The sequence below is a fragment of the Schistocerca gregaria genome, chromosome X (assembly GCF_023897955.1).
Source record: "Schistocerca gregaria isolate iqSchGreg1 chromosome X, iqSchGreg1.2, whole genome shotgun sequence".
NCBI lineage: Eukaryota > Metazoa > Arthropoda > Insecta > Orthoptera > Acrididae > Schistocerca > Schistocerca gregaria.
In genome coordinates this window covers 691,937,513-692,514,228 of record NC_064931.1, presented here as the reverse complement: position 1 = coordinate 692,514,228, position 576,716 = coordinate 691,937,513, and the positions used below count along the sequence as shown (strand labels likewise).

General features: G+C 42.0%; 1 protein-coding gene and 1 pseudogene across 1 annotated transcript; both read left to right on the top strand.

The window, feature by feature from the left end:
* The first annotated feature begins 67,577 nt into the window (after positions 1 to 67,577).
* LOC126299709 (5S ribosomal RNA) lies at positions 67,578 to 67,695 on the top strand (annotated as a pseudogene).
* A 43,765-nt stretch (positions 67,696 to 111,460) lies between these two features.
* LOC126298204 (homeobox protein GBX-2-like) lies at positions 111,461 to 488,579 on the top strand. The gene is made up of 3 exons (XM_049989509.1): positions 111,461 to 111,794; positions 390,605 to 390,780; positions 485,378 to 488,579. Exons 1-3 carry the CDS (start codon positions 111,482 to 111,484, stop codon positions 485,621 to 485,623), a joined length of 735 nt encoding a protein of 244 aa, XP_049845466.1. The 5' UTR covers positions 111,461 to 111,481; the 3' UTR covers positions 485,624 to 488,579.
* Positions 488,580 to 576,716: the final 88,137 nt, after the last annotated feature.

The window sequence follows — 576,716 nt, the reverse complement described above, 5'->3', positions numbered from 1 at the left end:
AGCTGCCAGTATCCATATTAAGTAACTTTGGATCACAGCCCTTCACCTAATAGATGAAGCTATCAGTATCCATATTAAGTAACTTTGGATCTATGAAGTGAGTTTTCCCAAATTCGTAATAGAACTGGTACATATGGAGTTTGGATAGGTCCAATATACATATACCGACATAAACAGGTTTCATGAACTCTACTGAAACCATAGCAATCTCAAGAGCAACGAAACCTTTGTTGAAGATCGTAGCCCATTTCAAATTTAGCCTGGCTCTATAATCTGCTCTGCCAACAGGTAACTAAGCGAATTTCGCTATGTTCTCTAATATTTTACATAGTTTTGTTAAAAACTGCATTGCTCATAAGGTTTTAAAATTCTTTCTGAAATGTACACATCTCGAGAGCCCTCTTTTTGGTATGTAAATCAATGTATTCCTTCAATCAGGGACACTGCTTGGAGGAAATAGAGCGAATTACCCTACGCAGTTGCAACTCCAACTTGAGACATTGGTCGAGATTACGATAATATCTTATGTACCTTGTTTCACCTCCAGTATTGTAATCTTGGGAACTGTTTTCCAGAATTTGATGATCTGGAAACAGCAATAAATCTCTATTGTAGTCATGAAAGCTTATAGGGTATTTTAAATCTACCTCTAAAGTGTACCCTGTTTCAGAATCTTCTCTTATATGTTCGATTCTTTTACCCCATCTGGTGCATTCCTTATTGGAAACCATCGAAACCCTTCAACAGGAAGAGGTTGCTGCATAGCTTGCCTGTTTGTTTACATCGAAGTACATGATGTAGCTTAAATCACCAGATACTTTGAACTGTTCATGCATTCATGGCTTGTTTACCTTGGTGTGCCTATGGACGCATTGAAAAGGCTGCCGTGAATCCCTAGTTCAACAAACAACAGCATGTCTACATTGGTGCAGAGTTCAGTTTTGACCTGTGTCCTTGTCAACGTAGCGCTCCACGAAAGCCCTGCTGAGATGTAGTTGTAAACAGGATCCAGTTCACATGTATGCAGGCATACACTCTGGAGTCGTTTGAACATACCTGTAAGTAAGCGCATTTCCATGCCCACATAAAGTATCACATACTCCTTTAAATTAGGGATATCAATTCTTGCCATACACACACGGCATTCCCATACTCCACATCTGACATGGCTGAAGGGTGCATTTTAGGTGGAAACGTAAGATTAGGTCAACCTAATTGAAGGACTGGAGCCCCCTTAGTTGCTCCAACGTTTACTCCCCTTTAAATATAGTTTCCTTTACTGAATTATTGAAAGACTCGAGTAGATACCTCAATTTTAAATGTAATAAAGAGTAATTAAGCAGACACCACACATGACGCTTCACAGTACATGAGTTTAATTAGAAAAATATTCTAAGAGCTGCAAAAATTTTAGATTACCAATAAACAGTTATTATGCAAATAGCCCCAAATGTCTTCTTATGTCGGTATACCCCAGTTTAAGATAAATATTCTAACAGCTGCCACATTTTTTTTAAAAAATGGCAGAACAGTTTTTAAACAGGCAGCTCATATGACATCTTAGTATTTATCAGTTTACGAAAGATATTCTGACAAATGTCACAGTTTAAAAAAAAATCAAACTAATCATTAAGTAGATAGCTCATATAACTTTTTAGTATTCAACAGTTTAAGTAAAATATTCTAACAGCTGTCACTTTTTTTAGAATAGTAACACAGTTATTAAGCAGACATATCATATGACTTCTTGTTATTCACCAGCCTATGAAAAACATTCTAACAGCCATTGCAATTTTTTAAAATAGCAAACAGGTACCTAATCAGGCATCTGAAACACTAAGTTGCTATGTACGAGCTCAAGCCACAATTGTGTTTCAAGAACATGCCCATGCTTTAGTACCAACAGTTTAAACCCAAAGAAAAGAAAAGTCAGAAACCAAGAAACATGTGTGGAATTACTTAACTTAAGAGGGGCAAATCAGTTCCAAATCACACTTGCAATCAGAACTTAGGCGAATGTACCATGCCCCTAGTAACAGACATTGGTCTCCAGAACAGCAAGTTGTAGTCGATGCAAACCAGGCTCATGACTCTTCCCAGAAGCAGTTGATTGTATCCACTAGACGTCAGTATCCCAACACACTGTCGAGAGACAGATCAAACTTCAGCATGTTGACTCACACTGAATCACACTCCATTCCATTTCCCTTCCCTCTTTCTGTGAGCGAGCACTGATGGCACCACCAGAAGTACTCTACACTATCAAGGTAACGATGCTGAACCAGAGCAGAAATCAATAAAAGACATAGGCAACCCTGGTAAACGTTCCCCAGTCAAACCCAAAGATGCCCTGCTGGGGAACTCGTATCTTGGATACGAGGTTAAGATGAGACTAACTATCCTCCCTAACCTGACTAACATATACTCTCGAGATTTTCGCATTCGAATCATTATGGACCAGGATATTAACTGGACTCAGAAACCTTAAAATTTTACAGGGGCCTATAAAACGGTGAATCAGTGTACTAGAAGTCGTTGCTCCTTCTTTAGTCCCAACATTAAACCAGTGCATGAACATGTGGTCTCTAACCTTCTCCTTGAACCCATGGCTCCCACAACTGTACCTACATGCCTGACATCTACACCAGTGTCCAAAATTAAACCAACAAATCGATATTTCCTTGCTCTGTGTCTAATTCACAATATAATCTTACAGATTGTCAACAGATGTCGGTACCATCGCAGCCAATGAACAACCACGCCAAGAATGACTTCAGGGCACCTATGAAACAGGGTAGTGGTTGCCAGGTATCTCACAATCATAATCGCTCTGTACATTTTCATAGACAGTACAATGTGGCACAGAAAAGACGGCTACCAGACTGCTTGGGGTGGAGGGCCATGGGAAGAATGGAAGTAGGAGAGTCGTAAACTGATGTGGCCCAATGGCTTCATGTGAATCATTGTGTTGTTTCTCAGATGTGGTGACAGCTTAGAGAGACCGAAACTGTATATCGAAGATCAGAGCAGGGCCGACCAAGTGGGTCATCAGAAAGAGAGGACGTTTATTTGGCTGTAAGGCCACGACGGTAGCGTCGTAGTACTGCACAGCAACTGGCATCTGACCCCACAGCATCCACTGAACGTGTTGTATCGATGAAAATAGTGTACAGAAGTCGTCAGCAACGTGCCCTTTACTACTACTTTACAGAATGGAGTCGTCAAGATGCCACCTGGACGGTCGAACCGTGGGCCAATATTCTTTTCACACACCAGTCCCAATTCTGTCTTTTAGAGTGATTCTCAATGGATTCGCGTCTGGAGGCACCGTGGAACGATTGCAGGACCCAAACATTGTAGAATGGGGCCGATATCGAGGAGGATCCCTAATGGTATGGGGAAGGAGTATTTTGACCTTTTGAATTACTTTTCATGAAACTGTACAGATTAATCGGCAAGGTTTAACTACTGTCAGGTATCGTGACGAGATCTTGAGAGCTCATGTATGGTTATTGCGAGGTGCTGTGGTCCCAGACTTCGTACTGACGAACGATAATGCTCGACTTAACTGTGCACAGGTGGTTGATGTTTCCTCGGAAATCTTCCGATTTGAATCTCATACAGCATGTCTGAGTTGCTCTAGGGAGATGGGGTGCATCATTTCAGCATCCACCAATCACTGCCCAAGACTTGCGAGCAGCTTTGCAGAGAGAGTGGGCATTATTGTCTAAACATTATATTGATGACATCATTCACAGCATGTCCCGTCGTTGTCAGGCATTTATTGCTGCCAGAGGTGATCACACCCCAAAATGAGCACATTAACGAGTTGTTGGAATTTGTGTGCAAATCAGTTAAGTTGGGGAAAAAAACGAAGAACATTTTTGCCTACCATTACGTACGTTCCAGCTGTTAATTTTCTGTATTTTTTTACACTGTTTTTACTTCACTATCACCTATTATACTGTTTTGTGGCAAAATAAACTCAACCTCGCAAAATTTCCGTTTATTGCTCTAATTTTGGACACCTCTGTATGTGCAACCTCTGTGTTGTCTCGTTCTTTCCCAATTATCTCTGATGGTCTGAGGAGTGATTTGCACAGCAAGCAATTTTTGTCAGTGGTCCAATGGTTAGCAAATAAAGAGTTCATTGGATAGAAGAGGATTAGAGAGGCTGCAGTGGCCTTGATAGCCTGATGCAGAGCAGTATTAAATGCAAATTCTCCCAATAAACCGAAGTTGATCACTCGCCTTCCCTGCCACAGTTCTCATGAGCTTGCTGCATTTCATATCGACTTGCAACGCTACCACCAGATATTTAAACGATTTGACTGTCTCAAACAGGATACTAGTAACATTTTAACCAAACATTACAGGTTTGTTCCCCCTACTCATGTGCATTAACTTACTTTTTTCCACATTTAGACCTAGCTGCCATTCATCACACCAACTAGAAATTATGTCTAAGACGTCTTACATCCTCCTACAATCACTTAACTTCGACTCCTTACCGTACACCACAGAATCGTCACCAAACAACCACAGATCGCTGTACAAGGCGTCCACCAACACATTTATGTATATAGAGGACAACAACTGTCCTATCACACTTCCCTGGGGCACTCCTGACGATACGCTTGTCTCTGATGAAGACTCCTCGTCGAGGACAGCATACTGGGTTCTATCACTTAAGAAGTCTTCGTGCCACTCACATATCTGTGAACTTATTCCATATGCTCGTACCTTCGTTAACAGGCTTTAATGGGGCACCATGTAAAATGCTTTCCTGTAATCTTGAGATATGGACTCTGCCTATTAGCCTTCATCCATAGTTCGCAATATATCATGTGAGAAAAGGGCAAGCTGACTTTCCCACGAGCGAGGCTGTCCAAAACCATGATAATTCGAGTCCATAACCTTCTCAGTCTCAAGAAAGTATAATATATTCGAACTGAGAATATGTTCAAGTATTATGCAGCAGCCGAAGTTATGGATATTGGTCTGTAATTTTACGGGTCCATTCTTTTACCCTTCTTATGCACTGGAGTTACCTGCGCTTTTTTCATGTCGCTTAGTACTTTGTGCTGGACGAGAGATTCGCGATTAATGCAAAGTAGGTAAGGGGCCAATGCTGTAGAGTACTCATTGTAAAATCGAATTGTGATTCCATCCGGACCTGGTGGTTTATTTGCTTTCGAATCTATCAGTTGTTTCTCTAGGCCAGGGATGCTTATTACGATGTCGTGCATATGAGAGGCTGTCCAGTGGTCAAATGACGGTGTGTTTATACGGTTCTCCTGTGTGAACGATTTATTGAACGTGAAATATAAAAACTTCGGCTTTCGTTTTGCTATATTCAGCTGCCACAGCGGACAGGTCAAGGAAGGACTGAATGGAAGCCTTAGACCTGCTTAGTGATTTTACTTATGACCAGAATTTTTCGCGTTCCCTGCCTGATCTCTTGCTAAGCTGTGACCCTGTTAGTTGTTGTATGCTTCGCGCACAGATGACGATCATGTTCACATGTGCTACTCATCTGTAGCAAAGAACATGAAATGAAATTCTTTTAGTCGTGGACAGTTCGACGTCAAACAATAAGCAACACTCGTAGATGATGTCCTCTCCGAGTTCCCCTTTTCAATATTACACTACTGGCCATTAAAATTGCTACACCACTAAGATGACGTGCTACAGACGCGAAATATAACCGACAGGAAGAAGATGCTGTGGTATGCAAATGATTAGATTTTCAGAGATTTCACACAACGTTGGCGCCAGTGGCGACACCTACAACGTCCTGACATGAGGAAAGGTTCCAACCGATTTCTCATACACAAACAGCAGTTGATCGGCATTGCCTGGTGAAACGTTGCTGTGATGCCTCGTGTAAGGAGGAGAAATGCGTAACATCACGTTTCCGACTTTGATAGAGGTCGGATTGTAGCCTATCGCGATTTCGGTTTATCGTATCGCGACATTGCTGTTCGCGTTGGTCGAGATCCAATGACTGTTAGCAGAATATGGAATCAGTGCGTTCAGGGGGGTAATACGGAACGCCGTGCTGGATCCCAACGGCCTTGTATCACTAACAGTCGAGATGACAGGCACCTTATCCGCATGGCTGTAACGTATCGTGCAGCCACGTCACGATCCCTGAGTCAACAGATGGGGACGTTTGCAAGACAACAACCATTTGCACGAACAGTTCCACGACGTTTGAAACAGCATGGACTATCAGCTCGGAGACCATGGCTGCGGTTACCCTTGACACTGCATCACAGACAGGAGTGCCTGCGATGATGTACTCAATGACGAACCTGGGAGCACGAATGGTAAAATATCATTGTTTTGGATGAATCCAGGTTCTGTTTACAGCATCATGATGCTCGCATCCGTGTTTGGCGGCATCGAGGTGAATGAATGCACATTGGAAGCATGTATTCGCCATCGCCAGACTAGCGTATCACCCGGCGTGATGATATGGGGTGCCATTGGTTACACGTCTCAGTCACCTCTTGTTCGGATTGACGGCAATTTGAATAGTGGACGTTACATTTCAGATGTGTTACAACCTGTGGCTCTTCCCTTCATTCGATCCACGCGAAACCTTACATTTCAGCAGGATAATGCACGACCGCATGTTGCAGGTCATGTACAGGCCTTTCTGGATACAAGAAATGTTCGACTGCTGCCCTGGCCAGCACATTCTCCAGATCTCTCACCAATTGGAAACGTCTGGTCAATGGTGGCCGAGCAACTGGCTCATCACAATACGCCAGTCACTAATCGTGATGAACTGTGGTATCGTGTTGAAGCTGCATGGGCAGCTTAACCTGTACACGCCATCCGGGCTCTGTTTGACTCAATGCCCAGGCATATCAAGGCCGTTTTTACGGCCAGAGGTGGTTGTTCTGGGCACTGATTTCTCAGGATCTATGCAGCCAAATTTCGTGAAAACGTCATCACATGTCAGTTCTAGTATAATATATTTTGTAAGTAGGCTGTTTAGGTTTTTTATATTGGTAACGCCAGGTAGCGCTCTGTATGAAAATCACTGGCTGTGCCGTGTGCAGTCTGTGGCTTGTTGGCATTGTTGTAATACTCGCCATTGTAGTGTTGGGCAGCGGCAGCTGGATGCTAACAGCGTGTAGCGTTGCACAGTTGGAGGTGAGCCGCCAGCAGTGGTGGATGTGGGGAGATATATGGCGGAGTTTTGAAATTTGTAAGACGGGATGCCATGAACTGCTATATACATTATGACTTTTGAACACTATTGAGGTAAATACATTGTTTGTTCTCTATCAAAATCTTTCATTTGCTAACTATGCCTATCAGTAGTTAGTGCCTTCAGTAGTTTGAATCTTTTATTTAGCTGGCAGTAGTGGCGCTCGCTGTATAGCAGTAATTCGAGTAACGAAGATTTTTGTGAGGTAAGTGATTTGTGAAAGGTATAGGGCCATTCTTTTGTAGGGATTATTGAAAGTCAGATTGCGTTGCGCTAAAAAATATTGTGTGTCAGCTTAAGTACAGTCTTGCACAATTTTTCTAAGGGGACGTTTCATATGTCGACCCTTAGCCGAGGATACCTCACTGGAATCTTCTGATTTTTTTCTTGTAGTTTGTGTAATTAGTGTAGATTTTGTTAACTGCTAGTGGGTAATTGCAGAGAGAATCTCCTTTGTAGTTGTAGTCTTTTATTGTTGTACAGTAAAACAGTTGTGACACGCATGTAAATTTGCACCAAGTATTTCGCAGCTGCGCTTGCAATTAACTAGATATTATTTTCAGTGCTATGTTAATGTGTTCTCTTAATTTTGCTCTTCAAATTGAGTTTTTCTGTATTGTCGTGTGAAAAATTGTGACAATAATGGCGTGTGAAAAACGTAATACTAGGCTCCAAAGTAAATTGAGAAATGACAGTGAAGACGAAAGCAGTGTGTTAGCGCCACCATGTAATGAATCAACTAATGTTAAAAGTAGTAATTTGGTAACTGTGCATAGGGAAATGGAGCGGGTGCAAATAATGGCGTAGGCAGTGAAACAATTAGTGAACAGGGAAGCATTATCGATCGATCCGTCGGCAACAGATCGCCTCAGGATTCCGAAATGACAGGACACAATCTTGCAAATACTGTAGATTCAGGTTTTGCATCCTCACCGTTTTTCTCAAATAAATCAAGACACATTTTCTGCTTTTCAAAATGCGAATATTTCCGGTTCAAATGCACTGCCGAATAGCACTGAGGAACATGTTTCAGACACCAGTGCACTGTTATTACAGTTAATGCAACAAATGGAAGAAAGGCTAAAAAAGGTAGACACAACACTTGAACAAAATCAGAAACAAATGGAACAAAATCAAAGACAAACACAGCAAAATCTTCAAAAGTTAAACGCAATGAAACAAAATCAGACAAACACAGCAAACGCTTCAAAAGTTAGACAAAATGGAACAAAATCAGAGACAAACACAGCAAAAGCTTCAAACGTTAGACACAATGGAACAAAATCTTCGGAAGTTAGACACGACGCTTGAACAAACACGTGAATATTTAACTACTGAGTTACATAACATTGAATTGAAATGTCAAAAGGTCTGTAATGACGTAAAAACACAAATTTGTGAGAATTTCCAAACTATTTTTTTCGGCATAAAAATGCATTACAGAATCACGAATTAGCCATAAAGGAGCTGCAAACTATTGTTCATGAGACCTTGCAAGCTAAAATGGACTCAGTTGCATCTACCGATTCGGTTACGCAACTTGCAAAAACTCAAGAAAACTTAAAGGACACAGTAGATTCGATTTCAACACAAATGGACACTCTGAAACTTGGTTCAGAAAAACACACTGAGGAAATGTGTTCACTATCAGAGAAAGTAGCCGAACTTTCAGAATCAGTTCACTAACTTATCTACAAAGGTAGATGATGATCTGAATGACCCAAGACCTGAAGCCTTCACTGACATTGAAGAGGAGGAACACATTAGAAAATTCAAACAAAATCAAAATCAAATCAATACACAGTGCAAAAGAGGAATCCGGGAAGTACAAGATCAGTTGGCACAAGTAATACAAGAATTACATACTTCAGAGGACACTCGCGCTCCAGTACGGGAAGAGGGACATAGAAATAAGGAACAACCACAAAATAATAACACAGGGCACTTCGGAAATTATGAAAGAAATTGGCAAGGCGCACTGGAGTTTGAGATGGAACCGCCGAAACGAAGTAACAATGGGCGATGTGCGACTCGCCGACATGATGATTTTGACTATAAGCTGTTCATTACTACACGTAAATTCAAAACATTTAAGAATTCTGACAACGACATTCATCCACAAGCATGGCTTCATCAATTCTCTCATTATTTTCCTCCCAACTGGTCATTGGACCACAGGTTAGAATTTATGTGTGGCTATTTAGAGAATGAACCAACTATAAGAATGCGATCGGTCATTCACGACTGTCACAGTGAAGGAGAATTTTATCATGCCTTCCTCTCAGCATGTTGGTCTCAAGCTACACAAAACCGAGTAAAACATAGCATCATAATGATGAAACATTTCGAAGAATGTGAATTTTCCAGTCTTGTGAAACATTTTGAAGACATGTTGCACAAGAATCAGTACCTGTCAAACCCATACAGCCCCTCAGAACTCATCCGCATTTGCTTAATCAAATTGCCTGAACATTTACGACATATTATTTTGGCAGGACGTTGCAAAGACGACATTGAAGCTTTTCAGGGGCTGTTACAAGAACTGGAAATTGACACTGACAATCGCGGAACGCGAAAACAGGAACACAACAATTACAGGTCACAGCTGTCACAATTCCGCGATGACAGAAATAATACACGACAAGGCTATTCGTACAACGTAAATCGTGACCAAAACAGACACCACCCGTATGACAACCGTTGACAGAGTAGTAATAATTACAGGGAAAGATCACCTCTCCACGGTAATGACTATCACAGAGACAATCAGAGAAACAGACAATTTGGGAACCAAAATAATTATTATCAAGGGAGACAGAATAACTTTAGATGCAACGGTCCAGCGCGCAGTTACGATTCAGGGAGAAATTCACCACCACGTGACCGACAAGAAAGAAACTATGGAATCTACCGACATGACGACAGACGATATGATCGTAACGACAGACCTGAATTGCAGCAGAACTGGCGGGATTTAAACAGAGCACGGCCCTCTCGACAAGGTGAATTTGTAGTAGTTAGGTCTCCAAATCCCAAAAACGACGCGCGCCAACAAAGACACAATAGGTAATGACTCATACCGCTGACAGACACAAAACGTACTTATGAAGCTGACGACGCAGCTGCCGTAGCTAGTAATTACGTAAAACGGAAGACATTAGGGACATCTTGCTCCAGGAACACGACGTAAAACATAACAACATTGCATATCCTGTGATTCACATTACAGTAAATGACGTAAAATTTACGACAGTACTTGACTCTGGCATTCCCATTTCAGTAATTAGTGAAACAGCTTTTAGCAAATACAACAAATCGAACGATTGCCCCACACTTCCGTTACGTAAGATTAAATTACAAGGTGCAGTCATTGGAAAAAGTGTAGATGTACGCCAACAAACCAACTTAGAATTCTTTTGTCAAAGCCACAGCTTCTCTATGAACTTTCTTATTGTTCCATTATTGTCGACGGAAATTATACTGGGAGTAGACTTTTTGAATGAATACAAAGCAATCTTAAACTTTCACGATGCTGAAATAGATTTAGAGAAAGAAGGTAAGTCAATAGCTTTGAAATTTGAAGATTGGCTCTCAAACCATGACGAGGAAATTAATCGGCTTTACCTTCTGTTATACAACAGTTCGAAATTTTCTACAGAACTAGACACTAACAATCACTCTGCAAGTACTGACAGGGATGACAGCGACGGCATATTTGAAACTAATGAGTTAATTCAGAATAAAATTCAAACAATTGAGAATTGTAATGACACTGATAGGCTGGACCTTTCTGAGATTTTACAAGCACATTCCACAGTTTTTACTCACAAAACAGGAACAATCAAGGGATTTCAATACCAATTTCGTGTTCGTGAGCATACTAAATTTTGTGTTAGACCATACGTAATTCCAGCACATTACAGGGACCGTGTTAGAACAGAAATACAATCTGTGCTTGACGAGGGCATTATTGAGCCTGCAGTAAGCTCATACAACAATCCATTACATGTTGTTGAGAAGAAAAATAGATCGATCAGGCTTGACTTAGATTCGAGACAAATCAATACTGTCATTATTCCTGAAACAGACAGGCCGCAAACGTTGGAAGAACTTCTTCAAAATTTTAATGGTGTAAAAGTGTTGTCTTCCATTGATCTCAGATCCAGCTTTTATCAGATCGAACTTCATCCAGAATGTAGAAAATACACAGCTTTCCTTTGTTTCGGTGTTTGTTATCAGTTTTGGAAACTTCCTTTTGGTTTGAAGATTTCTTTGGCAGCATTCATTCGCGGGCTAAATTCCATATTACCTGAGTTCTTAAAACGTCACATCATCTTATATGTGGAATATATTCTGACAGCAGATGCCTCATGGGGACAACATAATCGCAGCCTCAACAGCGTGTTACATATTATTGCAGAATCTGGAATTACAGTTAACTTGGAAAAGTCTGAATTCGGTAGGACAAAGGTGAAGTTTTTGGGACATATTATTTCTTCTGAAGGCATTCAGCTGGATCCTGAAAAGTTAGAAGCAATCAGAGCCATTCCAGTTCCATCCACAAAACAATAAATCCGCAGTTTTCTAGGTCTCGTGAATTTTTACCGTCGGTTTCTGAATATGCAAATTCTGGTTACACCAAAACTTTGTTCTCTCACTGGAAAAAAATACTATTTGGAACTGGGACGAACAAGCACAGCTGGAATTCAATTCTTTGAAAGAAGCGTTACTTAATGTGCCAATACTAGCTCATCCAGATCTGTCACAAGATTTCTGCCTTAGGACGGATTCTTCTAAAGTCGGTCTTGGTGCCCATTTATTTCAAGAAGCCACTGAAAATGACACTACCATTCAAAAACACATTGCTTTTGCTAGCCGAGTGCTAACAAAATCTGAAAAAAATTATTCCGTTACTGAATTAGAAGCTTTAGCTATCGTTTGGGCATTTAACAAATTCCGTTTCTTTCTTTCTGGTAAGCACGTAAAAGTATACAGCGATCAACGTGCATTACAATTTCTTATGTCTTCAAAATTTAATCATGACAGGTTAAAACGTTGGGCATTGTTTCTGCAAGAATTCCACTTCACAATATTCTACATTCCCGGCAAGGAGAACATTGTTGCGGACGCACTGTCACGCGCACCGGCTGGGATTGAGAAAAGCAACACAGAAGGCAACTTCGAAAAAAATTTCAGTTTTTTTTACATTCAGAAAGTCGCCTCTGAAAACTTTATCACCACATCTTTAAAGGACATTGCTCATGAACAAGATAAAGATCCGATTAGTAAAGACATCAAAAGTAAATGGCATGAAAAGTCACACACACAGATTCAGCATTATTATCTGGTTAGAAACAACATACTGTTCAAACGCTGCACTGTTGATGACAAGCTACGGGTACTTTGCAGTCCAGACGATTTTGTTAATAAGCTTATTTGGTACATTCATTTCAGCTATGCACATTTTGGTCCACGAAAATGTTATCATATTCTTCGAACGACATGTTAATTTAACAATATGGAAAAGAGAATTCGAAGAGTCTTGTCTATTTGTAAACTTTCTCAAAAGGCGAAACCATCTACTGTCTCGCATCGTGCTCCATTGTTTCCTATTATTCCTTCTAAATTAAAGGAATTTGCTGCTGTTGATCTCTTGGGACCGCTTGTCAGAACATCTAATGGATTTTCGTACATTCTAGCCACTGTTGAACTTACTTCAAAATTTGTTTCTTTCACTCCATTACGTAAAGCCACTGGACGGTCTGTATCCAACGCCTTTGTTAAAAATTTCTTACGTGAAGTTGGACACGTTAGTAAAGTCATTTCAGATAACGGACCGCAATTCAGATCAGCTATTTGGTCACGCATTCTTAGGAACCATAAAATCAAACCTGTTTTTATTTAATTGTACTCACCACATTGTAACCCATCTGAGCGGATTATGAAAGAAATCAATAAGCTTTGCAGACTTTATTGTCACAGAAAGCATCGGCATTGGGACAGATATTTACACTTATTTCAAAACGTGCTGAATGAAATTCCTCATGACTCCACTGCTTTACCACATATTCTTGTACTGAAGAATAAAGAACCACCGAACAGAATCAGAGAGCTTGTACCTTTTCCGAATACACGTAAACTTCGACACAAAGACATAATTGATTTGGCTATTAAAAATATAAATTCTGCTGTAGATAAAAGGAGAAAATTACACGGTAAAGCTAATGCAAAGGAATTATATATTGTTCAGAAAGGTCTAATTAAATCTCATTCATTGTCACATAAGAAGAAACACTTGAGTTACAAATTCTTTCTAGTTTACAATGGACCTTACAGAATCCAACGTATACCTCATGATAATTGCGTTGAAGTTGAAACTCTGAGGACTAAGAAGAGTAAAGGTTTGCACCACATTTCACATGTAAATCCGTTTATTGAAAGATAATCTGCTTTTTAACTTTGCCTTTGCCATATAACTTTTCACTTTACATTACTAGTATGCTTTGTCAGACCTAGAATCTTTTAATATGCAACAATGTTTGAAGTTAAATATCCAGTCAAGAACCAAGAGACTTTATTTAAATAGAAATTACGAATGCATTGTTATTGTGAACAGACGACACAGTGTTAAAGTGTGTGCGCATTCTTGCTTGTTAGTTGCACGATTACGTAACGACTATAAGGCTCACATACTTAGAACATTTACCAGCACTGCTAATCAGATTTTAATGAAACATTTTGGTTTACTTGAAAATACATTCTGGATTTAAAGTAATTTCTGTGAGATACCAGATGGCGCAGTTGTTAGTTTATGTGACAGCTACACGATTTCATCACGACGCTACTAATGAGTGACAATTTACAATGTTACTTTTGCGGTTTATCTGTTTTATATCTGCACAGTTTTTCTGAATTCTTCTGGAAAGTAAAATATGTTTTAGTAGCAACTTTTGTGGTATAGCTACAAGGAGACAGCCTTTTCCGTAGCACAACAATACACTACAGCACAGTACTTTCTTCATCATGGCAATAAGCGTAATAACTAAGATATCTATACACAAAGCATTTCAGTTTTGTTTATCATGAGGTAAGTACATTGACTTCTGCAGAACTTAGCTTTTGGAGGACGATAACTACGACACTTCCACAGAGATTATCTTACAACAAGACGCACTGTTTACCGATACAGTACACGTATTTGAGTGATTAATTTTGTACTTAAAACATTTATTTTTAAAGATATTTGAAGTACAACGATACAAAGGTTTTCTGTGATACATTTCATTCCATTGCTGTAATCTGTAACTCCTGAGGGTATAATTACATTAATCCTCAGGGGGGTACACGCTTACTTTGTGTACCATGTGTCTGGCAAGTACAAGGAGCCCTAGCTAATATGGTATTTGCTTATACAACTTTACACATCGATACCATATTCCTCTAACACAGAATTACACAGCTATCTGATTATTTAACAGAGAAAGAAACTTTTTTTTACTATGTCAGTGACAGATGTTTATGTAATTACATAGTTGGATAACTTCACACTTACGAAATTGTATTGGTCTGCACTTTGTGAACTGTTCATATTTTTTTCGGATCCATTGTGATACTATGAGAACTTTGAATGTCGTATTTGGTATTGGATCATGATTTTTAAAGTACGTTTGCGGTAGATGACACTTGAAATGAGCAGAGAACTTTTTTTAGGTTTTGAAATTATTGAAGGGAGCTACGATGATTTTGGGATTCGGCTGAGGTTTTATGATGTTATGTTGATGATGTGCATTACGCTGCTCCGGTATGTTTATGATCAATAGGCTGATGCTATATGAGGAATTTGATTATGCTACGTATTTATTATGATGAAATATTGAAGAAGTGTCTACGAATATGAATATGTGTAATAAAGTAAGGAATAATGAGTAGTGGTTAGGGGCTCTGGTTTGTAAAAAAGGTTGTTGGAAACCAAGAATCGTACTTTAAGAGTTATGAAATGTATATAAATGTGTGAATGTATTACAATGCCTACGAAAATTTTTTGGACACTGTTATATCAATGGGATTTTGTTTCTACAGATTTGTAACGCAAATTCTTTACCTGTGAAATTTTTTATATGAGACTGCCACTGTAGTGGAAACTGGTGTCGTAAATATTTCGGTAAGAAAGTTAAGTGACCACCTGCACATAATGCATCGTGGGCACCTAGCTGCGCGACAGCCACCTGGAAACAAGCCATTAGTGTGTTCCTTTCAGAGGCACAGGAAAAAAAGAGGCCATTATCCTCGCTATTGACATTCCTTTGTAGAAAGCATCGCAAATAGGACACACTCAAACTTGAGAATATATGATTATACTGTGGAGCTCTTAATTTATGATATTTACTAAAATGCCTAATGAAATGATGAGAAACATTTTACATCTATTGTCTTTCTAGTTGAGAGTATTTTTTGCCTTTGGAGACGCCATTTGCCTAGTGAATGACGTCAACTATTTTCTGTCTACAGACCCAGTAAAGATTAATTTTATGATGTACTTTCCTAAAAATGGACGAACACAAACAGACATTTCCCCTCACATGGATTGTATAATTAATTTTTTTAACCACTTGGTAATTTTCTTGCAGAGTACGTTTTTGTGATGCATCACTCTAGTGTTAAGATGTTATATAGGTATTAAACATGGCCATTTTTACTGTAATATATTTTCTGCTTGAGCTTTGTCATGTTTAGATATAAGTTATTGAATTTGCTGCTGCTTGCTTTGACAATTTCCATTTTTGTCATTGCTGTTTGTGTTAATTGTTTTGTGCTGCTCCATTGCTTAGTCCGTTAGGTTAGCATCTGATCTCAGTAGATTTAAGTTAGCTTAAGAGGGGGTAGACTATATGAGAGAACGAGTTGTGATGAATTGGAAGAAATGCATTGAGAAGTTATACGAAAAATGTACAAAAAGCAGGTATAGGTAGGATTTTATTGGAAATAAATGACGAGGTAAGATACTGGAAAATAAATAATGAGGTAAGAAATATGTGAACATATAAATGCAGAAAGCATGCTTGGATAGGATTTTTTTGGTGGAAACAAATGTTGAAATAAGACGAAAGATCTATGGAACGAAGTTTTGGGTTGGACTGCAGTACGAAATGTTACACTGAAAACAAACCCTGGTCTTTCCTCTTGTGTTATCCCACTATGTGTTTGTGGGCCCTTGGGTATTTCTGTTCTTGCTGTCTTTATGTGTTTATCTGATGAGAATTACGTTGTAGAATTTTTCTAATAATATGTTATTTACTTTGTAAAGATGTTTAGATATTACTCATCTGTTCTGTTTTGTTGCTCATATGTGAAGTTGATCTTTCAAAAGTTATTCTGATCTTTATGTATGTACTTATGTCATAATTTTTGTAACACTGATGTGCACGTTTATTTCTATTCTTTTGTTAAGCCTGTTTTACTACAAATGTTATCTGTATTATTATGTTTTAATGATGTATTTTGTACCTTTGTTATTGTATTCTCATGTTATAAAATTGTAATTGACACCATTTCATCAAATCAAGTAACTTGTAAGTTACATTTCACTGCACACGTTTCTGTTGGTCATAGTATATGGACAATATGTGAGAAGTAGGGACTGTTAGTGTTTGCACGTTTGTTGATAATTCAGTAAGGGACTGGTTAACAGCATTGCTGGTTCTAAGGACAATTCCAAAAACTTTGTGCGTGCACAAGTGGTGGTTCATGGACTTGCTATATTCTCCGCAAAACTCTTCGATGGTGATTGTGCACCTGCACAGTCGCAACAGATGGCTGCTGGTCGTCTCTACAAGGACTGCAGTTGGTCTTCACCTTCGATGGCCCACCAATACCATTATTTATACAAGGACTGCAGTGGGTGTGCACCTCTGGTGGCCCACCAATACCATAATCTCTACCAGGACTACAGTGGGTCTGCTCTGTGACGACCTACCTACCAATAGTCTTCAACTTCGACTGACTCTGCTGTGGGTTTGCTCTGTTGTGGCCCATTACCTGTCTGCATGTCAAGAGTCAGCAATGTCTTTCCGTTGGAAGGACAACACTACTTCTTCAAGACTGCTTAGAAATCCACTACTTCCGAGTGCATTTTCTTTTATTGCTCAGTCTTTGAGAAAAACACTGCTATTTTACTGTGATGAGCGATCAGAACTGTCTTTATGGACTGTGAGAAAATTTTAGCTTTTGACCAACATTGTATCAATGAGTGTGTGCATTTGATTTCTTTGTTATAGTAATCATAATTATGAAAAAAAATTTTCAAATCTGTATTGGCCAGTGCCCAAAACAATTTTTAAAATTTTTTGTGGGGAGCATGGGGGCTATGTAAGTAGGCTGTTTAGGTTTTTTATATTGGTAACGCCACATAGCACTCTGTATGAAAATCACTGGCTGTGCTGTGTGCAGTCTGTGGCTGGTTGGCATTGTTGTAATATTCGCCATTGTAGTGTTGGGCAACTGGATGTTAACAGCGCATAGCATTGCGCAGTTGGAGGTGAGCCGCCAGCAGTGGTGGATGTGGGGAGAGAGACGGCGGAATTTTGAAATTTGTAAGATGGGATGCCATGAACTGCTATATAAATTATGACTTTTGTACACTATTAAGGTAAATACATTGTTTGTTCTCTATCAAAATCTTTCATTTGCTAACTATGCCTATCAGTAGTTAGTGCCTTCAGTAGTTTGAATCTTTTATTTAGCTGGCAGTAGTGGCGCTCGCTGTATAGCAGTAATTCGAGTAACGAAGATTTTTGTGAGGTAAGTGATTTGTGAAAGGTATCGGGCCATTCTTTTGTAGGGATTATTGAAAGTCAGATTGCGTTCCGCTAAAAAATATTGTGTGCCAGCTTGAACACAGTCTTGCACAATTTTACTAAGGGGACGTTTCAATTTATCCAATGAATACCCGTTTATCGTCTGCATTTCTTCTTGGTGTAGCAATTTTAATGGGCAGTAGTGTATTTTATTGAAAACAGAAGGGTATGCATTTTCAATAAAATATTATTATAAAGTGACTGGTTGCAGATGTTATATATATATATATATATATATATATATATATATATATATATATATATATATATATATATATATATATAATTTTTGGCGATTCGTTGAAATTTTAAAATTTTCCCCTCAGTATTTCGCAAGTACCTACTTTTTGAAGAAGATACCTTTTAATGAGGAGCTTCAAATGTATAACAACTATTAACATCACAGTGCATACTCCATAAGCACGTCAAAATATCATACTATTTACAGTTGGTAGTCGATTCCTAAAAATGTTGTTGTTGTTCTCCACAAATAAAAAAAAATTTCAGGAAGACGCACCATGGCCTACGTTTAACTTGAAGTGAACTGACCCTCCAGCTCTTATAGCGTGTGACGTAGCTATCAGCTCCCATAACACTGTGTGATTATATTGGACTTTAAAAAAATAATGGCTGGAACGCTTCTACAGTGAAAGGTATATGTTCTCCTCGATAAGCCCACACTAGACTTGCAGACTCTACACAATGATTCCTACCACACAGAGGGAGACACGGTCTGAGTATGAGGGTGCAGTCCCAGCCAAGGGCTGCCCCTGTATCAAATAACTCCCCCAACTCTCGACGTGGTGTACTGGCAGAGCTCAATGTGTAACAAATCAGAACATGTCGCCGCTGCCACAGGAAGGAACGTGGACACGAACGTTCAACTAAACAAAACAAAGTATTTCGGTTTTTTTAAAGTACTGTGGAGTAATACTCTACAGGAATTCACGGTAACTTTTCGACATTGCTTAACATGTTTCGCCTTTCAAATACACAGAATAGGAGACAAAATAATTTGATTACAGCTGCGTTTTGCATCACATTGATCGGTGGGAAAAGCACTGTGTTTTATTCCCACAACATTTCGAAGATACAGCAAAACTGTACCAAAAAACAACAAAAAGACTGTCATATATTGGAAACTAGTTCATCAATAATATGCACATAAATAAAGATTCGTGGCTAATTTTATCGATTTTTTAAGGAGACGAATATATCATTGCTGTTTTCATTAATGTAACGATGAGATATGCACCTGTCTCTTCTTAGAGTCATCAAACGTATTTGTTTCTCATCTACAGTTAAAAACATTCGTGATTTGTGCACCAGAAGAATATTTGTCAGTAGGTCATAATTTTTGTGGTGCAGAGTAGTTCCATGATTTTATTCACTGTCTTTTAACTATGAGTCAACAACGTAAATTTAGTCTCCATTTTATGCGATACCTTCACAGTGCAACTTAATAAGGCCTGGGCCACCAACCACCTTTAATACACCAGGGTTGATCATAGAGTAGAATGGGATATATACAGAAGCATACAAACAATCATTTTTGCTCGATCTTTACGCATGTGAGAGGGAAAGGAACGAAAAAAATCAATAATGCTGTTAGGACATAGTCCATACCATGCAGGGCTACACACATGAAAATCTTCGTAAATACAATTATTTAAAAATTAAAACAAAATTCATTTAATTTATTTGAATTAAAATAAAATGAATTTAATTAACTTGTCAGAAAATGGTGTGGTATAAAAACACGCTAACTGCACTGAGTGTACTCACTTGCTACTACTATATAAAAATCCACATCAAATTTGAGTGCACTAGAATTGATTTATCAAAAATAAAATTATACAAAAGTACTTTACTTTACGCTCAACTACAATTCAGTTTTATGAATTTTTATCGTCTCTAATTCCAGCTACTAAATGGGTCCATTTGGTGCATGTGGGTACAAGTTCGTTAACATTTTTCCCAAATCTTCACAAAGTAAAAAATATCAACTTTTAAGAAAAATGGTAAATGGAGTAAATAATTACAGTTGATATTGTTCATATTTATCTAATTTTTTTATTTAAGATCATTTTAAAGAGCTTAAAACGACCCCCACATTGGCCTCCATATAAGTTGTGTGTGTTTCGAATTTTTCTGATGCTATGAACATGTCACTACACAGAGCCTAACTTCTGAATTAACTAACTCCATTTAGTCACGCCACTATTATGTGCATATATTGGTTGTTTTAGCCAAATGATAGCACTTTCTACACTTCACATTACAGTGACTTTCATTAATGCACACTGCCTTTGGTCACCATATGTTGTAGAGTATGGTTGAAGTAAAGAGTCTTGAATGTTGTGTGTTATAGTTGGTACCAGAGTGACAAACTTGATCAAGATTAAGTCATTTCCAACAGTTTATTCTGGATCCAAATAAATTATTTTCTTCACATTATTGTATTTTATTTGAAGAGGCTAAATGTAAACAACATGTAATGTTAATTACAGTACTCAAATTAACGTTAAAAAAAGGATAATTTTTGTTTAATCTGAGGTATGTTCCCCTATTAATTTACAGATTTTCACACCCCATGGCTGAGACTTTCAGAGGCGCCATGTTTAAAGTGAATGAAATTTGTTTTGTTATAACTTTTTAATTTTTATAGATAAATGAAATCTGATTACATTTTTTGATAGGACCCTTGGTCCTCAAAAACCGCTAGCCACTATACATGGAAGTAATCAGGTTGTCATAACTGGCAGGTATAAACAGCAAATTCTTTTTTGTAAATTTCTCAGCCAAATATTAACTGATTTTCAAAATTAAAAAAATATAATGTACATGAAAATGGCGATACAGAAAAAATACAATGAATCAAATCAGATATCATTTAATAATGGAATATTTTCAGTAAATATTCTGTGTCAAGGATCGGATGTCAAATTTTTCTCACAGTACATGACTATATACAGAACTGTGTCTTTCCATACCTCATCATTAAATATACCCAGAAATTTCATCATTGTCTTTTGACTTGTAACATATGATTTCTACATAGCACGTTAATCATATACACAGGATAATTTGTTATGAAATTGTAATGATTTATGTCAACATCTCCTTTCAGTTGAGTAACTCGTTTAAAATCGAAAGAAGTGTCATAAGATTTCAAATAATTATTTGGTGGTTTTAAGTTTCATTCTTCTTGAGGAAATATTTCATTCCTTCCATTTTTTAAAATAGATGTTCTATAATTTAACATGATCATACAGTTATGACTGAAACAGCTGATTATTCTTATGATTAGTTCTTTACACAACAAAACAAAATAAGGCATATCAAACTCTACTGAATTTCAGTAATTTGTGATATCTAATTCGAAATTCTTCATCCCTCTTAATCCCACTGCCTCGACTGTTTGAAATTCATAACCAGATGTTGAAACCTTAAGAGTATTATTACAGTTTTTCGTTGTTCAATTGTATAAATCGGTCATATTTCGTAATATGCATACGAATTTTCATAGATTCTGGTATATTTACTGTAATCAGCCCATCTAAGAATATAATTTCCTGCACTTGAATGCCAAGTAAACATTACAGTAAGCTCTCCCTCCAACATAATTACCATAAAATCATTGTAAAATCCACCAAGCATTTCGCGCAGACAAAGCACTTCATCTTTCTTACTCTTTGTTTTTTCATTATTAAGTATATGTTCTTATATAATTATTTTATCAGCAAGAGCTAAAATTAAATGTAACAAAACTGATAATGAAATAAAAGGATCTTCAATTCCACATAGAATATTATTTGCATCTTTATGGTTATAAAATCATATAGCTTTTCCATGCAATCAACAATTAATTTTCTCTTGGATTTTCCATCATATGTCAGGTAATGTGGTCCATCAACTTTAACAATCACAAAGCTCATGTACAACTGAGCATGGTTAAGTTGTACCCATTCATCACCAACATTTATATTAATCTCAGTACCAATGTTATGGGTATTTAAATTGTTTTTACTTTTCTCATTGACAGGGGATGAGTAGAACTGATAGCTCTCTATTTTGTTCATTTATTATTAAAGAAAACTTTTTTAAGACGTTTCTAAAACAACTGTCACACACGTTCCATTTCAGTGAATTAAGCTATCATTTTCATCTGTTACAATTATTTGTAATTCCCATATAATATCAAAAATTGTAATAAGTACTGGATTATGTGTTCATGAATTATTGGTCCACTAAACTCAACATCAGGCCCAAATGAAGCAATGTATTTGTTTCCTGATGAAAGTGATCAGTATTATTCACAAACATTCCATCAACTAAATTAAAATTAATGTTAGTTAACTTAAATAGAATACTTTTAGGAACATTATTAGCTTCATTAGTTCGAAAACTAAATGTTAATACACTTTCAATACAACCTTTTATATCCACCTATAATTTAATGAATCTGAATAATAAAACTAAAAAAATTTTATCTGCTATAATAAGTGTATTAGGTTTCTTTGAATAAACAAATTTTTCTAAACTTAGGCCTTCAGCGTTTTCTATCATTTCTCCATCAAAATATAAATTATAATTGTTTTGTGTAATATCTGGAGTTCAAATGTATGAAAACCAAACAGTGTAACTTAATTCAAACTTCCTCATACAGGTAGGGTCAATCTTTTTTAAGAACAAATGACTTGCCAGTCAGTTGAGATAGGCAACTCATCTCATATTAATAATAATTTATTTAATTAAATGAAAATTCATTGGGAATAAAAAATAAGAATTCCAGAGAAGGAACCAATAAATAAACACTGTAAGGTTTTACCAAATCCTATTCAGTGAGCAATAATAGGACAAGTGGTTGTAGCCACATTAATGATTGATAATTATACAGATTCCACCAGAAAAATGTAAACACTCTTAGTCAGGCACTATCGAGATATTGATCTTGTTGTTCGATTTGAGTTACAAGTGTGTTTTACTATGGTTTTTGCCTTAACAGATGTTAGTACTTTCATGTCGGTATAGATAAAACAAGATGACTTGAGCACACTTCACATTCGAACAACGAAAATGTATTGTGAAGTGGTTTTTCAAGTCTGAATATGCCATTGGAGTGCAACGTCAGTGGAGGCGGGAATCTGAAAGAGAACTGCCAAGCTGCCTAATATTCAATGCATCATTGACAGGTTTCGATTGCTTGGAACGATTTGTGACATTCACAAAGGAAGATCAGGAGGTCAATGTAAAGCTACAAGTCCTACTTCGTCGTCTCTCGTGTTGAAAACGTTGGTTAATTCCCCACAATGTCTGCTTCGCAATGTGCATGTAAAGTGGGGGTTAGCAGTATAAGTGTACAAAGAATACTGAAAGCTTTAAAGAGGAAAGTTTACATTCCATGATTACTGCACATGATTAATGATAATGATCCTGATCGCCAAATGCAATTTTGTGAATGGTATCAGCAAATATGAGCTTTACTGGATGACAATTTTCTGGGGCAGTGGATGGGAAGAAGAGGGCCTATTGAGTTCCCTCCATAGTCGCCAGATCTAACATCTATGGAGTTTTACTTGTGGGGGAACTGTGAAATATAACGTATATCGTCGTAAGCCATGCATGCTGGAGGAAATTTGGCAGGAGATTATAGCGACATATGGGGCGATTTCCATTGTAACATTGACTGACGTAGTCGCAGCGACTGCTCGTCGTTCTGTTACGTGTATAGACGCCAACGATTACATTTTGGGCATCTGAAGTAACCGTGTGCTAAATTGAAGGTTGTAAAACATGTGTGATTAATTTTTAAAAGTAAAATAAACACGTAAGTAATACTTTCGTTCCTTAAGGTGGGTATATATTTTTCTGGAGGAGTCTGGATTCTGGCTCAAGGGTGGTTAAATTGGAATAAGATAAACCACCTGTATGTTTATTCAAAAAGTTTAAAAAACTGAATATAAAAAATATAAGAAAATGGTCAACATTGTAATAATTGTTCATGGGCTAGTAAAGAAGCTAAATGTGGGCCAGATACGTGTGGATGCCATTTTTTAAAGTGTAAAATCAAAATGCATTATTTTATTCATTTTTATAAATCTGTATTTCTTAACAACATAAATGTTAAACATTAAAATAAAATTTCGTTAATGTATTTTATCCTTAGTAAACGCTTTCATAATATGACCTAGCTAAAAACCGAAACAAAAAAAAATTAAGGAATTAAAAGAAGTATTTTAATAAATGGATGAAGGAACCAAGAAGTGAATATTGAAAATATAAAAAAGAACATAAACCTGTTATAAATGCGATCGATAATGTTAATGAAGGATTTGAAGGATAAGATGACAATGTGCTGAAAGCTACTGAAAAAGTTAAAGAAGCTGAAAAACAAATTGTACCTTACACTCATCATCATCAAGAAGAATTTGGAGCTTCGCCACAAATTATACAATATGTGACTGTACTTTCAGTGAGTCAGAAATACAGAATGTGTTCAGTAAATATGGAGAGGTTAAAGAGTGAAAAATGATGGCTTATGCTCAGGGTGTTGTTAAAAATAAAGGAGAGTGATGTTAGGAAAATAAGTATAAGTTGAAGAATGTTTAAGCATAACAGCCATAGTGACGAGACAGTTTTAAGATGAAAACCTGTCAGTACCTTTAAATATATTGGCAATAAACCAATAAAAGTTCATAGAGATAAGTTAATGCTCAATAGAGGGAATATGAAGGTACAGATGCACTAATGAATCAGTTTACTAAAACGCACATTACAATAGATGATGTGGTGTACAATTTGATAGAGTTGATTGACATATTATGCATATATATTATTTCATTGTCTTCTGAAAAGAACCCAAATAAAATAAAAACTAGTAGAGGTATGAAACACAATAGTTTGATGAAAAATTTCTGATGACCACTTCCTAAAATTAAGATGATCGCAATCAAATACAGATTCTTCAGAAGTAGATGAGAAACTAGGTGAAGGTTTAATAAAGAAATATACAGAAGAAGCAATTCAGTGTGTATAATAGAATGATGTTTGAGATTTAATCGATATATTAGCAGTAATTCCCAGTGAAGAATTAGCTAGAAATAGAAGCTATCATAATTAAATAGTTGGAATAACATACACGTTAACGAGTAAATTTAGTGATTTCATTACCAATAATCCAAAAATAATTTCATATTTGATTAGGTTTCTCAATAAGCTTCCTCAGACATTTCGGAAAAGTGAAAAACATGAGAAAGGATTTGAAAATGGGGCTTCAAATTATTTACCAATGCCAAAGACGCATCTATCAGGTTACACATACTGCGGACCTTTTAGCAAACTAGGTGAAAGTTTATCACACACCGATAAAGGCATAAAGCCATTAGAAAAACCTTGTAAACTACATGATATAGCCTACTGGCATCATAAAGACGGACACATCAAGCCAATAATGAACTTCCTTGCAGTTAACTGCAAAAGAGAGAATATCTGCTAATGATGTATCACTTGGCAACACATTAGCAGCAACAATTGTTAGAGGAAAGAGCATGGAAAACTAAAATTAGGGATGGATATTGATATCGATGATAATCGATGTGCTTTCGAAAAATATTAATCGTTATAAATTTTTTTCGATATAAATGAACAATTTTACTATTGATCATACTTTAAAAGGAAAATCAATTAAAATGAATCTCAGTAATGATAAATTAAACAGTATTGATAATTTTTTAAACTCATGCACAAAAAAGAAAGAGAGATTTCAAAAAACTGGTGACATACTCATAACACTGGTATTCCTGGTGTAAGAAAAAACTGAACAACTAACAAAAAAGGAAGAAGGGTCAGGACTAACAAAACATTATTGTGGTTTTCTTGCATAAGTTTTGGTAGCAAACCATATCTAAGAGATATTGTTTCACTAGTTGGTGGAGCAGCTGGTATTGCAAAAGCAGCAATGTACAAGAAAAAAGGCAATGCCGAATTAGAGGAACGAAAAAGACATAATTTAGCAATGGAAAAGAAGGAACTAGAATAAAAAAGTTGCCAAAAAATAGGTATGTACCTTAAAGCATTAAGAAATTTTCATATAGAAAAACTTACTAAAACATAATATTAAACACTTTCATAATGTTTTTGTGATTCATGAATTGCCCAAAAATCCTAGAGAATATGAATATGGAATAGTATACTTAGGTACATTTAATCATGCTATCACACATTGGATAACTTATTATAAGAAAAAGTTAAAAAAATATTTCATTCATTTGGAGAAAATACTCCTGAAGGGTTGGTCAAATATCTTGGTTCAATTTATGGCCATTAGTGTTTGTTTCTTTCTAAAATTAATGTCAGATAATGATAAGATACACTAAAGACAGTGTCAGCTGACACAAATTTAATAATATTTAGAATTTAATAAATGAAAATTTTTGGAACTAAGACATGGCCTTACAGCAACTGCAAGATCAATGAGCAAATAAACCTAGAAAATAAAAAAACTGGAATAACAAACTGATAATTTTCAATCTGATATTAAAAAAGAAATAAATTATAAAAAACTTATTTAACACTTCAGCACTAATCTCAGTGTTTTCTTATAATACATATGCAGAATTACAATAAAACATTCAAATATTTCAATCGTTAGTAGATGCAAAAATAGAGAATGTTATTAAGCAATTTAAAAAGGAATTAAGTAAAATTTTTAGAGCATTTAAAACTTATATTGATTTTCATGGTGGAAGACTGCTGGATATAAAAGATCCTGTACATGGTTATGATGCATGAACCAAACAATATTTAGAAAACGAATTTGAGTTAGTTACAGCAGGCTTTAGTCTGCAATTAAACAGTTGTATTAGAAAACCTTATTTTGCACATATTCTAACATAGCTCAGTAACCATGTCAAGAAGAAGAAAGAAAAAAATCTTGTTACAAAGGATGGATGCAAAAATATTTTAACAAAGTTCAATAAAAGACAAAAAATTTATGATAGTGGTATAGAAGATTATCATGTACCGATAAATAGCATTAGTATAAATATTAATTACATATTAGTTAAGTTCAATACACTGAAAAGTGAAGTTTTGCCAAAAAAATAACTGAATTGACTTTTATGACTGTTGATGAACAAAAACACAATTTTGAGTCCTCATTTATTCTTAAAAAGTTATTGTAACTGATAAAAGTATAGAAAAAATTTTGATTTTAATATTTCATCAAGTACTATTAATAATCTATATAAATAAAAACGAATAAATGAATAAAAATATTATATAAATCACATTTTCTAAGTGTAAAATTAAAAGGTATAATTAAAACTTTTGCAATCGATGCAAAACAAAGTTTATTTGGTCAAATTTGACTTTATATATGTGTCCACAGCTCGTGATCTTGTGGTAGTGTTCTCGCTTCCCATGCACGCAGTCCCGAATTCGATTCCCAGCGGGGTTAGGGATTTTCTCTGCCTCGAGATGACTGGGTGTTGTGTGTCTTTCATCATCATTTTATCCTGATTTACTCGCAAGTCGCCATGGTGGCGTTAAAGAACTTGTGGAGCGGCAGCCGAACTGCCCTGCGAGGGGTCTCCCAGCCACCAATGCCATACACTCATCATTATTATTACCTTATGTATGTGAATAATTTTAATTGCCTTTCAGACAGTCATATTTGGTGCTAAAATAAAAAAATTGCTGACAAACATAATACAAATCGAATAACCAAAACTGTAAGACAAAGAATTGATAAGATTTGTATAATATGTATTGCAAAAAAAGTCAATTTGTTAAATATATTTTATAGGTGGTAATACAAATAGAATAACCAAAACTGTAAGACAAAGAATTGATAAGATCTGTATAATATGTAATGCAAAAAAAGTAAATTTGTTAAATATATTTTGTAGGTGGTGGTTAACTATTCTTGAAGAAATTATTAATCAATTCAATAAACCACCAAGAAAAAATTTAAAAGAAGAAATATAGTTTCATTTGGTATAGATGATTATGGTGACCAAATTTAGTAGAAATGGAATCAGGAAACTTGTAAGGAATTTTAAAAACTAAAAAAGTTTATAAATATTTAATAACTGTAATCAGTTTATCAAACTTTGCTTGGGCTATTCAAGTTAATGATAAAACTACTAAAAGTATTTCAGAGAATTGTGAACAAAATTTAAAGCAAAGATGTCCAAGACATTTACAAACAGATGGTTATACAGAATTTTATAATAAATATTTTCAAGAACTAATGAAAAATGTAGTATTAAGCCTTAATCAACTTTTACTAAATTAAAAGCTTCTGTTGCTGAAAGATTTAATAAAATTTTTAAAGAAAAGATGTGGAAAAAATTTCACTTCAAGGTGATTGTAAACAGATTGAACTAGTGGAAAAATTGTTTGATGAATGCAATAATACAAAGCATTCAACAATAAAAACAAAAGCCATAGATGTTAATGGCAAAGATTAAAGCCTTCTCTCATTGCATGTAATGATTAAGCAAGTAACAGAATAAAGCCTCTTTTGTCTAATGCGATTTTGAAATAGGAGATAAAGTTTCAACCAACACTCTTGAAGGAATATTTGAAAAAAGGTTATACAGCTAACTGGTCAACATAAACTTTTGTAATTCAAGAAGTTATTCATTTTAATACAGTTACATATAAACTGGAAGCCATCAAAGGAAAGTTTTATTGAAATGACTTACAGAAAACAAAATACCTAAATCTATATCTTGTTGACAAAGTTTTGAGATAGAAAGCCAGTAAAGTAAATGTTAAATGGTGGGATTTGATAATTCACATAATAGGTGCAGTGCTAGCTGAAGCAGCCTTGGGACTGCACCTAGTCTTCAGACTGCATCTTGTAAAAGTTGTTGTTCAGTATAAATGTTAGTTAATGAAAAATAATTTCATGATCAATAATTAAAAACCTTAATCATTAATAAATACTGCTTTATTCTTTATATTTGATTGTGGAGAACGATGCATTCCTGCAGATATTTTCATATGTTTTTCTGTAGCATTGTCTCGAATTGATTTTCTTGATTTTCATGTTTGAGTGTTCCCACAACATCATTATCTTTAAACTATGTATTACAGTTTTCATCAATAATCCTGTTTTTCCTGAAATACATTCAGCATTAGATGTGCTTGGAAGTGGTGCCATTTATTAGACATTTTATTTTTATTAAAAAACATTTTGTATATATAAATATATCATACAATACGATCTAGAAAATTAACAGTCTCATAGTTTTTATTATTTGTTATTGTCATGATGATGTATCACCATCCATAGCCCAATTAACCTATGAGAATCAAATTTTTTTATACAATCTAAATAGTGAAGAAATATGTATTGTTTATATATGCTATAAAATTTGTATTTCATTCTATTCCCAAGTATTCGATAGTAAAATTAAACATTTATTTAGTTTTGTCTATTTATTTCAGTAGAAGATTAAATGGATAAAAGATAAAATATCATTCATGATCACATGTTTCTTTCAAATAAAGGGAACCAAATAGCTTTAAGTCAAATACCTAAATTTACCTAACAGTTGTTATTACAATTTAATTCAAATATATTCATTACAGATGCTTCAGTATTAGATGTACTGGGAATTGGCTCCATTCAAAGAAAATAATGTTCATTTGGAACAAATTTTTCTATCATATTCTAAAGCTAATGGATTATTATAGTTGTAGAGTATATTGTAGACTGAAGTTTTTAAGGATTTAATTTGGCAGTGGCTGGTTTCACAGCCTCTGAAATTCGAAACTCAATGAAAAATAAAATATTATTAATCAACACTTTCTTTTTTTCCTGAAATAGCAAATAGACAGTTTTTTCTTATGGAAACAATCTTATAAATGGAAAGTATAAAAGTAAGCAAATTGAAAGCTAGAGCAAAACAAGTAGGAATAAAAGGTTATTCTAAACCGAGAGACTAACAGCTTGTTGATCTTATTAAGAATAACAATAATAATGAAATCACTCATAATGAACAACTTATTCACAGGATTCACCTCATTTGTAAAAATTCAATTTCAGACGGTTATGTGAATTGTATTTAACATAAGAAACACATGGAGATAGAGTTGTAGATTATATAAAAAAGAAAAATCCATTTACCGAATTTGATTGGACATATATATCAAAGAAATCTAAAGATTTTGTGAAATAATTTAAAGATAAATAAGTTTGGAATAATATATGAAGGTGTCGAATATTATCTGAGAAATTTTGTGAGAGAATTTCAGGATTATATCAGAGATTATCTGAACAATTTATGAGAGAATTTAGAATTTCAAGTCAAAGTAAGTTGGGAATATACATTCATTAAAAAGAATTTTGCATCAGCCAGTTCCGAGAGTTCTAGAATCTTTACAGAAAATAGTAATAGAAATCAACATAAAAATCATTTTTGTCCTTTTTGTTGCTCATGAAAAGCACACATTGCATTTTGTACCACTATACACTGAAACTTTCAGAGGTGATTGTCGGGATTGCTCTACACACTGGTACCTCTAAAATCCAGTAGCACATCCTGTTGCATTGATGCATGCCTGTATTCGTCATGGCATACTATCTACTAGTTCATCAAGGCACTGTTGGTCCCGATTGTCCCACTCCTCAACGACGATTCGGTGTAGATCTCTCAGAGTGGTTGGTGGGTCATGTCGTGCATAAACAGCCCTTTTCAACCTATCTCGGGCATGTTCGATAGGGTTCATGTCTGGAGAACATGATGGCCACTCTAGTCGAGCAATGTCGTTATCCTGAAGGAAGTAATTCACAAGACGTGCATGATGGGGGCGCGAATTGTCGTCCATGAAGACGAATGCCTCGTCAATATGCTGCAGATATGGTTGCACTATCAGTTGGAGGATGAAATTCACGTATCGTACAGCCGTTATGGTGCCTTCCATGACCACCAGTGGCGTACATCGGCCCCACATAATGGCACCTTAAAACAACAGAGAACCTGCACCTTGCTGCACTCGCTGGACTGTGTGTCTAAGGCGTTCAGCCTGACTGGGTTACCTCCAAACACGTCTCTGACGCCTGGTTGAAGGTATATGCAACACTCATGGGAGAAGAGAACGTGATGCCAATACTGTGTGGTCGATTCAGCATGTTGTTGGGCCAATCTGTACCACGCTGCATGGTGTGGTAGTTGCAAAGATGGACCTCGCTATATACATCGAGAGAGAAGTTGCACATCATGCGGGATACTGCGCACAATTTGAGTCGTAACATGACGTCCTGTGGTTGTACGAAAAGCATTATTTAACATGGTGGCGTTGCTGTCAGGGTTCCTCCGAGACATAATCCGTAGGAAGCGGTCATCCAGTGCAGTAGTAGCCCTTGGGTGGCTGGAGCAAGGCATGTTTCAGTCTCTCTGTATATCCTCCATGACCAAACAACATCACTTTGGTTCACTCTGAGACACCTCAACACTCCCTTTGCTGACACAATCGAATGGCAGTACTATTTGTCTAGGCTTGGTTGAATTACAGACAACACGATCCATGTTCCTCCTTCCTGGTGGAATGACTGGAACTGATCAGCTGTCAGACACCCTCAGTCTAATAGGCGCTGCTATGCATTGTTGTTTACATCTTTGGGTGGGGGTAGTGACATCTCTGAAGGGACTGTGTCTATGATACAATACCCACAGTCAACATCTATCTTCAGGAGTTGTGATAACTAGGGTAATGCAAAACGCTTTTTGATGTGTGTATATCAAATGAACAAAAATTATCAGAAGATTATATGATAGAATTTCTAGAGAAAATAAGTTGTATCGATTTTCAGGAACGCAAACACTGTCTCAAAATGTTATAGGAGGATTTCAAACAGAATAAACGGTGGAGAACACAACACTGATTCAGAATTTATGTGAAGATTTTATGAGACAGTTTCAAGATAACATAAGTTGGGATAGTATATCAAGTGATCAGATATTGTCCAAAGATTTTATAGTAATATTTAAAGATAAAGGTAATTAGGTAAACATATCTGGCTGCCAAAATTTATCAGTATCTTTAATGACTAAATAATAAAATACGAAAAGTGAAAATTATCTACAAGAGATGAAGATTGTTCTAAATACTTAACTGATCAAATCACCAATTTGTAAAAGAAAAAGAATGTCTTGATAAATGGTTAGATGATCATTTTTCTTGTCCATTGTGTAGAAGTGTTGTTCAAAAACTTTGCGATGAGAAATTATTATACTTGGTGCAGTGAGAACTAAGACAGTATAAGACTGTGCCAAAGACTGAATATATAATTAATCAGTCCTGCTTGTGTGTATGTATCCAAAACATTGAAATAATTGGCGCAACAACCAGTTCTTAAAGGTTCTTTCATCCTTTGATATCAATTTACTGGAATAGATCTACAATTAAGAGTTAATATTTCTTGACAATTTGTATTCTATCTTCGATTCTGTATAGCTACTTTTGTAAAAAATTTTCACTGTGTTCTAATAAAATAATAATTAAATTCACACTCATTGTCAAATAATTTTAAAAGAACGAATATTGATCTTAAATTATGGTCTTCAGTTTGTTGTACAACATGTGACAAAATTCTCTCTATTTATCTTTTTTTTTTCTTTTTTTTATTCCCACAGTGTTGTCATCCGTTACATGTAAGTTTCGTATGTGATCTTTTAGAATTTTATTTAAATTTTCCAAGTGAGTTATTTGAACTTGATACATCTCTTTCAAGTCTTTCATTATTTTCTTTTTAATCTTACATTCTCGATGTTCTCTAATAGATTGTAAAACTTCTACATAAATCCAATCTTGAAAATTTTCTGCAAAAGGTATCTTGGATCTTACTAACTCAAGAATGTAGATCAGGCTCATTGATAAATTTTCTTGACTTTTGTACATATTTGTGTAGTGTTATTTTACTATTACTGAAATTTTCGTATGTTTTAAAATACTTTTGATAACATGGAGTTTTATAGCACCTAGAGAAAGAGCGTATCCTGCAACATCAGCAAGCTGATTTTCATAAAATCATGTTTCTTCTTTTCATCAATAATCCAAACACATGTTTATTATTGCATGTAAGCTTATTGTCGATGAGATCTATGACTGATTCCATTTAGTAGAATAAAGTTTTATTGAAAACAATTTTTTAGATTCATTAATAAATATAATTGACATTTCAGTTCCTTTCAATACCCACAATCTCGATCTTAATCTTTTTATATATTTCTTTAAAAACATCGTAAATATTAAAATCTTTTGCATCTGGATTAAATCTAACAAATTCACATGATAACTGATTCTTAATGGAACTTTCTCCTTCTTCCCTCTATATCTATGATTATATCCATTACATTCTATAGTTTGTTTATATCCAAGAAAATATAATCTGTCCTATATTTGACAATATTAAACACTGCCAATACGGTTTGATCCTCAAACTAATTCTTCATAATGTTAATGTAGTCTCGATATTTACTCCCAGTGAATAGGTTTAGATTAAGATCAAAATCTTTGAATTAGCTATCTAAATATCACATCTTGTTATCGGTTTATGTTTTTTATATAAGAGAAGATAATTCTTTTCTGTTGATAAATACTGTATGTGTTAGTACATTTAAGGATCTTGATATTGTATTTATATCAAAATAACTTTACCTTTTCTTATAATTACTATCAATATGTTTGATAGCTTCATAGTTTTCTTGTATCCTGGACTGTCAGCAACATGGTTAGCCTGAAACCAAGGATTATTGTTTTCATCATTTACCACAAATACTTGCTTACAACTGTGTGTAAGCTTGTTGTTGCTGATGTCTAGAAATGATTCAGTTTAATAGAAAACTTTTTTATTGCTAATTATATTTGGTACTGATAACAGTACACCATCGAAATTAATTCTAGAGGTAGTAACTTTTTTAAAAACACATTGTAAGAACTACAAAATAGTACTTTTTTTATAAAGAAAATCTTTTCTATATAAATAAAAGCCATCAAAGTTAAAATGTGTAAATACTGTGAGCTGCAAAATTATTTTCCTTCATGGAAATACTCAAAAGATGGCTATAGACCAATGTGCAGACAAAAAATGAATATCCTGTAAGAGTATACAATAGTAAACGAATTTCTTGTGTGTGTGTGTGTGTGTGTGTGTGTGTGTGTGTGTGTGTGTGGAAGAAAAACGTTTCTATATGTTACTATAAAAATCATTTAAAACGAATGCCAAGCCAAGAAGATTCGAAAACATTGTTGTCAGTGAAAAGTGATGAACAACAGACTGAGACTGACACTCACAAGAAAAATATGTTGATGGTCAAGAAATTAAAGATTTAGATTATTTTCACTCAAATACATGGTGTAATGACAAACATGTAAGTACATGTAACAAATATACTCGAGAAAATGCTAAAAATAAGAAAGCTGTTTTAAAATTCCTTTGTAATTATTTTTATTGATTACAAGCTAAAATGGGGAAATTCATAGTTGCTCAACGTCATGATGATTGCAGAAGACATAACATAACTAATTACAAGATGAAAAAGCTAGTCAGGGTATTATGCAACCAATTGGGCAAATATAAAGAAGAATGATTTAGTTTAGACGATATTAAAAATGTTTAGTCTTGCTGCAGGAGTAACATGGATTCTTGTAAGATCACCGAAGTTAAGTGCTGTCGGACTTGACTAACACTTGAATGGGTGGCTGTCCAGTCCAAGAGCTGTTGGCAAGTGAGGTGCACTCAGTCATTGTGAGGTCGGTTGAGGAACTAACAAACTGACAACTGTCAGGAGAGTGGTGTACTGACCTCACACCACTCCATATCTGCTTCCTGAGATACCCATAGGCTGAGGATGACATGGTACTCGGTCAGCACTGAGGGCTCTTCCAAGAATTGTTCAGGCAGAGCGAGCAATAATTAGAACAGAGGAAACAAAGATTAATTAATTAATTCAATTATATCATGTAATTTCCTTATCCAACACATGCTCTCAATAATATGGGGGTAGTTGAACTCATTGCTAGAGTTAAAAAGGTTGGTATAACAAGGCTACAATAAATTAAAGAAATCAAAATTAATTGTTTCATTTATTTTACAAGACTTTCCATATCCTCAAGAATTACTTCAAATAACTAAAAACCTAACATAAATTTTTTTACAGATTTGATGATGATGTTAGTGACATAACTTGACCACTGAGACAAGAAAAAATATTGAGACTAATCAAATAAATACTTTCAGCAGTAAACTATTTGAGCAAGAAAAAGAGGACAAACTGCCTGAAATGGAAATGTTTGAGAAAAAAGAAATAAGATCTAAATTTGATGAAAAATTTAAAGCTTTGACTATGAAATTGTCTTTAACAATGCTGATATTAGTAAAGTCGATTTCATGACTGAGAAAACAGATTATATAACGAATTAATCCTATTGTACAAAATAGAACTGACTTCAGAAAAGGCTAAAAACTCCAAAATTGTCTTATCCAATTCCTACTGATTATAAAGCATACAATACTAATACTGAACAGTATGTTCAAGTTTTGTGCAATGAAGTCAGACTTATATTAACATCTAATGAGTCTATTAATACAGCAAATATTACATTTAATATTCAAATGTTAGCAATTCCAAGAGGCAGTGAAGGTAATAATAACATAAATTTAGCTGGTAGTAGAAAGACTGAAAGATACGTTACTAGAGTAATAATAGTTCTAAACTGTGTTATCCTAGAGCAACAATAGTTGCATTAACACATCATACAGATTTTGTCTTTGGCAGAGAAATAAATACACATGAAATTAAGAAAACTAGAGAAGGAAGTAAATACAGATTATAAAAAAAGTTAGTCAGGCTATTATGTAACCAATTAGGCAAATATAAAGAAGAATGATTTAGTTTAGATGATATTAAAAATGTTTAGCAGCTATTGGATATTCAAATAAATGTTGTATGCACTTAAAACTTCAGTTCAGTTATCTATCATGGTCCTGAGAAAGCAAAAATATTCTTGTATAAAAGTCACAACCATTTTCATGTAAATAACAGAATGTCAACATTCTTGGGGTTATCGTATTTCTGAGGTAAATGTAACAAAACACATAACAAGAAGAATGAACATATATGCAAAATGGAAAGAAAAATGTGTATGTTATGCAGTGGTATGGGACAAAGCACTGTGGAAAATAAGATGTATTGTAAAAACTGTAATAGAGATAATCATAATGAAGAATGCTTAAACCATCACCAAATAGTTTTTGATATAGGTTATAAATGTGAAGGATGTAAAGGGATTTGAATGAGATCCAAACAACATCAATGTGGCTTCGAAACATGTAGAAACTGTGAAACTTCCTGGCAGATTAAAACTGATTTGACTTTCAATTCATAATTTTTGCTATAAGAAAATATAAGTTAATAATTATTTCCCTAAAAGGCAAACATATTAAACTTGAAACCTGCACTATTTTATGCATTAGAGACATAAAATATCGTCTATGTATGCGAAATCTGTGCTCCATATGCTCCATACAATGATGTAACATCTCTGTATTTCTTACATCATGTACTATACTTCTTAAAAACCTCTCTCAAATAAAGCATTTTTATCTCTCTTTTTTATGTATTAAAAATACAGGGCACTCCTGTGATCTCTCTCATACAAAGTAATCAATCTCTCTCACCAATCTCTCTCTCTCTCTCTCTCTCTCTCTCTCTCTCTCTCTCTCTCAGTTTCTCAATAAAAATTATGAACCTCCATTTCTTCACACCATTTAAGTACTTTGCTCTGATTGGTTACAAAAATAGGAGGGGAAGCACATAACTGGCCTGTTTACATCATGTCTTGCAATTTTTAATACTGTACTATGGTTTGCTGGCGATAAGGAGGTGGAGAGGCCATGACTTGAGATGTACATCAGAAATAATTTAGTTTACACCATTTTAATACTACTCTCTGATTGGTTGGAGGGTAGGGGGCATGGGGTATAGAACACACAACTGGTCTTTTTTCATCATTTTGTTGTACTATGGTTGGACAGAGATAAATGGGGGAGAGGTGACAGAGATAGGTCTTTTTTAATTTTCCAGGCTACTTTCTAATCCTATAGTCTGAATAGCAGATGGAGGGGGATGCGTGTAAAGCACACATGTGGTCCCTGTTTCCCTATAAGGAGAAGGTTTTAAAATGTCTGTTAACACAACTGTGCTAGTTCCAGCAGCCTGGGATTTTAATGCTGTACCATGATTGGCTGGATGTGAGTAGTACTACACTGTGAATGAGTGGTGATGGGGGAGGAGGACATGGTTTTTAAATTTCCACTATTGCAGTTTGATTACTTCTGCCATCTCGGATTTTGTAACACTGTATTGTGATTGACTGGAGATAAGGAGGGGAGGGAAGGGGGCAGGGGTGTGTGGCTTCAATTGGAAAAGCATGGTGACGTCACTCATAACAGTCATGATGTAACTGATGACTGCACTGCTAAGTAAGATGATTTCACTAGGTTAACAACCTAGGCCACATGATGTCCCAAATGTTAACAAAGTGGGCCAGATAGTACATATGTATACGACTCACACGTCATCCTGTTCTGACAAAACACACATAGAAGGACATTTCTCCAACATAAATAGAGAAGTACATCGCAGTCTATATCTCCGAAGTTTGTACCATTTATCCTAGCGCTCTCTTAAGAAATTAGCCCCTCCCTTATGAAGGTTATACTCTTGGATAAAACAAATTTTACAACACACTCCACAGGACAATGACACAGTGGAACGTTGGGACACAACATTTAGGAAATCCTGATCCGCTCTGTGCTTAGTGGTGAGAGCCAGAAGCCTAGAGCTGAAGAGAATGAGCACAGTGGCCCATCTGAATAGGTTAAACACTAAAGTATGGATCACAATGTTACAGCAGTGGGTTCAGACATGGAAACCAAACATGCTGCAAACGAACACTGCAGCTGAGCTCAAAATCAGTAAAAGGAAAGTAACAAGGGCTAGCAAAAACTGCACATCAGCTAATTTGTCACTTCACAAAATTCAAAATAACAGCTGTAACCTTGGGAATATTCTGGCTGTCGGAGTATTTCACTTATTGACCTTCGACATTTGTTGCGAAGGTGCACCACAAATGATTTTTCACAGAGCTTTGTCAACAACGTAAAGCAAACAATCTTTGTTGACATATTTTGGCGAAAGTTTGTAATATTGCACAGCTTACATGTCTAAAACGTGACATCAGATTCGCACTCTTACCTTGTGTGCAGACGTCTGATTCGAAAGGAAACAAGTGGAATTATGCTCGACTGTGCACTGCAGCTAACACCAGTGTTCATCGCAAATAATTTAGGAATCTCAAGGAACCAACTGATGCCTATGTTTGTCGTTATATATACTGAGATGTGAGACATTCGCAGTCTGGTATAACATGCTGTGTTTTGTCTTCCGGCAGGGTTTGATACTTCTGAAAGAATTTTGTCCATCAAATGTGATGTACTTCGCAACCTTGACCATCTCCACTGCCGTTTCCGAATGAGTGAACTGCGCCAGCATCTATCTTTGGTTGCGAACTTGCCACACATTTCACCCAACTTTGCTCTTAGGAATATTGTATAACGGAAATCACGCACAGCAAACCTCCATCTCAATGCATTCCCTGTATTAAGCAGAAAAACAGCGAGACATTCCGACCCATAGTATAGCATTTCGTAGTACACTTGTTGTCTGTGCTGCTCTGGCTGGGATGTAATTTTCTCAGAACGAGAGTTACAGCATTGGAACGAGAATAAAGTGCGCCCAAACCATGCTCATCTTCCTTACGACCTCGATGAGCTCAATGTAAAAGGTCCACCAATAAGTTATTGTTCTGATTCTCAGTCAATAACATTAGGTTGTAAGGTTCTGCCTGACCTGTGCATTGTGCATACGTTTATTTGACAGTTGTGTGTGTGTGTTACTGTATGTGAGAGGAAGAGAGATAAAGATATCAGGGTGTGTGTGTGTGTGTGTGTGTGTGTGTGTGTGTGTGTGTGTGTGTGTGTGTGTGTGGAGTGAAAGACAGAGAGAGAAATTTTGTTCCTATCCTGCTACACGCATCGCACATGCCGCACGGTCTTGGGTACCTTGCCACGGTTCACACGGCTCCCCTCGTCGGGGTTTCGAGTCCTCCCTCGGGCATGGGTGTGTATGTCGCCCTTAGCGTAAGTTAAGTTAAATTAAGTAGTGTGTAAACCTCGGGACCAATGACCTCAGCAATTTGGTCCCATAGGAACATAACACCACCACCACCACCACCATCTACTGCACACATGACGAAACAGCTTCATGGAAGACTTAGATTAGCTGTGAGGGGTGGTTTCTCTTAATGTGACATGTTCTGTAAAGAATTTCAATCTCCGACTTTATCCTCCGAATGTGAAAATATTTTGTTGACGTCTACCTACATAGAGAGAAATGACCATCATAAGAAAATCAGAGCTCTCACGGAGAGAGTTAATTGTTCATTTCTTTCCTGCTCGGTGTTCGAGTCTGTAATGGCCGTGAAGTAGTGTGTAAATTATTCGATGAACACTGTGCATCTCATTTAAATGTGAACTGCAGAGTAGTCATGTAGCTATACATGAATAGTTATTAGCAAATTAACGGTGGCTGTAGAATTCAGTGACTTTGGTGTTATATTCTCTGTTTACAACATTAAATTCAATTTAGTAGATAGAATATTCGTTTAAAAAAGTGTAAAACTACATCTGGAGAATGAGTTTTTACTTTTTTAGATACAAACTTTCCTCATTTAAGTTCTCAGAGCATATCTGTTACTCTTTCATATGGATGTATATGATACTGTGTGAAGAGTCACTTAAAATGCAGTGCTAGCTTGGATATTGGTTTGGGGCCATAAGAAAAGGTAGGTTACATGTACAAAATACTACGAATGACCAAGTAATACCATGGCTTTCCGATCTATAGTATGATGCTTTCTAGCAGAAATGTTCTCTAATGGCGCTGTCTGCTCCTTAAAATCAAATCTCTCCCAGAGGTTTGACAGACATTATTAATTCAGCCACATTCTTGCATTTGCCTTGGATCTTATGGTGACGTCTGATGCTACGTGTGCACAAGCATGTCGATTGTAGGGGGATCTGTAGCGGAAGAAAGGCTATATGTGTGAGCGTAAATGCTCTGGCCAATTTGCTATGTCACAGTACAGTTCTGGCCATTCATGAATCATAATTCCCTCTATATGAGACCGTCGTCTCCCATTAGATGCTTTGAGGTGACTAATGAGTACATACTGTCTCTCATAAATGGTGTTGTCTGGTAGGAGTTCCGCTACCGACACAGAGATAATGTAACTACAGACTAGAGAAGAATGTGGGGGCCATAGGGGGTGGGGGGGGGGGGTGGTGGTGTTATTTATTCTCAAGCTCCAACCACTAATTTAGCGGAAACAATAGAACACTTCCACACTGCAGTATTCTGAGGGAAACCCAGGTCTACAGGCTCAGACACGTTTGGGATTAGGGTGTCTGCAGACAGGTATTTTGCTTTTGTTCACAGTAGAAGAGAATACTTCAGCCTTTTCAGACATTTCACAAAAACACATCTTCAGGGCCATACAAAGAGCTTCTCGCTCTTGGAAATACAATTTACTGTTGCTGTCCGTGAAACATCCCGATGTTTCCCCTGTTATGGAAGAAGTCGCATTTAAGCTCCCAGATGTTCGCCAGTTTTTCCAAGAAGAATAGGAAGGTTTTTGGAAGACTGGGCATACTGAGGAATGTCTCTCAATCACCCACTAAGCACCCACTTGTATGTGAAGACAGGAAGCACTGCCACTCCAAGGCCAGCGACAGATAGAATGTTTCGATCTGGGAAATCCGCTTAACGATTTGAAGGCGGTCTTTGTGTGAAGACAGCAAGTGTGGGATCAAAAGTACCCATCCAAACCTGTTATCTGACCCTGCCAGTGCCCCAAGAGCATTGCACAAGTTCCACTGGGCACTGGAGTGCAAGACATCCCTTCCTGAGCTCCATTGTGGATCACTGTACAACACTGATGCATTCTGTTTTTAATTAATTGCCCAGAACCCATAGAAATATTTTAAGACATTGTTGAACATAGCGACATATTTAGAACTTACAAGTGCGTGCAAGCAGAGAACCACACATACTATGGACCCCAGTATTTCTTACTCTTGTGAGATGCAGAAAGAAACCAACTGATTAACATGAGACCTGAATAACATAATTTCTATACCCATAGATATCTATGGCTGTGGCTGCTCGGGATACTGCCCACATTGAGGCTGACCCCTCACCTGTGGTAGAGTGGGAGGTCGTCTCGAGGTGTGGCAGGGGGCGAAAGACATTCTGGAGGGCTGAACGAAAGGCCTCTCCAGTTTGTCTGACGAACCAGTTTCAGGCTCTGTCTCCGGCTGATACTGATCTTCGGCCGGACATGGCTGCTTGTCCTTTTCCAGAGGTTACCCCTCAGTTTGCAAGATCCAGGCGGTCGCAGAGGGTGGGCTTACTGGTAGTTGTGGGCCCTTAGCGATATGGCAGCAAGAGAGGGGAAGAAAACCAATGTGCACTGCGTGTGCATACCAGGGGGAGTCATTCCAGATGTGGAAAGGGTCCTTCTGGATGCCATGAAGGGTGCATGGTGCACTCATCTGCAGGTAGTCGCTCATGTCGGCACCAATGATGTGTGTCGCTTTGGATCGGAGGAAATCCTCTCTGGCTTCCGGCGGCTATCTGATTTGGTGAAGACTGCCAGTCTCGCTACTGGGATGAAAGCAGAGCTCACCATCTGCAGCATCGTCGACAGGACTGACTGCGGACCTTTGGTCCAGAGCCGAGTGGAGGGTCTGAATCAGAGGCTGAGACGGTTCTGCGACCGTGTGGGTTGCAGATTACTCGACTTGCGCCATAGGGCGGTGGGGTTTCAGGTTCCCGCAGGATAGGTCAGGAGTCCACTACACGCAGCAGGCGGCTACACTGGCAGCAGGAGTTGTGTGGCGTGGACTGGACGGTTTTTTAGGTTAGATGGCCTCGGGCAAGTACAGAAAGGGCAACAGCCTCAAAGGGTGCGGGGCAAAGTCAGGACATGCGGGGACCAAGCAGCAAAAGCTATTGTAATTGTAAACTGTCGAAGCTGCATTGGTAAAGTACCGGAACTTCAAGCACTGATAGAAAGCACCGAAGCTGAAATCGTTGTAGGTACGGAAAGCTTGCTGAAGCCAGAGATAAATTCTGCCGAAATTTTTACAAAGGCACAGACGGTGTTTAGAAAAGATATAGTGCATGCAACAGGTGGTGGTGAGTTTGTCGCTGTTTGTAGTAGTTTATCCTGTAGCGAAGTAGAAGTGGATAGTTCCTGTGAATTATTATGGGTGGAGGCTACACTCAGCAACCGAGCTAGGTTAATAATTGGCTCCTTTTACCGACCTCTCGACTCAGCAACATTAGTGGCAGAACAACTGAGAGAAAATCTGGAATATATTTCACATAAATTTTCTCAGCATGTTATAGTCTTAGGTGGAGATTTCAATTTACCAGATATAGACTGAGACACTCAGATGTTTAGGACAGGTAGTAGGGACAGAGCATCGAGTGACATTATACTGAGTGCACTATCCGAAAATTACCTCGAGCAATTAAACAGAGAACCGACTCGTGGAGATAACACCATGGACCTACTGATAACAAACAGACCTGAACTTTTCGACTCTGTAAGCGCAGAACAGGGAATCAGTGATCATAAGGCCGTTGCAGCATCCCTGAATATGGAAGTAAATAGGAATATAAAAAAAGGGAGGAAGGTTTACCTGTTTAGCAAGAGTAATAGAAGGCAGATTTCAGACTACCTAACAGATCAAAACGAAAATTTCTGTTCCAACACAAACAATGTTGAGTGTTTATGGAAAAAGTTCAAGGCAATCGTAAAATGCGTTTTAGACAGGTACGTGCCGAGTAAAACTGTCAGGTACGGGAAAAACCCACCGTGGTTCAACAACAAAGTTAGGAAACTACTGCGAAAGCAAAGAGAGCTTCACTGCAAATTTAAACGCAGACAAAAATTCTCAGACAAACAGAAGTGAAACGATGTCAAAGTTAGCGTAAGGAGGGCTATGCGTGAAGCGTTCAGTGAGTTCGAAAGTAAAATTCTATGTAGCGGCTTGACAGAAAATCCTAGGAAGTTCTGGTCTTACGTTAAATCAGTAGGTGGCTCGAAACAGCATATCCAGACACTCCGGGATGATGATGGCATTGAAACAGAGGATGACACGCGTAAAGCTGAAATACTAAACACCTTTTTCCAAAGTTGTTTCACAGAGGAAGACCGCACTGTAGTTCCTTCTCTAAATCCTCGCACAAACGAAAAAATGGCTGACATCGAAATAAGTGTCCAAGGAATAGAAAAGCAACTGGAATCACTCAACAGAGGAAAGTCCACTAGACCTGACGAGATACCAATTCAATTCTACACAGAGTACGCGAAAGAACTTGCCCCCCTTCTAACAGCCGTGTCCCGCAAGTCTCTAGAGGAACGGAAGGTTCCAAATGATTGGAAAAGAGCACAGGTTGTCCCAGTCTTCAAGAAGGGTCGTCGAGCAGATGCGCAAAACTATAGACCTAAATCTCTGACGTCGATCTGTTCTAGAATTTTAGAACATGTTTTTGCTCACGTATCAGATCATTTCTGGAAACCCAGAATCTAATCTGTAGCAATCAACATGGATTCCAGAAACAGCGATCGTGTGAGACCCAACTCGCTTTATTTGTTCATGAGACCCAGAAAATATCAGATACAGACTCCAAGGTAGATACTATTTTCCTTGACTTCCGAAAGGCGTTCGATACAGTTCCACACTGTCGCCTGATAAACAAAGCCAGAGCCTACGGAATATCAGATCAGCTGTGTGGCTGGATTGAACAGTTTTTAGCAAACAGAACACAGCATGTTGTTCTCAATGGAGAGACGTCTACAGACGTTAAAGTAACCTCTGGCGTGCCACAGGGAAGTGTTATGGAATCATTGATTTTCACAATATATATAAATGACCTAGTAGATAGTGTCGGAAGTTCCATGCGGCTTTTCGCGGATGATGCTGTAGTGTACAGAGAAGTAGCAGCATTAGAAAATTGCAGCGAAATGCAGGAAGATCTGCAGCGGATAGGCACTTGGTGCAGGGAGTGGCAACTGACCCTTAACATAGACAAATGTAATGTATTGCGAATACATAGAAAGAAGGATCCTTTATTGTATGATTATACACTCCTGGAAATGGAAAAAAGAACACATTGACACCGGTGTGTCAGACCCACCATACTTGCTCCGGACACTGCGAGAGGGCTGTACAAGCAATGATCACACGCACGGCACAGCGGACACACCAGGAACCGCGGTGTTGGCCGTCGAATGGCGCTAGCTGCGCAGCATTTGTGCACCGCCGCCGTCAGTGTCAGCCAGTTTGCCGTGGCATACGGAGCTCCATCGCAGTCTTTAACACTGGTAGCATGCCGCGACAGCGTGGACGTGAACCGTATGTGCAGTTGACGAACTTTGAGCGAGGGCATATAGTGGGCATGCGGGAGGCCGGGTGGACGTACCGCCGAATTGCTCAACACGTGGGGCGTGAGGTCTCCACAGTACATCGATGTTGTCGCCAGTGGTCGGCGGAAGGTGCACGTGCCCGTCGACATGGGACCGGACCGCAGCGACGCACGGATGCACGCCAAGACCGTAGGATCCTACGCAGTGCCATAGGGGACCGCACCGCCACTTCCCAGCAAATTAGGGACACTGTTGCTCCTGGGGTATCGGCGAGGACCATTCGCAACCGTCTCCATGAAGCTGGGCTACGATCCCGCACACCGTTAGGCCGTCTTCCGCTCACGCCCCAACATCGTGCAGCCCGCCTCCAGTGATGTCGCGACAGGCGTGAATGGAGGGACGAATGGAGACGTGTCGTCTTCAGCGATGAGAGTCGCTTCTGCCTTGGTGCCAATGATGGTCGTATGCGTGTTTGGCGCCGTGCAGGTGAGCGCCACAATCAGGACTGCATACGACCGAGGCACACAGGGCCAACACCCCGCATCATGGTGTGGGGAGCGATCTCCTACACTGGCCGTACACCTCTGGTGATCGTCGAGGGGACACTGAATAGTGCACGGTACATCCAAACCGTCATCGAACCCATCGTTCTACCATTCCTAGACCGGCAAGGGAACTTGCTGTTCCAACAGGACAATGCACGTCCGCATGTATCCCGTGCCACCCAACGTGCTCTAGAAGGTGTAAGTCAACTACCCTGGCCAGCAAGATATCCGATTCTGTCCCCCATTGAGCATGTTAGGGACTGGATGAAGCGTCGTCTCACACGGTGTGCACGTCCAGCACGAACGCTGGTCCAACTGAGGCGCCAGGTGGAAATGGCATGGCAAGCCGTTCCACAGGACTACATCCAGCATCTCTACGATCGTCTCCATGGGAGAATAGCAGCCTGCATTGCTGCGAAAGGTGGATATACACTGTACTAGTGCCAACATTGTGCATGCTCTGTTGCCTGTGTCTATGTGCCTGTGGTTCTGTCAGTGTGATCATGTGATGTATCTGACCCCAGGAATGTGTCAATAAAGTTTCCCCTTCCTGGGACAATGAATTCACGGTGTTCTTATTTCAATTTCCAGGAGTGTATGATAGCGGAAAAAAAACACTGGTAGCAGTTACTTCTGTAAAATATCTGGGAGTATGCGTACAGAACGATTTGAAGTGGAATGATCATATAAAATTAATTGTTGGTAAGGCGAGTACCAGGTTGAGATTCATTGGGAGAGTCCTTAGGAAATGTAGTCCATCAACAAAGGAGGTGGCTTACAAAACACTCGTTCGACCTATACTTGAGTATTGTTCATCAGTGTGGGATCCGTACCAGGTCGGGTTGACGGAGGAGATAGAGAAGATCCAAAGAAGAGCGGCACTTTTCATCACAGGATTATTTGGTAAGCGTGATAGCGTTGCGGAGATGTTTAGCAAACTCCAGTGGCAGACTCTTCAAGAAAGGCGCTCTGCATCGCGATGTAGCTTGCTGTCCAGGTTTCTAGAGGGTGCGTTTCTGGATGAGGTATCGCATATATTGCTTCCCCCTTCTTACACCTCCGGAGGAGATCACGAATTTAAAATTAGAGAGATTCGAGCGCGGACGGAGGTTTTCCGGCAGTCATTCTTCCCGCGAACCATACGCGACTGGAACTGGAAAGGGAGGTAATGACAGTGGCAAGTAAAGTGCCCTCCGCCAGACACCGTTGGGTGGCTTGCGGAGTATAAATGTAGATGTAGATGTAGAACATGATATGCAAATTAACCCTAGTGTGTGCCATAACTAGTATATGAGTTTCTAAGTTGTGCAAGTAAAGGACTTACTGCTTACTGTTAGATAGTGCTACCACCTACTTCTAAAACAACCAATATTAACTAACATGCACAAAAAATCGACATGCAAGTAACTAAATTAAACATTCTTTTCTAATTATCCTAGTGCAACTAATCAGTAAGTAATGTAACTTGAATTATGTATGTAGTTTTTTGTTTCTTTTTCTTTATATATTTTTCTATTTTTTGAGTAGATTATGAGTAATTCCCTCTCTCCATTTTTCATTTTGTTTTGTATGTGTCAGGCCTCAATCTCATTCTGCTTTATTCTTCAGTTCCCTTCCGTGAGGACAGCATCTGTGAACATGGCTGCAACATATCACCCAAACACACCACGGTAGGAAAAAAAAAAAGAACGGGCATCGGCTGCCACTTTCAGCGATATGGCCGAAATTATAAATGAGTTTGATGTACGTACGCAGAAAACAAATGAAGAGGGCGACTGATACTATATACTTCTTAATCCATGTTATTGGGTAGCTTGATGTCTCTATTGTGCTGCTGCGACAGTGAGGAACTCACTTTTGAGCTGAGATGCCTCAGATTGGGTTTCTGTGAGTTGTGGATTTCTCTATGGTCTGCATGCTGCTGATGAGGATGATCTGATTGTTCTGAAACTCCTAATATATTGTTAGTCATGAAGACCTGCTAGATGCTGCTACAGATCCAGTGCACACGAAATTTACGAAACCTGCAAGTTGGTAAAGGAGATGTGTTGACTGAGTCACAGTTCTTGTATCAGTGTACACAACGAACACATCACTGTCGATCACGACAAATTGTGCACGCGCTCAACGTCACTGTGACATCGTGAAAATCGCAAAACGATGGGATGACCCTTTGCAGCCATGGCGTGGGTTGGTTCTATGTTCCATTTAACACCTTAAGCATAACACTATGAAACTTGGAGCTTCCAAAACTGGCAAAGCCTCACACTCCTGTCTGAGACAAGTCTCGATGACCTAGCTCACTTATCGCCAGGGCGAACACTCTGGTCACCTTGGCATCCTAACCACATAGCAAATATTCTGGGAATGAACTTGAGCACTAATGTGTTGAAGCATTCTTCCTGAACTACACTCCTGGAAATGGAAAAAAGAACACATTGACACCGGTGTGTCAGACCCACCATACTTGCTCCGGACACTGCGAGAGGGCTGTACAAGCAATGATCACACGCACGGCACAGCGGACACATCAGGAACCGCGGTGTTGGCCGTCGAATGGCGCTAGCTGCGCAGCATTTGTGCACCGCCGCCGTCAGTGTCAGCCAGTTTGCCGTGGCATACGGAGCTCCATCGCAGTCTTTAACACTGGTAGCATGCCGCGACAGCGTGGACGTGAACCGTATGTGCAGTTGACGAACTTTGAGCGAGGGCATATAGTGGGCATGCGGGAGGCCGGGTGGACGTACCGCCGAATTGCTCAACACGTGGGGCGTGAGGTCTCCACAGTACATCGATGTTGTCGCCAGTGGCCGGCGGAAGGTGCACGTGCCCGTCGACATGGGACCGGAACGCAGCGACGCACGGATGCACGCCAAGACCGTAGGATCCTACGCAGTGCCATAGGGGACCGCACCGCCACTTCCCAGCAAATTAGGGACACTGTTGCTCCTGGGGTATCGGCGAGGACCATTCGCAACCGTCTCCATGAAGCTGGGCTACGATCCCGCACACCGTTAGGCCGTCTTCCGCTCACGCCCCAACATCGTGCAGCCCGCCTCCAGTGATGTCGCGACAGGCGTGAATGGAGGGACGAATGGAGACGTGTCGTCTTCAGCGATGAGAGTCGCTTCTGCCTTGGTGCCAATGATGGTCGTATGCGTGTTTGGCGCCGTGCAGGTGAGCGCCACAATCAGGACTGCATACGACCGAGGCACACAGGGCCAACACCCGGTATCATGGTGTGGGGAGCGATCTCCTACACTGGCCGTACACCTCTGGTGATCGTCGAGGGAACACTGAATAGTGCACGGTACATCCAAACCGTCATCGAACCCATCGTTCTACCATTCCTAGACCGGAAAGGGAACTTGTTGTTCCAACAGGACAATGCACGTCCGCATGTATCCCATGCCACCCAACGTGCTCTAGAATGTGTAAGTCAACTACCCTGGCCAGCAAGATCTCCGGATCTGTCCCCCATTGAGCATGTTTGGGACTGGATGAAGCGTCGTCTCACGCGGTCTGCATGTCCAGCACGAACGCTGGTCCAACTGAGGCGCCAGGTGGAAATGGCATGGCAAGCCGTTCCACAGGACTTCATCCAGCATCTCTACGATCGTCTCCATGGGAGAATAGCAGCCTGCATTGCTGCGAAAGGTGGATAGACACTATACTAGTGCCGACATTGTGCATGCTCTGTTGCCTGTGTCTATGTGCCTGTGGTTCTGTCAGTGTGATCATGTGATGTATCTGACCCCAGAAATGTGTCAATAAAGTTTCCCCTTCCTGGGACAATGAATTCACGTTGTTCTTATTTCAATTTCCAGGAGTGTAAATACTAGAAGAGCGTCACGTTACCTGTGCGTGCGCCAATCTCTCTTACATTTACGTTCTCATGTAGATCATACTCAAGTACTGAGCCAAAGCACCTGACCAAACTAAAGATAATTCTAACACAAACAGGACAGCCCACGGAAAAATGGAACAGTGTCGATACCTACAGAGAATATAGATAATGAAAGCAGTAGAGCAAAGTTTGTTCAGGGACGTCTTATTAGCGCGGGTTGCCTACATTCAGGGGCAGTATACATTCATGGGCAAACCTATTGTTCTCTGTAGATCGGCAGGTCCTTAACCTATTGCTCTGCTATGTTGGTTATAACCCCCTGGGAATAATCTGTCCTTCTGAGACCCCTCCCCACACCCCTCCCCTCCCCCTTCTCCTCTCAACCCCTCAGGAAACCTCCAACCCTTCCCCTCCCCCTTGCTGATACAATTACACTTTCAGGCCTGAGTTATTCAAATAGTATCCTCTCACACTTCCATGTTGATTGACTACTTAATTAAACTGATCAATTAGATATCCCCTCCCTCTCTGATAAAATATCAACTATCCCCTCCCCTCCCCCTCTCATATCTGGAAATTGGCGGCTTTATTCTGGAGAGGAAGGATCTCATGACAGGAAATTCAGTTACATACCAGAGGGTATATTGTATATTTATAAGAAAACCAGTTTGCTGGGCTTGGATCTCTCTTGCTCAGCATTCTCTGCTGTTTGGGAAGACGCAAGTCTTAAAAATACATCGAAGAGAAGTAATTAAATCGATAGCGTTTTTTTATTCCGACCATGCAAGGAATACCATTTTGAAACACCCATCACACATAATTAAACTGTTAAAAACCTTTCAGTCGCGAATCACGCACCATGTACCATCCTGCACCCAGTGCTGACTCACACATCCACACATGTTACACACAGTCGGGGTGTACTGGGGCCCCCGCAAAGCGATATGTCCATCAGTGTCTGCGCCATGCATCACTGTCCTAGAGGTGTCCACTTGGGCCCCACAACTGGCAGACCAGATGTCACACTACTCCCAGAAAGAAAACATCGTGTGGTGGCAGTCCTTTGTTACTTGGTACCTGAGAAATCCCTGTCGAAACAGTGCTCTCTCTGTCGTTCTTCTTCTGTCACGTCCCATTGTCGGCCTCCACGTGCCATCGGTCGTGGTCGAACCGAACCACAAACAAAGCAGCGTGCTCCTGGTAAACCCCTGCAGAATACTGATACATGTGAGATCTCCTTCCAATGTAAGTGCTTGACTGAGAATGGTTTCCGCCCTGGGCTCTAAGCTGCCGTCTGTGCTAGAGGGGAAGTATCTCATGACAGGAAATTCAATTATATAGTTTAGGATATATTGTTTATTTATAAAATTCAATTTGCAGGGGCCGGATCTCACTTTTATTTGATGCAAAAAGCTCACATCCATCAACTACATGTCCTAATTACGTAATTACAGTGCTGTAGATTCTAGGCGTCATCTTATTGGAAAATTTTCATATATCCAGTCATCTTGACATGCAGGAATCGACTGAGCTAGTACACAGTGTCACCACGACAGGACGTCCAACCCCACTATCCCTCACCCACTTCCTCCTCATTCATTCCGGAAAAAAAATTGGTAGGAAAAAGACTCACTCTGTGCAGGAGAGGAAGGATTTCACGACATGAAGTGTATCTGAATCAATAATACACTCCTGGAAATTGAAATAAGAACAACGTGAATTCATTGTCCCAGGAAGGGGAAACTTTATTGACACATTCCTGGGGTCAGATACATCACATGATCACACTGACAGAACCACAGGCACATAGACACAGGCAACAGAGCATGCACAATGTCGGCACTAGTACAGTGTATATCCACCTTTCGCAGCAATGCAGGCTGCTATTCTCCCATGGAGACGATCGTAGAGATGCTGGATGTAGTCCTGTGGAACGGCTTGCCATGCCATTTCCACCTGGCGCCTCAGTTGGACCAGCGTTCGTGCTGGACATGCAGACCGCGTGAGACGACGCTTCATCCAGTCCCTAACATGCTCAATGGGGGACAGAATCGGATATCTTGCTGGCCAGGGTAGTTGACTTACACCTTCTAGAGCACGTTGGGTGGCACGGGATACATGCGGACGTGCATTGTCCTGTTGGAACAGCAAGTTCCCTTGCCGGTCTAGGAATGGTAGAACGATGGGTTCGATGACGGTTTGGATGTACCGTGCACTATTCAGTGTCCCCTCGACGATCACCAGAGGTGTACGGCCAGTGTAGGAGATCGCTCCCCACACCATGATGCGGGGTGTTGGCCCTGTGTGCCTCGGTCGTATGCAGTCCTGATTGTGGCGCTCACCTGCACGGCGCCAAACACGCATACGACCATCATTGGCACCAAGGCAGAAGCGACTCTCATCGCTGAAGACGACACGTCTCCATTCGTCCCTCCATTCACGCCTGTCGCGACACCACTGGAGGCGGGCTGCACGATGTTGGGGCGTGAGCGGAAGACGGCCTAACGGTGTGCGGGACCGTAGCCCAGCTTCATGGAGACGGTTGCGAATGGTCCTCGCCGATACCCCAGGAGCAACAGTGTCCCTAATTTGCTGGGAAGTGGCGGTGCGGACCCCTACGGCACTGCGTAGGATCCTATGGTCTTGGCGTGCATCCGTGCGTCGCTGCGGTCCGGTCCCACGTCGACAGGCACGTGTACCTTCCGCCGACCACTGGCGACAACATCGATGTACTGTGGAGACCTCACGCCCCACGTGTTGAGCAATTCGGCGGTACGTCCACCCGGCCTCCCCCATGCCCACTATACGCCCTCGCTCAAAGTCCGTCAACTGCACATACGGTTCACGTCCACGCTGTCGCGGCATGCTACCAGTGTTAAAGACTGCGATGGAGCTCCGTATGCCACGGCAAACTGGCTGACACTGACGGCGGCGGTGCACAAATGCTGCGCAGCTAGCGCCATTCGACGGCCAACACCGCGGTTCCTGATGTGTCCGCTGTGCCGTGCGTGTGATCATTGCTTGTACAGCCCTCTCGCAGTGTCCGGAGCAAGTATGGTGGGTCTGACACACCGGTGTCAATGTGTTCTTTTTTCCATTTCCAGGAGTGTATATTGATACATATTTTTTGTTTAATCAGTTTGTTGGAGACAGGGTTCCATCACTTCTGTAGACATTATGACTGCACTCACCACCCTTGCTCCCCATGACATAATGACTGTAGTCACTGGGAATGGAAGGAAGTGAGGTATAGTAGCCATTGTTTGGGGTCTAATGCATATGTGTCTTCCGTAAGGGCATCGCCATGATGGTCAAACACCCCAATGTCCGCATTATACAGGGTGAGTCACTAACTATTGCCACTAAGAATAACTCCGAAAGTATGATAGGAGGTGAAACGTTTGTGGGACAAAAGTTGCATGGGAAAATTGGAGCCATAATATGACATAGGATTTTTGTTGCTAGGTGGTGTCGCTTTAGAGATATGAAGCTCAACTATGTTTCTTTAAATAGTATACTACAGTTTGGTACTAATGTTCTGATAGTGGCTGTCGGAACGAATCCAATGATGTCCAACAGTGAAGTCTCTGAAAGTCAGCGAAGGTCACAAAGATGGCATGAACGTCCATTTACAGAAGGTGTTCGAAGTCGTGAACATTGGTATCAATGCAATGCTGCGATCTTCTTATCATGGATTCAGTATTATTCCTTATCACATAGGCACTTACCGGAGCACATGCTTTGACAATTCTCTCTCATATATCTTTAGGTGTAGTTGGAACGTCTTTATAAACAATGTCTTATGCGAATTCCCGCAAGAAAAAATCCAGAGGCGTCAAGTCTGGCGAACGAGCTGGCCACGACACGTCTCCTCCGTGTCCAATCCAACGATCTGGGAACTGTCTCTGCATCTCACTTCTAGCTATCAGCGTAAAACGTGCCGGACACCCAGTGTGTTGATACCACATTCTGTTCTTTGTTCCTAAAGGTATTTCTTCCAATAACAGACCTAATGTTTCTTTCTGGAGTGTGGTGTACTTCCTACCATTAATATTTCCTTCGATGAAATAGGGGCCTATAATTCTGTCCTCAAGAATCCCACACTATACATTCACCGACCACAGTTTTTGGTGTGCAGCTTCCCACAGCCAACATGGATTTTAGTTGCCCAATAATACATACGCAAATTAACATTTCCATGGTTTGTGAACGTAGTCTCATCAGTAAATAAAATAAGATTAATAAATGTGTCATCCCTCTGAATCTGAAGTTGAGCCCATCGGCAGAATTCAATGCGACGCATTCAATCCGTACCAGTTAACTCTTGGTGGAGACTCATATTGTAGGGATGATATTTATGGCGATGTAGAACTCGAACAACACTACTCTGGCTAGTGCCAGATTCCCTTGCGATTTGACACGAACTAACACAAGGAACTCGAACCAAAGTGGCAAGAGTGCCAATTTCAGTTTCCCCGTCAATAACTTTCCTTTGCCGGATATGTTTCCGATGCATTAAAGATACAGTTGTTCTCAATTTATCATACACATATTTAAATGTATGACGTGTAGGGTGGGTGCGTTGAGAATATCTTTCAGCATAACAGTCTCTAGCTCTCACTGAATTTCTTAGCATTCTCCGTAAACGAGAAGCATATCGACTTGTTCTTTGAAGGCATACATCATTCAATGCGCTTGATTCGACGATACTAGTCTTACCGCTCCTATTAGTGTTGTATGGCGAAACTGTCGAATGGTGTTTACATGTCAATGGCACGTTAAATGGATACGCCGTATTCGGCGAATATTTACTACACTCCTGGAAATGGAAAAAAGAACACATTGACACCGGTGTGTCAGACCCACCATACTTGCTCCGGACACTGCGAGAGGGCTGTACAAGCAATGATCACACGCATGGCACAGCGGACACACCAGGAACCGCGGTGTTGGCCGTCGAATGGCGCTAGCTGCGCAGCATTTGTGCACCGCCGCCGTCAGTGTCAGCCAGTTTGCCGTGGCATACGGAGCTCCATCGCAGTCTTTAACACTGGTAGCATGCCGCGACAGCGTGGACGTGAACCGTATGTGCAGTTGACGGACTTTGAGCGAGGGCGTATAGTGGGCATGCGGGAGGCCGGGTAGACGTACCGCCGAATTGCTCAACACGTGGGGCGTGAGGTCTCCACAGTACATCGATGTTGTCGCCAGTGGTCGGCGGAAGGTGCACGTGCTCGTCGACCTGGGACCGGACCGCAGCGACGCACGGATGCGCGCCAAGACCGTAGGATCCTACGCAGTGCCGTAGGGGACCGCACCGCCACTGCCCAGCAAATTAGGGACACTGTTGCTCCTGGGGTATCGGCGAGGACCATTCTCAACCGTCTCCATGAAGCTGGGCTACGGTCCCGCACACCATTAGGCCGTCTTCCGCTCACGCCCCAACATCGTGCAGCCCGCCTCCAGTGGTGTCGCGACAGGCGTGAATGGAGGGACGAATGGAGACGTGTCGTCTTCAGCGATGAGAGTCGCTTCTGCCTTGGTACCAATGATGGTCGTATGCGTGTTTGGCGCCGTGCAGGTGAGCGCCACAATCAGCACTGCATACGACCGAGGCACACAGGGCCAACATCCGGCATCATGGTGTGGGGAGCGATCTCCTACACTGGCCGTACACCTCTGGTGATCGTCGAGGGGACACTGAATAGTGCACGGTACATCCAAACCGTCATCGAACCCATCGTTCTACCATTCCTAGACCGGCAAGGGAACTTGCTGTTCCAACAGGACAATGCACGTCCACATATATCCCGTGCCACCCAACGTGTTCTAGAAGGTGTAAGTCAACTACCCTGGCCAGCAAGATCTCCGCATCTGTCCCCCATTGAGCATGTTAGGGACTGGATGAAGCGTCGTCTCACGCGGTCTGCACGTCCAGCACGAACGCTGGTCCAACTGAGGCGCCAGGTGGAAATGGCATGGCAAGCCGTTCCACAGGACTACATCCAGCATCTCTACGATCGTCTCCATGGGAGAATAGCAGCCTGCATTGCTGCGAAAGGTGGATATACACTGTAGTAGTGCCGACATTGTGCATGCTCTGTTGCCTGTGTCTATGTGCCTGTGGTTCTGTCAGTGTGATCATGTGACGTATCTGACCCCAGGAATGTGTCAATAAAGTTTCCCCTTCCTGGGACAATAAATTCACGGTGTTCTTATTTCAATTTCCAGGAGTGTATTTGAACGATATACGAGAGAGAACTGCCAGAGCAAGTGCTTCGATAAGTGCCGAAGTGATAAGGAATACCACTCAATCCATGATAAGAAGATTGCAGCACTGCATGATTCCAATGATCGTCACTTCGAACACTTTCTGTAAATGGACGTTAATGTTAGCTTTTTGACCTTCTTTGACGGTCAAGAACCTTACTGTTGCACATCATTGGATTCATCTCGATAGCCGCTATCAGAAAACAGAAAATAAGTGCCAAACTATAGCACCCCATTAAACAAAAAAAATTGACCTTCATATCTCTGACGCGACCCCACTTAGCAACAAAAAACCAACATCATATTATGGCCCCGTTGTCCCATGCAACTTTTGTCCCACAAACTTTTCAGCTCCTATCACACTTTCGGAGTTATTCTAGGTGGCAACAGTTAGTGACTCGCGTTGCTAAATAACACCCATTGCAGACTGGATATCGGCCTCCTTTGATCTTGCCTCCCCCAAACAAAGCGTGAAGTGGCGCTATTATGTTGATCGGCAAATTCCAGAGTCACTTCCCGTCTCTGTCTCTCTCAAGAGGCCGCTCCCTGGTCCTCTTTGTGTACGAACGTCTCCAGACACTAAGATGGGGTTTTTCATCTCTCCTTAGAATACTGTATTCCTATTGACTAATGCTGGGACAAAGAGAAAGCTGACGCTATTTCGATATCGAAAATAGAGTGAAGTAATTCATTTGCACTACCATGCCAAATTAATTGTTTAACAATTTACAGGAGTCAAACAGATCGCTTGAAACACTCACTTCCAACTTACGATGATTCTTCTTCTTAATGTACCATATTTTCACAGTTTGAGTATCACACGCAAATATTATGCAAATCAAGTAATGAAATTTTCGTCAGGAATAGCTCGTAGCACAAAATATATCTGAGGTCTTCTCCACTTCAATCGGTCCACTAGACATATGTTGAAAAAAAATCCTGAGGATCACACAAACTCGTGATCACGAAGCGCGCCGTCCGCCGGCTGCAGGATAGCTCTGTCCGCTCGCGCCGTCCATGCCCTCCTATATCGAACGCATGCGTGCAGCGAATACGACTATCGGAAACAAGAAATTGAGCAATCGGGAACCTTGCGTCGCGATTGGATTTTTAAAAGTACTACAAACTTGCTAAATTTGTTCTCTCCGCTACATTCGGAAGAAGAAGGAGGAGGAGGTAGGTTCTACTGCGTGATAAGATAGAGACAACAGCAAATACTACTGCGAGACAGAGTCTAGTGTGGTGTATTGAGAAGTACTAAACACGACACCCTCAAACCACAATCCAATCTGTATTAGTAGTAGTTGTGTGTCTAGATGTTGTAAATCGCTATCAGTCGGGACTAGGTTTTTAAAGCACTATTGAATTCCTAAACTGCTCCTCTCCACTACATTCGGAAGAAGGAAAACTCTACTGTGTGGTAGGGTAGAGACAACAGCAGATAGCACTGCAAGACAAAGTCCACTACAGTGTATTGGGAAGCGCTAAACGCAACACGCTTAAACCATGACCCAGTACATAAGAGTAGCTGCTGTGGGTAGATGTCGCAGATCGCTGTAACACTCGCACATCCTGCGCACTCACCTACACGTCCACACATAAGCGTCCGTCCACTAGCACACCGTCAGCGCCGACGTTCAGGACTGGAGGAAACTACAGCGGAGACAGCAGCCGCAGACATGGATGTGCGTGTATGCCAGAGTGCATCACCCTCGGCCGTGGAGGGCATCCGGGAATGATTTCAGTGGTAGGAATTCGGATATTATCAATATGTCCAGCATAAACATCCATCATTTTGAATCTTCTCTCACGCAACACACACGTCCCCCTCTGTTTCGAGTCTTCGTGACTGTGGCTGCAGCCAGCCGCGGTGCATTGTGAAACAAGCAGCTGCAGCTTGTTCATATTCAGCAGTTCTAAACAATTTCACCCCGACATATGCTCACCACTTTAAAAAAATTACGTTACCCAATCCGAGGCAACGATGTTGTTGACCATACACCTCGACTTTCTCACATGAAAGGTAGATTTCTCCCTTTTATACGAGTTATTTTCGAAGATAGAAGAAATTGGTCCATGCACATGTTTTCACATCGCTAAAGTGCCGATACTTGTGAAAATCCTGTGCAGGACTATGACATAGACTATATTCCCTCTAAGTATTCTCTCATCAGGTAAAAAAATTTCGTTTTTTATCTGTCGTGTTGCATCACTGGACTAGAATATTAAAACAATTTTTGGATCATGATGTAGTGCTAAGATCTACCACTTTCACAGGATGCCTCGTCACTTTCAGACTCTCTCTTAAGGTAACAGCACAGAGAAGTTGTAAATATAATGTTTCTACTATGTATCACTTTATAAATTTAGTAATACATCTGATTTTACTATGATGGTAATCTCCCCCTGTTTAGGCGAGAGATTCAAATACCGTTAAAGGATAAAAGTCACTTCGCATTGCGAGTAATTTTTCTTTTTCAGCGCGGTCTGAGGCACCTTGTCAGGGTCCGTGCGGCTCCGCCGTCATAGATTCGACTCCTCCCTCGGGCATGGGAGTGTGTGTTGTCCATAGCGTTAAGGTAGTTTAAGTTAGATTACGTAGTGTGTAAGCTTAAGGACCGATGACCTCAGCAGTTTGGTCCCATAAGACCTTATAACAAATTTTCAAATTTTCTTTTTCAGCAGTCGGGTTACACTCGCCAGGTAGTTGAAACTGGAATACCTGGAGGGAAGACGATGCTCTTTCGGAGGAACAGTATTAAGAACCGACATTTAAAACTGACCACAGAAGGATTCTACCGCTGGCAACTTACATCTCGCGTAAGGACCGCCCTATTAAAACACGATCACAACGACTATGTGACCGTCACCCTACATAAACAGCGGTCTCGGCTCTACAGGCACACACAAGAGTCGCTGATAGTGTAAGGCTTTCTGGTAGAAATGCTGTCTCAGATTTGGAATCAAGTCTTTACATTCAACAACGTACCTGCGTCGAATCCTATGGTGATGTCTTTATGATTACACCCACTAGTAAATCATATTCGTGCCACGCTCATATCTCGAAACGAGTCACCTCTTTTGAACCTAGCTGCTAACGTGGTTTTTTAGGCAGCCCCTATGCATCTTGCAAGTGTTCCTCAATCTCTGCGGCGCCCTCCCAGCAGCTTTGTGCATGTGAACGTTCCAGTCTAAGTCAGAGAGAGCTATATCTACCACCTACTGCACCCCGTGTAGGAAAAGGTTGATCTGAGTTGATGCAACTTGACGGAAATGGGAAATTGTTGTCACAGCTCCACTAACAGTGTACGATGTGTAAGGCTAACGCCAAACGAAGTTTTCTTCTGCAACATACGAGGTGCGACAATAAAGTAATGAGACTGATGTGAGAAAAATGTTGCTTATCGTTTTAGTCAAGTTTCGTGTTGTCTCCTTCAAAGTAGTTCCCTTCTGATTGCACACACTTTTCCCGCCGGCTGGAGTGGCTGTGCGATTCTAGGCGCTACAGTCTGGAGCTGAGCGACAGCTACGGTCGCAGGTTCGAATCCTGCCTCGGGCATAGATGTGTGTGATGTCCTTAGGTTAGTTAGGTTTAATTAGTTCTAAGTTCAAGGTGACTGATGACCTCAGAAGTTAAGTCGCATAGTGCTAGGAGCCATTTGCACCATTTGAACACTTTTTCCAGCGCTTCTGCTATTGATGGTAATATTTCTGGAACTCATATTCTGTAATATCCTCCAGACCCTCGTCACAGATTTTTGGACATCTTGTGTTGTTTGAAAATGGTGTCCCTTGACGGCCGTTTTGACTCTTGGAAATAGAAAAAAGTCTGGTGAATAAGGTGACTGTGGTAGAACTGAAATTTGTTTTGAGGCTAAAACTTGCTCTACTGACAGAGCAGTATGCGATAGAGCATTATCGTGATGCAGAATCCAATTATCAGCAATGTTGACACAGACACGGAGAAAAGGAAAGGCATACCGTTGCTCAATATTATGTGGTTCCATTTCGGTGACGAGAGACACAAACATGTGTTAACTTATTACAGCACAACTCACGACTGACCAGATGCATCGATGTGCCGCTTGGACTAGAAGCAGCTTATAGACCAAGGTCAAAGATATTGTGCCTATGCAAGCCTGCAGGGTTACCACATCTTGCAAAGAAAGTCAGTAGTAGTAGAAAAGGACACTATGAGAACTGGAAGAAGGACAAGGATTGTGGTACCGCTTTGTGGTAATCTCCAAACTACATGTGGGTACTGCAGTCTGAAGGAGAGCTGCATCCCTCAGGGTGCATTCACGTCTGTCACCCAAACATTATCTCTGTCATCGTTATTTTGTGTCATAGAAAGAGAATAAAAAACAATGTCTGCTAATGTCATGCTGTAGAGCACTCGATAAGATTTTACCGTGTCCCTGTCTTCTGATATACATATCGAAAACAAATACCGCCTGCATGCTGGCATCGAGTATATGCACTGACCCCATTAAATAGACAGCTATTGATCCACTCAATGATCGAATTCGCCTGCACAGACCAGTGTAAAGTGACATCGCCTGTACTGTAGGAGGACCATGTCCCATAGATTATCACTCACAAGAGAGGGTCCCTGGTTTGTTGTTTGATATAACATATGGAAACTGGAAGAGTTGTGTGCCATTTTGGAGCGTTTCCAGACAGCTATCCGAAGGTGAATGACAGCCTCTGCATTTAAACTCAGCTTCACAAACAGCCATCTGTGACAGATGCACAGAGACAGACATGGAGAAAGTAGAGCAATCGCACTGCAACTGTAGAATATGTGGTTGGAGGTGACTGGATGAATTCGGGTGCAGTGCTACACTGTATCGCCCAAGCAGAAAAATATTGCATTTGTGCTAGGTGTTGACAACTGTACTACATGTACAAGAAATTTTAGAATATGGAACGAGAAATGATCGCATGGGTAAAAGTGAAATAAAGTCGGTAAAATTTCGAAAAATGACAGAAAATCCGAATAAATTGAGGGAAAATACTCCTAAATGCGGGGATACTGGAGGAGAACTTACACGTCTTCTGCTTGGCGCAGAACAAATCGTGTACAGGGGAACGAGTATGCGACAGCAAGAGAAATATGAGTAAACGTTGACATGGAAGCACTGGGAATCACAGTAACAGTCATTCTTCTCGACAGTGATAATACGGTTGGAATAGAATGCTTAACGTAGATGAACGCCAGCTGTAGAGTAATAAATTTATATATGTTGGATGACAAGCCCAGGTGTGACCCCACAGTTACCGACAATCACCTTATAGATTTTTTATAAAGTGTCCTTAGCTACAGAGCGTTGTTTTACCGGGTGGGCTGACTGTAGCATACAGCTATAGAATGGATCGCGTCTTTAACCCTGTGCAGAACTGTTTAGGCGTTTTAAGACCTCACAAACAGTATGTGCAATTTGCTTCTGTGTAGCTTCCGCCGTTCACAACCTTGCGGCGTTACCTAACAAACAGTTGCAGTGTGGCAACATTCTACCATCTGTCATTTGAGGTAATAGTGATACATGCTTTTCGATTTTTGTCTTCGATGCTTTCCTCGAAAAGAGAGCCACCTTCCGTTAAGCTAACATGGATCTGCATTGAAGGGGGATAGGAAGTAGATGGGGCGATCGGTTGAGAGACAGAGAGAGGGAGACGTTACTGCAGGTCATTTATCATACATTTAACCATTTTTTTCCGTTGTTCTCTCATGGTGCATCAGTTGTGTGGTATAACCTGAGATCGACTAGTATACAATTGCGTTTTCTGTGTGCGACTTAGAGCACTATCTACCAGTGATCGTTAACAGCAAACCTTGGAGACGTTAACCACAGTTATCAGAGGACTTCCAACACATGTGTGATGAAACATATCCATCCTGTTTCGGTACCCTCCTCTAGACGAACGAAGATGTATATGAAGTAGCCCATTTCTCTGCCACATCTAGGACATAAATCGATCTTCAGTTTCATATTGGTACCAAACGACTGACACTGTACTTTTCATGCGCGAGCACGTGGATCATCGGGGAGACGGCAAGTCATGCACCTCTGGAAACCTATGTATCGTTTCTGTTACAAAGAATTGATGTTTTCACTGGTATGCTAGTAGTTTTATCACTTTACAGTTTGTCACTATATTTTATCGTAGAGAAACTTGCATGGAGAATCTATGTCATTCACTGGGGATGTATTTCTTCCATTGGAGTATTAGCAAAAATGGTTCAAATGGCTCTGAGCTCTATGGGACTTAACAGCTGTAGTCATCGGTCCCCTAGAACTTAGAACTACTTAAACCTAACTAACCTAAGGACATCACACACATCCATGCCCGAGGCAGGATTCGAGCCTGCGACCGTAGCAGTCGCACGGTTCCGGACTGCGCGCCTGGAACCGCGGAACCACCGCGGCCGGCGAGTATTAGTAGCGTTGCGTTTCACGTGATTAATAGGTCGGAAGCTGCATCGCTCTAGCGTTATAGCGTGTTTTAAGTGGCGAACCGTTTAGCCTTAGGAATGTATGTGTTTATGTTCTCTCTTACCAATATGTTCTTGGTACTGACCTCAGAAACTAAAACAGCACTTCTGTATTGATAGCGCAGTACATCTACATAAAATGCTTCAAACTACGTCTGTCTGGAGCTCCATGACCTCACGTTTCTTCTTCTTAACCATTTTTTATATATATTATAACTATACACCGATAAGGCAGACTAACGTCCTCCACATGCGCTCATCTGAAGAGACCATGTGCACTTGGATGGGTGCCATGGGTAAGACTGGTGTGGAACAGCAGTTACGGACTCAGCTCGCTCTGCTCCTTCGCGAAACTTGGAATGTAGCAGTCTGCTTCTGTTCAGCTGCAAATTAAATTGGCGATTATTCCAAGAACGCGAGTATGCACGTGGTTCCCATCAAAACAGGGAAAGATGGGCAATCGTAATCGTAAAATACGCACTATGATCGAAGTACTAGAAAATATGTAGATCGTTGTCTGGTATACATATGTACATTCGCAATCTATTATATGATACTCACAAGGTAATGGGGGGGGGGGGGGGGGGGGAGAGGGAGGGCATTTTAGCGATGATACAGAAATTGGTTCAAACGGCTCTGAGCACTATGGGACTTAACTGCTGAGGTCATCAGTCCCCTAGAGCGTAGAACTGCTGAAACCTAACTAACCTAAGGACATCGCACACATCCATGCCCGAGGCAGGATTCGAATCTGCGACCGTAGCGGTCGCGCGGTTCCAGACTGTAGAGCCTAGAACCGCTCTGCCAACAGTAATTGGGAAGCATGCTGCCACGTCATTAGTCGGTGTTAAAATTATGGAAAACTGGTAAACTTGCTTAAATTGGTTGCACTATCAGCTATGATGGTTATTACAGTACATCGACTGTGTCTTTTATATCCCATCCGTCCACTGGTACTCTGTTGATTACCATATAATAATTGACTGACATCGCTTGTTTGAAATGGAGAAAGAGTCTTGGCGGAGGGTCAACACATTCTGGGGATGACTAGCACCGTAACAGTAAACGGGTACATGTCTGCAATATGTTGAATGAAACGAAACAAAACACAGAGACGACTGGTATCCTGTCATTGTGAAATATGAGTTTAAGTGTAGAGGCTGTCAATCAATTTCGGACAGCTGTTTGGAAACGCTCCACAATGCCATTAAGCTCTTCCAGTTTCCATATGTTGTGGCTGTGTTTTACTTCAAATCATCCTGTGTGGATGTTGTGGGAGCAGCAGCGTAACGTACACTGTGCGATGTCCAGCTTTCAGTCAGAACCAATGGATCAAAACATGTTAATGGCAGTTTAGAAACTGACACAGACCACGAATTCATGGTGGAGAGATGGTGGTGTACCAAGCTGTGTCATACGCTGCTTTTACAGCAGAAAAAAAAACAATTTATCAAACTTGAAAACAGAGACCCTGTTTTGCAACTGACACACTGTGGGATATGGTCCTCCTATAAAACAGGCAATAACAGGTGGCGAAGAGTTCTCGGGCTTCCAGCCGGGTGTCGGTGTCTTCAAATTGCGACGTTTCGACGAGTGACATACTCGTCATCTTCTGGTGAAGTCGAAACGTCAGTTTGAAGACACCGCCACCCGGCTGGAAGCCCGAGAACTCTTCGCCAGCTGTATACGCCGTGAAAGCATACATTCACAATCAGGCAATAACACTTTACTCTGGTCTGTGCAGCCGACTTCGATCGCTGAGTGGATCAATATCAGTACTTTTAATGGGAGTCAGCGCATATGGGCAATGCCAGAATGCAGATGAGAAGACAGGGACACGGTAAAATTTTATGGAGTTCTCTGCCAGTGATTTTATAGCTCATAGTTTTTTGCTCTCTTATCGATTGCACAAAATAACGATGATAGAGAGAATGTTTGGGTGACAGACGTTAATGCACCCTGAGGGATGCAGATCTCCAGACTGCAGTACCTGTATGTAGTTTGGAGATGCACCACAAAGTGGTAGCAAAACCGGCGTCCATCTTCAACTTCCCGTACTGTCTTTTTACTACCTCGTGATGCAGGAGAAAGTTTCGTTTGGCGTTGGCCTCAAACATCGTACACTGTTGGCACAGCTACTACAACATGTTCCCATTACCGCAGAATGGTCAAAACGCAGTCCTATCGCATTAACTCAGCTCAACCTGAAACTTACTGGCAGATTAAAACTGTGTGCCGGACCGAGACTCGAACTCGGGACCTTTACCTTTAGCGGGCAAGTGCTCTACCAGGTTCGCAGAAGAGCTTTTGTGAAGTTTGGAAGGTAGGAGACGAGGTACTGGCAGAATTGAAACTGTGAGGCCGGGTCGTGAGTCGTGCTTAAAAGAACACATTGACACCGGTGTGTCAGACCCACCATACTTGCTCCGGACACTGCGAGAGGGCTGTACAAGCAATGATCACACGCACGGCACAGCGGACACACCAGGAACCGCGGTGTTGGCCGTCAAATGGCGCTAGCTGCGCAGCATTTGTGCACCGCCGCCGTCAGTGTCAGCCAGTTTGCCGTGGCATACGGAGCTCCATCGCAGTCTTTAACACTGGTAGCATGCCGCGACAGCGTGGACGTGAACCGTATGTGCAGTTGACGGACTTTGAGCGAGGGCGTATAGTGGACATGCGGGAGGCCGGGTGGACGTACCGCCGAATTGCTCAACACGTGGGGCGTGAGGTCTCCACAGTACATCGATGTTGTCGCCAGTGGTCGGCGAAAGGTACACGTGCCCGTCGACATGGGACCAGACCGCGGCGACGCACGGATGCACGCCAAGACCATAGGATCCTACGCAGTGCCGTAGGGGACCGCACCGCCACTTCCCAGCGAATTAGGGACACTGTTGCTCCTGGGGTATCGGCGAGGACCATTCGCAACCGTCTCCATGAAGCTGGGCTACGGTCCCGCACACCGTTAGGCCGTCTTCCGCTCACGCCCCAACATCGTGCAGCCCGCCTCCAGTGATGTCGCGACAGGCGTGAATGGAGGGACGAATGGAGACGTGTCGTCTTCAGCGATGAGAGTCGCTTCTGCCTTGGTGCCAATGATGGTCGTATGCGTGTTTGGCGCCGTGCAGGTGAGCGCCACAATCAGGACTGCATACGACTGAGGCACACAGGGCCAACACCCGGCATCGTGGTGTGGGGAGCGATCTTCTACACTGGCCGTACACCTCTGGTGATCGTCGAGGGGACACTGAATAGTGCACAGTACATCCAAACCGTCATCGAACCCATCGTTCTACCATTCCTAGACCGGCAAGGGAACTTGCTGTTCCAACAGGACAATGCACGTCCGCATGTATCCCGTGCCACCCAACGTGCTCTAGAAGGTTTAAGTCAACTACCCTGGCCAGCAAGATATCCGGTTCTGTCCCCCATTGAGCATGTTTGGGACTGGATGAAGCGTCGTCTCACGCGGTCTGTACGTCCAGCACGAACGCTGGTCCAACTGAGGCGCCAGGTGGAAATGGCATGGCAAGCCGTTCCACAGGACTACATCCAGCATCTCTACGATCGTCTCCATGGGAGAATAGCAGCCTGCATTGCTGCGAAAGGTGGATATACACTGTACTAGTGCCGACATTGTGCATGCTCTGTTGCCTGTGTCTATATGCCTGTGGTTCTGTCAGTGTGATCATGTGATGTATCTGACCCCAGGAATGTGTCAATAAAGTTTCCCCTTCCTGGGGCAATGAATTCACGGTGTTCTTATTTCAATTTCCAGGAGTGTATATAAACTGAGTGAAAGGATCAACAACGCACTTGAACAGATGTCCTGTGACGTCCACAACGATAAAAAAAGATGGTAGAGCACGTGCCCAAGTTTCATATCGGCACACACTCCGCTGCAGAGTGAAAATCCCATTCAGCTCAACCTGTTTCTACACAGGACGCAGAAGGTGGCAGATGTAGCACTTTACAGCTTTTGCTCACTTCTGTCTTAAATTGGAACGATTACATGCGCAGAGCTGCAGGGAGAGTGGGCAGAGATTGAGGGACAGTTACAAGATCCATAGGGACTGCCTGAAAAACAACACTGGAGTTTTATTGCAGCAGATAGGTTCGAAAAAGATGACTTGCTTCGAGATATGAGGGCGCCACGAAGATGATTCACTATTGGCTGTAATCATTAAAAGACATCTCCATAGGATCCAACGCAGGTATGTGGTTGAATGGAGAGACCTGATTCCAAATTGCAGACAGCATTTTATCAGAAATCGTAACGCTATCAGAAACTCTTGTGTGTGACTGTAGAAACAAGGTCTTTTATACAGGGTGGCTGTAACATAGTCTTCTTGATCGTGTTTTTAATAGGGTGGTCCTTACGCGAAATGTATGTTGCCAGCGGTAGAATCCTTCTGTGGTCAGTTTCAAATGTTGGTTCTCAATAGCGTTCCTCGAAAGGAACATCGTCTTCCCTCCAGGGATTCCCGTTTCAGCTACCTGTTGAGTATAATCCGTCTACTGAAAATGAAAAATTTCTAGCCATGTGAAGTGACTTTCATGATCAATTTAATTAGCTTATCAATTTGATATGAGTGACATGCCCCCTGGTGGGTGGAGGAAATTTCTAGGGCACCACAGTTTCGTTGGGATGATATCAATCTCTCGCCTACAAAGGAAGAGACGACCATCGTAATTAAATCAGGTGCATTACTAAATTTAAAAAGTGATACCTAGTATAAACCTTATAAATATAAGGTGCTGTTACCTTAACAGAGTGTCTGAAAGCTACGAGGCGTCCTGTGACAGTGGTAGATCTTAGCACCGCATCATGCGCCAAAAATTTGTTTAATGTCCTAGTCCTGTGATGCAGGACATGCCAGATAAGGAAAGATATTTTTCTACCTGATGAGAGAATACATTGAGGGAATATAGCCTATGCCATTGTCCTGTACAGGATTTTCCCAAAAAGTATGGATACGTTACCGATGTGAAAACGCGAGTATGTACCGATTTCTTCTATCTTAAAAAAAACCTAGTATAAAGGGGAGGAATCTACATTCCACGTGAGAAATTCGAAGTGTATGGTCAACAACATCGTTACCTCGGATTGGCTAAAGTAGATTTTTTAAAGTGGTGGGTCGATGTCGTGGTGGAATTGTTTAGAACTACTGTATACATCAAAGCTGCAGCTGCTTGTTTCACAGTGCACCGTGGCTGTCTGCAGCGTCGGTATCGACGAGTCGGGAACCGGAAGTAACGGAGTAGCTCAGCCTGGGATCCGACCTGTCTAATCTTGAACACTGCAGTAAGGGATGGCGAAGTAACCGGTGTGCTGGTGAGCGCGACAGAAGGGGAAGTGTGTGTGCTGCGTGACGGAAGATTCAAAATGATGAATGTTTGTAGTGGACGAATTGATACCACCCGAATTCCTACCACTGCAATCATCCTCAGATGCACTCTGTGGCCGGGGGTGGTGCATTCAGGCATACACGCATAGCCACCACGTCTGCGGCTGCTGTCGCCACTGTAGTTTTCTCCAGTCGCTAAACGTTGGCGTCGGAGGTGTACGAGTGGACGGGCGCTTGTTTGTGGATGTCTGGGACGTGAATGTTCGGGGTGTTTCAGCAATCTGCGGCATCTACCCACGGCAGCTATTGCTAGGGACTGGGTTATGGTTTCAGTTTGTCAGGTTTAGCGCTTCTCAGTACATCGCAGTGGACTCTTCCTTGTAATGGTATTGGTTGTTATCTCTATCTTATCACGCAACGGCCTTGCTGCAGTGGATACACCGGTTCCCGTCAGATCACCGAAGTTAAGCGCTGTAGGGCGTGGCCGGCACTTGGATGGGTGACCATCCGGGCCGCCATGAGCTGTTGCCATACACTTCGAATTTTCCGGGGTGCATTCAGCCTCGTGATGCCAACTGAGGAGCTACTCGACCGAATAGTAGCGGCTCCGGTCAAAGAAAACCGTCATAACAACCGGAAGAGCGCTGTGCTGACCACATGCCCCTCCTCTCTGCATCCTCATCTAAGGATGACACGGCGGTCGGGTGGTTCCGATGGGCCACTTGTGGCCTGCAGACGGAGTGCTATCTTATCACGTAGTCTAACCTGCCTCCTCCTCGTTCTTCTGAAAGTAGCTGAGAGAACCAATTGAGGAAATCTATAGTGCTCCTAAAACCCAGATTCCCAATTGATGGCTATCTCTGACATCTGGCGATGACAGCTTACTGGTACGGACTACATCGTGGTTTAGGTGTGTCGTGTTTACTGCTTCTCAATACATTGCAGTGGACTCTGCCTTGCAGTAGTACTCGTTGTTGTCTCTATTCTATCACTCCTCCTTCCGCATCTAACAGAGAGAACCAATCCAGGAAGTCTACAGTACTTTTAAAAATCCAACCGCGATCCTTTTATTGTTTCCGATAGTTATATTGCGTGTACACATGCGTTCAGTAGGGGTGGGCATGGCCGGCCCAGGTGCGGGTCTCTCTCTCCCAGCCGGACACTAACTGAGCAACTTTCCCTTCAGGTAGAGGAGCGCAGACCTGGGGCTTCCCACCTAAAAGATGCGACCGTCAGCGCCTCCCTAGACCCAGTACACTTGTTCCTGCTGCTTTGTTCGTGTCCGCCCGTGAAGAGCAAGTAGTGGTGAGTTCAGCATAAAGTTTTGTTAAACGCGTAGGAGAGTTATACTGAATATGGAGGATAGTGTGAAGCCAGTGTTTAGTGAGAGGAGTCAGATTTTCCTTGTTTACAAAAATTTCACCTTTAGACGCCACAGGGAAGTGAAATCGACTGGCGAGCAGGGCTGGAGGTGCTCTAAGAATAACTGCAATGCAAAAATTTTTACGTTAGGGAATGATCATGTTTTGTCGAGGTGCGACAGAAACAATAGTCACGATCCATATTTAGTGCACGACTTAGGAAGAAAATCAGTGTCTAATTCAATTAAATCGAAAGCTACATGTGATATTGACGAGCGACCGGAAAAAATCATTAATAAGGTGGTGGAGCAGCAGAGCCATTTGGTCAATATCTTGACTCATCGAGATGTAACATGCATACGAAAATATTGTCAGTACAAGGTTTAAGCGCCATCTGAAATTTCCAAATTAAGAGAGGAGGTACACTTGGCGCTCAATTCTATTAACACGAAGACAATAAAAGATGAGGAATTTGTATTGAAAAATGGTCCTGACTCAGGTTTGATAATTTTTTCAACGGAGTCAAATTTTCGTTATTTAAGTGAAAAGGACATAGTTCTAATGGCTGGCACATTTGATTATGCTCCAAAATTTTTCTTGCAATTATTTACGATTCTTCGGTACAGCTGTGGGATGAATATTCCACTGATTTTCTGTCTTTTGAAAGACAGTGTTCTGGATTGTGTTAAACAGGAATGTTTAAACAAAGGAATGTGCTTCGAACAAAAAATTTTGGTGATTGATTTTGATGCAGCAATCCACGGAGCTGTTAATTCAGTCTTTCCCCCTGAGTGAAATAGTTGGCTGCCGGTTTCATCTGCCGCAAGCTTGGTAAGTTTTCTTTCTTTTTTCCATCTTTTTTTATCTTATACCAAAACAGTATAGTTTCGCTTGGGACTCTATGCAGTGTTGACTGTTTTTCTTCCTGAAAAGACCACAGATTCTTTTCAGACGTCAAGGTCTACACATAGTTGTCTAAGTGTGTTATCGAATGATTATTTAAGGCTATTTACCAAATCGCAGAAAACTGGATGATTGAGTTTATTTCTTTGTTAACTGTCCACCACCGAATTGTAGTAACAAATCTGAAAAGCGCGCCCATTCATCTTATTAAAAAAATACTGAATAATATTGGGTTTACATTCGACTTTAGTTACATGACACTAATAAAAGACATTAGTTCTGTAGCTGTTTTCAAATACTGATTGCCTGCGTCAGTAAATGTTATAATGCACTGATTAGAAAATATTACGAGAGGTTTGTTAGTATTTATGGATGGCATTAAGTACTTAACTTTCATCAGTTTTCAAACGAATATCGTCTAGTGATAAATTGTAACAGCCTGTATTTCCCATAAAACTTCTTTGCTCACGAAATTATGTGAATGAGTAAAAGTTGTACACTGGAATAGGGATTCATTGCTGCTAATTACTAGCGAACCAGTTGTTCGAATTTTTTTCCACTTAGTTGTACTGAAAATTGTATGTATTGAAATCTCTTTTTCTTCTTTCTGTAACAGGTGGCGTAAAATTCAGACACTTGGACTTGGCACAGTTTACAAGCATAAAGAGTGTGAAAAAGGGAAATGGCTTCGCTATTGTTTCTCTTTAACGTATGTAAAACATAAAGAGGTAGGAAATGCGTTTTGTGACCTTATGAGTACCATGCCAGAAGATTCATTACTGACTCAGTTCTCCGACTAACTATTGGAAAATTATACTGACGAGGAAACTGCAGCTTTCTCGCCTTCTATTTGGGCAGACGAATCCTCTTCACTTTGGAGAACGACGAACCCATGCGAGAGCTTTCATTCTCGTTTTACTTCATTTTTTGAATCAACTCATCCTAACATTTATATTTTTGTGAACACTTTGAGAAGAGTGCAAACAGACACATTCGACTGAATAGTGTTGGCTGTAGTTTCTTACCAAAAAACGGACAAGAGAACCAGAGAGAGACAAATATTCATCGATACAAAAACTGTGCAATTGAGAAATGGCGAAATTGACTGTTTGCGCTTTTTAAAGTGTGGTTCCTAAAAAATTTAATTGTTTTTCTATAAGTTCATTAAATTCCCTGAATAAAAGTTTTTGCAGCATGTGTCTTTGTTTCCATAAGTTCAATAAATTCCCTGAATAAAAGTATTTGCAACATGTGTATTTGTTTCCTTAAGTTCAATAAATTCCGTGAATAAAAGAATTTGCAAAGCAACCTGCAGGTGCGCAGTTGAAAGATGCTCAGTTCGTGTGTTTATCAGTTCATGTATTGGTGGTCAGGACCGTTTGGGGCAAGCTGCTCAGTTCGTGTGTTGAGTAGGTAAAAGTTGCTCAGTTCCTGTGAGCCGGCGTGGACAGGGCTACCCTGTAGTCGGCGGACGGCCGCTTCATGATCGCGAGTCTGTGAGATCCTCAGGATTCTTTTTTTTCCACCAAATATGTTTATTGGAATTCTTTATAGACGAATGGAAAAACTGGTAGAAGCCGACCTCGGGGAAGATCAGTTTGGATTCCGTAGCAATGTTGGAACACGTGAGGCAATACTGACCTTACGACTTATCTTGGAAGAAAGATTAAGGAAAGGCAAACCTACGTTTCTGGCATTTGTAGATTTACAGAAAGCTTTTGACAATGTTGATTGGAATACTCTGTTTCAAATTATAAAGATGGCAGTGGTAAAATACAGGGAGCGAAAGGTTATTTAAAATGTGTACAGAAACCAGTTGGCAGTTATAAGAGTCGAGGGGCATGAAAGGGAAGCAGTGGTTGGGAAGGGAGTAAGACAGGGTTGTAGCCTCTCGCCGATGTTATTCAATCTGTATATTGAGGAAGCAGTAAAGCAAACAAAATAAAAATTCGGAGTAGGTATTAAAATCCATGGAGAAGAAATAAAAATGTTGAGATTCGCCGATGACATTGTAATTCTGTCAGAGACAGCAAAGAACTTGGAAGAGCAGTTGAACGGAATGGGCGGTGTCTTGAAAGGAGGGTATAAGATGACCATCATCAAAAGCAAAACGAGGATAATGGAATGTAGTCGAATTAAGTCGGGTGGTACTGAGGGAATTAGATTAGGAAATGAGACACTTAAAGCACTAAAGGAGTTTTGCTATTTGTGGAATAAAATAACTGATAATGGTCAAGGTAGAGAGGATATAAAATGTAGACTGGCAATGGCAAGGAAAGCGTTTGTGAAGTTAACATCGAGTATAGATTTAAGTGTCAGGAAGTCGTTTCTGAAAGTATTTGTATGGAGTGTGGCCATGTATGGAGATGAAACGTGGATGACAAATAGGTTGGACAAGAAGAGAATAGAAGCTTTGAAATGTGGTGTTACAGAAGAATGCTGAAGATTAGATGGGTAGATCACATAACTAATGAGGAGGTATTGAATAGAATTGGGGAGGAGAGGAGTTTGTGGCACAACTTGACAAGAAAAAGGGACCGGTTGGTAGGACATGTTCTGAGGCATCAAGGGATCACAAATTTAGCATTGGTGGGCAGCGTGGAGGGTAAAAATTGTAGAGGGAGACCAAGAGATGAATACACTAAGCAGATTCAGAAGGATGTAGGTTGCAGTAAGTACTGGGAGATGAAGAAGCTTGCACAGGATAGAGTAGCATGGAGAGCTGCATCAGTGCAGTTTCAGGACTGAAGACCACAACAACAACAACAACATGTTTATTGGAAACGTTATGGTGAAGGAGGGTGTTTATGTTGTCAAACATCGGTGCGTACAAGACCTCAGTTATATTTAGCACTACGATCTATTTCTGGCGGAAATTTCATTAATTGATTTGGATAATGTATGTGTGTGATACTCAAACGTTGAAAATATGTTTTATTATGAAGAAGGATAATCGTGTGCTGGAAGTGGATGTTTAAGCGTTTTATTGGAGGCCTGTAAATTGTTACGCAATTAATTTGACAGGGTAGTGAAAATGAATTATTTCACTCTATCTTCGATATCGAAATTGTGTCAGCTTTCCATTTGTCTCCAGCATTAGCCAATAGGAATACAATATTCTAAGAAGAGATGAAAACCTCCATCTTCGTGTCTGGAGACGTTGGTACACAATGAGGAGCAGGGAGCGGCCTCTTGAGAGAGACAGAGACAGGAAGTGCGTCTGGAATTTCCTGATCAATAGAATGTCGCCACTTGATGCTTTGTTTGGCTGCTGCGAGATCAAAGGAGGCCGATATCCGGTCAGTGGTCGATGGTATACAACAACGTGATCTGTAGTTAGGACATTGGGCTATTTTGACCTTCGTGGCAGCGCCTTGAATGTCTACCCAAGTGGTAGAACCCTGTCTCCGGCAAAGTGATTAAACAAAGAATATGTATCAATAAATTATTAACTCTGATTTGCATCTCGTGTTGTGAGATCTTTCCTCTCCAGCACAGATGGCAGCTTAGAGCCCACGGCGAAATCCATTCTCAGACAGGCGTTTGCCTTGGAAGGAGTTCTTGCCTGCATTGGCATTCCAGAGGCGTTTACCAGGTAAACGTGGCTTTATTTGCTGTTCAGTCCTACCACGACCGACAGCGAGTGCAGGTTTGGAAATGGGACGTTACAGGAGGAGAAAGAGAGAGAGAGAGAGAGAGAGAGAGAGAGAACACTTGTTTGGACAGGAATTTCTCAGGTACCAAGTATCAAAGGGTCGTCGCCACCTGATGCTTTTGTTCGGGGTTTAGCGTGACATCTGGTCTGTCAGTCGCGGGGCCCGAGCGGACTCCTGTTGGACACTGGCGCATGGCACCAGTACTGATAGACATGTCGCTTCGTGGGGCCCCCAGTGCACCCCGACTTTGGGCAGCCTGCATGGCTGTGTGAGTCAGCACTGGGTGGGGGACGGTGAATGGTGCGTGCTTCGCGACTGAAAGATTTTTAACAGTGTAATTAGGTGTGATGGGAGTTTCATAATGGTATTCCTTGCGTGATCAGAATAAAAAAATGCGATTGATGTAATTACTCCTTTACGATGTATTTTACAACACCTGCATCTTCCCAAACAGTAGAGAATGCTGAGCAAGGGATATCCAACCCCTGCAAACTGTATTTCTTATAAATGAACAATATACCTTCTGGTACGTAACTGAATTTCCTGTTGTGAGGTCCTTCCTCTCCAGTATAGAGTCACCAGTTTTCAGGTAGGGGAGGGGGGAGGAGGGGGGTTGGGTTGGGGTTTTACCAGAAAGGGAGAGGCTAATTAATTGATCAGTTTATTTAAGTAGTTAATGAAATTGATAGAGTGAGCAGGATCTATTCGAATAACTCAGGTCTGAAAGCTTACCTGTATCAGCGCAGGGGGGGGGGGTGTTGGAGCTTTCCTGAGGGGTTGGGAGTGGGAGGGGAGGAGAGTGGATGTGGGGGGAGGTTTCTCAGAAGGACAGATTATCTCCAGGGGGTTATTATCCATTTCTGTGAACAATAGGTTAAGGACCTGTTAATCAAAACAGAACAATAGGTTTTCACCAGAATGTATGCTACCCTTGAATATAGGTAACCTGCACTAAGAAAAGGCCCCAGAACGAACTGTGCCCTACTAAGAATGAACACATTGAGTTACTTGCCTACAACAAAAGACAATGGTTTTGATAACTTACCTTGACATGTGCTTGAATACTTTCAGGGTTGGTGTCTGATGTACAACTGTCATTCACAGAGAACAAACAAATTGAGACCTAAAAAAAAAAAAAGAGAAAAAAGTAGAGATAATCTGGGGCAGGAGTGCTCAACGTTTTTAGGCTTGAGATCTACTACATGCAATTTAGTCAATTTGGAGATCTAATGACTTACAAATTCAGATGCGAGACCCAAGAACCAGTTAAAATCATACAATCGTGAGTAATCTTCCCTTCTTTCAGAAACAACAGATTTTTATCGCTGGCATAAGTTCTCTAGATCTCTTTAGAACCATACCTCTACTCAGTCATTGAGGTTTGGTGTGCAATAGCAGGTCTCCATACTGACCATTCAGTTCTTATAATTCGACTCTAAACTTTCTTGTCTCTTGTGATTGTGAGCGACTCAAATCACAATTTTTGTGTCAGTGCTTATAACATGTGCCATTTTCAAAATATGGTGACGTAGCACTTGCTAATGGCCCTACATAATGATACCTAATGAAACGCGAGAAATATTCGTCTGTCAAACACAAGGTAACGAATCCTCTTTGTTTGCGTACTATATTAGGTGTCCCATTACTAGTAATAGATGCGAGTTTCTGAATGGAAAACCATATTAAGAAATGAAGTATTTGAATTCACTGTCAAAATCTTCTCCTCGTGTAGTGTCTTTCAAGGTCAAAATTGTAAGCATGTCTTCTTTTAGGCTGAAATCCGATATATCATTCTTACAAAAATCATAGCGTTAGGTGAACCGACTCCATCTACTGACTCGTCTAACTGCAGAGAGAAACACAAGCAGAATTCCAAATCCATGATCAGTTGAGCTTTTATATTTTCCGCCACTATTTTCAATTTTCTTGTAGTAGTTGGTCTTGACAGAGGCATGTCTCTGATGGCTGATATTATCTCTGACTTGTTTTTAAATGTGGAGAGCAAGAACTCAATAGCTGCCAGAAAACACTCCTTAACCGCTGTGCCGTAGTCAGATGGTTTTACGTGTTTCACTAGTACTTGTGACACACAAAATGACGCTATGAGTGCTGTGATTGTAATTTACTTTAAGTTTCTTCCTCCTCAACTCACTATAAACAACTGCTTTCAATTCGGAGTCTTTGTGAACTGTTCTAAAATGGAGGTCAGTGTTTAGGTATGGCTAAAGAGGCATTATATACCTGACATAGACACCTAAGTTATGTATAAAGTAATAAATTGTTCTTCCCACTCACCATGGAAGTGGCATATTCTCCGGTGTTTAGCTGCACTCATTTTTCACAAACGTTGTACTAAACGAGAACTGCTGGGTTATTATAATGGAAGTTGGGCAAGCCATAACGTTAGTGGATAGTAAGACTATCAACAAGAGAGACGCCGTGCGGGATTAGCCGAGCGGTCTTGGACGCTGCAGTCATCGACTGTGCGGCTAGTCCCGGCGGAGGTTCGAGTCCTCCCTCGGGCATGGGTGTGTGTGTTTGTCCTTAGGGTAATTTAGGTTAAGTAGTGTGTAAGCTTAGGGACTGATGACCTTAGCAGTTATGGTCCATAAGATTCCACACACATTTTAAACAAGAGAGACCATGCACAGCTAGTGATGGTGCTTTATGTAAGCGACAATTACAGTGCTCCATTGGGAAAGCATCGCTGATTGAGAGATATGAGGAGAGGTCCCGTGTCATTAAATAGTTTAAATAATATGATAATGAAATATGAAATCTCAGGTGAGCTTGGTGTGGCATCTGGAAGAGGACGGCGTTACTGATGAGGTTGCTGTTGGATAAAAAAAAAAAAAAGAGAGAGAGAGAGAGAGAGTGTAGCCAAGTTACTAGAATCTATGAATATACAGAGTTAATTAAAATAATAGTAGCTTTTGAATGTTAATTGCAGCAAGAAAGAGGTTTTCTTGAAGTGAAATGTTCAGTATAAAAAGTGTGTGCTTTAGTACCTAAGTATTTTAGTATCTAAGAGCGTAGTATTATTATTACTGCGTTTCTGTTTAACCGCTGGGTAAAATCTCAGGAAAAGCACAGAACAGTCTGATTTACGTATCCATTAGACACAACGCACGGTCAAATCCTGTAAAAAGGGTAACTCTATTGATTAGCTTTTCTTATTAAGAGGATTATCCTACCATAGAGTATTTTACTTGGAAACTAAACTAAATTTTAGAAAGAGGGTTATAGGTGGCTTTTTCCGTAACAGGGCTGTTTGTATGTTGGGGTATAGTATACGTGATAATCTAGAGAATGGTTTTTCTGTTATTTTGGTAAAAGCGTACTAAATTACAATAGTAGTGGCAGGGTATAACAGCAGGAACAGCTGACACACATAACACAGAAAGAGTACTACAGAAGGGTCAAGGTATCCCCCCTCCCGCAGGCGTGTCTTCCCCACGAGTGTCTCTATTTTTCCACTTCCACGAAAAGATTTGACGTTCAGGGACTCCAGCCAATCAGAACAGAGAACAGATTATAGGCATTCCGTCCTTGGGTTGTCTTACATACGTGGATCAGATTCCAGATTTCACAATGAGTGCTGCATCATCATACAGTGATGTGATAGATAAAGGCTATTGGTATATTCCCATCAACACTCTGTCCTTGCGGCATCACTCAACGATTCAATGGATGACCCCGAGTCCAGTACCTACCTCCATCACGCTGTTTGAAAACCTCAGTGCGCTACCGTTACTCAGAGCCACCACAACAGAGAAAGGAATGGAATGGAATGATTTTCATATACTCAAACGAACATAACTACCCTCATTCATCCACATTGCGGAGAGGATGGACAAAATCAACCGTCCTTAGCCGAAACACTTGATATATTCCGTGAGATTTTATTACGATTAACCATCTGTCCCTGTGTGTATGGGAGTCACAAAGTATTCTCGCATTCGTAGGATCAAGCTAGAGTCCGAAATACCTCACCAACACCTTTGATGATTATCACTCCAGCAAACGAGTCATATCCATAGCAGCACTCTCTTCTCTATTTCGAATCGAGCTGCCCCTTCATTGAACCTAACTGCTAAGGATCCTGAGCAAAACTCTAGATGGTCTTTCTCTATGCATCTCGTAACTCTTCCTCTGCCTTTAACCAGCCCTCCCTGGAACATTGTCTCCGATTTAATTTGGAACTGAGTAGAAGTAGGAGGGTACTATATGCGCTTCATTGAACATCTCGTGAAGGTACAGAACGAGCTTAGTTCCATGTAAGCAATACACGTCGATATTCTGCTTTCGGAAAGAGTATAACATGTGTTCCAAACTTGTACAACTGATATAGACTGGTATTCTCATTCCAATATTGTAACTGCTGTTCTACGAAGACTGTTCTGTACCAACGTCACTCACGTTGCACATCCAATTACGCATTATCTCTCCAGATATATGCATGCTGAGGGGGTTAGCACTTCTTATTGGTGTGTAATAGATACCAGCCTGATACAACTGAGGGCGTTGTGGTGGTATAACAGACGATGAATGAGAAGAGGAAAGTGTGATTTATGCATAATGACGATTCAGATGGAAGGATTTTGAAACGCTTTATGTCAACCACTCGTACTATCAATTCTGTAGTACTGTTGTAGTGTTTGGACTACACGCCAAGAAGGTGCTGGAAAGAGAGAAATGATTGTAGAACATAAACACGCAGGCCTAAGGTTACAAGATTGTGCACTTAAGCATACTTTAATGCTAAAGCATTGTGGTTTCCCATATATTAGTCACGTGGAATGCAACACTGTTAATATCTCAATTCAGGGAATATATTTCCAGCACCTGACACACATTCACCTTGCAAGTTTTATACCCCACTCACTATGGAGAGAGACTTGAAGATGATAAAATGGCTACCTTATACACCAAAGGGAAAAAAAAACATAGATTCTTTGTGATACATGCACTATCTAGCTTTCCAATGTTGTATCTACTATGGTTTGGAAATTACACTACGCTCGCATCATTCCTATAAAATGAACGTCAGCAACGGAAAATACATGAAATAACGACATCTTACGAGGAAATAAACAAATGCGAGAATAGGGCAAAGAGAGCACTGCCCCACTCTGCATTTTTACCAAATTTATTCAAATTGGCAGATCCAAGATGACGTATCCAAGATTGCGGCCACATATGTGGCAATGTCCAAATGACGTCATGGCTGGAAATTCAAATTTTAGTGGGAAAGTAGGTCAACTGGTCTACCTTCACCAACCTAACTTCACCTACCCCTCCACATGCTGGACTCGCATTCGGGAGGGCGACGGTTCAATCGGTCGTCTGGCCATCCTAATTTAGGTTTTCTGTGATTTCCCTAAATCGCTTTAGGCAAATGCCGGGATGGTTCCTTTCACAGGACACGGCAGACATCCTTTCCTAATCCGACGAGACCGATAACTTCGCTGTTCGGTCTCTTCCCCCAAATCAATCCAAAAATCCCCTCCACCTGCCTCTCCCCTCATGACACCAATCCGGATATTGGCAGGAAAAGGACTCTGTCTGTGCTGGGCTGCCAGATAGGACTGATGTTAAGTCTTTATTTTGTATTCAGTACAGTATATTGTTTATTTAGACAATTTAAGTTACCTTTGATCAAGCACTAGACAGTAGCTCCATTAAGTGTGTTCACCTTCAGGTACAGAGACCAATTCACCTAGTTCACAACACCACAACCAGATGGCGCTGTTGGCCCTCCCGCACCCCCACCCATACCACTTTCCCTATCCCATCTGGAAATTGGCGGGAAATTCGCCTTGTCTGTGTCAAGGAGGAGGACTCACAATGATAGGTTACTATAGCGTGCACCAGGTTTTATTCAAACAATTTATTTAAGAATATTGTTTATTTATTTCTGGCATCGCAATACATCTCGAAATTAACGGTGGTGTTTAAGCAATTTAGACAACGTTGAACAATTGCGATACTTTTTTTTTATTCCAATGCCGAAAGGGACCACGTAATTACACAATCACGGATCACGCTAAACATATATGAAAAAGCGTTTCGCACATGTTCTATGCACCTGAGTTGCGCCCCTTGGAAGAAGCCATGCACTGCGCTGCTCCACAGTGGCCAAAAGCAATCACTAAGCACTTCCTGTCGAGATGGAAATATCTCGGCCTTCTATGTGGCTCACAGGAACCCCTTATCGTTGAACACAAACTGCTTCAGGAGTTATAAACCTGCTGTTTAACCAATGTGCGGAATATTGTCACATACACTTGTTGAAGATGTCACAGGAACTAATTGTACCACTGCAAAAAGAGAGAGAGAGAAATTTTGCAGAAAATGCAAGAATGCTTGAACAATTCATGATGTAACTAAACGTTTTATTTCAAGGAATGCCGTCACACTAGAACGCAGACTCTGAAAAGATGGTTCAAAAGGTTCAAATGGCTCTGAGCAGTATGTGACTTAACATCTGTGGTCATCAGTCCCCTAGAACTTAGAACTACTTGAACCTAACTAACCTAAGGACGTCACACACATCCATGCCCGATGCAGGATTCGAACCTGTGACCGTAGCGGTCACGCGGTTCCAGACTGAAGCGCCTAGAACCGCACGGCCACACCGGCCGGCTGAAAAGATGGTGGCGGGCTCTGGCACACTTGTGAAACCTCTCAGTCTTCATCCAGCCTTCCTCCCAGACACTTCGGGCACTTTCGTGGGATATAGATCCCGAAACCGGTATCAGCTGCAATATCCGATTTTACACACCAAAACGAGGGTATTTGGAATTCGAAATAAATATGGCTGTAACTCTAAACAGGACACTCCATACTTTTCGAGTTTTAGCTGTTTGCTTGAAGTTGCTGCCAGAGAGAGAAAAATTTCGGAGTTATACAGCTTCTGTGGTGTTCACCACCTTTCTGAAACGCTAAATGGGCTCAGTTTATATTTGCTGCTGGAGTCAGGGATGTTAAGGCTCTTATTTTTTATTTTCTTCGCTTTTCGAAGCACACTAGAGTCTGAGCACAGAAGAGAAAAATCAGAACAATTACATATCTGAAAGTTTATGACATACACTCCTGGAAATGCAAAAAGAACACATTGACACCGGTGTGTCAGACCCACCATACTTACTCCGGACACTGCGAGAGGGCTGTACAAGCAATGATCACAAGCACGGCACAGCGGACACACCAGGAACCGCGGTGTTGGCCGTTGAATGGCGCTAGCTGCGCAGCATTTGTGCACCGCCGCCGTCAGTGTCAGCCAGTTTGCCGTGGCATATGGAGCTCCATCGCAGTCTTCAACACTGGTAGCATGCCGCGACAGCGTGGACTTGAACCGTATGTGCAGCTGACGGACTTTGAGCGAGGGCGTATAGTGGGCATGCGGGAGGCCGGGTGGACGTACCGCCGAATTGCTCAACACGTGGGGCGTGAGGTCTCCACAGTACATCGATGTTGTCGCCAGTGGTCGGCGGAAGGTGCACGTGCCCGTCGACCTGGGACCGGACCGCAGCGACGCACGGATGCACGCCAAGACCGTAGGATCGTACGCAGTGCCGTAGGAGACCACACCGACACTTCCCAGCAAATTAGGGACACTGTTGCTCCTGGGGTATCGGCGAGGACCATTCGCAACCGTCTCCATGAAGCTGGGCTACGGTCCCGCACACCATTAGGCCGTCTTCCGCTCACGCCCCAACATCGTGCAGCCCGCCTCCAGTGGTGTCGCGACAGGCGTGAATGGAGGGACGAATGGAGACGTGTCGTCTTCAGCGATGAGAGTCGTTTCTGCCTTACTGGCCGTACACCTCTGGTGATCGTCGAGGGGACACTGAATAGTGCACGGTACATCCAAACCGTCATCGAATCCATCGTTCTACCATTCCTAGACCGGCAAGGGAACTTGCTGTTCTAACAGGACAATGCACGTCCGCATGTATCCCGTGCCACCCAACGTGCTCTAGAAGGTGTAAGTCAACTACCCTGGCCAACAACATCTTCGGATCTGTCCCCCATTGAGCATGTTTGGGACTGGATGAAGCGTCGTCTCACGCGGTCTGCACGTCCAGCACGAACGCTAGTCCAACTGAGGCGCCAGGTGGAAATGGCATGGCAAGCCGTTCCACAGGACTACATCCAGCATCTCTACGATCGTCTCCATGGGAGAACAGCAGCCTGCATTGCTGCGAAAGGTGGATATACACTGTACTAGTGCCGACATTGTGCATGCCCTGTTGCCTGTGTCTATGTGCCTGTGGTTCTGTCTGTGTGATCATGTGATGTATCTGACCCCAGGAATGTGTCAACAAAGTTTCCCCTTCCTGGGACAATGAATTCACGGTGTTCTTATTTCAATTTCCAGGAGTGTATTTAGAATCCCACAACTAATCGAGAAAAAAATGCCAACAGAATTCAAAGCACTATCCTACAGACGAGAAAAATGACTGGAATTTTCGATGACATTTCGATGTCCTACAACTGCTGGTTTGGAGATACTCTAAAGCCACAACGGTGGGTGGGGCAGTATCCCAGATCAGTCCGTAAGGACTCCTATGCCTCTCCCAAAGGATATCTTGTGGCTCTGTCATGGAACTTGTGTCAATGGGGTATTCTGATTGGTTCTCACTGAATTTACCCGAAAAATTGCTGCTGCTGGTATGGAACAACTGTCTGCCTCTTTCTGAACACTGACAAATTACTAGGATTTCAGCGACAAACTTTTTTGTACAGTTCGAAAAACATACATCAGTCATTTTGCACTGACAGTTAAACACTGCAAAAACGATCTACAATAATGAAATACGAAAACTACAGCCAAAGACACTTCCTCAATTAGACTGCTCTGCCACTGTCAAGGAAAGTTTGAATTTTTTGGTGTGAAACCGATCTCCAACCAGGTTATGTCATCACCATACCATATCGATGTAGTAAACACGCTTCGCATTCTGCACCGCACAAAATCAGCACTTCTGCATCCTGCATATAGCTACTGACCACCAGACACTCATACATATCCTGTGGAGACAGGCAGACCCCAAAGAAACATAAGCACATGCAACGTATCTAGTCGCAGCACTAGATATTTCCCGCGAGGTCGGTCGGACATAACACCGCAACCGACAGTGACGAGCCAACTGCCCCGCACACGCTGGCTTCAAAAATGGTTCAAATGGCTCTGACCACTACCGGACTTAACATCTGAGGTCATCAGTCCCCTAGAACTTATAACTACACTTCTGGCCATTAAAATTGCTACACCACGAAGATGACGTGCTACAGACGCGAAATTTAACCGACAGGAAGAAGATGCTGTGATATGCAAATGATAAGCTTTTCATAGCATTCACACAATGTTAGCGCCGGTGGCGACACCTACAATCTGCTGACATGAGGAAAGTTTCCAGCCGATTTATCATACACAAACAGCAGTTGACCGGCGTTGCCTGGTGAAACGTTGTTGTGATGCCTCGTGTGAGGAGGAGAAATGCGTACCATCACGTTTCCGACTTTGATAAAGGTCGGATTGTAGCCTATCCCGATTGCGGTTTATTGTATCGCGACATTGCTGCTCGCGTTGGTCGAGATCCAATGACTGTTAGCAGAATATGGAATCGGTGGGTTCAGGAGGGTAATACGGGACGCCGTGGTGGATCCCAACGGCCTCGTATCACTAGCAGTCGAGATGACAGGCATCTTATCCACATGGCTGTAACGGATCATGCAGCCACGTCTTGATCCCTTGTAAGTAGGCTGTTTAGGATTTTTTATTGGTAACGCCGCCGCCACGTAGCGCTCTGTATGAAAATCACTGGCTGTGCTGTGCGCAGTCTGTGTTTAGTTTGCATTGTTGTCTGCCATTGTAGTGTTGAGCTGCGGCAGCTGGATACTAACAGCGCGTAGCGTTGCGCAGTTGGAGGTGAGCCGCCAGCAGTGGTAGACGTGGGGAGAGAGATGGCGGAGTTTTGTAATTTGTAAGACTGGATGTCATGAACTACCCTGTATATTTTGACTATTAAGGTAAATACACTGTTTGTTCTCTATTAAAATCTTTCATTTGCTAACTATACCTATCAGTAATTAGTAACTTCCGTAGTTTGAATTTTTTAGTTAGCTGGCAGTAGTGGCGCTCGCTGTATTGCAGTAGTTCGAGTAACGAAGATTTTTGTGAGGTAAGCGATTTGTTAAACATATAGGTTAATGTTAGTCAGGGCCATTCTCTTTTAGGGATTATTGAAAGTCAGATTGCGTTGCGCTAAAAACTATTGTGTGACAGTTTAAGCACAGTCGTGTATAAATTGTTCTAAGGGGACGTTTCACCCTGAGTCAACAGATGGGGACGTTTGCAAGACAAAAACCATCTGCACGAACAGTTCAACGACGTTTGCAGCAGCATGGACTATCAGCTCGGAGACTATGGCTGCGGTTAGACAGGAGCTCCTGCGATGGTGTACTCAACGACGAACCTCGGTGCAAAAATGGCAAAACGTCATTTTTTCGAATGAATCCAGGTTCTGTTTAAAGCATCATGATGGTCGCATCCGTGTTTGGTGACATCGCGGTGAATGCACATTGGAAGCGTGTATTGGTCATCGCCATAATGGCGTATAACCTGGCGTGATGGTATGGGGTGCCATTGGTTACACGTCTCGGTCACCTCTTGTTCGCATTGACGGCACTTTGAACAGTGGACGTTACATTTCAGATGTGTTACGACTCGTGGCTCTACCCTTCATTCGATCCCTGCGAAACCATACATTTCAGCAGGGTAATGCACGACCGCATGTTGCAGGTCCTGTAAGAGTCTTTCTGGATACAGAAAATGTTGGACTGCTGCCCTGGCCAGCACATTCTCCAGATCTCTCACAAAAGCCGTTATTACGGCCAGAGGTGGTTGTTCTGGGTACTGATTTCTCAGGATCTATGCACCCAAATTGCGTGAAAATGTAATCACATGTCAGTTCTAGTATAATATATTTGTCCACTGAATACCCGTTTATCATTTGCATTTCTTCTTGGTATAGCAGTTTTAATGGCCAGTAGTGTACTTAAACCTAACTAACCTAAGGACGTCAAACACATCCATGTCCGAGGCACGCTTCGAAACTACGACCGTAGTGGTCGCGAGGATCCGGACTGTAGCGCCTAGAACCGCTCGGCCACACCGGCAGGCGCACATGCTCGCCTGATGCGTGAAAGAGCGACTTCCACGCACAGCGGTTACTCTCTGAAATGGTGTAAAAAGTCTGGGCTGGTACACTCGGCATAAAGGCGTCCGATGATGGTACTGCTTCCGATTTGGGCTACTTGCTGCAGTGGTTTCTGCAACGAGTTGCGGTCATCTCCAGACTCTGGAATTACAGGAACATACACTATGTGATCAAAAGTATCCGAAAATCCCCAAAAATATACGTTCTCATATTATGTGCATTTTGCTGCCACATACTGCCAGGTACTCCATATCAGCGACCGCAGTAGTCATTAGGCGTCGTGAGAGAGCAGAACAGGGCGACCCGTGGAATTTACGGACTTTGAATGTGGTCAGGTGATTGGATGTCACTTGTGTCATACGTCTGTAAGCGTGATTTCCACACTCCTAAATATCCTTATGAACATTTTTTCCGGTGTGATAATGATGTGGAAACGTGAAGGGACGTGCAGCACAAAAGCATACAGGCCTATGTCTTCTGTTGACTGACAAAGACCGCCGACAGTTGAAGATGGTCGTAATGTATAATAGGCAGACATCTATCCAGACCATCACACAGAAATTCCAAATTGCACCAGGATCCACTGCAAGTACTATGACAGTTAGGCGGGAGATGATAAAACTTGGATTTCATGGTCAAGCGGCTGCTCATAAGTTACACATCACGCCGGCAAATGCCAAACGACGCCTCGCTTGGTCGCTTGGTGCAAGGAGCGCAAACACTGGACGATTGAACAGTGGAAAAACGTTGTGTGGAGTGACGAATCACGGTACACAATGTGGCAATCCGATTGGAGGGTGTGGGTATGGCGAATTCCTGGTGAACGTCATCTGCCAGTGTGTGTAGTACCAACAGTAAAATTCTGAGGCGGTGGTGTTATGGTGTGGTCGTGTTTTTCATGGAGTAGGATTGCACAGCACAGGCCTACACTGATGTTTTAAGCACCTTCTTGCTTCCCACTGTTGAAGAGCAATTCGGGGATGGCGATTCGATCTTTCAACACGATCGAGCTGTTCGTAATGCACAGCCTGTGTCTGAGTGGTCACGCGACAATAACTTCCCTGTAATGGACTGTCCTGCACAGAGTCCTCACCTGAATCCTATAGAACACCTGACTGAACATATGCCTGCGGGAGTGGAAGCTGTCATCGAGGCTAAGGATGGGCCAGCACCATACTGAATTCCAGAATTACCGAGGGAGGGCGCCAAGAAATTGTAGGTAATTTTCAACCAGGAGTCCGGATACTTTTGATCACATAGTGTATGTATTTTCATACGGTTTGCCAGAATATCATACCATTTACGAGATGGTTCTCGTTATCAAACTCATAACAGTATGCTACCTATCGCCTGCATGGTATAAATCCGAAGATAAAGTGTGGAAATTCAATGTCTACAGGCCCAAAACTTTAGCGAAGTCACTATGTGGGACCACTGAGTAACTAGTAACTTATCTCGTCTGCAAAGATCTTTACATGAAAACTGGAAAATAGAGGAAACTGGTAGTTCTACTCGTATTTTTCAACGAATACCAATGTCAGTGATATAACAGATTTAAGATCATTCTTGTACTTTAAACAGTCAACTAAGGTGTAACACATATAATCGTGTGTGGTTTTCATGTGTAGAGAACAAACAAATATCTTTTCCAGCAGTTTTTCACCATCTAGATGTACACATTACAATCGCTGTTCTCTCAAACAAATAAAGACAGGAAACGTGTAGAATGGCAGTACAAGCAGTCAACCGGTCGATTTACATGGGAGGGAACAACTGTCCAGTGCAAACATTCACCCATATTGAATCTTCTCAAATTTCCAAGGAGAATACTCACAACACACACGCTGTCACAAAGACTACCCAACAAGTACTGAGTAATAGTACGCTGTTCACCCACCTAGAGAGCGATACGGTTAGGTCAACTGCATTCTTGTACTGCGAACTGTCCAGTATGTATGTCCCAGCGTCGGCTCCCACGGTAAGACAGAAACGTCATTTCGTTCCAGCCACTGCCTACCATTGTCACACAACTGCATACCAGACAGAATCGTCCTATGGAACAAGCCACATATTTATCTGAGTATTTACAATTCAATATTACGGCAGTAGCGTCAATATGGCGATATTCGACAATGAACGAGTATCAGAAATACCACCATCTGACGACTATGGCTCTCCAAACATCAATATCTATATCATCTTTATGACTGGGCATAATTTTCCACGTAAAATCTTTCATCCCCTTCTGCTATCGATGCGCTGAAATCGCAGTTCTCCGTGTGAAATCCGTGCTTCCCTTATGACCCGGCAAAGCCATTTTCTTTGCAGATATTGAAACAATGACCAAAGTAACTAGACACACCAACACATACTTTATAAGCCTGCTGATCACAGCTAATCTATCACACATCCCCTACTAAGTACAATACTTCACCAATAACTGAATGCCGGTGGGAACGAAACAATATTGAGCAAAAGTCCGCGATGGATGGGCACTTGTAATTTGTTTTTCTTGTGAGTGGTAGCAGTGTGTCTTCGAAAGAGAGACGTAAACATTGTATAATCGACCAGCTATTAAAAACACGATCGCAACGACTGTTACTGTCACCCTGCACGAGAAGGTGACTTGGTTCTACAGACGCACACGAGTAGCGCTAATGACATCTATGTTAAAGGCGATACAAGCTTTATAAATTGAGGAATCGTATTGCTTCTGAATGAAGTGGTTATCCATACAAATACCGCGACACTGAATATAAACGTTGATTGCTGGGGTGTGTTTATACACTCCTGGAAATGGAAAAAAGAACACATTGACACCGGTGTGTCAGACCCACCGTACTTGCTCCGGACACTGCAATGATCACACGCACGGCACAGCGGACACACCAGGAACCTCGGTGTTGGCCGTCGAATGGCGCTAGCTGCGCAGCATTTGTGCACCGCCGCCGTCAGTGTCAGCCAGTTTGCCGTGGCATACGGAGCTCCATCGCAGTCTTTAACACTGGCGGCATGCCGCGACAGCGTGGACGTGAACCGTATGTGCAGTTGACGGACTTTGAGCCAGGGCGTATAGTGGGCATGCGGGAGGCCGGGTGGATGTACCGCCGAATTGCTCAACACGTGGGGCGTGAGGTCTCCACAGTACATCGATGTTGTCGTCAGTGGTCAGCGGAAGGTGCACGTGCCCGTCGACCTGGGACCGGACCGCAGCGACATACGGATGCACGCCAAGACCGTAGGATCCTACACAGTGCCGTAGGGGACCGCACCGCCACTTCCCAGCAAATTAGGGACACTGTTGCTCCTGGGGTATCGGCGAGGACCATTCGCAACCGTCTCCATGAAGCTGGACTACGGTCCCGCACACCGTTAGGCCGTCTTCCGCTCACGCCCCAACATCGTGCAGCCCGCCTCCAGTGGTGTCGCGACAGGCGTGAATGGAGGGACGAATGGAGACATGTCGTCTTCAGCGATGAGCGTCGCTTCTGCCTTGGTGCCAATGATGGTCGTATACGTGTTTGGCGCCGTGCAGGTGAGCGCCACAATCAGGACTGCATACGACTGAGGCACACAGGGCCAACACCCGGCATCATGGTGTGGGGAGCGATCTCCTACAATGGCCGTACACCTATGGTGATCGTCTAGGGGACACTGAATAGTGCACGGTACATCCAAACCGTCATCGAACCCATCGTTCTACCATTCCTAGACCGGCAAGGGAACTTGCTGTTCCAACAGGACAATGCACGTCCGCATGTATCCCGTGCCACCCAACGTGCTCTAGAAGGTGTAAGTCAACTATCCTGGCCAGCAAGATCTCCGGATCTGTCCCCCATTGAGCATGTTTGGGACTGGATGAAGCGTCGTCTCACGCGGTCTGCACGTCCAGCACGAACGCTAGTCCAACTGAGGCGCCAGGTGGAAATGGCATGGCAAGCCGTTCCACAGGACTACATCCAGCATCTCTACGATCGTCTCCATGGGAGAATAGCAGCCTGCATTGCTGCGAAAGGTGGATATACACTGTACTAGTGCCGACATTGTGCATGCTCTGTTGCCTGTGTGTATGTGCCTGTGGTTCTGTCTGTGTGATCATGTGATGTATCTGACCCCAGGAATGTGTCAATAAAGTTTCCCCTTCCTGGGACAATGAATTCACGGTGTTCTTATTTCAATTTCCAGGAGTGTAGAACGAAAGCGCAGGTGCTCGCCGCCAGTGGTGCAAGCGTGTAATAAAATCACCCTTCTCACTTAATTTAGAAAGTGATTCGACTAAGGAACGGGGTATTAAGCCGATATTTAAAACTCAATAACTCCGCCACTAGATATTTCTCACGCTAACAAACAATATTTATAACACATTCTGTCTCAATTCCACATCAGAATTTTGTGATTTATCCACTGGGTTATAGGTGAGGAAGGATGATGGTTGATTGAGAATGATGGTGTACAGTAGATGGTGTGCTATGTGAGAAATCATTTCAAAAAATGCAGCGCTACGACGAAGTCATAAGAAATGTAAAAAATCCTATGAGCCATACACTGGCTTATTTTGTACCATTCAACAGAGAAAAACTACAAAGTACAAAAAACTGCACTAACATGATCTGATAGAGAACTCAGTAAGATTTTACCATACACCTCTCTTGTGATATACCAGGAAACAAATACTGTCTGTGTGTCAACACTGACCATATGTGATGATCCCACTAAATATACATGTATTGGCCCACTGGATCAGGCGATCAGTGACTGAAGTCACTTGCACAGACCAGTGTAAAGTTTCATCGCCTGTACTGTAGTGTAAAGTTTCAGCGCCTGTACTGTAGGAGGACCATATTGCACAGACTGTCAGTCACAAGAGAGGGTTCTTGCATTGTTGTTTGATACACTGTGTTTTGAACTGTAGCACATCAAAGTAGTGTATGACTACAGCTTTGCACCCCACCATAAATTTTGTTTTTCCACCATGACTTTGAGGTATGAGACAGGTGCTAAACTGACATTAACATGTTTTTATTCATTGCCTCTCGAAGAAAAGTGGACATTGTACAGTATAAATTATGCTGCTGCTCCCACAACTCACAGGATGATTGAAATTGTAGACTGAGGTGGTGCTACTTATTGATAAAAATGCGAAGACATCACAACACGTGGAAAGTGGAATAGTTTTGTGGCATTGTGGAGCATTTCCAAACAGCTGTTCGAATGACCTCTATATTTAATCCAATCTTTGACAGTGGCAGGGTAGCGGACATCTCGGTGTTCCATTTCTAGTGATTAATCATACTGCTGTAACGTACACGACCACTGTCTCAGCACTTGCCATCCCCGGAAGGTGTTGCTCCCACCAAGACTTTCTGTCCATGGCAATCGTAATGTGGTGGTCAACAGAATACCAGTGGACAGATGGGATGGAAAAGACACCACTGATACGGGACAATGTACTCTAATAGATAACAGTGGAGTACACCCATTCATTCTTAATTCTCGAACATATACACCAAAGTGTACCAGACAGTGTCCTATAGCGAAGCAGTTAGGTTATCTACATATTTCTAACACTTCAATCATAGTGCATACTTTACGATTACAACTGCCCATCTTTCCCTGTGTGGATGGAAGTCACGAACCATTCTCACATTCTTAGGATAAAGTCAGAAATTGAAATATGTCCCCACAATGTCACTGACTGTCACCAACTTAATTTGCAGCTGACCAGACATAGGAGGCTACTATACGTGCTACATTCCACGCCTCGTGAAGGGACAGGACAAGCCGAGTCCATAACTAACATTCAGTGAAGACTGTTCCCCAGCAGTCTTATTCGCAGTACCCATCCAAGTACACAAGATATCTCCAGATGGGCGCGTGTCGAGGAGGTTAGCACTCCTGATTGATGTATAGTAGGTATGAGATTGTTGTGATGATATAACAGACAGTTAAGAAGAAAGGTGTAGTTCATGTGTCATGGAGCTCTAGACTGATGGAGTTTGAAGCGTTTTACGTAAATCAACTGCACTATCAATTCTAAAGTATTGTTTTAGTGTCTGGGGTCAGTACCAAGAAGGTGTTGGCTAGGTAGACCATAGAACATAAACATGTGCACTCCTAAGGCTACATGGTTCTGCACTTAAATAGAGTATAATGTTAAAGCCAGATCATTTCCAAAATATTTGTCATACGGAGTGAAATATACTTAATAATCTAATTTATATATGTCCAACATCTGTCATACATCAACCCAGCAAGTTTCTTTCTCACTCACTAAGGTGACAAACTTTAAGATAGTAAAACTACTTACTTCTACACTTCTACACTTCTTCGCTTGCACAGTACAGCTCTCTGTAGGTGCATAATTCCCACTGTTCACACCTGATCAGGGTTCAGAAATTATACTACGCTCACATCAGTCCTATGACACGTGAAATTACAGGCCATGCTGCCACTAACTATGTAAACAGGACATCTGGAAAGCAGATGTATGCGCAGGGATTGGAGTACGTCACAAATACCTGCCACTAACTTAGAAGCACCGTAGTTATGAAACCGAAGACTCTATGTCCAAGATATGGTAGGGAACGGAGTACATTGCATAAATCTTCGTTCATCTAGAGGAATGGGCTGAACAGGTTTTCCACCAATGGACATGTTTCACCACACATGAGTTGGAAGTCCTCTGATGACTGTGGTATGGAGAAGTTTGATCGCAGGTAGATAGAGCTCTAAGGGATAATCAGAACACGCAGTTGTATATGAGTCGAACGCAGATCATACCACACAACTGATGCACCCCAAGAGGACAACGGAAAAATGGTTAAATGCACGATAAATGACCCGCAGCAACATCTTCCTCTCTCTAAAATACATCAGTCTATCATTAAATTGTACCTCGTTACAACCTCTTCTAAATCGATAACTGCATCCACTTTCTGTCATCCTTTAACGCATATGCAAGTAAATTTAGGGGCAGATGGTTCTCTTTTCCAGGAAAGCATCAAAGACTACAGTCAACTTGCATGCATAACTATTACTTCAACAGACACACAGTAAAATGTTTTTAAAAAATCATACAGCAACTGTTCTGTAAGGTATCTGTTAGCTGATACCTCATGGTTGAGACTGGTGCAGAGGACAGAGAAGCACATCATGAATACTGTTTTTAAGGGTTTAAAACACCTAAACAGTCCTGCACAGGATCAAACATGCAATCCATTCTGTAGTTGTATATTACAGTCTCACAGCTGGTAATACAGTGCTGTTTAGCTAAGGACACACTATAAAAATTTATGAGGTGATTGCTGATGATTTTGCAGTCAACCTGGACTTGTGATGCGGCATATATGAATTTATTACTCTATATCTGGTGGTCAGTCACGTTAAACATTCTATTCCAGCCGACGAAAAATGACAGTTTTCCTGATTCCTGGTGATTCCATGTCAACTTTTCCTCGTATTCCTCTTGCTACTACATACAAGAATTGTCCCACACAAAGTAGAAGACATTCAAGTACTCCCTCAATTTCCCTGCATTTCGGCGTGTTATCCCTCAATTTATGCGTATTTTCCGTCAATTTACGTAATTTTAGACAGTAGAGCAACACTTTAGAGTTTATAGCGCAGTTGATATAGGCTATGTAAAATGCTTCAAACTCCACCCATCTTCAATTCCATCATGCATAAACCACACGTTTCTTCTTAACCGTCTGTTATATCATCACAACACTCTCATATCTACTATACACCGATAAGGGGTGCCAATCTCCTCATCATTCATGCATCTGCAGAGACCTTGTGCACTTGGATGGGTGTTGTGAGTAAGACTGTTCCAGAACAGTCTTCACCGAACAGCAGTTATAGACTCGGCTCGTTTGTTCCTTCAAGAGATGTCGAATGTAGCGCATCCTACTTCTGGTCAGCTGCAAATTTAATCGGTGACAGTGTTGCAGGGAGGGTTGCTCAAAGATAATACAGGAAGACCTTTCAATCTCTAACTTTATCCTAAGAGTGCGAGAATGCTCTGTGGCTCCCACCTGCAGAGGGAAAAATGGCCAATTATAACCATAAATTACGTATGCACTATGATAGAAGTACTAGAAATGTGTAGTTAACCTAACTGCACATATATAGGACACTATCCGACACACTTTGGTATAGATATATGTTTGAGAATTAACAATGAATAGACGTACGGCACTGTCACCCATCTAGATTCGCAACCTAATATATGGTATTTGCAAAATACTGGACGAGTGCTTTAGCAATGGCACAGACATTGGTAAGCATGCTGCTGCTTCATTGGTCAGACGTCCGCTAAACCCGCTGGACAGAACAGGTGATTAGGATTGTGGAAAGGGCCAAATAAGGTTGGGGTCAGTTTCACTTCAGAATTGTAATTTATTGTAATTTAATAACACTTTTAAACCAAAACGGCACACAGCCGAACCTTTACAACTACGAGTTTCAAAAAAGCAATTATTTGCGGCTGAAGGCCTCCAAACAAGAAATCTTAAAAGCAACAAGATAAATCTCAAGTGGTAAAAACAAGCAGTTAAAATTGCAAATAAAATAATTAAAATATATATATATATATATATATATATATATATATATATATATATATATATATATATATGACAGCTAGGCGGAAAGCCTCAAGGCAAAAGCGGATAGACAAACATAAACAAGATGCAATAGAAATGGCTGAAGGCCCACAGTAAAATTTTCAAGATTTTAAAATAAATTACCATAACCTTTCAAAGGCAGAAGGCCGCAATGTTTAAGCTTGAAAGGTAATTCTAAGAATAATGTTCCAAGGCTGAAGGCTCACAATTAATTTCCCAAAATTAAAAAAAAAATAACCATAAGCCTTAAGTTTTAAGTAGCTGAAACCGGACTGAAAGCAAAGACAACACAACGGCAATAACTTAAATATTCACCTGCCGGAATTAAAACTTACATAAAACACAGTAAAACCAAGAATTTTTCTTTCATCGTTGGCTATGATAGATTATAAATAGACAATTAAACACCAGTGAGAAAGACAGTAAAGACAACAGCACTCAGAAGCCTCCAGGGGGTCGGTCTGCCTTCGTTCACTTGGGTGAGACAGGTGGTGAGCTCAACTATACTTCATCCACCGGAACCGAACCCAGGGACAGCCACGGACTGCCGGCCGCGGTAGTCTCGCGGTTCTAGGCGCGCAGTTCGGAACCGTGCGACTGCTACGGTCGCAGGTTCGAATCCTGCCTCGGGCATGGATGTGTGTGATGTCCTTAGGTTAGTTAGGTTTAAGTAGTTCTAAGTTCTAGGGGACTAATGACCACAGCAGTTGAGTCCCATAGTGCTCAGAGCCATTTGAGCCATTTTTGAACAGCCACGGACTGACTGACAAATGGCTTGCTTGCCACCAGTTGGTACATGAGAATTCAAACACAAAATGTTACGGACGTCATTATCTACAATCAAATATGTATATTTAATAAGCTGTCAAAACTACACACCGTGTTGGACAGCGACAACAGGTGAGGAAAGAACACTACCTGAAATTATGTTAGTGGCCAGGGCAGGTAACCGGAACACTAACAGCCACAAGGCAGAAAATTCCTCTAGTGCACTTGAATTGTAGTCAACCAATATAGTTCATTCCACCGCATGGCGGCTAAACTTCAGCAATACAAACACTCAGTGTTGCTCACCGGAAAACCTCACCAACAGCGAACCACCAGAACGAACCACACAACGTGAATGGATGTGGCTTGGGTACTTGTAACCACTACTCAACTCTGGCGTCCTGGGTCAGTGAACCACGAAGCTCGTAACGATCGGACAGCTCCACACATGTTTTGACACTGCGCTCAACTGGTAGGCATTGAAATTACGGAAAAACCGGTAAAATGCTAAATTGTTCGCTCTATCAACTACGATACTCAATACATTACATTGTCCCATATCGACAGTGTATTTTCCATCCCATACATCTACTGGTACACTGTTGATTACTATATAATGATTGACTGACATCACTTGTTTAATGTGGAGTGAGAGTGAGAGTCTTGGTGGGAACAACACCTTCTGGAGATGACCAGCACGGAAAGGGTGATCAGGTACATGACTGCAGTATGAGTAATGAATGAAAACGGAACACTGAGACATCTGCTACCGCATCACTGTCAAAGATGAGGTTAAATATAGTGGTCATCACAGTCGGACAACTATTTGGAAATGCTCCACACTACCGAAAAAGTCTTCCAGTTTCCATATGTTGTGATGTCTTCCTCACCTTTGTCAATAAGAAGCACTGCCTGAGTCTTTTATTTCAGCCATCCTGTGTGATGTGGAAGCAGGATCATAATTTACACCATACGATGTCCAGTTTTGTGTGAAAGCTAATGGGTAGAAACGCATTAATATCAGTTTAGCACCTGACACAGACCTCGAAATCATGGAAGAAAAACAAAATGTACGGTGGTGTACAAAGCTGCAGTCACACACTGATTCGATGTGTTACAGAAAAAAAAACCACAATGTATCAAACAACAACACAAGAACCCTCTCCCGTGACTGACAGTCTGTGCAACATGGTCCTTCTACAGTACAGGCGATGAAACTTTATGCTGGTCACCTGCTCTAGTGGACCAATACATGTATATTTAATAGGCTCAGCTCATGTGGTCAGTGTTGACACACAGACGATAGCTGTCTTCCGATATATTGGAAGAGAGAGATACGGTAAAATCTTATCGAGTTCTCAATCTGATCACATTAATGGAGTTTTTTACAGTTTGTAATTTTTTTTTGTTGGATGGTTCAAAATAACGATTATATAAAGAATGTTTGGGTGACAGACATGAATGCACCCTAAAGGATGCAAATCTCCTTCGCACTGTAGTATGTTTATGTAGTTTAGAGATTCACCACAATGCAATAACAAAACACCATCCCTCTTCCACTTACTGTAACTGAGCGTACTGTCTCTTCTACCACCTCATGTTGCCGGGGGGGGGGGGGGGGGGGGGTGCAGGTCTTGCACACAGTACATGGTTGGCGGAGCTGTGGCAACATGTTGCTATTTTTGTCAAGTGGTCAAAACACCGTTCTGTCACATTAACTCATCTCACCCTGTTTCTGCAATGGTTGCAGAAGGTGGTAGATACAGCGCTCTCCGAGTTCTGCTCAGTTCCGACTTAAATTGGGACAAAGCTGCTGGGAGGGTGGGGCAGAGACTAAGGAACAGTTACAAGATGCATAGGGACTGTCTAAAAAACCGTGTTGGAGTTTTGCTGAATGGGGTCCTTAGCAGATAGGTTCGATAAAGGTGACTCACTTCAAGATCTGACAGTGGTACGGATATGATCCAATAGTGGCTGTAATCATTAAAAGACGTCTCAGTAGGATCCAACGCAAGTATGTGGTGGAACGGAGAGACTTGACTACAAACCACAGACTGAACATCTACCAAAAAGCGTAACACTACACATCTGTAAAGCCAATGTATTGGTCATAGGATTTAGTACATTTTTTATGACTTCAATCTAGCGCTGCATTTTTTAAAGTGATTCCTCACGTAGCACACCATAAACTGTATGTGATCAGTGTCAATCAACCATCATCCTTCCATAGCTATAACCCAGTGGATATATTGCATCGAGATAGAATGAGTTACAAATACTGTTTGTCAGTATGAGAAATATTTAGTGGCGTCATAATGGACTTATAAATATCTGCTTGATATCATGTTTTCTAAATGCGGCGAGAAAGGTATTTTTATTACACGTTTACACGGCCGGGGGCGAGCACCTTCGCTTTCGGTCTGTTAGTACATACCTCAGCGATCACTGTCTGTATTCAATGTCGCGGTATTTGTGTGGAAGACCACTTCATTCGGAAGCAATACCGTACCTCGATTTATAAAGCTTGTATAGTTTTTAACATGGACACCATTAGTGATACTCGCGTAGAACCAAGACACCTTTTCATTATGTTCAGTCGTAAGAATGATATAGATAATGATATTTTCAGAGCCATATTCGTCAGAAGGAGGTATCTGCGATACTTCGGTCTTTGTCAAATGTCGCCATATTGGCGCTACCAACGTAACATTTAATTGTAATTACGCAGATAAGTATGTGGCTGCTTTCGACCTATTCTGCCTAGCGTGCTGGTGTGTGACAGAGGCAACCGGTGGCCGGAAGTAACTGACATTTCCGGCTTACGGCGGGAGCCATTGCTGGGACGCCCGAACTGGTTGTTGCCCTCTAAATGGGTGAACAGCGAACTAATACTTAGTATGTATTGTGCAGCTTTCGTGATCGCGTGTGTTTTAGGAGTATTCTGCGTGGGAAATTGAGAAGATTAAATACGGCTGAGTGTTTGCGCTGGACAATTGTTTCCTTCAAGTAAATTTACCAGTTGACTCCTTGTACTCCCATTCTACATGTTTCTCAACTTTATTTGTTTGAGAGAACATCGGTTGTAACGTGTGTTGTTTTGCAAGATGGTGAAATTTCAGTGGAAGAGACCTGTATTGGTTCTCCAGACATGAGAAATATATCTAATTATGAGTATTAAAACCTTAGTTGAGTTTGTAAAGTACAAGAATGATGTGAAATCTGTTATATCATTGACACTGGTATTCGTTAAAAAATCGAGTGGAACTACCAGTTTCCTCTAATTTCGAATTTTCACGTAAATATCTTCGCAGATGAGATAAGTTCCTGTGTATTCATAGTTACTTAATGGTTTGAGGCATGTCGCTCGTAATGACCTCGCTTAAGTTTTGGCTCTCTAGAGATATAGTTTCCACTCTTCGAAATTATTCTGCGCAAGCAATCTGTAGCATATTGCTGTGTGGTTTATATAGAAAACAGTCGTGCAAATGGTGTGATATTCGGGAAACCATGTGAAAATACATGAAATTCTGGAAATTTTTATATGCTACTCCACGATTTCAGCATAAAAAGGTCACAAATACGGTCGTTTTGGCGTGTATAATCAGATATTGTAGCTGATATCGCTTTCGAGATCGGTAAATTAACTCGCGCTTCTCACTCATTGAGCTCAGAAAGTAAATATTCTTGTGATACCAAAGTCTGGAGATGATCGCATAAACCACAGCAGCAAGCAGGCCAGGCTGGAAACAGTACTGTTAGCTGCCACGTTTGTGCCGAGGGAACCAGCCCAGCACTTCTAGACCAGTTCAGAGGGGACTGCAGTAGTGGAGCTAGAAGAGTTCCAGTGCATTTCGTTATTAGTGCAGGTTGCCTACATCAGGGGAAGGTATGCACTCAGGGGCAAACCTATTGTTCTCCTTTGATTGACTGGTACTTAACCTATTGCTACATCTACATCTACATGATTACTCTGCAATTCACATTTAAGTGCTTGGCAGAGGGTTCATCGAACCACAATCATACTATCTCTCTACCATTCCACTCCCGAACAGCGCACGGGAAAAACGAACACCCAAACCTTTCTGTTCGAGCTCTGATTTCTCTTATTTTATTTTGATGATCATTCCTACCTATGTAGGTTGGGCTCAACAAAATATTTTCTCATTCGGAAGTGAAAGTTGGTGACTGAAATTTGGTAAATAGATCTCGCCGCGACGGAAAACGTCTTTGCTTTAATGACTTCCATCCCAACTCGTGTATCATATCTACCACACTCTCTCCTCTATTACATGATAATACAAAATGAGCTGCCCTTTTTTGCACACTTTCGACGTCCTCCGTCAATCCCACGTGGTAAGGATCCCACACCGCGCAGCAATATTCTAACAGAGGACGAACGAGTAAAGTGTAAGCTGTCTCTTTAGTGGACTTGTTGCATCTTATAAGTGTCCTGCCAAAGAAACGCAACCTTTGCCTCGCCTTCCCCACAAAATTATCTATATGGTCTTTCCAACTGAAGTTGTTCGTGATTTTAACACCCAGGTACTTCGTTGAATTGACAGCCTTGAGAATTGTACTACATATCGAGTAATCGAATTCCAACGGATTTCTTTTGGAACTCATGAGGATCATCTCACACTTTTCGTTATTTAGCGTCAACTGCCACCTGACACACCATACAGCAATCTTTTCTAAATCGCTTTATAACTGATACTGCTCTTCGGATGACCTTACTAGACGGTAAATTACAGCATCATCTGCGAACAACCTAAGAGAACTGCTCAGATTGTCACCCAGGTCATTTATATAGATCAGGAACAGCAGAGGTCCGAGGACGCTTCCCTGGGAACACGTGATGTCACTTCAGTTTTGCTCGATGATTTGCCGTCTATTACTATGAACTGCGACCTTCCTGACAGGAAGTCACGAATCCAGTCGCACAACTGAGACGATACCCCATAGGCCCGCAGCTTGATTAGAAATCGCTTGTGAGGAACGGTGTCAAAAGCTTTCCGGAAATCTAGAAATACGGAATCAACTTGAGATCCCCTGTCGATAGCAAGCATTACATCGTGCGAATAAAGAGCTAGCTGCGTTGCACGAGAACGATGTTTTCTGAAACCATGCTGATTACGTATCAATAGATCGTTCCCTTCGAGGTGATTGCTCTCCTTTGATTGACAGGTCCTTAACCTATTGTTCTGTTAAGTGGTTTTCGATGTCACCCCCATTTCCTTCTGATTGACAGGCTCTTATCCTATTGTCCGCCCCCCCCCCCCCCAACCCTTAGGTTAGTTAGGTTTAAGTAGTTCTAAGTTCTAGGTGACTGATGACCTCAGATGTTAAGTCCCATAGTGCTCAGAGCCAGTTTAACCATTTTTTTAAAAATTTATCAGCTAAAACAAAATTTACTAATACAGATAATAAGAGCGAATTAATGTCTGCATTGAAATAAACAATAAGTTATTTTAGTCTGAATTAGTCTTATTATTCAGAATTAAACTAAAACTACAGACCTGGAGTCCTTAAATATGTCATTACAGAAGAAAGAAAAGAAATCAGGCGAAGTGCAAGAAGGACTCTTAGTCAGCCTGCCTTGTTTTTTACATAATAAAGTCTAACCTACCCCATCGACTTCAACACATTGAGTCCAATGACACACATACTATTTCATTACATTGTTTAAAGAATGGATATAATTTAATGTGTTACATAGTTTATTTGTTATTCACACAGTGTTTCTTACGATGCTACCTTCTTATGTATACAATAATATTCTATTTTTATTGTATTTATCCACCCACCCACACACACACACCCACACACACAAACACACACACACACACACACACACACACACACACACACACATGCACGCGCACACACACACACACACACACGCACGCACACACACACACACACACACACACACACACACACACACACATGAGGTGCTGAAAATTTCAAGTTACACTGTGTGAACAAAAGTATCCGGACACCAGCTGAAAATGACTTACAAGTTCGTGGCGCCCTCCATCGGTAATGGAATTCAATATGGTGTTGGCCCACCCTTAGCCTTGATTACAGCATCCACTCTCGCAGGCATACGTTCAATCACGTGCTGGAAGGGCTCTTGAGGAATGGCAGCCCATTCATCACTGAGTGCAGCACTGAGAAGAGGTATCGATGTCGCTCAGTGAGGCCTGGCACGAAGTCGGCGTCCCAAAACATCCTAAAGGTGTTCTACAGGATTCAGGACATGACTCTGTGCAGGCCAGTCCATTACAGGGATGTTATTGTCGTGTAACCACTCCGCCACAGGCTGTGCATTATGAACAGGGGCTCGACTTTGTTGAAAGATCGAATTGCCGTCCCCGAATTGCTCTTCAACAGTGGGAAGCAAGAAGGTGCTTGAAACATCAGTGTTCGCCTGTCTTATCATAGTGCCACGCAAAACAACAAGGGGTGCAAGCTCCCTCTATGAAAAATACGACCACACCATAACACCATCGCCTCCGAATTTTACTGTTGGAATATCACACACTGCCAGATGACCTTCACCGGAAATTCGCCATACCCACACCCTGCCATCGGATCGCCACATTGTGTACCGTGATTCATCAATCCAAACAAGGTTTTTCCACTGTTCATAGTCCAATGTTTATGCTCCTTACAACAAGCGAGACGCCGTTTGGCATTTACCGGCGTGATGTGTGGCTTACGGGCAGCTGCTCGATCATGAAATCCAAGTTTTCGCACCTGCCACCTAACTATCATAGTACGTGCCGTGGATCCTGATGCAGTTTAGAATTCCTGTGTGGTGGTTTGGATAGATGTCAGCCTATAACACATTACAACCCTCTTCAACTGTCGGCTGTCTCTATCAGTCAACAGACCTGGTCAGCCAGTGCACTCTTGTGCTGTACGTGTCCTTTCACGTTTTGACTTCACTATCACATCGGAAACATTGGACCTAGGGATGTTGAGGAGTGTGGAAATCTCGGGTACAGACGTATGACAAAAGTGACACCCAATCACGTGACCACGTTTGAAGTCCATGAGTTCTGCAGGGCGCCCAATTCTGCTTTCTCACGATGTCTAATGACTACTCAGGTCGCTGATACAGAGTACCTGGCAGTAGGTGGCAGCACAATGCACCTACTATGAAAAATGTATGTTTTTGTGGGTGTCCGGATACTTTTGATCACATAGTGTCCATCAGTTAACAACATATCAGCAATGGATTGTCTCATGCTTACATTAACCTTATGTATGTATATACATATATCAGGTAGGTTATTGGCTGGATATTAGTATTCCTCAGTGAACAGCAGACTGTATAATAATGCCATGGGCCTAGGGCCTCCCATCAGGTAGACCGGTCGCCTGGTGCAAATACTGTAAGTTGATGCCACTTCGGGCGGTGACTTGCGTGTCGATGGGGACGAGGTGATGATGATGAGGACAACATAACATTCAGTCCCTGAGCAGAGAAACTCTCTCACCCATCTGGGAATCGAACCTGTGCCCCTTTGCATGGCATTCCGTCGCCGTGGTCACTCAGCTATCAGGGCAGACACAGCAGTCTGTAAGGTGAAAATATGTGTACATATCTAAAAGGTTTAGGCAAACATCTATCTCAACATCTAGCTATAAACGAGATGAAATCGATGCAGGTTGGCTATGATATGTCTGAGTTTCCAGTCACGGGAATAACTGTCAGGGTATTTACATACCCTAGACCGGCTGCAGTGCATTATCAGAGCCCACAGTTGACAACTGTACTACTGTGAGTCACGCAGCAACTAGCACTTCGGGCAGTGGGGTGGAGGGTGCAACGTTTACTGTGATGTCATGTGACAGCTGATGCAGTGAAGCGATGTCAGTGTGAACCATTTAGTCAAGTCTTAACTGGTTCAGGGGAGAGTTGGCTGGCTGATGGTCCTAAACATCAGCCTGTTCCCTGACCCAAGGTGCTGTGGTGCAAGCTGCCTGGCTCCAGAGTTGTGCAGAAACTTATGGTCCCACCAGCACAGTACACACAGACATGGGTGGAGGCAGTGTGGGGGTGGTGGCACAGGGGCAAGGGGAAGCATGGACCTTTTCCCTCGCCGAGTGTGATTTTAAATAAAGACACACTTGTTCCTACTATGCAGTACACTGTTCAGATTTCGTCTTACAATGTCATATATTCAAAATGCTCTGACCAAATATAAATAAGTATTTAAACAAGGGCAGTTGCTTGATTTAGGACCAGCAGGATGCAATTAAACAGTGACCTAGCAGCTATAAATAGCCCTTCATGTCTGTACAGGCAAGCTGCCTCCCTTTGTCCTGTCATCTCAGATTCTGACATCATAGAAGAACTAACGTCATACTAAGGCTATGCCAGTATCCCAGATCTATCATCTTGCTTTCTGATGTTATAGAGCTGCGCCAGTATGCCCTGGTCACCGTGTAGGACCACCATCTTGTATTCCAGGTCAGCCATTTTGGATTCTGATGTTATATTAAGGCTGTGCCAGTATCCCAGGTCTCAGATTCTAATGTAATAGAGCCAGCATGCCCAGGTCGTCATATTCGATCGCCATATTGGATTTTTGAATTTCTCACCAATTCATATTTAGGATAACAGTCCTGCTTACACAGTAGTAGGGGAAAACTGAACCAGAATTTGAATTTTCCACCGAACTTTGAATTTCCCACAATTTTATGCGTGGAGCAATTTGCCTTAGTCAGTGGGGGGAGGGGTGGGTAAATCCTACGACTCATGGATGACGTCATGACACGTCATTGGTGACACACTTTTCACCAGAACCCTCTTTGCCTACCTACTGACACATGCCACTGATTCAGCTGTTGGTGACACCGACCTCGAGTGTCTTAACTGTTGCGTTGGCGTCCTCTGATGTTTAATACCAAAGCAGCTCGTTATTGTCTCGTAATTTTGCAACACGTGGCGGTGGATGACCTCTTGACTTCTACATCTTTCTTCTTCTTGCTTCACTTCAGCTGTACACTAAAAAGGACTGCTCTGCCTGTTCACTGAACCTGACCTACTTTGAAAGCTCAAACTGATTCATCATAAGACGGAGTTTGCTAGTTCTCCTAAGAGAAAATCCCATCTTCCATACTCTAAGGCACCTTACTCCTTAGTAAATGTATTCAGCCAGGTATCGAAACCTGGAACCCCCATCTGGCATCACTTTTAGACGTAATAAGCCTATGTGGATCGCAACATACTTACTCGGAAAGTCTTGTTAGTATCAGAGGTGACCCAAGATTTGAGATAATCCATTTCTCGGTACACGAGCGGCTGCATACAGGTGTGAAGCGGTGACAGGGTCAAGCTGACATTTATCGGGTCTCTGTGGCTGGAGTCAGTACAGAATGACTCGGATGTTATGCTAAGGAGATAGGTATGGTGATGAGAAGTTAATGAGACCCTGGGGTGGCCTACTGGTCTGATTTTTATTGGTTCTTCAGATGTTCGCAATGAAGGTGCTGAAGAGCATAGTTACTCGTTTATAAAAACGCAGACGAGGCTTTCTAAATTCTCCAGTCAATGACCTGAACAGTAATGTAGAGTAGTACAGACCACAAACCATGGAAGTGGCAGATTCTATTGCTCTAACTGACCCTTACGTTCAAGTAATCGTCATATACAGACATAGCTACATGTGATAAATGTATAATGAATACCAAAAACCCTAATCCAGAGGTACAATTAGGCAAGCTTTGCGTCTACTTCTAAGTGTACAAGTCTAAACATTCATGGTGGTGTCTGTTTGTTCTATATCGTGTCTCCCTACCACTTTCGAGCAACGACGCTTTGAGCGTGTTTTTTTAGGGAATTGACTAGTTTGAACCTGGGACCTGTTGCTGGTAAGGAGACGCCAGACCACACATGACATGTAGAATTCAGAAGAGTTCAGTGAGACTAGCGATGATATAACCAAATACTTAATGATTTCAGCGTCAGCTCCACTGCAGTCCCTGTAAAAGAATCTTAATACTAACTAAATTTAGTGGAAGGGGTTCAAGGCTTTTCTATTTTTAGTTAGCTGGTAAAATAACGTCGAAAAAGCAGTTAAGTTTACCACTGGAAATTTTATTCTACTCACAAAACATCGTTTATAAATTTCACTATTGATAAAAAGAAATGTTTTAATACAGGATGGTAAAAACCAACTGCGAGCAACAAAAATGTGAACGAATATTCCCTGAATGGGTTTCCAAGTTCTACAATGGATCGAAGGATGACCTATGCCATATCAAATCTATAATCTAGGTTTAAATTAAGTTTCACAAGAGAGAAAACTATCAAAATGGTCTACCGTGACCCTCAATTATCTTTAATTACTTATCTAACTTGTCGTAAATTACAGTGGCTTCTCAATAATTATGTTGTTGTTGTTGTCTTCAGTCCTGAGACTGGTTTGATGCAGCTCTCCATGCTACTCTATCCTGTGCAAGCTGCTTCATCTCCCAGTACCTACTGCAACCTACATCCTTCTGAATCTGCTTAGTGTACTCATCTCTCGGTCTCCCTCTACGATTTTTATCCTCCACGCTGCCCTCCAATGCTAAATTTGTGATCCCTTGATGCCTCAAAACATGTCCTACCAACCGATCCCTTCTTCTAGTCAAGTTGTGCCACAAACTTCTCTTCTCCCCAATCCTATTCAATACCTCCTCATTAGTTACGTGATCTATCCACCTTATCTTCAGTATTCTTCTGTAGCACCACATTTCGAAAGCTTCTATTCTCTTCTTGTCCAAACTAGTTATCGTCCATGTTTCACTTCCATACATGGCTACACTCCAAACAAATACTTTCAGAAACGACTTCCTGATACATAAATCTATATTCGATGTTAACAAATTTCTCTTCTTCAGAAACGCTTTCCTTGCCATTGCCAGTCTACATTTTATATCCTCTCTACTTCGACCATCATCAGTTATTTTACTTCCTAAATAGCAAAACTCCTTTACTACTTTAAGTGTCTCATTTCCTAATCTAATTCCCTCAGCATCACCCGATTTAATTTGACTACATTCCATTATCCTCGTTTTGCTTTTGTTAATGTTCATCTTATATCCTCCTTTCAAGACACTGTCCATTCCGTTCAACTGCTCTTCCAAGTCCTTTGCCGTCTCTGACAGAATTACAATGTCATCGGCGAACCTCAAAGTTTTTACTTCGTCTCCATGAATTTTAATACCTACTCCAAATTTTTCTTTTGTTTCCTTTACTGCTTGCTCAATATACAGATTGAATAACATCGGGGAGAGGCTACAACCCTGTCTCACTCCTTTCCCAACCACTGCTTCCCTTTCATGCCCCTCGACTCTTATTACTGCCATCTGGTTTCTGTACAAATTATAAATAGCCTTTCGCTCCCTGTATTTTACCCCTGCCACCTTTAGAATTTGAAAAAGAGTATTCCAGTCAACATTGTCAAAAGCTTTCTCTAAGTCTACAAATGCTAGAAACGTAGGTTTGCCTTTTCTTAATCTTTCTTCTAAGATAAGTCGTAAGGTCAGTATTGCCTCACGTGTTCCAACATTTCGACGGAATCCAAACTGATCCTCCCCGAGGTCCGCATCTACCAGTTTTTCCATTCGTCTGTACAGAATTCGCGTTAGTATTTTGCAGCCGTGGCTTATTAAACTGATAGTTCGGTAATTTTCACATCTGTCAGCACCTGCTTTCTTTGGGATTGGAATTATTATATTCTTCTTGAAGTCTGAGGGTATTTCGCCTGTCTCATACATCTTGCTCACCAGCTGGTAGAGTTTTGTCATGACTGGCTCTCCCAAGGCCGTCAGTAGTTCTAATGGAATGTTGTCTACTCCGGGGGCCTTGTTTCGACTCAGGTCTTTCAGTGCTCTGTCAAACTCTTCACGCAGTATCGTATCTCCCATTTCGTCATCATCTACATCCTCTTCTATTTCCATAATATTGTCCTCAAGTACATCGCCCTTGTATAAACCTTCTATATACTCCTTCCACCTTTCTGCCTTCCCTTCTTTGCTTAGAACTGGGCTGCCATCTGAGCTCTTGATATTCATGGAAGTGGTTCTCTTTTCTCCAAAGGTCTCTTTAATTTTCCTGTAGGCAGTATCAATGTTACCCCTAGTGAGATAAGCTTCTACATCCTTACATTTGTCCTCTAGCAATCCCTGTTTAGCCATTTTGCACTTCCTGTCGATCTCATTTTTGAGACATTTGTATTCCTTTTTGCCTGCTTCATTTACTGCATTTTTATATTTTCTCCTTTCATCAATTAAATTCAATATTTCTTCTGTTACCCAAGGATTTCTTGCAGCCCTCGTCTTTGTACCTACTTTATCCTCTGCTGCCTTCACTACTACATCCCTCAGAGCTACCCATTCTTCTTCTACTGTATTTCTTTCCCCTATTCCTGTCAATTGTTCCCTTATGCTCTCTCTGAAACTCTGTACAACCTCTGGTTCTTTCAGTTTATCCAGGTCCCATCTCCTTAATTTCCCACATTTTTGCAGTTTCTTCAGTTTTAATCTACAGGTCATAACCAATAGATTGTAGTCAGAGTCCACATCTGCCCCTGGAAATGTCTTACAACTTAAAACCTGGTTCCTAAATCTCTGTTTTACCATTATATAATCTATCTGATACCTTTTAGTATCTCCAGGTTTCTTCCACGTATACAACCTTCTTTCATGATTCTTAAACCAAGTGTTAGCTATGATTAAGTTGTGCTCTGTGCAGAATTCTACTAGGCGGCTTCCTCTTTCATTTCTTAGCCCCAATCCATATTCACCTACTATGTTTCCTTCTCTCCCTTTTCCTACACTCGAATTCCAGTCACCCATTACTATTAAATTTTCGTCTCCCTTCACTATCTGAATAATTTCTTTTATTTCATCGTACATTTCTTCAATTTCTTCATCATCTGCAGAGCTAGTTGGCATATAAACTTGTACTACTGTAGTAGATGTGGGCTTTGTATCTATCTTGGCCACAATAATGCGTTCACTATGCTGTTTGTAGTAGCTTACCCGCATTCCTATTTTCCTATTCATTATTAAACCTACTCCTGCATTACCCCTATTTGATTTTGTGTTTATAACCCTGTAGTCACCTGACCAGAAGTCTTGTTCCTCCTGCCACCGAACTTCACTAATTCCCACTATATCTAACTTTAACCTATCCATTTCCCTTTTTAAATTTTCTAACCTACCTGCCCGATTAAGGGATCTGACATTCCACGCTCCGATCCGAAGAACGCCAGTTTTCTTCCTCCTGATAACGACATCCTCCTGAGTAGTCCCCGCCCGGAGATCCGAATGGGGGACTATTTTACCTCCGGAATATTTTACCCAAGAGGATGCCATCATCATTTAATCGTACAGTAAAGCTGCATGTCCTCGGGAAAAATTACGGCTGTAGTTTCCCCTTGCTTTCAGCCGTTCGCAGTACCAGCACAGCAAGGCCGTTTTGGTTAATGTTGCAAGGCCAGATCAGTCAATCATCCAGACTGTTGCCCCTGCAACTACTGAAAAGGCTGCTGCCCCTCTTCAGGAACCACACGTTTGTCTGGCCTCTCAACAGATACCCCTCCGTTGTGGTTGCACCTACGGTACGGCCATCTGTATCGCTGAATCACGCAAGCCTCCCCACCAACGGCAAGATCCATGGTTCATGGGGGGGTCAATAATTATATAACAGAGAAATCATCGCGTTTCAGATTTTTACTTCAAGTGGCAAATGTGAACACCATGAGCTTTAATTTACGATCGACACTAGTATTACGCAAAAAGGGGGTGTAACAGATGAGACTTCTGCAGTTCTGAGTGAAGCTTTATGCGCTGTTATGCGGCATCGCGTGCGTTCATTACCTTGTCGGCGTTCGTCAGGGGGGCGGCGGCCGGCGAAGCTCCGTCCAGCTCGCCCTCTCGGAAGCAACTCTCCTCTAACTTCTCCTTACTACAATTTACCGAAGTTGGTTTAATAAAACTATCTGATGTGTTTTCATCTGACCAATCAGGGTCTCAATGTTTACCTTAAGCTCCGCCTACAAAAATTCTGTCTATCCAATGAGAAACGTTATACTTTTTGTGGTGGGGCAATGTTTTTAAACTTTGCAACGTAACAGAGACGCGAAAAAGTCCCACGCTAAAACTTGCGGGTGGTCGTGGCCCTTTTTGTGTTATCGTAAGATCTATACTGTTTTTCTGGAGGGCTCTAGCTTATAACATGGGCTGGGGGGTGGTCCTTGACGTAACAGAGACGCGAAAAAATCTCACGCTAAAACTTGTGGGTTGTGTAGCCCTAGTGGTTAGCTGGCGACGTGGGTGTCCAGTCCGTCCCTTATCGTAGGGCCTTCTAGCTTAACATGGTTCTGCTCTCGGCTTCTGTCCTCGTTTCTCCCCTCGGAACTGCGCCGGTCTCACGGTGGGAAGGTACGACATGCATTTAGGCAGTCTTGTGTTAGTCTGTGGTATTCCATTTGCTCACTCGTTACTCGTATTACTTTGGTTAGTTTAATGTCACGATTTATTCGGAGCTATGTGACATACTACTGGATTTGCTTATCATGTCAGGGTTTTCATGGAAGGTGTTGGATTTGCCTGACACCTTACACAAGCTTATCAGAAGATTATGCTCACTCACGTAACATACCGATCATTCAATGCTGGTAGAACTCTTCTGGTCGCTGCCGCTTTACTGCTCGCTGAACTCTGCCTTACTCTACGTTTGAGAGACTTTGTATACAGCATTTGGGGCTGTTTGTTTACAAATGGGATTTTATTTCCAATTCACAATCAGTGACCGTGAAATGATCTGTTTCTACATCTACATCTACGTGATTATTCTGCTATTCACAATAAAGTGCCTGGAAGAGGGTTCAAATAACCACCTTCAGCCGCGCGGGATAGGCCGAGCGGTTTGGGCGCTGAAGTCATAGACTGTGCGGCTGGTACCGGCGGAGGATCGAGTCCTCCCTCGGGCATGGGTGTGTGTGTTTGTCCTTAGGATATTTTAGGTTAAGTAGTGTGTAAGCTTAGGGACTGATGACCTTAGTAGTTAAGTCCCATAAGATTTCACGCACATTTGAATATTTTTTTTGAACCACCTTCATGCTGTCTCTCTACCGTTCCACTCTCGAACGGCACGTGGGAAAAACGAGCACTTAAATTTCTCTGTGCGAGCCCTGATTTCTCTTATTTTATCGTGATGATCATTTCTTCCTATGTAGGTGGGTGCCAACAGAATATTTTCGCAATCGGAGGAGAAAACTGGTGATTGAAATTTCAAGAGAAGATCCCGTCGCAACGAGAAACGCCTTTGTTTTAATGATTGCCACTCCATTTCACGTATGATGTCTGTGACACTGTCTGCCCTATTTAGCGATAATACAAAACGAGCTGCCTTCTTTGTACTTTTTCGATATCATCCATCAGTCCGACCTGATGCAGATCCCACACCGCACAGCAATACTCCAGAATAGGGAGGACAAGCGTAGTGTAAGCAGTAGACTTGTTGCACCTTCTAAATGTTCTGCCAGTGAATCGCAGTCTTTGGTTTGCTCTACCCACAATATTATCTATGTGATCGTTCCAATTTAGGTTGTTTGGTGTTGTAATCCCTAAGTATTTAGTTGAATTTACAGCATTTTGCATGTCGTTTTTATCATCTGATGACTTTACAAGACGGTAAATGACAGCAGCATCTGCAAACAATCTAAGACGGCTACTCAGATTGTCTCCTATGTCGTTAATATAGATCAGGAACCATAGAGGGCCTATAACACTTCCTTGGGGAACGCCGGATATTACTTCTGTTTTACTCGATGACTTTCCGTCTATTACTACGAACTGTGACCTTTCTGACAGGAAATAACGAATCCAGTCGCACAACTGAGGCGATACTCCGTAGGCACACAGTTTGGTTAGAAGACGCTTGTGAGGAACGGCGTCGAATGCCTTCTGGAAATTTAAAAATATAGAATCAATTTGACATCCCCTGTCGATAGCACTCATTACTTTATGACTATAAAGAGCTAGTTGTGTTTCACAAGAACGATATTTTCTGAATCCGTTCTGACTATGTGTCAGTAAATCGTTTTCTTCGAGGCACTTCATAATGTTCGAATGCAGTACATGTTCTAAAACCCTACTGCAAATCGACGTTAGTGATATAGGCCTATAATTCAGCTGATTACTCCTACTTCCAGTTTTGGGTATTGGTGTGACCTGAGCAATTTTCCAGTCTTTAGGTACGGATCTTTCTTTGAGCGAGTGGTTGTACATAATTGTTAAATATGGAGCTATTTTATTAGCATACTCTGAGAGGAACCTGACTGGTATACAATCTGGACCGGAGGCATTGCCTTTATTAAGTGATTTAAGCTGCTTTGTTACACCGAGGATATCTACTTCTATGTTTCTCATCTTGGCAGTTGTTCTTGACTGGAATTCAGGAATATTTACTTCATCTTCTTTGGTGAAAGCGTTTCGGACAACCGCCTTTAAAAACTCTGCTTTAGTGACACTGTCACCAGTGACTTCACCGTTGTTATCGCGCAGTGAAGTTATTGATTGCGTCTTGCACTGGTGTGTTTCATGTATGACCAGAATCTCTTTGGGTTTTCTACCAGATTTCGAGACAGAATTTCGTTGTGGAAATTATTAAAAGCATCTCGCATTGAAGTACGCGCTATATTTCGAACTTCTGTAAAACTTTGCCAATCTTGGGGATTTTGCGTTCTTTTAAATTTTGGCATGCTTTTTCTGTTGCTTCTCAATGTGTATGACCTCTTACTGGACTGACGAAAGCGTCCTGCACTGTACGAATCTACCTAAGTTACAAGGCTTATAGCTTACGTCCTTGCTTAGATGATTCTTCTTTTTTTCTGGCAATCCCTCATGAGTCGTCATTATAAATAGAATACTCGACCAAAAGTTTAAGAAGAGGCCCACATTTGTGTAACAATTCCCTTCAGATCTATATAGCGACTAACTGTCAAAACATTGCAACGTCACAATATGCGCGTAATGAAGATGTAAGTGTGCAGCCGGTCGTTGTGGCCGAGCTGTTCTAGGCGCTTCAGTCCGGAACCGCGCTGCTGCTACGGTCACAGGTTCGAATCCTGCCTCGGGCATTGATGTGTGCGATATCCTTAGGTTAGTTAATTTAAGTAGTTCTAGGTCTAGGGGACTGATGACCTCAGGTGTTAAGTCCCATAGTGCTTGGAGCTATTTGAACCACTGTTTTGGAAGTGTGCACTCACGAACTCCATCCCGTTGCAACCGTGCCGGCGTGCTATCACTGATAGCATAACTTCAGCAGAAATAATTCAGAGACACTGATACACAAACGCGCAGGAACATTAATACTACAAATAATACTGAGTTCGAAAGGATGACCGGGGAATAAAGTAGGAGAGGCGATGCACAGAGAATACATTATCACGTGCAGTGCATTTGCTGGGACGGATGTATTTAGCCGAGACACGGCATAAATCTGGTAGCCGCGCCCGTTAAACTCAAGCCACGCGACGCATCGATTCATTAGGCCGGCCGCTTCGTTACGGCCGAGCGACTTCCTAATGAGGTGGAAACTGCTGAGGGGTGGCGGCGCTGGGCGTGGCCTCCCGCACGCGGCAACCCGGGATTGGAGCCCGGACGGCCAATGGCAACCGAGAGGGGCGGTGCCATGGTCGCGTACGCGGTACGCCCCGCGGAGGCTGCGGAGCCAGTGCGGAAGCCGCGGGCGATGTGAGCGCATGGAGGCGGCGCGCAGCGCGTTCTCCATCGATGCCCTGATGGCGCGCGCCGACGCCGCGCCGCCCCCGCAGCCACAGCCGCCCCCGCAGGCGTCGGCGCCGCTGCCGCTGCAGCTCGGTCTGGGGTTGCCACTGGGGCTGCCTCTGCCACTGCAGCTGCCGCTGCTCTACGGCGCCTGGCTACCCGTGTCGGCGCCGCCACCTCCCCCGCAGCAGCCGCCCCCGCCGCCTCCCCCCTCGCACAGCCCACCGGCGCCGGCTCCCGCCCCTGCGTCTGTGCCAGCGTCTGCCGTTGACGGTACCTCCGTCGCAGGTCAGTCCCTAGGCTCGACAAAGAACGCCAAGCTTGTCCATTTTGGATACTGACTGTGTATTAATTGAATATAAATGGAGACAACCGCGACCAGTCAGTTATCAAATTGTTGTTTATTCCTGTACACTAGTTTTCGAGCCTTTCCCGATAGTAGGGAAGATGAATGGTCGACATCAGCTTATTGGGAAAATTCTAGCAAAGTGTCGCTCGTCTATAAACGAGATATCGTGTAGAACATTTACGTGGCTCATCTCGATTACTGTTTCGGATCCGTACTATGTCGGATTAAAGAAACACATCGAAATTTTTCAGAAGCGTTGTGCTGGATTTGTTACCGGTAGGTCCTTCCACACTGGAGTGCTACGAAAATGCTCCATGATCTCAAATGGATATCGCTGGAACTTAGACGACGTTCTTTTCGAGGAATACTGTTGGTTTAAAGTGCCGGCGTTTACGACTGACTGCAGAAATATTCTACAGCAGCCAACGTAGGCCGACATCTCGACCAAAGACAGAGACCGCAAAACAAGAAAATTATGGCTCATATGGAAGCATACAGACAGTCGTTTTTCCCTCGCTCCCTTTGCGAGTGAAACTGTATAGGAAATGACTAGCAGTGATACAAGTTACCCTCTAGGATGCGCCGTTTGGTGGCTTGCGGAGTAGACATGTAGGTATAGATTTCAGATGGATCGTGCAGGAGTTACGTATTTGTTACTGTAGCGAGTTGCTGGTCACTGGCTCTGTGACGAGAAAATGGGAAAGATTTTAATGTAGCGCCACGGGTGACAGTTACATGACTTGTTATATGCAAAAACGAATTTCCTTATTCACTGCGTCAGTATGGGCGGTATTGTTGTCTGGTGCAGGGACTGGCAGTTGACCCTCATGCCAGGCTGTGGTTCGCTGGATGAGTGTAGTTCATCCACAAAACACCTGTGCGAACGATTATCGACTACTGTTCGGCAGTCTGGGACCCATATCAGGGAGAATTAAAAGAAGAGATTTCAACAAAGAGCGACAAGTTTCGTCACGGGCTTGTTTAGTAAGTGCGAGAGCGTTACGGAAATGCCAAACAAACTGCTGTGGCCCCAGGTTAGGCGTTGCGTATCGCAGACACTTTTAATATCAAATTTCGTGAGTACGGTTCTGGGAAGGGTCGGGAAACATATTAATTCCTTCCACATGCGTCACGCGAAATTTGTGACAGTGACGAGAGAATCAGAAAATGAGCTAATACCGAGGTTTGTCCACAATCATTCTTCCCAGGCGGCATTCGTGAAAAGAACGGGGAAGAGCGGAACAAATAGTTATTGCCTACCACCAGTACCGATATAGGATACGATTGGCCGATTTTGTTCACGAGCCAATTGATGACGAGCAAGCACAGATGCACATATGACCACCCGCAGATTTTTGTGATTTTCGGTTTACGCACACGGTGCGGTACCCATACACCCGATTTTCGAGCCTTCCCCATTGCGTGAAAATGTCGCATGGTGGTGGAATAATCAGGAAGCATCACATTTTCCAGTTCTCGAGTACACTGACGCGGATCATTGCGCACTATTGCGTTTAAACGATTTTCTCCAAACTCCGTAGATATCACTGAACGTGGAGAGTCACTAATGTCAAAAGATCTTCCTTAAAACGAGAAAACCATTTTCTTGCCATGCTCTGTCGGATGGCACTATCCCCTCACTCGGCGCAAATGTTTCTGGGTGCCTCTGCTGTTCTCATCCCTGTATTAAACTCAGACAGAAGAAAATGTCGGAAACGTTCCGATTTCTCCGCTTGGCATTCTATTTTCTAGCGTCCACATCTCCACTCACGATCTCCAAATGACAAAATGATAATGTGTAAACTCAAACAGCAACAGTGAAGTACAAATCAAAAATGACAATCGATAAATAAACGCATTTTGCTTTTTCTTATTTATGGTACAACTGCACAGCTACTGCAATGAAATGAAGAATTACCACTAGGAAAAATAGAAAGAAAGAAAATGTCGTTATCTGAGGAATATTTCTCAAAAATAAGTTATACATTTATTAATAATGACCTTACAATTAGCTTTTGAGCTGAAAGAAGAATTAGGGGAATGAACATAATACACAGAATGGACGAAAAGCGAAAAATATGATCGACAGAAATTTGTAAAATGAAACCTACGGACGAAAAGATTCAGACAGTATATAAACAAAAGCAAAAACACTCTCCACATTTACACGTCTTAAACGGGAACGACACTATACCGTACACATAATCAGTAATCTTTCGAGTCAGTACCGCAATTAGACTGTTGTTTATTTACAGTGTTACATTTACACTTACACAATCATGATTTCGGCTTTTGATATTGTGTATTTTAATACGACAGTGAGACATCTTAGTCAATTTTTAACACTGAAAACACTTGGTAATGGCACTTTAAAAGCCGAAATCATGATTGTGTAAGTGTAAATGAAATACTGTAAATGTAAATGTAACACTGTAAATAAACAACTGTCTAATGGCGATACTGACTTTAAAGAAATATATTGTAACTGTGGCCCCACATTATGAAAAAATTAGTAATTTTTCAATTCTTCATAGAACAGAAAAGAGGAGTTACACGAAATTTATTGATTAGATGGAGATTAAGATACGTTCCAGTATCATTTTAAACAAATGAACCGCGTTTAGAAATAAAAAAATAAATATAATGCGAACTTAGACACGATTATTCTCGGTGCACAGATAAATTAGGAGAAAATACAGCCCGAAATTTTCTGATCAGTGAAGAAACTACTTTCATCTAATATAATAAAATGTTATCAGACAGTGTATGTCTGAGATAAAAATACATTGTACAGTTACATTACAGGTATGTCAAAACTAAATAATGTCGTAATCCACGATTACTGTTAAAAACGCCGTAAATGTGTGTAAATAGTGTTCGTACTGCCAAAATACAGGCTGTAACGCACATAAGTGCAGATATTTCTATCGCTGACTGAGGGCGGTGTTCTGAACAATCTTACATCAGTATTTAAGTCAGTTGCAAACTAAAAATTATAGCTATTACAAGTTGTGCGTTTTTAGGTTCGCTACTACCTCCAAGTATACGTGGCAAGAGCAAGTTCCCCTGGGCAGTCAGCCATATATTGAAGAGTGGATCCGCCAGGAGAACAGCCTTCAACTAGGGTTTCAAAATCAACTGACAACTTTCAGCTGTTGCGAAAGCCTGTACACGAGTGGATCGAGGGGAAGTCACGGTTTATTACTGTATTTAAGTTGCCTCACCCCCACTCTTAACGAACTACGGATACAGAAAACTTCAATAATAGTAAGATATATATATATATATAAATTGTGTCAATATGTTAATAATAGTAAAATGGAAATCCTGTGTGGCTAGGGCCTCCCGTCAGGTAGACCGTTCGCCTGGCGCAAGTCTTTCGAGTTGACGCCACTTCGGCGACTTGCGTGTCGATGGGGATGAAATGATGATGATAAGGACAACACAACACCCAGCCCCTGAGCGGAGAAAACCTCTGACCCAGCCGGGAATCGAACCCGGGCCGTCAGGTATGATTTTCCGTCGCGCTGACCACTCAGCTACCAGAGGCAGACATAATAATAATAATAATAGTAATTTTCTTACATACATTTTAGTACTTTTTTCATAGCTTTCAAAAAATTACAATTCGGAGACATATATAATTAGAAAAGCTATTATCCAAAAATTTGTGAAGTACTTGTGTCACTGCAATAATTTAAGAACTATAATAGCTACCAAAAGTCACAACTTCAACAATGTCCCAATTTAAACGGTATAAAAATGGAAGTGTGCATATGCGTACATCCTAATCAGTATTTCACGTAAAGCTACTATCGTAGGTACTAGTCTGATGATTGTGTGTATGTGAGCATGTAAATGTTTGGGAATGCTGTTGGATCTATGACTCATTTCCGCCTACATTCGGGAAACTAGTCTTTCTGTAATTTATTTTTGTTCTTAGTGGATCATCTTTTCCTTTGTGTCTCCCCTTACTCAATTTCCGGTGGATTGTCTGTCCTTCGTGTGGACTCACGAAACCTGCGCCATACGTGTTGTTAGTACCAGCTTCGATCAGCCTCGGCATTTTCGAGACTTAGTATTCGTGCTACTTGTTCTCCGAAAACTATCTGAAAATTTTGGGAATTAAAATGTTAGATTGCAGCACACATTTGAATAGTACATAAGGACGAGCTCGCAACATGAATATCGTTTTCTATACGGATGGATGATGTCGTCGCTTTGAAACTAGTTTGTGCCAGAAATCCTAAAATTCAAAGATTTACTGCAATGCGAGTGTGAGATTATTTGATTGTACGGAGTGTTCAAAAAGTCTCTGCGCAATGCCGTATGATTGTTTGCCACGCGTGCCGTATGCCGCAGTGAATATACCGAAATGAAACTCAGTGAAATACAAGTTATTAATTTATTGAATATTCAATTTTACTTACAAATTTTCACATTAAATGTTGAAAGTGTCTCCCCTGTTGTTGAATACACAATTCAATTCGTCTAATCATGTTTCCAAATGCAAGCTGTAACATTTCTTCTGTAACTGAAGCAGTGAAAGTGGATATTGCAGTTATCAATTCATCGATGGATTTTGCACGGTTTTTATAGACAGTTGCTTTCGCTGCACCCTAGAAGAAAAATTCAGCTGGTGTTAGGTCAGGCGATAGTGGAAGCCAAAGTCCCTGTGAAATTATGCGATCACCAAAAACATCAGCAAGCAGTGACATTGAAACGCGAGCTGTATGCGCGGTTGCACCATCTTGTTGAAAATAACCGTTCAGTATTTCACTTAGCACAAGTTGTCCTATGAATGGGTACAGAATATCACTGCAATATTGTTGTGCGTTTATTGTTTCGTTGAAAAATATGGGACCCACAATCCGACGTCTAGAAATTGCAATCCAAACTCCTATTGTCACAGAATGAAGTGATTCCTCACGAAAACACAATGGTTTTGCATACGAAAATTTTGCGAGTTCATGTACCCAGATGAATGAAACCACGCCTCATCAATGAAAAAAGGTTCATTAAGAGTATCTCTTCCATTTTGTTGACGAAATTTTTGAACCATTGACAATAATGCAGTCTCTTGCAATGATCAGTATTTTTCAGTTCTTGGGAAATGGGCCGTTCCGACACTAACATCGATTTCCTGGACGAATTTTCTTACTGACTTGTTCGGACTCATGGACATTTTGTCGCAAATATCGAGTAGTTTATCCTCAGACAAAACGCTAGGACTACCACTTCTCGGTGCATCTGTCACTGAACCCGTACTTCGAAATTTGTTAATCTAATCTCGCACAGTATCGCGATGTGGGAGTGTTGTCTCAGGGAAAACTGCATTAAATGTTTGATGAACTGAAGCTGTGTATTTACCGCCAGCTTTGAACACTTGTTCGACTAAAAACACACGTTCTTCATTGGTTAGCATTTTAACAGTGACAAAAATAAAACAAACCAACAAAGGAACTAAACTTAAACGTTCACGTCAACACGTAACGACACACACAAACGGCACTACTGACGCTGGCTGAGATATACGAAACGGTGGAATGTTGGGAAGTCCACGTGAAGGGGAGTAATCCAGGCAGGCGAAAAATCATACGGAAGGTGCGGCTAATAATCATACGGCACTGCGGAGAGACGTTTTGAACACCACGTAGGAACCCTTGCTGTTTGAAGCATCGTCGCGCCTCAGGCTAACGTCGCAGGGCGCCACGTTGTTGACCATTAGAGAGGAAGGCGTAGGCACCTTTGAGCCAAATTTAAAAATTATGCATTGCAGTGGAGATCAACTGTGGGGTTTTAAAAAGTGGTCCTTTTTGCGAAGCAGTGTTTAACGAAGTACTACCAGAAGAAAGCTGCCCAAATATTCTGTCAGATCTTGATAAGATTTCAAAACGGTGCGTACGTTGCCAGCTTGCTTTAAAATGTACGAAACTAAAATTTTTCGCTTCTCAAAACGAAAAAACGTCGTGTCTTATGACTGCAACATCAACGAGTCACAAATGGAATAATCCAACCAATACAGATGGCTCGATGTAACAATTTCTAGCGACGTGAAATGGAACGATCCCATAGGCTCAATCGTAGGTAAAGCAGATGACAGACTTCGGTTCATTGGTAGCGTACTAGGAAAATGCAACGAGTCTACAAAGGAGAGTGCTACAAGAAACGTGCTTTAACCCATCTTATAATATTGATCAAGTGTGTGGGATCCTTACCAAATAGTAACAACAGAGGAACGAAATTTGCACAAAGAAGGGCAGCACACATGTTTTTTGAGCCATGGGAGAGGGTCACGGAAACGCTAAAAAAAAAAAAAAAAAAAAAAAAAAACCTGAAGGACGGGTAGGTGAAGATACACGTAAACCATCTCGTGAAAGCCTAGTCTCAAGAACCATTTTAAGTGAGGAATCTAGGAATATACTGAAACCCTTTACGTACTGCTTCCCTAGCGACCGTGTAAGCAATATTATAGTAATTACAGCGCGCGAAGACACATTAAGTAATCATTCTTCCCGTGCTCCATACTCGAATGGAACGGGAAGAAGGACAAATAAGAGGTGCAAATGTAAAGTACTCTCCGAAATACACCGAGTATAAATGCCAAACATTGAGTATCTTTGTATTTGACACACGTTTGGACGAATACAAGAACTGGCATATTTTACAGTGGCAGTACTAATTCGCGATGTGGGTGCGCTTTCGAATGCTTTATGTACTTCAGTGTTTCAGTTATGTTGCATTACCACAAGCACGCCTGCAGACGAAATTTCATAATTTCGAAATTGATCGTGTAAATAAAATACCATTAACAAAACATCAAATGGCTCTGAGCACTATGGGACTTAAATGTGAGGTCATCAGTCCCCTAGAACTTAGAACTACTTAAAACTTACCAACCTAAGGGCATCACACACATCCATGCCCGAGGCAGGATTCGAACCTAAGACCGTAGCGGTCGTGCGGTTCCCGACTGAAGCGCCTAGAACCGCTCTGCCACACCGGCCGGCAACAAAACATCCGAGAAGATTACTCGAGAACAGCATATTAGGTACGACTGCTGTTTGTGAATGCACATAGTCACCCCAAAATATGATACTATAGGAGACAGTAAACAGAACATAGGAAGAACAACAAACTATTGAGTTTCAAAGTCAGTGGCAGTGGAGATTATTCTTACAGAGGAGATAGCAGCATTCCGGATTTTGGGGACCGAATCTTGTTGGAATTTACCGTTGTCGATAAATTACTGGGAATAGTGAAAGCCGCAAATTATCTAGGAGAACCAGCACAACAAGGACTGTATACATCTAGATGCAGGAAAGACAGATTCTAGCCTGGGGTTAACTAGGCGACTCCTAAGAGGATGTGCTCGTAAATCAACTACGAAAGAGATAACTTAGGAAAAAAGAACATCGTTCTATCGAATCTTGAGCACTGAGACAGTCGGCGAATATTATCTGAGAGGAGTTGGAGAAGATCGTCGGTCCGAGCCCAAGGGGTAGGGGTTGGAATCATCTCGCCAACCCTCCCTCCCATACCCCAAAGAGAATTTTACTAATAAAGTTGATATTTTTAGGTACGTCAGTTTCCAAATTTCTCAGATAACTTTCGGAGACTAATGTAGCGTGAAATCTGATACTCTCGAAACGTCACAGGTTCTAGAGAATTACAAGCTATATTTAACACAGGACTTACCTGGAGACTATCGCACGTGGATGAGCCTGCGGCCTGAGCGGCAACATTCCAGTCAGTGAAAGGTGTCTCCATCCATAGGTTGCCAACAACAAATGTGAGGGGATTCATGAGTCCACAGGCGGAATCAGCAAATCGTAGGATGTTGAGTAGGCAAGGCTGAAAGGGAAATAAAGGTCCTCCAATAATAATAAAAAACACTGATTTTCTCTAATATAGGCCGAAAATAAGTGTATAAGGGGTACTCGAATGAAAACGAGCCACATGGAAAAAAGTAAGTAAACTGTTTATTATTTCAAAATAGTCATCATAACTGTTAATAAATTTATCCCACTGTGAGGCAAGATGGTCAATGCCTTCACGGAGAAAATGTTAGCAGTTGTCCACGAACCACGATTTCATCCAGGTGTGCACATCTTTGCTCGGAGGAAATGTACAACCACGAATGTCTTTATTCAGGGCTCCAAACATATAGGAACTGCACTGGGAGAGATCGGATTTTATGGAGGATACGTTAGGGCTTCCTAGCGAAGCTTCTGCAGCTTAGTCGAAACAACAGGAATCTCAGGTACAGGAAAGTCACGATGACCTTTTTCTTTGACTGCAGGGGCCCGCTGCTTATTGAATTTCTGGAACACGGGGCCAATGCTAGCGGTATGTGGATACTTTGCAAAAATTGAGACGCGCCATCAAGTCCAAACGCCCAGGCATTTTGACAGACGATATCATTCAGTGGCAGGATGATGAGAGGTCACGTGTTACCAAGGGTTCGTCGACTACGTTGCAGATGTTTCGTTGGGAATCCCTTACACATCACACACACAGTCACGATCTCTCCACATGCTATTTCCACATTTTTGATGCCCTGAAGAAAGACATTCGTGGTTTTCGATTTGCTTCGGACGAAGGGATGCACGCCTGCCCGGCCGCGGTGGTCTCGCAGTTCTAGGCGCGCAGTCCGGAACCGTGCGGCTGCTACGGTCGCAGGTTCGAATCCTGCCTCGGGCATGGATGTGTGTGATGTCCTTAGGTTAGTTAGGTTTAAGTAGTTCTAAGTTCTAGGGGACTGATGACCACAACAGTTGAGTCCAATAGTGCTCAGAGCCATTTGAACCATTTTTTATACACGCCTGGGTGCAATCACGGTTCCGTAGGCAACCGCAAATATTCTTTCATAAAAGCAATGACGGTCTTGTCTCCCACTGGCAACAGTGTATTTACAGTTAGGGGCCGGCCGCGGTGGTCTCGCGGTTCTAGGCGCGCAGTCCGGAACCGTGCGACTGCTACGGTCGCAGGTTCGAATCCTGCCTCGGGCATGGATGTGTGTGATGTCCTTAGGTTAGTTAGGTTTAAGTAGTTCTAAGTTCTAGGGGACTGATAACCACAGCAGTTGAGTCCCATAGTGCTCAGAGCCATTTGAACCATTTTTTTTACAGTTAGGGCGATTACTTTTGAAGAAATGGAAAAGTTACTAGTTTCTTCCATCTGCGTCGTTTTGATATGACGGTCCCTTATACTACAATAAACAGCAGTCCCTACCATTTATACGTCTCGTAGCCATAGTTTGCTGATGTATAGCTATTCACAATGATAGTGAAATACTAAAAATGATGAATGCACACAGCGGCTGTACAGCGTGTTTAAGACAAGATGTTTCTTTCTATAATTTACTAGATAATAAGTGAACGAAATGTTTATTTAGATAGGTGAAGTAAAAAAAAATTACTCTTTGTGCCGTGAAAATCATCTGTTTAGTTATTTTCCTGAGAGTTACAGAACCGAGTTATAATTTTTTAAATGTAACATTATTTTCCGGGTACCGTACCTCAATCGGCAAAAACGGCAGTGGCGTATTACATGGCTTAACCTTAAACTTCAGTAAAATAAATCTAACGTACTGTCAGTTAAAGCACTAATGTGATTGGGTGCACTGGGATGTTGTGTTATCGGTCTGTATGTCTGTCTCTCTGTCAGTTCGACTATTAATACGCCTTTTACTTAGCAACGGGTAGACGTATCAATTGAAATTTGTGTCGCTTATTAGGAGATATGGTCCCTTGGCGGTGTGTAAAAGATACGGCCATTTATGTCACAAATTTTAATACCCGCAAATTCACTCAACAAAGCTTGTAGGGTACTCCCCGTTGCCCTAGAATCATGAAATTTCACAAGAAGGAAGATTTCACAGAAAAAATAAAGAAAAAATTTGAATATTTGTAATAATGTCGCAATTATTTTTTTGGCCTTTGTTGTCCTTTAGCCCATTTTTCCGTCTGTTAAGATCCCTTTTTCTCAGGAACGGATAGAGGTATCAAGATGAAATTAACGTTAAATACCAAGTATAATGTCCCTTCTTAAGCTTCTAAGCCAATGCATTCAAAAGATACGGTCGTCTGTAGATATCCAATTTTTCTCAGGAGCGAGTAGAGGTATCAAGTTGAAATTTATATCAAATACTAAGATTTACGGTTCCTTGGCTGTGTACATAATTTGACCTTCTAAGTCAATGCAGTCAAAAGTTATGGCCATATATATCACATATTTTGAGACTCGCAAACTCACTCAGAAAAACCTATAGATAACTATTTATCTACATGTCGGGCCCTGTGCTCTAGTGAAACCGGCGCGGTAGATTAGCGTGTTCAGTCACAGGGCTGGCTACCCTCTACAATAAACAGAGCTATTCGACAATGAATTTGATGGGTTGCCATATGACATCAGCCTAGACCAAACGCCTAGAATATATATATATATATATATATATATATATATATATATATATATATATATATATATATATATATGGTGGACCACGTGCCAGAAAACCGAGAGTTCGCAGGATAGAATCTCGGTCAGATAACGGATTTCTCAAATCTTCGTTTTAAACTAGCTTTTACCTGTCAAAGATGCGAGGAGTTCTCAGAAATAAGACGTGATTCGGGTTCCACGTTAAGCTGTAGGTCCCCTTTATCTGGCTGGATAACTAGGGTAGGTCAGGGACACACAAGTCGTCGAAGTGGCGTCCAAAAGAAAGACCTGCACCGGACCACTGAACCACACGAAATGGTGACGATTATTATTGTTATTATTATTATTATTATCAGCTTGTACGGAATCCTCAGAGCGCGATTCCTAATCGTACTTTTCCGATTTCTTTTTTATCATGTAGTTGATATACTTAAAGTAAATAAAATTTCTATAAATATTACTTAGGGATTCTGGAGTAAATGCAACAAGTTGTACATAATTGTCTGTCTTCAGATGAATGTTCTGCTGGCGGAAGGTTCATTTAAGTGTACTGTTCAAACGACTGCTCACTTTCCTCAATGAGCAACTCACTGCACCTTCTAAACGATCTGCGGACAACGTGTGACAGCAAATAAGCTGACGTTAGTGACTGAAAAACGAGCGGGGATATAATCGTAATTGTAAGAATAAATCAGTATTTGCTTCCAGGTTCGCTATAAGGGCGTAGACCAGCATAGAAATTTTGTAGCCTAATTTTTTATCTGGCTTAACACGTTCCTTAGAGAGTCTCTTTTTAAGATTCATTCACATGAAGTGTGACAAAAATGTTGAAATGTGTTGAAATCGCGTTTTACTGCATGGGGTTCTGGCGCGTCCGACCGCTCGAGTGCAACAGATGTAATTCTACAGTAGTTACTGACGGAATAGAGGTCCCGTTAGTGTCGGATAGTGTCACAGAGGTCATTAGTATCAACTAAAATACTATTCTCAATAAGATTACCCTTCATAGCATGAATCGTTTATGGTAAACAGTCTGAAAGCACGTGCTTGTCTCGGGTCTGTTTAACTTGTAATTTCGCTTGCTTTTCATATTAATTTAAACGTGAGTGCTTGATAATGGCAGGAAGACTTATTTATACGGACAGAAAAAGTTTGAAAAATAATTCCAGTCCTGCAAAAAAGTTTCGATTGGTAAGCGGAAGCCAGTTAATGGTTATAATTTCGTCAAAATGAGAGTGCTTCGACATTGGCGTAAAAAAGGCCAAGTGTACGGTGTTGGCATTGCCGAGTAAAGCTCTGTTCAATTTCAATATTAAAAACACAACTTAAAAATTTAAACTCTTGTTTTTTCAAAAAAAAATTAAATTTATTATAAAGAACGTAGCAACTAACCGCGGAAACATAATTTATCTTGTTGCAAATCGATTTCGACTGATCTCAGTCATCATTGGCGCTAAAACAAATACAAGAGACAAAAGTCGAAATCGATTTGTAACAAGATAAATAATTTATGTTTCCCCGAGTGGTTGCTACATTCTTTATAATTTTATATTCGACGGTCGCTGCACAGGAAGGGAACTTTATGGAGCCCAACATTCAAATTATTTTTCAATTTGGCGGGAGCAATAAGTCATGAAATATAAATGCAGTTACATTATACCTTTTCGTAACTTATGAATCGGCGTTTTTTCTACTGTAGTACGTAGCATATTGGCGATATATTTTAATTTCGATTTTTGGTGCACGTTTCTCATAACGACGTTTTTGTCGAAAAAATTGACTTTTGTTTCAGAGTGCCGTCATTTTGTTCGAAAAACATTGTTTAAACATCCCTACGTACTACTATAGCCATTATCAGTAGTTTCAAAACAGTTCTGGAAATTTTGTTCTAGGCTGAGAATTGTGGCGTTCAGTCCTCCCACCAATCGCTCTCGCACTCCGGAAAAGCCATTCGTCGATGTCGTGTGGTGTTCTCTGGGTTAAGTTTTTGTACTTAAAAAATACGTAACACAAATTTTAGGGTCTGCAGTAAAGGTCTAAAGTCAGGTTTGTAGTTTGTTTGTTATTTTATTCAAACAATCGTGAATATTGTTTCCAAAATCGAGCGTCACCCTGGTCTATCCCGTGTAGGTCGCACGGGATCCGTAGCACTAGTGAACTATTTACCAATATGTAAGTCTACTTACACTTTATAATGCATTATTTTACTTACATATAACGAGCGAAGGTAACGTCTAATAATATTATATTTTACTTATTTCAACAAAACAGTTACTACATAGTTTTAAGCACAATCGTTACAGTTTCAGTTCCGGCTTATACGAACAGGAAGAAAGCGGAAGAACAAGTTTACATTATAACACTACTACCATCTGTAGATTCAATCATTAGTCAACCTTTCTAAAATAAAACACGCAGTAAGGGAATATTATAAATAAAAATTATCACCTTGTAATGGAATTGTATGATGTACTGAATGTTCTCGATAATGATGTGGATTACCACAATTTTCGCTCACGTTACTCGTAGCAAGTCCAAAAAAGTGTATTCGGCTTGCCTTTAATGATAAACCTCCATCACAGAGGTAAAATAAATTTTAAATTCGCGACAAATACTTAGGCCGTTTAGGAACAGAAACCAGCCACGTGACCAGTGTGTTCTTCCCCTTTTTCTTTCTTTTTTTTATGGAAGGACTGAACTAATCTCTGGCTAAGATTTTTACCATCGTCAGAATTATCAGTTTGCAGTACTGACAGTTGCGCGCCGGTGTAGGCGCTGACTCTAGCGACTCTCCCGGTATTAATTATAAATTAGTACAGAGCACCTTACAAACTGAAATGCATAGTATTATAAGCTTCGACCTCTGGACATAATAAAATTTCGCAACACTCTCCAGACGACAATGTGTCACAGCCCAACGTTGCGAAGTCTGGTATACGTTGTGCTTAGCGGCGGAAATTATCTTGCTCATGCTGAGCACCACATTTGACGATAATGTTGATGATTGGTGAAAACCACCACAGCTGCATTATTTTAATTTATTGTGTTATGACCTGTTTCGTTCGTTCAACATCATCAACTTGCCAAGTTATGCTTTTAAGTCACTACACGAATGGTCTGATTGTTGTATGTGTTGTTAAAGAACAAATCTGCTTACAGCTTGGCGGAAGAATGGCAATCAGACACGGCATGCGGCATACAGTAAACGTGTAACTGTACGCAGCATGTTTGCTAGCCATACTTCAGCCAGACGGTAGACAGAATGTTTTGGATTTTGTCTTCAACTTTACATACGACAGCCATACCGTTTGTGTAATGACTCAAGCACAGCTCAGCAGGCTGATGGTGTTCGACGAATGAAACCGCTCGTAACACAATAAATTTGTAATAATACATTGTAGGTGGTTTTCCTTTGTCTTAACCTTAGCAGAGGAAGCTGGAAACCGATACTGGGATATTCATCGGAAGACAATGAGAATTATCTCGTGTATGAATGGCTTGAACTCAAGCGTGCATAAAAACCTTATAGAAATACGAGGGTTATTCGTTAAGTAAGGAACGATCGGTCACGAAATGGAAACCACAGGGAAAATCCGATGAAGTTCAGCACAGGTGTGTTGGTCAGTGTCTCTAGTATACCCGTCGACGGCGTTACGTCGTTCTTTTTAGTTGTGAGAACACAGAGAGCTCATAAAGACACCTAGAACAATAGTGTCTCCCGCCAGGTACGAGGGCCTGGTGAGAAATTTCGCCTGAAGCTATGCAGCCAACATTACATAACTGTCGTGCTGGCTCTGAGTACTATGGGACTTAACTTCTGAGGTCATCAGTCCCCTAGAACTTAGAACTACTTAAACCTTACTAACCTAGCCGTCGTGCGGTTCCAGACTGTAGCGCCTAGATCCGCTCGGCCACACTGGCCGGTTAACTGTAGTACTGTTTCTTCTTCAAGACAATTCTCAGCCGCATTCTGCAGGGACAATGAAGATGCTCCTGCATCGTTTTCAATTGGAAATGTTTAATTACCCTCAATACAGACCGTAATTGTCTCCCTCTGAGTTTCATCTGTGCTCACACGTACCGTTGGCTATGAAGATAACATTTTGGCAGGGACAACGAGCTGCACGCCAGCGTAGAGAATTGGCGGAAAGCAATGGCGGCTGCCTTCTACAACGAGGGTACTGAAAAAAAAGACCAGTTTTGTTTTTCACTGTGGTTACCATTTCGCGACCTATCGTTCCTTACTTTCCGAATAACCCTCGTACACCCAGACATGATACACACATATGGCAAAAGCTGAATATAAAACTAATGAAAGACACGTAAAACAGGAATGCAAAAATAGCACTGAGTAAGTAACCTTAACTTACACCAATAACTGTCAGACTTTTAATTATGCTGTTTCGTTTAGAACGTACGTCGTTCGGTACGAGGTTATTTCAACAATTTAAAGCAAACAAATAGCCAATATTGTGATACAAGTTCGTAAAAGTGAACAACATACTATAGTAGAACACAACATGTAAACAACAATATCGTGTCAATTTGTCATACGTGACATTAATGAAGTAGCATAGCGACGAATGTATTCTTCGAACGTTCAAAAACACACATAATGTTATGCGAACTATCTATTATCTCTGTTACTTTAAAGATAGTGCCTAATCATATAAACAGACTCCCAAACTGTAGTCTTGTTTTCAGTAAAAGCTGTTAGCTATTACTTTCTCGCCAAAAACGGGGCCGCTGGCATGTGGTATATGGATAAACCGCTTACGTTTCATTCACTGTTTGGCGAAGAGATATGCTCCAGCTTTCTCTTAAATATTAAATTTATGACTCATCTGATTGTTAAGCTCTTCTGCCAAAACAGTGTCCAAGAAAGAGTTTGAGAACGTTTTATTTTATCGATGGATAGACACGGAATACTACATAAGTGAGATATTTGAGATGTGATTATACTGAAAGGATATGTACGTGAGCTGTGAAACAAGGTACTTAGGAGCATCCTCACTGAGAACCTGCCGAAAAAGTCATAGCATAAGCTTACGGTAGTCGTGCAGTTTGTCTTACTGCAACCTTACAAAATGCGTGCGTGTGCCACTGAAATGGTCAAACAGGTAGATCTGGTAGCTTAACGCACAGAACCATTTATAGTTGGCTCTAATCGCCTAGACTTTTCACTCGTCGAAGTGTCCTGGTTTACATCGAAATTGTGGAAACTCGGCTGAAGGAGTGACTGCACAAGTTTCGGTTTCACTTATGCTCCGAAAGGTTTGTAGCGCATAGATCTAATCGGAAGTCTTCGTGTTGTGGTGACAATGTTCTCAGCTCAGCTGAGGTGCTTATCATTGGCAAGCACTTCATATTCGACAAACTGTCTCTAATGAAATCGTCGTCGATAGCCGTCGAAGCGTAGCATTTAGGTCCTTTGGAGTGAGCGCATTTTAACAACAGCTACAGGGAGCGATGGGACTCGTTGCATTATCGCTCACTGTTTCTTTTTAGGGAGAAATGTAAAAGAATGTTGCGTTCACCGCGCAGAGTGACATCAGAGAGGACGTTGTTACGCAGAATTTCACTTTTTTCGAATAAAACTCTCCACAAGCTAAAATTTTTCGGAAGATTCAGACAGTCACTGCTACATCAGTATAACGAGTGTAAACAAAATACTTGAAAACTGTCTTCAAGAGCGGTTCGACGCTATATAAATGGCATCAAGGGGGGCTCTGCATTGTTGCTGAAATGGTGTGTTACCCGAGAAAACTGATTCATGATTGCGAAGTAAGCACAGTGAAAGAGATACGAAATATATTATCGTAGAATAAAAATTTGGATTCCTGGTCAGAGTGGTAGGTAGCAAGATCACGTTTACTTTTCAGATCAACAGCTTCTGTTGAATTCTCCGCTCATTTCGTAAATAAGAGATCGATTGTGAGTGCTCGATCAATACGTAATAGATTTGTGGACCTTTGTTTATCATAGCCTAATTCTTCATATAATAAAAATTTGAGCTGATGTAAAATGACAGACTTTCGGCTGTTACATAAAGTTGCTTGAAATTAACAGTCACTTTTCATATCAGTCTTTTTACTTGCATTTACCTTATCAGCTTTCTCAAGTTTCTGTATTTAGTCTCTCTATTAGAAATTATCCCCAGCATTACTAACATTTATTGAAAGTTAGAAACGCATCTTATTAGCAGTGACATAATAGGTTCCGTGCGGGATAGCTGCCATAACCTACTCCTGCAAAGTTTCGTAGCAGAGTATTGCTCAATTTGTTTTTCAACACTTCCTTTGAAAAGTCTTCTGAAAGAATTGAAGTACCACTGTCGGAATAAAGGTCCAACTACACTCCTGGAAATGGAAAAAAGAACACATTGACACCGGTGTGTCAGACCCACCATACTTGCTCCGGACACTGCGAGAGGGCTGCACAAGTAATGATCACACGCACGGCACAGCGGACACACCAGGAACCGCGGTGTTGGCCGTCGAATGGCGCTAGCTGCGCAGCATTTGTGCACCGCCGCCGTCAGTGTCAGTCAGTTTGCCGTGGCATACGGAACTCCATCGCAGTCTTTAACACTGGTAGCATGCCGCGACAGCGTGGACGTGAACCGTATGTGCAGTTGACGGACTTTGAGCGAGGGCGTATAGTGGGCATGCGGGAGGCCGGGTGGACGTACCACCGAATTGCTCAACACGTGGGGCGTGAGGTCTCCACAGTACATCGATGTTGTCGCCAGTGGTCGGCGGAAGGTGCACGTGCCCGTCGACCTGGGACCGGACCGCAGCGACGCACGGATGCACGCCAAGACCGTAGGATCCTACGCAGTGCCGTATGGGACCGCACCGCCACTTCCCAGCAAATTAGGGACACTGTTGCTCCTGGGGTATCGGCGAGGACCATTCGCAACCGTCTCCATGAAGCTGGGCTACGGTCCCGCACACCGTTAGACCGTCTTCCGCTCACGCCCCAACATCGTGCAGCCCGCCTCCAGTGGTGTCGCGACAGGCGTGAATGGAGGGACGAATGCAGATGTGTCGTCTTCAGCGATGAGAGTCGCTTCTGCCTTGGTGCCAATGATGGTCGCATGCATGTTTGGCGCCGTGCAGGTGAGCGCCACAATCAGGACTGCATACGACCGAGGCACACAGGGCCAACACCCGGCATCATGGTGTGGGAGCGATCTCCTACACTGGCCGTCCACCTCTGGTGATCGTCGAGGGGACACTCAATAGTGCACGGTACATCCAAACCGTCATCGAACCCATCGTTCTACCATTCCTAGACCGGCAAGGGAACTTGCTGTTCCAACAGGACAATGCACGTCCGCATGTACCCCGTGCCACCCAACGTGCTCTAGAAGGTGTAAGTCAACTACCCTGGCCAGCAAGATCTCCGGATCTGTCCCCCATTGAGCATGTTTTGACTGGATGAAGCGTCGTCTCACGCGGTCTGCACGTCCAGCACGAACGCTGGTCCAACTGAGGCGCCAGGTGGAAATGGCATGGCAAGCCGTTCCACAGGACTACATCCAGCTTCTCTACGATCGTCTCCATGGGAGAACAGCAGCCTGCATTGCTGTGAAAGGTGGATATACACTGTACTATTGCCGACATTGTGCATGCTCTGTTGCCTGTGTCTATGTGCCTGTGGTTCTGTCAGTGTGATCATGTGATGTATCTGACCCCAGGAATGTGTCAATAAAGTTTCCCGTTCCTGGGACAGTGAATTCACGGTGTTCTTATTTCAATTTCCAGGAGTGTAGTTCGATGCAGGTAACTTGTTTCATCCAAAAGACGACGTTTTAATTCATTAGAACAACGGTAACGTACGCTTTGAACTGGAAAAATCCAAGTCCGGGCTTGTCATCTACGATCAAAATGCTACCTCTTTGTTTTTATGTGTGAAAGGACATTCTCTAGTATTTTGATGTCACATTTGGAGTGATTTCTGTTTTTGGATGGTTTTAACCCTTGTACACCACATCAACCCAGTTAAACCAAGAAATAGTAAACGCGATAAACATTTACATACAAACAGAACCGGCGCCTGTGAGGTCCCCACTTTCTATTTTGACCGACTGAATCTCACAGAAAATTGGCCTTCCGTGTCATTGCAAATTGTAGAAATGAGCGTTTGATTTATTAAACACTTAGTAGTGGTTATTGACGCCATAAGAAAGACATCACAAGCCACAGTAATAAATAAAGCCATCTCAGCTGAAGGTGGTAGTTGTGGAGAGTTGTCTGTGTGCAAGGCCGAGTGACGGCAGCAGCAGTTTCAGATGACCAGATTCTAATAAATAGTATGGCACCATCAGTGATGATGGCCAATTGAAGTGGAGCACTCTGTTGTTTTGTGCTGAATGCTAATAAACAGCCATTATGCCAAGTTCTCTTTTATTTTTCAGCCATAAATCACCTCAGACGTTCGAAGCCCTGGACGTAACAAATCAAAATAAGTATAAATATATCCATGAGAGCTGTGGATTGAGATTCTACTGATGAGAGCTTACTTTTTATGCCAATACAACTCCGTCAGTCCTATCTCGCAAGACTTACATACCGCACAGTAATACTGTAGCAAAGGAAAGTCACGTGCAGTGTAGGCAGTCTGTTTAATGGATTTGTTGCATCTGTTATGTATTCTGCCAATAAAACGCAGTCTTTGGTTCGTCTTACCCACAATATTTTCTAAGTGATCGTTCCAGTTCAAGTTGTGCGTAACTGCAGTATCTAGGTATTTAGTCGAATTGACAGCCTTTACATTCGTGCGATTTATCGTGTAACCGAAATTTAACGGATTGCACTCAGTACTCATGAGGAAAACCTCATATTTTTTATTATTTAGGGTGAACTGACGCTTTTTAGCACAGTACCTATGCCTTGTTAAATCATTTTGTAATTAGTTTTGATCTTTTTATGATTTTACTGGACGGTAAATGACAGCATCATCTACAAACGGTTTAAGAGGTGTGTTCAGATAGGCTCATAAATCGTTTATACAGATTAGGAACTGCAGAGGGCCTATAACACATCCTTGGGGAACGCCAGGTATCACTTCTGTTTTACTCGGTGACTTTTCGTCAGTTACTACTAACTATGACCTTTCTGACAGGAAATCACGAATCCAGTTGCACAGCTGAGACGATACTCCACAGGCACGCAATTTCATAAGAAGCCACTGGTGGAGGACAGTATCAAAAACCTTTTGGAATCTAAAAATGTGGTAGCCATTTAAGATCCCCTTTCGATTGCGCTCCTTACTTCGTGCTAGTTGTGTTGCACAAGAGCGAAATTTTACGAGTACGTGCTTATTGTGTGTCAATAGATCGTTTTGTTCGAGGTAATTTATATTTTCGGAGACAGTGTATGTTTCAGAATCCTTCTGCAAATTTAGGTCAGTGATATGAGCCGGTAATTCAGAGGGTAACTACAGGACGATACGTTCCTGTTGACAACATTATCGTCAGCGATCAATTTCAGTGTTGATGATCGTATCCGATAAATCTTTTACATATTATATTGAGAACATTACAGTTCCCATTACGCTTCCACACCCGGTGTTATTTTCAGTTCTCTTGAACTTTCGCCATCCTTTATAAGATACTTGGTCCTAGTAATAATATCTTATAAGGAATCAGATATTTTTAAAGAGCGTATTCTGATTATCAGTTAAGACTTTGGTAGAGTATCAAACACCTGTCGGAACGCTAGAAAGACGAAATATTCCTACTCACCTTCATCTATTATTTACAATTTAGCGCGTATAAAAAAAATAAGTGTGCTTCCCAGGAGTGGTTTTCCTTGATTCGTTGAGAGAAACACCTTTCCCTCCAGGAGAGTGCTCGAGCTTAGAATTAGAATACATTCGAGAATCCTCCAGCAGATGTCAGTTATATTGGTCAGAAATTCGCTAAGTCTTGCTTGTGTTCGTATTGCAAATTCTCGTGGGTCCTTTCCACAAAATTAGTCTAAGATACTCACTGATTCCACAGCGTTATCAATGTGAAATGGAATAAATGTGGTACAGGCCAGGACCTGGCGCTTTCTGCTATTTGAGTACCCTAAACTGCTTTCCAGTACTGGGAGTATCTATTTCACTCTTTCATTCGTGGTTATTCAGGACGATGAAACATTGGTACGGTAGCATCTTCATTCATGAATATATTTTTAAATGCAAAATGTAACCTTTCTCTTATATATCCCTCTGTTGTCCTCAGTTTCAACGACATATTGATTCGCTGGAAACTAGACGGAACGTTTCAATACATTCATTAACTTTTCATAGAAAGAGAATGTTCTATTATTTTAAGGTAGAGCTATCTTCAAGACGTGACTGGGGAAATTATTGCAGGTTTCACGCATACTTGCTTAGCCCTTCTTCCAGATACACGCATTGTCATTATTTTTTCTCTATCAGTTTCGATACATTCTGTTTTATGGCAAGAGTGTAGCTACCTTTGATTTCGTAACATTTGACAAATGGTAGGACCAGACCTTCGTGGGCTTTGACGTTTTTAGTACTTGGTACAAGTTTGTCTCGACCACGATTGAAGATGTATTTAAGCTAAAACCATAGCTCTTCTGCGAATGTCGCATTTGTTCAAAAGACATTAAGTTGTCTAATTAACATTTTAGTAACTATCTGTCTATTCTACCAAACACAAATACTCTCCATAGCCATTACAAGTGGTGCGTTGTTAGACGTTATTGTAGTACAGGAAAACTGAAATGGCTGTCAAATTGCTACATGAAAATTAGATAGCACTACATGTGCGGTTAATTTCTGTGAGGATATTGCGATAACCATCTGCTTTAATCGTGGAGTGCTCTCCTGCAACAGGGCTGCAAATGATAATGATGTTTCTTCGCTTGGCTACGTGCCAGGTGATGGTACAGTATTTTGTGTTTTATCGTCCGTAAAACCTACTTATGCAAACAACAAAAGATGCTCGGAGGTTCGAAAGAAGCAAGATAACAAACAATGGAACGAGGCAACTATTGAAGAGAAGGAGAGAGCTTCAGTTACTTTTTTGGAAAGTAACTGAACATGTTGATTTAAATAAAAGTATTTACTCAAGATACAATGAAAATTTGAGAAGAGAAACTGCTGGCAATAGTAATAGTATGAAGAAAACAAAATACATGCAGATTTTGGATAGACATAAAATTTTATCATTTCAGATGACAGGTGTCACTGTGATGAACAACAAAATGCTGCAAGTATTTAAAGATTTCTTTAAGTTTATAAACAGTTCAAGAGATGAATCAGAAACAAAGAAAGCTAATAATTAAAATAACGGCATTTTTTAAAATAATTCCAGATTAAGTGCATAAAGATTTTGCTCCGTCAGAACTGAGAAGCCGGCTAGAGGTGATGTAATTTCCATAGAAAGTTTTTAAACTGGAAGGAAACAAATGCAAAAGCAACAAATAAAATGATGTACTGAATGTCATAGTAGCAAACGAATTCTTCGAATCTAACGTAATGCTGTAATTAATTTACTTCACAAGAAAGAAGAAAGATGAGAAATAAAAATATCTATTGGCCTTTTAGTCTCTTCCCCGTGATGTAGAAGATTTTCACCAAAGTTATCAAGAAATACATTGATGAGACATTCAATTTGAAAGAAGCAAAGGAAAAAGAACCGTTTAGAAGTTGATATACCATAATGAACCACTTACAGGTCGTGAAGGGAATTATAGAATGTAGCACTGAGTATGAATTATCGCTATGACTTCGATTCATAAGTTTTCATGAAGCTTGCTACTCGGTTTCAACAAAATGTTTACTAACAGGCATGAGAAACAGCGCATTGATTTTGCCAATGTTAGTATGTATACATTAATACCACATCTTCTGTTAGATTGCATTAGATTAGTGGGAACTTCAAAGGTGGAAAAGATTCATGCAGAGGGATTCTGAATTACTAAAACTATGGTCAGTAGTCATCGAGAATAATTTCACGTCCTCAGAGTGGGAAAAAGAAGAAGGAACGCGTCTTAATAGAGCCTGATGACATTTTACTATTTGCTCTAGTGCACTTAAATGTCAACAGCGAGTGGGAAATGTTAATGAGACAAATTATGAAGCTATGATAGGACTTGAGTTTTTTGCAATAAGCACATCGAAAAGAAAAAAAAATTACGAAGTAACTCTGAATTCATAGAATTAGTTGAATAGTGTTAGTATTTAGAGTGGCGGAGAGCAAATATTGGATGGGCAGCAAAAGAATAAAACGGCTGAGTAAAACGCCGCGATGTGTTTTCGATATGTTTTGTCTGCCACCAGGTCACTGCTTCGTTGACTTGTGATGGAGGATAACAGGCGTAACACAGCTCTCCATTCCAGTCTTTATCAGCATTCCTAAGACGAGGGCACCAGTATTTTCTTCCAGTGACCCTGCTTTTCAACTCAGTTTGTATCTTGCCACTGTTGCGTGCCAACAAATACTGTGACTCACAAACTCGAGCGTCCGCCGACACCCCAGTGGCAACGTTCCTGATACGTTGCTATCATTGTACCATCTAATGTTGGTATCCTTTGAACCTGACAGCGAGCAGACGGTCGGGATCGCGCGACACAGAATTCTCCAGCGATCTGCAGGGGGTTATAATTAAACTTTCGCTACTTGAGCCGTGTAGACGGGAAACTATTTACCATGTGGGTATCCTAACTTTACAGGAATTATGTTCACTTTGTGCACTGCAGGATTTACGTGTCAGTGTCACGAATTGCCGTTAGGTGACGTCACTGATACGGCGACGTAGGACTGAAGCACGAGCATCAGTCTGCGTTACAGTTGCAGACAGTTGACAAGGGTCTGGACAAGGTGAGCAGATTTTAACTCGTAAAGAAGTTTTATCGAAACAGCAGCAATAGTGCTGCTGCTGCTCTTTGCTCGTAGCGATGCATTAAAGGAATAAGGAGAGGCCGTCTTTCCGCACCGGGGCTGAACACGATTCGGAAGTTCGAATTAACTGGCGATTTTGAAGTTTCAAACTACGTGGCCACCAAGATCACGAGATTTAAATCGGTGTGATTTCTGACTGTATGGCTACGCGAAGGCCCGGGTTTGCCAACGGGCGCTAACAAAAAATGGTTCAAATGGCTCTTAGCACTATGGGACTCAACTTCTGAGGTTATTAGACCCCTAGAACTTAGAACTAGTTAAACCTAACTAACCTAAGGACATCCATGCCTGAGGCAGGATTCGAACCTGCGACCGTAACGGTCCCGCGGTACCAGACTGCAGCGCCTAGAACCGCACGGCCAATTCGGCCGGCGGACGCTATCATAGTTTGGAGATTGAATATGAGCATAGCGAGGGAAATAGCCAGCATTCCACCTGAGATGTTTCAGGCAGCAGTAGACCAGTCTCTAGTGCAGTTCCCGGCTGTCACGGATGCAGGTGGTCGTCACACTGAGCAACGTTTGTAACATGGAACGTAAACATGGTTCGCAGTTGACAAATATTACTCTCTAATTGGGAAACTAAAATGTGTTTATTTCAATGGTTTATTAGCTACTTCTCTTCCGCATGTCCTCTTATAACATTATTGAAACTTCGTAAGTGAACTTGCACGGAATACACAGCTTCTGTCTTGAAGCGTCTGTCTGTTCAGTGTTGTTAGGTTTTGCGCAACACTGTCCCTTACCTGCGGTTGAGGCCATTTTATCATTCCATTTCATACTGCTACAGATTGTTACCGGTCACAGATCGAATCCGCCCGACGGGAAAGCCTCTCACTTCCACAGACGTACTCTCTCCATTCCACGGTGAGGGCGGCTTTTGTTACGGCTGTACCGCTCGCCAAATACTGGTGCCCGTGCTGAGAGACGGCGTTCCGACCAATATCAAACATTTATAATCCGATGTTTTGAACTGATATCTTCTCTCGAAAAAGCACTAAATTTCTTTTCATTATATGCAATAGCTACTACTGAGGCGTCGCAGCTAGGGCGCCATCGCCAAATTCGTCTATTAAAGCTTTCTTGTATGAATGTATGTCGGCTCCAGTGTAAACAGTCAGAATCTTATACGATCTGCCACGCGCGAGCTGTGTCCTGCAGACGTGCGCCATGACCATATGGCGTGACTGCAGTGTGTGAAAGTAGCGGAGTGGCGCTTACAGAGTAGTTACATTCTCTGGAACTATAAAAATTAATAACTGACCTAGATATAGCCTGAGGAACTTCATATTAGGTACGTAACCTTCTGTTGTGTAAAGGATCAATTTGTCAAAATCTGAAGTCAATAACTGTCATTATTTGGAAGTTACAAAAAATAGAGAAATCAGTAAAAAACGTAATTATCCGACACTTAAACTATATATATATATATATATATATATATATATATATATATATATATATATATATATGTTAATAGTTCACCAACTGTGACTATTTGAAAGGATCTTCAGTGTTTAGATTTAAATTTGGAAAGTTCTCATTTTAGAAAACCTTTTGTAATTTTGCTGTAGTAATAACTTTAAGAATTTCAAGTAGATATTTATGTTTTGTGTTAGGGTGAGTGTGAAAGAGAGTACTTGTGTGAGTGTATGGGGGATATTCACCAATATTAAATTTTCAGTTTGTAATTCTCTGAAGGAACTTGCAGGTGTTTCAGCTTTGTATCATGGGAACGAATCCACCAGTGCTTCCCCTACTAGTGGATGACGGATGTCCAAACATGTTCAATATGTAAGAGAGAGCCAGAACGTTCGCGTCTGTATACTTAAATTTCAGACGTAAAGTACAGCTTAAATTTTATTTAATTTTATTTGTTTAACAAGAGAGTTTTGAGTTGCTTATTTTAATGACGTCAATGAGCTGAGAGCAGTGGTTGCTTCTTGCTAGATTTTGGCGCGAGCCGCGCCCTGAAAGTCAGTTCTGATTGGCCTCAATTCTTCTGTACAGCCAATAAGAAGTGAGACGGTTTGCCACATAACGCATGAGATAGAGGTGCTTGTAGTGGCAGAGAGAAGAAGGAAGTGGTGGACTAGCTTTTGAAGGAGCCGGTCATGCTGAAAGTGTCCGAACGCATTATGTGTAAAATGAAGTGATATTGTGACTTACGCGTTTCGGTACAGTGATGAAGGTAGCTCGTGTTTACCATTAACTATCTGTGAAATTTTAAGAGTCGAGAGATATTTTGTTCTGGAGAAAATCGCCCGTGGAAACTTAGAACTAAAAGCGTTGCGGTACTAAGTAAATTTTTTTTACTAAGTATTTATGGCGAGCAAGAACTTTATTTAAAGACAACCACTGAATGCCGAGTGCAAAAGTAAATAGCAGATTATTAACTGTGTTACTCTCGTAAACGATTTCGGAATTGGATAGGAAAAGTTCTGGCTGTTCGAGTGTGACGAGGACTGTGAACAGGAACTTTAATGATTTGAACACATGTGGGCTGATGATCTTGCTTAATAGCAATAAAAATAATCCTAAAGCAACTTTAAAAAGACCTTTGAACTTAGAAATTTGAACAGCAACCCATCTCCGATTTATTATTTTGAGTTCACAAGACTATTTTCAGCGTTTTGTACTTATAGCGGCCTCCGACGTGTAGTTATGAAATATCAGTTTCTTCAACGCTGCTTTTCTGAGATCTCTTAAGTAGCTGCAGTCAGGAGTTACGTATGCAGATCTGCAGCACTATCGAGGTAGGTGGGCAATTTTGCAGAACCGCCGTCGATGTGAGAAAGAGCGCGTTACGTCGCACTACGGAAAACATTGTGCGGAATTTTAAAGATTTTACAGAGGTAAAAACGCACTGCGTAAACTCTGCGTATTGCTGATTTTAGCTCATACATTACAGTGAGTAGAAGGTACATAAGAAAAAAAATGGCTCTGAGCACTATGGGACTTAACATCTATGGTCATCAGTTCCCTAGAACTTAGAATTACTTAAACCTAACTAACCTAAGGACAACACACAACACCCAGCCATCACGAAGCAGAGAAAATCTCTGACCCCGCCGGGAAGGTAGATAAGATATCAAAATCTCATTTAAAACTGAGAGTAGAAACATATTTCATTATCGAGTTATTAGGTTTTATATCCGATGGACGGTGACGCGCGCCGCTCCCATTGACGTCATTACGCATCTCAAAGCTCGTGGTCACAACAATCGTCATATCTAATAAACGACGTTTTTCATATGATAGCACACAATGAGGCGATGCTAAATACTCGAAACTATTTTAATCATCGAGATATGGAAAGCCAGCCTCTGTGGCCGAAAGGTTCTAGGCGCTTCAGTCCGGAAACGCGCTCCTGCTGTGGTCGCAGGTTCGAATCCTGCCTCGGGCATGGATGTGTGTGATGTCCTTCGGTTAGTTAGGTTTAAGTAGTTCTAAGTCTAGGGGACTGATGACCTCAGATGTTAAGTCCCATAATGCTTGGAGCTTGGAGATATGTAAGTAACTCTTCTACAGTAGGGAGAGGTTGGCAGCCCAGGATACAAACAGACGTCCATAGCACTGTAGGCGAAGCCGAGCGACGCATTTGAACACATCCCCAGCAACTGCCGAACAGCGTAGCAGGAAGTCCACAGCAGCGAAAGCTTTAACGACAAGGGTCGGTGTGCCGACCAGCCTGGATGTGGTTTTCAGGCGGTTTCCCACACCAGGTGAACACCTGGCTGGTACCATAGTCCTCCCTCAGTTACACGATTGGAACATATTTAGAAACATTCTGCTAATTTTCATACGAATAATACTATATGCTGACAGTTGGGCTATACATTTCTGTCCTGGGGGCTGGGTTCCAGGGTTGCAACAGGAAGGGCACTTGGCCACCGCTTACATCAATCGTGCCAAATATTTTAGTAAACGTGTCGATCCTATATCGATGCGGCACAAAGGCAAACGAAAACGGAGAAGATTCGATCATATTATTACAGCGAGTTAATTACATCATTTGACTGATTCCAAGTGCGACTTACTAATAATGTTGTCATAGGATACCACTGTTGTGCGTTTTGTGAAGTGCACTCTTTTACGTTTCTGGATATGAAAACAATACGCCACAGTTAGCACCATTTTGAAATCCTATTAAGAGCTGACTGAATACTTGTGTAGCTTCTTCCGGGTAGAACTTAATTATATTTAAGTGCATCATCTGCAAAAATTCTGACGTTACTGCAAATTTTGTTTTCCAGTTGGTATACACATGGGTCCCAACACACTTCCCTGAGGCACACTTGAAGTTACTTCTATTCCTGCCCCTGACTCTCCATTCGAGATAACATACCGCGTCCTCCCTACCAAGCAATCATCCCTGCGCTCACAAATTGTGTTTGAGGCCCCATATAGTCGTAGTTGTAATGATAAACTTCGGTATCATGCAGACGAGGAGAATATGGCAAGTACCATACCCCCTATTTCTCAGAAAAGTCGCTCAGTGGAAGAGGCGTCAAAATAAGCGAACCCGTAATGAGATTTTCACTCTGCAGCGGAGTGTGCGCTGATATGAAACTTCCTGGCAGATTAAAACTGTGTGCCCGAGTTCGAGTCTCGGTCGGGCACACAGTTTTAATCTGCCAGGAAGTTTCATATCAGCGCACACTCCGCTGCAGAGTGAAAATCTCATTCTGGAAACATCCCCCAGGCTGTGGCTAAGCCATGTCTCCGCAGTATCCTTTCTTTCAGGAGTGCTAGTTCTGCAAGGTTCGCAGAAGAGCTTCTGTAAAGTTTGGAAGGTAGGAGACGGATACTGGCAGAAGTAAAGCTGTGAGTACCGGACGTGAGTCGTGCTTCGGTAGCTCAGTTGGTAGAGCACTTGCCCGCGAAAGGCAAAGGTCCCGAGTTCGAGTCTCGGTCGGGCACACAGTTTTAATCTGCCAGGAAGTTTCATATCAGCGCACACTCCGCTGCAGAGTGAAAATCTCATTCTGGAAACATCCCCCAGGCTGTGGCTAAGCCATGTCTCCGCAGTATCCTTTCTTTCAGGAGTGCTAGTTTTGCAAGGTTCGCAGAAGAGCTTCTGTAAAGTTTGGAAGGTAGGAGACGGATACTGGCAGAAGTAAAGCTGTGAGTACCGGACGTGAGTCGTGCTTCGGTAGCTCAGTTGGTAGAGCACTTGCCCGCGAAAGGCAAAGGTCCCGAGTTCGAGTCTCGGTCGGGCACACAGTTTTAATCTGCCAGGAAGTTTCAAGCGAACCCGTGTCTCGACTTATCCGTAGATACTCGAGTGTTTCTGAGAAAACTGTGGCCAAAGTTTTCGAGGTATTTATGTGCCTTTTCGCGAGTAAACATTTCAGCCGAAGCGCTGGCACGAAGGCTTGTGTCCTAGCATCGCACATTTGCCCTTCGTGTTCCAAACCAGATTATTATTTTCATTTTTGTTTTCCATTTATTTGCTCGTGCCCGTACTACACGAACGATTTCAAATTTGTATTGAAATATCGTTGTCCTTATTCGTCTACTAATTGTACGTCTTGTGCACGAATTAAAATGACACAATAAATAAATGAGAAAAATATTACAAGTTGTTTTCGGTGAAATTCAAGTAGTGTATCTCGATGCATAATCGACTGCAAGCGCCAGTTTTCGGTAAAGTGATGCGTTATGAGTGGTATGCCGTGAAATTATTGCCAAAACACGAGATCTTCAGCAATGTTAAATACGTTTCTTTTCCGAGTGAGATTCGTGAGAGGAAATGTTACTGTAGTGAATGTAAGTTTCGAATGTTTCTACGTTCGGTGGCGTCCAAGGGACTGCACCAAATCTTCCTCATGAATAAAGATAAGAATTAATAGAAGAAAATGGAAATGAGGGATCGGCTTGTGGGCCGGGAGTCCCCCATTCGGGGAAGTTCGGCCGCCGAGGGCAAGTACTTATTGCATTCGACGCCACATTGGGCGAGTTGCACGTCGGAGAGGAGGATGAAATGATGATGATGGCAACACAACACCCAGTCCCTGAGCGGAGAAAATTTCCCGCCCCGTCCGGGAATCAAACCCGGGCCCTCGGCATGGCATTCCGCCTCGCTGACCACTCAGCTAACGGGGGCGGACATTAATAGAAGAATTGATATAAGAATGAAATATAAAAATATGATAATACAAAAATAGTACATACAAATATATAAGAAGTCAGTGACATTTATTGTGAAGAGCAGTTGACATTTCACTATTGACACAACTCCCTGGCATCCCCTAACTTGATAAGAAACGTTCGTGTAAGAACCTTCTATGAACATGAATAGATAAATGAAAAAAGATAAATAATGAATAAAAAGGATATACGGATTTCGAACACGAGGCACAAAACTGAGAGATCAATCTCGTTGAGGTTATCGCGCGCTAAAGAGCATGTAAATTACGTCGAAAACTTTGACCGTCGTTTTCTCAGGAAAAGGACGAATATCTATGTTCGCTTATTTTAACTCTTGCCGGCCGATGTGGCCGTGCGGTTCTAGGCGCTACAGTCTGGAATCACGCGACCGCTACGGTCGCAGGTTCGAATCCTGCGTCGGGCATGGATGTGTGTGATGCCCTTAGGTTGGTAAGTTTTAAGTAGTTCTAAGTTCTAGGGGACTGATGACCTCAGAAGTTAAGTCCCATAGTGCTCAGAGCCATTTGAAGCATTTTGAACTACACCTGTTATACTAGGCGCACCGTCGTCGTATGTCCTACATCCCGCGCGCCATAGGTGGCGCTCCGCACATTGAGCTACAATGCGCCGTTTATCAGTAAACTAGTCGTTATCTACAATAAAATATTAATCACAAGCCTACAAGTGCAACTGAAGGACCATGTAGTTTTTAATACGACCGTACAACAGTTAAAATGCTGTTGCATACGATCATTGAAGTGGTCAAACATTAACAAATTAATATAACGAAGTTTGCATCACTATTTGAAGCATCATTCAAAAACGGGGCTATTACATGCAAATAAAAGTCCAGCTTACATCATACGCTCCAACAGCTTACAGGGCTAATTCTACCAGCCGACCTTAATCGTTGTACATGAATGACGATAGCTATACGAATAGCAGTCTAGTGCGTAAGTGCGGTAGCACGGCCCAAGACAATGAAAGGCACTGTCTCAACACCAACTATTGTTAATATAATAACAGCTCATGCCTCTTTACGACAATTTCCTACTGGAGCATTGTCCTAAAACAGTAGTTTATCTCAAATAATCCTACAACGCTTTGGCACAATCGAGTCACCACTAGTGCCTATCTGCTATGCCAAATACGCGCTGAAAACCTTCAAGGAAGCTGGAACTTTTTAAATAACATTCAGTAAATTCCTATTGTCACACATTTTGTGCTTATACATCTGCACCTCCTCCAGTAAATCTAATTTCATACGCTTGGCTTCTTTACACAATAGCTCGGTGTCGTTAACAGGTTGGGGCGTATGTCCATCTTCAATGACGTGTTCGGCAAACGTGACCCATTCTTATTCGTACCCATTCTCGACGGTATATGTTCTTTATATCTTATGGCTATAGATCTACCCGTCTGCCCTATGTAATACGCTGGGCAATCACTACATTTCAATTTATAAACTCCCGATTGCAATAGCTTATTATAGCTGTTATTGTCAAAACATACAAAATCCTGTTTTAAGCTATTGTTGGTGGAAAATGCTGGTCGTAGGCTGTGTTCCAGAAATGAAATACATAGAGACAGAAGTGATGACACTTTCTGCAGAACGTGACCATCATTTTGCAGGACAATGTTGAAGCACGTACAGTGCAGGCTGTTACTGATTTGTTTGTCTGATGGGGCTGCCAACTGCTATACCACCTACTGCACTCCCCTGACTTAAGTCCTCGTAAGTTCAAATCGATTTCTAAACTGAAGAAAACATTTCACGGCATTCACTTCAGAACTGCTACAAATTCGTCGGGCAATAGACCGCGCCGCTCGGACTGCCAACACAACTGGCACTGCTAAGAGTGTCCTATGACTTCCACGTCGCTGGCAACGGGTTATATACAATGCTGGTGCCTACTCTGAAGGTCGGTAGAGCTTTGAAACACGTATCTATTTTGAACGAGCTGTAAATAAATAGTTGCCACTATTGAACTTCCAATCCTCGTATATGCCCAAATCTACATTTGTACTCCTGAGTATTCTTTATTGTAAACACCTATTTTGCAGTATTTATTTTCTCTAACACTTATTATTTTGTAACATTTATTGATCTCTCAAAATTCATTTTCTGTAGGAGAACGTACGTTACTGTTTACTGTAATATGAAATAATTTTGTTTTGTTTTTATGTGCTACCATAGATTTCTGACACGTTCCATATCTTGTGATATTGACACAACATGGATCACCGTAACAAGAAATAAATAAATAAAATGTGCTTGCGTGTGAGTCTTAGTGTTGTATTGTATGTGTTAACCGGGGGCCTACAAACGACGGAGAGGATCCGTCCCCGCCGCAGCCGCAGTGGTCCACAACCCCACGACGACTACCGCAGTCCACTTCAGCCCTTCGCCGCCCCACACCGAACCCAGGGTTATTGTGCTGTTCGGCCCACGGCGGACCCCCCCACGGAACGTCTCACACCAGACGAGTGTAACCCCTATGTTGGCGTGGTAGAGTAATTGTGGTGTATTCATACGTGGAGAACTTGTTTACGCAGCAATCGCCGACATACTGTAACTGAGGCGGAACTAGGGGAACCAGCCCGCATTCGCCAAGGCAGATGGAAAACCACCCACAGACTGGCCGGTTCACAAACCTCGACACAAATCCGCCGGGCGGATTCGTGCCGGGGACCAAGCGCTCCTTCGCGCCCGGAAAGCCGTGCGTTAGACCGCACGATTAACCGGGCGGGCTGAGTCTTAGTGTTAGTGTCGTACTACTGAACTACAGTATGAAGATGGTGTGTGACAGTGTCGTTGAATATTCAGTTGCTCAGATCAGTCTTTGAACAATGGTCTAGTCCTGAAACCAGTGAATGTTGCCCAACAGAACTAGTAGAATGTTCAGTGGCTCAACTAGGCATCGACTATAAACATAGTCCTGATGTAGTCTTAGGGTATGTTGATACTCTGGATACTGTTGATATTGTGCGTTGATATTGTCAAACTAACCTGTTGATACGCTCTGACTAGAGCTGTAAATCCGCTTAAACCGCTTTTTGGAAGTAGACGTTCCTTGGGAACTATTTGCGTGACGTAAGGAGGAAGCATATAGTCTGTGTCATGTGCGCCCTGTGTATCGTCTGATCTTAGGTTGCGCCTCTCTGGAGGCTGGCTGGCCTTGCCGTGTGGCGCCTTCCCTGTGAATGGTTGTGCACCACATATCCTGGCGGAATCAGCCAGCCATTAACTTATTGCGCCCGCCCGTTGAACCATTCAATGTGGTCGCTAATAAGTTTCTAAATTCGTAGTTTTACGTCCTTATAAATGTTAGTATGTTTGTTGAAAAGAGAGAGATCTCTTATAAGCATGGTCCCGATGATAGTTATCATAATTTGATGTACAGGACGCGTAACCATTGCCTGCCAGTGGGACACTGAGTTCCTACAACTAATACAACTGGAATCTGCTAAGTCTTGAGGGTGTGGAACAGAGTAGCACCTCGTAATATTAAGAAATGAGAATATTTTCCTCCCTCTTCATGCCTTTACGTAACTCTCCAACCAGTAACGTTAGAGTGTGGCCAGTGTAAGCCCCCATTTGGATGCCACAACTATCAATCCTACAAGGCAGCCACCTCTGACTAAGCTGCCTATCTGCGTTATTCTGGAGAAGGGAAAGCCAACTATGTTTGTTGAAGAAACTGCAGCTGACGCTACACAGAAGCGACGTGCCGTAAGATTCCAGCGGAGGGTGCCACCCACGCCGCGCCGGAACCGGTGCGTCACCAGCGTCTGTGGTCGTACATGAGAATCGTGACGTCTGTTTGGCAGCCAGCTCGTGTTCATCTCGATAAGCCGGCCTGTCACCTCCGCTCATTGCTAGCCCTCACGGCGGCGGCTTGCACTTCTCCCAATCGCTCGAGAGTTGGAAGACCCACTTCTGCTAGAAGCGGAGTTTTCCAGACTGGAAGTGATTGAGCAATTCGTGATAAACTATTAATAACATGGCGTTTTCTCGACATTTTGATGATACGCACTTTTTTAAAACGTTGTTATGATTTAAAACTGATGTAACCCCTGAATAAAGCAAGATATCCTCTCATTTTTAAAGATTTTATCAACCTTAAAAATAAACAAGGAGTTCTATCAGAGTATCAGGATTCTCAAAGTGTTACTCAGAGGAGAAGTTTGGGAACCTCTGTGCTAGACCATATCTTCAAGAGGTCTCGTTCTTTGGGGGACCGACATTTGGTAGCATTAGGTACTGACAATGTGAATCTTACTATATGAACGCTTGTGCGTTTTCAGTTAATTTGTATTTGCGAGCTAACGGGCTCCACTGCTGCTGTCAGTAACGTACCAAAGGGAGCCTGACAGTGTGTTGCAACTTTCGCCGTGTGAAGTATCTTGCCTCTCAGTTCTGAAGTAGGAAACTTTTTCGGGAGCGAAATTTTCACCTGTTTGAAGAAAAAACCCAACTTCGTCCCTACCTCAAATTAAGAACCGATTTTGGACGTTATTAGATACTAACGAATTGTATCCTATATGTAAATTTCAAAATTTGTACGTGATTAAATGTCGTACCCGTCACGAGGTAAATATTGGTAAAATTGAAAAAAAAAACAAAAGATTTTGGAATCCTATACATAATAAACACAGTGCGATACAGAATTTGTAAATATTCGTTGCCAAGAGGGACTTTTGGTAATGAATGGAAAACAAATATTTCCGCAAGTTTGATAGTTTTTGAGATATGATAAATTTCAAGCCAATTCCAGAACGGGAAAACTTCACCTTCTTAAAATAAACTAACTTAACTGGGCCCCAATTACTTTAAGAACATAGTTTTGAATATTTTGGAGACGCTTATGGAGAGCGATACCATTCCAGATTTTTATATGACTTAAGGAAACTGAGACTATAAAGCGATATTTTGTTGCCGGGGAAAGCTGTGGTGGCTGCCTTGTGGCAGCAACGTTCCAGCTTTGGGCCTTAATCGCGAGGCGGTCACTAATTCAAATGAGACTAGAGCAGTCAGCGTGAGGGAGGGAGTCAGCGACTCGCGTCACCATTGTTGGTAGGTTGCAATCTGAGGGAGAGAGTTGTGTGGAATATTAGTGAATATTAAAGGTGAAATAAATGTCTGCAATGGGTAAGAAGTGGAAATACAATTTGAGGAAAAATTCTAATTAGAGAATTCAGATGGCAATAAGAAGTTGTTAAGCAAGTTGTGTTTAGATTTAAAGTGACTCAAGTGTTTCTGTTAACAACCCCGTGTACGTGATAAGAAACAGGAATTGTCATAAAGATGTTTCATTTATACTGCAATGATTTTCATTGCTGCCAATCACGAATAATCTCAGTTTCAGTACGCAGAATTCCACGGCCAATGTTAATCTACATTAAATTCTTTTGAATATTAGGTCGAGTCAACTCAAAAGCAGCTACACAAGAAAACCGTCGTTTCGTCCATCCTTGTAGCCGTCCTCTCCAGGTAGGCGAAACTGCTGGCTTCTGCTGATGAACTTTCTCATCTACATCTACATACATATACCACAAGTCGCTATACAGTGCATGACGGAGATTACCTTTTACCACTCCTAATCATTTCCTTTCCTGTTATACTCCCAAATTGAGCATGGGAAAAACGGCTGTACGATCCCTAATTCCTTTTATGTTATCGTCGTGGCCCTTACGCGAGACATACCTTGGTGGCAAGAGAATCTTTCTGCAGTCAGTCGCAAATGTCGGTTCTCTAAACTTTCTAAGCATTAATCATCTTTTGGACGTTGATGCTCGTTTTTCTTTCCGTGGTTGCTCTACTCCAACGTTTCTGAATAATATTTACTGAATAGAACGTCTTCTTCCCTCCAGGGATTCCCATCTGAGTTCACAGAGTGTTTCCATAATACTTGCGTGTCGATCGAAACCAATGGCAACAAATTTAGCAGCATGCTTCCGAATTCCTTCGATGTCTTCCTTTAATCCGACATAGTGGGCATACGAAACACTCGAGCAGGACGCAAGAATGGGTCACTCAGTTTGTGCTTATAGATGAGCTACACTTCCCTCTTATTCCCCTAATAAACCCAAGTCGACCACTTTTCTTCCTTCTTTCCACTTCATGTCACTTTTCAACGTTAGGCCAAAGTATTTAACCGATGTGACTGTGTCATTCACCACATTACCAATACCGTATTCGATTATTACAGCATTTTTTTCCCTCATACCTGTATTATACAACATTTTCCAACATTTGGAACAAGCACCAAAGAAAAATTCTTTCTAAGTCATTCTGTATCCTCCTATAGTCACTCACCGACGACACTTTTCCCTTCACTATAGCGCCATCAGTAAACTGTAACAGATTGCTGCCCACCCTATCCGTCAGAGAACAAGAACGCTCAAATTACACTTGAGCAACGGGTATAACATGCCATCTTGCAACGAATATGTTGACATAGATTTTTCCTAAATCTTGTTAAGAGAGAAAGATGTTAAGAACAGAGGATATAATTACAAGCCACAAAGAGAAACACTACAATACGAAGGGAAACATAAGTTTAGAGAATGTAACACCGGAATAAGTACTAAAAATAATTAATTCTAGTACATTGGAATAAATTCATTCGACTACTTTGCAGATGAAACTCTGTAAAGCCACAAAAACACATAAAGCAAGGCAACCTGTACACTATCATCTTTACAATTAAAGTGATTAGAGGTCAGCGATCAAAACAAAATATAAAATACACAAGTTTCAGTTTTTGGGCCTACATCAGAAAACCATCCATAGATCTTGTCTAATAAAACGAAACGCACTGAAGATGTTACGCAATTTTCGAATCATGTATTGGTAGAAAAAGGAAAACACAGGGGTTTGCAGAAGGAAAAAATGTCAGTAGAAACTTCCAATCCCAGCAAGATGATTAAACTAAATACAGAAGTTTTCCGCACAAGCAAAACATAAATCATATAGCTGTGTCTGTTTATTTTTTCCTATGTTTCCTTTTCTGACGGGCACAAGTGAACAACTTAAGTGATGATTAGCATATATGAGCTTCTACATAAAATGGCACTCAGATTTTCAAAGACAAAACTCATTTCGCCTTTTCTGTTATCTGCACGACACGAAATTTCTCCAAAAAAGTATTTCGCGGGATGCACTCCAGCAGAGTTTCCAAAAAGGGCACTGGAGTCAGATAGTAAAATATTCCTTTGTGGCATCCCTCACCTTTTCTCCCGCAATAGGCAGTGCTTGCAGATGAATGTCTATTTTTCCCATTGCTGTCTTAACTCGATGGAGCCTCTGGACAGTACGAAATATTGAGCTCAGCTGTAGTTATACTTTACTTATTAAACACAAAGATTTACGACATTTATAACAAAGGAGGTGACACAGTGGTTGGAAGACTGAATGCACATTTTGGACTCTGGTTGATATCCCTGTCTAGCCATCCAGTTACATCTTTTCCGTCCTTTGGTTCTAATGACTCTGAGCACTATAGGACTTAACTTCTTAGGTCATCAGTAACCTAGAACTTAGAACTATTTAAACCTAACTAACCTAAGGACATCACACACATCCATGCCCGAGGCAGGATTCGAACCTGCGACCGTAGCGGTTCCAGACTAGCGCCGAGAACCGCTCGGCCACCACGGCCGGCTTTCCGTCCTTTCCCAAAATAGTTTACGCAAAATATCGTGACAGTACCTATTAAAGGTACAAGGCAATTTTCCTTCCCTTCATTATTACAACCCTAATCTATTCATCTCGAATGACATATCCGACGACGGTACTTTATACTTTAATCTTCACTTTTTCTGTTAAGGTGGGGAAGCGACGACGATGAGGTTATTAGTGGCGGTGCAAACGCTCAGATTGATGAAGTATGGAAAAAGCGATAATCTCCTTTTCAAAGCAGCTATCGCGGCGTTTGCCTTAAGATATTTCGGAAAACCGCATAAAACCTAAATCTTGATAGCAGAAAAAGGCTATGAAGAACTTCCTCCCGCATGCGAGTCCATAGTCCTATTGCTGCCACAGCTCCGTTAAACAAAAACATTCGCAAACTCCTTTTCTGTTACTGCTGTCCGCATCAGGAGCAAGCTACCCTACACTTGGAACACAATTCAGTGCTCTGTTGCTTTCAAGAAAAGCTGAAACACTTCCTTCTGTCAATGTTATAACGTTTCCTCAAAAATTAAGGTATATGGCCACTTCAGGCCGTGTGAAACAGTGAAGCTATGGCTCCCCTTCTTCCACAATCTATATTACTTGCTTTTCGTCATTCTGTCTCTCTCTTCCACCTGCTCTTTCATTTCCATTTCTACTATCGCTCACAGTTTGATCAACCTGCTTATAATAACTCTTTATTGATGTACTTGTCACGAACAAAATAATATAAACTCTGTTTAAATGTAGGATACAGATGAAAGTATACAATACTAGAAGGAAAAAGCTCTAGAGTACATGGGCTCTAAAATGCATACCTTCTGAGCTATGAGCACTTCTTCATCTTGTGAAACTAAATATCTTCTACTGAAAGCTCTTCCATATTATGGGAGGAGGTAGTACGGATCAAAACAAAATAAAAAAGTGTAGTAAACGCGGGCTCTAAAATGCATACGTTAAGAGGTATGACCGATAGTTCATTTGGATAGTTGTATTTCACAGTAGCGAAGATGAACAAGTGCTCATAGTTCTTAACGTATGTATTTTAGAGCCGATATTTTCTGGACTTTTTTTCTTGTCCTGGTCAGTACTACTACCTCGCAGAACATGGAAAGCAAAGAGCTTGCAGTAGAAGATATATGTTTCAAAGTATTGAAAACGAAGAAGTGTTCATAGCTCTTAAGATATGCAGTTTAGAGCCCATGTTACTAGACTATTTTGCTTCTAGTATTATGTACATTCAGTTGTATCCGCTTACGTCATTAATTATGATAAACCCTTCATATGTTGACTGGGATGTTAGGGCTCCTGCCGCAGAACGCATTTCAGCCTTCATAATAACCTATTTTGTATCTCTACATGTTTCTGTGCCTTTAATCCGCGGTCTTCCTCGGCGTCCTCTGTTTGTCTGTCTACAAATATTTTCGAATATATTATATTCTTTCTTGACCCATTCTCTTTATGTGTTCTATTTCTATTCTATCGCTTGTGCCTTGTCCCGCAGTTACGCAGGATCGGCCATGATTAATCGGATTTGGGATGTTAATGGTAAGGGGTGGACCGTTGCCCTTCCTGCCGCCACCCTGTACCCCCCCCCCCCCCCCCCCAAGGATGGAATTAGTGTACCCCAACTGTCTGTGTCTAGTGGAATCCATGAAATAGTGTGAATGTGTTCAGATGTCTGTGAGCTGTGTAACTGAGGCGGAACGTGGGGACCAGCCTGGTATTCACCTAGCGGGATGTGGAAAACCGCCTAAAAACCACATCCAGGCTGGCCGGCACACCGGCTCTCGTCGCCAATCCGCCAGGCGGATTCGATCCGGGGCCGTCGGGCCTACCACAGTCCAGGAAGCACTGCGTTAGCGCTCTCGGCTACCCTGGCGGGTCATTCTCTTTATGTGTCTAAACTAAAAAAGTTGTTTGCGTTCTGTTTTATCCATTTCCGTCTCTTTCTTCTGTATTAGTACCCGTACATCCTCATTTGTCCTATGTTCCAAACGGGACCTACTCGATTCTCGCCATAAAAATTCCATTTCCATGGCTTCGATCTCCTTGCGATTCTGTATTGTATGTAACTTATTGTAATGAATTTAATGTCGAAACTGTAGAATGCCTCTTTATACATAACAGAGGGCCGTACGGTCCTAATATTTCCAGGTTATATAAATAAATAAATAGCTACACGGGTACCTCAGCAGGCAAGTTTACATGACTGACATAATACAGCGGCTCCTGCTAATGCTAGAGGCGCGTTGACAAGCGTGACCGCCACGCCCGCTAGATCGGTCAGAGCCCTGTGATGGCAGTAAATGAGCGGGAACATTTTTTAGCTCGTGGCGAAAATAGATGAAAGTGTGACGCACGGATTATAAATAAGAGCGGCTGGTGCGTCGCAACGTACGGTAGCGCAGTTAACATTCACAAGCTGCGTACGTCGTCACCACACATTTTCTGCAAGTTTCATTATTCTATTGTTTTCAAAGAATGTGCTATAGGCTAAAGCGCAGACGTTTTGACCACAACTTGGAGTGTAAGAAAGTACAAATAAAACGTATGTCAGGTTGGACTTTTAATACCTCAGAACGAAATTTATGTTGCAGTGTTCATAGTAAGATGGTATACACTGCTACAAAAACAAAAACGAATTAGCTTTGAACATCCCACAATTCTGTTGTACCACTTGGATATCGCAAATTTTATTTATCTCTAAAAGACTTCATTTCCGATTAAAAGTTGATCATACAATTTTGATTCTGTGTCTCCATACATACTCCGCAAACCGGTGGAGGTTACTCTATCCATTACTAGTCTTTTCCTTTCCTGTTCTACTTGAAAATAGAGCGAGGGGAAAACGATTGTCTACCGGTTGATAAAAAAGTCAGTATAAATTTGAAAACTGAATAAATCACGGAATAATGTAGATAGAGAGGTGCAAATTGCACATGCTTGGAATGACATGGGGTTTTATTAGAACCAAAAAAATAAAAACGTTCAAAAAATTTACGACAGATGGCGCTTCATCTGGTGAGAATAGCAATAATTAGCATCACAAAGTAAGACAAAGCAAAGATGATGTTCTTTACAGGAAATGCTCAATATGCCCACCGTCATTCCTCAACAATAGCTGTAGTCGAGGAATAATGTTGTGAACAGCAATGTAAAGCATGTCCGGAATTATGGTGAGGCACTGGCATCGGATGTTGTCTTTCAGCATCCCTAGAGATGTCGGTCGATCACGATACACTGGCGACTTCAGGTAACCCCAAAGCCAATAATCGCACGTACTGGGGTCTGGGGACCTGGGAGGTCAAGCATGACGAAAGTGGCGGCTGAGCACACGATCATCACCAAACGACGCGCGCAAGAGGTCTTTCACACGTCTAGCAATATGGGGTGTTTCTTTTGTTCTAATAAAACCCCATGTCAATCCAGGCATGTGTGACAATTTTTACCTTTCTATCTACATTATTCCGTGGTTTATAGAGTTTTCAAATTCGTACTGACTTTTTGGTCACCCGGTGCATATCCCCATATGGTTCCTCATGTCTGATATCTTATCTTTGCAGTTCTTACGCGAAATGTAGGTTGCGGCAGTAGGATTGTGTGGCAGTCAGCTTCAAATACCGGTTCCCTAAATTCCCTCAATAGTGTTCCTTGAAAAAACATCGTTTTCCCTCCAGTGATTTCCATTTGAGTCCCCGAAGCATCTCTATAACACTCGCGAGCTGTTAGTGCCTACCAGTAACAAATCTAGCTGCCCGCCTCTGATTTGCCTCGATGTCTTCTTTTAATCCGACCTGGTACGTATCTCAAACATTCGAACGGTACTCAAGAATAGGTCGCACTATCGTCCTATATGCGGTCTCCTTTACAGATCAATCAAGTTTTCTCCAAAATCTCCCAATGAAAAGAAGCAGAGGATTCGCCTTACCTACCATAATCCTCACATCCCTGTTCCATTTCATATCGCTCTGCAACGTTACGACCAAATATTTTATGAAACGTCCCCTTTGAAAAATTATACAAGACTGTGCTTACACTGACACACAATATTTTTAGCGCAACGCAATCTGACTTTCAATAATCCCTACAAAAGAATGGCCCTGACTAACATTAACCTATACCTTTCACAAATCACTTACCTCACAAAAATCTTCGTTACTCAAGCTACTGCAATACAGCGAGCGCCACTACTGCCAGCTAACTAAAAGATTCAAACTACGGAAGGCACTAACTACTGATAGGCATAGTTAGCAAACGAAAGATTTTCATAGAGAACAAACAATGTATTTACCTCAATAGTGTTCAAAAGTCATAATGTATATAGCAGTTCATGACATCCAGTCTTACAAATTTCAAAACTCCGCCATCTCTCTCCCCACATCCATCACCGTTGGCGGCTCACCTCCAACTGTGCAACGCTACGCGCTGTTAGCATCCAGCTGCCGCTGCCCAACACTACAATGACAGACAACAATGCAAACCAGCCACAGACTGCACACGGCACAGCCAGTGATTTTCATACAGAGCGCTACGTGGCGGCGGCGTTACCAATAAAAAAACCTAAACAGTCTACTAACATAGCCCCCATGCTCCCCACAAAAAAATTTGAAAATTGTTTTGGGCAGTGGCCAATACAGACTTGAAAAAATTTTTCATAATTACAATAACAAAGAAATGAAATGCACACACTTATCGATACAATGTTGGTCAAAAGCTAAAATTTTCTCACAGTTCATAAAGACAGTCCTGATCGTTCATCACAGTAAAATAGCAGTGTTTTTCTTCTCAAAGTCTAAGTAGTAAAAGAGAATGCACACGGAAGTAGTGGATTTCCATGCAGTCTTGAAGAAGTTGTGTTGTCCTTACAACAGAAAGACAGTGCTGACTCTTGACATGCAGACAGGTAATGGGCCACAACAGAGCAAACCCACAGCAGAGTCAGTCGAAGTTTTGAAGAATATTGGTAGGTAGGTCGCCACAGAGTAGACCCACTGTAGTCCTGGTAGAGAGTATGGTAGTGGTGGGTCATCACAGGTGCAGACCCACTGCAGCCCTTGTAGAAATAATGGTATTGGTTGGTCATCAAAGGTGCAGACCCACTGCAGAAATAATGGTATTGGTGGGTCATCAAAGGTGCTGACCCACTGTAATCCTTGTAGAGACGGCCAGCAGCCACCTGTTGCGACTGTGCAGTTGCACAATCACCATCGAAGAGTCTTGCAGAGAATATAGCAAGTCCATAAACCACCACTTGTCCACTCACAAAAAATTTGTTTTAAATGTCGTTAGAACCGCCAAAAGCTGTTATACAGTCCCTTGCTGAATTGTCAACACACGTGCAAACACTAACAGTCCCTACTTCTCACATATTGTCCATATACTATGACCAAAAGAAACATGTGCATTGAAATGTAACTTACAAGTTACTTAATTTGATGACCTGGTATCAATTACAATTTTATAACATAAGAATACAAAAACAAAGGTACAAAATACATTATTAAAACATAATAATACAGATAACATTTGTAGTAAAACAGGCTTTACAAAAGAATAGAAATAAACATGCACATCAGTGTTGCAAAACTTATGACGTAAGTACACACATAAAGATCAGAATAACTTTTGAAACATAAACTTCACACATGAGCACTAAAACAGAACAGAATTAATAATGTTTAACATCTTTACAAAGTAAATAACATATTATTAATGCAAATTATATTTGAGGATAACAGTAATCCTCATCATAGTGAATGTAGCTTAGTATTAGAAGAGAAAAAATTCTATGAAACCGTACACAGAGACAGGAAAAAAACAAATACACAAGGGTACACAAACACATAGTGGGATAACACAAAAGGACAGGACAGGGTTTGTTTTCAGTGTAACATTTGGTTCTGCAGTCCAACCCAAAACTTCATTCCATAGATCTTTCGTCTTATTTCAACATTTGTTTCCACCAAAAAAATCCTATCAAAGCATGCTTCTTGTATTTATATGTTCACATATTTCTTACCTCATTATTTATTTTCCAGTATCTTACCTCATCATTTATTTCCAAGAAAATCCTACCTATACCTGCTTTCTGTACATTTTTTGTATAACCTCTCAGTGCATTTCTTCCAATTCATCGCAAATCATTCTTTTATATAGGCTACCCCCTCTTAAGCGAACGTAAATCTACTGAGCTTAGATGCTAAACTAAGGGACGACGCAGTGCAGCAGCACAAAACAATTAACACAAACAACAATAAACAAAAAAATGGAAATTGGCAAAGCAGTTGCAATATTATAACTAATATAAAGCACTGTGCAACAAACAAGAAAAACAAGTCCGTAGTAAAACTGGCTTAACAGAGTAATACAAAGTGAAATTCAGTAGCACTGTGCCTGGCACACAGCAACAGCAGCAAATGCAATAGCTTATAACTAAACATGACAAAGCTCAAGCAGAAGAAATATTACAGTAAAGACAACAATGCAGAAAAGCGAAATGTCTATTCACATATTAATATCTATGTCATTAAAGTGGTGCACCATAAGAAGTTATTCTACCATAAAAATTACCAAGTACTTGAAAAGAAAATTATGTATGCAGTTCCTGTGAAGAGAAGTCTTTTTGTGCTCCTTCGTTTTTTTAAGTACATCATAAAGTTATTATTTACTGGATCTGTAGGCATAAAATATCTGTATTAGTACATCCATTAAATTTTATTGTAACCAATGCTGCTGTGCAGCTAGAAATTAGATATTAAACAAAATAGGCAAAGCAAGGCGTGAAACGTCATTCGCTAGCCATATGGCGTTTCATAGTGCAGTAAACAATCTTTCAACTAGCAAGACAATAGACATGAAACGTTTCTCATCATTTCATTTCAGTAAATATCATAAATTAAGAACTCTACAGTGTAATCATGTTTTCAAGTTTGAGGGTGTCGTATTTACGATGCTTTCTACAAAGGAATGTCAATAGCGAGGATAATGGCCTCCTTTTTTTTTCTCCACCTGTACCTCTGAAAGGCACACACTAATGGATTTTTTCCAGGCGTCTGTCGCGCAGCTGGGTGCCCACGACGCATTACGTGCAGATGATCACTTAACTTTCTTACCGAAATATTTACGACACCAGTTTCCGCTACAGTGGCAGTCTCATATAAAAATATTTCACAGGTCAAGAATTTGCGTTACAAATATGTAGAAACAAATCCTTTAAATATAATAGTGTCCAAAAAATTTTCGTCGGCATTGTAATACATTCACACATTTACATACATTTCATAGCTCTTAAAGTGCGATTCTTGGTTTCCAATAACCTTTCTCGCAAACCAGAGTCCCTAACCACTACTCATTATTCCTTACCTTATTCGTCGACACTTCTTCAATATTTCATCATAACAGATACGTAGCATAACCAAATAACTCATATAGCATCAATTTATTGATCATAAACATACCGCAACAGTGTAATACACATCGTCATCATAACGTCATAAAACATCAGCCTAATCTCAAAATCGTCGTAGCTTCCTCCAATAATTTCAAAACTTAGAAAAAATTCTCTGCTCATGTCAAAAGTGTCATCTACCTCAAACGTACTTTAAAAATCATGATCCCATACCAAATACATCATTCAAAGCTCTTATAGTATCACAATGGTTCCGAAAAAAATATGAACATTTCACAAAGTACAGACAAAATACAATTTCATAAGTGTGAAGTTATCCACCTGCGTAATTGCGTAAACATGTGTCACTGACGTAGTAAAAAGATGTTTGCTTCTCTGTCAAATAATCAGATAGCTGTGTAATTCTGTGTTAGAGAAATATGGTACCAATGTGTAAAGTTGCATAAGTAAATACCATATTAGCTAGGGCTCCTTGTGCTTGCTATACACATGGTACACAAAGCAAGCGTGTACCCCCCTGAGGATTAATGTAATTATATCCTCAGGAGTTACAGATTACAGCAATGGAATGAAATGTATCACGGAAACCCTTGTACCATTGTACTTCAAATATCTTTAAAAATAAATGTTTTAAGTACAAAATTAATCACTCAAATACGTGTACTGTAGCGCTAAACTGTGCGTCTTGTTGTAAGATAATCTCTGTGGAAGTGTCGTAGTTATTGTCCTCCGAAAGCTAAGTTCTGCAGAAGTCAATGTACTTACCTCATGATAAACAAAAGTGAAATGCTTTGCGTATAGATATCGTAGTTACTACGCTTATTGCCGTGATGATGTAAATACTGTACTATAACGTATTGTTGTGCTATAGAAAAGGCTGTCTCATTGTAGCTATACCACAAAGTTACTACTAAAACATGTTTTCCTTTCCAGAAGAATTCAGAAAAACTGTGCAGATATAAAACAGATACACCGCAAAAGCACAATGTAAATTGTGTCACACATTAGTAGCGTCGTGATATAATCGTGTAGCTATCAAAGAAACCAAATGCTAAGTCATCTTTAATCTCACAGAAAGTACTTCAAATAAAGAATGTCTTTTCAACTAAACCAAAATGTTGCATTAAAATCTCATTAACAGTACATGCTCTAAGTATGTAAGCCTTATAGTCGTTACGTAATCGTGCAACTAACAAGCAAGAAAGTACAAATAACAACACAGTGTCATCTGTTTACTATAACAATGTATTCGTAATTTCGGTTTAAATAAGTTCTCTTGGTTCTTGATTGGATATTTAACTTCAAACATTGTTGCATGTTAACAGTTTCTAAGTCTGACAAAGCATACTAGTAATGTAAAGTGAAAAGTTATATTGCAAAGACAAAGTTAAAAAGCAGATTATCTTTCAATAAACGATTTTACATGTGAAATGTGGTGTAAACCTTTACTCTTCCTAGTGCACAGAGTTTAAACTTCAAAGCAATTATCATGTTGTATACATCGGTAAGGAATGCTGGAATTTTTCTCTAGGTTAGCGTCTCTGTTATTTTTCTCTGAGCCAGCCGGCGCACGTGGCTGCCTGCGGTGCGAGTCGTGGTCTGCTTCTTTGTTGGCGCGCGTCGTTATTGCGATTAGGAGACCTAACTTCTACAAATTACCCTTGCCGAGAGTTCACTGCTCTGTTTGAATGCCGCCAGTTCTGATAAAATTCAGGTCTGTCGCTATGATTATATCGTCTGTCGTCATGTCGGTAGATTCCATAATTTCTTTCTTGTCGGTCACGTGGTGGTGAATTTCTCCCTGAATCGTAACTGCGCGCTGGACCGTTGCGTCTGAAGTTATTCTGTCTCCCTTGATAATAATTATTTTGGTTTCCATATTGTCTGTTTCTCTGATTGTCTCTGTGATAGTCATTACCGCGGAGAGGTGACCTTTCCCTGTAATTATTACAACTCTGCCAACGGTTATCATACGGTTGGTGTCTGTTTTGGTCACGATTTACGTTGTACGAATAGCCTTGTCGTGTATTATTTCTGTCATCGCGGAATTGTGACAGGTGTGACCTGTAATTGTTGTGCTCCTGTTTTCGCGTTCCGCAATTGTCAGTGTAAATTTCCAGTTCTTGTAACAGTCCCTGAAAAGCTTCAATGTCGTCTTTGCATCGTCCTGCTAAAATAATGTGTCGTAAATGTTTAGGTAATTTAATTAAGCAAATGCGGATGAGTTCTGAGGGGCTGTATGGGTTTGAAAGATACTGATCCTTATGTAACATGTCTTCAAAATATTTGACAAGACTGGAAAATTCATATTGTCCGAAATGTTTCATCATTATGATGCTATGTTTTACTCGGTCTTGTGTAGCTTGAGACCAATATGCTGAGAGGAAGGCATGATAAAATTCTCCTTCACTGTGACAATCGTGAATGACCGATCGCATTCTTACAGCTGGTTCATTCTCCAAGTAGCCACACATAAATTCTAATCTGTGCTCTAATGACCAGTTGGGAGGAAAACAATGAGAGAATTGATGGAGCCACGCTTGTGGATGAATGTCGTTGCCAGAATTCTTAAATGTTTTGAATTTACGTGCAGTAATGAACAGCTTATAGTCAAAATCATCGTGTCGGCGAGTAGCATATCGGTCATTGTTACGTCGTGTCGGCGGTTCCATCTCAAAATTCGGTCCACCTTGCCAATTTCTTTCATGATTTCCGAAATGCCCTGTGTTATTATTTTGTGGCTTTTCCGTATTTCTAAGTCCCTCTTCCCGTGTTGGAGTGTCAGCTGATCTTGCACTTCCCGGATTTCTCTTTGGTGTTGTGTATTAATTTGATTCTGATTTTTCTTGAATTTCCTAATTTGTTCGCACTCTTCTGTATCATTCAGATCATCATCTACCTTTGTAGATAAGTTAGTGAACTGATCTGAAAGTTCGGCTACTTTCTCCGATAGTGAACACATTTCCTCAGTGTGTTTTTCTGAACCAAGTTTCAGAGTGCCCATTTGTGTTGAAATCAAATCTACTGTGTCCTTTAAGTTTTCCTGAGTTCTTGCAAGTTGCGTAACCGAATCGGTGGATGCAACTGAGTCCATTTTAGCTTGCAAGGTGTCGTGATTTTCACGAACAATAGTTTGCAGTTCTTTTATGGCTGCTTCATGATTCTGTAATGCATTTTCATGCCGGGAAAAAATAGGTTGAAAATGCTCACAAATTTGTGTTTTTACCTCATTACAGATTTTTTGGCATTTCGATTCAATGTTATGTACCTCAGTAGTTAAATCATCACGTGTTTGTTCAAGTGTGATGTCTAACTTTTGAAGCTTTTGCTGTGTTTGTCTCTGATTTTGTTCCATTGTGTCTAACTGTTGCTGTGTTTGTCTCTGGTGTTGTTCTATTGTGTCCAACGTTTGAAGATTTTGTTCCATTATGTCTAACTTTTGAAGATTTTGTTCCATTGTGTCTAACTGTTGCTGTGTTTGTCTCTGGTTTTGTTTCATTTGTTGCATTAATTGCAATAATAATGTATTAGTGTCTGGAATCTGTTCCTCTATGCTTTTCGGCATTGCATTTGCACCGGCAACATTCACATTTTGACAAGCAGAAAATGTGTCTTGACTTATTTGAGAAAACGGTGAGGACGCAAAACCTGAATGTAAAGTACACTCCTGGAAATGGAAAAAAGAACACATTGACACCGGTGTGTCAGACCCACCATACTTGCTCCGGACACTGCGAGAGGGCTGTACAAGCAATGATCACACGCTCGGCACAGCGGACACACCAGGAACCGCGGTGTTCGCCGTCGAATGGCGCTAGCTGCGCAGCATTTGTGCACCGCCGCCGTCAGTGTCAGCCAGTTTGCCGTGGCATACGGAGCTCCATCGCAGTCTTTAACACTGGTAGCATGCCGCGACAGCGTGGACGTGAACCGTATGTGCAGTTGACGGACTTTGAGCGAGGGCGTATAGTGGGCATACGGGAGGCCGGGTGGACGTACCGCCGAATTGCTCAACACGTGGGGCGTGAGGTCTCCACAGTACATCGATGTTGTCGCCAGTGGTCGGCGGAAGGTGCACGTGCCCGTCGACCTGGGACCGGACCACAGCGACGCACGGATGCACGCCAAGACCGTAGGATCCTACGCAGTGCCGTAGGGGACCGCACCGCCACTTCCCAGCAAATTAGGGACACTGTTGCTCCTGGGGTATCGGCGAGGACCATTCGCAACCGCCTCCATGAAGCTGGGCTACGGTCCCGTACACCGTTAGGCCGTCTTCCGCTCACGCCCCAACATCGTGCAGCCCGCCTCCAGTGGTGTCGCGACAGGCGTGAATAGAGGGACGAATGGAGACGTGTCGTCTTCAGCGATGAGAATCGCTTCTGCCTTGGTGCCAATGATGGTCGTATGCGTGTTTGGCGCCGTGCAGGTGAGCGCCACAATCAGGACTGCATATGACCGAGGCACACAGGACCAACACCCGGCATCATGGTGTGGGGAGCGATCTCCTACACTGGCCGTACACCTCTGGTGATCGTCGAGGGGACACTGAATAGTGCACAGTACATCCAAACCGTCATCGAACCCATCGTTCTACCATTCCTAGACCGGCAAGGGAACTTGCTGTTCCAACAGGACAATGCACGTCCGCATGTATCCCGTGCCACCCAACGTGCTCTAGAAGGTGTAAGTCAACTACCCTGGCCAACAAGATCTCCGGATCTGTCCCCCATTGAGCATGTTTGGGACTGGATGAAGCGTCGTCTCACGCGGTCTGTACGTCCAGCACGAACGCTGGTCCAACTGAGGCGCCAGGTGGAAATGGCATGGCAAGCCGTTCCACAGGACTACATCCAGCATCTCTACGATCGTCTCCATGGGAGAATAGCAGCCTGCATTGCTGCGAAAGGTGGATATACACTGTACTAGTGCCGACATCGTGCATGCTCTGTTGCCTGTGTCTATGTGCCTGTGGTTCTGTCAGTGTGATCATGTGATGTATCTGACCCCAGGAATGTGTCAATAAAGTTTCCCCTTCCTGGGACAATGAATTCACGATGTTCTTATTTCAATTTCCAGGAGTGTATTTGCAAGATTGTGTCCTGTCATATCGGATTCCTGACGCGAGCTGTTGCCGACCGATCGATCGATAATGCTTCCCTGTTCACTAACTGTTTCACTGCCTACACCATTATTTGCAGCCCGCTCCATTTCCCTATGCACTATTACCAAATTACTACTTTGAACATTAGTGAATTCATTACATGGTGGCGCTAACACACTGCTTTCGTCTTCACTGTCATTTCTCAGTTTACTTTGTAGCCTAGTATTACGTTTTTCACACGCCATTATTGTCACAATATTTCACACGATAACACAGAAAAGCACAATTTGAAGAGCAAAAATAAGAGAACACATTAACACAGCACTGAAAATAATATCTAGTTAATTGCAAGCGCAGCTGCGAAATACTTGGTGCAAACCTACATGAATGCCACAACTGTTTTACTGTACAACAATGAAAACTACAACTACAAAGGAAATTCTCTCTATAATTACGCGCTAGCAATAAACAAAAGCTACTCTAATTACAGAAACTACAAGAAAAAAATCAGAAGATTTCAGTGAGGTATCCTCGGCTAAGGGTCGACATATGAAACGTCCCCTTTGAAAAATTTATACACGACTGTCCTTAAACTGAAACACAATATTTTTTAGCGCAACGCAATCTGACTTTCAATAATCCCTACAAGAGAATGGCCCTGTCTAACATTAACCTATACCTTTCACAAATCACTTACCTCACAAAAATCTGCGTTACTCAAGCTACTGCAATACAGCGAGCGCCACTACTGCCAGCTAACTAAAAGATTCAAACTACGGAAGGCACTAACTACTGGTAGGCATAGTTAGCAAACGAAAGATTTTCATAGAGAACAAACAATGTATTTACCTCAATAGTGTTCTAAAGTCATAATGTATATAGCAGTTCATGACATCCAGTCTTACAAATTTCAAAACTCCGCCATCTCTCTCCCCACATCCACCACCGTTGGCGGCTCACCTCCAACTGTGCAACGCTACGCGCTGTTAGCATCCAGCTGCCGCTGCCCAACACTACAATGACAGACAACAATGCAAACCAGCCACAGACTGCACACGGCACAGCCAGTGATTTTCATACAGAGCGCTACGTGGCGGCGGCGTTACCAATAAAAAAACCTAAACAGCCTACTAACAATTTAAACGACATGGCTGTGCCAAGCAGCACACTACTAATGCTGCATATGAACATTACAGGTTTGTTTTTCCCATTCATCCCCAATGACTTGCATTTTATATATTTAGAGATAGCTGCCATGCATCACACCAACTAGAAATTTTGTGTAGGTCTTCTTGTATCCTCCTACAGTCACTCAGCTTCGACAGTTTCCCCTACATCACAGCACCATTAGCAAACAACCTCAGGTTGCCTCTCTATCCTCTCCGTCAGATCATTTATGTATATAGAGAACAACGGCGCTACTATCACACTTCCCTGGGGCCCTCCTGACGATACCCTTGTCTCTGGTGGACACTCGCCGTCGAGGACAACGTTCTGCGTTCTATTACTTAAGAAGTCTTCTAGACACTCGCTTATCTGGGAACCTATATCTTGTTCATAAAACTTTCTCGGACTTCTTGCCGCGTCAATTCAGGGGAAAACCACGAGCTTGCGATGATTTCCACCATCGTCTGCGCCGGGAGCAACCTATTCCATATGCTCGTAACTTCGTTAATAGTCTGCAGTGGGGCACCGTGTCAAATGCTTTCCGCAAATCTAGGAATATGTAATCTGCCTGTTGCCCTTCATCAATAGTTCGTTACAAAAGGGCAAGTTGAGTTTCGCACGGGCGACGCTTTTTTAAACCGCGCTGATTCGTGGAAATATGCTTCTTGTTCTAAAGTTAATTTATTATATTCTAACTGCGAATGTTTCAAGAATTGTGCAGCGAACCGACGTTAAGGATATTAACCGGGGACCTAGAAACGACGGAGGGGCTCCGTCCCCGCCGCAGCCGCAGTGGTCCACAAACCCCCTTCACCCCTCCGCCGCCCCACACCGAACCAAAGGTTATTGTGCGGTTCAGCCCCCGGTGGACTCCCCAGGGAAAGTCTCACACCAGACGAGTGTAGCCCCTACGTTTGCGTGGTAGAGTAATGGTGGTGTACGCGTGCGTGGAAAACTTGTTTGCGCAGCAACCTCCGACATGGTCTAGCTGAGACGGAATAAGGGGAACCAGCCCGCATTCGCCGAGGCAGATGGAAAACCGCCTAAAAATCATCCACAGACTGGCCGGCTCACCGGACCTCGACACAAATCCGCCGTGCGGATTCGTGCCGGGGACCAGCGCTCCTTCCCGCCCGGAAAGCCGTGCGTTAGACCGCACGGCCAGAATATTAGTCTGTAATTGAGCAGGCTCGTTCTTTTACCCTTCTTGTATACAGGACTCACCTGCCTTCTTTTCCAATCACTTGGGACTTTTGCACTTGGCGAAAGATTCGCGATAAATGAAAGCTAAGTACGGGACAAGTGCCCTAGCGTACTATTTGTAGAACCGATTTGGGATTCCATCTGAACCTGACGAGATACCTGTTTTCAACTATTTCAGCTGTTTATCTACGCCAGGGATGCTTGTTATTATGGCGTCCATAAGGGAGTCTGTTCTGTGGTCAAATGACGGTATGTTTACACGACCATCCTGCATGAACGATTTCTTAAATGCGAAATTGTAATTCTTCCTTTTTTTTTTTAACTATCTTCATCTGCCACACCACACTGGTCAACCTGTGACTGGATGGAAGCATTAGACCCACTTAGTCTTATTACATAGGCTCTCAGTCAGAGTTTTTGCTAAGATCTGACAGTGGTCGTTGATGTTTGCTTCGCTCATAGATCTTTTCACAGACGCACTAATCTCTACTAACTTTTGCCTGTCGCCATTTGCAAAATCTCTATTGAACCGAGATTGCAGTAGCCTTTTCTCCTCAGCATTATCAGAATTTCGTTGTTCAACCATGATGGGTCTTTTCCGTACTCAATCCACTTACTGGGCACATCGTTCTCCAGAACACGATTTACCATTTTCTCTTTAAGCTTTGACCATAATCCCCCTACGTCCATCTTGCTGCAACTATGTGTTGTCAGTTCATTGTCTAAGTGAAACGATAACAGCTGCTTATTTGTTCTTTCTAATAGAAACACTCTCCTAGTCTACATGATTGTTTTATTAACTTTCGCAACCGTAGTTGCTATAATGACATCATGACCACTAATCTCCGTCTCTGTACTGAGCTGTCACAAGGTTCGATCTGTTTCTTGCTACAAGATCTAAGATATTTCCATTGCGTGTGAGCTGCAGAACTAGCTGCACGAGACAGTTTTCGCAAAACGTATTCAAAAATACTTTACAAGACTGTCTGCAATGAACCTACAGGTTTCCCAGTCTACACTGGGTCGTTAAAGTCTCCTCCATCTAGCACTGCATGATATGGGTACTTATGAGCTACTGACCGCAGACTTTCTTTGAATGGCTGTGGAACTGTCACAGTGGATTCGGATGGCCGACGAAAACATTCCACAACTACCTTGGTTCAAACTAGACCTGTTACACGCGACCAGATAACTTCACTGTTATACTCAACTTCGACTTCAATGGAGACAATATTTTTCAATTGCAATCAACACTCTCCTGCCTATGGCGTCTAATATGTCATTCAAATATACGTTCTATGATTCGCTAAATATCTCAGATGTTTCTACTTCAGGTTTCAGTCAGTTCTCGGCCCCAAGAACAATTTGAGCGTGAGAACTTTCCTGGACGCAGTAAATTCTGGAACTTTGTTGTGAATACATCAACAGTTTACTAATAATTCTGGAACTTTGTTACGAATACATCAACAGTTTACTAATAATTTGACAGTCGGAGTGTCTTTACTCTGAATGCGGTCTGACTTCCCTTTCTGCGTATCGACCGACGAGTGTTCATCAGAGTACGTCAAACTACCGCTTAGCCACGTGTGCACTCCACGTACTCTTTACTCGCGAATCTGCTTCCTTTGTGTAGTGCATCCCTGATATACTAGGTGTCTCTGCTAAAGATCGCCAAGCGCATTTTCTCTGGCGTTTCGGCAGATATTTCAAATTTCCTTTTTGCAATGCGTAGCTGGTGTCAGCCCCACAAATAATGTTCATCACGTGCGACGCCCAGCGCCGACGGAATGTGTCGGTTGGTTCCCCTTTCCAAACAAAATGATTTTTAAGTGGAAATATTACCTGCTCATTCGATAGAGAGCTATCAGATTAATCTAATGCGATATTCGTTTTATCGATATTTCTTAACAGTAAAAATAAAACACAGGGGTAATCGGTAGTCCAGCAGCGAATGAGCAGCGCGCTTCTACATTTCGGCAGCAGTCAGCGGGCACAGGGAGGTGCTGTCGTCTCTGGAGTGCTCGTTATTCCTCTGTTTTAATACCCCTCTTAATACATACTGGTAAAACGAGTATCGCACTAGACTAATCTGGGATCACTCGGGCGAATGGACACACAATATTCCACTTTAAAAATAACTTTGTTTGTAACGGTGAACAAACTGACCGTTACCATCTCCCGCGCCCGGGTTCGATTCCCGGCGGGGTCAGGGATTCTCTCTGCCTCGTGATCACTGGGTGTTGTGTGATGTCCTTAGGTTAGTTAGGTTTAAGTAGTTCTAAGTTCTAGGGGACCGATGACCATAGATGTTAAGTCCCATAGTGCTCAGAGCCATTTGAACCATTTTTGAACCGTTACCATCGACGCTGGATGGACGTTACATAAAAGACATGATGAGCAACATTTGTTTGGGCTGACTCGAGCTACACGTTGCAAAAACAAAATAGCAAATTGTAATTTTTGAGAACATGTCTCTTGGAGAACAGCGGTTTTTTTATTACTTAAGAATGGACATGAACAGTCACAACCGCAAGGAACGTTTTATTTTTTTATTTTTACCGTAGTTACCGGTTTCGGTCTGTTTAAGACCATCTTCAGACCTACCACCATGATGACACATGGTGGCGGTGAAAGGAGCAGGCGTTATGCCTCCAGGAACGCTAGCGTTAACCACGTATAGTATATTGTAACTTTAATACTCTGAGAATAATAAATAAATAAAATGAATTAAATAAATCAAAAATACGTTCGATACTTATCTCTGTGTTTTATAAAGAGAATTTAGGGTTTTTCAGAATTAAAAATTGTGTTTAATTCCTTAGAAAATTCGTTCAGTAAACAGCTCACTACCTAAAGTGAACAGAGTGTATATCTCGTTGAGGTAACTACAAGTTAACTTAGAACCCAGATATTGCAGTATTCACGCAGAAACTGATGTCAGACTTGTTATCCTGTTTAATCAACAAATGTTACCAACCTCAGATCAGTACAATAATATAACATAACTAAAAATTAACAAACTCATTAATCCATGCATATAGTCATTATAGTGAGTAACAGCTCTAGTTCCACAGTAATTTATACATTGGTTAGACGGTTCTTGTGAATATGCACACAAACAATTTAACAAATAATGCCAGAACTAATGTTGCACTACTCAGTCACACTCCATCACTAGTAAATGCACGCACAACGCACACGTCATTTCAACTTACATCAACACCATGACAACATAGCTGCCTTTCAGTTATACAGCATTCTTTGTTTTCCCATTTGTCCGTCTGAAAAACCGAGTCGACAACCGTCCATAATAAAGATACTGAGTTCGGGAATATGACAGAAGGTTAATAACATACATTACAGACGTGCATACAACTGGCTCGTATCATGAGATACAACATAGAAGTTGTTTGCAGAATTATGGTGCTATTTTATTAGTCACATATTTTACACGTTTTCTTATATAGCTGTAAATCTCAGTTTTTTAAAAATATAATAGACTTATTTATTCATTTTATTCTTTCACTCAATGTATTAAGCATTTCGATTTCCAGGTAGATTCTCGTAACAATTATGTGAGTTTTTTGGTTAACTCTTGTTGGTAAATGTGCGTTAAGCTTATTTCCTACGATTATGAAGACAACTGTCACTGTAACAACTAGTAACACTTTTGTCAACGAGAATAAATTATGGTAGTTGTACTCAGACAGCACAATTAGAATCCGCAACCCTTGAAAGAGGTTTTTAAACTAAGGCCTATTATTTTTTAAGTCATTATTCTGATTGCTCTTTTTTGTAATCTGAAAACCGTGTCCGTATTGTATGCATCTGATCCCCAGAACTGGATTGTAGAGCTAAGGCCACATTGTACATACGCTGAAACCTATGCAGCAAATAATGTTAATAATTATGCTGTATGTGACTGTAGTTATCCATGTAACCCTTTAAAGACATATGTTTAAAAATATGTGTAAACAAACAGTACATTTACGTATTATTCTGGACTGAGGAGCTCAAGACGTCACTTGCCTGCTTACTGTCAAAATGCCATAATAGTTCATGTAACCGCTCTTACTGAATAATCTAACGCTTTCGTCTTTTTCTTCAACGTTTGCCTCACAGTTCCGATCAAGATGGGGAATCGCCCGCCATCGATTTTGGTTTGAGTCTGCCGCAGCACCGAGCGAGGTGGCGCAGTGGTTAGCACACTGGACTCGCATTCGGGAGGACGACGGTTCAATCCCGCGTCCGGCCATCCTGATTTAGGTTTTCCGTGATTTCCCTAAATCGCTCCAGGCAAATGCCGGGATGATTCCTTTGAAAGGGCACGGCCGACTTCCTTCCGTGTCCTTTCCTCGACCGATAATCTCGCTGTTTGGTATCTTCCCCCACACAATCCAACCCAACCCGCTGCCGCAGCGCTCACTGGAAGGCACCTTGTGCACGATCGGTGTAAACTTCGCTACGGTTGTATTCGTGTTTTGACTGTTTATGTGTTTTGTTTGAGAACCAGCACGACATTTTCCTGAACGAGATTGGAAAACCCCTCAATAATTATAAAACCGGTCAACAATCACCATCAGGCTGGCTTATTATTACTGATTAAGTTTTTTATTTGGCTCGGATTTATTGAACCACACCGCGGATTGACCACCATTTCTGACAGTAGTTATCTCTGTAAACTTTGAAACCTATTGTCACTGATAAGGCGTAACACACGTCTCCGATCCTTGTCGGTTAGGATCTTTGTACGATTACTGTTAGTACAGCATGATACGTGGCCTCGAATGGCGCTCCATTCCTTGTAGACAAGTTGGACCTTTCGCGTTGAGACACTAACAAATCGGGGAACTTCACTCACGGTGTGGTTAGGGACACGTTCTAACATGACAGCTCCTTCCTGTTTTGTGACGTCTACCCACCTCGTTGCTCTGATTCCACACAAAAGTCTGGTACGTACACAGTACTTCATTTCCGTGACTAAACGTCAGCGGTGGAGGGTCATATGAGCGCCTGTAACCAGTTTCACACCATCTGCACAGCTCCAAATTCAGTGTTGTGCAGTGTCCAGAGAGGCAGCGATATCCCACTTTGTTGTGGTTCCACGGTACGGTTTTGCGTTTACGAACTGTTTAAAGCCAATAGGTTTATTGTGAGACGCTTGAAGCACCAGTCTTCGGTTTGCTGTTACAGCTGTGTATCGAATACATTACGTGGAGGCACTTTTCTCTATTTTACCCGCCTCCGTAACGGTGGTTGCTAAACTGACGACTGCGCGGTGGCACTCGATTCCGAGGTGACCGGCTCGAATTCTGGTGGAGGCAGAAATTTTTACCGCCAGAAGATGGTTGCCAACGGGAGTTTTTGGTCATCGAGGAGAAGCAGGGACGCCGAAAGAGGAAGGAATTTCTGTCAAAAAGTGAAGAGTAGGTACCACAGAAGAAAAGAGCATGCGACACAGATCGAAGTACAGCATTGGGCACCTACGGAAAAGAGCCGGCCGCGGTGGGTGTGCGGTTCTAGGCGCTCCAGTCCGGAGCCGCGCTGCTGCTACGGTCGTAGGTTCGAATCCTGCCTCGGGCATGGGTGTATGTGATGTCCAATGGTTAGTTAGGTTTAAGTAGTTCTAAGTTCTAGGGTACTGATGACCACAGCAGTTGAGTCCCACAGTGCTCAGAGCCATTTGAACCCACGGAAAAGCAGGAAAGAAATTTTTGGTCAAAATTCAGAACTGTGAAGGAATTTGATTTTCAGTCTCTCCCTGAGGCCACTTCCAAGCATCCTTCATACTTCCATTTGAGTGTCTTTTTTAACAAATAAAGGGTTCTCCTTTTCTTAATTTCCAAGTCAAATGGACATATTCCTAGAATAAATAACATTGTAACATAAGGGGTAGTGCAGTAGGCGCCCGTTAATCTTAGCGAATCTCCTCGTTGAACTCTTCTCACTAATCAGGCAGCCTTCACAAGCTGCAATGTTCTACGACTGATGCCAATTTAATGTTTCAAATGGCTCTGAGCACTATGGGACTTAACATCTGAGGTCATCAGTCGCCTAGAACTTAGAACTACTTAAACTTATCTAACCTAAGGACATCACACACATCCATGCCTGAGGCAGGATTCGAACCTGCGACCGCAGCGGTCGCACGGTTCCACACTGAAGCGCCTAGAACGGCTCGGCCACACCGGCCGGCGAGGCTAATTTAGATTTGTGGTATACTTTGATCGTCTGATTCTTTTCACGGGAAGCCGAAATTGCCTGTTTGCGATGGCTATAATATTGCTCATCACTTTTATACCTTTACTGCATGGTTCCTTTATACGATGTGCAAAGATACGACGTTCGTTCAGGAATACTCCTAGATATCTTGTTACTGCGTTTCTTCCAGTCGAGACATCATTTAATTTTATTTTAGAGTTACTTGCTAGGTCCTCTTTCAGCAAAAGGTGAGTAGTTTTGTGAGGTGCTAGTGACGACACTATCCTTCATGTAGAGCTGCATTAAATTTGTCTTTTATGATTCTTCTGGAGTCAACACTTGCAATGGACAGCATGTCATCTGCAAATGCGCCAGTCATATAATGTTATCGCTGTCACGTAACTTCTGTAGTGTGGGCTCCAATGCTACGTCCCCAAACTCTTGACAGTCTTTTGTTAGTCTTCCTTATTTCCTTTCCTGGACATATAAAAGAAGCATGTCCCCCGCACCACCTAGTCCCTCAGGCAGTTAGTTATACTTCGCCTCTGAACACTTCAACTTCCTAAGGCGACTAAGGAAAGACGGCCTCCATAGGTCATCGAATGTGCCAGCAATACGGATCATAATGGCTAGAGCGTACGTTGAATAAGTGTCTGTCGCTAGCGAGATCACCGTATTAATTGCCACTTCAGTTGAACTGCTTCTTCTAATCCTGCAGTGGTGAGGGCTCGTCCTGTGTAGCAGTCTGCGATCTTGTGATCTCTTGCATTATAATTTTTCAAATATTTTGCCGAGAACGTCGAAAAGATAAATTGGTCTGTATGATGTGGATGTAATCGGATCCTTGCCTTGCCCTTTACTAATTATCACCACTTCAGTATTCTTCCACGGCTCACGGCCCTTCCTTGCAAGAGACAATAGTTGTACAGTTTCCGCAAGTAATATCTAATTGGTCTCATAAGGCTTATATTACTTCGGCTGGAATCCCATGAGATCGTGGAGATCTTTTCTTTCCAGTATTAAAAGTTTTTACCTTATTTCTTCTCGTTCGAAGGAGTACACAAGTTTATTGTTTATATAGTCTTCCCACAACATTTTTCCTGACCTACGCTAATCTTCTGCTTCGCCTTCTTCTCTGTCATCAGAAAGCAGTGTTTCTAGTTTCTGTTACCGGCCGATCATTCCTTCTGAGAGCGGATAAGACTGTTGGTGATCGTATTTTCTCCCAGACTATTTTGTATAGTATTCCCCAGTGATCGGTTTCTATGTTAATCTACACGAATTGCTTCCTTCGTTCCATTTTTGTTTTCCATAACTCTGCCCCAGAACGTTGTTTAACATATCTGTATCTATGCAGTCTTCGTATTCTTTCTCCTTGGGTCATGCTGCTCTGGTATAGCTTCCTGACTCCTTTTGTTTTACATCTTAATTTCTCCAACGCTTTGTTCCAGATTGTAGGTACTCTTGGAGCAGGGTCTACCCTAACAGGTATTGACGCTTCCATTGCAGTAGGAATGGCCAACGTCAGTTCTTCAGCTTTCAAGTCTACATCATCACCGAGCGATGGACTTCCTGAACAATGAAGCACTCTTTTGAGTTCTTCTCATTTAACCTCCTTGATGCTGTATTCGGACCTTAAACTATCATTTCCTGTAGTACCTTGGATTTTCCTTCCAGTGATGGTATAGTGTACTGTGATCACTTGATGTCATACCACTCTCAGCCCCCCAGCCTTTCACACGGTGCGCCACTATGGTATTTGCTAGAGTGACGCCTATGTTTGACCTTTCTCTTACCTCCCTTCGTAGGTTGGCAGATTGCATGTTGTATTCAGTACTTGTAGCATAAGTTCTATATATTCTTCTAGTTGCTTCCCACGGCCATCAGTCAGGCGGATATGTCACAATACTGACTTCGCATCTGCATCAGTGGAACACACAAGAGGCTTAATTCGTCTTTCGTGACTAATATCCTTTAGCCTTAGCATATACGAGGGGCGTTTGAAAAGTCTGTGCAAAAATAAAAACTACACATGTGTTTGGGGTAAACCTTTATTACTTTTCGACATAGTTTCCTTTTAGACTTATACATTTCGTCCAACGCGATTCGAATTTGTTGATCCTTACCAAATAATAGGAATTGTCCAAGTCTGCAAAATAACTATTTGTTGCTGCAATCACCTCCTCGTTTGAATAAATTCTTTGTCCAGCCAGCCATTTCTTCAAATTGGGGAACAAATAGTAGTCCGAGGGAGCCAAGTCTGGAGAATAGGGGGGATGTGAAACGACTTGGAATCCTATTTCCGAGATCACAACCGCTGAGGTGTGTGCTGGTGCACTGTCGTGATGGAAAAGGACTCTTTACGGTCCAATCGCCGGCGTTTTTCTTCTAGCTCGGTTTTCAAACGTTCCAATAACGATGAATAATATGCATTTGTAAAATAGTTTTACCCTTTTCCAGATAGTCGATGAGGATTATCCCTTGCTAATCCCAAAAGATCGTCGCCATAACCTTTCCAGCCGTAGGTATGGTCTTCGCCTTTTTTGGTGCAGATTGTCCCTTGGTAAGCCATTGTTTTGATTGTTCTTTGGTCTCAGAAGTTTAATAATGCATCCATATTTCATCTACATTGACGAAATGACGCTTAAAGTCCTGCGGATTCTTCCGGAACAGCTGCAAACCATCCTTGCAACAGTTCACACGATTCCGTTTTTGGTCAAGCGTGAGCAATCGCGGAACCCATCTTGCGGATAGTTTTGTCATGTCCAAATGTTTATGCAAAATATTATGTACCCGTTCATTCGAGATGCCCACATTACTAGCAATCTCACGCACCTTAACTCTTCTGTCATCCATCGCCATATCATGGATTTTATCAATGATTTCTGGAGTCGTAACCTCCACAGAGCGTCCAGAACGTTCAGCATCACTTGTGCTCATATGGTCACCCCGCAAATTTTGAAACCAGTTATAAACTGTTCTAATCGAAGGCGCAGAGTCACCGTAATGTTTATCAAGCTTCTCTTTAGTCTCCCGAGGCGTTTTGCTTTTCATAAAGTAATGTTTAATCACCACACGAAATTCTTTTTCGTCCATTTTTTGACAATCACTCGACTTCCTTGATTCACACGAATCCCAAACACAAAGAAATAGACCAATATGGCCGAAACTTGGTGTGCGTCTTTCCAAAGACGCTACTAACTAAACATGACCTCGATACGCGCTAGTGGTGCTATCTCTGGGACTTTGCACGGACTTTCCAAATGCCCCCCGTTCTCGTCGATCTCATCACTACATTGAAAAAACTTGTAAACCAGGATGCAATTCTCCTTTCAGGTTAATATTTCCACACACATTGCGTGTTTTGAAGAATAATGCGATATTTCTCTCAATGCTTTGGCGTTGTTAAATACCATTATTCCTGCCATGTCCGCCTGCTTAGCTGAGTGGTAACGCGTTTGCCTACCGTAGAGCGGGCGCAGGTTCGATTCCCGGCCGGGTTGGAGGTTTTTTCCGCTCGTGGAGTGGGTGTTGTGTTGTCCTCTTCATCATTTCATCACCACCGACACGCAAGTCGCCCAATGTCGAGTCGCCTGAAATAAGACTTGCAACCCGGCGGCTGTATTTCTCCGGGTGGGATCTCGGAGCTATCAGTGCCAAACGATCATTTCACTTTTCCTCGCTGCCATAGGTTGTTGCACTTACGTGACTATCTGGGCAGTTATTGGCATACTAGTGGCATTTCCTGCCTCAGTACACGGTTCTTGGTGACACAATACATTTAACTTCAACTTTCTGCCACTCCTCTATTCCGTGTGTTGACGCAGGATAGGAGGAAGACAGGTCAGTCTGCGTTTCCGAGCGGTTACCAGCAAATAAAGGAAGACAGTCTGCCAGTGAAGGCAGGTTGATTGTTTGCAGTAGCGCCAAGCAGTGTCACAAGGCACTACGAGAGGAGCGGATTTTAAGACACAGTAGCATGCAGCAAGAGTCTCGAGGATTCTCGGACGTCTGATTAACAATGATTATTTGCAGTCAAACTAACTACTACACTGAAGGCTAATTCTAAACATTAGAATCAGCAAATGGTGCAACTAGTTGCACAACAGAAGTCAGTGTCTGAGCCCGTTGAGTGAGTGCTGACAGATGCAGCGAACACTAGCAGCATTTTAATTACAAACTTTGAGAGCAGCACTCCGGGTGAGAGAAACAGACTAGTCGGAGGTTATCGAGCCTGGCAAAGAGCGATACGGAGTTGGCGTCCTAATGATCTGACTGAGAGCTCTGTCTGAATAAAAAACAAGGGGTTTTAAAGGATTGTGGCTGTGCACTATTTCTCCCTTCCTATAGTCGACCCACCAATACACCGGCACTTTACAGGTTTCCGCCAATCCGACGAGTGGCTCTGGCCAATTACATTCAGATTCCTGCCCTTCTCCTACTCGTTAAGTATGGATGTATCTGAGATTTACACTAACAAACTCCAAGTTTGGTAGCTACAGCGTTCAGCTGAACGGTAAACGTCACTGCCCTTCCGCTTATGGACAGCGACAACAGTGTCTTGTGCCGCTTGGTCCAGCCCAGAGACCGTTCATGGGTGGGACCGCCTTTGTAACACTCTAAGCACCGTAAACCCACTGACGTTCTCAGGAGCAAGTATCGAGCTTGCTGCTATTCCTAAGACGTACCTTTTTGTGATCACCTTCTAATGTGATGTCTTAGATCAGCGTCCAGGTGGGCGGATGGAGTTAGCAGTTAATTCTTTGAAGTGGACTTCTCTCGTGGAACAACTGCCAAGAGTGTCTGCAATCTGTAGGACTCTTGCTTTACTACTGACCTCCGGTAACCCGAACGCCACCACTTTTGCCTGTTCTCTGCATTGTGTCTCTGATTTCCCATCTTGGAGTGCCCTTGCTGGCTTCCAACAGCCTTAAGCTTAACAATGTCATTACATCGTAAATACATGACATCCAGGCCAACCGGTGTGGCCGAGCGGTTCTAGGCGCTTCAGTCTGGAACCGCGCTACCGCTACTGTCGCAGGTTCGAATCCTGCCTCGGGCATGGATGTGTGTGATGTTCTTAGGTTAGTTAGGTTTAAATAGTTCTAAGTTCTAGGGGACTGATGACCTCAGATGTTAAGTCCCATAGTGCTCAGAGCCATTTGAACCATGACATACAGCCTCATGCAGTACGCTGGCACTTATCGTGACATTAAGTTGTTATATTTTGTCTCCGTTAGCGATGATGAGCATATATTAGCAAATTTAATATTTTCGTCTGTAATCCCATGCTGTACGACAAAGCGTCATCATAGAGTGCTTGTATAACGTGTCTGGGGAAAATAATTCATTTCTTCTGGCAGAAGCCTGTTTCAATAACTTCTCCAGTTTTTCTACTTCTGTTGGCAGATTGTTCATTTTGGCATGGATTCTGTCTTCGAAAGTAGGTAGAGGACAAGTAACATACTCTTTTGGATGTTTATTCCTTATGAGATGTTTTAATGTTGTAGTAAGCGTCATCGACTCTTCCAGCCTAGTGAGTTGCGTCTCTTTCTCTATGCTTTCATAAGTGTGTTAGGGATCTGTTCCGGCTGTGGTCTGTTGCCTGCTTCTCTGTACTAGGTCTTTGTTTCCTGTAATACATTACCACACCACACCATGCCCAAGGCAGGATTCGAATCTGCGACCGTAGCAATAGCACGCTTCCGGACTGAAGCGCCTAGAACCGCTCGGCCACAGAGCCGCAGTATCCAGAAGGCCGAGGAAGACTTCACCAGACATTCAACCCCACGCCAGCAAGCTGCCATCCCGACTAGACAATGTGCTCTGCATGTGGAGAGAAGACAACTGAGATCGGCGACCACTGAGCAGGAAGCTTTCTCATGAATTTACATTTCTTTGGTGCAAATGGTCACCGTCGTGTGTAATCTGAAACGTAACAATGAGTCATTGAATTGGTTGTTATGGCGGAAACGCTGCTGAATGCTGCCCCATTCCCAAGGAATCCAGCAGACATTGGATTTTGACTGAAATAGTGTGAGGGTGGATCCAGTAGCGGACAGCGCCACCGCTACGGTCGCAGGTTCGAATCCTGCCTCGGACATGGATGTGTGTGATGTCCTTAGGTTAGTTAGGTTTAAGTAGTTCTAAGTTCTAGGGGACTGATGACCTCAGAAGTTAAGTCCCATACCGTTCAGAGCCATTTGAACCATTTGAACCAGTAGCGGAGAGAACAATCAACAGTTGAAATGCAGTAAAATAAATGAACAAAAACAGATCATATTCTGTAGTGCTAACAGTAGTATTAATTTTCAGGTTATTGGTTCAGGGTTTTATTGTAGTTTTGTAGTAGTAGAAGCAGCTGCAGTATTTGTAGTATTAGCTCTTTTATTAAACACCACAAATAAATAATTAATATAAAAAGTATTATTATCAAAGCATATGTGATCTGTATTGCATGTTTGAGTTTCTCAGATAATAGATTGTAATTCTAAAGAATAAATAAAAAGATCACCATACTTTGAATCGATGTCCTGCATTAAAAATCAAACCTCTCCGCAGTGTTTCATATTGTGGGACATGTGCTAACAGTAGTATTAGTTGTCAGGTAATTGGTTCAGGGATTCATTGTAGTTTTGTAGTAGTAGAAGTAGTTGCAGTTTTTGTAGTATTAGCTTTTATTATTAAACACCACAAATAAATAATTAATACAAAATGTATTACTATCGAAGCATATATGATCTGCATGGCCTATTTGTATTTCTCAGATAATAGATTGTAGTTCTGAAGAATAAAATAAAGAAATCACCAGACTCTCAATCCACGTCCTGCTTTAAAAATCAAACCTCTCCGCAGTATTTCATATTGTGAGGACATGTGCTAACAGTAGTATTAGTTGTCAGGTAATTGGTTCAGGGATTCATTGTAGTTTTGTAGTAGTAGAAGTAGTTGCAGTATTTGTAGTATTAGCTTTTTTATTAAATACCACAAATAAATAATTAATACAAAATGTATTACTATCGAAGCATATATGATCTGCATGGCCTATTTGAATTTCTCTAATAATAGATTGTAGTTCTGAAGAATAAATAAAAAATCACCAGACTCTCAATCCACGTCCTGCTTTAAAAATCAACCTCTCCGCAGTGTTTCATATTGTGAGGATATGTGAGACTGTTGTTGTCCCTCCCTCTGTCGGATGCGGACGTTAATCTCGGCAGAGAGGACTAGGTTTCGTGCGGCATTGGGTGTCATACTCTCCCTCTCTCATCATCATACAACACAAACATGAGACGACACTATACACGTAGCCATCAGTCACATCTGTCACATACCCTGAGGAAAAAGACAATTGTGCACAGATGGACAAACACTAACCGCTAAGGTGCCTGACTCTTCCAGTCAATAATGTCACACAAATCTTTCTTTTCCTTCTCCGATGTTTACTTAAGCTTTTATTAAAGAGGATTAAAAGCGTTTCCTTCCTTTCTTATGTTTTTTGCTACGTGTATACTGTTCGAAACTCTAAGTTCAGTGCAAATCAGTGTTGAAGACGTTAAATGGTTTTACCTTGTAGCCAGTATGAATAAAGAAATTCACATTGCCTGTATTTGAAATGTAATCTTCACTTTCATATGAATTATGTGTTTCTCTGAACTATTTTCTTTTCTCCTTGTGGCAATGTATGTTAAGTCACTAAAATATAGCATAGTTTCATAAATTTTCTCTTAGACTTTTCAGTGGTGAACAGTTTCGTATGAAGTAATGGTAGTTAATGTGGTCAAGTATCATTTCACCTTACTGTTGTAAGGCAGCTTTCAGCTGGATGAAAGGTAAAAGAAGACAGAAAACGCAATAATGCGATACAGACAACGCAGAACTCGAAAGCAAAAGACAAGAATTAATATCACATGCAGTCATTGTCAAGTGCCATCATATATCCATGCTTCCTTTGAAAAAATTTCGTACATCTTAAGTTTTGAATAATTAAATCGTATTGAAACAATATTAATGATTGTTCTCTGATTTTTTTACAGCTCCCACTCCATTTTTGCATAAAATTGTATCTAAAATCTATTCCATACCTGTTTCACTGGGGCGAACACGCCCCACATAGCATAATGAAAAACTGGAGACAGAACAGAAAAAAAACCAAAAATATTTCCGTACTCGGTTTGTAGTCATGGGGAAGTCTAACAATTATGACAGCAATACCGAATAAAGTATTTAATTCTGTCGTGAAAGAGTTAACACAGTGTTCAGACTAAATCGTAACACTTGTCTAACTTCCTTTGCTTTGGTGGGAAAAGTAAGCAACAGCATTCGCTTAAAGTAAACATGCAGGCTGGGTGGCAGTAGGTGTACAATTTATTTCTTAATTTATTAAGTAATTTCCTGGCCTTCTAATTATAAATTCATGCTCGATGTATCAGATTATCATTTCCTTCTGCATAGCCTCAATGATGGCGCTGAAATGAAGTTTGATAGACATACTGAGCTTGCATATTATTGTTCTGATACTTCTGAATTCTGTGCATTGTTCCGTAGGACATAATACAGGAAATATAAACATAAAGCCACAATTAATTATCTGGTGTAGGTAGTACTTCTTAAGATAAGCAAAGAAACGCGTTTTGCACATAACTGGCGATGCAGCGATACAAAACTGGGTTCGTCATTGGTAGGAGCCAGGCTGAAGCCCATGTTCAGACGTAGTCAGTAGCGTAGTCTGGGAGAAGATAATACTTTTATCAAATTAACTATAGAAATTCATGCAAAGGTCCTCTCACAGTACTATTCGTATAGGTTAACCGCTACAATTATTGCAATTGCTTCCCTCTTACCAAAAAGATTATCATCTTTTTGGTATGGCTATGGGGCATAGTACTGCACCTCCAGCAGCAATTTAAGCAGCAGTCAGCACCACACTGATACAGGGAACAGTTGCAAATCGGTTACTTCAAGGACAGTGCCGAGCGAGATGCCCCGTAGCGTGCATTCCACTGATCCCAATCCACAGCCATTTGCAACTTCAGTGGTGTCAAACAAGAGCTCATTGGAAGATAGGGTGGTGGTCTGTCGTGTTTTCTGATGAAAGCTGGTTCTGGCTCGGTGCCCGTGATGGATGTGTGTTGGTTAGGAGGATGCCAGGTGAGGCCAGCAACCAACCTGGCTGTGTGCTACACTCACCAGACCTACACCTCACCTTACCATCTGGGTTGTGATTTCGTATGACTGCAGGAGCCACTGTCGTGGTTATCTCACGCATCCTGACTGAAAATTTGTACGCCAGTCTCATGATTCGACCTCTTGTACTGTCATTTATGAACAGCATTGCAGGGGGTGTTTTCCAACAGGATGATGCTCGCCCACATACCGCTGTCGTAACCCAACATGCTCTGCAGAGTGTTGACATCTTTCTTTGGCCTGCTCAATCACCAGATATGTCTCCAGTTAAGCAAATATGGTAGAACATTGGACGAAAACTCCAGCGTCATCCAAAAACAGCAATAGCCGTCCCTGCATTGACCGACCATGTGCAACAGGTATGAAACTCCATCCGAAAAACCGACATCTGACACCTGTACTACACATTGCATACACGTTTGCAGACTTGCATTCAACATTCTGGTGGTTGGACCGACTATTAATGTACTCTCATTTCACGTTTTCAATGGCTTATCACACGCTTACATTAACATGTGATCTTGAAATGATAATCACTTAAATAAGTTACCTAGAAAAATGTACTCCCGAAACTTCATTATTCTACATTAATTAGTTTTTATGTTGCGATTTCATGTCCGTCGGTGTAGTCTCCAGGAAAACTGCTAAGTGATGCAGATTGCAAGATTGTTTACACGCTATAGATGTCCGGAGTTATACCCCTATTAGAATTATGTATTAATACATTCAGCTGCTGACGGGCGTTGATATATTTCAACGGGAACAGGTCAAATGCGTGGGCCGACCGGGACTCGAACCCAGGATCTCCTGCTTACATGACAGACGCCCTATCCATCTGAGCCACGGAGGGCACAGAGGATAGTGCGACTGCAGGGACTATCTCGCGCACGCCTCTCGCGAGACTCACATTCTCACCTTAGATGTCCACACACTACATTCTTAGTGTCCCTACCCAACACACTGATTACTCGTGGAAGACATTCTTACCAAGAGTTTGGGTAATAAGTGTGCATCCGCACAGAAGAGGAAGGTCATGGCCTGTATTGCCAGATCTATATACTTTTATGGTTGTCAGAACTGACCAAGTAGACAGTGGCGAGAAGGATCTGTTCATGGTGGAGAGCACCAAGGATACTTTTGTAAACCCTCGTCACCAGTTTTGTGAAGGCCTCGTCGATACTGCTGTGGAGGCTGAGCTGCCACTGTTGTTACCGTAGGCCGAGCTTGTGAATTCGAGAAAAGGCTTCTGGAGCAGTACACCGCTTAGACAATTTCTCCCTGACACTACTACACAGCTATGCCCCAGGATCAGGTAACACAATAGGAGAACGACAGTTCTACAACACTCCAACAAATTAGCAACAGAGTCACACAAATGAGTTAAAAGGGTTTATTTATCTTTGTGACTAGTTGAAGTATGAGGTCTGCAACACTGCATGTAATTTAACACAGAAAAGGCTCTCAATGGCTAATTGTACATAATCGTAGGTAAACTTCACAGTACATAGCAAATGCAATTTGCAACAACTGTCTGTTCACTTCTAAGAGTTCACTAAACGACGTTTCATCTCTGAGTCAGGTACGGTTCTCGCTGAACTGTGGTGCACTGCTGGTTCTGCGGGCTGATCTCCGAAGCGCTCTCGCTAAGGATGTGTACCTTGGAGACTCGCTCTCCAGCCCAGCCCGAAGTATTCGTTGTGGAGTAGAATGTGAGCCACGGGCTCTAGTCAGGAGGCACAGGCAGGCAGCAAGTGTGTCGGGTGCCGGAACAGGGAGAGGAGCAGTGGCTGCCCTCCACGATAGTGGACAGCAGCAGCTTCCTGGCTCTGCTGCTCAAGCCTCCAGTAGCCAGCACACTAGTAGCGGTCTCTGCACCATATCAATGATGACAATGAAGTTGGCGGTGCTCAGTAGAGTGAGACTTGCGACTCCATAGATAATTGTAGACGATTAGGCCCGCACAGAATCGACTGATATAGCCTCCCCTGTACCACGGGGCTGCTGCAACTGAGAGTGAGATTAAGAAAGACGTAGTACTTGTACTGGCGCTTTCTGTGCACTCTTTTGCTGTGGTGGTAGCAATGACATGTCTACTAGTTCTTCCGTGCAGTCAGCTTTCCTAGTGACTTTAGGCTTTCGTGGCTTCTTCTTTCAGACGTCCTATTCCGCTGAATCAATGGCTGAATATTTACTGTAGAGTTATTAACTAGGTAGTGTTGTGTCACTCTGCTCTGCCACCAGTATGAAGATCTCTGTCTGTTGCCATGATGTCACTGTGCTTCACTTGCGGGTTGGGGCGCTCGGCTGTCCCCCATGTCGCAATCGCTTTCGATTTCGGCTTGGTCTGCTCAGCACTTCCTCCTCGCTTGCAATTTGCCGGTCATTGATTCAGGTAGCTTAACTTCTGGGATCACCAGTGAAGAATTTTAACAGATTTTTTGTGTTACCTTGCTATACCACTCTGGGATCCAACAAAGCAATGGAGAATTAAAACTTCAGATTACACTCTCATGATCAGTTGAAAATCCTAGCTGACTGAGAGAATTACATGAACAACGAATTTGATATGTCAACGGGTTGTGCGCGGGCATCCCACATGAAATGGTGTGTCGGAGATATCTGTTCGTGTACGACAGTGCGGATTACCAATATATTGCAGAAAGAAACCCGCATAAGGGATTTTCCAGGAGGTCATATCTAGGGGACTATCGATGGCAGAGTGTTCTGGGTAGTTCTTGTCCCAGAGACCATTTGTACACCTGTCAGAAGAACGGACATACTGTAGTTGTCCAACACGAAAGGGTCAAAATTTAAACATTACACACTTCCTCCAGCCCAGGCAAATTGAGCAAATCGGTTGATTCTCTTGCATTAGTTGGGATCTAGGGTGGACCTTAAACCTCATATAAAAGCGCCATTTATCCGTGGTCGATTACCGATAAAACAGCGAAAAACCACAATTTTTGGGTCGAAAAGTATCTACTGAGGGGATACTCCACTTCTGTAAGCAATGAAGACAAAGGCCAAAGGTGGAAAGATAACATGAAGTGTCTGTACAAGAGAAATGTACTAGAAGGCAGTATTATACAAATGGAAGAGGGCGTGGATGAGAATGAGTTGGGAGGTATGATACTGAGAGAAGAATCTTACAGAGCACTGAAAGACCTAAGTCGAGACAAGGCCCTGGGCTTAGACGACATTCCGTTAGAACTGCTGACAGCCTTGGGAGAGCCAGCCATTTCAAGACTCTTCCATCTGCTGAGCTTGATGTATGAAACAGGCGAAATACCCTCAGACTTAAAAAAGAATATAGTAATACCAATTCCAAAGAAATCAGGTGCTGATGGGTGTGAATATTAACGAACTATTAGTTTACTGAGTCACGGTTACAAAATATTAACACGAATTCTTTCCAGAAAGATGGAAAAACTGGTAGAAGCCAACCTTGGGGAAGATCAGTTTGGATTCCAGAGAAATGTAGCGTCACGCGACGCAATATTGACCATTCGACTTATTTTAGAAGATAGGTTAAGGACAGTCAAACCGATGTTTATAGCATTTGTGGACTTAGAGAAAGCTTTTGACAATGTTGACTGGAATACTCTCTTTCAAATTCTGAAGGTGGCAGGGGTAAAATACAGGGAGCGAAAGGCTATTTACAATTTGTACAGACACCAGAAGGCAGTTATAAGAGTCGAGGGACAAGAAAGGGAAGTTGTGGTTGGGAAGGGAGTGAGACAGGGTTGTAGCCTATCCCCGATGTTATTCAATCCGTACATTAAGCAAGCAGTAAAGGAAACAAAAGAAAAATTCGGAGTAGGTATTAAAATCCATGGAGAAGAAATAAAAACTTTGAGGTTCGCCGATGACTTTGTAATTCTGTCAGAGACAGCAAAGGACATGGAAGAGCAGTTGAACGGAATGAACAGTGTCTTGAAAGGAGGATGTAAGATGAACATCAACAAAAGCAAAACGAGGATAATGGAATGTAGTCGAATTAAGTCGGGCGATGCTGAGGGAATTAGATTAGGAAATGAGACACTTAAAGTAGTAAAGGAGTTTTGCTATTTTGGGAGTAAAATAACTAATGATGGTCGAAGCCGAGAGGATATAAAATGTAGACGGGCAATGGCAAGGAAAGCGTTTCTGAAGAAGAGAAATTTGTTAACATCGAACATAGACTTAAATGTCAGGAAGTCTTTTCTGAAAGTAATTGTTTGGAGCGTAGCCATGTATGGTAGTGAAATATGGACGATAAAGAGTTCAGTCAAGAAAAGAATAGAAGCTTTTGAATTTTGGCGCTACAGAAGAATGCTGAAGATTAGATGGATAGGTCACGTGACTAATGAGAAAGTACCGAATAGAATTGGGGAGCAAAGAGGTTGGGGCACAACCTGACTAGAAGAAGCGATTAGTTGATAGGACGTATTCTGAGGCATCAAAGGATCTCCCATTTAGTACTGGAGGGAAGTGTGGGGGTAAAGATCTTAGTGGGAGACCAAGAGCTGAGTACAGTAAGCAGGTTCAGAACGATGTAGGTTGCAGTAGCTACTCAGAGGTGAAGAGGCTTGCACGGGCTAGAATAGCGTGTAGCGCTGCATCAAACCATTCTCCGGACCGAATATCTCAAAAGCAACACCACAAACAACAACAATAGCAGATCGTCGAAATTTTTACCATATGTTCTTAATACGATAGGCTCGGGGAAATCCGAAACTTTTTTATATATAATTATGCGTTACGGAAATTCAGAGATTCAAAGTAATAGTACTTATACAGAAAGCCGGCCTGAGCGCGGTTCTAGGCGCTACAGTCTGGAACCGCGCGACCGCTACGTTCGCAGTTTCGAATCCTGCCTCAGGCATGGATGTGTGTGCTGTCCTTAGGTTAGTTAGGTTTAAGTGATTCTAAGTTCTAGGGGACTGATGACCTCAGAAGTTCACTCCCATAGTGCTCAGAGCCATTTGAACCATGTGAACTTATATCGAAAACAGTAAAAACACGTTTGTAGCCGTTTTGCACAGTGAGCTGCAGTTATTTAAATAACTAACCATAAGTAATGGCTCAAATTATTGCTGCATATTCTTTATATATTCATCTAGAAACACCATTTTTCCATTTTCTAAAATTTGTATCCGTTATCAAGACATCGAAAAACCACTATTTTTAGGTACCAAAGGTACCAAAGGTTCTGGGGATGACCACTTCTGTAATTTCTGTTTATAACAAATCGTCGATTTTTTTACCATTTGTTCTTAAGATGGCGTCTTCGGGCAACGTAGAAACTTTTTTGATATCATTGACTGTTCCAGAGGTTCAAAGTCACCGTACGTATACACATAAATTTTGCATAGACTATCCGGTTGAGGCGGAAATGAAGTTTTAACTGATATAGTGTACACATGGCAAGGGCTTTAATGTCATCTGGGGTCACCAAACTATGTGTATAGTCAGTATTTTTTAACAAGTAAAGTTCTATGACAAATATGCCCAAAGTGGTACTGCAGTAACAAAAAACGGTTTGAAAAGGGTCTGAACATGCTTGTAAAGAACTTAAAATTACTGGTAAAAACTATTTAAAATTGGGAAGACTGTAATTCAGTAAAATATTTCTAATAACACTTTTACCCTTTTAAGACACAAATGTTAGCCGGGCGTTTTCGATGAATTGCGGGCGAGGGGCAAAGTATCCAGAAAAAAAGCAAACGATTTTGTATTAGCCTTATGTTATACGTACTTATTTGTTGATTGTGTGTCAAAGTACATGACTGTGTCGAAATGAACAAATAAACTGTCAAAACTTTGCTCGCCCATAGAATCCGTATAATATAAGCAGCACACCCTGCTGTGTCAGCGAAATAAAGAGAACCAGCGGGAGAACGCTGCTGTTGGAGTACAAACACGGCGAATACATTCCTCGTTAAATACTCTGACGGAGAAGTGGGGGACTAGTTGCCTCAGCCCGCACCAAAATATTTGGTATGTCAACATATTCGAGCTTTGTTGTACTGGAAGAGAGTAGCAGAGAGGCAATGATGGTGGAAGAGAGGGGAAACAGTGCCAGTGGGAGGGAAAGACAAACAGAAAGAGAGATGGTCGGAGGTAGAAGTACTGGGAGCAAAAGAAAGAGAGGAACAGTGCAATAAAAAATACAGGTGTGTGGAGAACTATGTGGGCTTGGGGGTCTGAACCCTTCGAGACCGGCCAACTTTAACTTGTAGATATAAAGAAGAGCGCATTTTGGAACGAAATTTTAAACACGTGAGTATAGGAGAAAAATAAGCTGATTTCATCTCCCCCCCCCCCCAAAAAAAAAAAGTTGCCTAGGTATAGTGGTGGCAGCGGTAGTTTGAAAGCAAGATGGAAAGAGACAGTGTAAGTGAGACAGAATACAGTGGCAGTGGGACATATTGTAAATCAATAGGAGAAAGAGGAGAGAATGGGAGAGAGACGTAATAGACTGTTCTGTATTGAAAGAGCCCGAACTTGTTCATATCCCAAACTTTTAGTGAGCAAGGCGGAATGCAGATGGAGGCACTTAGTTTCCCACTTTTCTGCCAGAGTCTATTAAAGAGGAACATCTTCGCCTTCTTTGTGCACCGACAGCAGCACTTTCCCGCTGGTAATATCTTGGACGAGCCATCCCACTTGAAATGTCCTACCTTCAGAGATTAAAAAATGTTTGAGCAGTTATTTACAGATATGAGGTACTTTTTTAGCTATACTGATGGCTAATTTAGTTCATTTTGATGAAACAGAAAGTATGGACATTCACTACTAAAAATTGATGAATATACTCGTATGCTCCTTGCAAAAATTGTGGTGTCCCCGCACTCCAACCGCCTGCCGCCTGCTGATATTGTCGACGCCGTAGAGCTGCTACTGCCACAGCTCTCGCAGTGGAGTTGAGACACGATGCGCGATGACATAGGTCCCCGTTGGTGAACGGGGGCCGGAATTCGAACTCGTACGATGGATGCTTCTTCTGATTTAAGATTGAATGATTCACTGCTCGGATATGCAGTAGTTGTTAAATCTTATCTCATCCGCATTGTACACACCACCAATTGCAAGGAAACATTGTAATTATCAGCCTTCTCGTACGTTGTTGGCTCGTTGCTATGGAGTTGCTGAACCTGTATGAAGCGAGATCCACAGATACTCTTTGATCACGTCTGAGTGAACCTACGCCGTAATGTTAAAAAAAAAATGTTCAAAAGTTCTCTTTTCAATTAGTGAAGCAGGTATTTTGATATTCAGATTAAATTGTCCCTGCTGAACAGTCGTTGGTTAACTATCATTGATTAAATCACTTAATATTTCACTTGGGACGAACAGTTTATTGTTCCTTGGCCACTAAATACTTTATAACTTTTGCACCACACGCACACGCAGTTAGTTGGTAAAGTCAGTTCTATTAAAATTAAATTTCTTGAAAATTACGACAACTTAACTCTTCAGCGTAATTGTATTATCTTCGTGAAGTCGTGTAATTACGCCCTACTCGAGACTAATTGAGTGTAGTCCATTGATATACTATCCACTCTTCTTTTAGTTCCAACTATTTGAAAGTCAAGTCCAATATTCACTAGTTTCGTCAATAAAGTTCAATTAACCCGTTATGCACGGTTAAACGCGTCTATCAGTTCCTGTCTCTGCTTAGAAAATCAGTTTCCGAAGTGCGTGAATCACGTCACGCAAGAAACACTTCTGAACGTAAAACAATCTCGTCGCGCTCCGTACTCTCAATAACTAAGACAAGAATTGTTCTCGCACGTCTTTACAGGACGAGAGCCAGCAAGCGACTTCCTCTGTGAAAGAGTATTTGTAGGCGCATTGAATTTCTTCGTTGCGCTTACAACTCTCATCCACATAAAAGTTATCTCTTACTAACATCACCCTGGACTTAGCTTTCAAGATATTAATTGCAATTATCACTTGGATATTTGTCCATTAGTTAAATCTGAGGTTTCTTCCTCCTCTTTTCACAACAAAAACTCTCAGTGATGTATAATGTTGTTGTTATCAAAACTTCTTGGTGTTAGCTTATCGGCAAAGATGTCGTATTTGCCAAGATAACTCTTCCCTACTTCATATTATGATATTCTGTCTTAATTGACTTTAAAGGGTTGGGGTGTTATAAAATCCAATGCCTGTCATTTTGCTAGGAGATGATATGGTCCACAGTTTTTACTCTGCAGTGAAAACAATATTTCTTCTCATGTTATTTCACATTTTCATGAAGTCACAAAAATAAAGCACTTCATATATGTTTTTACAGACACGAGAACGATTTGCGTAACACTTTTCGGTAGCAAAAGATGTTCCTTGTGCGCAGTACGAGTTAGTACATATCACAGCTAGACTGACAACTGATAGCCGCCTGATGGCAGTCTAAACGCAGACTAACTGATCTGGCGCACATTCTGTTGTATGTAGCAAATCATGTTTTCCCAGAATGTTCCAGAAGTTGTTTGGTCAAACTGAGGAATACCATAACATCTGGTTTTACAGACAGTAAGAATCTAAATATACTTGTGTCTTTTCTATACGTACGAAAATCTGGGAATAAAAGGGTTAATGTAATTTGTTCGATAATGCAACTTCGCAAGGTTCATTTACCTCGAGATTTTATCTCATAATAAACGGTTTTTTGCAGATATTGAATGTGTCTTTGAAATATACTGATGGTTGTGATTTCCCTGTCACTAATCAGTGAGAAATTAGATGAAGAAACCACCAAGTTATGTCGTCATGTGTTGACTTCGACGTATTTCCTTTTTAATGATGTATATTTTGAGCAAACTGACGGAGTGGCTATGGGGAGTCCCCTCTCCCCCATAGTCGCTAACCTTTTTATGGAAGACTTTGAGGACATGGCACTCAAAACTTCGTTTCTTAAACCTAAGTGTTTTTTCAGATATGTTGATGACATTTTTATGGTTTGGCCGCATGGAATTGATGCCTTGAATCGTTTTTTGGATCACTTTAATTGTCTACATCCGAGCATTCAGTTTACCATGGAAATTGAAAGTGATGGCAAACTTCCATTTCTTGATGTTTTGGTTGAAAGAAAGGACGATGGGACTTTCGGACACAGTGTGTATCGGAAACCTACTCATACTGACCGTTATCTTCATGCGACCAGCTGTCATCCACCACACCAACGTAGTGGAGTTTTGCGGACTTTGGTAAAAAGAGCTTATGCCATTTCTGACGAGGAACATTTGAAAGAAGAACTTGACCATTTGAAAACTGTTTTCAAACAGAATGGATATACGGAACAACAAATATGCCGTGCTCTTCAGTTTGGTCCGTCACGCGAGCCTATAGAGGATACTTTTGTAGCTGTTGCTTATTTACCCTTTGCGGGAAGTATATCATCTAAAATTTCAAGAATTCTAAGGAGATATGATATTAAAAGTGTTTTTACGCCGGTGGCCAAGACTAGAGCCCTTCTCGGCTCAGTTAAGGATAATTTGGGTTTAAGGAAACACGGTGTATATGAAATCCCGTGTCACTGTGGAAAGAAGTACATTGGTCAGACTATTCGAACGATTAAGGACCGGTGTGTGGAACATCATCGGCACACTCGGTTGCTCCAGCCCGAGAAATCTGCAGTGGCGGAACATTGCCTTAACGAGGGACACAGAATGATGTACGACAGGACACAATTGATCTCTCCTGCTTCTCGCTATTGGGAATGTATTCTTAAAGAATCTATTGAAATCAGATTAGCAAGCAATATTATTAACAGGGATAGAGGTTTTCCTCTAAGCAAAATATGGAATCCGATGTTGTCGGACATTAAACAAAAACGTTCTTCTTCTCGATCTCTGGATCCTTCCTGATGCGATTTATCGTTTCCGCCGTCTTTCTCCACCGGCGCGCTGCGTGTCTTCTTACCGCCAGGAGGCGCTATCTTCTCGCGCAGGCGCGGTGAACGGTTTGTGGTGTATAAAGGTTTCCGTCGTTGTGGCTGGAACTCAGTTCCGGCGAGGCAGTGCACCAGCATTAACTCACCTGAGGATGGCGGCCAGCTGGTCCGCCGAAATATTGTGTCTGGAGGACGAAATGATCCGGCTGCAAACCCGTGAAGAATATCAGCTATACTGATGGTTCTTAGTTTAGTGGGTAAAGTTCGTAATTACATAAATTAAATTTGGAAAATAATGAATTGCACGTTGCATTAGTTGTATAATATAGAACGATACACAGCAAATAAAAAGAAACTACATTTTTCATAGATACAAAAGCTCTTTGTGAGATGAAATCTGTAGGCTGACAAAATTTCGTATTGGTTTTCATACACATAACAGTTCGCAAAAATGTAACATTATAAACAGATTTGGAAAAAAGTATAATTTCATAAATAGTTACACAAATACCATGAATATCGTATTTCACCACCGAACTCAGAAATTTCGTGCCCACCGCGGGCGTCATCACATCAGCTCACAGTATACTAACTCAAAAATTCGAAGCATCCAAGAAATTCTATTAACCCTATAATCTCCTCCCCCAAACGCACCACTGATTGTTTAAAGAAAGCTTCAAATGTCTGATTACTTTGCAAATGAGTTACTGTGTTAAATATTTGATACTAAGCGAGTAAAACTTCTAAGACTGACAACGCAAAACTAAAATTTTACCACATGAACAACGAAAATTTAGTAAGCACTAATTTGTCTATCATTAGCAGAATGAGATTTTCACTCTGCAGCGGAGTGTGCGCTGATATGAAACTTCCTGACAGATTAAAACTGTGTGCCGGACCGAGACTCTAACTCGGGACCTTTACCTTTCGTGCACAAGTGCTCTGTCATTACTTTGTGTGGCTGTAAGTGAGAATAAGTTAAGAAAAGGTTTAAAATTGGGTTTAAAATTTGTTGAAAGTCGCAATGTGCTTTCATTATCAAACACTGGATGAGTATAGTCAGGGCAACTTGTGCTTCGTTTTAAGAAAATCTTATTTTTCCGCATCTCAATTTTTATGACGAATTATGCGCTGAACTTTGCGTCGCACAGTGATATAATATGGCAGAAATATTCAGTCACTGATGTGGATACAGTTTGAAAAAATATGTTGGAAATATAGTTATTAGTAAACAAGTACTAAATTAAAACGTCATGCCTGATACTGAAATTTTACTGCATGAGCACCAAGAATGTGGCAACGGATAATGTGTTTTCTTTTCTTTATTTTGTTGGGGTGTCACCAAGAAAAATTTCTAAAAGCTATGAAATTATATGTAAAGTTTGACTGAAGTTGTTAAGTGCTGTCATTCTCAAATAATGAATGAATATAGTTTGGGAAATTTACGTGCATGAAGCTAAGCTGCCCCAGGATTTTCCCAAAGTTTATAACTTAAATACTCGGATAGCTGTCTTAAACCTTTAACGTCAGATTATACTTCTTAATGAGTAGATTTATATATTTTTAAACTCGGCTGATAATTATATGAAATTCTGAACATCGGGTCTTAAGCTGCTCATGGAAGGCGTTAGATAGCCAACCTGCAACTGGAATCGGGTACTGGGTGATCGTTGTAGTAATTTAGTAATATTCATGTGTGACTAAGCGAGAAGTGGAGGCGTTAGTGTCCATCAGGTGTATGTAGGTAACTGGACTCAACACCTACTCGTGGAGGAAATCAACCTCACAAAGCTACAAATACCACATAATAACTCTTACAAAACTCAGAAGACAAATAGATCAAGGAATTATTACATCCGTAGCTGCAGTTCGTCTGAAGTCCCCGGTACCCCTCCAGAGTGGAGTGCAGCCCTTACTGCTGGTCCGTCTACTTGGCCAGTTGCCGTGGCCTACCTACAACTCTGTCTGGTAAGAACATCACGAGTTTCCTTTGAAAGAACTGATCCGCCAGTCTATCCAGCACAGAAAACAACTCCACTCAAACTGGAACATTGTAAACACTCTTGCTTCTCAGGATGCCTTATTTATCTTTAGCTGCCTTGGTATGCATAATTAGTGTTCTGTGTGGACACGAGCTTCTCAGAACGAGGCAGCAGTCAGTGCTGTGAACGGCGTCAATTAGCGCCTGTCGGGAGCTATTTTGTAGAGATCATTATGTTGCAGTTTCCTTCTCATTATTTGATACGCTGTTTCAATTTAGTAAGAAGTTTATATTCAAAAAGTAAGAATTCAGAGCGCTTTCCTCTGACTACATGCCATACATCAAGAAGGAGTAAAGTAACCACCCCCGCGAAAACCAATGTTGAATTTTAAATCGTCGATCGTGATAAACGCAACTCCCAAGTGCAATAGGTAGAGGTAGTCAAGAGGTGTGAATTCAAAACTTCGCGGCAGCCAAAAAGGAGCACGTTATACTCAATCGAAATTCGTGTACCAGAACAGAGAGTAAAACTGCGTCTGCCCCAAGAAAGTGCAAAAGGTGCATTACTATTAGTTATTATTATTATTATTATTATCATTATTATTATTACATATTTTACAAAGCATAATGATACCGTGAGACATCGATGTGTAACCTGCACTATTGCTGCTGATTGAGACTGTATATTTGTGAATAATAAAATTTTTGCAAATTTTGCCTTTACTATGCTATCTATTTTACGTTCTGTATTCATGGAGATCATTTGCTCTTCTGTCTTCGGCAGAAGCCTCCCGGAACCAGAAAAGCGATCGAGGTGGCCCAGTGATTAGCACACTGCACTCGTATTCGGGGTACGACGGTTCAAACCCTCACCCGGCCACAGTGATTTATGTTTTTGGTGATTTCCTTAAATCGCTTCAGAAAAATGCCGGGATTGTTCCTTTGAAAGGGCTCCCTTCACATCGTGCAATGTTTAAAAATACTGAGTTCTATCTTCATTCGGAATCGACGTTAAATTATGGATTCCCCTATATCTGGCTGGGAAAGTCTTTTGGAAGGCCGAAGGAAGAAAATGGGATACCACCTCCAATAGGACCATGCCTAGTAAACCAGTGCATTGTTCATACAAACCTTTAAGTTGCGAATAGCTATATTTTAAGAGATTTAAAAAAATAAAGACATTCATATTTAAAGATTATTGTCTACTGAAAACGACGTATCGCCATTAGCGCTCGCAGGACCTGTGAAAGAGAATTTCTCAATGACGACTTATGAATACCGTGACAGTACCATAGAAATTAACTACTCTGATATCGCAAAAGAAATGTAGAGAGGAGAGGCGGAAAGTACGTCGTGATTGTGACATCTACTTGCATGAACATCTGCTGAATTATCGTGTAACTATGTTTCACTTACAATACCGAAGCGTACCTGCTCTCTCCATCCGTCCCGCCCCCATCTCTCTCTAACTTGCTATGTCTCTCTCGTTCCTAAATGAAAAAACAGCGGTGTCGGTACTCAGACGGAGAGCACAATTTGCCCTGTCACATAATGAAGTCTAAGTACGATACTGGGAATTTGTAGAACTGTCCCTGGCACAAATTCCTGGAGCTAATCGTCATATGTGTTTTTATCTAATAACTTTTCAGTTTCAATACATGCCAGAAGTACTGTCTTGATGGAATTTCTGGCGTCAGAGTGCTGATGTGAAATTATTAGATTTTCAGAAATCTGAAATTCGCACTAAAAATGCCAAATTATAACCCTGGAGAAAATGACTCTTATATTATGACATTATGTTGAAATTTTTTGAAACATGCCAGTTTTACGAAAACTAATATGTATTGCTTCATGCACCTCATTCCTGCCCGTGCATAATGGTATCTGCACTAAAGTTAAAGCAGTTACTGATAATAAACTGTCTTTAATCGCTATGCGTCTATTTTTATTAAAATGTATATCGCGTGTCAAGAACACAAACTGATTTTTTCTCTATCATTAAAGAGTGTGACCTTACAAATATTGGAAAAAGTGTGTAGTTATCTTTGGAATATCGAATGCTCATAGAAATGTTATTTAAAATAACTGTAGACATCATTTCGTGGCAGTTACTTCCCGTTATCCATTCCAAATACTTCTCTGCACCAGAAAAAAACACCGGCTTTTGATTTTATTTTTGTGTCTAGATCTGATCTGGATGCTCATGTTAATTATCAGTAAACTATCTTATAAGGATCACTTAAATCAAGATATGTGTGTGGCTCACCTAAAATTGAGTAACAATAGTATCCCATTAATTTTTGATATCATGTCACACTTTATAAATATCTATGTGCATAACATCAGCATCCAGATCAGATCTAGATACAAAAATAAAATCAAACACCTCATGGAAAACCAATACCCCATTGCCAAAACTGAAAACGTAATATCTCCTTTCACTCTTCATAAAAAAACCATCAACTGACTGAAATTACTTTCAATGACCAAGAGCAAAGATTTCTGGATAAAAGATTAAAATATACTCTCGATCCTAGATTCCACAATACTCCACAAAGACAACTAATAGCATCTGCAAAAGTAGCGCTACGCTTAGCAAACATACCTATCAAACAAGAGAATGAAATTACTATCAAAAAAGCAAAAGCAACGGAAAGAGAGCTCAAAATCAGGAAAAGCTACAGCATCTATTCAGATAACAAAACACTACGCCAAATTAAATAAAAATTAACGAATAACAATGCCCTAGCAATTAAATCAGATAAAGGCAAAAATCTAGTTATCATAAACAAAAATGACTACATACAAAAGTTAACGATTTTTTGATAGCAATGGTATCACACAAATAAATAGGAACCCTACGGACAAATTTGAGCACAAACCAAGAAAACCATAAAAGTATGTCATACAAAGCTTACAGAATATGAAAAAGGACATGTATACCCATTACCCTTAGAACACCAAAGCTCCGTGAACATACTAAGATACACAAAGTGTTCCTACATGCCATGTAGTAGACAATGTTAATAGCCCACATACTACATACGCAAGAAATTAAACAACCTTCTTAACCAATTTTACGCATGCAACAAAACATATACAATAAGGAATGCTAGATAATTATCTAAAAACATCAAAGACATAAAAATACCTCCAAATGCAAGAACTGTAATTTTCGACGTTACTAACCTATACACGAATATCCCAATCCAGGAAACAATAGACATCATAGAACAAAACCTACTAAAATACAGAAAAATCTCAATACAAGGCGCTACAGAAATTTCACAACTATTAAAATCTGTCTTTCAACAAAATTAGTTCCAGGTTGACAAAAAAAAATACATACATAAAAAAGATCAAGTCGTGATGGGATGTTGTATTGTTGGAACAATAGCTGACATATTCCTTCACAGTTTGGAACAAAATTCTTCGCAACAAACAACGCAACTAATCAAAAATTCATATACTATTACAGATGTGTAGACGACACTTTAATGCTTATAGAGCATGCCGTTAACGACATTGACGGAATACATACAGCACTGAATCAATTACACCTCAAAATGAAATTCACTATAGAACACAAAACTAACAGAACAATTAACTTTCTCGACCTAACTATTAAGAACATTAACAGCAAACATTGCTTCGAAATTTGCAGAATGCCTACCACTACAGACTGTATTATTAATGCACACTAATGTCATCGAAAAACCTACAAACTATCGTTCTTCCACACAACAACGTCACAGATTAATAAATTTCCCACTAGAAGATGAAGCAATTCAGAAGGAAATAAAGCTCATAGAATATATAGCCCAGCAAAACGATTTGCTGCTAAAATAATAACATAATTGTACTACAATAAAAACAATTAGGCACAATTTGCATGAAGAAATGGTGGCGGTGGGATCACTCATGGAAAAATTCCTGTAGTAGATGGAGTTAGAGCTGCACATTTTTTAGATTGAAGTCAGCTGATAGGTATACCTGTTTAAAGGAAGTCTCTCTAAGGAATCACCTTCAGAGGACGTCATGTTTCCAAATAGAGAAGAAATTAGCATATTTCATCAAAATATAAGAGGTATTAAAGTTAGTTAACTGCTTACAGATCTTGATTGTGAAATTATTGGTATATCGAAGCACCACTTAAATAATTTGACAGTTCAGAGACTTCATTTACCGGGATACAGATTAGCTGGCTGTATTTCCAGGACTTCCTTCGGGAGTGGGGGAGTGGTCATGTACGTAAAAAGCAGTATTCCATTGAGTATTGAGTCCATAGACGTATCACGGCACTGCACTGAACAGATATTCGAATGTTGTGCAGAGGCAGTTGAATTTGGTGAAGCTAAACATGTAACTTTTTTTTGTTTATAGGTCTTATAACTCTGACTTCAGAGCATTTCTGCTCAAGCTAGAGAGGGCCCTCGATTCACTTTATAGGAGGTACCAGAAATTAGTTGTATGTGGAGACATCAGTATTAATTTTGTATATAATTGTGCAAGAAAAAGGATGTTGGTAGATCTCCTAAACTCATATGGTCTGATGCAGACTGTGTTTTTTCCAACTAGGGTGCAGGGGAGCAGTAGCACAGCCATAGACAATATTTTTATTGATTGTTCATTAATAGAGGGGAATTCAGTGAGTAAAAGGGTGAATGGTCTTTCAGACTATGATGCACAAATATTAAAACTAAAAGGCTTTGGTACTCCAACAAATGTTACATATAAATACAAACTATGTAGGAAAGTTAATTCAATGGCAATAGAGAGTTTCTAAATTCTGTCATGCAGCAAGAGTGGCAGGATGTTTATGGTGCCGATAACATAGATGACAAATATAACGCTTTCCTTAACACATTTCTCATACTCTTTGGGTACTGCTTTCCATTAGAACGTTCTAAAAGGCGTACTAGCACTAAAAGGCAGCCTGGGTGGCTGACTAGTGGGATAACGATATCATCTAGAACAAAGTGGGAATTACACAAAAATGTTAGAATTAGTCACAGTAAAGCTACAGTATCCAATTAGAAACAGTACTGTAAGGTGCATAAAAATATTATTAGTAAGGCAAAGACTATGTGGTACGCAAATGGAATAGTTAGTTCACAGGATAAAATTAAAAACATATGGGCAGTTGTGAAGGAAGTGTCTGGTCAGCAGCACAAGATCGACGATATAATGTCAGTTCATAGTAAAATATTTATGTTACTGATAAATCAGATATATCTACAGTATTTAACAATCATTATTTAGTTTCCACAGGGAATCATATAAATCTCTTGGCAAATGCCTTTCGTAGATTGATGTCTGAAATACTCCTCTGTGGTACAGACAAGGGGGAGACTGAGTCAATAATTAAATCACTGAGGACTAAGAAGTCTCATGGATATGATGGAGTGCCTAGCAGAATGTTAAAGCACTGTGCTGCACATGTTAGCCCTGTATTTAGATATATTTGTAATTTTTCCTTTAGGAATAGTCAGTGTCCTGAACGATTAAAGGACTCAGTAGTAAAGCCGCTTTATAACAAAGGTAGAAAGGGATAATGTAGACAACTTTAGATCTGTTTCTATGCCACCAGTGTTTGGTAAAGTTATTGAAAAGCCTGTTTGTGTAAGGATAATTGATCATTTTGTATCACACGATTTGTTATCAAATGTACAGTTTGGCTTTAGAAGTCGTTTAAGAACTGAAAATGCTATATTCTCTTTTCTCTGTGAGGTACTGGATTGGTTAAATGAAATGTTTCGAAAGCTAGACATATTTTTTGATTTAACTATGGCGTTTGATTGTGTTGATCACAAAATATTGAACCAGAAGTTGGACCATTACATAATACGTGGAGTAGCTCACAACTTATTCACCTTTTACTTTAGCAACAGACTGCAAAAGGTCATTATTCACAGTGTTGAGAATGGCTGTGATGTGGGGCCTGAGTGCGGTACGGTCAAATGGGGGGTGTCCCACGGGTCAGTGTTGGGACCACTCCTGTATCTTATTTATATAAATGATATGCCCTCAAGTTTTATAGGTAACTCTAAAATATTTCTATATGCTTTGTAGTAAAAGATGTTGTGGCCAACATTAACTCTGTTTCAAATAGTGCAGTTCATGACATAAACTCATGGCTTGAAGAAAATAAACTAACGCTAAATCACAGTAAGACTCAGTTTTTACAGTTTCTAACACACAATTCAAGGAAACTCGACGTTTTAATTTCACAGAATGGGCATATGATTACTGACAGCGGACAGATCAAATTTCTAGGTGACCAGGTAGATAGTGAACTGTCGTGGAAAGCCCATATTCAAGAACTTGTTCAAAGACTTAATGGTACCATTTTTACTATTCGAACGGTATCTGAAGTAAGTGATCGTTCGACACGAATATTAGTCTACTTTGCTTATCTTCATTCACTTATGTCGTATGGAATTATATTCTGGGGTAACTCTTCCCATTCTAAAAGGATACTTTTGGCTCAGAAACCGGCGGTTCTGGCAATAAGTCGTGTAAGATTGCGAACCTTTTGTCGATTCTTGTTCACTAGTCTGGGTATTTTGACACTGGCCTCTCAATATACATATTCTTTACTGTCATTTCTACTACGATATCAGCTTATTCCTAAGAATAAGCACCTTTTACTCAGTTAATACTTGGCAGAAATCAAACCTGCGTTAAGCAGCTTTCACTCAGTTAATACTCGGCAGAAATCAAACCTGCATTCGGATCGGACTTCCTTAGCTCTTGTGCAGAAAGGTGTGGAGTGTTTTGCTGCATCCATTTTCAATAAGCTACCACAAGAATTCAAAAATCTTAGCAGTAATCCAAGCGCTTTCAAATCGAAACTGAAGGGGCTCTTCGTGGGTCACTCTTTCTGTTCTGTCGAGGAGTTCCTTGAAAAATTCTGCTGATTGTTATGTCGAATTGTTTGTTGCGTTTCCTTAAACTTATGGCTTGATTTCATGGCTTGATTGGGTTCATGAACATTACACTTTACTTTGTAATTTCATGTATTGACACGTCCCATAACCTTGGAGATTTGCTCCTCAATTTGGTCCCACGAAACTTGACGTGTAAATAAAAATAAAAAAATAGATAACACTAAACATATACACAACGAAAAAGAAGAAAACAACGTATGTCACAACGACTCATCTAGGAAACATTTCAAACAAAATTAACAAATTATTGAAATAAACGGACATCGCTTTTGCGTATCAGAACACACACAGCCTCAAACACAAAATCCACAAGGGCGACTCGAAAATTCCCATACACAACAACCCCGGGCGTTAAAAAATTTCATGTAACACATTCCACAAATTCTACATAGGACCAAGTTGTAGAAACTTCAAAATCAAATACAAACAGCACACCAGAGAAACCGAAAAGAACCCTTTCACATTTTTTCAACATCTACAAACAGAAAAACTCGACATAAAACCTATAAACGAAGCACTAGGAATCCTCCATATTACGCAGAAGGGAGTATTCACGAACGTCCTTGAGGAAACAGAGATACAGTCACACACATACAGCAACCCTACAAATTTACTGAACGAAAAAAGCGCCATAAAGCTCAAAAAGTACGTAGAAAACTTTGTTCCCCTTATAAATCAAGAAAATGAGTAGAATAATAAATCAGAGACGTGAAATAACACAAAGGAGTATAAATTAAAGACATAACATCAGCATAGATCGTAGACAATAACAAAATTATCACGAAAAAAGGTCTTAAATAAGACCAAACCAAATTCCAGAAAAAACATAATTAGAACCAAACCTATAAAAACACATGACATATTTATAATGGTAACTATGTAAACATGTAAAATCACTAATCCATTGTCACCCAAGCCGTGAAGAAAACGAGCATACAGGGAAACCAACTAAAATCAGGTACACAACTCTAGTGTACATCTAAGAAGAAAGTAATAATTCTAAAAAAGACAGGAAACGGCACTAACGATTCACATTAAGGTAAAAACACCTAACGATGTGTTATAACTTTCCTGATCACAGTTACAGACCATTATATTAAGACCCTCTCTTGCTTATGTGTTTACAGAGCACCTGATGGTTGCAGTATGCCGAAATGGGCTTATCGTCAGTGATTTATAAAATAAAAACCATTTAAAGAGCAATATAGCTAGCTGATAAAATAAAAACCATTTAAAGAGCAATATAGCTGGCTGATATTCGTAATAGTCACGTCATTGGCGGACATTTTTGCACTGCGGGCAGCAAAGAAGAAAAATTATGAGTCATTTTACCTATACCGTCAATTTGATAAAATCTCGTTTTAAGAAAATATTATGAATCACACAGTCATTACCTGATTGCGACCGGTGCTGGTCTAGTAGTATTTAACGCTTATAAAATGTGGTGAGTGACTGTTGCTCTAGACACTGTTGCCAAGTGCGTTTTTCGCCTTGCCCGCAGCAGTTCAGCCGCACACATTCCCGCGTCTTGCCATCACTTCTTTCTGCTGGTGGCATGCGCCGGCTGTTTTCGTGTCCTAGCCTCAGCTTCGCGTTTCTTTTTTGTCAGGCTTACAGAACAACGTCGTTACGCATCAACCAGAAACAAGGTCCGTTGAGCGGCGCGCTGGCGGTCATGAAAGCTTAACACTGCGTCTCGTCTCACTTATTTCGCCAGGGCAAAAAAAGAAAAAAAAAAGGATGCCACCTGATCTGTCAGCTTCAGATGTTCCCGGCACCGTTTAAGCTATCGTAATTCAGTTTTCACACAGATGAAATGTAACGCGGCTTATAACTTCCTACCATAGCTATGTTACTTATTGAGATACCTGTTAAAACTTTTACTTTTTCATTTTAAACTGTAATCGTTGCTAGCATCGTGTTTCTGAAAGATATATTCGACCGCATTTCACTCTCCAAAACCCGATAAGTAGACTCGGAGAAATTTCGGTGTTTAGAACTTGAGACTTCTCCACTTTGAACAAAAGAGTGATTGGTATCTTTTGCAGAAGTTCGTGATTCCGTATCCAAATAAGGAGAAATGTTCCATCGTCTAAGGAAGAAGCGAAACGTTGAAACTCTGCAGCATTTATTCCCTGTTGCGTTTATAGAGGTTAAACAGAATCTATAAAACTACAGGCTACTACTAAATTAAAAATACATCAATAATGTCACTCCTGTGATAGGAATTAGATTTTACCGTGACTTTGTAATAATGGTTAAGGTATCGGTCTACTTTTCGTTTCTCAGATTTCTTTTGAAAGGAAGCAGCAGCAAAACAAACGGAAATCAAATCGAGGTTCAATTAATAATAAAGTAAACTTTAGTCACGTAAAAGAAAACGGTACCCAGCGTAATTAGGCAAAGTTGTACTAAGTACTAGCATTGTTCATAAAGAAAGTTAACTATTGAAATTTGATATTGAAATCCTGTTTTTACTTGTAGGGCACGAGACAGTAGCATACTGTCACAACCTACATACCAATTGTTTGACATGAACAACACAGAAATAGTATTAAATGTTTTGGCAACAACTGGCTCTCAGTTACACTTACACTGTGTACGTTATAGCAGGGAAGATAATGACAATTATAGGGAATTGATGACAGACGGAGGAGCATTACTAACATGGACACGAGTATCTTTTATCAGTTTAATTATTGAAATTACCGACATCGAAAGAGTTTTTAGGTAGTCATATTATCTGTTCTGATTCATCTACATCTACATCTGCATCTATATGACTACTCTGCAATTCACACTGGAATGCCTGACAGAGGGTTTTTCGAACCACTTTCAGACTGCTTCAATACCGTTCTACTCTCTCTAATAGCGCTTGGCAAAAATGACACTTAAATCTTTCTGTGTAACCTCTGATTTCTCTTATTTTATTATGGTAATCATTTCGCCCTATACAGGTTGCTGGCAATAAATTATTTTCCCATTCAGAGGAGAAATTAAGTGATTGAAATTTCCTGAAAAGATTTCGCCGCAACGAAAAACGCCTTTATTTTACTGATTGCCATCCCAACCCACTTATCATATCTGTGACATTCTCTAGCCTATTTCGTGACAATACAAGTTGTTTTCTTACAGAACTTTCACTTCTTTGTACCACATAAGGCACAAATAAACATAGTCCCTGAATCAGTAGTACTTAGAGTAGTAGCAGCCAATTACTTATTCTGGCACACAAATGTTTCAAAATTAATAGCTACATTTCATTTATACTGTTATTGTAATATGGAAAGCAAACATAGCTTGACCCAGAAACTATTCTGTCATTAACTAAGATCAAGGTAGACTAGTTTTGTTACAACACAGTGTGAAAAACACTGTGAATTACAAACACTTGAAATAAATAGATTATTAAAAACCTGTACATTAATTATTCCGTGCTCTAGTCCTTCAAGTTCACTAGCCAGTATCTATTCTGACTAATCACAGCATTCTACAGGAAGCTTCAGTACTGAACTGAAATTCAATAAGAAAGATAACTAAGCCAAACACTTAACATTATTTATTTGGAATTGTATTTTGGTGAAACTTTAATTGTCGTTCTATGACAAAAGCAGTGGAGTACTTCAGAAACAAGACTAACTGAATGGTAAAGTAACCTGATACTACAGGAAAGTTATTAAATGTTGTTATAGAATTCAATTACTTTTCAGTTCAACAAAATGGGATACTCCAAAACATCGCAGCACTTGGAATACTACCCTGTCTAAGTAAATGGCTAGGAAAAAAATACGGGTGCTCAACAATAAGTTTAAAGATCTCAAACTAATTTTTGAATAAGAAACCACATGCAATTATACGGTACTCAGCTGATTATTTGAAATGAAGGTGGTGGCTGTGACGATTTCCTATTGCTACCCAAAATGATAATAAAAATAGCCATGGCTCTTGCTCTGAAAATTCTCTTCTTAGTGTCGGATTTTCGTAGTATAGAGCTAATCAATGTATGTCATGAATGACGAGCCGAAATTCTTCCAGATCTGCAGTTGTACTAAATAATCTTGCTGCTGTTCTTCACTCATTCAGCACACAAGATGATAACACTTTGGATGATACCCGCCAATACACTCTTACCACAAAGAAACCTAGCTGTTCGACCACTAAATCCATTTTCCGTATTATCGCCAAGTACGTTTCGTTGCAGAAGGACTTTCCTTCATGTTTCAAATTAATATAAACCTCCTAATAACTTCCGGGTATGCAGCCGGATCCCGTCGACATTCTGCCACGATATTTCGGCCCAGAGACGTCCGGCCATCATCAGGTGAGTACACAACTACTGAAGAGACCAGGTGCAGTCGTGGTAATGCCGAATCTCGCGCATGCGAAATGTACTGGCATCCTACAGCGCATGCGTCACGTGTTGACATGCGCGGCAAAACCTTCACTGTGTGATCAAAGGTATCCAGTCAACACCAGAAACATACGTTTTTCATATTAGGTGCATTGTGCTGCCATCTACTGCCAGATACTCCATATCAGCGACCTCAGTAGTCATTGGACGTCTTGAGAGAACAGAATGGGACGCTCCATGGAACTCACGGACTTCGAACGTGGTCAAGTGATCGGGTGTCACTTGTGTCATACGTCTGTACACGAAATTTCCACACTCTGAAACATCCCTAGGTCCACTGCTTCCGATGTGATAGTGAAGTGGAAACGTGAAGGGACACGTACAGCACAAAAGCGTACAGGCCGACCTCGTCTGTTGACTGACAGAGACCGCCGACAGTTGATGAGGTTGGTAATCTGTAATTGGCAGACATCTATCCAGACCATCACACAGGAGATCCAAACTGCAGCAGGATTCACTGCAAGTACTATGACAGTTAGGCGGGAGGTGAGAAAAATTGAATTTCATGGTCGAACGGTTGCTCATACGCTACACATAAGGCTGGTAAATGCCAAACGACGCCTCGCTTGGAGTAAGGAGCGCAAACATTGGACGACTGAACAGTGGAAAAACGTTGTGTGGGGTGACGAATCACGATACACAATATGGCGATCCGATGGCAGGGTGTAGGTATGGCGAATGCCCGGTGAACGTCATATACCAGTGTGTGTAGTGCACAACAGTAAAATTCGGAGGAGTTGGTGTTATGGTGTGGTCGTGTTTTTCATGGAGGGGGCTGGTACCCCTTGTTGTTTTGCGTGCCACTATCACAGCACAGGCCTACATTAATGTTTTAAGCACGTTATTGCTTCCCACTGTTGAAGAGCAATTCGGGAATGGCGATTGCATTTTCCAACACGATCGAGCACCTATTCATAATGCACGGCCTGTGGCGGAATGATTACACGACAATAACATCCCTGTAATGGACTGGCCTGTACAGATCTGAATCCTATAGAACACCCTCGTAATGTTTTGGAACGACGACTTCGTGCCAGGCCTCACCGACCGACGTCGATACCTCTCCTCAGTGCAGCACTCCGTGAAGAATGGGCTGCCATTCCCCAAGAAACCTTCCAGCACCTGATTGAACGTATGCCTGCTCAGTGGAAGCCGTCATCAAGGCTAAAGGTGGGCCAACACCATATTGAACTCCAGCAGTACAGATGGAGGGCCTCAAGAACTTGTAAGTCATTTTCAGCCAGGTGTCCGGATACTTTTGACCACATAGTGTACGTTCCCTATGCGTGAATCTGTATTACAAGTACAATTTTAACATTTCCATTTCTTACAGAACGTTACTTTTAAAATTACGTTAATAGATTAATTACACAGAGCTGACAGAAGTCATGGCATAGCGATATACACATATACAGATGGCGGTAATATCGCGTACAAAATGTATAACAGTACAGTGCTATGTGCAGATCTGTCATTTTTACTCAGGTAATTAATGTGAAAAGGTTTCCGCCGTGTTTGTGGCCTCACGACGGGAATTAACAGACTTTGTACTCGAAATGGTAGTTGGAGCTAGAGGCATTACACATGCAATTTTGGAAATCGTTAGGGAATTCATTATGCCGTGATTCACAGTGTAAAGGGCGTGCCAAGAGCACAAAATTTCACGCGTTACCTCTTACCACGGAGAACACAGTGGCCGACGGCCTTCACTTAACGACCGAGAGCACCAGAGTGTGCATAGAGTTGTCTGTGCTAACAGTCAAGAAATACTGCGTGCAATAACCGCAGAAATCAAAGTGGGACGTCAACAAACATATTCGGTAGGACAGAGTGGCGAAATCTGGCGTTAATTGGCTATGGCGGCAGACGACCGGAAAATACGTATAAAAGTTGAATAATAACTTTATTTTACAATTATTCAGGTATTACAATATGGTCTCCTTCAAAGTACTCGCTCTGAGACGCGATACACTTCTGCCAACGCCGTTCCCACTGTTGATAACATTGCTGAAAGTCTTCAGTTGTGATGTTGTTCAGTTGCCGTGTCGTTTCTTCCTTGATGGCTTCCACATCTCCCAAGTGCCGCCCCCGAAGCACCATTTTGCAATTCGGGAACATGAAGAAGTCACACGAGGCTAAATCGGGTGAATAAGGCAGGTGGTCTGTCACGGTGATTGAGCTTCGGGCCAAAATTCGCGCACAACGAGCGACGTGTGAGCGGGCGCATTGTCGTGATGAAGGATCCACCTGCCCCCTTTTGCCAACTCCGGTCGAACTCGGGCCACACGAGTTCTGAGACGTGTCAGAACTTCAACGTAAAAATTTCCGTTCACTCTCTGGCCGGGAGGGACAAATTCCTTGTGAACAATGCCCTTAGAATAAAAAAAAAATCGACATTGTCTACACATTGGACATTGATTTTCGCGACTTCTTTCTTCTTGGTTCTCCTGCTAGTTTCCATTCCTTGCTTTGAGATTTGAGCTCCACATCGAATTCGTAAAACCAGGACTCGTCTCCAGTGATGACTTGGTTGATAAAGTCCCCTCGTTCCTCTGCTTCCAACCAATCCTCACAGCACTCAACCCTCTTTGCTTTCTCTTCTGGCGTCAAGAGCTTCGGTACGATTTTCGCACACAATTTATTAATTTCAAGTTTTTGTGTCAGGATTTCCTGACGATTGTTTTGGGGATTGACAGCTCGTCAGCAATCATTCTGACTCTCAATCTACGGTCTTTAAGAACACAAGCCCGAATTCGTTCAACATTTGCATCGGAACTCGATGTCGACGGGCGTCCTGGGCGAGGGTCACCGTTCACTTCTTCTCGGCCATCCCGGAACCTTTTTAACCACTTGTTCGGTTGGTAACTTCAGAGAATTGTCTTCGTAAACCTGTTTCAAACACTCAAAAATCTCACGGCCATTCTTGCATAGCTTTGCAAGAAACCTGATGTTGACGCGCTGTTCCTCAATCAGAGAGAGCTCCATGCCGACGGCAGGTGAAAAAGGGTAACTGTCAACAAGCTGCCGCACACTCTCACCTTCACGCAGAGTGCTCTGACTCTAAATGAGCGTTGATTGGATTGATTACAGCAGTAGTCCCACCTGGCGGTGACAGCAACTTGTAACATAAAGACATTATTCAACTTTTATACGTATTTTCCGGACAAACCTCGTAGATAAGTATAGATAAATTCGATACTGGTGTTACACATGACCCAGATTCAGTGATGTTGCCTGTTAGGGACACATCCGTGAAATATCTGTAGCACTTCAAACAGTATTGGGTGAAAAAAAATGCATCAAAACAGCTCACATATGAGAATGCATGTTTTTCGGCGAATCTTGATGATAAAATCTTCCCAGGTTGACAGCCGAGTCAATGAGTTGTTCTCCGGCCACGTTTCAGCAATTTTCTTACGTGCCATCTTCAGAAGAAGTGTCGGGTTCACTGCACTGCACTGCACAAATGAGCGGACTGGCATAGAGTTCGGTGATGATGGAGTGTAAGCAGCATGGCTGCTGTTCCTCCTTTGACCTCTTATGTTGTTCGGTGGCCTCTCATGCGAAACTTCACGTCTCGTCTGGATCTTTACAGTCGCTGGACCACGGGCTTCTCTGCATCCTCGGCGCCGGTCGGCCCAATCAGGTGTAAGTGGAATCGGCGAGGCGGGCGCGGGGGAGGGGGGGGGGGGGGGGATCCGCGAGCGCCGGGTCCTGGTATCTCGTCTCGGTGCGGCCTGTTTATTCCATCCGCCGCCACCGACCTGCTTTCATTGATACGCTCTCGCCTTGTTCTTGATAATGTTGTGTTCCACGCGGTGCTGAGTTGGCAGCCACTATCCCGGTTGACCAGGCTATCACTGACCCGTATCTCCACTGTCTCTTTTTAATAATGGATCCCCAGAAATCTTTCGCTGTATACAATCTCTTGGTTTCTTAAAACTGAAACGTGTGTTTTTCACTGAGGCTGTGCTCCGCTACCGCGGATTTTTCCTTTTGTCCGAGGCGAACGCTTCTCACATGATCAGAGATGCGTTGTGTGATGCAACGCTGTATCTGTCCAATTTATTGTTTTCCACATTCACAGGAAATGCTGTAGACACCCGGTGTGTTTGTCCCAAGTTGTCCTTCATTGAGTCCAGCATGCTCCTCATTTTTGTTGGAGGAGGGAAGATGGTTTTTATCTTGTTCTTCTCCAGTATCCTGGCAATTTTGGCCTTGGGAAGCCCTGCGTACGGGAGGAACGCCAGACCTTTGTTGTTATCTTCTTCCTGAAGGTCTTTCTTCTTCTTATTTCTCATCTTGAGAGCGCGTCTAATCTGCGTTACGGTGTAGCTATTCTTCTGGAAGGCTTTCTTCAGGTGCTGAATCTCAGTAGACTGACTGTCCTTGTCGTATATGTCGTATATGGTGAGCACGGATTTCCGTTCTGCTGGGTGATGGCAGCTGTTGGCGTTCGAAGTACAGGTCTGTGTGTGAATGCGAGACTGTATATATCGCAAGGTTTCAAATGGCTCTGAGCACTATGCGACTTAACTTCTGAGGTCATCAGTCGCCTACAAGTTAGAACTAATTAAATCTAACTAACCTAATGACATCACATACATCCATGCCCGAAGCAGGATTCGAACCTGCGACCGTAGCTGTCACGCTGTTCCAGACTGAAGCGCCTAGAACCTCACGGCCACACCTACCGGCTCGAAAGGATTCTAGGAGTCTATTATTAAAGAGGCAGTGGAGATAAGGGTCAGTGATAGCCTGGTCAACCGGGATAGTGGCTTCCACTCAACCGCGTGGGACACAATACTATGTTTTGTATCCCTCCTAGAAGGCGGCGCGTGCGTTGGATCAGGAAAAGGTAAAACACGTCGGTACTGCTGTATGAATTTATATCCTCTTTACTCAAGCAGTAAGAATACATAACTTGGAATGAGGTGCGAAGCTGAAGCGAAGTGTCCTGGCTGGCTGCACCTGATGAAATGGGGAAAACCTGTAGCGGAGCTGCACAGCACCAGCTAGAGGGCGCTGCCGTCTGCGTCTCGTAGTAGTGCCATCCTTTGGAACTATGTGGCATTGTTACTATCGATACCACATTATCAAGAATAAGACGAGAGCGCATCGATGGAGGCAGGTCGGTGGCCGCGGATGGAATAAACAGGCCTCACCGAGACGAGGCGCCAGGATCCACGGCTCACCCCCACCACGAGCCGCGCTGATTGGCCCGACCGGCGCCGAGGATGCAGAGAAGTCCGTGGCCCAGCGGCTATAAAGATCCGGACGCGACGTCAACCCAACACTTCGCCTGAAGGTGGAAAGTAAGAAACTTGCTGAAACGTTGTAGGAGAATAACGCATTGACTCCACCCTCAACATGAAAAGATTTTATCATCAAAACAGCACACACTTTATATAAACTACAATGTAAAGAACATCATTTCATCAGATTTCCAGAAGAACAACATTAGTTACATTTTGCATAACATACATCATCTTAAAAAACTACGTCAGCTGCGTCAATGGGTAACAATGGGTACGCCCACATGAGAGTGACACATATACAAAAGAACACACAGATGGCCGAATCAACCGAAAACCAGTTCGAATTAAAAACAAAATATTCAAATGGCTCTAAGCACTATGGGACTTAACATCGGAGGTCATCAGTCCCCTAGAACTTAGAACTACTTAAACCTAACTAATCTAAGGACATCACACACATCCATGCCCGAGGCAGGATTCGGACCTGCGACCATGGCAGCAGCGCGGTTCTGGACTGAAGCGCCTAGAACCGCTCGGTCACACAGCCGGCAGAAATAAACAAAATTCAGCAAAACAAAAACAGTGTACTTGATACTAAAAGAAAAGTGAACATACAGTATATAAATACAAGTGAGAAAATATGCTACAAACTTTTATATGAATATTTTTTACAATTTATTCAGTATACACTTTTCTTTAATAGAACATTAAGTACTTCTTTCACTTTGCTTTAAAGGAAACATTAAACTTTTCAACTTTTTATGATTTTCAACACATTAGTCACGATTTGTCTTCCACGTTGTATGCAGAAAAAAAGGAAAAGCTACTACCTTCACCAGATAGGCGATTTTTGCTGTGTGAACTTTTTATACAGTTCAACAAAATAACAAAACACTATTAACAATAAGCATAACCATTTTCAGTGCTCCATCATTACTTTAGGCAGTTAACACAAACACTTTTATTTACAGATCTTTTTTTTATTAAAGAGACACTTGGCTGGCCACAAATATTTTTAACAGTTTATTTGAAACACTTCTTCTACTCTGTTATCGTAGCTGGAAATTATACTGCCATTTCACACGTTGGCAGTCCAGTTTATTAAGATGCAGCTCATTCTGCAATGCAGTTTTTTAGCGTGTCATTTCATTTATCGGGACTGTCCATTTCATTCTATACACCACTACATCATCATGAATCTGAAACTTAAAGACATATAGTAGCAAAATTACAACAGTAGGTTTTCACAACGGTATAATAATTGGTTTAAAAAACGTATTTTGTAAGAATAAACATTTTGTATAGTTTTATTTGCCATATTTCAGATAATGTTAGTTTTTTTCTGTTCTGCGAACAAAAGGTTTCAGGTCACTCTAATACGGACACCTAATGGTTTCTCTTATTTTGGTTCTAGGCGCTGCAGTCCGGAACCGCGGGACTGCTACGCTCGCAGGTTCGAATCCTGCTTCGGGCTTGGATGTGTTTGATGTCCTTAGGCTATTCAGGTTTAAGTAGTTCTAAGTTCTAGGGGACTGATGACCTTAGATGTTAAGTCTCATAGTGCTCAGAGCCATTTGAACCATTTTTTTCTCTGATTTTAGGTACACCAGATAGTGCGCGTCAGTGTGAGGAGCTCCTTGCACTTCAAATCAGGCATTATAAATATCTTTAAATTTAGATATAAATCTGCTCCACACCTGCTGATTATGTTAACAGTATGTGCTACTGCACACAGTATAATTTCATTTTCCTGATCTTTCCATAAAATTCTAACTCCATCTTAAGGGATGTTGCGTACATGTACTTGGTTTATATCAGGGGTCCTTTTTGGTTTTGGCATTTGTTGAGAGTATATAATATCATATAGTGGTTCTGTGTTCACTTCAGGGTTCTTCTGATGTTATTTTATCTTGTAATGCACAAGAATATTTCATGATGCATTCATTTATTTCAGATGCTTCAACATACTCTTCCTCTGAACTATCTTCAGAATCTGACTATTGTAGGTCACTGCTCGTTTCTAACTGAAAGACTTTTCTTAGAAAGCCAATGATTTCCTTATCTGATCTTTTGTCATAACTTAAATGTTCATGATCACTTGTTATTCCGAACGCTAGTTATTCTGTCACAACCTGCCCTTCATCTGAGGTGTCATCTTCTTCAACTCTAATTACATGTACCTTTACTACGTATTTTGTGTAGTCATCCTCAACTTCAGTAATTCTTATGCATTCATTCAAGTCTTCTTGTTCTTGCCTACTGACAAGAGTTGCTTCCACTGTCGTTTCGTTAGTCAGGAATGCCTCGTTAGCAACGCTGAGATTTTCATCTTCCTCCCGTCTTCTCCTTACTGCGGCCATCTATCTTTCCCTACTATTAATTTCAGTGTTCTTGGCAGCTCGAGTACTGGCACCTTTTTCCTCACTATCTACCACATCTTTAATAACTCCTGCTTGCGAACTTTTAATGTCTCTAAATATTTCCATTTTGTACTTATTATCGGGACATCTCCTATTCTCGATGTCCCTTTTTCCCTTCATTACTACTTAACCTTCTGGCTGCTTAATTCATTTTGAAATCTTCCTACTCACATTGCTTCAGCCATTGGTACACATCACCGATCTGCTCGCACCAATTTACAATCCCTGACAACTCATTTTCGTAAATTCTATCGTTATTTAATTAGTTGTCTGCGCTTTCTTCCTCGCCCACGAATCCGAGGGACGTTCATTGAATTCTATTATACCGTCTTCATTCTGTTCTGCTGCCGTAACTACAACTTCCGTCCGGGCAGCTGATTGATCTGATGCATTCGTTGCTGGCTGGCACTCTGCCCGCGGACTGCTATTCGCTTCATTGCCTGCCTGCCGTGACTAATTCCTGAACACACTTGTCGCTCCACTTATGGCTGCTTGCGGTGCTTCCAGTCGCTCTCTCGTGCACTAAATTCATTACGTCGACGCCGGTGTTATTTCTCACAATTGGGCCAGGAAAATATGTCCACTTTAGTTTGACCCACAATATACGCGGTCCTCAGTTTTCCGCGATGTTGCTGTCGTGATAATCTCGTGCTGCAAATCCTGTGATTCGATCTGCTGGAGTACCTCGACCTCCGCCCCTTCCTCTTTGAATCATATTTACCCGATATCTACCATCTTCATTTTTTCGTTGTCATTGTGACTACCTCTGTTGTTGTTATTCCGACAAAAATCGCTAGTTCCACGCCAGTGATCTTCCTTCACCTTCAACTCTTTCTTGAAATGCAGAAAAACTTTTATGATTGCTTCCTACGTATCTCTCCAAATCCTCTGTCAGCCTTTACCGCCGGCCGCGGGGGTCGAGCGTTTCTTGATGCTTCAGGACGGAACTGCGCGACTGCTACGGTTGCAGGTTCGAATCCTGCCTCGGGCATGGGTGTGTGTGATGCCCGTAGGTTACTTAGGTTTAAGTAGTTTTAAGTTCTAGGGGACTGATGACCTCAGATGTAAAGTCCTATAGTGCTCACAGCCATTTGAACCATTTGAACTAGCTTTTTCCACAGCTCCCAAGTAATGTTGGATTTGGATCGTCTACTTCTTAAGAGTGTCAAATTTCGGTACCGGAATTCCCAGAAATCTTTCAGGGAATTTTGCCCCTATTGGCATAATATGTGACCATTACGAATTCTTGCCACAAACAATCTTGTTTTTGCTCTGACCGGCATTCTTCGGTAAACTTTTGTTTGAAATCATTAAATGCCACGTAATTTGTATTCAGATTTAATCCCCATCATTTAGCATCACCTGCTAATGCATTGATAACTACGTCAATCTTTTCTGATCTCTTACATATTCAGGAGGAATCCTTTCGCAATTTTTCAGGAAAACCAATGGGCGCCAGTTAGTATGTCTTTTGGCAGGATCAAAGCGTTCTTCACCATCTAATAGTTTACTATAAGGCCTTCAGTCACACAACTAGGCTCTTCTCTAATTTCCTGTTCAAGGTCACAAATTTTCCCTTGAGTCTTGCTATGTGTTTGGGTCACTTCTGTGCGAAACTTGTACTTCTTTACCAAGTGTCTTTTCACAATCAGATCCTGTATTTCTCAAATATGAGATTTCATTTCCACATTCGTGAACGTTTAGTTTTCAGACTGAAAAATTTTTGTCCACTTTCGTTACTACTAAAAGTTCTACCGTTTCTTGGATCATTATGAGTTCTGAATCCAACCTTTCATTGATATCATTAATACACCCCTGCATGGTGGGTACATTGGTATTATGGAATTTCTTTCATCTCCTTGATTACAGTATTCAAAACCCCTAATTTTTTTGTCTACTTTTACAATACGTTTGCTGATTTTAACGCCCTGTGTTTTCACATTATTTTGGCTTTATAGCTGATAATTAAGGCTGCTAATGTGTTTTTAGTTGATTATCAAGAGCACTAACTTTCTCCTTATTTTGACTATTAATGCTACTATATGATGCCTTACTGTGTGCTTTCATTTTTGTAGTCAAAATATCTAACAGGTCTTTCATGCTCACTGTCTCGTTCTATCGTATCTTCATGATCCGATTCTATCTCATGTGTTTTTGTTAGTTCTGCCTTTTAATTGAGGTGGATTCAACAGTTGCACAGTTCATTCGCGTCACGCTATCTTCTTTGTAAGTTTCCTTTTTTTTTTCATCTATTGATCCAATTTTTTTTGTGAAGAGCTCTTCATCTCAAGTTGATCATTTATATACGCGTGTAATGACACACAAACCTGTGGCGCTGGCTGTGTATTCATTTCGCTAAATGCCGTTGGGCTCCATGTTGTTTCTCGGTACGCCTTGTACTCTCTCGTTCTGCTCGCCACTGTTCCTGTATCCATTTTAATACTGAATATGGTTCATAGTTTACTTTATAAATCCCTGTACTATCACCTATTATTTTTTCTATACACTTTTATGCAAGATCGTGTAGATGGACTTTCAGTGCCTGTAATACGTTTCTTCCGCGTTTATCACTTATGCTGAGATATGCATTTTGTTATATGACAAGCCAGCGAAATGTCCTGTCACGGTCGTCAAGTGTAACACAGCCGGCTACTATTAAATTAGCAGTACACCGATAATATTACACAGCGAAAGTAATTAGATTTGACAGTGGCTGTGTATTAATGGTTAAGATAACGGGCTATTTCTCGTTTCTCTGAAGATTTTTATTAAAAGGAAACTGTGCAAAACGAACGCGAAACGAACCGAGATTCTGTTAGTGATAATGTAAACTGTATTTGAATGCGTGGTGTTTGTTCTTTAGGAAAGATCGTGGAGCCCAATAGCAGTTAGCGAAATGAACAGACACCACGCGGAATCCGCAGATGTGGTACATAATATGTAAACTGAAGGAGAAGTTGGGAGAAAGGAAAGGAAACGGATGGAGGTAATTGTCGGACTTTGTGAACCATCAGCGGCGCCGAACGAAAATGTGTGCCGGACTGGGATTCGAACCAAGGATTTCCTGCTTATTAGGCAGTTGCGTTAACCACAGCGCTTCCCCCGCCCCTCCCTCCATCCCCACGCCCAGCAGACTATCTCGGCTCGACTTTCGGCCGACCCACATTTCTCCTTAGCGCCACCAGTCCGGAATCCCTGTACGCGTCCTCCGTGCTCGGTATTTTTAGATACCCACAGAACGTCCGAGCTCCTGTGGGAGTCTCAGCCAGAACGTGGGCCATCGGCAGAAATTGCTGAAGCCGTCCTATACGACCTGTAACAAAGTAATTTAATAGAAGTAACTTTCAATATACTTTTGTCAGCAAATATAGGATTATCGAAAAATATTTATCTTCTCACAAAATGTATGAAATGATGAAGGGTTGAAACAAATGCCATCTTCTTCTTGCACAAAAACGTGCACCGAGAATTGACTTTTTAGGATAACGCAAAACGGCTACTATGCTGACAGAGGATTCAATCCGAATCGTATCTACCGTTCTAAAGTTACGTTTCCCGCCAATTTGAAAAATATGGTTTCGAGAAAAACGCCTTTTTAAGTTTTGGGTTACATTTTTTGTTGTCAAGTTACACACACTTCTAGTCACAGACCCCTGGACGATACTTCAGCCCTTCCACATAGAAAAGGAGGGCCTCCTCCATATTCGTGGTCGTGGTGGCCCTGCGGCCTTTTTTTTTTTTTGCAGCTTCTCTCATTCGCTGTTCTGCTGGGTTCACAGGCATTTTGTCTGTTTTCGTGCAGACGTTGTAACAGGCTGGTCCGACCTCAAGTTCAAGCACGTTCGTAATATCCATAATTCCTGTGAAGCCGTCGCTGAAATTACATGACGACTGCTTTTTCCCTGCTCCGAATGGTTTTCAGGGACATTTTTTCACAAATCGCCTTGTAACTCGACAACGCAGTTTATGCCAAAATTGGAATGAGCACTACAATAAAGTAGACATCTCAGAGAACATTTTAAAGAAAAAAAATCGAATTTTTGAAATTATCTGTGAGGACTTACCTATTAATGACTTTCATCCTATTTTCGCTCTCACAAGCGCGCAAAAAACACATCGTTCATGGCACTCTAACGAACCCATTTCTGGAGTGATTTTTTATCACTGGATGGGAGATAGCGTGTTCCTGTTTCGTCGTCCTTGGCGAAAATTTCGCTTCAAAAATGGCTCTGAGCACTATAGGACTTAACATATGAGCTCATCAGTCCCCTAGAACTGAGAACTACTTAAACCCAACTAACCTAGGGACGTCACACACATCCATGCCCGAGGCAGGATTGGAACCTGCCGACGCAGCAGTCGCGCGGTTCCAGACTGAAGCGCCTAGAACCGCTCGGCCACACAAGCCGGCATTTCACTCCAAACCATGAAAATCGTTAAATTACCGAACACCTCTTTCCAAGCGGTTTCTAATCGAAGGTACATCAGTATATCAGTACATAAAAAGTTGCAAATGTTACTTAAACAACAAATTACTTGCCGCTTTGTGAAATTTACGTCGAAGAACAAAACGTTATGACCACTGCCCACAGCGAAATTGAATGCCAGTGGTGGTGTTGTGGGCACGTGACACAACTAGGAATGTATAAAAACAGAGATGAGATGAATGCGACGAAGCACCTCCCTCTTCCACCGAAATGAGAAAATACACTGGCGTACGTGATTTTGCCAAAGGGAAAATTCGTATGTGCCGGTGCCTGGGAACGAACATCGAGCAAATGGCGAAGCTGGTCGGCTGTTTGGGAGGTCTGAGGCTAACCCACACAGTAAAGCAGGTTAGTCGACGATCTGTCAGATCAGATGGTTCAAATGGCTCTGAGCACTATGGGACTTAACATCTGAGGTCATCAGTCCCCTAGAACTTAGAACTACTTAAACCTAACTAACCTAAGAACATCACACACTCCATGCCCGAGGCAGGATTCGAACCTGCGACCGTAGCAGTCGCGCGGTTCCAGACTGTAGCGCCTAGAACCGCTCTGCCACCCCGGCCAGCGATCTGTCAGAACTCTGACGGCAGAGTACAGTACTGGTGCAAGCGAAAATGTTTCGGAGAACACCGTTCAGCGAACATTGTTGAACATAGGGACCAGCAGCAGACGAACGCTTTGTGTTCCAGTGTTGTTACAGTGACACCATCAATTGCGATTACATCATCTGGTTGGATGAATCGTATTTCTTGTTACACCAGGTCGATGTCCATGTTCCTATATACCGTCATTGGGACGAATTAAACTAATCTAAACTCCGTCCGAACAGGCCTTGAAAGGCCCAAAGGTACCGACCCACCGCCGTGTTATCCTCAGCCCACAGGCGTCACCGGATGCGGATATGGAGGGGCATGTGGTCAGCACTCCGCTCTCCCGGCCGTACGTCAGTTTACGAGACCGGAGCCGCTACTGCTCAGACAAGTAGCTCCTGAGTTTGCCTCTCAAGGGCTGAGTGCACTCCGCTTGCCAACAGTGCTCGGCGGACTGGATGGTCACCCATCCAAGTGATCGGACGAATGGCTGCTCGAAACACACACTGCAGTATAGAGGTCCAGTTCCAGATTTCTACAGTCATCAGGAGGGAGCCTGGTGGGATGCGGTGGTGAGGTCCTAATTACGCTCTAGAGCACATCGACAATAATGTATATATTAGCCAGAAATACAGTATTGTCTTCCAATGCACCGTACTTCAGTCAGACCAGCAGAGTAGCACGTCGTCAGTATCTGAATGCCGGCGTGCAATCCACTCGCAGTTTCGCCAGTGTACCAAAGAGGCAGGTAGCAGCTGCGACATCACAGCAGTCGTCGACCTGTGGAATCCGGTGGCCTCCAGCCCTACATATCGATCACCAAAGTGCTCTCGTGGATGTCAAAGATTTACATCCAGGAGTCACGACCCTGATCCAACTGAAATATACACTGGCTCATGGGGGACGGCTCTCCCTCCCCCATCTCCCCCTCATCCTGTTTGGGAAACTGGAGCCAGCAGCATCGGTGTCTTCAAAAGGACTGGAATAAGCAGTAGCGGTGCTCCCTCTCTCGAAGACGAATGACAGGCAGCATCCAAGTGACGCCTCTGGCCGACCTGCAAGGTGATGGTTGCCTCTGCACCGCATCAATGTCGCCTCGGAGGTTGGTAGTGCATTATTGCAACAATGTCCTTCCAACCAGACTCGCTGATTGATAGACGTTTGGAGTAGCTACATGTGCCGATGGTTGACGTACATAGCCCCCCCTCTAGATTAGATTAGATTAGATTAGTTTTTCGTTCCTTAGATCCGTGTTGAGGAGATCCTCGTGGATGTGGAGCATGTCACTTTTTTTTAAGCTGAAATAACAATACTAATTGCATGAATATATACAGTACATCATTTGTTTCTATTAAAAAATTTGTCAATGGAGTAGAAGGAGTTGGCCACTAGTAAGTCTTTCAGGCTCCTTTTAAAGTGTTCTTTATTTGTAACTAAATTTTTTATGTTTGCTGGCAAATTATTGAAGATGAGTGTTCCTGAGTAGTGGACCCCTTTTTGAACTTAAGTAAGTGCTTTTAAGTCCTTGTGCAGATCATTTTCGTTCCTGGTATTGTATGTATGAACTGAGCTGTTTGTTGGAAAAAGAGATATATTATTTAGGAAAAATTTCATTAAGGAGTAAATATACTGAGAGGCAGTAGTTAGTATACCCAGTTCTTTGAAGAGGTTTCTACAAGACGTCCGTGAGTTTACTCCACAAATAATACGTATTACACGCTTTTGGACTCTGAAAACTTTTGTTTCACTTGAAGAGTTACCCCAAAATGTTACACCATATGACATTATGGAATGAAAGTAGGCAAAGTGTGCAATCTTTTTCACTTTTATGTCGCCTATGTCTGCTAACACTCGAATTGCAAATACAGAGTTGCACAGTTGGAACTGACACCGCGGCTGATGGCTGACACTATGCACCGGGCAGTTGGCAGTCAGTACTCGTCAGACAGCAATCAGGAATGAGACATTTATTAAGAAGGGTGGGGGATTCATGTTGGCGCTTCCCGTGCGCTCTACAGAGGTCGGGATAACTATGTCATCATGTGTCTTTGTTATCTCTCGCTGTCGGCTCTCCTAGTGACTTCAGACTTCTACAACTTCATCTTTCAGAGGTTTTTTTTCCCTGCTGGATTGAAACCGGAATATTTAAAGCTATGTTTTACTTAGCCTTTCTTGCGAAACTCTACTTTGTATCTAGTATGACAGTATCTCTCGGCTTCCATGCTGCTTCGCTCGCAGACTTGGGTACTCGATCGTTCCCTAGTTTTGATTTAGGTTCCGTGTTTGCCGCAATTCGCTCAGCATTTCCCCCCTATCTGATAGTCTTCTGGTCATTAACACAGGCAGTCTGCCTTCCAGGAGCTGTCGACGTAGAACGTGGACGAATTTTTAGTGTCTGCTAAGTATACTGTCCTTAGGATTAACAACACTATTGCGAGATATTCATCTGAGCTTCCACGGGATCCGTGGTAGTGGTTGAAAACACTATGACGGCTGTGGACAAAGTGAACATTATTATAAAGCACCTGCAGCCTTTCATGCTTCTTGTCTTTCCCGACGGTGATGGCTTCTCACAGAGGGCTAACTGTCCATGTCATAAGACGAGAATAGTGCCACAGTGGTTTGAGGAACAGGGTAGTTATCTCAAGTTGGTGCCTTGCCACCAAGGTTGCAGAATGCAGTTCACTGAGCTGCCACCTATGGCAGCAGCAACGGCTCTAACCGGACTGCGTATCGATTCGAACTGACAATGAGCTCGGATGACAGATACGAGTACACTGGTTGCGATATATGTACTATGTCCAGTGACATTTATTTTTCCATCACGTTGTATATTACTATAAGCTAATTTCGTGTTCTCCTGATTGATGTGGAAGTTTATGAGGTCACGTCCTGTCCTCTAAAATATATTTCGTCTACTACACTAGGAAACTACAGACCTGGTGTTTTCATTACCAACTGTATTGTACGACTTTGCTCGTAATAATGTAACATGGATAGTATGGTATTTTTATAAAGTCTCCTTCCTCACTACATTTTAATATTCAAAGGATGAATCGTATGTCTAAAAAATACGCTGATTATGTCCAGTGACAATTGTTTTACGTATCGTTGCATATAACTGTGAGCTGGTGTATCTGCTGCCCATTAGTACGCGGATTGTGTGGACGCTGTTTGTCCGTTTAATCAATATTTGTTCCGTTTTACTGGTGATCTACAGACCTGTTATTTAATGATTAGAATGCGGTGTACAATCGTATTGGATATTTTTTGTAATATAGTTTTACGTTTTTAATGAAGCATCTCTTGTTACAATTTGTTTAAGTGTAGTTTATGAGTACACTCCTGGAAATGGAAAAAAGAACACATTGACACCGGTGTGTCAGACCCACCATACTTGCTCCGGACACTGCGAGAGGGCTGTACAAGCAATGATCACACGCACGGCACAGCGGACACACCAGGAACCGCGGTGTTGGCCATCGAATGGCGCTAGCTGCGCAGCATTTGTGCACCGCCGCCGTCAGTGTCAGCCAGTTTGCCGTGGCATACGGAGCTCCATCGCAGTCTTTAACACTGGTAGCATGCCGCGACAGCGTGGACGTGAACCGTATGTGCAGCTGACGGACTTTGAGCGAGGGCGTATAGTGGGCATGCGGGAGGCCGGGTGGACGTACCGCCGAATTGCTCAACACGTGGGGCGTGAGGTCTCCACAGTACATCGATGTTGTCGCCAGTGGTCGGCGGAAGGTGCACGTGCCCGTCGACCTGGGACCGGATGGCCGCGACGTACGGATGCACGCCAAGACCGTAGGATCCTACGCAGTGCCGTAGGGGACCGCACCGCCACTTCCCAGCAAATTAGGGACACTGTTGCTCCTGGGGTATCGGCGAGGACCACTCGCAACCGTCTCCAACATCGTGCAGCCCGCCTCCAGTGGTGTCGTGACAGGCGTGAATGGAGGGACGAATGGAGACGTGTCGTCTTCAGCGATGAGAGTCGCTTCTGCCTTGGTGCCAATGATGGTCGTATGCGTGTTTGGCGCCGTGCAGGTGAGCGCCACAATCAGGACTGCATACGACCGAGGCACACAGGGCCAACACCCGGCATCATGGTGTGGGGAGCGATCTCCTACACTGGCCGTACACCTCTGGTGATCGCCGAGGGGACACTGAATAGTGCACGGTACATCCAAACCGTCATCGAACCCATCGTTCTACCATTCATAGACCGGCAAGGGAACTTGCTGTTCCAACAGGACAATGCACGTCCGCATGTATCCCGTGCCACCCAACGTGCTCTAGAAGGTGCAAGTCAACTACCCTGGCCAGCAAGATCTCCGGATCTGTCCCCCATTGAGCATGTTTGGGACTGGATGAAGCGTCGTCTCACGCGGTCTGCACGTCCAGCACGAAAGCTGGTCCAACTGAGGCGCCAGGTGGAAATGGCATGGCAAGCCGTTCCACAGGACTACATCCAGCATCTCTACGATCGTCTCCATGGGAGAATAGCAGCCTGCATTGCTGCGAAAGGTGGATATACACTGTACTAGTGCCGACATTGTGCATGCTCTGTTGCCTGTGTCTATGTGCCTGTGGTTCTGTCAGTGTGACCATGTGATGTATCTGACCCCAGGAATGTGTCAATAAAGTTTCCCCTTCCTGGGACAATGAATTCACGGTGTTCTTATTTCAATTTCCAGGAGTGTATATACTGTGCGACAATAGCGCTGATTATGTCTAACGACATTATGTTCATTCTTTTCATGTGCTTGAGAGGCGGTTTGTCGGATCAAGTTTGGTGGATGTGTTACGTGGGTGCGATGCGTGCACTTGGAGGAAGGGTTTTTTGGTCTCTTTCATTCGCGAGCTGCAGTTACTTAGATAGTTTCACTTTCCATTGATTATTTTCCACGATAAATCGCGATGATGTGGAAAGAGTCTTTTTTTTCTTTTTTTAATGATCGAGAGCATTGTATACTGATGCTATGTAATTTTGTAACAAATTTAGCATTATTTTCGATACAGCCTCTTTCATCATTACGTTTTATTACACAAGCAGAGTCATCTGCGTTTTAAGAAATATTTATGCTAAACTTCGTGTGAAGATTTAGTATAATTAATAAAAAAGTAATGTTTCTTCGAAGTTAAGTGAAATGACGTGCAGCAGCGACATTTAGCGTGCCTGAGTTCAGGCACGTCACTCGTCGCTGCATGGCACTATACTTCGTGTCCTTAGAGTGTCAACATGTAGGGCGCCATGGTGGCCATGAAACAGAAAAATTTATGATTTTGTGACAATGCTTGTATGAATAATTAATGTGACTGTGACGTATACGTAGGTTGGAACTTAAATAGTGGCGACTATTCATTCAAAACCGATACAAAAGAGTTACATGTTTGCACCTGTTACTGCCCTTCAAAGTAGTGACCAGCGTTGTGTAGAACCCGTTGCCAGCGATGTGGAAGGCGTAGTATACCGTTAGCAGAGCCTGTTGTGTTGATGGTGCTAATGCCTGTCGAATCTCTGGAACAGTTCTGAAGCGAATGCCACGAAGTGGTTCCTTCATCTTCGGAATCAAATCAAAGTCAAAAGGACTTAAGTCCGGGAAGTATGGTGGATGGTACAGTACTTCCCAGTCCCATCGACCGAAGAGAGTAGCCACAGCCTGCGCTGTATGCGGCCGTGCATTGTCGTACAAAATGATGGGTGGGTTGCGCAGAAAGTGTCGCCGCTTTTTTCGCAAAGCTGGTCGTCTTTGGAGCATCACCTTCTTAATAGGTAGCATCACGAAGACTTCGATGACAGAACACATCCACTGGCCTTAGCTCGTCAGAAATATAACGTTGTCAGATTTATTTAAATGGACACACTGTGGATATTTTTGTAACGAGGATGCAATTACCGCTGAAATAATTTATGGTGTAAAAGAATAGATAGCGCTTGGAAAGTTCTGATATCAGTTCCGATAAATCCTCAGAGAGCAGCAGCGTAGAGAGGCGAAAAATTTGCGATGTGTTGTATGTTACATATAACCTGTGTCCCCTTCAAAAACAAATATGGGTAAACAGAAACCAATATCTGAAATCCTACGTCAGTAACTAAAAAAGCAGGAAGAGAGAAATTTCTTTTTTGCTTTTGTGCTTCGAGATTTGAACTACTTTGAAACAAAATTGGTTCAAAAGGATTTAAAATACCATATATTACAATAAATTGATTTATGGGTGACATGAATAGCTTGCCGTCCTAAAGATAATTCGCTCCAGCATACTTCTTATTCATAATTTTAATATTTGCTTGGAGAACACCAAGAAAGTTTTGCTGAAAGCCTCTCCTGATTTGGAGTTACAGAGTCTAAGATGACGTGCAACGACTTTTAAGGCGACCCATAGATTTCCTCTGATGTTATTTCGTGAATTGTAAATCTTTTCAACTGCTCTATGTTTCAACTATGTTCGCTCTCCACCCCATTCAAAACATCTGTTCTTATCTGCTTATTATCGCAAAGCTTAAAATAACGTAGCGCTGAACACATTTTCGTGATATGACTCTCTAAAAACATTCGTTTCCTACAGAGTGATTGCAAGAAACACACATCAGGTTCAAATATAACCACATGTGTTAGTACTTGCGTCACAGTTAATTGGTGCATTCCGCTGGGAGGCATCTTATCCATGTGTGCGTCGTGTCACACACTCTCTTTAGGGCTCGTTGTCGCGACGACGTCGGGGTGCTTACAGACGGAACGCAAGCTCGTATTCATTTCAAAGCAACCACTCCGGCATTCGTCTCAGGCCATATAGGTAACCCACGCAAAACCTAAATTTCGATGGCCGAATGGAGATTTAACCCCTCTCCACACGAAAGCGAGCAGTCGCAGATTCAGGCTTTGGTGGTGGCGCGTAATATAGACCCTTCTAGCTTAGTAAATCGCGTTAGCTCAACTTGCAAAAATTGGTAGTCCAGAAAAATGCATAATTTTAAAAGAATTTATTCAAATATTTGAGACGTTCGTGTGTCATGTAATTGATTTAAGAAGTTTAATAGCAACAGATTGTCACAGCTTTCTCAACGTCTTAATTTCATCGATATACTCGTAAAATCAAAGTGTGTACTCACCATTATAAATGTTTCGCTTAACACTACGATTGCGAACACAGGCCTGGAGACTATGGTCAGGCTTTTTGTTTCAGTCGTTTCCGCCTATGTTCATGACGTCAGTCCTCCCGTTTTTTATTTATTCTTTTTCATTCTTTTATCTTTCTGTCTTGCTTTGCTGCCAATTCTATCTCTGGACTCACCAACCGCTTCGATTTTGTTGACAACAGTCAGCTACCGTCAGCCGGTCTCGCCGCAAGCGTTTATATGTGGGCTCTCCTTCAACCCCTCAGCCAAGCAAGTGCTGTGTTAAACATACCTTGTCATTTCCTAAAATTACTTCTTATTCTCGAGGCACAAGGCTTTAGTGACACTTTTATTTTCCGAATGTTAGATGAGAATCTTGGGAATTGATGTAGATAAAAATATAAACGCCTTTAGCAAAATATTCTTCGAGAATGGGAGTCATGACCCCATGACATCTTGGTCGTGTCCCCCCCCCCCCCCCCCCCCCCGCGATTCTCCCAGCCTTCTCCTGAAGACGACTCAAGTAGCCACAATTTGCTGCTCGGTTTTAGGCTTTGACTTGTTTTCGTCGGGGTACAGCCGAAATATTGGTATATGTACCACTCCTCATAAAAGGCCTCGTTATCTTGAGTCCCTGTAGTAGTCTTAGGCCTTCAAGTCATCCGTAAGGGAACTCTGAAGCTGTTCAGGCAGCGAGTACGTATACCACACAGCTATTGGCACCTGAAGAAGACAACTGAGGAAGTCGTCGAAACATCGCGCAGTAAAATGGAAACACTAACTCGGCTAAACACGCCATTTATCAGTTACAGCGAGAAAACATGAGAGACATCATTTCTGCTGCCTGAATTCTTGGTTTCTGGTTTACCGCCAGTGCCCGAAACGCTGCTTCATAAAAGGCTGCAGTGGAAAATAACCGATCTCATTCAACTTCATTATCATCACAGACATATTCCATCCCGTGAGGACGAAGTCTTTCGAGACGACAATGTTATATAAAACATTCTTGGACTTCTCGCCGCGTTAATTCAGGGTACAGACTCGAGCTTTCGAATATAACCTGCATCGTCTTCGTCAGGAGCAACTGACTGTCATTCCTGACGAAAACGACTGGGGTAATCGTCGAAATTTTGAAGTTTTATCATGAATTGACACAGGAAGAAGTCCATTCCTGGCTGTCAATGATCCATTTGTATGTTTTCCTGTCTATCCTGATCATTTAAAACTAGCGTCTCTCCATTATTCACAGAGTAATACTCTGTTTTCGCTTTTAAAAGCCATTTATTACTGACGCAAGCAATAAGTGGTTATACTGATCGCTCAAAATGCGAGTTTCAGACACACTAGAAGGATAGTTTTTGAAAATCCTATTTAGTTTCCAAAAGCACTCCAGCCCATTTCTACTCTTCAGTTTACTTCTTTCCGTGCCTTAACAGTCCTAAATATAAAATCTCATCAACTATGTTTTCATTGCTAGTGTGCACTTTTTTCTTCTGTTCTCATATTTTCTGTTTATCTTATCGAAGAGTAAGCACTTTTAAGAAGCCCTAGATTCCTATATTTGACACACGAAAGGTAACAGATGGGAAACCAAATATATCTTGTATTTCTGGATGACATCTAAACTAATTATTTTTGGTACTTTTTGTCACTCCAATAGCGGCTCTAGGGCGTAGAACGCATTTTTTTGTAACATATGGTCCCTTGTGTCGTAATACTGGCTCGCTTCCAGCTGGATATCACAACGGCCATTATCGTTTCTCGAGAATACAACCATTACATTCACACCATTAAGTTTGGAAAAATTCCGAATGTCTTGTTCCTGACACGATGCTATCTGTTCCATAAATGCTTTGTTGAATTTCACTGTTATTAATACGTCCCCTATCACATATAAGCCTATGAAAAATATAGATAAAGTGTGCAGATATGGAAACATTATTACTGAGTGATGAAATGGACGGATCTTTGATCCCAGGTGTTCTCACTTAAAAACACGAATATTTTCACAGCTTGCATAAGGCAGACGTTAGTAATACAAAAAGAATAGGTTGCGCGTAAAGCATTTTATAGCTGTAATAGAATTTCTTCTGTCTCTTGCTACTTCTTTCAGCGCTTCCAGAGCTGTGCAAGCGTGACAAAAAACGTCGTAAATTACAGGGTTCTGCATGAAACAGGACAGAAACTAAATAGTTTACTTTTGCGCCAGTCGTCAGGTGGCAGTTCATATAGTTACCGGAAGAGTTCTCCCTTGCGCAGCTAGCATAGTTACAGGTATCGCGTACTTGGATGTGTTGGAGGAATAGCTTCTTCCACAATTGCGAGAACACGCAAAGAATTTCAATTTACAGCAGGATGTAGCACCACATTGGCACCTGCATCTAACAGCATTCCTTAACCATAAGCTGCCTCAACCACAGATCAGCCATAAGGTGAGTACGAACCTCGTATTAAGCCGTTTGCCCCTAAACGTCACCTAATTTCACAGTACGTGATTTTTATTTTGTGGTGAACTGCGACGTTGCATAGCAATAGCGTTGAATGCAGTTAACTCCGGATGTGTATGTGGCGAGCTAGAATGTCGTCTGGGTTATTTTGAAGAGGAGTTAATTTACAACTTGTAAATATTTCTGAAAAATCACATTGCTGGATGTCACAGCCAGTTTCGATGAGACAGCATACCACCCTCAAATATAAAACGACATTCATTAACGATGTGTGTCAAATCGTGACTATGTATATCTAGATCAACGATATACCACTTTACTCTCACCACGTGCTTCTCCCCATTAACTTATTTATTACCTTATGTCTGAGTGGGATGTTTTTCTGCAATCCATCAATGTGACGTTGTTGGTCTATATTGTTGTTCTAACTACAGATTGTCGTGATTTGACACATAGCCTGTAGTTGGTATCGTTTAATACCTGAAATGGGCTGTTGACCAACCGAAGCTGGTACTTTTAAATAAAATGACATAAAGTTGGTTGAAAATCATAACTTTTCAGAAATGTAATCTCAATGTTTGCCTTACATCTAGTTCAAAAAAGGTTCAAATGGCTCTGAGCACTGTGGGACCTACATGTGAGGTCATCAGTCCCCTAGAACTTAGAACTACTTAAACATAACTAACCTAAGGACATCACACACATCCATGTCCGAGGCAGGATTCGAACCTGCGCCCGTAGCAGTCGCGCGGTTCCGGGCTGAATGCCTGGAACCGCTCGTCCACCGAGGCCGCCGCCGTACATCTAGTGTAGAGCACAATTAACACTTGTGAAAGGTAAAGGGAAATTTAGCTCCTAAACATAATTTAAAAAATCACCCATTGGTTGTACATGTCTGCATGTGAAATATAGATCCTTCTGAAATCGGATGGATCTTTTGAAAACAAAAGCTTTGGAGATACGTGGGCTAGTTAAAATTCACCCCAAGCTTTTATCGTCATCCGTGTAGGCGATAAAGCATTGTGAAACTGGGTGACTCTCTTTGAAGGACCTTCTATTTCCTCTAGTGTGTGAGTGGAAAGAGGCCTCTGGAAATATTGTTGCCAGGCGACCCAGAGTGGAATCGATCTTGTTCATTTATCGTGTGGAAGCTGGCTGAAGTACTCGGTTCCGGCAACCTCTTTAGAGAAAGCTGTTCATTCGGGTACGAGATATCGCACTTTGCACTACGCAGTACTCAAGAAATACTTACGATTACGTTTGTGACCATTCTTTTCGTAAGTGTTGCCGCTGTTGACACCTTTTGAATGTTCACTCCGATTTTATTAATTGGTTATTTACTCATCTTTGCTTCTTAATCAAAGTCAAAGTGAACAGTTACCTCGTCAACTTTATTAGACTGAATTTTACATCGCATTACAGACAGTATCCCTACTCTGCCTTCTCATGAACGAAACTACAGAAACAGACAATCATTTACTTTTATGAAGCAGTCTCAAGTGAATAGAATCATTTTGAATTTGTAACAAATTGAGGAAAATACGGAATTTTAGATAATTGTAGTCGTTTTTTAAAACTCGTGCCTAAGGTACAAGGGTAGTTCGATAAACAATGCTCCACAATTTTTTTTCTGAGAACATATTTATTGTTAAAGCTCTTACCCTGTAGGCGTAGCCATGTTTTCACTGCGTTACTGACACTCTGGTCATCTTCAAAGTGTGTTCCCCTTAGGGAATCTTCAAACGGCCAATTGTCTAATTGTGATGCGCCGATCGCCACGAATAATGGCACCTGCACGATTCACCATTTCTGAAGCAATGGCTGTGACAGGATGTCGCTAGCTCTGTTTCTGCATTTCCTAAGGCTGTAACTTTCCTTACCCATCGCCCAACTGTACTCCTATCAACTGCAGCATCGGCATACACTGCACACAAACGTTTATGGATGTTCACCACAGTTTCTTTTTTTGCACACAAGAAGTCAATAACAGCACGCTGCTTGTACCATGAGTCGTATGTAGACGCCGTTTTGATGCTATACTATGGCTCTACCATCTGCCAGAACGGTTCGAAACTTCACCAACGCACAGAACAAACGTTAAATGTGAAGCACCAACAAGGACGTTTATCTACGTATATTAGTGGCTTAAAAAAAAAAAAGAGGTATTACTTACTGAAAGACCCTCGTATTATTATTTTGCATTCCTTTTTTTTAGTTGTGGGTTCATACTTTGTGAAATAAATTTGCATTAAGAAATTATATATACGTTTATAAATAAATTATGACAAATCAGATAAGTTTCAGCGATTCAGCTTTCTATACATGCGATCACTGTTTCTTCGTTCGATTTATTTTGTAGTTTGAGATGACAATCGGATGTGTCCCATACGATTGGAAACAATACCCTACATCTGGCACAACTACTTCTGAACACGATTAACTGCTTCATAAAGTTCCAACATCGGCCGACGTTCTACAAGATGTATCTCAGTCACATGAAACTCTTACAGTAGATTAGATCAATGCTTGTTCGGTAGATCATGAATACGGCACGTCGTAATGACGTGGAACGTGTCAGCTTAACAAAAGGTTTCTTTACATAACATAACACAAAGTTTTCCTTTTTTATTGATTGTAAAATTACTAATTTATACCCAGAAATCCATTTATTGAGTAAAAGGGGCTGTCATTCGGAAATTCTTTTAATTTGTTTTAAAATGATGGTTGCTGTCTGTCCACTTTTGATGCTATTTGGTAAGTGACGAAAGACTTGTGGAAGCATAATTCGCCCCTTTCTGTGGGAAAGTTACATTTGCGAGCTAAGATCCCAAAGATGTTCGGGCTCACATGCGGTTCCTATTCGTCGAAATGTCTTGGCTCAAGCTCTTCTAGGGGTTGAACCGCAAATGTCGCATTACACGCCATTAATTAGACACTTGTGACCCTTTGGTTAAATTGTCTGGCTGATGACAGGTTTGCGAGATTGTATGGACCATACAACGTTAATACAACGTATAACAGCAGTACTAATGACATCGGGAGTTAAATTAACGACCCATAAACGATGTAGGACACACAGTTGCGGTTTGGTTAGGATAATGTTTATTCAGAAAGCAAACTAATAGCGAAAGTGGTTGTATTTAGAATTACTGTTACACTCGAGTCCATATCCATTTGACACAGTTCGATCATGCACAATCTCATCGCGAGCACTCCACCTCGTTAGCTACACGAACAGTTGAGAGTTCACACCAGGTGCGTGGCTGCTCACCGCTCAGAAACTAAGTCCCGCGATACCACACAACCTCAAATTTTCTAAGTCGTTTCACTTCGTAGCTGCCTAAAGACCGACCGTCCGCTTTCGCGCCTCCACCGGCACTGTCCCTCTGCCCATCCCCGAACGCGTTTTCCACGCGCCGAATATCTTCGCTCAACTGGCTAGTGCAGTTCCCTTTCGTGAAGCTGTCCATCTGATTGGCTACAGCTTATTCTACATTATTTTACATTTTAACACATTTAAATAATCAAAACTTGACCACTTTCACGTTCTAAATAAAGTAACAATTATATCCATAACGTAATAAACGTTAAATTCTTTTACATAAAACCAATACGATTTCCTTCTTAACTTTCACTGCCACGGCCAGTAGCCTTGCATCAATGACCTTTTTGATAAGTAAATAAAGAACAAAAGTAACTATTATGCACTAAACTTTACAACAAATATTCTATTACCTAATGATTCAACGAGGTGTCATGCTGTCATCGTTCAATGTGTTTTGTATGGAGGAAATGATGATCTGGTGCTTAACTAAAACTACTGATAATTTAAATTTACCATATCTTTTAAACAAATAAAGTCACAGAGTTGATTTGCAAACATTTGTCATTTTAATGGTGCGCTTCTACATGAAATTTCGATCGTTAGATCGACCAAAGCGTTCAGATTTTAGCATTCAAGTCTTTGTTACGAAACTTGTTAATTTCTCTTTAACAGTAAATCATAACCTATTATAGATATGATCAGTATTCAAGTTTTATTGGAATCACCATGAAAATTTATGGATGGCACTTTTCACAAATGTTTCCCTTTATGGCTGATCTCAGATCCGCCATATTTAACACTGCTACGTCTCCCTGCCAAAAGAAAAAGGCTTCTATGACATTTCTCTTTGACGTAGGTTCTCGTCTCTCTCACTCGCACATTACAGCGCTTAGCCCTCATTCAGCATAATAGATGTCTATGAATTTCCCCATCTCGTTGCGAATCTGCGCTCTTTGTGGCACACGGTCCTGGATGACAGGGTTCATTTCACAATTCCTGAAGGCTGACTGTTTCGGTCATATGTTTAAATGAGAGCGAAATGCTCGGTTACTCACACATTTAACCCAAAATATCCAAGATCACCTATCTTTTTTGTATTGTAGCTATGCACATTGCTATTGCATTTGGGCTGGGATGGATAACTATTAATGTAAAGAAATATCCCTAAAGTGAATGAGAAATGTTGAACATGTTGATGACGTACCTCATTACATGTGCAGTGATTCAGTTTGTTGATCGTACCCTCGACGGTAGGAGGTAGTGCTGCACGTCGCTTCGGTAGGATATTCCTTTCCCAATCACCTTCTGTGAACGTGACGTCTTGGAAACATAGACATTACAAACTTATTTTCCTTGGTGTCCCTTCTGTTTTTGTTTACTGGTTTTATGTAGTAAAGGAAACGTTGGTCATTTAATGGTTGCGACGCAATTCTAAAGCTTACACTCATTAACTAGTGATGCGATACGCTAGGTTTTTGTTGTAGCTGCTTTAGAATAAACCATTGGAGGCCGCGAGACCGGTAAATAAAATAGTAAATCTTACCTCAGTGTAAACACATAATTGTCTACTATCTACTTCACGCAGTCTCGAACACTGAGCCCCGTGTCCTGAAGTCGCGCACGTTGGACCACAACCACCCCGACGTGAGCACTTGGACTGGGATTATCAGGTGCGACAGACAGTTAGGCTCACGCGCTGCAAGTGCGACGGTATACCTCATCTGGTGAATCACATGTTCAACTTCTGTCATCTATTTTTGTGGCGGTTCCCGACCTTTGAAGCCCCATGTGCCTTATATTAAATTACTTTTCTCGGTGTAATCTACATCGCTTCGGGGATTTTTCATTGTCAATAAGAATCACCCTGCATATTGTGAAGCTGTTGTGAATATCTATAGTTCTTGAAATAACTGTCTGAAAGATAATCTTGGGTGGGTCCCAGATGTTATTCTGATTATACACGTTTGTGGAATGGTTACTTTTTTCCTTAATGCTCAAGTATCCCAAAATTTGATGCCACACGAAAGCAGCGAATGAAAATGGCTATAGTAGGCTAATTTACTGATGTGTTTATCGACAAATTTGCAGTAATCCTAAAAACATAAGTAACTGAACTCAAAACGTTTCAGCAGATCACCAGTGAGTTTCTTTCAGTTCAATCTTTCATCAATAAACACAACAAAGAATTTTGAATATTGTGCCTCGGCTATGGGCTCTATTCAAAGTCTATATTTAATAATGGTGTAATGCTATTTACTGCACTGAACTATATCTACTGTGTTTTATCAAAATTTAATGAGAGTCCGTTTGCAGGAAACTACTTAATAATTTTCTGAAAGACATTGTTAACGGTTTCCTCAGCTAATTCTTGATACTTCCGCAGTTTGAGGAATCTGCTGATTTTGCGCATTGTAGGAACTGTTTATCTCAGCCTTCTACACTCTTCCTGTTAAAAATGAGTTAACCTATTTGTGCAGTGCTCTACTTATATCACAATGCTTAACGCTAGCAATATTAACGCATTTTCCATAATGTGTACTACCATGGGGGGAGGGTACTTTGTGCCACTCACAAAAAAATTCGTTTGTTTCTGTTAACTTTTATCAACAGCATCCATTTTAAATGGGTGCTAATGTATAAGTAGGGTCCAGAACCTGAAAATATCTTTTAGCACAATCTTAGCAATACCAACACATTTCCCATAATGTGTACGTAAAGACGAGACATACTCTATGCCCACCACAAAAAAATGTTATAAGTACAGATTTCGTTAATTGTCGTTGAGTTTTATTCACAACATACTTTTCAAAAATATATACAAGGTATGAAGGGTTCTGAACTTCAAAATATGTATATGTCATATGTTGAGAATAGTCACAATCGCTACTAAAAATTAAGGTTCTTGGTTATACTGAACTGTAAAATTCAAAACAATTACAGAATATGTTATATGAAATCATAAGAAACAATCAATACTATTTTTAAAAATTTGAAATATTAAGTAAATTATTAAATTGAAACATTTCAAAAGGTAGACTCCCTCAGGCCCTCCTGGTATTCCAAGGGGTAAATTTATCTAGAAGAATGCCGTGATTTACTCAGTCAAAGGCCTTTGAGAGATCACAAAAAATTCCAATTGGCGATTTTCAGTTATTCAGAGCATATGATATTCTGTCAGTGAACACTTGTATGGCATTTTCTGTGGTAAACCCATTCTGTAAACCAGATTACCTTTTGTTAGTACTTTATTCTTGCAAAATATAATTAATTTTTCAAGAAATTAAGATAAAGGGGTCAGAAATGAGACAAATTAATTGTTGTTGACATCATACGTAGCTCTCTTTTTATGCAGTGGTTTAAAAATAGCATATTTCAGTCTATGAGGAAAAATGCCATGTTTCAGTGTGTTATGCATATGTGGCTGGGAATTCAGCTTATATGTTGGGAACAAGCTTTTGGTATTCTTTTGGAAATGCCATCAATTACATGTGATCTTTTACTTTTGAGTGAGTTCATTATTTTCTTAATTTCAGAAAGAGAGTTGGATAGAATCGTAATTGCATCATATTGCATAGACATTGCCTCTTCCATACGTAGTCTTGTCATTTTTGATGAGCATCTGGATCCTATTTCTCCACATTTGAAAAATGATTATTAAAATATTTTCAACTTCTGACTTCTTGTTAATAACTATTTATTCAGTTTGATGGTATTCTGGGTTTCCTGTGCTCCTGGTTTCCCTGTTTTCCTTTCAGCAATATTTCAGATTGTTTTAATTTTAGTATCAAAGGTGCTAATCTCACATATGATACACATACTGGACTTTTTAATAACTTTCCTTAATATAGCAGAGCCGTTTTTATAATATTTGACTGTTTCTGGGTCATGACTCTTCCTTTGTATTAGATACATTTTCATTTTGTGTTTACAAGAGATTTTTAGTAAAACACTTTTTTTACGTAGCTCCTTACATTTACTTTTTACAGTTATATTTGGGGAAACTGTTTTCAAATACACTCACAAACGTATCATGAAATATATTATATTTTAAATTCAGGTGAAGTTTCTGGTACACCTCATCCCAGTCTAACTGCTGCAAGCTTTGCCTAAAATTGTCAGCTGTTAGATCGTTAATTAAACACACCATTTTTGAGAAATGTTTTTCATTACTGTATGATGCTCTGTCATATACTGTTCCTAGCCGTTAACAGGATAAATGTCTATTTCATTAAATTTACATAAGTGTAAGAAAATACTATCAGTGCGCTGTTCTTATGTGCTGTCTGAGTAGGAAAATAAATAACTTACTGATGTCAAATTAAAAAACCTGAGTAATACTTCAAGGCCATTCGTCCTAACAGACTGCGTCAGAAAATCTACAATGAAATCCCCACAAATAATAATTTGCCTTTCATTGTCTGACAGCCAGCACGACAAAGAATCAAGGTTTTTCAAAATATCTGAAAATTTCCCAATGTGTACCTTATAACACTACTATAACGTTTGCTATATCGTTATGCAGTTTACCTACTGACGATAAGATTTTAGTCACAAGGAAGCCAAATATAACACTTACTGCCCAACAGATAGTACTGTAGCGGGAAAAACCAAATACAACACTATACTGTGCCGCTTGTTACACTGGCACAACGTGTATTACCAAATACGGTATTACGTAGCGTAAATCTTACCCTCTGGGAGGATATAAGTAAATTGACCGTGAGTTACCTAATGGATTTGGATGATCGAACCTGAATTTAATATACCAGAAGAAACCAGAAAGCTAAAGATTGAAATTTGGAAAATTGCTGAAGTAACAAAGTTTACTTAAATGAAATAAAATACGGTCGCCAGCCTAATTAGGCATAGTAATATGAAACATTACTTTTAAGAATTTGTGTTAAATTTTGGTAAAGGAAAGCTACCATTACCTCTTTCTCAGAGAAGTGTAATGAACTCTACCGTAACCAGACAAGTGGTACAGTGACGCTAGCAGCTATAAATAGTATGTGCAAGTTCTCACAGAAACCGTTGACGGCTTATTTCTTCTCAATAGTAATTACTTCGTCATTTATGAATTATGTGATCACCGAAAGCTATAAAAGTCAGTTCTAAACCATAAGGTGGACATGGACTTAGTCCTATTTCAACAGTTACTTTCCAAATAGTACAAATATAACTAAAAGTCACTTGCAATAGGATTTTTACACTCATTAAGAAGTAGTATTGTTTCTATTTTTATGGATAAGGGAAATTACAGTAACTTTATCTTTCATAGGCAAAGACTTAGGTGGGGGCCCTCAAACTGTCTTTCCAAATTATACTATACAAAGCACACAAAACTATAGAATTTCTTCAAAATGCAATTAGTAAACTCATTGTTCAAGATTGTTTTGTCATATTAAGCAACACAAAAATGAGGAACCGTAAACTGTCCATTACCATAAAGCAAATTAAACACAGTTTTCTGAGACAAATTGTGAGATGCAAATTTTAGTATTACTCTTTCACTAATTTTACTCACCTTGCAGGACTTTTAAAATAGTTAATGTCAGTGATCTTTTATACAGGTCCGTAAGTATGACTTTAAATGCTGTTTACTTTAACTAACCTCAAAATAACGTGCTTCCTTTCGTTATTAGCACAATCAGTAATTTTCACTGACAGAATTAAATGCAGTTAATCTTTGAAGCACAAATACTTTGAATTAAAACAAATCAAACATTATGGAAGTTTTCTTAAATGCAACAGTAGCTACCTCCCTTGATTTCAATTAAACCCACAGTATTTCTATATATCTCGTTGCATTCAAAATAAAGCAACCCCAACAATCACTTATTTTCAATAGTTTTTCACAAACAGTATACTCGGATGTTAGTATGTGGAATGGATTCTCAGAGGCATGATGAGAGGAACCAATTCAAGGGTCAGACACACAGTTTAACATAATTTACCTTATTATTGCAAATTAAACAACACTTAAATGTACTGGTCCGTACTTTGACATAAATCTGACCTCTTAGATTTGCTGAAGTGATGGTGCAATATTGGTGGCGAGTACATAGTGGCTACCTGCTCTTTCCACTGGTTGTAGTTTGCCCTATTATTTTCTTCTTAGCGACGAAATTACCAATTTTAGAGTCTTTTCCAATAATAGAGCACCATTTTAGGCTCGTACACACATCCGAGACCTTTCCATATTAATCCAGGTACTGCATGCCTCACTCGGTACTTGCGCTGTTCACTGACTTACTGCTCAGACCAGACTTTCCAGTAGCTAGCTGCCGACTGACTGTGCTCTCTCACTTGGCACCCAGACTCAGCACCACATCCACCTTTTAGTCCGCGCCAACCGCATTTTGGCGCGCGCTCTCACTTCCGTTACATATGGGAAGTACTGTCGCTTTTCATCTTATACACTGCAAGTCCCTTGGTGTGAACCAGCTTCTACATAGTTGTAAACATACATCTTTTAAAATATCTTAATATTTAAATACATTAACATGTCAACACAAAAGCCACATATTTATATAACATTTTCCACCAATTAATACAATTTAAATGGTAAAGAGAAAACATTTTACACAACTTTCCACTTCATTACAATAGGTCAAAGACATCACATAGTAAAAAAAAAATACATACTTGACATTAAAGAGAATTAATCAGTACAAAACATTTATAGAATTGTTGTTGGTAATTCTTCCGGGTTATATGGCTTTGGTCCATTGAATACTTCTGTTCCTAATGTTTCGTCCAATACTACGTTGGACATCCTCATAGATATGGCTGGTCCTGTTGAGTCCTGCCTACTGACGAGTCGAGCGTCGGAGAGCGGCATAAAAACTGAGGAAAGTAGGCGTGGTCTAGCTTGCACATAGTAGCAGAGAGAAAACTAGTCAAAGATCAAATGTAACTATCGATAATAGTCCGTCATACATAAAAATCACTTATCGATTCTGTAACCCCACTGTCAATATCTCACTTCATTTCAAGGCCTCTTCTTTTCTATTAAATTTATCTTCATGTTTATAAATTTCAATAGCCTCCCTATACAGTCGTGGATAATAGTTCGTGGTAGCACTTAAAACTGTAGTTTCAGAAAACTTAACTACATGGTCACCGGACTGAAAGCATGTTCCACAACGGCCGATTTATCTATATTACCCAGTTAATAAGGTTACAGATCGAATCGGCAAAATTTTGCTGAAACATAAAGTGAAACCGGTATTCAAACCTACCAGAAAAATAGGACAAGTACTTCGTTCTGTTAAAGATAGAAGGCCACCATTATCATATAGCGGTGTGTATAAAACTCCGTGTGCCTGTGGCAAGGTCTATATTGGTACTACGAAAAGAAGTGTGAATACGAGGGTAAAGGAGCATAAAAGTCTTTGCCGACTGGGTAGAATAGATAAATCGGCCGTTGCGGAACATTCCCTTCAGTCCGGTGACCATATAGTTAAGTTTTCTGAAACTACAGTTTTAAGTGCTACCACGAATTATTACCCACGACTGTATAGGGAGGCTATTGAAATTTATAAACATGAAGATAATTTTAATAGAAAAGAAGAGGCCTTGAAATTAAACGAGATATGGACAGTGGCGTTACAGGATCGATAAGTGATTTTTATGTATGACGGACTATTATCGATAGTTACATTTTATCTTTGACTAGTTTTCTCTCTGCTACTATGTGCAAGCTAGACCACGCCCACTTTCCTCGGTATTTAGGCAGCTCTCCGACGCCCGACTCGTCAGTCGGCAGGACTCAACAGGACCAGCCATATCTCTGAGGATGTCCAACGTAGTATTGGACGAAACGTTAGGAACAGAAGTATTCCATGGACCAAAGCCATATAACCCGGAAGAATTACCAACAACGGTACCATCCGGTCGTGAAAGCCTTCATTGTATGATTTACAGAATTTATTATGGTGTTGCAACCTTTTGTTTTTTTGGTCATCAGTCTACTGATTGGTTTGATGTGGCACGCCACGAATTCCTTTCCTGTGCTAACCTCTTCATCTCAGAGTAGCACTTACAACCTACGTCCTCAATTATTTGCTTGACGTATTCCAATCTCTGTCTTCCTCTAAAGTTTTTGCCCTCTACAGCGCCCTCTAGTACCATGGAAGTCATTCCCTCATGTCTTAGCAGATGTCCTATCATCCTGTCCCTTCTCCTTATCAGTGTTTTCCACATATTCCTTTCCTCTCCGATTCTGCGTAGAACCTCCTCATTCCTTACCTTATCAGTCCACTTAATTTTCAACATTCGTCTATAGCACCACATCTGAAATGCTTCAATTCTCTTCTGTTCCGGTTTTCCCACAGTCCATGTTTCACTACCATACAATACTGTACTCCAGACGTACTTCCTCAGAAATTTCTTCCTCATTTAATTCTTCTTCACTTTCACTCAGGATAGCAATGTCATCAGCGAATCGTATCAGTGATATCCTTTCACCTTGTATTTTAATTCCACTCCTGAACCTTTCTTTTATTTCCATCATTACTTCCTCGATGTACAGATTGAAGAGTAGGGGCGAAAGGCTACAGCCTTGTCTTACACCCTTCTTAATACGAGCTCTTCGTTCTTGATCGTCCACTCTTATTATTCCCTCTTGGTTGTTGTACATATTGTATATGACCCGTCTCTCCCTATAGCTTACCCCTACTTTTTTCAGAATCTCGAACAGCTTGCACCATTTTATATTGTCGAACGCTTTTTCCAGGTCCACAAATCCTATAAACGTGTCTTGATTTTTCTTTAGCCTTGCTTCCATTATTAGCCGTAACGTCAGAATTGCCTCTCTCGTGCCTTTACCTTTCCTAAAGCCAAACTGATCGTCACCTAGCGCATTATCAATTTTCTTTTCCATTCTTCTGTATATTATTCTTGTAAGCAGCTTCGATGCATGAGCTGTTAAGCTGATTGTGTGATAATTGTCGCACTTGTCAGCTCTTGCCGTCTTCGGAATTGTGTGGATGATGCTTTTCCGAAAGTCAGATGATATGTCGCCAGACTCATATATTCTACACACCAACGTGAATAGTCGTTTTGTTGCCACTTCCCCTAATGATTTTAGAAATTCTGATGGAATGTTATCTATCCCTTCTGCCTTATTTAACCGTAAGTTCTCCAAAGCTCTTTTAAATTCCGATTCTAATACTGGATCCCCTATCTCTTCTAAATCGACTCCTGTTTCTTCTTCTATCACATCAGACAAATCTTCACCCTCATAGAGGCTTTCAATGTATTCTTTCCACCTATCTGCTCTCTCCTCTGCATTTAACAGTGGAATTCCCGTTGCACTCTTAATGTTTCCACCGTTGCTTTTAATGTCACCAAAGGCTGTTTTGACTTTCCTCTATGCTGAGTCTGTCCTTCCGACAATCATATCTTTATCGATGTCTTCACATTTTTCCTGCAGCCATTTCGTCTTAGCTTCCCTGCACTTCCTATTTATTTCATTCCTCAGCGACTTGTATTTCTGTATTCCTGATTTTCCCGGAACATGTTTGTACTTCCTCCTTTCATCAATCAACTGAAGTATTTCTTCTGTTACCCATGGTTTCTTCGCAGCTACCTTCTTTGTACCTATGTTTTCCTTCGCAACTTCTGTGATGGCCCTTTTTAGAGATGTCCATTCCTCTTCAACTGTGCTGCCTACTGCTCTATTCCTTATTGCTGAACCTATAGCGTTAGAGAATTTCAAACGTATCTCGTCATTCCTTAGAACTTCCGTATCCCACTTCTTTACGTATTGATTCTTCCTGACTAATGTCTTGAACTTCAGCCTACTCTTCATCACTACTATATTGTGATCTGAGTCTACATCTGCTCCTAGGTACGCCTTACAATCCAGTATCTGATTTCGGAATCTCTGTCTGACCATGATGTAATCTAATTGAAATCTTCCCGTATCTCCCGGCCTTTTCCAAGTATACCTCCTCCTCCTGTGATTCTTGAACAGGGTATTCGCTATTACTAGCTGAAACTTGTTACAGAACTCAATTAGTCTTTCTCCTCTTTCATTCCTTGTCCCAAGTCCATATTCTCCTGTAACGTTTTCTTCTACTCCTTCCCCTACAACTGCATTCCAGTCGCCCATGACTATTAGATTTTCGTCCCCCTTTACATACTGCATTACCCTTTCAATATCCTCATACACTTTCTCTATCTGTTCATCTTCAGCTTGCGACGTCGGCATGTATACCTGAACTATCGTTGTCGGTGTTGGTCTGCTGTCGATTCTGATTACAACAACCCGGTCACCGAACTGTTCACAGTAACACACCCTGTGCCCTACCTTCCTATTCATAACGAATCCTACACCTGTTATACGATTTTCTGCTGCTGTTGATATTACCCGATGCTCATCTGACCAGAAATCCTTGTCTTCCTTCCACTTCACTTCACTGACCCCTACTATATCTAGATTGAGCATTTGCATTTCCCTTTTCAGATTTTCTAGTTTCCCTACCACGTTCAAGCTTCTGACATTCCACGCTCCGACTCGTAGAACATTATCCTTTCGTTGATTATTCAATCTTTTTCTCATGGTAACCTCCCCCTTGGCAGTCCCCTCCCGGAGATCCGAATGGGCGACTATTCCGGAATCTTTTGCCAATGGAGAGATCATCATGACACTTCTTCAACTACAGGCCACATGTCCTGTGGATACACGTTACGTGTCTTTAATGCAGTGGTTTCCATTGCCTTCTGCATCCTCATGTCGTTGATCATTGCTGATTGTTCCGCCTTTAGGGGCAACCTATACACAGTTACAATCATAAAAGTATCATTATATAGTTTAAGCTCACAGGCACATGTGTCTGTATATTGCTCTACACCAAATTCCTTAGTTTCACAATTTTTCGCACTGTGATATCTTTTACTTATATGGCAATAGTACGATACTAGTACCAATACGAGGGCAGATAACAATAAGGTGACAAACAGACCGCTTTTTTCCTATTGTAGAAAGAATACTGGCATGAAATCAGCAAAAAAAAAACTGTCATCACACGTAATTCCAGTGCTCACATTCTTCCGCAAGGTAACACTTGTGCTCAAGCTGTGGCGTACGACTGGATGTGGCCAGTTGTTGGCCACAGTTGGTACTGTTGTAGTACCATCACAGGCAGTGCTGCAATGCACGTGCTGATACTGTGGTTGGCCATGCGACAAAACCATTGGCGAGGTCACTACGCCGGAGCCGTGCGCTAGGCTTGTGCCACCGGCCAGGAGCACGGTCATCGCAGCAGCCTCCAAACGGCACTGATCCCCCGAACACTACCATCAGGTGCTAGTGTTCCTTTGACACCAGACACACTTCCTACCTCTCCTGTCTGTCTTTCTGTGCGTCTCTACCCTCCCCCCCCCCCCCCTACGCACCCCCTGCTGCTCCACTCTCAGTCTCTCTCTTCCTGTATCTGTTTCAAGTGGTTGCTTCCTGTTTTATTATGATTCAACACATGCAGACATACACAGATCAAGATTGTCCCTCCCTCATCCCCTCTTCCTCGAATCCCCTTCCCTGATCCACACGTCCCTCATGCAGACCTTGGGCTGGTAGTTGGTATCCCTTTGTTCTCATGCTTCCGGTGCTTTGGAAACCTGTAGCGGATGGAAAAAGGCATTCTAGAAGAACTAGGTAGCATGTGTCATGTGCCACCAGAAACCACACTAACCCTGCCTTTGTCCTGGACAAAGTAGCGGATACCTGCGAAACCCTCACCTCTTCCAAAATGATGATCTGTGGAACTCTCGGAAAAAGGTCCCCCACTGTATTAAAATAATTAACTAATTTATTAAATCGATACCCTCTGAGTGGGACAGTTTTACCTTCTAATCTATTGGTGGATCCTAGGACTGGTACATTTAGAGGGAAATTCCGAGATTGGATCCCGGAACTGCCTGATTTCCAAACCCTACTCTTTCCCCTTCCAGATTTTTTCCCTAAAGTCTATTGGCGGATACTGTCACAGTAGGTCGTTGGTCAGGAAGTCCATTCCGTTGGATGCTGGATTTCATCTTAGTTGCGCAATGTCCTTAAACAATTTAATTGAGAGATTGGACAGATGCGTGCTCACAATACCACTACCGGAAATAATAAACTGATCAATTGGGAATTTGACACCGCGACTGGAAGTGGTGCTGTATAAAATGATAGTCGGAATTTCAAATTTTGCAATGAATTTATGCCGTCACGGTTGTGTAATTTCCGATCGCTATAGGTCTGCTCAGTGATTTTTTTACAGCACTGTAGAATTCCTAAGTTGGCTGTCTCTGGAGAAGAAGGAGGAGGAGGAGGAGGGGTCTACTGCATGACAGGGTGGTAACAACAACAAATACCACTGCAAGACAGGTCACCAGCGTGTATTGAGAAGCACTAAACACATACACTTAAACTACGATGCATTCTGCAGCGCCTGTCACAGTTAGATGTAGGAGATTGCGGAAACTTCCGTAGCCCAATGCTGCGCGTTGGCCACACCGTTAGTTGCTCATCTCCCAGCATCCACACATCGGTTGTTCCGGATTTTCAGAGGTCGGAGAGAGTGATACCGTGACCGTCCAGCTGTCAATAGATCAATTTACATGAGTGAGATAATCGTCCAACGCAAACACTCCCCATACTGAAAGTTCTCAAAGTTCCACATTAAAATCGGAGTATGTTCGCAACACACGCGATCGCGAAGCCTGCCCAACGCATACTGAGTATCAGTTCGCTATTCACCCACCCAGAAGACGCCGCGAATGCTGATCCAAGTTACATTTTGTGTGGCAGCACGCCCGCCAAGCCAAGAACTAGGAAATTATTTAACATCGAGGTCCTCCAGCCAATCGAATTCGAGAAAAGACTGCAGGCATTTTCAGTCATTGCTTCCAGAAGGTGCTGCATCCTGCCAAGACTCTCTGAAACAAGTGTTGTAAAGCACAGGCATCCAGAACTATGTGATAATCAACAGTGCTCCCACGGACGAAAAGGTTGGAAAGACATCACAGACATAGGTTGGTGAACAGTCATAAAACATTGCAGTAGACAATGCGACAAAGAACATGTGAGCATCTGCTTAGAGGAGCCGCTGAGAGGACATTCTACGTATCCATGACGATACTGCCGTATTGCCTGCCCTGTTTGTACACTATAGCCGATCTAGTGGGAAACCTTGCATTGGTGTTCATGAAGTGGATCTCTCACCACTTACGGTGGGAATACTCGACGGTATATGCAAATCACAATTCCACACATCAAATCTATCCTCCCCTTACGGCTAGACATACATAATTTTTTACAGGAACAGTAGTCTGATATCTTCCCACACAAAAGGGTTCAAATGGCTCTGAGCACTATGGGACTTAACTGCTGAGGCCATCAGTCCCCTAGAACTTAGAACTACTTAAACCTAACTAACCTAAGGACATCACACACATCCATGCCCGAGGCAGGATTCGAACCTGCGACCGTAGCGGTCGCGTGGTTCCAGACTGTAGCGCCTAGAACCGCTCGGCCACTCCGGCCGACATTCCCACACACATCTGCTGATATGTCGGAAGACTAGCCACAGTAACTTTGCGTTCCAACAACATAACATTCCCTAGAAGTGGTGTGATTATCTTTGATAGGTGTATAGCGCCCGAAAATTTATGGTATGTTCGCACTCAAGGCAGCTGGGTGTCGTTTCGCACAGCCTACCATTGCTTCCCAGTAGCAAAACCCTCCTGCCACATCGTCGGTGTCACATATTTATCGTGGAATGAAGTGCGTAATTAGAATTAAAAAGTCGTCCCGTCTTTTATTTATACGCTGAAGCGCCAAAGAAACTGGTATAGGTATGCATATTGAAATACAGAGATATGTAAACAGGCGCCGCGGTCGGCAACGCCTATATAATACAACAAGTGTCTGGTGCAGTTGTCTGATCGGTTACAGCTGCAATGACAGTTTATAAAGATTTAAGTGAGTTTGAACGTGGTGTTATAGTCGGCGCACGAGCGATGGGACACAGCATCTCCGAAGTAGCGATGATGTGGAGATTTTCCCGTACGGCCATCTTACGAGGACCGTGAATACCAGGAATCGGGTAAAACATCAAATCTCCAACATCGCTGTGGCCAGGAAAAAGATCTTGCAAGAATGGGACCAACGACAGCTGAAGAGAATCGTACAACGTGACAGAAGTGCAACCCTTCCGTAAATTGCTGCAGATTTCAGTGCTGGGCCATCAACAAGTGTCAGCGTGCGAACCATTCAACGAGACATAATCGATATGGGCTTTCGGAGCCGAAGGCCCACTCGTGTACCCTTGATGACTGCACGACACAAAGCTTTACGCCTCGCCCGGGCCCGTCAAAACCGACATTAGGCTGTTGATGACTGGAAACATCGTGCCTGGTCGGACGAGTCTCGTTTCAAATTGTGTCGAGCAGACGGACTTGTACGGGTATGGAGACAACCTCATGAATCCATGGACCGTAAATGACACCAGGGGTCTGTTCAAGCTGGTGGAGGCTCTGTAATGGTGTGGGGCGTGTGCAGTTGTAGTGATATGCGACCCCTGATATGTCTAGATACGACTCTGACAAATGACACGTATGAAAGCATCCTGTCTGATCACCTGCATCTACCCATGTCCAGTGTGCATTCTGGCAGGCTTAGGCAGTTCCAGCAGGAGAATGCGCGCCTCATACTTCCAGAATCGCTACAGAGTGGCTCTAGAAACACTCTTCTGAGTTTAAACACTTCCGATGGCCACCAAACTCTCCAGACAATAACATTATTGAGCATATCAAATGTTCAAATGTGTGTGAAATCTTAAGGGACTTAACTGCTAAGGTCATCAATCCCTAAGCTTATACACCACTTAACCTAAATTATCCTAGGGACAAACACTCACACCCATTCCCGAGGGAGGACTCGAACCTCCGCCGGGACCAGCCACACAGTCCATGATTGCAGCGTCTTAGACCGCTTGGCTTATCCCGCGCGGCTATTGAGCATATCTGGGATGTCTTGCAACGTGATGTTCTGAAGAGATGTAAGCGCCTCGTACTCTAAGGGTTTATGGACAGACCTGCAGGATTCATGGAGTCAATTCCCTCCAACACTACTTAAGACATTAGTTGAATCCATGCCATGTCGTGTTCCGCCACTTCTGCTAGCTCGCGGGGGTTCTACATGATATCAGGCAGGTGTACCAGTTTCTTTGGTTCTTTAGTGTATTACGTACTTTTTTACGCTGTAATCGGCGTTTACTTGAGCAGGAAGAACTGATACCCCCAGGAAAGTCACAGACCCCTGCTACTTCTCTAAAAATCCCTTCACATTCTGACAGCAATTATCTATAGTTAGAAGTCTGTCTAGTCATTCACCCGTTACTGCCTGGGTAAACAGGTATCACAACGAGAAAAACAGCGCACTAATTTAAAGGATGAAACTCACAACCATTCATAGCATACGGGAGCTGTACTCAGAAATTCGGTTAGCGTAACACTAATTCATCAATATCGAATAACAGTCCATAAATAGTATCTGTACATGCCCTAATTTCCTTTACCGTATTCCTGTGTTTACTAAGCGAGAAGTACGACACTGTAACGCTGTCAGAGTCTTCGTTGACAGCATAGTCTCTCTCTCTCTCTCTCTCTCTCTCTCTCTCTCTCTCTCTCTCTCTGTTTCTCACTCTCCTCGCCAATTTTGTAACATGCGACGGATTAAAATTACGAACTATAAAAACTTCGCTAATGTAGCCTGGTAGAGAACTCAATAAGATTTTGCCGCATCTCTCTTGTCTAATTCATCGGGAACCAATACCGTCTGCGTGTTGACATCCACTCTGCGGGTTGACATTGACCATATGCACGAGGCGATCCCATTAAATGTATGTGGGCTGGTCCACCGGAGCAGGCGACCAGTGATCTAAGTTGTTTCCACAGAGCTATGTAAAGTTTCTGAAAGTCCATGTTTTTAGAGGTGGTTGCGAAACTCGGCTGTTCGATACAGGATGTCAAATTAAACGCCTTTCAATCGTTTAGCTTCCAACCTTATTTCATTTGGCAACCAGTTTCAGCCCACTGACCGACGTGTAGGAAGATTCCACCTCGGATGTGATCAAAACAGGGCTCAGCAATACTGGTATTAGTAGATTTTTGCTACAGCGGTCACTTCAACCATCATCTCCCAAAGCGATCGCTGCAGCAAATATCTACTAATGTCAGTATTATTGGCCCCTGTTTTGATCACATCCGAGGAAGAATCTTCCTACGTCGGTCAGGGGCCTGAAGATGGCGTAGTAAAACGCTGAAACTGGTTGCCAAATATAATAAGGTTGGAAAATAGACGGCTGAAAGGTGTTTAATTAGACATCCTGTGCAAAGTTTTGTCGCCTGTACTGGAGGAAGACCATATCCCACAGACTACCAAACACAATAGAGGGTTCTTGTGGCGTTGTTTCATAACCAGTCTGATACATTGTCCTCTGCTGTAGCACATCGAAGCGGTGTATCACTACAGCTGTGTGCACAGCCATACATTTTGTTTTTCTACCATGACTTCAAGGATTGTGTCAGGTGCTAAACCGACATTAACACATTTAGATCCATTGACTCTCACAGAAAGCTGGACACCACGTTGTGTAAATTACACTTCTCCCACAACACACAAGATGGGTGAAATAAAAGACAGAGCCAGTGTTTCTTATTGACAAAATGTGTAAGACATCGCAACCTACATGTAGAAACTGGAAGAATTTGCTGCATTGTACAGCGTTTCCAAACTGCTGTCTGAAGGTGACGCTCTCTACATTTAATCTCATCTTCGACAGTGATGGGGTAACAGATGTCATGGTGTTCCATTTTCGAGGAGACCAAGAGCACTGATTCCTCCTAATGGTAGCGCATGTTTCACACAGGTGTATGGTCGCTGTTTCGGTGTCATAGGCGGTAGTCATCCTGACTTCCAAATCCTTGGACACTGCTTCTTTCATTTTTGTGACTTACAATGCATAGCTGCGAGGATATTCTGCAGGATTTCAACCCATACAGCACGTATAGTATGCACCATTAATTGTCAATCCCACCAATGGAGCAATGGAATGGTTTTCATGCATCCAAGCGAGCATGTAAGTACCCTTATCCTTCCATATTTTTGTTTTATTGTCATCAGGTTTACGTTTTCTCCGTGAATTTCGTAATTCTACCAGGTTCTTCCACAACTCCAACGTATTTTACGCAATTACTCGAGGTCCAAATCACCACTCTCGATGAGTTGTCACGTCATCAAAACGTCTCATCATGCATGTCAACCTTCTAATGCTATCAACCAATGACATTTCAGCATGGTTCTCAATTTCTGTATCATTGCCAAACTACCCTCTCCATTACTTTGCGAGGGCCATATACTTGTGAACTTATTGCGAACCCTGTTACATCACATGACACAAATACCGTTTCTTAGTGTAGGAAATAGCCATCAGCAGAGAGGAGGTGCAAAAACTGCGTTCCATAGCCAAAACACTTTACAAATTCGCTAAGATTTTAATATGATTTGTCATCTACCCCTATGTGGATGGAATCACGAAGTATTCTTGCATTCGTAGGATAAAGTTGGAACTGAAAGATCTCACCAACACCTTCGATGATTACCACCAAAAACAAACGAATCATATCCATAGTATCACTCCAACCTCTATTTCGGAACAAGTTGCCCCTTTGGTCTCTAGATTTCACCATTAGTACTGCATCATACACGATTTCTCTGGATGCATAGATGAATGCTCAGGAGGTTACCACTCCTTATTGACATTTAGTAGATACGAGCCTGATATATTTGAGAGTGTTGTGGTGACATAACAGACAACTAATAAGAAGAAGAAACATATGGTTTATGCATAATAGAGCTCCAGTAAGAAGAAGTTTGAAACATTTTACGTAAACCACTTCTGCTATCAATTCTGGAGTATTATTGTAGTGTTTGGATTCAATACCAATAAGGTACTGAGAAGAGAGAAATGATGGCAGAACATATACACACACTCCTAAGCCATGGCTCTGCACTTAAGCATGTAATATTAAAGCAGTGTGATTTCCGATATATTAGTTACGTGGAATGAAATGCTGTTAATACTCCAGTGCAAGAAATATATTTCCAACCCCTGACATACATTCACCCTAGAAGTTTTCTATCCCATTCACTACGATGGCAAATTTTAAGGTGATAAAACAACTACTTTCTACACCAAAGGAAGAAAAAATAAATAAATTCTTTGTTATAGATGCACTATATAGCTATCCAGAAGTGTATAGCTCCCATTATTCGCATATGATTACAGCTCAGAAATTCTTGCACACACAATGTCTGTTGAGAAAATGTGTGCACAGGGATTGCAGTACGTTACAAAACCCTGTCACTAAGAATCACTGCAGTAATGAAACAGAAGACTGGTTTTATGTCCAAGATGTGGCAGGAAAATCGCGTACTTCTCAAGACCTTCGGACAGCTGGTTTGAAACACTTCACAATGCAGCAAACTCTTCCATATTGCGATGTCTCACACATTTTTGTCAATAAGAAACACCGACTCTGTCTTTTATTTCAACAATTCGGTGTGTTGTGGGAGCAGCATAGTTTATGCCATTCGATGTCCAGCTTTCTGTGAGAGTCAATGGATCTGAATGTGTTAATGTCAGTTTAGCGTCTGACACAGACCTCGAAGTCATTGTAGAAAAACAAAATGATTTGCTGTGTACACTGCTGCAGTCATACACTGCTTCGATATGTTACAGCAGAAGGCACTATCAAACTGCTGATGAAACAACAACACAAGAACTCTCTATTCTGACTTGGTAGTATGTGGATATGGCCTTCTTCCAGTATAGCCGACAAAACTTCACACAGGTCCGTGGAAGCGACTTGGACCAGAACATTTACTCGTATATTTATTGGGATCTCTATGTATGGTCGATGTCAACACACTGATGGTATTTGTTCCCAAAGTATCGGATGAGAGAGATGCGGTTCAATCTTATTGAGTTCTTTGCCAGCGACGCAGTCTTAATCCATTGCATGTTACAAAATTAGTGAGGAGAGAAAGAGAGAGAGAGAGAGAGAGAGAGAGAGAGAGAGAGAGAGAGAGAGAGAGAGTCTATGCTCTCAATGAAGACTCTGACAGCATTACACTGTCGTATTTCTAGCGTTCCAATCATAGGAATACGATAAAGGAGACTAGGACATGTACAGGGGGATGTTTATGGACTGTCAATCGATATTGATGAATTGTAGATATTATAATTCTTAATTTCTTTGTGCCGACAGCATATGCTCTGTGTAGTTGTGAGATTCCTCCTGTAAGCTTGTGTGCTACTTTTCTTGTTGTGATAGCTTTCTGCGTAGTCAGTGACAGGTGTATGAGTAGAAAGCCCTCTAACTATGGAACAGTGCTATCAGAACATGAAAGGATTTCTAGAGAATTAGCCAGAGTCTGTGATTTCTCTGGGTTTTTCCTGCTCTGGCATACGCCAACTATCATGCAAGAATGTACTAATATAAATACAACACTCGACGGCTTTTTAATTGTAATTACACCCTACATTTATCCACAAATATGTGATAACGATGTGGCAGGAGGGTTTTGCTACTGGGAAGCCATAAGCAGTGGTTGGCTGTGCGAAATGAAACCCAGCTGGTGTGAGTGTGGAGATAACGTAAATTTTCGGACGCTATACACCAATAATTGATAACCGCGATACTTCTAGAGAATGTTATGATGTTGGAAAGCAACGTTACTGTGTTCAGTGTTCCGAAAGAAAAATGACATGAGTGGGGCTACGCCTGGTCGTAAGGGAGGTATAGAATTGTCGGGGAAAATCGCTATTTCGACGCATTGATAGCCATGTAAGTAGTGGGAGAGATGTTACAGGGAAAATTATGTGCACTCACAAGGAGGTTCTAAGGTTATGATGGGATTTGATGTTTGCACAGCGACAGTAGTAATGAGGAGGTATTTCCGGCACTTTGTTCGTTGTCAGACTACCTTAAATGTAATATTTTGTTGTAAGTAAAAAAAAATGGCTCTGAGCACTATGGGACTTAACATCTGAGGTCATTAGTCCCCTACAACTTAGAACTACTTAAACCTAACTAACCTAAGGACATCAAACACATCCATGCCCGTGGCAGGATTCGAACCTGCGACCATAGCAGTCGCGCAGTTCCGGACTGAAGCGCGTAGAACCGCTCGGGCACCACGGCCGGCTGTTGTAAGTAGACTGATAAATATGTGACTGGTTTGCTAGGACGACTCCTCTTGGCATCTGGGCGAGTGGCAGAGCTATCCGGTAATTGATGCTTTGTTCAGGGATTAGCGATGCTTCTAGTCTGCGGACGATTCCGCCTTGTGGCTGTAGGGCGACTTGGCGGGCGTGAAGCCACAAAAAATATGTATCTTGCATACGCGCTTGTGGTGCTCTCTGGGAAGGTGAATATCAAACTAATACTCCGTCAGAGTTGGGCAGTCTTGGCGATCGCGTTTGTTTCAAGTATTCTCAGATATTTACGTGGAAATTTGAGAAAATTAAGTATGGCGAGTGTTTGATCTTGACCAATAGCTCCCCCATGCAAATTGATCGATTGACGGCTGAGCACTCACGGTAGCACTCTCTGCGATCTCTGAGCCTTCATATCAGCTGGTGTGCCGGGAGATGAGGGTGCAGCTACTGGCATGGCCAACGCGCAGCAGTGGACTGCGGAAATTTCCTCGATCTCCGACACCTAACTGTGACAACTACTATGGAATGGATCGTGGTTGAAGTGTATGTGTTTATTGCATCTCAATACAGTCCGATGGACTCTGTCTCTAGGTCGTATTTGTTCTTGTTACTTTCCTTTTACGCAGTGGACCCTTCCTTCTCCTTCTTCTCCAGAGAGAACCAACCTCGGGATTCTATAGTGCTTAAAAAAATCACAGAGCAAACCAGTAGTGGTCGGAAACTGCACAACTGTGACGACATAAATTTGCAGCGAAATTTGAAATTCCAACCATCGTTTTTTATAGCACCATTTCCAGCCGAGATGTCAAATTCCCAATTGGTCAAATGTTCAAAGGTGTGTGAAATCTTATGGGACTTAACTGCTAAGATCGTCAGTCCCTAAGCTTACACACTACGTAACCCAAATTATCCTAAGGACACACACACACACACACACACACACACACACACACACACACACACACACACACACACACACACACACACATGCCCGAGGGAGGACTCGAACCACCGCCGAGACCAGCCGCACAGTCCACGACTGCAGCGCCTAAGACCGCTTGGCTAATCTCGCGCGGCCCCAATTTATCTGTTTATTATTTCCGATACTGGTATTGTGAGCACGCATCTGTCCAACCTCTCACGCAAATTGTGTAAGGACATTGCGCAGCTGAGATGAAATTTTAAAGTCTCAGTTGCATCCAACGTCATGGACTTCCTGGCCAACGACCGAACTGTGTCAGTATCCACCAATAGGCTTTAGGGGAAAAGTCTGGAAGGGGGAAGAGTAGGGTTTGGAAACAAGGCATTTCCAGGATCCAGTCTCACGATTTCCCTATACATGTACTAGTCCTAGTATCCAAGAACAGAATACAAGGTAAAACTGTCCCACACAGAGGGTATCAGTCAATCTTTTTAATAGAATAGGGGACCTATTTCGAAGAGTTCCACAGCTCATCATTTTGGAAGAGGTGAGGGTTTCCCAGATATCCACTACTTTGTTCAGGTCAAAGGCAGGGTTAGTGTGGTTTCTGGTGACACATGACACATGCTACCTAGTTCTTCTTGAATGCCTTTTTCCATCCACTACAGGTTTCCAAAGCACCGGGAGGATGAGAACAAAGGGATTTACCAACTACCAGCGGCAGGTCTTCATGAGGGATGAGTGGAGCAGTGAAGGGGATTCAAGGAAGGAGGGATGAGGGAGGACAATCTTTATCTGTCTATGTCTGCATGTGTTGGATCATATAACCACTTTCGACAGATATCGGAAGAGAAAGAGAGAGAGAGAGAGGGAGAGAGAGAGAGAGAGAGAGGGACGGGGTGAGGGAGAGAGACAGGCAGACTGACAGACAGGAGAGGTAGGAAGTGTGTCTGGTATCAAAGGGAAGCCGCGACCTAATGGTTCTGTTTGGGGGATTAGTGTGGAGTGGCGGTTGTTGCAGAGATCGGAAACCTGTTCAGTGGTGTGAGCCCAGCGCCTGGTTCCAGTAGAGAGGCCCCGACAGCAGTTTGATGGGCGGTGCGCCCCGCAACTGCGTTTTTGTGTGCGCAGTGCAGGATGGCCCTGAGGCTGTGTGGCCGCTACACAGGAAGCAGAGCGCTTCTGGTCTTACGCCGCAGCTGCAACGGAAGTGTTTTTTCCTGGAAGAAAGTTTCTACTGTAATAACCTGCAATGAGTGTTTTTAGCAAATTTCATGATGGTATTCCTTGTGTGATCGGAAAAAAACAATCTGTTTGCTTATTTAATTACCTTTTCATGTATTTTACAAGACCCACATCTTCCGTATATAAATAACCAGTCGAGAATGATGAGCTTTTCCCGCCAAAGAAAAGAGTGATCCAACAGGTGCGAATTGATATGCAAGGTGAATCTTATAAATACATAATATATTTTTAGTATTATTATGTTCTCGTCAACGTTACTGAATTTCCTGTAATGGGACACTTCCAATCCAGCAGTTCAGCGACTTTACCTGCCAATTATTGGGATGTCCTCTGTTGGTGGCATTTTGCGTTAGCTCAGTTGGTCCCTGCATGTCGCTGTGAGCATACACAGAACTATTTCCAAAGGATTTCGAGAAAATTTTTCAACAGTATAACACCCATAGTTTCCAAAAATAAAGAATACGTCCTTCCACAGCAACAACAGCAACAACTCAGCACAGCCTGAGCGATTTTCCCGACAGTTTTTTTGTTTTTGAGAGGGGAGGGGAGGCAGGAAAGTTGGTAGATTTCTCAGAAGGGGTGGGGTTAATTCATTGACCGATTGTCCGCCCCGTTAGTTCAATGGTCAGCGCGACGGACTGCTGTCCTCAGATGCCCGGGTTCGATTCCCGGCTGGTTCGGGGATTTTCTCCTCTCAGGGATTGGTCTTTAATCCCCATTCGGCGCGCAGGTCGCCCAATGTGGCGTCGGATGTAATAAGACCTGCACCAAGACGGCCGGACCTGCCCCGTAAGGGGCCTCCCGGCCAATGACGCCAAACGCTCATTGGATTACCCTTCAATGTATGAAACCTGCACAAAAAAGAACCATACATTTTGCCTTCCTGCTTTCCACCTTCGTGTAGTAGCTTACTTGGTTTTGAAACAACACATTATCCATGACGATTAACGAAATGATAAGATACGAAATGCACGAGAATAAAATTTTTTACCGAGTACTTTCTTTAAGTCGTTAGAGGAAGATTATAGACCGACCGGCCAGCGCGTTTGCCGTCTAGGCAGTGAAGCGAGCTCCTGGCTGCCGTGCCGCTCCCTTGCCCCGCCATGCCTGGACTCCGGACAGCTCTGCGGCAGCTGCCCAGGGCACGGCTTCGCTCTACTCTGGTGCGGCGCTCCACAATAATCCGAGACATAAGGGCTCTAACCTTTCCTTGGTCGGTTGTTTTTCTGTCCCTTGAACATATTTCGCAGGACCGTCGAAGAGTCTCATTTACTTCCCAAATTTCATTTCACTACACTCCACCAATGAAGCCATCTGTCACAACAGCTGAATATAAGCCCGGAACTAACTTTCCTATGGCTACTCAAACACTTCGCATTCATGGTCGTTTACAAATTTATTCACGAAATTTAGCTAAATAATAACGATAATATTGTATTAACTGCAGAGCACAGGAGACACTAAAGTTATGTATGACGCCAATAAATGTATGTACTGTTGATATAGTAATGTAATGCACTTAAAATTATATTAAAAGCTAAACTTGGACGTCCGGAAAATAAGGTCTAAAATCGTGTAAGTGTTATTTGGTTATTTTCATTCCACCCCCCCTACACCCCCCATATATATATATATATATATATATATATATATATATATATATATATATATGTGTGTGTGTGTGTGTGTGTGTGTGTGTGTACGTGAGTGGGTGTGTGTGTATGTGTGTGTGTGTGTGTGTGTGTGTGTGGAATGAAAATAACCAAATAATAGAGCCTTATCTACTTGTGTAATTAACGGCTTAAAGTTCTATCTTTTGTTTATGTTAAAAAGGCATAAAGTCTGTGTCGCACACACACACTGTGTGTGTGAGTGTGTGTGTGTGTGGAATGAAAATAACCAAATAACCTAAATTCGGCACTTACGTATGCAACGTCTTAAGTTTGTGTAAACGTACGCTGGCCGGAGTGACCGTGAGGTTCTAGGCGCTACAGTCCGGAACCGCGAGACCGCTGCGGTCGCAGGTTCGAATCATGCCTCGGGCATGGATGTGTGTGGTGTCCTTAGGTTAGTTGGGTTTAAGTAGTTTTAAGTTCTAGGGGACTGATGACCTCAGAAGTTAAGTCCCATAGTGCTCATAGCCATTTCAACCATTTGTAAACGTAAGTCTAAGATAAGGAAAAGTTCAATAAATATAAGAATAAGAGCTAATTAACTGGTTTATGGTGTAAAATTAATTTATTTAACAGTTACTACAAAATTAACCACTTATTTTTACGAGTTCATTATTCCAGTGTGTGGCTGCCAGGTTCCCATTAACAATAACATTACATCTTTTCAGCTGACAACTTGAAAATAGAAATTCGACACATTTATTTATAAGGGAGGAACAGTTTTCCAGGCCCAATTTCCTAAACAAACTCCAGTGCCACACATATAATATTTCCTGGCTTGAAGCTGCTAGCTACATGTTCTCATGTGAACTACAAGTAGTAGTTCTGTCTATAGAAACAGTTTTAGATAAATAGCTTAAATCGATAGTTTAAATTGATTTAATTTATTAATTTAATTGTTAAAATAGTTCGTATAAATTATACGAACTATATTTGAAAGCTTCAGTTCTGTACCCCAGTGCACTCAGCCCTTGTGAGGTAAACTGAGGAGCTACTTGATTGAGAAGTAGCGGCTCCGGTCTCGGAAACTGACATACAACCGGGAGAACGGTGTGCTGACCACATGCCCCTCCGTATCCGCATCCAGTGACGCCTATGATCTGAGGATGACACGGCGGCCGATCGGTACCGTTGATCCTTCCAAGACCTGTTCGGATCGAGTTTCGTTTAGTTTAATTCTTTACTCAAAAGCCAGTGAAAAAACCACGCAGATGGCACACAGAAGATTAGTACCTTAGTGAGTCTATGTGTAGGGAAATGTCCAATCTTCTGACGGCTACTATGCTTTTACCAGAAGCCGCACTGATTGTACAAGGGGCAGTCAAATGAAATAGAGACAATGCGTAAAAAAGTAAATATACTGTTTATTATTTCAGAAGTAATCGCGATAACTGTTAATACATTGATCCCAATGGGAGACAAGACGATCATTGCCCTCATGGAAAAATGTTTTTGGTTGCATAAGGAACCATGATTGTACTCACGTGTGTACCTCTGCGTCCGAAGCAAACTGACGGCCACTAACGTATTTCTTCACGACTGCAAACAGATAGAAACTGAATGGAGAGAGATCGAGATGCCGGCCGCTGTGACCGAGTCGTTCTAGGCGCTCCCGTCCGGAACCGCGCTGCTGCTACGGTCGCAGGTACAAATCCTGTCTCGGGCATGGAAGTGAGTGATGTCCTTAGGTTAGTTTGGTTTAAATAGTTCTAAGTCTAGGGGACTGATGACCTCAGATGTTAAGTCTCATAGTGCTTAGAGCCATTTGAACCATTTAGAGATCGAGATGGTACGGAGGATGTGTAAAGGCTTCCCAGCGAAACTTCTGCAGCGTAGTCGAAATAACAGGCACGCCAGCTCCGGAAAAGTCCCGACATCCTTTCTCTTTGATTGACTTTCTGGAACACGGCGCCACAAGTAACGTAACAGCGGTACGGGGACCCTTGGCAAAAATCGGATCACGCCATCAAGCCCAGACACCCAGGGATGTTAGCGGACGACTTCATTCAGCTGCTGGATGATGCCCACCGACATGTTGCCAAGGTTGTTTCGACTAAGCTGCGGAGGTGTCGAAGGGAAGCCCTTACACATCCTCCATATAGTCCCTATCGTTCCCCATTAGAATTTGAACATTTCTCGTGAAGTAGTGTGCATGTTCGACGAACAGCAAGAATAATGAAAGATTAGTCTTGTATTGCGATATTCTCCGTGATCTAGAAATAAAAAGAATTCCCCAGATAAAATAATTTTAGTTTCAGATTAGGGGTTTTCGTGCTGTGTTATTCATCATCGACGTTAGTAGCCTCTAAGTTTTGAATGTCTTTTTCGTGTTTTTGAGTAGTGTTTGTGGATCTAATAACACTGTGCTGTAGCTGGAAATCCAGAAAGTATCTTTATCCTCTTACATTTAGAAGCGCTGAAGGTAAAAAAATCAGAAAATAATTTCCATTTCCCAATTTTCAACACTGTAACACCAGTAGTAACTCAATACAGTTAAATGCTTATACGCTTTATACAGTAGTAAAATACCCCATGTGAGATGTATTTCTAGCCCTTCAATTTCCGTAGCTGATTATTCATCAGGGAATGTAAGTGAACAGTGTAAAAAAATCAAGTACAGTTTTCACATAAAAATTGTATTGTGTGTAAGATGAGTGTAACAGGAAACATACAACAACAGAACAATAGAGGAGCCATACCTGTATAAACTGCTTCTGTTAACAGGCATAAATCAAATAGTTTCGAGTTGCCTTTGTGCTGTAGCAAATGTTGTGCAAACCTTGCAAGTCATACAACTTGTTGTCACGCAGCCCTCTATTTATCTTGAAACGTCAGTTGTCACAAGTAAGTTACAAAGCAAAACGTACCAGAAATCAAAATTCGGTCTTCAAAAATTACTGTGAAAATCTAATCCTAAAATTATCGCCATATATCCTACTTACAGCATGATGATTCATCAGTGTTAAATTACGTAAAGTCAACCGACAAGTCGGCCGGAGTGGCCGAGCGGTTCTAGGCTCTACAGTCTGGAATCGCGCGACTGCTACGGTCGCAGGTTCGAATCCTGTCTCGGGCATGGATGTGAGTGATGTCCTTAGGTTAGTTAGGTTTAAATAGTTCTCAGTTCTAGGGGACTGATGACCTCATAAGTTAAGTCCCAGAGTGATTAGAGACATTTGAACCTTTTTTTTCAACCGACAAGTGGCATGTGAAAGTGCACCGAGACTTACTATCTATAAATAATTACACTGTGGAATTGATGCTGAGAGCACTAAAAGCAGTCTGCAATAATACCATTCCAAAAAATATACAAGAGAAGTATAAACATGACATCTTGCCATTATAAAAAGCCTTTAAGGGTCGACAATTCCTGTCGGACGATGATGGGGAGCAGGCACTTACGGACTTAACACAGCAGGACACGGTGGTCTACTGAGCGACTATCTTCAACTGTTGCTTGGGTGGTGTGGTTGCCTCAGTGCTCACGGCGATTTTGCCTGATTGGCATAACGATTCTAGGTTGTACGGACTTCAAGCGGAAACTGATTGATCGCCCCTTATAAGAATGTATGTATTTATATACAGGGTTTTCCGAAACTATCCTTTCAGATTAATCCAGAAGGAAGAAAACATCGAAACAAATATATTTTGACAAGGAATATATGGTCTCTAAAGTCATCTTGTTACCTTAGGGAACATTTTGTTAGTTGTGCTGACATAAACTGTTGTGTCGGTGTCGCTGACTGAGAATGTGTACTGACATTTTAAATTGCTCTGTCTACAGATGGTTGGCTCTGAGCGTATGATTGGAAACTCACTAATTCGTTCGTAAGCATCACTGCCTTGTGACAACGACGGTGACTTCTTAGTAAACACACCGATTCAGTGGCCAACATTACCGTCTTGTGACAGCAACAATGATCTTAGAACGTTTTACGTGTTCTGAAATGGCTGACACGCATCTGGTATACTGGTCTGTGAATGGAAATGGACGAGCTGCATTGAGGCGCTTTCCCAACCGACGAGTTCCACAACAGCGAACGTTCGGCCATCTGCATTGCCTACAACGTGAAAGGGGCAAGTGTTGGAAACGAGCAGTGTGAAAGCCCGAAATGTAACACTAAATTAGGCGACATCTTGGAGACACCCCGTCTACAAGTAAAAGACGTATTCCTCACATCCCTGGCGTCAGACATAGCCTTGTGTAGAATGTATTACATGACCAGCAGCTTCATCCTTCTCACCTCCACCGAGCGAGGTGGAGCAGTGGTTAGCACACTGGATTCGCATTCAGGAGGACGACGGTCCTTTCCTCGTCCACCCATCCTGATTTAGGTTTTCCGTTATGTCTCTAAATCGCTCCAGGAAAAGGCTGGGATGGTTCCTCCCCTTATCCGATGAGACCGATGACCTCGCTGTTTGGTCTTCTCCCCCAAACAACCCAACCCAACCCTTTCCATCTTCAGCGCGTGGCAGCACTAGCACCTGGATACTTTTCCCAATGCGTGCAGTTCGCTCAGTGGTTTTTACAACAGACTGCCCTGCACACGGCTGAGGTTCTGTACGCCGACAATGCTTTGTTTACACGTGAAGACTGTTTACATATCCAAAATTCGGATGACGGTGTACGTGTGAATCCACGAGGTACTCGACCTCGTGCTCATTAACAGCGATTCGGTGTTAATGTGGGGGGCAGCATTCTCCGTGATTGGGCGATTGGACCATACATTATTCCTCTCTGCCTCATCGCTGGGACATATCGCGTCTTTGTGGAATATGCGTTTCCGGAACTGCTGAAGGCTGTACCTCTGAATGTTAGATAAAAGATATAATCCGGCACGATAGGGCGCCCCAGTTCATATCAGCATTTCTGTGAGGGATCGTCTGAGAGGCACCTTTGGGAATTGATGAATCGGTCGACGTGGCCCTGTGACCTGTTCAACCAGGTCACCCGAATTCACGTGTTTGGATTCTTTCTTTGGGAGCATAGCAGCTAGCGTATGAGACTGTTACGGAAACAGAAGAAGAGCTTGCCGCTAGAATGCCGTTGTGGGTATGCCGGGAATCTTCGAACGGACACAACAGTCAGTGGTCCGACTAATCCGACTATGTAATGTGAGAATATAGGACAATCGTCACGCAGTCGAGCAGTTCCTGTGAATGCCACTGCTGTAATTGGATTTCTAAAATACCGTCTGTGTGAATCGTCCTTACCATTAGAAACTGCCGTCAGACACCGTGTGTACCATGTTGTTGTTGTTGTGGTCTTCAGTCCTGAGACTGGTTTGATGCAGCTCTCCATGCTACTCTATCCTGCGCAAGCTTCCTCATCTCCCAGTACCTACTGCAACCTACATCCTTCTGAATCTGCTTAGTGTATTCATCTCTTGGTCTCCCTCTACGATTTTTACCCTCCACGCTGCCCTCCAATGCTAAATTTGAGATCCCTTGATGCCTCAAAACATGTCCTACCAACCGGTCCCTTCTTTTTGTCAAGTTGTGCCAGAAACTCCACTTCTCCCCAATACTATTCAATACCTCCTCGTTAGTTATGTGATCTACCCATCTAATCTTCAGCATTCTTCTGTAGCACCACATTTTGAAAGCTTCTATTCTCTTCTTGTCCAAACTATTTATCGTCCATGTTTCACTTCCATACATAGCTACACTCCATACAAATACTTTGAGAAACGACTTCCTAACACTTAAATCTATACTCGATGTTAACAAATTTCTCTTCTTCAGAAACGCTTTCCTTGCCATTGCCAGTCTACATTTTATATCCTCTCTACTTCGACCATCATTAGTTATTTTACTCCCAAAATAGCAAAACTCCTTTACTACTTTAAGTACCATTTCCTAATCTAATTCCCTCAGCATCACCCGATTTAATTTGACTTCATTCCATTATCCTCGTTTTGCTTTTGTTGATGTTCATCTTATACCCAACTTTCAAGACACTACCCATTCCGTTCAACTGCTCTTCCAAGTCCTTTGGTGTCTCTGACAGAATTACAATGTCTTCGGCGAACCTCAAAGTTTTTATTTCTTCTCCATGAATTTTAATACCTACTCCGAATTTTTCTTTTGTTTCCTTTACTGCTTGCTCAATATACAGATTGAATAACATCGGGGAGAGGCTACAACCCTGTCTCACTCCCTTCCCAACCACTGCTTCCCTGTCATGCCCCTCGACTCTTATAACTGCCATCTGGTTTCTCTACAAACTGTGAATAGCCTTTCGCTCCCTGTATTTTACCCCTGCCACCTTGAGAATTTGAAAGAGAGTATTCCAGTCAACATTTTCAGAAGCTTTCTCTAAGTCTACAAATGCTAGAAACGTAGGTTTGCCTTTTCTTAATCTTTCTTCTAAGATAAGTCGTAAGGTTAGTATTGCCTCACGTGTTCCAACATTTCTACGGAATCCAAACTGATCTTCCCCGGGGTTGGCTTCTAACAGTTTTTCCATTCGTCTGTAAAGAATTCGTGTTAGTAATTTGCAGCTGTGACTTATTAAACTGATAGTCCGGTAATTTTCACAACTGTCAACACCAGCTTTCTTTGGGATTGGAATTATTATATTCTTCTTGAAGTCTGAGGGTATTTCGCCTGTCTCATACATCTTGCTCACCAGATGGTAGAGTTTTGTCAGGACTGGCTCTCCCAAGGCCGTCAGTAGTTCTAATGGAACGTTGTCTACTCCTGGGGCCTCGTTTCGACTCAGGTCTTTCAGTGCTCTGTCAAACTCTTCACGCAGTATCTTATCTCCCATTTCGTCTTCATCTACATCCTCTTCCATTTCCATAATATTGTCCTCAAGTACATCGCCCTTGTATAAACCCTCTGTATACTCCGTCCACCTTTCTGCCTTCCCTTCTTTGCTTATAACTGGGTTTCCATCTGAGCTCTTGATATTCATACAAGTAGTTCTCTTCTCTCCAAAGGTCTCTTTAATTTTCCTGTAGGCAGTATCTATCTTACCCCTAGTGAGATAAGCCTCTACATCCTTACATTTGTCCTCTAGCCATCCCTGCTTAGCCATTTTGCACTTCCCGTCGATCTCATTTTTGAGACGTTTGTATTCCTTTTTGCCTGCTTCATTTACTGCATTTTTATATTTTCTCCTTTCATCAATTAAATTCAATATTTCTTCTGTTACCCAAGGATTTCTATTAGCCCTCGTCTTTTTACCTACTTGATCGTCTGCTGCCTTCACTACTTCATTCCTCAGAGCTACCCATTCCTCTTCTATCGTATTTCTTTCCCCCATTCCTGTGAATTGTTCCCTTATGCTCTCCCTGAAACTCTGTACAACCTCTGGTTTAGTCAGTGTATCCAGGTCCCATCTCCTTAAATTAGCACTTTTTGTACCATAACAAAATATATTTGTTTTGATGTTCTCTATCTAACGTAGTAATTTGCACGAAAAGTTTCTAAACATCCTATATGGAAGTTCGACATCTCCTCCTAAGCCAGTGGATTGATTTCAACCTACTTGATAAAACATCACTTAGAGTCTGGAAAGAATCGCTGTGGGGTAAGAACCACTTACCTATGAAAATGGTGGGGTAAAAAACAATTGTAGTCCACGATGCATGAATACCCAGACTTCATTCATTCAGTGCTGCAGAATGAGAGCACTTAGTGACATGTGACAAACTTTACACCTAATTAAAAACCTTTACGAAACGTTTTATGGCTGACAACCCTCACAAAATGATGAAAGGAAAAAAGTTCATCGTTTATTAAGTTTCGTTGTTCGTACAGTAAAACAGCCATATCAGGCATGACATTTTAATTTACTACTTCTTTACTACTAAGTGTATTCGCGACAAATTTTTCAAACAGTATTCACATATACCTGCAAAAGTATAGCATTTTACGACACATAGTTCACGAGGTATGATGTCATTAATATTGAGCTACGTGAAAACGAAACTGGTGTGCGAAATTCGCTAGAGATACAGGCGAAAGAAGTAAAAATATATCAAATTTATGTGTAATATATGTGGCATATGCATATGTGGGCAAAGTCGAGGGTAAAATACTGCTAAGCCCCTGGATCAAATGGTTCAAATGGCTCTGAGCGCTATGGGACATAACATCTGAGGTCATCAGTTCCCTAGACTTAGAACTACTTAAACCTAACTAACCTAAGGACATCACACACATCCATGCCCGAGGCAGGATTCGAACCTGCGACCGTAGCAGCAGTGCGGTTCCAGACTGAAGCGCCTAGAACTGCTCGGCCACAATGGCCGGCCAAACCCCTGAATCAGCCAAACTTGGTACACACATCACACATTACTTAATATCTGGAAAGAAATAATGTGGGGACAAGAACCTGCTACATCCTATTGAGGTTCAGTTGATAACGAGGAGAGAGAAGGGGAGGACGAGATGGACAGACAGAGAGGGGAAAGGTGGACATGGACGCAGATATGGGGGAAGGTGGGGGAGGAGATAACAGAGAGAGGGGGAGGGTGAAATGGGCAGACAGATGGAAGGGAAGGAGATAGGGAAAGAAAGGACGGAGACGGAAATGGACCAAGAGTGGGGGTGGAGGCGGTGGACAGAGAGACAGGTAGAGGGGGAGGTAAAAGGAGATGGATAGCGAGGGGGTGGAGAAGATGGACACGAAGATGAGGTAGAGGAAACGGACATGAGTGTGCTTACATCATTTCGGAACATCAGAGATGTGTCTGCAGCTCTGAAGTTATATGCATCTTTGAGGCTCTTTACATATAAAATGGTTCACTTTTTAGCACCTCCCACCATCCCGAAGCACTATAAACTTTTTGGCACTCTACGCATGCTAGTAAGTCTAATGTTAGCACTTCTCTTTTACATTCTTCATGGTACGTTCTGCAGCCTCGATGTATCAATTAAATGAAATTCTTTCCTACTTCACACTGTGTGTTACTTCATTCGAACTAGTGATCCAGTTTAACTGTTAGATCATTTTCAAGTACATATTTTTAAAAAATTTAATTGACTTCTAGGTCGTGACGTGGTTTTCAAGGCTTTGCACGGATGTGGAGGCGTCACGTATAATGCAATAATAATAATAATAATAATAATAATAATAATAATAATAATAATAATTATTATTATTATTATTATTATTCCTGCTCTGAGGGTTTTGTTTAGGATGAGGCAAGCAGTCACTTTCGAAAGAGGTATACAACATAGAAAATCACATGGGAATAAGTACGTGTTATGTATAAAAGCAATGAATATATTAGTTTCTAATGCTCCCTCTAACGTTATCACTCGTTGACGTAGCAATCCACTTGCACCATTTGACACATTCAACTTCACTTACACAGTCGTTATTCTTCTACACAAGCTGTAACAGATATATTCTTTGCATTCTTGAATTAAGTGCCAGAATTTTCCCTGACAGAATAATTCACGTATTCTTCAACGCAATAGAAACTATCAGTTATTAACACCATTTTCAATTCTTTTTCGAATAAACATAATTATTGAGGTTCTTTATTTCGACAGGCAGTTCTTTGAAGATTGTTTTAGTTGGTATATGTGTTTTCTGTCAGAAACGATCGTCTGGCCAACACTCAGGAAACTGTAAGTAATATGTTTGTTTAATATTTCAGAATCCTAACTGTAGCATTAAATTGCTTCTGGCGTTTGTGCTTAAAACTTTAAAGTTCGATTGTACTGTTTTCCTCTCGTCTATCACGTCATGAATATCATAAACGTCTCCTTCGTAAACGTATGCTTTAAAATAATCTAACAGATTAAACTAGCCAACAGTACGAATAAAATAGCATTTAGCCTGTGACGGGAATTTCAAGTTAGCAGCTCTGTTCCAGACACGTCGACACCTACTGCAGCGAACAGAGTTTTCATGTATAAGTCACAACATGAATTTCTATCTGTGGAGAAAACCACCAATTTCCTAGCGTGAAGCACAGTTTGGTATTCTACATTTTACATCTACAGCTACATCTACCTACTCATCTGTACATACGTGCACACTCAGTAAGCCACTTTACAGCGTTCGGCGGAGCCAATTTTTATCGGTATTAGCGAATTCCTGTGTTACCCCATTTGTGTATAAAGCGAAGGAAAGATAATGATCCACCTGTCTATGCTACTTACCTTAATCTTCTACTGAATCATACGATAGTGGTAGAAGAATTGTGGCACAGTCATCCGCCTATATCTATTCAAAACATTCGTCTAACCAGCTGTCGCAATAAAACTACCGCTATTCTTCCAAATATTCGAGTTCATGTTGCCCGAGCATCTCTATCACGCTTTTGTTTGGGGTGCGATCCTAGCACTGGATTTCTGAATTCTTACAATGTGCACTGCCTCGCCTGCTCCAAACACTGCAGCAGAACTCGGAAGTAGTCGCACTAGCTTCTGGTGTGCGATCTCCTTTATAGATGCACTAAAATCCTATCAACATACCTAAGTTATCCATTCGCCTCTGATAGTAAGTATACATATTCGTCCTATTTCACGCCGTTTCTTCTTGTTATTTATAAATATTTAAAAGATACGGCCTGCTTCAAATTTTTTCCACTAATCTTGTAGAGAGATACAATCTATCTGTTTTACAAATTCAAGCATACTTTCTTATTCCAATCTGATATTTATTTACGTTACAGATGCAAATGCTTTTCATCTATTATACCGAAGGCATCTTAAGTCGATTTAATATCGAATAATCCACATTTGAGGTAATTCTCATTTATTAATCCGTCCCAGTTGGACCTCCTTAATTAGACTACATGTTTCGACCACTCTGGATCATCTTCAGATGTATGTAGTTGCGTCAGCAACCCGTCTTCTCTACTCAGAACCACATATCAGAGTACAAAACTTGTCTACTCAGAACAACATACCAGGACACAGTACACTAATTGTGGTTCAGAGTAGACAAGAATTGTTTTGACGCAACTACTTGGATCTGAAGATGGTCCAGAGTGATCGTAATATGTAATATAATTAAAAAAATATTGCAACTGAGAAGGAACAATAAATGACAATTGTCTTAACCGTCGAGCGGCCGTGCCGATTTTTATAACAGAGCGGGCGTTTGGTGTACTTGGTACGCATGTACGCCTTTATATTATCAAAGTAAACATGTATGAGCAAACTCACAGTCTGATCTCAGTTTAATTAAACAAGAAAAAATAAACTTACGCCACAAGAGCTAAAGAACTGTATCATCCAACAATAATAAAATAAATATTCATTGTATCACTCTGTTGGCACGTACGGATATTACCACACAGTAATGATCCACTCGAAGCATTAAACAGTGCAGTTGCATCAGATCCCAGCCAACCAGGAGACGAGATACTGGCAGAAGTAAAGCTGTAAGGACCGGCCGTGAGTCGTGCTTCGGTAGCTCAGATGGTAGAGCACTTGCCCGCGAAAGGCAAAGGTCCCGAGTTCGAGTCACGGTCCGGCACACAGTTTTAATCTGCCAGGAAGTGTCACTTATTTCATTGCTAATTACCTTGTAGGACTGTGCTGCTAGTTCGGAATCTGAGTTATTTTCTTGCACTAATGTAACTTTTTTCTCACCTAGCTCACCGTTTATTTTATATTACTACTGCTCACTTGGACATATGATATGGATTCGAAACCAGAAGAGATGTTAGCAAGAGTGACATAAAAATAGATATTTTAGGTGTTGCGAAACAACTCAAATCACTTAAGAAAGGCAAGTCTTTGGGTCCAGATGGTATACCAGTATCTCAGAGTATGCAGACACAATAGCGCCTTTCTTAGCAATCATATACAACCGTTCACTAGATAAAAGGTCTCTTCCTAAAGACTGGAAAGTAGAACAGGTCACACCAATATTCAAGAAAGGAAATAGGAGTAACCCATTGAACTACAGACCCATATGACTGACCTCAATTTGCAGTAGGATTTTGGAGCATATACTATACTCTAACATTACGAATAACCTTGAAGAAAATGACTTATTGATACATAACCAACACGGATTCAGAAAATATCGTTCTTGTGCAACATCCCATGAAGTAATGAGTACTATCGACAAGGGATCTCAGATCTATTCCATATTTCTAGATTTCCAGAAGGCTTTTGATACCGTTCCTCAAAAGCGACTATTAATCAAATTGCGTGCATATGGAGTATCTTCCCAGTTGTGTGACTGGATTCGTATTTCCTCTCAGAAAGGTCACAGTTCGTAGTGATCATTGAATAGAACAGAAGTGATATCTAGCGTTCCGCAAGGTAGTGTCATGGGCCCTCTGCTGTTCCTGATTTACATAAATGATCTAGGTGATAATCTGAGCAGCCCTTTAGATTGTTTGCAGATGACTCTGTAATTTACCGTCTAGTAAAATCATCGGACGATCAATTCCAATTACAAAATGATCTAGAGAGAATTTCTGTATGGTGCGAAAAGGGGCAATTAGCACTAAACAGCCGGCCGGAGTGACCGAGCGGTTATAGGCGCTACACTCTGGAACCGCGTGACCGTTACGGTCGCAGGTTCGAATCCTGCCTCGGGCATGGATGTGTGTGATGTCCTTACGTTAGTTACGTTTAACTAGTTCTAAGTTCTAGGGGACTGATGACCTCAGTGCGCAGAGCCATTTGAACCATTTGAAGCACTAAACAAATAAAAGTGCGAGGTCATCCACATGGGTACTAAAAGAAATCCGATAAATTTTGGGTATACGATAAATCGCACAAATCTAAGGGCTGCCAATTCGACCAAATACCTAGGAATTACAATTACGAGCAACTTAAATTGGAAAGACCACATAGATAATATTGTGGGGAAGGCGAAACAAAGACTGCGCTTTGTTGGCAGAACACTTAGAAGATGCGACAAACCCACTAAAGAGAGCCTACATCACCCTTCTCAGTCCTCTGCTGGGATACTGCTGCGCTGTATGGGATCCTTACCAGGTAGGATTGACGAAGGACATTGAAAAAGTGCAGAGAATGGCAGGTCGTTTCGTGTTATCGCGCAATAGGGGTGGGAGTGTCGCTGATATGATACGCGAGTTGGGGTGATAGACACTGAAACAAAGGCGGTTTTCTTTACGGCGAGATCTATTTACGAAATTTCAATCACCAACTTTCTCTTCCAAATGCGAAAATATTTTGTTGACACCCACGTACGTAGGGAGAAATGATTATCATAATAAAATAAGATAAATCAGAACTCGAACGGAAAGATTTAAGTGTTTCTTTTTCCTACGCTCCATTCAGGGGTGGAATAGTTGAGAAGTAGTATGAAAATGGTTCGATGAACCCTCTGCCAGGCACTTAAGTGTGAATTGCAGAGTAGATTTAGATAATACAGCTATCACGATTTTAACTGAAGCAGTGATAAAGGGCTATGTACCGGCTTGCAATTGTGAAACAATATTGGAACAGTGTAAGACAATGTTATTTGTGGTTGGCGCACTCTATAAATAGGCGCCCGCTAGAGGGTTAAATATCTATACAATTGCAGAATCTCTCAAGCCGATTATGAAAACTGTAGTCGAAAACCCTTTCACATGAACAAAATTTTGCTAAAAGTTACTTATTTGTCCTGTGAAAGTCTGTTTTCTCTCATCTGACCATAGATTATAGGACGCACGCTTCATTTATGAAAAGTCCACAACATGTACGTGGAGAGCTTTTGATTTTCTACTTTTCATACTTCGCTTTTCTTTCTCTGATTCCTGTGAAACAGTTGACTACTAATCTGGGAAGAACTGAATGTTTGTGTGTGTCCATGCAAACGCGCGGCTTATAAATGTATAGAATGAAGTTTGGCGTGATGGCATTGATACTACACCATGGGCAGTAATACTACGTTAAGGCGTTACGAGGATGAGGTTGTGGTTATTTCTGGAGAATGTTGAACCTGGCTGTCAGAGAGTGGGTGCAACAATGACCATGTCCAATATTAACTTCTTCCTCCTCTTACTTTCAAATTATGACTATTCTATAATGACTTTGTCGCCGAAGGGACGTACAATCCTAATCTTTCAATCTATAATAGGCAATCGAATATGAAGATGACTGCAATTTTAGTGTCTACACGTTATTTCACAGTTGAGATGTGGAAACGTGGAAACGCCGTTCATAATTGGTATTCCCGGGGGCCGAGGGCTGAGAGATCAATACTGCTGCTCGCTATGACGGCTGCGCGGCCAGCCGCAGGGACCGGCAGCCAGCTAAACTTCACTTCCTCAGATATCATACTCAATATTTCTAGCTATATACCTACGCTTTTATTTAGTGATCCAGGGTGGGGGGGGGGGGGGGTGGCACATTCAGAAAATGTGACAACGTTTGGAACAGTAATAACCCCTATTTTACTCAATGAACAGGTTTTAGCTCGAACACTGACAGTGGGTGAACATGATATTGTAATTTTCTTATAAATTTCAAAATGGAGACGTCGATTATGCAAAAACCGCGTTGGGCTTCCCTTTCACAACGTTTGGAACAGTAATAACCCCTATTTTACTTAATGAATAGGTTTTAGATCGAACACTGATAGAGCGTGTATCTTCCTTATAAATTTCAAAATGGAGACGTCGATTATGCAAAGCCCGTGTTGGGCTTCCCTTTCGTGACATACTGAAAGTTATCCATCAAGGCAATCAAGTGGAAGCATCATTTCTTTTCCGAAAAACATTGTACTCGGTGCCATACAATCGCTTATGAACAAAAGTACGGCTATATGGGCCACAAACCAAATTTGCGACGGGAGTGAGAATTTGTTTATTGAGGGGACACTGCATGTTATCTCGGATGGCGTGTCGTCGACACTGGTAGAAGTGATTTCAGAAGTGCACCAGGAATGTGTATTGGGACCGTTGTTATGGATTTTGTGTATTAATGATCAGGCAGAGAATATTATTAGTACCTCAGATTTTTTGAAGAACTTACCAGTAATGAAATACTATCTGAAAAAGTTCGCCGGCCACTATGACCGAGCGGTTCTAGGCGCTTCAGTCTGGAACCGCGATGCTGCTACGGTCGCAGGTTAGATCCTGCCTCGGGCATGGATGTGTGTGATGTCCTTAGGTTAGTTAGGTTTAAGTAGTTCTAAGTCTAGGGGACTGATGACCTCAGATGTTAAGTCCCATAGTGCCTAGAGCCATTTGAACCACTTTTTTTAAAAAAAAAAGTTCATATATACCAAGTCAGACTTTGAAAGGTGTCAGAGTGGCACAAAGATTGGCAACTTGTATTAAATGTTCAGAAATGTAAAACTGTGCTCATCTCAAAATGAAAAACGTATTACCATTTGACTACAACAGCGACGAGTCATAAATGGAATTGATCATCTCATCTAAATACCTGCGTGTAACAAATAGCTGGATGTGAAATAGGATGATCGCATAGGCTTAGTCTTAGGTAAGGAACGTGGCAGGTTTTGGGTTATTGGCATGGTAGTACGCAGTCTACAAAGGAGGTAAGCACTTCTAAGGAACCGAGTGACTTGTCCGTCCCTTCTCAGAAGTGTGTGTGACACATATCAAATGGGTCAGTAGAAGATACTGAATATATACAAAGGAGAACGGTACGAATGGTGATATGTTTGTCTGACAAGAGAGTGTCACGGAAATGTTAAAAAAAACTTTAATTCGCAAAACCATGAAGACAGGGGCCAATTATTGGCTGAAGCCTACTTACAAAATTTCAGGTAGCAGTATTAAGCGAAGAATCAAGAGACATTCTGTAGCCTGATTCCCTGTTTTCTGCTACTGTTTTGGCATGCTCTGTCAGTTTAGAGGTTTGCGCGTTAATTTGTATAATTCTACCTCAAAATGCTTCTACTGACTGACTGCGCTTTTGCGACAGCCCATTAAGCTGTTCTGTAACAAACCTTGCAATTTTCTGTTTACGGCGACGTTTGTGAAGTCCATTAGGTATCTGTTCAACTGTTTGCGCTTTATTTAATTCTATTCTGTACATGACATACGTTTTCACGTCACCAGCCAAGCGTGACTGGGCCATATACAACAAATTTTGTGGCAGCCTTTAAACGATTAATAAATAAAGACACATATTCAGTTATTTTTCCTGAAAGAGGAGTTACGAGATTAGCTGCTACAGCATCTATAGATGGTATAAATACATGCAACGAAGTTCTTACATCTACTGACCCCAAATGTATTTGTCTACTTCTGGATTGTTAGGTATCCATCTGTTTCTGTAACGCGTCATAACTTTCTAACAATGTGGGTACTTGTCCTCTCAAAGCTTCCGGCTTCTTGTATTGTGATGGAAAATGTTTCCGGCATTTGTATAGCCTCCGTCTGACAATTACACTAATTGTGAGAGAGTTCTTCTACAAGTTTACAGCCTTTGACACTAGAAACTAATCTTTACGTTATATCATGCTCGACGAAATTCAGTACACTGCTGTGTATCAGGGCCAGCTCTTCTGCAGGTATCACCCGTAACTGTCACCGTCTTTGTACGTGGTAACTCGCGTCCAGGTAAATTACAAGACTGGCAGCTGTCAGGCTCCAAATACCATTCACCAGAACTGCCCTTGAACTGTGACATGTCAGCAGACTCTTGGAATTTTACAAAAACATATAAAATAAAGGGCCAAGTACAAATGCACTCACCAACCCGCAGCGCTGGACTGCTAGGTGAGGCTGCAGTTGCGATACTGGACTACCTGGCTCTAGGGACCACATTTCTAATGTCGGATGCCGTCTCACAGCAACACTTATGATGCCAGAGTAAATGGGACTCCAACTGAAGTAGTATTTACCAAGGACGAGCTCATTGTGCTCTGCTATGGCCTGGCAGAAATGACGTCTTCTTTCTGGTTTTCTCGTTTCATGAGCTCTCTTGGTCGTTTCAGAATTCCACCTAAAGGCGTTAGTGAAGCATTATTACAAGATCAAACATTTATTGACCACGAAATACAACAGTAGATGCTATGAAGTTCAAGCAGCCAGCGTGAGTAGGGCTGGGGGTAGCGTATCACCATGGAAAACCCTACTTAGCACTTGGCATGAGGACAGCGGCGTGTCACCTCGCCTGCAATAGCACTCAGTTTGGTCCATGCCAAATGCAGCTACACACAGCTTCAGGAGACCATAGTTAGGTCACCCACGGCCCTGGCATAGACTGCACACTGGGAAGGCGTCTACTAGCTCTGCTTGGGGTACGTGATGTAGTGCAGAGGAGTACCATGGCTTCCCAGCGAAAGGGGGAGGATGGCACCGTCGAAGTGTGTCACAGGAACAGGGGCATGGGGCAGCAGTGGCTCACCCACTTGATGACGGATGATGATCTGCTCCCAGGCTCTGCTGATTAGGGGTACAGAAGGCTTGCTGGATAGTGATAGCCACAACCCTCTGTCAGTCTTCACTTGGTAATTGGTGCTGCAGCTCACAGCGACCAAGTCCCTTCAGACAGGACTTACTACTCCATACAAGACTGGAGGTGACGAGACAAGCAGAGGGATGACTGGCATAGGCCTTTGCTTTTGACAGGATTGCTGCAAACTGAACAGAAATCCACCAGAACAGAAGTAGTAGGATGAGCACGTTTGCTCTGTTATGGTGAAGTGAAAATGACATCTCTGTTCCAGTTTTCCCGTTTGGTAAACTCTCTTGGTCACTTCAGAATTTCACAGCTTTGCCTTTCAGAGACTCGTCTTTGCCATATGAGTAAACTGAATAGATACTCTTGCATTCGATTAAGCTTTCTTGTGGCACTTTGTGCAGTCACCTTTATAATGATATTCCTTCATTGCCACGATGACATTTTACTACATAGCTTACCTGGATGCTTGGCCCATTCTGGATGTTGCTTCCATGTTCACTACTATAGTGTCGGTGATTCTTCCTTGCTACAATTATAGTTCGCTATTGACCCAGTTTGGCCTTCCTCTGGCACTGACAGAGAGGAACTTTGAAATTTTTCTGCCTACTCGAAGTATACTATTCTGCTACACAACAGTACACTGCCTGAAAAAAAAAAAACCTGAAACACTAAAAAGGGAAGGAGGAAACGAAATGAAACTTCACAGGTCGAGAGGATATGTAATGTTATTTTAATGATTACAAAACAGAGTCAAATTTACGAAGAACTTTGCAGTATGAGCCCGCTTATCAATTTACCTGTTCTATATAGGAGGTATTTGGGGATCTTGCTGGCATGGATGTATCTCAAAATCACACAAACAGTTCATACTGATACGTGCCAAGTACAACATGTGGAGGAGCATTGTGATGTTGAAAAATGGCACACCAGTACTGTCACATGTGAGGTAACAGATGAGGACACACGATGTCACTGTACTGTAGGAGTTTCTCCTTTAATTAACAACCATGACCAGAATTCATGGCTACCAAGTTTGCCACTATGCTCGTCAAAGATGGTTGTCCAGTGTACTGCAGAACTGTGATTCATCACTGAGCACAGTATGACACAATACATCAATAGTGCACGCTTCGTAGTAACTGCACCATTCCAAATGTAACCGTTATATTGTGTTGTTAACGGCAGCCTGCACATGGGACAGCTGCAGCTAATCTCTGACCAATGTTCAGGATGACACAAAATGTACAGGGAAGCCATTACTTGTTTTCGGATGGCAGGCAGGCACACTTGTGAGGGGATTACAATGTGCTCGGTGAACAATGCAGCGGTCCTCCCTTTTGGTGGTGAACTGTGGTCGAATGGAATCTTGATGACGAGTATGCCTGCCCTCACGTTCTCATGCAGTCTAGCCTCGAGCCACTGACACATACAGATCCTCGACAAATCTGGATATTGCGTGATTCGACCAACGGGCCAAGTGGAGATCCACAATGAAGTCACTTTTAAAATCAGTCAGGTGCTGATAACACTGTGCCACACAGACCTGTGATATTTCGAAGTTCTTGGCAGTGATTATTCATTATCTGACGCTGTTAATGCCCTTTACATCTCGTATTAGGCCTTGTAACAACACTTAAGACTAACAACACTAATGCATTCTGGTGGCCGTTCTACCTGTCACAGAACTGAAACTGTAGTTATTTACATACCAGGTAAGGGTGTCTACGTGTGCGATCATACATTCTGGATGCCTCGCTTTTTTGGTCGGACAGTGCATAAATTATCGAGGATATAACGTAGTAGCTTCCTGAGGCTTTTCGCAAACGATACTGTACATATAGAAAGGCAGTCAGGCAAAAGTCACACAATGGAAAATCCAGGATAGAATGTAACAATATTATAGCGGAGATGCTGATTCGCAGATAGGTAGAACAAAAAGAATGAAAAGAAAAGTTACTACTCACCATGTAGCGGAGATGCTGAGTCGCAGACAGGTACAACAAAAAGACTGCCACAAATAAAGCTTTCAGCCAGTAAGGCCTTCGGCAACAATAGACAGACACAGTCACACATCCACACATACACGTACACACACACACACACACACACACACACACACACACACATACGCAAACTCGTGTGTGTGAGTTGCGTTTGTGTAAGTGTGTGTGTGTGTGTGTGTGTGTGTGTGTGTATTGTTGACGAAGGTCTTACTGGCCGAAAGCTTTATTTGTGACAGCCTTGTTGTGTCTCTCTGCGACTCAGCATCTCCACTATATGGTGAGTAGCAACTGTCCTTTTCATTATATTGGTACACACAGAAAGGTTGCAACACCAGAAAGCTGTATCGATATGCAACAATTCCTGCAGAGTGTCGATGACTGGTGCAGGGAATGGCAGTGTAACCGCCCAGAGCGACCTGAAGTGGGATGACCACATTACACTAGGATTTGGGAATATAGATGCTAAGCTGAGATTGATTAGAAGAATTACAGCAAAATGTTAGTCATCCATGAAAGAAAAGGCTTATAAAACAGTCCTATGAACTATTTTTTAGCGCTGCTTGTCCGCCTGGGACCTTTAACAGGTTAGGTTTGATATGTAAAGTAGAAAAGATAAAAAAAGAGTGTGTTTCAGCACGGGTTCGTTTAGTAAGCGCGAGAGAGTTATGGGAGTTATGGAGATGCTCACAAAACTCCAGTGGCAGGTGATAGAAGAGAGGTGTTGTGCATTACGGACAATTTTCCTACAAAAATTTCGAAACTGAACGTTTAGAGAAGAGACAAGCAACTTATTACTTACTCTCGCAACATCTAGCAAGAAGTTAGCATACTGGACTTGCATTCAGCAGGACGACGTTTCAAATCTGCGGCTGGTCATCCACATTTAGATTTATCGTGAGTAGTATGGCAATATAGCATTTCGATCACGTTGCGCTTAAGTGCGGTAACGAAATATGTGATATCACTGACGTCACACTCCAGGATAGCGTCCACTTGATCTTGAAAACTGCAAGTGTTACTGCAGGTTGCCTATATGCAGAAGCAGGGTCATTAATCTTTGATCTTGACAGATGCACATATGATGTCGTCGATGACCTTGAATGCATGACAGCATCAAGGTGATGGATTGCAGGAAATTTGAAAACTGTTGGGAAGCTGAAAGTAAAATTTAGATGGCTCAAACACACACACACACACACACACAGTGTCAGAAGTTACTGTTCTCCTAACAAGATATGCGACTCTGGTGGAATAGCCTCATATATACCATTCAGTACCGTCTCCAAGGCACGCCAGCTGAGCCCATACTGTGATAGTGATGATTTTTCAATTAAAAATTTTGCTGAACTTCCGTCCAACTCATAATGGGATGTTGTTGACTGCAGAACACAAGCAACACTGCTGTTTCGAGAACCACCTAGAAACAGAATATCAATTGCCTTCGGAACAAATCGATAGCCTGTGGTGCAGAATCTTTCACAATAAAAGAGGACGTTGTAGGGGAAGGCGGGGCAAGATGGGGAAGCTAAGGTTAAACCCTTACAAAAGGGACAAAAATAAACAAATTCAAGTAGGTTTGATTATCATTTGTTTACCTAACAATTGAATTACAATAGCATGCAAAGAAACCTGCAAACTTGTAACATTTAGTTAGAAATACCTAGATTTGAAACATAAACTACCAATTACCCGTCTTGCCCCATATGCGGGGTAAGATGGGGAACTAGCATGAATTTATCTCTAAAGCTTAAACAAGGACTGGAATAACGAAATCATGTGACGATAAGGTTTCGAAACATGGTTCTGCGAATTGTAGAATCAGGTATTACTTTTTATTTAGGCTTCTTACATCGACGTAGTACACAAGTGTGGACAGCCTCGTCATCATCACTTTCTGTCCCTGCACAAGTGTCGTGGGCACCCCGACGCTGAAACACAGATTTCTGTGGCACGTTGAACTGTCGAGCAGCCATGTAAGAACCCATATGACCTTCTATAACAGCATTTACAGCGCCTTCCATTGACTCCAATGACGAATCTTGCCTAGACGTTTGTCGCCGATACTTGCGAACCATCTTAAATAAAACACGTGGAACGTACTATTGAGTCAGATCATTTCTCGCAATCTATATTATATAGTAAATACCATATTTCCAATAGTCAGTCGTTAAAGCATAACAAGAATACTGACTTTGCACGTTTTATGTGTTTTTATTCACCATATAGCCTAAGGCATACTTTGTAGTTGGAATAACGAATACCATTCTATTTACAATTGTATTCAACGTATAACGTACGTGTTCAAAACCCGCAGCGAGACGATAAGAACGTTATGGTTGGACAAACAGTAGGGGCAAGACGGGGAAGCTCCCCATCTTGCCCCACCCCGCCTTGCCCCCTACTATGCTGTCAGGTTATATTACGCCTACATGAAAACTATGAAGTGAACTTTGACTACTGACACAGCAGTTTACTGTTTATAATACGTATTATTCAGTGCTATATATACAGTCTGGACAAATATTCACGAAACACATGTTTTAGGACCTCGAAAGGTGTAAAAGATTGCAAATTAATATAACAATTGTACGTACCTTGCAAAGCTCACAGAAACCGCCGCGAAACTAAGGTTCAGCAATGCCAACACACTGGGACCTGTGTGCTGATGATGTTGACGTAGCTATCCACAGATGGCAATACTCTAACTGTAGCTTATAGCCCTTCCCCCTCTTACCCCACCTCCCCGTCTTGCCCTGCCTTCCCCTACATGATTCTGGAAAAAAATATGGTAATGACCTGTCTCAGGCTGCAGAAAAACGACGATATTCTTGAATTATAACAAATAAAAGATAAGCAAAAACTGGAATTTTATTAGTAGTTGGGTTGGGTTGTTTGGGGGGAAGAGACCAAACAGCGAGGTCATCGGTCTCATTGGATTAGGGAAGGAAGACGGCCGTGCCCTTTCAAAGGAACCATCCCGGCATTTGCCTGGAGCAATTTAGGGAAATCACGAAAAACCTTAATCAGGATGGCGGGACGCGGGATCGAACCGTCGTCTTCCCGAATGCGAGTCCAGTGTGTAACCACTGCGCCACCTCGCTCGGTTTTTATTGGTAGTAATATGTATTAGATTTACATTTTTTCTAATTCGGTGACACACACACACACACACACAGCAGACAGGAGCAGCAGCACCAATGACACACATCTACAAGTAGTTGTCTAGTAGTTATTCATAATTTCCTGCTAAAGCATCAATTGCTGACAAATTCTGACAAACAAAGGTACCTAGTGAGTCAGTACTTTCGCAATATTTCGTACATCATCGACTCGATAAAAATGCATGTGGCTTTTCTCAAACATGATGAGGCTTGAAAAAAAAATGCGTAGTCTGTGAGTTCAGGTTCGTGTATGCATAAATTTCGTATTTCACTGACTCAAGACGTTCCAGAAAAGTTCGAGTTTGCCGATGTGTTGTCAGCAAGTTAAGACTTGCTGCTGCCTAATCGACATGTATGTCGTATTACACGGACGGTCACTAGGTGGCATTAAAAGAAGACCCGAAGCAATTCAGAGACGTGCTACTACATTTTTAGCCAGAAGAATCGAACAACATGCAGGTATTATGGAGATGCTTCAGGAACTTGCGGAATGTGTATGTAAATGTAGACCTGTGAGAAATGACTGTATATATTAATTAGGTTATTTTTATTGTTCTTAGACTGTAATACCATGATAATATGTCCAATATCCTTGTAAAGTGGTCCTCGGATGAATAAAACTAGTGCTGCTACTAGTCGTCAAACACTTCTGAGACCAGCATCACCCCCCCACTATGATCTTTGATACCGCTCACTTCCGCCGCGCGGTCTTGGGGGCGCCTTGCCACGGCTCGCGGCTCTCCCCATCGGAGGTTCTAGTCTTCCCTGGGGCATGGGTGTGCGTTTTGTTCTTAGCATAACTTAGTTTAAGTTAGATTAAGTAGTGTGTAAGCGTAGGGGTCAGTGACCTCAGCAGTTTAGTCCCATAGGAACTTACCACAAATTTCCAAATTTTTCTTCACTTTCATGTCATAGTGATCAATCTGTATTGTCCCTCTTCCCTTCATCCTTCCTTCCTGCTTTCAAAGCAGTTACTGCGATTCGGCATACAAGGACTTGCCGGAAGCAGCACCTTCATATACACCATACCACCAGCCACATCAACACCAGGTGTGTTTATTTATGAAAATCCTAACAAAACTTAGAAAGGTCGCAGTTCTTAGTAACTGAGAGGGAGTTCTGATTTTCTTAATATATATCAGCTATTAAAGGACACAATCTGAGCAGACCTCTTAGATTGTCTGCAGATGATGTCGTCTGTTACTGTACAGCGAAGCCATCAGAATATCGAAACGAATTCCAAAATTTCATTTGCATAACAAATCACACAAATGTAAAGGTTGCCTACCATATTCAGATAAATATCTAGGTATTAGGATTACAAACAACTTGAACCGAAACCGTCACATAAAAAACGTTGTCTGGAAGGTGCAGCCAAAATTGCATTCTATTGGCAGAACACTTAGAAGATGAAAGAAATCAACTTTAGAGACTGCCTACAGTACGTTTCCTCGTCCTCTTCTGGCCTGTTGCTGTACGGTATGGCATTCTTGCCATATGGTATTGCCCGAGGAGATCGAAGAAATAACCGAGCGGGGTAGCGCAGTGATTAGCACTCTGACTCACATTCGGGAGGACGACGCTCCAAACGAGCGACGGTCCATCCTGAATTAGGTTTACCGTGACTCCCCTAATTTGCATAAGCTAAGTGCCAGGACAGGTTCTTCGAAAAAGGGCACTGCCGCTTTCCTTCTCCATCTTTCCCTCATCTGAGTTTGTGCTCCGTCTCTAATGACCTCGTTGTCGACGGGACGTTAAGCATTAGTCTCCTCCCTCTTACACTTCTCAAAGATCTTCAAAGAAGAGCAGATTGTTTGTTATTGCCACGAAATAGAGAAGAGACTGTCGCTGACTGATAATCCAGTTGGGGTGGCAACCGCTGAAGTGAAGGCGCTTTTCTCGAAATTCTAGTAAACTACTTTCATCTCAGAATGGCAAAATATTTGGTTGACTCTGATCCACATAGGATAGGGAGAAATGACCGCTATCATAAAATAAGTGAAATGAGAACTGTCACGGAAAGATTTAGATGTTCATTTTTACCACCTACTACACCTGGTACAATTGTGAGTAAATTGTAATCATGTAGACGTAACTGTATAAATCATGCTTCGTTGAACAGGGTGTTTCAAAAAGATGCATCTGGTTTCATCCTGAATGACGATAGAAACTTGGGCTAAATTTAATTTTATGCCTCGAAACTACAAGTCTGTCTACACCAGGTGTTCAAATGGTTAAAATGGCTCTGAGCACTATGGGACTTAACAGCTATGATCATCAGTCCCCTAGAACTTAGAACTACTTAGACCTAACTAACCTAAGGACATCACACAACAGCCAGTCATCACGACGTCAGGTGTAAGTAGCCAGTCCGTTGTAGTCGATGGTAGCGGTTTCCTTGGTGCAGCCAGCTCCCGTGTTCCTTTATTGTCCAGTGTGTGTCGTGTAGAGATGGCGGTAACACAGCAACAGAAGACGTTTTGCATTCTCCGTTTCAATAGGTGGTCTGTAGTTACGACTGTGTGGCGCGATTTTGCCCGAAAGTATAGCATTGCACATTCTACAGCGTAAGGTGTTCACTGTTACTATATTGCGTCATTAGTCTCCAAGGTTGCGTGGTCTCATGACATTTTGTGGATTTATAAAGCATTCGTATCCTCATCGAACATCTTTGGGCGAAATGCGATACAGCATAGCAACAGCGGGGAATGCAGTAACTCAGTATACGCTCGTAAAAGTACTGAAGGGAGTTTGGCTGTAGTCCGGATGTGTGACGAGAGTCCAGTGAAAGGTAAATGAGAACTTTCATCCTAAAGGTAACAGTAAAATTGAATCCTATGGTGTATGTGCACGCATGCAAAATACACAGGATGTTTCACAGTTTCTGTTACAGACTTCTAGGGATTGTAGAGAAGACTCAGTAGATAAACATTTTATAAGGAAGCCCTGCCCACAAATGTACCGTTTAGTTGTAAAATAAGATTGGATCACTCTCAAATATCGAGCTTTACGGTAGGCGTACAGTGGAAATAATGTGCTCTGACCTGCGTGTGCTCTACAAGAGCCGGTGGCATAAGACATGTTTCGAATAGCTGTCGTCGGGTTTTCTTCTACGTGACAAAGGACGACCTATTCAATATCAAGATTGCGGTGCGTCCTTGGAATACCACAGCCAACCCTTCTAGTTGCGAAAATACCAGCGCACCTGTTGTTGTAGTCGTACGAAAACGGTGTGATATGTCATAATTACAAAAGGAATTGACGATGGCGCCCTCTTTTCAATTTGTATGCGTACAGTGAGGCGGGAGATTTGAAAGTACTAAAGTTCTGCTGCTGCTGCTGCTGCTGCTGCTGCTGCTGGGGGAGGCTCAAATGGTTCAAATGGCTCTGAGCACTATGGGACTCAACTGCTGTGGTTATCAGTCCCCTAGAACTTAGAACTACTTAAACCTAACTAACCTAAGGACATCACACACATCCATGCCCGAGGCAGGATTCGAACCTGCGACCGTAGCAGTCGCACGGTTCCGGACTGCGCGCCTAGAACCGCGAGACCACCGCGGCCGGCTGCTGGGGGAGGGGGAGGGGTTGATGCCTTGTTGGACAAGATGTAGTGTCACGTGATTGTGTTATGTGCAGGCACGGTAGAAGTCGTCGGCCAGTGGTGAGAGTGAAGCTTCAACAGCGAGACTTTTATTCGACTCCTATCATTTTTAAACAAATTTTAATTCTGGATTTTGTTGTTATTTCTTCTCAACATACCAGCTAAGAATCTAGCAATTTTACACGTGTCTGCTATTCTTAATTATATAAGTCGTAGTTTCAACAGAAACGTGTTATTTCGTGTAGTTTTAGACAGTATAGTGTCTCCCCTATCTACCAAACAGGTAATGGTTGCCGGGCCAAGCTCTGATCGTTAATAATCCGACAGGCGTCTTCTTCAACACTGGGATGAGTTGACGAAATGTTTTCAGGGAAAGATGCCGGGAGTTTTCCCATGGATAAGACGCCGGGTTGTTTTCTTTGCTATTTCAAGTTATTCCTAGGTACTGTTTCGATCATTTCTCTCTGAAATTTTCAAACGCTGACAAAGAAAATCTGATCGGAGCTCTTGGGCCGAAAGTGATCTTTAAAATGCCTTTACAACTGTCCCTCAAGATGAAATGACTCTGTATATAAAGCTTGTCAAACATTCAAAATTCCGGAAAAACTCTAAAAAGAAGGATCCTTGTAATTGATGACGAATAACGTGGGCTCGGACCTAAAGGTGTTTAAGGTGTATAAATCGAACAGAAGCTTGCTATGTACATTTAAAAACTGCAGGCTGCAACATTTTGCTCAACATAAGAATACTTGCATACAGACTAGTTAAAGCACATTCTTAACAGCGACAAAAAGATACCCGGGTATGATTCATTACACAAATTTCTAGAGAGAAACGCCGATATATCTGTAAGAAGAGCTGAAGGCCTTTCTCTCTCACGAGCTTAGGGTCTAAGAGAGGATGCAGATCCTATTTCAGTACTTTGAAATTCTTATTGAGAATAATTTAATAGACAAGCCAGCTAATATTTTAACGTGGATGAAACGCATTTGCATCTTAATCATAAGCTTCGCTAAGTTATTGCTGTTAAGGGAAGCAGAGATGTCCATGAACTTACGTCTGGAGAAAAAGGAGGAAGTATCTCAGTTATTGTTTTTTGTACAGCTGAAGAGAATTTTCGCCACCTGTCTGTAGCGTCATGGTGATTAAACGAATGACTGGAAAGATGAGATGCTCCTGGATGTAGAAAAAGTCATCATATGTAACTGCAGACAACTTTTCTGACTGCCTTGAAAATCATTTTATTCTGATGCCGAATGGACATACAAGCCATGCAAGTTCTTGATATGGCAGCAAAAATGATAACGTCTTACTGTGCTCCCTGCCGCCGTTGGATAAGCAGCAGCCAGCAGCAAGTCGTATACTCTTAGCTCACTTATTTGTTACATAGTTTAATTCTTAATTTCTTTGCGTGTTTTTGGGTACTTGCATTGTTTAATTCATAAATTTCGGGCGTATTATAGTATTTGAGAGTTGTAGCTTCGCACTTCAGTACCTGAATAGTATAAATTCGCGTAGTCTCCTTCCGCCGCAGAGCAGTGTGTCAGCAATGCGCAAGTAGCAGCATTACTGCATTTACTAGGCAATCTTGTATTTTAATACAATTTTGTGACGAATTGTTTGTGCTCTCTGTAGATTAGTTCAGACGTTCTTTGCACAACAGCTTTTAGCATGGATAGGGACTGCAACTGCTGTGTTCGGATGCGGGCTGAGTTGGCATCCCTTTGCTCCCAGCTTCAGGCAGTGTTGGCTTCGGTCACACAGCTTGAGGCTGTTGCTAATGGGCATCACTGTGGGGGTCCGGATGGGGGTTTGTCCGGGACGGCCAGCTCGTCCCACGCATCCCCCGATCGGACTACGGCTGTGGCTGCCTGGGATACTGCCCACATTGAGGCTGAACACTCATCCATGGTTGAGTGGGAGGTCGTCTCGAGGTGTGGCAGGGGGCGAAAGACATTCCGGAGGGCTGAACGAAAAGCCTCTCCAGTTTGTCTGATGAACCAGTTTCAGGCTCTGTCTCCGGCTGATACTGATCTTCGACCGGACACGGCTGCTTGTCCTGTTCCAGAGGTTGCCCCTCAGTCTGCAAGACCCGGGTGGTCGCAGAGGGTGGGCTTACTGGTAGTTGGGAGCTGCAACGTAAGGCGCTTAATGGGGCCCCTTACGGATATGACAGCAAGAGAGGGGAAGAAAACCAATGTGCACTCCGTATGCATACCGGGGGGAGTCTGGGGGGGGTCATTCCAGATGTGGAAAGGGTCCTTCCGAATGCCATGAAGGGTACAGGGTGCACCCATCTGCAGGTGGTCGCTCATGACAGCACCAACGATGTGTGTCGCTATGGCTCGGAGGAAATCCTCTCTGGCTTCTGGCGGCTATCTGATTTGGTGAAGACTGCCAGTCTCGATAGCGGGATGAAAGCAGAGCTCACCATCTGCAGTATCGTCGACAGGACTGACTGTGGACCTTTGGTACAGAACCGAGTGGAGGGTCTGAATCAGAGGCTGAGACAGTTCTGTGACCGTGTGAGCTGCAGATTCCTGGACTTGCGCCATAGGGTGGTGGGGTTTCGGGTTCCACTGGATAGGTCAGCAGTCCACTACATGCAGCAGGCAGCTACATGGGTAGCAGGGGTTGTGTGGCGTGGACTGGGCGGTTTTTTAGGTTAGATGGCCTCGGGCAAGTACAGAAAGGGCAACAGCCTCAAAAGGTGTGGGGCAAAGTCAGGACATGCGGGAACCAAGCAGCAATCGGTATTGTAATTGTAAACTGTCGCGTCGTGATGACTGGGTGTTGTGTGATGTTCTTAGGTTAGTTAGGTTTAAGTAGTTCTAAGTTCTAGGTTACTGATGACCATAGATGTTAAGTCCCATAGTGCTCACAGCCATTTGTAAACTGTCGAAGCTGCATTAGTAAAGTACCGGAACTTCAAGCGCTGATAGAAAGCACCGAAGCTGAAATCGTTATAGGTACGGAAAGCTGGCTGAAGCCAGAGATAAAATGCGCCGAAATTTTTACAAAGACACAGACGGTGTTTAGAAAGGATAGAATGTATGCAACCGGTGGTGGCCTGTTTGTCGCTGTTAGTAGTAGTCTATCCTGTAGTGAAGTAGAAGTGGATAGTTCCTGTGAATTATTATGGGTGGAGGATATAATAAACAATCGAGCTAGGGTAATAATTGGCTCCTTTTACCGACCTCCCGACTCAGCAGCATTAGTGGCAGAACAACTGAGAGAAAATCTGGAATATATTTCACATAAATTTTCTCAGCATGTTATAGTCTTAGGTGGAGATTTAAATTTACCAGATATAGACTGGGACACTCAGATGTTTAGGACAGGTGGTAGGGACAGAGCATCGAGTGACATTATACAGAGAGCACTATCCGAAAATTACCTTGAGCAATTAAACAGAGAATCGACTCGTGGAGATAACATCTTGGGCCTATTAATAACAAACAGTCCCGAACTTTTCGACTCTGTAAGTGCAGGACAGGGAATCAGTGATCATAAGGCCGTTGCAGCATCCCTGAATATGGAAGTTAATAGAAACATAAAAAAGGGGAGGACGGTTTATCTGTTTAGCAAGAGTAATAGAAGGCAGATTTCAGACTACCTAACAGATCAAAACGGAACTTTCTGTTCCGACACTGACAATGTTGAGTGTTTATGGAAAAAGTTTAAGGCAATCGTAAAATGCGTTTTAGACAGGTACGCGCCGAGTAAAAATGTGAGGGACGGGAAAAACCCACTGTGGTTCAACAACAAAGTTAGGAAACTACTACGATAGCAAAGAGAGCTTCACTGCAAGTTTAAACGCAGCCAAAACCTCCCAGACAAACAGAAACTAAACGATGTCAAAGTTAGCGTAATGAGGGCTACGTTAAATCAGTAGGTGGCTCGAAACAGCATATCCAGACACTCCGGGATGATGATGGCATTGAAACAGAGGATGACACGCGTAAAGCTTAAATACTAAACACCTTTTTCCAAAGCTGTTTCACAGAGGAAGACCGCACTGCAGTTCCTTCTCTAAATCCTCGCACAAACGAAAAAATGGCTGACATCGAAATAAGTGTCCAAGGAATAGAAAAGCAACTGTAATCACTCAATAGAGGAAAGTCCACTGGACCTGACGGGATACCAATTCACTTCTACACAGAGTACGCGAAAGAACTGCCCCCCTTCTAACAGCCGTGTACCGAAAGTCTCTAGAGGAACGGAAGGTTCCAAATGATTGGAAAAGAGCACGGGTAATCCCAGTCTTCGAGAAGGGTCGTTAAGCAGATGAGCAAATGCGCAAAACTATAGAGCTATATCTCTGACATCGATCTGTTGTAGAATTTTAGAACATGTTTTTTGCTCGCGTATCATGTCATTTCTGGAAACCCAGAATCTACTCTGTGGGAATCAACATGGATTCCGGAAACAGCAATCGTGTGAGACCCAACTCGCTTTGTTTGTTCATGAGACCCAGAAAATATTAGATACAGGCTCACAGGTAGATGCCCTTTTCCTTGATTTCCGGAAGGCGTTCGATACAGTTCCGCACTGTCGCCTGATAAACAAAGCCAGAGCCTACGGAATATCAGACCAGCTGTGTGGCTGGATTGGAGAGTTTTTAGCAAACAGAACACAGCATGTTGTTCTCAATGGGGAGACGTCTACAGACGTTAAAGTAACCTCTGGCGTGCCACAGGAGAGTGTTACGGGACCATTGCTTTTCACAATATATATTAATGACCTAGTAGATAGTGTCGGAAGTTCCATGCGGCTTTTCGCGGATGATGCTGTAGTATACAGAGAAGTTGCGGCATTAGAAAATTGCAGCGAAATGCAGGAAGATCTGCAGCGGATTGGCACTTGGTGCAGGGAGTGGCAACTGACCCTTAAAATAGACAAATGTAATGTATTGCGAATACATAGAAAGAAGGATCCCTTATTGTATGATTATATGATAGCGGAACAAACGCTGGTAGCAGTTACTTCTGTAAAATATCTGGGAGTATGCGTGCCGAACAGTTTGAAGTGTAACGATCATATAAAATTAATTTTTGGTAAGGCGGGTGCCAGGTTGAGATTCAGTGGGAGAGCCCTTAGAAAATGTAGTCCATCAACAAAGGAGGTGCCTTACAAAACACTCGTAAGACCTATACTTGAGTATTGCTCATTAGTGTGGGATCCGCACCAGATCGGGTTGACGGAGGAGATAGAGAAGATCCAAAGAAGAGCGGCGCGTTTCGTCACAGGGGTATTTGGTAACCATGATAGCGTTACGGAGATGTTTAGCAAACTCAAGGGGCAGACTCTGCAAGAGAGGCGCTCTGCATCATCGCGGTGTAGATAGCTCGCCAGGTTTCGAGAGGGTGCGTTTCTGGATGAGGTATCGAATATATTGCTTCCCCCTACTTATACCTCCCGAGGACATCACGAATGTAAAATTAGAGAGATTCGAGCGCGCAAGGAGACTTTCCGGCAGTTGTTCTTCCCGCGAGCCATACGCGACTGGAACAGAAAAGGGAGGTAATGACAGTGGCACGTAAAGTGCCCTCCGCCACACACCGTTGGGTGGCTTGCGGAGTATAAATGTAGATGTAGATGTTTGCCAAGTCATTACACTGACTGTCTTCAACCGTTAGATCGGTTTTCTTTCAAATCACTGAAGTATTTTAGTACCAAACATGCCGACGGTGGAGGAACACTCACTCTTTCCCAGGCAACCACAGAAAATTGGGACGAGCCCAATTACTAGAATCTCTCATTTCAGCATGGAAAGAGAGTGTTATTGCACGAAATGGAATTATGTCCTTGAAGAAGAGGGCATATTCCCTTCTAATCTCAAGGTTTGGAACAAGTCGACCTTTTGTTGGGTCAAATGAACATCACGAATCACAGTCAGACTCTTTTGAACAGAACGCCTGTCCTATAAACCCAGCTCTCAACTTGACACCGAGAGAAGAAGGAGATCTGGAGTTACCTACAGAAGAAACTGCTCACCCCACTCTAACAAAAATTCTTCAGCAATATTCACCTATTCCAATTTATGACAAAATAAAGCCTAGTAAGGAAAGGCAAAAAGCTTAAGTCCTTACATCGCTAGAGGTTGTGAAAGAAAAGAAGATAAAGCAAGAAAACAAGGAAGCTCATGAAATATGCAGAAACAGTTTTAGAAAGAAGCTTAAGAAAGAGAAACGTAATAGGCCTATTAAACACAGAGCAGCATAGCAGAGAGACAATAGCAGCCGTTTTTCCGAACTGACAGCTGTTTAAGACACTTCTGAACATGGTTTGCTTAAACATAAGAAGTTAGAGGCCAGAAAGAGAGACGAGGATATATATGTAGACAATAGTCCATTCCAAGAGTAAGACATTGAAAGTCTCTTGGAAGTGAAATGAGAATGAGTGTTCAGAGTGTTTGGAACTATATAAGCTTGTTCAAAGTTCATCAACAAATGTGGAGCTAGTGGTAGAGCTGAGAAACCACCGGAAACAAAAAAGGGAAACAAAGCATGAAAAACGTTAAAACTGATTAGACTGTTACTTGAGCAAGTGCTTTGTAAAACTAGTAGTTACGCTGGCAACTATGTGTTTTGAAATAAATGTAGTGTGTTTCACAGTAAAGTGTATATTACGTTGAGACCCCATAAGGGAACTTAGTCCTAAGTGGAAAACCATCTTGCCCCAAGATTGGGGTAAAATGTTGAAAATCAAGCAGTACGGAATCTTTTTCATATTTTTGAAATTTATTCTTACAGTTTATCAAATTTTTATTTTCTGTACAAAAGTACGAATTTTAACAAGATATCAATGAGTTAAAGATTACACAAACAGTCAATTTTTGAAAGCGATTAAACAAAAACTACGGCATCTTCACCCAGATTACCCTACAATCTTAAAACTTATTTTTTATCCAAACGTTACATTTCCGGACCAAACATTATCAACGACGTCCCCTCTACAGTCCTACAAGGCTGTAATAGGAATTATTAAACACCCTGTAACCCCGTGTGAAATCGGGTGGTACTTTTCTAAATAAAAATTTTATAGTTCTATGCATAAGTTAAAAGATGCCTCAAGTTTCTATCTTCATTCATGTAAAAGATGCAGTCTTGTGGAATCAGATGAATCTCTCTGAACCGTACTGTATTTTAATGTTATTATTTAATTACTTTTCATCGTAAATGCAAAGTGTGTATTATTGGCATTTTTATCAGTAAAAAATTAGTAACACTAATGTCATCTCGCTCTCCACGAGGGGGAGGGAGGATGAAATGACCTATAAAGAAGGAAATAAAATTGCTGTCCATAGTAGTTAGCCACTTGCGGACGTCAAAAGACTATTATTGAAGATTCCAGAAGAGGAATCGAAAGGTCGAGGTGTCGGAAAAGCAGAAGAAGAAAATGGCGCTGTCTAATCAAAACCACCAGACTTATATTAATTGGATTCCTTAAACAGTACGAAACCGATCGCTGGTAGTCTTGTGCACTGGGACTATTTCTTTGTCTAAACTGCAACGATACCCAAACCTGGTAAGCCATATGACGGATTGGGATTGCGCAGACGGCATCAATAAATTTCGTGCCGCTGAAAGCTTCGTGCAAAGGCTTACGTACAAGTTTCGATATCTTTTTACGCAAACCACTTCTGATTTACCCCGAGGCTGAGGAACTCCCACTGCCATAGAAGAGACAGAAAAAAGTAAAGAAGTGCCATGGACGTGAAGCCTAGCCAGATGCTGGCGAAAGGTTTATCGGAGACTTGTAGGAAGTTCTGGTCATACAAAAAAATCCATGAACGGATCGAATCTTTCGTTCAGTCTCTCGTGAATATGTCTGTTCCTGCAACAGGAAATAGCAAACAGAAAACAGAAAGTTTAAATTTCGCCTTCATAATCAATCTAACCATACAAGATGATGCTGCCGTACCAATGTTTGACCGCCGCACAGACTTAAACCATAAGTGAACGATATCGAAATTAGCGCCTTTGATACTGCTAACTATTGAGAGTACTTAAAGCGAAGAAGGCATCAGTCCCTGAACTGGATTTCAGTTAGATTCTACATTGAATACACCACTCATTTAGCTGTCATCCTGGCTCACATTTATAGACAATCACTTTCACAGAGAATAGCCCCGAAAACAGCTTAGCTAACTCCTGTTTGCGAAAATGATGATAAATCGGATGCATAGAATTAGAGTCCAACTAGCTGAGTACCTGGCGTTGCTTGGGTATATATTTATTCCAGGTATGTTAGTCCTTCTCCTCCTTCCCACACTCCCTGACCATCTAAGCTGCCTTCCTGTCTGTGCATCTCCTTTGCCCCCCCCCCCCTCTCTGTCCACGTTCTTCACCATCGTGCCTCTCTCTCTGTTCGTCTGCTTCTCTGTCCCTCTCTCTGACAATCTGCTCCTCCCCACTCTCTCTTCTCTCTCCTTCTGTTCATCTGCTCCTTCTCCCTCTGTCCATCTCCTCTTCCCCCCCTCTGTCCACCTCCTTCACCCTCCACTCTGTTTCTCCTCATCCCCCCACCCACCCCGTCTGTCTATCTGATACTCTGTCGCTCTCTCTGACAATCTGCTCTTCCCCACTCTCTCTTCTCTCCCCTTCTGTTCATCTGCTCCTTCTCCCTCTGTCCATCTCCTCTTCCCCCCCCCCCTCTGTCCACCTCCTTCACCCTCCACTCTGTTTCTCCTCATCCCCCCCCACCCCGTCTGTCCATCTGATACTCTGTCCCTCTCTCTGTCAATCTGCTCCTCCCCACTCTCTCTTCTCTCCCCTTCTGACAATCTGCTCCTTCTCCATCTGCCCATCTGCTCCTTCTCCCCCCCCCCCCTCTCTGTCCAACTCCGTCCTCATATCTGTGACCATATCCTACTTCAGCCTCTCGTTATACTCATCTCTTCCTTCACCCTTATGTCTCCATGTTTTAACCCCCCACCCGTAGGCGATTGCTGGTACTTGCCCTCACACTCTTTCTTCCCAGATTCTAATATGTGTACCAAGTTTGGCTAAAATCGATCCAGGGATATAGGAGTTTTTTAAACACAGATTTGCTGCATATGCATATGTCACATATATTTTACAATTACTGAACATATTTCACACGTATTTGTACATATATTTCACTCCTCCCCAGCGAATTTCGCCTGGGATTTTTCGTTTTCACACAGTTCAATGTTTATGACGTCATAGCTCCTGGACTACATGTCATCCAATGACATAATATTGCAGATACTTGAAGTGCTACATGTGGACACTGAATGCGAAATGTGGTACGAATGGAGTTAGCAGTAAAGAAAATAAATGAAAAAATCATGCACAATGCGGCTGTTTGTCATGCATCTCAGTGTTTACAACTTCGTACTCTATCTCCTTAATTATCTGTCTCAAATTGATGTAATTTTGCAAGTATATTCAGTTGTATATGCGAATACTGTCTGCAAGATGTGTAGTAAATACAGTTAGTAGTGAAGAAGCAATAAATTAAAACGTCATGCCTGATGTGATACTTACTGCAGGAACAGGGAAAAAATAGTTTTTTACAGGCAGTAAGTGATATGTGTACCTGATTGAAATTGGTTCAGTGGTTTAGGTGTAGTTGTAGAACGTACATACATACATTTTTACAACTTGTGGATATCATTCATCGCGGACACATAGGACAGCGCAATTCGCAGTGAGCGTAGCGCGCGTCATTATACTTTTACTGATGTATCAGTAGTGTGTTTGACCTACATTTATTTTGCAGCTAACAGATCGTTTCCAACAAGTCCTAACACAACGTCGCTGGGAGAACGCTCTCAGTGGATATTAAAATGGAAACTAATAAAGAAATCTCTGCCGACACTGACCAGAGGTTATCTGTATCACTGCATTCTTGCCACACCATCGAGCCACCCTTCATGCAATATCCTTTAACAGTGATAACTACAGATTAGCATCAGTTGGGTACCACCTAAATGTACTTTCAAGATCACTGTCCTCAGAATTATCAGCTGGAGATGGAACATCACATACAATAGTCCCTTCGCAGTTTCTAACAACAACACCCAGCAACAAAAGTCGAGACAACGATCATCTTCATCTCATCAGGCACCAGCTCCTGACGCAAATGCACCAAAGAAGCCGAGGCCAAGCGAAATGCCTAGTAGTAATGTCGTGGTGGGTGCAGACATGGTAGATACCGCAAATATAATCTACAGTGTAGAAGTCCCAAAAGCGTGGTAGTCGTAAGGGCTTGGACGCTTCAGTGACCACAGGAAAAACTCCTGCAGGAAGTAGCACGTTTCCTAGCAACAGGAAACGTGCTATCAAACGTAACACATATCAGTTAACATACGTTGTCTTTGTAGATGGAGAAAATGGTGAACTGGGAAAGTTACATTCGATGGTCCTCGGAAGAATATTGTTTACAGAAAGAAACAACGTACATCGTATACTATTAATATTTCAGCTATTGGCAAAACACATATAAAATTGAAACCAAAACTGGACAGTCTGCAAACTGATCAAAACTACTTGAGGTCTTTCGGCAGAAAACTTTTGAGCCTTACGTGCGTAATATTGTAAAAAAGAGGCATCTTAGTTATTCGCGGTGTTCATACCACATTATATAACAAAGACATCGTTTTAGAAATAAGGTCTGAATGTTAAATAACCGCCATTCGAGTGTTCAAAAAAAATAAAATAAAAGAAACTGAAAGTGAAAGTCCATACAACAACTGAATGTGAAGTAACACTTTAATCTCAGAAACGTCAGCAATAACTATATTTATGCAGTATGCACTGCCTGGTTGCTCTGTTCATTCCTTCATTTCTGCAGTGCCGTAAATGTTAGTCTTTGATGTATCCATTGAAGTATATAATGTCGTAATGGTGCTAGTTGCGCCAAATGCGCAGGAGCACATGAGACTTCTCAGTGTCCGTATAGTGGAGAGCTCATTGCAACGGAAACTAACACCGGTCGCAGTTGTCCAATTTATCAGCAGGACTTGCTTGCCAACAGCAACGAAGCATGCAACAATTCTTATGCGTTTCAGGCCTCAGCACTATGTCACAGCGACTATCACTGGCTGGCCGCGGTGGCCGTGCGGTTCTAGGCACTGCAGTCCGGAACCGCTGGACTGCTACGGTCACAGGTTCGAATCCTGCCTCGGACATGGATTTGTGTTATGTCCTTAGGTTAGTTAGGTTTAAGTAGTTCTAAGTTCTAGGGGACTGATGACCTAAGATGTTAAGTCCCATAGTGCTCAGAGCCATTTTTGACTATCACTGCCGATGTTCCTACGTCACGAGTGCTCTGTAACAGTGACTGGCATAAAGTATGCGAGAAACCAGAGGGTTTGAACACGAAAAAAAAGAGGCTAAGCAGAGGCCTAAGCATGAAGTTATATCGATTTCAGCACCCAAGTGTTATAAAAATATATCATTCATTCGTAGTCCGAACAAGTACAGTTATTCTCATAAATTATTCGAATTTCAGAATCCACAGAGTTCTATACAAAGCAATCTAATCGTCCACCTCCTCTGGCCACATCTCACCTGGATCGAAAACTGCTATTCACAGATTCTGTGCTTTAATAATGAAGATCTTTCTTTCCCTGAAGAATTTATAAGATGTGGAAAGACACGGACTCTTATACAGAACGCTGCTGAAGACTTTTGCAAATCTGATAGTGGCCTTTAAAGACCTCCAGTAGAATGCAGAATCAGCTATCTCGAATAAAGAACGTCCTTATAGGAAACTTAGCGACAACCACATATCAATAAGTTATATTTGTGAAACTTTTTAAGCCGTCTAACGAACTACATTTCAAAGGGTATGCAATAGTAGATATGACAGAAACAATGGAAAAGGATAAGTTGGCCATTTCAATTAGGGATACCATTCAGCGTAAGAAATATGACCTCAGTCTTAGGACGGTAGGCGGTTACACAGTGGTTGCTGTAATTTACTCTCCTAAAGGCGCATTTACCATTGTCACGATTTACAAATCTTCTGAGGATAAAGTACGAAACCTTGCACTGGATAAGATTATTGCCCAACTTGAACCCCAATTTCTCATGTGTGGAGACTTCAATACGCACCACTCAGTCTGGGGCTGGGAAATGGATAACGAGCATGGCAAAGATTTGAGTGCATTTATAGAGGATCTCAATTTAATATTTATAAACGATGGCTCTAGTATCATGATACATAACCCATACGTAAGACCATCAGCAGTGTATTTGACACTGAGCTCTGCCGACACCCACCATGTTGCGGAATGGATTGTCAAATGCGACCTTCTTAGCTCAGATAATCTCCCTCTAGAAGTTATAATACACTCATGCTCATAAATTAAGGATAATTGCAGAATGTGGTGCCACACAACGTGGCACTACACAAAACTGGCGCTAATAGTATAGGCACATAGGGAACACACACGATACAGAACTGTAAGTCCACGGTATTGGTGATAAGTTGAGAAAACCGTCCCGAAACAAATGTGCAACAAAACGCAACTGTTTCCCGCACATGTACCACTACATCAGTATGGGATATGATCACCATGCACGCGTACAAAGGCCGCACAACGGGTTCGCATACTCTGGATCAGGTGTTCGAGGAGGTGCTGGGGTATAGCCTCCCATTCTTGCACCAGTGCCTATCGGAGCTCCTGAAGTGTGGTAGGCGTTTGAAGACGTGCAGCGATACATCGACGGAGAGCATCTCAGACGTGCTCTATGGGGTTTAGGTCTGAAGAACAGGCAGGCCACAAAATTTGCCTGATATCTTGTGTTTCAAGGTACTCCTCCACGATGGCAACTCGGTGGAGCCGTTCGTTATCATCCATCAGGAGGAAGGTGGGGCCCACAACACCCCTGGAAAGGCGGACATACTGATGCAAAATGACGTCCTGATACACCTGACCTGTTAGAGTTCCTCTGTCAAAGACATGCAGGGGTGTACGTGCACCAATCATAATATCACTCCACACCATAAAACGACCTCAGTACAGGTCCCTTTCAAGGACATTAAGCGATTGGTATTTTGTTCCTGGTTCACACCAGATAAAAACCCGGTGAGAATCACTGTTCTGATTAGACCTGGACTCATCCGTGAACATAACCTGGGACCACTATTCTAATGAACATGTACTGTGTTCTTGACACCAGGCTTTACGGGCTCTCCTGTGACCAGGGGTCAGTGGAATGCACATTGCAGGTCTCCAGGTGAGTTAACCATGTCTGTTCAGTCGTCTGCAGACTGTATATCTGGAGACAACTGTTCCAGTGGCTGCGGTTAGGTCCCGAGCAAGGCTACCTGCAGTACTCTGTGGCCGTCTGCGGGCACTTGATGGTGAGATATCAGTCTCCTTGTGGTGTAGTACACTGTGGATGTCCCGTACTGCAGCGCCTGGACAAGTTTCATGTCTGCTGGAATCGTTGCCATAATCGTGAGATCACACTTTGTGGGACACGGAGGGCCCGTGCTACGACCTGCTGTGTTTGACCAGCCTCTAGTCGCCCTGGTGTTCTAACTCTTATAACGTCATCAATATGTGCTCTTTGAGCCATTTTCAACACACAGTCACCATTAGCATGTCTGAAAACGTCATCACACTAACTCGCTGCACCGTACTGTGACATGCACCAACACACCTGTGCGTATGTGGATTGCTTCCAGAGGCCCCGTGGGACGAGCGCAGGTCAAATGCACCCCATGGTCACACCCCCAGGGTGATTTAAACCCGCAAACCGCCCAACAGAGCGTTGTTTCACCATGTATCAGCATTATCCTTAATTTATGAGCATGAGTGAAGATTCTCCTACAGACATAGTTAATATTACAATTTATTGTTATTTACCAGTCAGTATTACATTACGAGTTAATATTGTGTACCTAAACAGCACCTGGAAAATCATGGAAGCTGTCACTGTGCAGAGGGCCGGGGTTCGCTTCTCTCCGTATTGTTATCACATTCACACAGTTCAGTCCAGCTACCTCGATAAGCTTCTTGTCTGCTCATGGTCCCTTCCCTCTGTTTTACCAGGACTTTCCACGTAGTGCAAGACAGCGTTAAGGAAATCACCATCTAATACCTACCGAGTAGAGAGTAGTTGAAAATCATTTCGTGAATGTTCATGATAAATGTCGGGCGTTCGGGTTGTGCCTTCTTGCAGCAAGATGTTTAAAGTTCTATTAGCATTTACGTCTGCACTAATACAGTCTCTGCAAGATTACAGTTATAAACAGCGAAAGCAGCCAGAATTATGCAAGTTCGACCCGAAAATTATTCACGATCTAAGCAGTCACTGACCCACAACTTTACGCGAGTGAAACATTCGGCCGATTCAGTGATCTTCTTTTACAGAAGCGCTCGCCATGCTATTCCGTCACAAATGCCAAACACGCCACCCGGATTTTCTAAGTGCGACCAGAGTTATTTTTCACACTGAAGCACATAAAATTACCAAACGTCCACTAAAATGCTTCCCACTCAAGTCGTTTTCTGTTAGCGATAAGCGAACGGAATTTACGTCTCTAATTCTTCATTTCACATACTATTTGCAAAGAGCGATCTAACGTGCTGTGTTCGGTTCAATGCTTCGGAAGTAACTCTCCTAGGCAGTGTTCTCGTATGGATAGCACTCCCCTCTCCACACGGGAAGCTCTGAATTGTGATTGGCTGTTGATCTGAATGATCAATGATAATATTCTTTCTAGATAATTCTCGCGGCAAAATCCTCTTTTATCCAATGAAAATTAGAAACTAATTTTACGTAAGCAAAACTTCAGTTTATTACATTAGATTTAGTTATAAACGAAGTATGAAATAATTCCAAAATTAGCAAACTTGTTCCTAACTTTCTTCTGGCTGCCTTTTACAAAAGGACGCTCACTCAGACATATGTTCTGCCCAAGAATTACGCCCGCGATTTGGATTTCACACAGATCTTCACAAAACAAAACATTTCGAATTTTCATCTGTCCCTCATTCACTCACTCCCACGCACTCACATAACAGATTATAACTGACTATTAATTTTAAACGGTTCCAGTATTACGTCAAATTAAAATTGCAAATGTTGCAGAATGAAAGACCCTAGTTAATTGATTTTTAGGACGTGAACTTTTCGTAGTAGCTCCATACAAGGCTGAGTGTTAATCTACTGCCGTTGCTAGATCAGTTTTGAAACACCACGGTGGTTTTTCGTGAATTTTAGGTAAAATTTTCTGTCTTCGAAACTATGACAAATAACAAAATGTAATTTGGACAGTATGTGTAAAGTTTCGACAAAATCGGATAGTAACTAATGTGTTTATTAGTGTAACTAAGTGTAGTTTATGTAGGTGTATAGGGAATATAAATATTCGTAGCGTTCTACTGGTAGGCTGAGTTGTTGCCACATGACGCAATGATACATGTGTGTCAGCTGCATTCCAACTTAACAAAAGAGAGAGAGAGAGAGAGAGAGAGAGAGAGAGAGAACAAACGAATCACCTGCAGCTACTGGGCCAGAGCCAGCAGAAAGTCGCACTCTCAGCTCCGTTATTTGTTTTATAGTTTAATTCTTAATTTCTTTGCGTGTTTGTAGGTACTTGTTTTAGTACCCGTAGAGTGTGTATTCGCGTAGTCGTCAGTCATCTGTTTGTTTCGAACGGCTTGTGAGGTAAAAGAGAGGAAAAAATTGTTAGGGATGGATAGGGACTGCGCCTGTTGTGTACGGATTCAGGGGAATTGGTCAGTGTCCGTGAACAGCTGGAAGCTGTGGTCGACTGTCTCCAGGCTGTTGCCCTGGGCCGCGGTGACATTGGGACACCCGAGGCGATCGCTTTGGCGCGTCTGGAACCTGTAGCATCGCCTGGGATCTCTGATGCCACTGCGCCCTCGGATTCGAACGTTCCTGCCGGTCGATACTTGCCTGCCGGTGATTGGATAACCGTGGCGGGGTCGCGACTCCCTGGGCGGAAGGCGAAAGTTGCTGCTGACAGCAAGGCTGTACCTTAACGCCTCCGTAACAGGTTTGAGGTACAGCCCACTGCTGAAAGTACTTCTGAGCCAGCAAGGACAGAGTCGCCTGTTGCGGCAGTGGCCGGTCTTCCTGAGGCCCGGACAAGCGCAGAGGGTGGGATTGCTTGTCATGGGGAGCTCCAATGTTAGGCGGGTGATGGAGCCCCTTAGGGATATGGCAGCTAAGGACGGGAAGAAAGCCAATGTGCACTCCGTGTGCATATCGAAGGGAGTCATCGAAGATGTAGAAAGGGTCCTTGCGGGAGTCATGAAGGGACAGGGTGCAGTCAACTGCAGGTGGTGGCTCATGTCGGCATTAATGAAGTGTGTCGCTATGGATCGGAAGAGATTCTCTCTGGTTTACGGCGGTTATCCGAGTTCGTGAAGACTGCCACTCTTGCTAGCGAGATGAAGGCAGCATCGTCGACAGGACCGATTGCGGACCTCGGTACAGAGCCGAGTGGAGGGTCTGAAAAAGAGTCAGACGGTTCTGCGACCGTGTAGGCAGCAGATTCCTCGACTTGCGGCATAGGGTGGTGGGGTTTCGGATTCCGCTAAATAGGTCAGGTGTTCACTACACGCAGGAACCGGCTACACGGGGAGGGGCTGTGTGGCGTGGAGTGGGCCGTTTTTTTTTTTAGGTTAGACAGTCTCGGGAAAGATCTAAAAGGGCTCTAGTTTGAATTGGGTACAGGGCAAAGGAACGACGCGAATCGACCAAGCAACAGTCGTTATTGTAGTTGTAGTTTGTCGCAGCTGTGTTGGAAAAGTACCAGAGCTTCAAGCGCTGATAGAAAGCACTGAAGCTGAAATCGTTATAAGAACAGAAAGCTAGCTAAAGCCGGAGATAAATTCTGCCGAAATTTTTACAGAGGCGCAAACCGTGTTCAGAAAGGATAGAATGTATGCAACCGGTGGTGGCCTGTTTGTCGCTGTTAGTAGTAGTCTATCCTGTAGTGAAGTAGAAGTGGAAAGTTCCTGTGAATTATTATGGGTGGTGGATATAATAAACAACCGAGCTAGGGTAATAATTGGCTCCTTTTACCGACCTCCCGACTCAGCAGCATTAGTGGCAGAACAACTGAGAGAAAATCTGGAATATATTTCACATAAATTTTCTCAGCATGTTATAGTCTTAGGTGGAGATTTCAATTTACCAGATATAGACTGGGACACTCAGATGTTTAGGACAGGTGGTAGGGACAGAGCATCGAGTGACATTATACAAAGAGCACTATCCGAAAATTACCTTGAGCAATTAAACAGAGAATCGACTCTTGGAGATAACATCTTGGGCCTACTAATAACAAACAGACCCGAACTTTTCGACTCTGTAAGTGCAGAACAGGGAATCAGTGATCATAAGGCCGTTGCAGCATCCCTGAATATGGAAGTTAATAGAAATATAAAAAAGGGGAGGAAGGTTTATCTGTTTAGCAAGAGTAATTGAAGGCAGATTTCAGACTACCTAGCAGATCAAAACGAAAATTTCTGTTCCGACACTGACAATGTTGAGTGTTTATGGAAAAAGTTTAAGGCCATCGTAAAATGGGTTTTAGACAGGTACGTGCCGAGTAAAAATGTGAGGGACGGGAAAAACCCACCGTGGTTCAACAACAAAGTTAGGAAACTACTGCGAAAGTAGGTGGTGGTATGTTTGTGTTTGTTGGTAATAGTTTATCCTGTAGTGAAGTTGAAATAGATAGTTCCTGCCAAATACTATGGGCAGAGGTTATAGTCAACAGCCGTACCAAAATAATAATTGGCTCCTTCTACCGACCCCCCGACTCAGATGATACAATAGCTGAACGCTTCAAAGAAAACTTGAATCTCATTACATATAAGTACCCCACTCATACAGTTATAATTGGTGGAGACTTAAATCTACCCTCGATTTGTTGGCGGAAATACACGTTCGAAGCCGGTGGTATACAGAAAAAATCTTTCGAAATTGTACCAAATGCTTTCTCTGAGAATTAATTTGAACAATTATTTCATGAGCTCACACGAATTGTAAATGGTTGCGAAAACACACTTGACCTCTTAGGCACAAATAATCCTGATGTAATAGAGAGCGTCATGACGGATACAGGGATTAGTGAAAACAAGGTCAGTGTAGCGAGGCTCAAAACCATGTCAACCATAACCACTAAAAATAAAGGCAAAGTATGTCTGTTTAAAACAGCAGATAAAAATTCGTTCGATGCCTTCCTAAGAGAGAGCCTCCATTCCTTCCAAGCTAATTATGTAAGTGTAGACCAGATATGGGCCGGCCAGAGTGGCCGTGCGGTTCTAGGCGCTGTTGACAAGGGATCTCAAATCGATTCCATATTCCTAGATTTCCAGAAGGATTTGATACCGTTCCTCACAAGCGAATATTGCTCAAATTCCTGCATATGGAGTGTCGTCTCAGTTGTGTGACTGTATTCATGATTTCCTCTCAGAGGGGTCACAGTTCGTAGTGATAGACGGTAAATCATCGAGTGGAACAGAAGTGATATCTGGCGTTCCGCAAGGTAGTGTCCCAGGCCCTCTGCTGTCCCTGATTTATATAAATGATCTAGGTGATAATCTGAGCAGCCCCCTTAGATTGTTTGTAGATAACGCTGTAATTTACCGACTAGTAATATCGCCAGACGATCAATTCCAATTAAAAAATGATCTAGAGAGAATTTCTGTATGGTGCGAAAAGTGGCAATTGGCACTAAACAAAGAAAAGTGCGAAGTCATCCACATGGGTAAAGAAATCCGATAAATTTTGTGGATACGATAAATCGCACAAATCTAAGGGCTGTCAATTCGACTAAATACCCAGGAATTACAAGTACGAGCTACGTAAGTTGGAAAGACCACATAGATAATATTGTGGGGAGGGCGAAACAAAGACTGAGTTTTGTTGGCAGAACACTTAGAAGATGCGACAAACCCACTAAAGAGACGGCCTACATTGCACTTGTCCGTCCTCTGCTGGAATATTGCTGCACGGTGTGGAATCCTTACCGGGTAGGATTGACGGAGGACATCGTAAAAGTGCAAAAAGGGCAGCCCGTTTCATGTTATCGCTCAATAGGGGTGAGAGTGTCTCTGATATGATACGCGAGTTGGGGTGGCAGTCACTGAAACACAGGCGGTTTTCTTTGCTGCGACTGCTACGGTCGCAGGTTCGAATCCTGCCTCGGGCATGGATGTGTGTGATGTTCTTAGGTTAGTTAGGTTTAAGTAGTCCTAAGTTCTACGGGAATGATGACCTCAGATGTTGAGTCCCATAGTGCTCAGAGCCATTTGAACCATTTGAACTTTGCGGCGAGATCTATTTACGAAATTTCAATCACCAACTTTGTCTTCCGAATGCGAAAATATTTTGTTGACACCCACCTACGTAGGGAGAAATGATCATCATCATAAAATGAGGGAAATCAGAGCTCGAACGGTAAGATTTAGGTGTTCATTTTTCTCACGCGCCATTCCACCGGTGGAACAAACGGGCGGCTCCTGTGGTCGATAACGACGCAGTGCAAGTCGTGAACGGTTAGCCAAAGGTAAGGCAAAAGTCATTGTCAGCGTGCACAAAAAACCCAGGAAGAAAACCGCACAGAAAAATTTTAAACACAGGTAAGTTCAATCACACGACTCTCAATGGCGTGTAACAAAGGATCCAGTGGATAGCCACAAGTGCGGGGCCTGCGATATTTACGGACACTCGCATCTGTGGATGGGCCCACATCACATGACGCGTCAGAAGTCATGCCCTTCGCGGGAGCATACTGCGGCGGTGGTCAGAAATTGAGTCTCTCTGACCTTTCCTCCTCGGACTGGCGGAGGATATCGAATCACCATCGGATACTAAAAGAACTGCGTCGTCTCTCTTCCAACAACTCCCACTTACATGTACGTCCCCTGAGTATTTCTCTTAACACTTTCGTGTGGGATTCACCGATCTGTTACGATCTTAGCAGTGCGTTTCTGAATTCTTTCTATCTTTCCTATCATGTCTATTCCATAAGAGCTCCAAGCACAGGACCGTATTGCAGGACGCTTCGCACTAGAGCCTTCACAGATACACCACACATTCCCAGAACCGTTCCAACAAATCTGAATCTGCCATCCACCTTCCCAAGTTCCCAGAATTTATTTTACATCATCGTCCCATTTCAAAGTATTACCTCTAGGTGTACAATGTGACGTGCTTTCATATATCCACCAGCAAACTTGAAATGAGTCGGTTTCTCTTTACTATAGGCGTTACCTTGTATATATGTTGTTGTTGTTGTGGTCTTCAGTCCTGAGACTGGTTTGACACACTCGAAAAGAGTTTCCAGTCATTGCTGGAAGTGCAAATTTTGTCCAAGTGTTTCTACTGTTCTGGACAATCATACTGTGGCGTCACCGCCAGACACCACACTTGCTAGGTGGTAGCCTTTAAATCGGCCGCGGTCCGGTAGTATACGCCGGACCCGCGTGTCGCCACTATCAGTGATTGCAGACCGAGCGCCGCCACACGGCACGTCTAGAGATACTTCCTAGCACTCGCCCCAGTTGTACAGCCGACTTTACTAGCGATGGTTTACTGAGTAAATACGCTCTCATTTGCCGAGACGATATTTAGCATAGCCTTCAGCTACGTTATTTGCTACGACCTAGCAAGGCGCCATTGTCAGTTACTATTGATATTGTGAATCATGTAATGTCAACAGCGACGTTCGTCACTAATGGATTAAAGTTAAGTATTCCACCAGCTACGTCCGTTGTTTCTAAATTCTAATTTCCTTGTCCTGTTCCAGATCTCACGCCAGCCTGCGTGAGCTAAATCGCGTGCCTTTCGGCCTCCTCTAGTAACACGGTGTTGGCTCTCCTGCCAACCACAACACATACAGCGACGATAATTTCCTGTACACTACTGCGTCATCAGTGAAAAACCTGATAGTGCTCCTGATCCTACCTCATAAATCGTTCATATACATTGAAAACATTAGGGAATCTATTAGACTTCCTTTGGGCACACCCGAAGTTTTTCCGTTTCTGTGGAGTATTCGTTCTCCAGTATAACATGTATAGCACATTAAACAATCACATTTGTACCCAACCTGGTAAAGAAAGTAATCGGTTTCCCGTTCCAAATAAAAGTGATAGGTTTTTTGCTTTTTGTTTGAACACACTATCATTGGAACAAACGCAGCTTAATATCAATGCGTAAATCAAACTATCCACTTTAATCAATGCCTGATAGAAACACGTAAAACATAACAAGCGAAGGGTTCACGCGTATCCAATTAATTATAAGGCTGACAATGTAGTATTCTTTACCAACAATTGCAGTTTTTGCCATAAGCACAGTCTGGAATCAGGTTAACCAGGCTGAGCGTTGAAAATGGGCCCGTAGGCTGTTGATAGTAGCGATCGAAAGCTTAGCGGTAACTATTCTAAAGCAACGCAACAACGAAAAAATTAATGCTAGTATGGAGGCTAAATTCTGTACTCTTGCTGTATTTTCCTCCTGATTTCTTCATCAGTTAAGCGCTGTACACTGATAATGACTGTTGGTAATTCACGTACAAACGTCGTCAGTGAACTATCAGCTCTAGCACGTTTGTGCCGACATTTTTTTGCGTTAAAGATAATTTTGTTTTCTCACCCACACTACAATATCATATACAGCTGTAACAAAAATTTTCTCTTAATTCTTAATGTTTGTTATTTCGTCTTTTTTTTCATTTAAGTTTGTTCTCATGTTGTTTGTATCAACGTTCGACAGGGTCAGTGTCGTCTTACCTCCAAGAACCAAAACATGTCAACCATTTTTAACAACAGATTTGTACGGATTGCAGCTTCCTAGTGTCCTACCAATGAACCTATGTGATCATCAGTTGGAGGGCTGGGCTGGTCCAACTTCAATTGGAACATAGTTCTCATTGAGTAAACAAATGGCCACTCGCCCTAGCTCCCATTACGTTAACAAACTGCTCACTTGGGCTCTTTTTTGTTTTTTTAGGACATAATTAATAGGCAATAAGTGTAATTAAAATTGAAATTAATGGTCCATAGCTGTCGTTAGGCTTATCATAATTTATAGGTAATGCAGCGGCCAAGTAGTGCACTTGTATTCATGTTCGCCCAGCTGTTTGTTAACGGTCAAGTGCTTTTAGTATCAAGAGTGAATGTCATCATACAGATGGTAGTTTAGGATCTACTCCTTTTGGTATTTTCTGATTTTTTAAATGTATGCAACTGTAAACATGCACAAAAAGAATATGCTCCAGCTACTCTAGTATTAGAGTGAATAGCGTCCCAGCACACAAATATGGGAGCTAGCAACTAATGCTACAGTGCACGACCCACAATCACGTCTAAAAATGTTTAACTAACGTGACATTGGACCAAAAAACAGTCTGTTGCTACTCTAATATTATATTAAATATATGCTTACCCATTACAGATATTTTAGAACCATGACTGTTAATTGATTGTAAATAAGTTGTATAAAACTGCAACCAGTCACTTTTTTGAATAATTATGTTTTATTCCATGAACCAGTTTTCGAACCTTTTCAGGTTCTTCTTCAGATGGTTTCTGCAAGTTACATCATTACTTCTAGCACAATGCTGGGTGCTGGCTTGCGACAATATGGGCGGCTTTTTTCGTTAGTGTCCATCTGTCTGCCTCCATTTTGATGTCCAGTTGTTATATCACTACACACACTTTTACACAAACTATATTAATTTACACTCTGACAGCCAGACTTTGCCAACATCCAGCATGCGCTTTACGACTGTTGCTTGTAACAAACATCTTGACAAAGAGATATGGCATAGGCCTCCTTGGCACAGACATGTAATTTGTTATTTTTTACATGTATTAAAGTCGATATAAGAGTAAATATTTTAATCAGACTGGAGATAACACGAGAGCATAAAATAAAATAAATGAATTAATTGCTACAAGAATAAACTTCAGGTGATCTGATGTCTTATTTCTATTTGTATATTAATGTATAGTACAGGCAGCTTATAGCAAATATTTTAATCATGATTGGCATTAACATGAATGCCCAGGAATCAATAATACATAGTTATTGTATTTGCAATGAGATTCGTCTGTTTGTATGACTAGGATCTTTCTATTTAAATTTAAATTATTAAATTAATAACAAACATTCAAATGAATTGTTGACTTATTTCTGTTGTTATGTTAACATGGTCTGGGCACAATGCACCAAAAAAAAATCCCTCCTAGTTTGGCAGTATAATATAATAATAAGTAGCACTGGGATAGGTTAGCCATTCACTTAGTTATTTATCTTCCACACACTTGCACTGCGTCCGGCCAGGGGAGCATGGCTGGCAGGGGTACAGTTCCACACTGAGTGGCTGAAAAGGAGTGCGCTCATCTACAGGAACAGACATTTAAAAAGCTAACATGTGTCAGTTATGCAATTCAGGATGCTTTAGACAGGCGGCCAAATTTAAAACCATACGTCTACAGTTTCTACGGGAAAATGAGGACCAACTTGATGGAGTTGGCGCACCAAACTCCTAATACACTCGAAGAAATCATTGCTGAAATGTATGACACATGCTGTGGCTCGATATGTGGGAATATGTATGAACCGATCATGTCTGATGCGGGGACAAAACTATGAACGTATTTAAACATTTATATGTATCATCGAATGTGTAAGAGTTTATAAACGAATAAAAGTTAAAAGTAATATGTGTTTTCGTCCTATATAAAACACTCCATGATAATATATATTTTCACCATGGCTGAGTGGGCGAAACATCGTTCTCGACTCGACTTCGCAGTAACTGACTGGTCCTTCAAAGATGCTGATACTGAGAAGAAGAAGAAAAATAAAGTAGTCACTCCTTCCCAATAACATGAGTGTTTTAATTATTGGGTCTTCTGACTGTGGGAAGACTAAATTGATTCTAAGGCTGCTAACACATCCTGAGGGGGTCCGCTTCGAGCAAGTATATATATTTTCGAAACTGTTATTTCAGTGCAAGTATCATTTATTGTTGGAGATACAGCATGGAATGGAGGTAGGAATGTACCAATCGTCCAGCGAGAGAAACAATGTTCCACCAGCTGAAAAAGTAAAACCAAACAGCGCAATAATATTTGATATTGCAGTGGAAAATTAGGATTAAATCCAGAAATATTTCTGCTTTGGCCGTCATACTAAAGTAACTGTCTTTTACTTGAGCCAGAAATGTCCAAGTATCCCAAAGAAATTTGTTCAGGATGGTGTAAAACTTATTATCGCTATCAAATAGGAAAGTATTTTAAATTTGAAGCATGTTTCCCAAGCTTCTGTTGGAACCGACATGTCATTCAACGAATTCATCAGCATATCCAAGGATTGCTGGAATATTTCACAGTATGGCTTTCTGGTTACTGATAAAACTAGGAAATCGAGTTATGGCCAATACAGACGAAATTTTCAGGAGTTTCTATTAAACGATAGTGTACCAATGTTTATCTGCGTCATTATATTGTTGCTATGGAAAGGTTTGCGAGGATGCTATGTACTCATTATATATATGCTGCACAGGCCAAACATCTATCTCCATATCCACACAAAAACTGAAACTCTAAAAGGTCTATTGAAAATATCACAGAAATTCTTAAACATCATAATGCGTAAACTATTGAAGAGAGAAGTAAGTGGGAAATAAGGAACTAGAACCATTTTGAGGCTAATCTTTGTAGTAAATGCAAATGTCCATAAAACTGACGTATGCAAAGAAAACCTCATGCATCAACACACACACACACACACACACACACACACACACACACCGAGCTAGGTGGCGCAGTAGTTTGCACACTGGACTCGCATTCAGAAAGATGACGGTTCAAACCAGCATCTGGCCATCCTGATTTAAGTTTTCTATGATTACCCTAAATCACGCCAGGCAAATGCCAAGATGGTTACTTTGAAAGGGCACGGCCGATTTTCTTTCCATTCCTCCATTCCTTCCTTAACCCGACGGGACTGATGACCTCGCTGTTTCCTCCTCCCCCAAACCAACCAACCATCCAACCAATCAACACACACACACACACACACACACACACACACACACGCACACATACGGGATATTCAAAAAAAGTGTCGAATACTTTCCGAGATGGTAGTAGTCATCATCGGGGTCTGGAAATACATACTTTGTGAGAGAAATCCAATAAACATGCTTTCTGCAATGTATACTTTCTGCGATAAACACATGTTTACAGGAGGTGTTCAACATGGCGTCCATTCATGACAATGCATCCCTCTGTCCTCCAGTGTAAGGAATGCCACATCCTTTGAAGTACACCCGGTTGTTGTGGTACCTGCTGGCACACTGAAGACATGACCTGGTAGTGTCCGCATATCGTTGATTGGGGTGGCATAAACCAAATCCTCCAAGTGTCCCCATAACTAAAAGTCTAGGGGATTGAGGTCTGGGGATCGAGCGGGCGAAGATGTGGGGCCCCTCCAATCCAGCAGTCCTGCAATGTGTGCATCAGATGTTCGCCCACATCGTGATGGAATCATGCTCATGCGCCATCATGTATGAACCACATTTCTATTCGTTGTTACAATGGCACAGCCTCCAGCACGGCAGGCAATACGTTAATAAGAAAGTCCAGATAATGCATCCAAGTGGAATCACGTATGGCCCTATCAATCTGTCGCCAAATATGCCTTCTCATACATTGATTGTGAATGTGCGTTGATGACCTCTTTCCTGAATTGCTTGGAGATTTACATCTGCCCATACATGCTGGTTATGGAAATTCATAATACCACCTCTTGTGAACCCTGCCTCATCGGTAAATAAAGCCTTCGATGTGAACAGTGGATCTGTGTCACACTTCTGCAGCAGCTATTGACCCAACCACCGGTCTGCCATGATGATCCTGTGGCCTTAGGGCCTGAACGAGGTGTTGATGTTACAGGCACAGCAATTGTGCATGAACTACCTCCCAGATAAAAGAGTGAGACACGCCTTCTGCTGATGCTAATCGTCACACACTGGTCCCAAGGATTTCTTCCACCAAAGGTAGCACACGCTCCTCCATGTCAGGCCTGTGGACTGTGCAGAGCCTTCCAGTGTCAGTATTCTGAGCTGCAAGGGTACCTGTGTCCCACAAACGCTGGAGAAGTCTGCTGAACAGCTTATCAGAGGGCAATCTTCGCTATGGATATTTCTCAGCATAGAGGGTACAAGCTCAAAGACTATGTCCATTTGCTAAACCTTAGAAGAATATCGTATCTACTGTTTCTCTTGTCGAGTAGTAGGCTTCCATTGCTAATAAGCGGTGGAAAAGAGAAAATGTAAATGTACTACACCATTTGTATGTACAAACAGCGCAATAACAGTAAAAAAGAGTGATTCCGCGTTTGAAAGAGGGTAAAACACCAGGATGTGTACCCAAGTTTGACAGAAAGGCGCACACACAGCGAACACTAACGTAGCGTACAACACGACTCGAGCCACACAACTGATTGCACATCACCTAATGGTAGGTAACGTTCTGTGAGTAAGACATCGTAATATCAGACAGACAAATTTGACGAACCACCAATGCAACGACTGTGCTAATATCCGCAACCAAGCATTCTGCAGGAGTTCCTACAGACACGTGTTCACCTCGGAAAGTATGTGTTTCCGGACCCATGTTTACTGGACATATTTTCCCTGTTTCGATGAGTACTACCACCTCGAAAAGTATACGCCACTTTGTTTTGAACACTCTCGAAAACTATATACCAGACCCAAAAAAATTATAATTCCGATTTGTTTCTTTTGGAGGCGGCGTCCAACTATACAACTCTTTACCTGCCATCCCACACCATGCGTGGGTGACGGGGGTCAACTTTGACATCTTCAATGGGAACCCCCGTTTTTTTATTGCAGGTTACGATTCTACAGCAAAATCTCTGTACGTTTTGTCTGGAGAATTTTCTTCACTTCGTAACAGACGTCGTTGTAATCGGAGGAATAGGAATGGGTACACAATCGTAATTTACGACATGCTGTTCGATAACCCTTGAATATCTAATGACACATGGGACCCCACCTCCTTGCGGCGAGGGTAGGACAGGTCGGTATATTATAACTTCTAATGGAAACCACATTCGCATTGTTGTATTCCTCCTACATGTCGAACAGGGGACTACTTGATGTGCCATTGTGACCATGTAGAAAACTAGGATGTTTCATAACAGTACATTGCGACCGGAGCTGATGTATCATGCAGATGTAGAACAGCTACCGGCTCTAAACATTATAATACTTGTGCAGTGCATATTTCCTGCACACCTACTCACCATTTGGAGAACAGACGCGCAAGCGGGAGTTCGATTTTGCAACCACAGAAGAAAAAACTGAAATGATCCTGATATGCGGAGAGTGTAGGACAATTGTTGAGGCTGCTGTTGCCTTGTATGCCGAGCGTTTTCCAGAAAAATCTCGCTCTCTTTCATTCTTTTACATGGTTATGAACACCTGTATGTCTGATAGTAGCGTACAGACCGGCAAAACGAAACGAAGCAAACGTGTTACAGAAGAAGCTGTACTAGCGGTAGTGCACCACAACCCACGAATTAGCGCGTGGGAATTACACCACTACTCCTGTATTTCCGTTGGTAGTATTGTCACAATAGTACATCGTCGTAACTATCATCTGTACTGCATCAAAAACATTATTGTGTCGATTTCCATAACTGGGTAGTATTTTGTGAATGGACGCATCAGCAAATGCAAACGACCCCAACGTTCTTTGCTGAGGTACTATTTTTCCACGAGTCTGCATTCACAAACCATGGTATCTTTAACCGGCATAATATGCATTACTGTAGTGTAGACAATCTCCAATGATTACAGCAAGCTGACCACCAATGTTCTTGGCAGTGTCTGGTGTGGCATCACGGGGAACAAACTCATTGGTCTGTATTTTATCGACGGCACGTTGAGTGGACGCAAATACTGAAAAGGAACTACCGGTACTACTGCAGGATGTTGCCCTGGACGTTCGACAACATATGTGGTTTGAGTAAGACGGTTGTCAAGTGCATTGCGGAATTGAATCACAGGTGTAATTCAGCTCTGTTTAAGCTGATCGGTGAATCGGCGGAGGTGGCCATATAAATTGGCCTGCTAGGTCGCTGGATTTGAAGTCGCCGGTTCTTTCTGTGGGGATATTTAGAAGATTAGGTATACCAGCAAGTGCCAACAGGCTGTGAAGTCATGGTCGACCACATCAGAAACCTCTGTGCTGACATTCTCACAGATATGCTTCTGTCCTGAATACGGTCGTTTGAAAAGCGGATTACTAAGTGTATTGAAGTTGGCGGTACTACTATTGAACACTTTGTCTAATTGCAAAAGTAGAGTAGTGTTCACCTCAAGACGCAGCCACAGTGGCGATTTCAGAAGTCCCCTATTCGATATGTTGGAGGTATGCTATGCTGCAAATGAGGTTTCCAAATAGTAGTTATGAAATGCTGATATGTCCTACCGTCGCAGCTTGAAGGTAGGGTTCCACGTGCCATTGGATATTCAAGGAACATTGAGTAGCATGTCGTAAATTACGATTATGTACCCATTTCTGTTCCTCCAATCGGAGGGCCATCTGTGGAGAAACGAACAAAATGCTTCTGACCAAACGTACGTATATTTTGCCGTAGAATAGTAATCTTCAATAAAACAACGGGGTTTCCCACTGAAGATTTCAAAGGTGCCCTCCACAAGCCACTTATGGGTTGGAGTGGTGGGTCGAATATAGTATCGATGGATGTTCATCTCCAAGACAAACAAATTGAACAAATTGGAATTATAACTTTTTTGATCCAATGTGTAACTGTCGAGATGAGGTATTTCAATGACTTCAGTTAAATGAATTATACTCCTGGAAATTGAGATAAGAACACCGTCAATTCATTGTCCCAGGAAGGGAAAACTTTATTGACACATTCCTGGGGTCAGATACATCACATGATCACACTGACAGAACCACAGGCACATAGACACAGACAACAGAGCATGCACAATGTCGGCACTAGTACAGTGTATATCCACCTTTCGCAGCAATGCAGGTTGCTATTCTCCCATGGAGACGATCGTAGAGATGCTGGATGTAGTCCTGTGGAACGGCTTGTCATGCCCTTTCCACCTGGCGCCTCAGTTGGACCAGCGTTCGTGCTGGACGTGCAGACCGCGTGAGACGACGCTTCATCCAGTCCCAAACATGCTCAATGGGGGACACATCCGGAGATCTTGCTGACCAGGGTAGTTGACTTACACCTTCTAGAGCACGTTGGGTGGCACGGGATACATGCGGACGTGCATTGTCCTGTTGGAACAGCAAGTTCCCTTGCCGGTCTAGGAATGGTAGAACGATGGGTTCGATGACGGTTTGGATGTACCGTGCACTATTCAGTGTCCCCTCGACGATCACCAGAGGTGTACGGCCAGTGTAGGAGATCGCTCCCCACACCATGATGCCGGGTGTTGGCCCTGTGTGCCTCAGTCGTATGCAGTCCTGATTGTGGCGCTCACCTGCACGGCGGCAAACACGCATACGACCATCATTGGCACCAAGGCAAAAGCGACTCTCATCGCTGAAGACGACACGTCTCCATTCGTCCCTCCATTCACTCCTGTCGCGACACCACTGGAGGCGGGCTGCACGATGTTGGGGCGTGAGCGGAAGACGGCCTAACGGTGTGCGGGACCGTAGCCCAGCTTCATGGAGACGGTTGCGAATGGTCCTCGCCGATACCCCAGGAGCAACAGTGTCCCTAATTTGCTGGGAAGTGGCGGTGCGGTCCCCTACGGCACTGCGTAGGATCCTACGGTCTTGGCGTGCATCCGTGCGTCGCTGCGGTCCGGCCCCAGGTCGACGGGCACGTGCACCTTCCGCCGACCACTGGCGACAACATCGATTTACTGTGGAGACCTCACGCCCCACGTGTTGAGCAATTCGGCGGTACGTCCACCTGGCCTCTCGCATGCCCACTATACGCCCTCGCTCAAAGTCCGTCAACTGCACATACCGTTCACGTCCACGCTGTCGCGGCATGCTACCAGTGTTAAAGACTGCGATGGAGCTCCGTATGCCACGGCAAACTGGCTGACACTGACGGCGGCGGTGCACAAATGCTGCGCAGCTAGCGCCATTCGACGGCCAACACCGCGGTTCCTGGTGTGTCCGCTGTGCCGTGCGTGTGATCATTGCTTGTGCAGCCCTCTCGCAGTGTCCGGAGCAAGTATGGTGGGTCTGACACACCGGTGTCAATGTGTTCTTTTTTCCATTTCCAGGAGTATATATATATATATATATATATATATATATATATATATATATATATATATATATATATATATGTACGTTTAGGCCAGTAACTAAAATTCTTAAATGAATATCACATGTGAGAGTGAGAAGTTTGAAGGATAATAACTTTTATATTCAGGGTGAATCTAACACTGAGGAGAATAAAATAATGATGGAGAAGGTCATCTGGTAGATGCAGTACGTTTCAGTGCTGGACGAAAAGTGCTTACGATACCTGAAAGTACTGGTTTCCTCAGCTCTGCTGCCATTATCTTTCTGTTCATGGGAATTGTATGAATACCTACCTTTTCCAACCATCTCATGACGATTTTGATCAGTGAAGATAGGTGTTTGGGTGAAAATAGCTCGGTTCGTTACATTGGTGCTACAGACCAAGAGGAAAGGGAACCTGAAGAAAGGTTTGAGTATATTCGACAGTTGTAAATTAACAAATGCTAAGACGCTGCAGTCATGGACTGTGCGGCTGATCCCGGCGGAAGTTCGAGTCCTCCCTCGGGCATGGGTGTTTGTGTTTGTCCTTAGGATAATTTAGGTTAAGTTGTGTGTAAGCTTAGGGACTGATGACCTTAGCAGTTAAGTCTCATAAGATTTAACACACATTAACATTTTGAACAAATGCTAAGATGTTTTTAAATGGGGAAGTCTACCCATATAATACCCTATAGCTTAACTGGAGTAATACAGTGTACAGTCTATTACACAATATGTATTCAAAGTTTTGGCCCTCGCATTAAGAGTCGGTCGATGTATCTGGATACATATTGAACCCACAGAGGTCTATGAATTGGCATCTATCTTCATTATAGACACCTCAAAGAAGAATAAAGGAGAATGAGTTCATTAAGGGTGGTCCTGTTAAGTTCAGTGGCAGAAGATGAGGTCAGTGGACGCATCTGGAGCGGTAGCAGCAGAAGCCGTTGTCTGATACAAAATAATTTAGTTTAGTTTGTGTTTTTTCCATGTTCTTCTGCTTACAAGAGGACTGTAAGTGTGTATTTTACTGTGTAGACTAGTATTTAGCAAATTACTCTAAGTTTTCGTTTTTCCGTAAATATTAGTGCATATTCTTCTGTGAGTTGAACACCTCCTCTAATTTTCTGCTATATGATGCAGCTCGTTATGTCTCTAAATTTAAATCTCATGTTCGCACATAGCATATGGTTTATATCAGTGCAATGGAGTTTACATATTTATTTCCTCCAGTAGCATTTGGGTGAGCTGAGATTCTAATAAAAAGTAACTGTTGATACATTCATTTTCTCGTAAAGAAAGTTTTATCTGTTTTAAGAGCATTGGGATCTTGCGGTCTCAGCTCAGGATCTTGCTGGTTCCGGCGGAGGTTCGAATCCTCCCTCGGGTATGGGTGTGTGTGTTTGTCCTTAGGATACTTTAGGTTAAGTAGTGTGTAAGCTTAGGGACTGATGACATTAGCAGTTAAGTCCCATAAGATTTCACACACATTTGAACATTTTCTGGATCTTGCGGGCTCAGGCTATAGTGAGAATACTGCAGATCGCATTTTAGTGTTTGTTTATTCTCCTCGTTATACTTTCGTCCATTCCAACCTCAGTAGCGCCACAGTCAGATAAACTTCTATCTTGTGGTTTCTGCTAGGACATTTTATGTTAATCTTGACTGCTTTTTTCGTACTTTTTGAAATCTTACATCAAATTTTTACCCAGTATGATATGGATGGGCACTGTGCTTGTTATGATATAACACAGGGAGAACTGGAAGCTATCTATACACAGTTGGATGCTGCGTTGGCTTCAGTCGATAGGCTTCTGACTAACGGCCAATGTTGCGGCGACTTCGGGGTCCAGTGGTGAGAACTGCGACACCTTAGGTGCCATTGGAATCCCCTGGTGACCTGGTTGTCGCTATATCTTCAAATATGCAACATCTGACTGGTCCGTCCTCACTTGAGAGTGAGAGGGGGGCAGCAGTCGGTTCATGTGTCACTGGGAGAAGGGTGATATAGGGAACAGGCTGCACAGCTGATTCCTTATGCCTTAGCAACAGATACATGGTCCTATCAAGTGTTGATAATACTTCTGAGCCAGCATGGGACGCCTCTCCTGTTGGACCAGCGTCCAATTCTCCTGCCCTGTCCACAGAAATGCAGAGGGTGGGCATTCTAGTCATTGGCAGCTCCAATGTTGGACATGTGATGGAGGCTCTCAGGCAAATAGCATGCAGGGCTGGAAAGAATGCCGGTGCGCACTTAGTATGTTTGCTGGGAGAGGGTCACGTCTGTGATGTGTGAGGAGGCCCTGATGGCGGCTGAAAATACAAGTAGTGGCATAGGCTGGTATGAATGTCGTCTGCTGCTTGGGTTATGTGGTCATCTTCGGCTCCTTTTAGCAGATGGCTGATTTGATGAAGGCAACTAGCATAGTGCATGGGATGCAGGCTAAGCTCTCTATTTGTAGCACCATAGACAGGGTTGATCGCAGTCCTTTGATTTAGAGCGGGGTGCATGGTCTAAACCCGAGGCTCAGACACCTCCATGATGGTATCAAGAGTGAATTTCTCGACCTCCGCTATCGGGTTAAGAACAATAGGGTTCCACTTAATAGGTCAGGTACGCAATACACACGGGAAGCGACTACTGGGATGACGGAGTAAGTATGGCGTGCACAGGGGGATATCTAGATTAGAGAAACCCCCCTTGCGATCAGAGACGAATCACCTTCCAAAATCGAAGTTAGATTAGACACAGTGTTCTCAGAGAATGCTCGTCCTCAAACACAGAAAAGGTTAATATGATATTAGTAAACTGCAAGAGCATCCAAAGTAAAGTCCTGGAATTAGTTTCGCTTATTGAAGGCTATAATGCTCAGATAGTATTAGGAACAGAAAATTGGTTGAAATCGGAACTGAAGAAGAACGAAGTCCAGATTGGAATATTTATCGTAAGGACAGGCTAGTGGACAATGGTGGCGGTGCATTTTAAACTAGCCAGCCTGCCAGCTGAGGACGGTTCCCAAATGTTAATTAATATGGGTGAAGTTAAGTACCAAAGGTCGGTGAAAGTGTTAATGGAATAATTTTATAGATTGCCTGGATCAGGGGTTGTAGTGGCCCAGTGTTTCATGGGGAACTTACAGAATATCGTTAATAATTTTCCTGATCATGCTGTTGTAATGAAGGGTGACTTCAACTTACCAGGTATAGACTGGGAGAGTCATGCTATCAAACTGGTGCCAGAGATAGGGATTCGTGTGAAATTATTCTGAATGTCTTTTCCAAAAATTATTTTGAGCATATAGTTGCAGAACCAACTCGTGAAAGTAACGTCTTAGATCTCCTAGAAAACAAACAGACCTGCGAGGTGTCGGTGACCAAATCCTTTAATAGCAACTACGATTACGGGTCTTACAAGGAATATTAAGAAATGTAGGAATGCGTTTTTTTCTTAGAAAGAGTGAGAGGATACAAACTGTAGAGTATCTGAGTATTCAGCATCAAATATTCAGTGATGAGGACGAATATGAGGAGCACAAATGGAATTTTTTTTAAAAATATCCTTCAATTTACCTTAGACAACTATGTTCGAAGCAGATCTTGAGGGATGAGAAAGACCCACCTTACTTTAACAGTCATGTTAGAAAACTGCTCCGTAAACAAAGAGAGCTTTGTCTCAGATTTAAGCGAAGTCGAAATGCAACTGACAAATCAAAATTGATCAAAGCAAAAATTAGGTTAAGCAGAGCAACGAGAGAACCGTTCAGTGACCCTGCAAGTAAACTTTTGTCATATGAACTGAGTAGAAATCCTAAGAGGTTTTAGTCTTATGTACAATCAGTAAGTGGTTCGAAATCATCTAGTCATTCACTCAGAGACCACAGAAGCATCGAAACAGAAGATACCAGAGAGACGGCCTAAATACTAAACTGGGTTTTCAGAAATTGTTTCACTGCAGAGCATCGTAACACAGTATATTCTTTCAGTCGTCCTACGAACGTCGAAATAGGAGATACTGTGCTAACCTATCGCGGAACAGAAAACGAACAGCAATCGATTAATAGTGGAAAGACATCGGGACCAGATGAAACAGCGATAATATTCCACAAAGATTATGTGAAAGAATTTGCTCAGTTTTTAGCAGCAGTTTACGGTAGACCGCTGGAGCAAGGAACGGTAAGTAGCGACTTAAAAAAAAAAAAAAAAAAGAAAGAGCACCTGCAGGTTGTTCCCTTTTTCAAGAAGATTACAGAACTGATGCTCACAGTGATGGATCTATATCGTTGACGTCAGTCTGTTGTACAATTATGAAACATGTTTTATGCTGAAGAATTATGAGGATTTTGAAGAACGAAAGTATCATCATTTTCTTTGGGCCTTTGTCCCACTTTAGCGCAGGGTCGGCCTTGTTACTATGGATTTGATAATGTTAGTGACAGAGGGTCCTGTCGCCACCCCAGACCGACCCTGACGGAATTAGTGTACCCCAACTGTCTGCGTCTAGTGTAAGCCGTGAAATAATGCGAACGTTTTCAAATGTCTGCGAGTCGCGTAACTGAGGAGGAACGTGGGGACCAGCCCGATATTCACCTAGTTGGATGTGGAAAACCGCCTAAAAACCACATCGAGACTGGCCAGCACACCGGCTCTCGTCGTTAATCCGCCAGGAGGGTTCGATCCATAGCCAGCGCGCTTACCCGAGTCCTGGAAGCAGCTCATTAGCGCCCTCAGCTAACCTGGCAGGTAAAGAACGAAAATGTCCTGCATGAAAATCAACGTGCAGTCCGTAAGTAGAGATATTGCGAAACTCAGCTCGCTCTGTTGTTCCATGAGATCCACAGCGCATTAGACAACTTCACTCAGGTTGGTGCCGTGTTCTTTGACTTGAGGAAGGCATTTGACACCGTTCCGCGATGCGGCTTAGTGAAAAATGTACCAACTTAGCGAGTATCGGACCAGATTTGCAACTACATTCAAGCCTTCCTTGCAGATAGAACACGACACATCGATCTAAACGTAACAAAATCGACTCATGTGTAGGTTATTTCTGGAGTGCCCCAAGGAAGTGTGACAGTGCCATTATTGTTTACAATGTATGTTCTTTAAGACAGTTCACAGATGACGCGATTGTGTATAAGAAAGTAAGAAAGTAGCAACGCCAGAAGACAGTATCTATTTGCAGAATGACATGCAGAGTTTTGATGAATGATGAAGGGATAGGGAAGGTACAACGAAGAGTAGCACCTTTCTCCACGGAATCGCTTAGTCGTAGCGAGAGCGTTATTAATATGCTCAAAAACCTTCATTGGCAGACGTTATAAGAGACGCGTTGCGCATCACAGAGAGGTTTACTACTGAAATTTCTAGAGAGCACTTTCCAGGATGATTCGGGCAACATATGACTTCCTCCCGCGTAATGGCCACGATGAAAACTTTCGTGAAATTAGAACCAATATACAGGTTTACCGACAATCATTTTTCCCACTGCATTCATGAGTGGAACAGGGTAGAGTGGATCAGTTAATGGTACCAGAAATACACCCCTCGACACACAATGAGATGGCTCGCAGAGTATGCTGTAGATGTAGATATAGATGCAGATGTTTATACAGAATTTGAATCATCAGACAAATTCTCTATAGAAACCTCTGCATGTGCATTGTTGACTGGGATAGTGAAACAAGTAGTTTAAATTAATGAGCAATGCACCACATCTGCAGCATTTCACAACGGGGCCTGAGAGCGCGACCATTATCGCTCATAAACAAGGTATAATAGATGACTTCGAACAGTTCATGTTTAAAGATATGGTATTCATCGCTTTTACTAATGCTGAATGCTTAAAAGTGACAAACTCCGTGTGTTCTGAGGCTCCTAAACCATTCAAACCCATTAAATGTGCTAAAACTCGGATTACAATATTATGGCTGACGCGAAATCACCATCCAAAGACGGTGATGAATGTGGCTTGTCTCTGGAACATGTGCCGACGACGTTTAGGAATTTCGATTACATCAGTAGTGTTGTTTACATCAAAGGCAGTGAGAAGAAATACTGCATGAGCAGAATATTCAGGTGCGCTTCAGTACGTGATGTCGAGTCATGTAACTGCCCAGCGATCCACCACCTCAAGAAGATGTATGGAGAAGAAGAAGAAGAAGAAGAAGAAGAAGAAGAAGAAGGAGAAGAGGAAGAAAAAACCATTCCTTTCATTTCTACCCCAAATAAAGTGAAATTACTGTTAAGCTGTGCGCCCAATAGATTATTTTATAAACTAAATTGTGCGTTTGACTTATTCTCTTAGCCCTTGAACACCAATAGATTTCCGATGGTGAGTATGCAAATTCAGCCACATACGTTCCCTGTGGTTATGTTCAGTCACTACGCCTGGCTGGCTTGTGCTCTCCGTTGTTTACACGGGCGGTTCGGCCCCGCGCCAGAGCGGTGGGTCGTGTGTGCTTAGCATGGTGGGGAGTTTACCACAGACGTTGGGACCTTTGAGGTGTTTGAGGCGTACTGATCACTACTCTCTGTATGGTGCTATGTGTCTGCATTTCGTTAAAGTGAGAGACACAGTCATACTGAATAGCAACAGCACTTACTTTACCAGCTCCGGCAGAGCTGAGTATAACTAGTGCATTCGTAAAGGTCAGATGCACAGTGAAGAGTTAAGGAAGGCCTTGCCCTGAGATGAACTTACTGTCAATACGCACACTTGTATGAGTAGAAAGGAAGGGAAGGTAAAAGCAGGTCCATGCACACAGGTGGCAATTTGTGTATCTGGTAAACGTTACGGTATCACCACACAGTACTAGCTCTATTCCTGCTTCACTCTGCAGCGGCACCAGCATCCACCTGTCACGACTGGTCGAGGAATATGACGTGAGCATTCTATGTTCTGATTAGTTGAAAAAATGTGATGCCAGCGTTCTCTGCTCTGTTTCGTTGGAAATATGGTTGTGGCGGTCAGACCTGAAGCTAGGTGCCCCCCCCCCCCCCCCCAGTGGACTGTTAATAGGCCCCGCTCATGAAGAGACAGGAAAGCGTGCTCGCATTGGTGGTAGTATTTATCACCAACTTTGTGCGTGTCATTGTACTCGTTCGTTGCTGTATAGCCGAAATTTAATGATAACGATTCTGTGTTGGTGTACTGCTGGCAATGATGGGAAGCAACATTCTTAACTACTTGTTCGCTACTTGTCCTGACAGGGGACCGAGCTGTTTGACACCTGTGGCTCCAGAACCAATAATGGGAGATTTTTGTGATGGTGAGTGCACATTATTATAAATCTATATATGTGTGGATACTAATACGATAGTCTGACACATTTTTTCTTCTTCTTTGTAGGCAGCCGCTGGCTCAACAACAGGGTTAGTATTGAAGTGATCTGCTTCTATGTGTTTGAGGTTTTTCCTTATGCATGACACTTATACAATAATATAGAAATACTCTAGGTAGATTATATTGAACAACTCATGACGACATTTTAGGCTCTGAGTTCCCAGGGCTTCACTCAACTTGTCAACGAGTGGATATTTATGTAGTCACACATATCTCTTCTACTATTACTATTACAATGCATTCAACGCTTATGAATCTTTTTTCTTTTTCTAGATGCTATTGATACTCAGAATCTTAAATCACAGGCCATGATGCCATTATTATTCATTGCCTCACAGGGACAGACACCAGTAATAGATAAATGCACCCATTTGTAATAGTAATTCGTTCTTATTCTACAATAATAATAATAATAATAATAATCCACTCTTGCATTCATTGCTTATTGGATGTTCTTCTTGTTTCTAGGTGCTGCTGATAACAATGAAGACGTGGGGAATGGGCCAAGTACAGCAGTGGTGATCGAGTTGTCTCAGATGATAACCCGATTCTCCCCCATTAGCTCACAGGGATGGATGCACCCAATGGTAAATGAGCAGATACGTGAGTAATGCTTCTTTTGTTTCTGCAATAACTTCTTTTCATAATTACATGCAATGTTTATGAAATGTTTCTTTGTTTCTAGGTGTGCTTACTAATGAAAATTATGATGACAATCTGGTGATGCTGCTTAGAAGTGGTCTGCAAGTGGACGATAGTGATATGAGGGTTATATCTGACGCTGATGAAGGAATGCATGAGTAAGTACTATAAATCATTATTGTTGATATACTATTTATTTTCCTGAAGTTGGTACACGTACAAGATACTTATCATTGCCATCTTTTCTCGCAGAAAACTTGAGGGAGCCATCTCGAGGTGGACTTGAGCCAGCAGCAACAACACCCCCTAACATATTGGTGATACATCCAGAGCCGCCACTACAACATCCAGGCTTCTCATAGATGCTTCACACCCCATGTGTGAGGCTATCTACAGCAATGTCACCACTTCCAGACCACTCATGGATGCAATTCCCATATGTGGGACTGTCTACAGAGTCATCACCACGTCCACTCTCCTCATGGATAAACCTCCCACTTGTGGGTGAATCATGGCTACAGTCCCCAAGTATGTGGCCTTCGTGGACATGTGGGAGGCCATCACTTTGCCTGGGACTGTCAGGACTGTGATTCCCATCTGCAGGGCAGTCTATGAGGTCATCATGACACCATTCCCTGTCTCCTAACTGGGGGCTATCTAGTTATACTTACGAGTTGGCTAACAGGAGGTCCTATACCCACCCTACAGAACTGGATGTTCAGGCTAGCTTTATGCTATTGGTTGTAGATGCATTTACGTACTGGATCTCGTATACTCTAGTATACAATTCTACTGCAGATTACATAGACCACAGAATTTTTTTAACGCATGTATAACCATTCTGGATAGTGAGCTCCATTAAATTTTAAGAGATCTGCAGTATCCCACATTTAAACACGGTGCAGAGCTACGCTGCAAGCTAATATATGAGACTGCAGCCACAATGCAGTATGCCAGACTGTATATAAAATATAATCCAAGAAACATTTTTAGGAAAACCATAGAGAATTTAAGAAACCACTGTGAAAACTATGTAGTTTACCTCTGGGATGGACGTTGTGGCGCAAAAGATTATATCGACAGTCCAAATTTTAAATATCCTACGCTCTTCAGTCAAGGAGTAGTCGCTCTGGAGGTGCCTAAGGTCTTGATAGAGATCATGAAACCTGTTTATGTTGGTAATCGTATACTGGACCTTTCCAAACTGCTCATGTGCCGCTTTCACTATGATTCTGTAAAGACGAAATTCACTGACCGAAATATACCTTAGATGTATACAGACAGTTTTATCTACTGGGTTCAATGCTGTGATCCATATAAATTAACTATGTACAGTCTCCTGAAATTCGACGTGTCTGGATAGATGGCCGATAATCCTTATATTACATCTCAGAACATGAAGGTTATCGGCCTAATGAAAGACGAAGTGAATGGGTCTAAAATCGTGGAGATTGCTGGCCTCAGATCTAAAATGTACGTGTAACTCACAGATACAGGAACCACCCAAAGGCAGGCTAAGAGTGTGCATCATACAGCTTCAATGGCTCTCACAATGGATCATTACTGCGAGTGCCTGTTACCTGTTGAGGATTCTTCTTCTGCCCCACATATGGAGCTCCAAGCGAGTATCCCATTACAGGGCCATGGAGTGTATACTATTTCGCAACTTAAAATCAGTTTGTCACGTCATGATGACAAACAGTTCGTCTTTGCCGACAAGATCGAGACTCTCCTACACTCACACTACTCACTTGAATGATTGAGTGTGTGACTGGGTATTTATTTGCAAAAAAAGTATATGTGCGTGTGCGTGCGTGCGTGCGTGTGTGTGTGTGTGTGTGTGTGTGTGTGTGTGTGTGTGTGTGTGTGTGTGTGTGTGTGTGTGTGTGTACTGCATATAGTTTAAATTTAGGATTTTCAAACACTATTAGGGTATTGAGCCTGCGAACAGAGCACATGCACTCAACTATATGTTTCCTACCACACATATTTAGACTGTACATAACTGTGAATAGAAACCCTTCAACACTGCATCGACAACTACACAGACTCTCCGCAGGCCAACATATGGTGCCACTACTTGTTATTTCCTTTTCTGTTCCACTTCCAAATAGAGTGAGGGAAAACGACTGTCTATATGCCTCCGTATGAGCCCTAATTTCTTGTATCTTATCTTCGTGGTCTTTACGCACAATGTATGTTGGCGAAGGTAGAATCGTTAGGCAGTCAGCTTCAAATGCCTGTTCTCTAAACTGTGTTCCTCGAAAAGTACATTGCCTTCTCTCCACGGATTCCCATTTGAGCTCCCGAATCATCTCCATAACACTTACGTGACGTTCGACCCTACCGGTAACAAATCTAGCAGCCTGCTTCTCAATTGCTTTGATGACTTCCTGCAATCCGACCCGATACAGATCCCAAACACTCAAGCAGTACTCAAGAACAGGTCGCAGCAGCTTCCTATATGCGGTTTCCTTTACAAGTTAACAACTAGTTCCTAAAATTCTCCCAATAAAGTGAAGTCGACCATTCGCCTTCCTTAAAATTTTTCTCACATGCTCGTCGCATGTCATTTCGCTTTGCAATGTTACACCCAGATATTTAAACGACTTGACTATGTCAAGCAGGACAGTAGTAATTGTAGTGTCTTGTATTGCGATGAAGCAAAGGAGAGGATGTTGTTATGGGTGGCCAGAATCCTCTTTTTACAACAAAAATGCACACTTGGATTAATATGGTTCTTTATCTACGTGAACATTTACTTAACTGGAGTAGGATCCATGTTCCGTGATACAAGCACATCAGTAATAGTCCTCTTTCAGACAATCTCGGTAGCCTTGCCATTACAAACTTTAGTCCTCTCTGCTAGTCCCGTGGTGGTCACTGATCTGGGCGCTATGTACTGTCATAACATGCGGTATGAACTGAGCCCGCTCTGCGAAGATACTGACAGACGTGAAACTGGAGTGAGTCTATGAGTCGACGCCGAGCGATTGAGTGAGGCTCTTCGGTCAGTGGCGGTGGCCTAAGTATATGCTGTCGAGAGGGCGTTGTCAGCGTGTTGCTTGTGGTGTGTCTCTGGCCTCTCTCGTGATTCGCGTACTTGATCCAGCTCCTACTATGGATCTTTGCGCTTCATCTTTGCCGACTGTTGTGCTGGCGACAGCTTACTCCAGCACAGTAATATTGTATCCGAACATTACAGGTTTGATCTTCCTACTCATTCGCATTAACTTACATTTTTCCACATTTAGAACTAGCTGCCATTCACCAAAACAATTGGAAATTTTAAGTAAGTCGTTTTGTATCTCCCTACAGTCACTCAACTTCGACACCTTACCGTACATCACGGCATCATCAGAAAACAGCTTCAGATTGCTGCTCACCCTGTTTGCCAAATGGTTTATGTATACAGAGAACAACAGGGGTACTAGGCTCTATCACACTTCCCTGGAGCACTCCTGACGATACCCTTGTCTCTGATGAACACTCGCTGTCAAGGATAACATACTGGGATCTATTACTTAAGAAGTAATATCTGTGAAATTATTCCATATGCTCATACCTTCGTTAACAGCCTGCAATGGGCACCATGCCAAATGTCGATCCTAAGAATAACATGAGTGCGAGAACTTTCCTGTAGGGCAGTAAATTCGGGAATTTTATTACGAATAGTTCGACAGTTTACTGATAAAATTATGACAGTCGGAGCGTCTTTATTCTGAAGGCCGCTTCATTTCCCCTGCTCGATATCGACTGGTGAGTGTTCATCAGAGCACCTCAAACTAGTGCCTGCCCCCCCCCCCCCCCCCAAAAAAAAAAAAAAAAAAAAAAAACATGTGCACTCCACAAGCACTCTGCTACCCGATTAGCTGCTTCCTTTGTGGTAGTGCGCTGTGGCCTATCAAGCAGAGTCCTAAAAATCCTCACAGGACGACGCAGTTCTAGAAATCTGCAGCCAAGACCATCACAGAGTCGACGAAGCCTTTGGCTGAGAACCTCCACTTGGCTCCAAACCAAAGCAGCCCGATCAATTCTGGGAGGAATGGTGCAATCTGTGAGCTCTGCTAGTAGCCTTCACCATCTCCGTCAGTTGCCAGTACGAACTGAGGATCGCTTCAGAACCTATGCGATAGGCGTCGTTGGTGCCGACGTCAGCCACAACATGGAGACGACTGCACCCTTCATTCTCGATAGCCGCAGGCAAGACTGCCTTCACATCTCGGACGAGGCCCCCCGGCAGATGTACCGAGTGCACATTTTCTTTCCTTCCATCCCTGAACGCTATCTGCCTAAGGGACTCCACAACGCACCTAACATTGGAGCTTCCAATAACAGGTAAAGCCTGCCCTCGTGTGCCTGCTCGGACCCAGCCGATGGAGCGGCCACTTGTCCACTCACAGGGTGAATGTGCGGGGCCAGGCGGTCTGTCTCCACATTGGCCTTCCGCCTCGATCTACGCGAACGCGTTACCACCCGGTACTCACCCTGTTGTGAGGGGGCACTAGGAGGTGCCTCGGAAGGAGAGTCTGTGAGCGAAACAAGCCACGCCTGAGGTGTCCCATGCGGCACCCCAGTTTCTCCGCCACTACTACGCCCCGAGGCAGTAGCCTGAATGTGAGTGACTGTAGCCAAAAGGGCATTCAGCTGTCCGCGAACTGCGACCAGCTCCTTCTGCCTCTGTATATAGCATGCACATGTCCTACCCATCTTAGCAAGGCTAACTGAAAGAGTAAACTATAAAAGCAAACAGAATCCTAGGTACGCAATTTACTACAATCCTGATGTGTCACCAATAGACGCAGATGCGTTAATGAGCCATATAGATGCCTGTTCAGTGAGCAACTACTGCGCTACCGACTGAATAAATTTGCACTTACAAAAACATCAGATTAAACCTCTTAAACAGAAAAAAAACCGCACGAAATTTAATATATATATTACGACGAAAAGCGAAAGAAAACGAGAAACACTTAACTTGCCGCTCTGTAGTCGTATAGCAGCTGAGAGCTGGAGCCACCGTAACACCACAGACGGCGGTGCAGAGGTAGGAGATAGTAACAACTCACTGTCATAGAAGAATAGTAGTTTTATGTGGCCCTACGACATGTCGCCGGTGGATCATTCCATCTGTCCTGCTTCTACTGCTGCGCTGGAGGTTCAAAGTTGGGTTGAAACACGTGGTAGAAACCTGAAGTCTGGTAAGTGTGGTGGAAAATTGAACGGTTTCCGTAAATCAGGCTGGTCAATTTCATTATCATCAGGAAGCAGTGTAGGAGAAAGAAAATATTACTAAATGAAAAATAATAATAGTAATATTAATAATAATAAATAGAGAAAAATTCGAATGAAACACTTGATGCTGTTGCTCGAAAAAGGTACAGACTAAGACTGCTAACATCTACACCTGCATTTAGAACAATTTCGGGTAATATTTTATGCGTTGCTCCGGATTTAAACACGTATTTTCGCCAACATATCGAGGGTAAATTAAAGTCACCACCCAAAACCGATGATTTCTGAATTCATGCTCGTTGGCGTGGAGAAGGTGATTCTGTTCCAAATAATTCATTACGTTAGACTTCAAATTGTGTTCAAAGCTTATAGAAGTGCTGGACGTCACAGATAATGGTGGCAAATTTTGTGGATCACTTCTGCTACTCTTCATGTTGACGGCTATGCTCCATTGTGCAAAGTTAACAGCATCTGAATGTGGTACCTGTACTACGGATTATGCGAAGGAAATTGCTCGCTGACAGGAGGTAGTTCGTCGTAGATTCGTTAAGCACGTAATTGGAACGTCTTTGTAAACAATGTCTTTTACGAATCCCCACAAGAAAAAATCCAGAGGCGTCACGTCTGGCGAACGAGCCGGCCACGACACGTCTCCTCTGCGTCCAGTTTAATGATTTGGGAGTTGTCTCTACAACTCATTTCTAGCCATCAGCGAAAAATGTGCCAGACACCCGTCGTGTTGATACCACATTCTGTTTCTTGTTCCTAAAGGTATTTCTTACAGTAACAGACCAAATGTTTCTTGCAGGAATGTGATGAACTTCCTACCATTAAGATGAAAAAGGGGCCTATAATTCTGTCTTCCAGGACCCCACACCATACATTCACCGACCACGGTTTTTGGTGAGCAACTTGGCGCAGCCAACATGGATTTTCAGTAGCCCAATAATGCATGTTATGCAAATTAACATTTCCATGATTCGTAAATGTAGCCCCGCCAGTAAATAAAATCAAATTAATAAGTGTCAACCCCCTGAATCTGAAATTGAGCCCATCGGCAGAACTCAATGCGACGCATACAATTCGTACCAGTTAATTCTTGGTGGAGACTGATATGGTAAGGACGATATTTATGGCGATGCAGAACACGAACAACACTACTCTGGCTCATGCCAGATTCCCTTGCGATTTGACGCGAACTAACACAAGGATGCCGAACTACAGGGACAAGAGTACCAATTTCGTTTCCTCGTTAGTAATTTTCCTTTGTCGGATATTGTTCCGATGCGTTAAAGATCCAGTTCTTCTCAATTTATCATACACATATTTAAATGTACGACGTATAGGGTGAGTACATTGAGGATATTATTCAGCTCTCACTGAATTTCGTTGGCATTCTCCGTAAATGTGAAGCATATTCGCAGTGTGCTCCTTGCCGCCGTTGGATAAGCAGCTGCCAACAGAAAGTCGTATACTCCTAACTCACTCATTTGTTACAAAGTTTAATTCTTAATTTATTTGCGTGTTTTTGGTGCTTGCATTGTTTAATTCATAAATTTCGGACGTATCATAGTATTTGAGAGTTGTAGCATCGCGTTTTAGTACCTGAATACTGTAAAATCACGTAGTCTCCTTCCGCCGCCGAGCAGCGTGTCAGCATTGCGCAAGTAGCAGCATTATTGCATTTACTAGGCAATCTTGTATTTTAATAACCGTTTAAATTTTGTGTCGATTTGTTTGCGCTCTCTGTAGATTAGTTCAGACGTTCTTTGCACAACAGTTTTTAGCATGGATAGGGACTGCAACTGCTGTGTTCGGATGCAGGCTGAGTTAGCATCCCTTCGTTCCTAGCTTCAGGCAGTGTTGGCTTCGGTCACACAGCTTGAGGTTGTTGCCAATGGGCATCACTGTGGGGTCAGGATTGGAGTTTGTTGGGGGCGGTCAGCTCGTCCCACGCATCCCCCGATCGGACTACGACTGTGGTTGCCCGGGATACTGCCCACATTGAGGCTGATCCCTCACCTGTGGTAGAGTGGGAGGTCGTCTCGAGGTGTGGCAGAGGACGAAAGACATTCCGGAAGGCTGAATGGAAGGCCTCTCCAGTTTGTCTGACGAACCGGTTTCAGGCTCTGTCTCAGGCTGATACTGATCTTCTGCCGGACATGGCTGCTTGTCCTGTTCCAGAGGTTGCCCCTCAGTCTGCAAGATCCGGGCGGTCACAGAGGGCGGGGTTACTGGTAGTTGGGAACTCAAACGTCAGGCGCGTAATGGGGCCCCTTAGGGATATGGCAGCAAGAGAGGGGAAGAAAACCAATGTGCACTCCGTGAGCATACCAGGCGGAGTCATTCCAGACCCAGACGTGGAAAGGGTCCTTCTGGATGCCATGAAGGGCACAGTGTGCACCCATCTGCAGGTGGTCAATTGTTGGCACCAATGATGTGTGTCGCTATGGATTGGAGGAAATCCTCTCTGGCTTCCGGCGGCTATCTGATTTTGTGAAGACTGCCAGTCTCACTAGCGGGATGAAAGCAGAGCTCATCATCAGCAGCATCGTCGACAGGACTGATTGCGGACCTTTGGTACAGAGCCGAGTGGAGGGTCTGAATGAGAGGCTGAGACAGTTCTGCGACCGTGTGAGCTGCAGATTCCTCGACTTGCGCCATAGGGTGGTGGGGTTTCGGGTTCCGCTGGATAGGTCAGGAGTCCACGACACGCAGCAAGCGGCTACACGGGTAGCAGGGGTTGTGTGGCGTGGACTGGGCGGTTTTTTTTAGGTTAGATGGCCTCGGGCAAGTACAGAAAGGGCAACAGCCTCAAAGGGTGTGGGGCAAAGTGAGGACATGTGGGGACCAATCAGCAAACGGTATTGTAATTGTAAACTGTCGAAGCTGCATTGGTAAAGTACCGGAACTTCAAGCGCTGATAGAAAGCACCGAAGCTGAAATCGTTATAGGTACAGAACGCTGGCTGAAACCAGAGATAAATTCCGCCGAAATTTTTACAAAGGCACAGACGGTGTTTAGAAAGGATAGATTGCATGCAACCGGTGGTGGCGTGTTTGTCGCTGTTAGTAGTAGTTTATCCTGTAGTGAAGTAGTAGTGGATAGTTCCTGTGAATTATTATGGGTGGAGGTTGCACTCCACAACCGAGCTAGGTTAACAATTGGCTCCTTTTACCGACCTCCCGACTCAGCAGCATTAGTGGCAGAACAACTGAAAGAAAATTTGGAATACATTTAACATAAATTTTCTCAGCATGTTATAGTCTTAGGTGGAGATTTCAATTTACCAGATATAGACTGGGACACTCAGATGTTTAGGATGGGTGGTAGGGACAGAGCATCGAGTGACATTATACTGAGTGCACTATCCGAAAATTACCTCGAGCAATTAAACAGAGAACAACTCGTGGAGATAACATCTTGGACCTACTGATATCAAACAGAAGAGCCAAAGAAGAGCGGCACGTTTCGTCACAGGGTTATTTGGTAACCATGATAGCGTTACGGAGATGTTTAGCAAACTCAAGTAGCAGACTCTGCAAGAGAGGCGCTCTGCATCATCGCGGTGTAGATAGCTCGCCAGGTTTCGAGAGGGTGCGTTTGTGGATGAGGTATCGAATATATTGCTTCCCCCTACTTATACCTCCCGAGGAGATCACGAATGTAAAATTAGAGAGATTCGAGCGCGCACGGAAGCTTTCAGACAGTCGTTACACCCGCGAACCATACGCGACTGGAAAAGAAAATGGAGGTAATGACAGTGGCACGTAAAGTGCCCTCCGCCACACACTGTTACGTGGCTTGCGGAGTATAAATGTAGATGTAGATGACTCAGTTATATAAAAATTAACTATATACACTCCTGGAAATGGAAAAAAGAGCACATTGACACCGGTGTGTCAGACCCACCATACTTGCTCCGGACACTGCGAGAGGGCTGTACAAGCAATGATCACACGCACGGCACAGCGGACACACCAGGTACTGCGGTGTTGGCCGTCGAATGGCGCTAGCTGCGCAGCATTTGTGCACCGCCGCCGTCAGTGTCAGCCAGTTTGCCGTGGCATACGGAGCTCCATCGCAGTCTTTAACACTGGTAGCATGCCGCGACAGCGTGGACGTGAACCGTATGTGCAGTTGACGGACTTTGAGCGAGGGCGTATAGTGGGCATGCTGGAGGCCGGGTGGACGTACCGCCGAATTGCTCAACACGTGGGGCGTGAGTCTCCACAGTACATCGATGTTGTCGCCAGTGGTCGGCGGAAGGTGCACGTGCCCGTCGACCTGGGACCGGACCGCAGCGACGCACGGATGCACGCCAAGACCGTAGGATCCTACGCATTGCCGTAGGGGACCGCACCGCCACTTCCCAGCAAATTAAGGACACTGTTGCTGCTGGGGTATCGGCGAGGACCATTCGCAACCGTCTCCATGAAGCTGGGCTACGGTCCCGCACACCGTTAGGCCGTCTTCCGCTCACGCCCCAACATCGTGCAGCCCGCCTCCAGTGGTGTAGCGACAGGCGTGAATGGAGGGACGAATGGAGACGTGTCGTCTTCAGCGATGAGAGTCGCTTCTGCCTTGGTGCCAATGATGGTCGTATGCGTGTTTGGCGCCGTGCAGGTGAGCGCCACAATCAGGACTGCATACGACCGAGGCACACAGGGCCAACACCCGGCATCATGGTGTGGGGAGCGATCTCCTACACTGGCCATACACCTTTGGTGATCGTCGAGGGGACACTGAATAGTGCACGGTACGTCCAAACCGTCATCGAATCCATCGTTCTACCATTCCTAGACCGGCAAGGGAACTTGCTGTTCCAACAGGACAATGCACGTCTGCATGTATCCCGTGCCACCCAACGTGCTCTAGAAGGTTTAAGTCAACTACTCTGGCCAGCAAGATCTCCGGATCTGTCTCCCATTGAGCATGTTTGGGACTGGATGAAGCGTCGTCTCACGCGATCTGCACGTCCAGCATGAACGCTGGTCCAACTGAGGCGCCAGGTGGAAACGGCATGGCAAGCCGTTCCACAGGACTACATCCAGCATCTCTACGATCGTCTCCATGGGAGAATAGCAGCCTGCATTGCTGCGAAAGGTGGATATACACTGTACTAGTGCTGACATTGTGCATGCTCTGTTGCCTGTGTCTATGTGCCTGTGGTTCTGTCAGTGTGATCATGTGATGTATCTGACCCCAGGAATGTGTCAATAAAGTTTCCCCTTCCTGGGACAATGAATTCACGGTGTTCTTATTTCAATTTCCAGGAGTGTATATTAGAATTTTACCCCTTCTTGGAATAATTGCTGCGGACGCCCATGGTTTCTTTCACTAATTTTGCGTTCAGACACCATGTATCATTAGCGTAATTTTGTCTACCGTGTTTTAAAGTATGCATGTAATTTTTTCATACATGTTACATGTTTACCTAGTCGGATAAGCTGATGTTATCTTTGTCTCTCGCTGATGTCGCAGTGTTAGCTTTCATCTACATCTAAATCTACGTGACTACTCTGCTATTCGCAATAAAGTGTCTGGGAGAGGCTTCAATGAACCATCTTCATACTGTCTCTCTACCGTTCCACTCTCGAACGGCTTGCAGGAAAAACGAGCACTTAAATTTTGCCTTGAGAGCCCTGATTTATCTTATTTTATCGTGATTATCAATTCTCTCTATGTAGGTGGGTGCCAACAGAATGTTTTCGCAATCGGAGGAAAAAACTGGTGATTGAAATTTCATGAGAAGATCCCGTCGCAACGAAAAACGCCTTTGTTTTAATGATAGCCACTCCAATTCACGTATCATGTCTGTGGCACTATCTCCCTTATTTCGCGATAATACAAAACGAGCTGCCCTTCTTTGTACTTTTTCGATGTCATCCGTCAGTCTCACCTGATGCGGATCCCACACCGCACAGCAGTACTCCAGAATAGGGCGGACAAGCTTAGTGTAAGCAGTCTCTTTAGTAGACCTGTTGCACCTTGTAAGTGTTCTGCCAATGAATTGCAGTCTTTGGTTTGCTCTACCCGCAATATTATCTATGTGATCGTTCCAATTTAGGTTATTTGTTATTGTAATTCCTAAGTATTTAGCTTAATTTACAGCCCTCAGATTAGTGTGACTTATCGCGGAATCGAAATTTAGCTGATTTCTGTTAGTACTCATGTGAATAACTTCGCACTTTTCTTTATTCAGAGTCAATTGCCACTTTTCGCACCATACAGATGTCTTATCTAAATCATTTTTCAAGTCGGTTTGATCATCTGATGACTTTACAAGACGGTAAATGACATAATCATCTGCAAACAATCTAAGACGGATACTCAGATTGTCTCCTAAGTCTTTAAGATAGACATATTCCAGCTTCCAGCTTCTACATCGTAGATCAGCCCATCACGCACACCTATGTTGCGACATTTTACTATGTAGTTAGGAAATATTGAAAGCGTCGTGAAATTTCGTACTATTCAAGTGTCTAAAATTTGGAAGTTTATAATGCGCAGCATTAACTATCTAACGTGTCCTCTAATTCTAGGGCTGCTCCTATATGAACCTAAGGTTGGCTGTTAAAATAGAAAAAAATAGATAAAACATTTTTGTATAGAATATGTACATACCGGTACATGTTGACACCACTTTTTCACGTTGTCACCAAATTCAAACATTAGTCGTGACGCCAACTTTTTCATCCCTTCATCAAATAATGGTGCTTCCTAGTGCTTCAGTCAGTTGTTGATACTATCCTTCAGCTGATCACTAGTCGTGAAATGCTGAGTAGCCAGGTCTTCATCTCGGGGAAGAATTAAATTTAGTGTGCATTTACTGTCTGGACTGTTCCTTAGTTTGAGAGTTCATGTTCCGCTCTCATGTCTCGTCACTAGTCAAGATTCTGTACAGAAATTTCTCCCCCTCTTCATGGCAGCACTAAAACAATGTGAAGGCCCAAACCATTCATTCAGTTGTGTAAACATTATGCAGACATTTTGATATCCACCGCACACGAAACTTATAGCAAGCTAATTTCTCTATGCATAATTAAAGAGAGTTAGCCTTCAAATCTGAAGCACATATTAAAAAAGTTTATAAATTATGAACAGACGTCTTGAACTCACAATTTCGTCGTTGCACAAGTTCATCAGCCACATCTCAATTCTTTTCTTAACAGCCGAGCGGTTCTAGGCGCTTCAGTCTGGAACCGCGTGACTGCTACGGTCGCAGGTTCGAATCCTGCCTCGGGCATGGATGTGTGTGATGTCCTTAGGTTAGTTAGGTTTAAGTAGTTCTAAGTTCTAGGGAACTGATGACCTCAGATGTTAAGTTCCATAGTGTTCAGATCCACTTGAACCACTCTTTTCTCAACAGCTACCGTCATACACATCTGTGCGACTAACAGTTTTGTGCACTAATCCCTGATATCAGGATCAATCATAACCTCGTATCATTACCACTGCGTAATCGGCGACAAATCTCGAAGGCACTGACTCCTGATCGCAGGGAGTAAATGACAGAACGTACTTTGAAGTTGGCGGCAGACGCGATAACACGGTCTATTTCAATCGTTTGCTGCTTACACACTGACGAAAGAAACGGAGAGCTGATACACGCAATGGTACTTTCAAAGTCTCCTTTTCTAACCACGCAAGTTTCATGTATCTAAAAGCATTTGTTTATTTGTAATAGCCAAGCGGAAGTTAATTTATGAGTGGATCTTCGTAAAATTATGAAGAGTATTAAAAAAAAAAAAAAAAAGAAAAGAGCCGGCGGCCCGTACACAGCAACTGTACGTTTACTTCAAAACTGTTTCCCTCCAATAGCAATGTTGAGTGCTTATCCTACTATTACATGAGGCAGTTAATGTTCATGTAAAATTTCTGGGTTTGCGTTATGAACCAGCTCCGAAGGCACTGCTTGGCGTCCTCGTCCGAGGTTAATCGTTTGGCTCCTAGAGTCTTCTTTATCCCGAAAGACAGTATAATCCCAGGGAGATAGGTCCAAACTGTGTGGAGGGTGACTGAGGACCTGAAATTTGAATGTCTGGAAGAGCTTCTTCACTGCGATTACTATATGGGGCCTTGAATTGTCGTTGAGCAGCTTGAGCCCGCGGGTGAGATGTTCTGGTTGTTTCGATTTGATGGCTTTGCGAATTGTGGTAGAGGTTTGTGTATATGGCTGTTCCTTCACAGTTGCCCCGTCCTAAAGGAAGTCCGTAAAAAGGGGGCCCCTATTGATCAAAGCAGATGGCGAGGAAAACCTTTCTTTCACTCGTATGGACAGCCACGGATATTTTGGATAATGGCGACCCTGCATGTTTCCATTGAAGCCTTTGATGTTTCTATTAGGATTCCAGGTTGTGATACCGTGTCTCGTCTCCATCGAGCACTCGTGACAGGAACTCATTCCTTTCCCCGGCATAGCGCAGCACTTTTTCAAGAGAGGGTCCCATTCGATATGCTTCCTGTGCTGGTTGAGGACCCTGAGGCGTCCAATGGGCGCATACTTTGCGATATATATGAGGCTGTTCTTAATGGTGATATGAACACTTCCGACGCTCAATCCGACTTACGGGGCAAGGACTGCTACGTAACTCGCCGCTCCTGCATAACGATGGCGTCCACCTACTGGAGTATGCATCGGCAACGAACGACATCTGTCTTTCCTTGTATCGATTGTTCAAAAATGCTTCAAATGGCTCTGAGAACAATGGGACTTAATATCTGAGGTCATCAGTCCCCTAGAACTTAGAATTACTTAAACCTAACTAACCTAAGGACATCACACACATCCATGCCTGAGGCAGGATTCGACCCTGCGACCGTAGCGATCGCGCGGTTCTGGACTATAACATCTAGAACCGGTATCGCTTGTGGCACGACCTGACCCTTGCAGCGGACATGCAGTGCTTTCCGAACGCCTGTGCCATTCTTCGATGGATTTCTGTTCTTTACACTTGTTCAGCTGTCAGAAAATGCACTACACCCCTTTATATTCCTTCGATACCTTCACTTCACTGTTTCGTGCGCGACTCAGCACAGTGGTCGGTTGACGCGTGTGCCTACTCTCTCTGTCGTCATCCGCGTGTTCGCCCCCGTCTCTCTATCGGTGAGTTTGGTACATCAGCGTTCCTATAGGGATCGCGCTTGTTTCAGGCATTACGATCCTCATATCGGTTTTCATTTTACAGCCTCTGGCTCGTGTTTCTTTGAATGAATCTTCTATAATAAACTTCGAAACAGTGTGTAAACGGAAGTAAAATATCAGTTCTGCTTGCCGGTAGTTTTAGCGAAGGTAAAAATATGTAAAAGAAATAACTTTACTACTCCTAATTAGGGAAAATAAGAGTAAGAGAACTCTAATCACCTAGTTACACGGCGCATCACAGTTGCACTGTAACTTTTTCGAAACCATGTCATTGTCTCTCATTACGATCCACAAGTTTGGAATTTTGTTCAAAGATCCCTACAAGTGTCCTGGGTATAGTGCAAAAGCGTGGCGCCGTGCCACGTCACCATCGGCCTCAACGGCGCTTCAGAAAGAAAATAAACGCCAGAGCTCAGAAGATCATGCAAGACTGTTTAATGATCGCACATTTCAATCTAAAGTCTCCACAATTCTCTTTCAGACTCAAAGCACAAAAATTGTATCATTGTTGGTTTAGACTTTTAGCAAGTCATCCTAAGATAATGCCAGAATCAAAAGTAGTATAGGAAAATGTTTGGAAATTAAATTACAAATAAAATTAATTTATATACACAACTATACTTTCGTTACATGCTATGAGTGGACTGTAAAAGTAAGTTAAACGTTATTATGGCAATCCAAGTAACTTTTATCGAATGCTGCACTACACTTTAAAGTGGAACATATACATGACATTGATTTTATCACAGTCTCCAAGCTTCTGCAAGCAACAGCCGAAACAATTTACCACTCGTTCAATTCCTGGACGACACAGATCTGCTCTTTGGTCACGAGACTATTCGAGAAGTAACATGTGAACGTCTTTTTGTTAGAAAATTTCTTTTCCCCAGATGTTCTTTGAGCTTTCCGAAAGTATGGAAATCGCATCCCAATCAGCATCACCAGTATGTGTGTAGAGTTAGTAAAATTCTTGGTACCATTTCACTAAGGCCGGACGCAACACTGTATTTTGTCCATACATCGCTAGATTTTCTCCGTGAATCTGTGCGACTTAGACGTTTTCCCCACAAGAACACTACTGCCCGGCGTACTTACATTGTAGTACGTTTCCAGTCGCCACGCCGTTTGGCTCCCACACTGCGACTTGTCTATTACATGTACCGTAGCAGGAAACCCACAACATGTATTCTCTTCTGATAATGCGTCACTCCTGCTGCACAATGGTGTGAGCGTGTGGCGACAAGTGTAGCTTATTTTCTGAAGTCACCGAGCAACGTGGCGCAATGGTCAGGCACTAGACTAGTATTGGGGAGGACGGTGGCATAACCCCGTCCGGCCATCCTGATAAAGGTTTTCTGTGATTTCCCTAAAACCGCTTACGGCAAATGCCGAGATGTTTCCTTGGAAAGGGCACGGCCATTTGCCTTCCATCGTTCAATAATTCCCAGCTTGTGCTCCATCTCTAATGGCCTCGATGTCGACGGGACATTAAACCTCAATGTTTCTTCCTTACACTATCTGAAGTCCCTACAAAACTCGTCAACAATTACTTCTAACCTACAGCCATTTGAACCTGCTTACTGTATTTATCTTTTGGTAGCCCTTCAGTACCAAACCGACAATTCCTTGAAGCGTCGCAATATGTTCTTTCAATCGATCCCTTTTTTTAGGCAAGTTATCCCCTAAATTTCTTTTCTCCCCTCTTCATTAGTTAGTCGACCTAGCCATGTAATATTCAGCCTAATTCTGTAGCAACATATATCGAAAGATTCTATTTTCATGTTGTCTGAACTGCTTATCGTACACGTTGCACTTCTGTACACCACTACAATCCACACAAATACCAAAAGAAAGCACTTCTTAACAGTTAAATTTACACTCGACGTTAACAAATTCCATACCAGTCTGCGTTTTATATCGCCTCTACTTCGGCTATCAACGGTTATTTTGCTGCCTGTATAACTAATCTTCTATGTTTAGTGCCTCATTTGCTAATCTAATGTTATTAGCATTGCCTACTTTATTCCGACTGTAATCCATTATCTTTATTTTACTTTTGGTGATGGTCATCCTATAAACTCTTTTGAAGACATTATCCACGCTGTTCAATTGCTCGTCCAAGTCCTTGTTGTCACAGACAGAATTACAGTGTCATCAGTCTGGTATCAGGCGCCACAGAGGTGGTATGTCCACAGAAGGAAATTTTCCTCGATGGCCGACAGAGTGCACCACGGCCGCATGTGCTCACACGATGAGCGCGCCACTGCCTCGTCACGTGAGTGCGCCGGCCAATACCGTCCACGTGGCCAGTATTTAGGCAGCTGCAAAGCGCACAGCCACATCACCACCAACTGACTGGAATTTTCTGCCTGTAGTTTTCCTCATTTGTAGCTACTCTTGTTATGCATAGCCACTACCCTGCGCTTTGCATCCGTGTCTGTTCGTCTACATAGGTTGCTTGTGTCGTCAAGAGTGTGTTCTGTGTGTGTATGTCATCTCCTTTTAGGTCATCGTTTTCTTGTAGCCGTAGCCATCACGTTCACCTTTCTTTCTATCGTACAGCTGTCACGCTCCTCGTCGCCATTATTGTCCCCATCGGCGCCACCGTCATAGCCGCAGTCTACTCGCCGTCGCTGCCTCCGTTTTGAGCGCCGTCACTATCCTCATCTGCTGTCATCACATCATACAGGATGTCGGTGCGGTCATCCCCCACCAACCCGGTGATGCTCCACCACTCGTGATTATCATCAGCCTCATGTCCCCTCTTTCCTTTGACCCACAATGGACACTCCAGCCACCTGTGACATTATTTACATCATACCCTCCTCTGCGCTAACTACATGGAGCACTTCCTCTAGTCCACCAAGCCATATCCTCCCTCCCCATCCAACAGTATCATCTCCATATGCTGTCACATGCTTTGCCTGCCCTTCCCTTCACACAACCTCTTCAATGTCTTCTAACCCATCCTTTGCCTATCCCACATTCCAGCTTCTCCCATATGAGCCACCTTCTCTTCAACTCCACCAAACTAAAATCTGTCGAGCTACTGTTGCAATGCCTGAAACTGTACTACAGTCAAAATGTACCTACTCGAGCCTCCTACAAGGACCTGCACCATTCCACATCATGCCTCCGCCAATTCCCCAACCCCCACCCTATCCCACAATCACCAAAACACTACAGGAGCGCCCTAATACAGACCCCACTACTAGCACCATAACCAAAAACCCAGAAACAACTCCTGACCCTACCAAATCCCAATCCAAGATTCCTAAATGCCAAATCTCTCACTCTAGAAATACAAAAATAAATCACTCAATTTATACCCTGCAAGATACTGTCCTCATCAAATCCATGAATCCCACCTTCATCTTGACCTCCTCCTCACAATCCCACACATTAGCTTTGGCCCTCATTCCTCCTTCACTTCCTTCAGCACCACCTCCACATCGAAATAACCCCAGCCACCTTGCCATCTCCATCACTTATCTCCTGATTTACAACTGCTGGCTTAAAACTGAATCCTGCAAACCACCTCAGTCCTATTGTTGTCAAAAATACCTTGTTTATAATGGCCATCTCATTCTGGATTCTGCAAATTCCCCCACATTTCCTCACTGTAAACACTCTCACTTCCTCAAACAGTGTCTGAACCTTGCCTCCCCTCCACCTGCAACAACTGCAATAATGACCTTCTATCTACTTGGTGAAGTGCAAGGCTAAACCCTCACTCATCAAACTATAATTAACAGTTCCTGCCCATCCTACTGATCATCCTGTCCATCCCAATAACTCACTCCTTCCAACTCCCACTGCTGAATGCATCATCAGATACTTCACCATTGTCATCCAAAATATTCACCCTTTCCAATGACCACATATGCTACAACAGATTTCTCTTGCTGCCATGATTTTTTTCACCACAATATCCAGGCCAGCTATTCCTTAAACTGAGTCCACTTTGTTTTCACACATCTCAACACCCTTGTTTAAACCTCTCCATCATTTCACCCATCACAACACACTCCCTAAGCTCCCATCAAAGTGCAAAAGCAACACTGCATTCTATACTATAGCATCGCCTTCCTACCCATACCAACAGACAGGCCCTTTTTCATGCATACTCTGTCCCAACACAACATCCATGCTTTCATCCTTAATGAAACATTCCTCCAACCATATCACACCATGCGAATTTCTCCTTGTATCATCCACCATACAGATAATCCTGTTGCCCTGGGCAGGGGTGGCGTTGCAATCGACCACCACAGACACATCCCTACTCGGCCACAACCCTTACTCAATAATCCCACTAGACACCCTATTCTTTGCCTCTGCCTCAAACCCTAACAGTTACCTGTGTTATTATCTACATCTTACCTAATAATCCTATACCCTGTGATTTGCTGACCAACATGGCTGTAACTTTTCTGACTATATTATTGCTGCTGATCTCAATGTCCATAGTAGATCCATTGTAGAACTCTGGTGTTGCCGTCACTTTGCAGACCCTCCAAGGACACAATATCCCCATTCCACAGCACACTCACAGCACAGCACACATTCACACCACCCAAGATGTTGTCCTCACATCGCCCAACCTCCTTGGCTGCCTCACTGCAGAAGTCTTCGATCTAATTGGAAGTAACCACCTACATGCTCCCCTCAGCTTCTTCTACACACAGCCTCATCTCCGTGCACCCCATATCCCTCTCCATCTAAAAGTTATCCACAACAATTCCTGTACCAACTGGAATGCCTACCTGCCATCCATAGAAACAGAGGCTGGAAGCCACCCTCAACCTCCCAGCAACCCAATGATATCTTACATGCCATGGCATTCCTCCAGCAGACATTATCAGACACAATATCTGCCTATGTCCCTACCAAGGCCATATATCTGCATCGTCCCACTCTCCCAGACAAGCCAACCTCTTTCTCCAAGGATCCCATCGCCAGTACCACGCCTTCCTAAGGACCCATATCTGGGATATTTTCATTCACTATTAGCAAGTACATGACTGGGTGTTGTGTGATGTCCTTAGGTTAGTTAGGTTTAAGTAGTTCTAAGTTCTAGGAGACTGATGACCATAGGTGTTAAGTCCGATAGTGCTCAGAACCATTTATTAGCAAGTACAAAGACATATCAGGAACTTAATAAATGCTAAAAATGAGGGGAATGTCGTCATACATGCACCAGATTAAATGTCATACTACACATTAACTCTTTCAAGTACTGGGAAGCAGTCCATCGACTGACTGGCAATAACTTCATTTCTCACTACCTGCTCCTCCACAACACCCACCCCTTATCTGAGTACCAGAACAAAGCTGACCACTTTGCATCCTCTCTGTCGACATCTTCTCCAACCTTGAGGATCCTCATCTTGATTACTCCCTCTTCCTTACCATCTGCAAATGTACTAAAACTGCTGCCCCACCTCTGGCTCTCAGTTTCCAGTACTTGGACAACATACCACAAATAGAATTAAATACACCAGTCACAGCACGACATAAAACATGTTCTTCACAGCAATTGCACCACATCCCTAGTCACAACCACATCACTTATCAACACCTATAGAATGCTCTCCTGCCTTTCTCATCACCCTTGCAACCCATCAGATGACTATCCTCTCCACAGGTTACTAAGCATTCCAGTCTCCTTTCCAAACTCCAAACTTATGCACTTACATTTAATTATGTCTGTCCTATTGCATTCTTCATCTTTAATCACTCTTCTTCTGCCACCATTAACAAATCAACTCCCATATCATCTATCCCACTGTAGGTGTCCACAAGGCTCTGTTCTCTCTCCTCTCCTCTACCTCCCCTAAATGGCCAATATGCCGAAAACACCTCCACCATTTCACCTCTTTCAGTATGCTGATGACACCACAATCCTCACTTTCTCTTCTACGCTCCAGAATTCCCAACAAACTCTCCAAATCTATCTCAGCCATTTTACTTCATGGTGTAACCAATAGCCCGTCTCCAAAATCCAGACAATAATTACAGAATGCACCACCCACACCTTCTGTCTCCATGACTTCTGCCTCACCATTTATGACCATTATGTCCACGTAACCGATGCACTAAAGCTCTTGGACAAACAACTGAATGGTAACTAATGTGGAAACCACCTTACAGAGAACCCATAGTAAACTAAAACTATTAACTGTCTAAATTTGAGGATTGCACCTATCTACTGTCCTCCATATCTGTAAATTATCAATCCCTTCTATCCTTTGTTATGCAAATGTAGCATGGCTCTCCACCCCACCCAAGTTCTATTGCTCCAGATCCTGGAGCGCCATGCGTTCTGCCTCACTTTCCGCATCTGTTTACCTTCCCCCATAAGAATCCTTTACCAGCTCGTCAAGTTCATGCCTCATTGAACACCTCCAAACGGTCTACACTATCTGCAGGCTTGACTCCAATAATAGTATTGTTTCTGTTTACCTTCCAATCGTCATCTGCTGCCACGCCTTTACCAATACATGCCACCTACACATCCTCCACATACTCTCCCAAAGGTGCCTCAACCATCTCCCCCTCTCAGATCACGAACTCAACCCTGACATTGGTCTTTCCAACCAGCTAGTGATCAACCCCATCCAATCCACAATATCAGGGCTTCCTCTCCCTCCCCTTCCCACGTTTCCTTATCCCCTTTTCTTCCATTTGCCTTTCTTTCTCCACCCCGGTTTTGGAATAACTATTAGTGCCACCAGTTCCTCTCTCTACTGCACGCCATCTTCTATCCCACCAGCTACTCCTACCCCACCACTGCTATGCACAAGTCCTCCATCCTTTCACCATCACATTCGTATCCTCCTCAGTAACCAACCTTTCCCCTTCGACCACTGACCCCCTACCCCATGACAGGTCCTTGCAGATTCTAGTGACAGAAAGCTGTTTCTTTCAAATATCAGCATTTTAGCAACATGTTTTAAATGTCCACTTATTGTGTTTAATTTTATCTCTTATAATTACTGTTTTTATCGACCAGTGAAAGGAGTCATCTGTCATACATCTATGAACTTCCATTATATTTTTCACCTTTAAACAGTTTCAAATTCAATGTAAATATTTGCGCTATCTGTTTTTTGCTTTTTCGTTAAACTTAATCTTTTATTACCAATTGGCTGAAGAGAAGGTTGCCCGTACCGCTGACAGACCATCCCTCGCTCATATGGGGCGCGAGGCGATGAAATAACAATTAAGAAAGGAGACAAAAGCACAGCCAGTCACTTCAGTGCTTGTACTTGATACCTGTGGACCGGTTTTCGCTGTACTAGAACTGTTGGATAACTACCTTGCGTTCTCCATACAGTTGGTTTGGGTAATTCTTCCATAGATTGCTCTCCCAGCTGGCGGCGCCCTCCATTTCTGCGCTCACCGACGTGTGCACTGATATGAGGCCTGCTGCAGATATAACATTGGCGATGAGGAAAAAGAAAGATATTTAGTAGTATGGACGCTCAGCTGGCTCGCTTACTGGAGCAACAGTAGCAGTTAGTGCAGCAGCAGCAACACCAGTTAGACTTGTTACAAAAATCGCTTCAGCTTTAGGTGGACAAACTCAGAGCAAATGAGGCCCCTTTGTACCAGGCCTCAGCGCGTCCCCCTACTGACACCTCAATATGTCCTCCGTCGTTCCCCTGTCGTTAAAGACTCTAAGAAGGACTGGAAAGCATACTTGCAACATCTGAAAGAGCATTTCATGGCGTTTCAAGTCATTGATGATTCGTTACGTCGATAGTTGTTTTTGTCTTGGGCTTCGCCAACAACGTTCTTTCTACTCCGAAAGTTGAGCCGTCTGCCAACCACTGCTGCGTTCTTCTTTCAAGAAATCTGCGTTGTGTTGACTGATTACTGTTCCCAGCGATACCATGTGGTTGCCTCCAGGCTTGAGTACCATCGATACCATAACGATGGTAGGCAATGAAAACCTCGCAACTGCATTGTGTTAAATTTTACAGGAAAAGCAAAAAGACTTCTTAAAAAACAATATAAAGCGATACAGGTAAAGTTGCTACATTTGAAACTCTATAGTAGGAGCCTAGTTACTGACATATGAGAGAAATCCTTGCACTTTCAAATTTCTCTTTGATAATGTAGTTACTGGTTACTACAAGGTCTCAGGCGCGATTTCAGTTGAACTTAGGGCAATCAAGGCTGCAAAGCCTCGTATGCAGATTGCTCGATTCGTGATGTGATGGTTCAGTTTGCACCAGACCTGGAGGTCTGCAGCGCGGCGTTGAGACTAGGTAACACTTCGTTGGACATTTTGCGCCTCGCACGCCCGTTGAAAATCACACAGGCAGCTAATGAACGACTAATGGAGAGGCCACAAGTTACGGCGGACAACGCACCACCACATGCTCCACCCTAGCGCCACAGACACAGATCACCCACACCCCGCCCCCTCCACGGCAGCACCGTCGTGATTCGTCCATGTCTGACTTCTCCATAGCATCTCAGTCTTTGGTCAGACCCCGTCACAGATCATGAGAGCCGCTTCCTTCGTCTCCACAGTATTTTTCCACTTTCTCCCTGGCAGATTGTTCAGATCGCTGGGGGCTCTGCATGCTTTGTGTCGGAGAAAGGCATCTTTCATCGGTGTGTCACAGCTGAACGACCCGCTCCCATCCTGCTCCATTAGAGCATCAGGATCCTGTACATACCCTGCACTCTGTAGTTGCTCTGGACGACCCTTTCATGTAGAAGTTGTTTCTCACACTGTCCATTTATGATGAGGAAGTCCGTTTTCAGGCGGACACTGAGGACACCGTTTCTCTGATCAATCCGGCAATGTACGGACGAATAGGCTCACGTAAGTTGTCTCCTCCCTGAAGGCATTTGGCGGCGTATGAGAATAGTTCTATCTCCTTTTGTGGGCAGTTTTTGGTCACAGTAGTCTACAAACAAGTTACATGGCTCATTACGCTATTCGTTGTCAACCACCCATTAGCTACTAACATTGTTTGGCTCGACATCCTCATACTGTTTTGGTTCTCTGTCTCCAACGAAGTCAAGGTTGTTTCCACTACAATCGCTTTCCAGGAACTGGACGATCTTTGCTTGACTTCTAAGACAGACTGGTGGTGCACCTTGGGTTTTCAGGCACACAACACCCTTTCGCTGTACGCCATGCCTCGTTTTCACTGTGCCTGGTACCATGCAATGGCCTTACGTGCAGCAGGAATGGATCGTCTTGAGGCTGTTGAAGCTAGCTGACTTGTAAAACGTAGCAAATAGGCCACCCCCTCGTCATACTCAAGATGCCCAATGATTTTCTTCGATTATGTGGGAACTTCAAGGCTACTGTCAATGCTCAGTCGCTGACTGAAACTAGCCTATACCCCAGACAGAAGACTTCCTTAGCAAACTTGCTGGTGGGGACTAATACTCAGAGAGCAATATTGATGATGCTTACCTTCAGTTGCATTTAAATGCAGAATCTCAGAACACTGTTGTCATCAACACTTGCCTTGGCCCCAGCAATTATCTCAAGGTATCTGGAACAAATGATGCACCGTATTCCCCCACAACCTATCTACCATGCTGCAGAATGCAGGTCAATGTTGTCGTTTGGAGAAATGTCGATTTTTTCAACCAGAAGTAGAGTATTTGGGGCACTGGACCGCCAAAGGCATAATCAGTCCGTCTGATCGCAATGTCATCGTCATCAGTTCTCTTCCTCACCCAAAGAACCTAAGCGAACTGCCAGTGTTTTTGGCAAAGTCAAATATTACTCCAAGTTCCTCCCCCAGGCAGCCCATATTTCACAACCCCTCAATTATTTGCATAAAAAAGGAGTTCCCTGCACCTGGACTCCAGTAGTGGGGCAACAGGGGTGCAGCCACACTCTGCATTGTTGCCAAATTTATTCAAAGTGGTGGCCACAAATGCGACAGTGTCACAGTGATGTCATAGTGAGTAGTTCAAATTTGGTGGGAAAATAGGTCAGTTGAACTACCTCCACGAACCTATCCCCCCTCCCCTCCCCCTTCCCCTCTCACCCCCCTTCACCACCTGGAAATTGGTGAGTAAAGGACTCAGTCTATGCTGGGCTGCCAGATAGGACAGGCATAAGTCTTTATTTTCTGGCCGACAGTGCCTCTCAAAATATCAAATTCTGTACCATTCTGATGACTGGACATAATTTTCCATGTAAAACATATCTTTCACCCTCTTATAGCTATCACAATTTTCTGCATCAAATCCATACCTTCCCTTACGACAGGACATAGTCATTTTCTTTGGATGTGTTGGAACACTGACCTCTGTACACGTATTTTATAAATCTATCACACATCCACTACTGAGTGTAATACATCGCTAATAACTGAATGCTGGTGACACGAAACAATACTAAGAGAAAATCCCCGATGTAAGAGCCTGCCTCATGCGTTTTTCTTGTAAGGGGAAGCACTGAGTCTTAGGAATAGATACATAATCGTCTTACAAACCACCAGATGTTAAAAACACGATCGCAATGGCCATGTTACTGCCACAAGAGATCTTGGTTCTACTGGTGCATATTTCTAGCACTTCAAGAACAGTGCATAATTTACGATTATGATTGCCCGTTTTCCCTATACCGATGGGAGCCACGGAGCATTCTTGCATTCTTAGGATAAAGTTAGAAATTTGAAGGTCTCCAGACATTCCATCCCTGTGACAATGTCACCAATTTAATCGGCAGCTGACCAGAGTAGACCGCTTCTTTCCACATCTCGTGAAGGAACAGAGTGAGCCCAGTCCGTAACTGCGTTTCTGTATCAATCTTACTGACGGCACCCATCGAAGTGCACAAAATCTCTCCAGATGAGCGCATGTTGAGGAGGTTATCACCCCTTTTCGGTGTATAGTAGATATGAAACTGTTGTGATAATGTAACATATGGTTAATAAGAAACATGAAATTCTTCACGCTTTCCCAGCGATCTAATGACATCTTGAGTTGTCGGACTGTAACACTTATATCAATTAAAAGTAGGTTTATATTGTGTAATTGTGTATCTGGTATTATGAAGTGCGTATTCTGTGTTATTTAAACTACTTGATCTGTGGCAAAGAAAAGAGTTTTTAATGTATGTATAAAAAAGCAAAAGGATATGTTAAAATGATAAATTATTATAATATGAGCATGTTCATAAAAATAAAATGTTTATTGAAAGCTGGTTCATGTTTAGGGCACTTGTATTTGTAACATGTAAAAGCTGTAGGGAAGTCCAAAAAATGGTTCAAATGGCTCTGAGCACTATGCGATTTAACTTCTGAGGTCATCAGTCGCCTAGAACTTAGAACTAATTAAACCTAACTAACCTAAGGACATCACACACATCCATGCCCGAAGCAGGATTCAAACCTGCGACCATAGCGGTCGCTCGGCTCCAAACTGTAGCGCCCAGAACCGCACGGCCACTCTGGCCGGCTGTAAGGAAGTCCCTCCGCAACGGAAGTGGTATGGCGCGATGTAAAAGGTCGTTTTGGCGGTCGAACTGAGCGGTTCCTTTGTGTGAACGGCACGTAGTATGTGACTAGCCAGCACGGTACACTTCGAGGGTGTTAAGAGAGGCAATTGGAAGCTGCTTTACAAACGATTTGCCTCGGATGTGGATCTTGGTGTTATTTGGTATTCTCGGCATAAAGGAATGGCTCTAATATGTACAAAATCTGATGTCAGGAAGAGATTTTATAGAGCGTTGGAACATCAAGAGGCGTGAGTACAGTTAGCCGCCATGTCGCTTGCTACCAATATATGAGGCGCTGCGTGACAGGACGTTTGTCTGTTTTACTCACTAACATACAGATTGTAATATAAATATTAGGCGTAAAACAATTGTAAGACGAGCATTGAATCTCCATCTGTGCGAACTTGCCATAGATCGGGCAAAACAATTAACAGAAAAATTTACTAGTCTTTAAAATATAAAGTGTTAACAAAGTTAAAATGGATACAAAGACGACAGTAGTTCAGAACAATCGAAACAAAAAAGTACCTAGCATACTATGTGGCAGTATTTCACTAGACGAGAGCACAGATGACGCCGTGGAATGGCAACAAGCCTGCGTTGAGTGGCATACTCACGTCAACGATCGAGTTCAGATGATGAGCTCGTCGCAAATAAAACAAGGTATGAAAGACAACACAAATGAAGACTGTAGTTATGTTAACGACTCGATGAACATGTTCAATTCATCGAAAGTCGAAAGGGAACCGAGTGATACACGAGAGACAGAATCTAAGTATGAGGACACTTTAGAAAAAAATAACGAAAAGCCACTGAGCATCAAAGATTTATTAAAAATGTTGTCTGCACAAATTGTAGCACAAGGTAGTAACATTAACAACCAGATTAAAACACAATGTGTTAAAATCAGTAAACAGATCAAAAAAGTAGACTCAAAAGTACATGTTGTGAGTAATGCAATTAAGGACTTACAAACTGAGATAGATACGATCAATAACAATGTCGCCACTATGCAGGGACAGGTTAACGACATCGACGATGGGTTCAATACCGAAATAATGAAAACTTTTGGTTGTAACAAAAGTTGATGAAAACGTTTTCGGCCTTAAAGCCAGATTAGTAAAGAAATGTCAAACCGACATTTCTCACCTGAGAAAAACGGTGAATGATTCTTAAAAGGAACTGAGTAAACAAATGGCAACATGCGAAAAAAGTGTGATCAGAACACTTCCAAAATTCAAGGTAAAGTGAGCGACCTTGAACGGAAAATAAGAGAAAAACCGAATTATGTAGCTGACAGAATAATGTGTTGCAAATTGCTAGAGGGCGAAGAACGATTCGATCTGACAAAAAGGCATAATGGATGGTGCCCGTTAGATTTTTTTGAAAAACTGTGAAAGGAATTTTACTGATTACGTAACAGACCAGGAAAAGATCAATGTGGTTATTAGTACATTAGCTGGCGATGCGAAAAGATGGGGACTAAATTTGAATACGGAACAAATGTCATTTGGCGAATTTAAACAGAAATTTGTAGAGGAATACTGGTCGGAGCAAAAAAAGGACTGCCTGTGGAGGGAATTTATCATGGCCAGGTTATATGACAAAGAGGCAGAAGCTCAATGAAAGAGTTTTGTGAAATGTGGTATTGGAAACTGACACACTTGAGAAACAGACGAACGGAATCCGAAAAAGTGTTGGAACTATGGGTAAAGCTCCCGGAGGATTCAAAACGTTACGTGGCAAGTGATCACAAAGGATTCTTGTCATTTTTGGAAAGGGTTGAAGACGAGGACCACTGGCGAGGAAACCGGGATTATCAACAAAATAATAACAACCGGAATAAGGATAATCACGAGAATAATGATAGAGGCAGAGGTCGCGGTAACTTGTCATTTCGTGGTAGAGGACTTGCATCGCGAAACTATCACACCTGAAATGATACTTAAAACTAAGGCCTGCATGTTTTACGAGCCAGATCCGCGCGGACAAATATTACCGGCCCATACTAAAGAAATCATACCGGCTAAGACATAGTGAATTTAAGATACAAGGAGGTGCACGCAGAACAACAGGAGCGGGCATGAGTGAGTCACTAGCGACAGGCTATGCTACAGGGACTCGCATCGGAACTAAGCAACTGCGTGCATTGAACTTGGCCGAGTGATCAGCTGTCTGTAGCGCGGCTGCAGTAACGGCAGTAGGAGGAGATGACGTCACAAGGGAATTCAGTGGACCTGTTTCGATTGGAAATATCACTGAAATGAATAAGGAATGGGACATGTTATTAAGTAAAAGCGAAAGCATAGACAAGCAAGCAAAGAAAGACAATTTGTGCAAAAAGGAGTATTCAGGTATTGTGGAGTGGGATGATGATGTTTTACGGTTTAAAGCAGTATGACTGGGAAAACTTTAAAAGGGTTATAGAGCCTGAGAATTAATAAAAGGGAGAAACGAAATTGGAAACGTCGAAAAGAGGGCGTTGTCCGAAAATGAAAAGGAGATGAAAGTAATTAGCGCCGCGCAAGCTGCGCGAACAGTGATTTCAGATGAAGTGGTTGGTAAGTGAGAGGAAGGTGCTGCACAAAACATGTTAAAGAAATTGGTGCTAGAAACATATAAACGGGCGGTACAAGTAGGAATCTGGAGGAGGATGAAATCCTCGATATTGCGGATCAGGTGATCCTGGCTGACGAAAGACACGTACTGTTAGATGTGGTTGATGGTCATGAGAACATAGATTCAGATGAGTATATGTGAACCACTAAAATCCAAGACGATTATACTAAATATAAAGTTAAAGTCGACGTCTTCAAAAGTGATTTTGAAGAAACGCCTGTGACTGAAAATGAAATAGAAATATTAGGAAATAATCGAAATGTCGAAAATAAGAAAACTGACGAAAGGCCAAAAGAAGGGCTTGCTCGTTGTCTAAGAGTAGCGTTCATGCTAGAATCAGACAGTGAATATGAAATAAATGTTACTTCAGATGAAGAAAATGTGGAAATAGAGGAAAGGGTACCAAGTATAATGGAAGATGTCTATAAAAAGCAAAATGAAGTTTTATCCAAACAATTTCCCGCAGTAAATACCGAACCAAAAAAGAAAGAGCCACCACCATAAGATGCGATATCGAAGCAAGATATGATTAGAGCCGTAAAAGACGTAGAAATCAGAAAACCGAAGAAGCCGCCAGACATAGGTGATTGGCCAGTAAATAACATATCTTGGAGCGCTATATGCGTGAACTTGGTAGATTGTGTCGAACTTACTGGCACCACAATCATAAGGCATGCGGCAGCTTTATTTCAGACTTTGAATTTGTAGTGAATACCCTACACCATGAAACTACAGGATATACACCCGAGGAAATTCTACTTAATCATTAGAGTAAAAGTGTAGTTGAAGATACCTTACAATTTCCACCCTATATAGAACTATATCTGAGGGAGAAAAAAGACTTGTAAGATAAAGAATGAAAGAAAAAGCGGAAGCCAGATCTAAAAGGCACGATAAGGGCCTTAAAGTGACCAGATTAAAAATTGGGAATTTTGTTCCCATAAAACTCACGAAATATCTAGCAAAATAAACCAAGAAATTTTTAAATTCAAACATATTTATAATGTTTCCTTTGGAGTGCAAGGAACTCCGTACGCTAATGCCTATTATGTTGTTTATCCCAAGTCCAAGAAGCCATTAGGTGTTTGTAACACTGTAGATTTAAAACCTTACATCCACAGAAATTCGTAATAAGGGGCAACATGAAAAAGTGTATAGTGAATTAATCAATTAATATTTGACTCCGTATGTTCTTGTTCAAGTTGTTTTTGTTATGTTGGAAAAAAACTTTTTTGTTATGAAACTACTGATAAATGTCTATAATTTCAGATTTGGTATAACATAATTGGATATACAAATTACATGTTAACTCCAGGCTATGACATACATAAGGACTGCATTAATTGAATATTGCAGCATGACCAGGAGGACTGCCACATGTGTCACTAAGCAGACAAGTGTTGATATTGAAAGTAGTGGAGGACTGCCAAATATGTCTATAGGCAGACAAAGGATGAAAAGCTTATGTAGTGTACCGAGTATTACGTTTTTCATGATGAACTGCATGAATATTTAAAGCAGACAAAACATATTTCCTTAATGATCATACAGTAACAAATAGGTGTGGACTAAGCACGTCTAATGTAAGCTGTTTATGTAAGCAATATTTAAAATCCTATATATATCTTTCACAACATGGACACATGTATAGAATAGTATATCTATTCTGAATGCAACAAAAATTCAAGTTTTTTTTAAGTATTTCATGAAACAGTGTTTATGTCAACAGTTGGGTGAAGTGTTTGATGCGTAATATACTGGAAAAGAAAAAAAATTATCACCCAACATTGTTTTGAAGTGTTATTGATGTTTCATTGATGTATCCCTGTCGGGAAACCTCAATGAAACATGGGGCATATGGATAACGTATATCAATTAAAAGTAGGTTTATATTATGTAATTGTGTATCTGCAATTATGAAGTGCATATTCTGTTATTTAAACTACTTGATTTGTGGCAAGAAAATTAGATTTTTTTAAATGTATGTTTAAAAAAGCAAAAGGATATATTAAAATGATATTATTATAATATGAGCATGTTCATAAAAAGAAAATGTTTATTGAATGCTGGTTCATGCGTAGGGCACTTTTATTTGTAACATGTAAAAACTGTAGGGAAGTCCCTCCGCAACGGAAGTGGCATGGCGCGATGTAAAAGGTCGTTTTGGCGATCGAACTGAGCGGCTCCATTGTGTGAACGGCACGTAGTATGTGACTAGCCGTAGCACGGTATATTTCGACAGTGCTAAGAGAGGCAATTGGGAGCTGCTTTTTAAACGATTTGCCTCGGATGTGAATCTGGCTATTATTTGGTATTCTCGCCATAAAGGAATGTCTCTAATATGTTGAAAATCCGACGCCAGAAAGAGATTTTATAGAGCATTCGAACATCAAGAGGCGTGAGTACAGTTAGCCGCCATGTCGCTTGCCACCAATCTTCGCCACTGCTTCAGAATCTTCATACATTCAGTAATGTATATGAGCATGGACCAGTTAATCTGTATGTTTTTTCAATAAAAATCAGAAAGAACTAAATTCATGTCCGGAACCATTTTTTTCTAACCTGATCACGAACCTATGCAGGGTCCTCACCTAAGCTCTACTAGAAGAGAGTATCCTGACTTAAATGAACAATTCTTGCATTCAAGTATTTAAAAGTGATTTTTTGTCTAGTGTAAGAGAAGTAAAAGCTAAAGCTAAAACCACAAAAGTGAAGTTTGATGGACTTTTGCTAAAGTATACTTAGTTTATTACAAAATATATTTTTGTTGGATTACAGCGCAAGATTGTGTAAATAGTACTGTCTAGAATACCTGATTCACGGATGATAAAAAGGCAGATAAGTTATACTAATTTTCAAAAATAGTGTGGTACTGATTTCTATCATGAATGGTTCCTGTTTTGAAGTTAATTAAGCCCATTGTTGTATTTTATTGCCTTGCAAAGTAAATTATGAACTACTCCAAGTGTAGTGAATGATTAGCTTTTTTGAATTAGTCTTTTCTACTACAATACTCAAATAGCACTGACTAGTGAAACTATACCAGTTTATGGGTCCCCCTCATATTTTCCACCTATTAGGAAAAAATCGAGGTATTACTGATATATGTAGAGGAGTTTAAACAGTTCATTTATAATATTATTCGTGTTTTTTTTATTTCAGTCATGATAAAAGACCCTCATGTCCAAATTTAGTTCTGGACTACATGAAGTAACGTTTCAGTATTTGATTAAGTAATTCTCTTGAGTATAGCTGTCATTAGTATGAGCTTGGTGCAAAATTACTTCCTATAATTTACTGGTGTGTGCGTTATTGGTAACTCGTGATAGACACAGTTCAGAGTGCACTGTGTCAGTTAGTATCCTGCTTGCTGTTGAAAGGGGAATCTCAACGAAAGTAACTTCAATAACCAATATTCAGTTTTCTTATACATATATTTCCAAATTTATGTGTCTAATTGGGCTGGCGACCGTTAATTTTTTTTCATTTACTTATGATTTTTCCACTTTCATTAACTTCCGAAGTTAAAGTAAGTTTGGTTTTTCTGTTTACTTCACCAAATTCAAAATTATAGTCCGATCCTTCGTCCTTTAGACACACGCGCGGTCAATCTTCGAAATCCTCTCAGATGGTAACATTTTCCTGTTTCACGTTAGAATGAAGTATTATATGTGGCTTTTCCCGTGACAAGACTAAATATTCGGTTGTTAGGGAAGAGTGATATATAACACATACGTTAGTGTTACAAGATGTTCTGCCAGATATCAGCGCCATTATTGCATGATATTTTGGTTACTTAGCTCGTAACCTTCGTCAGGTGCGACCTGAGACTGCTCCTCGAGTGGCCCTGGTGAAGTACTGATGTCTGTAGCCTTCCTGAGCCGTGCTCTCCTTCCTCTAGCGCATCACCAGAGGGGGTCACGGTGCTTAGCGTGCTAGAGAGTCTGTATACAGAGAGAGTGGCCATAGGTGAAGTTGCCCGTGATTGGTTGATCAGCGTTGGCGCCATATTTCTGCCAAACGTCTCTCGCGCTTCCTATGTTCGCCATGCTTTTGAGTTGAATTGAAGTTAAGAGGACTTTTGGAAACGAGTAAACGGTGTTTGAATTATTGAGGGACTTGTTATGCGTTGTGCATGCATGTTCGATTTAGTTGTATATCGTTTTTAGTACGTAATTAGCGTTTGCGATCTTAAATACGAGTTGAAATAATGAAGCGTTTTGTGATGAAGTCGGTAGGCCTACATGTTTGAAGTAAACACTTTAGTAACTGTACAGTATTGTTTTTGACATCTGCAATTCGTTCTGCAGACGTTAGTAAACGATGCCAGGTTGTGTTGCATTTTGTTGTTCTAATAGAGGATAAGGTGGATTTCGCATGTTAGCATATCCACGCAATGAAGAAAAAGGAAAGCAGTGGGCAGTCGGAGTCAACAGGGTTGACATACTCGTAAATCAAACAGGAGCATTGTGGAAACCATGTAGGCCTATTACAATTTACTGCATTTTTAAGGTCTTATTTCTTTAACAGTTCGTGCATACTGGTAGCATCACAAGCTTTTCTGAAGCCAATATATGACAGTCCTTGCTGGAAACGGTTAAGTTCCTGTAATTGTTGTGCCATGCTCATTCGAGTTCATAGAGTCAAACTTTATTTCGTTCCGAATCAGAACACTAGGTACTATTTTGGTTTCAGTATTATTACCTGACTGTTGACGCAGGCAAGTTGTTAGCATGTTTTCCGCAGTTGTCGTGGTTGCTGAAACATTATTCGTAGTAAATAATTGTCGGTACTCTTGAAGACAGTTTTTAATAGACCTACTTACTGTGGGGTAGAAGGGACACGGTAGTTTTCTTGTTATATTTGGTCATTATTAAAATAACCTACATTTAACATTACCTGATTTTTTGTAATATTTTTCGTTTGTTATCTACGATATATATATCATGTCACAAGTAAACAACTGCTTACGACTTTCATTCATCTGACGTAATACAGGTGCGTTAAATCTTTTGCCTTATGCACTTCCGACACAAAACAAATACTATATACTATATTTTTTATTTACGTTACTTTCATTGCAACATGTCTTGTAAACGAACTTTAAAGGAGATAAATGCAAGTAACGAATAATTTTTACAGCCACTATATCAAATTTTCCTGTGCTGTACGTAGTAGGCTACTGTGAGTATATTATAGCTGTAAAGAAAGGCATTTAACGAATGTTTCGCCATATTGTCTTGTGCTTTTGATTCGGTGAGTGTGTAGTCCACTACAAATTTTCCTGTGCTGTACGTAGTAGGCTACTGTGAGTATATTATAGCTGTAAAGAAAGGCATTTAACGAATGTTTCGCCATATTGTCTTGTGCTTTTGATTCGGTGAGTGTGTAGTCCACTACTCCACTAGCGGCCGTTCAAAAGTCCCGCCCGCAGTTTGGCAGAAAAATGGCCGCCGTATCGTCCGGTTGGCTACTCTCTCCCTATACGGTGAGGCGATGTGCCTGGAGGCATGATGTTCTGCCGTTTGTATGATCGAGTTCCCTGCTTCTTGTGGTGAGATTGCTCTTTCCTTACGCATTGTACCCCTATTTAACAGGACTTGGTAGTTTAAACTGTGGCAGTAGGTCTGTGAGACTGTGGCCGTTGGTATTCGAATCATCCTCATACATTTACACTCTTGGTCGCTAGTATGTGCCGGTTGTTTGATATTTATTTTGCTGCCCGTAAGGTTGCACCGGCGAGATTGCCTCTTGGTAGAGCGACCTTCAACTGATCGACAGTTTGAATATGCCTGTGGTCGCGTGTGTGAGTTCTCCGTTAAATGGTAGATTGTCAACTTGATCTGCAAGTTGGCATCTTGCGGATTCGTGTCTTGGCTTTCTTGTAGTGTCCCCGGATTTTCCTGTTGTTCTTAATGTGCACCGTTGAATGGCAATTTGTTTAACGGCAAGCAACAATAGTGGCCTTTCGACAGAGCGACGCTGAGTGTTCTATGAGCGTACAGTTGAAATTACTGTTACAACCGAATACGTCGTCGCTCTGTGATTATTAAATACTGTTGGCAAGATTACTACTTTTCGACAGGGTGCCGTTGATATTTCCTGTTGTTAACGAGCATCGTTGAATGGCAATTTGTTTAACGGCAAGCAACAAGAAGAGCCTTTCGACAGAACGCCTTTGAGTGCTGAATCAGTGTACAGTTGAAAATACTGTTATACCAAATGTTTTATACCCACTAGCATTTGTATTCTGGGCTTGTGACTTGGTTGATCACATATTTTATTTTTTTAGAATAGATGTTTATGTGTTGCTGTTTAAGCCTCTTTTATGTAATGTATGTTGGGTCGCAGCAGATCCGGCGACTGATTATTAGCGTTGTTAGTAAGATAACATAGTTCTAACCTTCCTTATTTTTAATGTACGAGGGTCAGTCAAAAAGTAATGCCTCCTTTTTTTTTTCTACGTTTAATTGTCAGGAAATTTAAATGCAATTACATAGGTTGAAAACCACAACATTGAGGATCATTTTGTCATTTTTCAATGTAATCTCTACAGTTTTGGTCCATCTTTGAACAAGGGCATGTATCCCAGCACAGTAAAAATCACAGCTCTGCTTCCTAAGCCATTGACGCACGGATGTTTTGACGGCCTCCTCATCTTCAAAATGAATCCCACGATGAGCTTCTTTTAGTGGCCCGAACAGATGGAAGTCTGATGGTGCCAGGTCAGGGCTGTATGGGGGATGAGGCAAAACTTCCCATCCAATTTTGACAATCTCGTCAGAGGTGTGACGACTGGTGTGTGGTCTTGCATTGTCATGCAAAAGAAGAAGATCTACCATTGATTTTGTTGGGCGAACTCGCTGAAGACGTGCTTTAAGTTTTTTGAGGGTTGTGACGTATTGAACAGAATTTATTGTGCATCCCTGCTCCAAAAAATCAACCAGAATCACACCCTCTGTATCCCAGAAAACTGTTGCCATAACTTTCCCTGCTGATCGCACAGTTTTGAATTTTTTCTTCCTCGGCGAGCTTGTGTGACGCCACTCCATTGACTGCCTCTTTGATTCGGGTTCAAAAAAATACACCCATGTTTCGTCCCCGGTCACAATTTTTTTCAGAAACTCATCTCCCTCCTAACGGAAGCGCTGCAAGTGTTGGGAGGCTATTGTTTTCCTTGCCTCTTTATTCTGATCGGTTAACATTCTTGGAACCCACCGTGCACAAACTTTTGAGTACCCCAATTGTTTAATAATCGTGATCACACTGCCTTTACTAAGAGAAATAATGCGACACACTTCATCTGCAGTCACCCGACGGTCACCACGAATGATGTCATCAACTTGCTGAATGTTGTGTGGAATCACTGCACTCACCGGCCTGCCGCTCGGCTTTTCGTCAGTCAACGGTGTTTGCCCTTCAGCTTCCTTACAACGACGAACCCATCGTCTAACAGTGCTGACATCCACTGTCACAACACCATACACCTTCTTCAGTCTTTCATGAATGCGTATGGGCGTTTCACCTTCTGCATTCAAGAATTCAATCACACAACGCTGTCTCAAACGAACATCGATGTCGGCCATCTTACAAACTTCTGCTGTGCTGCCACCTGTTGACACAGAAAGTTACTACTGCAGTGGATTGCAGAAGAAGGTTTGAGGAATGGCGCCAAATTCAAATTTTACACTTAACTTAATTTTTTTAAGTAGAAAAAAAATGGGAGGCATTACTTTTTGACCGACCCTCGTATGTACATGCTGGGTCGCAGCAGGTCTGGCGACTGAGTATTACTGTTGTCAGTAACACCTGCTACTTGTTGCTTCAACAATTATCTTGCAGTCCTTTATATATGTCTGTTAATATTTAACAGGTAAAACGAATTTGGGCTTGTTGCTTGGTCGATTACATTTTTCTAGTTTTATGTACATATGTACTGTTTGGTCGCAACAGGTCTGAGAATTAAACTATCATTATTGAGAATTGTGCCCCGGTTGTTGGTTTGATTGTGTAGTGTGGTGTGCATACTGTAAGACCGTCGGTACACACACCATCAGATTATTTGACTTGTCGCTCTAACGAAGTAGGCGAGTGTCAGCAATATTTCTCGTGGTCTTACTGTGGCGTGTTTATCTTCTGGTCAGACGATAGAAATGCAACTTGCACGCTAAGAGTAGCAGATTGACAGTGACCAACTTTAAAAAGAACTTGATTAATTTTCACATACATTTATTAAAATAATAAAAAGCATAGACATTACGTAACTTGATTCTGGATGCTGTTTACAATTGACAGTATTAAGTTCCTTTGGTCTTGGTACGTTAATCTCATTCTCACATATCTCTGATACTTGACAAAGTATCTATTCATTTATCTCCATGGCTATGTACAGAAATATGGTGATCTTATTAGGTGCAGACTGAAACTTGACTATAGACTGGTACAGACTAATGTAGACTGGTACAGACAGGTGCAGGTACATGCAGACTGACTAATTGGAGGTCTGTACACTTGTTATAATACCTCGTGCATTCAGGTATCACTGAGCGAGTGTGATCCGCGAGGAGAAAAGGTTCTACGTTAGCAGCAATCTCATTGGCTGCGTTACATATTAATGCGCGGATCGGCGGAAGCAGAATTTGGTCCATCTCTAAGGCAGCGCCATCTCGTAGTGCGGAGACGGAAGAGCGCTGCACCTGCGCTATTGTGGTTAGCAGGGCGCGCTCTATTGAGAAAGTTGTGTACGCCCTGGCTACGTGGAACTATGTACACAACACGTAGTGACCATAATTTTGGTATATACTTTTATATACAATATTCCGACTTAAGGTTTAAGAAGACAAGAAACGTCTGTATTTATGAGCACTGTAGGGTGGACTTTGGTATCCGATCTTCTGCACCCAACCGTGATCGTGCACCCAGTACCTTTGGCGCATATTTGGGTTGAGGGATTTGCCTATCCTGAGGTGCCCCACTTGCTGTCTCTATCGGAGCCTGTATTGCTCGATCCCCAGGAACTTGGCCTATCCCTCCCACTCCCACTCCTACTTAACGATAAATCCAGACTTGAGTAGGACCATATCACTTGCCCCTCCATCGCCGGTTGCAGGCGTTTCCTCTGCATTCAGCGCCCGCTCACTGCGATCTTCTGGAACGTTGCCGTTCCGTTTTCGCTACTCTGCGGTTCTGCATGGCCTCTCTATGGTCCACGCCTGTCTTTTTCCGTCCCCTGAGGTTCTGGGTGTTCCCTCTGTGGTCCACGCCCGTCGGACCAGCTTCTGGACGTTCCACCTTCTGTCGTCTGCGCATGGCACTCATCCTGTTGATCGTTTTTCATATCCATGCCTTCCGTTTCTTGTATTTGTGAATTACTGTAGCCATCCCCACTGTTTTTTTTAACAATTCCAGAGCAGTAACCCAGGTTCTACGTTGCTGATACTCCATGTCGCGGTTCATGAGATTCTCAGTCACTTTTATCTCAATCGATTCTCTTACAACATGACCCAAAATCTGGGTGTCTGAGCTAAAATCTAGGCTTCCTCATAATTCATCACGTACTATAGTTCTAGACAATATTCAGCAATGGCTGACTTTGTCACCTATCTTAATCGAGTGTGCCTCTGATGTTCAGTACACCTGATATCCACTGTTCTTGAAGTCTGGCCAATGTAGGATATGTTACTTCGACAAGGTATATTATAAATCCCTGGTTTCTGTGAACACCAGGTCGTCTTAAACACTCCTCACCAGTGCCACGACCTTGATGGATGGACAGAAAATGTTGTGGTTGGCAGGAGAGCCAACACAGGGTTACTAAAAGAGGCCGAAATGCACGCGTTTTAGCTCACGCAGGCTGGCGTGAGGTCTGGAACATGACAAGGGAATTAGAATTGAGAAAAACGGACGTAGCTGGTGGAATACTTAACTTAAATCCATTAATGACGAACGTCACTCTTGACATTACATGATTCACAGCTAATGGCGCCTTGCTAGGTCGTAGCAAATGACGTAGCTGAAGGCTATGCTAACTATCGTCTCGGCAAATGAGAGCGTAGAAGTCAGTGAACCATCGCTAGCAAAGTCGGCTGTACAACTGGGGCGAGTGCTAGGAAGTCTCTCTAGACCTGCCGTGTGGCGGCGCTCGGTCTGCTATCACTGACAGTGATGACACGCGGGTCCGACGTATACTACCGGACCGCGGCCGATTTAAAGGCTACCACCTAGCAAGTGTGATGTCTGGCGGTGACACCACAGAAAACACACTTGATATTGTGTTTACGGCGGATCGTACTAATTCTGGAAGAAATAGAATCGGCATAGGGCAGATACGCCACCTTCTTTGCGTCATCTTTCTCTGCTTCAGGAACCTGTGGTGTAGTGGCTGGTTGGATTACCGTCTCAATTTGTGCACCAGTGCAAGCTACACGATATGGTCCGCCTAAAATCCACAAGGAGGGCGTGTCCCTACACCCAGTTGTCAGAAATTCTGGAGCATCTACATATGCAACAGCCAAGTACTTGAAAAATCTGCTGTCTCCATATGCGGGGAAATGTGTTCACCACATCCGAAACTCAGAAAACTTACTGTAACACCTCAAGCAACTACACATCACAGATTCAGATATCATTGTTAGTTTTGATGTGATATCGCTGTTCACTAGGGTCCCAGTGAAAGACTCACTAGTACTGTTTGCGGAGAAATTTGATGGTGCTCTGTTGGATCTGTTCAGACATACAGTGACATCTACGTATTTCCTGTACAGGAGCCACTATTACGAGCAAACAGAAGGTGTAGTAGCTATGGGCAGCCCACTGCCTCCTGTGGTTGCCGACATGTTTATGGAGAGATTTGAGGAGTCGGCATTTGAGACATCCAGATACAAACCCACATGCTTCTTCAGGTATGTGGATGACACCTTCGTGATCTGGACTCATGGGAAGGACAGGATCAGTGAGTTTCTTGAACGTTTTAACTCATACCACTTAAATGTGAAGTTCACCATAGAAATGGAGAAGAATGGCCAGCTGCCATTTCGGGATTTACTAGTCAAAAGGAAAGCAGATGGATCAATTGGCCACAGTGTATACCGAAAAAACACACATGCTGATTTATATGCGCAGGCCAGCAGCTGTCACCACACTGCGGAGGAGTACGAGGTACTTAAGGCGTTGGTCCACAGAGCCCATGCCCTGTCAGACCGAGAGAGTCTCCTGGCAGAAGTAGAGCATCTTAAAACTGTGTTCTGCAAAAATGGATATACGACCAAACGAATTGACAGGGCACTTCAACCAACCACTACACTATAAGTTCCTGGAGCAAAGAAAGACGAAGGAAAGAAGGTGGCGTATCTGTCCTATGCTGGTTCTATTTCTGTCGGAATCAGTAGGATCCTCCGTAAACACAATATCAAGTGCGCTTATTGTCCACCCAGCAAGGTCGGGGACTGGTGGCGGGTATTAAAGACGACATGGGGTTACGGTGACAAGGATTTATAATGTACCTTGTCAATGTGACATGTCCTACATTAGCCAGATGACAAGAACAGTGGATATTGGGTGCTAAGAACATCAGAGGCACATCTGATTAAGACAGGTAACGAAGTCAGCCGTTGCTGAACATTGGTTAGAACTACATCATGCCATGAATTACGAGGAAACCAAGATTCTAGCACAGACATCTAGATTGTGAGACAGTGTTATAAGGAAATCGATTGAGATAAAATTGACTGCAATCTCATGAGCCGCGACATGGTGTATCAGCTAAGTAGAGCCTTGGAGCATGCTCTTGAGTTGTTAAAGGAACATTAGGTTCAAAATGGTTCTGAGCACTATGGGAATTAACATCTGAGGTTATCAGTCTCCTAGAACTTAGAACTACTTAAACTGAACTACCCTTAGGGAATCACACACATCCATGCCCGAGGCAGGATTCGAACCTGCGACTGTAGCAGTCGCGCGGTTCCGGACTGAAGCGCCTAGAACCGCTCAGCCACCGCGGCCGGCAGAGCAGTGGGAATGGCTGTGGAACTCCAAAAATAGAACTGAAGGCAGGGATATGGAAAATGATCACCAGACACAGTGCCATGCGACCCGAAGGAGATGGAACGTCGAGGAGCGCGTCCGACAGGCACGGATCGCAGAGGGAACACCCAGAACCACAGCGGACTGAAAACGGAACTGCAACGTTCCAGAAGATCGCAGCAAGCGGGTGTGGACCTCATTGGGAACGCCTGCAACCGCCGCTGTGTGGCAAACAGACATATAAATCGAAGGGCGAATGATGGCTAAGTACTTCACATTTGGGTATTGGTGTGACTTGAGCAATTTTCCATCCTTTAGGTACGTATCTTTCTGTGATCCAGGGGTTGTATACAATTGCTAAATATGGAGCTATTTTATCAGCAAACTCTGAGAGGAACCTGACTGGTATAAAATCTGGACCGGAGGCCTTGCCTTTATTAAGTGAGTGATTTAAGCTGCTTTGTTACACCGAGGATCTCTGCTTCTATGTTTCTCATCTTGGCAGTTGTTCTTGATTGGAATTCAGAAATATTTACTTCGTCTTCTTTGGTGAAGGAGTTTCGGAAAACCGTGTTTAATAACTCTGCTTTAGTGGCACTGTCATCAGTGACTTCACCGTTGTTATAGCGCAGTGGAGGTATTGATTGTCTCTTGCCACTGGTGTGCTTTATGTATGACCAGAATCTCGTTGGGTTTTCTGCCAAATTTCGAGAGAGAATTACGTTGTGGAAATTATTAAAAGCCTCTCGCATTGAAGTACGCGCTATATTTCGAACTTCTGTAAAACTTTGCCAATCTCGGAGATTTGCGTTCTTTTAAATTTGGCATGCTTTTTTTCGTTGCTTCTGCAACAACGATCTGACCCGTTTTGTGTACCATGGGGGATCAGTACCATCACTAATTAATTTATGTAGTATTTGTCTCTCAATTGCTGTTGATACTATCTCTTTGAAAACATTCCAAACTTTTCTGCACTATTCTACTATCTAAAGCAAGACAATACTATAAGTTAGACCGTCAGAGAGAGCGGATCGCTAGTTCCTGCTGCTACTAAGGCGAGTACACCGTTCGTTTATTACTTATTTTTACGAGCTTCAAACAGAAGGACTGCAGTAATGGATAGGAACTGTGATTGTTGTGTACAGATGCGAGCTGAGCTGGCGACCCATCGCTCACAGCTTCAGGCTGCGTTGGCTCTCGTCACACAGCATGAGGCTGCTGCCAAGGGGCATCGCTGTGGGGGATCCGTCGTGGGGATGCGAGGGACGTAGAGGACGTCCCACGTGTCCTCCGATCGGTCCACTGCTGTGCTCTGTGCACTGCCTGCACTGAGGTTGACCCCTCACCCGTGGTCGAATGGGAGATCATTCCAAAGTCTGGCAAGCAGCGAAAACCTTTCCGTGCGGCCGATTGTAGGGCCTCCCCAGATCGTTTGACGAACAAGTTTCGGACGTTATCTTTGGCTGACGACGTCTCTGGGCCGGATGCAGTCGTCCACCCCGTTCCAGAGGAAACTTCTCGGCCCTTAAGGTCTGGGCATTCACAGAGGGTGGTTTTGTTGGTAGTTGGGAACTCCAACGTCAGGCGCGTAATGGGGCGCCTTAGGAACATGGCTGCCAAGGAGGGGAAGGAAGCCAGTATGCACTACGTGTGCATCCCGGATGTGGAAAGGGTGCTTCCCGATGCCATGAAGAGTAAATGGTGCAGCCAACATCAGGTGGTGGCTCATGTCGGTACCCATGACGTGTGTCGCTTTGGATCGGAGCAGATTCTGTCTGGTTTGGGGCGGCTACGGAAATGGTAAAGACTGCCAGTCTTGCTTCCGAGATTAAGGCGGAGCTCACCATCTGCAGCATCGTCTATAGAACCGACTGTGGTCCTTTGGTGCAGAGCCGAGTGGAGGGTCTGAATCAGAGGCTCGGGCGGTTCTGTGACCGTGTAGGCTGCAGATTCTTTGACTTGCACCATCGGGTGGTGGGTTTCCGGGTTCCGCTTAATAGGTCAGGAGTCCACTAAACACAGGAGGCGGCTACACGGGTGGCGGGGGCTGTATGGAAAGGACTGGGCGGTTTTTTTGGTTAGAGCGTCTCAGGGAACCACAGAAGGGGTGTCCATCAGAAAGTGGGCAGGTAAAACACATTAAGGTAGATGTAGAAACGATTGATATTGTAGTTGTAAATTGCCGTAGCTGTGTTGGGAAAGAACCAGAGCTCCAAGCCCTAATACACTCCTGGAAATGGAAAAAAGAACACATTGACACCGGTGTGTGAGACCCACCATACTTGCTCCGGACACTGCGAGAGGGCTGTACAAGCAATGATCACACGCACGGCACAGCGGACACACCAGGAACCGCGGTGGTGGCCGTCGAATGGCGCTAGCTGCGCAGCATTTGTGCACCGCCGCCGTCAGTGTCAGCCAGTTTGCCGTGGCATACGGAGCTCCATCGCAGTCTTTAACACTGGTAGCATGCCGCGACAGCGTGGACGTGTACCGTATGTGCAGCTGACGGACTTTGAGCGAGGGCGTATAGTGGGCATGCGGGAGGCCGGGTGAACGTACCGCCGAATTGCTCAACACGTGGGGCGTGAGGTCTCCACAGTACATCGATGTTGTCGCCAGTGGTCGGCGGAAGGTGCACGTGCCCGTCGACCTGGGACCGGACCGCAGCGACGCACGGATGCACGCCAAGACCGTAGGATCCTACGCAGTGCCGTAGGGGACCGCACCGCCACTTCCCAGCAAATTAGGGACACTGTTGCTCCTGGGGTATCGGCGAGGACCATTCGCAACCGTCTTCATGAAGCTGGGCTACGGTCCCGCACGCCGTTAGGCCGTCTTCCGCTCACGCCCCAACATCGTGCAGCCCGCCTCCAGTGGTGCCGCGACAGGCGTGAATGGAGGGACGAATGGAGACGAGTCGTCTTCAGCGATGAGAGTCGCTTCTGCCTTGGTGCCAATGACGGTCGTATGCGTGTTTGGCGCCGTGCAGGTGAGCGCCACAATCAGGACTGCATACGACCGAGGCACACAGGGCCAACACCCGGCATCATGGTGTGGGGAGCGATCTCCTACACTGGCCGTACACCTCTGGTGATCGTCGAGGGGACACTGAATAGTGCACGGTACATCCAAACCGTCATCGAACCCATCGTTCTACCATTCCTAGACCGGCAAGGGAACTTGCTGTTCCAACAGGACAATGCACGTCCGCATGTATCCCGTGCCACCCAACGTGCTCTAGAAGGTGTAAGTCAACTACCCTGGCCAGCAAGATCTCCGGATCTGTCCGCCATTGAGCATGTTTGGGACTGGATGAAGCGTCGTCTCACGCGGTCTGCAAGTCCAGCACGAACGCTGGTCCAACTGAGGCGCCAGGTGGAAATGGCATGGCAAGTCGTTCCACAGGACTACATCCAGCATTTCTACGATCGTCTCCATGGGAGAATAGCAGCCTGCATTGCTGCGAAAGGTGGATATACACTGTACTAGTGCCGACATTGTTCATGCTCTGTTGCCTGTGTCTATGTGCCTGTGGTTCTGTCAGTGTGATCATGTGATGTATCTGGCCCCAGGAATGTGTCAATAAAGTTTCCCCTTCCTGGGACAATGAATTCACGGTGTTCTTATTTCAATTTTCAGGAGTGTAGAAAGCACTGAAGCTCAAATAGTTGTAGGTACAGAGAGATGGCTAAAGCCGGAAATAAGTTCAGCTGGAATTTTTTCAAACGGTCTAACAGTGTTCAGAAAGGATAGATTAAATACAGTTGGTAGTGGAGTATTTAGTGCTGTCAGAGGTAGTTTGCCTTGTAGCGAAATTGAAGTAGATAGTTCATGTGAAATAGTATGGGTAGAGGTTATACGTGACAATCGGACTAAACTATTAGTTGGATCGTTTTTCCGACCCCCCGAATCAGAAGACATAGTTGCTCAACAGTTCAAGGAAAACTTGAATCTCATTTCAAATAAGTACCCCGCTCATACAATTACAGTCGATGGTGACTTCAATCTATCCTCGATATGCTGGAAAAATTATACGTTTAAAGCTGGCGGTAGGCACAAAACATCATCCGAAATTGTACTGAATGCATTCCCAGAAAATTATTTTGAACTATTTTTTCATGAGCCCACTCAAAGCGTAAGTGGTTGCGAAAGCAGACTTCACCTTTCAGCAACAAATAATTCTGGACAAATAGTGAGTGTTGTTACGAATACAGGGATTAGCGACCACAAGGCAGTTGCTGCTAGGCTGAATGCCGTAACACCTACAACCATCAAAAAGAAATGCAAAGTATATCCATTTAAAAAAAGCTGATAAAAATGCTCTTAACGTCTTTTTAAGAGACAGTCTTCACTCCTTCACTCCTCCCGATTTACAGTGATGCTGTGTGTGGTACTCCCTCCCACCAATAACAAATCATCTTCTAAAATTATAGTTTTTTATGCCATATACAACCGTCTAGTCCTCGTTCTGATAGTGGAACGTAATTTTCTTAGGAAAAAAAATGCGTGTAACTTAATCTCCAAACGTCTGTTAGAATTATTTAAGTATAGTGATGCTGTGTGTGCTACTCCTTCCCACCACTAACAAATGTTCCATTGAATGTACAGTCGTCCGTACCATATTCATGCATATAGACTGCATTCTAATGTCGAATTGTAATTTGCTTAGGAAGAAAAAATGTCCAGCATTCCTGCAATGCAAAGGAATTAGACATGTGTAACATAAGTTCCAAACGACTGTTAGGGCCATTTAAGTACAGTGAGGCTGTTTAAGGTACTGCCTTCCATTATTAACAAATGTTCCAATGAAACTATAATCTTCTGCACCATTTAATTCCATACTGGTTTTTTTAAATGTACTTCTGTATCACTAGCATTTAGACAGAATCAAACTCAAAGAGTCCAATTCCCATATTTATAAGTCAGTGCTTAAAATCAGGTTCTTTTTAGCGGAGAAAGATGTAAACTTTTGTCCCAAACGTTATGTAGTCGCACATATCATTCCGATTATCAAAATCAATAAGCTAGTACTCATCTATAGAAGGCAACTGCTGTAGCCCTGGCTGATGGTACATTTCAACGTCAACCAGATCTACTTTAGATGGATTCTGATTACGGAATCTGAGTACATAGACTTACTCCTATTACAGTACTCATACATGACATCGTCCCTCCATCCAACATACAATGCATACATTAAGAAACCAAGCACCTTCAACCGATAATTTCGACTGCATCTGCTGCGTAATATTTTCTACTAAAGTGATATGATGCAGGACCATAAACAGCACTAAGATTTTCTTTTTCTCCCACAAATACACCCCAGTACAGGATGTAGCTTATTGGGGTGTATATGTCGCAAATCACTTGTTACTGAATCACACGGAACTCTGTAGCATAGAACTTAACGATAGTACTCTACTAGAGAACTAAATGGTGTTTTTTAACCCCATGGAAGACTGCATACGTTGACAGAACGGTGTTATTGTACGTCACTTCCAAGCGTCAACACTGAAAAGTTAATACTCTTCAACGCAGATCAGAAGGTGTTTAGATCACAGCGTACGCATAGCTATCATATTAAGAGCACATCTAAGTGCGACTTATGTAGGGAAAAAAAAAACAAGAAAAGAACGTATTTTAACGGTAATGCATTATTCTTCATAAAGTTTACTAACAAATTATAAAAAAGCATAATAAAATAAGAGTATCTCCTAAAACAACGATGACGTCGTCAAAAATGCTCTTACGGTAGTAAAAACAGGTCTCTGACACAAAACACATGGGGAAAGAATAGGTCCACATTTAAGGCAAACAGTAATACTTCTGCAGGTAAAGAATAGTACTCCCACTTCATTCTGGAAGCAGATTTTATGCATACGAGCATTGTCAGAAACTCTGCCACATGGGATTATGATGCTGCTTTTATAAGATTTGGTGGTGATTTAATATTATCTGCTACTTTTTAGTAACTTTTGCATCTCTATTCTGACAAATATTATCCAAGAAATCCTTAACCTTCGTAAGAAGCACAAACAAGCACTTCGAAAACCACACAGCATGTTCAACTCAACAGCTATTCGTTTCATTCCAATATTTCAACCCTTCACCACAATGGAAACATACAGTTTCATCTCCATCACCGATATAAAAGAATCCAGCTTCACCAAGTTAATCAGGGCGTTGCTTAATAGCTAAAGACTTGTCTTTGAAAGATGCCAGGATTACATCTCATGTTCTGCACTACTGGCCACTAAAATTGCTGCACCACGAAGATGACGTGATACAGACGCGAAATTTAACTGACAGGAAGAAGATGCTGTGATACGCAAATGATTAGCTTTTCAGAGCATTCACACAAGGTTGGCGCCGGTCGCGACACCTACAACGTGCTGACATGAGGAAAGTTTCCAGCCGATTTCCCATATACAAACAGCAGTTGACCGGCGTTGCCTCGTGAAACGTTGTTGTGCTGCCTCGTGTAAGGAGGATAAATGCGTACCATCACGTTTCCGACTTTCATAAAGGTCGGATATTAGCCCATCGCGATTGTGGTTTATCGTATCGTGACATCGCTGCTCGCGTTGGTCGAGATCCAATGACTGTTAGCAGAATATGGAATCAGTGGGTTCTGGAGGGTAATACGGAACGCCGTGCTGGATCCCAACGGTCTCGTATTACTAGCAGTCGAGATGACAGGCATTTTACCCACATGGCTGTAACGGATCGTGCAGCCACGTCTCGATCCCTGAGTCAACATATGGGGACGTTTGCAAGACAACAATCATCTGCACGAACAGTTCGACGACGTTAGGAGCAGCATGGACTATCAGCTCGAAGATCATGGCTGCGGTTACCCTTGACGTTGCATCACAGACAGGAGCGCCTGCGATGGTTTACTCAACGACGAACCTAGGTGCACGAAAGGCAAAACGTCATTTTTTCGGATGAATCGAAGTTCTGTTTACAGCGTCATGATGATCGCATCCGTGTTTGGTGACATCGCGGTGAACGCACATTGGAAGCGTGTATTCGTCATCGCCATACTGGCGTATCACCCGGAGTGATGGTATGGGGTGCCACTGGCTACACGTCTAGGTCACTTCTTGTTCGCATTGACGGCACGTTTGAACAGTGGACGTTACATTTCAGATGTGTTACGACCCGTGGCTCTACCCTTCATTCGATCCCTGCGAAACCGTACATTTCAGCAGGATAATGCACGACCGCATGTTGGAGTTCCTGTACGGGCCTTTCTGGATACAGAAAATGTTCGACTGCTGCCCTGGCCAGCACATTCTGCAGATCTCTCACTAACTGAAAACGTCTGGTCAATGGTGGCCGAGCAACTGGCTCGTCACAATACGCCAGTCACTACTCTTGATGAACTGTGGTATCGTGTTGAAGCTGCATGGGCAGCTGTACCTGTACACGCCATCTAAGCTCTGTTTGACTCAATGCCCAGGCGTACCAAGGCCGTTATTATGGCCAGAGGTGGTTGTTCTCGGTACTGATTTCTCAGGATCTACGCACCCAAATTGCGTGGAAATGCAATCACGTGTCAGTTCTAGTATAATATATTTGTCCAATGAACACCCGTTTATCATCTGCATTTCTTCTTGGTGTAGCAATTTTAATGGCCACTAATGTATATTTAGGATGAGCTAATCGAATCTCTCACACATAGAACACTGAACTGCATAATGAAGCTGATTCAGTAAATGAATGTGGGAGTATCTCTATTCTGCACATGCTACAAGTATCATATAATAACAAATAGTTCGACCCACCGATATACCTCCCCAACGCTCTCAGACATGCACCATGTTACAGAGCGACCTGCTTTTAAAAACTACCTTTACGTGTAGACTATTCTAAGGACCCAAGTGGCCAACACTTCTGTTCACGTGATCACATCTCACTTCTGGCTACACATTCTAAGTTTGCTTACAAATGTGAGGGTAAAAATGAACAATGATGTGATTAGACCTGAATTTTTCCCTACTCTAGCAGTAGCTCTGAAATGTGTGTGAAGGTGTGAGGCTTTTGCTCCAAAGATTACATGGATAGTGCAATGTAAGCAATGTGACACTGTTAGAATCGTATTATGGAGGTATATTCCAGCTGAAAAATAGGTGATGTACTTCTCACTATACACTGTGGTGGCAACATAGACTCTGACACCATTGCACTATCGTAGTTCTAGCATGGCAATCGTAGGAATACGATTAAAGAGATTAGGACACGTACAGGGAGATATTTATAGACAATAACAATGAGCGTATGGCATTGGTGGCCGGGAGACCCCTCGCGGGGCGGTTCGGCCGCCGCTTCACAAGTGTTTTAACGCCACTACGGCAACTTGCGAGTGAATTAGGATGAAATGATGATGAAAGACACACAACACCCAGTCATCTCGAGGCAGAGAAAATCCCTGACCCCGCTGGGAATCGAATCCGGGAAGCGAGAACGCTACCACAAGATCACGAGCCGCAGACTATAGACAAACATTCATTATCTATGAATTGCAAATGTGTCAGATTTTCTTGATGCTGTGCGCCAATAGTAAAGCTTCCTTGGGCATTAAAAAAGAAACTATATCTGGTGTAGCGATCACAGAGGGAATTAGAACACATACAGAGGCATATAGACAATGATCTTTTACTTGATCATTACGCATGTAACTGGAATAGGAACGAAAAAATTAATAGTACTGCTATGACGTAGTCCACACCATGCAGTGGTTTGTGGGATATGTATTTAGATGTAAGCTCTTATCTAATGGAGGGCTGTAACACTGGTAGGCTAAAGCGATTTGTGGAAGACTGACGATTGGTGGGAGTAGGAGCTGCATGTAAGTAGATGTGGCTATTGACTGTAAATAGCCAAAGACACTGCTTTCCCATTACACCATTAACCTCAAATCACTGGAAGCAGCCCAATTCGTAAAAAAAAAGTCTGACCTACACATCCTAATGCTTGTGAGTTTCTTCCTGTACGTTAGTGTGCTATTTTTCTCGTTGTAATTGCTCTCTATCTATCCAGTGATGGGTAAAGGGTTGGACAGCCTTCGAACTAATGAAACAGTGCTGTCGGAAAGTGGTGGGATTTCGATAGAATTATCAGGGCTCTGCGAAAAACTACTAACATTTAAAAAATTCGTATACTCACCCTCACATAAATTACATATGAGAAATACCATTGTCTTATCGCCAAAATGTTGTTACTTTATGCTTGGAACGGAGATTTTCACTGTCGACATTCAGTTACACAGCTGATGGTTATCCACATTTTCAACTACGAATACATTTCTTGTATTTCATGACGATTGTAGTCGTCGCAGTGCCCGATCCTTCGGAGATGCGAGCAGCTGCGAAGGAACATTGCGTCGTACTTGGGAATAACACAGACACTGCAATATAGTATGCGTTTCACTTCCGTAGAAGACTACAAATAGCTTCAGAGAAGTTTTCCTAACGCACAACATCGATGTCATAAAATCCTTCTTTTCAGAATTACTTTTATTTCTATAGCTAATTTGTATTTAATATCATTACTACTTCGGCTTTGTCAGTTATTTTGCTGTCGAAATAGCGAAGCTCATGTATTACTTTTGATGTCTCGTATCCAAATCTAACTCCGTCAGCGTCGGACTGATTTAATCCGACTACCTTCTACTAAACTTGTTTTATTTTTATTGATTCAGCTTATAACCTCATTTCAAGACACTATCAGTTCTGTTCAGCCGCTCTCCCAGGTCCTTTGCTGTAATACAGAGAATCACAATATCAACGGCAAACCCCAAGCTTTTATTTCTTCTCCAAGAATTTTAATTTCCCTTCATAATTTCTCTTTGGTTTCGCTCGCTTCTTTCCCATTATGTAGATTAAATAACTCGAGGCACAGGTTACAACACTTCTCACACGCTTACCAACCACTGCTTCACTTTATGTCCCCCACTTCTTGTAACTACAGTGATAGAAAATACGTTTGGGACTAACTTGAGATTGGTCTGTACCTTTGGATTAATAACGTAGCCCTTACCCACTGAGCTAGAGAATTACTGTAAATGTATTTTGTAAGGCATACGAATAAGTTGAAATTAAACCTCCAGCGCTCCAATTCAGATAACAGTAAAAGAATCAGAAGGGAGCAGCTAGCACGAATGAAGGAAACGAATGGCAAAGGTGTTCCGTTCTGTGAGACTGCGACGCGAAGCAGTTGGGTGCAGCCTTTGTTCGGTCTTCCAGAAGGAGATGGAAATGCTGCTGCGTGACGCATACCAACTGCAACAGCAGGAAACAGCCTTATCTCGCGGCGCGTCGGAAAAGAAAGGAAGGGAAAGGTCTAGCTTTGCTATCGACACATTCCCAATCTTTACCGACACACGGCGAACATCAAACGCGTTGCCAGGTAGCGGCAGTCACAGATACGTCAAACAATGAATACACGGACGGATCGGGCCGTCCGTCCGGTCCCTGGGCGCAGTACTGGAAGCCTGTGTAGCGTGCACGATTTCAAAGGACCAACGGTCTCACGAAGCATCGTGGCTCAGTCGTAAGAAACTGGAGTCGTATTCGAGACTACGGCGGTTCAAATTCCTGCGCTAACAACCAAATGTAGGTATCTCGAAGACAATGACCTCAATGTCGGCCGGCGTGGATTCTTCACATAACATGAGATTTCAAAGTGAATCAAGAAAATCAAGTAGATACAGATATTTGACTTTTGATAAGCGTTTGACTCTCTACCGTACTTCATTTATTACCAAATGTATGATTATATGGGCTGTCTAACAAAGTGTGTGACTGAGTTGAGGATTTCTTGCCAGGCAGGACGGAGTATGCTATTTTGGATCCAGAGTCATCAACATAACCAGAAGCAGCTTCAATCGAGACTGTGGGAAGTATGTTGGATAACCTTGCTGCTCATGATGTATCTACACTAAATGACCTGGGAGACAATACTGATAGCAGCCGCAGACTTTTTGCAGATGATGCAGTTGACTATAATGAAGTACTGTCCGAAGACAGCTACAAAAATATTCAGTCAGATCCTGATAAAATTTCAAAGTTGAGGAAAGGCTGGAAACTTGCTTTAAATGTATAAAATTCTAAAATTCTATAAGACTAATGGGCTCAAATGGTTCAAATGGCTCTGAGCACTATGGACCTTAACATCTGAGGTCATCACTCCCCTAGATTTGAACTACTTAAACCTAACTAACCTAAGGACATCACACACATCCATGCCCCCCGAGGCAGGATCCGAACATGCGACCGCAGCAACAGCGTGGTTCCGGACTGAAGCGCCTAGAACCGCTCGGACACAGAGGCCGTTAGACTAATGGGAATATTGATGTGCAAAGAGGAGTGGCACGAATGGTCACAGATCTGTTTGAGTCACAACAGAGCGTCGCTGATATTTAGAAAAAAAAAAAAAAAACGAATAGCCATACTCTTCAAGACAGACCCAAGTTTCCCAGGAAGCCTACTTACAAAATTTCAAGATACGGTATTAAATAAAGAAACTGGATATGTTCTTAAACCCCTATGTATCGGCCCTCTAGGCATCCTGAAAACAATATAAGACTAATTTGAAGCACACATGAAACGTTTTAGTACCCTGCCCAAACATACACTCGCTTTAGCACGCCGCTTCCGGCATTCGCGGAGGCGCACCGGCCCCATACCGAACCCGACACGTGGATGAACTTCGAGGCCCGGTGTTCCGGCTAGCCTGGATGTCATTTTTAAGTTTCCCACATTACGCTAAGTGAATGCCGATTTAGTACCCCACTCAAGTCCCACCTCAGTTACTCGATTCTCAAACACATGGAGAAACTTTCTCACATTTTCGCATGAGATAACAGTAGAAGCAGAAAGATGTGTAACACAAGCAGGATCGACTGTATTTCTGTCATGTAACTTGTATGTTCTCCTCTGTATGATGTGTATCTTTCTTTGAATGTTCTTTGACCCATCACATATGTAAATCATTGTCCTTATCTGGTCTTATATGCCCTCAACGGCGAGGTTACCAACAAATTGTTCTCAAATGTTCAAATGTGTGTGAAATCTTATGGGACTTCACTGCTAAGGTCCTCAGTCCCTAAGCTTACACACTACTTAACTCAAATTATCCTAAGGACAAACACACACACCCATGCCCGAGGAAGGACTCGAACCTCCGCCGGGACCAGCCGCACAGGCCATGACTGCAGCGCCTCAGACCGCTCGGCTAATCCCGCGCGGCTAATATGTGTAACATTGGCTCATGCATGGGGAATGTAGGATAAACTCTATGTGAATGCTGAAGGGAAGCTCCCCGCAACGAAAAACTGGAAGCGGAAATGTAAAAGGTGAAGACCACTTGCGCACGAGAGGCAATGGTCCCGAGTCCGAGTCTCGGTTCGGCACAAAGTTTTTATTTGCCAGGAAGTTTCATGTAAAAGGAGGTTTGGCGAGAACTAAAGAAGTCTTTGTGCCACATATAGTCACTGGTCAGCATTTATCCAGTTAATATCTTTGGTGCTAAATGAGTCAAGAAAAGCCGCAAGATCGGATTAATTATGCCTGGGATGCGGGTGTATATTGGCTATTAAATCATGGCATTTATTAGTTTGCTCTGAATCATAAAATTTCGAAGCCAAGACGATAATTTACAGAGCAATTCTACATCATGGGCCATCATTTAGTAAGCTGGCCAATCATGCTCTCAACTTTCGCCCGTTCATATCTCCAGATCGGCAAGTTACTTATACATACATTGTCCCAAACTGTGAACTAAATAATAAAAATATGTACATGTTACAGGTCACTGAAGATGGCTTGCAGAGGATAAAGGGGAAACACGTATGGCACGAAGACTATGTTTCATTCAGTTGTAATTAGAAGATCCAAAATTAAAAACTATCAACATTACGTAATACGTATTTAGCTTTTGCTATATTTTCCTAGAAGTATATACTTTTAAATTTCGTGCGTGTTTTTCTGTTTAAGAGGTTTAATCTCGTGTTCTGTAACTGTATGTACAAATTCATTAAGCCTGCAGCGAGTAGCTGCTCATTTCGTTTGTTTTGAAGACAAGCGTCCGTTCCTTTACTAAGCCGATCACTCACGCCATTAGCTGTTGTCTGCAAGTTACCTATTGAGCTTCTCCTGTTTTCCGAGAATTTCTAAAATTTTTCTCATGTTTTTCTATCTAAGAGGTTTAATCTCGCATTTTTAACTGTAAGTGTAATTTAAGGTAGTCTGTTCAAAAATGGTCCAAACAGCTCTGAGCACTATGGGACTTAAGATCTTAGGTCATCAGTCCGCTAGACTTAGAACTACTTAAACCTAACTTAAGGAGATCACACACATCCATGCCCGAGGTAGGATTCGAACCTGTGACCGTAGCAGCAGCACGGTTCCGGACTGAAGCGCCTACGACCGCTCGGCCACAGCGGCCGGCAGTTAGTCTGTAGCGCAGTTTTGATTTTTTCTGAACAGACAGCTACAGAGGTCATTAACCTTCTGAGGCCCAAGGCCTAGTACATTGCAATTTGCATTTAAATTATGTTACCGCTAGATGTCATAAACTGTGCATTGCCTACTGTGGCAAGGCAGACCTGACATCTGGCGGGCAGGCAGTGAAGTTTTTGGAACTCTGAAGTCGTATTCTGGAATGTTACGATCATCTTAGTTAATGGCCTCATAAAGAAGCAAGTTTATGTGCAAGCGCATCAAATGTTATAACTTACCCGCTACTAGTACAATCGTAGGTGGACATACGTTTTCGGCGCTCAGCCATCTACGTGAAGTATTAGCTTTCATAAATTTCAAGGGTGGGCGACAGCCGAAGCCCTTCTTTACATACTAGATCATACCGAACTGGAAAATGCGTGATCCTAATTAGATTAAATGATCAGCAGCAGCTGCACGAATTTAAATAATTCAGTGGACGGTGTGCACAATGGAAGCTCTATGACATTGTTAGGATCGCATTATGATGGTATATCTCTTTGGAAAAAACGATGATGTACGAGTATATCTCCCAAAACACTATGCATTCAACGAAGACTCTGAGACGATATCGTATATCTAGTGTAGCAGTCGTAGCAATATGTTAAAGTTGATTACGTCACGTACAGGGGCATATTTATAGAAAATCATTCGATATCGATGAAATGCAGGTGTTAAGTATCTGCTTGCCTTGGTACAGTCGTCATATACTATAGGTGCAGCAGGAAGGCATCCCTCACCACCAAAAAACTACATATGGAGTAGCGATCATAGACGAGATTAGGGTATATACAGAGGCATATAGACATTTATTTTTACTCGATCATTAGGCACGTGCTTGGAACAGGAACGAATAAATCAATAATACTGCTACCACATAGTGCACACCGTAAACTGTACATTGTCTTATGTGTAGTAGGCGAGCAGCCGCATATCCCGCCGCTTCTTACCTAATTAGCATTGCAATTTGTAAGTACTGATGACGCTGTTTCGAAAAAAAAGAAAGAAAGGAAAAACAACTGCACTTATGTGGCTACCCATTGCTCTAGCTCGAATACAATGTCATGGTCAGCTCACTCTCGAATACCCTTTCTATAATAAGGTTGTGGCACCAGTAGGCCATAGTGTTTTGCAAAAAGACTGAAGATTGGTAGATGTTGAGTTGAATATAGGTAAATGTAAATACCGAAACTAAAATGGCCAAAGGAACCTGTTACTGTTGCAATACGCCACTGACCACGAACCACTAGATGCAGTACCAGTTGTAAAATATCTGGATGTAAACATTCGCATGGTGCTGAATTTCTTCCTGCATGTTCTACGCTATTTTTTATCGTTGTGATAGCTCTGTACACAGCAAGTGAAGAGTAGAGGGCTACGCAGCCTTCTACGGAATGGAACGGCGCTGTCACTACGTGATGAGATTCCGAGAGAATTAGCAGGAGTCTGTGAGTTGGATAGGGATATCCAGAGCTAGCCTTATTCGTCAAAATCAGGTAGATGCAAATGCCGTACGTCGAAGACTGGAAGATTCGTGAATGGTGAGAATATTGGGCATAAGCGATACTCTGGCAAAAGGGGACTCAGAGGTGTTCACTTTACCGCTTCCTCTATGTGTTGTGAGCAGATATATTACTCCCTCCATCCCCCACCCACCGATATACATCTCTCGCGATGTGACTGCAGTGAAGAAATTGGGTTTTAATGCAAAGGTTTTTACCGATAAACATTTAGCAGCAGAACTTCCGTCCTTTGTTTTCTAGATAAATAAAAGAACATATGTTTTGTGTGCCTATAAATGGATGGACTGACATGTTAACAAGTAGACAAAATTTAAAATGTTGACTAGTAGAGCATGTCCTGTGAAAAAAGTTGTAGCATTGCTCTGCAGCTCAAAAAATTTGATCGACAGCTAGACATTCTTTCCACCAACGAGAAAAGAGTAAATGAATGTAACAGCAAAGAAAGCAAGTTCTAACATACTGATATTATATTTAAAGTCCGTTACATGATGATTACGTAATAAATGACGCTTGATAAATTGTCTGAAGCAGAACCTAGCATCGCATGGATGACCATCCGGTCTGCCGAGCGCTGTTGGCAAGCGAAGTGCACTCAGCCCTTGAGAGGCAAACTCAGGAGCTACTTGTCTGAGAAGTAGCGGCTCCTGTCTCATAAACTGACGTACGGCCGGGAGAGCGCTGTGTTGACCACATGCCCCTCCATATCTGCATCCAGTGACGCCTGTGGGCTGAGGGATGACACGGCGGTTCGTCGATGCCGTTGGGCCTCAATGACCTGTTAGGTCGGAGTTTAGTTTAGGCAGTATATAGCATCAAGCTAAATAGACAAAATTTTCCTACCTTTTTCTGGAAGGCAATGTTAAACGTCACCAACACAGAGCTAACTTGTAGTTTAGAATTTTCTTTCGACTGCTCAGTTATGAACTATAATTATGTTATTTCGAGTTGTAGTAGAGACTTCGTAAGTTACTGAGGAGAATGGGTGGATAGTGCACATTCTTCCGTGAGTTTTGTCTGTCTATAAATGGATGGATTGACACCTTAATAAGGAGACTATCTTTGTATTGTTACCTTGTAGATAAAATACTGTGAACAAAATTGTGAGATTACTCCGAAGCACAAAAATTCGGACCAACAGACGGACATTCTTTCCGTGCGCTGATCAGGAATGATTCTAACTGCAGACGAGAAAAAATATGTTTGACGACTCTTAGGAGTGACAGAGAGTAGATCTGATCGCCACGGTAGTGGAACTGCAGCAAAGGGAGAGCTGTCTGTCGTAATTGGAGCGTAATTGGAACACATTTTGTCAGAATGAGGCAAGATAAATAGTAGAATTGTCAAATTGCGAATGAATGTGAATTTCATACAAGATATGGAGTCATATATCTCTGGAACGTATACAGGCTTCGTGTCACGTAGAACTGATGTATTCGGTGTAAATGGTATACCACTGCCCTGTTATGGTGATCCCGGGTTCGATTCCCGGCGGGGTCAGGGATTTTCTCTGCCTCGTGATGGCTGGGTGTTGTGTGATGTCCTTAGGTTAGTTAGGTTTAAGTAGTTCAAAGTTCTAGGGGACTAATGACCATAGATGTTAAGTCCCATAGTGCTCAGAGCCATTTGAACCATTTTGTTACGGTGAATCCTGAGCTCTACCGCAATGACAAGGGCAGTATAGATAACGTAGCAAAGACTACTTTACGTGTAGGACACACGTTCAATTAAAAAATGATTTGAGTGTTTGCTCGTATATAAGTTTGGCCGCTGACCTGCTGTGCCATGCAATAGCGAAATGTGAAAACAAAAGCGCGACATACGAAAGCGCTGAACTTGCAGTTGCACTGTCTGCATTATTTTATTCCACTAAAAGCGATTAGGAGGGATGTAAATTCGTACGTACGGTCTGCTCCGAATATGTAGATTGAAAGGAAGTAGTCAAAGTAAATTTCTCAACCTTAATAAGTGTGGGACTCTTTCATAGAGCCTTTCATAGAGCATGGGCACGCGACAAGTGACAACAGGTCAGACAAAGCGCGTCTTGTATTACGCCCACTGCATGCGGAGGGTGGGGCAGGGCCATGCCCTGCGAGTAGCGGGAGGCGTCTCATTACACGCACACTGTGCGGTGTTTGTTTAAATACGGACGCTGTAATTATTTGCATAATATCCTGGCTGTTTTGTTGTGACGGTACTAAAATTCAAAGGAGCGGCGATATATGTGAAGTGGGAACGACGGTTCGACATGGTAGGTGGCCATAGAAATACAACGCTGTACCAATCTATTGCAAGCTTCATGAGCGGAACGTATACTTTCCTCTGTACAAGCGTTTTGCCATTATCTTTTACAAGTCCGGTATAACCATACAATCGTATGGGAGCTGATAGTTATGTCACACACTAAAACTATGGGGCCTTCAGTCCATTTTAAGTGGAATGTAGGTCTGCTGCATATTCCCCGTTATGGTATGCCTTCCTGAAAAAAAGAAGCTATTTGCGGAGAAACCAACATAATTTTTAAGAACTGTAAATAGTGTCATACGTGGGTGTACTCGTGGGGTATGTACTGTGGTGTTGGTTGTTACATTTTTAAAGTTCTGTATTCAAGTGCGTCTTCTTGGGAAAGTAGATATTCTGCGGAATACTGAGGGAAGATCGACAAAATTCTAACGAATTGCCTAAAAACCATAATAGCATAACTTCTTGGTGGTGTTAATAAACATTTAACGCTGCGTACTTTTACATGTGTTACCTAAAAATCGACGAAATAGCAGCGAAACCCATATTTATGTGTGTTGCATTAAAAATCCCTAAAATTAGTTATGAAACTCATATTTACTAGTATATTCACGAAAAATGCGGAAAAATCGGTAAAATAGCAATTAAAGAGGTGGCTTCCAAAGAAATCGGAGAAATCAGTCACGAAACCAGAATAAAAAGTGTGGGAAAATGGCAACGAAACCGATATTTAAACGTGTCTTCTTAAAAAGCGTGGGGAAAATCGGCAAAATAGCATTGAAACGTATCTATTCTTAAAAATCGGTAAAAGTTAACCACGAAACACGAAATAGCATCGTATGTTGCAGAAGTAGTGTGGGTGGCGAACTTTCTCGAAAACTAGGCCAATACCGCTGGGAACTAGACTGTGCTGGAAATTTACAATATCACCTGAATTTACTGTTGCTGCTGCTGCTCAAGCGACTTCAAGAATAATAATGACCGTCTCAGGGTGTTGGGAGGATGCTAATGGGGGTTGAGCCTGGTAGTGGGGGAGCGACCAATAGCAGCACAGGGGTAGTACAGTTTGCAGAAGACTTTTTCTTGGGCTATAAATTACCACCATTAAAATGGCAGTTATTACTTTAAGATAAAAGCATTGAACACCAGAGTAATCATGAAATAAGTCGTCATCTTGCCTACAAATTATGGTACATATCATGACAGTTATTGCCCATTAACTATGGCCCAAATAAACGAAACATACACCCAAGTGAACTGTTTGTCTACATAAGGGCCGTTAAATTAGGCTAGCGCAGGTGGGCAGTTTGTTTACATAAGGAGAACAATGCCCCTCATATGTCCAGAACAGGCCTTGTCACCTTACTCCCACCAAAATGAATAGTGGTTGCTTTGCCATTTTCTCAATAATTTTAGAAATTCTGATGAAACGTCTTCTATCCCTTCTGCCTCATTTGACCTTAAGTGAACCAAAGCTCTCGTAACTTCTCACTCTAGTACTGGATTCCTTGGGTATATCACTTAAACTGCTAAACGAAAGGCACAGTTTAATAAAGACACAACCAAAATCGGTAACAGTAAGGGATGTGACATTTCCACAGACAATGTCAGAGTCGATATCTTGGAAATAAATAAAATTACTTTCCATTTATCTCGCACTTTGCACGCACAATGAAGCTCCAGAAATTATATAATGTTGCTCACAGACTGTCTATATAACTCATCAGAAGGGATGCTTATTGTAATATAAGCAAGACCTCAAAGAAAATTGGAGCAAAAATAAAGTTGTATTACAAATAAGATCACGTACACCTTTCAAGCACTATGAAGCTTCATATACTTCTAATGCCTAACGGAAGACGTTGTATGACAATCCTCCATTACCGTTAATGCTAAGAAAATTTCGCGGCACATGTTAAAAAGATGTTATTGTCTGTAACGTACAGATATGTAGACAGAAATGTGGAAGTTACCGTATTCTAAAATTTAGAGGGTCACAAACAGAAACTACGTTAAAGATGCTACCAACCCTTGTTGCTGTACCATCTGAAATATATTCTCAATACCAAGTCCCTAACTACATGGTTCATGTTCGCACCTCCAATAACCAAAACTTAAGCAAAATGAATCTAAATATTACGATGTTGGTACCTCAACGTTGCAGTGTAGCAGTATAACATTGTCAGTTTGCCAAGATTAGGATATCGACGTCGTAACACACGGAAAACAAAGAAGAAATAATGTGATTACAGCATCAATAGCGGTGAGGCATTAATAATAATTACCAAATGACGTAACTGTATTCATAACAGAGTAGTTGGAAAGAAAGAAACAAGTCACCGTGCACACATCTACATCTACATCTTCATCTACATGGATACTCTGCAAATCACATTCACGTGCCTGGCAGGGGGTTCATCGAAACACCTTCACAATTCTCTATTATTCCAATCTCGTATAGCGTGCGGAAAGAATGAACACCTATATCTTTCCATACAAGCTCTGATTGACCTTATTTTATCTTGGTGATCGTTCCTCCCTATGTAGGTCGGTGTCAACAAACTATCTTCGCATTCGGAGGAGAAATTCGGTGATTGGAGTTTCGTGAGAAGATTCCGTCACAACGAAAAACGCATTTCTTTTAATGATTTCCAGCCCAAATCTTGTATCATTTCTGTGACACTCTCTCCCATATTTCTCGATAATACAAAACGTGCTACCTTTCTTTGAACTTTTTTGAGGTACTCCGTCAGTCCTATCTGGTAAGGACCACACACCGCGCAGCAGTATTCTAAAAGAGGACGGACAAGCGGAGTGGGCAGCCTCCTTAATAGGTCTGTTACATTTTCTAAGTGTCCTGCCAATAAAACGCAGTCCTTGGTTAGCCTTCCCCACAACATTTTCTATGTGTTAATTCCAATTTAAGTTGTTTGTAGTTGTAATACCTACGTATTTAGTTGAATTTACTGCTTTTAGATTAGACTGATTTATCGTGTAACCGAAGTTTAACGAGTTCCTTTTAGCACTCATGTGGATGACCTTACACTTTTCGTTATTTAGGGTCAACTGTCTCTTTTGGCACCATTCAGATATTTTTTCTAAATCTTTTTGCAGTTTGTTTTGATCTTCTGATGATTTTATTAGTCGATAAACGACAGCGTCATCTGCCAACAACCGAAGCTCCTCAGATTGTCGCCAAAATCGTTTATATAGATAAGGAACAGCAAAGGGCCTATGACACTACGTTGGGGAACGCCAGAAATCACACCTAAAAAGTCCTGCACAGGGATCAAACACATGATCACTGATGTACTAGTCTTCCGCCGGGTAATACTATGTTCTTTATCGAAGAACGTCGCAGGTCTGAATACTTTATAAAATCTATAAGGTGCTTATCAAGAACTTTCCTCCCGCCTGTAATTGTTGTTTGACAAACAAATATGTTACATAAGTTTTACTCTACTATTGGAGGTCATGGACGTCAAGTAGCCAACCGAGACTGTATTACCGTATAGTATAAACAAACACAGGAGTCGTAGTGTAAGCGAGGCGTCACCTCCAAGTGAACATTACGCTCCACCTGGGAAACTTTATAAAACTACCGAAGCAGACTGGTTTCACTAACGTAGATCTGTAGTGCAGTTTCGTGAGGGAGAATGGTATATTAGTCCTCGGTGCGCTGTGTATACATTAATGTCATCGTAGCAATTCCACAAAAAATATTAATAATTTAATGATACATTCCGTGATTTGTAAGTGTGAGTAACAAACCACAGCGCACAGACTGTGCCACTGACAGTATTATAGTATTGCATTTCTAGTCACATTTGTCGGACTCAGAATAGCGTATTATATCCGTATACAAAGAGGATATAGTTAATGGTCTACCTGTACGCCAATAGACAAACAGTAGAGACCTTGTGAAACACCGCACAGCGACTTCTCTGTAATTTATTCGTTAACTGACACAACACGAAAGCAACTTCACAGTGTAATTAATGGTTTTCTTGCGCAGCACTTGTCCCTGTCAAGTTGGAACATAACATTGCCTGAACCGCTGCCCCACCAAGGGGATTCTGAGCAAATGGTAGCAGAACCGACGGAGTCACGGCATCCAAGTGTAGGACACATATTACCGTATTGGATGTTCGAATACAATGAGTGGAATCTGCTATAACTGAGTGATTGTAAATTGTATATCATACAAACGAGAGCATAGTCATTCAACATCTCTCATCCAATTCTCATATGTTGTCAACGATTTGACTGCAGCGAGAAGGTGGAGCTGCGGCGGTGTTAGTGATCAGCAACAAGCCGACACTGCTGACATAGTGTTCTCAAATCATGTCATTCTGTGTATAATACATCACAAAGTCCACAGGGTAAGTCACGTAAGACGTAACACCCCTTTCATTTCGTGAACGGTTAGGCTGCACATGTCGAAAAATGGTTTTCTGCAAATATTAGAACGTCGAGGGGCACGTATGTTTTTGAGTGTTTAATGTTTTAGCGCTAGTATCAACTGAGATATTGAAGTACGTATTTGTTTCTTTGTTTTTCGTAAATGGAACCGTATACTTTTCATAACTGTATTCCATACCTTGTGATAAGACAATTACAGTGATAGAGCTTTTCTTAGTGTACACGTTGAAAATTGTCGTAAAAAATTTGAGAAATGTCCTAGAATGTGAGGGCACGGTGCCCGAAAACGGCATTTGTGGTTCTAACACTGCCAAGCAGGCGTCTCTGACAAAGCTGTGTAATTGCATAACGTGTGGTAGGCTTGCACTAGGAGAATGAAGCTTTACTGCACCTTGAACCAACTTGCAAGCTTGATGCAGGTTCACCTATGAATGTTGTATATGGAATTACGACATAGGCAAGAGTGTAACGTATCACAAAGGGCTATGGAAATCTATTTCACGTTTGTGTATCCTCCTAGATTTACGTCGGATGAAACGGAGAAATCAACTGTTCATTTTTTAAATATACTGAGGTCTTATACGTTGCGAAAAGCTAGTACTGTAGTTAATATCTCAATATTAGAAGGAAGGATTTGACCTATATTTTCCTGTCCGTGGCTACATGCTTTTTAGAGGTAAAATACATACAGCCGCACAACTCTCTCTACCTACACTGCTCTAAATTGTATCATATGGGAAACATTCGTTGAACTAACCATTTTATTAAAAATATTTTGGTGCCCACCTGTACACTGCAAAATAAATATTTTTCTAAACGAAATGTCGTTTCATGCTGAACGTAAGCGCGTAATGACAGCTATATGCAATACACGCTGTCCACTTATTGGACATTACAACGAAATTTCATAACACGTGAAAGAAGTAAACAATTGACTAACAATGATTTGGTAACCACTCACATCACTTAACATAAATTTTGCCTTCCAAAAAACAAAAAACCTTTATCCTTTATTTACGAGTGTGTTTAAACTGTTAACTATGGACTGAAAGGCTCATTTGCAATCGTTCGAAACAGCGATGAACATATGTAATTACAGTGGATGATATGGTAGAGCATGCACTGACGATTTGACGATACATATCGTCTGGTGTAGTTGGGGTTTCGTCATAGACTACATTTTTGAGTGCTCCACGAAGAAATAATTCAAGAGGACTCAAATCGGGGGACCTCGCAGGCCATTTGACAACAGAATTTTGTCCTATCAAACGTACAGAAAAGCTCTCATTAATATTTGCGTTGCAATACGAGACGAGTGAGCTGCTACAGTCAAATCGTTGACAACCCGTGAGAACCGACAAAATTCAGTACGACGTTCAAAATCACGGTTGTTAAGTGCTTGATGTAGTGGCATATGATAAAGATGGAAATTTTGTAGATGCAAAATGCGAATGTCACTCATAGGCTGATTTCACATTCCTCGTCAATATGTTTCGTATCACTGTGCGGATTCATTAGTGTCGTAGGCAGAACAGCTTCTTCATGTTCTCTGTCAGTTGCAGTATTATTTCTTGTCCTCTTTTTCAACAATCAAGCATCCTGTCTGCACTAGCGTTTTAATAATTCTTGCAAGTGCCTAGTGCGCATTGGTGATCCGGATAAGAATGCGCTATATTCCTGTACGGTTTTTACAGTACTTCTTTTACATTCACCATATAAAACTAGCATATCCAACTTCTCCTCACTTGGTGCACGTGTCTGCACGCAAGGAGTCTTGAAGCTTAAATGGACGGCCGGCAGTACAGACAAGTAAATAGGCAAATGTGTTGAAATTCTGACCAGTGCAGCATGAAAGCTCTGCAAGACGGTATTTGCACGCCGATTCCAGCCACCGTGCTCCCAGATTCTATATTTCTCAAATTGTTTTACGACATGTTTCAACGTCAACATTAACAAGCGCTAAATCACTGTAATTATCTTCTCAAAAGCTATCGAACGCAGGTACAAAAAGTATATGGTTATATTTTTAAAAAACGTGCTTGCTTTAACACCGCCGTTGCTACTAGTACAAAAAACATTAACAAAGAAATAAAAAAATAAAAAAATAAACGAGAAACCTGCCTCTCGACGCTCATGCATTTGCCAAAAACTGCATTTAGATATGTGTAACCGTTCACGAAATAAAAGGGGTGTTACGTCTAACGTGACTCATCCCCAGAGAGAGAGAGAGAGAGAGAGAGAGAGAGAGAGAGAGAGCGCAATCGTACCATTTTATGTCACAATAGTGGCATCCGCGGTGGTGATGTAAATACTGTCTGCCAATGTGTATTTCCGAATAAGATCTGTACCTCGTAGTCGAACATTGCTGTATATGATTCAGACACTTACTAAGAGCACTGCTTAGCAGATATGTGTAATATATCATAAAGCTCATAGGTGGGGTTGTGAACTGTATATAGCTACATAGGTGAACTTCGTTACAAAAAGGAAGACATTTATTGTGCTTTAAAACAGATACATGTTGTTTGTTGTTGTTGTGGTCTTCAGTCCTGGACTGGTTTGGTGCACCTCTTCATGCCACTCTATCCTGTGCAAGCATCTTCATCTCCCAGTACGCACTGCAGCCTACATCCTTCTAAATCTGCTTAGTGTATTAATCTCTTGGTCTCCCTCTACGATTTTTACCCTCCACGCTGCCCTCCAATATTAAATTGGTGATCCCTCGATGCCTCAGAACAAATCCTACCAACCGATCCCTTCTTCTAGTCAGGTTGTGCTAGAAGTTTCTCTTCTCCCCATTTCTATTCAGTACCCCCTCATTAGTTACGTGATCTACCCATCTTTTCTTTAGCATACTTCTGTAGCACCACATCTCGAAAGCTTCTATTCTCTTCTTGTCCAAACTATTTATGGTCCATGTTTCACTTCCATACATGGCTACACTCCATACAAATACTTTCAGAAACGACTTCCTGACACTTAAATCTATACTCGATGTTAACAAATTTCTTTTCTTCAGAAACGCTTTCCTTGCCATTGCCAGTCTACATTTGATATCCTCTCTACTTCGACCATAATCAGTTATTTTGCTCCCCAAATAGCAAAACTCCTTTACTACTTTAAGTGTCTCATTTCCTAATCTAATTCCCTCAGCATCACCAAACTTAATTCGACTTCATTCCATTATCCTCGTTTTGCTTTTGTTGATGTTCATTTTATATCCTCCTTTCAAGACTCTGTCCATTCCGTTCAACTGCTCTTCCAAGTCCTTTGCTGTCTCTGACAGAATTACAATGTCATCGGCGAAGCTTAAAGTTTTTATTTCTTCTCCATGGATTTTAATACCTACTCCGATTTTTTCTTTCGTTTCCTTTACTTGTTGCTCAATATACAGATTGAATAACATCGGGGAGAGACTGCAACCCTGTCTCACTCCCTTCCCAACCACTGCTTCCCTTTCATGTCCCTCGACTCTTATAACTGCTATCTGGTTTCTGTACAAATTGTAAATAGCCTATCGCTCCCTGTATTTTACCCCTGCCACCTTCAGAATTTGAAAGACAGTATTCCAGTCAGCATTGTCACAAGCTTTCTCTAAGTCCAAAAATGATAGAAACGTAGATTTGCCTTTTCTTAATCTAGCTTCTGAAATAAGTCGTAGGCTCAGTATTGCCTCACGTGTTCCCGTATTTCTAAGGACTCCAAACTGATCTTCCCCGAGGTCTGCTTCTACCAGTTTTTCCATTCGTCTGTAAAGAATTCGCATTAGTATTTTGCACCCGTGATTTATTAAACTGATAGTTCGGTAATTTCCACATCTGCCAACGCCTGATTTCTTCCGGATTGGAATTATTATATTCTTCTTGAAGTCTGAGGGTATTTCGCCTGTCCCATACATTTTGCTCACCAGATGGTAGAGTTTTGTCAGGACTGGCTCTCCCAAGGCTGCCAGTAGTTCTAATGGAATGTTGTCTACTCCCAGGGCCTTGTTTCGACTTAGGTCTTTCAGTGCTCTATCAAACTCTTCACGCAGTATCATATCTCCCATTTCATCTTCGTCTACATCCTCTTCCATTTCTATAACATTGCCCTCAAGTACATCGCCCTTGTATGGACCCTCTATATACTCCTTCCATCTTTCTGCTTTCCCTTCTTTGCTTAGAACTGGGTTTCCATCTGAGCTCTTGATATTCATACAAGTGGTTCTCTTTTCTCCAAAGGTCTCTTTAATTTTCCTGTAGGCAGTATCTATCTTACCGCTAGTGAGATAAGCCTCTACATCCTTACATTTGTCCTCTAGCCATGCCTGCTTAGCCATTTTGTACTTCCTTTCGATCTCATTTATGAGACGTTTGTATTCCTTTTTGCCTGCTTCATTTACTGCATTTTTATATTTTCTCCTTTCGCCAATTAAATTAAACATTTCTTCTGTCACCCAAGGATTTCTACTAGCCCTCGTCTTTTTACCTACTTGATCCTCTGCTGCCTTCACTACTTCATCCCTGAAAGCTATCCATTCTTCTTCTACTGTATTTCTTTCCCCATTCTTGTCAATTGCTCCCTTATGCTCTCCCTGAAACTCTGTACAACCTCTGGTTTAGTCAGTTTATCCAGGTCCCATCTCCTTAAATTCCCGCCTTTTTGAAGTTTCTTCAGTTTTAATCTACATACAGATACATATAAAATGTAAACTGTCTTATTTACAAGCTGCAAAGGGGAAAAGACTATCTGCATAAAAAAATACTCTGTCGATGCTATAGACTCCTAACACATTAGAAAATGGAAAGTGCATGTTTAACGCAAGTAGTAATGTGTCCATGTGGATGAAATATTGTACTCATTTCGTCCTGGATGCAGATTTTACACAGGTGAGCCCCCTCAACCACATGCTGATCAGATGGTACTGTTTTGTTCGGAATAACTGTCTGAAATTTTTCGTTCGGCAGAAATTATCCACAAAGTCAGCGCCCTTAACACTAATCAGAGACATACATTTGGCGATCCACAGAGCTTGTGCTGTCCATGGATTACACTTTACGTTTCAATGCTGCAAACCACCATCACAATGAAAACACACTGTTTCATTTCAGTTACATACAGCAACCTTCAGACTATCATGTACAGACCTTATTCCAAAATTCAGACTAGCAAGCAGTATTTGCAACGCCATTGGTATGTACCACGAATGTAGCTTGCTGTTGATCACTGAGAGTGCTGCGTCTCCACCTTCTTGCTACAGTTCGATCGATGAGAACTGGCTGACAGATGGTGGATGATGACACTTTTGTTTGTGAGCGTATGGCAATTTACAATCACTCAAATATACTAGACTCCACTCACTGTATTTGAGCACCCAGTTCGGTAATATGTCTCCCACATTTGCATGCTGTGACTATCAGTTGTGCTAGCACTGGATCGGATGTCGCTTGGGGTGTGATGATTTGGGTCCTATTATATTCCGACTCAGCAGGGGACTGAGTGCTGAGCGGAACTACCACTACTCTGTGCCAAGTGCTTCCATGTGGTGCCAATTAACAAATAGCGTCCCTTATTAAATTCTCTAACCCACCTACCTGCCTAAGGGATCCAACATTCCTCACTCCGCCTCATAAAATGCCTGATATCTTTTTTGTCCTGAATACGATAACCTCCTAAGTTGTCCCCTTCCAGATATCATAATGGGAACTGATTTACCTCTAGAATATTTTACCCGATTGGGGGTCATCATGATTTAACCATGAAGTACCTCGAAAAGCCCTCGGGAGAAAGCAAGTCATGGCTGAAGTTTTGGAGGAAAGAAAAGCAACTGCCTATATATCATGGGCTCAGATAACAAATCGATGCTACACAAAGAAGGGAAAGCTGAACGTTGGAAGGAATATACATAGAGTTTCTACAAGGTTCAAAAAAAATGGCTCTGAGCACTATGGGACTTAACATCTGTGGTCATCAGTCCATTAGAACTTAGAACTACTTAAACCTAACTAACCTAAGGACATCACACACATCCATGCCCGAGGCAGGATTCGAACCTGCGACCGTAGCAGTCGCGCGGTTCCGGACTGAGCACCTGAACCGCTAGACCACCGCGGCCGGCTTTCTACAAGGGAAATGAACTTGAACTCAGTATTATAAAAAGGGAGAGGAAGTATTTAAAGATGAGATGGGATACTACAAGAACAATTTGACAGAGCACCGAAAAATAAAAAATTGTTCAAATGGCTCTAAGCACTATAGGACTTAACATCTGAGGTCATCAGTCCCCTAGACTTAGAACTACTTAAACCTAACTAACTTAAGGACATCACACACATCCATGCCCGAGGTAGGATTCGAACCTGTGACCGTAGCAGCAGCGCGGTTCCGGACTGAAGCGCCTAGAACCGCTCAGCCACAGCGGCCGCCACCGGAAGATCTAAGTCAAAACAAGGCTCCTGGAGTAGATGACATTCCATAAGAAGTATTGAAATTCTTGTTAGAGTCACCCATGACAAAATTGTTGCAACTGGTGTGTAAGAGATATGATACTTGCGAAATACACTTCGACTACAGGAAGGTTTTAATAATTCCAATTACAAAGAAGACGGGAGTTGAAGGGTGTAAATACTACCGAGCCATTGAGTCATCGTTGCAAACATTGACATGAATTATTTGCATAAGAATGAAAAAAATTGGTAAAGGTTGATCTTTGTGCAAAACGGTTTGGGTTCCTGAGAAACGTAGAAACCTGTGTAGCAATACTGATGTCACATCATATTCGAGAATGTAGATTTAGTGAAAGCTTTCGACGATGTGGACTGGAGTACACTCCTTGAAATTGTAAAGATGGCAGGGATAAAATACAGTGACTTAAATATTATTTTCGACTTGTACAGAAACCACACTGCTTAGACTCGAAGAAAATTAGAAAAAATCAGTTGTTGAGAAAATGTGTAGCCTATCTCCGATATTATTCAATGCGTACACTGAGTAAGCTGTGAGGGAAACCAAAGAGAAAGTTTGAAAGGAACTAAAGTTCAGAAAGGAGACTTTGCACACTTAACAGTTTGCTGATGACGCTGTTATTCTTTCAGAGACGGCTAAGGACTTGTAAAAGAAGCTGAACGAATTTGATAGTGTCTAGACTTGTAAAAGCAGTTGAGCAGATTGGACAGTGTTTTGAAAAGAGATTATAAGTACAACAGTAAAACAAACGTAATAGAATGTATTTGCCGTAAACCAGGTGACGCGCCGGCCGGGGTGACCGAGCGGTTCTAGGCGCTACAGTCTGGAACCGGGCGACCTCTACGGTCGCAGGTTGGAATCCTGCCTCGGGTATGGATGTGGGTGATGTCCCTAGGTTAGTTAGGTTTAAGTAGTTCTAAGTTCTAGGGGACTGATGACCTCAGAAGTTAATTCCCATAGTGCTCAGAGCGATTTGAACCATTTTGAACCAGGTGACGCTGTGAGAATTAGTTCATGAAATGAGACACTAAAACTGGTATATGTGTTATGTTATTTGAGTAGCAAAATAACTGATCATGGTCTAAGTACGGAAGAAATAAATTGCAGACTGATAAAAGCATGAAAAGCTTTTCTGAAAAAGTGGACTTTGTTAACACTGACACTGACAAGAAGGAACAAAATGGTAGGACATCTGCTAAGACATCAGGGAATAAGTTTTGTGGTAATAGCTGCAGCTGTAGCGGGTAAACACTTAAAATGAAGACAGAATTTGAAATAAATCCAGCAAACAATTGAGAACATATTTTGCAATTAATACTGTGAGATGAAAAGGCTGGCAAGGGAAGTTGTGGCTCAGCATGCGATTCTTACCAAACGATATGTGCAAGATATCTTCCACAAGTGCAGCTACATGGGATGGAGCGCCATACAGTATAACAGTCATAGCTTCCAGCAGGGGTTTACCAGCCAGCCTAGGGATGATGGAGCTCTATAACATATCGGCATACCTCGCACCGTCGCGCAGACAGTTTGAGACACAATATCCAAGATTTCCTCGAAGAAAGAGGGTGCGATTACGACTGATATGGTAGATGTACACCACACCAGTACTTTCTCGTCATGTAATGTACTTTCCACGACAGTTCTAGGATGTTCGGTAGCCCAAATTCTGCAGTTGTTGGTGTTGACAGACCCTCGGAGTGTGAAATTGGCTTTCGTCGGTTCACAACACGTCAACCAACCAATAATCATTTCCCCCCTTATTTGAAACGCCCATACCGATGTGGTGATGAGCCCGCTAAATTCTCCATTTCTTCCTGAACTGTCCGAACAGCAGTAATACTTGTGTCTATGCTGGCAATGGGGCCGATCACCTAAGAAACCGGTGGCTTCGAACATTTTAGTCATTTGAAAGTCTCTTCGGGTTTGCTGCCGGGTCGTCTAGAATCAATATTTCGGTGATCTAACTGTTCGCCATCTTCAGGAGAACGCTGTTTCTGCTGTTGAGTCCTGCTGAGAACTGATGCAAAGGCTGCAAATCGACGTCTTATATAGCCTCCGTACCGTACACGGCACGTGCACCGCCCATCGCAGTTGCTGTTCTCCAACACTGGGCAGCTGGCACCGCCCTTAGTAGAACACTGGCGCCAACGATATATCGCACTCAGAGACGATTTTCGAGTACTCGGACTGGCCGCACCGAAGAACGCTCTGTTTTGATGGGGGATAGTACGGGGTTCCACGTCCTGCTAAGGGGAACCCCATTGTCTCTATTAATCAAACTATCCGTCAACCCAATTTCAATTGTCTCTTTATAAACACTGTTCAAAAACGGGAAGTGTCGGCAACTATAACAGTTTCGTCAAATTTCACACGGTGTCCCTCAATTAAGCAATGTTCTGCTACCGCCGATTTTTTGCGGCTGTTGTAGCCTTGTATGACCGCGATGTTCCACACACCTGTAATCGGCCTGTCTAAGCTTTTCCACATCGAGACGGAATTTTTCACAGAGCCGAAACTTTGTCGTCATGCGCTGACATCCACGAATTTTTCATTTAACGGCAACATTTTTGTATAGAACGACGGAGTGGCAAAGCTTTGCTTCTGTGAAAGATGATTTGGGACTTGGGAAATCTGATATATGTAAAATTTCGTGTCAATGTGAGAGGCTTACATTGGCCGTTCGATCTGCACAGTTCATGACAGGTGCGAGGAACATCGCCGTCATACGAGGCTACACCAGCTGGAATAATTCGCGGTAGCAGAACATTGCTTAAACGAGGGACACCGTCTGAAATTTGACAAAACTGTGATAGTTGTCAACACTTACCGTTTTGGAGCAGTGTTTATAAAGAGGCAATTGAAATTAGGTTGGCGGATAATTTGATTAGTAGAGACAATTGGTTTCTTCTTAGCAGGATGTGGAACCCCGTACTATCCCACATCAAATCGGAACCTTCTTCGGTGCGGTCAGTCCGAGTGTTCCAAAAACGTATCTGAGTGCGATATATCGTTGGCGCCGTGTTCTGCTAAGGGCAGCACCACCTGCCCAGTCCCGGAGGGCAGTTACTGCGATGAGCGGCGCATGCGTCGTGTCCGGTACGGAGGCCTATATAAGACGTCGATTTGCAGCCTTGGCATCAGTTCTCAGCGGGACTCAGCAGCATAAGATGGCAAACAGCTGGATCTCCGAAATATTGAATCAAGTTGAATTTGGAATCCTGGAGCAAACCTGAAGAGGCTTTCAATACGTATTACCCTCGGAAAGCCTAAGAAGTCACATCATTATAGTTCTCTTCACAATGACACTTTGCACAAGACCTTTACCCTTTCGATTACCCTTTTTATGGCAATAGGCTATGGAATAGCAGATTCTGCATTCCGATAATAACAGTGCCTTTTCTAATAAAGTCAACCTGCCACGATTCTGACTCCCTCTCTCACGACAGCTCATTTTATGAAGGATGATAATGCGGCGTTATTGACATCTTGCTGTCCAGCGCCATCTTTTGGCCGGTCTGAGCATATCATTTTAGGCGTGTGTGTCAAGTTTTATCTCTGTACATACATTATTTCTTGAATTTTCAAAAGTTGACGGACTTTTGGGTCACTCTGTAGCTTGCAGTAGTTATGCAGAATTGAAGAGGCTTGCACATGATAAAATATCAGGGAGAGGTGCATCAAAGCATTCGTCAGACATAAGACCACAACAACAAAAACAGATTAAAAATATTACACACAGCTAATAAATGCACCAGTGTTGTAAATAAATTTCAAATTGTATGAACTTCCTAAAAATGGAAGATAAACAGGAGTGTATCACTTGCTTACATCAGCTACTGCATTACTGCATACTGATGTTAATATGATGTGCAACAAATAACAAGTTTTACTTGCTTCTCATGAATTTTTAATTGGAAGGAAATGAAAGAGCCAATAGAAATGTTGAAAACATACTAATTTTCTAAAATTATGTTTCTATTGTAATTTTAGTTTCCTTTTATTTGGTTTCAGCGAAGAAAACTCATTGGTTATGTCATTGAAGTCTAATTTAGCAGCTGTGTCGTATTTGATCTACAATATAGCTGATTTTGACAGTCTACATCACATATATTCGACCTGAAGTGGTTTTTTACCGTCTTTAATTTGGTGAAACGTCATTGAAAAAATGCTGCAGGTCACTGGAATTGTCATAAATATCGTCAAAGGTATTTGGATGTATGGATATTTCACTTATTGCTCCATCAAATAATTTGATGCAATACAGGCTAAACAGTCACTCCAGTCCTCAACTGGCATAAATCAGCAAAAATCAGATTTGTTCAGTCAGATAGCATGTTGATTCAGCATCACACTTGCCAAGCTTTGAGATCCTACAATACCATACTGAACTAGCAGCAAAAACTTCGTTGATGAACGTGAGCTAGCTGCGTAGTCGGCAGCTGTATGAACCACTTCCACTGTTAACACACATCCATGTGACGGTTTGGTTGTAGTCATTTATCTATTCGCTACTTGGACGAATGGATACTGTGGCATTTACAGGAAATGCTCTAATGATTCAAATGGCTCTAAGCACCATGGAACTTAACATCTGAAGTCATCAGTCCCCTAGACTTAGAACTACTTAAACATAACTAACCTAAGGACATCACACACATCCATGCTGAAGGCAGGATTCGAACCTGCGACCGTAGCAGCAGCGCGGTTCCACACTGAAGCGCCTAGAACAGCTCGGCTACAGCGGCCGGCTGGATACTGTTACAGCGCGCAATCACAGTCTAAGGCCGAGGCAGGGCAGGTGAAGTCTTGCGCCGCTCCTGGTTCATTCGTCAACCGTCTTTCTCGTTTTCCTTTTCTTTTTCTTGGGGGGATACGTTTTTGCGCCTCTGCTGTGCTTGCACTCTTGGCGGAGCACTATTTCGCCACGGTCTCGATGCAGCCCTTTAGTTTCCATTCACTTCCAGCAATTCAGTAGGGATTGTTAACGCGTTGTTATCCTTCAGGTGCAAAAAACGAATATATGATCGCACGATACTGCACTTCATCGATGTGTATCCCGACTACAGACCTGTCCCTGCGAACAAGCAAATTATTTGTTTCTTAACTTTACTTTTTCGAGGTGACAGTTGCACGTTTGTGTCTAACCCTCCCGAATAGTTGTTTTCGTTGTAGGAATGAAATAAATGACACAAAAAAGTCGTGACTGCTGTGAGTTGCAGATGGTACTCGTGCTCTGTGGTGTGGTGTTGCAGACAGGCGCGGCGACATCCAGCACGCGGCCGTGGGCAGCAGCAAGTCGCGGCGGCGGCGCACCGCCTTCACCAGCGACCAGCTGCTCGAGCTGGAGCGAGAGTTCCACGCCAAGAAGTACCTCAGCCTCACCGAGCGCTCCCAGATCGCCGCCGCCCTCAACTTGTCGGAGGTGCAGGTGCGCACTCCTCTCCATTCGTCATAGCAAAAACGCTGTACATAATGTTATATACACTGATCAACACCCACGTGAGAATGAAATTTGATTTATTAGGTGTAGCCAAGACACCACTTAATTTTACAACAGATAACCTTCTTTGGAAAACAAAAAAAGGCTTTTCTCCTGCCCAAAAATTTAGTATCAAAACATGAATACCGTATGCAACCTTAATAAAATTGACTTTTATAACTGAACTAATTTTACGTTCCTTGGTAATGCTCTCTGGATGCTCTCCCACGGATGCCAAGGAGTTAGACGGCCACCGCTTCCGGGTCGAAGACTGGCGTATTGAAGACGGACACCTGGTCGATCCGGCTGCGACGATGTTTCCTCCTGGCGGCGGTCCACGGCGGGTCGAAAGACGCCTGTTAGCTGTTTTTTTTTTCTTTATTGTTATTTTTAAACCCGTACAACAGGCAGGCTGTCAGCAGCATGCTACGCTGCTCTTCAGCCATAGAGTAGACAATGAAACAACAGAAAGAATACACATAAGTTACATAACAGCAGACACATAAATACAAACACGGAGCCGTTCACACTCGACGATAATCCACACTACAAACTGTTGACACGATGCACAAACACTGAAGATGGCGATGGCACAGGTGAACGATGGAGTGTGACGGTGAACACTGAACACTAAACACGACGGCACACACGAGACCCTAATGGCGATGATCTCCGGCGCGCGAATGTCCACGTAGCGTGTGCGAGTCCGGGACCCTGCCAAGAGTGGAAGAAGGGTGAGGGGGGGGGGGGGAGGGGAGAACAAAGATGCCAATGACTAAGGAGAACGGGGGAGGCGTAGAGGGGCAGGGGAGGGGAAGCACAGGGGGAGAGAAAGGAGGGAGGGTGCCCAAAGGAACAAACATAGTAAGAGGGATGGAGGATCAAAGTTGATAGGAGGGGTAGATGGAGGGGAGGAGGACATCATCAGGGAGGGGGAGCTGGCGGAAGCCACTTTGGGAGAAGGTAAGGAGGGTGGAGAGATGGAGACCGGGTGGGATGTGGGAATACAGGCGTGGCAGCAGACGGGGGTGGAAGAGGATGGGGGAGACAAGCGGGTGAGGAGGATCGAGTTTTCAGGAGGTGTACAGGATCCGTATCCATTCAAGGAAAAGGAGGAGGTGGGGGAACAAAATGAGGTCATACAGGTTCTGCATGGGGGAGGGGAGATGGATGCGATAGGCGAGGCGGAGAGCATGGCGTTCAAGGATCTGAAGGCAGGATGGGCGTAACAGAGGATAGGGCAGATGAGGGATTTATAGGTGTGGAGGATGGTGGAGGGGTCCAGACCCCACGTACGGCCGGAAAGGAGCTTGAGGAGACGGAGTCGGGAGCGTGCCTTGGCTTGGATTGTCCGGAAATGAGGGGTCCAGGAGAGGCGACGATCGAGTGTGACGCCAAGGTACTTAAGAGTGGGGGTGAGGGCGATAGAACGGCCATAGATGGTAAGATAGACATCAAGGAGGCGGAAGGAAGGGGTGGTTTTGCCTACAATGATCGCCTGGGTTTTGGAGGGATTGACCTTGAGCAACCACTGGTTGCACCAAGCGGTGAACCGGTCAAGATGGGATTGGAGAAGGTGTTGGGAACGCTGCAAGGTGGGGGCGAAGGCAAGGAAGGCGGTGTCATCAGCTACAGTTTGCTTTCCTGACGGCTATTTAGCCCGGCGGCTCTAGTCTTCCTCTGCGGATTCTGTCGTGAGGATTGGCGGCCGTTGGCGATACACGATTGGCGGATGATGATGTCATCGTATTACCATCCGCGTCGGAAAAACGGATCGCGCGCTTGCGTATTCCGCGGCTGCTTTCATGTTTGGCGGGAAACACCTATAGTGCCGGCTGGCGGAACGCTCCGGAACTACGTTGCAGGTGCGGCTTATTCTGCAGCGGTAGCCGTCCGTTGTATTTGCGTGGCTGTGCGCGCCACGGCACATAACACTGTTGACTTGGAAAGTTAAATCAAGCCCCACACTCTCCTAAGAATTTGATGTTTTGGGAGCATATGGAGTATCGTCTCAGTTGTGTGACTGGATTCGTGATTTTGCCGGCCAGATTGGCCGAGCGGTTCTAGGCGCTACAGTCCGGAACCGCGCGACCGCTACGGTCGCAGATTCGAATCCTGCCTCGGACATGGATGTGTGTGATGTCATTAGGTTATTTAGGTTTAAGTAGTTCCAAGTTCTAGGAAACTGATGACCTCAGAAGTTAAGTCCCATAGTGCTCAGAGCCATTTGAACCATTTTTTTAATTGGTGATTTCCTCTCAGAGTGGGCACAGTTCGTAGAGATAGACGGTAAATTATCGAGGAGAACAGAAGTGATATCTGGCGTTCCGCAAGTTAGTGTCATAGGCCTTCTGCTGTTCCTGATTTACATAAGTCATCTAGGTCAGGGCTTCCCAAAGTGTGGTCCGCGGACCCCTAAGGGGTCCGCCGGCATTTTCTTGGGGGTCCGCGGCCACCTTTCACCAAATCGTATAAAATAATGAGTAAAATTATGGAATAAAAATGTGAAAATCGAATTCATCACTATTTTTTTTTCGCGTGAAAAACATGTGTACTTTTACTTCAGGCCGTATTCCCAAGCAGCCTTTGCGGTTCCTAAGCGAGAACGCGTACACAGTTTAGTGCCGGAGAACGCGGCTTCTCTGATCGAATTTTTCGCAACAATACGGGGCCGTTTGTGCGCTGACTCACGGCGCTAGATGCACTGAAACCTTTCATGGTCTAATTGCATAGATATGTGCACAGACGGTGCAAAAACTATGACGGGTCCCACAGTTGGAGCAATAACGAAAATAAAAGAAAACGCCGAGAATTGCAGTAGTAGTCATTGTGCTCTCCACAGATACTCTTTACCTACGAAACAAATGCTTGTTTCGTTCAAGAAAGTTTTAGACGAATCCATTTAAATCATTAACTACATAACATAAAGGCCGTTGAAGTCAAGACTGTTCACAATACTGTGTGAAGATATGGGAAGCCTTCATCGTTCCCTGCTTCTCCACACAGAAGTGAAGTGGCTCTTACATGGGAATGCACTCTCTCGGTTGTACGAATTAAGATAGGAAGTCTTAGCTTTCCTTTTGGAGCATAACTCCAAATTAGCAGACTTTATTAATGACGAAAATTCGCAGTGTATACTTGCCTATTTCTACGGTATTTTCTCCAAAATGAACGAAATGATTATTTCACTCCACGGGCAAAGTGAAACAAAGGTCACTGCTATCGACAAAGTTCGAGTATTCAAGAGGAAAATCAATTTTTGGGCAGAGAGTGTCGAGGAAGGGGAGGTCGAGTGTTTTCCTCTTCTCAAGGAATTTTTGAAAAACAAAACATTGGCGTTTGGGAAGAATTTGTTTCATCAAATTCTGGAACACCTCCGAAGCTTGATGTCATTGTTGGTGCATTATTTCCCAACAGCTGAAGATGAGAAGCTGCAGAAATACGAATGGGTGGTCAACCCATTCATTGTATCCAAAAGCCGAACATTCTATCATCAAATGAATGTGAGATGTTGATAGAAATTGCCACAGACCCTACCTTGAAATCAAGTTTTGACATTGATGATTACTCACACTTTTGGATCTGTTTGGACAACAAGACCCCCTTGTTGAAAAGGCAAAACGTGTACTTCTTCCGTTTGCCACAACATACATGTGTGAATCTGGTTTCTCGATCTATGCTGCCTACAAAGTACCGAAGCTGTCTAGATACGAAACCAGACATCCGTCTCCAGTTGTCAAGAACTGAGCCCAACTTTTCAAAATTGTGTCAGCAGAAGCACCATCAACCATCACATTAGGATTCCATTATTATTCCTTCAGACTCATCGATAGTAAAGAAGAAAGCATTTTTCTATATAGATGCTCGGTGAACGTACCTGACCTATAACTCTGTAGGGATTTTGTTTCTGTCTTCTGTCATTTACAAAATAATTGTTAATTGAATTCTATTGGTATTCATATTTTTGTTACCAAAATTAAAATGATGTCTAAAGCTAATTTCTTTTCTTTATAATATATTCCGTCCTCTCAGTTAAAGTTATGGCCTGCCTATGCTTCAATTACAATTACTTGCTTTTACTCTGACACTATACAGGGTGTTACAAAAAGGTACGGCCAAACTTTCAGGAAACATTCCTCACACACAAATAAAGAAAAGATGTTATGTCCACATGTGTCCGGAAACGCTTAATTTCCATGTTACAGCTCATTTTAGTTTCGTCAGTATGTACTGTACTTCCTCGATTCACCGCCAGTTGGCCCAATTGAAAGAAGGTACTGTTGACTTCGGTGCTTGTGTTGACATGCGACTCATTGCTCTACAGTACTAGCATCAAGCACATCAGTACGTAGCATCAACAGGTTGGTGTTCATCACGAACGTGGTTTTGCAGTCAGTGCAATGTTTACAAATGCGGAGTTGGCAGATGCCTATTTGATGTATGGATTAGCACGGGGCAATAGCCGTGGCGCGGTATGTTTGTATCGAGACAGATTTCGAGAACGAAGTTGCCCCGGCAGGAATACGTTCAAAGCAATTGATCGGCGTCCTAGGGAGCACGGAACATTCCAGCCTATGACTCGCGACTGGGGAAGACCTAGAACGACGAGGACACCTGCAATGGACGAGGCAATTCTTCGTGCAGTTGATAATAATCCTAATGTCAGCGTCAGAGAAGTTGCTGCTGTACAAGGTAACGTTGACCACGTCACTGTATGCAGAGTACTACAGGAGAACCAGTTGTTTCCGTACCATGTACGGCGTGTGCAGGCACTATCAGCAGCTGATTGGCCTCTATGGGTACACTTCTGCGAATGGTTCATCCAACAATGTGTCAATCCTCATTTCAGTGCAAATGTCCTCTTTACGGATGAGGCTTTATTCCAACGTGATCAAATTGTAAATTTTCAAATTCAACATGTGTGGGCTGACGAGAATCCGCACGCAATTGTGCAATCACGTCATCAACTCAGATTTTCTGTGAACGTTTGGGCAGACATTGTTGGTGATGTCTTGATTGTGCCCCATGTTCTTCAGCCTATGCTCATTGGAGCACGTTATCATGATTCCATACGGGATGCTCTACCTGTGCTGCTAGAACATGTGCCTTTACAAGTACGACACAACATGTGGTTCATGCACGATGGAGCTCCTGCACATTTCAGTCGAAGTGTTAGTACGCTTCTCAACAACAGATTCGGTGACCGATGGCTTGATAGAGTCGGACCAATTCTATGGCCTCCACGATCTCCTGACCTCAACCCTCTTGACTTTCATTTAGGGGGGTATTTGAAAGCTCTTGTCTACGCAACCCCGGTACCAAATATAGAGACTCTTCGTGCTCGTATTGTAGACGGCTGTGATACAATACGCCATTCTCTAGGGCTGCATCAGCGCATCAGTGATTCCATGTGACGTAGGGTGGATGCATGTATCCGCGCTAACGGAGGGCATTTTGAACATTTCCTGTAACAAAGTGTTTGAAGTTAAGCTGGTACGTTTTGTTGCTGTGTGTTTCCATTCCATGATTAATGTGATTTGAAGGGAAGTAATAAAATGAGCTCTAACATGGAAAGTAAACGTTTCTGGACATATGTCCACATAACATATTTTCTTTCTTTGTGTGTGAGGAATGTTTCCTGAAAGTTTGGCTGTACCTTTTTGTAACACCCTGTATTGTCGCAACTGGCTGCGAGCGTAAACAAATGAGGACAATCCACGTGCCACCTTGTAAAAGGTAAACCTCCTCTGCTAGAATTGTTCCCTTTGAGAAAAAAATTGTTATTTTCTGTGAAATGCTCTGTCTTCTTATATAGAAATAAGAGAGTCTATTTGTTTGTTTTCGTAATTTGTTTACAGTCGAGGCTGACTGCCACGATATAGTGTCCAAGTAGTAGTTGAAGTTGTCAGCTGTGGCTAAACGCTGCCACGCCGCCTGCCAGTTGCCAGCTACCAACTGACAGTACACTGTTGCAACGCCGCCTGCTAGCTGCCGACTATGGATTGACAGTTGCCGTTCAATAGATACGCAAAGACGTAAAAATAACTAGACTTTCCGAGCTGTTTACATGGGCACGAACATCGATTGTGGAACTGGAAAACGGCTTTATAAAAGCAGATTTCCAGAATCGATTTTTAAGTGTTTACCTGACCAGCCAAAAGCCGAACTGGGTCATCGGCTTACGAAATCCGGTTTTGGAAACGCGTATAAACTGGGTGAATGCATTCCCACACATTGCACAACAGTTGTCAAAATAGTCCTTTACAGGCAATTCTTTGGCCTGTTTTCTTTCGTGATGTGTTTGTATCCCGAATCATGGGTCTGCCTCTTATCTTCACAGCCGCGCGGAATGGCCGCGCAGTCTAAGGCGCCATGTCGTCGTGGATTGCGCGGCCGCTCCCGCCGGAGGTTCGAGTCCTCCCTCGGGCATGTGTGCGCGTGTGTACGCGTGTGCGTGTGCGTATGTGTGTGGTCCTTAGCGGAAGTTAAATTTAGGTTAATTTAATTGGTTCAAATGGCTCTGAGCACTATGGGACTGAACAGCTATGGTCATCAGACCCCTAGAACTTAGAACTACTTAAACCGAACTAGCCTAAGGACATCACACAACACCCAGTCATCACGAGGCAGAGAAAATTCCTGACCCCGCCGGGAATCGAACCCGGGAACCAGGGCGCGGGAAGCGAGAACGCTACCGCACGACCACAAGCTGCGGACTTAATTTAATTGTGTGTAAGACTAGGGACTGATGACCTCAGAAGTTAAGTCCCATAGACTTTACATACATTTGAACATTTTTCTTCGGCTTTCACAAAAAGCCACACATACACACAAACACACACACACACACACACACACACACACACACACACACACACGACTGTTACGAAATATGCATGCTCCTTATACAACAGTAGCCAAGTAGTGGAAGTGAACAGACCACAAGCGGCAGCTTGTCAACAGCTAACAGTTTGGACGTGACGTTGATAGCTCTTGGAGGAAGGCAGCTCCAACGTGTGAAATGTCAATTACCAAGTAATTTTAATTAGATGAAACAACAAGTTCACTGTTACCAGTCACCGTTTTATTTATTCCCACGGCGCGTTTCGCAGGTTTAAACCTCCATCATCGGGTGGATTTACATTAGTAAGTATTACATTTGTGTGTGTGTTGTGTTACGATTTTTGGAGGAACTTGTGACACTGCGTAGTGGAGAAAACAAGGCACTATTTCAGAATATGGTTTAGGATTACTTTTGACAAAAAAATTTAACTGATATCTAATGGTAAACATTAAATAAGTAAACTACAGTACCTTCAGTGGTCACAGGTTCCTTTTGCTGTCTTAACACATCACATGTATACTGCCACATTTGTAAACAAATATGGCGTCAAATCAGCTGGGTGTAAGGATCGTATAGCAGAAGAGAAGACATAATCGCAAAGTGCAAAGAGTATACATCGTAACAACATTATTACAGAATAATTGCTTTAAGCATTTGGCGGTGTTTGTTTTGAGGTGTCAAATATATGTGTGTGTACTTCCGGTGTTATATATATCCAGTTCTGACAAGTTAAAACCGCTAAACATTCATTCTCGTTTATACAGTCAGGTGAAATGTTGAAATGGCTTATACTTCATACTTGTTGATTAGGCTATAGTGTGTCGAACAAAGGGAGTAAATCCACTGGTAAGTGTCTGGGTATAGTGCAAATACAAATTGGATCGTTAATTTCAAGTTGTTTTCATTCATCTCCAAACCAAAGACTATTGGTACTTCGGGAGGTGGTGGGGGGTCATTGGCAATATGGCACTTGCATTAAGAACCTTTCAGTTCCCATGGGTTTCGCTGTGAAATTTAAAGTTACTGTCTTCTTGACTGACTAGGGGTCCGCCATGGATTTTCGACTGAAGAAGGGGTCCGCCAGCTGAAAAGGTTGGGAAGCCCTGATCTAGGTGATAATCTGAGCAGTCCCCTTACATTGTTTGCAGATAACGCTGTGCTTTACCGTCTAGTAAAATCATCATACGATCAATTTTAATTGGACAAATAATATAGAGAGAATTTCTGCGTGGCGCGAAAAGTGGCAACTGCCACTAAACAAAAGAAAAGTGTGAGGTCATCCACATGGCTATTAAAAGAAATCCAATAAATTTAGGGTATACGATAAATTGCACAAATCTAAGTGTTGTCAATTCGAGTAAAAACCTAGGAATTACAAATACGAGCAACTTAAATTAGAAAGACCACGCAGATAATATTGTGGTGAAGGCGAAACAAAGACTGCGCATTGTTGGCAGAACACTTAAAAGACGCGACAAACCCACTAAAGAGATAACCTACATTACACTTGTCCGTCCTCTGCTGGAATATATATATTGCTGAGCGGTGTGGGATCCTTACCAGGTAGGATTGACGGATTACATCGAAAAAGTGCAAAGAAGGGCTGCTCGTTTCATGTTATCGCGCAGTAGGGGTGAAAGTGTCACTGATATGATACGTGAGTTGGGGTGGCAGTCACTGAAACAAAGGTGGTTTTCTTTGTGGCGAGATCTATTTGCGAAATTTCAATCACCAACTTTCTCTTCCGAATGGGAAAATATTTTGTTGATATCCACCTACGTAGGGAGAAATGCGGATCATCATAATAAAATAAGAGAAATCAGAACTCGAACGGAAACATTTAGGTGTTCCTTTTTCCCACGCACCATTCGAGAGTGGAATGGTAGAGAAGTAGTATGAAAATGGTTCGATAAACCCCTGCCAGGCACTTAAGTGTGAATTGCAGAGTAACCATGTCGATGTGTTTATCAACGGGATGACCGGTTTCATACAGCTCCCCAGGCTTGTGCTTACCGTTCCATCTCTTCCTAACTGGTGCAGCCTCTCTCTGCTTGAGACTGCTTACAGTCTAGCCTTGTTCTGTCTCGACAACTTTAACCATTCATCACACCCTCCACTCCCAATACCTGTGCTGCAACTCTCATCGAGGGTGACAAACTGTTATCGCCACATTAGAATTACGAGTAGGTAGATGTTGTTGTTGTCCTCATAAAGCGTCTTCATATCTGCATAACTACCGCAGCCTACATCCATTTAAATCTGCTTAGTGTAAAAAATGGTTCAAATGGCTCTGAGCACTATGGGACTCAACATCTGAGGTCATCAGTCCCCTAGAACTTAGAACTACTTAAACCTAACTAACCTAAAGACATCACACACATACATGCCCGAGGCAGGATTCGAACCTGCGACCGTAGCGGTCGCGCGGTTCCAGACTGAAGCGCCTAGAACCGCTCGGCCACTCCGTCGGCTGCTTAGTGTATTCCAGAATTACGTTAATTAGTGATTAACAAGCCTTTGGAGCTAGCAATGATATTAAGATATTAATTAATTTTGACAATAACTTCATTCACGATTGTAAGAGTCTTGCGAGGGGGAACGAGTGTATCAAATAAACAGCAATGATACCGTGGTATACATTCCATACTTTTTGCTGGTCGTAATTTTAATTAATTCAGAGATAATAATTTTCCCCAATAAAGACGTTTTCCTTTGCAAGGACGCTCTATGTGCTAAATTTGGGCGGCCTTTCGCTCTCAAATACACCAGAAAGCTCTATATAGGCCATAATGACGGTTAGAAGAACCTAGTGTTGGCAACCTAACGTAACCGATCACGCCTCCAAAAACTGTGCACATGAGCACATTTAGGTTGGCTATGAAAATGAGAGCTGGCTGCGCAGTCAGCTGCTTTCTTCGAAACCCGTGTTTTAAATAATAACCACAGCAAGAGGTCTGCATCACTGAACCTGGCATTCTTCGGCCATCAAGACGCGTTTCCGTGGCTGGTACAGTTGAGACAGTAAACTGAGTGATTCAGGTATCAGAAGGTCGATGAGAGATGTCGATTAATTGGAGGAAAACTGACTGATATTGTTTCTCGCTAGTATCGACATAAGAAAAGGGTAGCACTAATGGTCACATGTTTGTTCAAATGTGTGTGAAATCTTATGGCACTTAACTGCTAAGGTCATCAGTCCCTAGGCTTACACACAACGTAACCTAAATTATCCTAAGGACAAACACACATACACCCATGCCCGAGGGAGGACTCGAACTTCCGCCGGGAGCAGCCGCACAGTCCATGACTGCAGCGCCTAAGACCGCTCGGCTAATCCCGCGCGGCGGTCACAGGTTTGTCTGATCTGTGGGATAGCGTCACAGAGGTACGGAAAAAACTGAATATGCAGACACTTGAAGATAGACACAAACTATCTTGAAGTCTAATTACAAATTTCAGGAACTAGCCTTAAATGATGAAACTAGGAATGTACTCAACTTCCTACTTATCGCTCGCCTAGGAATCGCAAGGACAAGATTAAATTAATTGCAACGCATGCAGAGGCACTTAAATTGTCCTTTTTTCTGTGGTCCAGACATGAACAGAACGGGAATAAGTTCAAATAACCGATACAGTAGGAAGTACCTTCCACTACACATTTTACAGTGGCTTGCAGAGGATGGCTGTATACGTAAATGTAGAAATCACATCAATCGGAATTACGGAGGCAACTCGTAATTACGATAGCATTCGGACGACCGATGCCATCATGCTGCCGCTACAGAATATCTCTTGTTTGTCCTCACGTGTTTTATTTCGTCATTTTGTGCTTGTCCTCTGATTATTTGTGCATGTTGGTTTTTGTCATTGCCAGAGACGTGCCTCTAGGTCCAGTAATAACTATCTCTTAGTCAGGCAATTTTATAATCCCATTCAGTGTCATTTTACATTGTTCAGTAATGTTAGCTTCATTATTAATATACAGGGTGATTCAAAAAGAATACAACTTTAAAAATGTGTATTTAATGAAAGAAACATAATATAACCTTCTGTTATACATAATTACAAAGAGTATTTAAAAAGTTTTTTTTTTTTCACTCAAAAACAAGTTCAGAGATGTTCAATATGGCTCCCTCCAGACACTCGAGCAATATCAACCCGATGCTCCAACTCGTTCCACACTCTCTGTAGCATATCAGGCGTAACAGTTTGGATAGCTGCTGTTATTTATTTTTCGTTTCAAATCATCAATGGTGGCTGGAAAGGTGGCCGAAACACCACATCCTTAACATACCCCCATAAGAAAAAGTCGCAGGGGGTAAGATTAGGGCTTCTTGGAGGCCAGTGATGAAATGCTCTGTCACGGGCTGGCTAGCGGCCGATCCATCGCCTCGGGTAGTTGACGTTCAGGTATTTATGGACAGATAAGTGCCAATGTGGTGGCGCTCCATCCTGCTGAAATATGAATTGTTGTGGTTCTTGTTCGAGCTGAGGGAACAGCCAATTCTCTAACATCTCCAGATACTGTAGTCAAGTTACAGTAGCACCTTCGAAGAAAAAGGGACCAGAAACTTTATTGGCTGAAATGGCACAGAAAACGTTCACCTTAGGCGAGTCACGTTCATACTGAGTTGTTTCCCGCGGATTGCCAGTGCCCCATATACAGACACTGTGACGGTTGACTTTCCCGTTAGTGTGGAAAGTTGCTTCATCACTAAACACAATCTTTGAAACGAAAGATTCATCTGTTTCCATTTGAGCAAGGATAAAATCACAGAAATCGATTCTTTTAATCTTATCAGCTGCAGACAGTGCTTGAACCAATTTCAGACGATAAGGTTTCATAACTAACCTTTTTCGTAGGACTCTCCATACAGTTGATTGTGGAATTTGCAGCCCTCTGCTAGCTCTGCGAGTCGATTTTCCTGGGCTGCGAACAAATGCTAGCTGGATGCGTGTTACATTTTCATCACTCGTTCTCGGCCGTCCAGAACTTTTCCCTTTGCACAAACACCCATTCTCTGTAAACTGTTTATACCAACGTTTAATACACCACCTATCAGGAGTTTTAACACCATACTTCGTTCGAAATGCACGTGGAACAACTGTCGTCGATTCACTTCTGCCCTACTCAATAAAACAAAAAGTTTTCTGTTGAGCGGTCGCCATCTTAGCATCAACTGACGCTGACGCCTAGTCAACAGCGCCTCAAGCGAACAAATGTACAACTAAATGAAACTTTATAGCTCCCTTAATTCGCCGGCAGATAGTGCTTAGCTCTGCCTTTTGTCACTGCAGAGTTTTAAATTCCTAAAGTTGTGGTATTCTTTTTGAATCACCCTGTATTTTTAGGTCTTTATCAAAATATGCATATTTCATTGAGTGTGTACTTAACTTTCAATGAAGTATATTACCGCTACCTCTTGACGTCGTTAATGTATCATGCACTACCCTGCCACTGTGAGGACAAAGCTATACTCCACCTACAGTATGGTGCTTTATGCGCTGCGAGGTCAAGGAAGAGGACAGCGGATGATTCACGCAACTGTAAACGCTATTTCACATTTTCACGTCGCCCCCCCCCCCCCCCCCTGCCCAAATTACGAAATCGGCGGTTGCTTAATCCCTCATGGCGCGTCATATTAATTGATCCTTTTTCAGTGAAGTTATGCCCTAAATGTATTTCCACCCAAATCTGATTCAGTAATTCTTCATTAGTTAAACCATTTGCCCATATAATCTTCAAAAATCTCCAAAACAGTCTTCTTAACACAGAACTCTATATTCTATTTCAAGAAACGTTTTTCAGAATCACTTTCCCATTGATAGTCTGCGTTTTACAACTTTTATACTTCGCCCATCATCATTTGCTTTTCTACTCAATAGCAAAACTCGTTTACTACTCTTAGTACCTCATTTCCTAATTTAATTCAATGAGCGTCACTTGACTTTCTTTATTGCATTCCATTACCTTTGTTTTACTTTTGTTGATGTTATTCTTATGACCTGTTTTCAAGACACCATCTATTCCTTTGAACTTATTTTCTAAGTCCTTTTTCATCTCTGAGAGAATTAAGACGTCATCGACAAATCTCGAAGAATTTATTCCTTCTCCCTGGACTTTAATTACTTTTCAAAGTTTCTTTTTGATTTTCTATACAGCTCGATTAATGTGTTGTTATTGTGCTGTGGTCTTCAGACTAATTTGAAGCAGCTCTGTATGCTATTCTATTGTGTGCAAGCCTCTTCAGCTGAAGATAACTACTGCAACCAACATACTGTTGATTGTTTACGGCATTCTTCCCTTGGTCCCCCTCTACAATTTTTACTCCCCGCTTCCCAACTGGTGAGCTTTTGATGTCTTCGAAAGTGTCGGAAGCTATCAATGGCTAATTCAAGAAAAGGGACAAGGGGGATAGTCGACCCACAGTTCCGGTAATAAGGGAACGCTGTAATTGATAAATAGTATGTTGTTACTTCACGTTATAGCCGAGATAACAACCTTATCTGAAGGTCACCGATAAGGACTTTCGATGAGAGGTGACACACTTGTGCAAGTTAGATTAAATATCACATCCATCCCTGCTACAGAATCATCCCTGGTCTACCCTTCAGGCAATTGTATAAGGTATATTCAAATTCATGACATAACTCGGTACCGATCATGTGAAGCAAAATTGGCGGGAAACCCCAATTCCTCTCCTTCCCCTCCTCCCCAGACACACCTCCTCCCTGGTCCAATAAGATTTTAACACACCCCTGCTTTTACAACTAGAGCACTTGAGTGGGGGCCGTCATTGTGGAGCTGTGCAGCACAGGGAGACGACCATAACGAGGTTATTTCTTATTGTTCTAATGGCTCCAAGCACTATGGGCCTTAACATCTGAGGTCATCAGTCCTCTAGACTTAGAACTACTTAAACCTAAGAAACCTAAGGACATCACACACATCCATGCCAGAGGCAGGATTCGAACCTGCGACCGTAGCAGCAGTGCGGTTCCGGACTGAAGCACTTAGAACCGGTCGGCCACAGCGGGCGGCTGTAATTTCTTAGAAAGAAATCGTATTGTAATTATCTTTAGTCATGTCACTCGATGTCTAAGGAGTGGGCATTTGTTAATAACAAATTAAATTTTATATTACGTGATTCTCGCCATTCGAGTCACCAGCACAAAGTACACCCAGGAATATAAGTGACAACTCTCATTTTTCGTCTTTTCCCATATATTCCACAATTTTACCTATGTTTCCCTGTTTTTTACAATTTTTCGTATTTTTCCACATTCTTACATATTTTCCCATGTTTTCCTCAATTTTACGCATTTTTGCAAACAAGAGAGCCTAGTCCCACAGTTCTCGACGTCGCGTCAACATAGCGTCCGTCACATCATGTCAAATCGACATCACGACGCCCGTAGCAAATCACCATACGTCATAAGCTCAAAAGTATCCGAATGATCTGAATTACCTGTCATTACTAATCCATCACTAGTGTGTATATCTGATGTCACGGTGAATGTGTTAAAAAATGAACCTGTTCCCCATCTATAGCTTCATGATTAATCTGTAATTCACACTTAAGTGCCAGTCAGAGGGTTCTTATAACTACTTTCAGACTATTTCTCTACCACTGCACTCCTAAGAGCGCACGGTAAAAATGAACACTTTAAACTTTCTGCACGAGTTTCGATTTCCCTTATTTTATTGCGATGATCATTTCTCCCTATGTAATTTGGCGGTACTAATATATTTTCACATTCAGAAGAGAAAGTGGTGATTGGAATGTAGGAAAAGATGTGGCCGCAATGAAAACGGCTTTGAATCAAAGCAGCATGGAGTTCAGTAGGAGCAGCTCATCGGGTGTACACAGTTTAATTACGTCGTTTAGTATTGTGCTATTTAACTTACTTCTGCGCGGAAGTGAACAGTAACTGATTACTGTCTGTTTCTTCCAGCACTATTCAATTTTTTTTTTTTTTTTTGCAAGGAGTCTTGCATTTGTGATTATTTGCTTTCATTGAGTTCAATTTCCTGATTTAAGTTACATTGCTTGTGGTTCGGACAATAACTGACTCATCCACATCTACATATATACTCCGCTAGCCACTAAGCGGTGTGTGACGGAGGGCAAAATTCGTGGCCAAGTCATATATCCTCCCCTCTGTTCCGCTCGCGGATCGCGCGAGGGAAAAACGACTGTCTGAACACCTCAGTACGAGCTCTAATTTCCCTTATCTTTGAATGGTGATCATTGCGCGATTTGGAAGTTGGTAGTAATAATATATGCTCTACAGCCTCGGTGAAGATCGGATTTCGGAATTTAGTGAGCAGCCCCTCCCGTTTGGCCCGCCGTCTATCTGCATAAGTGTCCCACTTCAAACTTTCTATGAGATTTGTAACGTTTTCGCGATGGTGAAATGTACCAATCACGAATCTTGCTGCTCTTCTTTGGCCCTTCTCAATCTCTTGAATCAGACCCATGGTAAGGGTCCCATACAGGCGAACAAAACGCTAATACTGGACGAACTAACATATTGTAACCAATTTCCTTTGCTGAAGAACTGCATCGCTTCAGGATTCTTCCAGTAAACTGCAATCTAGAGTTTGCCTTACCTGCTACTTGTGTAATCTGATCATTCCATTTGAGATCATTCCGAACAGTCACATCCACATACTTGACGGACGCTACCGCTTCCAAAGACTGGGTATTTATTTTGGACCCGAACATTAATGGGGATTTTCGCTTTGTTATACACAATAGGTTACACTTGCTAATATTGAGAGATAACTTCCAATCATTACACCACGTATTTATTTTCTGCAAATCCTCATTGATTTGCTCACAACTTTCGTGTGATACTACTTTCCTGTAGACTGCAGCATCATCGGCAAACAGTCTAATGCGGCTGTCAATATCATCAATCAGATCGTTTACGTAAATCGAAAAAAGCAGCTGGCCTATTTCGCTGCCCTGGGGGACACCTGAAGTTACGCTTGTTTCAGTTTAAGTCACCCCGTTCAGGATGACATACTGCTCCCCGTCTGTAAGAAAACTTTCTATCCAACCGCATATGCCATCGGATAGACCGTAAGCGCGCACTTTTTTGAGCAAGCGACAGTGCGGAACTGAGTCGAACGCCTTTCGAAAGTCGAGAAATGTGGCATCAACCAGGAAGCCGGTATCTAGAGCCTGTTGTATTTCACGCTGTGCCTCGCATGACCGCTGTTTCCTAAAATCGTGCTGGTTTCTGCAGAGTCTAGAAAGCTCATTATGTCTAAACACAATATATGTCCCATGATTCTACAACAAATTGATGTCAGTGAAATTGACCGGTATTTTGTGCATCCTATTTTGTACCCTTTTTATAGATTGCTATGACCTGGGCCTTCTTCCAGTCCCGTGGAACTTTCCGCAGTTCCAATTATCTCTGATAGATGACGGATAAGAATGGTGTTATTTTTGTAGCATAGTCAACATATAATCTTACTGGGATACCGTCTGGGCCAGATGCCTTCCTGGCGTCTAAGGATCTTAACTGTTTTACAATCCCAGATACACTAAACACTATGTAAGCCATCCTTGCGTTTGTTCGATATTGAAAGGGGGAATGGTGCTGCAGTCCTCTACCGTAAACGAGTTTTTGAAAGCTAGGTTTAGAATTTCGGTCTTCTGTTTATCATCACCAGTTACATTATCCGTACTGTCAGCAAGAGACGGCTGATCCCGGCGGAGGTTCGAGTCCTCCCTCCGGCATGGGTGTGTGTGTTTGTCCTTAGGATAATTTAGGTTAAGTAGTGTGTAAACCTGGGGACTGATGACCAAGCAGTTAAGTCCCATAAGATTTCACATAGATTTTCAGCAAGAGAAGGTATTGAATTACTAGTGGCATTCATAGATTTGACGTACGACCAAAATTTTTTGGGGTTATTTTTAGAATCTGCTGTTAAAATATTGCTGTCAAATTCGTTAAAAGAATCTCTCATTCTCCTTCTGACAGGTACTTTCATTTCGCATAATTTCTGTTTGTCAGCGGGACAGTGACTACGTTTAAAAAGACTGTGCAAAATTCTCTGCTTTCTCAGCAATTTCCTAATATGTTTGTTATATCAAGGTGGATCCTTTCCCTCCCCTATATTTTTGCTAGGCACGTACTTCTCTAGCACATGGTGGGCAATACTTCTAAATTCCGACCAGAAGAGGGATAGGGACTGAACTTGTGGTGTAAGGTTGTAGAGTAACTAGCCACTTTCCGTAAACAGCTGGAAGATGTGTTGGCCATGGTCGACAGGCTTCAGCCTGCTGCCCTGGGCTGCAGTAGCGTTGGGCATGTGATACGAAGTCTGGGGCCTGTAGCACTGCCTGGGACCCATGTTGCCACTGTGTCTTCCGATTCGCACTTCCCAGCTGGTTACCTGAAGGAGGGGCGCCATCATGACCTTGTGGGCGAACAACTACTGGCTTTCTGGGCTCAATTCGAATTGGGACTCATCACGGAAGGTAATTCTGCTCCAGTCATTGAGCTTCCACGCCGATTAAGTGTCTGGACACGCCTCAGACTGCCATGGGGTACCAACCTGACTATCACCCACCATACGGCCAGACAACGAGGTTTGATGGTCTCGGATGTTACTTCTTTTTATAGCCGGACAGCTTTGGTTGTGACCCGTGGCGCCCTTAAAGCACAGCGGTACATCGACGATATTCTACTCCCCATTGCGTTGACCTTCATGGCAAGCCTTCCTGGGCTTACGTTTCAGTAACAAAGTGCCCTTCCGCACCGAGCGAAAGTTGCTACAGCTTGTCTTTGTGCTAGTTAAACCTCAACTTGGCAAGAAAGATCGCCGGATTTCTCCCTTGTTGAGGAGGTTGGGAGCATGAGGGGCACGGCGGAATTTGGGCCAAAAATCACTCAGCAGGACATCAAACAAGTCTATCAGTCAATGCCAAGCCTAATAACTGCTTACATAAGGTCCAGAGAAGGACCACCGTGTTACTGATTTGCTCAGTTTGTAAAGCCCTTTGTCCTGAACTAATCATCCAATTTTTCCGAAGTTGTAATCTTCAATTTGTATGTGCGTGTACGTCACATATATGGATCTCCGTCCATTCAGATAATCCTTCGTGTTGTGTAGAGTGTATTTTTTCTTTTTTTTTTTTAGAGTATTTTCGCAGTCGGAAGAAAACATCGGAAGTTTAAATTTCTTGAGCACATCTCGCGCAACGAAGATCCGCAAACCTTTTGGTATAGATCTTTCTTCGAGAAAGCGTCTGTATAGTATTACTAAGTATAGGGCTACTGTATCAGCTTACTCTGAAAGGAATGTAATTGTTATAGTACCTGGACCGGGAAACCATAGTCTGATTTAAAGTAGTTTGCGCTGCGAAGTTGCGGCGTTGTCACGTCAAGCACTGGCTGGAGGCAGCCACCTCAGCCATTCGCTACCCACGGCGATACATGATCGTTTAAAAGCCTGTATCTTCTACAAAAAGTAAGTAAAAAATTTCAAACCCACATATGAAGTATATCTCTACAATGTCTCTCAATCTGTCAAATATTTATTCTTAATTTTAATTAGGACAAGAGTTACGTTAATTTGTTTGAAACCATTTAAATTCTCGATTTCGCAAACAGCTTCTAACTTATCACGTCATTACTGAAAAACTATTGGTGTCACAGCAAAATATTTTTTCCATTCATTACCAAAATAATGTACTCGGCAAAGAATCCTTAAAAGTTTTCGTAGTGCATCACGGTTCCTGTATATAAATTTCTGAAAATAACATTTTTAAGCAACCCTATCAGTACTGGACTCGAAACAAAATCTCTATCTCCTATAAATATTATGTAAATATTTTGAAATTTACGTACATTATCGGTCTCAGTGGTATCCATAACCAAATCAAATATCTTTTCTTAATTTTAATTAGGGCCGTTGTTACATTAACTATTGAAGTGTGAGAAATTTTCGCGTCCGGAAAAGTTTTCTTCTGTACATTGCAAATCTCGAAAACTATTACACACATTGAATAAATAACATCTTGGTGTGTATACAAAATGAAATAGAATTAAAATTCAGTTTAACTTACCGTAAGGAGATGTCGAGAGCTGGCCAAACAGTATTTCTTAGTCTCCCAACAAAAATAAGAATTAATCGAAAAAAATTCACAAACATAATATTTAATGGCAGTAAGTACACTACACACTAATCAGACAATGCGAAAACACCGCTTAATTCAGAGTCAGAGTCAGTGGAACTATCTGTCTCGCTGCTCGTATTGACAGGTATAATTAAGTGTTCGACACTTTGTTGTAGATACCTTCATTGTTCCATGCGTCCTGTATCACTCCTTTCACGTGATGTACTACCTTCGGCCAGTCTTCCGATGTCACAATTTCAACTGCCTCTTTCAACATGCGTTCCACTTCGGTTAATGTGAATTTCTTATTTTCTGCAGCAATATGCCGTTTAACCTGAGCACAAATCAGCTCTATTGCGTTGAAATGGCAATGGTAAGGAGGCAATCTGAGCACTTTATGCCTATATTTTTTTGCTGCTTCATCCACAATGTAAATCAGGTTCTTTGGCTTGTGTTGCGATAAAGTTCTAATAATTCTGCCCTTGTAAAATTACTGTCGAACTGCACTTTATGTTTCTGTAACCAGCTAACAATGTCGTTTTTCCTCGTTGCCTTCGTGGGTACTTTGTCTTGTATTACTGAATGATAAGGAGCGTTATCCATAACAATGATACAGTTTTTTGTTAAGTTCTGGAGCACACAGTCTTCAAACCATTTCACAAAAGTATTGTGGTTCATCTCTTCGTGGTAGTCGGAGGTCTTATTTGAACTGAATAGCAGCAGACAATTTGGAATGAAACTTTTTGAATTTCCGGCATGTGCTACAATTATCCTTTTTCCTCTGCCGATCGGAGCTGCCACACTTCCGATGATGGTACCGTCTGTCCAGCCTTTTTTTATACTGTGTCCTGCATTCACCCACGTTTCATCAAAATTTGTCCCCACTAATTCTCTAAGAAAGCGGCATCGCCAGGCTGCAATATCTTGGCGTTCCATTAGTAACTTTCTGCCAGAGATGGGTTTATAGCGGAATCCTAACATTTTCACGATTCGTAACAAAGATGATTTACTACCCTGAAACAGGTCAGCCACTGTGAGGGTAGCATGTAGTTTTTTGAGTGTTGGATACTCCTTCCTGCCGGCCGCGGTGGTCTAGCGGATCTAGGCGCGCAGTCCGGAACCGCGCGACTGCTACGGTCGCAGGTTCGAACCCTGTCTCGGGCATGGATGTGTGTGATGTCCTTAGGTTAGTTAGGTTTAAGTAGTTCTAAGTTCTAGGGGACTGATGACCACAGTAGTTAAGTCCCATAGTGCATAGAGCCATTTGAACCATACTCCTTCCTCGAATAAAATGCGTATATTTGACGACGAATGCCATCTTCCTGAAAAGAGTCAAGTTTGTGACCCTCTTCTCTAGTCGCCTATTTTTCCCAGGTGTATCCAATTTAGATGATTCACTAGAGCCTTCTTTCGTGAATTTCTCCTTGCAGATTCTTATTACTGATCGTTCACTAACTTGCAGAGCAGCTGCAGTTCGCTCCACCACCGTATCCAAAGGAACGAGAGGCCCTCCTGCATCCTTCTCTCTCTCAAAATACTCCCTTAAGGAGCACACGTATTCACGCGCCTGACTGCGTATGACGACGCCATGTCCGCCACTTTTTGGAGGTTTCCGAGGAGTGTGCAGCCTCGGCCTCCCTCTGTTGCGACTGCTTTCATCAGACATCGTAAACACGCGAAGCTACAAGTCACTTAAATCTCTCACCAGCACGTCTACAACGACTCGTTGAGGACTGGCTGGCACAATGCCTTAGTCAGCTAAGCAGAGCGAAGTGGCAACGCAGTGGCAGCCGACCGCGCCGGCTACCATTGGTTTATTGGTGGCGGGAGCCCTGCAGCCCGTTGCCTGTCAAGTGACAGCTACTTTAAATCAGACTATAGGCTTAATTGGTTTAAGCTGCTTGGCTACACGTTGGGCATCTAATTCTAAGTTACTCATGTTACCAGCTGTTTTTGATCCGCAGTCTGGAAGATTTACTTCATCTTCTTCAGTGAAGGAATTTCGGAAAACGGTGAGTAATAACGAGGCTTTAGTAGCGCTGTCATTGGTAATATTGCCATTGGTATTGTGCAGTAGAAATATTGATTTTCTTCCCGCTGTTGTAATTTACATATGACTAAATTTTTTTGGATTTTCTGACAAATTTTGAGACAGAGTTTCGTTATGGAACCTATTAAAAGCATCTCGCACAGAAGTCCACGCTAAATTTCGAGCTTCAGCAAAATATCGCGTGTTCGGGCTTTTGTGTTTTTTAAATTTGCCCTGTTTTTTTGTGACTTCTGAAACAAGGTTCTGTCCTATTTTGTGTAGCATGGCGTATCAGTACCTTGTTTTATTAATTTTTTTGTTTTAAGTCTCTCAATTGCCGCAGATAATATTTCTTTGCCTATAAGCTACATCTGGTCAGCACTTCCATAGTTGGCTGCGATGGAGTGGTGACTGTCTCTTAAGAAAGCGTTAAGCGAATTTTTATCTGCCTTTTTAATCGAATGTATTTTACGTTTACTTATGGTTGATTTGCATGTTACAGTGGTCAGTTTCGTCACAATGACACTGGTCAGTAATCCTTGTATGCCTCATGATGCTCCTATTTGCTCAGGATAATTTGCTGCTAAGAGGTCTAGTATTTTTCCGCAACTATTTTCACTTCTAGTGTGATGCAGAACTAATTACTCCAAATAATTTTCGGACAACAATTTCTATTCGATATTTTATACCTACCACCAGCTTTGAAAATGTATTTACGCCAATTGTCAGTTCGAATTATGATTGTAGTGGGGTACATATTTCAGATGATGCTGAATAAGTTTTCTTTGAATTGTTCAGCAACAGAATCCTCTGAGTCTGGGAGACACTAAAAGAACTCCCGGCAGAGGTTCGAGTCCTCCCCCGGGCATGGGTGTGTGTGTTTGTCCTTAGGATAATTTAGGTTAAGCAGTGTGTAAGCTTAGGGACTGATGACCTTAGCAGTTAAGTCCCATAAGATTTCACACACATTTGAACATTTTTGAACATTAAAAGAAACCAATTATTAAGTTTTTCAGTTTGTCAGTTATAACCCCTACCCATACTAAAACGAACTATGTACCTCAATTTCGCAAGAGATGCTATTTCTACTAGCTGTAAACATCCAGCCACCAACTGGATTTAATCTGTTGTTTTTGAACACCGTTAATTACTTTGTAGACAACGGCCTTGCCGCAGTGGATACACCGGTTCCCGTGAGGTCACCGAAGTTAACCGCTGTCGGGCGTGGCCGGTACTTCGATGGGTGATCATCAGCCGCCATGCGCTGTTGCCATTTTTTGGGGTGCACTGAGCCTCGTGATGCCAACAGAGGAGCTACTCGACTGAAAAGTAGCAGCTCCGCTCAAAGAAAACCATAATAACAACCGGGAGAGCGGTGTGCTGACCACACGCCCCTCCCATTCACCTCCCAATCTGAGGATGACACGGCGGTCGGATGGTCCCGATGGGCCACTTGTGGCCTGAAGACTGAGTGGCTTTTATGTAATTTGTAAAAATATCTGGTGAACTCATCTCCAGATTTCGTTATCTGTAGTAATTTAAGCTTCATTGCTGTCTATTAGCGCTTGTATGTCTGGGTCTCACAAAAAAATGTTCAAATGTGTGTGATTTCCTAAGGGATCAAACTGCTGAGGTCTTTGGTCCCTAGACTTACACACTACTTAAACTAATTTAAACTAGCTCATGCTGAGAACAATACGCACACACACCCATGCCTGAGGGAGGACTTGAACATTCGGCGGGAGGGGCCGCGCAATCCGTGACATGGTGCCTCAAACCGCTCAGCCACTCCGAGCGGCTTTGATTCTTTCCTGGCACAGATACGATATTTTATAACTACAGTAATAACTGTTGCTACACTATGTGATCAAAAGTATCCGGACACTTTGCTGAAAATGACCCACAAGTTCGAGGCGCCCTCCATCTGTAATGTTGGAATTCAATACGGTGTTGGCTCACCCTTAGCCTAGATAACAGCTTCCACTCACGCCAGTATACGTTCAGTCAGGTACTGGAAGATTTCTTGGGGAATGGCAACTCATTCTTCACGGAGTGCTACACTGTGGGGAGGTATGGACGTCGGTCGGTGAGGCCTGGCACGAGGTCGGCGTCCCAGAACATCCTGAAGGTGTTCTATAGGATTCAGATCAGGACTCTGTGCAGGCCAGTCCATTGCAGGGATGTTGTTGTCATGTTACCAAACCGTCATAGGTGGTTCATTATGAAAAGGTGCTCGATCGTGTTTAAAGATGCTATCGCCATCTCCGAATTCCTCTTCAACATGGCGAAGCAAGATGATGATTAAAACACCAATGTAGGCCTGTGCTGTGGTAGTGCCACGCAAAACAATAAGGGGGGTGTAAGGCCCATGAGAAACACGGCCACTCCATAACACCACTGCCTCCGAATTTTACTGTTGGCGCTACATACGCTGGCAGACGAGGTTCACCGGGCATTCGCCATACCCACACGCTGCCATCGAATCGCCACATTGTGTACCGTGATTTGGCACTCCACACAACGTTTTTCCACTGTTCAATCCTCCAATGTTTACGTTCCTTACATCAAGCGAGGCGTCGTTTGGCATTTACTGGCGTGGTGTGTGGCTTATGAGCAGCCGCTCCACCTTGAAATCCAAGTTTTCTCACCTCCCGCCTAGCTGTCTAGTACTTGCAGTGGATCCTGATATAGTTTGGAATACCTTTGTGATGGTCTGGATAGACGTCTGTCTATTACACATTACGACCCTCTTCAACTGTTGGCGGTCTATGTCCTGTACGCTTTTGTGCTGTACGTGTCCCTTCACGTTTCCACTTCACTACCACATCGGAAACAGTGGACTTAGGGATGCTTAGGAGTGTGGAAATGTTGCGTATAGACGTATGACACGAGTGACACTCAATCACCCGACCACGCTAGAAGTCCGTGAGTTCCGTGGAGCGCCCCATTCTGCTCTCTCACGATATCTAATGACTACTGAAGTCGCTGATATGGAGTACCTGGCAGTAGGTGGCAGCACACTGCACCTAATATGAAAAACGTATGTTTTGGGGATGTCGGGATACTTTTGATCACATAGTGTATGTTTATCCTCTTCCTGCTCTCGTCCTGAACCCTTTAAGACTGAAGCCTTTTCTATAATCTCCCAACAGCCTCTAATTTAAAAAGATGCCCCAGTCCATTCGACAAATCCCCTGCTACCCGTGGGTAGTGGACTACTGAAGTATTAAGTAGAACGAAATCCCATCACCCTATGGCACAAGTCGAGAAATCTGCAAACCCCAAGGACTGAGCTGCTGATTCAGACCCTCCACTCGACTCCATACCAAAGGTCTGCAATCGCTCCTGTTCACGATGCTACAGATGGTGAACTCTCCCATAATCTCTCAAGCAAGAACAGCTGTCTTTATCACTTTAGCTATTATTTCCATATGTTGGTCTACCTGTCATGATCCAATTTACATGATGTGTGTATCTATAGTTCCCGTAACAGCAGCGCCACCCCAAATGCATACTCCACCATCGTAGGAAATAATATTTATCAATTACTGCAGCGCGTTATCCTAACAAAATACATTGATAAACGAGAAGCACATCATCACAAAACAATATAATCAATATACCAAATAAGCGGTGGTTACATTCTTCCTGGATTAGGAGTGTGTGTAGTCATGATAGCGAATCACTGTAGCAATTACAAAGACCACGTAGCCCTGTCTGCCGCCCTCTGTGCTGCCCAATGCCACATTGCAGCAGGACTGCATGCCCTGCTATACTCGTTGGCGCACCGCTATCTCTCCCTGCCATAGAACTAATTACATTAAGTCACATCACTTGAGTTCTATTATGTCATTTAAGGCACCAGTAGAAATCGCACCCAGGTAGATATGGAAGTACTTTGATCCCACCTTATTTCTGATTAATCCATAGTTTCGAAACATTTTCGTATTTCGGGTCAATATCATGATGTTTTCAGCAAATCACAATGCATACATCATCCTCCCAATTTACTTATCACTGATAAGCTACGACTCTGTTACTAGTGTTGTGATATCACAATGTTAAAAACTGCCGTATTCACCATTTTCTCATGGCATCATAATAAATTCTGTAAAAACTACCGATTTCTACGCAAAGATAATGCGTAAAGAATATCACACTGGAAAAGATAAATTCATGACGAGTTATTGCATAACTACACTGCATGACACGAGTAAAATTCTGAGGCTCCCAGCCAAAGATGTAGTGCTTATTGATTCTTATGACTTACTAGCTTTTTTTTCGAAATGTTACTGTATCCGCACATCTAACTGAACTGTATGCATTCATCATCTCGGTGTGATTAGCCTCACTTGAACACCTAGCAGAAATGCTGCAGATCGATGTATAAGCCCTAGCAAAGCAAGTTGTATAATTGTTTGGGTAATAATCATCTCTAACCTGGCAACTGTGCAGACTGGTCGCCATGTCACAGATTGCACAGCCCCTCCCGCTGGAGGTTCGAGTCCTCCCTCGGGCATGGGTGTGTGTGTCGTTCTTAGCATAAGTTAGTTTAAGTGAGTTTAAGTAGTGTGTAAGTCTATGGACCGATGACCTCAGCAATTTGGTCCCTTAGGAATTCACACACATTTGAACATTTGACTTAGTACCTGGCACAGAAGATGTTGCTATGGAAATTTAGGTCTAGAGAATCCCATCTAGGCAAACTGCACAGCATTTCATAGTTTCCGGTACTACTACCTTTACTTAGCAAACATAGTACAAAGCAGCAGAAGCTGCTTCATTTCTCGACAGAGGAAGAGTAAGAAGAAGAAGAAGAAGAAGAAGAAGTATCAGACTAGTTAACACATTAAACGACTGGGATTATACTGTACACAGATGGAACATGCTGACTCCAAACAGCTGCTTATCGGTTAATTTTTGAGCAGTGTATTCCAGAGAGCTCTAAAATTATCTCTACAGTTCTCGAAAAAGATCACAGATGTTGTGCGTTAATAAGATCTTCCCTGACAAGAAACTGTGGTTCTTATTGCACTACATAAGATGCAGATCAGTGAGCAGTAGACAAAAATAGAGAATGCTCTACAGCAGCTTCTCAAGGAAAGGTGGGTCGTGTGTGTAATAATAATATTGTGAACGGCCCACACTTTTGAATGTTATATACTATTGCATGTTTTTTTTTGTTGGAACGAATTTTACATGTGCAAAAACAATGGACTTGCAAAGAGCAGAATTTTGTTAATGTGAAATCAATCCACAATTGTCATTCATACCAGCCTCCAGCCCAGAAACACGTAAGAACTTTTGTGTTTTATAGCCATGTGCATACGAACTTTGGTTTCGAAGGATTTTTAAGGAAGCGCTCCTGAATCTGTGTAGAGTATTAATTCAATGCTGCAGCTAGCTGTCTGGGAGTATGTGAGACATGCATTATTGCCATGAGATCTGAGGATACCACTAATATATTCGAAATCATCCTGAGGAAAAAAATCACATGGTGGTAAAATGCTTCACTCAACAAGCTGTTTCCACAGTGCCTGTGGTGGGGCAGAGGGAATGGCAGGCTATATACCACTAGATGCTCATGTCTGTTAACAGAGTTTGCGTGTTGTAATAGCTGTTGCACATCCATGGCCTGATGCATAAGTATGAAGTTAGGGCTTAATTTCTTGGGAGTTATTCTTAGGCCCTTCAGTACTGAGGGTATTGATTGCTGGCCATTTGTACCGCATGGCTGCTGTATAAAAAAATTCCAAATAAAACTTCTGATGTTCCTTTTAAAATATATTTTATGTTAAAGTATTCTAACTCCTCTGAAACTTTGATGAGAACCATTTATATAGAATTTAATTTTTATCTTTTTCATCTTTTACATTTCTTTTGGATTTTTATAAAGCAATTTAAATGTTCAATTTCTTGACGATATATACACATTTTGAATTTATGTATTCTTCAATATTTTTCATGTTTCTCTCATTTATAAATAACAATGATAAAGTCGAATATTCATCACTCAGAATTCATTATCAATGATCTTCATAATAATATTTAGAAATTTACTTTCAACATACATAGAGAATATGACTTATTGTACATATATATTTTTGACATTCAAATAAAGGAGGTCTACATGTTGTTCTATAACCACCTTTTGTTCATTTCTGTCTTGTATATTGTCAGTTAATATCTCAAATGAACAATTTTTACAAATCTTAGATTTTAAGGCCTACATTCATAAAGAAAAGAGTTTAATAGAAAAAACAAGAAATCAAAAATTTCTGAAAAAATTTTGCTAGAAAATTGAGTGATTAAATATATAAAGATAAACAATTTTTAAAAAGTATTCTTTTACCTTATATTTTGGTATCCAACTATCTTGAAAATTATCAAAACCAAGAAATTTACAAAGAACTTTACCTATTTTCCTTTTTATAATTTTTTCAACGAGATATAGATCTGTATAAATAGTTTTTTTGTAGTAATTATGCATAAAACTTTCCTTTAGTTGTTTCTACATTTAAATCCCTTAACTGACTAGAAGAGAATTGCTGTTTTTTATTTTTCGTTTATTTTTGTAAGGAAAATAGACATTTTAAAAATATAAATTTATTAGATTTTTTGAAAGGGAGTTATATCATGAATTCTAGAACATGAAACTCATTAATTTCTATAATTTTTTCCATTCCTTATTATAGAAGTTTAATATTTCCTTTAAAATTCATAACTGAGTCCTAAATTTTTTTTGTAATATCAAGTATTTAAATATTCACAGCTAGTAATATTATATACAAATTTTGTTCTGGTTCGGTAATTTTTTAAACAACAAAAATTGTTAGCAATGTATACTTTCTTAAGAAACAAATCCATTTATAAGGAAGAAAAAATTACATATTTATTGTTTTAATGTGTTATTTACATTTGATACTAATATCAGTAAGCCAAACAAAAATTTGTTAAATTCTCATGAAGCAGTTTTCACAGTATTATTTAATTTAACAGCCTAAAAATTTGATTTGTGCACTATTTTTAATAATTTGATGGTAGGAGCTATTTTGTATAGGTTTTCAATCACACTGGGGTGTAAACTAGCCTGCATCCATAGTGGAATACTACACCTGCACCCTGGGTAACACCAAATAAGCTACAACAAATCAGCAGCTAGACCAAATATTGAATTACCTGGTTAAAACATGCAGATATATCAAATCGAAAAGCCTTAAAAATGGACCTTTTCAGGACTAACTTATTAAAAGAGTTAGCCCTTCAATACGAGTAAGCCATTTAAATATAGGAGGCATTAGCTGAGCTAAAAGTGAACACTTCTCAGAACTCCTTGTAGATAATGATATTGACATAGCTCTAATTGAGGAAACACAAGCTCCACCTATGAAAGACCTGCATAAAAAGAGAAAGGATTCCCAGCTATGGCTTTATGATTGCTATATATCACAGTATGTACAGTGTTGCCACTTACGTAAGGCGTGATATCAGCATGCTCGCCTCATTTCGACAAATACAGAAAATGAGAACCATTATGTCTTGGTGCAAGTGCTGGAGACCACTATAAATAATATTTACAAGCCACCAAAAGTGCCATGGCCACTGGATGTTCTGCCAGTTACTGCCCTCCCATCTATTTATACTGGAGATTTTAATAGTCACCGTGGTCATTGAAACTATGCACGTGACAATGATTCTTGTATTGTGCTCAACGATTGAGCTGATAATGAAAATCTATACCTGGTTTATGATGCAAAGGATTTGGGAACTTTCAGATCAGCTGCTTGGCGAAGAGATTACAGCCCTGGTCTCTGCATTGCGTCACAGGGCTGTAGAAGGAATCCAGTGCCTATATCCTGATAAGTCATATATAACTTCCCACACTGCCACCACAGGCCAGTAATCTTTGTTATAGGGCACTGTCCCAATAGCGAGCTATGTATTGTGAACTAGATGGAAGTTCTTCAGGGTTGATTCGCGGAATTTTCCTGATCAGCTAGATAAATATATTTGTTTTATTCCACCAGAACCTAAAAATTACCCTCGATTTGTCAACGCTGTTCTTACTGCTGCTAACAAGTTTAACCTTCGTGGATACAGAAAGGAATATATTTAGCTGGGTGGAATGATCATTGAGAACGACTTTATGAACAATATAGCGAAACTCCACCAAAGTCTTGACTCTGCTAGAAGGTTACGATGGTGTGTGATGGTAGAAAATGTAAACTTCAAACATTTAATTAGAAAAGCATGGAGTCTTTTGTGTAAGCTTTTCGGAGTCTCCAATAAAACCTGCCAGAAGCCCGGAATTTCAGGTAGCCAAACCACTAGCAATATACACATATAAAAAAAAGTTTTGCATCTCTGCGCTTAACAAAACTCCTGAAGATAGACATTGATTGCGGATGTTGTATCAGAGACACAGTCCCTTCGGCTGTTCAGAGATGTCACTAAAACTACCCAAAGATGTAAATAACCATGAATGAGCAGCGCCTATTAGACAGAGGGGTCCGACAGCAGGTCAGTTCCAGTCATTCCACTAGGAAGGAGGTAAACAGCTCGTGTTGTCTGTATCTCAATCACACGTAGATGGTCAATACCACGGCTCAATCGTGTCCACTTTGTTACTTTGTGCCAGGAAGGGCTCTCAACAAGGGAAGTGTCCAGGCATCTCAGAGTGAACCAAAGCGATATTGTTCGTACATGGAGTAGATACAGAGAGATAGGAACTGTCGATGATATGCCTCACTCAGATCCCCTAAGGGCTACTACAGCAGTGAATGGACGCTACCTATGGAGTATGGCTCAGAGGAACCCTGACAGCACCGTCACCATGTTGAATAACGCTTTTCATGCACACACAGTACGCCGTATTACGACTCAAACATTGTGCAATAGGCTGCATGATGCGTAACTTACTCCCGACGTCCATAGCGAGGTCTGTCTTTGCAACCACGACACCATGCAGGGCAGTACAAAAGGGCCTAATAACATTTCGAATGGACCGCTCAGGATTGGCATCACGTTCTCTTCACCAGTGAGTGTTGCATATGCCTTCAACCAGCCAATTGGTGGAGACATATTTGGAGGTAACCCGGTCAGACTGAACGCCTTAGACAGTCTAGCGATGCAGCAAGGTGGAGGTTCCCTGCTGTTTTGTGGTGGCATTATGTGGGGCTGGCGTACACCGCTGGTGGTCATGGAAGGCGCCTTAACGACTGTACAATACGTGAATGCCATCCTCTGACCGAGAAGGAAACCATATCGGCTGTGTATTTGCGAGGCATCGTCTTCGCCCTCAAAGTTACAGAGCATCATAGATACTAATTAGATCACTCACTTCTACTAAGCTCCTACCTTTAAAAGAAACATTAGTTTTAGTATGATGGAAAATTTTAGTTAATTCATTATGAAATATTTTAATTAAATTTTCCACCTAATTGTACATTACTCCTAATTCATTTATGTCAACTGTGTATCAACATTTGATTCTGTTTCTCCTAATTTATGTTTATCAATCTTTGTATTAAATTTTGATCTAACTGTCATTCATAACTAATTAAATTTCACATTTAATTTTTTAATTCACTTTTCTTACTTTTGATTCTAATTCTAATTCATATTAAATTAAATTTCCATTCTCTTATTTCATTCCTGGTAATTACTTTTTATTAATTTTAGATTCAAATACAAATTAATTTTTTTAGTTTATTTTCTACCACATGTCTGATTTTTGAAATTCATTTATATTAATTTATGTACTAATTTTATGGTACTAATTCCTTATTTAAATTTGATTCTTATGACTGAAAATTTTCTAATTTTTTCGTTAATTTTTTATTCGAATTTTATATATACTATTTCCAATTATTACTAATTATGTCGATGCATTACATTTAAATATCTTGAAATATATAATTATCTGATAACAGTTTTAACATCCGCATAACATAAATGATCACAGATTAATTAACCATCATTTTGTATTCTTACAACATTAAAACATAAATCACCAATTTCCAAATAATTAATTATTTCTGTTAGTATATTGTAGCTAAATGAAACAAAAGTTAATTTTATGTTTTTCAAATTATAGTAATCCAGTGAGTATCATCATTATCAGTAATATTTTAATTAAATATATTACACTCAATTTTTATTTGTTAATTATCTCACCAAATATTAAAATGCCTTTAAAGTGTTTAAGTTTTAGTTCCTTAGTGAGATGTTCTAAATAAAAATTTGATACAGGCTTAGTATTCTTCTTTATTTTTGAAATTTTTATACCATCCCCTTTATTTACTATTGCTAAATCAATTCATTTTTGCTCTTGTAAATCTTTGTCATATTTATTTTTCTTTGAAGAGATGATATAATCGCTGGTACCACCAGCTAATGAACTGACTATGCCTAACACTCTTATTGAAATTGACAAATAATCACCTTCAAGTTTTGATAATACTAAAACTGTTTCTTCTTTATTATAAGATAGTCAATAGTTTTTCATCATTCTTCTTTTTTCAAGCATTAGTGTAAAGATTATTAATACTACTTAACTATTCAGTTTTAAGTCCCTTATGCTTACTTTTATCATACATAAAGTACATATAATCAATTGTGAAGTACAGAAGAAAACTTATATAGTTTTTAAATAATAAACATTTCTAAATAATTTCTTAAATTATTTTTATTTTAAAAAATTAGTTAATTTATTTCTAAAATACTGTTATAGGAGAACCATTGCAATCTATCTAATTATTATTTAACACTTATTTCTAAATCTGGAAATCTCTTACAAATAGTAACAAATGACGGAAAGTACAGTTTACAAATTACTTGAGCACCAAATATTAATTCTGGCAGAAAAGGAGCAATTATACCTGTCTCTCGACTAAAATAGTCGTTATATATTATGAACTTTACAGCTTATTAATTAAAATTAATATTAGTCAATTGGAAAGGAATTAATGTTGGCAAATTATTAGCAATATTGTTTCTTTAACCGGAATACTTAGATTAAAGGCTAAATATTCTCCAATTCTTACTTTTATATCCATATACAATTTAACATCAATTTTAGTAATAATATAATTAAAAATTAAAAACTTTGATATATATATTAGGTTTCTTAATGTGGTTTCTTTAATTTTTAAATTCTTATCGAACAACGGGAAGTTATATTTCTTATCCTTCACATTGTATTTTGTCATTTTTGATGTACTATTTGAATTTAAGAAAGTTGTACAAAAACCAATTAATGCAACTTTTCTATAATTATCTTCTATAGGTACACTTAATCCTTTTTTAATGCAATGATAAATTACATTTAGTTAAATCAGTTATCACATTTATCATTAATAAATTATTATTTGAATTTATCCTAAAATAGACTGGGAATGTAAATAATGTGACAAAAAGTACAAATAAACTTAATAAGCATTTCCTAATTCAGTGAGTAATAAATGGGCCAAGTGTATGTGGATAAACAACATGAAACATTGATAATTATATTTTAGCTCCAGTTTTCTTATATTTTACTAAAATAAATCATCTATATATTTTATTCTGAAAGTGTGGATGATCCAAGGTAATCAGACTTTATATACAGTTGAAAAAATATTTATAAATTGCTGCTTCTGTTGAAACAATGATGAAATTGTACTATAACATGAATGTAAAGATAATTCAGATTTCATATTTGATGATTTTATTCTAAAAAATTAAGATGTATTTGAAGACTGTTCTACTAAAGGAATACTTAAAGAAATAGAGTTTTTATTTAACAAAAAACATATTCAAATATACCAGGAGAAGTAGCAAGAGATAATTTAAATTGCTTACATTTTTTAGACAAGGTGATATAAATTCGTTGGTGACAATTTCAAATTTGATGAATTTAAATAAATGTGTAATAAGTATTTTAATGATAATAAATTGAATTTATTACAATAGATATAACAAAACAAAAATAATAATGGTAAATATGGAAATAACATTTAAAATTCTAAAACCATAATTATAAACCTTAAACATAAACATTACATGTTAAATATAATATATTAAAAAAATAATGAATATTACAAAACGGGAAACCTAAATCAGAATACGAAAATGTAAAATAGATCAACCTGTTGTTCAGACAATTCATTTTATGGGATTTAAAAAGCAATTGAAGGTAGTAAAGAAGTAGTAAAAAACATTGTTACACATCATCAACTACAGAATTATTTAGAAAAATTTGATGATATAGAAAAACAAACAAAATGATGAAGATTTTACTTCAAGCGAATCAGAGATATAAGTCTTAGTGAATAAAAATAAAAACAAAGAAGAAAAATATTAAAAATGAAGAAGCATCAAACATTTAAAAACCAATAGCGAAGATATGCTTTTTGAAATAAGACCTGTTGGCACACTGAAACTTAGATATGCTGATGAATGAACTAACTTATGAGTGAACATTGTAACTAAAACGCAAATAACTAGTAATGATATGAAAAAAAATCTATTCTTTTGATTCAAAAATTATTTAGATTTCTTATATAATTCAGGTTCATTATATAGTGAAAATAATCCAAGTAAACCAATATCAACTAATTGTAATAAATATAAATAATTTATAAAAGAAATTGTCGATTTATATATAAGAAAATCACCATTAGATTTACATTCAGGTGAAGCTGAAAAACTTAGTGAATGATTTTTTTTAGAAATGTATGAAAAAACAAACAGAAAATATTTCGATGAGTGATGTTATAGATTTAATTGATAAATCAGCAATTATTGATGGAGAAGAATTATCTGAAAATTAATGTTATTATACCTGAAAAAATCAGGATAACAAATATGTTAACAAATAAATATAGTGATTTTATTACTAATAATCTAAAGGAAATACCTTACTCAATCACATTCTTGAATAATTTACCTCACATATTTTGTAAATGGAAAAATATGGAAAGAGATTAATTAATACTTTAATTAATGAATTTGCTATTGAAATGCATATTTCTAGCTGCAATTACTGTGGGTCAGAAACAAAAGTAGAAGGAAGACTTGTTAGAAGGAAAAAAGTTACAAAACCTTTAGATGAAGCTTATAAAATATATGACATTATGTGTAAGGTTAACAAGAAAAGAGATATGATGCAGACAGAGAACTTCAGTTAACATCAAAAGAAAGTATATATGCTGAAGATGCTACATTTGGCGAAAAATTATCAGCAACAGCAGTTAGAGGAATAATGTCTGGAAAATAAAAATTTCGGAATGGGCGTTGACGATAATGGTTGGGGATTATGATTTTTATTAAGATGTTTCAAAACTTAAATTATCTTTAGTTTTTTCATTAACAGGACAAGAATAAAATTGACAGCTTTCAGTTTTGTTCATTTATGAAGATAAAAATTTATATAAATATTGTATAAAAATAATAATATAAGAGGAGCAAGTTAAATCATATATTTGAAAATACTGTTTTAAATTATCTCTGAAAGCTGATCATTTAAAAGGTATAAAGGGAATGGATGTTATCGATTTATTAAGGCTATTATGACTAATATATATATGAATTTCATTTCTATCATAATAATAAAATGTTGATAGAAATATAGGTAGACACAGAAGAATAAAATGCACTCTTTTTTGGAACATTAAAAAACTTTTGAATTATCTTATAAATACAGAAACAACACATCAATTTAATTTTATTTCTAATAAAATCGGAATGGAGTTTCATGCAACCGAAAATATAAATATTTTTAAAAATTCACAATTAATATTCTATGTTGAACATTATAAGTTAAATTCTTTCTTCACAAAAAATTATCTAAGCTAAAATATCATCAGGAATTTTATCACATTTTAGCACATTATTTGATAGCTGGTTTTTGATTTGCTACAATATTTTCCCTGTGAGTCATATTTATAACATAATGAAATAGTATGCATTAATATCGATATCGCCTTTTAATTGTGGAACTCATAAAAAATACCAAAGTGAATCCTATGTTATCTCAAAAATTATTTCATGGATCTAAATTCTATATTTCATGAGGAAAATTTGAATTTCATCGATTTTTTAAATAAATATTTCGTAAATGTACATTACTAAACAGTGCCAAATCAACCACTTGATTATTTTTTTTGTTTTTGATTTAAAGATTACAAACAAATATATTGCATATCAAATTATAATGAATTATGATGATTTTTTATATCTACCTCAAAATTATTTTCATCAGTCAGTCCTATGATTTCTACAGTTTGTAATTCAAAGACAGGTACTGATATTTTATGACATTTTATTTTTCTTATCTCTAATTCATAATTGATCATTTTAACAGCAGGGTTTCTAATTTCGATACATTCAATAACAAGTTTTTCTTCACTCTGAAATGTGCCTTTTCTTTAGACTCCATCATGATTTTTATCATACCATCTAAGAATAGTATCTCCAACATTAAAACTAAAGCTAAATTAACAGTTAAATATCCTTCTTTATGATGCTTTAAAAGACTTAAAATTTCTAATGGCTAAAGTACTTTATTTGGTTTACATATTATTTTACTATTATTAACTACATCTCCCTCCATTTCAATTTTATCAGGAAGAGATGAAGGTTAATTTAATAAAATAGATGAAAGAATAAAAAGATCTTCTTTCTTGATAATGCATTAATTGCCTAGCTTATAGTTACAATAATAAAATAATTTTCCAACATAATTATCAATTAATTTTTTATTACATTTTCTAACATATCTAGGTTACTCCCATCAATTCGTTTCAACGATTTTAAATTTCTTAAATAATTTGGCATGATTCGGATGAACCCAGCAATCTCCAGTATTGATATTAATTTCTATATTTCTATTACCAAAACTTAAATTATCTTTACTTTTTTCATTAACAGGACAAGAATAAAATTGATAGCTTTCAGTTTTGTTCATTTATGAATTTGCTTTCCTTAGCAGTCAAATTAATCCATTCTCCAAGATATTTGATTTCGTTTTCTATTTCAATCTTTTGTTCTAGAACTTAGATGTATTTACATGAGTGATTGATGTTTGTCAATATCTTAGTTTTTTTCAGAGGAGACGTGAAGACATATTTTAGCTGCTTGTTTCTTTAGTTCAAGGACTTGCTCCTCTGTTTCTTCGGTTGTTTCAGCAAACAGGGCCATAAAATCTGCAACAGCAATTCAATTTATCAGATTTAAATTCGTCCCATACATTAGTAATGTTTTTATTACTTGTTCTTCTTCTCATTCTCATTCTCCTTTTTTTGTTTTACCCTCATTAGGGTATCCTGGATCAATCATTTCTTTTATGTTGTTCTTTTCTAGGGCACAGCTTCTCTTCATTCTTTCTATTCCTCTCTTCTTCCAAGATGAATGGTTTGGACTTTTGTGTAGATTTGTCTTGGAACCTTATGTTTTCATCTTTAGTAATTAGTTTAGCTGTTCGATTGATAAGTGAAATTTCTGAAATCTTTAATTCTACTTGGTCTTTCTCAGTGTCCTTAATTCAGTTGGGTTTCGTTTTTTGCGTATGGAAAAGGCCGAAGATTTGTTTGGTTTATCTGTTGGAATTCATTCTGAGATGATCTGAAAGTATCAAAGTTTTTCAATTTTCTTTTAGAGATTTTCATTTTTGATGTATATAATCTTATTGGCTTGGAATTTTAATCCTATGATTTTCCTTAAATTTTTTCTTTCCTTTAGCTTGAGTTTCTCCATTTGGACTTTGAATTTCATGTTTCGTGTTTCTGTTGAATGTAGTGCTTTTGGCTTAATCGCCATCTCGTAATATGTAATTTTGGACCCCCATGAAAGAGATTTTTTGTTTTATGTATTTTTTATTAGTTGGAATGCCAATTCAAGTTTATTTTTTCTGAACTCCTTTACTTTGCTTTCCCCAGCAGTCAAATTAATCCATTCTCCAAGATATTTGATTTTTTTTTTCAATTTCAATCTTTTGTTCTTGAACTTAGATGTATTTACATGAGTGATTGATGTTTGTCAATATCTTAGCTTTTTTCAAAGGAGATGTGAAGACATATTTTAGCTGCTTGTTTCTTTAGTTCAAGGACTTGCTCCTGTGTTTCTTCGGTTGTTTCATCAAACAGGGCCATAAAATCTGCAACAGCAGTTCAATTTACTTTTAGGTTCTCCTTTTTGCAACCCAGTCTTATACCACTCTTAAGATGTGTTCCATTCTTTAACAACTGTCTCAAGCACACAATTGAACAGCAATGGTCAGAGCCCATCCATCTGTCTCACTCCCATTTTTATGTCAGAGGGTTCTGATAATTCGCCCACAAATTTAACTTTCGAAAATGTGTTTGTAAGTGTCGCTTTTAGAATATTAGTTCTTTCCTTATCCAAACCCATTTCTTCCAGGACAGATAATAGAGAGTCTCTATTAATCAGATCATGTGCTTTTTGGAATTCAATGAAGGAGATTTCATATGTCTTTGCCCTTGATTTTTGGTACACCATGATGTTTTTGAGGTTTAGTATTTGTTCTGAACATGATCTGCCCTTTCTAAAAGCTCCCTGGTATTCCCCAATTTACAGGTCCAATTGCAGCTCTCCCCTGTTCAGAAAGACTTAAGAAATAATCTTGTGTGTTATACCCAGCACCGATATTCCTCTGTAATTGTTGGATTCTGTCTTCAAACCTTTCTTGTGGATAAGGTGGATGAGAGGTGTTCTCCATTCTGTGGGGATCTCTCCTTCTTTCCAGATTTTATCGAAAACACACTGAAGGGATGTAATTGCCTTTTTGTCAGCTTTTTTTCCATATTTTTATCTGTTATAATTTTTTATATTTTAAAAATGTGAAACATTTTTGAGAGCTAATTCATAAAAAATTTTTATAATATTTAAGGAATAATTTTATTAAATGTTTCAAATAAATGAATTAAACAAAAATAGAAAAATTTTAAAAATAAAAAGTAAAAAATTAGAAATCTCTTTCACGTGTGAGATTTTTAGTTGTTTTATATTTGATTAAAATTAGTAATGGATATATTTATTTATGTAATTTGGCCAAATTTTAACTAATAAACTGAGATGAATGGTTAGAATTTTTTAGTGTAAGATCTAAATTGCTAACTGTCCCAAAATTTTGGGTTGCATGAAAACTTCCATCTACTACCAAGAGATAGTTCATTGTAAACCACTTGGGAGCGCAGTGTATGAATTTTGTCATTTTCAGAAACAGAGGGATGAATGCCTATGCTTAGAAATAAAGCAAACTCGTCATGCAGATGGGATAATCAGTCGAGTGGTATGAGAGAATGAGTGACACCTAATACGATTTAATGATGAAAACATGACGAATTCTAGAGAGAGAGACATGATGTGAAGAGGATATCATACTATCATGAATCCTTTGAATGCAATAGGAATCTATGATTTATTTTGTGCTGAACAGCCAGTACATGCTAGTTGAAAATCATATATATCTGGAACTGCAAAAAAAAAGGTTGCAGTGTAAAGTCATATGATTTGAGAAGAGATACCATATTTGTCCTCCCAGTTCTGCAGCTCAACACAGACTGAGCGAGTTTCCCACTATTACCACAGGTGGGCAGGTAGGGTTGATGGGGAAAGACTTTTGATGGGTTGGGTTTCCCAGAGGGGTGGTGGAGGAAGGGACCTACATACTGCCTGGAGAAAACCCATTATGTTATCAGGGAGTGGGGGTAATAAATTGATAATTAATTTAATATCAAAAATGCACCAGTAATTGCCTACTCCTTAAAATACGTGGTTGAATCTTGTACAGCTGACTGACACTAGTGACCAGTGCTATCGTTCTAATAATGTAACTTCCATTCAGTGAAGATTGTTCTGTATCACTCTTACTGATGTCAGCAATCCAATTCCCCACAATCACTCTAGTTGCATGCATGCTGAGGAGGTTAGCACTCCTTGATGGTGTACCGTTGATACAGCCTGATACATATGAGCATGCTGTGGTGATAAAACAAACGATTAAGAAGAAAGGAATATGGTAGCCCTATTGTACTGGGAGGGTTTAGTATGTGAGCTTGTAGATGAATCTACCACAAGTTACATCAGGGGTAGGTTTCGGAGGTGGATCAATTAAGTGTTACAGCCTGGATAGGACTCGAAGGTGAATCCACCTGTGATATATCTGGAGCAGAGTCTGAAGGTGCATAGTCTCAGAGTATGGTCTGCTCCCCCCTTACCCCTCCCGCCACCACACACACATGTATGCATATACCAAACTATAGCACAGCTGCTCTACATGTTGACAACTTTACTACATTTACAAGCAATTTTCGGATATGTTTCCAGAAGTAAGGTTATGATCACATGAGCAGAAATGACATGACATCGGTAAAATTACGAAAAATATGCATAGACTGAGGGAAATACTCTAAATGTAGGAAAACTGAGGTAGAATGAGGGAGTACTTACATATGTACTTGGTACAGGAAAAATTCTTGTACATAGGAACGAGTGTGTGACAGCAAGAGGAATATAGGAAAAAATCGACATGGAAGCACGGGGAAGCTGGAATAGGTAGGTTAATGTGGGTGATCAAACATGATAGAGTAATACAGTATATGAATCTACAGTAGGAGGGATCACAGTCCCAGGTATGAGCCCAAAGGTATCGGCAATCACCTTATAGATTTCTATAAAGTGTCTGACCATACGACTATATGAACTTCACGTCCTCCTTAGCTGAAGGTCACTGTATTACCAGATTGGGACCGCAATATACAATTACCTAATGGATGGCTCATATCTACAATATACCAATCATGAATTCTAACCCCAGCATACATGCATCTAGAGCTACCGTGTGTAATTGGATGGGCGTCATCAGTAAAATTGGTACCGAATAGTGTTTGCAGAACGGCAGTTACAGTACTGGAATGATAATACTGGTCACTAGCGTCGGTCTGTTGTATAAAGCTCGTTGTCTTCCTTCATGGGACTTCAAATTTGTTGGGTATAGTACCCTACTAGTTCTGGTCATATCTAAATTAAATCAGAGACAATGTTGCAGGGTGGGTTGGTTACATCTACATCTATAACTATATCTACGTGATTACTCTAAAATTCACAATAAAGTGCCTGCCAGAAGGTTCAATGAACCACCTTCAGGCTGTCCCCCTCCCGTTCCACTCTCGAATGGCACGCGGGAAAAACGAGCACTTACATTTTTCTGTGCGAGTCCTGATTTCTCTTATTTTATCGTGATGATCATTACTTCCTATGTAGGTGTGTGCCAACAGAATGTTTTCGGAATCGGAGGAGAAAACTAGTGACTGAAATTTCATGAGAAGATCTCGTAGCAACGAAAAACGCCTTTGTTTTAATGCTTGCCTCTCCAATTCACCCATGGCACTATCTGCCCTATTTCGCGATAGTACAAAACGAGCTGCTCATATTTGTACTTTTTCGATGACATCCGTCAGTCCCACCTGACGTAGATCCCACACCATGCAACAATACTCCAGAACAGGGCGTACAAGCGTGGTGTAAGCAGTCGCTTTGGTAGACCTGTTCACCTTCTAAGTATTGTGCCAATGAGTCGCAGTCTTTGGCTCTACCCACAACATTATCTATCTGATCGTTCCAGTTTAGGTTATTTTTAATTGTAATCCCTCAGTATTTAGTTCAATTTAAAGCCTTCGGATGTGTGTGAATTACCGCGTAATCAAAATTTACCGGATTTCTTTTAGCACTCAGGTGAATAACTTCACACTTTTCTTTATTCAGGGTCAATTGCCACTTTTCGCACCGTACAGAAAACTCATCTAAAAAGTTTTGCAATTTCGTTCTGGTTATCTGATGACTTCACAAGGCGGTAAATGACACCATCATCTGCAAACAAGACGACTACTTAGATTGTCTCCTATGTCAGGAACGACAGAGGGCCTATAACACTTCCTTGTGGAGCGTTGGATATTACTTCTGCAACGCATTTTTTTCTGAAAGAAAGTAGGTTTTATTCGGCATTCCAGTACCTCATACGATTCCCCACTCTTTAGCCTACAAAATCTTATTTTTCAACATAATCTCAGTTATGTACCACGGCGATACGCCATCTTACATGGAGGGCATGAATACCCTTAAGGTACTAGTCTACTGGCCAGAACCAAACCTAGCTGCATCAATAACCTCACCATAATCCACGTAGTGCTTCCGCCGTAGGGCATCCTTCATTGGGCCAAAAAGATGGAAGAGGTGGCACCCGGCTGTGGGGTGCATGTTTACGCTTCTAAGTGATGAACCCATGTTTCATCGTCACAGGCCATGTTCGACAAAAACTGGTCAGAATCAGGCACGTGACTCGCAAGCAGTCCCGCCCATATGGTCCTTCGGCGCTCTCAGTGGTTGGCGAGGAGCTCAGTGGACACTCAGCTTAGAGTACCCCAAGTGGTGGACGAGTATGTCAGCCCTACCGATAGAGACGTCTAGTGGTGCTGCGAGGTGTCTGATTGTGATCCGTAGATCACCTCGAATGAGACTGTCCGCACGTTCCAACACTGTGTGAGACCGGCCGCCAAATAGGAAATGGGACAGGTTTGCGCGACTTTGTTACTATGATAACAAACACCTCGCCAAATGATTCACTGTGCTTCTCTTCACTGTCAGGCTTCCGTAGACATTCTGAAAGCGCCTATCAATATCTTCGATGCTCTGACTTTCCTCCAGAAGAAATTCTCGATGATTTTCCGTCTATTACTACGAACTGTGACCGTTCTGACACGAAATCACGAATGCAGTGGCACAGCTGAGGCGATATTCCATAGGCACGCATTTTGGTTAGAAGACGTTTGTGAGGAACTCTGTCGAAAGCCTTCTAGAAATCTAAAAATATGGAATCCATTTGACATCCCCTGTAGAAAGTGCTCATTAATTCATGAGTGTAAAGAGCTAGTTGTGTTTCGCAAGAACGATTTTTTCTGAATCCGTGCTATGTGTCAATTAATCGTTTTCTTCGAGGTACTTCATAATGTTCGAATACAGTATATGTTCCAAAACCTTATTACAAATCGTCGGAAGTGGTGTGGGCCCGTAATTCAGAGGATTACCCCTACTTCCCTTTTTGCGTATTGGTGTGACTTTGCAATTTTCCAGTCTTAAGGACGAATCTTTCTGTGAGCGAGCGGTTGTATATAATCTCTAAATATGGAGCTATTGTATCAGCATACTTTGAGAGGAACCTGACCGGTATACAATCTGGACCTTGGCTTTAGTAAGTTATTTAAGCTGCTTTGCTACACCGAGGATATCTTGATTGGGATTCAGGAATATTTACTTCGTCTTCTTTGGTGAAGGAGTTTCGGAAGACTGTTTAATAACTCTGCTTTAGTGGCACTGTCATGAGTGACTTCGCCGTTGTTATCGCACGGTGAAGGTATTGATTTCGTCTTGCCACTGGTGTGCTTTAGGTACGACCAGAATCTCTTTGGAATTTCTGGCAGATTCCGAGACAGAACTTCGTTGTGGAGAATATTAAGAGAATCTCGCATTGAAATACACGCTATATTTCGAACTTTTGTAAAACTTCTCCAGTCTTGGGGATTTTGACTTCTTTTAAATTTGGCATGCTTTTTTCGCTGACTCTAAAACAGTGATCTGACCCGTTTTATGTACCATGAGGGATCAGTACCATCACTTATTAATTTATATGATACATATCTTTCAATTGATGTCGATACCATCTCTTTGAAATCATTCCACAACTTTTCTACGCTTACATGATCAGATCGGAATGAGTGAAGACTGTCTCTTAAAAAGGCGTTAAGAGCATTTTATCTGCTTTTTCAAATATATGTACTTTGGGTTTCTTTTTGATGGTTGTAGGTATTACGGTATTCAGCCTAGCAGCAACTGCCTTGTGGTCGCTAATCCCTGTATCCGTTACGATATCACTTTTGTCCAGGATTATTTGTTGATAAGAGGTCAAGTATGCTTTCGGAACCATTTACGCTTCGCGTGGGCTCAAGAACTAATTCTATAACATATTTTTTTGAGAAAGCATTCAGTACAATTTCTGATGACGTTTTATGCCTGACACAGGCTTAAAACGTATAATTTTTCCATCATATCGAGGGTAGATTGAGGTTGTCACAGACTATAATTGTGGGGTACCTATTTGCAACGAGACTCAAGTTTTCTTTGAACTGTTCAACAACTACATCTTGTGAGTCGGGAGTCGGTAAAACGATCCAGTTATTAGTTTAGTCCGACTGTCAAGTATAATCTCTACCCATACAATTTCGTAGGAACTATCTACTTCAATTTCACTACAAGACAAACTACTTCTGACAGCAATAAACACTCCACCACCAACTGCATTTAATCTATCCTTTCTGAACACTGTTAGATCGTTTGAGAAAATTTCGTCTGCACTTATTTCCGGCTTTGGCCAGCTTTCTGTACCTATAACTATTTGACAGAGAATGAGTTAATAGAGGCATAGAGAGAGGGCATCTAGAGTTCTACTCACGATCCTTGGCTGATAGGTTCGATGAAGGGGCAGCTCGTTAGAATTAGTGAACATTGTGCTGCTATGGATGTGATTCGTTTGCTGATTGGTAATCATCAAAGCTATTGGTGAAGTCTTTCAATCACCAACCTTATCCTACGAATGTGAGAATATTTTATGACTCCCATCCACATATTGGGAAATTTTCAATCGTAATAAAATCTTACCGTACTTATAAAGTGTTTCGGCCAAGGAACGCAATTTTACACCTTGTTTCCGCTTCTGGCTATTTCCGACAGTACGCAACAGTATTGTGTCATGTGATGTGGGGAGTGTAACAGGGTTCACGATATGTCCACATGCATAATGCTGAAATGTCATTGTCTGATAGTATCACACTATCTAAGCGATGACACATTTTGTTGACGTGAGAAGTGTTCAAGAGTAGTGGTTTTGAACTTAAGTAATTGGGTGAAATGCGTTGAAAATAGGGGAAACCTGATAACAATGCGAAATTTATGGAGCCGGCCGGTGTGGCCGTGGGGTTCTAGGCGCTTGTCAGGAACCGCGTGAGCGCTACGGTCGCAGGTTCGAATCCTGCCTCGGGCATCTATGTGTGCGATGTCCTTAGGTTAATTAGGTTTAAGTAGTTCTAAGTTCTAGGGGACTGATGACCACAGATGTTAAGTCCCATAGTGCTCAGAGCCATTTGAACCAAATTTATGGAAGCTACGTAAAATTGACAAACAATACAACAAAATGTGAATGACTGACGGTAATTACATGTCCGTTTGTTTACATGAAAATCATTCCATTCCAATTCTCTCTCTATTGTGGTGGTTCTGAGTAACGGAAGTACATCGAGCGTTTCAAACCGCATGGTGCATTTCGGTACTAGAGTCCAACAAATGCGCCATCCATTGAACTGTGAATCTTTGCAGTGATACCGTAAGGATAGGGTGTGGATGCGAACATACCAAGAGTTTCTGTCTATCACATCGATTTAACATCTATATGTTAAATGACTACGTGAGATGATATTTTCGGAGATGTTAGCTGGACACTTCTAAGTTACTCTTTCTAAATTCAGTGTGTCAGTTCTCCCTGCTCTGTTATACACCGAATGTCGTCGTAACTGCCTTCTGCTTCACATCTCCTGTGTAGCAAGCTACATAAATTTAAATATTAACTGTGTTCTTCTTACTTATCACTTCTTTTTCAGTGTGTTTTTGCTTTTAGGAAGCTTTAATTTTCCAGTACTAGTAATAGTGTCCCATAGATTTTGTATTTGTTTTGAATACACTGCAGACACAGTTAGTGCTTATTTTCATTGTTTCCAACAAGAACTGTCTAGTAACCACAGTTTAGGCATCTATCAGCCGCCTTTAGTGACTTAGCAGTCTAGTTAAAGATCGATTACTTAATTCTGTACAGTAAATTGTTGATTTCTTAGCATGAATAGGATGTGTGACTGCTGTGTACGGACACAGGAGGAGCTGACCACTGTTCGCGAACACTTGACCATGCTGATGGCCACGGTCAGCCGTCTTCAGGCTGCTGCCTCGGAGTGTAGCGGCAGTGGGGGGTGGGGGGTCTGATGCGTCGCATGGTACATGCTTCACCCACTGTCCCTGCTGTCGAGACAATTTCGCGGGTACCGGGTGCGGTGATTTCAGCCGTAAATAGAAATATTAAAAAGGTAGGAAGATTTTTCTGTTTAGTAAAAGTGACAAAAATCAGATTTCAGAGTACTTGATGGCTCAACACAAAAGTTTTATCTCAAGTACAGATAGTGTTGACGATCAGTGGACAAAGTTCAAAATCAACGTACAATATACATTAAATGTGTATGTGCCAAGCAAGATCGCAAGAGATGGAAAAGAGGCACCGTGGTACAACAATCGAGTCAGAAAACTGCTACGGAATCAAAGCTTCACAGCAAACATAAACATACCCAAAACCTTGCAAACAAATAAAAATTACACGAAGCGAAATGTAGTGTGAGGAGGGCTACGCGAGAGGCGTTCAACGGATTCGAAAGTAAAGTTCAGTGTGCTGACTTGACAGAAAATCCTAAGCAATTTTGGTCTTACGTCAAAGCGGTAGGTGGATCAAAACAAAATGTCCAGACGCTCTGTGACCAAAATGGTACTGAAACAGATGATGACAGACTAAAGGCCGAAATACTAAATGTCTTTTTCCTAAGCTGTTTCACAGAGGAAGAATGCACTGTAGTTCCTTCTGTAGATTGTCGCACAGATGACAAAACGGTAGATATCGAAATAGATGACAGAGGGATAGCAAAACAATTAAAATCGCTCAAAAGAGGAAAGGCCGCTGGACCTCATGGGAAATCAGTTCGATTTTACACAGAGTACGCGAAGGAACTTGCCCCCTTCTTGCAGCGGTGTACGGTAGGTCTCTAGAAGAGCGTAGCATTCCAAAAGACTGGAAAAGGGCACAGGTCATCCCCGTTTTCAAGAAGGGACGCCGAACAGATGTGCAGAACTATAGACTTGGCTCTGGGCGAAAGATTCGGGATAAATGCAAGCTAAGGAAGGGGCGAATGCTGTAGAGCAGTCTTTGTAAAATCGAAATGGTACTCGATAAAGACATGGCTACATATTTACCCTCAACTGTTTGTCTCTCTGTGCCAGAGATGAACGATTTCTTAAACACGAAATTTGAAACTTCGACTTTACTTGTTCTGTTTTCTGTTACCACACCAGACTGCTCAATGAGTACTGGATAGAAGCCTTTTTTAGACCCACTTAGCAATTTTACGTAAGACCATAATTTTCTCGAGTTGTCAGCAATATCTTTACCTAAGGTATGACGTTGATATTTGCTGTAAGTTCCGTGTATTGATCGTTTTACAGACACGAATTGCAATTAAGTTTTGCCTGTCGTCATTTAAGCGTTGTCTTTTGAAGCGGGAATGCAACATCTTGCGCTTCCTCAGCACTTTTCGATTTAGTTGCTAAACCAGGGTGGTTATTTCCAGTTCTTAATCCACTTACTCGGCACATACTTCTCTAGAGTATGATTTACAATCCGTTTAAATTTTTCCAATAATTCCTCTACGTCCATCATATTGGAACTAGATGTCAGATCACTGTCTCAGTGAGGTGCTAACAACTGTCTATCCGCTCTTTCTAGCAGAAATATTCTTCTAGCCTTCTTGATCGATTTATTAAGTTTAGTAACCAAAGGCGCCATGATGACATCATGGTAACATCCTCTGCGACATGCCGCACGCAAATATTAACCAGAAGCCCGTTACCACAGTGCAGCTAAACACTAAAAACATTACCGCTTGACAAGGAGAAACCAGGTTTAATTCCCTGAGAGCTAACAGACTGATCTCGGCATCGTTTTTGTATAAGCGACCCGTAAACATTATTCTGCCGACTCAGACGGAAGGTCTACCTCCCTTTGCTACCTGTCTATTATTCCCAACTCCTCAGATCACATGACCTCGTGATGTCCTTGACACCGCCGCGGTGGGCTGCAATAATGCCAACTACTGGCACACGGTCCCGAGCTATTGCAAGAGATGAAACATGGTGCCAAAATTGCCAGACGGAAAGCAAGACTTACCAACTGTTAAGGGACAGGGGTAGATTTTATTAGGAAATTCCCTGATGACAAACCATGTTTGTGGAGTACGAAATTTAAAATATTGATGGTCGATTGGTTTTTTGGGTATGCATGGCTGTCTGGCTCGACGTCCTCATAGGGTCTAGCCATTCACATCTGCTTTCGTGCCCATTAGCTAAGATAGTTGAAGTACCTGCCAAATAGGTAAAGTGCTGGTAAGGTAAGTCAGTCACATGAAAGTATATCTGGAAATGGTAGTCCTACAATGATTCAGTTTAAAAGATACAAACTGATAAATTTTAAGTTGCAGTTAAGACTGCCGAAGTCTGCATAGGAAGAATTGTAGGAGACTCCACATAAATCAATAAATCAGTTCGCCAAAATAACAAAGTATCATTCGTTGAACTTGGTTCATATAATCTCAGAACAGCAAGTAAATCAGATCAAGTCCCTTGAAGCACATCTTACCATGATCGATCACAGTTGAAGATCATATTAAGTACCTGAGTCAGAATCTATACTTGCCTCGGAATTTTACTAAGTGTAAGCAAATTTTGAAGTTTTCATGAAATAACTGTCAGTTTACCGTAATAATTGGTCTGCAACATGAAGTCTCTCCTCCCTACCATCTAGACACGAAGTGTTCTGCCTATCCTGTCTTGACACGAATTGTCTCACCGTACCCGCCTCCACACCAAGTGTTGGCTCAACCCTAATGCAGGTGGCAAAACTGCTGGACAAGAGAAAGATATGTACATAACACGCCAACAGCTGCAGTAATCTCCTGAATGAATTTTCACACTGCAGTGGGATGTGTGCTGATCTGAAACTCCCTGGCAGATGAAAACTGTGTATAGGGCTGGGACTTTTGCATGTTGCGGACAAGTGCTCTACCAATTTTTGTTTTTTCCTTATTATTTGTTGTATCTATGAACTGCTTCATCATTTTTCTCGTCGTTTGATCTGCACGGATACCTCTTCAATTAAGCTACCCGAGCACGACTCAGGACGCGCCACACAGCTTCAATTCTGGCACTACCTCATCTCCAACCTTCAAAATTAGTTCTGGAAACAATCGCCCCGGCTGTAGCTAAGCCGTGCTTCAGCAATATACTTTCTTCCAGGAGTCGTGGCGTGCTAGTCCCTCAAGTCTCGCAGGACAAGTTCTGTGAATTTGGAGGTTGGGAAAAGGAAGGGCAGAAGATTGAGTTTAACGTCAGGTCGACGTCGAGGTCATTAGAGACGGAGCAAAAGCTCGGCTTGTGGCAAGGATGGGGAAGAAAATCGGCCATGCCGTTTCAAATAAACCATTGTGGCATTTGCCTGGAGCGATTTAGGGAAATTACGAAAAACGTAACTATGGATGACGGAAGCGGATTTGAACCGTTTTCCTCCCGAACCCGAATCCAGTGTATTAACCACTGCGCCACCACGCTCGGTGGAAGGTTGGAGATGAGGCGAATACTGAGGATATCAGTGTTTATTATTTTATTGTTAGAGATTTAAAATTTGTTTCTGTTAGCGAAAATGATAAGCTTTTCTGTGTTACTGTTTTGGAAACGGTATTATTTACCCCAAAATGTTTCTAATCTATCTGTAATTTTTCATGTCTTTGGTTGTAGTAAAAAGGTATGGGCTAGCATACTGTGCTCTGTATTAATCTAATCAAAATTTTACTTATCCTCGGGTATGACAACCAGCATAATCTATCCTGCGCTAACCTGTATGTTGTCTGTCTTTGTGCTAATTAACATCAGCGTGGCTATTTTGCACACTTGTACAGAGAGGAAATTCATGACATCCACTTTGTTATGTTTCGCATCCTGTGGTAAGTCTGGTACAGTGTTCTTAATAAAATCCTGTAACATGCTATGGGAGAACATATGGACACATTAATCAGAATCGATAGTTTGGCTTATGAAAGTTATAATTTTAGCATAGACGACAAAATTAATTTTGATTACTGGTCACAAACTGTTGTTCTCGGATTTTACATCGAAATATTGAACTTAAAAATTAATTACTAACAAAAAATAAGAGGATTAATTACTAACGAAAAAATAAAGGGTTTTCGGACATACGTTTCCATGAACTTTTTTCCTTGTTTTACGAGGGTGTGTTGAAAAGTAAGAAATTTTTATGTGAAAACTTAAAGCTTTTTAAATAAAACAAATTTTATTAATATTCTACATCTTTATTCTTCATGTTTTACGACGGTACTGGCCACTACACATTGAAGTTTGAGTAGTTTGGCTCGAGCCCTCACGTGCTATGGCACGAAAATATATGTATTTGTTACGGTCAACTTAATTGAGCGGCCCAGGATGTGGCTGGTCTCAATGTTTGGCTACGTTTTTCGTCACAGGGTGCCAGCTCACACCTGTCGTAAACTCAATTTTTAAGCTGAGACAAAATATAAAAGAACAATGTTGGCAGGTATTGTGGTGAAATTAAAATATTCAGTCACTCACGTTTATTTGTAATTTGAACAAGTAGTTTATTTCTATTTTTCAATATATTCACTAAACACTTAAAATGCAGTCTGAGGGGCTTTTAGGTAAGGGCGGCGTTTAATAATGATGCTACAACACTCCACCATGAAATTCATATGTCTCGATCACGTCACTCGAGAGTCTGTTCACAGTTCACAAAATACACTCTTGTCTGCTATCCTAAACCACTATATTGCGCTCCACTTGGTCGCTTTCGAACGTGGCTACCAACCCACTACTACCCCAGATGCGCGGCACGTCCAGCTCTTAGTGTCGCTCAGAACCAACTCCCCTGTCATCAAAGATGGCCGCCCTATCCATCCTCAAAACGATTGCCTAACTCAAAACAATGTTTGACAAAGATTATGAATATTCTAAAACTAAACACAAAAACATATATGACATGTTGAAAAATGTGGTAATTTTCTTGGCAATAACAATTGAAAGTTCAATTTTTTGTATCTACCACCGTTTTTTCACTAACAATGTTCTTTGGCGTGATTTACCAAAAACGCAGTTTCTCTCAGTCGAATCCCATATTCCCACCTCTCATTCAAAAATGGTACATATTCAGCTAAATCGGCTATGATTGCTCGATGCAGCTCTACTAGTCGCATCCGTAAGCACTTTGTTCATACTAACAGGCAAAGCATTGCCGAGATATTAGCTTTTGAACTTTCATAAATTTTCAATTTCAAGACGACAATAACTTTTAAACTATTATATATATTTGTGACGCCTCTAGATACTTTAGCTTTATTTATTTTTCTGTCCGTGAGTGCCAACTCGCACCTCTGTGTCACTTTTAGTTTTGTTTTCATCAATTTTTCTTTGGCATGTAAATTCCTCCAAGCGCGAAAACGAGGCCATACGCGACCCTGCCGCCTAAACGCTAGCCACTCGCCACGCCCCATGCTCTGCGGGAGGAAATTGACGCTCTAATCCCCCCCCCCCCCCCCAGTTTGTATGCTTACATATTTATTTCACAATATAGTCACCATAGCGACCAACACATTTCTCCCGGTAGACCTGTTTGTTGATACTGTCTCTGCAGAATATTTGACATGATTGACAGAACCACGACCTCACTTCTGCTTGCACTTCATCACTATCAAAGTGAAGTCCTCGAAATTGTTCTTTGAGTTTTGGAAACAAATGAAAATCGCATGTGGTGAAGTCGGGTCTGTATGGAGGATGATCGATGACATGAGCACAAGGCGGCGGATTGTTGCAGATGACGCAGCGTTCGTATGTGGTCTAGCATCGTCATGCTGAAGAAGAGGGTGCTCCATACGTAGGCGAACTATTCGAGTACGAAACTCGATTACAGTACGCTGTTTCTCACGCACAGATGTAGTTACGGTACACACTGCCGCGTTACACGCTACAATTCGAAGCCACCTAGTGGCAGAGGACTGCAAATATGTATACGTGAAGAGGAGGAGGAGGAGAGGAGATTAGTGTTTAACGTCCCGTCGACAACGACGTCATTAGAGACGGAGCGCAAGCTCGGGTGAGGGAAGGATGGGGAAGGAAATCGGCCGTGCCCTTTCAAAGGAACCATCCCGGAATTTGCCTGAAGAGATTTAGGGAAATCACGGAAAACCTAAATATACGTGAAGAGTAATGATGTAGAATGATAATAACGTTTTATGGTTCAGATGGCTCTAAGCACTATGGGACTTAACGACTGAGGTCATCAGTCCCCTAGACTTAGAAGTACTTATACCTAACTAACCTACGGACATCACACACATCCCTGCCCGAGGCAGGATTCGAACCTGCGACAGTAGCAGCAGCCCGGTTCCGGACTGAAGCGCCTAGAACCGCTCGGCCACAGCAGCTGGCAATAATGTTTGTTTCATTTAAAGTGGTTTAAGACTTTTCACATATAAAATCCAGAGGAATTATATTTCAGCACGTCCTTGTAGTATTAGTACTTCGCAACCAAAATTTATAAAAGTACTTTTAAAACTCCTCGTACGTGATACGGATATGAAAATATTGTTTAAATACTGTTTCACTCTTCAGTTTTGCCTCGTACATTGCTGTTCAAGGGGCGAGTATATCTTTTGATATTCCATAGCATTCTACGTATGAAAACATCTGTCGGTCCGTCAAATACGCTATTGAAAGGAAATAAATATTGTGTCACGTATAGCACTTGAGGTTAAACAAAACAGCGAAAAATTTGGATGCCGGTGCTCATTAGAGAGTTATCTCAATAGATAATTATTAGTGGGCCGCTTATTATTCATTGAAATATTATTTCAGCTGCAATTTGAACGTACTTGGAACTCTATTGGGGCAAAAGCAACGAGCGAACTGATTGTATTTGTGTCAAGGTATTTAAGAAAGCTCTCTAACACTAGTTGTTAATCATAGTGAGGGAAACATAAATACCGTTCATTGTAATGGCAAATAAATGTTTAAGCCTTACGATAGGATGTTAAATTTGCTCATTTTTATTTTAACGAAAGAGGGAAACAGACTCCTAAATAAAGGTTTATAATACATCTGTCTATATTCATTTACTGTTGAGCACACTGTTGGCCGTATGAAACATCCTGGGAGATTAAAACTGTGTGCCGGACCGAGACTTGAACTCGGGACCTTTGCCTTTCGCGGGCAAGAGGAGATGAGGTACTGGCGGCAGTAAAGCTGTGAGGACGGGACGTGAGTGGTGCTTGGGTAGCTCAGTTGGTAGAGCTCTTGCCCGCGAAAGGCAAAGGTCCCGCGTTCGAGTCTCGGTATGGCACACAGAGTTAATCTGCCAGGAAGTTTCGTATCAGCGCACACTCCGCTGCAGAGTGAAAATCTCATTCTGGACACTGTTGACCGTTAATGTTTCACCGTCATGACGGTGATATTGCTGCTTACATTGATCGGAATCCCACGACTATTATCCGGATATGGAATCACTCGGTTCTGGAGGCTGCTGCTCAACTCCACGCATGAAGTCAACGAGCCCGAGTGGCTAATGCCAGAGGGGGCAAAAATATCATTTCGCTCATCCGTGCTGTACGTGCAGCTCCAAGGAGAACGAACGATGCCATCTTCTGTTTTGCCCCAGAGTACACACCGTAACTACCTCTGGTGCGCATCTTTGGTAATTTGATGGATAGTTGTTACATTTCTGGCATGTTTAGGCATGTTAGTATGCCTTATCTGCGAAGACTCTGCGGGTCTAGGCGCTTCAGTCCGGAACTGCGCGACTGCTACGCTCGCAGGTTCGAATCTTGCATCGGGCATGGATGTGTATGATGTCCTTAGGTTAGTTCTAGGGGACTGATGACCTCAGATGATAAGTCCCATAGTGCTCAGAGCCATTTCTTTGCGAAGACTCCGTGACTTTATCTGTTAACAAGACAGTGGAAGACTGCATGTAGCATGTGCCGTCGTGACCTACCTCGATAAAGAGAGTGTTCATCTGTGACCCTGGCCAGCACTTTCTCCAGATCTCTCATTCACTGAAATCGACTGGTCTCGAGTTGCAGAGAAACTGGTATTCCAGCCACTACGATTGATGAACCCTGATTCCCGGCGGGGTCAGGGATTTTCTCTGCCTCGTGATGACTGGTTGTTGTTTGATGTTCTTAGGTTAGTTAGGTTTAAGTGGTTCTAAATTCTAAGGGACTGATGACCATAGATGTTAAGTCCCATAGTGCTCAGAGCCATTTGAACCATTTGATGAACCCTGGCAGAGAGCTGGAACAGCACGGGCTTACATACCCGTGTGTGTCACACGAGCAAAGTGCGACTGGGTGCCCATCTGGACTAGAGCTATAGTTACTGCCATAATGTGGGAGTATCACCTACAAACTTAATCCTGTATGCTTCCTGTTTTACTCTAGACACGCAAGAGGTGCTAATTTGTTATTCACTATCTTTTTTTGTTAGCAATTTTAATAACTAGCAGGGAACAGGCGTCACAGCTTAATATCTTTAGATATCAGTGGTTTCGCATGAGTCAGAATTCGGAAGTTACCGTTCCCGTGATCGTGGTAAATACAGCCCAATGAAAGGAGGAGAAGCGTGACCTCTGGGGACCGAGCGAGAGCGCTGGGAGTCGCTGGCCATCAGTATGTATGGCGGGGCGGGGAGGGGGCGGACGGTGCTGCGGCGGCGCGTTTGAAGGCGCGGTGGGCGGAGTCGGGCAGCCGGCAGCGCCTGCTGTGGTTTATGCGTGGGCGGACGCTCCGCTGTCGCAGCACATTTCCGACACTCGTCAGCAGCCGCCGCGCTGGATCGATCTGCGAGTAATCCCGACAGGCGCTCTAATGGCGCCCTTCGCGCCTGCTGGCCGCAGCGGAGCAACTCAGCGAGGCAACAGGCTGGCCGCACAAACTCTACCTCCTTTCTTCATCTCTTCCCTCCGCCTTCATCGAGTGGATATTATTGCACCTGTCTATATTACACTACTGGCCGTTAAAACTGATACACCATGAAGATGACGTGCTACAGACGCGAAATTTAACCGACAGGAAGAAGATGCTGTGATATGAAAATTATTAGCTTTCCGGAGCATTCACACAAGGTTGGCGCCGGTGGCGACACCTACAAAGTGCTGACATGAGGAAAGTTTCCAACCGATTTCTCATACACAAACAGCAGTTGACCGGCGTTGCCTAGTGAAACGTTGTTGTGATGTCTTGTGTAAGAAGGAGAAATGCGTACCATCACATTTCCGACTTTGATAAAGGTCGGATTGTAGCCTATCGCGAATGCGGTTCATCGTATCGCGACATTGCTGCTCGCGTTGGTCGAGATCCAATGACTCTTAGCAGAATATGGAATCGGTCTCTTCAGGAGGGTCATACGGAACGCCGTGCTGGATCCCAACGGCCTCGTATAACTAGCAGTCGAGATGACAGGCATCTTATCCGTATGGCTGTAACAGATCGTGCAGCCACGTCTCGATCCCTGAGTCAACAGATTGGGATGTTTCCAAGACAAAAACCATCTGCACGAACAGTTCGACGACGTTTGCAACAGCATGGACTACCAGCTCAGCGACCATGGCTGCGGTTACCCTTGACGCTGCATCACAGACAGGAGCGCCTGCGATGGTGTACTCAACGACGAACCTGGGTGCACGAATGGCAAAACGTCATTTTTTCGGATGAACCCAGGTTCTGTTTATAGCATCATGATAGCCGCATCCGTGTTTGGCGACATCGCGGTGAACGCACATTGGAAGCGTGTATTCGTCACCGCCATACTGGCGTATCACCCGGCGTGATGGTATGGGATGCCATTGGTTACACGTCTCGGCCACCTCTTGTTCAGATGTGTTACGACCCGTGGCTCTACCCTTCATTCGATCCCCGCGAAATAGTACATTTCAACAGAATAATGCACGACCACATGTTGGAGGTCCTGTACGGGCCTTTCTGGGTACAGAAAATGTTCGACTGCTGCCCTGGCCAGCACACTCTTCAGATTTCTCACCAAATGAAAACGTCTGGTCATTGGTTGCCGAGCAACTGGCTCGTCACAATACGCCAGTCACTTCTCTTGAAGAACTGTGGTATCGTGTTGAAGCTGCATGGGCAGCTGTACCTGTACACGCCATCCAAGCTCTGTTTGACTGAATGCCAGGCGTATCAACGCCGTTATTACGGCCAGAGGTGGTCGTTCTGGGTACTGATTTCTCAGAATCTATGCACCCAAATTGCATGAAAATGTAATCACGTGTCAGTTGTAGTATAATATATTTGTCTAATGAATAACCGTTTATCACTGCATTTCTTCTGGGTGTAGCAATTTTAATGGCCAGTAGTGTACTTAACCCTAACTAACCTAAGAACATCACACACATCCATGCCAGACGCAGGATTCGAACCTACAATCGTAGCAGTCACGCGGTTCCGGACCGAAGCGCCTAGAAGCGCTCGGTCACCGCGGCCGGTGTCACGTAGTTAACTAACTACCTAGTTACGAAATATCAGACGGGCTTCGTGACTGGATTGAAGTGTTCCTACAAAAGAGAATACAGCATGCCATCTGTAAAGGAGACCGCGTATAGAACACTTGTCCCACCTGTTCTCGAATGACTGCTGGGTGTTTGGAATTCCTACCGAGTTGTATTAACTTAAGACATCGTAGCAATTAGTTAGTGTGCTACTAGATTTGTTGCTTGTAAATTATGAAGATGTTTCGTGATCTCTAATGGGAATTCCTGTAGAGACACAACGTTCTTTACGCCAAACACTGTTATGAAAATCTAGAGAAACGGCATTTATAGCCGAATGCAGAACGATTCTATTATCACCAACTCATATTTCGCGCAAGGATCACGAATATAAAATAAGGGGATAAAATAAAGGGATATAGACAATCGGTTTCCCTCGATCTGCTCACAAGTGGAACAGGAAAGGAAATGACTAGTAGTGGTAGTAGTAAAAGGTACCCTCAGCGATGCGCCATACGAGGACATGCTGAGTATTATGTACATGCAGATGTTGGTTCCTGAAGGAGAGATATCTTCAGATATAAAATAACTTTCGGTGTACTGCCAGTGCCAGCCGGAGTGGCCGAGCGGTTCTAGGCGCTTAAGTAGTTCTAAGTTCTAGGGGACTGATGACCTCAGAAGTTAAGTCCCATAGTGCTCAGAGCCATTTAAACCATTTGTACTGCCAGTGCTTTGTCCTCCAGCCATACACAGAAGAGTACCGAGACGTCTAGCACTGAGCTGCAACTGAGCTGAAGCTAGCCTGCACTAGAGGCACAGAAGGCAAGACATGTTTTACGCATATGCCACATGCGATAGATATAATTCTCAAGTCCACATCCTTCTGCTAAACACAGATATAAGTGAACACATGTTTCCTGTCAGCAGGCAATACCTCGAGACAGCATCCGGAGCCTCTTCCAAGAAGAGCCAAACTGAACATTCAACATTTTATTGTAGTTATCATTCACTGGATTGAGGACTGTAGCAGAATTAAAGACAGACCAGTGCAACTGAGCACTGATCTTTGCCATAAGTCATCTTTATACTACACTTAAGTAATGTGAAATTTCTATTAATGAATTATTGTAAAACATTGAAATTTCCTGGCAGATTACAACTATGTACTGGACTGGTATTCTAATCTGGGAGATTCTCCACCAAGTGAGACGAGCCGCCTTTACAGCTTTTCTTCTCCCACTACCTCGTCTCATGAAATTGTTGCAAATCTCTGCTGCAATAGTTTCGCCATATCTGATACCTGACAGTATTTCTCTCTGTGACGACACTCTATAGTTGCTGCGTGGGAGCTAGCCATCTCATAACACGACTACTTTTGGTGCTAACGAGTCCTCTTCCTGCCAAATTTATATTTTTTACTCCAAGTTCTTTGCTGAATTAAGCACAAAGAAAGTGTTATAGCACAATTACTGTTGAAAATAATACAACATACTTAGATAATTGTAGCGAAATGTAGGAAAACCTGCAGAGGGTAGATGCTTGATACTGGTTCTCAACACAAACAAAAGTAACGTCTTGCACATAACTTGACCGAAATCTCCATGATTGTGTGGTATACAGGGTGTTACAAGAAGGTACTGCCAAACTTTCAGGAAACATTCCTCACACACAAATAAAGAAAAGATCTTATGTGGACATGTGTCCTGAAACGCTTACTTATGTTAGAGCTCATTTTAGTTTCGTCATTATGTACTGTACTTCCTCGATTCACCGCCAGTTGGCCCAACTGAAGGAAGGTAATGTTGACTTCGGTGCTTGTGTTGACATGCGACTCATTGCTCTACAGTACTAGCATCAAGCACATCAGTACGTAGCATCAACAGGTTAGTGTTCATCACGAACGTGTTTTTGCAGTTTACAAATGCGGAGTTGTCAGATGCCCATTTGATATATGGATTAGCACGGGGCAATAGCCGTGGCGCGGTACGTGTGTATCGAGACAGATTTCCAGAACGAAGGTGTCCCGACAGGAAGACGTTCGAAGCAATTGATCGGCGTCTTAGGGAGCACGGAACATTCCAGCCTATGACTCGCGACTGTTGAAGACCTAGAACGACGAGGACACCTCCAATGGACGAGGCAATTTTTCGTGCAGTTGACAATAACACTAATGTCAGCGTCAGAGAAGTTGCTGCTGTACAAGATAACGTTGACCAAGACACTGTATGGAGAGTGCTACGGGAGAACCAGTTGTTTCCGTACCTTGTACAGCGTGTGCAGGCACTATCAGCAGCTGATTGGCCTCCACGGGTACACTTCTGCGAATGGTTCATCCAGCAATGTGTCAATCCTCATTTCAGTGCAAATGTTTTCTTTACGGATGAGGCTTCATTCCAACGTGATCAAATTGTAAATTTTTACAATCAACATGTGTGGGCTCGCGAGAATGCCCACGCAATTATGCAATCACGTCATCAACACAGATTTTCTGTGAACGTTTGGACAGGCATTGTTGGTGATGTCTCGATTGGGCCCCATGTTCTTCCACCTACGCTCAATGGAGCACGTTATCATGATTTCATACGGGATACTCTACCTGTGCTGCTAGAACATGTGCCTTTACAAGTACGACACAACATGTGGTTTATGCACGATGGAGGTCCTGCACATTTCAGTCGAAGTGTTGGTAAGCTTCTCAACAACAGATTAGGTGACCGATGGATTGGTAGAGACGGACCAGTTCCATGGCCTTCTCACTCTCCTGACCTCAAGCCTCTTGACTTTATTTTATGGGGGCATTTGAAAGCTCTTGTCTACGCAACCCCGCTACCAAATGTAGAGACTCTTCGTGCTCGTATTGTGGACGGCTGTGATACAATACGCCATTCTCCATGGCTGCATCAGCGCATCAGGGATTCCATGCGACGGAGGGTGGATGCATGTATCCTCGCTAACGGAGGACATTTTGAGCATTTCCTGTAACAAAGTGTTTGAAGTGACGCTGGTACGTTCTGTTGTAGTGTGTTTCCATTCCATGATTAATGTGATTTGAAGAGAAGTAATAAAATGAGCTCTAACATAGAAAGTAAGCGCTTCTGGACACGTGTCCACATAACATATTTTCTTTCTTTGTGTGTGAGGAATATTTCCTGAAAGTTTGGTCGTACCTTTTTGAAACACCCTGTATAATTGCCGAATAATCAGTGGAAGCCGACACGTCTATTAAATGTCTGGCAGTATGAGTACGAACCGGTTTAAAGTGGAACGATCCTATAAAACTAACCGCATGAATGGGAGATGTCGGACTGAGATTCATTGGCAGAATAGCCTGGAAATGTAATCCAGATGGTTCAAATGCCTCTGAGCACTATGGGACTTAACATCGGAGGTCATCAGTCCCCTAGAACTTAGAACTACTTAAACCTAACTAACCTAATGACATCAAACACATCCATGCCCAAGGCGGGATTTGAACCTGCGACCGTAGCGGTCACCCGGTTCCAGACTGAAGCGCCTAGAACCGCTCGGCCACAACGGCAGGCGAAATGTAATCCATCCACGTGTGGTGTAGCAAGGCAGATTGTTATCAGGTCACTTTAATTCATCTTTTATAAACTTTGCTAAGAGTAGCAATTACTGAATGATTCGCTATTAAAAATGTTAGCGCAAACAATATAAAATACTAATAAAATATACACAGAACTATGCAGCTGGATTTGCGATAGTCTGTACCTAGTTTTAAAATGAAACAATCTGTAAATGCAATGTTAACGTTGAGTGTGACTGTAAATGACTGTATACAAAAGAGAAAGGCACTTCAGTCAACTCCTCGCAACACGTAGGGTGTGGCACATTGTAGCATGTAGCGCCCCACCGCCAACGTATTCCGCTTTATGAAAAAGCATCGAGAAATTATTGATATACGTATTGCCTTTGCCATCCCTAGTTTAAAGTGCTGTTGACAAAAAAATAAATAGAGATGGAGAACAGGCTCGTTTAAGACGTGAATGGGAATGGAAATCGGCTGTGTGCTTTTCAGAGGACTCACCCTGGCATCAGTTTAATCTGATTCCGGAAACCAGGGAAAGCTTAAATCTGGATGGCTGAATGGAGGCTACGACCCCTGCACTCCAGAATGCTAATCGAATGTGTGTGATCTACACGCTACGTTGCACGAGCAAGACCACGGTTTCCGGAAGTCAGTCAAGTTAATGTCACTCCCATTTGGCCTTAGGTCCTACCTCACTTTAGCTCCCTAATCCATCATAAGCATCCTCACCCCCATTCCGCTTAGAGCTCTCCTTCCCTCCCTCTGTCTCTCCCTCCGTATGGACTTGCTACTTGCTCGTGCGCACACACACACACACACACACACACACACACACACACACATACACACACACACACACATACACGCACACACAGAGCCAGTTACTGGCTATAGCTGCACAAACCGCTAAATAATTTCATTTACATTTCAGTCTTTCGTGTGAGTTTTCAGTACTTTATCATCAGGGAATTAAGGAAAGAACGAGATATCCTTCGAGTGACTTCTGGTGTCATGTTACAGCTGATGCAGCTATGAACATCATCTGCAAGGTGACTGGCGACGCGTGTGTGGTTACCTCTCTCTTCCTAACCCACTCCCTCCCCCCTGCTCTCCCTCCACTCCACTCCCCTCCCCCCACATTTCTCTCGTCCAATATGGACCATCCGATGTCTGTACATAGTACTGAAAGGATCGTAAGGAAGTACTACAAGAAGAAATTGGCCGAAAAGCGAAAGAAGGTTGACAGTATTTTTCCATCAATTAATAATACACTACTGGCCATTAAAATTGCTACACCACGAAGATGACATGCTACAGACGCGAAATTTAACCGACAGGAAGAAGATGCTGTGATATGCAAATGATTAGCTATCCAGAGTATTCACACAAGATTAGCGCCGTTGGCGACACTTACAACGTGCTGACATGAGGAAAGTTTCCAACCGATTTCTCATACACAAAAAGCAGTTGACCGGCGTTGCCTGGTGAAACGTTGTTGTGATGCCTCGTGTAAGGAGGCGAAATGCGTACCATCACGTTTCCGACTTTGATAAAGGTCCGATTGTAGCCTATAGCGACTGCGGTTTATCGTATCGAGGGTAATACGGAACACCGTGCTGGATCCCAACGGCCTCGTATCACTAGCAGTCGAAATGACAAGCATCTTATCCGCATGGCTGTAGCGGATAGTGCAGCCACGTCTAGATCCCTGAGTCAACACATGGGGACGTTTGCAAGACAACAACCATCTGCACGAACAGTTCGACGACGTTTGCAGCAGCATGGACTATCAGCTCGGAGACCATGGCTGCGGTGACCCTTGACGCTGCATCACGCCTGCGATGGTGTACTCAACGACGAACCTGGGTTCCCGAATGGAAAAACGTCATTTTTTTGGATGAATCCAGGTTCTGTTTACAGCATCATGATGGTCGCATCCGTGTTTGGCGCCATCGCGGTGAACGCACATTGGAAGCGTGTATTCGTCATCCCCATACTGGCGTATCACCCGGCATGATGGTATGGGGTGCCATTCGTTACACGTCTCGGTCACCTCATGTTCGCATTGACGGCACTTTGAGCAGTGGACGTTACATTTCAGACATGTTACGACCCGTGGCTCTACCCTTTATTCGATCCCTGCGGAACCCTTCATTTCACAGGATAATGCACGACTGCATGTTGCAGGTCCTGTACGGGCCTTTCTGGATACAGGAAACGTTCGACTGGTGCCCTGGCCAGCACATTCTCCAGATCTCTCACCAACTGAAAACGTCTGGTCAATGGTGGCCGAGCAACTGGTTCGTCACAATACGCCAGTCACTACTCTTGATGAAGTGTGGTATCGTGTTGAAGCTGCATGGGCAGCTGTACCTGTGCACGCCATTCAAGCTCTGTTTGACTCAATGCCCAGGCGTATAAACGCCGTTATTACGGCCAGAGGTGGTTGTTCTGGGTACTGATTTCTCAGGATTTATGCACCCAAATAGTATGAAAATGTAATCACATGTCAGTTCTAGTATAATATATTTGTCCAATGAATACCCGTTTATCATCTGAATTTCTTCTTTTCAATTTTAATGGCTAGTAGTGTATTATTAATAATATTGTTGTTAATCATTTACAAAATATTAATTTGTACTTACGTTTCATTATCTATTCCATCAGTGCAGTGCACCCCTCATCCAATTGTAGCAGAAGTGTTACACCAACACTCAGATGATCAAGATACTATTGTCCGTGCTACTGTAACAGCAACAGCTCACGGATGACCTTACAAGTTTATAGGACCTGCTCTCGTTCGACAATTCTGTACAACCACTGAAGCTTCCTCAAGTTGTTGCGCCTCATCTCGGGTTCTAAAGAGTACTATTATTCTCCAGCAAAATAATGTGACAGCTGGTGTTTCTAAACGTGTGAATGTAGGTCTAACCCCTGGCAGTTATACGGGCAGAAAATGTTGAAAACGTTGGTGCTAAAGTGCAGTATTCAAGGTACGAGTGGGACAATTTGTGCATCGTGAGGGAGCATGTAGAGAAGAAAAAGACAATGGATTACGATCTATCTTATACACCAATTGACAATCACATATTTGGGAGGATGGTTTGAATAATGGATATGCGTAGTGTAGCTGGTCTTGAATTAACTTTAGAGGAGACTTGCATTTACAAAAGATGATCACGAATAGTGACTTTAGATCTGTTATGACACCTCTACCTCACGGGTCGTAACGCGCCAGGATGACTGAGACATATGGTGTGGGAGGTCAAAGTGAATCACGTCAGGACACACAAAAACACACAGACAAGTTTGGCATTAATCTTTATTCCGCCAAGAATACACAGTGCCTCTGCTGATCCAGATGACGGTGGAGTGGCGTGTGTACGTATGTCAGCATACACGCCAGTGCGGGGCAATAGCTGCAACAGCACTCTGCCGCTCTGTCCTCGTGACGTAACAGGTCCTGTCCCAGGCGAGCAGCGTGTGTTGGCTGAGCTGGAAGTCTCACACCTGCTCTCCAAAGGGCGTCTGGTTATTACCTAAACTGACTCTTGTGGTCGCCATGTAGTGCACCGAAGGGTAACAGCCAGTAGCTGTCGTTGTAGTAGGGCTCAGCAGCTACAACAGTCCGAGCAGAACTGCTCAGTCGGTGACAGCCTCGACCCTGGGAGGCCATGAAAACGCGTCCCAACTCCTCCCTTGCAGATGGCAGCTTGCAGTCCTTCTGGCGGTGTCACACAGAGTAGAGGCTGGGCATCCTACTGTTTCCCACACCTGTACAGCACCAAATTCTGGACCTGCCTCACCGAGGCTGTGATGTGTCAGAGAAGTAGAACCTGGCAGTTGATTCAGTGACCTGGTTGACCAGTGAAATTCATCACCAGATGGCCGTCGTGGATGGCCTGCAGCTTTAACAATCGTCAAACTCTTTGCATCCAGACGCAGACAGAATGGCGACACAGCTGCTCGCTCTGAAGCTCCGGTCGCCCTTACTTATACTCCTTTCCTTACTCCCCTGACATCATCTCTCTGGTGTGGACGAGTGGAGTGGTCCTTAATAACTATAATGTCAGCTTTTTCTACCCCACTCTGGGCCCCACATTCAGCTTACTAGGAGCTGTTGTAATTATAACTCAGTTCTGCGCCTGATTACACCACATCTGTATGCTCAAAGGCTCAACCGTTATGGCATTGTCAGGAAATATGGTGCACGGACCAAAATCATCTCTGAGGGTATTACCCACTCAAAATTTAAAGTATTTGAATAACACACTCAGTCCAGAACTTGTGCAGTCCTTGGAAAAAGTAATATAGTCCCAGCAAGGGAGAATTAGGACGGTACAAATGTGGCACTCTAACACTATTTCTGGGAACAACAGCAGCTCAAAGTGGTAACAGTAAGGGTATCGGGTGCCCTGCCCTGTATCGATGTTCGCTAGTCAGGGAGCATCCAGACCCCTCAGGCCTATGTATGGTCTCCCCTGACATGTATTATTTATTTCCACTGTCTTCTCTTTCGTTTATTTCCACTGTCTTCTCTCTTGTTTGTTTCCACTGCTTCTGTCACCACCCATCTCTCATCCTCTCTTATTGCCACTGTCCCTCACTGACCTTGCAATTGCACTCTGGAAAAACGGTTAAAAACCTGTTTTTGTGGTTTTCTGTGTAAGTTCGACAATTTTGAACGTCTGGATCGCTTTAACATATACCTTTGAATGGTTGGTGCTAATAATGTATGCTCTACATCTTCGGCGAAGATCGGATTTTGGAATTTCCTGAGCAGCCCCTTCCGTTTAGCGCCTCGTCTATCTGTAAGTGTGTCCCACTTCAAACTTTCTATGAGTTTTGTAACACTCTCGCGATGACTAAATGTATCAGTTATGAATCTTGCCGATTTTCTTTGTACTTCTCAATATCTTGAATCAGACCCAACTGGTAAGGGCCCCACACAGACGAACAATACTCTAAGACTGGGCGAACTAAAGTATTGTAAGCAATTTCCTTTTTTGAAGGACTGCATCACTTCAGGATTCTACCAATAAACCGCAACCAATAAACCGAAAGTCGATGAATATGGCAGCAACCTGGGAGCCGGTATCTAGAGCCTGTTGTACATCATGCACAAAGAGGGCCATCTGTGTCTCGCATGACCGCTGTTTCCTAAAACCGTGCTGGTTTCTGCATATGAATTTCTCAAAGTCTAGAAAGGTCATTATGTCTAAACACAAAATATCTCCCATGATTCTACAACACATCGACGTCAGTGAAATTGGCCGGTAATTATGTGCATCAGATTTTCTACTCCTTGTATAGATTGCTATGACCTGGCCTTGTTCCAGTCCCGTGGAACTTTCCGCTCTTCCAGTGATCTCCAATAGATGATGGATAAGAACTGGTGCTATATTTGTAGCATAGTCAACATAATATCTTACGAGGATACCGTCTGGGCCAGATGCCTTCCTGGCGTCTAAGGATCTTAACTGTTCTACAATCCCAGATACACTAAACACTATGTCAGCCATCCTTCTGTTTGTTCGATAATTGAAAGGGGGAACGGTGCTGCAGTCCCCTACTGTTTTTGAAAGCGAGGTTTAAAATTTCGACCTTCTGTTTATCATCACCCATTACATTATCCGTACTGTCAGCAACAGAAGGTATTGAATTATTTGTAGCGTTCATAGATTTTACGTACGACGAAAATTTCTTGGGGTTATTTTTAGAATCTGCAGATAAAATATTGCTTTCAAATTCGTTAAAAGAATCTCTCAGTGACCGTTTGAAATCTGCTTCCATATCGCATAGTTTCTGTTTCTCAGTGGGGCAATGACTACGTTTAAAACGACTGTGCTAAATTCTCTGCTTTCTCAGCAACTTCCTAATATATTTGTTGTACCATGGTGGGTCCTTTCCCTCCCCTATATTTTTGCTAGACACATATTTCTCTAGAACTTGGTGGACAATACCTTCACATTCTGACCAAAGACGTTCAATATCTTTGTGTCCCATGGTGAATACTTGGAGCTGACTATGAAGATATTCATTAACGACACTTTTATTTGCTTTCCCAAACAAGAAAACTCTACGCTGTTTCTTTGCAACTTCCACTGACATAGAAGCCACAACGACATTATGGTTGTTAATACCTTCTTCTAGATCAACTTCCTCAAAAAGATCAGGTCCGTTTGTTGCCAAGATATCTAATACGTTCCCATCTCCAGATGGGTTTCTAACCAATTGCTCAATATTGTATGTTGAGAGCGCTCCTAGAATAACTTCACACGAGTCTTTGCTTCTGCCCTCTGCGATAAACGTGTATTTTTCACAGTCAATCGACGCCAGATTAAAAGTCTCTCGTTTCAGTACATTCCATATAGTTTTAAGTTTGTTGTCAGAATCATTGATTTGTGACATTTGTATGTGTTCCACCGTTTTTTAACAAGAAGAAGAAGAAGAAGTAATTCAACTTATGTGTCCAGTTGCTTGCAATCATAGCAAAACCCCAGGAGCTTTGGGTTGAGAACTGTGAAGCGCAGTCGCATATTGCAATATGTACATGACAACCACCTCCCCACAAATTTGGTGCGAGGGAAGCCATGGTGTGATTGTCGACGTGTGGTGTTAATTTGCTTTGAACCAAACCGTTAATGCTTACTGGAGTCATTACCACTACCAAAGTAGAATTGTGGCTTATTACTCGTACTAATGCATCAGTCATTGCTCCGACTGACGTGTGATAGGAGCTGATGAACGCACGAGCATGTATGTCTCGAATTGATATATATTACTTGCTGTTCACATGGTCATCATTTCTTCTGCACCACAATTTGCCACGACAGTGCACTGGCCTTGGTTTACACGTGTTGCCATTTTTCGCAGATGCTGCGTTTCTGTACACGCTGTTTGACGATAATTTGAATTTGAGACGCGCCGCTGGCACGAGTCAGCCTTGTAGCATGTCGCCTGAGCACTCGCTGGAGCGGTGGATGCATGCCACTGTGTGTGACCAGAATACTTACTTTGTAAGATTTGAATGAACAGACACATGCAGTTTTTTAAAGAAATATATATATATTTATTTATAACCTTGAGCGGCCAGACATGATGGAGATTAAGAAGGAGGACGTTCAATTTCCTAATGAGCAATGTACATCAGTATTCATATTACATGGACGTAATTTCTCAATATGCAGAAAGATTCGCATGGATGCCTGGCTGCAAGCAACCATCCACCACAGATACTTCAGATATCGTGTAGCCGACGTCCCCAAAATCAGTTCCACAATTATTCATGAGCAGCCTTTGCAACAAATGTTAAATACATATCGTTAATCTGTAAGTGGGGCCTGGGAAAAATATGACGTGAATAAATGAAATACACAGTTATAAAAAAGACCACATAATTTATTGATAGTACAACTTAAAGGTATTCGTACATTTGCTGAAGCACACATGTAACTAACTACTGCTGCCGTTTTCATCAAAAATTTTCTTGAGTCCCTAAATTGCTGGGCATCTGCACTCCTCAAGATTCTGTATTGACGCACCCTTGAAGATATCATGCAGCGAGAACACTTTTTCATTCCTTTTGACGTAAACTATGCTGTCTGTATCATCATACATTCAGAGCGATTTTACGATATTTTCATACAAAGATTTCTTATCATCTCACCATTTTCCATGACAATAGTAAGCCGCGGAACGATTCGATGGGTCTGTGAACAGTTCCTATACATCATAGTTTGGGCAAAGCAACAGTTGTTGAATACTTCGTTAATATTTGCACAGCGTTGGAGAAAGCAGCAAATGCAACATAATTAACACATCCACACTCATCTTAAAATCCCTGTATACCCACAATCATGTTCGCATTCTGAGAAATCATTGTGAGATATGCTGCATGTTTCTATTATTTATTGCGTGATTCCTGTGAGAAGTCAGTAGTGTACTAGGCATTCATTTAATAGTAACACATATGCTGTGTTTTCTGGAGGGCAGTTCTGCAATGTTTCAAATTCATTACCTACATTTCTAAATTCCACTAGCTTGTTTCACTTGTCACACTCAATCACAGCTATTAATGGAAATTCTATAAAGTTGTTAAGACTTCGCATACCTCCAAATTGATCACCCTCATAGTAAGAAGAGTAAAACCTTGCGTACATACTATACATTAGACTGATTTTTTATTGTTTTGTCAAACTGTAAGTTATTCTATACAAAATACTCTGAATTTAGGTACACTTTAGCACTGGTTAGTTTGCAGTTGTCATATACACTTGAATAGTTTTTTTGGATTCTCCTTCCTGTCTGTTTGTAGTGTTAGAATAATAAATCTAAGCGTTTATAGTTGAAAAGGTGCCTTAATAGTCTGTGAACGTTTTGATGTCTATGGAAACATTAGATACTTGTAAATTTCCCATGAACGGAAAGTTAAAGGTAGCTGGACACCTGCACTCTATACATGCAGTCACTTCAGGTGCTCTTCCTCTGATACCGATGAATGGGTGAATGGGATAGTTCTCGCACCAATTGATATAGTACAATTTTACTCTCCTCTCCTGCTGCTCCTTCAACCTGTGAGCTATTATCATTAGCACATTGAACTACAATCAGCTCATTTTTGGTGTTCATAATGACGCAATTATTATCCTCAAACAAGCCCATTAACATTTTGAATAGTATGCAAGCGATAAAGCTACCATCTATTGATCCATGAACAATCTTGAATGTTCTAATGCATCCACGTCAATATTTTATGAGGAGACAAAGGTTTTGAGGATTTACGTGATTCCAACATTGCTTGTGTGGGTGAGATTGATACCATACCAAGTTCATATTTTATTTCTTCAGACAGAAAGACAAATGCATTATGTGTAAGCCATTATGAGAGCTGGTTGGCAGCCCTGAAGCCAGGCGGACGCGAGTGTACGAAGCTCTAACTTAAGCGTTTAATATTGAAATAAGAGCTACTTTAGTTAATATTACGTTTTAGAATAGTGCATTAACTTCTTATCTAATCTGTCTACTGGAGGTTTCGCTTTTCTAAACGTAATTACATCGAAAAGGAAGTATTTCGTAAGGCCGGCAGTCACGAGTTTGTTTACATACTTAGGCGTAAGTTTCGTATGAGCGTAGATATTTGTTTTCGACTAGACTTAGAGCTTCAAAGTTAAATTAATTCGTGTCTCTCATCCAGAATTTGTGTGGTTAATTAAAAGTTTCTGAAGCAAGTTTATAAGTTTGTTTACATTAGTGTTTAGTTACGTATTAGTACAGGTTACTAAACTATTGTGTTCTTGACGTTATTTTCTGATTTTGTGTTACGTTTTACTATCAAACCACGTGTGACAAGTGTGGTGGTTGCCGTAGAAACTTGAAAAAGGGGGTTTACTATATAGACTGTAGATTGTGGTTTCATTGGGGCGAGTGCAGTGGAGAGGAAACGAGGGTAGATAATGAGGCTCTTCCATGGCAGTGTAGGTTATGTAGAAAGGACAGAAAAATCGCGGAACAGGAGGCAAAGATTTGTACCCTTAAGGCTGAATTAGAAGTCTCGAATTTGGAATTATGTAAGCTAATCGAGGAAAAGGACTCTGGGCGCTGGGAAAAGGTAGCAAGCAAAGGGTGAAAAAGGGAAACAGTTGATAAAACTTTTGAAATTCAGTTAGCAAATCAGTTTGGCTTGCTATCTGAAGTAGAGGAGGAAGGGTCTCATTCAGATGTAGTTGAATGTAGGTTGAAAGAGAATATTAGCTTAAAGATAAAGACAGGATGGGATCAAACCAGAATAGGAAAAGAAGAATTCTGCTTATAGGTAGCAGTCATGGGAGGAGTGTAGGCCAACAGCTTCAGGAGAAATTAGGGACAGAGTACCAGGTCACAAGTTTTGTGAAACCAAGTGCAAGCCTTAGTCGGGTGACAGAAAACTTAGGTCAGCTATTCAAGGACTCTGAGAAGGAAGATCAGGTAATTATAGTTGGGGGAGCAGGAAACAGCCTGGTTAGGAATCCAAGATACAGTATTAGGAGTGACCTAGATAAAATAGGAGCAGAAACTGGGCACAGGAATGTGGGGTTTGTGGAGATCTTTCAGCGCCATGATCAGCCCTGGGTAAACACTGCTTTAAGGCGTGTTAACACCGAGCTGAACGGGATTCTCCAGAGAGCGGCAAAGTCTCACGTGTGTGTTGTTCCAGTTGATGCTATTGGTAGGTGGGATTACACTACACATGGCCTGCACCTTAATAGGAAGGGGAATATATAAGTTAGCTTCTCTATTAGCAGATACAGTCACAGAAGGGGTGATCCCTGTGGTTACTGGGACCAGGCAGACAGGTTTTTTAGGTTAAAACCAGACAGACAACAACCAAGGAAAATAGAAGAAAAGAGACTTCATGCAGAGCAAATAGGGATAAAGCTAAGGGTGTTATCAACTTACTTCACCAAAATATCAGGGGAATAAAAAATAAAGTAGATGAGCTGATAATTAGTTTAGATGACCTCAAAAATAAGAATGAGATAGATATACGTTGTCTGTCTGAGCATCATGTAACTGTGGGGATGGGAAATGTCGGTATAAATAGGTATAATTTAGCATCTTACACTTGTAGATCTAGTATGGATAAAGGGGGACTTGCCATTTTCATAAAACAAGGGTATAAATACAGAACTGTTGAAGTAAGCAAATTTTGTGTTGATCAGCACTTTGAGGTTTGTGCATGTGAACTTCAGCTAGATAATGTATTATTCATATTAGCAACAGTGTACAGGTCCCCATTAGGAGACTGGGAGCTATTCATAAAAAAGTTTGACTCCCTATTATGCTGTCTATCAGACAAAAAGAAGAAGTTATTAATCTGTTCTGATTTCAGTGTTAACTCTCTAAGCAATTCTGATAGTAAAAGTGAACTAGAAGTGTTGTTAATAACATGTAACTTAGAATCAGTGATCAATTTCTCTACACGTATAGCTCAGGACAGTAGTACTCTAATAGATAATGTATTTGTACAGCAAGATGATGTAGATCAAACACATGTTTTCCCTGTGGTAAATCGATTATCTGACCATGATGCACAACTGATTAACTTACAAAACCTAACAGGGTGTACACTTCAGAAACCAATAAGTAAAAGTGTGAGGCTGCTCAAGGGGAACTATATAATGAGCCAAATGCTAATGATAAAGGCAGCCTATTACTTGATAAATTTATATCCCTACTTGAATACTGTTTTCCTAAGAAAATCACTAAATGTAGCACCACAAACTTTTCAAAGAAACCTTGGATTACCACAGGTATTAAAGGGTCTTCAGAAAGAAAAAGAAAACTGTATGAGACAGCAAGAACTAGTAACGATCCAGATGTAGTTTTACACTATAAAAATTATTGTAACATACTAAGAAAAGTTGTAAGGAAATAAAAAAAAATATGTATGTTAGAGAAGAAATTAACAACTCCAGCAATAAAATTAAATCAATCTGGGATGTTGTTAGAAGGGAGACAGCAAAAGTAACCACTGGGGTAGGTAGTATTACTGTTAAAGAGAATGAGACCATCTTAACCAACAGTACACAGGTAGCCAATGTATTTAACAATCACTTCTTAAGTGTAGGAGAAAAAATTGGTGAGAATAGTTGAAAAGAAAAAGCCAGGCAGTACATGGAGGAGTCAGTTTTGAAAATTTTTAGTCATATTAAGTTTCACCTAACAACCTCTTGTGAAATAAGAAAAATTATTAAATCTTTGAAAAATTAATGTTCTGCTGGAGTAGATGACATCTCTAACAAGTTATTAAAACAATGTGGAGCAATTACAGCTGATGTTTTGAGTCACATATGTAATGCATCACTGACTCACAGTATTTTTCCAGTCAGGTTAAAATATGCCATTGTCAGGCCTCTCTACAAAAAGGGGGAAACCACAGATGTCAATATTACCAGCCAGTATCCTTGCTTACAGCATTTTCAAAAATCTTTGAGAAAGTAATGTACTTAGTGGTTAGCCATCTCAACAGTAATGGGATACTTAGTAAATCACAGTTCGGATTTCAGAAATGCTGTTCCACTGAGACAGCAATATACAATTTCACTGTCCACATAGAGTCTTCAAATAGTAAAATATCACCAGTAGGAATATTCTGTGACTTATCCAAAGCATTTGATTGTGTGCAGCATTGCATTATGTTAGAGAAATTACAATTCTATGGTATAAATGGAACAGCATATTGGTGGTTTAAGTCATATCTTCAGAACAGGAAGCAAAAAGTCTCTTTACATGCTTCAAGTGATTCAAACGAGTTTGTCACTTCATCTAACTGGAGTGAAATTACATTACGTGTTCCACAAGGTTCGATCTTGGGTCCTCTCCAGTTCTTGATATATGTGAATGACCTCCCTTCTTATGTGAAACAAGATGATAAACTGACACTGTTTGCTGATGATACAAGCATAATTATTAATCCAGTAAAATAAAGTCCAATAGAAAATGATACAGATAAGGTCTTTGGAAAAGATATTAATTGGTTTTCTGCGAATGGGCTTTCTCTGAACTTTGAAAAAACATCCAATTTTCTGCTGCAAAAAGTATAATTCCTTCAATAAACAAAACACATCAAAAGAAGTCAGTAGCTAGGGTAGAGCATGCTAAGTGTTTGGGTGTACATATAGTTGAGAATTTTAACTGGAAAACTCGTATTTTGGATCTCCTAAAGCGACTAGGTTCAGCAACTTTTGCAACCAGAATTACTGCCAATTTTGAGTTTGTGGAAATTCGTAAGCTAACATACTTTGCATACTTCCACTCTCTGATGTCATACAGAATAATATTCTGGGGCAACTCAACACTTAGGCAAAAGGCATTCACTGCTCAAAAGAAAGTCATAGTTCATAGTTGCACATCTTGTAGGCATCTGTTTCATAGGTTAGGAATTCTTACAACTGCTTCACAGTACATTTACACAGTAATGACATTTTTCTTAACAACATGGGCCAGTTTAAAATCAACAGCGACATTCATCATTACAATACCACAAAAAGAAAGACCTACACTATCCTTTACTTAACCTACCTTTGGCGCAGAAATGGAGAAAATATATTGCTATAAAACGTTTTGATAACTTACCAGATGAAATAATATATCTGACAGACAGCAGTAATAGTTTCAAAAATAAATTGAAATCATACCTCCTTGACAACTCCTTATATACCATAGATGAATTCTTGAATATGAGTTAATAAATCTGGAGATATAATATATGAATTCTTAGCCATTGAAGGGAATGGGATAGATAATAGAAATATTTAGGTATAACACTATAATGTAAATAAAAAAAACTGGTTTCTTGTGTGCATTTCTTGTGCGTTTGACACGTTCCACATCATAACGGTTTTCCATGCTATTCATCAATGGAACACGTAACTAACTCATGCTACTGATGGCAGAGTGCTTCTATTCTTGTTCATGATCACATATCTTCCTTCCAAATGAGCAAAGTGGCACAGTGGTTAGCACACTGGACTTGCATTTGGGAGGACGACAGTTCAAATCCCCATCTGGCCATCCAGTTTTAGGTTTTCTACAGTTTCCTTAGATCACGCGAGACAAATGGCGGAATGATTTCTTTGGAAAGGACATGGCCTGTTTCCTTCGCCACCCATGTTTAATTCGAGATTCTACTCCATCTCTAACGACCTCGTTCTCAATAGGATATTACTCTTGTCTCCTCCTTCTCCATTTTCCTCCAAAATACAGGAAACTGTTGTTTGAACATGTTAACTCATCTTCATGTTATCAAGGAATCTTATCTCATCATTATTGTTAAATATTGTTGAAGCAAAAGGTGTGTTGGTGAAATATTCCTGACAAGTAATCTGATTTTCATGTTTAACTGGAGTTGATATATCAAACGACGTCATTGCATGGTTTCAATCCTATCGATTCAAGAAACTTGTAAATCTCACACGTTTCCGGGTTCTTCTTCCACTGCAAAGAGCTAGATGTATTCTGAGCTTCGTTCCATGTTCACAGTAGTTGTATCTGCGGATATGCAATCCAACTAGTAGAGTATCGAGAATAACACCACTATCTCTTGTGTGCTCCCCAGCACCAACTTCATACTACTTCATAGCTTGGTCCCGTTTATATAAAAAATCATGAATATTCACCCCTCTACTGTGCTTTGATGGGAAGCACAGACAATTCACAAAAGTCATCTTCCCTCAACATTCTACAACACATTCTACAAGAAAAACGTGCCATACAAAATTTTCTGTAATTTCTCCGTGTAAAAACTCCCAGCAATTTCTTCTACTTGGCTGTTCTTTAAGATGTAAGTTATCCGGTTCGTGCATGGGATCTCAGTATCTGAATATCTCTGTTGACCAGTTCAGTACATAAGACTTTTCAAATGCAGTTTTGCATTTCGATGTACCCCAGATGACCTAAATTGAATTCTTGCTTACATGTATCCACCATCTCAATACGATTTTAAATTGTATTTGGAAGTGTATTATTACGTTCATCAATAGGTTTTAATGAAATGTCTATTGCAAAATTTTCTTCCATGGTCAGTTTCAAGATTGTCAAGACATCCATTCATCCCTATCTGCAGCAGTTGTTCAACTTGTGCAACTTGTGCAACTTCCTCTCCTGTCCTTCACTTCACAGGCAGGGCCCAGGCAAATATTGAATGTACAGCTATAAGCATTAAAATATGGATCAAACCTTAATTCAGTTGCGAACACACATAGACGTCCTATGATTTCTTTCAGGTCATTGTAGTGTATATACTCCAGAGGTAGAGTATGGAGTCTTTTATATTTAGTATCAATGCTGTCACACATGAAATATGTATACACACCGCTGATATCATGTTTGATAATATTACTGCGTATCTTATCTTTATAGCCTTTTCGTCATCCCTTTGGGTAGTTGCCCTTCCTTGTGTTAGTCATATGTAATGTTTTAACATATGCTTGCTTCCCTTTCTGTAGATACTTTTCAGAACTTCAAATTTCGAACAACATTAACTTCAGTGAAACTGGTCTTCTCTCAAATTTCGTATTCGCAATCTGTATTGTATCCTTGATTAAATGTATCAAGTGAGTACCTAGCACAATAGCTAATCATTTGTGACGCCATACAAAGTGTCTAACTCTCAATCATTCTGTTCATTAACATAATTTTTAATAGTGTTTCCTTCTTCTTCTCTTTCATCTTCTTCTGCTCTTCTGCCCCCACCTATAATTTGTGAGAGCCTTTTCAGATATTCAGTAACTGGTTTAAACATTTCTGAGAGACTTTGCAATCATTACAACTGTTTTAATTTTAGCAATCGTCGTTTCCCCAAGTACCCTTTTGTGTCTCAATAACTTTTGCGCTTTATCAGTGGTATGACATAGTATACTTAGCTATGGTTTCTTGCTCATGGCTAGCTTGTTTACTCCATGTCCTGTCTGCCAACAAAGAGGCTGGTTTCTGGGAGAGCACCTGCCATAGACTTGTCTCCATTGGGGCTGCAGTATACGGGTGATATTCTGCTTGCATGTGCAAGAGGAAGATTTCTACCTCATCTTGGATTTAATATCCCGTCTTATTTTCCGGCATCGCTATTAATTTCGGAAATTAATTTAACCCTTGCCTAGGAGCACCCATGTATAAAGTGCTCCAACCACAAATAACATTGTCTTGTACTCTTCCATTGTTGTTGTACAATTGAAATCCCATACCTTCACTATTGCTTCATCTAGAACAGTGAAAACTTTTGTTGTCCAAGTGAGCAGCAGTAATATATAATTAACAGTGAGCTAAGTGAGAAAAAATGTACGATCTGTACAAGAAAATAACAGAGATTACAAGCTAGCAGCAGAATCTCATAATGATGCAGTTTCATAAGACGTAATTAGTAATCGAATGAACAGTTGGTTGGGATATGATGCACCTATGCTGTTTAATGCGTTGAGTAGGCCTTCATTGTGGGGTAACACTTATTTGTTTCAACAGAGTGATATAATGAAAGTATATTTTACTATTGTTTAAGTAAACAGTGATTAGTCTCATATAATGTAAGTTTATTTTATCATTATTAAAAAAAACTGTAATTTTGCTCACGTAACACAAAGGCAGCTATTTCTTATATGTGTACAAAGTATGCTGCGTACCAGGGCTTGTTATGAAAAACGGCGCACCTGCTAGATGTTTAAAGTCGATAATATACTGCTAGTTTAACATCTTTCAGTGGTTAACGTTTCAAAAGGTAAACTATTAACAAATTCATTGATTTGCATATCACATGACGGCTGGAGACCTTAAAGTGTTTAGCATTTTTAATTCAATTCTGCAAAACCATCGCCTTAAAGGCAAATGTACACTGGTGAACCAAAACATTATGACCTTCCGTTTTTGGAAGGAAATACGTCACTGATTCTGCATATCAGGGATCCGAGTGTTTGTTGGTGGGTTTTGAAAGGCATGTGGAATTAGATGTCTACGCGCAGTTCGTGTAATTCGCGTAAATAATGGGCCACTGATTTGCGTACACAGTGATGGGACCCGATGGGTTCCATAGGATTTACATCAGGCGAATTTTGTCGCCTAGACATCAACGTGAGTTCACGATAATGCTCCTCAAACTGCTGTAGCATGGTTCTGGCACCGAGACATGGACAATCGTACTGCTGAAAGTTGACATCTCTGTTGTGGAAGATATCAAGCATGAGGGGATGCAGGTGGTTCGCAGCTGTCAGCGTGTTTTCGATTACTACCACAGGTCCCATACAAGCGCAGGAAAATGTCTCCCGTAGCATAATACTGCTCCCAGCAGCCTGCATTGGAGGCACACTGCTCGCTTCGAGCCACCGGTCACTACAATGACGGCGTTTGTGGAGACGACCATCGACCTAGTGTAGGATAAATGTGATTCGCCCGTAGAGCAGACACGTTTCGACTGATCGACGGTCGAATTCCGATGGTCCCATGCACACTGCAATCGTAATTAATGATGTCGTTGGGTCAACATGTGAACATGTAGAGGTGGTCTGCTGCGGAGCTAGATGTTCGACAATGTACGATGAACAGTGTGCCTTGAAACAGTTGCGCGTGCACCAACATCGTGCTCATTCAGTAGACTTGCCACAGATCACCATCTATCCTAATTTACAGAGTAGGCAATTCTCTAAACCCCACGTTCTGTGAAAGGTCGTGGACGGCCATCAATTTAGCGTCTAGTGATAGTTTCCCTGTGCTTGTACCTCTTTCCATAGATGCTCACGACAGTAGCACGTGCACATTCGACTAGGTTCGCTGTTTTCGAGATACTGGTTAACAGGCTCAGCGTAATAATAATTTGCCCTTTGTCAGAGTCGCTTATCTCAGTGGATTTCCCCATTTGCAGCCCATATCTTCGCTAGGGTGATCTCCTATCCATGTCTGCTCCGCTTACGTACTTCTGTTACTGTGTCACGTGCCCGAAAAGCCAACAGGTGGCATTCAACGTCGTCATATTCGGCTCATCAGTTTATGTATTACTTTCTATTGGTGAATTTTTTGCATTATCTGTTAGTGATGTATCTGTTGTCTTAATTATATAACTTACATGAACTTAGACTTCACCGTCCTTCCCCCGATTTTCCCCCTTACACAGTGACCCTGCCACATGCTTGGGGAAGTGAATACCCTCAGGGTGCGCTAATAGCGACAGAACAAGATTAGTTTTCGCTCAGTCAGAAGGCCCAACAGTCAAAAAACATTTATTATTGGGAAGTTACGAACCATTCCTCGTCTTCTCTCTGTTTCCAGTGTCATTGCAGAACCAGCTGGCTACTACAAGGCTCCTGTAATTGTGGTGCTTCATCCACTCAGTCATCGGGCGTCTATACCATTACACTAACGTGGACGAGGCTATTATACCTACTCTTATTTATTTATAAGCTCCTACATGTAGCAGGGTATGTAAAGGTACTTAAGAGCATAGTTCTACTCCTCCAATTAGTTTGCACATTTAATCTTCTTGTATAAATGTGCAGCATGAATCGTGGAGTTGAGTGATGCTTTCTTCTGATGGGTGAAGAATTACTTTCTGCCGTCTCCAACAGTTTTTTTCTACATTATTTCATAGAATCGAACGGCATATGTTTGCCAACTTTGACGATAATCTAGACCATGTAGAACTGCATGACTAAAATACATAAAATTCTAAGAATTGTGCTCTTGTAGATGCGTCCACTCTCTTCCAGTAGTTAGTTTAACTGTTCATAGGAAATCTCCTAATCTGATAGCATGATCACACAATATTGGTGTGGAGGAGACAGTGTTTCTGTGGAATAAAGGAGCAATCTGCATTGAGATACGATTCCATTAACCTAGGTGTAGAGTTATCTCGAATTTGCTGTATCTTAGATGTTCGAATACCATGACTCGATAAAACTCACGCTCCGACATCATTCTCACCCTGACGCATTCACAGGTAGTCTTATCTAAGCTGTAACTGACTATAAGCAGCATCGTTTGCGATGAGATGGTTAGTCTTTGAAAATTCTCACACGTCTAAGTGGTCGATTTATCAATAGCTGTTAATGTGTATTTAGATCTGGTAAAAAATATCTTGTCCCTGAAATTATGGTTTCTACCTCCTTTTTTATTAGTGATGTAGAAAACTTCTTTCTTTTCATGAAACTGAGACACACTCATCAGATATATCTTGTCGGGCGGCGGGTTAATAATAAGAAATAGGAAAGGTTGGAATTAGGTAATACTGTTCGCCTTCTTTTACGAGAACCTGAAAAGTATTTCTGTGAGCAGCCAGAAAGCGGTGGAGAACATACTGACCATAGTTTCCAGTCTTGCCCACTGAAAGAAACACTTCTGTTTTCTATTTACTCAGAGGGATCAGAAATTATGATTATGAATGAAGATTTTGAGTTTTAATTGAAAGATATATTTGATAAACTTTCACACTCTCAACATGGTAATATTTCTGATGACAATGCTAATAATAAATACTATATCTCAATCATAAACAGCACTACGAGCAGTTCAGAGGCAACCTCTACGGTAAGTTCCCAATAAATGGTCTTTTGCCCTGACTTCTAGTAATCTAAGTTAATTGCTCGGCACAAGAGTGGAAAATAATTTCACCATTGGCCAAGCGGATTTGGTATCATTACGGGCGGCACACAGACAGTTACTTCCGCGAAATCTAAGCGTTCCAGGACGGTGTACAGTCCTCGCGAGTTCATTTCCTGTTTGTACCGAAAACATGAGTTTAGCTGCAGTCTGGTTGTAATGTCACACGATGCAGCGCGTAAGCCGGCGTTTGACCGTAGCTGGGTGCGAAGTGAGGTCCCGTTGGCGCCTCTCCGGCCGTATGTATACGGGCGCAGCGGACGTCCTAGGGGCCTATGCCCAAGTAGTAGCATCTAAATGGCCCCTTTCTCGGACACGTAATATTTTATAACACTGTTGTCTATTAATTTATAAACCTTGACAATTTTTAAATGAAATGAGTTAAGTAGGCTTTAATCACAGAAAAAGTTTTAGTTCGACTGCATTCAAACTTCGGCGTCTAGAATTTTTTAGAATGGAACTGACAGGAGAACATAACCTCTGAACTATAACTTTTAAGAGACCTTCTTTTGGTTGTTATTTACATCAAGGTCTTGTAACTTGCTGTAGCTCTTCTATTTAATGGGTTTCATTAGGTGCTGTAATCAAAATTTTCTACCATTAATATAAACGATATGTAATCTACTACAAATAAGGACGTTTTTGTTCCAAAATTAGGTCACATACTTCTTCTGTGATTTTTATATCGAACTGAGGCTTCATACAAATTTTTGGCTTTCTAAGTTTATATTTAGCCCAACTTACTTTTCGTAAAAATGTGGATTCTGACTAAAATTTTGTTCCGATGAAGTTGAAACTTGTAACAGTTGAGTTTTGACATACATTTGCACATTCTGACCAATTTTTGGCTTTTTTGTTTTAATATTTAGCGCCATTTATTTTTTTCTTGTAACGACATGTTTAGGGAACGATATTCGTCTGATCACTCTGAGATTCAACAATTTAAACATTAATATACTGAAGCATGTGTTGACAAAGTTTGGAAAAGCAACTTTAACTTTTAATTTCATTCCTAGATTATGGCGCAATACTTGTATGTTACGCACAGGCGCTATGATGACGTGGCGCTAGTGACAGTGAACTGGGGATGTCCCGGCACAGTCTCTCGCCTCTGTATGTCTCAAATTATACAGCACTTGTTTCGCCACAATCTGACGTGTCACGCCCTGTTTCGTGTCACATGTGTGTCTTGTTGACTTTCACATGTCATGTATCGCACACATGTGAAGGCTGTCACTCATTGCATGCTCTGGAGTGTACAGATTCTTTTTAAAATTGATATTTACCTTTACACGAATATTTTTCTCCAACTTAACAAATACTCTGAAATTATTACATCTGTTATGTAGGGTCTTAATTTGTCTCCTCAGCATGTCCCTAAAGCTGTTTTAACTTTGTATATCTTCTTCCTCTGCGACAAGTCTTCCCATTGTTAAGTGTACATTCTGTTCTTTTCCTTCGGTTCCCACTCCAGTATCGTTTTTGGTAGTATGGCTTCCTCAATTCTTCTTACCTGCTTGTAACATGATCTCTTTATTATTTCGTCGTTTCTTATTTTCTCTTTTCCAGAAACTCTTGCTGATCTTCTCCAGAAGTCCATGTCTACTACTTACAGGTTTTTTTATGTGTTTCAGATTAGTAGTCCATGTCTCCAGTCCATATGTAACTATGCTCTCTAGTATCGATTTATGCATGACTCTTTTGGTTTAGTTTATTACATTTCTGCTCCATAAGATTGAGTTGAGTGTCCCAATGACTTTCCTTCCACTGCTAATTCTTTTATTAATTTCTACCTCTGATTTTCCCTCCATCTCTAAAATGGGTCCCAAATAACTGAAGTTATCGATCGTCTTTATTCTCTTCCCCTCCATGTATATATCATCTGGATCATTAGTGAGGTAGTCTGTTTTCTGATAATTAATCTTCAATCCCCAGTTTCTGTATTCTGTTGAAAACTGATTACATATTTAATTTGCATCTACATCTTGTGCTATAAATATTGATCACCAGCAGCAGCATTGTAACAGCCCTTTGCTTGTTACAAATTTCTGTGAAAGTGTATTACCAGTTTTTGCTTGACATACGTTATGTTTATATACTGCTTGTATTATTTCAATGAAAGGACACCTTATGTTCGCCATATGTAATGTTCTCCAAAGTAGTTTCCTTGGGACAGTATCATATGCTTTTTTCATATTCATGAAAATTAGCTATGTATTTTTTGATTACTTCCTATGTTTCTGTGAGATCTGTCGTAAAGTGTAAATATGGTCTACGCGTGACACATTTTCCTTCCTGGGTTTCAAACTTTATTTCCAAGTTATTTTTAATTATTTCCCAAAAATTCTCATTAATGTGTTTATAAAACAAACTCCTTGATAGTTCGAGCAGCTTTTGCGATCCCTTTTCTTGAGTGTGGTATTAATATGTCCTAGCTTCATTTCCTTGGCTACTGAATCTCCGTGTCATAGGTTATTGAATAACATTCTTACTAGTTTCACAGTTTGTTCACCACCATATTTTAAGAACTACAGACGGATACTGATTTGTCATACAGTGTCATCTTGCAGGCTGTCAACACTAAAGTGTCGATTTGGAGCTTTCTAGGCGTATTTCGATTTAGTGTTGTTGGTATCATTCTTTACGTTCTTCCAGGCCCAAGAACTCTTCATTTTTACTAGATAATGATCTGATCCACACTAAGCTCTTCTATAAGGTATACTGTATGCTGCCTTGAAACTACTTGCCTGTCTAATGTTAGGATAAACTATTATGGAATGGAGTTCCCTGGTATTCTGTTGCCAAGTATGTTTCTGAATATCCTTGTGTTTAAAAAATGTGTTGGTAATTTTCAGATCAAACTATTCACAAATTTCAGTCAGTCGTTCTCCACTGTCATTATATTCTGTACCTCCATGTTTTTCCACTGCAATGCATGATTCTGTAATCTTACTCTCCCGTTCATATCCCACATGATACCCAATTCCTTACTCCTCTCGATTTTTTCAATAGTCTCCCTAAGGATTGTCCAGAAATAATCCTTCTCTTGAGCTCTTGTATCATACGTGGGTGCATTTACTCCAATAACGACAACTTCCCTGGCAAATAGAGTCATTTCCAACATAATGGTAAGTTCATTAATAAATTCCTAATTTGTGATTATCTTTTACCATGCTTTCTTTATCATAACGGAGACCCTTGTTTTGGCTCTTATCACTTTGGAGACCCCACTAAAAAAATATGCACATAATTGCCAAGTACTTCGCCTTTCCCATATCTCTTGGTCTCGGAGTGAACGACAACATCCATTTTGAACATGTCAAGTTCTGTAGGTAATATATTCAGTTTTGAGGAGGTATCTCTCACGTTCCATCAGCGAAATGTCATTTTACTTTTGTTTTGCCCAGTTCCTCGTTCAAGATTCCAGCTTTTTCGAGGCATATTATTAGGTGTTTTAGCATTTTAATTTTTTCACTTGAGTGAGGAGTTGGAACACTGCATAACCCACATTCAGGGGCACCAGGTAATTTATTCTCAAGGTTTTCTTCCTTTAGCCTTTGATAAACAATATCAATCTACAAGGCAGCAGCCGCTAGTTTTTGTCACCCCGGTATTTCATATCCCCAGCAGCGACCATATCATTCCCCTATCCGCCACTTGGTGAGGTGCCTGATGGGAGACTAGCAACTTCATAGAGAGTATACAAATATGCATGTAATTATACTGGAGGTGTTTGAGTATACGTCATTCGTTATGCAGTTTATCAACATCTACATCTACCTTCACACTCTGCAACCCAGCGTGAAGTGCATGGTGGAGGATATGTCCCACTATACCAGTTATTTTAGTTTCTTCCCATCCCACTCACGTATGAAGTGCAAGAAGAATGATTGCTTGAATGCTTCTGTACGTGCTGTAGCTATTATAACCTTGTCCTCATGATCCCTATGTGAGCGATGTGTAGGGGGTTGTAGTATATTCCTAGAGTCGTCATTTACAGGCAGTTCTTGAAGCTTTGTTGGTAGACTTCCTTGGGATAGTTTACGTCTATCTTCAAGAACCTGCCATTTCAGTTTCTTGAGCATCACTCTAACACTCTCCCATGGGTCAAACAAACCTGTGATCAACTACGCTGGTCTTCTCTGTATATATTCAATATCCCTGTTAGCTGTATTTGATATGGATGTGACATATTTCAGCAATGTTCTAGAATGTGTCGCAGGAGTAATTTTTAAGCACTCTTCCTTAGATACTGACTGCACTTCTCCAGCATTCTATCAATAAACTGAAATCTACGACCTGCTTTAACCACAACTGAGCCTATGTGATTATCCCTTTTCATATCCTTACGAAGAGTTACACCTATGTATTTGTATGAGTTGGCCGATTACAACTGTCACTCATTTATATTATAGTCATATCATACAAGTTTTTTCGGTTTGTGAGCTGCACAATTTTACATTTCTGAACATTTAAACCAAGTTGCGCCACACTGAAATCTGATGAAGATCTCACCGAATAGTTCTGCAACTTATTCAGGACAGTGCTTCATTGTAGATAACTGCATAGGCCACAAGAAGTCTGAATTGACTTCTACATCTGACGATGACGCTCTATCTAAGATAACATGTTGTGTACTCCCTACCAAAAAATCCTCAATCCTTTCACAGACTTCACTCGATACCACATATGACCGAACGTTTGACAATAAGTGTAGGTGTGGTACTGAGTCAAATGCTTTTCGGGAACCAAGAAACACTGCATCAGCCTGACTGCATTGATCCAAAACTTTCAGTATGTCTTGTTAGAAAAGTGCGAGTTGGGTTTTATGTGATCGATGTTTTCGGAATTCCTGCTGGTTGGTAAGGAGGAGGTTATTCCGTTCAAGATACCTCATTATGTCTGTGCTTAGAATATGTTTTAACTTTCTACAACAAATCAGTATGAAAGATTTCGGACGTTAGTTTTATGGACCACTTCTGCTGCCTTCTTGTAGACGGTTGTTACCAGTGCTTTTTTTACGAGGTGTATTTGCTGATGTCATACGCCATTTTTGGTGTATTTGCACATGTCAAACGCCATGTTACACACTGACTCGGAGTTTTTGCGAAAAAATAATATACTTTCCCATGTACTTCAGGTGGAGGTGAGTTAAAATACGCCATTTGTTATGCATTTTCGGAGATGTACTTATATTTACGCATGTTGTACGCCATTTGTTGACGTATTTACACATTTCTTACGTTAGTGTACTTACACATTGTCTCGGTGTGTTCTCAAAATAATAACACACTGCTCAGTTAGCATTGTAGGGCCTCACCTTAATATTACGATAATAAAGTCATTTTTAAATTGTGAGCATAAATTGCGTGTTTTGGAGGCTGGTCTTCTCACTGCAGAGCACAGGCCTCGAAAGATTCCTGTTGGATATTGGACGAGATCAAAGCGAGGGGTGGCAAGGAGATAGATTCTGACTGGTAAACCTCCCCCTCCCCACCCCTTCCTGGGGGGGGGGGGGGGAACGTGAAACGTATCGCCATTGACCTTGAATATGACTTTAACAATTGAATCAGCTGCAATATGGTAACAAAGATTCCCATCTTGACATTCTGCTGTTATCTGCATCGACATGAAGTGCATGGCTGAGAGTGATTCCCATTATTCCATATATAAGGGTTTTTCCCTGTTCTGTTGGAGTGCAAGGAGAATGAGTACTTAAAAGCATCTGTACTCATTGTAATTTGTCCAATGTTGTGTTCTCGGTGCCTTCTGGGGTAATGGAGATACGTAAGGGGCTGTAGTGTATTCTCCGCTTAACACTATTTCCAGAAAACTGTGAAACTCAAGATTTTGCAGGGTAGGTGAAAGTGCCAGTTCAAGTTTTTTCACTTCTCTGTGATTCTCACCTGTGGTTCAGAAAAATTAATCACGCACTTTGCACTTGATCACAGCATGGGAATGCAGACAATAGTAGAATGCCAAGGAGAGATTCTTCATTGTCAAATTACAGCTGATGCAACTGGAACTGTTAGAGCAGAGTAAGTACACATATATTTATAATTTTCCGATTGCACTTGTGTAAGGTGTTTTTCTTATTTTTTGTATGAACTCCACAGTTTTTTCGTATTTAGCTGTCAAAAATGCGCAATGAATTTGTGTACTTAATTGTAGGGAGAATTTATATAAACTAACATTCACAAAATCTCGAGGAGTCACAATTTTTTAAGATAATTTTTTAACGAATAATATTAAAAGTAAATTAGACCTTTTTATGTTATCAGCTCATTCTATTTCTTAAATTTGTTCCTAAGTGGTGCATAACAATGAAAACATAAGCGCTATTGAAAACTACATTTTTCCCTTTATGCTCATAGTGGATGCCAGCGTTAGGTATGCCCCCACAACAGTTGGATTGTCTGCTCCCTCCTGTTACTGCCAACATATTCCAGTACAATAGCATGTATAAAACAATTGATTTTTTTCTTCCACAGCCGGTGTTGAATATCTTAATGACACGTTAAAAGTCGGATACACTTAATGTTTTTAAGAAGGGTGTTGTAGATACAATCCTGCACACTTCCAAAATTGCCAATGTCTCCGCCGTAAAAAACTAAAGCGACTTTAGGTAAGTTGAAGGATTTACTGACCGGAACCTGAGGGCATAGAAAATAACGTGCAGTAACTGGCAGTTGAAAGTAGCAAAAGGAAAGCTGAAGTTTTAAATTTCAATTTCAAGAAATCGTTCACACAGGAGAATCCCACAGGATGTGACGTGGAAGCTTTCTTATTTTTAACAAAATCAGGGAGTATTAGAGACATCAAGTTAATTCTTTTTTCTTTACAAAGAGTAAAATGATATCTTGAATGTGGTCTACGTTCTGCTCAGTGCATTTGGAGAGTCGAAATCGGACGTTTCGGTCCACTTTTTCCAACATGTCAGTGTCGATGTTGGCAATAGCAACACGAATATTGTTCAGTAGCTCAGCCAGAGTCTGCAGACGATTGGTATACACCAAGGATTTGAGATAGCCCCATAAGAAAAAGTCGCATGCCTAAAAAGGACATCGCCACAGCACCCTCTGACTACCGCGCCCATCTGTCTTGTTCCTGGACTGTCAAAGGCCTTAGAATATATAGTTCATGACCAGCTCACCAACTACCTAACTACTAACAACCTACTAGACGAATACCAATCAGGCTTCCGTAAACATCGAAGAACAACATCCGCTCTGATAAAGGTGACAGATGACCTGAAACTTGCCATGGACAGACAAGAAGCGACTATCATTTGCTTCTTAGAGTTCAGCAAAGCATTTGATACTGTCGACTTCGACATCTTACTAGCCAAACTTAGCGATCTAAATTTCTCACCAAGTGCAGTGCAATGGTTTCGCTCATACATGACGTCTCATCAGCAACGCGTCCTGTCTGGGAATATAAAATCACAATGGCGGCAGGTAGTGTCAGGTGTTCCCCAAGGCTCAGTATTAGGTCCTATACTCTTCTCTCTTTATGTCAATGATGTGTCATCGGTTCTGACCTATTGCAAATATCATATGTATGCTGATGACCTTCAGTGGTATCTAAGTGCGAAACCAAGCAATCTCAAGAAAGCTATTGAAAATTTCAGTACTGCCTTTGATGCATTGTCAAAATGGGCACTGGACATAGGTCTAAAACTAAACCCATCTGAAACCCAAGCGATACTTGTTGGTCATTCTAAGCTTATTAGGCCAAAAAATCGGGAATACGTACCACCTCTTATCCTAAATGGAACAAATATTAACTTCTCTCCCACAGAAAAGAGTTTGGGAGTAATAATAGATGAAAATCTAAATTGGACAGAGCACGTAACTGCAGTGTGCAAAAAAGCATCAGCATCCCTTCATGTCCTACAAAAATATAAGAAAACTCTTCCCTTTCGAACTGAAAAAGAAATTAGTACAAACGCTTATACTCCCAATCATTGACTACAGCGATATTATCCTACATGGCCTCTCTCAGGAAAACTCCCGACATCTAGAACTGGTCATGAATGCCTGCGTCCGATATATCTGTGACGTTCGAATTTTTGATCACATTTCACCAGCATATGCAAAATTGTCCTGGCTGCGTGCAGACAAACGCAGAGATTTCCATACACTCTGTCTCATCTACTACTTCATAAATGTACACTGTCCCTCATATTTCTCCTCGTCCTTAACGCTCATGTCGGAACAACACGACAGAAAGACACGTTCCCATTATAATAAAATCCTCTCCGTTCCACTGCATCGCTCAGTCACTTTCTCCAAGTCCTTTACAGTAGCGGGAACCCGACTCTAGAATAACCTCCCTCGTTATGTTAGAGAACTTAAAAACATGCCCGGCTTCAAAAAACAGTTAATGATGTATCTACTTAAGCAACAGTAATGCCTTCCTCTGTTACATGAATGCACTTCACCTCATTACTTCCCTCTTCCCCCTCCTTAAATCTCCCTTCCCCAAAACTCGCTACACCAGTAAACATCTACTTTACACACCAAGATATTAATGTACATCTGCACAAACCTTCATTACTATTGCCAATCTTTCTCATGTTTTGTCATTATTATTTGATTTTCTTTAGTGTTATTATTATTGCTTTTATCATAATCCGTATGTATAGCACCTGTTGTAAAAAAACTGCCAGCATTTACTTTATTAGGTCTTAGTCATGTTTATCATAATTATTTCATTTTTTACTGTTATTATTATTGCTTTTATCATAATCTGTATGTATAGCACGTGTTGTAAAAATACTTAGTCACTACTAGGACTATAAATAAAAGTGTTGAGCTTTAACTGATTGATATAGTGAGCATAGTTTCACATGCAAAAAATGTATTAACATCCCTAATAATAATACATCTTTCGCAAAGAGCTCTATTAACAGTTCAGTTCCAAGTAAAATTGTCTATGGTCTATGGTCCTGACTTCCGACCACCAAACGATAATTGCTCGCCTTAACAGTGGAACACAATCACGCCAATTGGGACGCGATTTTATCATCATTACGGGCGGCAGACAAACAGTTAATATCTCTATAATTTAACAATTTACAACCTTCGAAATTTTATATAAATAGAGTTAAGTTTGCTTTAATTACTGAAAAACCTTTAGCTCGATTGCATTTAAAGGTCTACTGGAATTTGTAGAACGGATCCGACAGTAGAAAATCACCCCTGAACTGCTTCTTTAAGATTTTTTGTATTCATAGTTACTTGCAATACATTCTTGAACCTTGGTACAGCGGTATTATAGTATTATTGTAATCGAGTGCTGTAATTAGAACTTTCTATTACAAACACAAATGATACGTAATCTGTTATGAATAGGGACGTATTTGTTTTAAGTTTGCTTTTTCAATAAATAACTTGGAAACTATTAGCGGTAGCGTATTGGTGTCACATATATAGGATTTCTACTTGTAACTGAGGTTACAAGCGAATTTTCATCTTTCTGCGTCTGATATTTAGCACCTTAAATTTTTCGTAAAAACTCTGATTTTGACCAAAACATTGCTCTGACCAAGTCGAAACCTGTAAGTTTTAATTGGGCCATACTGACGAATTTTCAGCTTTCTAGTTTTATTATTTAGCGCCACTTGCGTTTTTCTTACGTTCGTATATTTTGTTTAACAAATTCATTGCATAATTTCTGAGACCTTACAATGTTCATATTAATATACTGAAGTATGCACAGACGATGTTTGGAAATGTTATTTTAATTTGTAATTTCACTCATAGATTATGGTGCAGTCCTTTGTTTGCCAAGTACAGGCGCCTTTGATGACGTGGTGCTGGTAATGGTGCTGTGAGGTAAGCCCAGCACACTCGCTCGTCTCTGTACCTCTGACAGTGATATGGCCCTTGTTTCGCCTCAACATAATGAGATCTATTTCGTTTGATGCGCCTCATTTGGGTCCGACATCGTTCGCTGATGTGCCTATACTTGAGGCTATTAAAATCGTTCGCTGATGTGCCTGTCATCTGGCACACAAGGATGTACAGGGCATCTAGTTCCATGAATAGACACAGCGTCCGGTAAAATTTGAGTGACTAAGGTTAACAAGTAGGTCTGCAGTTTGTGAACTTTTTCTTCGCCAATCCTTACCATAGTGCATACTAAACCTTATACGACCTAGAGCAGGGAATACAGATTGCATGCCCTCCAAAATCTCCGATTATTCAAGTTCTGCATCACCTTTTCTTATTTCTCCCTATTTGTGGACAACGAATGAAGGATAGCGAGTTGCTATATTTTTAAATTTTAATACTTTTCTACACACTAAGAAATTGGTCTATTCAGCACTTTTCAATTTAACCATCCCTTTTTGTTTTACCGACGGAAGATACATTACTTATGATATATTAATTTCTTAGGTTCCGGTAAGAAATGGTTTACGTTTTTCCTAGAGCCATTGGGTGCAGACAGTCTATGTGTTTACCCAAACTTTACATATAAACTACGTACTGTATGGACCACCATCTGTACGGTTGTAGAAGTTAGTAGACCTCTGAGTAGTAACAGTCAACATGGGAGAAATGTTTATTCCATTTTGTTGGTAGGATTCGGAGGCAAAGCTACATTTAAAAGAGAATCACTTACAGTTGACATATTTGTAGCATGTGACAACTTCATTAACTTCTGTAACAAAGGTATCTGAGTTCCGTAATTTAAGACTTTGCCGCTTATTTCTCGCGTGTTTCATATTCACTCATAACAACCACTAACGAACAGCTGGTAGCATCCATCGTGTTATTTAACATAGTTGGTGGACAGCTTTGGAAAGGAACTATATGTTAATATAAAAGCTGGGCAGTCAGTTGTAGTCAGTGTTAACCAGAAAAGGCGTCGCAATCACCACCCCTTCAGCACATATCCTACGATACACGGTAAGGGTAGTCATCACTGAGAGCAAATCGAAATGGTATAGTTTGTTACAGCTTACTGTACAAAACGTAAAACCAGTATTTGGAAACTTTACGCATCACACAGAAGAGCGACATCGGAGGACGTCTAACCACTTCCGCGACGTTGAGTGTACTTCTTGTGACGCGTCTTGGAAGAGAAAATATTTCATCGGTCACTAGAACTCGCAAGCGGCTTCCTTTCGTGCGTCCAAACCTGTTTTTATAATCGAGAAGCAAAAACGAAAGCAAGACGAAATACTATTTAATCCATGTTGGAACCAGTGAACTCCGCGATCGTCAATGATAGATGGTGAATGACACGAATACTTTCTAAATGTTTAATTTTAGTAACATAAGCAGTTTCAGCCTACCATGCATGCCCATTTTGAGATGGCTAATATTTCTCGTTACACTGATTTGCTGACCAGCAGCATGGTGTCTGCTCCAAAATGTACAAGAATATGTGAGTAGTTAGCGCCACTTAATAAGTTGTTTCATTAATAAAAATACACTAAAGTGTTTGTATTTATTTATATATGATGCAAAATTGATGTGTTCACTTACATAAGTTCCAGTAGATGTCGATTTGTTTAGTTGTGGACCATGTGGTTTTCTAGTACGATGTATATGTAGTTGAATTCCACACAACACACATACTGTAAACAAATTACTGTGGCACACTTTATAATATTATTAAAATGAATGTTGGGCACCACACATGTGCTATAAATTTGATGCTTTTGCTTACATTACAAAGTTTATCATTAAGCAAGGATTCAAAGATTCCATTCGTTAAATATTGACCAAAGATGTAAACAGAGCAAAACTCTTGTACAATATGGAACATGTTAATATTAACAGGAAAAATGTTTCGATTCTAAGAGTAAACTTATTATTAAAGGACAAAATGTTTTAGTAGGTTTTTTTTTCTCATTGCATATTATGGAGTAGGCATATATTTACACTCATTTATATATACAGTTATTCGATTCTCACATTTTATACGTGAGTTGCAGAAAATACAAAATTACAGTTTGGGATGGCGGGATGAGAACAACACATTTGTTCATCATCGTAGTTAATATTTACACATACATCAAAAAACGTTTTGCAGCACCTCGGTTCCGAAACTTCCGGAACCTGTACAGAAAATTGGAATAGAGATCAACATAAACATCATTTCCGCCCTATTTATTGCTCATGAAAACCACGCATTGTATGTTGCACCACCACACACCGAGACCTTCAGAGGTAGTGGCCCAGATTGCTGTACACACCGGTACCTCTAATACCCAGTAGCACGTCCTCTTATATTGATGCATGCCTGTATTCATCGTTGCATACTGTCCACAAGTTCATGAAGGTGTTGTTGGTCCAGATTGTCCCACATCCCTCAGAGTGGTTCGTGGGTCACGTCGTCCACAAACAGCCCTTTTCAGTCTACCCCGGCATTGTCGATAGGGTTTAGTGTGGGAACTTATCTATACTCCTGTCTTTTGGAAAAAAATTGGAAATTTGGTATAATATTGTGCCTAGGAAGGGAATGCATGCAAATAGTTCCTTTCCTGCTGCTGGTTGTGAATTTACTGGATATGATTTACCATAATTAATTTTAGTGTACAGACAGCCAATTGTATGTGGCTTATAGACATTATTTTTTGCTACAGCTTTAATAATATCGATTATTTCACCTTCACAGATGAACTGAAGGGTATTATATTTATAGTGTTCAACATGGTTCTGAGGTATGTCATTTTGTGCTGAATTTGATGGGATGAAGAATTTCATCTGTGGTGATTGGTTTTCTAGGAATTTCAAATGCAAGCTTTTGATTCAACTTTTTTTATTCTAAGATCAAGAAAATTGATATACTTTTCTGTCTGATGCTCAAAAGTGAATTTGATATTGTGGTGCATGTTAATCGTGACATTTGGAACTGATTCTATTTCATCTACTGCACAATTGAGCAAGATGATAGTATCATCAACATACCTTTTGTAATAAATCAGTTTGCCAGTTAAATGGGTATAGGCCCTGAAAATTTTTTTTTGCAGAAGATTACTAAAATAATGGCTGAATGTCCTCCAAGAGTTCTTTCCATTACTATGCCATTTGCCTGCATGTAGATTTTGTTGTTGATAAAAATAGTTATGTGCTACAATTAATTCTAACATCTCCATGACTTAGCGTATCTCTGCCTTGTAAAGCTGTTTGTTTCTTATTTAACAGCATTTAATTATTTAAATACTTTCACGGACAGTTATATTTTTCTGCAAGTTTACAATGCCCAGGGAGGCAAATCTGGCACTGTCTGGTATGTGTACATCGCTGCTATCATTAATTATTGGGGCTTTCCAACAGGGAAGTTTTCTTCAAATGTGTAAAAGTTACTAAGGTAATCTTTAAGCTTCTTAGAGGAGTAATAAGCTGGAATGTTCCTTGAATTAATAATTGGACTTATTGGGTACTGACATTTATGAATCTTTGGCTAAGAGCTTAGCAGGTACAGGGTTAGTGATTAAGCAATGTTGAACATTGGCATCTGATAAAAGATAGTAGGCATTTATACTTAATTTCATATGATGAGCTTAATATTTGGGTGTTGGGTGAGTCTTCACTTCTTTAATGTCTTTCTTTTTTTTTCTTTTTTTTTCTTTTTAAAGAAATGATTGTAAGGTTTTGTTGATATACCCTTCTTCATACATAACTACTGCAGTGTTACTTTTACCTTCATTAACAACAAGGACTTCGTTATCTCTAAGTTTTATATTAATGCTAGTGAATCTTTTTGAATCAGTTCTCCCAGAACTGTTTAATGATTGTAGATTTATTCCAGTAATTTGTTAGGTTTTTGAACTTAAAGTATTTTGTTCACTTGGGCTTAGTTTGCCAAAGTCTCATGCAATTTTTGGACCAACAACTAATTCTTTGAGTTTTTATCATTACACTTTCGTACAATGTAATGCCTGAGACCTTTATTTAGTAAACCAAATTAAGCTTCATTAAGCAAATTGCTGCTACAGTTTATTTCTCTCTCATATGATTAAAATTCTGTAGTATCAGAAGGGTCAGTAGGTCAATATGTTAATTTTGAAATAAGTACAGTGGAGATCGTATCAAAACACAGATATGCCGATTAAAACGGTAACTCACGGCCGAGCAATATCGATGCGGATATCACTGTAAGTGCTGTCTTCGTTTTCGAAAAAGCGGAAGACAAATGTTTCTTACCCAACGATTCAATTGTTTTATATCGTGGTGTCCTGAAACATAATGAAAGAGGAAAGACTTCAAAGTCACAGCTTCAAAGTAAGCATACTAGACAAAAAATTAGTCCTCCACAGGAGACGTCACTCTAAAACCGCGTAAAACTGCTTTAACACTCGCCTTTTTCTACTCATGATACTAGATCTTCTCTAAAAGTTGCTTCTTTTTACCAGTATCTTAAGAAGTGTATTCCAATAAGGTGCTACAAAACATTACTTGATAATGGGCACATTACTTGCGCTGAAGCTATCTAGTATACTTAAAACACTACCCATTTAGGAGAGAATTGGGGAATCAGCATTGCATCTACCTACATCTACATCTTCATTTATACTCCGCAAACCACCCAACGGTGTGTGGCGGAGGGCACTTTACGTGCCACTGTCATTACCTCCCTTTTCTGTTCCAGTCGCGTATGGTTCGCGGGAAGAGCGACTGTCTGAAGGCCTCCGTGCGCGCTCGAATCTCTCTAATTTTACATTCGTGATCTCCTCGGGAGGTATAAGTAGGGGGAAGCAACATATTCGATACCTCATCCAGAAACGCACCATCTCGAAACCTGGCGAGCAAGTTACACCGCGATGCAGAGCGCCTCTCTTGCATAGTCTGCCACTTGAGTTTGCTAAACATCTCCGTAACGCTTCAAGGTAACCAAATAACCCTGTGACGAAACGCGCCGCTCTTCTTTGGATCTTCTCTATCTCCTCCGTCAATCCGATCTGGTACGGATCCCACATTGATGAGCAATATTCAAGTATAGGTCGAACGAGTGATATGCAAGCCACCTCCTTTGTTGATGGACTACATTTTATAAGGACTATCCCAATGAATTTCAACCTGGTACCCGCCTTACCAACAATTAATTTTATATGATCATTCCACTTCAAATCGTTCCGCACGCATACTCCCAGATATTTTAGAGAAGTAACTGCTACCAGTGTTTGTTCCGCTATCATATAATCATATAATAAAGGATCCTTCTTTCTATGTATTCACAATACATTACATTTGTCTATACCGAGCGAGGTGGCGCAGTGGTTAGCACACTGGACTCGCGTTCGGAAGGACGACGGTTCAATCCCGTCTCCGGCCATCCTGATTTAGGTTTTCCGTGATTTCCCTGAATCGTTTCAGGCAAATGGCGGGATGGTTCCTTTGTAATGGCACGGCCGATTTCCTTCCCAATCCATCCCTAACCCGAGCTTGCGCTCCGTCTCTAATGACCTCGTTGTCGACGGGACGTTAAACACTAACAACCACAATTACATTTGTCTATGTTAAGGGTCAGTTGACACTCCCTGCACCAAGTGCCTATCCGCTGCAGATCTTCCTGCATTTCGCTACAACTTTCTAATGCTGCAACTTCTCTGTATACTACAGCATCATCCGCGAAAAGCCGCATGGAACTTCCGACACTATCTACTAGGTCATTTATGTATATTGTGAAAAGCAATGGTCCCATAACATTCCCTGTGGCACGCCAGAGGTTACTTTAACGTCTGCAGACGTCTCTCCATTGAGAACAACATGCTGTGTTGTGTTTGCTAAAAACTTTTCAACCCAGCGTCACAGCTGGTCTGATATTCCGTAGGCTCTTACTTTGTTTATCAGGCGACAGTGCGGAACTGTATCGAACGCCTTCCGGAAGTCAAGGAAAATAGCATCATACTGGGAGCCTGTATCTAATATTTTCTGGGTCTCATGAACAAAAACAGCGAGTTGGGTCTCATACGATCGCTGTTTCCGGAATCCATGTTGATTCCTACAGAATAGATTCTGGGTTTCCGAAAACGACATGATACTTGAGCATAAAACATGTTCTAAAATTCTACAACAGATCGACGTCAGAGATATAGGTCTATAGTTTTGCGAATCTGCTCGACGACCCTTCTTGAAGACTGGGACTACCTGTGCTCAGGCTGAACGCAGCCTCCTTCCCCTTAGGTACCCCCAAAGTAGCCCTAGCTTCCACAGCAACTCACAGGAAACAACATGATGCAAAAAAGAAAAAAAATAGAGGAAAGGTACAGGAATTTTTACCTTAAAATTATCTGTATTTTCTCTTGTCGATGGTTTTGTACACATTGAAAAATCATTTCGTATACCTCCCACTGTCTATGTGTGCTGACTGAAACCATTACAGATTATCTGATGCCTCATGGTGGTTGTGTGCGCAGGTGAAGATCTGGTTCCAAAACAGGCGGGCCAAGTGGAAGCGCGTCAAGGCGGGCCTGACGTCTGGTGCCGGATCACGCACCACTGGAGCGGGTCCAGCACCCAAGATCGTGGTGCCCATCCCGGTCCACGTGAACCGGTTTGCTGTGCGCAGCCAGCACCAACAGCTGGAGAAGTGTGCTGGGCTGCGCGCCCCACACCATCGACCGAGACCCGGCACGCCACCTCCAGGGCTGGCCGCCATCTGAACGACACTGACCAGCCTTGTCCACAGGCACCGGTTCGCCGAAATTCGCCAGGACCAACAGCTGCTCATCTGGGGCGTCCAGTGCACACTGTTGGATCTGCAGTGCTCCACTCCGCTACCTTCAGACCTCACCTTCATTTGAGGGCCACACCACTGTCGCTGGTATTCTGGCATGTGGAAGGGTGCCAGAAGCAACTGTTTCACGCCACCACATATGCAGCACCTCACTACAGCATCTCAAGCATTGACCATTACCTGGGAGTCACACTAATGTAGTGACCATTCTGTTCCCTGTGTCTCTTATTGCAGTGAACTACCAGTACCTTCAGCTAGACAGACGGCTGGGCTGCACACATCACTGCGCCAACCACAACCCCAGTTCTACCAGCACTGTGGTTCCTATCGTAGTGTACATGAACCAAATTGTCGAGTGTAGCCAGCACTTGGAGTAGCACAACAGACTATGTGAGCCATTCGACAGTTTATCTGACTGCAAAGCCCACAGTTTCCAGCTGAGGATCTGCTGTTCACCTATCACTTGAAGTAACACTAAACGGAAAGTGCTATCAGGCCTGTCACGACGGTAGAGCAGCCGAGCTCTAGTCGCCATCTGTAGACTGTTCACCAAGAAGATGACTGCTATTCCCACTTCGTTCACAGTAGGGAATGTGCATGTGAATTCATCACTCAGTGTCGTGCTAAATTGAGAGTCTCTGTAACGTATCTGAAATAACAGAAAACGTATTTACAAGACGTTTATTCCGATGATTCACTGTAGTATTCTGGACCTCGAGAAATCATCAAGGAAACTTTGACAGTGTGGAAATGATGCATCCAATATACTTTAAAACTATTCACAAAACACAGTATCTAGTTCACAAAGACTCAATTATGCGTACTGTCTTATTGAGAAAGCGCATCCTGAAGGCCAATATAGTGAATTGCAATCAAACACAAAGTCACACCACATTATTGACCTAAATCAGGACTATGTTCAGTACGCTATGCTACACCATCCTACTAATGTGACCACAGGAAGATATTCTGTACTTTCAAATAGGAAACTTCTGATAGTCTCCTACCTGCATTCCAGAATAAAAAACAGTGTTTGTAAGCACTCGACAGTTCCTCACGAGTAATGGTGAATCCAGTGATTGAAAATGTATCAAACATCTGAATTCCTTCAGGCTAAAGTAGCTAAAAATTCTCTTTGTATCCCACATGACTGATTTACTTTCAGAGGAAATGCTAGTGTTTGTGAACCTTATAGATAGGAAGGTAATGTTTAGGCCAACTATACATTTGTTGCCTTAATGCGGACTGGAAACTATCCTATTAGACGCTGATCCGATGAGGCATAGGGCTATATGAGGTTTTGTGATTTTGTACTGACACGTGAAACTATGTTTGAGACAGAGTGCCTAGTTGTGAACTTTTAAAGTCTGTTACCAAGAATGAAGCGTATTTGGACACCATAACAAGGATTACCAGTGAATACACTGCCAAATATTCACATACGTGACATTAATTTCGCTTCGTGCCTATTCTAAAGCATTCTACAAAGTGAGGTGGCAGTAGCCAGTGTCATTCATGTAGCCCAGTGTTTTCCTAAAACAGTGCAGGCGAACACTGAAGTGATAGGTAAAACACTCAAGCAGGTGGCCAATATCCTCATTTCTCATCGCTTCTTTCTCACAATTTACTTGAAAACGAGACAGCATTTCATTACCAGTCGCTGCAGTATTGCAGCTAAGGAAAGAAAGGAAAATAAAAGCTCTTGTGCAGTTGTTTTGCCTTATTACTGGTGGCCACTGTAGTAAGGGGATTAACAGTGAGCAGTATTTCTATAACTATGCTGCTCATTGTAATACACATCCAGAGTAAATTCGTTGAGATGTCAGTACATTTTGAGCTTCGTCTTTCAAGAAAAACTTTTCGTTTCTTCAACAGTAACATGGCTGATATCTTCTCATATCCTTTTTAAAATCGACTAGGGCTCTACCGTTAAAGCTTTCGGAAGGTATCTCTGAACGGAGTCAATACAGACTGGGATTAATAGCAATTTCTAACAGCGACGTGTCTAACATCTGCCAAATATTGTGTAGTTCTGCGTAGGCTTCAGCACTGAATTTTGTAATGTCGATGACCTGCACCAGAAGACAGTGATGGATTTCGAAATATGAAAAATCGACCTCAGATACCGCAGCTTTGATAGCTACTATGGGGAGCCTCGCTGTCGTAGAAAAGAAGATTTTAATAGGACTGTTTCACTCTCTCCTTCTTTCCAATTATTTCCATATCAACTCCTTACTGAGATGTGAGGAACATTCACTTGTTCTCGGTGTTGTAATAGCATGTAAAATGTGGAATGTGAAGAGCAACAATTCCAATCCTAACACACTTCAGTTACCTTTATATTATTGGATTTCGATTTTGAGCCACTTTATTAGGTAAAGAACACATTCCAACGTGTAAGCTTATCCTTTTACCACAGTAAACCCACTCTGTAACACTCGTCACTAATTATACGTGTGGTGCCTCGCCTATTATTCAATTTCTGTTCGTCGATGAAGTAAGACAAGCTACAGTAAATTTGTTCACAATATTGGTCAAGACTGCCTACCGAACCACTTCCATAGAACGACCATCATCAATAATTAACCGTGACTTAATCATACTGCGACATAAAGATGAGTTTCTTTTTGAAAGACGGAAGCCAGCAAGCATTTCAACAAGAATCCGGCGTTCAACCACAATAGTTCCTTTCAAAACTGACTTCCAGTACAATATCTAATAATGAAATGGACTTCATATCAACGTAAATGAGACTATGAGTGTTCAATAGTGACGTTGGAAAAAGAAAGCGGACTGTAGTTCTCATAAACAAATGTGCAGTCACGGACTGACTAGTCTGTTCAGTGAGTAACTAATATAATAAATGTAATATGTGTAAAATATTCTTGGTTAAATTCATTTTGTGCAATAAGAGTCAATATGCCAACTCTCATTGATAAGTATTTCAGCTGTTTTCAGTGTTTTTCATTATAACTTTGCAATGCGAAAAACGAGAGATGCATGTAATTTGATCGAATATTAAGATTATGTTCGATCTAGATCTTTTCATATGCCCTGTTTTGTTTTACGGCTGGTCGATTATTTACTGTGTGTGCCATATGGTATAACGATGTGAGATTATTGACTCCTAGGGAAATTGTTCTTATGTACTAAAGAGTAAAATGATTGTGTGTAGGCTATTTGCATCTAAGAACGGTGTACAGCAAGAATATTCATAATAAAAAACGATACAAATAATGCAGATTTATACATAGTATTTTCATATTTCTAGAATTAAATTTATCATCGTACAGCAGTAGTTATTGCGACAAAATTAATGTAGAGTGTTTCTTCAGAGATTTTTTGGATCGAATTTCAAACATTAATTTTTAAAATCCAAGAATGATCGTATTTTCATGGCTTTCGTCCGTTTATTCAGATCAGACTAGATTAATCGTCCCTTATTTTATGGGATTAAAAACAAAACATGATATTAAGTCTGAGAGTCTTCAAAAGAATCAAATCGTTAAGAAAGCCTCAACCAACATAGACTTTAAAGTTTTGTTGGACTTTTTGTCGATTATCAGATATTGTATATCATGAAGTAAGTGATAAAAAATATTTGTGATGACGTTTTCCGCTACTTTCTAATAGAAAGCTCGCTGAAGTTAGGAAAGACAAAAACTTGTCTTTAAAAGTAGTTTCATTGGACGTTGTTTCATGTAAACTATAGAAGTTGGATAAATAAATAAATGTTGAATGGCTCCCAGTCTGGTGCAAGTTTTATAATTTGACGCCACATCATTTGTGTGCGTATGAGCTAGGCCCCTTATTTACCTCTAGCATCATCTCATTTGGGCTCAGAGGACTGAGTGGACTCTGTTTCAGACCTTTCCACCTTAATTTAAAGTATGCGATGGGGCCAGTAGAGATTCCTCAATCTTAAATTTACACATAACAACTAGTCTTCAAAAGCATTTTGGAGACAAAAGTACTGCTGTTCGAAGAAACAGATAAACTATTCTTCAGAATGAAAAGGAACTATTCTCCAAAACGAAGAGACACTTGTCCTCAAGAAACTAATGACTCCTCTGCTCGGTACTGAAAAGCCTCTTCGAGTTATTAAAATTCTTTCTCTAAAAAATTAAACTTCTCCTCAGAAGAAGTAAATTTTTCGAAAAAATGTAACTCTTCTTCAGAAAAAACTAAAAACTATACTTCGGTGAAATCAAACACTATTCCTAGAAGGAGAAAAACCTAAGGCGTTTCTTTGAAACAAGACGAAACTGGAATCTTTTTCGAATAAACTGAGACCCACGTACCCAACGAAGAAATACTTGGAAGTTTCTTTTTTTTTCTTTTTGTAAATGGCGCCATCTTTATGATACTGGGTGGTTAAAATTAAACTGAAAGTGTTCCGAGTGCTGCTACGAGGGCTGTATGCATTGCAGGACGCTGAAACATCGTAGGTATATTCATTAATCGGTGGGTTAGCGGTGTATGCCGAAAAACTGATAGTTCCACCTTCTACCACCGTGAAAATATGGCGCATTAAGCGGTCAGAAAGTGCAATGTTTCCTGTTTTCTCACCATTATGTTGTTTGTTAATTGGCAATGCATTTTTACTTCTTTTGCAAAGTGACTGGTGATGTTAAGAGATAAGAAGATTAAAGTTTTCTGTACGAAACCCAACGATTACTGAGATGAAAGACCGTGCACTGCTTGTAAAATTTTATCAGAGCGGTAGCAACAGCAACATGTCATTGCGGAAATATCACCGACAGAAACAGTTGTAAGGCCTCATGTTAGTAAATGTGCTAAAGAATATGAAAAAGAAATTTGAAGAATCAGGTGAATTATGTAGTGCGGCAGGGAGAGGGCGGCCGCCCATTCCAACTGCAGATGAAGTTAACTGTGGGTATAGCTAATCGTGAAGTATATGCCTCAAATTCTGCAGCAAGTGATTGAGCTGTGTCACGGAAATTGTCTCTGCCCTTGTCAACAGTTTTTTATTTATCCGTAACCATATTCCACGCAAAAATGAGAACATGGATTTTCTTGAATTACAGCGACAACTATCAAGAATCAAAACAAATATTTAAGACAAAATGTACGTAATTTTTAAGTATAATCTGATTCTGCAATAAAAAATGGGGGTTTCCATTTGAAATTTTAAAGTCGCCTCCCGACCCACCCCCGGAGGGCTGGGGTGGCGGGCTAATTTTATCACCAGCAGATGTCCCCCTCGAAAATAATCAACTATGGATTCTACACATTCTTTCGTGTGAAGCTTATGTTTCGAGTTATTCTGGTTTGTCAACTTAAAATTTACACCTTGTATAACAATGCATTGATAACAGTGTAAGTTTCTTTTGTATGTTTCTATAGCTTCACTCGATCCATTCGTGAGCTGATTTCACTGCGTTATGGATATTATCTTGTTAAGCAGCTCACTGGAGGCTTCTACAGGTAGAACTTGTTTCGCGCTGCAGCCTGCAGGGAGACAAGGAGTTAAGTGTGTCGTTGTAGCGTAGCAACGAGGCTCGCATCAGTCTTGAAACTCTGTGTTCTTTTCGGTCTGTTCAGGTCTGGTTTAACAAAACTTGTTTTAGTAGTATAATTAGTGAGTGTAGGTGATTAAGTGATTGTATTATGACTTGTGCAGAGGGAACTCTTGCATCTTTATTACGAGAATTAGATGACAAACAGTTTTAAAGCTGGACTTTCGAGACAAGCGATTCAAACCACACTTATACATTAAAGCGGTTGATGGTAACGAATCAGATGACGTAAATTTTCTTGGTGTAAAAAGTTTCCTTGTCTTATGGATTGCTTTATAAAAAATAAATTGCATTGTTACACATATTTTTGTTTGGTAAGTCTTGGGTTAAAAATGAACTGATTTCAGCTTATTTCGGAGGAGGTTGACAAAACATTTTGACAGAAAAGCTGAGAGACATCAGAATTCAGAAACAAGAGAGTCTTTAGTTATGGGGTACTGGACAAGCCGAACATTCAATTTCGGAGAAGCCATATTTTTAACCTTAAAACATAATTCGATTTTGAAACAAACCAGATTCGTAATCGAGAGACTTAATGAGATTATTTGTTTTTTGGCCAAGCAAGAGTTTGCATTTAGAGGACAGTTTGAAGATGAAAGTTTCGACAAGGAAGGCAGTTACCTTGAATTACTGGAACATGGTCTCCACAGAAACAGTTCATTCGTGTTAGTTGGAAGGCACTTCTGCGTTCAAAGGAAAATCTGGCAAAATTCAAAACGAAATAATTTATCACTTATGATTGTCATTAATGATCGCTTTAAAGAAGAGTTGAGTGCAAGCAGATGAAAAACTGCATGGCATGTTTCTTGTAAGTCACAAATGAGTATTATTCCCACGTTATGGACACAAGAAGGCCCCGTAGAATGATTTATTGGTTTTGACATTGTTTTTAGTGACCAAAATGCTCAGAGTAAATCAGGAATTGTACTCAATAAACTTGATACAATTTACGGCCAAAATAATGAGCTGGTCATATTATACAGTCTCAGAAAGGGCTAGTAAACGTGGAGGCGCCCGAAATTTTGACAGCATAAGCGTCTACGAGCTACATATCTACATTGCTATTCTCTTAACCTTTATTTTGTATTATTACATTGTCCCACAAATATCAAAGCAGTTAGGTTTTCCGTTTACAGTCTTCTAGCATTCCATTCATTTTTAGCAAGACCTCAGAAAGAACACAACTCATAAAAAATAAATGATTGCCTCAAACATGTACTACATGGTGTAATTTCAATTTACGAGTTGTTCAGGCAATGTATCTTAAATACCATCAGTTGAAAGACACTTTCCTAAATATCACCCCAGATGATGAAGACTGGAATGCACAGTCGTTCAACAGTGCTTCTGGCTTGCTTGGCGTTCTCAGTAAAACTCAGTTCCTTTTCCTGCTTTTCTTTTGCGAACAAATATTTGTGTATGCTGACCAGCTCTATGATTTCTTCAAGACAAAATTGCATGTGATATTAGTATATGCAATTCTGGAATCACGAAGACCCGTTAAGGGATATGAGTTCAGAAAAAACTGTGACCTCATATACTGAAAGTTGTAACAAGAAATTCCAAAGAGAAATAAGTGTTAGTGAGTGTGACTTTCAGTCCTTTAAGACGTTATCATATGAGATCTTACATAAGATGATAGTGAAAATGGAAATGTGTTTTATTGATCTTCAGGATATTCGCTTTATAGAGTCGCTTGATATGAATCAGTTTGAAAATTATAAGTAAAATGAATACAATGAAATTGAGTAGCCTTCTCAAAACTTAACCATTCTTCAACAAAGAACAACTGGAAACATTTACAGACAAACATTAATATTTACTACCTGCAGACCTTCTGAAATTTATAATCGACAGTGATCTTCAAAATATTTATAACGAAGTAATAAAGTTAATCAAATTAATTTTCACCTTTCCTGTCAACACAGCTTCTTTTGGAAAAAGTATATGAGCCCTTAAAATAATTGAAAATTGTCTTCGACATTCAATGGCAAGTCATAGTTTAAGTTCTTTCTACACAACTGACACAGAAAAAATACCTGGCTTAACAAGTTGCATGTGATCAGAAATATAAATATAATGTGATCGATAAGTTTGGTACCAAGAAGACTCGACACATGGATCTCCAGTGTATTAATGTATTAGGTAAGCCTACCTGCAATTAATTCATTAGCTTGACCTCTGCCAAAGACAGTGCTATAACAAGTCAGAGACGAAAAGTAGTCAAAGACGATAATGCAACACGACGGACATGGTTTAGAGGTGCCTCCGCCAATTATCATGCCCTTTCAGATGTCAGATAAATCACTCTGTTTCTGCATTATGACAACGACTGCTCTGTTTTCTGTGTACCCCTACAATCATTATATACCTTCCACTGTAGTGCTGTCACCTGCCATCTCTGAGTGCTAATTGCATGTTGATGTCGAACATGGGTGGCGCTCACACTAATGTTACTGGACTCTGTAGTAATGCACTTCCTACAGTCATCTGCCTACCCCTTTTGTCTCCCACACACTTCAGTGGGCTCCATAACTCTATCAAACATATTCAAGCCCAACTTAACCATTAATCATGTCTGTGATAATCAACATGACAATCAGTTTTCAGTTCGTTGCACACATCAAAAACACCTTGGTTCCGAGAGTTCCGGAACCTGTACAGAAAATTGGAATAGAGATCAACATAAACATCATTTCCACCCTTTTAATGCTCATGAAAACCACATATTGCATGTTGAACCACCATACAGCGAGACCTTCAGAGGTGGTGGTCCAGATTGCTGTACACACCGGTACCTCTAATATCCAGTAGCACGTCCTCTTGCAGTGATGCATGCCTCTGTTTGTCGTGGCATACTATCCACCAGTTCATCAAGGCACTGTTGGTCCAGATTGTATCACTCCTCAACGGTGATTCGGCGTTCATACCTCAGAGTGGTTGGTGGGTCACGTAGTCCATAAACAGCCCTTTTCAATCTATCCCAGGCTTATTCGATAGTGTTCATGTCTGGAGAAAATGCCGGCCACTCTAGTCGAGCGATGTCGTTATCCTGAAGGAAGTCATTCACAAGACGTGCACGATGGCGGCGCGAATTGTCGTCCATGAAAACGAATGCCTCGCCAATATGCTGCCGACATGGTTGCACTATCGGTCGGAGGATGGCATTCAAGTATCGTACAGCCGTTACGGCACCTTCCATGACCACCAGCGGCGTACGTTGGCCCCACATAATACCACTCCAAAACAGCAGGGTTTAAATGGTTCAAATGGCTCTGAGCGCTATGGGACTCAACTGCTGTGGTCATCAGTCCCCTAGAACTTAGAACTACTTAAACCTAACTAACCTAAGGAGATCACACACATCCATGCCCGAGGCAGGATTCGAACCTGCGACCGTAGCAGTCGCACGGTTCCGGACTGCGCACCTAGAAGCGCGAGACTACCGCGGCCGGCAAACAGCAGGGAACCTCCACCTTGCTGCACATGCTTGACAGTGTGTCTAAGCCGTTCAGCCTGATCATGTTGCCTCCAAACACTTCTCCAACGATTGACTGGTTGAAGTCATATGCGACACTCATCGGTGAAGAGGACGTGATGCCAATCCTGAGCGGTAAATTCGCCATGTTGTTGATCCCATCTGTACCGCGCTGCATGGTGTCGTGGTTGCAAAGAAGGACCTCGCTATGGATGTTGGGAGTGAAGTTGCGCATCATGCAGCCTGTTGCACACAGTTTGAGTCGTAACTCGACGTCCTGTGGCTGTACGAAAAGCATTATTCAACAAGGTGGCGTTGCTGTCAGGGTTCCTCCGAGCCATAATCCGTAGGTAGCGGTCATCCACTGCAGTAGTGGTCCTTGGGCAGCCTGAGCGAGGCATGTCATCGACAGTTCCTATTTCTCTGTATCTCCTTAATGTCCGAACAACATCGCTGTGGTTCACTCCGAGACGCCTGGACACTTCCCTTGTTGAGAGCCCTTCCTGGCACAATGTAACAATACGGATGCCATCGAACCACGGTATTGGCCGTCTAGGCTTGGTTGAACTACAGACAACACGAGCCATGTATCTCCTTCCTGGTGGAGTGACTAGAACTGATCGGCTGTCGGACCCTCTCCGTCTAATTGGCGCTGCTCATACATGGCCGTTTATATCATTGGGCGGGTTTAGTGACATCTCTGAACAGGCAAAGGGACTGAGTATGTGATACAATATCCACAGACAGTGTCTATCTTCATAAGTTCTGGGAACCAGGGTGATGCAAAACTTTTTTTGATGTGTGTAATTCAGTGATTCAGTTTATGTAAACAAACCTAGTAATAATCTTACCCCAAAAACCAGACTTAACACCTACTTCCATAGATACGTTGACATAAATAAATACACCACCTGAGATTAGTTTCATGTGAAAGAGATAATTGTAAGATAGCTGAATCTGTATTTTTTCAAGTACATCAATGTTTACTCCCTCAAATATTCACTCACATAGCAACATGCACAGATTTCTGTTGCAAATTTCAGTTCTTATACACGTTTTCCTCCACACCATTCCTATAAAGAATTAGAAATAGTTCAGATTCTCCATCTGCAGTTAACATTCTTGCACATACTTTGAAGCACTATGACTAGTGCCCTTTCAGCTTTACATTGACATACAAAGAAGACATATGACATCATTTGCATATGCGCTGTGCACATTGAATCATACAGTCCATTTTAGCTCAACTAATTATAATGAAAACCCCAAGAATTATTTACGACTATACTGAAACGCGATCTACATGAACACACATTCATCCATACTGAATTACTCAGCTTACTCCTACTTCCATTTTCATTCGCACAATTGCAAGCATCCATTCCAGTCCAGTAGTTTATATAATCACACAACACACTGTCATATAATTACACGTGATGAAATCGTCAACACATTTGAAAATGTCTTAATGCCAAATTACAATTGTAAAATAAAATACTAAGAACTGAAAGCTAGACAAAATTCTTTCAAAAAATTCTTTCAAACATTTTATATTCAGAATTTGACCCCAGGTTTCAGCTACCACTTCTCCCTGCCCTTTTGGAAATTTAATCTCAGCATTCTCACTCATCAGAGTTACAAAATTATCAAACTCCCTGGCAGATTAAAACTGTGTGCCGGACCGAGACTCGAACTCGGGAACTTCGACTTTCGCGGGCAAGTGCTCCACCATCTGAGCTACCCAAGCACGAATCGCGCCCCGTCCTCACAGCTTTACTTCTGCCAGTACCTCGTCTCCTACCTTCCAAACTTTACAGAAGCCCTCCTGTGAACCTGGCAGACGTGAAGCTGTGAGAGCGGGGCATGAGTCGTGCTTGGGTAGCTCAGACGGTAGAGCACTTGCCCGCGAAAGGCAAAGGTCTCGAGTTCGAGTCTCGGTCCGGAACACAGTTTCAAACTGCCAGGAAGTGTCATATCAGCGCACACTCCGCTGCAGAGTGAAAATTTCATTCTGGCTTCAAAATTATCCTTACCTGCAGCCAAGAAATCCTCTGTATGACATCTGTTGTCCCCACTGGAGGGTAAGGTGTGGATACTCTGCCTACAACGTATCCTACCATAAAATTACCTTGTCCTACTGCTATAATATTAGCAGTTTTATTCAAGGTACTTATTTGCCTTTCTAACTCTCTTTTATCACATTTTGCTCACAAGCAGCAACGAAGGCAAGCGGCTCGACTCTGTAGTCGTGCGACAGCTGCAGTGAGGAAGCGTTCAGACATGAGGGCGACGGTGTGTAAACAAATGGTTCAAATGGCTCTGAGCTCTATGGGACTTAACTTCTTAGATCATCAGTCCCCTAGAACTCAGAACTACTTAAACCGAACTAAGCTAAGGACATCACACACATCCATGCCTGAAGCAGGATTGTAACCTGCGACCGTAGCAGTCCCGCGGTTCCGAACTGCAGCGCCTAGGACCGCGGCCGGCGGTGTGTCAACACTCCGGCCCTCTGAGAGCTACGACACAGATAGACAGCAGCACTGGCAGGTGTCGGCGTGGACAAGGTAGATGGCTGCGAGTGTGTTCAGATGGTGTCGCGAATTCATTGGTGCTGTAATATTGTTGCCACGGTTAGGCAACAACACGGCCAGGCATTGCTGCAGGCAGGCCGGAGGACGGTGGTGTGGTGAAGTTGCGGCCTGGACCTGCATCGCCACAGGCAGGCCGGAGGACGGTGGTGTGGTGAAGTTGCGGCCTGGACCTGCATCGCCACAGACATGCAGTGCAGTTGCAGGGTGGTCAGATGGCATCATGCGAGTACAACGACCCAGAAAAATCTGTGGCACAGACAGTCAGTGGCGTGGGCAGACGTCGGTGTGCACTGGTCTAATGGCTATGGTGTGGTGATATTGTGGCGTTTACCCACACTCCTGGAAATGGAAAAAAGAACACATTGACACCGGTGTGTCAGACCCACCATACTTGCTCCGGACACTGCGAGAGGGCTGTACAAGCAATGATCACACGCACGGCACAGCGGACACACCAGGAACCGCGGTGTTGGCCGTCGAATGGCGCTAGCTGCGCAGCATTTGTGCACCGCCGCCGTCAGTGTCAGCCTACGCTGGCCGTACACCTCTGGTGATCGTCGAGGGGACACTGAATAGTGCACGGTACATCCAAACCGTCATCGAACCCATCGTTCTACCATTCCTAGACCGGCAAGGGAACTTGCTGTTCCAACAGGACAATGCACGTCCGCATGTATCCCGTGCCACCCAACGTGCTCTAGAAGGTGTAAGTCAACTAACCTGGCCAGCAAGATCTCCGGATCTGTCCCCCATTGAGCATGTTTAGGACTGGATGAAGCGTCGTCTCACGCGGTCTGCACGTCCAGCACGAACGCTGGTCCAACTGAGGCGCCAGGTGGAAATGGCATGGCAAGCCGTTCCACAGGACTACATCCAGCATCTCTACGATCGTCTGCATGGGAGAATAGCAGCCTGCATTGCTGCGAAAGGTGGATATACACTGTACTAGTGCCGACATTGTGCATGCTCTGTTGCCTGTGTCTATGTGCCTGTGGTTCTGTCAGTGTGATCATGTGATGCATCTGACCCCAGGAATGTGTCAATAAAGTTTCCTGGGACAATGAATTCACGGTGTTCTTATTTCAATTTCCAGGAGTGTATATTGCGAAAGACAAGATCTATGGCTGTCGTATGGTCAGGTGGCAGCGTGCCAATGCAAACTGTGGGTGCATCGCCACAGAAGGGCACTACAGCTGCAGTGCCGTCAGTGGGTGGCGTGCGAGTGCAGCGACTCAACAAAAGCAGTGGTACAGTCAGGCAGCCTCGTGGGCAGGGGTCGGTATGGCAATGCAGCAGTGTTGACCTGCGTCAGCACAGACAGCGCTACAGCTGCAGCGACCCTCCAAAAGACAAAATAGAAACAAACATAGATGTGACACAACGACCCTAAATACGCCAAAATACAGACAGGCAGAGGTTTGGACAGGCGTCAGTGTGACAGGTCCAATGGCTTTGTTGTGGAGACGGTATGCCGTCCATCCGTGCCATTGTGGACAGGCGAAAAGGCTACTGCACAGTCAGCCAGCAGAGTGTATGTGCGGTGATCCTGCGACAGCTACAGCACAGAGAGACAGCAGTGTACATGCTGTGGTTGTGGGAAGTTTAGGGTTTGGATATTCAGCGACACGAACGCAGTGTCCTGGTGAAGTTCGGCATGACGTGTGCTTTCACAAACTTGTGCGCCGGCCGCTGTGGCCGAGCGGTTCTTGGCTTCAGTCAGTAACCGCGCTGCTGCTACGGTCGCAGGTTCGAATACTGCCTCTGGCATGGATGTGTTTGATGTCCTTAGGTTAGTTAGGTTTAAGTAGTTCTAATCTAGGGGACTGATGACCTCAGATGTTAAGTCATATAGTGTTTAGAGCCATTTGAACAAACTTGTGCTTCATAAAAACGTGGCAGCACAGAGGCGGCATACGCACTATTCAGCATCGTGTGTATTGCAGCCTACTGCTGTTTCAAATCTGCACCCACAGGTGCCAATTGCTGTATTACTGCTGCTGCTGCTGCTACTGCATTTCCTTTAGCTAACATGTACCTCACTGTCTGTCCAAAGCCATAATGTATTTCTTGGGACATCCAATCCGCTTATAACTCTTGGAACTGAATGTATATTATAGTGATGAGACAAACCAATTACAAAATACAGCTCGTTGGTAACTGCCTGTTAAACTTATGTACAAACACTACCGAGAAAATGTAGAGAATTGGAATTTGAAGCTGACTGCAAAACGATGCTACTGGCACCAACGAACATTTCAGGTAAGACCACGAAGGAAAGAAATAGAATTTAGGGTTAGTATGGAGCCATATAAACAGTCGCTTTTCCTTCAATGTATTTGCGACTGGAACACGAAAAGAAGTGACTGGTAGTGGGACAAGGTAGCAACTGCCATGCACCGTACTGTGACTAGGGGATTATGTATTCAGATGTAGATCTAGACAACCTATTTGTCAGTTGAATCCACAATGGAGGGCAACAGAGATTTCCGTAAGAATTAAACTCCAAATACTTAGAACAAAAGTGAAAACAGTGCTTCCATATGGGTGAGAAAATTGGAAATACCGTTACAGTCACCAAGAGTTTGCAAGTCTTTCTCAGAAGAAGTCTTAAGATAATTCTTAAAATCTTTTGGCAGAGTGTGATATCCAAGGAAGACCTATGAAATCGAACGAGATAAGAAACTATCACCATCCGCATCAACAGAAGGAAGAAGATGTGTTTCGAACCAAACATCTAACAAAGCCAGAATGCTGCAGAAACACACTGGGTAAAAGGAGACGAGGAAGACTAAGGACATGATGGAGGAGGACACTGAAAGATGAGGCCAATAAAGACGGGAAAACGTTGGCAGAATTGAAGATCCTCGTCCAAAATAGAGTGCACAGATATAACGTCGTCAAAACCCTATATTCTGCATAACAGCAACAGGAAATAAGAGAAAGTGGTAACTGGAGGTTTTTGACTGTCTGCTAATTTGATGTACTAGTTGATGTACTATCTGTCAGTTGAAATAATTTACTGCTGCCAATCCATCGGAGGATGAATTCACAACCCTAAATGAACTAGGAGTGATTAGTGGGCTAGCGACAACGTCTTTGACTACTAATCAAAACGTCCTCTGTCACGAATAGTCTGAGATCACGTACACCGACAAATGCGAATGGTATCGCATTTGTGGCACTAGTATAGTGTATAACGAGACATCAAGGATTCTGGTTGTAGAGGGTGAAACTTAGTACAAAGGCAGTGGGCTCTGTGCGGTGTTAGTGCACGCATCACACCGACAGTCGCGCTCAAGATTCCATACGAAAATGATAGTGTTACTGCGAAGGGTGTGGTGGGTCGCTGCCTTGGAGCCTTCTCAGGCGACTGAGTCGGCCCGGTCGGTGGCCCCTTCCGGACGGATAGGCAGATGACTCAGGTTTACGCATCGGGCTACCCATAGGATTTTCGCGAGCTCTCTGCCACAGAGCTATTCCTCATTATTGACAGACTGGCATATATATGCTCATGGTTATCCGGTCCGTGCCTACGACGAAAGGCCTGCAAGACGTATCAATTGCCACGTGAGTTTCCTCGGTTGTCGCGCGACCTGCCATGCGCGGCTACGCAAGAGGCGATTGTACCGTCGGGAGCCCCGCCGGGCTCAACATCTGGAGATGTTGAGCCACCGGAACTGGCTACTCAAGTAGCCAGTGTCCCGCTGGTTGCCCCACTAGTCAATCCCAGACAGGAAGCCTCTACTACTCCAGTTTCTGCCCCACAAGGACAGACTGACCAAGACTACACTAACTGTACAGGACAAAATTCAGCTCCAGATGCACTGTATATTCCAGAGACAAATCTGGAATCACTTTTATCGGCGGAGACGTCGATGGACGTCCAACAGGCTTCTCGTAAGCTCCCGGTCACCACAGACACTGACGATTCGACCGCAATCACTTCTTTACCTGACAAGAGGCAAAACAAGAAGAAGGCTGCTACGTCGGACGCTTTTGCAGCCACTGAAGACGGTTTCACTTCCCATAACCGTAGGCGCACTGTCAAGCTCAAACGCCTTGAGCAGGTGCAACCCCCGCCCCTACCTACGTCAATAGATTTGCAGAATCTCCTGAAGATGGCATAGAAGCTGAGCCCGCTCCTCTGGTGCGAAAACCGTCCTGACCACCGCGCGGTAGTCATGAAATGGACAGAAGACTTCATGAACCTCCAGCGGATGATCAAAGAGGTCGTCGATGTGATTTCATTCAAAGTTACCGGAAATGACATTTACAAGGTCATTCCCTCCTTCATTGATGAACACAAGAAGCTTATGAACTTCGTTAGGGCACAGGAGCTGCATTGCTACACGCACAATGCAGAATCAATCAAACTCCTGAAAGTGTTAATTCACCACCTCCCCCTTAGGATGGACGCCAGCCACCTGAAACAAGAGCTCGCTGACCTAGGTTACGCACAAGAAAATACCGTTGTCTCTCGTTGTCCTGGTTAACAAATAGGATAACCGCAATATCTTCCAGTTAGAGTAAATCGCGGATATTGGTGTTCCGGTAGAACCCCTCTGGGCCAAGGGCAAGAGGCGACAGTGCCATTCTTGGCAGGGCCTGGGTCACGTGACGTACAACTGTATTAAGTTAGCAAGCCCGCATCAAAGTAAAAAATGTTCCAAAACACGAGACGATTCCTCTGAATACTGCAACTGTAGCGAGCCGCATGTGGCCAGCTACAGGGGCTGCAATGCTTTTAAAATACGTAAACGTGGCAAGGCGGCGCGGAACAACCAGCCGAAAGTACAGAGCGTGTTCCTAGCGCTTCCTCCCCCAGACAGTGCTGAGGACGGACGGGCTGCTCCTGCCACTCAGAACTTCGCTCACGACCAAAGAAAGTCGAGCCGTGGCCCCAGGGCACTTGCGTCCCCCTCCCCCTCCGCTGGGGAGCTGTTGCCGGTGATCTGCAAGTTCTACTGCAGACCTTAATCAGGATTATGGTTCAACCCCCACCACTTGTCTCTGCAGTCGCGACTGCCCTCCAGGCCACCGTTCAGTCCCCCAGTCATGGCAAATAATAACATTCATGGCCTGATCGTCTACGTTTTTAACTCTAATAGTCTCCTAACACAGCAAGGGGAATTTCGTGAATTTTTTCGCGGTAAGGTAGCTGATATCTGCCTCGTTTGCGAGGCATTCCTAAAACCAGGTGTTCATGCTGCTATCGCAGCAACCGGCTGACTGCTGGCGGTGGTATGGCTTTACACGTTAGGTCGTCGTCGAGGCACTTTCCTGTGCAAATGCCCCAGCTAGAAGCCCTTGAGCCCACTGGTATGATTGGAAACACCACAATCAACAAAATCACCTTCGTGGCCGCCTACCAGCCTCTGAGGGATGTACTGCAAGAAGCTGATTTCGAAGCCCTACTGGGCATGGGGGACAACTTTTCATCGCAGGGGACTTCAACGCGAAGTCCACTCGATAGAACTCTCGCCTCACCGATGTCAGCGGGCGCCGATTAGAACCTGTTTCTCTGCGACACAGCACCATTATTCTGAGGCCCTTCGATCCCACTATCTACACAGTTCATGGACAACCTGATGTGCTCGACATCGCCGTTCTGAATGGGGTCGATCAGTTTACGTCTACCGCAAAGAGAACAGCTCACTCATCTGATCATGTACCAGTGACCTTTGACATAGATGTCATCGGAGCGGCGGTAGAGGCTGACCGTCCGACAACAGAGAGGTCGATTTCGACCGAGGTATTGACGTACCTTCCTGATGCACCTGATCCTGTGGAGGTGGGAGTCGAAGCGGCCATCGCTTCTCTAAATCAGGCGCTTCTACGTGCTGCAGACGTTGCCATTCCTGGACGTCCACATCACCCACGGGTTAGGTCTCGCCGCCTCCCACAATCAATTATCGAGGCCACTGCTTCCAAAAACCGCCTTTTTCCTGAGTGGAAACTGACGAGGCGGCCAGTGATGAAACGTCGCATGAACCGCTTACGACGTGCCATCCAGGCGGTGGTCTCAGCACACCACAACAAGGCATGGGCTGACCTTGACGATTCCCATGGCCCGGACGATGGCACTGCTTGGCGCGTTATGCGCGGCTTCATACGCCACAGGCGGCGCCTCCTCCCCCTGTAGTGTGGACGCCAAGGCCAGCGCCCAGGCAGACACCTTTGAGGCAAACTTCAGGCCTGTGGTCGACGCTGTTGACGAGGCCCACATCAAAGTCGTGGAACAGCGTCTTCCAACCTTCCTTGCTGCAAGAGAGGAAGGTGACGCCACTTCGGACGCTTAACGGCCGGAGGACTTATGGCAACGACGGCATCCCGAACTTACCACTCCGAATCTGCCTCTGGACCTTCATCCATATCTCGCGGATATTTTTAACCAGATACTGGCTTCGGGTGTTTATCCTTACATATGGAAACATGCGGAAGTGATGGCCATCCCGAAGCAGGACAAAGACCCCCGGTTGTCGCCGAGCTACAGGCGCATAGCCCTTGCCCCATTCCCTTCGAAGGCATTCGAAACGCTATATGCGAAGCGGCTCCTTAGACACGAAAACCATGAATATCTCCTCCCGGACGAGCAGTTTGGGATTCGCGGCGGACACGCCACGTCCCACCAGCTGCTCCGTCTCGTGGAGCCTGCGATGAGGGCACTGGAGACGAGGGAATACCTCAAGGTGGTATTCCTAGACGTCTCCCGTGCTACTGCAGCTTGATTGTGACTACTTCTAACATTTTATATAATTCCCGATTTGTTCTATATTATATCCTTAGCCCACTAGTAAGCCACACAGGCTGCCTATTACTGCTAGCACCACATTTAGAACGTTCTAATGGAAAGCAACTCTCAAAGAGCATGAGAAATATGTTAAGTAAAGCAATATTATTTGTCATCCACGTTATCTTCACCATAAACATCCTGTAACTCTTGTTCCCTGACAAGGTTAAAAAGCTCTCTATTGCTGTTGGATTAACTTTCCTACATAGTTTGTAATTTTCTTGTACCATCATATACAACATTTATATTGATGTCACCACATATAACTAATTTCTCATACTTCCTACAAAGTGAATCAAGAACACTCTCTAGCTTGAGCAGAAATGCTCTGAAGTCAGAGACCTATAAACAACAATTAGAAGTTTAGTTTCAGTAAATTCCACTGCCCTTGCACAACATTCAAATATTTGTTAAGCGCAGTGCCGTGATAGGTCTATGGTCTCAAATGGAATACTGTTTTTTTACGAACATAGCCACTCCCCCACCCCACAAGGGGCTCCTTGAACAATGACCTACATATACCAAGTTTTAAAGTTATGATCATGTATCCGGCCACGCCCCCTTTATTTCTGTTACAGAAACCCGTATTATTTAGAAAACAACTGCTCTACTCGCTCTTCACGGTTGAAGCAATTCGAGTAGACAAAGTGGATTTGGCCCCCTATATGGACGACACAGCTCTGTTAACTCGTAGTATGAATGCGCACCACATGGGACGCAGCCTCCAGCAAGGCTATGAAGCATTTGGTGCTTGGACCACCAAGTGGCGTCTCAAATTTAATGACACAGGGCACTTATTAATGGTGAAAAATCGAATTTTTTTATGACTTTATTACATTCTATAGTGTTTCCTGATTACATTGATATATACATTATAGCGTTTCAAATGAAACATGACCTACATATACGAAATTATAAAGTTACGGTCATGCATGCTGCCACGCCCCCTTTATTTCTATTACAGAAACCAGTATCATTTCGAAAAAATTGTGAACTTTCTGTTTCCAACGGTTATACGTATGATACATTGTATATGTTGGTAACAGTGCAGGTTTCTAGTGTCTGTAAATGATTATCTTTGGTAGTATTTACTTTTGTTTCGCTGAAGCAGTTTGTTCACGTGTTGTAGAATGTTTGTGTTTAATGTATTTGTGGAAGTAGATATCCTTTAGTGTGCAATAAATGCGAGCAATGCCAAGCATCAAGAAATTAAATAAAAGGAAATTCTGTGGTAACCAGTTCACAAAGAAAGCGAGCCACACTGTTGAAAGTAACCTACGTATCAGTTCTTCAGGGAAGAAACTCCCACATGGCACGCCTCCTAGTGATTCAAATTTTTGTGTTAACAATGACCCTGTTTGCAGTGGATTTGTGGTTGTTGATGTGGGTATCTTATCTTCTTTGATAAAGGAAATGGCGATATGTAAACAATGTGATGGTGTAGGATGTTTGGAAACAACTGAACAACGAAGTATCAAGAAGGGTTTAGCGTCAAAATTGGTTGCTCTGTGTAGATCCTGCAATAAATCTACCTCAAAAATGACTTAGGACATTGTGCATAAGACATATGATGTGAATTTGAAGTTAATGTGTGCAATGCGTCCAATAGGGAAAGGAAAAAACGCTGCTCAAACATTTTGTGGTTTGATGGACCTTCCTTCTCTTCCCAGTAGGTACATAAAAATACTTTTAGGTGCCTTGACGGTTGTGTCTAAAGCATCTATGACACGTACAGTAGAAGAAACTGTAAATATTAGTGGAACCAGGGACATTGCTGTTGCACTTGATGGGACATGGTAACGTCGAGGACATTGTTCCTTGAATGGTGTTGTAAGTGTTACTTCTCTGGAGACTGGAAAATTTATTGATGTTGAGTGTTTATCTGAATACTGCCACACCTGCCATTGAAGGACATATTGAACATCAGTGTTCTGAGAATTATGATGGTTACAGTGGAGGTATGGAGTGTTATGGAGCTCTACAAATATTTCAGAGGTCGGTGCTAGTTTATAACATTAGATATACGAAGTACCTAGGCGATGGAGCCTCTGAAGCTTTCAATAAAATTAATGAGTTCAGTGTTTATGGTGATACCTTCCTAACGAAACTGGAGTGTTGTGGGCATATGCAAAAGAGGATGGGTGCTAGATTGAGGAAGCTACCAACAGAATTGAAAGGAAAGTTGCTATCTGGACGAGGCAGATTGACAGAAACTGAAATAGATCTTCTTCAGAATTATTATAGACCGAACATTAGACGAACTGCACCTCTGAATGATGCTACAGCAATGAGAAAAGCTGTATGGGCTACCTACTTTAATAAGCTGTCCACAGATGACCACTCTGTTCATGGAATTTGCCCTAAAGGAGCAGACTCTTGGTGTGTTTTCCAAAAAGCAAAAGAAAGTGATCACATATACTGCCATAAGCATTCTCTTCTTGAGCCTGTTATGAATTAAATAAAACCAACTTTTGGAGACCTGAGTGACCCTGTTTTGCATAGTAAATGTTCAAATGGCTCTGAGCACTATGGGACTTAACATCTTAGGTCATCAGTCCCCTAGAACTTAGAACTACTTAAACCTAAGGACATCACACACATCCATGCCAAATGCCGGATTCGAACCTGCGACCGTAGAAGTCCCGCGGATCCGGACTGCAGCGCCTAGAACCGCACGGCCACCGCGGCCGGCTTGGTAAATGTCTTCATGGGAGCACTCAGAGTACAAATGAAGGTTTCAACCATTGCATGTGGGAAAGATTACCCAAGGATGCTTTTGTAGAATTAAATACATTAAAAGTTGGTGTACTAGATTCAGTGATATGGTTCAATGATGGAGTGATAGGAAGGCTGAAAGCCCTGAGAAATTTAGGCTTAAAATTTGGCTCTAATATGGAAGATCAATTGCTTGCGTGTGACAGACAACGAGTGCAGGAAAGATGAAAGATTTGCTCTTCAAGCTACTAAAGAAGCAAGAAGTGCTAAAAGGAATGCCAAGAAGATGCTTGAAGATCAAGAAATGTTGCAGGATTAAGACTACGCTTCAGGAATGTTCTGAGGCACAGTTTAACTGGACTCATATCTTCATTCGCAAATTTCGACAAGTTGTATTCTTCATAATTCAGGTACAAATATTTCCTAAAGTTTATGAAGCATTGCTCTATTTTTTTCTGTAACTTGCAGCAGTTCATACTTATGTAGTAGACGTAAGCTTTACTACAGAATCAACTAAATTAGAGAAAATATAACATTTTATTAGGAAAAATTATAAAATTAAAATGCAAGATGTGATATTCTTTATCCCTGTAATATACATAATAGGTGAAATTGAATAGGTTTAGTACCTCAGCCCGTATGTCATGCATATCTGGTAAAAATTTGGTCTTCTTCAAATGTGTAACATTGGGTTAAATGGTACCTCAATTTGAGGAAGCATTTTTTAAAAAATGTGTCAGTTTCCTTCTAATTTTTTAACAACCCTAAGCAGGTTCAAAAATATTCAAAATATTTCTAATTTATTTAGAAAGTGTGCTGCATTACCTGATATCCACAAAAAATCTGTAAAACATATACATTATAAACACTGCCTCAAAGAAATAGCTGTTAATATTTACATAATACTGATCCGGAAAAGTGCCCTGTATCCATAATGCTCGGGAGAGCCAGGCGGTTACCTTCTCAAGACGGAAGGTACCCTTTAATTTGGAACCCCTTCACATCGTGGGAGGCCGCATCCTGTAGTCCAAAACTGCGACATATCTCGGTGTGCGACTGGACCAGTGACTTACCTGGGTCCCACATATTCAGTGGGTCAGGAACAGGGCCATAGGAGAGCTTCGTGCGCAATACCCCCTGCTAAATCGGGGGTCGACCTTGCCTCCCCACCACAGCATCAAGTTCTATCTGGAACCGGTGCGCCCAGTGTTGAAGCACGCGGCTGTGGTGTGGGCAATGCCGCCGACTGCTGGATACAGGATACTCCTGCACACAGCCTTCTGAAATGCCTTCATGAAAGAAGACAAAGTAAATATTCCAGAATTCGAATCACGGACAGCTGCCAACGTGAGTAACGTAGAAGTAAATATCCTCGGAGTAGTGAATCAACTTAAATCACTTAATAAAAGCAAGTCTTCTGGTCCAGATTGTATACCAATTAGGTTCCTTTCAGAATATGCTAATGCATTAGATCAGTATTTAACAATCATATACAACCGTTCGCTCGATGAAAGATCCGTTCCCGAAGACTGGAAAGTTGAACAGGTCACACCAACATTCAAGAAAAGTAGTAGGAGTAAGCCATTTAATTTCAGGCCCGTAGAATGCAACAGGATTTTGGAACATGTATTGTGTTCGAACATTATGAATTACCTCAAAGAAAACGGTCTATTGACACACAGTCCACATGGGTTTAGAAACCAGCGTCCATGTGGAACACAACTAGCTCTTTATTCGCGTGAAGTTTTGAGTGTTATTGACAAGGGATTTCAGATCGACTGCGTATGTCTGGATTTCCAGAAGGCTTTTGACACTGTACCACACAAGCGGCTTGTAGTGAAATTGTGCGCTTAAGGAATATCGTCTCAGTTATGTGACTGGATTTGTGATTTCCTGTCAGAGAGGTCACAGTTTGTAGTAATTGACGGAAAGTCATCGAGTAAAACAGTAGTGATTTCTGGCGTTCCCCAAGGTAGTATTATAGGCCCTTTCCTGTTCCTTATCTATATAAACGATTCTTCGGTTGTTTGCAGATGACGCTGTCGTTTATAGACTAATAAAGTCATCAAGAAGATAAAAAAACTGCAAAACCATTTAGAAAAGAAATTCGCAATTGACCCTAAATAACGAAAAGTGTGACGTCATCCACATGAGTACCAAAAGGAATTCGTTAAACTTCGGTTACACGATAAATCAGTCAAATATAAAGTCCATAAATTCAACTAAATGCCTATAAATTACAAGTACGAACAACTTAAATTGGAAAGAAAACACATAGAAAATGTTGTGGGGAAGGTTAACCAAAGACTGCGTTTTATTCGCAACACACTTTGAAAATGTAACAGATCTACTAAGGAGGCTGCCTACACGACGCTTGATTACCCTGTTTTAGAATACTGCTGCGCGGTGTGTGATCCTTACTAGACAGGACTGATGTAGTATATCGAAAAAGTTCAAAGAAGGGCAGCACGTTTTGTATTATCGCGAAATATGGGAGAGAGTGTCACTGAAATGATACAGGATTTGGGCTGGACATCATTTAAAGAGAGGCCTTTTTCATTGCGACGGAATTTTCTCACGAAATTCCAATCATCAACTTTCTCCTCCGAATGCGAAAATATTTTGTTGACACCGACCTACAGAGGGAGAAACGATCACCACGGTAAAATAATGGAAATCAAAGCTCGTACGGAAAGATATACATGTTCGTTTTTTCCGCGCGCTGTACAAGATTGGAATAACAGAGTATTGTGAACGTGGTTCGGTGAACCGCCTGCCAGGCACTTAAATGTGATTTGTAGAGTATCCATGTAGCTGTAGATATACATACTCTCCCCTCTAATGGGTGCAAAACAAGGCGCTCAAGCTGGCCCTGCGCCTCACCCGGTTCTATCCCTCCACCTTTCTGCATGAGGATACCGGACTTCTAACGTTGCGTGATCATTTCCGGGTCATTGCCCGTCAGTTCTATGAAAAAGCGGGTCGCTCCCGCAACCAGCTCATCCAGGGACTGGGCCACCAACCACACCGGACTTGTTGCGGGGGAGACCCTCTTCCCAACAGACCCAGTTAACATCCCCGTCAACCGAGAGGACCCCTACAACCGACAGGACATTCCCCTCCAACATAGTTAGGCCCTGCAGGAACAACACGCAGGTGCTTATCCTGCCCCCACACGTGCCTTAGGACGGTACGTTAGTCAGCCAGGCAGCGGTGTTAGTGTGTGGATACGCGCCTTTAATGTAGATAGGAAACAGACACTGAACAAATATTATATGGACTACAAAATGGAATAAAGTGATTTCAGTGATGGGAGGAAGTTTAATTTAGATGGACTGGATGGATTTCAGTATTATTGGCATTATCTGAAAATAGAGTAGCAGGTAAGAATGAACAGAAATTTTGTTGTTGGAAGTGTTACGATTTTTTCTGCCTTCTGCAATAAAAGTAAATCACACATTGCTTTCTGAACATTAGAATTAACTATAACATGTACACTGAGATGCTACAGACTGAATTGATTGCAATGTACGACTATTTAGGGCACAAGAGTTTAAAGTTTCAAGAAGATAATACATCTGTGCATGTTTCTGCTACAACCAAAAAGTGGTTTGAACATAAACATATGAATGTTTTTGATTCGCCTGGACGTAGTTGGGACTGGAACCCCGTATAAAACCTTTGGGAGTACTTGCAAGAAGTGTTTATCGCTGTGGAAGAAAATTTTAGGCCGAATGGGAGCTGAAAAGAGTGGTACTAGAGGAGTGAGCGGCAATTTCAACCAAATTTGGTGGTACACATTATCACTTACTGTCTGGGAATAATCACTGTTGGGGGTAAAGAAACACTCACCTATGCAAGCGGTTGGGGGGTTGAAAAGTAGTGTAGCTCGAATACCAGTAGTTTAGTCGTCAAGTATTTGACGATGAGAGCACTTAGTGACTTTCAACAAACTTTACACATAATTTCAAACCATTACGAAACGTCTTTTTTCTGACAATCCCCACAAAATGACAGGAAAACAGTGTATCGCTTAGTAAATTTTCGTTATCCATGCAGTAAAACTGTCGCACGGAGCATGACGTTTTAACTGATTACTTCTTTACTATCAATGGTACTCGCGACACATTTTGCAGCCAGCAATCACATGTACTAATAAACGCACCAGCAAAATTGTACGACATGTAGTTCAGGAGATATGACGTCACAAATACTGAGATGAGTGAAAAAATACCGCAACATGCATAACGTTTTAACTCTATTCGTAACACATTTCAGAGACAATACCCACATATGTCGCTGAATGGACCTGCACAAATATATTGTTGTACGACACATAATTCAGGAGATATGACGGCAAATACTGAGATGCCTGAAAAACTGCCGCATCATGTGAGACATTTAAATTTTTTAATTCGTTCCTACCAATTTTATTTGCAACACTTTTCGAGGACAGTATCGACATCTGCAGCTCAATGCGCCTACAAAAATATGTCATAGTAAGAGACGTAGATCAGGAAATATGATGTCAAATACAGAAATATGTGAAAAACTGGGCGGCCGAGTGGTTCTAAGCGCTTCATTCTGGAACCGCGCGACCGCTACGGACGCAGGTTCGAATCCTGGCTCGGGCATGGTTGTGTGTGACGTCCTTAGGTTAGTTAGGTTTAAGTAGTTCTCAGTTCTAGGGGAGTGATAACCTCAGATGTTAAGTCCCATAGTGCTCAGAGCCATTTGAACCATTTTGAAAAACTGCCGCGCTAGAGGTATAAGCGAAATATGTGTACAAATACGTGTGAATTATATATTATTTATGTAAAACATATTTAACATGATCGCATGATCGTACACAGGCAAAGTCACGTGCACAAAGCTTATCCTAAACCTATGGAACGATTTCAGCCAAATGTGGAACACATATTAGTAACGATTTGGAAACAAATACTGTGGGCTTAAGAACCACCAGCCTTCTCTTAGTGTGAGCGTGATCAAATGGAGAGAGGAGGTGAAAGGAAGAGATGGACAGAGGGGAAGGGGCAGATGGACAGAGGGAAGGGGCAGATGGACAGAGGGGAGGAGCAAATGGACAGAGAGAGTAGGACAGAGGAGATGAACAGAGAGAGGGGCAGAAGATGGAGAGACTGTGGGGTGGTGGGGGATGGCGGTGGTGGTTGGAGGAAGGGTTCACTAGATGGATATGGGGTGAGGGTGAAGGAGGATATGCACAGAGAGAGGGAGATGGAAGAGAGGAGAAGATGTAGTAATAGAAGATAAGGCTGGTTACATACCTGGGCAATGCCAGTTTTGAGTAAAAAGCATCAGCAGCAGTTGCCGAAGACTTCCACCATAAGATGTCATGACATTCCGCCAACGGCCTTCTCAAAGAGGATGGAGGAGCAAACAGAGGTTAAGGGCACTCTCTAACCTTTGGGGTGGGAAACTTCCCCCTAATTGTGGATTCAGCAGCAACGATCAACGGCAAGAACATGCAGAAAGCAGTCGATACCGCTGCTTTAAAAACACTTATGGTATAACCACAGGGCATGTGCCCTTTGATTGAAAAGTTTCATGATGATCTCTCCGTTGGAATAAGATTCCGTATTAGTCCCCCATTACGACTTCCGTTAGATGACTGCGAAGGGGGAGGTGACTAAGAGGGAAAAGACTGATAAACTGAAGAAAGGGTAACACTCAATGAGTCGGGTATGCAAAATCCAGAGGTTTGAAGATAACAGGGAAGCTAGAAAATCTAAAAAGGAAAATGTTACTACTCAATCTAGATATAGTGTGGATCAGTGAAGTGAAATGGAAAGAAGGCAAGGATTTCTGGTGCGACGAACATAGGGTAATATCAACAACAACAGAAAATCTTATAACGGGAGTAGGATTATTTATGAATAGGAAGATAGGGAAGAGAGTGAATTGGTGTGAACAGTTCAGCGATAGGTTTGTTCTCATCAAAATTGACAGTAAGCCAACGCCGACAACAATAGTTTAGATATACATGCTGAGGCCGCAAGAAGAAAATGAGGAGATAGAGAAATTATATGAGATTGTTGAATGGGTAATACAGCTCGTAAAGTGAGATGAAAATCTCATAATAATTTGGGATGGGAATGTGGTTGTAGGACAAGGAGCAGAAGAAAGGGTAACGGGCGAATGTGGACGTGGTAGTAGGAATGAAAGAGTAGAAAGACTAACTGAGTTTTGCAGTAAGTTTCAGCTAGTAATAGGAATCACAAGAGGAGGAGGTATGTTTAAAAAAGGCCCAGGAGTATAATGTAGTCAGACATAGATTCCGAAATCCGATATTGTATTGTAAGGCGTACCCTGGAGCAGATATAGATCCAGACCACAATTTAGTAATGATGAATAACAAACCGATTCTTACGAGCACAGTACGGCAGCATCAGTGTGGAAGTAAGTGGGATACTGAAGTGCTGAGAAAGGATGAGAGACATTTGAAGTTCACAAAAGATGTATAGGCTGCAGTAATAAATAACACAGTAGGTAGTTTAGTTGAAGCGGAGTGGACATCTCTAAAAAGAGCAACCGCAGAGAATGAAACAACAAGCGCATGTATTAGGAAGGTAACTGCGAAGAAACCTTGGATAACAGAAGAAATACTTCAACTGATCGACGAAAGAAGGCAGTACAAGTATTTTCAGCGAAATACAGGAATCACTTCGGAATTAACTAAATATGAAATATAGGGAGACCAAGGAGAAATTGCCGCAGGAAGAATTTGAAGAAGTGGAAAAAGAAATGATCGTCAGGAAGACTGGCTCATCATACAGAAAGGTCGAAACAACCTTTAGTGAAATTAAAAGCAACGGCAGCAACCTTAAAAGTTGGGAATTTCACTGCCGAACGTAGAGGAGAGACCAGACAGATGGAAATCTATATTGAAGATCTCCATAAGATGGAGGAATTGTATTTTGATTTGATAGAAGAAGAAGTTGGAGTCTATATGGATGAGATAGGGGATCCGCTATTAGAGTCATAATTTAAAAGAGCTTTGGAACACGAATGACGAAATGAGGCAGAAAGGATCATAACATTCCATGGGAATTTCTAAAATCATTGTGTCAAGTTGCAACCAAACAACCATTCAGGTAGATGTGTAGAATCCATGAGACTGATGCCATAACATCAGAGTTTCGGAAAACATCATCGACACAATTCCCGAGATAAAAACAGTTAATGAGTGCAGGAATTGTTGCGCAATCGACTTAATGCCTGATGCACCTTAGTTGCTGACAGTGACTACATACCGAATAATGGAAACCAAAATTGAATACCTGTTGTACTGTGATTAGTTTGGCCTTAGGAAACGTAAAAACTCCAGAGGCGGTGCGCTTGATAGTAGAAGCGAGAGTGAAGAAAAATCAAGACCGTTCATAGGATTTGTCGAACTGGAAAACAAGGTAAGCAATGTAAAATTGTGCAAAATGCTCGAAATTGCGGGCTAACATCCCAAAGATGTTCGGGCTCACATATGGTTCCTCTTCGTAGAAATGTCTTGGCTTATTGGCTCAAAATCGTGTAGGGGTGAACCGCACGTGTCGCATTACACGCCCTAAGTTAGACACTTGTGACCCTTTGGTTAAATTGTCTGGCTGATGGCAAGTTTGCGAAATACTCATACAAAGTTAACATAATATATAATGACAGTAATAATAATAATAACGGGAACTAAATTGACGACCCATAAGTGATCTAGGCCACAGATGCGATTTTGTTAGAATATCGATTCGATCCAGTTCGATCTTTCACAATTTCATCTCGAATTACAAGTTCGATACTCCACCTCGTTAACTATGCGAAAAGTTAGAGTTCACACCAGGCATAAGGCTGCTCACCGCTCAGAGACTAAGTCCCGCAATACCACACAATGCGAAATTTTCTAAGTCGTTTCACTTCCTAGCTGCCTAAAGACCGACTGTCCGCTTTCGTGTCTCAATCCGAACTGTACCCTTTGGTGTCTCCAACCGAACTGTACTCTTTGATGTCTCCAGCCGAACTGTCCTCTGCCCGTCCCTGGCTGCGTTTCCCAAGCGCAGAACATCTTCGCTCAACTGACTACCGCAGTTCCCTTTCCTGAAGCCGTCCATCTGATTGGCTACAGCTTATTCTATATTACTTTACATTATAACATATTTAAATAATCAAGGCTCGACCACCTTCACGTTCTAGATAACGTAACAATAATATCCATTACATAATAAACGTTTAACTCTTTTACTTAAAACCAATGGAATTTCCTTCTTAACTTTGAATGTCACGGCCAGTAGCCTTGCACCAGTGTGCTTTCTCATAAATAAATAAAGAACAAAAGTCTCTGTTATGCACCAAACTTTACAACAAACATTCTATTACCTAATGATTCAGTAAGGTGTCATGCTGTCATCGTTCAACGTGTTTTGCGTGGAGGAAATGATGATCTGATGCGTAACTGAAAATACTGATAATTTACATTTACTATACCTTTTAAACAAATAATGTTACAGAATTGATATTTAGAACGTTTGTCATTTTAATGATGCGCTTCTATATCAAATGTCGATCGTTAAGATCGACCAAAGCGTTCAGATTTTAGCATTCAGGTCTTTGTTACAAAACTTGTTAGTTTCACTTTAACAGTAAATCCTAAACTATTATAGATATGATCAATATTCAAGTTTTATTGGGAACACCATGAAAATTTATGGAGGATGGCGGGAGGTACCGTAGGTACAACCACAACGGAGGGGTATCTGTTGAGAGGCCAGACAAACGTGTGGTTCCTGAAGAGGGGCAGCAGCCTTTTCATTAGTTGAAAGGGCAACAGTCTGGATGATTGACTGATCTGGCCTTGTAACAATAACCAAAACAGCCTTGCTGTGCTGGTACTGCGAACGGCTGAAAGCAAGGGGAAACTACGGCCGTAATCTTTCCCGAGGGCATGCAGCTTTACTGTATGATTAAATGATGATGGCATCCTCTTGGGTAAAATATTCCGGAGGTAAAATAGTCCCCCATTCGGATCTCCGGGCGGGGACTACTCAAGAGGATGCCGTTATCAGGAGAAAGAAAACTGGCGTTCTACGGATCGGAGCGTGGAATGTCAGATCCATTAATCGGGCAGGTAGGTTAGAAAATTTAAAAAGGGAAATGGAAAGGTCAAAGTTAGATATAGTGGGAATTAGTAAAGTTCGGTGGCAGGAGAAACAAGACTTCTGGTCAGGTGACTACAGGGTTATAAACACAAAATCAAATAGGGGTAATGCAGGAGTAGGTTTAATAGTGAATAGGAAAATAGGAATGCCGGTAAGCTACTACAAACAGGATAGTGAACGCATTAGAGTTTTGCATTAGTGGCCAAGATAGATACGAAGCCCACACCTACTACAGTAGTACAAGTTTATACGCCAACTAGCTCTGCAGATGACGAAGAAATTGAAGAAATGTATGATGAAATAAAAGAAATTGTTCAGGTAGTGAAGGGAGACGAAAATTTAATAGTCATGGGTGACTGGAATTTGAGTGTAGGAAAAGGGAGAGAGGGAAACGTAGTAGGTGAATATGGATTGGGGCTAAGAAATGAAAGAGGAAGCCGCCTGGTAGAATTTTGCACAGACCACAACTTAATCATAGCTAACACTTGGTTTAAGAATCATGAAAGGAGGTTGTATACGTGGAAGAACCCTGGAGATAGTAAAAGGTATCAGATAGATTATATAATGGTAAGACAGAGATTTAGGAACCAGGTTTTAAATTCTAAGACATTTCCAGGGACAGATGTAGACTCTGACCACAATCTATTGGTTCTGAACTGTAGATTAAAACTGAAGAAACTGCAAAAAGGTGGGAATTTAAGGAGATGGGACCTGGATAAACTGAAAGAACTAGAGGTTGTACAGAGTTTCAGGGAGAGCATAAGGGAGCAATTGACAGGAATGGAGGAAAGGAATACAGTAGAAGAAAAATGGGAAGCCTTGAGGGATGAAGTAGTGAAGGCAGCAGAGGATAAAGTAGGTAAAAAGACGAGGGCTAGTAGAAATCCTTGGGTAACAGAAGAAATATTGAATTTAATTGATGAAAGGAGAAAATATAAAAATGCATTAAATGAAGCAGGCAAAAAGGAATACAAACGTCTCAAAAATGAGATCGACAGGAAGTGCAAAATGGCTAAGCAGGGATGGCTAGAGGACAAATGTAAGGATATAGAGGCTTATCTCACTAGGGGTAAGATAGATACTGCCTACAGGAAAATTAAAGAGACCTTTGGAGAAAAGAGAACCACTTGTATGAATATCAAGAGCTCAGATGGAAACCCAGTTCTAAGCAAAGAAGGGAAAGCAGAAAGGTGGAAGGAGTATATAGAGGGTCTATACAAGGGCGATGTACTTGAGGACAATATTATGGAAATGGAAGAGGATGTAGATGAAGATGAAATGGGAGATACGATACTGCGTGAAGAGTCTGACAGAGCACTGAAAGACCTGAGTCAAAACAAGGCCCCTGGAGTAGACAACATTCCATTGGAACTACTGACGGCCTTGGGAGAGCCAGTCCTGACAAAACTCTACCATCTGGTGAGCAAGATGTATGAAACAGGCGAAATACCCTCAGACTTCAAGAAGAATATAATAATTCCAATCTCAAAGAAAGCAGGTGTTGACAGATGTGAAAATTACCGAACAATCAGTTTAATAAGCCACAGCTGCAGAATACTAACACGAATTCTTTACAGACGAATGGAAAAACTAGTAGCAGCCGACCTCGGGGAAGATCAGTTTGGATTCCGTAGAATACAGCGGTCTTGGGCGCTGGAGTCAAGGACTGTGCGGCTGGTCCCGGCGGAGGTTCGATTCTCGCCCGGGCATGGTGTGTGTGTTGGTCCTTAGGATAATTTAGGTTAAGTAGTGTGTAAGCTTAGGAACTGATGACCTTAGCAGTTAAGTCCCATAAGATTTCACACACATTTGAACATTTACAAATCATAAGCGGAGCGTTTTCGATGAATCGCGATCGATCAGCAAAGTATCCAGGAGAATAAAGCGTAAACGTGTTCTATAGTTGACCTGTAGTGACCCGCACTTATTTGTTGTTTATATGTGTCCTTACTCCGTATGTCAGGGATTCTTTTGCTTTCTAGGTAAAAGGATTACTTGACTTCGTCTGCTTCATGATCAGCAGTTTTGAAAAGTTTCTCGCTGTTCTCATTTCTACTACTTCTCATTACCTTCGTCTTTCTCCGATTTACTCTCAGACCATACTGTTTACTCATTAGACTGTTCATTCCGTTCAGCAGATCATTTAATTCTTCTTCACTTTCATCTTACATGAGTAAAAATGTCATTAGAAATGATGGTCTCAGGTGTAAAACATTGTAAGTAACACTTTAGAGTATTAAAGTTATTAGATTTACAATGTTCTATTGTTTCTTCATATTTTTATTAGGGATTTTAACATTAAGCAATGCACTGGTAGGATTACAAAAATGGAAATATTTTTATAATGTAATTATAAATCATAACTATAATGTAATTATAAATTATTATTATAAATTATGTAATATTTTTATAATGTATTTAAATTTACTAATTTTAAGCTTTGAAATCACTAACGCTGTTATTCAGATTTCTCTTTCACTGATTTCATCTTTTGCTTTGGATGTCTCAGCTACTTTTAACGCCTTGTAATAAGCATGATGAAATTCCGGTATGTAACTGAGAGAATACAGAACATCATTCAGTTTGGTTGCCTCGATGGGTCATGGACCTCTGCGAAGAATTGGGAGAGAGCGTTTAAAGCTTCTAAGAAACTGTGCGGGACGACTTCTTTGTCTTAGTGATATAGCATTCATCTAACCACGGCATGAATTTTCAGGTTCCTGACTTGAAAACTCCATCTTAACAAAATTTATAAACTTTTCACTATAACATGTTGTGCAAATCTGGTTGAAGTTGTTACACATGTCTGTAATCTTTAACAAAATCTGCGGTCATACGGTATACATTCAATGGTTTCTTCTTCTAACACTTTTTGAAGACCTCTTCCCATTCGTTAGGCGAGATTATACACTGATAATGATTCCATAGATATTTCTCGACGACATAATAATCACGTTCAGAAGGCAGCATTGTATGCCCTGCTTGCGGAAATGTGTGTGAGACAGTTCTGAATCTACCATCTACTATGAGTTTCAACCATACTGCAACAATGGTCCAATTTTTTATTTGGCCTGACCACTTATTAGATATGGCTATAAACTTCTCTAACCAAATATCATGTCGCTCAAAGTGCTTCAGTAAACCACTGCCAGTTTCATTTGCTCCTCTGCCTGCAGCTGTTTCATCCCACACATAGAACTATCCTTGTCCTTCTGAACAAGATTAGATGTTGAGATTGTACCAGAATGGTTTCTTGTTGTAGAAAGCAGAACAAGTTGAGAGTTTGGGGGTAGGTAGGACCTGCTGCAAATCAAACTTACTGACGTAAATACCTCCATCTTTCTCTGACTCTTCTATATTAAGCATAATACCATTCCGTCCTGCTTTAGCTTTGCGCCGATGTAACTGAAGTTTACCAGATCAGAATTTAATATGTTTCGGTCTTTCTCTGTTTTTGCCTTGTCCATTTTTATATTAAGGTGCTCACGTCAGATTTACAATTTTAATGGATATTTTGTGGTCTCCTACAAAAATTGGTCGAAATTTATCACTGTATAATGGCGATTTCTGCAGTTGTGTACACTTTTCTTGGCGTTTATCATAACAACTTTCTATTGTGTTCTCCATGCTCGTGAATTTCCTGTTTAGACTGTCAACACTTTTCTAATGGCTTTTATATGTTGGTAGTTTAGTTATAGAAGAAACGACACATTCATTATCTGTATATGAATACTTTTTCGATGAGGCTGATGTTTTTCCTTTTCAGCACCTGGGAAGTTTTACAGCCTTCTTTTATTTTGTATGATAACTATTCCAAACTACCTCTACTGTTTTGTAGCCCACGAATATTAACTATCGCCGTCGTCCGCCTCTGGTAGCTGAATGGTCAGCGTGACGGATTGTTAATCTGCTGGGCCCGGGTTCGATTCCCGGCTACGTCGGGGAATTTTCTCCGCCCAGGGAATGGGTGTTGTGCTGTCCTAATGATTATCCTATCATCCTCATCGACTGCAGGTCACCGAAGTGGTGTCAAATTGAAAGACCGGCACGCGGCGAACGGTCTGCCCGACGGGGGGCCCTAGCCATACGATTAAATATGTAAAACTATCGCCGTCTTACTAATTTCAATGCGTTTTCCGCTAGATGACAGTCCATCACGAGTGATGAATTTGTCAGTTTTCTTTGTTTTTATCTTTGTATCGGTTACTTGTTTGCAACTATGAACGTAGGAATTCTACAATTCATAATTTTCCATATTCTAGAACATCTGAAAACTATCCATTCTCTCTTTTTGAATAACTGGAAACGAATTTTCCTGCAGTTGCAGTTAGTGCCATATTCACGGCTCTTACTCTTGTTATCTTTCCCTAGTTTCTGAATATAAGCTAAACCTGTATTGCAAGTTTGCTGCTATCTCTGCTTTCTGTTCATATCATTTTTCATTTTTCTGCCACGACTCTGTACTTCTTTCTCAGATTGTGCAATCTGGATTATTCTAAAAAGAATCTGTAGACCTAATGTAACTATTTTATTAGGAGGAAAAAGTTTTGCTTCGAAAAACCTGCATCAAAACTCGTTTAACAACCAATGTATTGCAGTTGATCAATAAAATGTTATTCTGTCGTCAGGACCCATCCTTGCACACACCCTTACCATCCGCTTCCTCACGTCCTGCAGGGAACCCACGTTCGAATCTTGCGACGGGCAGTAAAATCCCGTGCCTGTTAGCATGGCTCGTTTGCACTGGTATTAGTTGTGGCCGTCTACACTGGTATGAGGGAGCCCGCTGCGACATCGTGAAGGACGAAGCTCGTGGAGTTAGGAGCACCTACAGCGACGGTGCACCACGCAGCAAAGGAAATAAGTGTCGATTTTACGAGGGCTGCCCAGAAAGTGATCCACCGCATTTTTTTCCTCAGCTACAAATGCGAAACGTTACTTATGTATTATGAGTGAGCGCGCCAAGTTTCCGTCACTTCCGACAGATAGCGTAGATGTAGGAACGTTTCAAAATGGCGTCTGTAGGAGATGTACGTTACAACCAACGTGCCGTCATTGAATTTCTCACTGCAGAAAAAGAAACTGTGGGGAATATTCACAAACTCTTGTGCAAAGTCTGTGGAGCATCTGATGTCGACAGAAGTACAGTTAATCGCCGGGCACGAAGGGTGAGGTCATCAGAAGGCGGTTCGGCGGAGGTCCACGATCTGTAGCTGTCGGGAAGACCATTCGCGGCTGTCACACCTGACGCAACTGACATAGTCCCCTCGAACTTGCATTTCTTTGGGTCATTAAAGAATGCCATTCGTGGAAGACATTTTGAGGACGATGAGGAGGTGATTCACACAGTGAAGCACTGGCTCCGTCACCGCGATTAAGGATGGTTACCGACAGGGCATACCCGCCCTTGTTTCGCTCTGGAGGAAGGCCATAGAACAGATTGGAGATTACGTGGAAAAATAGGGTGTGTAGGTAAAACACCATTCTTTCGTGTGTGTACTTCTCATTAGTTTCAATAAAGAATTGTTTAACGGAAAAAATGCGATGCATTACTTTCTGGGACCCCTCGTAGCTATTTGGGTCTATTAAGCTGCCCCTTTTCCTGTCTTTTGCCTGGATCTTTTCTTTTTTATTCTTTGGGTATACTTTTCTCTTGATTAAATTATAGTCACGGCCAAGAAACACTCACCCACTGAGGTTATCGAGCAACTTAGAAATTAAAGATAGAGGCAAATAAGCTCAGAGCGAGAGAGAGGGAGCAGTCACATCCCAACTCACCCACCTTTGATGGTAGTGCTGCGGTACTGGATATCCTGTTTACAGGGAACCAGAGGGAAGATGTTTTTATCTTTTTTGATAATTTGGCTACAGCCACAAAATTGGGGGGGGGGGGGGGGATGGAGTAAGGAGCATTTATTAAGACTTGCTAGACTGGAGTTAACGGGAGATGGTAGAGCACATGTTATGTGTCATGAGAATGTAATGAGAATCTGAGGGAGGCTAACACAACTGAGTATTTTCATGTAGAGTTAATCGAGAGATATCGATAGAAGAACATTACAAGATATTGTCGGGAACAGCTTACTAGGATTTTTCGTAAGCGGGATGAATCGATTGAAAGTTTCGTCTACTGCATTCGTAAAATCAATGTAGGTACCTTTGAGTCACGGTTGATGAGAGGGTTAATTAAGTAATTTGGCGGGAAGCGGAGCTGAGGGTTCTTAACGCATTTTTGAGGGGTTGCAACCTGAAACATCAAGAAAGGCTCGCTTGGAATTTCTTAAGTATTTGACTGAAGCAATGTATATCGTACATCGTTAGAGGAAATTGAGTCATTGGCTAAGCCAGGTGAACGTCGGACAGAGTTTAGTATGGTCATAAACTGTTTCCGGTGTGGTAAAAAGGATCATGTACAAAGAGAAATTTGATCACTCGGATCGGCAATGTCGTAAGAGGAGTCAGTAGCACAGAAATTTCAGTCGCAGGGTACATCTTAGAGGCAACAATTGAACGGCGCAAGGGGCGGGGTGTCCACTATGTCACGCTCCCAGTAAGAGTTTGTGTATGTCAGAAAACAGTGGCAGACTTCTTTTTGACCAGCTATGTAGGGGATAAGTTATGTAAAATGTTTTTGGATACCGGTTCTCACGTATCGGTTGCAAGTAAGCCAGTATTTGGGGCGAACAGGTTAAGTGTACCACGCTGGACATCAGGTGGCGTAGGTGTTGGTCTCGGGGACTGGGTGTTTGTGTTGTCCTCATCATTTCATCGTCATCATCATCATCATTCGTGACAGTGGGTTGATTGGATTGTGTTAAAAATTTGACATCATCATCATCAACTCGGTGTTGGGTTGCTGAAGTACCGAATGGAGGAGGTCAACTTCCAAGTGAATGCAGAAGTTTTTCCGTGGTTAGCGGTAGGCAGGACGTGACTCTCAGACTAGATTTCCTGATTGCTCATCGCTCCATAATTGACCTGGAACGGTGTACGGTGGAACTGGATGGAACTTTGTTTCAGTTAAGTTCTGCAGCAGGAATATCTTCACTGTCGCAAGGTCCACCTCGTGGTTAGGTGAAAGCAATTAAACGGCGTACAAGGTCCCTTAAGGTAAATTTGCGGGATCACATACCGGAAGATAGAGGATAGGTAGTGTGTACTGACGTTGGTACTGACCTGCCAGTGAACTCGTGTGTATCGTTGAACATTTGGCACGTATATAAAAAACCTATGCAACCGGTTGGCTTATTTTTACATATTTTTCAAATTTGTGTATTCATTTTAGGTAACTACCTTACCTTCTGATGAAGTCACCCTTAGAGGTGACGAAACCTGGTCAAGGTATATAGAAAACCTATGCAACCGGTTGGATGATTTTTACATAATTTTCAAATTTGTGTATTCATTTTAGGTAATTACCTTACCTTCTGATGAAGTCACCCTTAGAGGTGACGAAACCTGGTCAAGGTATATAGAAAACCTATGCAACCGGTTGGCTGATTTTTACATATTTTTGAAATTTGGCAGATGATGAAATACTAGATGCAGTTACTTCTTTTATACGACGTAGAGTGTCCTACGTTCAGCAGGTAGATGGCACGAGAGTAGTTCCTGTCAGTATTGATAATTTTGTCCCCGAGGAAATCAATTGTCGCAGGGTATCCTGGTTGCGAATTTGGAAGTGTTAGATGAGGATGAACTGGGCCGTGATTTCACAGCAAACTACACAATGCCAGGAGGGTCTGTCGACTGGTCACCTGTAAGGAGTAAGGTAGCACACCTGGAGCACAAGATAGAGCCTTAGTGGAAAAACTGTTGAGTGAGTAGGTGGAATTATTGAATCCGTCTGGCCCATTACCCACAACATCGCTTGTTCAGCATCAAATTCCTACTGGAAGTGAAGCACCCATCTACAAACAACCGGATCAAGTTTCAAGGCATTTACAGCCAATTATGGAAGAGTTTATAGATCAGCAATTTAGAGATGGCATCATAGAGCCTAGTTGTAGTCCCTGGTCTGCTCCCAATGTAATTGTAAGCAAAAAATCACTAGATAGTGCTAAAGCATATCGTTTCTGTTGTAATTACCGGTTCCTCAGCCAGAAAATGATCTCGGATGTGTATCCTATGACTAATATAACAGAGACATTGGACAACTGGAGTCAGTGTCAGTGCTTCACAAGTTGGATTAGCGTAGTGGCTAACACCAGTTGGAAGTAGCACCAGAGTAACGATCGAAAAACTGTGCTCTCAACGCCGAGTGGCCATTTTCAGTTTCGCCGAGCGACTTTTGGACTTTAAAACGCGCCACCAAACTTTCAAAGTTTGTTGGATAGCGTGTCACGTTGATTAAAACCAAAACAGTGCATTGTATACCTGGATGACATAATTTTGTATTCAAAGAATATTCCTGAACATCTGAAGCAGTTGTGCGAAGTGTTTGATCATCTGTGTGCAGTACGGTTAACGTTGAGTTTAGGAAATGTCATTTTGTATTGCAGGAAGTACTGTATTTGCGTCGCATTAGAGGGCAGGATGGATTTCGTACTTACCCAAAGCTAGATGAGGACGTTCAAAATTTTCTTATGCCCACCAAGCTAAAGGTATTGCAATCTTATATGATGTTCGAGATTTTTTACCGTAGGTATGTTTCGAAATTTGCAGAAATTTCAAGACTTATCACGCAATTACTAGGCAAAGGAGAGAAAGTTCATTGGACAGCTGAGTGTGAGGTGGAGTTCCGAGAGTTAAAAGATCTGTTGACATCTAGTCCCGTCTTGGTCTACCCGGATTTTGAAAAACCGTTTATTCTTTCCTGTAATTCGAGCAATTTCGCCCCAGGAGTTATTTTGAGTCAGGAAATAGAGGGACAGGAGCATCCTACTGCGTATGATTCATGGAAACTCAATAATGCTGAACGAAATTGTTCCACTACAGAGAAGGAACTGCTTGATGTGATTTTTGGAATTGGATACTTTCATTGTTACCTTTATGGTAGACGATTAAAAGTGGTGACTGACCACGCAGTGATAAGTGGCTTTTAGGACTTTAAGATTCAACGAGTAGATTGCCGAGATGTGCCTTGCTCTTAAGCGAATTCGATTACAAGGTAGAGCTACGGAGAGAAGGGTAGCGCAGGATTATTGGTGGATGATGCGTAGGCAGGATGTGGTCTGTTACGTGAAAAATTGTGCTCCATGTTCACAAAGAGCAGAGGTTAACCACCAGAAAGTTAAGCTACAAAGGTTACCGGAAGCTGATAAGCCCTTCCAAATGATGTGACTGGACATCCTAGGACCTCTAGCACAAACTCCAGCAGGGAATCGTTACGTATTATCCACTATTGACCATTTTTCTCGGTACGTCTCCATGATAGCTTTCCTGGGCCAGCAAGCCACGACTGTGGCTCAGAGACTAGTGAGCCAGTGAACACTTCAGTTTGGGACACCTGAAACCATACACACGAATCAGGGCGCAAATTTTATGTCGGAATTAGTACAGCAGCTATGCAGGCTGTTGCGCACTGAAAAATTACGGATGAGCGCTCTTCATCGTCAAGTTAACGGTCGCGCAGAACGAGTCTACAGAACAATTGCGAAATTTTTGAGTTTTTACCTAAATTTCCAGTACAATAACTGGGGCGCCCTATTGGCCTAGCTCAAGGTTGTCCCCATAAGAAGTAATTTTTGGGTATAAGATGCCGTCGCCCTTAGAGTTTTGCAAAGCACCGCCGCAAGGAGACATCTCATCAGTGAAGAATTTTGCTAGAAGAGTGAAGCTTGTCTGGAGACAAGGACATAAAATGAATATGAAGGCCATGGAGAAACAGGAAAATGCTCCTGAAGCAAAAGCAGTATTACCTAAGTACCATGCAGATCAGTGGGTTATGTTAACGAATCCTTATGTGCAGAAGGGGAAAAAGAAGAGGTTCATTCACGGTATAATGGCCCTTACCTGGTAGTAGAGATGATATAGACTGCACCTCCCAACCCGCCCTTCGATAGCCCAAGTAAGCCGAATTCGGCCGTTTAAAAGGGATATGGACAATTTGCCTCGTGTGACCCCAGTTTCGTAGAAGGGAAGAGAGGAATAGCGGACGGGGAGGAGAAAAGGGAAAAACCAGAGCGAAGAAAGCAGCATAAAATGGCGAGTCATCAGTATATGCTAAGTCCTAGAGCAGGGATGCGGGGCTGATGTTACGATTTTTTGTTCGCTTACCAGGTACGATAACGGGAACCATAGCCGTCAGTATGATCCATTCCTTAATTTATGTACCTGACCCACGTTCCTCAGTTTTGTCCCCTGAACACCTGTTGTTTCTTAACGATACCATTGACGAGGACCTGCTCACTTATCTGGATCAGACGATTGCCACCCAACATGGTCGTCTTACCGTGTTTCCGTGAAAAGCTACAGAAGTAAACAGCAACATCAATTGGAAATCATTGGCTCATCAACATCAGCCGCTGGTGTATTTCTTGTGGTGATCGGAGTAACGTAATTCTTGATTAAGAGAGTTTCCCAAATTTCAGCCTTCCGAACCATGAGTCTAAGGGTTCGAACCAATCAGAATGGCACACCCCCGACAAGGCAGAGTAGTGCGTGAACAGTCATGGAGGCTAAGACTAAGTGTGCTCAAAAGACCGTAAGGAACAGCTGCGTATAAGTGGGAGAACTGTAGCGTAATTTGTAGCGACAAGCCACAGTCTAAAAGGAAGTGAACTGTGGAAATATGGTACAAGTCTAGTTTTGGTAGGGACTTAAAAACCACGTAACTATAGTCGGTTGTAAACAGATATAGAGGCAGAGTGAGGGGACCCATTCATTCCGTAATAGGAGGGACTGTAGAGGGTCGAAAGGTGAGTGATTAAGTTAGTTAAAGGTAAGGGTTCTGCAGTAATAGAGCTAGTTAAAATGTGAAGAATATTGGGAGCCAGAGGTCGTATGTGTGTTACATTCGGTTGCACAGTTCAGTGCTACGACACCGTGGCGTAATTATATTGGCGGAGCGCCGAGTTCGGCAACACGAAGGAGAACGCTGTGTCAACGGCCAGCTCATCGCACAGCAGAAGACGTGACAAGAAGCACGCCTGGATGTCGACATCGATGCTGATAATCGGGTCAGTTACTCCAGCCGAGCAATACCACAATATTCCACCGGCACAACGAAGAACAACAGACGTCAGCGGCAGAACACCGTATTTAAGGACCGGCAGCCAGCTCGTCGACATCGTCCGTCGTGAGGTGTTGCAGTGAAACACAGCCTGAGCCACTCAGCGCCGCCACCAATCCGGAGCGGTCACTGCCATCGCACTCAACGTAACGGTCGCCACGGTAATGCAGATTGTCGCCTAGGAGGCGCCAGAGCACTCTGCCGCCGGAGCTACCGTCAGACGTCGTGCTCTGTCGCCAGCACGACAGAGGCCCGTGACATCTACACATCTACATGATTACTCTGCTACTCAAAATAAAGTGCTTGGCAGAGGGTTCAATGAACCACCTTCAAGCTGTCTCTCTACCGTTCCACCCTCGAACGGCACGCGGGGAAAACGAGCACTTCAATTTTTCTGTGCGAGCCCTGATTTCTCTTATATTGTCATGGTTCCAGCTGCTGTCGACAGGGGATCTCAAGTTGATTCCGTATTTCTAGATTTCCGGAAAGCTTTTGACACCGTTCCTCACAAGTGACTTCTAATCAAGCTGCGGACCTATGGGGTATCGTCTCAGTTGTGCGACTGGATTCGTCATTTCCTGTCAGGAAGGTCGCAGTTCGTAGTAATAGACGGCAAATCATCGAGAAAAACTGAAGTGATATCAGGTGTTCCCCAGGGAAGCGTCCTGGGACCTCTGCTGTTCCTGATCTATATAAATGACCTGGGTGACAATCTGAGCAGTTCTCTTAGATTGTTCGCAGATGATGCTGTAATTTACCGTCTACGAAGGTCATCCGAAGAGCAGTATCAGTTGCAAAGCGACTTAGAAAAGATTGCTGTATGGTGTGTCTGGTGGCAGTTGACGCTAAATAACGAAAAGTGTGAGATGATCCACATGAGTTCCAAAAGAAATCCGTTGGAATTCGATTACTCGATAAATAGTATAATTCTCAAGGCTGTCAATTCAACTAAGTACCTGGGTGTTAAAATTACGAACAACTTCAGTTGGAAGGACCACATAGATAATGTTGTGGGGAAGGCGAGCCAAAGGTTGCGTTTCATTGGCAGGACACGTAGAAGATGCAACAAGTCCACTAAAGAGACAGCTTACACTACACTCGTGCGTCCTCTGTTAGAATACTGCTGTGCGGTGTGGGATCCTTACCAGGTGGGATTGACGGAGGACATCGAAAGGGTGCAAAAAAGGGCAGCTCGTTTTGTATTATCACGTAATAGGGGAGAGAGTGTGGCAGATATGATACACGAGTTGGGATGGAAGTCATTACAGCAAAGACGTTTTTCGTCGCGGCGAGACCTTTTTACGAAATTTCAGTCATCAACTTTCTCTTCCGAATGCGAAAATATTTTGTTGAGCCCAACCTACATAGGTAGGAATGATCATCAAAATAAAATAAGAGAAATCAGACCTCGAACGGAAAGGTTTACGTGTTCGTTTTTCCCGCGCGCTGTTCGGGAGTGGAATAGTAGAGAGATAGTATGATTGTCGTTCGATAAACCCTCTGCCAAGCACTTAAATGTGAATTGCAGAGTAGTCATGTAGATGTAGATTTAGATGCTGCAGTTAGGTCCCTACAACGTCGGAGCACCGTTGTCGAGGCAGCAGATTCGAGTTACGCCAGCGCAGGTTCAGACGCAGCAGCGGGCGCACGTGTAAACGTCTGCCGGTCGCCTCCGTCACCGCCGAGAATATTACGAGTGTAAGCAAACCTCGCCCAGAGGGCCCGCAAACAATGTAATGCAGCTGATCAGTAAATGTTGTCATTCTGTCATCAGGAGTCATACGTGAACACACGCTCACCATGCTCTTCCTCACGTCCTGCAGCGAACTACGTTCGAATCTGGCGACGGGCAGTGAAGTCCGGTGCCTGTTAGCACAGCCCGTTTACGCTAGTATCAAATGTGGCCGTTTACAGATGACAGCATACACCTGTTAAAAACGGTGTTCTTGCTCTCTGAAAAGTGTTCCAGATTCCAATTAACCGTCATGTGCTGGGCGAATAGTTTGGTATAAGCTGGTTAACGAACTAACTAGTTAGAAACATCATGATTAACAACGTCAAGCGATTTGTCATCACCTTCAACAACTTATCAGTAGTAATTTCACTGTATACCTGATGGCATTTGGATTTAAGTGGAGTTCTACAGACATCTACGGCCCCTGTTATCTAACACAAAGGGGCATTAAAAATGTAAGTTATGTGTGAAAAGCTAGTTGTGCATGTGTTTGAACTCTAAATATCATGTCGATCTGTTTGGTTTTGGATCCGGATTGAAGCGTAGCACCTACTAGCAATGTTAACTAAGCAATGCTTTTGTGCTATGACCCAGACTCGAACACTAGACTGAGTTTAATTGCTTACTAAGCATAAAGACACGTCATATACCTTATTGTTAGCCAGCATCAGATAGCAAACATGACTCAGATATTACACGAGGAAATTTCTGTACTAGGAAGAGATTTTCATACAGCAACTGTTAGCCCGGGTAACCAACCACGAAGGATGTTAAATATAGTTTGATTCACAAGTAACAAACTAAAATGACGTGATGTTAAGTTTTGTGCTGGACGTGATTTTGAACCCAACATACGGAATTTCGAAACCTGGAGACCTTGATGCAACTGTATCATCACGAAGGGATCAAATGCTGCGAGTGGGACGATCCGAGATCGTACCCCGGTCCAGAATCAATATATTCAACATCTCAAGCTCAAATAAAAAATTGAAAAATGTCCTTTGAACTTTCATGGTGTTTGGTTTATTAACTATAATAAAATTACGAGTATAAGAAAGGTCACTTAGGTAGACTTTCTACATGCCGCCACTTCCGTCTCTGTCGTGACCCAACCTAACCTCTAGTCGGTAGCAAAGCGACACAATTTTTAATGTAAATTTGAATCCATGGTGCAATCATACGTTCTTCACGGGACAATTACAAATGAAGGGGATTTATTTGCGCGCATTAAAAAACAGCACCTGAACTGTGAATCGAACCGAGCCCTTAGGTATACCAACCTAGCATCACACCAAATAGCCCCCACCGTCTCCCGCCCACCTTTTTCGTCACCAGTTCAGTGCGGATGACGCATAGCATTTTTCATATTCCATTGATCAAAACTTCACTAAGATTTTTTACTTCAGTGGTGTTATAGTCCCCCGACTGAAGACGCCTAGTTAGTGTGAAATAGTGCCAGCTGCAGCCATATGTTCCTGACCACTAAGCGCAATATGTGGTAGGGTCATGATTTCGTCGTTACACAGGCGCATTACACTGGACCAGAATTCTGATACCCTGATTCCCCGGAGTTGATAGCAATCTGCCCAATACATTCATTTCCTTGTTCCATCGAATTGACATTGATCAGCTGCCTTGAATGCCCGATGCGTAAGTTCGACTTAATTTTGTAATTAAGTAAATAAAATCCCATCTAACCAAACTGTCAATACTGTAGTATGCGTAGATTTCCACAAGAAATGATGCCTTCCAATGGACCTACTTTTCTACGCGACCTGTTCTTGAAACGTCACACAGTGCAAAAGAAAAGTTGAGTTATTGAACCCGATTGTACTGTAATTTATTATACCGTAACTCGTCTCTCTGTTTACAGTCTCAGTCTTTAAGAACGACAGAGGAATTTTAATTCATTCTCTAACGCACCAGTAATAGCAAAAGCTTGGAAAAACATTTCCGTCACAGCGCTCATTGCTGCCTGTCCTGATAAGAATACATGTGTACAGCTGCCAACGCTAGCCGTCATCTGCCCAAGTGATCGCATCGCATTGTACTTTGAGCGTAAGACATACAGGGGACGTTTTTGCGCTCACATTGATAAGATTACTTAATAGTGTAGTTTCGTTTTCAGTGTGAAATATTTTCGATAAACTGAGTGTAAACCATGCATGACAGCAACGCTGTAACTGGTGCTCATGGAGCATATGGTGTGGGGAATACTAAGTATGTAACTTTTCATTGCAGGCAACATTTATCCGGGAAAAGGAAACTGGTGCACAAATTCGTGGTGATTTTGTTCGGAGTGTTCTTGCGCAGGCTACCATAAGTGTATTTACCAATTGCCATGTTTATGTCAGGCTAAGTTAATAACTGGCTCCTTCTGCCGACCGCCAGACTCCGATGATATAATTGCTGAACAGTTCAGAGAAAATTTGAGTCTCGTAACAAATAAATACCCCACTCATACGGTTATAGTTGGTGGGGACTTCAACCTTCCCTCGATATGTTGGCAAAAATACTTGTTCAAAACCGGTGGTAGGCAGACAACAGGAATTAGTGATCACAAGGTCGTTGTAGCTAGGCTCAATACCGTTTCTTCTAAATCCACCAGAAACAAACGCAAAATAATTTTATTTAAAAAAGCGGATAAAGTGTCACTAGAAGCCTTCCTCAGAGACAATCTCCATTCCTTCCGAACTGACAATGCAGATGTAGACGAGATGTGGCTCAAATTCAAAGATATAGTAGCAACAGCAATTGAGAGATTCATACCTCATAAACTGGTAAGAGATGGAACTGATCCCCCATGGTACACAAAACAGGTCCGAACGCTGTTGCAGAGGCAACGGAAAAAGCATGCGCAGTTCAGAAGAACGCGAAATCCCGAAGATTGGCTAAAATTTACAGACGCGCGAAATTTGGCACGGACTTCAATGCGAGATGCCTTTAATAGGTTTCACAACGAAACATTGTCTCGAAATTTGGTAGAAAATCCGAAGAAATTCTGGTCGTATGTAAAGTATACATGCGGCAAGACGCAGTCAATACCTTCGCTGTGCAGTGCCGATGGTACTGTTACCGACGACTGTGCCGGTAAAGCTGAGTTATTGAACGCAGTTTTCCGAAATTCCTTCACCAGGGAAGACGAATGGAATATTCCAGAATTTGAAACACGAACAGCTGCTAGCATGAGTTTCTTAGAAGTAGATACCTTAGGGGTTGCGAAGCAAGTCAAATCGCTTGATACGGGCAAGTCTTCAGGTCCAGATTGTATACCGATTAGGTTCCTTTCAGATTACGCTGATACAATAGCTCCCTACTTAGCAAACATATACAACCGCTCGCTCACCGATAGATCTGTACCTACAGATTGGAAAATTGCGCAGGTCGCACCAGTGTTTAAGAAGGATAGTAGGAGTAATCCATCGAACTAGAGACCTATATCATTGACGTCGGTTTGCAGTATGGTTTTGTAGCATATACTGTATTCAAACATTATGAATCACCTCGAAGGGAACAATCTATTGATACGTAATCAGCATGGTTTCAGAAAAGATCGTTCTCGTTCTTGTGCAACGCAGCTAGCTCTTTATTCGCACGAAGTAATGGCCGCTATCGACAGGGGATCTCAAGTTGATTCTGTATTTCTAGATTTCCGGAAAGCTTTTGACACCGTTCCTCACAAGCGACTTCTAATCAAGCTGCGGGCCTATGGGGTATCGTCTCAGTTGTGCGACTGGATTCTTGATTTCCTGTCAGGAAGGTCGCAGTTCGTAGTAATAGACGGCAAATCATCGAGTAAAACTGAAGTGATATCAGGTGTTCGCCAGGGAAGCGTCCTGGGACCTCTGCTGTTCCTGATCTATAAAAATGACCTGGGTGACAATCTGAGCAATTCTCTTAGGTTGTTCGCAGATGATACTGTAATTTACCGTCTAGTAAGGTCATCTGAAGACCAGTATCAGTTGCAAAGCGATTTAGAAAAGATTGCTGTATAGTGTGTCTGGTGGCAGTTGATTCTAAATAAGGAAAAGTGTGAGGTGATCCACATGAGTTCCAAAAGAAATCCGTTGGAATTCGATTACTCGATAAATAGTACAATTCTCAAGGCTGTCAATTCAACTAAGTACCTGGGTGTAAAAATTACGAACAACTTCAGTTGGAAAGACCACATAGACAATATTGTGGGGAAGGCGAGCCAAAGGTTGCGTTTCATTGGCAGGACACTTAGAAGATGCAACAAGTCCACTAAAGAGACAGCTTACACTAAACTCGTTCGTCCTCTGTTAGAATATTGCTGCGCAGTGTGGGATCCTTGCCAGTTGGGATTGACGGAGGACATCGAAAGGGTGAAAAATGGGCAGTCTTTTTTGTATTATCGCGTAATAGGGGAGAGAGTGTGGCAGATATGATACGCGAGTTGGGATGGAAGTCATTAAAGGAAAGACGTTTTTCGTCGCCGCGAGATCTATTTACGAAATTTCAGTCATCAACTTTCTCTTCCGAATGCGAAAATATTTTGATGAGCCCAACCTACATAGGTATGAATGATCATCAAAATAAAATAAGAGAAATCAGAGCTCGAACGGAAAGGTTTAGGTGATCGTTTTTCCCGCGCGTTTTTAGGGAGTGGAGTGGTAGAGAGATAGTATGATTGTGGTTCGATGAACCCTCTGCCTAGCACTTAAATGTGAATAGCAGAGTACTCATGTAGATGTACACGTAGATGGCTCTAACCTTGATGGCTGCATATGGAAGATTATGAGTAACGTTGGCATGGGTTAGAACATGAAGCTTTAAAAGCAAAAGAGTTTAATATTTGTGACATTTCGTTCTCTTTGGATTTAGAAAAAAGTGAAGAAAGTAGAACAAGCTTGCACCTTTGTTCCGTGTATGGGGAGAGTGCTATAGAAGAAATCACGCCAGAAGAAAGCTTTCTCGATTCAAGTGGGACTGTTTCGACAAAAATTATTCGCCAGTTTCAGGAAGCTCAATGGCTGTAGCCCTGTCATGTAGGAGATAAAACACTGCTCTCTTGCTAGTCTGGAACCTATAAGCAACGCCGCTTTAGCTTTACAGCGCGATGCGCAATAAAAGACGAAATTAGTTGTAGTTTCTCTGTGGATTGACCTAACTTGACAAAAACTTGCATTTGATAATTAGATGGCACATCAGAACTGAAAATCGAACAGAATATTTAACTGAAATACCACTAAAATATCAAGTAAATTTAGCAGGATACTTGTGTCTCACACTGGGAAGCAACTAGATTATCATAGGTTTAACAGACACATTCTACAATGTTGCCAGGTCCCAATAATTCTTGCAAAAGGATGAATAAGTTTCCACGGCCGGTGTGATTCTTCAGGGCACTAGCTATCAAAGGAGCGAAGCTGGTGCTTCAAAGATGCGACAGAACTATTCAACAAACTGTCAGTTCCCTGCAGTTTGAAAGCTATAAGCAAATGCGTATAAACCAACCGTAACATCGTGAAATCTAGACGCTCAGTCCGGAACCGCGCAACTGCTAAGGTCGCAGGTTCGAATCCTGCCTCGGGCATGGATGTGTGTGATGTCCTTAGGTTAGTTAGGTTTAAGTAGTTCTAAGTTCTAGAGGACTGATGACCACAGATGTTGAGTCCCATAGTGCTTACAGCCATTTGAACCATTTGAACATCGTGAAATAAGAACAAGGGGAACTAATGTGACAGTTCTCCTCGCTATAGCCGTTATTATTTTATTTTTATTTAAGTCCCTAAGTTATCAGAATATTCTTATGAGAATTATCGAGCAGCAATTCTCAGAACAGACTACTACGCTAAAGTATATCCATACATATGAAAACGAATGTACATACATACACTCCTGGAAATGGAAAAAAGAACACATTGACACCGGTGTGTCAGACCCACCATACTTGCTCCGGACACTGCGAGACGGCTGTACAAGCAATGATCACACGCACGGCACAGCGGACACACCAGGAACCGCGGTGTTGGCCGTCGAATGGCGCTAGCTGCGCAGCATTTGTGCACCGCCGCCGTCAGTGTCAGCCAGTTTGACGTGGCATACGGAGCTCCATCGCAGTCTTTAACACTGGTAGCATGCCGCGACAGCGTGGACGTGAACCGTATGTGCAGTTGACGGACTTTGAGCAAGGGCGTATAGTGGGCATGCGGGAGGCCGGGTGGACGTACCGCCGAATTGCTCAACACGTGGGGCGTGAGGTCTCCACAGTACATCGATGTTGTCGCCAGTGGTCGGCGGAAGGTGCACGTGCCCGTCGACCTGGGACCGGACCGCAGCGACGCACGGATGCACGCCAAGACAGTAGGATTCTACGCAGTGCCGTAGGGGACCGCACCGCCACTTCCAAGCAAATTAGGGACACTATTGCTCCTGGGGTATCGGCGAGGACCATTCGCAACCGTCTCCATGAAGCTGGGCACACCGTTAGGCCGTCTTCCGCTCACGCCCCAACATCGTGCAGCCCGCCTCCAGTGGTGTCGCGACAGGCGTGAATGGAGGGACGAATGGAGACGTGTCGTCTTCAGCGATGAGAGTCGCTTCTGCCTTGGTGCCAATGATGGTCGTATGCGTGTTTGGCGCCGTGCAGGTGAGCGCCACTATCAGGACTGCATACGACCGAGGCACACAGGGCCAACACCCGGCATCATGGTGTGGGGAGCGATCTCCTACACTGGCCGTACACCTCTGGTGATCGTCGGGGGGACACTGAATAGTGCACGGTACATCCAACCGTCATCGAACCCATCGTTCTACCATTCCTAGACCGGCAAGGGAACTTGCTGTTCCAACAGGACAATGCACGTCCGCATGTATCCCGTGCCACCCAACGTGCTCTAGAAGGTGTAAGTCAACTACCCTGGCCAGCAAGATCTCCGGATCTGTCCCCCATTGAGCATGTTTGGGACTGGATGAAGCGTCGTCTCACGCGGTCTGCACGTCCAGCACGAACGCTGGTCCAACTGAGGCGCCAGGTGGAAATGGCATGGCAAGCCGTTCCACAGGACTACATCCAGCACCTCTACGACCGTCTCCATGGAAGAATAGCAGCCTGCATTGCTGCGAAAGGTGGATATACACTGTACTAGTGCCGACATTGTGCATGCTCTGTTGCCTGTGTCTATGTGCCTGTGGTTCTGTCAGTGTGATCATGTGATGTATCTGACCCCAGGAATGTGTCAATAAAGTTTCCCCTTCCTGGGACAATGAATTCACAGTGTTCTTATTTCAATTTCCAGGAGTGTATGTATGTATGCATGTCCGACATCTAAATCATTGGACAGATTTCGACCAAACGCGGTACACAAACCACTTACTATCTGGAAATCATTGCTGAAGAGGTAAGAGCCACCTTCCTATAAAAGGGGTGGGATTAAGAGGGACAAGGCAATGTAGCCCACAATGCGCCAACAGGAATACTTTAATGAACCAATATTTGAGAGCAAGAGCCTTTAGTGTTTTGGAACAAACTTGACAAATGTAGTTTCACAACATTCCGATACTTTTTCTGGTTGGCAACAGTCACAAAATGATGACAAGAAAAATTTTTGTCGCTTAACAGGTTTTTGCTGTTCGTGCAGTAAGACTGCCGCCAGAAGCATTACTTCTGTACTACTAACTGTATTCGCGACACATTTTTCAGACAGTATTCAGATATACTAGTGAATGTACCAGCAAAGTTATATCATTGTACAGGAAATAGCTCAGGGGTAAAGGTGGGATAAGCATTGAGCTGCATGAAAATAAAATTTCCGGGCGAAATTTTCTAGAGATACAGGTGAAATATGTGAAATAATACATGCAGAATATGCTAAATATATTTGAATTATATGTAACATGTGTGTATGTGGGCAAAAGCATGGCTGTTAAGTTTATCCTAAGCCCTTGGAATGATTTCAACCGAATGTGGAACACGTATTAATTACAGTCTGTAAAGAAAAACTATGGGGGCTAAAGAACCACCATCTCGTATTGGGGTGAGAGTGATAACGCGTAGTGAAAAGGGGGAAGGAGACGATGGACAGAGAGTGAGGGGAAGAAGGAGATGGAATCAGATAGGTGGGTGGAGGAGGAGGTCGTCAGAAATGGGGAGGGACAAATGGGCATAGAGAGGAGAGAGAAGGAGACAGACCGAGAAAGGAAAGAGAAAGAGACGGATAGAGGTATGGAGAGGATGAGGTAGGCAGTTAAAAGGGGAGATGGACATTAATGGAGAGAGCGGAGAGGGGGAAATATGCAGATAAGAGAGAAAATAAGAGGAGCAGATAGTCAGAGAGAGGCTGGAGGAGCAGATGAACAGCGAGAGGGAGTGAAGAAGATGGACAGTGAGAGGGTGAAGGATGATATGGACCAGTAGCAAATTGGTATGAATATATACCTGGTCACTGGTCAACGCCCCGTGCATTCAGCTAATAAGAAAAAACTTAGCGCCCATCTCACACATAGTAAAGTCCTGTCTCATGGTGGATAACATCGAGTATGCCTGTCTGATTGCTGGATTCGGTGGCCAATAATAACGTTATTCTTACTTTGCACACCACACACATCCACATACACACACACACACACACACACACACACACACAGAGAGAGAGAGAGAGAGAGAGAGAGAGAGAGAGAGAGAGAGAGAGGGAGAGAGAGAGCAACATCTGTCGGTGCAAATGCGACAATAAAGTTGGGCAAACAGTTTTGAAATGTTTGCAGATTATCCTGATACTCTTAGATATATTATATTAAACTAATAGGATTCATAACAAGATTATTACTCAAACTCTCTCAACACTATTTGAACGGATTCATCAGTTTTGCATCACATGCATAGTAAAGTCCCATCTCATGGTAGATAACATTCAGCATGCTGGTTTGACTGCTGAATTTTGTAGCCAATAATAACGTTATTCTTATTTTTGAATGATTTCGTGATGCCTTCAGCTGCTGTTCTCTTTATGTGATGTATGATTGCACAATTTCGCCTTAGGCCGTTTTCAAGTATCTGAAACGATAACATTACACATTGGATGCATCAGTATCTCTTATGATTTTAACATAGAAACAAGCCATATCTCAAGATATACTGGTTAGATTATGACATACTTTACGGACGATTCTGTAATGGTAAGTCGTGCCACTTATTTATTTATTTACACGTCAAGTTCCTCAGGACCAAATTCAGGAGCAAATCTCCAAGGTCATGGAACATGTCAGTACATGAAATTACGTCATAAAAGTAATAACACATAAAATTAAAATGTTTATGAAACCGAAAAAAGTCAATCCATAAGTTTACGTAAACGGAATCAACAATACAATATGAATCAGCTTAATTTTTCAAGGAACTCTTCGACAGAATAGAAGGAGTGACTCAGTTGCGATTGGAAAGCGCGTGTATTGCTGCTAAGATTTTTGAATTCGTGTGGAATCTTATTGATGCAGCAGTATACTGCACACCTTTCTGCAGAAGCATTTAGGACGTCCGATCCAAATGCAGCTTTGATTTATGCCGAGTATTAACTGAGTGAAAGTTGACTATTCTTGGGAGTAAGCTAATATTGTTAAGACGAAATGACAGTAAGGAATATATATATTGAGAGGCCAATGTCAAAATACACAGACTCGTGAAGAGGGGTCAGCAAGATGTTCTTGAACTTACACCACTTATTGCCAGAACCGCCCGTTCCTGAGCCAAAAATATTCTTTTAAAATGAGAAACGTTACCCCAAAATATAATACCATGCGACATAAGCGAACGAAAATGAGCAAACTAGACTAATTTTCTTGTCGAACAATTACTCACTTCAGATACTGTACAAATAGAAAACTGGCAGCATTAAGTCTTTGAACAAGATCCTGAATGTGGGCATTCCACAACAGTTTACTATCTATCTGAGCAGCTAGAAATTTGAACTGTTCGGTTTCACTAATCATATGCCCATACTGTGAAATTAAAACTTCAGATTTTAATGAACTGTGTGTTAGAAACTGTAAAAACTGAGTCTTACTGTGATTTAACATTAGTTTATTTTCTACAAGCCATGAAGTTAGGACATGAACTGCACTATTTGAGACGGAGCCAATGTTGCTCACAACATCCTTTTAGTACCAAGCTAGTGTCATCAGCAAACAGAAATATTTTAGATTTACTCACAATACTAGAGGGCATACCATTTATATATATAAGGAACAGGAGTGGCCCACCACCGATCCCTGGGGCACCTACCACTTGGCTGTACCCCACCAGACCCCACATCACAGCCATTCTCAACATTGTGAATAATGACCTTTAGCTGTCTGTTGCTAAAGTAAGAGGTGAACCAATTGTGAGCTACCCCCTGTATTCCACAACAGTCCAACTTCTGGAGCAATATTTTGTGATCAACACAATCAAACGCCTTAGTTAAATCAAAAAATATGCCTAACGTTCGAAAACTTTTGTTTAACCTATCCAGTACCTCACAGAGAAATGAGAATATAGCATTTTCAGTTGTTAAACGACTTCTTAAGCCGAACTGTACATTTGACAGCAAATCGTGTGATATAAAATGATCAATTATCATTACATACACAGCGTATTCAATAACTTCAGCAAACACTGATGACATAGTAATAGGTCTAAAATTATCTACACTATCCCTATCTCCCTTTTTATATTAGGGGCTTTATTACTGAGTACTGAAATCGTTCAGGAAACTGACCATTCCTAAAGGAAAAAATTACAAATATGGCTAAATGCAAGGCTAGCGTGAGGAGCGCAGTAATTTAATATTCTGCTAGGGTTTTCATCATAACGACGAGGGTCCTTAGCCTTCAGTGATTTAATTATTGACTCAATCTCCCCCTTGTCTGTATCACAGAGGAGTATTTTAGACATCAATCTCAGAAAGGCATTTGTCAAGAAATTTATATGATTCCCTGTAGAAGCTGAATTTTTATTTAATTCACCAGCAATCCTCAGAAAATGATTGTTAAATACTGTACATATACTTGATTTATCAGTACCAGAAATATTTTTACTACAACATGACTTTATATTATTGACCTTGTGCTGCTGACCAGACACTTCCTTCACAACTGACCATATGGTTTTAATTTTATCCTTTGAATTAGCTATTGTATTGCATACCGTATACCCTCTGCCTTCCTAATAACATTTATAAGCACCTACAATACTGTTTGCAATGGGCTACTGTAGCTTGATTGTGACTACTTCTAGCACTTTGATACAATCCCCGTGTTGTTCTACATGATATCCTTATCCCACTAGTCAGCCACTCAGGCTGCCTGTTACTGCTAGTATCCCATTTAGAACGTTCTAATGGAAAGCAACTCTAAAAGAGAATGAGAAATGTGTTAAGGAAAGCATTATATTTATCATGTATGTTATTGGCATTATAAACATCCTGCCACTCTTGTCCCTTGACAACGATTGAAAAACTGTCTATTGCTTTTGGATTAACTTCCCTACATAGTTTGTAATTATATGTGACATTTGTTTGAGTACAAAAGCGTTTTGGCGTTAAAATTTGTGCATCATGGTCTGAAAGCCCATTCACCCTCTTACTAACAAAATGCCCATGTAGTAATGAAGAATGAATAAAAATATTGTCTGTGGCTGTGTCACTGTTCCCCTGCACCCTTGTTTCTAATGAAGTTAGGTGTTAATTTGTATTTTCGATATATGTTCCATGAATCGGTAAATTTCGGAGCTTTCTGCTTTGGACTTCAGCAGCTCTCAGTCCCGTGAATAATTTGAGCACAACAAGCTTCCTGGAGGACAATAATTCGGGAATTATGTTACGAATACTCAGACAGTTCACTGATAAAATTTTAACAGTCGAAGTGTCTTTATACTGAATGCGGTCTGATTTTGCTCTCTGCGAGTCGTCTGGAGTGTGTTCGTCAGTCAACCTCAGCCTACCGTCTCGCCTATGAAACCCCCATGTACACTCCACGTGTACTCTGCTAACCGTATAGCTGCTTCCTTTGTATAGTACACCCCTAACCTATCAAGTGGAGTCCTACAATGTCTCATACGGTAACGCAGGTACAGAAATCTGCAATCGAGACTGTCACAGAATCGATGAAGCCTTTTTTTGAGACCATTCACTTGGCTCCTAACCAAAGGACCCTCATCTATTCTGGGAAGAATGTAGCGAATCGCGAGCTCTGCTTGCACCCACACTCCAGGCCAGCAGCTTTCACCAGCTCCACAAGCCACCTGTTTGAACTGAGAATGGTCTCACAAGCCAATCATCAGGAATCTTTGGTGCCAGTGTGAGCCACAAGTTGCGGAAAACTGCGCCCTGCATGCTCAACAGTAAGAGGCAAGGACTCCTTCACATCTTGGATGAGATACCCCCACAGACATACCACGTGCCCATTGCCTTTCTTTCCAGTCGTGAACACTATCTGCTTATGGGGATCCATTATGCACTTAACGCTGTAGCTCCCGATAACTGTGTGCTTGATCGGACCCTGCTGAGAGAGCCACAGTCCCCGAGCTGGCGTCTTCGAACACCGGTGAAAGTTCCATGCCTCTATACAGTCACCGTTATACAGACGTCATAGCATTCCAAAGCACGCAAATGCCAGTCTCATATTCAAGGCATCGTCTTTACCATTGAAGGCAGAGCATGTTGACACATGCGTTCAACCGCGTGTACCCACACCAGCGTGACTGACACCTCGCCATCTAAAACATTCTCAATCTTATTCTTACATCTTCAGGCTTTGGGGAAAAAAAATATCAGCCAAGTTCAGCTCTCCGTAATTTTATAGTGCCCCAGAAATTGTTAACGCTCGCTTTCTTGTAGTCTCAGCCTCTATGCGCCAAAATTCCTACCCTAACAGAATCTGTTTACGAAAATATCGCCGAATCCAGTCCTCCTCCCGGACATAATGAGATAGCATTCCTGCTCTCAACATAAACAAATCTTCTCACCGCTCCTATATTCCACCACAACAGATCAAGCATTCAGATTGGCTCTTATCGAATTTATCAGTCGGATTTCCAACGCCTTCGGTATCGAAGCACCATCCACCTTTTCTTCCAGAGCTTTCTGTGGTTATTTTGCACAGATTGCTAAATTGCACCGACACCACTGGAGGCGGGCTGCACGATGTTGGGGCGTGAGCGGAAGACGGCCTAACGGTGTGCGGGACCGTAGCTTCATGGAGACGGTTGCGAATGGTCCTCGCCGATACCCCAGGAGGAACAGTGTCCCTAATTTGCTGGGAAGTGGCGGTGTGGTCCCCTACGGCACTGCGTAGAATCCTACTGTCTTGGCGTGCATCCGTGCGTCGCTGCGGTCCGGTCCCAAGTCGACGGGCACGTGCACCTTCCGCCGACCACTGGCGACAACATCGATGTACTGTGGAGACCTCACGCCCCACGTGTTGAGCAATTCGGCCGTACGTCAACCCGGCCTCCCGCATGCCCACTATACGCCCTCGCTCAAAGTCCGTCAACTGCACATACGGTTCACGTCCACGCTGTCGCGGCATGCTACCAGTGTTAAAGACTGCATGGAGCTCCGTATGCCACGGCAAACTGGCTGACACTGACGGCGGCGGTGCACAAATGCTGCGCAGCTAGCGCCATTCGACGGCCAACACCGCGGTTCCTGGTGTGTCCACTGTGCCGTGCGTGTGATCATTGCTTGTACAGCCCTCTCGCAGTGTCCGGAGCAAGTATGGTGGGTCTGACACACCGGTGTCAATGTGTTCTTCTTTCCATTTCCAGGAGAGTATTTTATATCTCTACATCACCCGAAAAAATTATCTTATACCTACACTCACACTCTCTATATGCCACAATGGTCTCTCTTTCTACAGACGCGACACTCAGCGGTAATAAACTATTTTATATTGATCACCATTTTGCAGCAACAACTAAACACCCCAAAGTTGTGTACAGGTCATCAAATACATACGAGACTCGAAAGAATATTGGAGTGTCAAACCAATCTCCAACCAGACAATATATCAAAACATACCACGTCGGCCGGCCGCGGTGGTCTAGCGGTTCTAGGCGCTCAGTCTGGAACCGCGCGACTGATGACCACAGATGTTAAGTCCCATAGTGCTCAGAGCCATTTGAACCATTTGAACCGTACCGTGTCGATGAAGTAAACATACTATTCCTATCCCACCGATCACGAAACATAATTCCGAAGATATAGACTAGAAATTATTTCTCTACAAACCCCAAACAGTGGATACGTCGAGTGTGCTCTATACCAATGAGTAACTAGAAGAAAAAGAACAGACGAAAAATGATATTTCCACCCACGAATACCGATCTCGCTGATCTAAGAAATTCTAAATCATCCCTATAATTTACAAGCCAACTAAGGTCTTTCCCATCTCTAGAGAACAGGCAAACGTGTCTTCCACATGCCAGATGCACACACCACAATCTATCTTCTCTCAACTAAATACAGGCCCGAAATGTGCAGAAGCAGTCAACCGAACAATTTACATGGAAGCGAATTTCGGAAATAAACGCTTTACAAATTGTTGTACAACATTACCTCTCTATTAGGTAGTTTTCTTTTTACCATGTCAGAGATCGTAGGAATGTGTAAGCCAACGATGCAACCTAGTGATAAAATTACCTCATTTGAAAGTCAATCTGCTAAGGAACGTTGTATGTAACCGGTATTTGCGACTCCCTCACGCAGCCCAAGCTAAATAATTCTATAGTATTTCTAGCACATTCTGTCTCGAGACCATATCAGACGTTCAGCGATATATCCACTGTGTTACAGACAATGACTGATTGAGAAGGAACACAAACAGTAGTAGTAGTAGATGATGTGGTGATTGAGATCGTAAGAAAGTGTACACTAGTTTCATAGATCTCTAGTTTCATGCTATCCGCTAGAAATGATGTCAGTCATTTGGAATCGGGTCGTCAAGCACATACCTGCGTTCCATCCTATTCACAATTCTTTTAATTATTACAACCACAACTGAATGATATTTCTGGCACTGTCATATCTCGAAACGAGTCACCTTTCCCGAACCTAGCTGCTGTAGTAAAATTCCAACGTCGGTTTAGTCACCCCCTATGCATCTTGCAACTGCACCCATTTCTACAGCTTTCCGCATGCGATCGTTCCAGTTTAAGTCCGAACTGAGCAAAAGTCGGAGAAAAACATTTCCACCACCTCCTGCTACCCATGTAGAAACAGAACAACATTATTGCAACAGGACCGTGTTTTGGCCATTCGGCGGAAGTGTGGGCAATGTGGTACGTCCCCAAACTACATACAAAAGTAGTACAGATCCGCGCCCATTCAAATCAGTCTGCCCAACATGCTATCATCGTTATTCTCCACCCCCAGCAGATAAAAATTACGAACTATAAAATCTCATCCCATTCAGACGCCAACTAGGCTCCGATGCCGGCGCAATGACGCACTGCTGCGCTGCAGTCCAGCGCAGAGAAAGAGATTTCACAATACTCCCTAGAATAGTGCAGCGCGCAGCCAGCCAAGCATTCTTAGCGGTATACACAATCACCCTGCGAATTTTCACCTCAAACTTGTGCTGCCACTGCCTCCTTTGTCTTATGGAGGAAACCATAACACACCACACATCTGCTTATCTTAAATGAAAATAACTTACAACATAAGCAAACTGGAAGACTTTTACGGCGTTGGTGTAGGTCTCCAAACTATAGTCCAAAGGTGATTCACGAGCTCTTCTCTCACTCTTCTCTCACACTGACGGAAAAGCTGACGACTATTCGTTCCTTTTCGACTCATTCGTCATATTACACTCATGTACGCTATGACTTTTTCGCTGCTAGCAATCCCCAGAAGTTGCTGTCCATCCAACAAAACTTTTTCCCCTACTCAAACAAGCCATATCAGTCAATCATTATCTGCTAACCATCCATGTACTCTAATAATAAACATTACACTTGATACCGAGAAGAATTTTAGACTAAGTTCAACAATGGCCAATGATGTGACAGCATGTTTCCCCAATTTCAGTATCATCGCTAAACCATGCCCTATCCACGTTGCGAGTATCATTGCGAACATGGATAGATGACTGGGCAGTACGTCCATTCAGTCTTAATTCTCGAACATATAAATCATCAAAGATACCAGTTGACTGATTCTTTCTAGAGGAAATGAAGTTTCTGCAGGTCAACTTTTTTCCAGTGTTCTGTCCTTAGGCATCAGTCGTGTGACATAGCCTTCGTTCTACTCGTATACAGCCACGTGTTCTGTATGTGGTTTAAAGCACTGTCTGCTTGCGATCGTTAACGGTAAACTTGTCGATCATCAGAGGACTTCCATCTCATGTACGATTAAACTTGACACATTCCTCTAAACGAACTTTGACTTATGCGATCCTCCCTGTCGCATCCTGGGTGTAAAATTGAGACTTCAGCGTCATACCTAAGTTAGCGATAGGAGCTTGTGAGGCGCTGCAGTGCCCGTGTACACAATTGCCCGACACATGTGCAGTTTACATAGTTAGTGACGGAATAACTTGTAACGTTTACATGTAGGACGCTGCTTCTGCTATGCGTGTATCTGTTTCCTTGTAGGATGTATACACCGCTACTAAGGATCATTTTATATAGGCCTGATGCAGGCATAGTATAATTTATGAACCGTGATCGGATGTGAACAGTGGACACTATAGTATCAGGGAACCTATATTGTGCTTGTATCACGCAGAGCAAGTGTTTTACGGAAGTAGTTTGTTTTTCGATTTGCAGTTCCATAAAATAATTTATGGTAGATAAATGGATAAGAAGGATGTATGTAATGCTCTTGAAATATATTTCTCACATTGGAATATATAACAACACTACAATTCCATGCGCCTGATAGGTCGCAAATGCATGTGATCTAACGTTATAGCACAGTTTTTAGTGCAGGACATTGTTTCCTCAGGAGTGTGTATGTTTATGTTCCCTCTCTTACGAATACCTTCCAGGTGCCGATCCTAGACTCTAGAACAATACTTTAGAGTTGATAGCTTGGTTTATTTACGTAAAAATGCGGCGAACCCTATCCCTCTGGGGCTCCATCGCGTAAAAAATCAATGATTTGTTGTTCTTGTTAACTGTCTGCTATTATATGACCACACTTTGAAATCTCTCACTATACATCGATAACGGGTGCTAAGCTCCTCGACATTGTCATATTTCGAAAAATCTCGTCCACTTGGACAGGTTAGGACTCGGAAAGCTCAATTCATTCACGAGATATAGCGGTCTTCTTCTGGTCGGTTGCAGATTAATTCACTAACTGTGCTGGAGGGCTGGTTGGCCAATGGCAGTGTGATGAGGGCCTTTGATTCTCTAATTTTCTTCTTAAGACAGTGAGAATGCTCTGTGACTCCCATACGCTGAGAGATAGATCGCAAATTAAACACTATGCTCGAGGTAAGAGAAACATGTAGAGCGTGGTCAGGTATCCTTTGATGATTTATGTGTTCGACTATTAAGACTAAATGGACGTACCACATTGCGCGCATTTCCGCCGAATGGTCAAAAGACGGTCCTGTTGCACTAGCTAAGGTCGTTCTGTTTCTACATGAGTTGCAGGAAGTGGTGGATGTGTCTTTCTCTACTTTTGCTCAGTTCGGACATAAATGGGAGCGATCACATGCGGAGAGCTGTAGAAATGGGAGCAGTTGCAAGATGCGTAGGGGGTGACTAACCGACGTTGGAATTTTACTACAGCAGCTAGGTTCGGGAAAGGTGACTCGTTTCGAGATATGACAGTGTCAGAAGTATCATTCAGTAGTAGTTGAAATAATTGAAAGAATTGTGAATAGGATGGAATGCGGGTATGTGCTTGACTGGAAAGACCCGATTCCAAATGACTGACATCATTTCTAGCGGATAGCATGAAACTTGAGATCTGTGAAACTAGTGTACATTTTCTTACGATCTCAATCAGCACATCATCTACTACTATCACTGTTTGTGTTCCTTCTCAATCAGTCATCGCCTATAACTCAGTGGCTATATCGCTGAACGTCTGATATGGTCTCGAGACAGAATTCGCTAGAAATACTTATAGAATAATTTAGCTTGGCCTGTGTGAGGTAGTCGCAAATACCGGTTACATACAACGTTCCTTAGCAGATTGACTTTCAAATGAGGTAATTTTATCACTAGGTTGCATCGTTGGCTTACACATTCCTACGATCTCTGACATGGTAAAAAGAAAACTACCTAATAGAGAGGTAATGTTGTACAACAATTTGTAAAGCGTTTATTTTCGAAATATTATAATAACTAATAGCGGTGGATGCCCTGTTGTAGGGAAGGTATGAGTTTGACTTGGAGTACTGTGATAGCAAAGGGAAGCGTATGTTCAGTCGTAAAGCGGGTACAGATATTTCCATTTCCCCTTCGGTAGGGTGTATTTACAATACTTGGCTCATTGTCGAATGACTTCCATTGAGACCGTGATCGTAAGATGGGGAGCTTTCGTGATCAAGTGGAAATTTGAGACGATTGTGTACGGAGGTGCATTTGCGCTGGATTGTTATTCGCTTCCATGCAAATTGTTCGGTTGACTGCTTCTGCACATTTCGGGCCTGTATTTAGTTGAGAGAAGATAGATTATGGTGTGTGCATCTGGCATGTGGAAGACACGTTTGCCTGTTCTCTAGAGATGGGAAAGACCTTAGTGGGCTTGTAAATTATAGGGATGATTTAGAATTTCTTAGATCAGCGAGATCGGTATTCGTGGGTGGAAATATCATTTTTCGTCTGTTCTTTTTTTCTAGTTACTCATTGGTATAGAGCACACTCGACCTATCCAACGTTTGGGGTTTATAGAGAAATAATTTCTAGTCTATATCTTCGGAATTATGTTTCGTGATCGGTGGGATAGGAATAGTATGTTTACTTCATCGACACGGTACGTGTTGATATATTGCCTGGTTGGAGATTGGTTAGACACTCCAATATTGCTGCGAGTCTCGTATGTACACTCCTGGAAATTGAAATAAGAACACCTTGAATTCATTGTCCCAGGAAGGGTAAACTTTATTGACACATTCCTGGGGTCAGATACATCACATGATCACACTGACAGAACCACAGGCACATAGACACAGGCAACAGAGCATGCACAATGTAGGCACTAGTACAGTGTATATCCACCTTTCGCAGCAAAGCAGGCTGCTATTCTCCCATGGAGACGATCGTAGAGATGCTGGATGTAGTCCTGTGGAACGGCTTGCCATGCCATTTCCACCTGGCGCCTCAGTTGGACCAGCGTTCGTGCTGGACGTGCAGACCGCGTGAGAAGACACTTCATCCAGTCCCAAACATGCTCAATGGGGGACAGATCCGTAGATCTTGCTGGCCAGGGTAGTTGACTTACACCTTCTAGAGCACGTTGGGTGGCACGGGATACATGCGGACGTGCATTGTCCTGTTGGAACAGCAAGTTCTAGGAATGGTAGAACGATGGGTTCGATGACGGTTTGGATGTACTGTGCACTATTCAGTGTCCCCTCGACGATCACCAGAGGTGTACAGCCAGTGTAGGAGATCGCTCCCCACACCACGATGCCAGGTGTTGGTCCTGTGTGCCTCGGTCGTATGCAGTTCTGATTGTGGCGCTCACCTGCACGGCGCCAAACACGCATACGACCATCATTGGCACCAAGGCAGAGGCGACTCTCATCGCTGAAGACGACACGTCCCCATTCGTCCCTCCATTCACGCCTGTCGCGACACCACTGGAGGCGGGCTGCACGATGTTGGGGCGTGAGCGGAAGACGGCCTAACGGTGTGCGGGACCCTAGCCCAGCTTCATGGAGACGGTTGCGAATGGTCCTCGCCGATACCCCAGGAGCAACAGTGTCCCTAATTTGCTGGGAAGTGGCGGTGCGGTCCCCTACGGCAGTGCGTAGGATCCTACGGTCTTGGCGTGCATCCGTGCGTCGCTGCGGTCCGGTCCCAGGTCGACGGGCACGTGCATCTTCCGCCGACCACTGGCGACAACATCGATGTACTGTGGAGACCTCACGCCCCACGTGTTGAGCAATTCGGCGGTACGTCCACCCGGCCTCCCACATGCCCACTATACGCCCTCGCTCAAAGTCCGTCAACTGCACATACGGTTCACGTCCACGCTGTCGCGGCATGCTACCAGTGTTAAAGACTGCATGGAGCTCCGTATGCCACGGCAAACTGGCTGACACTGACGGCGGCGGTGCACAAATGCTGCGCAGCTAGCGCCATTCGACGGCCAACACCGCGGTTCCTGGTGTGTCCACTGTGCCGTGCGTGTGATCATTGCTTGTACAGCCCTCTCGCAGTGTCCGGAGCAAGTACGGTGGGTCTGACACACCGGTGTCAATGTGTTCTTCTTTCCATTTCCAGGAGTGTATTTAATGACCTGTACACAACTTTGGGATGTTTAGTTGTTGCTGGAAAATGGTGATCAGTGTAAAATAGTTTATTACCGCTGAGTGTCGCGTCTGTAGCTTTTAATTATGCATGCTGTGGGGCATGTCAGAGCATGTGTTCTGTGATACATATACTCCTTCCCTAAAAAAAATTCTCTCAAATAAATAAAGTACAGTCCTTCCTCTCTCCATCAGCCTTATATGGGCTGAGTCCTTTTACCAGCAACCCCTAGGAAGAGGTTGTCTCCTGCATTATTAGGCTTAGCTACGTTTGCAGCAATTTTCTTATGTTGGTAGGGAAAGCCCAAGTGACTTTTCTTTACTGCCAGAATTCAAACTCGGCACCGGATCCTAGAAAGAGGTGGCGGTCTGGACCTTGAAAAGTAGTTGAAACTAGGTAGTTGAAAGTATAGTGAACCCCTTTTCTTACCTATATGAAACTGGTTAACTAATAAAGACAATTACTTTTTTCCCACCATTTTCTTTTCTAAATAGATATCACAGAGATGTGGCGCATTATCCTGATGGAATTTGAACTTTGCGAAATTTTTCTGGAGGGTTAATTTAGAAGTGACCCAATTGACCTTCTTGCCGCCAAAATCCGCCATCTTGATTGACGTCACAGCCGCCATCTTGATTGTGTTGCCAAGTCTACAAACCACCATAACCACCATCTTGGATTACGTCATCCACGCCATCTTGGATACATCTGACAACAATGGAATGTGGGGCAGAACATACCTTGTCCCCCTACTGGTAGTTGACAGCAGAGACTATGGACGACGCAAGCTAACCTGAGGCGTATCATACAGTCCTCTAGATTATCCACCACCACTGCACACTGAGGCAGCAGGCTGAAGACTACTGATCCTAGTGGAAGCTCATTCAGCTGTTTGTGAACTATGACCAGCTCCTCCCGTGTTCACGCACAGCATGCACACATCAACATCATTGCATTCTAGATGAGTAGTGTAGCACGTCTTTGAGGCGGTTGGCATGGATGGTGTAGCAATCTCGACGTGTGATGTTTATTCAGATAAATAAACGTTTCTGCCCCATTCTGTCCAACAGCATACAGACGTATGGTCTTAGGTCTCATATCTTCTCATACTACAGTGAGTGTCTCACTTCTGGCCAACCTGTTCTTGGCGCTTCAGTCTGGAACTGCACAACCGATATGACCGCAGGATCGAGTTCTGCCTCGGGCATGGATGTTTGTGATGTCCTTAGGTTAGTTAGGTTTAAGTAGTTCTAAGTTCTAGGGGACTGATGACTTCAGATGTTAAGTCCCATAGGGCTCAGAGCTATTTCAACCATTTTTTGTCTCACTTCGTTTTGTCATTACACTTTGAGTAAAAACGTATCAGGCCATTAAGTAACAATATGTTAGCGATTGGAAAATCTGTGTATGTCTCTGTGCTAGTTGTGATTTCTTCTATCTTCTAGATATGAATCGATCTGATGTCTGTTCCAGATATGTTCTGTAAATACGAAACATCATTCGGGATTCATGACTGAATTTAAGAATTCCTAACAAACAGCATGTTGTCCTTAATAGTGTCGGAAACTCAGTCTGTTCGTTCATGACCCTGGATGGTGTACCGTTTCGTCTATATCGATATCAAATTTCAATCCCAGCAAGGCATTTCTGAAGCAAATCTTTCTGATAGTTAAATTATAATATGGAGTGTACATCCTATATCACTGCTAGTCACTCCCTGTCCTATTCCACTCACAAATGGAGTTATGGGTGAGGGACAACGTGGTTCCACAAATTACATGTTTTATGTTGTGAGGAAATGTCTCGTATCCATATAGTGCTTACTTGTTGGTCTCCAACAAATCTGTTTCAGCAGTATGTTCTGTAAACTTTCGCATTTCTATTACATGTTGGGGACGTTGGTACATGACACTGGGATGATGTACCACTTTCTGCTGCTGGCTGGCAGACTCATGTGATTCATAGTTCCATTATGCTGAAGGCCTCATATGTCATTATGCAGATGTTTGGCAGCTCTATTTTCCTACAGTCTCCAAACCAAGTCGACAAAACGTGCTATGGTCTGGTGACTGATATTGGTGGCAGTCTTTTCGTGTTGAAATGCCGTGGATAATAGGGATGTAGGCCATTATTCTCCCAAAAATATCGTATTTGAGCGTCATATGTATTTGCCATATTTTTAATGATTAATATTCGACTTGTAAGTAACTATAAGTGGATTTCTTTCTAAAAGTGCTGCATATAAGCATGAGTTCACGGCAGATCTGTGGCACTGCTATGAGCTATGCCTCTTACTCCTTGTTTTAATAGATGGTTATCCATCCAAAACAATAATTTTGTTGTTGTTGTAGATCTTGCAAGCATAGTAGCTAAATTGTGTGAGACTTACTTTTCCAATTTACCTGCCACTTTAACTTAGGTCACACATACATGAGTTTTGAATCTCTGTCATTTGGGCTACACTCCAAGTGTGTATCCTACATTTTTCATGTTTCACTTCATTCCAACTTAGCTCATGTGGGTTGTGTGTTTAGTGCTGTCAAAACAGCACACTAGCATTAGAATCGGAACTTCTGTATACCACTTGACGTTAGGTTATCGAATCGATAGTATGTGTGCAGTGCTCCTATGCATTCAGCTGTCATTGCCCAATGTTGACATGACTCCAGGGAGAAAGCATGTGGTCATGTCAGCAGCAGGTCTGTTTAGCAACAGCACAGTGAGGTTTGCTGTTTACTTGCAATCATGCATGACTTCATGCACAGTGTGGTGAAATCTGGGTGGGCAGTCTGCCGAGACCATGCAGGCTACTCCATCCATGTAATGTCAGAACTGTTCCATTGTCTTTCCCTAGTGTAACAGTATGCACTCCTGTTCTAACAGTAGACTATATTTAAGTGGAAAACCCTGTGATCTTAGGAACACATTAGAAAGCGTGCGGATTGTGGTGCAGAACCTGATAGGACAATAGGCATGGTGACAGTGAGGACAATAGGCATGGTGACAGTGCAGTGTAGATGGTAGCTGACTCACTTGGCTATGGCATGCTGGTGGTGGGGTACTTATGTAGTTGGGCCCAGATCTTCCAAGCAACACATGAAGCACTCAACACAGCGATTTGATGGACCATGCTTTGGTGCGGTCAGGTCGACGTGAAGTGGCTCCAGCTGCTAGTAGGCTTTTTACAACTGTTAGCACAGGGTGAAGGGGCGACTGCGATGGTAGTCCATGGGTGGTGTGGAGTCACACATCACTTTTCTCCTCCATACTGTTTCTTTAAATAAAGACACAATTGTTATTGCCAATGGCACTGACAGAGTGGTAATATCGGTGCCTGTTAGCTCACCAAAGTGAAGCACTTTCGGGCTGGACTTGCACTTGGATGGGTGACCATCCAGTCTGCCAAGTGCTGTTGGTAAGTGGGGTGATCTCAGCCCTTGTGAGGCAAACTGAGGAGCTACTTGACTGAGAAGTAGCGGTTCCAGTCTCCTAAACTGACATACAGTTGGGAGAGCAGTGTCTTGACCACATGCTGCTCCATATGCGCATTCAGTGACGCCCATGGGCTGAGGATGACACGGCGGCCCGTCGCTACCTTTGGGCCTTCATAGCCTGTCCAGGAGTAATTTAGTTTAGTTTTCACAATTATTAGTACTACACAGTTTGAACATTAACATACTATGGTGTGTGACGTATGTGTTGGCCAAACTTAAACAACTATCTAAGTAGGGGCAACTGCTTAACTTAGGATTCAAATGCACAGTGTTACAGATAGCCCAACATGTTTAAGCAAGATTGAGATGTCATAGTTAGACTGTCCTTGCGTTCCAGCTCTGCCACAGTATTCATGAATTCTACACTGTTATAAACAGCTTGACAGGTCTGAGCTGAATAGTAATGACATTGTTAGACAATCCTTGTATTCCATCTCTGGGACAATATACCATAATTCTCCACTGATGTAAAGAGCCCGACAGGCCTGACTGAATTCTGATATCATAGTTAGGCTGGTGGTTATATCACAAGTCCGGGTTAGTGTGCTCTGGTTGTCAAATGTAATTCTGTACTGAGGACAATGACTTTAGACGTCATAGGAGTGAACAGTAGCGCAATTGGGATACTTTTTTTTAATTTTTAAGCGGATTTGAATTTCCCATCAATTTTTTTAAGTTTTCCGCCATTTAAGACATACGACAATTGGCTTTTGTCAGAGAGAGGAGGGTGCAGGAAGGGGAAATCCCACGACTCATCAATGATGTAATCATTGAATTCTACAGTGAGACTCTCTGCTTCCACACCTATTGATAGGTAATAAGTGTTTGGAACTCCGTCTATGGAGCAGAATACTTCGGATTATCGCAGATTTTTGTCAGACATTTTTGAAAAGTCTTATTCACAAAATGAATTTAGTTTTGAGTAAGGATTAAGAAACGATTTGTCTTGTAGTGTCCTGGGCATTAGTTGTCTTAGATAGACATATTAATGTGAATGGCAATATTTTATAAACGTCTTTTTTAATAAATTTGAGTTTAGAAGTGTCAACGAATGTCTCATCTATTTATGCTAATAATAAATCTTTAAAACAATCCACATATACATCACACTCTACTTGTCATCTAATGGTGTGCGATGGAGGGTATTTCTGGTACCGCTAACTGATCCTCCTGCGCTATTATATTCGCAAATCCAAGAATGATTGTCGTGCCGGCCGCGGTGGCCAAGCGGTTTTGAGGCGCTTCAGTCCGGGGCCGCGCGACTACTACGGTCGCAGGTTCGAATCCTGCCTCGGGCATGGATGTGTGTGATGACCTTAGGTTAGTTTGGTTTAAGTAGTTCTAAGTTCTAGGGGACTGATGACCTCAGATGTTAAGTCCCATAGTGCTCAGAGTCATTTCAACCAATGATTGTCGTAATCCTCTGTGTTGGCTCTAATTTGTCGAATTTTCTCTTCATAGTAATTACGCGAGATGGATGTGGGAGGAAGTAAGTAATATTGATGAAAATACTCGGGAATCGGTCGGACAAGCGCATTATAAGCCACTTCGTTTGTGAATCAGTTACATTTCCTTACAATTTTCCCTATGAGTCTCACTCTCAGTTAATTTACATTCGGGATCCGTGATAATTTCGTTAGACATTATCGAGTTCTTTCTTGTAAGAAATACACCACCACTATTGGCGACTAACCTATCCTTACGATAAATATTCCAATGTGAACTTAGGATTTTGTTGCTATTCACTTCCGGTTCCAATCAGCTTTCTGATTCTAATACTGTCTAGGCGTTCAATCCTTCAATAAGTGATACTAATTTTGGGATCTTCCTTGGATGCTCCCGTAGTTCACTAATGTCACATTACCCTTTTATAAACCCAATCTGCAAGGAGGAGCATCCTCTGAGAATATTATGGCTGGTGTAACCTCGATTCTGACAGGCAATTCGTCTCTGATTCGAAAGGGGACTTCTCTAACCTAGAAAGCCCCATGTCCACGCCACACGTACTCTGCTACCGAGGAGACGTTTCTTCAGTGTAGTTCATGCCTGACCTATTAAGGGGAACCCTACAATTTCGACCAGGGAGAATGGGGACGAGAAATTCTGATCTGATACCGTCGCAGAGTAGTCTGAGCTTCTGGTTTAGCATTTCCTCTCTGCTCCAAACTAAAGGACCAAGATCGACCCTCACTACAGTACTACAAATAGAGAACTTATCCTGAACCCCGAGTGAGGTACTGCAGTGACAAGAAAAAACTCACAACACCGAAAAATGAATAATGTAGAGTGATGAAATTTCGGAAATACATTTTCCAAGGTAACATATTTAAATGATTAATATTGTAAGACCACAGGTTAATATAAGCGCCGTATAAATCACTGTAAATGTGAAATGCTGGTACACTAATGACTCGTGTAGCCACCAGAATGTTGAATGCAAGCATGCAAACGTGCATGCGTTGTGTTGCAGGGGTGCCAGATGCCAGTTTGTGAAATGGATTCCCATACATGTTTTATTTGGTCGGCCAGTACAGAGACGTTTGATGCTGTTTGTGGATGAAGCCGGAGTTATCGTCCGATGATGTCCGATATATCACTTGTGTATCAGCAGGACGCTGCTCCCCTCTACTTCAGAGATAGCTTGCTGTTCTATCATTATTTACCATATAGGTCTATTCACTACACAGGCTGGAGCAACTAAAATTTGTAAATGTGTGGTAAGATCTTATCTTAAACTAACTTACACTATGGACAACGCACACACCCATGCCCGAGAGAGGACTCGAACCTCCGACGGCGGGAACCGCGCGGACCGTGACAAGACGCCTCGACCGTGCGGCTACCCTGAGCGGCCATTAAACATCTTGCAGTGCTAGACTAATAGCGAAAATATCCACTCACATCCAGCAGCTATTGATGAAACTGGATGGCGCTACAGTCTTCTGATCGGTGAACTGCAACTCAGATTGTTTAAATAAATAATATACCGGACTCTGTACAAAATAAAGACTTACGTCAGTCCTATGCGGCAGCCCAGCACAGACTGAGTCCTTTCCCTGCCAATATCCTGAGGGCGAAAGGAGGTGATAGAGGGAATCCGAGTAGGAGTTAGAGTGTGGGTGGCAAACGGCGCCCTCTAGTTGTGGTGTTATGAACTAGGTCAGTTGGTCACCACACCACAAGGGGAACACACAAAATTTTTATATTCTCGGTAATAAATTTTGATTCCCGCCAAAATTTCAATTTCCCGCCATTTCCTGGGATGGAAGGGGGGCTGGGAGTTCCCTGAGGGTACCCAGGTGCTGGGTGTGGAAAACCCATGACGTCATCTGCTGGTAGATGTAATTAATTGATTAAATAATTAATCTGCATAATTAATTTGATATCAATTTGATATCAAAATTGCACTAGAACACGCTTCATCCCACTATGTATATGTGGATACTGCTTGCAAAATGTATTGCGAATAGAATTCATGCATGATGTGGCAGATTCTCAAGCATCTCAGTATTTTATGTTGTATCTGCTGAACTACATACTGCACAGAGATGCATTATTCTACGTTATTTTTTCTTCATCGTTTTGTGAGGGCGTCAGAGAGAAGAAGTTCGATATAGTTTCGAAATTATATGTACAGCTTGTTGCAAGTCTCTAAGTTCTCTCATTCTGAAATACTGGATGACTGGAGCGATGATATTCTCTAATAACACGTCGCTCTAGTGATTTCCCTAAATCGCTCCAGGCAAATGCCGGGATGGTTCCTTTCAAAGGGCACGGCCGACTTCCTTCCCCGTCCTTCCCTAATCTGATGAGACCGATGACCTCGCTGTCTGGTCTCCTTCCCCCAACAAACCAACCAACCAACACGTCGCTCATGTGACGCCCAACAGAAAACGTTGGTTTGCTTCAAATTACTAACAAAATTAATTTTAAATAGGAATTGATGAGTCTTTTCGAGAGCGTTATCCAAAATTAGTCTAGTCTAATATTCGTTTTATCGATATATTATTAAAAGTGACAGTAAAACACGAAGAATAAGCAGTAACCCGCAGCGACTTTGTAGTGCTCCATGCTTGGCAGTAGCAGTCAGCACAGGCCAGTGCAATGCCGTCACTGCTCGAGTACTGGTTATTCTTCGCATTTTACTCTCCCTGTTAATACATATCAATATAACCAGTATCGCACTAGACTAATCTGGGGCCGCTGTATTGAATGCACATATAAAATTCTACATTAAAAATCATTATGTTTGTTATGAGAAAGAAACCGACACTTCCCGTTGACACTGGGAGTAGCATGAAAAACATGATGAGAACTATTTGCCCTGGCTGACTTCAGCTACACAATTCAATATCGAAACTGCAAATATCTGCTGAAGCAATAGACAAAATGTGCCTGGCAACACTTAGCAGAGACTCTTGGAACAATGTGGTTCAAATGGCTCTGAGCACTATGGGACTTAACATATGACGTCAACAGTCCCCTAGACTTAGAACTACTTAAACCTAACTAACCTAAGGACATCACACACATCCATGCCCGTGGCAGAATTCGAACCTGCGACCGTAGCAGCAGCGCGGTTCCGGACTGTAGCGGCTAGAACCGCTCGGCCACAGGAGGCCGGCCACGTGTTCCCATGCATGTATTATGACGTTAGTGTATATGACTGTGTTCTGGAAATTGTCATAAATGCTGTATCATATCATTTTATTCTCATTCACATTGACATCTTTTGTTTTTGGATTTTACTTTTCGAAAAATGAGCTAGAATTGGTGTGTTGTGCCACAGTGTACAAATAAATCTATAAAAAAATCCAAAAAATTGTTTCAGAGACTGACAAACTTTGCAGTGGAGTGTGCGGTGATATGAAAATTCCTAGCTGAATCAAAACTGTGTGTCGGACCGAGACTCGAACTCGGGACTTTTGCCTTTCACTGGCAAGTGGTCGGTCGAGCATGCGACAAATAAAATTGTTTCATATTTGGTGGTATAGTCTAAAAATATTATGGCAGGGATCTTTCATCTCTATCTACTGTTGTAAGGATTCGATCGCAGATAAACCCTTGTGACAAGCAAGAGTATAAAGATGATTGCTGCTGGTTTCATTATCAGTAATTTAAGTTGCACTGTTATATTCCTGTTTAGCTATACACTCGGAAATCGCCGCGTACTCAGAAAAACATGGTGAATTATTTGTGATAAAAAAGAATATAAATGTCTGTGTCTGTTGCTTCACACACAGCAGTTTCATCTGTAGTAATTTCATCTTTCGTTTTTTAAACATACAGAAGTTACGAAATCGAAGATACTCTTTACTGAGATAGAGCGCTCTGACATGTAACTAACAACGAATATAGAAGAAAAATACGTAACTTTCAGGAATAACAAACAATTGGTTATGACAACTTATACACACCACGTGTTCTATTTCTGCTGAGTTTCAAGGACAGGGACGCACGCTGACTTTATTGCAGAACGATGCAGGCATAAGTCGTAAATACATGAAATTTTGGAAAGTTTACATTATCAGGCTCCACACATTTCCTTTCCATTGTTACTTAAAAGTTGTAAACACGTTGCGATAATTAATAATTAAACCATTTGCAGGAAAAAGTATGCACAGTCACTAGTAATTTCAGGTAACATTCATGTAATATACGTAAGCACAGCTGGTGTCTTGAATTTTAATGATTTTTAAACTCTTATTTACACAAGAATTACAGGTATTTTGTGAGAATATTGGCCGAATGGTCTTTGATGTTATAATTATTCACAGTAACAACAATACAAACCATATTTCTATCAAAGGAAAACAGTGTATTACGAATTCATTTTCCACTCCGATGCATCCTAGTGATCCTTCAGTAAAACATAATCGCTAAATCCGAAACTCAAACCACTCAGTGATTGTAAAATAACAAATTCTAGCTCTAAGCAAATCACTCCGAACCGAACAGGTGGCCATATCTAAACCCAACCACCTCTCGATACAGTTGTCTAAAAATCGCTAGGCGGGTCATTCGCTAATGGGCTTCAGAAGCTTACAGAATAGCAACTAAATTATGACAAGTGGTCGTTATCTTCACCTCTTGTAGTCTTCATTGCTAGGGCTTCTGGATGACATTCCACTTCAAGAAGATGTGGAGGTGTAGTTTATGCACGATTGGTCGCCTCCTAATGCCAGTACAATGGTTCGTCGGTATTTATATCACCGGTTTTCATTCAGATGGTTCGTTGGGGGCAGCCATGTGTGTTGGCCGCCAAGATCCCCCAATGTAAGTCCACTGCATTTTTATTTCTGGGGAAACGCCAAGGAGTTCGTCTACAGAGACGTCCTTGTCGATGAAGCCACTGTAAGAAGACGAACACAAGAAGCTGCTCGAGTATGGAGACAGGTCAGAGTATCATGGTATCATTTCTTACAAACTTACCATGCAGCTGGCAGAGGCCATTTCTAACATTTTTTTTTTGAGGGACATGACAGATATCAAGCTTGTTATTGTTTTATGGACGCTCATAAGGGACTTAATTTCGTGCATACTGATTATCTTAAGAGTCACGGAATGGGGAATACTCTTTTGTTTTTGATCGTAAATAAAATTATGCGTTGTATACTATTTCATCCTATTTTCCGTTTGTTTTGTTGTTTTGCATAGTGCATCATTGTTATGCACATTAAGAGAAGCTCTGAAAGGAGAAACATTATCAATGCCAGGATAAGCTTTAAATCCTCAACTTAACGTTTTTACACCTCCGTACTCAGTTCTGACCTTCTGGTAATGGATGCAGTAGAAGATACAAATAATGATTCACAGATGATTGTCAATTCTCAATAAGCATGTGTGTACAACAAATAAAGGTTCGTGGGGTACGTACGAACCCTTACCGATTTCTCCCATTGTTGTTAGTTGCCAGAGAGTGACCTCGACATTGGTTATCGCAAGGTGTGCCACACCGTTTTATTCCTCTCAATAGCCCCTCACCAGATCTCGTGGCTTACTGATAACACACATTCGTACCCAACGTACATAAGCAATCTAAAAACACACAACTTGTAGTAGCTACAATTATTAGTCTGGAAATGACGTAAATAGCGATTTAATGTTGTCCAGTACACCATCAAATGGTTCAAATGGCTCTGAGCACTATGGGACTCAACATCTGAGGTCATCAATCCCCTGGAACTTAGAAATACTTAAACCTAACTAACCTAAGGGCATTAGACACATCCATGCCCGAGGAAGGATTCGAACCTGCGACCGTAGCGGTCGCGCGGTTCCAGACTGAAGCGCCTGGAACCGCTCGGCCACATCGCCCGGCTAGTACACCATCCTCAGCCACTAATAGAAACATCTGCACTTATACATCAAGCGCATTTTCTCTGGTGTTTCGGCAGATATTAGAAATTTATCTTTTGAAATATGTAGTTGGAGTAATCTCAAACAAATACTGCTTATGACGCACAGTGTCGACGGAAAGTATCAGTTCTTACCTGTCACAAACAGAATTATTTTTAAGGTGTAATTTTACGTGCACATTCGATAGAGTGGTCGCAGATTGGTTTAGTGCGATATTCGTTTCATCTATATGTGTTGTGAAAGAGTATAAAAGTTGAAAAATAATCAGTACAACAGCAAAGACTGAGCAACGTTGCTACATGGCAGCAGTAGTCGCTGTGGGCCGGGAAGGTGCTTTTACTGATGGTGTATTGATTGTTGTTCACCTTTTACTGTCCCTGTCAGTACATATCGACGAATCCAATCCCGCAATACAATAATTTTGGACGGCTGTATCGAATGGGTGAGGAAAATACCGCTTTAAAAATAATTCTGTTTGCAGTGGGCAACAAAGCAATGGTTTCCGTCGGCGCTGGCGTCGCACGAAAGACTTTTGAGCAATATTTGTTTGCGCTGTCTCCACCTACACAGTACAACAACGAAATTCCAAATCAAGAAAAGAAAAGAAATGTGACAAGTTTTCATTTAAATGGAGAGGGGTGGAAGTTTGTGAGTCTAGTCTCAGAGCGTACGAAAATGGTGACGTCATAGGAGCCTCTCGCGAGTATAAAGCGACCATACAAAGCACACTTCTGAACAAGTATTACATGTGTCGATATAGTGTAAGAGTTTTGGGTACTTTTCAGTGTGGTGGAAGAACGCTTAGAGACTGGCGCAAATTGAAGAAACCGACTAAAATCCAAAAGGTACGTTGAGGCAGGGCGCAGATTAGACTTCCGTCGCATTAGCATAGCCGGGGCGCGCGGCTGGTCCCAGGCTTCTGTCTGCTAACGGGGGAGGTCGGACAGCGTGTCTAAACTCGCACACATATTCATGCAGCCAGGATGAGGCGGCACCCAAATTGAGTGCAACGCCGACCCCTAATCGACAATTTGCCACAGCTTGTTTAACCGAGCGTCGCTCGTAGAGGGTAGGGACTGTCAGCAGACGCCTATATTTCTCCCGTATTGTTTGCTCTGTGTAATAACGGAGATGGCGTAACTTAAAGGAGAAGGCCCTTGTTACAGAATCCGAACGAATGAAACATCTAAATTCGTACTCCACTAACCATTTTACAGCACACGGTGCTCGGTGCTTTGTTTTCTGTACTATTCCATTAGCACATAGAGTGAGGAAAAATGTCTGTCTGTGTTCCTCTGTACGCACTCTAATCTCTCTTATCTGATTCTTGCGATCACTAAACGATATGGTTAGGGGTTTGGGTGGATAAGAAAAATGCTATCCGCACTGCACCCCCAAGTCATGTTTCCGCATCCGAAAGACTTTTATCCTCATCCGCATCTACATCTGCGGATGTTAAAATATTGTTAACCACTTCATCGTCTTTGTTCCACCGGAGTTCTGATGGTAGGATGGCACCCATCCCGAATTTTCGTCTGTGGGAGTCGGTCATTATAATTCACATTACATAGACTGAGAGCGTAGGCGCCGATTGTGACCATATTTTAATATGGCTTAGTGTGTCATGTGCATCATTCATTGTTTCAGTTACGACTTTCTGTCGTTATTGAAACGGCTTATGCGAGTTTTTCTGCATAATATTCCTTCAACAATGAGTAGTCAAATGAAGACTCTTCGGTATTAACCAACGCCTTTGTTCATGAAATGCGCGCGAATTCACCATAATGTGAAAGTGCTACGTTTCGTAACGGAATGAGCGTTGCATTTGTGTACTTGTGGATATTTTTAACATAAACGTTGATAACATCACTGATTTTATACTGAATATTATTGATGTAATATGTGATAAGCGAAAAGGGATCAGATCTTGAAGGAAAGATTGTAACAGATGGAGCGTCCTACAACAGGCATCACATCACTTTCTGGCAACTGTGGTAATCAAATAAGTGACGTATGTTTCACTTGAAACGTAAACTACAAATGAAGGACATTCTCCCTCTCTCTGTCTCTTTCTCCCCCCCCCCCCTCTCTCTCTCTCTCTCTCTCTGAAACCAAACACACACACACACATAAACCGAGAGGTGGGGGGAGGATAGGGGTGGTAAGGAGGAGAGGGAGAGAGACAGCCGGAGAGAGAGAGAGAGAGAGAGAGAGTAATCACAGTTCCAATAAAGCGCTAATATCAACATGATAACAAGTTTACGTCTACAGGAACCATACATACAACAGGGAGACAAACATTTTGTTTCATGAAATTCAAAGTTTTAACTTTTTAAAAAGACGCACAGTGCTTGTACGTGAATTTCTTCGACATAAGAGCATGTAGTTGAGGACTGGTGGCACAAAAATAGCTGTAAGTTATCGCAAAACGTATTTGCGATATTTGTTGAGGAGATTATTTGTTAACTCGCTAACGAGCCGCACAAAATCATCATTTCGCTGCAGATGGTACACTGTAACATACTCGAAACAAAGTCACACAGAATTTATCATTCTAGAGAACGAGGTAATAATCACACTTAACGCAAACAATTTTTGGCCTGAATGTTCATAGCAAAAGTTATTACCTAAGACATGTTTCACTTTACAGACTTGAATCAAGATAGCCACTCATGATGTCACGGATGAGCTGAAATATGTGAGCTATATAAACAAGAAGGGATAGGGATCGGAGCGCAGGAGTAGCATTAAGTATCTGCAGCCAGACGATTTGACTGGCGAAGCGTACTTGTTTCCGGGCCACGAATAAAATTCAGAAAACTGCATTAAGTAACTGAATATCATCATTTCACACAAATTCGCGATGTGGATAGCGAACGACAGGAAAGTTGTCTGGAGGCATTTATGTTATGCGTGTCATGAAAACTGACGCTTGGGATGATACCTTATGACAGTCACGGGAGCAAATCCTGATGTAAGCAATAGGTTTACAATCAATGTAAATATTGTGTTCGAGTCATGGGTGTATGTGTGTGTGTGTGTGTGAATTATTCAATATGTGTCTGGGGCTGGCTGATGAGGCACAACTAAACATAAAAAAGAAAGAAACATACACGATATACACGTTAGGTCGTGTTAAGGCATTCATCTTGTGAAGCTTAGTACGCACTGTGATGTATTGTTGTGACTGCTGAAAGAATTTATTGTATGTAAACGAAGCAAAGTTGCTGAAGTAGTTTTTCGGAATACGTTTTATTTGAAACACGCAAAAAGCACAACGTTTTTTGGATTCTCGTGTTTTTTCCTTATACAATTGTTCTCAAACAATTGCAGGGAAACTATTAGTAACAAATGTTTGATTATTTAAAATTGTAAGACTCATATCACAGGTTTATAATGAGATAGTCATATTTATTAGAATACTTCAACATTGAGTAACTCACTGCTCATTTTTTGAAGAATTTGCGTTGAATTAAGAGTGCGAATTGAGAATGGGAATCAGGAACTGGAAATCAGGAATTGTACACATATTTCGAAATGCAGTCCTCAACCATCTGTAGAAGTATTCCGAAATATGTGCGTTCATTCGCAAAAAAAATCTGAATCTCATTCAAGAATACCGTGATCATTTCTTTATGATCTTTAATAGGCCTAAACCTCTTTCTGGTCAGTGGAGATTCGTTTAACAGTCTTCTGTATAATTTGAAAGTGTCCAAACATATAACTTTCGGCCCACCACGCAAAGAATCGTGATCACATCTATGTTTGTCTCAAGGAAAGCAGAAATCTGAGTTATAAGCTGCGCTGCTGTAAGTCTTTCTGTACACTAAAGAAGCAAAGCTGTAGCCACAGGTTTTAGATTCGCAAGTTTTTTATCCGCTATGCAGTTGTTCTGAAATGAGTGCAATCAGCTGGATGTGACTTAAGCCACTTGCATGTCTCTAAACTATTATCCAACAGCGAAAAGAGGACCTCTAGTGTAACGTGGAATCGGTGCCAAGTTTCATTTCTGTTGAATCTCCATATCGTCGACAGATGACTGCTAGATTAAAAAGCAGAGTGAAAAAATGATTCAGCCGGGATTTGATCCAAAAACTGTCAGGTTTCAAATAAGACGTTCTACCATTAGGCCGCCACACCAAATTTTGTGTTACGCCCTCTGTCGTCTCAAGGCACTGCCGCTCTCTCGAGTTAAGTTGTCTGTTCACTAGATGGGAATGTCTTCGCTCTCACAAATTAACTTTAATTCATACAATTCTTGCGACATATTTATAAATGATATACAAAAACCTTCCATGTGAATGAGTGTACCAGTTAATCAATTGAGGTTCTTAGACCCTGCAGCGGGTGTTTCCTGTGATTCGCTTGCACATACAGATGGACGGGAGGAGGTGATTTCGATTTATGCATATAGAGAGAGTTGGCTGTTTATTACTCGGAGCTTAATTTCCATAACTTTTGCTACCTTTCCGTAAGGGATATACCGACCAGAAATGACTCTAGCAGCGCGTCTTCGTAAATTTTGTCCGAGTTTTTTTCTTTTTCTTTTTCATTCCTTACTATCATACAACGATGATAGTTTGCTATAGACAATAGCATCGTCCGTGAAGTCTGATAGAGGTGCTGATCCTATCTGGTAAATCATTTACGTGTATTGAGTGCGTTAGAAGTCTTCTTACGCCTCCTTGGAATACGTCTGATGTTATTTTCGTTTCCGTTAAATATTCGCCATCATGTATAACTTATTGGATTCTATAAGAAAAAAATCATATAGTCTGCCGCATATCTGTGAAGATACTCAGTATGATGGCGTTTTGGTTATTAGGTGTCGATGTGGTACAGTGTCGAACATCTATCAGAAATCATGGAAGACAGAATCTTCCTGTTCAAACGCTGATTGCTAGAGATCGTGTGTGAATAAAGCACACTACTTTTAAGTTGTTGGTTCCTCCTGACCTTAGTGGATTCTGTGAGAAGATTTTATTTCCTTCTGGAGTGTCATAATGTTATGGATTACACACTGAGGAGACTAAAGTCGGGACAGTGATATGCACATATACAGATGGCTGTAGTATCGCCTACACAAGGCGTGTACGTTCGGTGCATTGGGGGAGCTCACATTTGTACTCGCCTGATTCATGTGGAAAGGTCTCCGACGTGATTATGGCCGCACGACAGAAATTAACAAACTTTGACAAGGAATGGTAGTTGGAGCTAGACGCTTGGGACGTTCCGCTTCGGAAATCGTTAGCGAATTCGATATTCTGATGTACACAGTATCAACAGTGTGCCAAGAATACTAAATTTCAGGCATTACCTCTCACCACGGACAATGCAGGGGTAGACGGCCTTCACATAACGACCGAGAGCAGTCGCATTTCTGTAAAATTGTCAGTGCTAACAGACAAGAAGCACTGCGTGAAGTAACCGCAGGAATCCATGTGGGCCTTTCGACGAATGTATCCACTACGACAGTGCGACGAAATTTGCAATGGGATATGGCAGCAGACACGAGTGCCTTTGCTAACAGCATGACATCGGCTGCAGCGCCACTCCTAGGATAATGACTATATCAGTTGGGCGCTGGACGACTGGAAAATCGCGATCTAGTCAAATGAGCCGGCAGCAATGGCCTTGCGGTTCTAGGCGCTTCAGTCCGGAACCGCGCGACTGCTACGGTCGCAGGTTCGAATCCTGCCTCGGGCATGGGTGTGTGTGATGTCCTAGGTTTAAGTAGTTCTAAGTTCTAGGGGACTGATGACCTCAGATGTGAAGTCCCATAGTGCTCAGAGCCATTTGAACCAATCAGATGAGTCCAAAGTAAAGTTGGTAAAAGCTGAGGGTAGTGTTCGAATATGGCGCAGACACCACAAAGCCATAGACCCAAGTTGTCAACAAAGCGCTGTCCAACTGTGCAAGTTGGTGGTGGCTCCATAATGGTGTGGGATGTGTTTGAATGGAATCGACTATGTTTGCTGGTCAAATGGTACCTATCAGTTACAGTAATTATTTATGTTTGCTACTTGGAGATCATTTGCATCCATTCATGGGCGTCATTTTCACAAGCAACAATGAAATTTTTATAGATGATATTGCACCATGTCATTGGGCCACAACTGTTCACGACTGGTTTAAAGAACATTCTGGACAAACTGAGTGAATTATTTGGAAAACCAGATCGACCGACATGAATCCCATCGAATATTTATGGGACATAATAGAGAGGTCAGTTTGTGTGCAAAATCCTGCACAGACAACACTTTCAAAATTATGGAGGCAGCATGGCCCAATATTTCTGCAGGAGAATTCCAGTGAGTTGTTGTGTCCAGGAAGTGACGCACTGCTCCACTACACTGGGCAAAAAGAAGTTCAATGTGGTGTTAAGGGTCATCCCATGAGTTTTGTTGCCTCAGTGAAAGTAGTAGGGAAATGGCTGTACTGGTGCAGTTTGTCTGTGTGGGTTGCATATATTCATGGCAAACGTGATTGATTATGATCCCCTGAGAATTAATTGATTTATGACCCCTGCAGATAATCAGTCCTTCTGCAAAACCCCTCCCCTCCCTTCCCCCTCCTCTTAACCTACTGTTACGCTAATTGATTTATGATCTCTGGGGATAATCAGTCCTGAGGAGCTCCCCACACGATTCCATTCCCCCTCCCCTTTTTCCACCCCTCCGGGAAGTCCCCAACCCCCCCTTTCCTCTCACTGATACAATCTCATTGTTGATATGAAATTAGTTCACTAATTAATTAAATAGGGGCGGCTAGTGTGGCCGAGCGGTTCTAGGCGCTTCAGTCTCGAACCGCACAACCACTACAGTCGTAGGTTGGAATCCTGCCTTGGGCATGGATGTGTGTGATGTCCTTAGGTTTAAGTAGTTCTAAGTTCTAGGGGACTGATGACCTCAGATGTTAAGTCCCATAGTGCTCAGAACCATTTGAACCATTTTTGTTACATTCCAGGAAAAGACGAAAGCTGGCAATGCAATTATATTCAAGTGGAACTGCAGAATGTTTGATTGACTGAAGCATTGACAAAAAAACATTTCTTATGTGATGAAAATATATCAGGAGCTATTATAGTTTAAATGAAAGGCAGTTTAATATCGTGCCCAGTTTTATTAAAGATGGTATAAAACCACCATGTCTAAGCAATGCAGTAGGCGCAGGCGAAAAATTATGTTTGAGTCTGAGGCAAGTTCACAAAATTTTGTTCATTATAATGTTGAACTGCAATTCCATGACTTGCTGAGAGAGGTGTGGCTCCTGAAGAGCTGTGGTTATCACTATCTGACTGATGTGTGTTGCTCTGTACAGCCATTATTTCATAATGAGAAACGATATTACTTATTTTTCTTTTGCCTTCTCCTTTATGAACTGGGGTAAACCCCTTACAACTACACTGAAGTGACGCACAAGTAAGCCAGTGTGTTCCACAAATGCCGTTAGTTTTGCCTAATTTCGTCCTTTTTTCTACATTTTTAATTTTGTATCAACAGCACTACGAACTTTACTACGTTTTCTTTTTCGTACTGGCACACAACGTTTATCGTTTGTTACCTCAGATGTTTCACCTCTAGTTTCAATTGTTTGTGTTTATGTCACATTTTCGTCTTGAGATGCCGAAATGTCCAGGTGACGAGTTTGATCCCCATTATCTTCTTGGCTTTCTTTTGTTGTTGGTTGTCATGATGTCAATGTAATATTTGTTCCTCCAGGTCTGTGCTGTTGAGCTCTATAAAGGAACGATAACTGTTCGTGTCTCTTTGTTTTTAACTCTTTTGAAGCAGAATAACCTGTTCCAAATTTGCTTTTGTTCTTTTGCCTTCGTTAACCATCTTTTGAAACTTCCACTTCTTCTTACAGTCATGACCTGTAAATGTAAATTATATTAGCTACATGTTTTTGTTTGTTTCAGATTCGTGGCCTCCTGTTTTTGTCATTTGCGTATCCTATATCGCCTTTTTACATGAAAGAATTGTGAAAAACGTTTTGCAGGTTTTGAGAATGAGGCTGCTACCCATCTTGATGCCACCTTCTACTGAATCAGATTTCAAACTATTGAAGGCGAATTTTGGCTTACATGAAATATACTTAATTGCTTAGGCGCTATGGTTGGGCAATATGTTCACATAAGAGCACCTGAGAACAGTGGATCACTGTTATTTAATTACACAGATTTTTTCAATTGTTTTCTTGGCTTTCGTGGACGCAAATTGTAAATTCATTGCCGTTGAAGTCGGCGGCTATGGAAAATAGTCTGATAAAGCGGTATTTCAGAAATCGGCTGTCGGCAAGAAAATAGCCGCAAAGGAGCCTCATATGCTTCCATCAAAATGTTTACTGGGCACAACTGATACATTACCACATTTCCTGGTACGAGACGAAGCATTCTCTGTCAGTGGTTATATGATGAAACGTTATTCCACAGGAGTTGCTTCATCAAACGAGACACGCAGATCTATAACTACAGATTATGCCGTGCTCGTCGAGCGTCAGAAAACGCCTCTCAGCTATTAAGCCAAGTACTTAGAGTAAATTATAGCCCCATTGCTGTGGCGCCTGATGTGGATGACGATCTCGTTTTATAGGCATGTTATTTACACAATTTGCTAAAAGATAGTTATCTTGAAGAAAATGGTATTTCATTTTATAGCTATAATGTTAACGAAGAGGCCGGTGTGGCCGAGCGGTTCTAGATCCTTCAGTCCGGAACCGCGCTGCTGCTACGGTTGCAGGTTCTGCCTCGGGCATGGATGTGTGTGATGTCCTTAGGTTAGTTAGGTTTTAGCAGTTCTAAGTCTACGGGACTGATGACCTCAGATGTTAAGAGCCATAGTGCTCAGATTCATTTGAACCATTTGAAGATCATAGCTCCAAGTCAAGTTGCTCTACCTTTAATTCACCGAAAACTTAATAATCTATCACGAAAGTAATCCACAAATAATTAAAATATCCTATGATCCAATCTGGTCCATTATTGTTATAGAAAAACATCATGACCCACATCGGTACAACAAAATACCAAAACACATTAACACTATACACATGAAATCGTAATTATTATTATCTAATTCTTTTAAATGCTCATAAAGAGTGCCTCATTCATGATCTCATATACAAGTTACCAGAAATGAAACTGCTTGAATGGCATTCCTACGTGACTGTCAAAGAAAATTTACAAATGGAATAACTGATTACATATAGTCACCACGTTACATTACTGGCACATAAGGACAGGTTTCTCAGTCAGGAAAAATATATAACAACAATTAGAACATCACAGTTGTATAACGATTTAAATTACATTCTCATCAAAGCTCTTTTTAAAAGAATAGCATCTCTAAGTACCCAATACATTGTATTGTATTTTATGGTAACCGGGGGCTTAGAAACGAGGAGAGGCTCCGTCCCCGCAGCCGCCGCAGTGGTCCGCAACCCCACCACGACTACCGCAGTCCACTTCAGCCCTCCGCCACCCCGCACCGATCCACTCATTGAGGGTTATTGTGGGGTTCTGTCCCAGTGGACCCCCCCCCCCCCTCCCCTGGGAATGGCGGTGTACGCGTACGTCGAGAACTTGTTTGCGCAGCAATCGACGACATAGAGTAGCTCAGGAGGAATAAGTGGAACCAGCCCGCATTCGCCGATGCAGATGGAAAACCGCCTAAAACCATCCACAGACTATCTGGCTCACTGGACCTCGACCCAAGTCCGCCGGGCGGATTCGTGCAGGGGTCCTTCCCATCCGGAAAGCCGTGCATTAGACCGAACGGCTAACCGGATGGGCCACCCAATATATACTACAGGCACAAAAAAATCTCGAAATTTTAATTCTATTGTAAACAGCAAATAAATCTTATTTTCATTTCTCGGTTAACTCATGATAACCAAAGTTGGGCACATACACTTGAAACATACCATTACCACCTCTAACCTGACGTTACTATTACGCTGTGGACGCTTCATTACAGTGTGTGGAAACTACCTACAAGACATCCCGTGGTTACTTTCAACCAACAATAATAATCTGTGGCTTTTCCTGTGTTGCATTGATATGTTATAGTAGCTACCCGCAAAACACGCTAATCGACATTTGAAGCTTCAGACAAATGACACGAATATTAACACCCACGACTATTAAAATAAGTTCACCAGAACGCTTCAAGCTGATATACGATACGAAAAATAATAAATGTACCTCAAAAGGGTCAATAAGGCTGTCGCTCAGTCTAAGTAGACACGTTATCAGAAAAAATTTACACAAGATCAGAGAGCTAGACACAACCTAAGCATTATTTTTTAAACTTACACTTCAGAACATAAAATAAATTTTGATTTACGAAACACTCGTAATAAATGGCGTACAAATACACAGGGGATGCCCTGGTTATTGTAACAGAGGACTTGGTTCCAAAACTACTTTGAGGATGGCCATTATGGACCACTCGATTGGATTTTCATATAGACCCGAGAAGAGGATCACATGATGGATTTGTGCTCAATCAGTCACGATCTTGTCTTCTTGAACCTACTGCATACAAATTGAAATTGTCCTTACAGTTTCTGCACGCTCATTGTAGAACTTCGGCCCAGTGTCAAAATTTATTTCACTTCAAAACCAGTGATTCCACTTGTATTTTTGTCTCGCTTGTCCCTACTTCATAGTAAACAACTCAACACAAAGTTCCATGTTTCACTACTTAAAAGTGCACTAGTTCACATTACTAGCTGTAAATCCAAGATAGAATAGGATATATCATCATTTTCTCTCTGTTCCAATCACATTTATAACGTCACAAACGCCTCTGCCATCAGAGTTCCAGTTTGTATATTTCGCTGCGCCTATTCGCTACAAAAATACCTTACATTAACGACGTCTATTACTGACAGTCCACCCATTCCTGCAAATGACAATCCCCCTTACTGACACTATTCCAACTAAGCGTAGCGTTCCAAACATCTTTAACGTCAGAGTTCTTGTAAGTATGTTTTACTGCTTGCACTCGTTACAAATGACATTACGTCACCTACACTACTGGCCATTAAAATTGCTACACCAAGAAGAAATGCAGATGATAAATGGGTATTCATTGGACACATAAATTATACTAGAACTGACATGTGATTACGTTTACACGCAATTTGGGTTCATAGATCCTGAGAAACCACTACCCAGACCAACCACCTCTGGCCGTAATAACGACCTTGATACGCCTGGGCATTGAGTCAAACAGAGCTTGGATGGCGTGTACAGGTACAGCTGCCCATGTAGCTTCAACACGATACCACACTTCATCAAGAGTAGTGATTGGCGTATTGTGATGAGGCAGTTGCTCGGCCACCATTGACCAGACGTTTTCAGTTGGTGAGAGATCTGGAGAATGTGCTGGCAAGGGCAGCAGTTGTCATTTCCTGTATTCAGAAAGGCCCGTACAGGACGTGCAAATGCGGTCGTACATCATCCTGCTGAAATGTAGGGTTTCGCAGGGATCCAATGAAGAGTAGAGCCACGGGTTGTAACACATCTGAAATGTAACGTACACTGTTCAAAGTGCCGTCAATGCGAATAAGAGGTGATCGAGACGTGTAACCAATGGCACCCCATACTATCACGACGGGTGATACGCCAGTATGGCGACGACGAATACACGCTTCCAATGTGCGTTCACCGCGATGTCGCCAAACACGGATGCGACCATCATGATGCTGTATACAGAACTAGATTCATCCGAAAAATGACGTTTTGCCATTCGTGCACCCAGGTTCGTCGTTGAGTACGCCATCGCAGGAGGTCCTGTCTGTGATGCAGCGTCAAGGATAACCGCAGCCATGGTCTCCGAGCTGATAGTCCGTGCTGCTCCAAACGTCGTCGAACTGTTCGATCAGATGGTTGTTGTCTCGCAAACGTCCCCATCTGTTGACTCAGGGTTCGAGACGTGGCTGCACGATCCGTTACAGCCATGCGGATAAGATGCCTGTCATCTCGACTGCTAGTGATACGAGGCCGTTTGGATGCAGGGACCCAGTACGGCGTTCTGTATTACCCTCCTGAATCCACCAATTCCATATTCTGCTAACCGTCATTGGATCTCGACCAACGCGTGCAGCTATGTCGCGATACGATGAACAGCAATGGCCATAGGCTACAATGCGTCCTTTATCAGAATCGGAAACGTGATGGTACGCATTTCTCCTCCTTGCACGAGGTATGACAACAACGTTTGACCAGGTAACCCCGGTCAACTGCTGTTTGTGTATGAGAAATCGATTGGAAACTTCCTCATGTCAGTACGTTGTAGGTGTCGCCACCGGCGCCAACCTTGTGTGAGTGCTCTGAAAAGCTAATCATTTGCATATCATAGCATATTCTTCCTGTCGGTTAATTTTCACGTCTGTAGCACGTCATCTTCGTGGTGTAGCAATTTTAATGGCCAGTAGCGTATATCCATTTCGTTCCATGAAACATCGTAGTATGTTGTGTTTTAGCGAGTAATTATGACGCATTTCTTCCCTGACCTGCTTTCTTGTTCGCCTGCCGTTTCAAAGGGAACGCTGCCAGAGTGCCGCTTGTGGGTAGTAGGGCGCGTTTGCCACGCTAGCCGAGTGACGTGGCAGCAACCGCCCTACGGCAGAAAGCTGCTCGCCAGGGATCGCCCTGCACGGCCCTCCACCGGCTTGCGGATTTACGACAGCACTGCGGGCCCCACAACGTTTCGTTACGGGCCGTGGCCGATGTTTGCGTCTGAGAGGTCACACCTCCAGCTGGTCACCCCTCACTCTCTTCCTGTCTCTCTCTCTCTCTCTCTCTGTCTCAGACATCTGTGGGTTCCTTGCAACATTCATATACTTGGGGATTACCATTAAATCACGGTAATCATTCCGTTCAGAGAAGCATCCTGCTCTAACTGTAAACCTTTCTAATCTTTTTAACCTTGGTAACACCATGTAACTACCTTTATCAAACATTTCGTTACATATTTGCCTACTTCAGGCTACTTCCTTTATTCATATTAACCTGGCAAGAAATTAAATTATGAACAACCATCTCCTCAACATATAAAAATGTGTACAAATAATACCACTTCAGTGAATCTTCTTATCATTTGTTTACATGGTTATCTATAGTTGATAATGATCGTTCTACTCAAGTAAGCTAACTCACGCTACTTAGAGATCACCTCTCAAAGCGCCACCTTCAAAATTTCTTTATACAGTGGATGTCCCTTTAATTTACACACTAAACATATCAGACTATCCTAAATGTACCACAGTGGCACATATTCCACCCAAAATCAAAACTTTCACAAAAGGAGGTCCGTCCTGTTATCCACCCATGGTCTACTTAAGTCCTACTATTGTATGTAATGTACAAATTCCCATCTTGTCCATGATTACTAATACTTATTTACAATTTTCGAAAGATTGATTTACTTATTTTGATATGACGATTCACGATATGGTAACAGGGAAGGGGAAAAATTGTGTGATCATTTATTCTGTAAGTTTTCATGGACATTTCAACAGGGATAGGTAACTTGAGCTATTCGAGAAGGTATCCACCACCAAATCGTTAATGATCTACTCCAATTATCAAAACAATCCTCTCTAAGCCGGCTGCTCAGCTCTAGTTGACCCAGTGCCGGCCGTAGTGGCCGTGCGGTTCTAGGCGCTACAGTCTGGAACGGAGCGACCGCTACGGTCGCAGGTTCGAATCCTGCCTCGGGAACGGACGTGTGTGATGTCCTTAGGTTAGTTAGGTTCAATTAGTTCTAATTTCTAGACGACTGATGACCTCAGAAGTTAAGTCGCATAGTGCTCAGAGCCATTTGAACCACTTGAACCTCTCTAATATTTAAATCAATCAGTCTTTATCTGCTTCTTTGTAAACCCTCGATGTTTCTTTGAAATTTTGCATACTATATTTTATGCGAAGAAAATCGACCAGCTCGCGAAATCTTTGTGCATTTATCATTTAATTCTCATGACCACAGAACTCGATAAGATTATGAACTTCGGAAAGAAATAATTCACAACTATAGGCGTACTAACTCGTCTACCACATATGAAGAAATCCACATCGGATTCCACATGAGTGTCAGACAACATGATAACAAAACAAAACACAGAGATTTTTTTACAAACATTTTCAAAATAAACAGACCAACCATTGGATACGATACAACACTCATACTACTGTACCTCTTCGTTTTGTCTAACCATTTATGTAAATAACTTCCAGAGACCGCCATGATTAAAGGTTCGGATTGGGGCACGAAATTCCTTCGTTCCTTTAGTTTTAAAAGTAGATCCTTTCTTATACTCTCCTCCTGGCAGCATTTGTTCGTACAACACGTTCTACACATTCTGTTACAATTTGGTAAAGCTGCTCAAATCAAAAACCATAAATCTCACCGTACCTTTTCAATTTACATGTAGATGAGACAATTACATTTCATACAACTTCTAAAATTTTATTACAGTGATAGGATGTCCTTATTAATTTCTACTCTTAATCTGATTTGAGCGGTTTATATTCCCTTTCGATCGATGTTTCTATCTAACCACACTTTCCTCGCTACTCCAAACAGCTGTTCGGTTGTCATCACACCTTCCTTTGGTCATCATTCATTGCTTGTAGTTAAAGTGGCTGCGATACACTCAACCTTCTCTGAAATATGACATCAAAATGGTCCCCTAATCTGAGGATTCCCTGTCCCCTCACTATTCTCTCAGGATCCCTCAACCCAAGTCCTTTGTGCAACAAATCGAATTCCGTAGGCACAATTTTTCCATGGGGATAATACACTATTCCCTTCAACAGATTATTCCTCATAACAGCTGTCAAATATTGTCAAGTGCAACACTATACAACATGAGCCTATCTGAAAATCCAGCCGGCATCTGCCACTCACTTTCTCAACACTGAACTGAACATCAGACTACTGGTATTCTACATTTTTAGTTGTGAAACATCTTCAACAGCAAAAAGGACGTCCTTGTCCTGAGAGTTTCCATCCTCTGAATTGTTTCACGTTCGAAATATGATGTAATCTTCGTGATTTCTTACTTCTAAATGTTTCAACTTCTACAGTTTTTGCGTACATAACCTTTCTTACTCGAAATGGAGATACGTTAAAGAATTTACTATCCAAAAATCTGTGTTTCTACCGCATATTATTGCAATCTGGACCCCTTCAGCTCCTATCAACTCGGCCTCCTACTTACTTGCATTTAGTAACGAGCTGAAAACATCCACGCGTTTTGTGCCTCTAAACAGTGAGACACGATAGTTATTACTGTGGTTTAAAGAAGCACAAAACGAGATAAATAGGCGTAATCGTGAACATTTGTCAGGTCTGAAGCAGAAAAATTGAGACGCGATTGGTACTAGTCAGATTACTTCATGTGACAATATTGATGTAAATGATCTGAATAAGAGGATGCGTACTGAATCAGAGGTCATTAGAGTTGTAGAAGAAGAAGGAGATCGCCAAAAGTGGCAGCGCCATCTAAACGTAGCAGTAATATAGACATTGATGAGAAGGAATGTAGGGGATATTTCGTGTCAGTAGCGACTTATTCACATTATCCAGATGCGAATAACCAGCAACGCTCTCGTGTATGGACATCACAATTCCAAAATACGCTTCCTTCATCCTGGAGAGATGCTATGAAATTGAGATTTGTTTGTACTCATTTACGCGAAGAAGCGAGAGCAAGAATGCAAATCATGTTAAGCGACTCTGTCACATATGGCGACTTTTGCAGAGAATTCTAACAGAAATTCTGGTCCAAAAGTATACAGGACAGAACTGAGCTTAACATATTAATGAAAGAAAATTGTAATGACAGTAGAGATATGGTGGTATGGTCAAGGAGACCCAGTACTTAGATGCGCTTTACAAGGCTACAGAATTAATTAGGATTTGTTTAAAAAATTTACCGTCTAAATTGAAAATATAAATTATCATTACAGGACGAAACATGCCAGACGTAGTATCATTCAACAGCTGTTTCAAGAACTGAGTAATGATTCGAGTTTAATTTCGTCAGATGACGAACGAAGAGACGATAGCGTGCGATCGAACAATGAAGACAGAGATCGGAGACACAGAAAGTCGAACTATATACCATACCGAAATTTCAATAATAGGCGTGGAAATAGATGACGCTGAATATGGGGACATTTTACCCGCAACAATAACTGGGTTTGGTGATTACGGAAACGGACCGCGGTATGGCAAACAGTCTCCGCGTTATTCGGTTGAAATACGGCCAGCTGATCCTCGTCATAATGTTAGGAATCCGGAAGAGACGAGTGAAACGAACTAACTAACAGAGGTGACACTTGAATCTGAAGGTAGTGTAAAAATGAGAGAGGTAATGTACTTAGATAACGGAGTGATGAGAGAAGTTTTTTTCTTTCTTTTTTTACAAGGGAGTGAGGAAGTTGATTCATTTAAGTTTCTTATAGATATATCACATATCAGTAATGTAATTATTTCATGTGTTTTTGACTCCGCTAATCAGTTCTCGGTGCTATGAGAGG

Bases quoted from the DNA above. Each gene is read 5' to 3' on its own strand.
- LOC126298204 (XM_049989509.1), top strand. From the start codon at position 111,482: ATGGAGGCGGCGCGCAGCGCGTTCTCCATCGATGCCCTGATGGCGCGC. The intron at 111,795-390,604 runs GTCAGTCCCTAG...GTGGTGTTGCAG, and splicing joins TGACGGTACCTCCGTCGCAG to ACAGGCGCGGCGACATCCAG. The intron at 390,781-485,377 runs GTGCGCACTCCT...TTGTGTGCGCAG, and splicing joins TCAACTTGTCGGAGGTGCAG to GTGAAGATCTGGTTCCAAAA.